This window comes from Typopeltis vanoorti, chromosome 1 (assembly GCF_054136105.1).
Source record: "Typopeltis vanoorti isolate ZY-2024b chromosome 1, IOZ_Tvanoo_1.0, whole genome shotgun sequence".
In the NCBI taxonomy this organism is placed as follows: Eukaryota; Metazoa; Arthropoda; class Arachnida; order Uropygi; family Thelyphonidae; genus Typopeltis; species Typopeltis vanoorti.
In genome coordinates, this window is record NC_143549.1 from 156,358,259 (window position 1) to 156,881,700 (window position 523,442).

General features: G+C 35.4%; 3 protein-coding genes across 7 annotated transcripts; 2 read left to right on the top strand and 1 right to left on the bottom strand.

Annotated features, from left to right (window-relative positions):
- Nucleotides 1-24,187: 24,187 nt before the first annotated feature.
- Nucleotides 24,188-101,922, bottom strand: LOC150110571 (uncharacterized). Of its 3 annotated transcripts, none has more exons than XM_090394847.1 (5): nt 101,599-101,922; nt 88,601-88,752; nt 58,675-58,779; nt 28,496-29,287; nt 24,188-24,355 (listed from the first exon to the last, which is right to left on the bottom strand). In XM_090394847.1, exons 2-5 carry the CDS (start codon nt 88,748-88,750, stop codon nt 24,341-24,343), a joined length of 1,062 nt encoding a protein of 353 aa, XP_090250973.1. In that variant the 5' UTR covers nt 88,751-88,752; nt 101,599-101,922; the 3' UTR covers nt 24,188-24,340. The 3 variants fall into 3 exon arrangements, with proteins under 3 accessions (XP_090250973.1, XP_090250982.1, XP_090250991.1); XM_090394856.1 differs by lacking the exon at nt 101,599-101,922 and adding an exon at nt 91,744-91,836; XM_090394865.1 differs by lacking the exon at nt 58,675-58,779.
- A 7,588-nt stretch (nt 101,923-109,510) lies between these two features.
- nst (phosphoglucomutase 3-like protein nst) lies at nt 109,511-297,786 on the top strand. Of its 2 annotated transcripts, XM_090394875.1 has the most exons (17): nt 109,511-109,695; nt 115,746-115,816; nt 117,727-117,856; nt 118,589-118,684; nt 143,658-143,731; nt 158,713-158,840; nt 180,389-180,541; nt 186,667-186,709; nt 188,449-188,573; nt 205,883-205,996; nt 220,864-220,965; nt 230,518-230,573; nt 242,369-242,432; nt 251,941-252,063; nt 267,488-267,609; nt 288,325-288,376; nt 297,497-297,786. In XM_090394875.1, exons 1-17 carry the CDS (start codon nt 109,595-109,597, stop codon nt 297,584-297,586), a joined length of 1,644 nt encoding a protein of 547 aa, XP_090251001.1. In that variant the 5' UTR covers nt 109,511-109,594; the 3' UTR covers nt 297,587-297,786. The 2 variants fall into 2 exon arrangements, with proteins under 2 accessions (XP_090251001.1, XP_090251010.1); XM_090394884.1 differs by lacking the exon at nt 109,511-109,695 and having other exon boundaries at nt 115,746-115,815; nt 117,725-117,856.
- Nucleotides 297,787-311,721: 13,935 nt separating this feature from the next.
- Nucleotides 311,722-512,879, top strand: LOC150110573 (kinetochore protein NDC80 homolog). Of its 2 annotated transcripts, none has more exons than XM_090394897.1 (15): nt 311,722-311,850; nt 320,866-321,171; nt 334,387-334,525; nt 351,044-351,130; nt 372,242-372,427; nt 387,405-387,479; nt 406,627-406,717; nt 413,166-413,260; nt 429,220-429,364; nt 444,191-444,390; nt 462,575-462,856; nt 482,968-483,060; nt 497,574-497,701; nt 507,942-508,044; nt 512,522-512,879. In XM_090394897.1, the coding sequence occupies exons 2-15, from the start codon at nt 320,936-320,938 to the stop codon at nt 512,612-512,614; spliced, it is 1,953 nt and encodes a 650-aa protein (XP_090251023.1). In that variant the 5' UTR covers nt 311,722-311,850; nt 320,866-320,935; the 3' UTR covers nt 512,615-512,879. The 2 variants fall into 2 exon arrangements, with proteins under 2 accessions (XP_090251023.1, XP_090251032.1); XM_090394906.1 differs by having other exon boundaries at nt 462,638-462,856.
- Nucleotides 512,880-523,442: the final 10,563 nt, after the last annotated feature.

Consider the following 523,442-nt stretch of genomic DNA (forward strand, 5'->3'; position numbering starts at 1 on the left):
ATGTTGTTCTATAAGATATCCGCTGAATCTGTTGAGGCGTTCCCAGTCTGTTTTTCTTATTTCGTGGTTGACTATTTCTTCGTCTATTATTGTTTTCTGTCGCTTTTCTTCTGTGGGACATTGCATGGATATTGTCTTGGTGTGCAGTGTAGCTATTTGGTGGTGCTCGGATGTTTATATGATCTAGACAGGAGGCAGTGATAGTATTTCCGAATATTTCTTCTCTAGTACACGATGTTACTGTTGGTATTAGATTATACATGGATAGTGTGTCTAGGTATTGTACAGTGTTGTTCTGGTTTTCATTTGCAATATTTATGTTTATGTCGCCAATTATCATTAGGTGTTCGGTTGAGCATATTTCTTGGCTTGAAAGAAAGCAATTGAGTTCGTGCAAGAATTTTATCATGTTTAGGTTTGGTGGCCTATAAATAGCATTTATTATTATGGGATGCTGTGTATTCGTGGTATTAATGATTTCGAGTCAGAGGGTTTCAGCATGCTCAAACTGATAGGCTGTTTCTTTTGCTATTAATTTTTATTTTATAAATATTAATATTCCACCCCTCTTTTTGTTTGGCGGCATGATCTATGTTGTGGGAAGAATAGAATTTGGAAAGCAGTCGCTTCGTCATTAGTTATGGATACTTCTGTAAGAATCAATATATCAATAATATCAGTGTAATTCCTCAGATAAGCCTGTAACAATAACCAATGTTTTCGGATGCTTGTGATGTTAATATGCAAGATTGAGAGACCTCCCGCTTGTACTGTGTTTTGTTTCCATGCATCAAGCGATTCGAAAGTACAATTACTGATGTATTCTGGTGTAATTAGATCTATCTGATGGTTCACATTCATTTTTGTTGTGTTGAGATCTTCTTATTGAACTTTTGGAGTCTAAGTTGGAGTCTTTTGTTTCACTCTGGCAACCTGTCTATATCTTCCGAGCTTTTTATTTGTATAGACTTTGAAGTCTGTGACTTTCTCAAGAATATTTTGCTGTCTTTCATCCATAAAAATTGATACTTTTTTCTCTTTTTTCTTTTCTTGCTTGGTTCAAAAGATTCTGATTGAAATGTGTTAAATACTCAGATAGAAAGATTGGTGTATTGTCGTGAGATGCATTTAAATCCTCGACTACTGTTTTTTTCAGTCTGCTGGCTTTTATGAGATTGCCTCTTGTAGCCTTGCTTGTTCAGACGAACTACGACTGGTGCGGGTCGTGGCGAGCCTTGTTTTCTGTTCTTCCTGGGAAACCGATTTATGGTCTGAATATCATTATACTGTAGGGGGATGTCAATTGCATGGCCTAACTTTAAAACTACGTCTCTGAGATTTTCTGTGGATTCGGTTTCTGGAAGACCGTTTGTGACAAGGTCTTCTTTATGTTGTTGTTGGTTTAAAACTTCGTATTGTAGTTTCAGGGAATTAAATTCTTGACGGAGTTCCGATGTGTCTTTTATCAATTTGTGCTGCCTGTCAGTTAATGCGTTAATGCTGGTTTTAATGTCTTTTATCGTTTGTAAGACTTCTTCGACTTTTGAATTATTAAATTGAACAAACTTTAAAATAATAATAATAATAATAATAATAATAATAATAATAATAATAATAATAATAATAATAATAATAATAATAATAATAATAATAATAATAATAATAATAATAATTATTATTATTATTATTATTATTATTATTATTATTATTATTATTATTATTATTATTATTATTATTATTATTATTATTCAAAAATTCTCTGGGACTTTAGAATACAAACTGATCGACATTTGGAACACAATAGACCTGCCATCACAATTATCGAACATCGACAGGTTTGGATTATTGATATTGCAGTACCCAGTGATAACAACATCAACAACAAAGAACTGGAAAAAATTACTAAATATCGAGATCTGGCAATCGAAGTTGGCCGACTGTGGCTTAAACATACCAAAGTCATTCCAATAGTTATCGGTGCACTTGGTGCAACTTCAAAGAAGCTGTCCAACTATTTACAGCAATTAAAAATCAATGAAGTGACCCCATATGACCTACAAAAAACAGCATTACTTGGAACAGTCCATATTTTACGACGCTACCTGACAGACTATTCTTAATTCTTGGGTAGAATCTGAATTGTCCTGAATCACCAGTCATATTTTTATTTATATGATATCTTGTTTTGACTGTGTATCAATTATGTGAATAAAATAATAATGGAAAGTGGATGGTGGATGGTTATATATTTGTTATCAACTGGTCGAGTTAGTGGATTTGTGAATATCATTAATTTTGTCTTTTCTGAGTTTAGGTGTATGGAGTTTTTCGTGAGCCAGTCTATGATCAGATTTATATCATGTTGCATATTTGTTTGGGCTATGCTTGCGTTATTATGGATGGATATTATTGCTATATCGTCTGCGTATTAGAATATCTTACCTTTGAGTGGTAACTGATTAATATCGTGGGTGTAAATGTTGAATAGAGTTGGGGAGAGTACTGCTCCCTGTGGCACTCGACAGGTTACTGGTAGCTCTCAGCTTCGGTTTGATCCGATACGTGTGATATGTTTTCTATTTTGGAGGTAGTTTGTAAACCACCTGTGAAGTGGCCCGTCTATTCCAACATGCCTCAGCTTTTCTAACAAGGTTTGATGTGTAAGTGTATCGAATGCTTTAGTTATATATATAAAGACTACCATGGCAATTCTGTTTTTGTCTAAGGCGGTATTAATTACGTCTGTAAAGTCTTCCAAGAGAGATGTTGTTCCCTTATTTTTCTGAAAACCATATTGTGTTTTGGGGATAATATGAAAGATCTCAGTGTATGATGCTGTGAGTTTCTTCAGTATGATCCGCTCCATAATTTGATTGATAATTGGTAATGTTGCTATGGGTCTGTAATTGCTGATTAAATTTCTTTTTCCTTGTTTGTGTATGGGTGTGATTATGGCGGTCTTTAGCATACTTGGTATCTGTCCTGTTTTAAATATTGTATTTATTAGTTTTAGTAGGACAGGACTTAAACTAGTTGCATGTTGCATTATAACTTTAGGTCTGATACCATCTATTCCATAGATAATAATAATAATAATAATAATAATAATAATAATAATAATAATAATAATAATAATAATAATAATAATAATAATAATAATAATAATAATAATAATAATAATAATAATAATAATATCTATGGTCTATCTCGAGAGAAATAAGCAATAAAAAATAATAAACACATCCCGTAAAATCTATATTTAGAACTTACTTCTTTCTTTTTCTTAAACTTAAATGGAATTTCATCTCAAATAATCGCAGGATGTACTAGTGTATTACGATTACGAAATACTAATCTGAAGGTCAGTAGAGGGATTCACGCAGCTTTCAGATCTTTAGTGTGAAATTTAGGCAATGGTGTATAATTGATAAATAGTTAACTGTTTACGATGAAAAGTGAGTGATATTTATCTACCAGTGGCGTCTACAGATGGCAGTAAAATCATCTAAATTGCAGTATAGTAAAATCACTACCAACGTCTGGTATTCCGAGTTAGGAGCTTCTCGGAAATCCATCCATACCATGTTTTCCTTCCAACCAACCATGGGATGGATTTCCACATGGTATGGATGCTTGTAAATGTTTTTAGTTTGCTGTTTTTGTTGGGCACATTAAGATCACCACCCATGCTTATTACAGGTCCGGAAATAATTTAATAGAAAAATATTTTTTCGGTGGAGCAGGAGAATTGATTATCTAATCTTTACTCCCGCATGGGAGACAACCTTTGTTATTCAATTGTAATTTCACATTATTCACATAAAAAAGGCCTTTTTCGCGTTTACTTGGTTTATAAATTATAAATTGTGATCCTTCTCATATATAGTCGAAAACCCGATACGACAACGAAGACATTCTTCTATGGTATTAATAGAATAGTCGGTCTGGGTCGAGTTTTGCCTCTGCCCACTTATTTGTCCAGAGAGGTAACTTAATGGAATGGTAAAAACGAAACAAGAATTAAAATTTTATGTCGAAAGTAAACAGAACAGGAATGATAATTGTGTTCATGGGAGATGAACTTTAAGGCTCTTCTCAGTTTAGTTGGCGTCCTCTCTAAAGACTGTGATGAATCAATTAGCTCTGAAGCAGATAGTAATCCCAGAACTTCCAGACCCATGTGAAGTAATAAAGCTGGTTTCATTTATACCTGTATTAATGCATGTATTTCATTAAATAATTTTATTCAAATATAGTTTGCATTTAATACTTGTTTAATTAATAATCCTATTCCACTAATACCAACAAACTTGTACTCTATCCTTTCTGCTAACGTATTTTATTTACTCACCGAATTCACATTTAATATTAAAACTCCTAGCGGTTCACAGTGCTTCAGAGACATGGAAAGGGTATAATTAAAGGAACAGAATTATAATTACAGATGAAGTCTAATATTTCTAATTGTATTTATTACATTTGTATATTTGTAAATACAGGTAACTCTCGTATAACACGTTAGTTAAATTTCTATAAAATCTCGTGTAATCATAGTGCGAAACCGTGTTATACTGGACTAAGAACCAATAAAAAAAGGGGAAGGGGTTAGGTTCCAAAAGCTAACAAACATATACCATTTTATTTTTATAACTATAAGAAACCTAATTTCTATTAAGTTCTGATAGTTATATATCAGAATTAGATAGCGTCGGTAGGTGTCGCACTGATATGATCGCGGCTTGTTTAGAGCTCCTGAAAAGATCAGTAGTATTTTATGTTATCATTGTCTGTACTAGAATTTTACGTAGTATTGTTTGCCTTTCGTTTCTTGGTGTGTCTGTGCGATTTTTGTGTGTTATTTTAATTATTATTTTTAAGATAACATAGCGTCCATATGGCACCGATTAAAAAAAATGGCGGCCAGGTTGCCATGTTTGTTTAAGAGTTTTGATATAAAAGAGTTTATGCAATGTACTGTCTGTGAAATGTATGCTTTGCGAAGAGCGGCTGGAGTCTGGTTAGATGGTGATAGTTGAGTTAATATGTGCAGAAAGTGTAAGGAGAATGAGGATCTAAAGCGTGTTTCGGGTGGCGAGAGTGATATCGCTAAAGAAAGTCAGAATATAGAAAATAGTGATGTGATAAGGAATTGCAAGGTAGTACCAGATAGGTGTGAGAGCGTCGTTGAAAGTGTAAATGAAGGTAGAAATACAGAACGAATGGATGATTTAAATGATAATGAAAATAATGAGATAGATGCAAGTAGTGAAATAGCACGGTTGAGCAGAGCGATACACAGAGCAAAGCAGCAACTGGAGTGTATGGAAAAATGTGTACTGAATGTACCGACTAATAAACAGCGAAAGTCTGATATGAAAAATAAGAGAATGTTCGTAAACGTAAATAAAATGAAGGAGCGAGTGCTGCACGGAGATTCGCTATTAAGAGGTGTGATAGTTGAGAGTTTGACGAAATTGTACCAACCGGGTGCGAACATAAAGGACGTCAGCGAATCTATTCGAGTGCAAAAAACAGAGCGTGAAAGAAATGATAGTCGTGGCAGGAACAAGTGATTTGAAAGAAGACAAAATGGAAATATAGAGGATGTGAGGGAATTACTTGAGGTACAAAAGAGAAGAGCGAGAGAGTTAGGATGGTGAGTATTTTGCCACAGTATGACAGTGAAGTGTTTAGAAGGAGGGCCATAATTGCCAATGACTTTATGCGTGGGTTATGCATAGAGAGTGGTGTGGAATTTGTGGATGTGTGGAGTGAGTTCGATGGGTGAAAGGATTTATATAAGATGGATGGGTTACATTTAAATGGATTTGGTGTACGGAGGCTTGAAAAAGTGTTGATGAATGAAGTGGAAGTGGATGTGCAGACTCAGGGAAACTAGATTTATTAAGGGGGGAGGAGTAGATATGCAGACTTTAGGGAGGCAGTTGAGTGTATGAATGAGTATAATATGCCCAAGCAAGTTCGAAGGACAACAAATCAGAATGGGATAGTTAGTATAAGGCATCAAAGTAGGGATGGGACTAACGGGCTTCTGCAATTCATGTACGCTAATGCCAGGAGTATTAGGAACAAGAAGGAAGAGGTTTTGGCATTGGTTGGCACTTCTAGATCACAGTTTGTTGGTATTAGTGAAACATGGCTGACAGAAGATGATAAAGCAAGTGGGATTGAATGCGACGGGTATAGCGTGTTCAGGAGTGACAGGGAGAATAAAAAGGGGGGTGGAGTGTTATTGATGATAGCTGATGAGTTGCAGCCAAGGAGTATAGAAGTTGAACTGCAGGATAGAGAAAAGAGCACATTTGAGGCTATTTGGTGTGAGATAGAGGCTAGCAGAACAAAATATACAATTGGGTGCTGCTATAGACCAGGTGATGGAATAGATGGTGGGCATAGTATGCATAGGAAAATAGAAGAAATGAGTGGAAGGAGGGTAATTATTATGGGTGATTTCAATTATGGTAACATTTACCGGAAGGAGGAGAAGGCACATGGGAGGAAGGAATTGGATTTTATGCGGTTATTAAGGAACAACTACCTGCGAGAGCATGTAGTGGAAAAAAATTTGGGGAAGAGAGTGCTTGACCCAGTAATTGCATCTGAGAATGTGGCCGTAACGAACATGACCATGTTTCCACCAATTGGTGAGAGTGATCATAAGGTCATGACTTGGGAGGTGGCTAAAGGAGTGGAGTTTACAATTAAGACAGGGTACATGTGGAATTTTCTGGGCTGGAAAGTATGACAAGCTTAGGAGTGTGCTTGGCTCAGTGCCATGGCATGTAAAACTGCAAGGGCTGGATGTTGATAGTGTATGGGAGGTGGTTAAGAAGTATTTGCAGGAGGCAATGGTTGACTGTATACCAAGAGTTCGAATAATAAATCAAGTAGGGGTTAAATGGATGAATAACACTATTAAGCTTGAGCTGCAAAAAAAAACAACTGTGGAAGGAATTTAAGGAGAAAGGTAACCAGCAGTTGCAGGAACAGTATAAAGCTCAGGCCAGGAAGGTAACAAGGGTGGTAAGAAAAGCAAAAGAGGATTATGAAAGAAAATTGGCCATGCAGGCTAAAGAGAATCCCGAACAGTTTTTTCAATATGTTGCAAGTAAAAGGAAAAATGTTCATGGCAGAATGATTTTAAAAAATACTGAGGGTAGGGAGGTAACCGAATCAGTCGCTATAGTGGAATTACTGAGCGAGCACTTTGCAAGAGTATATCATCCAGGTGGTAATATTGCAGGAATGAATGAACAATAGCTTATACGGGAATTGTGGTGAATGAAGTGGAGGTGAATGGTCTATTACAGAACCTCAAGTCAATACATCTGTGGGATTGGATGGTATACCAGCTCGTGTCGTACGTGAAGCGGCTAAAGAATTGTCAGTGCCCTTGACCATTTTGTTTAATTGGAGTCTCGGGTCTGGGTCAGTTCCAAGGGGGTGGAAAGAGGGGAAAATAGTTCCGCTGCATAGAGGTAGTTCCAAGGCTGCTGTTGAAAATAACCGGCCAATCAGCATAACAGGAATCGTTATCAAGGTCTTGGAGAAAATAATCAAGAGGAAAATACAAGATTGGATAGATGAAAATGGGATGCTGTATCGGGGACATCATGGTTTTGTGAAGGGTAGGTCATGCCTCAGTAACTTGCTCACGTATTATAACACAGTGACGGCTGAACTGGATAAGGGTAATGAGTTTACAGTGATTCTACTGGACCATGCTAAGGCCTTTGACATGATACCACATGGAATTCTAATCAGTAAAATGCAACATATGGGAATGGACATAGGGTTGGTGAGATGGATAGGAGGGTGGTTAACAGAGAGATATCAGAGAGTGGTTTATTCAGGAATAGAGTCCACAAGACGGCCTGTGACTAGTGGTGTGCCACAAGGATCTGTTCTTGGACCACTGCTGTTTAATTTTGTTCATTAATGATATAGGAAAGGATCTGATAGGAACAGTTCATTTATTTGCGGATGATGCAAAGTTGGGTAGGGCAATAGTGAATGCAGATGTCAAAATTTTGCAGGATGATTTGGATAGATTGGAGGTCTGGGCTAAGGAGAATGGATGTCAATTTAATGTGGCAAAATGTAAGGTTATACATTTTGGGGCGAAAAGATTAGCAGCAATTTACTAGATTAGTGGAATTGTACTCCAGGAAATTAATGAGGCACGAGATTTAGGAGTGTTGGTGGATAAGGAGTTGAAGTTTAGGTGGTACATTGCAAAAGTGGCCACATCAACTCATCAAATCACTTGGTTGCTGGAGAATACGTTGACAAGCAGAGACAAGCATCTTATTGTTCCTCTGTATCGAGCCTTAATAAGACCCCATCTCGACTACTGTGCCCAGATTTGGTCACCTAGGTTTCTTCTTCATGGGGAGAAGGTGGAGAGGATCCAGAGGCGAGTGACCAAGATGATAGCAGGTCTGTGGAATGAACCTTATGAGAACAGGTTGAGGATTTGTGGGTTGCAAAAATTGGTTGATAGGCGGAGGAGGGGAGATATGATTGAGACATTCAAATTACTGAAGGGTTTCTATAAAATTAATTCAGAAGATATTTTTCAGAACAGGGCTGGTTGTGGGAGGACTAAGGGATATCCATGGAAGCTGGGCAAAAGTGTGGTTAGTAAGGGTGTTAGAGCTGGGTTCTTTACTTTTAGAGTGGTGAATGAGTGGAATGGGCTGCCAGAGTCTGTGGTGGATGCTGTGACAGTGAATGAGTTTAAGGCGAGGTATGATAGATACTGTGTGAATGTCGAATAGTTGTGATGAACAAGATTTGGGGCCTCCCTCGATGAGTTTAAGGACTCCCTGGAGTTGCCAATAATAATAATAATAATAATAATAATAATAATAATAATAATAATAATAATAATAATAAATAAATAAAATTATTTTTTAATTAAATCCGAATTCCGATTGTTTTTATTCTCTCTCTCGATTATTGACACTTCGGGACGAGCTGTCATATCTGCGGAATTGGAAGATTCCTGCATACAGCAGTTGTATTTTTTTTTTCTTGTCAACTTTCCTTTATGGTTAATGGTTGCTTCATTTAAAACAATATTTAAACAAATAAAGTTTCTTTTGAACGGTGCTTTTTTAATTTTCATTAGGCATAATTCAAGGCTGAACTTTAGTTCACGATAAAGAAATTATTCCAATACGATCCTTAAGAACAAACATTAGTAATATGCTGGTTTTCATAAATTAAGGTACAAAGTGAACAATTACAATAACTAAAAAACTGTATGATGAATTTTTATGCTTCTATTTCAGCTGCTCCCATTTCTATATGTCATCATCATCATCATCATCATCATCATACGTATCAAGGATTTAGGCCTAGTATGGCCTATTCCGGCCTTAGAAGTCATCGTTGAATCGTTTAAGAGGACGTCCTGGTTTTCTTTTTCCTAATGGCTTGTACTTTAAGGCTTGTTCTGGTAATCTTTCTGTTTTCACTCTTTGAACGTGTTCCATCCATTTATGTTTATATTTTTTAATTTTTTCTATTATTGGTTCTTGGTTTAATTCTTTCATAATTTCTTCGTTTTTTTTGTGATCAAATAGGGTATACTTTGCAGTTTTTCTCATAAACTTCATTTCTGCTGTTGTTAATCTTTGTTTGTCTTTTTGTTTTATTGTCCAGATTTCGCTTCCATACATTAAGACTGGTAGGGCTAATGTATTATATACTTTTAGTCTGGTTTGCTTTTGAACTAGGTTTGGTTTAAATATAGAGTTAATTACACCTGTTATTTTTAAATATTTTGCAATTTTTACGTTTATATCTTTTTCATTTTCATATGTGATCGTACACCCTAGGTAGTTAAATGAATTCACCTGTTCTAAGATCTGGTTATCTATTACTATTTTAGTTCTTGCTTGATCTTGTCCTTTAAAGGCCATAGTATTTTATTTTTCTGTTGATATTATTATACCATAATCTTTGGATATCTTATTTACATCTAAAATAGCTTTCTGTAGTTTATATTCAGAATTTGTAATTATTATTTGGTCGTCGGCAAAGAGGAGAGTGTTTAAGTTTACTGTAGGAGAAAGTTTAATTCCTTGATGTAAATTTTTATTGCATTTTATTATTATTTTATTTAAGTAGATATTAAAAAGAGTTGCTGAGAGGGGACATCCCTGTCGGACCCCTTGGTTTATCTTTCTTGTATATGATAGCTCGTGATTTAATCTTATTTGTATTTGATTATTTTCATATATACTTGTGATAGCTTTTAGTTATTATTTGGTATTTGTCTTTCTTTCAATATGTTAATAATATGTTTCTTTTAACTTTGTCAAATGCTTTTTCAAAGTCAATAAATGCAATATATGTTTCAAAATTATATTCTCTTCTTTTCTCTATTATTAATTTTAGGCAAAATGCTGGGTCTATACATGATCGTCCTTTTCTAAATCCATTCTGCACTTCTAAAATAAAGTTTTCGGAATATTTCATTAGTTTGCTATTTAAGATTCTGCTATATATTTTGTAACAGGAATTTAGTATACTGATATCTCTATAGTTTTTAGGGTCATCTCTATTACCGTTTTTAAAGATAGGAATCACAATTGCTTTTTTTCCATTCTATTGGGCGGATACGAGTTGAATAAATTTTATTTAAAAATAATAAGAGTCTTTCTTTGAGTCTAGTTCCTGCATATTTATATAGTTCTGAACCTAGTTTCTTCTCCAGGTGATTTTCAGTTTCGTGTTTCTTTCAGGCTGATTTCTAATTCTTCTTTAGTTATTTCTTTTTCATTTTCATTAATTGTTTGCCAGTTGTCTTTTTTAAAATATTTGTCTGTCCACAATTCTGTGTAGTAATTTAGAAATTCTTCTAATTTCAATTCAGTGTTTAATTTTATGTTTTCTTTGGTATCTGCATTTAAGTGTTTCAAAATCTTATATACATTGGGTCTTATTTTATATAAATCATGTTCTAAATTAGAAACAAATTTGTTCCATGATTCTCTATGTCTTTTTCTGACTTCTCTTTTAGCTATGGCTCTTATTCTTTTATATTCTATTTCATCTTCTAATCTTTTACTGCTTAACCATTTGTGACAGGCTTCTGTTTTCTTTTTGATTATTTCTTTCATTGTATCATCCCAGATCTTCAGTTTTTTCCTTTTATTGAATTTTTTGGTCTTTCCTAAGCTTTCACTTGCTGCTGCATTTAGTATCGTTTTTATATTAAGCCATTCTATTTCAATTCTTCATTTTGTTTTATTTTGTCTAGATATTGGTTAATTCTTTGTTCATATAGCCATTGTACATTTGTGTCATTCAATAGTCTAGTTTTATAAACAAATGTTTCAATTTTTCTTTCTGTTCTTGTTACTTGTAGCCATTTAGGTGGTAATCTTAATTTTATTTTAACAAGGAAGTTGTCACTGCTTATTTCATATCCTCTGTGAACTCTAACATCTAGTGAAAATGTTAGAGTTTTGATGTCTTTTCATTTAGTATAAAGTAATCTAATATTGATTTTCATCCTCTTGCTGCCCAAGTATATTTATGTATGTCTTTATGTTTATAGAAGGAATTCATTATTTTTAGGTTATTATAAACTACAAAGTCAATCAATTTTTTACCATTCCTGTTTAGAGTATGTTCTCCATGTATTCCTATATTATTATTAATTTTCGTGTTTCCAATTCTTGCATTTAAGTCTCCTGCTAAAATTACGTAATAATTTTTATTTATTTTATTATATATGTTTTGTAGCTGATTATAAAAATCAGTATTCAGTATTATCTTGTTCTCTTCCCTCTTCTGGGGCATATAAACCAATTATTGTTAAATAGCCTCTATCTATTTTTATTCTAGCTTCTATTATTCTTTCATTCCATAATTTATAATGTTTCAACTGTTTTGAAAGGGAGTTATGAATCCAAATCATGACTCCTGCTTGTGCTCTTTGGTCTCTGTCAACTCCACTGTATATCACATTAAAATTTTCAGTTCTCATGGTTCCTTTTAATTTCTTTTTTGTTTCAGTTATTACTGCTATTTTAAAGTTTCTTTCATTTAATAATTGGTCTAATTCTATTTCTTTATATGCTATTCCTCTTACATTCCACTTTGCTATGTGTATTATATTGTTTTATATGTCGTTTCTCTTACCTTTTCCATTCCAGGGTCGTTTCCTATAGATTCAATCCGATTATCTTTTTCTGTCAGCTTACTAGTAGGATTATGTTCTCCATGTCAGGGGACTAGCCTGACGATGGAATAGTTCAGTGGTAGGGCTACCTTAAGGCTTCCGAACTAGCCTTCTTCCGAATTTAAACCCATAGGAGGAATAGGGTATATTGAAGGGGGAAAGAGTAGATTATAGGAGAATTACAATAAGGTTTATAGAGAGGGCATAGTTGTAAGGCCAGAAATGAAAAGACCCCTTGGCCCTCAAGTACTCTAATAGCATACACACGCACGGGTCTTTCCCACTGGTTTCTGTTGTAGGTTGCATCTTTGTCCAGGTTTTTCTCCTTCAGATCTTCCTCTATATTATCTTTCCACCTCTTCTTTGGCGTTCCTCTTCTTGAGGAACGATCGATGGATCAGCCTCTTCTTGAGGATGATCCATTGTCCATCATACACCCTCTGTCCAAAAAGAAATCGAACTTTTCGAAAATAGAAGAACCTAGTGGCGCCACCTGTTGTATCTTTTTGTTATTGAAAGCGGCAACCTTCATTAGTGTTGTGTCAACTGTTTATGACATTTGTTTCATTAAAAGCCGAGTTATAGTGCCAAGAGTGATAGTGTGTTTTGACGAACGATCGGTCGTCACGATATTTATGCCGTACACGATCGCTATCAATCGCTTCAAAACTTCGAGATAAAGCTCACCATTGACCGTTTGGCCAGGTGGAATGAATTCTTTGTGGATAATGCCCTTGGAATCGTAGAAACAAATCAGCATTGTCTTTACTTTTGACTTCTCCAAGCGACTTTTTTTCGAATGACCCTCTTCTGGTGGTCTCCACTCAGCACTCTGGTGCTTTGTTTCGGGCTCATAAACAAAACACTACGTTTCGTCACCAGTAACGATTGTTTCAAGGAAGACTGAGTCCAACTTACGAACTGTTTTAATGAGGTCTTTGCAGTGTTCAATTCGATACATTTTTTGGTCGTCGGTCAACTTGTGTGGAAAAAATCGCGAATTCAATTTACGAAGGCCCAAGTTCTCGGTCAAGATGTTGTGCACAGTTGATTTTGGAATCCCCAATTCATCTTCAATAAATCTCACGGACGATGTCGGGTTTTCTTTGATGAAATCACGCACTTTTTGGATGTTAACTTCGCTCAGTCCAATTTTTGGACGGCCCGGCTTTTCGTCGTCCTCAAGATTCTCACGACCACTTTGAAATCGCTTAAACCACTCGAGTACAGGATAAGCATTCATCGCTGCATGCTTTTTGAAGCATTTGATGCGTTTCGGTAAAACGTTTACCAAGTTTAACACAAATGTCAATCGCGGCTCTCTGTTTGAAACTCATTTTCCGACCGTTCGTCAAAACACACTGTCACTCGACACTATAACTCGGCTTCTAATGAAACAAATGTTATAAACAGCTTACACAACACTAATGAAGGTTGCCTCTTTCGACAACAAAAACGATACAACAGGTGGCGACACTAGTTTCTTCTATTTTCTAAAAGTTCGATTTCTTTTTGGACAAAGGGTGTGTTTTTCATTTCGCCTCATTACGCGTCCATACCATCTTAATCTGCTTCTTGTATTTTGTTTGTAATTGCAGTCACATTTACAGTATCTTTGATATGTTCATTCCTCACCTGGTCTTTCCTTGTTACTCACACGGCCATCGAAACAATCTCATTTCTGACTAATCTTTCTTTCATTAGGACTTCATGAATTTTTATGCAATTCGGTGATAAGCAGTATAATAAGAGCCGTGAAAGAAACACCACAAAATTGCAAATAAATAGCTTAATTCATTAACAAATGGGCATATGAAACTGCGATACCACTTGTAGTTGACTCCCTGGGCTTGGATCTCAGTATGGTATCAGTCATTGTTGATCTGTGATGGCCCAATTGTCGAACAGAAAGGCCTGCAACATAGCATCCTATCACAACGTCTGTTTTAAAGTCTGTCAGGTTCCTTCTGCAGCCATTTCACTCAGATACAGCTGTGCTGACTTGGGAGCATCATATTTCTTCACTTTATACCGGCTACAAAGGCGTGACTCATTACATGCTAAGATACACCTTGCCCATTGGGTGTCCGCTAACTTCTTTCCAAACAGTGTATACCATTAAATATACCACAGTTTTCATCTTCTGAAATTTAACTGCGAGAAAAATAATTAAAAATGTATATATCAGTACTATTACGCATGATGATAATACTAATAAGCACTCGTATTGTTATTCGGTATTATGCCTGTAACGTATGTACTCGTATGCACATATGCGCATGTATATATTTATAATAGTATGTGTGATTAATAATAGTTTGATTAATCAAAAATATAAACGCAACATGTAATACTGTTTATCTGTGAGTTGCTGTGAAATACAAATGTAAATTATTACTGTAATATATTAATTATATCAGTTACAAGTTACACAAATTATACCAATAATAATTTAATCTGTACTGTAACCACTGTTAAGAAAATATGGTATTCTGGATTAAATTTTAGAGTTATGTGAGTTATGAGAGAGTGTAAACTGTAAATTGCAATCGAAGTTGCCGCCACAGTCGGCTAACTTCGATTGACAGATCTCGATATTGTAGTCATTTTTTTCCAGCTTGTTATTGTTGTTGTTGTTGTTGTTGTTGTTATTATCACTTGGTACTGTGATTTCAATAATCCAAACTTGTAGATGCACTAGACAAGGTAACAATAAGCCTCACATCACATTTGTGGTCAAAACGCCGAACAGTCAGTGTTCCAGTACCCGAGAATTTTCGCACTTTTGTTTTCCAATACTGTCTCGATTTTACGATGCCAACAGTTATCAGAAGTAGGAAAGCCATATTTTTTTGCGTACATGCCAATGAATTATTTTGGCCACTTGATCGTCGCGGTATTTCTAATCAGTTTGAGCTATCATGTTGCGAGCATTGATCAGATACTCTACAGTTTCATCTTTCTGATCGCACAATCTTCATTTACTGTTATTACCGATGTTCTCAATTTTCGGTTTAATTGCATTAGTTTGTAGCGCCTTGTTCTTGAGCGGCTGTTTCGTTTCTTTCTCTTTTTTTTTTTTTTTTGATATATTCTTATTATAGCCATTGCTGTGTCTTGGCCTTTTCAATTTTTCCGCCGTATCTCGAAGAAATTGGCCATGCAAGAATTTATTTTTCCAGCGCACATGTAAGATATTTTGCTATTCTTTTCTGAATCGAATTTATTAAAAAGAACAGAAAACTATTTGAAATGAAATCGCTTGGCAGACACAGCCGGTCAACATCGTTTCACGGATGTAATGCATGATGCATAGTCATTAACCCGCCTGGTTGGCTGGGTGGTTCGAACTCCCAGCCTTTTGGCTCTCCAGCCAAAAGGTTACGAGTTCGGATCCCGCTGTGGGCATGGATGTTTTTTTTTATTGTCTTAAAAAAAGTATTAGCGGTGGTGGTCTGCGGTAGATGGCGTTCATGTAGATGATGAAAGTAGTTGCAGTTCGTTGTAGTGGTGGATTGAGTGGTAGAGCCGGAGAATTAAGGAGTAAGTGCCCACCCTCCATGAGTCTTTGGACTCCCTGGAGGTGTCATATAATAATAATTAATTTTTGAGTTTAGCGGTCCAATTTGTTCAGATATTTTTTTCCCAATGTGCTATACCAGCTGTGTATCGGATCACTGGTATACTCCAAGAGTTCCTTGCTCAAATCGTGTTCAATCCATTCCATTTTGTTCTCGGAATTTTCTGCCTGTTTTGGTGTTTGATGTTTAATATTTCTAGGTATTTATAATGTTCGCTAGCTGAAAATGCTTTTATATATCTCTCCTGGTCAAAATTAAAATTGCAAGCGTCATTAAGTTTTCCTCGTTTAATTAATAAAATTGTGCATTCATCCCAACCAAATTCAATTTTGATTATCCTGACGATTTTCCATATAACTTCAACTCATTCGTATACAGCAGATGAAAAATTTTAATATTTTGTTTAGAAATTTCATATACAAGTTTTGTTTTCTACAAAAGCATTGACAAAGTTATCAAAGAAATGTAGAAGAGTAATGGTGACAAGGAATCAGCTTGGAAAATTCCAAATTCTAATGTTAATATCTTTAACTCGTTCCTATTGACTCTTGAAGTTGTTTTCTATGATGTTATAGCAACAGCCAGAAACGAATGTATGTTTTTGTTAATTCTGAATATTTCTAGTGATTTTAGGATCCTGGAATGCTGGAAGGAGTCGAATGTTTCCTTGAAGTCTATTTTTCTTCTTTTTGTGCAGGTCATTTCATCGATAAGGAGCTTGTCATTTGTTGCTCTAGTTTTTTTTTTTTTTTTTAAATGGCCCTTTTGTTTAGTTGGATAAATTTGATCTTCTTCTTCTTCTTGGCTTCGCGTATTAGACAATTGTTTGCCTGTAACGCTTTCAAGGATTTAAAAAGTCTTCTGCCATCTTCTCCTGGGTCTTCCTCTTGATCGGTGTCCCTTTGGTTTATATTTCCAGGCAATATTTGATCATCTGTCCTCATTCATTCTTTCTATGTGTTTTTTCCAGTTCTTTCTATAGTTTGTGATGACTTCTGTTATGTTGATTATGGATAATTGTTTTCTTATTTCTTCATTTCTTATCTTGTCTATTCTTTTATAGCCTGCGTGTGGTCTTAGGAACTTCATTTCTGTAGCTTTCACTTGTCTTTTATCTCCTTCTCCCCAAGTCCATATTTCACTGCCATATTTCAGAATTATTTTGGCAATTATTTTATGTAGTTTTATTTGGGTTGTTCTAGACATCTATTTATTGAAGTGTCTGTTCAAAGTTCCAATGACTGCTAGGAATTTAATTTTTTATATGCAATGTCGATTTCCCCCATTGGGGCTTATGTAATTTCCTAGATATTTAAATTTGTTCATTTGTTATATTACTTTGTTGTGGATGACTGGTTTGCATCTTTTAATTTCTTTACCTTGAAATGCTATTGATTTTGTTTTATTTATTGAGATTTTCATGTCATACTGTTCTATTGTTTTGTTCAATACCTGTAGATTTTTCTGTAATTGGTCTTCATTTGCAGCAAAAATAACTTGATCGTCAGCATACAAAAGGCTGGTTAATTCTTTATTTCTTATTTTAATTCCTATGATTTTGTTTTTCCTCCACTCTCTTGAAATTTTTTTTTCATATCTCGTATATATATTGAAGAGTATTAGTGATAATCCACTTCCTTGAATGAGACCTCTATTGGTTTTAATTTTTTCGGTTGTTTCATTATTAATTTTAATTTTAATATAGCTTTCTTCCATTATATTTGCTATTGCTTTTGTGGTTTGAGGTGGAGCTTTCAATTCATGCAGTACATTGATTAATTTTGTTCTGTTGATTTGATATGCTTTCTGACAATCCAGGAAGGCCATATATGTTGGCATGCTAAATTTTATTCTTTTTTCTATCATATGTGTGAGTGTGAATGTGGGATCTGTGCAGGATCTTCCTTTCCTAAAGCTGCATTGTTCTTCTCCAATAAATTTGATTATTTGATAAATAATGGTATATGAAAATTTTCATGAATTCTGTGAGTGGCTTAAGCGTAGCTGGAAGGCATGTTATTGGATGATAATTACTTGGTTCTGCACCCTTATCTTTATCTTTAATGAAGAGAAATTCCTAGGTGTCATCCTGTCTTTGATCGAACACGATGATTCAGATGTTTTGCCACTGGATTTTAACAAAAATTCATCTAATTTGTTCTTGCCATGTGCGCTCCAATCTTTTTTTTTTTTTTTTTTTTTAATTCTGGCTTGTGCACTGACAATTTATTTAGTAATAACGACATTTTGAATTTGTTTTTATGTCCCAGATTGACTTCCAAAATTTCTTCTTTTACTGGCGAATCCTATCCTGTCCTTTTAATCCGTCCCTTAGTAGGGTTTGAGTCCCCCTCAAATTCTGCTAAGGGGGGGTGGGCTTACGATGAATTAATGCAGCCAGTTCATCACTCCTCTGCTGCATTCCCTAAGAGCAATATTCATGACTGTAATCCGTATATGTTCACGGGGCCGGTTTGCATGTGGGGGACGAATAACCAGAGTTTCCGGGCCAAAAAAAAAGCCTACTTCCGTATGAGACCGGCTAACTCACCTTTTATCGAAAAAGACCAGATAAACGTCGATTCACTTCACTGACGGGAATCGACCCAGGTCTTTCCTACCAAAGGGTTTACATCGACTGAGCTACGGAGGCTCTTTACTGGCGAATGATTGCTTGCATTTGTATTTCCTTGCAGAGATTTGAAGAGGTGACATTGGTTCAATCGAAATTAAATATTTTATACATATTAGTTGATTTGTACTCCATATCTTTTAATTTTCTGCATTCGCAAATAATTTTTTACTTCAGCCCTTCAATACCTTCAGCAATTCTTTCTTTCTTTTTTTTTGTCAAATTATGTGTATTTCTAAGTTTGTTCGTAAACCATACTGTACATTATACACAGAAAATTTTACAATGTTATTCCTGACATATAATTTACAATAATATAGAGTTTGTGTATTGCAAAATATTGCGATAGCAAACGGGTCACTAGTTGAAAATGCGAATAAATCAGTAATGGCTACAGCTCTGATTGTTCTATTTGAATCGCATTAAAGAAAACCGGCTGTAGTAGTAATCTCTGTCTCAACCAGTGATGCCATATTGCAATGAAGAATTTACCCATGCATCGTAAAAATACAATCATCTTAAAACTGCAGCATTGGCAAATTTTTAACATAATGTATTCTATAGGAGAGATTAACTTCTATTTGGGTTTATATGGGTCAAATTTATTTCAAACTAAGTTAGAAAATACTGACAAGTTTCGCCAACTTTAGCTGTTTGGCTTCGTCAGGGTAAAAAATAGATGTAAGACAACTTAAACGCTAAAACTGTTACACTAAAACTATAAATGAATGAAGAACCGAATCCAATTGTATTTTTACAAAAAGCAGAAGAACGCGTACATCACACGCTTGGAGCGTGTATGATCTCACTTGTTTTGTAGGAACGTTCTGTAATTGGCCGCAAGATTTAATTCTGGCATGTTTAACGATCTTATGAGGATCTTCCAAATCTCAGGCGGAATTAAAGAATTACGCAAAACAGCTAAAGTTGGCGAAACTTGTCGGTATGTTCTAACTTGGTTTGAAATAAATTTGACCTATATAAACCCAAAAAGAAGTCAATCTCTCCTATAGTTCTTGTGGTCAAAAATAACCTTTTTATCATTATAATATATTTTGTTAATTACGAACCTCAACTTGTTTGTTAAAACGTAATATGGGAGTTCCAGTTCAAGTTGCTGTCAATATGAAGGCTCAAATATTTTACTGATTTTTTTTTTACTAATCTGGAGTTATAATTTGAATACCAGTACAATCCGTTTCATGTCATTTTATAGTTAAATTATAATCTAACTTACCTTTAAGATGAAATATCTATATCTTTATTGGTATTCATTTTAAGGCCATTATTACTAAACGACCTATTTAGTGTCAATATCATCAGTGTCGTTTCGGTATATATTAACGCTGTGTAATCAGCAGATGATCTCATTTTGACAAAAAAAAATTTGTACTCACACAGATCACTTGCATGTATTAAAAATAGGATAGGTCCTAACACAAGGCTCTGTGGAACTCCGTATTTTATTATTTTTGCTGGGCCAGTGAAGGTCCCATAGCTAACATATTTTTTTGTTATTTAAATAAGATTTAAACCAATCATTTGTAACGCTTCTAAAGTCATGAACATTTTAGAAGGAGTAAGCCATGATGTGCACAATCATGGCTTACTCTGGTTATGGTCCGCGGACCACAGGTGGTCCGCGACGATGGGACAGGTGGTCCACAGGCAGATTTAAATTACCAAATAAATCTATATATTTTAATTATCCAAACAAAACAAATTAAAATTGAATAATTAAGTAAAAATTATTGAAATAAAATGGATACTTTTATTTCAAGTTATTGAAATAAATGGATAAAAAAAAACAGCGGTAGAATGTTTTCCATGAACATTCTACCACTATTTTAATTTGTAGCAGCACAATGATGAGTAATAAATGAGAGGTGAAGTGAACAACAATATGGTTTTATTGCTTCCACCTTCCTTTGCTGTTTTGTCAGATTTGAAGTGAATATGTGTTATCCACATGATCACATTGCAACCAGTTGCTTATTGTTTATTGATTTTTATTGTTGAAGGTTTTTTTCCTTCAACCAAGGCTCAATATATTTTCACAAGTGCTAACCAATACTTGGACAAAGTGTGTTGTGAGTTAACCCCAGTATTTATATATTTTTCGGAAATCGCGCGACTGAAAGATAAAAGCAAGCTGACAAATGAGTTGAAATGCTAACTCACTTCAAACGAATTTCAATAATATGTGAAACTGCCATAATAACATTCACTATATATATATATATATATATATATATATATATATATATATATATATATATATATATATATATATATATATATATATATATATATATATATATATATATATATATATATATATATATATATATATATATATATATATATATATATATATCCTACTGAAATCCTACTGAACCCGGTCCACTTAAATAATAATTTAAGTTATAACATCCCAGATAGCCATGCTGCAGTTATTCAATATTGGCGTTCACGTGAACTTGCACGCACAATTGCAACAAACAATGGCACGCCAGTTGGAACAACTTGAAAAATACAACGTTTTTATGTATCGATTATGTGAGGCAATTTGTACCTGTAATTTCCAGTTTGTTTATTTAAATAATTCAATGTTTATTAGTATTCCTTTCCTTTATAAATACCTGAAGAAGGCTGCTATATGCCGAAACTAGTAGTATTTATCATTAAAATCTTTATATGTTATCTCGGTCTTGGAGTCATTAAATCTATTTTTTGAAATATATATATATATATATATATATATATATATATATATATATTTCTTAATTTTAACACGTTTGCGAATTTTAACACGTTCGGTTGAATGTTATTGCTGCTTGCGGAGAGCGAACACACACACACACACACACACACACACACACACACACACACACACACACACACACACACACACACACACACACACACACACACACACACACACACACACACACACACACACACACACACACACACACACACACACACACACACACACAATCTAATTAATAACCATAGATTTTAGTAAGATACTGTGTTTGCCGGTGCAACATATGGTTTTGCTTGAGTCTAAATAGCATAGTTTCTGTATGAGGGGACATGTGATTTATTAATTAGTGTCATTTTTTATCCCAGTTGTTTCTAATTGCACTATTTGTTGCGAAATATATTACACGGAGCGATTGTACTTTATTCACTGACATAATAAAAGTACTTGTTTTTCTTGCCTCTGCAATATATGGCTATTGGGGAGGGCGTGTTGTTTACCGCGGGAGCAAGTTACTATCGTCCCCGCTCTGAACATGTTTCAGTTTTTTTTCATTTGCGAGGTATATGCGAAACTTTTTAATTTCTTTTTCTTTTAATTTCTTAAAAGTAAAATCAGTAGTGCGAGTTATATTCGAGTAATTACGATATTATCTGGAGAAGCATCGAAAATCGTCATACTGTTTTCTACAACCTATCTTTGCGAGAAAGGATTTTCATCGCTCCTTCAAATAAATACAAAATACAGAATTCATTTTAGTGTGTGTGTGTGCCGATCTTCGACTGAAGTTGACCAATATTGAGCCAGATATCCAACAACTCTGCAAAGCCGAGAAGCTCATCCATCTTATTAAAAGTAAATTGTAAATAATTATATCATATTATTTATTTGTTTTATAAAAATTAAAACTTTGTTCGATGATGATACACTTTTAATCGTTTACTTCCAAGTTAATTATGTTTCCTTATATATATATTCAAAACATGCTTTTGGATTTAATATGTTATAAATCGCACAGTTTTTCCCAAATGTTGGTAATCCTCACATACCTTTTTAAAAAAAATTACATAACTTAGTGGTCCATAGAAGTGTTTTAGGCATTTTACTGGTCCTTGGGCTTATAAAGGGTGAGAAACTCTGCTTTAGATATATCAAGTAAAAGCAGCTGCTGTATAGATTTCGCTATTTGTTCCACTATAAATTGTTTTATGAAACTCCAATAGCGCTTTTCCGTATTAAACCAGGATCTGAACCCGTACTGATTAAGCGTGTATAAGAATATGGAATTTAGATAGTTATTTAATCGTTTTTATTAAGTTTTCAATAACCTTTGAGGCTGTAGATAATATTGATATGGGTCTATAATTTCGAATTGCATTTTTCTCAATTCCTTTAGATCAAGGAAGAAATGAAGCAACCTTTAAGTGTCCTATAAATTCCCCATGTTCACAAGATTTATTTTCAATGTAAAGAATTTTAATTTGTTTAATTATAATATGCAGTTTTTAGATATTTATATAATCATATCCCATTTCCCCCACCATTTATTTTTTAAATCCGATTACTTCATTCTTTACTTCGTCTGCATTTACTGTATATTGATACATTGAAGTCTTTATCCATGGGAGCTGACTTACTTTGCTCTGTCTATAGAATCAAAATCACTTCTACCATATTTAGTAAAGAGATTATTCATTTCGTTAAGAACAGGAGTGATATCATTGTCCTCTGGGAATTCTGACGTGTTTTCTGATTTGTATAGCCAATTATGGTGTTCACCAATCTCTATTCTTTACTTTATGGTTCATGCAAAAAAAGGAATTTCTTTAGGAGATAGTTTTCTTTGACTTTATTTTTTCCTTTAAGCTGTTAGCAAAAATTTTATAGTAATTTTCAAACACTAAACTGTAGGGATTTTTCCTATTCGTATAATATAATTTTTCTTTAGTCCTAATCATATTTTTAGTTCATAAGCAATCGAATGTGATGATCCTTTTCGGATTTCTTATTTTAATATATTACGATTTGCTATCTGCACATTTAACGAAGTTAATGAAATCGTCAAATAATTGATTTACATTTAATAGATCATCGTGATATTTGATAATTTATCACACACACACACACACACACACACACACACACACACACACACACACACACACACACACACACACACACACACGCGAGGTGTGACAATTCAATTCCCGGAATGCACCTCTAAAATCTTCGTCCTTTTAACGCAGTCTTTAATTTTGGAAACAGGTAGAAATCACAGGTAGATAAGCCGGGTAAATAAGTAGGATGACCTAATTCGGTAATCGTTTTTTTTTTTTTTTTTTGGCCAGAAACTCTCATGATGAGCGCACTGTGGCTTGGCGCATTGTCGTGATGGATGATCCACTTAGGCCACAATTCAGGTCTTTTTCTACGAATAGAATCTCGTAATCTTTTCAGCAGCAATTTAGTTATGCCTATGAATGGTTTAATTAAATTTTTCCAGACATAGATAGGGTTGTGAACTGGGGATCTCTTTCTCGGATACGTGAAGCACACTGCTAATCCATTCAGAAAACGTTTATATGAAATATTGATGGCTTGTAAATATTTTTACAAGCCATCAATATTTTACTGGAAAATTTTGAGGATTTGAGAACTATTTAAAATTCTGATGTCTGCTCATGAAAGTTTCTTGAAAAAAAATCAATTTTTTTATATCACACATCTAGATGGGTCATACAGATCAAGCCACATCTTAAATTTTACTAAACTCACTAAACTCCAGAATTTTGATGTTATTGTTATTATTATTATTATTATTATTATTATTATTATTATTATTATTATTATTATTATTATTACGAATTAAACCAGTTTAGCTGATAACCTCGAATCTTATCAGATCTACATGCTCCCTCTGCCCATAATCAGAAGACATTTTTTCATATTTTTTCACATTCTTTTTATTTTTCCATATGCATACTTTGGTAGACAACTACACAAGACAGATTTACAAAGTAAATATTTCATTTCTTTATTCAGAGGGTAGCATAGTGTTCGAATCTTAACTCAAAATATTTTCCCCTTCTCCTAAATGTTCAGCTCGTTCAAGAAATTGACGTCGTTCGAACTCTTCTTATCTACAACACAACATTCTGAAAGAGAAATAAAGACAAAATCTAATTAACATGATGATTGATTCCATTATTATTTTATCTCTTTTTTTTTCTTTTAAATTTCAAAATGCAATCTAAGAATAAATTAAAATATATATGGAATTTTAATATTTATTTTTTGACATCGTTCAGTCGAAACCACTCGAGTATATAAAATTCATTACTTTGAAGACTGTATATCATGAACAGTCACTGAATATCACAACTTTTCTCGTTCTTCATTACTGGAAGTCTAGTGTTCAATCACCATAAAGAGATCACATAAAGGTTCGAACATGAGCATTGTTTGATGGGTAATTTTGGCTTCTACGCAGCAGCATCTTTCCCAAAGAAACCAGATGAAAACTCGTGTTATCTAATGATCTGGCTTAATTCTATACAACTGGGGATGAATGTCCTCAATTGCTAGTTTATATAACCTACTAATGTATTAGAGTAACATGTCATCTTTTGCAGCACAGCAATCTTTAAGTACTTTGTTTCTGTTACTAGTTTCCTTCCTAGGATTCTTTACAACATCACGTTTCCACCTTTAATTTTGCTTGCCTCCAGTAATCTTGAATACTAATTGCTACAATGGCACGAACTGACTGATGCATAATATTACAGCTTTGATGATCATGATGATAGCATCTTGTTGGAACTCCACTAAGTCTAAACTATACCCTTTCCCAGCATTGTACTTAATTTTATGAGCTTCCGTAATATTTACAAAGTCCTTCAGTCTGAAAGACTTGGGTTCGTTTCCCGTCAGTGACGAGAGAAACCTTTATCTATCTCTTTCGGCGAAAGGTGAGTTAGCCGATCACATACGAAGGTAGGGGTTTCACCAGGAAACCCAGGTTTTATCGTGCCCCCCCCCGCAGCTCAGGCAAGCCGTCCCTGTGAACACACATGGATTATAGACATGAATACGTTCCAGTGATATGCCGGTCCCGGATAAAATTGGGAGGATTGGGAAAAGCAGTGGTGAACTACCCTGAAAAAATCTCACTAGGAACACTGTGGGAAATGCCTACAAAGTCACCTACAGTCGGAACGATTGAAAGTTAGAAAAACCACCACCACACCATTTAATTCCATAATTTCTGGCCTTTACAGCTGTGCAACGTGTTTAATTTGTATTTAAGAAAAATGGGAATACCACAGATTTGATGCGTAATACCTAGTACATAACATAGAGCTTAAAGCTACCTCTCCATCGGAGGAAGAAACTCAAATATATGACGGTGAGGTACTACAGGTCTTGCATAAACTAAATATGAAATCTGTAATAAGATCCAATAGGATAGTAGATAGGGAGTTTAAGTTCAGGTGTCACATAACAAAGATTACGAGTGCAACTCAGAATAATTGAAATGCTTAAATGAACACTGAATTATACAAATGCGAGAGTTATTTGCCTCTTAACAAGCTTTGATAAGATCACATCTGGACCATTGGAGATCTGGACTTCTGGTTTCCGAGGTGATGCGGACACGACGGAAAGAAGATGCAAAGGAAAATGAAAGAGTGTTAAAATGATATCGGGTTGTAAACTGTAATTATGAAGACAGATTGAGAATTTGTGTACTAATGCATATACTAGCGGGCAGGAGAAAGACGAATGATATAATTGAGACCCAAGGACTTTTGACAGGGCATCAAAGGTAGATGGAAGTTTTCAATTTATGGAGGGTGAGGAGAGGTAAGAAGACATCCATGGAAGATGACGATAAATGAGCCAAAAATGAGGCGAAAGCAAGATTTTACTCTAATAGAGCGATGCTGGACTAGAATGGCTACAATTTGGAGGTGGTGGGCGCAGATACTGTGAATGAATTCATGAGAAAGTATCACGTTTTGTGAAGGGTATGTGGTCTCCCTAGATGAAACAATGATATGCTGAAGGTTTGCTGTAATATTAATTATAGCAATAATAATAAATAACATATCATCAACTGCAATTGTGTTTGTAATGATTAAAATTACTTAGAGAACTAAGTGAAGAAAATAAAGAAAAAAAATTATAATTACATAATAAAATTAAAAATTATAATAGACATCTATGGTGATTTTCTATTAACAATAATAATATATAACTGGGCAAGAAACATATGCCACCGTTAAAAAAGTATAATGAATAGATGATTTTGGGATTATCAGATAGGTTTTCCATATACACTGCTTGGAAAGAAGTCAACGACACCACAGCGTGAGGAACAAACAGCCATGGCGCCCGTCTTGATAACGAGTAGGATTCTAGGAAAATTCGCCGTAAACATTTTCGCCGTAAGACATTTTGCATTATTTTTTGTAAATAATAAATGGTTGATAAAGGATATTATAAAATCATTAAAAAGATAAATCTCTATTAAGGTGAATGTCAGTGATACATAACATAATGAAATCATTTAAAACGTGTGCAAATTAAAAGAGATGCTGCGTAAATAATTAACGTTTTGCTGTGGATCGTCAATTCAACAACTCCATCAATAACATCGCTCACTGATGCTGTGAAGCATTTAATTGTCGTGATGAATTTAGCATCTGTTTGATAGCGTAACTTCAAACCAATGACAACAATTTTGCAAGCAATATTTTGTGCCATATGAAATAAACAATCTGTTATGGTTGTTGAGTAAATATGTTAGAAAAAGCGCCGATAGGTGCTGTCTCGAAATCAACCATTCATGTTTCGGGATCTAATGATGAAAGTAAGCCCTTTAAGGCACTGAATAATCTGCTGTAAGTTAATTCTAATTTGCTAGGAAATAAAGCAACCAGACATGGAATGCTAATACTTCCTATTACTATATGCAGCGTGAATAACGGATAATATATATTTGGACTGCATTTAAAAGTACCGTCGCATGCCCAATCCTTATTGTTTTCAAGGTCATCTATTCCAGCTTGTGTACCAAACACTAAAATTCTCTCTTCATCAACTTCACTACTATCGTATAATAAAAACTGCTCACCGTTTTCTAGAAATTTATACTCATCTGGAATTATATATCAACTTCTTCCAGTTGGGATAGGAGGTGCTTGGCCTTTCTTTTGCCTCCAGCCTCTAATATTACAACACAAATTTGTGAACTACTAGCTGATAATTTTAAGTTTCCCATTGCTTGATAAACTTTAGGTTTTCAGGGTTGAGGATGGTGACAATGCCAACCGAATGTTTTACATAACGGATTTAGTGCATAGAAATATTTATCAAAGGAAGCACACAAGCAGACTGTCAGTTAGAAAGCTTAATGTTAAAGAAATTACCTTCCTCTAACTGATTAGTTGGTTAGAAATGTCAACAGATTGGTAGTTTAATTTGTTACGGCAAAAATGTCTACGGCGAATATTCTGAGAATGTTTCTGGCCACGCTAGGACCTCCTTTCTTTGCTCGGGTAATGTGGGCCTTGCATATTGCGGTTCTACCATGGAAACCCATGTTGTGAGCCTCGGTTCTGAATGTTTTTGGACAGATTCGTGTTCCAGTCGATGCCCGGAATTCCACATTCAACTTTTCTGCTGACGAATGGCGGTTTTTGCATATTATCCTTCGGAGCATCCTACAGTGACGTTCTGTGAGTGTGATGGGTCGTCCACTGCAGATAGCACTTGCAGTTGACTCTCTGGGCTTCCATCTCAGTGTGATATCATCGATTATCAACCTATATAGCCCAATTGTTGAACAAATTGGGAAATCCCAATTTGCCAAACAGAAAGGCCTGCAACATGGCATCGTATCACAACGCCTCTTTCAAACTCCGTCAGTTCCCTTCTCGCAGCCATTTCATCCAGACACTTGCACTGACTTTGTAACGATCATATTCTTCCAATTTATACCGGCTATCGTGATTCGTTACATGACACGATACACCTTGTCCATGAGGAGGGTGTCCGTTGACTTATTTTCAAGGAATGTAGAAGTGATATCTCTTTGTTATGGTGCCCACCTGGATTCTCATTTCATTATGAGTTTCCAAAGATCCTCGGAAACAGAGCTCTGGAGAGCAAAGTTGTTTTCTCTCTTCATCCATTTTGAACTCCTTGAATGTATTTACTTTTTATGTTATTTTTATTATTTTTCGGTACGGTTAATTTATTTATTTTCCAAATAACGAAGTTTAAGAACTCACCCGTTGTGAAATAGATCCCATTGGCTGCACCGTTATTTTGTCCTTCATCTCCACATGGCTGAACTTCGGTCCAGAATGCGGCTGATTATAAGGATATTGCTGATTATAAGGATATGGGTGATAATAAGGATATGGGCGATTATAAGGATATGGGTGATTATAAGGAGATGGCTGATTATAAGGAGATGGCTGATTATAAGGAGATGGCTGATTATAAGGAGATGGCTGATCATTAGGAGATGGCTGATTATAAGGAGATGGCTGATCATTAGGAGAAGGCTGATCATTAGGAGATGGCTGATCATTAGGAGATGGCTGATCATTAGGAGATGGCTGATTATTAGGAGATGGCTGATCATTAGGAGATGGCTGATTATTAGGAGATGGCTGATTATTAGGAGGTGACTTGTTATTAGGAGACGGCTTCCTATTAGGAGACTGCTTATTAGGAGGCGACTTGTTATTAGGAGACGGCTTCCTATTAGGAGACTGCTTATTATTAGGAGTTGGCTTCCTATTAGGAGACTGCTTATTATTAGAAGACAGCTTGCTATTAGGAGACTGCTTATTATTAGAAGACAGCTTGCTATTAGGAGACTGCTTATTATTAGAAGACAGCTTGCTATTAGGAGACTGCTTATTATTAGAAGACAGCTTGCTATTAGGAGACTGCTTATTATTAGGAGACTGTTTATTATTAGGAGACGACTTGTTATTAGGTGACTGCTCATTTTTAGGAGACTGCTTATTATTAGGTGACGCCTTGTTATTCGGAGACGACTTATCATTAGGCTAAATAGGAAGAAAGAAATTAATTAGAAAGATGATTTTTTGTGTATTTTATATATAAATAACAAGCAGAAAATGTGAATATATTCCGATTTTTTTTTCCAATTCCGAAAGTGATTAAATGAAGCGATATCCCAAAAATGAACAACATTTTCATTTGAAGTATGATTCAACACTAGCAGGATTAGAACCTGACTCGAAAAATCTTCTATGGTGACTTAGTACAGACAGGTGGATGTCCAATCTAATGCAATGCAGATGTGGATAGTTGAATCCTATCATAGCGATGGCTTGATTAGAGATGATTCTCACTCTAATCGTCTATCAACCAACTGTCGCAATCTAAGAAATGGAGAATAAATCGCGCGATTATAAATGATTTATATCTGACAGGCGATATACACAATTAATCAGTAGGTGGGAATATCACGTTGTCAGTATTGTAAAAATCTCACAGGAGTTGAATCGTATTGTTATCAATTCACTGTACACGCTTAAGTTGTCCTCGCTCTGGTAGCCATGAATGTGTGTGTGTGTGTGTGTGTGTGTGTGTGTGTGTGTGTGTGTGTGTGTGTGTGTGTGTGTGTGTGTGTGTGTGTGTGTGTGTGTGTGTGTGTGTGTGTGTGTGTGTGTGTGTGTGTGTGTAGTTTTAATGAGATCGAAACTCTGTTCACCTGATTTTGTCTCATCAGACTATCATCACTGCTCAGATCTAAAAAAAAATCTTACCAGTAATCATAATTCCTGGAAATAAAAAACAAACAAACATTTTTTTTGCATATATGACAATGAATTATTTTGGCAACTTGATCATGGCAGTATTTATAATGAGTTTGGAACATCCTGCTATCGGCACTGATCAGATGTTCTAAGGTCTCGTTTTTCTGATTGCATAATCTCATTGCTGTTATTACTGGCGTTCTAAATTTTTGCTTTGATTGCATTTGTTTGTAACGCGTATTCTTGGTCGGCTAAAATAAATCTTTCTGTTCCTTTTTTAACATATCTGTATTGTAGCCATTGCAACGACTTGGACACACACACACACACACACACACACACACACACACACACACACACACACACACACACACACACACACACACACACACACACACACACACACACACACACACACACACACACACACACACACACTAGACTGATTTACAAACATGGCAGAAATGATATACACCATACTATTGAACTACTTATAATCTTATAATCTTACAAAACCCAATACGGCTCAATACCAAAAGAAAAAAAAGAGAGAGAGAACCATCACGTGGTGTTTTATAAGTCAAGAAGTATAAGTATGCTGTCTTTATACTTCTGGACTTAACCAAAGATTATGAAACAGTCGAATATGACATAATTGCTGACCAGACTATATTCAACAGAATAAGAGGGAAACTACTCATACACCTGTAATACATGCTGAATACCTTGGCTTTTACACAAACTGTCACATTAAATTGACAAAACACATAAAGTGACAGTTAGTTTAAGGTGACAGTCTACGTAGTGGCCACAGTGTCTGCAGAAAAACTCTTCCAAATAAAAGACATGATGCTAATGTAACATAACAAAACTCATATATCACAGTGTATGCAAAGCACTAAATACTTATGTACAACAAAACAGTCTACACAAACATTGCAAACAGCCATCTAACCAAATTAGTAAAATTATATAGAAAAATTGTTACAACAGCTCATTGGAGGCTCAGTATACAACGCCAGTAACCGAATCCCTTATGGAGACACACGAAATCCTGAGCATTAAACTCCTGAAATATTGTGTGGTTGCTAAGGGATTACTTCAACAGCATCTATCATAGATAGCATAGACACATATTGCATAACACTATCCACCACAACTCTACACAACTAGGTGCATCAAAAGTCATGCATGTCAGCTGTGAGAGAACATTTCATACCCGTGCTACTCAATAACCTACGGCAAAAACATAAACAATTACAGAACACTAAATTACAAACTGTGGAAGCTATACGGACAGAGTTAGTATAGTAATTGACCAAGAAAGTCAAAAAATAAAGAAGACTTAAGAGAATATTTCCATCAATTGCTGAATAGGAACATTACCTTTGCAACTCAAAAATATATTCAACAATCGTCTTTTTAAAAATATTGAAGACGATTCTTTAGAGCTTATCAAGGCAATAGCTGAATGAACATAATAAATGTCATCAGGAAAAGCAAATGCCCATCAATTTCTGTTTCTCTACTTTTGCGTATATGTAATTATTTGACAGCAAGTAAATAATTTAATTAAAAATTATTATTATTATTATTATTATTATTATTATTATTATTATTATTATTATTATTATTATTATTATTATTAAAGAGGGCGCTTTAGCAGCAAGCGGTCACAAGCACGCTATTTTGATGCTCGCATATTTTAAGTTGCAAAGTAGTTGTTTTCTTATGAATTAAAATTTGAAGTATATCAGTGAATTCCGTTCTTCAAGACGAACATATTGATGTAAAAACTGTAAGTATCTGTTAAGTAATAAGTAAATTATAAGAACTCAAAGTTCGAAGTATACGTTGGTCATCTACGCGAGAAGAAAACAAAGGAAGTCGCCATATTAGAAATTGCAGCAGGGTCGTCAAACAAGAAATATGAAATGCTACAAATGCCAAGAAGACTTAACGGGGGAAGAAACCACATAACATGTAGGAACTGCCAGAGAAACATGCATTTGAAATGTTCGGGATTGTCCGAGGCCACTTGGCAGCGAAAATCAAACAAGAATCGTGACGAGTGGAAGTGTCCCCATTGCAGAGATAACAAAGTAATGTCGCCTTCGACCACAGGCGGGAAACAGCCAATACAGAAAACAATCGCAGGCTGTAAACAGCAGAGGGAATTAAAAACAAAGAAAACAACAATGGAATTCCAGGTGAGCCAACTTTAAATGCATTACTTGAAAATAGATTACAAAACCTAAAAGACTTTAATCGATTTTGTCGGAGAACTATTTCACAAACATACCATAGAGATTATTATACCGAAAAATTCAACCAATATGAGGAATTTATTAAATTTAATAACTCGGTAGAAGATGTATTAGAGACAGTTAGAGAAATTAAAAACTGCGTTAAAGAGCTAACGGAAAGACAGCATAATCTAATAAAAGAGACAATTGAACTACGACAAGAACTAAACTCTTTAATTAAAAGAAACACGCGTATTACACAGTGAAAATTATTTAATTTTAAATATTTCATCCTAAGTATCTTAGGACATCATCATCAGTACAATAGTTTAAAACAATAATAGGAATAACATACAGTTAGGGCGCATGATTACAATAGAATCTCATTAAACGTGCGTAACGTGTTACAAAAAAAAAAGAAATAATAATAATTTAACACAATTTTGTATGACAATTTCCCATACTTTAGGAATAGTAAGAACGTCGTTGCGGTTTAAGTTTGGTCTGTGTAGTAGGGCTTCAGAACTTTCTTTGTATAAACGTTCATGTCTATATAAAGATCTATGTAAAAGTTTAGACTTTTCCCAATGGCTCCTATGGTTTGGATTTTCAAGGTTAATTTTATCTAGAAACAATTGTAATTCATGTTCGGGATGATCCCAGACTGCAAATACGTCGTCGACATATCTTAACCAAATTTTTGGTTTGGGTTCAAAAGTGAATATTTTTTCTTCAAGGTGTTCTAGAAACAAGTTTGCTAGGTTTGGTGATAAAAGAGCTCCCAATGCTGTTCCTTCTTCTTGCTTGTAAATTTGACCTTTCCAGGTGAAGTAACCTGATGCTATAACAAACTTGAACATTGTTTTCTTGAACACCTTGAAGAAAAAATATTGACTTTTGAACCCAAACCAAAAATTTGGTTAAGATATGTCGACGACGTATTTGCAGTCTGGGATCATCCCGAACATGAATTACAACTGTTTCTAGATAAAATTAACCTTCTTCATCATCGCATCAACTTCGTTAGAAAAAGAATCTCCACAGGGTATCTCCTTTTTGAATTTACACATCCAAAGAAAAGAAGACGGTCCTATTGCCACATCTGTCTTTCGCAAGCCTATATTCTCAGGTCGCTACATTGACAATTCTTCCGCTCATCATCCATCTCAGAAATCTGGCATTATTAAATCACTAGTTTCCAGAGCACACAAATTCTGCTCCTCTGAAGAATCTTTAAACCATGAATTAGAAGTAATCAAAAATACAGCCATCCTAAATGGATATAATCCGAAAACAACTCAAAAAATCATTAGTCACTTCTCCACACATCAAACCCGACAGGAAGAAGTCCATAGGATTCCTATACCTTATGTCAAAGGCATCTCCGAACATCTTTCTAAAATGATGAAGAAATACAATTTTGCCACTTCTTACAAACCTATCAACCAAATTTATAACTTGTCACCTTCTCCTAAGGACAAACTCTCACCTTTGATGTTGCCTGGCGTTTATGAAATTCCATGCTCATGCAAATTGTCTTAATTTGGACAGACAGGTAGGTCTGTTCAGAAACGTATCTCGGAACATCAAGACCACATTCGTCATTTTAAACCGCAAAAATCTGGCCTCTCTCAACACGGAATTGAAAATCCAAACCATAGGAGCCATTGAGAAAAGTCTAAACTTTTACATAGATCTTTATATAAACATGAACGTTTATACAAAGAAAGTTCTGAAGCCCTACTACACAGACCAAACTTAAACCGCAACAACGTTCTTACTATTCCCAAAGTATGGGAAATTGTCATACAAAATTGTGTTAAATTATTATTATTATTATTTATTATATTTTTTTTGTAACACGTTACGCACGTTTTATGAGATTCTATTGTAATCATGCGCCCTAACTGTATGTTGTTCCTATTATTGTTTTAAACTACTGTACTGATGATGATGTCATAAGATACTTAGGATGAAATATTTACAATTAAATAATTTTCACTGTGGTTAATACGTGTGTTTCTTTTAATTATGATCGCACCACAGGTTTCGTTATTTAAAAAAATAAACAAATAAACTCTTTAAAGCAACAGCAGTACAAAAATGATCTCCCAGAAATTGCACCAGAACATCTAAGAGACACCGTAATACAACTAAACCAAAAAATTGGTACTCCCATTGAATCAAAAGTTATCCAGTCAGTACATCGGTTACCACAAAAAAGGAAAAGAGAAAATAATTCACGTCCTCCTCCCGTCGTGGTGCGACTCACCAACAGCCCAACAAAAACTACACTTATAAAAGCTAGCATAATTAAAAAAAAAACAATAGTCAAGGATCTGAAAGGAGACCACGACAATACCCCAATATACTTGTCCGAATACTTAACGCCATATTATCAGAAAATATTCTACCAAACAAGGAAAGTAAAAACAGAAAAACATTACCAGTTTATATGGATAAAAGACAGCAATATATTCCTTAAAAAGACACAAGACACAAAACCAATCCAAATAAAATCCGTAGAAGATCTCAACAGACTGCTACATTAAAAGGAATATTGACGACTCATAAAGAAGGGAACAGCACAGCAACCTACATGAATGCAGACCATCAAGCAGATGTAATCATCCCGTAACATGATAATTGCCACATTCTTAATTCAATAACAGAATGGAAACAAGTGACTATCCTCAAAAAAGGACTATCTATTCTCCACATCAACATCAGAAGCATTCAAAAATACTAGCTGACCCTGCAAGCTTATCTGAAGGAAGATATAGACATTATAGACATTTTAATACTGACTGAAGGATCTATGACAAACAAAGAGGCAACCATCTACCAAATGCCACACTTCCAACAACACAAACACTGTAGATAAACAAAACGAAGCGGTGGTATAATAATATTCACGAAACATTATTATACTCCTTGATATTAAACGCAACATACAGACCACCCAACTTAAGCACCACAAATTTTCTAGATGAACTAAACAGATGGCTTTCAACCACGAAAGAAGGCGTCTCAGAATACTTGATTCCCGTATACACGAGAAGAGATAGTCGGAAATACAACAACCTCATCCTGTATTGACCACATAAATATAAAGGCCCCCCCCCCCTCCAAACAGCCACACAGTAGCCGTCATAACATGCAAACTGACAGACCATTATTTCACAGCATTACAGTTGCACACTGAACCAAAACCCACAAAACTCACCGAGACTACAAAACAGTAATATAGCATTATAAACGAAACAATAGTAAACAAGGAAATCAGAAAAACAGACTGAATGCAGAAAGCATCTTTAGACTCCGCTAAAGCTAAATATAATAATCTTAAACTTGCATTTAACAAAATATATAACAAAGCATTAACAAAAATAAAAATACGCCCCCAAACGAAACAGAATCCATGAATAACAGACAACATATTAACAGACATACAAAGAAAAGATGCCCTATGGAAACAACGTAAGAAGTTCGCCAAACAAAATCGCTTTACGAGTTGAATACCAAAAAAAAAAAAAAAACGGAATCTCCTAATAACACAGATAAGACAGGCAAAAAGAAACTACTACAGCAGCAAATTAACAACAGCTCAGAACGACATAAAGGAAACCTGGCACCGGATTAATGAAATGCTGGACAATATACACAGAACCACTGCCTCAGAAACAATAAAACACAGCTTTGCCTGTGATCCCAAATCTCTCAAACAGTTGGCAAACAACTTTAATCAGCACTTCGTGAACTCTGTCCAAAAACTATAAGAAACAACCTTTCCTCACACAAACGAACATTTTTCACTAGGTCCAGGAGCAACCCAGTCGATGTGGTTCCCCACAGTAACGAAAGAAGAACTATCACTGGCAGTTCAACAAATTAACCCTAACAAAGGACCGGGGATAGATGGAATCAGACCAAAATACATTAAGAAACACTCAACCAACCTATGCCCAAGTTATACAAAAACTGTTAAATAAAATCTTCGAAACGGGACACATACCTGAAACACTAAAGACTGCATCAATCACACCCATACACAAACATGGAAAAAGAAACATTATAAATAATTACAGACCATCGCCACGTTGTCTGTAATCAACCAAATCATGGAGCAATCGGGCATTGCAAACTCGCCACAAACGTTGAAAAATTTCAAATCATACCCAAAACACAATATGGCTTTCAAAAAAATAAAGGAACAGCAACACTCCTGGAAGATTTTACAGACCTAATAAACGCTGCATTGGATAAAAACAGAATAACATTGGTCGTATTCATTAACCTAACAAAAGCATTTGACACACTAATACACAGAATCTTGTTGACAAAACTAACGCATATCGGAATCGGAGGTCGTCTACTCCAGTGGTTTAAAGCATACATGAAAAACAGGACGCACATCACACGTATAGGATCAGCGTACAGCAAAGAGGTACAGGTAAGTCTTCCATTCTATTTAACATATGCACACACAACATAAGCCGTCTTCCCCTAAAAAGTAAAATCTTCCAGTACGCAGATGACACGGCCATAGTATCCATTCACAACAACGCAAACATCGCTTACACAAATATGCAACACGACATCAATCAAATCACTAACTGGTTAACCGAAAACGGCATATATATATAAACCCTGGAAAAACAAAGCTAATGATATTCAAAAACCCCCAAAGAAACTAAATATCTCACTACCCGACATTCATCCTCGTATGCACAAAGCGCAGAACCTAAAACCACAACCATCACACAGGTGAAAACAACACGTTATCTCGGACTTCACTTCGATGCTGATCAAAGTTGGAATAGCCATACAAATTACCTACATACCAAGCTTAGGATAATAGCAAGCAAACTATACACATTAAAAGACATTGCCCCAACCCACATAAAAATACTAATCTATAAAGTATCATGTGAAAACATTTTAAGATACGCAATCACATCATACGCATTCTGCGCAGACTACAGACTTAACAGGTTACAATTGTTGCAAGATAAAATGGTAAAACTGATATTCTGGGAACAACCCACACTTATGCAGGCAGCACGAACACAACACAAAATATTTAAGGTGAAACACTTATGCCACCACACAGTCATGTTAAAACACTACTACAGCCCGACGTATAGAGTAACCAGAACGACGTATCACATAACAAGACCACAGTCAACAAACTACATGAAATATAAGTACAACATACTGAAACTTCTACGTACTTGACATGATAAACAAACTGCTGTTCGCCGACAGAAACCTAGGGACTTACAGAGCTGAAACAGGCACTATATAAATATTATAGCGAGAATGAAAATTAGAGCAATTCCTGTTTCTCTCTCTTTCCCCCCCCCACCATGACAAACTGCTGTCAAAAACCACCACTACAGAAACACAAACAAACAACATACCATGTCTAAATCCAACCCTACTTGCAAAAAAAAAAAAAAAAGTTAAACTGTGTAATAGCAGTTGAAGTTTTCCAAGCATGTACCGCATTTGAAGTCTTCCAAGCATGTACTAACAAACAGTAAAATCAACACCTGGCTTGCGACCAGTATAGAAACATAATCATGAATCCATCGCCATCTATCATCTATTATCTTCCTCAGATAAGCTCTGCTAAGCTTCGAGGAAGAAATCAGAAATGTCTCCCAAAGAAAGAATATAATACATTATACAGGAAAAAAAAAACAGAACTAAACCTGTTGTAAATATGCAATCAGAATATACAGTCATAATTTCAATAATAAAAAAGAGGATTAAATTTTTTAAAAAAATGCAATCAGTGTATGTATCATATGTAACCAAATGTATGTAAAGTGTCTCATACGTAATCAAATGTATGCACGCAATGTAAGTATCACATGTAATTTAAATACGTAATCATAAATTTTAATTAAAACATTATTATTATTATTATTATTATTATTATTATTATGTGAAAATATCATTAATATAACATTACTATTTAACATGAAAAAATAATGCAATAAATTATTCTTATTATTAAAACATTATGGAAATAATGAGTTACATTATATGTTTGTTCGAATTAGGAATACAATATTTTAACTGCATATGTGTAAATACTGTTGTATAAATCACACTTTCTCAAACTTTGAAAAAAAAAGTAAACTACAACATGTAATATAACATAACTTGTGTAACTCTGAACTATATAATTATAAATTATAATTTATAATTATATAGTTCAGAGTTACACAAGTAAACAATCACAATAATAATTATTACTGTGATTGATATTTAAAAAAAACAGCAAACAAACTATGTTATCATCATTATTTTTGAAATCTCATTATATGTAGCACTTAGTGCTGAACCTTGTGAAATAATATACTGAATGTTACTCAAGATGATCATTGTATATATGTAAATATTTGAGAGATCAATAAAATTATTATTATTATTATTAATATATGAACAAGAAATATGCACCCAAAATACAATATAAACTTAATTAAACATAATATATTCGTTCAGGCTTCCAGTTCAGTGACGCATCAATACATTCCAAGTTATTGTGTGTGTGTGTGTGTGTGTGTGTGTGTGTGTGTGTGTGTGTGTGTGTGTGTGTGTGTGTGTGTGTGTGTGTGTGTGTGTGTGTGTGCGTGTGCGTGTGCGTGCGCGTGTGCGTGTGCGCGCGTGTGCGTGTGCGTGCGTGCGTGCGTGTGCGCGCGCGCGCGCGCGCGAATTTCTCAATCATAGATTTCGTAGCTTCCCAACACAGCAAAAAGAACCAATAAATAATAACCAACTGGTGTCATCCTCAGATAAGTTTACATATAAGCTTCAAGGATGAAAGCAGAGAAATTAGTTCTCATCCAAGATGTATCATACATAACCAAGTGCATGTAATGTACGTATCACATGTAAACCAAAGTATGTAATATATGTATTATATGTAAACAAATATATGTAATGTATCATATGTAATCAAATGTATGTAATGTATTATATGTAATCAAATGTATGTAATGTATGTAATAACTGTAACAAAAGTATGCAATATAGAGTGATTATATCCATTGATATTGTATATATAGAGTGTAAAATTGCAAAGAAACATCTGTAATAATCATCATTATGAATATTATAATAATATATGTTATAAACAGTTATTATTATTATTTAAAAAAACTTTATGTACGAGAAAGTATTTGTTATGCATAATTACATACATTATATGTCTTCATATAATGTATGTAATTTATCTGAGAAATAATAAAATGTTAAAAAAATTATTATTATTACAGGCTTTCCAGTTCAGTGATGCATCATGACATTCCAAATTATCATTTATGTGTGTGCGCGTCCATGCATCACTGCATGTGCAGGTGGATGAATTTCTCACCCTATGGCTGTAGTGAATATCAGACCTATCAATCATCAGCCTACATCCAACACAGCAATCAAACAAATAAACACAATAACTAACCAATGTCATCCTCAGATAAGCTTACTAAAAAGCTTGGAGGATGCAAGCTGAGACATTACATCTCAACCGAGACCAACAAAAAGAAAAAAAGATCCGTTTATTACATTTAAGTGCTGTAGTTACAGCACTTAAAGACGTTGAAGCAAAATTGTAAATATATACAATTTATTGTTATTGTATAAATACTGCAAAAAATGTAATCTTATTCAACTGCAACTATAAATTACCAACTACAATAACTATTATTAATACATTATACAAAAAAAAGGAAAATTTGCATGAATCTCATTGTTAAAAAACCCAGAACAATATGTTTTGTAAACGCATAATATATAATCATAATTTTAATAATAAAAAAGTATTGATGTTTTTGTTATTTATAGCAATTCAATGTGAAAAATGAACCATAATCTGCAGCACTTAGTTGTACTTTGTAAGATAACATGTTGGATTGTCACTAAGACGGTTATTGTATATATGTAAATATCTTTGAGATAAAAATTATTATTATTATTATTATTATTATTATTATTATTATTATTATTATTATTGACCCAACATGCATTGACCATATCAACACACACGGGCTCGCCTTGATACATATACCTCATCAGTAATTAACACCAAAATTGAAGATCGCTACTTTGTCTCAGCTTCATTTCACTACGTCCCCCCCCTCCTCCCCGCAACACTTCAAAACTGTACAAAAGTCGACCATATTGAAGAGCTTTGTCGACAGCCTTATAAAAATACAGACTAGAATTGCCTACTCAAAATAAATGACCCTGTAACTTTATACAAGAACTTCCAAAAAATGTTCACAGAAATATACAAAAAGCAACAAAACCTACACAAACAACGAAAGCAGACAATAACCCATGGAAACAATCTAAATAGTATTACTGTAAAAGAAAATGTATGGAAAAGACTAAAAACATCACGCAGTAACACTCATTTACAAACATTATACATCTTATTATATATATATATATATATATGATAAGAAATCAACTAACAACAAAAATTCGTAGGGCAAAAAGACACTACTACTATTTTTAAAAATTTACGAAATATAATGACAATATGGAAGAATCATGGCTTATACATAACGAATTACTAACTCGAAAAAAGAAAACGTCACCACAAGATTTTATTGCAAAGAGCTTCGGTCAGGATATGAACCCAGTGGAACTAGCAGACTCATTCAATTACACCTTCACAAACAATATCACACATCTCAAAAAATATAATCTTTTTTGAGATGTGTTACCTTGCTACCAACAATCAACAAAACATTCCCAACATCAATTCAGCAGCAACAGAATTTTTCACACTAAATGCACAACAATTAATTCAACATGGACTATGCCATTGCTAGGTGATAGCCGATATCATACTGTACCGTATTATATACCTCACATCGCGGATGACGTTGTGTGTGATATGTATACTCAAATTCATACTTAAGTGACCTTCAAAAAGGTACGATCATAGGAGTACGGCTTACAGAGCTGCCGTAACCAAAACGCAAAAATCGTAGGTGTATCACGAGCAGCAGTATCTTCGATACTGTGGCTCGTGATACACCTCTCAAATTTTCTTCCTCGAAGATCTTTCGAGAAGAGACTACCTCTTCTCGAAACTGAAGAAACTGATTTCTTTGGAAAAAGCTCTAAAAACTTGCAGGAACAGGTCACACAATGCTTCTGGATTGAAGAGAGGTCAGGCCACCCACCTTGCACTGACCTTCGTCATGTGAAACTTCTCATGAATGATGTGAAAGACGGCTGTTGTAGAAAGCCCCAGCCTCGCTAAGAATTCTTTGAGCTTCAACCGTCTGACATTGAACAGTTCTTCCTCAACAATAGAGACATTTTCCTCAGTCATCACTTTCACAGGCCGACCATCACGAGGATTCGATGCTCTTTCTTCCTAGGCGAAACTGTTTAGCCCATTCCTTCTCGGTGGAATATGAAGAAGAAGCTTCCCCATAAACATCACCCAATCGCTGTTTGATAGCACTTGGAGAAAGCCCCCTTCTTTGGTGAAAAACATTATCACAGAGCCGCACTCAATTTTTAATATTACAGCCAGTTAGCGTGTCACGTGTTAGTGAAACGAGTATCCCAACTGAATGATGCAAGTAGAGAGTTGAAACGAGTAAACTAAGCTCCCCATAGATGGTGCTATCTGTCGCGCATGGCGTTTTGAAACCTACCTCGTATATTCATTAAAAAAAACAACGAATGCATTCAGAAATGTACACTTAATCCATGTAGAGACGAAAGAATGTAACAACTATATCTCAGTTGCATATAAAACATACATGCATGCAAGATGATGATAAATACGACGGCTTTAAATAGCAATATGAATATAACAAATATTTGTTTGCTCATATGTGCAACGTATAAATTGTAACAATACGTATCAGTTACGAAGATTATTATTATTATACAGGTATCTCTATGGAGTAAGAAGACTCAAACTATCCACACATTATCTATCATACCTCTTCTTGAACTGATTTACCGGCGAAGCACTCACAACTGAGTCAGGCAACGCATTCCATTCATTCAGCACTCTCCAAGCGAAAAAATCGAGTCCTCACACCCTTGTTAACCACGCTCTTACTTAATTTCCAAGGATGACCATTTGTTCTTCCACCGCTGTCCCACTGCTGAAATATTTCCCCTGCATCAATCTTATAAAACATTTTAGTAACTTAAATGTTTCTATTATATCCCCTCTCATCCGCCTATTAGCTAACTTCTGTATTCCACAAACTCTCAATCTATCAATGTAGGGAGCATTCCTTACACCACTCACCAACTTGGTCATTTGCCTCTGCATCTTTTCTACTACTTCCTCATCTCCAGAATATCCAGGCGACCAGACCTGAACACAATAATCCAGATGTGGATGTATTAGCACCTTATAAAGAGGAATAATAACTTCTTTATCTCTGCATGTTAGTATGTTCTTCAATAACTAAGTAATCCTATGAGCTATCTTGGACACCTCAGCAATATGCTCTCTGAACTGCAACTCTCTATCCACTAACACCCCTAAGTCCCTAGCCTCATCAATCTCTCGGGGTACAGTTCCATCAATGCGGTACATAGCTTGCAATCTTTTAATCGCCAAATGCATAACTTTACATTTTTCCGTATTGAACTGATATCCATTATCTTTTGCCCATATTGCCAGCTTATTTAAATCATTCTGCAAGCCCTCTACTTCAGTATGATTAATTATTGCGCTACCCAACTTTGCATCATCAACACACAACTGAATATCTCCCTTCATGTCATTTCTTATATCATTTAAATACAAATTAAACAATAATGGTCAAAGCACAGAGTATTGAGGCAAACCACTTATTCACCTACTTCATCCTGAATTCTGCTCCTCCATACACTACTTTTTGGTATCTATCCATGAGCCATTCTTGTATCTACTCATCAGTTTAATATCTATCCCCATTTGTTCTAGTCTGCATAATAGTATTCCATGGGGTACCTGTCAAAAGCCTTAGCAAAATCCAGCAGCAGTATCACTGTATAGCCATTCTCCTTGTCAAATTAGCTGTCATTGAATAAGATTAAATAACTATCTTTTTTTTAAAAAAAATATTAATATTATTAATAATAATGATATGTATTAATTTTACTTACTATACCAAAACGAAGCAATGGAATCTCTATATCATGGTGTTAAAAAAGTGTAATTATTCTCGAAGATCAATACGAAAATTATTGTTATTGTTATTAAAAAACGTATTCCTAAAAATTGTTACCAATTGAAAAAATGTATTGCGAAAAAGTGAAATGAACACATTCAGTATTCTCGACCTGCTAAGAAATAAGAAACTCCAAACGTAAATTTTGAATTCAAATAAACTACAAGTTGAAATATAAATGTAAATGGTAAAATGCGGAAATAACTGTACAGCTCTTTTAATGTAAAACTCGTAGATTGTTCTTGTTATGATTTCTATTAATTTTAATATTAATTATAATACTATTTTGTCATAATTATAATAACATGTAACAAAGTGCACAATAGTCATGTAGTTTCTTTGAAAGTTAATAAACTATTGTAGGTCGGTAAATTTTAACACAGTTTATTATCTTTCAAAGACATGAGTGCAGGGTAAATTTTGTTACATGATATTAAAATTATTATGATAGGAAATACTATAATTAATGTAAAAATTAATAGTAATCCTAACAACAACAATTTACAGTTACAGTTTTACATTAAAACAACTATTAAAATTTGCATTAAACAGCTATTTCTGCATTTTGTCATTTACATTTTAATTTTACAATTAATTTTTATTCACAATTCACATTAACAATTACTTTTTTGATTAACATACAATAGATAATGCTAAATGCATTCATTTCAATTTTCACGATAATAATTAAAATTAAAAAACATCGACAGCGACAACTAACAATGAACTTTACAATACATCACTTTACTTTCACTTATCATTACTTCTAAGAGAATGACATATATTTTATAATATTTAGGCAATAGTGCTATTTCTCACGTTACACTTTTCACTCTTAATAACTTTATAATCGCACAATGTGGAATTCATATAGCAAAATGATAACGATCACAGTAATCGTTTGCAAATATAGTTCAGAGTTACACAAAATAGTTAATGTGATTCATTACATGCTGCATTTTACATTTTATTATATATATAATAAAATGTAAAATATAATATATAAAATGTAATATATATATATTTTTTCCTTTTCCTTTTTTGACAAAGTATTATCTTTATCATACGAATATTTACATTTAGAATATTCCCATACATTTTCGGTTTAGTATAGAATGTTACCTGATAATAATAACAAAACAATATTTTTTTTCATTTAACATATTTTATTATATAAAAAACAATAACAGAATTTTAAATAAAATGACATACAGAAATCTAATGTTTTTGGTGAAAAGTTAATAAAAATCACAATAAATTAGCATTTGGCTTCCCAGCTTTTCTTTGAATACATCTTTAGTCCAGTTAGTTTCAAGGCCTCGTTGCAGCTGCTTAAATCTAAATAACTAAAATTAGGAATCGCCGAACTTTATATAGTTTCTATATTTGGCATGAAACTCTTTGAGTTTCTTATTCGGCTAAGAAACAATATGGGATGTAATATCCCTTAACTTAAATAAGTTCATGTCGCTGAATTGAAGCCTTTGGCTCTTCATATAATTAATAATTTATTAGGACACCTTCTTGGCAATTCTCATAGAAGGGATGTAAGTTCTGTTTGCTACATACTTAGTATTAACTAGGTCTACCTACTCACTGATGAGACCCCAATGCGGGTGGAAACCGGTGCGGGGCGGATCTGGCTTTGAGAGGCTCCGCTTGGAGGTAGGTTTTTGCCTGTCTCTGAGTGGGGCCACCGCTGAGATTATGGCTCTGCTTGGTGGTGGGGTGAGCCTGCCGCTGGGTACAGCCAATGCTGAGAAGTTCTTCTCGGTGACAGGGTGAGCCTGTCATTGAGTGGAACAACGCTGAGTTTGGCGATCTTTCGGGAGCGTCTTATTTTTAGAGCCCGCTTCACCTATACATAAGGTTGAAACCGGTCTGTGTAGTGACCTTCTTTCATACTGTAGAACAGTAGTACAGCTCATAGGAGCTGGGTTTCACATTATGGGTAAATACCAAGAATAGTGATCGGGGCTTGCTCCGCCCTTACTATGAGTTGCCTCAGTTTGCACTACCAAATGGGTCAGGTGCACTATCCAGGTATTTGCTTATGCTCGGAATCGCTGAACTTTATATAGTTTCTATATTCGGCATGAAACTCTTTGAGTTTCTTATTCGGCTAAGAAACAATATGGGATGTAATAACCCTTAACTTAAATAAGTTCATGTCGCCGAATTGAAGCCTTTGGCTCTTCATATAATTAGAAATTAGAAATTTCTTCAACAGAACGTTATTTACGTATACAGTGGTCCTTGGTTTATTTATTTGAATTTAATAAAGACACACAACATGAAGCCTACAACAAAATTTCCACATTTTAGACATGATTTTTTAGAGAGAATTACAATACTTTCGACCATATTCACACATTAAGAGAGCTCATTGAAAAATCAGTTGAATACAATAAACCCTAATGTCGAAATTACGAAAAAGCATTTGATTCAGTTAAAACATCTGCAACACTAAAAGCTGTTGAAACCCAGGGAACTGAGAAACCATATATTGAAACACTAAAACATATTTACAATAATGCAACTTCTGTAATTAAATTATATAAAAACAGTGAAAAGTTCCCAATACAAAAAGGCATCTGGCAAGGTGACACCATATCTCCAAAATTATTTACAGCTGCTCTAGAGGAAGTCTTGATTGGGAAACAAAAGGAATAAACATAAATGGAGAAAGTCAGCATCATCTGAAATTTGCAGATGATATTGTCCTGATAGCAGATAATCTTGAAGATCTTGAAGAAAGGCTAAATCAGCTAAATGAAGCCTCCAAATTAATTAGATTAAAAATAAATAGAGAAAAAACAAAAATAATGATGAATAAATACATAAACCGCAGAACTGTCAAAGTTGAAAACCATGAAATAGAACAAGTTACTTCATATGTATATTTGGGCCAATTGTTATCCTTTGAGGATTGCCAAAGAAAAGAGATTGAACGAAGAATTCACCTTGGATGGATGGCTTATGGGAAAATGAGAGACATATTCAGAAGTGCCATTCCTATGAGTCTAAAAAGGAAAGCTTTTGACCAGTGCATATTTCCTGTCCTAACATACGGAGGAGAAATATGGACTTTAACAGAAGCCCTAAACAAAAAGCTGAGAACAACACAACATCGCATGGAGAGAAGCATGCTAAAAATAACATTAAGAGATAGGAAGACAAATACCTGGATAAGATCTCTCAAACAGGTGTCATGGATATTGTAAATACATTCAGGAGTCTAAGTGGAGATGGGCTGGTCATATTGCTAGATGCTAGGACGGGAGATGGACTAGAAAAAGAACAGAGTGGAGACCAATAGATGGAGCAAGACAAAGAGGAAGACCGAGAAGAAGGTGGAGGGATGAACTGGAACAAATTGCAGGAGTGAGATGAATGGGAGAGGCAGAAAACCAAGGGGTCTGGAAAATCATGGGGGAGACCTTCGTCTAGCAATGGACAGAAACAAAAGGTTGAAGAAGAAGACGTGATTTATTTTTAAAATCGGTTCTATTATGTTTATATGTGTTATATAGGTATTCGCAACTACAATATTTTCTTCACTTTAGGTAATACTGTACTACAGATGTAAATAACTAACTGCAAACAGCATTAAGTATTACACAACACAAATGAGAGAGTATGGCTGTATATAATGCGTAATGTACAGATCTCCTTTTCATAATGTGATATGTAAATAACTACCAGATAGAAATGAGATGTATGAAAAAGTTTGGTGAGTAAAATGTTGTGTTCTCGGGAAGTTCTGGCCAGATTTATTCAACAGAAAGTTGTTCAAGTACATGACGCTACTCACTTTCGCATGTTAGTAAATATTTGTGTAAGACCATTAACCATGCGCAGGTCGCGGTCGAAAAAATTGCAGTGTAGATCGCGTGTATCTGAGAGATACATTCATAACTAGTATGTGCATGGTTAATGGTCTTACACAAATATTTACTAATATTTGTGTAAGACCATTAACCTATATGTTAATGTAACTAATAACTAAATATATAACTAAGCCAATACTATACTGACATCGGAGTTCGCGGTATCTCTCAGATACAATTTACTATCAAATACCACTTTCACTTTCTCATTCGACTCTATCATTCTCATCATCGGACTCGAGTAAGAAAATCGCTGAATCTCTTCAACATCTGATGGATTATTCAATCGATATATTTTTCCCGCCTTTTTCAACGGTAAAAAAAGAAAAAACTAAATCAATACTATACTGACATTGGGGATCGCGGTATCTCTGACTTACAATTTACTATGAACTATCACACATCTTTACATAACACGTATTAAACCAAAACTGACCGCATAAACAGTGTGGAATATTACTCATAATATATGCATGCACAGCTCCTCATGACCTCCAAGCCATACACTGGTGTAAAAATAAATGATATTTTATTTTAGTATACTTGCTTCGAAATTCTCTATTCAATATTTTACTTTACTTACTTATTTATTATACTTAACTTACTTAAGTCATAACGCCGAGTTGTATAATCCTGTTGCTTGAAATAGACTATTTCCCTAATTCCTTTCAGTCTACCAATTTAATTCCCCACCCCCCTCTCAAGGTCGTGACTATGCTCCTTCACGTATTCTTATTTTAGAATTGCCTCTGGCAGGAGCCAATTCCTTTGTCTAAATTACTGGTCCTTTCTCCCACTGATCTCTGAACATTTATTTGTATTTTCGACTGCGCCATCAGAGATCAGTAGAGGAATTGTGTATCTTTCCAATACATTCAAGAAAAACGCCCAGCACAACACGGAATTATCTCCAATATTTATGTCTAAGTCAAGCAACGCTAAAATCTATTATTTGTCAGTCGTGGCTACTTTTACTCTTAAGGTCACACGGGTTCTGTCTTTTTATGAGAAGTGCATTGGTCAGGCAGAATCAGGCAAGTCATTTGACAAACAATTTATTCATGCTAAATTAAAGTACATAAAAAAGGTTTACACTACATATACTAAATTAATCCAACTCAAATTCACTAATCAAAATTGACATGAAAAAAAAAACATAAAATTCACATGTCTGGTTCTCCACTAGATTATTTAACATTTCTCGTTTAAGCTCAATGACTAATGCAATTAATTAGCTCACAGATAATTCAGACACGGAGCAGACTTCTACATGCTTTAGATTAACTTAACTCAGATTATATATGATATTAGGCTTAACAGAACTTTCTCATACTATTCCCTCTTCATTATGTAACATTATCTAATTCCTTATAACTTTGCACACTACTTCATAATTATTTTCAACAAAATCGGCTTTCCGTCTTTGCTATTGTTCTTTATGTTAATAAACAAACAATTCAGCAATCTCTGTCATTAATTTCACATCCAGGAAAGTCCTATACAAAAGGTCTTACTTGTTACTATGTCATCCAGTTCATTACACAAGATCTTAGAGATCGGTGACACCTTCGTCTACTTTCCGGTAAAATTCACACACGGGAACCTTTTACGACATCCATGATATTTCACACGCGGTGATCACCTGTTATCATCGTCGGGCTTCGGCTGGACAGACGTGGATTGCCGTCCTTGGAACAGCAGGATACACTGGAAACTCCTCGTAGCTAGAGTAGGAAAGGAAAACAGGAACTGGAAATCCTAGCCTCCGAAAGGCTCGCGCCGAAAACATCCTAGCCACCAAAACGCCTATTTTTCGTCGATTCGTCCTCCTTTTATTCAGCTCTCCCGACCTTGGAACTCCTACAAATTCAATTGCCCTGATTTTCTTGAAGGGGTCTTTCCACCCACCCTGAGATCACTGAGTTAAGGCGTGAAACCCCGTACTTCGCTGACCTTCGCGAGTTGCGATCGCCTCAGGTCTTACATGCTAATCCTGTTTGAGTTAATTTTTGTCGGTACAATTTTCTTATTACAATTTATGCTAACATTTTTTTTCAGGTTTATTAGAGCAAAAGAGTACCAGTATATTAAATTAATTTTACTTCCCAAGTAAAATGGGTATCGAAGACATTTTATTCTACAATCCTTCTATACAAGATTTTACACTGGATATATGTAAGAATATTTTTATTAAACAATTTGTTTGTATCTGTCAGATCAGCCGCGACCTCCGCAGGGTTAACGAAACTCTCGCGAGCTAACACAAAGTATATAAATTTTGAATATGAAGTGTTTTACCGTGATCAAAAAACGATCAGTTACAAACATGGGTTGCAATAAATAAAAAGTAAAATAATTAATAAATAAATTATAAATAAATAAGTAATATATATATATATATATATATATATATATATATATATATATTAATAATAAATAAATAAATAAAATCGATAGACTATAGGAATTTCAATTTCGTTTACTTAAAAAAATAAGTAATATATATATATATATATATATATAATAAATAAATAAATAAAATCGATAGACTATAGGAATTTCAATTTCGTTTACTTAAAAAAATAATGCTAGCATGGAGCATGAGCCGTCATGATAGATAAATTTGGCACAATAAATAGTTCAACAAGCATTTAAATAACTTGTTTCATACTAACTATAACACAACACTAGATTTGGTCAGTCAGGAACTTTTGATTGTACTGATTTCTTTCATACACTATTAATTCACTCGCTTTGACACTATTTTTACACTATACAGCAATCTCTCTATTAATGTGCCTCCAATTAGAGCGTTTTCGATTAGTGCGTCATTTTCTTTTCTATACCCAAATTCGATTAGTGCGCCCGTATACACTTCTTAAAAATAAATGTTGTAGATTTCAAAAATTTTCTACCTATACATTTTTTAAGGCTAACTATTTTAAAAAATCACTTACCAGGATAAAATAATTTAGTTAGCGATTGAAAATATTTTACAAAGTTATTTTTTATTGGTATACTACACTATTTCATATGTTCCAAATTTACCGCCAAAATTTATATCGTCTGCTAATTAATTACATAGTATTTTGCTGATCATATCTCGTGCCGCCTTTGGAATTGTTTTCCTTACTATTTTAATTTTAAAGTATTTTACCAAACTTTAAACATGAGTAAAAGAATTAGTGAGCAAAAAAGTGAAAGTGTGAAAACGATTCGAAAAGTAATCTCATTGGAAGAAAAACTTGAAATAATAAAAAAAATGAACAAGGAGTCCAGAGAAAAGATAGAACAAGAACACAAAAATGGGTGAATCAACTATACTCGAAAGAGCAATTTCAAGCAAAGCTGCTGAATACAAAGAGAAAGGTAAGGCTGCTTCAAGTTCATCATGCATGCAGACCACTCGAAATTCAAGTGTTATAATGATTGAATTACAGAGACTTCTTTATACATGGATAAAAGATTGTAACCAAAAACGGATCCCGCTAAGCACTGACCTTATTAAATCAAAAGCATTAAGTCTCTTTGCAAGTTGAAAGAAAGGGCTATCAATGATGGAAAAGAAGAATTCCACGCTAGTGCTGGGTGGTTTGAGTGTTTCAAAAAGAGAATAGCCTACATCTTGTACTAATTACAGGCGAAGCTGCAAATGCGTATAGGGAGGTAGCTGGAAATTATCCAGAGATTTTGAAGAAAATTGTGGAAGAAGGGAGCTATTGCGACCAACAAATATTTAATGTCGATGAAATCGGCCTTTTTGGAAGCGAATGCCTTCCAAGACTTTTTCTGGCCAAATCACAGAAATCTCAGCCTGGTTATAAAGTCGCAAAGTCGATGAAATTACTACTAACTATATGTGAGCCGTTTAGAAGCACATTTTTTCCACATTGTGCAAATGAATTTATAGGCTTTTCAAATGAATCTAAGTTAATTAAATCTCATTCTGAGAAACTGAATGATTCAGCGGGAAGATCCTGAAAAATATGGAGAAAATATAATCACATGCTCAATCATATAATCAGATAATCAATTTTCACAAGCCCAAAGAGATTTCACAGGAACAATTTAAAATTTGTTTTGTACAATCGAAGTATTTAAGCAGCAATGCTTAGGAGCTGACTCTGATGAAGAGAGAGCAGTAAAATTTGCAGAAGTAGTAGGAGAGGTTACAGGGCCATACCGCATTTGTATGAAAAAAAGAAACAGAATGTCCGCCAAACTACTTTAACTCGATTATTTGTTAAGAAATAGAATAATACGTTTATATTCTGAATACGTTTTTACTGTCTTTCAGCTTCGTGGTTTTCCTTTAACTAGGCCTTGAGATATATCCTAATTCTTTTATAAAAAAAATTAAGGGTCAAAAACGAAATTTGGGGAATGAATTACACTTTTTCCCATAGGTTATTATATGCGATTAGTGGATATTTGATTAATGCGCCTGTTTTAAAGAACTCATTAGGACATTAATCGAGGGATTGCTGTATTCCCGAAAGTATTCGAAATCATCTCTCACCGTAGTGAATTTGGCCAAAGAGGCAGATGGGGGTGTGAAGGAATGGGAGATTATTTACGTAGTTTAGATAGACAATTGGCAGTAGTACATTAGCTGGATAGCTTATATTGTGTGTACGTCTTATACACATCCATCTGAATACTGTATCAAGCCAGTTTGATGATAACAGCTTCAAGAAATACTGAATTAATTAATTTGAATTCCAATCTCAGAATAACAATAATGATAAAGTAGCTAGCACGACAGACTACTGGGGTTAGCTGGTAATTTAAAGGAAAAGAATGCAGTAATAGTGGACCGTTATCATAAATTGATAATCGTAAAGTGGATAAGAATGTTATTTATTTTCTCAATGACTAGGCATCCCGTCGACCAAATACGGCCGAATACATAGAGAATATAGTACTCCGGTTTGTGTGTGCGTGCACACACACACACACACACACACACACACACACACACACACACACACACACACACGCGCGCGCGCGCGCGCGCGTACGCATCACTAGATAGCTTGTTGTTCATTAATCATAATGTATCTGCATAGTGCATATGCAGATTAATGCATACATTAATCATAATGTATCAACTAGTTTTAAGAAAAAGGTAGTAAAACAAATAAAACAGTTCAAGTTTTTATTTAACGGATTAAATTCCTCGAAGGTTACAAGTTAACTACTCTGGTCTACTTATAACGTATTCTTCCACAAGGGTCCCTATTGGCTCCTTAAGTGTTACTGTCTTCACACACACAATAACAATAGTTTCGCAAGTTCGTCGGTAAACGCAGACTCGATTCTGGCACCACTTACGACGAAAAACTGGAATTTGATACTTTACCTCTTCACAGGCTATACGAACATTTAATTGCGTATGCGTGAATGCACGAGGATTAGCACACACACACATTTTGCATTCATTAGTACTTCTGGAATCCTATCTGTTTGTCGATTGACTTCCCAGTCAAACGGACACTCAGAACGCAACTCAGGAGAGTATGTAGGGAGAAACGGCACTCGAGAATTGCATTTTTCATTTGGGAAATCCATCCGATTGCTGAATTTCTCTTCCATAGTTTGAAGCATTGGTAAATGGACTGGTGAAGCAGGTTCGACTTGGTAAAAACTGTGATGCACAGAGTCCTGCAAAGATAAATTACAGCTAATGGCCAGCGAACTATTACTTCCAGATATTTCGGCAAATATTGCTGAAAATGAATGTCAGTACGAAACCTATGACATCACATGAAAGTGAAAGACGACACTGAGATATCTTGCTGCCATAACTGGGTATTCCAAACGAAGATCAGAATCGAGCAAGGGTTTGTAGTGGTTTTATAGTTGATTTTGAGATGGAATCTCCCATTTTATTTGGTTTTGTTTTTAAGTCATAATGTGTAATGTAAGTTATGTTTATCCCATTCCCATCCTTATAAATGTCCCTAATATTCATTCTCAACAATAGAAATACCGATTCAATTATCTCAAGCAATGATAAAAAAAGAAAAAATCCAATCGAATCTGGAACATCCCCTCTGAGCATAATAGGATAGAAAGGTTTGGTTATTAAGGAATAGTTCCTTATTTAGTTTGAATATTTTCCACTATCGTCCCACATATCTAAGCCTTAAGAGAAGCTAAACAAAGACTTCATTTCCGGAAGTACAAAATAACAGACATTTTCTTTCTTTAGATGAACAGCGGTAAGATCAGTCTTTTATTATTAGTAAAATCGACGCTGATAGTTTGATTTCGTCACATGGATCATCCCTAGAATTTCATAACTTGAGAAGTAAGCATTTAATCACCTCGTAGTTTCCACTATTAAAAAAATAAAAAAAATTCTGTTGGTTTTCAGAGCATAGGCTTTATCTCATCTGAGCAGTTAAACAATCGAACTGAAGTTATGTTGAGAGTCAGAAACGGAAGCTCTCCAAGAAAAGCGTTATAAAAAAGAAACGTAACAAAATCAGTGCATAACAAGGCAATTCATTGAATTTTAAAGGATAAAAAAACGATAACCACAAAAAAAAAAAAATAGATGAAGAGTTTAAAAAAAAACGACTGAATAATATATAATTTTCACATATTAAAAATAAATTTAAAACGCAACAAATAATAAAAATGTTTCAAATAGCGTTAATTCATCAATAGACTTACCTCCATTAACAAGACAAAGCACAATGTAATTTTGATAAAATATTCTACAGAGATGTCTATTTGCTATACGGTCTCTGATAATTTCATTAATTTGAAAACTATTCATAGACTGCACATGTTTTCAGGAGCTTCATTTTATAATATTTTATATTATGATGTAAAATGAATAATATTATATAATAATATAATATATAATATATATATATATATTATATATAATATATAATATATATAATAATATATAATATATATATATATAATATAATATATAATAATATATATATATATATATAATATTTATAATACATTACATGAACAGATACTTGCACGTATATAATATTTTTTTTAAATAATAATAATAAGAGTAATAATAATATCAAATTCTTTACAACGTATATTATTATAATATTAACAATTATGATTATTACAGATTTGTTTTTAATTTTTACATTCTACATATATAATAACAATAGATATAATTTCTCTACATAATATGTTTTTAAAAATACGTACAATTAACATATTATATTTTCTGCACTGTACAAAATTCTGTACGCAGTTTAAAGTACCTTATTTGTTTTTAATATTTTTTTTCTTTAAAAATAAATGCACATTTTTTTTTCATATCAGTATCATCATTTACACACACACACACACACACACGTACGCATCACATATACATATACATGAACGGTATTCACATATACATTACAATAATTTACAGTCTATGATTATGAAGAGTAGTTGAATGAGGTAGGCTAATCCCCCTATTTCGAATCTAGGATTAGCTTTTATGAAGCTAATCCTATTTTCTTCATAATCTTCAAAGAACACAAATAGCCTTCACTATTTGTGTTCTTTGCTACTGTTTATGGATGGAATATAGGCATTGGATGCTAGTGATTTGTGATGTGTATATAAGTGTTAATATGATCTATTAACTGTGTTGGTATAGCTTCCAGAGTTGGTATTTTAATGTTCTATAGTTGTCTATGTGTTTTAAATTTCTTGGTAGGTTGTTGACTAGCATAGGTATCAGATGCGATCTCATAAAAGAAACGTATGAGTTGTTGAAGGGTCTAGGGATATAAAGCCTTGTTTTGGGTCATTTTATGCGATATGTCATGTTGAAGTAATTTCATAGTAACATTTTGTTGTGATTCAGATTTTTAATGCTCGGGATTCTGTGTATCGCCATAAGCGGTTCGAATATTGGTTATAAGGTCTCCAAATCACTGTTGACACGATTTTCCTATGTAATATTTCTAATTTTGTTAGGTGGCTGTTTGGTGTGCTTGCGTAGACCGTTATACCGTACCTGAGTAGAGATTCGCAGGTACCGTAATATAGGACTTTTTTTTTTTTAAATGTTAGATGAAATCATGACTTTTATTTGGAAGAGTTTTGCTGCGATGATGCGGAGTTTATTATGTAGGTATTCTATATGTTTTGTGCATTTAAGGTGGCAATCTATGTAAAGGCCAAGGTATTTTGCATGTGCAGCAGGTTTGATTTCGGGATATTGGCAGGGTTTTTTTTTGTTGTTAATGCAGCGGTATGTGTGACAGTGTATCGATAGTGGTGCGGAGCGGAAGATTCTCGGATTCTGTATTATTAACATCTGTCTTTGGTGCTGTTGATTACAATTGCGTTTTGGTAGAAGTATGTTGTGATTTCGTTCAGGTTTTGTTGTGCTTTGGCGAGAGTCGTGATGATGTCTGTGTGAACTGCTAGTAGCGCGGTGTCATCTGAGTACTGAAATATTTCATTTTGTGTGGCCAGTTTATGAACGTTGTTAATGTATATGTTGAATACAGTAGGTGATAATGTGGCGCCTTGTGGGACACCGTGTTTTAATTGTATACCCCGGCCGTAACATGAACCTATTTTTGTTACTTGTATTCTGTTTGAGAGATGGTTCCTGAACTAGGTATGCAGTGTTCCTCTTATATCGAGTGAGTATTATTCACTCAGTATTATATTATGTTCAAGTGTATCAAAAGCTTTGGTTAAGTCATGCAGTATAACGACAGTGTACTTGTTTTTATCGAGGACTTTGTTTATGGCGTCGGCGATGTCTTCTAATAAAGTGATGGTTCTTTTTGTTTTCTGAAATCCGTATTGGTTTTGTGAAATAATGTTGTACTTCTGTAAATAGTTCTGTAGTCTGATGTGGGTTATTTTTTTTTCAAGAATTTTTGAGATGACTGGCAGGTTAACTATTGGTCTGTAATTGGTAAATTGGCGCAATTATCGCAGTTTTTAGTTTTGGAATAATACCAGTGTCGAATATTATGTTCACGAGGCTCAGAAGTATAGGATTTATTTCTTTAAAGTGTGTAAAAGGTCTGTGAGTTTTATTTTGTCTATTCCTAGAATGGTCTTTGTTTTTAGCTTTAAGAGCGCTTCCTTCAGCGCCTGGTTTGTTACTGGTGAAAAATATATGGTTTGCTGTTGACTTTGCGCTGGTAGTTTTTTGTTGATCGTGGTAGATTATGTTTTTGATTTGTGTGTTATTGTTTGTGAAGTTGAATAGGTCTGCTAGTTCTTTTGGTTCATATCCTGAACAAAGCTTTTTACGTTAAAATCTTGTACTGAAGTTTTCTTTTTTCTAGTTAGTAATTCGATAAATGTAGCCTATGTTTTCTTCATGTTTTCATTATATTCCATAAATTTTTGATAGTAGTATAGCAGCGTCTTTTTGCCCTACGAATTTTTGTTGTTAGTTGATTTCTTCTGTTTTCATAAAATCTTTGTAGATGAGTGTTACTGGGTGACTTTTTTGTCTTTTCCATAGATTTTCCTTTACAATAATACTATTTACAATGTTGCCATTTATTCATGGATTATTGTCAGTTTGTCGCCTTGTTTGTGTACGCTTTGTTGCTTTTTTTTGTATATTGCTGTGAACATTAGTTGGAAGTTCTCATATTACAGGATCATTTATTTTAAGTAGGCAATTCTAGCCTGTATTTTTTACACGGTTGTCGACGATGATCTTTAACATGATCGAGTTTTGTCGAATTTTGTGGTGTCGGGAGGGGGGGGGAGGCGGGACAAAGTAGTGTTTGGCAATTTTGACGTTAATTACTGATGATGTAATATGTATGGATGGGAGTCCGTATTTTGATATGGTCAATGCATAATTGTGTTAGTGAATTCTTGAATATTTCTTCTCTTGTTGGGAAGTTTATGGTAGAGTTCATGTTGTACTGACTTCGTATATCAAGACATGTGTTAGTGGTCGAAGAAGCAGCCTGGTCAAGCGTTTATGTTAACGTCTCCTATTAGGATGAGCCAATGAATTGTACGGGATTCAATGCTGCTTAGTCATGATTCTATTTCATGCAGAAAGCTCAGTGGATTATTCTTTGCGGCTCTGTATATTATAATTTTTGTGTATTTGATGCTATTTTTGATTTCCTAAATTTGTGTTTCCGCATATTCGAAATGAGTTTGTTTTTCGGTCACACTGCATTTTTCTTTGATAAATGCAACGATGTTACCTCCTCTTCTGTTTGATCTACATAAGTTGTAGGTTTGGTAATTATTAATGCTGCATGCATAAGTTTCTGTGTCGTTTATGGCAACTTCGGTCAGTATTAGTACACCTGTTCGTCAAGGTGTAGTTGAGCAGTGTTATCAATGTAAGCCACTGTTTCTTTATACTTCTTATATTTGTGTGTATGATAGTGAAGTTTATTTGTATTTGTGGAAATGTTGTCTGTTCATTTCTTGAAAGAGTCAGAGACCTTGAAGTTTATATTTTCTAACTGGATATGTTCACCTAGATTTGAGATCTCCATGATATAGTTTTTAAAATCATTTTAAATCTTGTTCTTAAGGATGGGGAGAGTTCATGTGTTATATTGGTACGATGCATAGGCCGGATTCTCTTGCAATTGTATAAAGTCGAGTGTTTTCATCCTGTCTTATAATAATAATAATAATAATAATAATAACACAGAAAAACCTCGCTTAACGTGATTAATTAATCCACCAATCATTGCTCGTTAATCGAAATCGCGTTAAGCGAATACAATAAACAATACGAATAATTATAATTCGTCCATCAGTAGGTGTAAATTTGAAAAAAAATTACAGTATGAGCTATATTAGAGGATAAAATCATTAAAATTAATAAAAATCAATTGCTTAAATTTTTATTAGATCAGATAAAAGACCACAGGAAACAAACTACTTAACATATAAGTATGATGATAACTACGGATAAGCTCCCGAATCTTCTACATACCTGACATGATAAACAAACTGTCATTTGACAACAGAAACCTGGGATTTACAGAGAGCTGAAACAAGTGCTATATAAATATTATAGCGAGACTGAAAATTAGAGGGAAATTACTCTCTCTCTCTCTCTCTCTTTCTCTCTCTCTCTCTCTCTCTCTCTCTCTCTCTCTCACACACACCTGTTAAACACCATTACAAGGACACGAACACGCCATATTGCAATCCAACCCCTCCTTGGGAAAAAAGTTAAACCGTACTCAAGCAGTGGTAGTCCATGTGCGCGTGTGTACGCACATCTACACGCTAACCGGAGAAAAGCGTTTATATATATACATATAAATATCTTCATATATAAGTTTCCAAGCACATATAAACAGTTAAATATACACCTGGCTCGCGTCGGGTACTGAAACAAAACCAAGTAACAACCGCCCTCTATAATCTTCCTCAGATAAGCTCGGCAGAAGCTTCGAGGAAGAAAGCAGCGATGGCACCTAAACAAACAAACAAACAAGTATATCAAAAAGAATGTACTCAGTAACTTGTATACTGAATTTTTGTAGAGAAGTAAAATATCTGTATTAAATAAAATACAGAATCTATAAAAAATATTGAAAAAAAAAACACAAGACACAATGCAGAAAATTATGTATATTAATATAAAATCATTCCATTATTATTATTAGTAGTATTGAACTGTTAGTTATATTACTGCATTGTATAGTGAACTGCATGCACATTCATGCCAATCCGTATGTAAATACGGTGGATAAATATTTAATTAGTTTTTAAAAATGTATAATTATATTTATAAAAAATTAAGTACTCTACATTTTGCACTGAATCCTTGTACTGTACAGAAAATATGTCTCATGAATATACAGGCAACTCCCGTATAACACGGCATTCCTACAACACTTCTCCTCTTACACGGTTAGAGAATTGGGGAAATCCCTGGACGTGATGAAAGTTTTAAGAGCAAGCACCATCTCATTCAATATTTTTCATTCGAGCGTGTATGTCGTGTCAGATTTGCGTATAGAATTTTAGAATTTATTAGATTTTTTTTTTGTTCATGGAGTATCAAACATATTTTAAGACTTTCATTGTTTTCTTCTTTGCACATGTTTTTGGATGTATTATTGAACATCAGGTTTTTAATACCGATGAGATGAGTCATTTGTGGAAAAAATGCCCAAGAGAACATTTATTTCAAAAAATGAGAAAGTTGCACCAGGTTTTAAAGCATAAAAGACCGTGTAATATTATTATGTGCAGTAACGCTTCAGGCGATCACATGGTAAAAACCATGCTAGTTTATAAATCCCTCAATCCTTGTGCAATGAAAAACCTAAATATGAGTGCTTTACCGGTATATTGGACGGCAAATAAGAAAACTTGGGTAACTACTGATTTATTTAAAAAATGTTTTCTAAACTGTTTTGTACCAAGTGTGGAAAACTGCTTAAAACAGAAAAATCTAGATTTTAAAGTTCTACTGATGTCGGATAATGCACCTAGTCATCCGAAAGATTTAAATCATCCAAATGTCAAAATAATTTTCTTACCACCAAATACAAGTTCATTACTTCAACCGTTAGATCAGGGAATTATAGCTTCATTTAAAACTAATTACATCAGGAAATCGTTGCAATGGGTTTTGAATAAAATCGACAGTCATGGAAACTTTTGTAAAAAGTTTCCATGACTCATAACTTCATCCATCAAAGAAATAAAACCGACAACGTTAAATGCCTGTTGAAAAAATAAATGGCCAGAGTCAGTTAAAAGCGAAAATCTAATCGAGCCAGCAGAAAACAGAATGGATGCAATAATAGAACTTGCTAAGTCTCTAGGAGGGGAAGGCTTTGACGATATGAATGTCGAAGATATTCAAGAATTACTGGTGGAAGAAGAGACTGATGAAGCAAATTTGGTTGAAACGGCATCTGGGGTAAACCAAATTAATTCAGAGGACGATAGCACAGATGAAAACGATGAAATTAAACATTTTACCCTAAGAAGCATAAAGAAATGCCAAGACCGAACAATTAGAGTTACATTTTCTCAATGAAGATCCTTCCACTGAAAGAAGCACAAATTTTAAGAGAGAACTTCACAAGTGCTTAGCTCCATACAACGAAATTTATAAAGATCTCTCAGCTAAAAGCAGACAATCGGAAATAACAAATTTCGTGCAAAAAGTAGAGCATAGAACTCAAGATGCTGCCGAAGAAAGCTCAGATGATGAGGATATTTTGCCAGAAAGAAAACGCTCTCCTTTAATGGTGCTTAGTAGTGATGACGAAGAAAACATTATGTAGCTATGTAACATTATGTAAACATTATGTAATAATATTGATATGTAATACTTTTGATCAATTATTGTTTTAATAAACATACATTTCTCTTAGTTATAAAAAGAAAATAGTATAGTTGTTTTTTTTTTAACTATGGAACCTAATCCTGTTTTTTGTACTAGTTCTTTGATTCGTACAACACGAAATCGCATAACACGGCATTTTTTAGGAACCTAACGACCGTGTTGGGGTGTAAGATATAGGGTAGTAGGGGTAGCACCTCTTCCTGCTCAGCAGTCGCATCAAAATATTTGGTGGCTGGGTGGAATTGGTCCCCACTAGTTATGCAACTCTCACTTATGGCTCCAAGTAGCTGGTAGAGTGCACCAGCGGCCACACTCTGGGACCGTGTCTCGACTGGCACGGAAAACTAAGTGAGGGTATGAGCATTTTATGCTGTAGTGAAGGAGAGTGTCTCCTCCTTGTTACACTTGAAGACTGGAATGGCTGAGTTAGCAGATGACCAAAATTTAATTTGACAATGGTAATGAAGTCATGACAGCAATCTATGTGGCATAGTCCGGGCACATTCCGAGACAAAACAAAGATGTGGCCAGACACCGTGGAAGAGACAGGAACCTCACCATGTAACCTTCCATAGTAAACCATGAAACAGAGAACCATGTCGGATTTAAGCAATAGAGACAAGGTTGGACCCTCTACAACTTCTGTCTCTTGGAAACATTACAGGGAAGAAGAGAAAGATACTCGGAAACGTAAGACGGATACTATGAAAATAGCATATGCGAAGATACCTTAAATCCTAGAGGGAGGGTTTCTCCTGATCCTTCACATCTGAAAACCAAGAATCCTCTCTTAAGGATTACAACTTAGAATGTAGGACCTTATGTGGAGCTGGGAAGTTAGATAACCTTATTCAAGGACTTAAAGCAATGAAAATTGACATTTCTGGTATCAGTGAAGTCAAATGGAGTAATAGTGGAAAATAAACAGAAAGAGCCATTCAATTATATATTCATGTGGAGACAGTCATAAGAATGGAGTAGCATTTGTACTAAAAAATAAGATTGCGCCATCCTTACTTGGATTTTGGCCCATAAGAGACAGGATAATTGCATTAAAAATTGCAGCTCAACTTTTCAATATTTTTATTGTCCAAATATATGCACCTATTTCTGATTACCCAGATAAAGATGTAGAATGTTTCTATGAAGACATTCAAAATGCACTAAACAATGCTAAATCAGATGACATAACTATCGTTATGGGAGATCTAAATGCTAAAGTAGTCTCAGAAAAGATCTCTTCCTGCATGAGAAACCAGGGTCTGGGATATAGAAATCCAAGAGGAGAAATATTAATACAGTTCTGTGATGAAGACAATCTGGTAATAGCAAATACTTTATTTAGCCACCCTCCTAGAAGACTTTACACATGGAAAAGTCCCGGAGACAGCTGTGGGAACCAGATTGACTATATAATCATTAAAAACAGATTCCAGAATAACATCTTACAAGCCAAAACATACACAAGGGCTGATATTGGATCAGACCACAACCCTGTGGTCATTAAAGAAGCAATAAAATTAAAGCAAACAATGAAACCTATAAACATAGAAAAATATGATCTCGGCTCCCTTAAAATCAAGAAACACAAGATAAATTTTTAAAGGAACTGGCACAATCCACTGCTATTAACGTTCCTGATCCCACCAAGTATCCTTATCCTAAAGATGAGATTGAGGATAGATGGCAAAAATTTAAAGAGGGCATAAAAAAGGCAGCAAAACAAACAATTCCCAAATTTCGTAAATCCTGGATGAATGACAAGATACTAAAAATGATGGAGGAAACAAAGAAACACAAAAGTCGTCCTGAATACAAGAACTTAAACAAGGAGATCAGGAAAGATTGTAGGATTGCAAAAGAACTATGGCTCAACAACAAATGCAAGGAAATTGAACTTCTGGACAAAAAGAAAGCACAAAACCAGAGAACTTCAAGAAAAAAGTTAGGGAGCTAACTAGCAAATCTTGCAAAAGGGTAGGTGCTCATTGCATTGAAGATACCAGTGGAAACATCTTAATGGAGAAAGACAAAATAAAGGAGAGATGGGTAGAGTATTCAAAGGAACTCTACAATCATAATAGAATAGATAAGTCAATTCAAGAAGATTTGGAGGGGTCCTACTATTCTTACCTGGGAAGTAACAAATACCATTAGGAAACTGAAACCAGGAAAAGCTCCAGGAAACGATGGAATTATTGCAGAATATCTAAAGGCTTTAGATGATAAGGCTATAAGATCACTGGCTGACATATGTAGCAAAATATACGAAAATGGACATCCGCCAAAAAATTTTAAGCACTCAACATTCCTACCAATACCTAAAACATCGGAGACAATCAAATGTGAAGAGTACAGAATAATCAGTCTGATCAGTCAGATAGCAAATATTATGTTATATATCATCCTAGAAAGAAATAAACATAACATCAAAATGGAAATTAATGAAACACAATCTGATTTTCAGGAAAATAAAGGAACCAGAGAAGGACTCTTCAACATTAGAACTATTATAGAAAGATACTAGGAGAAGAAGAAAGAAAGAAGTCTACTTATGTTTTATTGACTACACAAAGGCCTTTGACAATATACAACATGAACAACTAATCAAATGTCAGAAATTTAGGAGCAGATGGTAAAGATACCAGATTACTGATAAATCTATATTGGGAGCAAACTGCCTCAATAAAAATATCAGGAGAAAATCTCGGAGGAATTCCAAGTAAAGAAGGGTGTCAGACAAGGATATGTTCTTTCTCCTATATTGTTTAACCTCTATACTGAAAATATCTTCCAGCAATTAGAAGAATTTAAAGGAGTAAGCATAGGAGGAAGGAATATAAACAACTTAAGATATGCAGATGATACAGTACTGCTAGCTGAAAATAAAAAAGATCTTCAAAACCTACTAGAAGAGACGCTGAAGCTAAGTGAAAAATATGAACTTAATTTCAACTTCAAAAAAGCCCAAACCATGCTGGTAACAAAGGAAAAAGGGAAGATACCCGATATAAATATTAAGATCAGAGGAAATACTTTAGATCAAGTATAGAGATATATATATATTTGGGTCAACTAATTACAGAGAATGGAAAGTGTGATACGGAAATATTAAAAAGAATAGAAATTGCTAGATCAACCTTCATTAGCATGAAAAACATTCTGACCTCAAGGGAAATTCACACAAATACAAGAATTAGGCTGCAAACGCTATGTATGGTCAACAGCGCTATATGGAGCAGAAACCTGGACAATATCAAAATACTGTGAAAATAAACTAAAAGCCTTTGAGATGTGGATCCTTAGATTTCTTAGAGTGCCATGGACTGTCTAAAAAAAAAACTAATTTAGAAATATTAGAGATGATTGGAGAAGATAGGAATCTGTTGAAAACCATAATGAAAAGGAAAACCACTCACCTTGGTCACATACTAAGGCATGAATCCCTACAAAAAACTTCTAGAAGGAATGATACAAGGAAAAAGAAGAAGAGGAAGACAAATAACATATTGGATTGGAAATATTAATTACTGGACCTTTTTGTCCTATGAAGAATGCAAAAGAGAAGCACAAAACCGTACATGATGGGAGTCGATTGTAGTCAACCTCCTGGAAGGAGATGACATCTGACAAGACAATATAACAACAACCGTGTTGCCTTTTTGTAGTTTTAAATCGATTATAAATGCGTATTTTTCTTTTTCAGACTCTTTTGTAAATAGCCAGGAATGGACTCTAAGCCAGTAAGTATTGGAAAGTATACGGAGCCTTAGATATTTTTAAAGACTGTCTAAAATTGAACGTTGATGATCATTAAATGAAAGAAGCAAGCGTTTCGGTCTCATTTTGTATATTTATATTGTATGGTTTTTTACACTACGTAATCCTAGAATTGTAAGATTCTGTGACTTCTGCAAAGTTAATTTCGTAATTTTGCTTGACGCTTTTCCTTTAAAGTAAAACTTGGATATTATTATTATTATTATTATTATTATTATTATTAGAAAATTTACAAATAATTATATATTCATAGCAAAATTCAAAGTCTTTTATGGACTATATCTCAATATTAATTAATTAATAGTACTATTAATAAATAGAGAAAATTGTACCTGCATACGTAAATCCTCTGTACGATAATAAACCAAGCTTGTCATTGTCCAAATTATTATCATCATCATCATATTAGTTATTCATTACACAAACAATTCTGTATAATCTTCATCTTTAATATTAGAAAAACATGGTAAACACATTTATTTGTATATCTCGGCTGTAATATGTGCCTATTACAACAACAACAACAACAACAACAACAACAACAATAATTTTATTGATTTCTAAAATACTGACAAATATACAAATAATAATAATAATTTTGACAATAACAAAGTCAATTATCATACAGAGAATTCACGTATACAGGTAACCACGTATAACACGGTCGTTAGGTTCCTAAAAAATGCCGTGTTATGCGAATTCGTGTTGTACGAAACAAAGAACTAGTACAAAAAAACAGGGTTAGGTTCCAAAGGTTAAAAAACTATACTATTTTCTTTTTATAGATAAGAGAAATGTATGTTTATTAAAACAATAATTCATCAATTGATTAGAAGAACACTCAAACACATCTTTACATAGATATTGTAAATATAGAGGCAAAAAGTATTATTAAAATTTTTAATTCAAATCAAATGTAGAAAATGAACTACATATGCAGTCCTTAGTGCAGAATTTTTCAAAATTATACGTTGAAATCTCACTCAAGATGATTATTGTATATTTGTCAGTATTATAGAAATCAATAAAATTATTATTATTGTTGTTGTTGTTGTAATAGGACTATTACAGTCCTATATCCCGATATATACAGTCCTATATATCCCGACTGTAATACATATTACAGTCGGGATATATACAAATAAAACGCAGTATCCCCAAGGCGCCATATTATCACCTACTCTATTCAACATATTCATTAACGACGTTCATAACCTGGCCACACGAAGGCAAATATATCGGTAAGCTGATGATACCGCGCTACTAGCAGTCCACGCAGATGCCAACACGACTCTCTCTCTCTCTCTCTCTCTCTCTCTCTCTCTCCAAAGCTCAATAAGACCTAAATGAAATCACAATTTACTTCTTCCAAAACTCAATTTTAATCAAAGGCACAAAGACGCAGATATTAATTATACAAAATCTGAGAATCATGCATCTCGCACCACTGTCGCTACGCTGTCATAGGAAAATTGTATCAACAGTGATTTGGAGTCCTTATTAAGAAGAGCCAATACCGGACCCGCTTATGGCGATACACAGAATCCTGAGCATTAAAAATCTGAAACATTACATAATATAACTAAAGAATAACTTCAACAACACCTATCGCAACTACAGAGACACATCGCATAACACGACCCACAAAAACTCTTTACATCCCTATATCCTTCAACAACTTATACGGTTCTTTTGTGAGATCACATCTCATACTCACGGATCAAGAAATGTAAATCACATTTACATTTCTTGTAAATCAAGAAATGCAAATCACATAGACTACTACAGAACATTTAAACACGAACTCTGAAAGATATACCAACACAGTTAATACAGCATTAACACTTATATACCCTTCACAAATCATCAGCATCCAACGCCTACATTCCATTGTTACTGTTCATAAACAGTAACAACAACCTAATAGTGAAGGTTAATCCCACTCTCTTCATAAAAGCTAACCATAGCTTCGAAGTAGATGGCGGCTCGCGTGTTAGTGTTTCGTGTCGTGTATTTTTGATGGTGAATTGTGAATTTGACTATGTTTTTAGAGATTTATGCTTATTCATTAATAATATCAGTTAATTACTTGCTGCCATAAACAGGCACTTTATTTTCTATACTGGTTTATCCAGGTAAGTCTATTGAATTTACAAGGGCGATACGCTAGGCCTACTGCCGCTAGTATCGCCATTGTTGTATTTTATATCGCCACATCTTATTGCTGGTAGACACCTTAGTGTGTCTACGGGATTTGCTAGTGGACCCTCAAAAGTCCACAGGATTATCTTTACCTGCTCGGAACACTTGAGCAATCTCTACTCTTTCTCCATCCGTGACTTATTTCCGAATATTATCATGGCAAAACTTCTAAATGAGTCCAAATTCGAGGAGGTTTACTTTGAATTCCTCAGACTGGGAAAGCTGCTGAGTAATAATTGGCCAGGAAAAGTCAAGCTCTTTGACACATTTCCTCCCACAGCAGTCACAGAGGATAATATGGTTGACATGAGTGAAGAGCCCATAACTCAGACGCAATCAGATTTAGCACACTCCCCGAGTATGGAAGATGCTACATCCCAAGACAGCAGACATCATACCTTGGAAAGTGATATAGAGTTCCAATTGGTGAAAAAGAAGAGGAAAATCTCCACCAATGTGGAAGAACCCAAAACATCAGGGATAGAAGCACACAATGGTCCTAAAGAAAAGATACCACCAGTCATATTAAGGGATAAAGAAAAATGGATCCCTATCTCATCAGCCCTAAGAGAGCAAAACATCTCATTCTCATGGGCTAAAAACACAGATGAGGGAGTTAAAATACAACCCTCTACAGTCTCGGAATACAGACAGATGATCAGATTTCTGGACAGAGCTAGCGTCCCATACCACACCTTCACTTTACCTAGTGAAAAGAACCTGAAAGTTGTTCTACGTGGGATAGCTGAAGGTATCACTCCTGAAGATGTGTCCACTGATCTCTCCAGACAGGGCCTGTCCCCAGTTAAAGTGAGCAGAATGCTCAGAGCAGATAAAAGGCCAATGCCTTTGGTGCTGGTGGAAATAAACAACACACAAAAGCAGATCTATGAACTGACTGTAGTATGCGGTCTCAAAATTACAACTGAGCCTCTAAGGAAAAGAGCATCTGCAGGTCAGTGTCATAGATGCCAAAGATTTGGACATGCCCAAAAATTATGTAAGGCAGCCTACAGGTGCTTGAAGTGCGGCGAGGGACACCAGACCATCTCTTGCACCAAACCTCGCACAACTTCAGCATGCTGTGCAAACTGCAGAGGACCTCATCCCGCCAACTACAAGGGATGCCTTTCCAATCCAAAAAACCGAGGACCAACAAAAGTCAATCTTGTTCCGCCACATAAAGACGTTTTAAGCAACCAAACAAATCGTCTTCCAGTCCGAAACACCTTGCCTTCTTCCTCACAAGAAGGAACAACCGTGACCAAAACATATGCTGAGGCTGCAAGAACTAAGCCTCCTACAGCTCTCGAGCTAGAAAGCTCCAACATAACATCCGTTTTAACAGCCTCACTTGCCACTATGCTGCAAGAATTCAGCAAGACATGCCCCTCAACATCTTCCAGAAAGAGATTCCTGCAAAGCACTCAAAACATTATAACAGCCATCTGTCATGAATAATAAATTCAAACCAAAAGCTCTTAAGATAATAGCATGGAATGCAAATGGATTGATGAACAAGATTTTGGAACTACAAGAACTTTCAACTCGTCTCAGTGCTGATATCATCTTGATTGGTGAAACACACCTAAGACTAGCTAATAACCCAAAAATCCGTGGATACGCTATGTACAAAAACGACAGAATTGGCACAAGAGGTGGAGACACAGCCATATATATAAAGAGTTATTTGAATCATAACACAATAGACAAGCCCAAAACAGTAAACCTGGAGGTGACTGGTGTGGAGGTACATACCTTCAATGCTGGGAGTCTCAAGATCTATGCTGCATATAACCCTCCAAGCATTCCTCTGCTGACAACAGATCTAGACTCCGTACTTGGTCCAAATGACTCCATAATAATAGCAGGAGACTTCAACTCAAAACACACATCTTGGTACAGCTCATCTACTAACACCAAAGGCCACACACTTTTCAACTATGCAATGCTCAACTCTGTTGTAGTCGCCGGCCCTACTGAGCCCACCCATTTCAGCCCTTCGGGTGGCTCGGATGTGCTGGACATTGTCATTTTTAAAAATTTAAGATACCAATTCAAATTGGAATCAGTCAACGAATTATCTTCTGACCACAGTCCCATAGTGCTCAATCTAGGTTCATCAGATCAATTCTCTCCTCTGAACACATTCATACCATGGGACAAGTTAGCCAAGGTTCTTCCCGATCATATTGGTCCAGAACGCCAAACACACAGCATGGTTCAGAACCACCAACAACAGAAGTGGTCGCATACTACACAACTATTCAACACTTAACTCAGTTGTGGTAGCAGGACCCACTGAGCACACTCATTACAGCCCTCATGGCAGATCAGATGTACTTGATATAGCTATCCTTAGAAACATCAGTTATCAATACAAACTAGAGACGCTCAGTGAACTATCATCCGACCACAACCCAATCCTGATCAAACTTGGCATGCAAGACCAACTGGCCCACCAGCACACCTTCATATCGTGGGATAGGCTAGCTAAAATCCTACCAGAATACATTGGTCCTGTACCAATCATCCACAAAAAAGAAGACATAGATGAAGCAATAAGCAATTTAACAAGCCAAATTAAAAAAGCACTAGAAGCAGTCACCAAAACCACAACCAACCACCCATCCGGTCGGCTCCCAGAAAACATAATGGACCTCATCAGAACAAAAAACAAAGCCAGGAAAAGATACCACAACACAAGAGCCCCACAGGACAAGAAAACTCTGAACAAGTTGAACAACCAAGTCAGAAAAGCACTTCAAATCCACAGGAACCAGGATTGGGACAATAAACTATCATCACTCAACCCAGAAGATCACACAATATGGAAATTTCTGAAGATTCTGCGCACTAAACACAATCCCCTACCGCCCATGCAAACTGCTCATGGAACGGCGCACACTGATAAAGAAAAAGCAGAAGCAATAGCAGAAAACCTAGAAAAACAATGCAGCCCGTCATATGATAATATAAACATCACCCACATATATAAAGTCCACCAGCAGGTCAAGCATACCTTAAGTCAGTCCGAAGACAAACCAGCCAGCATCACCCCCACTACTCCAGTTGAAATAACCAATATCATAAAACATCTAAACAACAAAAAAGCTCCAGGGCCAGATGGAATTACTAACAGAATCATCATATTACTTCCTAGAAAGGCTATTATGCACCTGATTAACATAACCAATGCAATATTGAGGATACAACACTTCCCCTCTGCATGGAAAACAGCAGACATCATACCAATAAAAAAGCCAGGAAACAATCCGCAACTCCCGCTAAGCTACCGTCCAATAAGCCTGCTTTCCAACCTGGGAAAGATTGCTGAAAAAATTATCCTTTCAAGACTACAAGAAAAATCAGACCAATTAGGAATAATTCCAAACGAACAATTCGGCTTCCGCCGTATGCACAGCACAGTGCAACATGACTAGTGGAGCATATCACTCAAGGATACAACTGGAACCTTCACACAGCTGCAGTTTTTCTGGATATTGCCAAGGCCTTTGATAAGGTATGGCATCAAGGATTACTCTATAAACTCATTCAGGCCAACATTCCAACAAACCTTACCCGTCTAATAAAATCATACCTCACTGACAGATCCATGCAGATAAAAATAAATGGCACCATCTCAACTAGGCGCAAAATCCTGGCAGGAGTACCACAGGGATCTCTTTTGGTTCCTTTACTTTTCACAATCTACGTGGCTGACATTCCACAGAACCTGAGGACTACCATCACAGCCCTATATGCTGACGACACAGCCATAATGACAAGATCTCTCCGCCCACACCTGGCGATCAGTCGTCTCCAGGATACTATCAAAAAGCTAGAGAAATGGTTCTCCGACTGGAGGATACAAGTAAACCCCGTCAAAAGCTCAGTTATACTGTTCACCAGACGCAAAGCCTTCATCCAAGATGATATTGAACTTCTCGGAAAAAAGATACCATGGCAGACAGAAGCCAAATACCTTGGAGTACAGCTAGACAAAAAGCTAAATTTCAACAGCCATATCAAGCTCATAGGCACAAAGACATCCAGAACCATAGCCCAACTCTATCCCCTGATCAATCGCAACAGCAAATTGGATAAACGCAACAAGCTGTTATTATATAAGATGGTAATTCGACCAGTAATCACATATGCATCCCCGGCATGGAGTCACACATCCAAATCTAACATCCAGAAACTACAGAGGATACAAAACAAATGCCTGCGGATGATCTTAGACTCCCCATGGTTCGTCAGAAACACGCAGATCCACAGAGAAACCGGAACCCCTGACATCCGTTCTCTCCTTCATGACCATGCGGAAAAGTTCTTCAGCAAGGCACATTCTCATCCCAATCCACTAATCAGACAAGCTTCCAGTTATAGTGAACATGACTATCAAAAACACAAAAGACCCAAGGTAATCCTGCTTTCAGCAGAACAGAGCTAACTCCATAGTTCACAAAGTGCGAGCATAAGTCTCACAACCTCCCCCATCAAGCTTCTCCACACAGATAAAGAGGAAAATAAAAAGCATTTTATGCTTCACCCAGCAAGCCAGTAACGTTGTTGTTGTTGTATAGGAATAGACTATCCTTGGAAAGTCTTCTTCCTTTCTTTCGTTAAATAATGTCTTCGGTTTTACCGAGGGTAAGAACCCTCAGGTTCGAAATAGATACTGGTATTCACCAGAGGACGTTTGCGAGGGCTATTATTGACTGCGTCGGGGCAGACAATATTTCCGGTTTCACCCCTTATGGCGGGGAAGGTTTCAAGTTGTATGCAAAGACGCTGCAACTAGAGAAAAACTTCTGAAAGGAGTCAAGTGCGAGGCAAAACTTTTTCAACCTTTTGTGGTAGGAAGCTTTGTCAAAAGAGTAAGAATAGATCGTTTTCCGCTTGAATACTTAGAAGAAGACAATGACATCATAACTAAAGTATTCTCGAAATGGGGAGCTGTTCGGGATATCGAAATTGGCACGGACGCTGAGATCCCACAATGGAAATCTGGTGAAGTCACCTTTTCCATCTTCATGAAATCAGAAATTCCGAATTTCGTCAAGATAGGATCGGCCAGGGTAATGGTGAGATACCCGGGAGTAAAGAGGCAATGCTTTAGATGAGGCGCCCTCACTCATCTAGAGGCCCAGTGCCCGAAGTTAATATGCAAGAACTGCCTAACAGCGGGCCATACAGTAGCACAGTGCCAGTCAGCATGTCTAAAATGCGGCACTAACGGCCATAAGGTGGACACCTGTCCGGACAGAAACCTGGCCGAAAAATTGGGAGGCAGTATTATGCCCAACACGGATGCAACAGCCAAAAATGTCATTGGTGCAGAACCGAATGAGTTCCCTACCCTGAAGGCCGCGCATGAGGGAACAACAAGAAAGAATCATGCTGCCACGTCTGAAACACTGCCGAATACACCAATAGAGAAACCTACAACCAGGAAAGACAAAAGGCAGAAAGAACCAGCCACCGGGCAAACCGCCACTACAAATGTAGCAACCGAAAATAACCAGCAGCACCAACAAAAAGGAACTATCACTGCAGTCACAATAGACGAGGACACGGAGGCAGTAGATATGGAAATCAACAATGCAGAAAGCACACAAAAGAGGCCAGCCAGCCCTGAAGAAGTAAATATAAAAAAACCAAAACCAGCTGAAGTTGGAAAAATAAAGTCAACTTCAGAACCCACAAAGTTCATTCACGCAAAGGCCAATGCACCTATATTGCATCTCTTAAAAGATTTCTCCGAGGAGGAGGAGGCGAGACTACGAAAAGCAATAGAAGCATTCGGAGACATTCAACTGATACTCACTGGACAAAATGGGCCAAGAGTCGTCAGTGAAGAATGGACGACGTATTTGTCGATAATATAGATGAAATCACTCCTGAAAAGATCATTGGTCTTATCGATGCAGAGGACGACGTGGGACTAGTACTGCACAGAGGCCTCTACATGCTAAACCACGTCCGTGGAGACAAATTAGCAGATCTCATCATTAAAACTCACAACAATAGACAGCAGGAGGATTTAAACCTCGCCTAACAAGTCAGTCGACTCCTAGTATCGATCTGCCAGAGATGGGGAAAAAAAAAAAAAAAAAGCCCCTTCTACGTTTTTTGGTTCTGTTTCTGTATGTTCACGCTTAATCCACATAGGAGGGGGCAGACCTGAGAACTCGAGCGGCGAAGGCTTACAGCGAGGCGGTGCAGCTCCTTGCGGTCTGCATCACTCAGACCAGGCTCTTTCCCTGTTCTTGCAGTAGTTTTTTGTTAATTCACCAACTTTTGTTGTTCTGTTTATGCGTGTTCTAGCTCCTTTGTTGTTTCTGTTTATGTGTGTCTTAGTTCTTTTGATTTTCAATTTATGTGTGTCTTCCTGCATTTGTTTTTTCACTTCTTTCATCGGCCAGACATCTGAAGGGGTGGCTGGCCGGAGAACGCGGAGGAGAACGGATGGAGGGAGATAATGTCGGAGATCTGCTTGGTGCCGGCATTTAAGTCAGGCCAAGTAGATCGACTGAGGCCTCTTTTAACTATCTACTACTATCCACTCTATCTTCCTTCTCCTCTCTGACTATCAAGCTGACTCTCAGCACAACTTTTTTTAAATCTAAAGAGGCCGTGATGAAAGGCATGAACTCCCATTCTACCTACTCACTGATGAGACCTCAAAAAAAAAAGGTTGAAACCGGTCTGGGTAGTGACTTCTCCTCATAATGTAAGGCAGTTTTACATCTCCTAGGAGCTGTGTTTTACATTATGAGAAAATATGGTAAAAGGAATTTTTCCCGAGCAACCAAAGTTTCGTGTAATATATTTTTACTTCCAGGTTCTAATGTGACTCTTTCTGGCCATTCCTTCTTGATCCAATGTTGCTCTCGATCTCGCCTGTCCTACTCGCACAAAAAGCACGGGTATTTGGTGTATCCTCTTTGTTCTCCCAAAATCATAGATATGATTTAAGATCACGCAAACTGTCCATCCATGATCATTTTACTTAGGTTTGCTGAGAATGAAGGCTAAAGTTTCGTATCGTTCTTTAAAATGCACAGAATGTGCTACTGGTACTGAAGCATACTTATGGTAATTATGGAGAAGCACAGCTTTGAGGCTTCTTTTTGAGGAATCGATAAACAACCTCCAATCGATGACTTCATATTTTAGGATAATATGAAGTCATCGATTACTTAAACCATGAGAAAGAAGTGCAAGGGGCAACAAATTCTTTTCGTTTAGTCTCGAGCCCAGCAGTTCTGCAGATTCCTTAGGAAGATCCAAATATCCAAGTCGTTTAAGTCGGTCTGTGAAAAAAGTTCAGGTGGGCCACTATCTTTGTATTCGTCATCATTGAAATCTTCAATTTCTTCGTTTGAATCGCTGCTGAGTGGTTCTAAAATTTGTGGAGGTGTTGGCAGGGGTATTTCAGGACCATGTTCCACTGGGCGTATTGCAGATGGTCAATTAGGATAGAAAATGTCTTTTTTTTATTTTTCACATTAAAACCTCGAACATTCAAAGAACAAAAGTAACAGACATCGGTATGATTGCGGGGTTCTTCAGAAAAGCACTTATACAACTAATTAGCTGTAAATAAAGGAGAATGAAAATAAATGCCCGCCATACCATGGGAATTTCGAAAAGGAAAGATTTTTGTTCTCCCTTTCACCACCTTCTAAGTTCTACACCAATGGAATATACTATATGCGTCACCCCATGGCTTATCTAAGTCACCAAGTTTCATCCTAAAATAAGCATAGTACACTTTTTTCACAAAATCTGTAATGTTTCTTCGTCGTTATTTAACACTAACTCCCAGCATATGTAGCAGAAAATGTTAGGTGAATTTTTGCAACCTCTTGAAACAAACCATTACAAACACCAATTAAAACACAGTTAAACGAATTTTAACGAATGACATCAATACTATTACACGATTCTATGTAAAAACATTAAAAAAACCGCAAACGCATTAAATTAAATCTTCACACTAACTTAGAAAATATGCCGCCTTTCAAAATATGATAACCTTAGTAGTCAACGACTAAAGTTCAACTAAAGAATCACACAAGAAAATATGTCTGTGACAACAAGAAAGGCAACCATTATCTCGGCGAATCTGATTCAAAGTAGAAACCTGCACTTTTATCTGCATTCCTCCCTTCCTCCCTCTTCTATCTTAACAATGAGAAGTTTCGTGGAAATTTCTTTACTTATCATAAAAAGGCACTTCAAAAAAGCACTTACGCAACTAATTAGCTGTAAATAAAGGAGATTGAAAATAAATACCAATGCGCTCAATTTAAATCCAAATATTACTAATAAAAACGATAAAATTAGAAATTGGTGGGTGATGGAATTTTTTACTATTTTTTTTCTGAACTCAGCACCTAAAAATGTATAAGAATCAATTATTACTTCTCAGACTTCTTTTCCATCACAGGCTTGTGTTACTATTATTATTATTTAAAAATTATTATGTATGTGTAAGTATATGTTATTCACAATTGTGCTCATGTAATGTATTATAATATAATATTATTATATTATATTATAATAATATATTATATATATAATACTATATAATAAAATATAATACATATATAATAAGAATAATATAATATAACAATAATAATTGTTTACAACATATATTATTATTATTATATTAACAATGATGATTATTGCAGATTATTATTATTATTATTATGTTTATACTCGAGGAGTATGAACATTACATACAGTACAATAACGTGACACTTAAAGAAATGTTGGGAACTGTGCAAGATATAAAGACGAAGTTAACTTTAGCCATAGAAACACAAGAACACCTCAAGCGCGAAAATTAATCGGCACTAAACTGAAACTGATCGCATCAAAATAAGCATTCCAGTCACAACCAGAGAGATCACCTCTATTAACAGAGGACCACAAAGAGAGAGAGAGAGAGAGAGAGAGAGAGAGAGAGAGAGAGAGAGAGAGAGAGAGAGAGAGAGAGAGAGAGATCACCCTGATCATTGCTCGTTGAACCAGCAGAAATTTGAGACCACATTCTTGCAACAAGCAAGAAAACGAGGCCGACAGTATCGATCGTAACTGACAAGAAACTCCCAACACCAATCTATATGTCTGAATAATGCTGGACTCCCATAATTTAAAAATCTTTTATACCAAGCAAGGAAAACAAAAACAGAGAAAACCTAAAAGTTCCTGTGGACTAAGGAGATTCATAGATATTTATAAAACAGAATGAAAAACACTCGAGTTTATATAATTGCAAGAGAATAAGACCTACACAGCCTACCAATATAAAACATTACCTTTCCACATCCTTAAGAACAAGATTTAAAATCACCTTAAAAACTATATAATGAAGATCTCAAATCAAGGCAAGCATATCCATTCAGACAATATAATCTTCAAGGTGTTTGACTTTTTCAAGAAATGAACAGACAACATTTCCACCAATACAAATAAACTTCACTATCATATACAGAAACAAAGGAGTATAAAGAAACACTGGCTTACATTGATAACACTGCTAAACTACAGCTTGACAAAAATAGACGTCCTAATACTGACCGAAGTTGCAATAAACGACACAGAAAATTACGAATACAACATTAATAATTACCAAACCTACAACTTATGTAGAACAAACAAAAGAGGCGGTAGCATCGTGGCATTTATCAAAGAAAAATATAGTGTGACCAATAAACAAATTTCGAACATGGGAAACACTAAATTTGGAAGTCACAAATAGCAGCAAACATAGCATCAAATACACAAAAAGCATAATATACAGAACCCCAGATAATAATCAACTGAGCTTTCTGCATGAAATAGAATCATGGCTAAGCATCACTGAATCCGTACAATATATTGGCTAATCCTAATAGGAGACATTAATATAAATATCCTTGACCACGCTTCTTCGACAACTAACACATATCTTGATATACGAAGTCAGTACAACATAAACCGTACCATAAACTTCCCAACAAGAGAGAAATATTAAACAATTCACTAACACGATTATGCATTGACCATATCAACATACGAGCTCCCATCCATACTTATACATCATGAGTAATTAACGTCAAAATTGCCGATCACTACTTTGTCTCAACTTAGTTTTATTACGTTGCCTACCCCCCCCCTCCCTCTCACCACCACAAAAGTCAACAAAACTCGATCATATTAAAGAGCATTGTCGACAACCTTGTACAAAATACACACTGGAATTACCTACTTAAAATAAATCATCTTTTATATGAGAACTTCCAACTAATCTTCAGAGAAATATACAAAAAAAAAGCAACAAAGCCTTTACAAACAAGGCGACAAACAGACAATAATGCATAGATAAATGGTGATATTCTAAATAGTATTACTGTAAAGGAAAGTCTATGGAAAAGACTAAAAAAGTCAACCCAGTAACACTCAATTACCAACATTATGTAAAAACACAAGAAATTAACTAATAACAAAAATTCGTGGTACAAAAAGACATTACTACTTCAAAAATTTTAAATATAATGACAATATGAAGCAAACATGGGCTATACTTAAAGAATTACTAAATCGAAAAAAGCAAATTGAACACAAGATTTTATTGTAGAAAGCGTCATTAAGGAACTAACAGGAATCAACAGGAACTATCAGACTCATTGAACAACGCCTTCACAAACAATATAACACATCTCAAAAAAAAAAAGATAATATACTAACGATGAACAAAAAATTACCAACACAAAGTGAACAGCAAACTATGTATTTTCTATCTGTAACAAAACAGGAACTAAAGGAAGCACTGGTACAACAACCAAAGCCGACTCCAGGAACACAAAATAAGACTCGTAGACCTTTTAACGCACTTTAAACAAATAAATCCAATACTTTTGAGACTCGTCAACATAATATTCGACACTGGCATTCTTCCACAACAACTAAAAAACTGAGATAATTAGGCCAATTTACAAACATTGGGAAAGAAATGATACCCAGAAATACAGACCAAGAGCTAACCGACCTGTCATTTCAAAATTTCTAGAAAAAATAACACACACAAGACTACACAACTATTTACAGAAGAAGAAAATTATTTCACAAAACCAATACAGCTTTCAGAACACAAAAAGCACCATCACTTTATTAGAATACATCGTCGACGCTAAAAACAAAGTCCTCGATAAAAACAAGTACACTGTCTTTATATTGCATGACTCAACGAAAGCTTTTGATACACTTGAATATGATATACTACTGACTGAACAATACTCACTCGATATAAGAGGAACACCGCATACCTAGTTCAGGAACTATCTCTCAAACAGAACACAAGTAACAAAAATAGGTTCATGTTACAGCCGGGATATACAATTAAAACACGGTGTCCCACAAGGCGCCATATTATAACCTACTGTATTCAACATACACATCAACAACGTTCATAACCTGGCAACACGAAATGAAATATTTCAGTACCCAGATGACACCGCGCTACTTGCAATTTACAAAGACCATATGCAAAAGACCTTGGTCTGTACATAAATTGCCACCTTAAATGGACAAAACATATAGAATACCTGCATACTAAACTCCGCATCATCGCAGCAAAACTCTTCCAAGTAAAAGACATATTCTAACCAACATAAAAAACTCTTATATCACGGTATCTGCGAATCCCTGCTCAGATACGCTATAACAGTCTATGCAAACACATCAAACAGCCACCTAACAAAATTAGAAATATTGCATAGGAAAATTGTGTCAACAGTGATTTGGACACTTTATGTGCAACAACCAATATTCGACCAACACATGGCGACACACAGAATCCTGAGCATTAAAAACCTGAAACACTACATAATACTAATAAGGAATTACTTCAGCATCACCTGTCGAAACAACAGAGACACATATCGTATAACTCGACCTACACCAACTCTCTACATCCCTACACCCTTCAACAACTCATACGGTTCTTTTGTGAGATCACATCAGATACTCACGCAACTCAACAACCTACCAAAAAATTTAAAACACATAGATAACTACAAAACATTAAAACATGAACTCTGAAAAATATACCAACAAAGTTAATACACCATTACCACTAATATACATATCACAAATCACCAGCATCCAATGCCAACATCCCATACATAAACAGTAACAACAACATAAATAGTGATGGCTATTCCCACTCTCTTCATAAAAGCTAACCCAAGCTTCGAAGTAGGTGGGATTGATACGCCTCACTCACCTACACGTAATCCTCATAATCAAAGAATGCAGATTATGTAACAAAACAGTCAGTAAAGGGAATAACAATAATGAAGATCTGATATTTAAAAAAAATGTGTATATGTAAATACGCTGTATAATAATAAGCTTTCAATATCAATATAATAATATTGATATTGAAAAAAAATTATGTACATTTATATTTAAAAAAATCACTGCATTCTATATTTTGTACTAAACAGAAAATGTAATAGTATACTTTATCGTATATATTTAATTGTTGATAAATATAGTGATGATAAATATATTGTATATGTTTATCATTATACATTCTGTATGATGATAAATAAAATGTTATTACAGTTTAAAAAAAAGTATAATGTACAGAGCATCAAGTGTAATATGCATTAATTGTAAATATCTAAATACTCTGTACGATTAAAATAGAAAAATTGTTATTTTATACATAATGTGTAAACATGCAAAATATGTCTGTAATAATCATATGTATGTAATTTATCTGAGATATTATCATATTATTATTATTATTATTATCCATTATTCAAAAATTCCGTGTGATCTTTGTTAATACTAGAAGAACACGTGTTGCAAATATGGATGCAAAAAAGTATTATTATCACAATTTTAATTGAAATGCAATGTAGAAACTGAATCACATATGCAGCACTTAGTGTTGAATTACAAGCTGGAATGTCACTAAAGACGATTGTTGTAATTGTGTAAATATTTTAGAAATCAATTAAAAAATATTATTATTAAAATAAAATATTATTATTATTAAAATAAAGTGATGTACCGAATTTTACACATTATTAGTATAGAAGTATAAAGTTGTAAAATTCCAAAGTTTCATTGTTGCTCTCGATTTATTATTATTATTATTATTATTATTACGTGACACCTCCAGGATGTCCAAGGACTCATCGAGGGAGGACACTTACTCTACATCCTCTGTCTCCACCAACTACACCACTGCCATCTGCCGCCCACCACCATTATCTATTGCATGTTAATTTTAAAAAAAAGTAATTTTTCATGTGATTTGTAAATAAAAATGAATTGCAAAATTAAAATGTAAATGACAAAAGGCAAAAAAGATGTCTATCTGTTTTAATGTACAACTTAACTGTAAATTGTTTTTTTTAGGTTTACTATTAATTTTAACATTAATTATAGTATTACATTGTCCTAATACTGCATATGTTCACCTAATTTTGAAATCTCCATATATCGTTTTTAAGGTGATTTTAAATCTTGTTCTTAAGGATGTGGGGAGTTAATATTTTATAATGGTAGGGTGTGTAGGCCGGATTCTGTTGCAATTATATGAACTCGAGTGTTTTCGTTCTGTCTCATAAACTGTGAATCCTTAGTCCACAGGAATTAGTACATTTTCTCTGGTTTAGTTTTCCTTGCTTGGTATAAAAGATTTTTTATACCAAGATGATTTTAATAACATGTAACAAGAGGTAATCTAAACTCATGTAATTTCTTTGAAAGATAATAAATTGTGTAAAAAAATTATGGGAGGGTGTTTAGGCAAACGGATGCATGTATGCTGTGATTGCGGCTCCCGTTTTTATAGGTTTAAAGTGGTTTTAACTCACGTTTTTAATTTGAAAGCGCTACTATTTAATACTACTTGTTATGCTGAAGACACGGACATTTAATTCATCGCAATCAGCTAAATAATATCCAAATTTTGTGTGCTGAAAGTCATGTAGAGAGAACTGTTGTCACCAACCAGCAAAAAACAAAGGACGTTGCCATATTACGAGTAGGAGTCGAACTACAGTTGCTAAGGAGAAGAAAGCTCAAATACCACCGAGACATCGAAGTACAAGCATAAGGAGATGTAAAAAGTGCAATAAACTATTAAGCGACCAAGGGGACGGGCTCCGTTGCTCTGGATGAAGTCTAAGACAACACTACCAATGCTCTGGGATCTCAAAAAGCACGTGGAAAGCAAAAGAAGCTGCAAATGGCACTGTCTACAATGCCGTGAGAAAATGAAGAACAAAGAACGCACCAAGCAAAAGCAACGACGCACTTCAAGGTCAGCCCCTTCCTGATCCTAGAATTACAGATAACTCAGATTTGATCAAACTCATGGTTAAAGACTTGCTAAATACACACATGGAACAAATTAACAAAAAATCTGAGGAGTGTGAACATTACATACAGTACTATAACATGACCGTTGAAGAAATGTTAGGAACTGTGCAAGACATAAAGACGAAATTACCTGTAACGATAGAAACACAAGAAAACCTTAAGAGCGAAAATGAAGTATTGCGGAAAGACGTAAACACCCTCAAATTCCATATCTAACACATAGTACAAAAAGAACGAAAGAAAGAAATTCAAATAGAGGAAATACCAAAAGAAAAGATAGAAGACTTAAGCAATATAGTGCAACTGATCCATACCAAAATTGGCATCCCATTCGCAACCACAGACATCGCCTCTATTAAAGAGAGGACTAAAAAAAAAAAAAAAAAAAAAAAAAAACAAAGACAGACCACCACCAACCATTGCTCGTTTTACTATCAGACGTCTGACAGACTGGATTCTTGTAGCAAGCAAGAAAACAAGGAAAACAACATCACATTGATCCTAATTGACAAGAAACTCCTAACACCAATCCATATATCTGAACACTGGACTCCATACTTTAAAAATCTTTTATACCAAGCAAGGAAAACTAAAAGAGAAAATCTACCAATTCCTGTGGACTAAGGAGTCACAGATATTTATGAGACAGAACAAAAACACTCGAGTTCATATAATTGCAACAGAATCCGACCTACACACCCTACCATTATAAAATAATAACTCCCCACATCTTTAAGAACAAGATTTAAAATCACCTTAAAAACGATATATGGAGAGCTCAAAATTAGGTGAACATATCCAGTCAGACAATAAAAATTTCAGGGTTTTTGACTCTTTGAAGAAATGGACACACGATATTTCCACCAATACTGACTTCACTATCATACACACAAACTTAAGAACTATAAAGAAACACTGGCTTACATTGATAACACTGCTCAACTATACTGTGACAAACATGGATGCTAATGAAGACAGAAGTTGTAATAAAAGACACAGAAATTTACTCATAATAATTTACTATAATAATAATTTAACAAAAATTTACTCATAACATTAATAATTACCAAACCAACAGCTTATGTAGACCAAACAAAAGAGGAAGAGACATCGAGGCATTTATCAAAGAAAAATAAAGTGTGACCGAAAAACAAACTAATTTCGAACATGCGGAAACACTAATTTTGATAATCACAAATAGCGTCATATTTGTGACTGAAACATTACATAACATTAACAAGGAATTACTTCAACATCACCTATCGAAACAACAAAAACATATCATATAACACGACCTACAACAACTCTCTACATCACTACACACCCTTCAACAACTCATACGGTTCTTTTGTGAGATCACATCAGATATTCACGCAACTCAACAACCTACGAAGAAATTTAAAACACATAGATAACTACAGAACATTAAAACACGAACTCTGGAAAATATACCGGCAAACTTAATATACCATTAACACTAATGTACAAATCACAAATCACCAGCATCCATTGCCTACATCCCATACAAAAACAGTAACAACAACAACAACATAAATAATGAGGGCTAAATCCCTCACTTCATAAAAGCTAACCCAAGCTTCAAAGTAGGTGGGATTGATACACGTAATGCTTATAAACAAAGATACAGATTATGTAACAAAACAGTCAGTAAAGTGCATAACAATAATGAAGATACTGATATTAAAAAAAATTAAATAGAATATTATAGGATGATATTCAGACCATAAATCGGATTCCCAGGAAGAACAAAAAAACAAGGTTTGCCACGACTCGCACCAGTCATGGTTTGTCTGACCAGCAAGACCACAAGAGACAATCTCATAAAAGCCAGCAGACTGAAAAAAACTAGTTGTCAAGGGCTTAAACGCATCGCAAGACAATACACCAATTTTTCTATCTGAGTATTTAACACCATTCAATCAGAATCTGTTGTACCAAGCAAGAAAAGCAAAAACAGAAAAAATAATCAATTTTTGTGGATCAAAGACGGCAAGATATTCTTGTGAAAGCCACAAACTTCAAAGTCTATACAAATAAAAAGCTCGGAAGACATAGATAGGCTGCCAGAGTGAAACGAAAGACTCCAAATTAGTTCAAAAAAAAAAAAAGACCTCAACACAACAAAAATGAATGTGAACCATCAGATAGATGTAATTACACCAGAATACATCAGCAATTGTACGTTTGATTCGCTTGATGCACGGAAACAACAAACAGCAGAAGCGAGAGGACTCTCAATCTTGAATATTAACACCAGAAGCATCCGAAAACATTGGCTATTGTTACAGGCTTATCTGAGGAATTACACTGATATTATTGATATATTGGTCCTAACAGAAGTATCCATAACTAATGACGAAGCGACTGCTTTCCAAAGTCCATGCTTCCAACAACATAGATCATGCCGCCAAACAAAAAGAGGGTGTGGAATATTAATATGTATCGAACATAAATTAATAGCAAAAGAAACTGTCTATCAGTTTGAGCATGCTGAAACGCTTTGCATTGAAATCACTAATACCACCAATAGACAGCATCCCATAATATTAAATGCCATTTACGGGCCACCAAACTTAAACACGATAACATTCTTGCACGAACTCAATTGCTGGCTTTCCTGCAAAAGAAATATGCTCAACCGAATACCTAATGATAATCGGCGACATAAACATAAATATTGCAAACGAAAACCAGAATAACACTCTACAATACCTAGACACGCTATCCATGTGTAATCTAATACCAACAATAACATCATGTACTAGAGAAGAAACATTCGGAAATACAATCATTACTTCCTGCCTATATCATATAAACACCCGAACACCACCAAACAGTTACTCTGCATCAGTCATAAAATGCAAAGTAGCAGATCATTACTTCACGGCTCTAAACCTGCACACTAAGACAATATCCATGCAATGCTCCACATCAAAACAATAATAGACGAAGAAATAGTCAACAACGAAAGAAGCACAACTTCTATCTGTAATACATCAAATCAAACCAAACAAAGGCCCAGGAATTGATGGAATAAGACCTAAGGATATCAAGCAACATGCAACCAGCTTAGGCCCTATCCTATTAAAATTAATAAATGAAATATTTAAAACAGGACAGATACCAAGTATGCTAAAGACCGCCATAATCACACCCATATACAAACATGGAAAAAGAAATTTAATCAGCAATTACAGACCCATAGCAACATTACCAATTATCAATCAAATTACAGAGCGCATTGTACTAAAGAAACTCACAGCATATACAGAGAACTTTCATATTATCCCAATACGGTTTTCAGGAAAATAAAGGAACAACATCTCTCTTGGAAGACTTTACAGAAGTAATTAATACCGCCTTAGACAAAAACAAAATTGCCATGGTAGTCTTTATTGATCTAACTAAAGCATTTGATACACTCACACATCAAATCTTATTAGAAAAACTGAGGCATGTTGGAATAGATGGGCCTCTGCACAGGTGGTTTACAAACTACCTTCAAAATGGAAAGCATATCACACGTATCGGGTCAAACCGAAGTAGAGATCTACCAGTAACCTGTGGAGTACTATAGGGAGCCGTACTCTCCCCAACTCTATTCAACATTTACACGCACGATATTAATCAGCTACTTCTCAAAGGTAAGATCTTCTAATATGCAGGCTTTAATATCCATCCATAATAACGCAAGCATAGCCCAAATAAATATGCAACATGACATAAATCTGCTCATAGACTGGCTCACCAAAAACTCCATACACCTAAACTTAGACAAGACAAAATTAATGATATTCAGAAATCCACTGACTCGACCAGTTGATAACAAATATATAACCATCCAACATAAAAAACACACAGAACAGTTAAACCACTATACTCACTCAGGTTGAAACAATACGATACGTTGAAATTTACTTCGATGCAGATATGAACTGGAATAGCCACATAAACCATCTACACAACAAACTCCCAACAATAACTGGCAAACTACAATTTAAAAGACATAGTTCCCACACGTCTAAAACACTAATATACAAAGCACTATGCCAAAATATACTAAGATACTCTATAACAACGTATGCTTCTGTGCATCCCTACAAACTAAATAGATTAATGTCGTTACAGTACAAAATAATAAAACTGATCTTTTTAGAACAAAGGGACAATATCGACTTTATATACACTAAAATGTCAGAACACAAAATACTGACAGCAAAGCACTTATGTCACTATGCAGCTTTGCTAAAACATTATTTCGATGCCAACTACAGGACACTCAGAAATACATACCGTATAACAAGACCTCAGACTACTAATTATATCACATATAAATACAATAATCACTACGGAAAGGCCACACGAAACTTCTACATCCCAGACATGATAAACAAATTACCTTTTGAATACAGAAACCTTACAAACTACAATAACCTGAAAAGAGCTCTAAGGACATACTATGAAACAAGAAAACGCACTCAAAATACCATACAAACTTAATGAAACAATATCTTTGTTCAGTCTTCCAGTTCAGCGACACATCAAGACATTCCAAGCTATCGCGCGCGTGCGTGCGTGCGCGAATTTCTCAATCAACGGCTGCAGTGGAAATCAAACCTATTAAACATAGGTTTGATTTCGTAACTTCCCAACACAGCAAAGAAAACAATAAATAATAACTAACTGGTGTCATCCACAGAGAAGCTTACAAATAAGCTTCGAGGATGAAAGCTGAGAAATTACATCTCATCTAAGATAAAAAAAATAAAAAAATAATAAAATAAAAAAATCCAAACCCATATATTCACATTTCTGTGCTGTAGTTACAGCGCTTAAATATAATAAAAAAATCAAAATTGTAAATACATATAACTCATTGTTAAACGAATAAATATTGTATTACATTGTTATTATTAATACATTATACAGGGGGGGAAAGAAAAGAAAGAAAAAAAATCTGTACGAATTTCATTGTTACAAAAAAAAACAAAAAGAAAAAAAGAATTAAACCTGTTGTAAATAGGTAATCTTATTAATTATATGAAGAGTCAAAGGCTTCAATTCGGTGACGTGAAATTATTTAAGTTAAGGGATATTACATCCCAATTTGTTTCATAGCCAAATAAGAAACTTAAAGCGTTTCATGTCGAATATAGAAACTATTTAAAGTTCGGCAAGTCCAGTCGTAAGCAAATACCTGGACAGTGCAACACATAACCCATTTGGTAGTGCAACACTGAGGCAACTCATAGCAAGGGGTGGAGCAAGCTCCGATCTTATGTTGCAAATATGTAATCACAATATTAATCATCATTTTAATAATAAAAAATGATTGAATTTTTTTAAAAAAAAATATGTAATCAAGTATGTATCATATGTAATCAAATGTATCTAATGTTGTATCACATTTAATCAAATGTATGTAATGTTATATCATATGTAATCAAATGTATGTAATATTATATCATATATAATCAAATGTATGTAATATTATATCATATGTAATCAAATGTATGTAATATTATATCATATGTAATCAAATGTATGTATCATATGTAATAAAAAATTATTATTATTTTTATCCATTATTCAAAATTCCGTGTAATTTTCATTGTTAATATTAGAAGAACACACGTGTCAATATAGATGCACAACAGTATTATTATAAAATTTTTTATTGAAATGCAATGTAGAAAATGAATCACATATGCAGTACTTAGTGCTTAATTTTGTAAATATTTCAAGTTGGAATGTCGCTAGAGATGATTATTGTAATTGTGTAAATATTTCAGAAATCAATTAAAAAAAATAAATAATAAAAAAATGCGAAATGCTGATATTACGATGTAAAGGATAAAAAGATAAAATTTGACAGACAAGCCATTCTCAATGAATTATTTTTTTCCATATAAAAAATAAATAAAATAAAATTGAATGTGTATAATTTATCTGAAACATAACAAAATGTTAAAAAAAGAAAACTATTCTATGTATGTATCTAATTTATCTGAGACATAATAAAAATACACAGATAATAATAATAATAATTATTATTATTATTATTATAAATATTTATTATTATAACGCTATATAAATATCATAGCGAGAATGAAAATTAGAGAAATTCCTGTTTCTCTCTCTCTACCCCTCACACACACACACACACACACACACACACACACACATGACAAACCCCTCTCAAAAAACACCACTACAAGGACACAAACAAACACATCATGTCCAAATCAAACCCTACTTGCAAAAAAAAAAAAAAAAGTTAAACTGTGTAATAGTAGTTGAAGTCTTCCAAGCACGTACCAACAAACAGTAAAATCAACACCTGGCTTGCGACCAGTATAGAAAAATAACCACGAAACCACCACCATCTCTTATCTTCCTCAGATAAGCCTCTGCAAAGCTTCGAGGAAGAAATCAGAAATGCTTCCCAAAGAAAGAAATTAAACATTATACAGAAAAAAAGAAAAATCTGTACGAATTTCATTGTTAAAAAAAAAGAGAAAAAAACCAGAATTAAACCTTTTGTAAATATTATGTACATAATATTATAAATATTATATGTTGTGAATATGTAATCAGAATATGCAATCATAATTTTAATAATAAAAAAGATTTTTTTTAAACGTAATCAATGTATACGTATCATAAGTAATCAAATGCAGTAATGTAAAGTAATGTACGAAATATGGAATCAAACGCACGTAATGTATGTCCCATACGTAATGAAATGTAAGTAATGTATATATCATATGGAATCAAATGTAAGTATGTACGCAATGTATGCATCACATGTAATTTAAATATGTAATCATAAATTTTAATTAAAAATTATTATTATTATTATTTAAAAACATTATTAACTTGCAAGTATCTGTTATTCACAATTGTAATGTATTACATACATATATATATATACATACATATATATATACACATACATATATATATATAATTATTATTGTAACTATGTATGTAATTTATCTGAGACATAATAAAATGTTACAAATTTTTTTTTAATATTATTATTATTATTCAATATATTGTAACGAGCTAGAAAATGTTTATACTACAGCATAACGTAATTATGAAATGAAATACTCTAAATTTACAACTTAAAAATATCTCAATCAACTAAAGTTAAAAAAACAATACTCATAGTGTGATAACACATCTCTGTATATTGAATATAGGATATTAGTCATGCAGAGTTAAACAAAAGGTTGATTCTTTAAAAGAATAGCAATTACGATTTATTAATCCTGGATCCACCTATAAATAAATATAATGGTATTAAACTTCTCTATCCCCTTATTATCTTCTAATGAAAAGGATATCCTTAGCAGCGGATATCCTATTCATACTTTCCTCGGACACCTTTGCAGCTGTCCCAAGAAAGTGTGTAATTCAGACTTAGTTACAAATGAGGAATAGTCACACACGCACACACACACACACACACACACACACACACTTCAGGAATATATCTTAAAAGTATTATATTTCCATACCCTTTTGGTCCTAGAAGTTCTCTTGTCATGAGTAAGGCCGCAGTCGTTGGTGAAACAGTCAACATCCTTTTCTTCTTCTTCTTGACATTGAGTAGGAACGATGACAATCAGTAGAAATAGAAATGCGGCATATACTGCATGGTTAACCATGTCTGAAAAGGTAAAATATCTTTGAATAGTTGAAAAATATGTTTTCTCCGCAATTTATTTCAATATGGATAACTCATTAAACTAAATAAGGTGTTTTTTAAACTTTTAAAAAACTTCACTACAGCACCTACCGCCACGATTCCAAATTTTAGAATATTCTGTATATGCAATACTTAACATCCATACCTTTCGCATGCTTTTATATTTTTCTTATAACGTTTTTTATTCTCTTGAATGGCATATATTCCCTTTTCATTGTCAGTGTCAATTCAGTTTCATTAAATATATCAGTTTACTTCAAAGGAATGCATTGTCATTAGAGGATCATGTACTTTCCTGATTCAGGTTACACGTAGACCCACATTTCACACTGTGCAGTTGTTCGAAACCAAACTGGAAGGATTGGGTGGTTAATCCTTATTCCAGTGGTGTCCGAAGTCTGTATTACCGATTTAGGGACGAAAATCGTAATTTCCTGAAGGAACACACCACATGAGGCAGCCAAAATCACCATTTGAATGAAACACTTGATAGACGAAATTCGAATCAAGGTCTTTCCAACCAAAGGTCTTCTTTAAACCAACTAAGTTACAAAGAGTCAATGTACCGATTATTTCTTAATTTTAAATAATAATTATGCTAATCGGCAAAAATTATCCGGGTTCACTCTAATTACCCTTGCATTTGTACCTTGCTCGATGCATGCTAATTGACTGAAAAAAAAGTTTCTTGATAAACTGACCACCAGAGAGATTTTATCATTGACATCCACGTTATTAATCATCGCAATATAACAAGGAAATTCAAGATAACTATGGTTGGTGATAATAGAGATGATGAAAAGAAAATGGTGAAAAGAAAAAGGAAAAAATTAGAAATATAACCATTTACAGCACTCTGTGATTTCTTTCCGTAATTTTTTTTTTGTGATCTTTCTAATTTTTTCCTTTTTCTTTTCACCATTGGAGTCTCTCAACCAGGAAATGAAGCCATTCAGTTCTTGGTTGAGAGAGAGAGAGAGAGAGATTATTCATGAACTGTACTTCATCTCCTCTGTTTCCTTAGTAGAACGCTAAATTCACTCCAAACGATCATTTTCAAGTAAGAACACGGAGTGTTGAATGATGGCACATATTCTTCTGGGCACAAGAGAATGTTGTTTGGCAGAGTGTGTCATTCCATTTGCTAGATGCTTATGATGTTGTGGTGTAGTTTGGAAATGTTTCTTCTTGTTTAAACGATGAACCTCCCCCTTGTCGTGTGCGAAAAAAAAAAATAAATAATTCGGAATTAATGTTATACTGACATTCCAGATAACTCTGACTTGCCTACCCTGGAGTATACTATGGAACCAAAGGTTATTTATAAGTACACTCGTGCAATATATCATAACTAGAAGTCCTTTATAAACTTTATCCAGACATATGGTTTGAGGACATGGGAGTTAAAAGATTTAATAGACAATCGCACAGTTCCGATTTTTACACAATTGGAATAAAGAGCATTTTATTTCAACTGTGTGATGAAGATGGGGAAAATAAAAGCGTTTGGAACATGTAGAGCGCCACATAATTATTGCTGAGTGACACACACACACACACACACACACACACACACACACACACAGATCATTGTGTGTGTGACATAAACCATTGGTTTATATCACAGCATTTAGTCTACTTGATAAACTTCCACTCATTTGTTGCTAAATGTTTCCATTCTTTAAGCAGGACCACAGTATATGTCAGTGACGTGTCCACTTCGTCCGAAAAGTTCAATAGGATTTAAATGAGCTCTGAGCTGACTAATCGTAGAATTCCATATCTACTGGAAGCGGATCGTTAACTAGAACCAGTGGCAGAACAGCAATTCCTTTATTATAATGATAAAAAAACACAAGTGGGCGAATTCCAAACTATGATAAATGCTCCAACATACTTGTACCAACTATTTTTAAAGTAGAATATCGTGTTGTTGTTGTTTTTTTTCAGTTTACTTTAATGTATGTCTCGTAGTGTTTGCTGCGCTGTCCAGATCCAGGTTCTCCTATCCGATAAAAATACCTTTGTAATACTACCGGAAATCATCTCTCCAAAGGATCAGTTATTTTCGGTAGTACAAAAGTATCTTAAAGTTGCTGAGACTTTAGTTCTTATGGTGTGGTTTGACCTCAACAACAACATCCCTGATGAACACAATATCTTTTTATCGCATTTGATCCAAACTGTACATTGTATTCTATAAAACGAATGCCATTCACTTCATTTGTATATTCTGGTTAACACGATGTTCTATGCATCGTGTAAGTTTCCTCTGAGATCTCTAAGTAATTTTGGCAATACTGTATTAAAATGAAGTGATAAGTAAACACAAGTATATAATTAAAACAAAAAAAAATCAAATAACTATTTCATTCTGAAAGTTCTTGTGCCACTGTTTATCGTATTTCTATGATATCGTTCGCACGTTAAACTTGAAGCCATCATTTAAGGGAGTAGCATTCCAGTCTGAAATTTTCTTTCCAATGAATACTTATACTGGTGATTTGCGAAACTCTTTAAGTATTGCATTTAATTTTCGATATCATTATTCATCAGGCTAAAGTTGTAGTATCACTGTTATACTATTATTATTATTATAAAATTATATATTATATATTGTATATTAATACAATATATAATATATACAAAGCTAACGATATTCAACAACCCCCAGATCCCACCCATAGAAATTAAATATCTCGCTATCCAAAATCCAATCTTCTATACTCAAAGAGTTGATCCTAAAACCACAACCATCACACAGGCAAAAACAAGTTATCTCGGACTTCACTTCGATGCTGATCAAAGTTGGAATAGCCATACAAACTACCTACACAACAAACTCAGGATAATAGCAAGCAAACTATATCGATTAAAGGACATTGCTCTGACACACATAAAAATACTAATCTATAAAGCATTATGTAAAAACATTTTAATATACGCAATTACATCAAACGCCTTCTGCGCAGGCTGCAAACTTAGATTACAATCGTTGCAAAATGAAATGGTCAAACTAATATTCTAGGAACAAAGAGAAGATCCCGCACTCATACGCGGCAGTGGCAGAACACAAAATATTTAAGGTGAAACACTTATGCCACCTCACGAGCATGATAAAAATATTACTTCAGTCCAACCTACAGAGTAACCAGAAAACAGCATATCAGATAAAGAGATTACAGTTAACAAACTGCATAACATATAAGTATAATAATCACTACAGAAAAACCATCCCGAGCTATTACATAACTGCCATTCGATGATAGAAACCTAAGGTTCCACAAAGAAATGAACCCAGCACTATATAGACATCATAGCGAGACAAAAAATTAAAGGGAAATCACACACACACACACACACACACACACACACACACACACACACACACACACACACACACACACACACACACACACACACACACACACACACACACACACACACACACACACACACACACACACACACACACACACACTATAGCGAATTCCTCTCAAATACCAATACAAGAACACTAACACACCCTATCCAACCTTTCCCTTTCATAAAGGTGAAACCGTGCACATGCATTGGTTGTCTGTGGGTATGTATACTCGCTTCTACACGTTAGCCGGAAAAGTACATTTATATTCCAAGCAGTACATATAAACAGTTATATGTATGTGCTTGCAATGGGTACTGAAACTAAACCACAAAACCACCGCCTTCTACCTTCTATTATCTTCCTGCGATAAGCTCAGCAGAAGCTTCACCTGAACACACAAGCAAATTTATCAAAAACGAATGTACTCAGTAATTTGTATACTGAGTGTTTGTTGTGATTAAAAAGTAACAATAATATATAATAGTACTGTTTAAATGAAAATTGGCTGTATACTAACAAACAAACAAACTTTGATATTGACATTGAATTATTATTACTATTATTAAATTATATGTTGTAAATATCTGTATGAAATACATAATATATAAAAATGGCTGAAATATAAATACTGTACTAGTGAAAAATGCATATTTATGTAAAATTATTATTATCATTATTTTATTTTCATTATTATTGTATTGTATAGTGAATTGTATATACATTCGTGCATACCATAAATGCAAATACCATGAATAAAAATTTTATCTAGTGAAAAAAAAGAGTTAAAAATCAGTGATATTTAATAGTTCTAGTTTTTTGTTTTTTTCCCCAGCGTTTTTATCTGTATATATTTCGTTCATCAAATTTCGATAATTCATTTTTAGGAATAGAATATGTCAAATTTTTCCAGTACCCTCTTCTCCTGACAATCTCTTGAGAAAATGTTCTAGATGTACCACCTCCACTCAACTGAACACTGATACTAAATTTGTATATGGTTCATAATATATTTTTCACTCTACCAAGAACATTAAAATCATTTGCGTTTTCTGTACAACCACGAATATATGGTAAATTTGTAGTATATATTATGCATATGTTGCAAATCTCTGAAATAGAAGAAATATAGAATTCTTTAATGAGGAGAATATTGGATTGTGGTTTTCCCAAATTTGCTTTCCGAGTTTTTTAGCAGATGTTAAGAAAATCGAGATTTTCTTAACATCTGCTATGAGAATGTATATGAGAATGCGGAGGGATTGTATCATGATAATTCTGACGATTGGGTGGTTAGCTGCAATCGATAAATTGAAGTATAATGATTATCTATTAGACATTGCTTAACATGTCGGTATTGTTATGTGTTTGTGCATAAATATGTGTGTAAAAAATTAAAAAAAAAATAATGAATACGAAATAAAAAGGTGAGGAATGAACTAGAAGGACAAGTTGAGCTGAATAAATTTGCACATGTCTCCTGCACGCAAGTAGTGAATTTGTGGTAAGCGTATCGGACTGGCCACTCGTCAGTAAGTTCTCCAGCTGTTCATTTTTCAACGCTGAATTACTCATCTCAGAGTGGCACTGGGACTGGGTTTTCATTGAATACTCAAGTCTAACCCTCACAATCATAAACCTGACTTTGAAAGTTTTTTATTTTGTTACGTGTACTTTCTGCATAAATTTGAATTTGGATGTTTCGTGGAGTTCATGCCACTTTCACCCTAGAAAGGCTGACAACAACAACAACAATAATACTGATGATGTCGGTCCAGGGCCGTACTTATGCACAATCGCATGAGGCTGTAGCTGGGGGGGGGGGAGCCCGAAACATTAGCGCCAATTTAAGGGCCCCAAAGAATGAGGGAGTATCCCCAGAGCACTCTAGCGCCTCAGGCCCTGCCCTCCCCAGGAAAAGTGTAAGTACGGCTCTGGATCGGCCTAGTTGGACGAGTCGTTAGCTTATAGCTCTGCAGCCAAAAGCTGCAGGTTGGAATCCCGCCAAGGGCACTCTCTCTCTCTCTCTCTCTCTCTCTCCCCCCCTCCCTCTCAAGATGCAATGGATTGCCATGGGAGTAGATCCAATCCTTCCGTAACGGGAGAGTTTTTCGCCCAGCAGTGGATAAGATACAAGCAGGGGTGTAGTCCTAAAAGAAATAGTGCTAGGGAAACAAAAATCCAGAGCACGAAGTGTGGCATTATTATTATTATTATTATTATTATTATTATTATTATTATTATTATTATTGCGACGGCTATATGGCAGAGAGATTGCCTTGTTTTCTGAAAAAAATGACAAGAGTGGCAAACTGCTATTTTTTGACCGAAAGCTGGAAATGCATGATATGTCTCATTATTATAATTCTTATAATTTATTATAATGAATTAAAAATTTTTGATAGTTTTAGGAAAATACCAGGGCGTCGTCCTGCCCCGACTACACCCCTGGATACAGGTTTAATACAGGGTGTTCGGGATAAATTTGACATATTTATAATTAATTATATTTTTCCGTAAGTTACATGTATTAACACATACTTCTCTTCATTTAAAAGTTTGGACCCTTCTTCATTCATATACAAGATGTCAGAAAAGATGGATAGCTGGAACCCACCTGAATCATGGAAGAGAATAACTTGTATCATGATGATTCGTGGCCGCCATCAAAATAAGGATATTACGACTGCTGCCCAATGCTCCCTGAATACAGTAAAAACAATCAGGCATGAACTAGAGACTTGCAATGGTGACTACGAGGATGTAGCAAGAAGAAAGATCCCTAGCAGACGATCTGATTGCGTTCGTACAGCAGAATTCCTCGCAAATCTGCAGGAACAGGTGTTGAAGAACCCTGGCATTGGAATTCGGGCTTTGTTCGTGGAGTTGCTAACTGTAGTCAAGCCCTGGATAACAAGGGTAGCCAATGGTAGGCCGTATGTATGGCAGCAGGATTCGGCCCCTTGCCACACCTCTGGGAAAAGTCAAAAATGGTTGTCTGAAAATTTCTACGACTTCACCGGTCCAAATGTTTGGCCTCCAAACTCCCCAGACCTTAACCCCATGGATTATTTTGTATGGGGCGCAGTTGAAAAAGACACCAATCGCACTTCCAGTAATACAAAAGCCCAGTTAATGGATAAAATTAAAACAGTTTTTGCGGCCCTTCCCAGGGAGACTGTAGCATCAGCTTGTTCGAGGTTCCGAAGCAGAATTGAAACTGTGATCGATGCTAATGGTGGTTATTTTGAGTAAATCTTGTTGATAGTATTGTAATTAACTCTGCCTGTAATGTTTTTTTGTCAATTCATTAAATTTAATAGATACAAAGAAGATTTTCTTTTTCCTTACGAAACTGTCAAATTTATCCCAAACACCCTGTATAATAATGATAATCTAAGATCTGGACAGACAGTTTGTGTAACAAAATTCGTAACTTCCAAATACAGTATTTGTAAATCTTGACACTAAGTTGTGTATTATTCAGCACTTAAATGTAAAGACAAAAGACTAGAGATGGATGAGTGCAAATTATTATTATGATGATGATGAAATATACATTTTTTTATAAATATACAATACTGTTTGCAAGTTTTTGTACTTTGAAAACGATATATAATACTAAACTTCTTACCTGAAAGTGAGAGTTTAATAAATGAAATAAAATAAAATAAAAACTTAAAAAATGCTATAGTATACTAATGCGAAGAAGTCTCAAGTACTGACGAGAATCAAGTAATCAGTTGGAAGGTCTTTTATACTGTTATGTTTATTGAAGCATGCGCACTAGCTGTTTTCAGAGGATTCTGTGAGCCATATGCTATTAAATTCGACAACGAATAACATATGTTATTAGAGCCATATGTTATTAGATTAGTCAACTAATAACATATGGTTTTGATCGTGGGTTGACATGCGAACAAAATCATCCTAATTTTATTGTGATATTGGTCATTTATCAGAAATATTTATTTTTTGCATCTAAATAAAGTGATGTTTACTTTCCTAAAGTATGCAAAATTATAAATTTAACATGTTCATTGCCAATCACGCGATATCGCGCGATGCGAGTTCTCACCAAACGGCCGATCAAGCGTTATCGCGTGGGCGTCGCTAACTAAATAAAAAAATAAAAAAAAATTTGGCCACCACACGAAATTCCAATTTTCAGCTTGGCAATGAAAGTGTTAAGATACCAAGGAATTATATACTTGGTTTAATCCTTTATCCAAGTGTAAGAAAACAAAGTTTGCGCCTGAAGTATTTTCATAGCTGGAGAAAACTCGTGGTAAAGGTAGTATGACTTCAAATCACTTGCCTTAGTATCCCATGTAAAGCACATCTCCTTGCGGACATGTATAATGCTATGCATTATGGGAAGGGTCACTACTCACACCGGTTTTCCTGTTTAAGTGCCAGGTCCCCTCTCCAAAAACTCGTGCGATCACTCAACAATGAGCGACCTGAGTGAGCATTTAACTCAGCTTTGAATCTGCTCAGTGACAGACTCTCCTACCACCAAGCAGAACCGCCGATGTTCCAGGAAAAGTTTCAGCCAAGGAAGCCATAAAACAGGCCACCCCAATGGATCCAAATTCCTGGATGCTCAAAATCAAACCACCAACCAGTTTCGACATTCACTGAGGTTTAATCAGCAGGAGCCAGACCCAGAGGTGATACCAAGGTTGAAGTAATGCAGAACTCACATTTCCATATACGAGTTGCCAAAAGGTGTCACACCTTATTATTAAAATGTGCAAGTGATGTGAAGTCATACCACCTTTACCACGAGTTGCCTCAGTCCTGAAAATACTTCCAGCACAAACTTTGTTTGCTTACCCTTGAATAAAGGATTAAACCAAGTATATAATTTCTTGGTATCTTAAATTTATAGCATAACCAAGTGAAAAACTTTCAACAACTATCAATCTCTAATCCAGAGTATTTTAAGTACTGAAATGCTTTTCTGCGGAAGTGGTTGTGGTAAGGTAAGGCTGTAGTCAATGAATTTTTAACCGAGGTTCGGCTATTGCTGTTTCCAGGCCTGGCTCTCAAGGATGTGCTTTGCGCAGAAGGTGTCGCCCGTTCCTTGAGATATTAAGCGGCTCTGCTTGGAAGTTAGGGCTTTGCCTGTCTCTGAGTGGGGCCACCACTGATATTATGGCTCTGCTTGGTGGCGGTGGGGTTAGCCTGCCACTGGGGGAGCCAACGTGGAGTTAATGATCACTCAGGTCGCTCATTGTTGGGTGATCTGGCTGATCGCAAGAGTTTTTGGAGAGGTAACCCGCACTTTAAACAGGGAAGCCGGTTGGTGACTTGATTCTGGGGTAGCAATTTCTGCCTACGACAGAAATTGCTTTCCCGGAATATTTGAATGGGTGGCAATGCTGTAGCCAATGAAGTTTTAACTGAGACTTGGCTGTTGCTGTTACCCCTCAGATGAGATGAGCCAACGCTAAGAGTTCTTCTCGGAACGGGGTGAACCTGTTACAGAATGGAACGACGCTGAGTTAAAAATCCTTCAGGTGATTCATTGTTCAGTGATCTAGGGGATCATGAGTTTTTGGAAAGGTAACCCCGCACATAATACAGGGAAACCGGTTGGTAGTTTGATTCCTGGGGTGCAGTGTTTTTGCTCCCTTAAGGTTTTTGCCTAAGGGAGCTTTTGAGCATCCAGGGATTTGGATCCGTTGGGATGGCCTGTATTAGCGCTTCCTTGGCTGATGCTTTTCCTGGAATATGAGCGGTTCTGGAGGTTGGAGCCTGTCATTAAGCAGCGCCACCACTGAGTTACTCTGATCACTCTGGTCGCTCACTATTGGGTGATCTGAGTGATTGCACGAGTTTTTGGAGAGGTAACCCCGCAATTAAACAGGGAAACCGATCTGGGTAGTGACCCTTCCCATAATGCATAGCATTATACATGTCTGCATGGAGATGTGCTTTGCATTATGGAATTCTAAGGCAAGTGATGTGAAGTCATATCACCTTTACGACGAGTTGCCCCAGTCCTGAAAATACTTCAGGCGCAAACTTTGTTTTCTTACACTTGGATAAAGGATTAAACCAAGTATATAATTTCTCGGTATCTTTAATTTTTAGTATAACAAAGTGTAAAACTTTCAACACCTATATAAAATTATATTAATAAATTGCTTTCTAGTGTCACAGTGTCAATCCAACTCAAATCCTATTCTTTTTAAGTAACATTTCTTAGCTTCCTAATCAAGAAAATTAACGTTTCTATTCTGCAGTATGAATGACCATTCCACCTAAAATACAAGTAACTTTTGCACTTTTCCGAATATATATGTATATATATAATCGTATACATATATGTATTCATTCCGTAGGATTCGGTTCCGAATGCCTACACGGTAAAAAGTGTAGGTCTACACGTGAGCGTAAATCAGGAATAAAAAACTATGATCTGTCTCATGAGAGATACGCAATAAATAAATAATAAACACCTTCCATATAATCTATATTTAGAACATACTTCTCTCTACCCCCCCCCCATATTAACTTCAACGGAACTTGAAGTCATCACAGGATTCAGTAATACCGTACTAATCTGAAAGACAGAGGAGGATTTATGGTGCTTTCAAACATTCAGTGTGAAATTTAGGAAATGACGTTTCATGCTAAATGGTTAACTTTTAGCATTCTCGCTAAATGTGATGAATCAGGAACGTTTATCGAGAGTAGCCATCCTTGCCATCGAAAACGAAACAACACTTTAAATAAATTATATCAAATCACAGATTCATTCGCCAAAATTTTGATCTCTCTCTCTCTCTCTCTCTCTCTGTGTGTGTGTGTGTGTTGTGTTTAGATACATTTTGTATTTGAAATGCTTCCAAAATAGAAAATAAAATTTTATATTATTTCTTACACAGTTTTCTTGGCCGAAATAACAAAATATTTGTTACTTAAATATAAAGAGCTAATAAGCTTCATTTCGGCATATTAGCTCTTTATACTTAAGTAACTTAATGGTTACACCTCTTTGGAAACTCGTATAGCAGAGTATATAAGTTCTTTTCGCTATACACTTTGGTATTATTATGGTCTAGCTACTCACTGATGAAGCCTCAAAAAAGGCTGAAACCAGTCTGGGTAGTGACCTCCCTCCATAATGTAATAACAGCATACATTTCCTAGGAAATGTGTTTTTACATTATGGAAAATACCTAAGAATAGCGATCTGAACTTTCCCCACCTTTGCAACGAGTTGTCCGGTATTGTACTACGTACTAGGGTCACTTGCATTAGCTCACGCTAGTGATCGCCGATACTTTATAGTTTACTATATTCGGCATGAAACTCTGATTCCAATCTTTGAGTTTCTTATTCGGTTTTGAAACAATGTGGATTTTATATCCCCTTAATTCAAAATATTTGTGCTTTTATTTTAAAAAAAAAAAAAAGTTATATTTATTGTTCTCTTTCCATTTTTTGAGGATCTGACACTGCTTAAAAAATAAAAAAATAGTAATAATTAATTAACAGCTCCAAATTCTAATGCTTGATTATATAGCCAGAATGATATTGTCACAAGAATTGAAGGAAATATTCAGTTCATTGCATATGCTGTGAAGTTGGGGAAGGTTTATTAAGGTCCTGAAGCCCACGCAGTGGCTCTTCAGAACCTCAATAAAACAACTTATACCGAAATTTAGTTATAAGAACAGCTCTGAAGGGAGATATTAATTATAAAGGACCCCAGAATCATACACCCTGCACTACGCTAGCAACACTGTCAGGCATAACACTCACTGTATTAACATCTGCATGTGTCACAGGTGTAATTTCATCGCAGCTGACACTGCAATTAAATTACACCTGTAACATACGCTGAATGCCTTGGCTTTTACATAGACTGTCACATTAAATTGACAAAACATATACAGTGACAGTCAGTTTAAGATCTTCGGTCTACTCAAAAAATGCAAACAACCATCTGTACAAATTAGAAAAATTTCTTTCAACAGCGCATTGGAGCACACACACGAAATCCTTAGCATTAAATTCCTGAAATACTGTGTGATGTATAAGGAACAGTGGTGCACTCAGGATTTAATCTTGGGGGGGGGGGGGGTTGAGTTAAGTAGACGATTCGAGAATACACACTACGCATTGCATACGACCTATGACTGAGCATTTGCAATGATTGCCAATACATGATACCCGTGATCTCCTTTGGTCCGGCTCGGGCAAACGAAGTAGCGCTCGGTCCGATCGAGCAATACTTCGTTCGCCTTGCGTTAACAGCGGCCGTGATTCCCCAGAGCTATAGGATATTCCTACCTTATGTGACCGCTAATTCATAAGTAGTATAGAAATAGAAGACACGACACAACATAAATAAAAAAAAAAATAATTTTAATTAGAAAAAGATTTTTGGAAAATTTTTTAGTGTTTTTTCCTTTTTCTTTTGGGGAGCCAGGGCCCCTTGGCCCCGTCCCTGGGTGCGTACTGCTAAGGAATTACCTTTAACGCTACCTACCGTAAAACAGAGACACTAAACCAGCTAGGCACTTAAACAGTCATAAGTCATCTCATTCTTATGAAATACTCTCTCACTACCACGCTATTCAATAAACTATGACAAAATGTAATACCCATAAACAATTACAGAATACTAAAACACGAATTGTGGAAGCTATATGGACAGAGTTAGTATAGTAGTTGACAATGAAAGTAAAAAAAAAAGGCGGGGGGGGGGGATTCAGAGAATATTTCCATCAATTCTTGAATAAAACATTACCTTTGCAACCAACCCCCAACTATTAAAAATTACGATTCCTTAGAGCTTACAAGGCAATATGGGAACTATATAATGCAGGAAAACGTATTCCAATCAATTTTAGTTTCTCTACTTTTGCGTATATCTAATTATAATTGGTAATTAATTAATAACAAATAAAAACAAATAATTATTTGACAGAGAATATATAATTCAAATTAAATTATTATTATTATTATTCAATATATTGTAAAGTCTTAGAAAAATGTTTACACCAGAGCTAAACATAATTATGAAATGAAATAATCTAGATTTATAATGAAAAATATCCCAGTCAACTAAAGTTAAAAAAACATTACTCAAAGTGTGATAACACATCTCTGTATATTGAATACAGGATTAGTCATACAGAGTTCAACAAATGGTTGATTCTTTAAAAGAATAGCAATTACGAATTATTACACCTGAAATCCACCTATGAATAAATATAATTGTAGTAAACTTTTCTATCCACATACTATGTTCTAATGAAAAGGATGTCATTTGCAACGGATCTACCTTTGTAGGTGACCCTAAGAAAGTATGTTAACCAGTTTAGTCACAAATGAGGAACAGTTATGCGCACGCGCTGCAGGCACACACACAGACAAACAAATTTTGAGGAATATATCTTAAAACTACGGTATTTCCATACCTCTTTGGTCTTCACGTATATTGGAAGTTCTCTTCCCAACCGTCAGACAATTGTCGATAAGACACTTATCTACTTCACATTGAGCAGGAATTATGACAATGAGTAGAAATAGAAATGCGCCATATACTGCATGGTTAACAATTTCTGAAAAGGGTAAAATATTTTTGAATAGTTAAAAAATATGTTTTCTGTGCAATTTATTTCAATCTGGAAAACTCATTAAACTAGTAAGTAATGCTTTTTCTAAACTTTTAACATACTACACGGCAAAAGCTACCGCTACGATTCCAAAATTTAGCCTATTATGTATATGCGATCTCGGGACTCTCAATGGCTACCGAGCGCGTCCCATAGGTAGTCGGCGGGGGGGGGGATTCCTGACTACCGTCCGTTGGATATCAGGGCAGCTCTGAATATATTGAATAAAGAGCTGTGGACCAATGGTGTTGGGACTGGCGATCCCGTGTGAAAATACTGCCATTCACCAACTCTCACTGGGCCAGCGTAGTGAATTTATGGCCTAATCTTTCAAGATGAATAAAACAAAAATAAAATGGCCCTCGTTCCCCGGAGACCAGATTGTTACTGCCTACGGCAGCAGGCAGTTAAACATGAAGGCAGAGTGTGATAAGAATCCCCGGGTAACCAGATCATGCTGCATTAGAAACTAGACCTTGGAACTATAAACTGTAGGACTCTGAGCAATGAAGCATGGCTAACTGAACTAATAAAGAGCTAAAGTTACTAAAAGGGGACATTCTCTGATCAAAGCAAACATAGATGTACACAAACTCAACATTAAAAAAGATATATTCCAACACGAACTAAACAATAGATTTAAACATCGTGTTATAGATGACAGTGCTGATCTATCAGAGAGTAATGACATGATTCCCCAAAACCTTCTACAATGCTCACTTGAAACAGCTGGTACCACAGAACAGAAACAAGACAAACTTTCTGAAGAAACAAAACAGCTGATGAAGAAAAGAAGAGAAATGAAACAATCAGTTAACCTACAGAATAATATTGAATACACTGAATTGTGTAAAACGATCAGAAAACGTATCACAGACGAAATAAAAGAATTGAATTGTAATTTCATACAACTAACAATTGAACACAGCCTTAGTCTCAAAAAAAAAAAGCCAAACAGCAATAAATAGATGGTTGCAGTCAAACTACTAGATGAGATCATAACCAGAGGTAGATATGCTATAGCAAAAAAGAGTTAAAGAATTTTACTCAATATTATATCAGGATGATGAAATGAATGAAGAAGAAGAAGACAACTAAGACACAACTGAAGTACCAGAGATTCTACCAGAAGAAATTATGTGGATCATCGAAAGCTTGCAAAATGGAAAGGCTGCAGGTGAGGATGAAGTTATAGCTGAACTTCTAAAAACAGGTGGAGAAATAATCTACAAACTCTTAGCAAAACTATTTACTTTATGCTTAAAGAAAAATGATGTACCAAGAACATGAAAGAAGGCTATCCTAATTCTGCTACATAAAAAAGTTGAGGTAGAAGACTTGGTGAACTATCAACCCGTCAGTCGACTATCAGTGGTTTACAAAAGTCTTCGCTCATAGGCTTTGTATAACTCTGGGCCTAGCACAAACAAAAGAACAGTCAGGCTTTCGAAGCTGCTTTAGTACAATGGATCATATTCAAGTTGTACAACAGAATATTGAACGGTATAATGAATATCAGTTACCATTATGTCTTGGTTTTATTGATTATGAGAAAGCCTTTGATTCAGTAAAACCTTTTGCAAGACTTAAAGCATTATGGAACCAACACTTGGAGGAGCCATACGTTGAAGTTATCTTTACTTCAACTATTCATGAATTACAGATGTGTATTCATGAAATCCGAATTGCTAGCAAAACAGCTGGACTAAAGATAAATCTAAAGAAGACCCAAGTAATGTTCTATAGCTATGTCCAATCAGAAATAATAAAAATCAATAATGATGAAATTAAACAATCAGATCATTACATATATACTTAGGACAAGAGATATCAATGGAACAAAATATCATGGACGAAATTAAAAGACGCACAATTCTTGGGTGGAAAGCATTTGGAAAATTACAGTATTCAAAAGCCAACTACCATTATGCCTGAAGAGAAAAGTTTTCAACCAATGTATTCTTCCTATATTGACATATGGCTGTGAAACATGGACACTTAAAGGCAAAGGAAATTCAAAAATTAAATTGTGAACAACACAATTTAGTATGGAAAGAATTATGCTTGGTATCACAAGACTGGATCACAAAAGGCATACGTGGATAAGAAATCAAACCAAAGTCTCTGACATCACAGGAAGAGCGAAACATCTGAAGTGGGAATGGGCTGGGCATGATGCTCGAAAACAAGATCAACGATGGACAAAAGAAGTACTGGATTGGATTCCACGAAAGGAAAAACGACCACTACTTCGACCTAAATCACTGTGATTGATGATATCATCAGATTTGCAAAAGTGAAATGGTAAAGGAGAGCCATGGACAGACATTTTTGGAGTAATCTTGGAAAGGCCTTCATCCAGCAGTGGATCGACAATGGCTGATGATGATTAATGCGATACTTATCATCCATACCTTTCGCATGTATTTTACTTTTATCATAACGTTTATTTTTTTTTATATTCTCTTTAATGGCATATGCAGTCTGTTCCTTTATCATTGGCAGTCGAATTCAATTTCATTAAATATCAATTTACTTCAAAGGAATGAATTCTCATCAGAATATCATGTACTTTCCTGATTCTCGCTTACGGTTAGCTTCATACTTCACAGTGTGAAGGTATTCCGATTTGCTTGTTTTGAGGGACGAAAAACCTAATTTCCGGGTGGGACACCCCGTATGAGACAGCCGAACTTACCATTTGTTTGAAAACACCTCATGCGAATTTTAAAACCCGGTTTTAAAATTCGCATACAACTTGCCTCACCCCCCATTCTCCCACATCTCTCTCTCTCTCTCTCTCTCTCTCTCTCTGCACATTTTCAATCCCCCCCTCCATTTCTTTCAGTCATACTTCAGCAGTAATACAAATATATATCGCCATACGCCCGATGCCGTTGAATCAGAAGAAACCCAGAAACATCTTACAACAATATGTCCAAAATTAATCTTCCCATATATTCTTCCTGTATCTGTATTTAAAATGTCAGTAATACCCTAAAAATTGAAAAAAAAAGTCAATGACATTATAAAAAGGGGTGCTCCTAAACAAAAACAGGCAAAATAGCGAAAAAATGTAATTTTTTCACTCTGCCAAGAACACTTAATATCATTGAAGTTTTCAGGTAAAGTATGAGTACATTATGTGTATGTTGCAAATCCCTGAAATACAAGAAATCTGTCATTTGTTACAATGATATATTTGTTCGGTTTAAAATCAGTCGTATTTTATAACTCTTTGATTTTAATTGATAGAGAAGTTCAATTCAGGAATAACATTCGAAAGATAACTAATAATATTCAGCAAACGTGCGATTTATTAAGGAAACTTAACCAGTAAAAGAAAGAAAGAAAGAAAGAAAGAAAGAAACAAACAAACAAATGTTACTGTTATAACATTCTTTAATCAAGCAAATATCGGATTATGATTCCCAAACTTACTCTCTAAGTTTTTAGCAAATATTAAGAAAATCGAAAGTATTCAAAGAATGACTGAGAATGCAGGAAGATTATAAATCAAAAAATCAGCTAACGCCTTTTATTCCCTAATAGGGAGTAGCAAGGCCTTTATACCCTATCTAGCTTTTGGAGACTGAGTGGGCAGTTCAATCTCCACCGGTAGCCAATCAGAGGTAGCTGGCCCATGTCTATCACTAATTATAGCAGCCACCGATGAAGAAGCTGGCAAACAAGTGCTGCCATCTCTTGGTACCTAATCCTAACAAGATAGGTCACTGTCTGAAATAATGTGGGTACTACGGTCGATTTTCTTGAGTTTACGGGACGAAAAACCCGAGTTTCCGGGAGGAAAAACCCGCTTGCCTGTGCCAGAGATCGACTAACTCGGGAACCGGTCGAAGATAGGCTTAGAAAAAGTTCCTCCAGTCAGCGACTAGACTAGAACCTAGGTCTAACTTCAAGCGGCCAAGCGAAGAGGACGCAAGCGCCACTTCCACTGAGCTACACAGGCTAATGAAGGAAGATTATATCATGATAATTCTAATAATAGGTTGGTTACTGTAATCCGATAAATGAAAGTATAATGATTATTTAATTGAACAATGCTTAACATGTCGCTATTGTTTTATGTTTGTGTATAAATATGTGTGTAAAAAATAAAAATATATAAATAATGAATACTAAATAAAAAGGTGAGGGAATGAACTAGAAGGATAAGTTAAGCTGAACAAATTTGAATTTGTCTCCTGTGCGCAAGTAGCCGATTTATGGTGAGCATACCGGTTGGACCACTTGTTGTCAGTATATTCACCTGTTGTTCTTTTTTTTTTTCCCCCTACCACTGAATTACTTAATATAAGACTGTGGCAGGTGAGATTGGTTTATCACTAAGTGCTCTAGTTTGTCCTTGACAAACATAAACCTGACTTTGAACCGATTTCAATTATAGTTACGTGTACTTTCTGGTATAAATTGAATTTTGGAATTTCTTGGTATATTTGCCATTTACTGAGCAATAATACAGATTTTACTTCGTTATATGTTTATTTTAGTATTCTCACATATTTATCAGGAATTCCATAGCTTCTTCCAATTAACCACGATGCCTTTCTATTAATATTATCAAAGGTTTTGGCGCAATGTATAAAATTTGGGCATAAGAAGGTTTTAAATTCTATACAAGTCTTGCAATTATATTCTTTGAAGTAAAACTGTGATGCAAAGGGCTTCTACCTGTTTTACAACCGACTTACTAATGTCTTAATATCATTTATATTTCATTTCATTTTATTTAATTTTCTATTTTATAAAAAAATTCTCAAAGAATGAAGGTCCTGATTGTAGAAGAATACGCATCCCATTTTCACATTTCATGGCCTCTCCCACAAATTACCTTCTCTTTGGAATTATAATTAGCTGCTTATTTCCTTTATTTAGGTATCGTTTCATATTCCACTTTATTAAAAATCTCTTGAAGCAATCTCTTTAGTTATCTTAAGTATTTCTGTTGCAATATGATCATTGTCTCATGCCCTCTCAACTTTTTATGTGGCTCCAGCTGACGAATTTTTTTTTAAACCTACACTACTATTAAGATTAAATAGAGAATCCATTTAATCTTAATCTAACTTTTGAAGACGACTTTTCAGCAACTGCCACAGAATAGCTTGCTTATGACTATCAGTGATATTGATTGGCACAAGAGGAGGACGGTACAGCAGAAAACTGCCCGTGGTTCCTAACCCTATATGTTATTGAAATAATATGAGTTCTACGCTAACAATTTCTATTAGCCTAGCAAGTGTGGAAAGAAGTTTTCCCAAGCTTAAACTGATTAAAAATTTATTTGCGAACAGCAATGACCTAAGAAAGATTGGTTGGTCTACCAACTATATCGATACAGGCGGACAAAGTTTGTAAATTAAATTTAGAAGAGCTTATAAATAGTTTTATTGTGCGATATCCCCGTAAAGCAAACATTTAATATTATTTTGTAATCGTTTTGCATTAATATTTCTCTTGTAATAAAAACAAAATAGCAATTGAAGATTTTCTTATATTTTTGTCTTATAATCCATCAGGGCAAGGAAGACAATGGGAAACCAGCTTGCTCATAGTCACTTCCCTAGTATGGTAGCATAGCTGCCCCTGCCATCCGTAAGGATAAAAGGAAATCATTCCAATCCATCAGGGGAGATATTTAATTGTTTGCCTCAGGTCATGATTTAATCTGTCGACGGCCATGTGTGGTTAGTGGTGTGGGCCGCTGCCCAGCATTCATCAAATCAGGACCTTCATTCAAAGAATGAAGTTCCTGATTGTAGAAGAATACGCTGCCCGGAAGTGACTATGAGCAAGCTGGTTTCCCGTTTTCCTCGATCTCTGGCATGGGCTAGCGGGTTTTTCCTCCCGGAAACTCGGGTTTTTCGTCCCGTAAACACTAGAAATTCGACCGTAATACCCACATTATTTCAGACAGTGACATATCTTGTTAGGGTTAGGTCCAAGAGATGGCAGCACTTGTTTGCCAGCTTCTTCATCGGTGGCTGCTATAATTAGTGATAGACATGGGCCAGCTATCTCTGATTGGCTACCGGTGGAGATTGAACTGCCCACTCAGTCTCCAAAAGCTAGATAGGGTATAAAGGCCTCGCCTACTCCTTTAAAAAATCAGCTAACTCCTTTTTATTCCCGTATACGGGAGTAGGCGAAGCCATTTAGCTCTATCTAACTTTTGGAGACTGAGTGGGCAGTTCAATCTCCACTGGTACCCAATCAGAGACAGATGGCCCAAAGCTATCACTAATTAAGCGGTACGCAGTGAAGAGAGACGGCTCAAATGTGCCACCATCTCGTGGTCCCTATAAGGGAATAAAAGGCGTTAGCTGATTTATTATTTATTTTATTAAATACATTGCCCTTTGTTTCATTTTGATTTTCATTTAACTGTTAGATAATTGGTCTTCAAAATAGGTATATCTTCAAAATTTTCAAATTTACGTGTACATAAGTTGAACTCTGTTTTAGTCTTATTATGATTACACAAAGTAAAACCGACTGATGATGATTACACAGTAGTTGAAATGTACAAATTATCGTGATGTTACTCAATAAGTGAGGGGAATGATGCATAACTAGAAGAGAGCAAAAGACTTTGACTTTTCAATGAAAATTGTGAAAATAAAAGAAAATTTATTTCCATTGTCATTTTATAACCATGTGAAACATGGTTTAGCTTGTAAAATTTTAAAAGTCTAGAAAGTGATATTAGTGTTCCGCTTGAGTTGCCTTATTATTGCAGTACTTAAAGGGCGATTACTCTATCCAGAATTCTGTATATTCTCATTTTATGAGAACATACAGGATTATGAGTACTTTTGAATGAGCGTTTCGTAACTCAGTTGGTATCGATTATGAATCTTGGTTGGTTCGAATCTAAGTTTGGTTCAATGAACTTTTATAAGAGTTTTAGCTGGTGAATTAGCTGGTCTCATAAGGTGAAATGTTTTTTTTTTCCCTCCTCGAAATTCGGCTGTTTCATCCCGCAAAAAGAAAACTCATCAGTCACACACACACACACACACACACACACACACACACACACACACACACACACACACACACACACACACACACACACACACACACACACACACACACACACACACACACACACACACACACACACACACACACACACACACACACAGTCAGACTTAAACCTACTTGCTTAGGTCTCGTAAACCTACTTGCTTCAGCGCCTTAATTCCAAAACAACAGCAGCAACTATTAAGTGCTTTACCGACTTGATAACTGTTTGCAACTGCTGGCTCTATGATGAGAACCAACAGTTCGAGATCAGCACGAACATCAAGGCTTCTAATTTTTTCAAAGTCAATAGGCAAATCTTGTTTTACTTGGCTGCTGAAGGACGGTGGATGTTTATTATACCTTCCTTTCAAATGATACAATGTTTTATTAATATCCTATTGTGAAGAGATATTCAGAAAATATAATCAGCTTACGACATCTATTTATAAACGCCTTCTGGTTAAAAATTATAGTCTCGAACTTTACGCAATATTTTGACTGGTTTAGCCTGGAGATCGCTTTTTTTTTTAAATGACTGACTCATATCTGTTAATTAGTGAAAATGCTTGACTTGTCTTCAATGACCCAATTTGAAACGTAACTAAGATACTGTATTGTTTATAATTAGTGCACATTATACATAATAGATGGCGGTGTTGTCGAGATAAAGTTTCTGAAACGAATTTGGTTTCGTTGGGTGCTCAATTTGAGCTTGTGTTGTGTGTAAGTGACATTTCTTGACATATTCATGGCACTGTCTTTTTCGAAAGCAGCAAGATTGGCTATTCGAGCTTATCCAAAACTCTCTACGAAAAAAATTCAGTATGGAACAGCTGGATTTCGAGAAAAGTAAGTTAAAACCTGTCTTGTCACGTTCCGTAGTCAAAAAAAGATGAAGCATATGTCAAGAGAGGCTAATTATTTACGCGTATCGGCGTAAATAATTAATAAAGAACGAAAGAAAAGCACCCCGATATGCATTTAGCATAGCATTGTTATCTAAATATAGAGGTAAAAATATCTTAGTTTAGTCCTTCTCGAAAGTATTCATGATCTAAATTCAATGCGATCATTCAGGAAAATGATCTCATTGAATTTAGAAAGTAACCCCAATTTTTGACATGCCATTGGATGCGATACATGTATGTCACGTAAGCTTTTAGGCAGAGCCTCTTGTACCCATTATCACTCACTGTTGGCATGGTTCTTTTATACATGGTGATGTTTTTTCGTTCATTGCGATGTAGTATCCTTATGTCGAGTTTTTGTTGGCCTACTCTTGGATTAAGCTAGTTTGTGTTGTCGTATTTGATTTCCACGTTTTACAGTTCCCTGTTGTTGGTATTCAAATGTTTCTTATTCCATTACACATTGTTTTTATAGTTTTTTGAACCCCCGATGACATCTGAATTTGAATATATAGTAGTAAATCTATTGTATTGCACTAGGTACGGTTATTGTAATGTAGGTAAAGGTCAACTGGCGATGTGTTTAGTTCTCTCGTTCTTAGTTTTTTTTCCCCCATCAAATTATGATATTTGGCATTGTTCAAGAATTGTTTAACTGTTGGCTGTTTGAACACTGGATAATTGGGAAGTCGCACATGCAGAATAACTTGTGTATGAATTTGCAGACCACTTTGCAGTGGACTCGTTCAAATAAATTTTTACTCAACAAGGAGTGTCAGTACGATTTTCATCACATCACAAAATCATGTATGGTTTAATTATTGATTAAACTGTTTGCTTTTTATATATTATTTAGATTAAGAGATGCAGCATGTGTTTAATAATAAAACCTAATATAACCTAACATACCCAAACTGGTGATAATTAAGCAGAGTACAGAACTATCCTCCTCACAAATAGGAGATGAACCGGGTTTCCATATGTTAAAAAAAAAAAAAAATCATCAACAAATTCCTGATATGCACTACCAAGAGCATGCAGAGTTCTATGATAGTTCTGCATTATTAACAGTGTACTTCGAAATTGAATTTAGAAAGTAACCCCAATTTTTGACATGCCATTGGATGCGATACATGTATGTCACGTAAGCTTTTAGGCAGAGCCTCTTGTACCCATTATCACTCACTGTTGGCATGGTTCTTTTATACATAGTGATGTTTTTTCGTTCATTGCGATGTAGTATCCTTATGTCGAGTTTTTGTTGGCCTACTCTTGGATTAAGCTAGTTTGTGTTGTCGTATTTGATTTCCACGTTTTACAGTTCCCTGTTGTTGGTATTCAAATGTTTCTTATTCCATTACACATTGTTTTTATAGTTTTTTGAACCCCCGATGACATCTGAATTTGAATATATAGTAGTAAATCTATTGTATTGCACTAGGTACGGTTATTGTAATGTAGGTAAAGGTCAACTGGCGATGTGTTTAGTTCTCTCGTTCTTAGTTTTTTTCCCCCATCAAATTATGATATTTGGCATTGTTCAAGAATTGTTTAACTGTTGGCTGTTTGAACACTGGATAATTGGGAAGTCGCACATGCAGAATAACTTGTGTATGAATTTGCAGACCACTTTGCAGTGGACTCGTTCAAATAAATTTTTACTCAACAAGGAGTGTCAGTACGATTTTCATCACATCACAAAATCATGTATGGTTTAATTATTGATTAAACTGTTTGCTTTTTATATATTATTTAGATTAAGAGATGCAGCATGTGTTTAATAATAAAACCTAATATAACCTAACATACCCAAACTGGTGATAATTAAGCAGAGTACAGAACTATCCTCCTCACAAATAGGAGATGAACCGGGTTTCCATATGTTAAAAAAAAAAAAAATCATCAACAAATTCCTGATATGCACTACCAAGAGCATGCAGAGTTCTATGATAGTTCTGCATTATTAACAGTGTACTTCGAAATTAATCTGCTATTTGTCAGGTCTCCATTATGGTCACATCTAACATTCTAAGAGGCACTTACTGATGCAATTAAAGTCATTTTTAATTGCATCAGTCCACCTGGGTCTTGCTCATTCTGTTGGTTTAGTTTTCCAAACATCTGTTTTGCTAGCCTTTCCTCACTAATCTAAGGTGATATGCTAAGTGGCCATGCCACCCCTAGATGCATAAAGAACTCATCAATATGCATATATGCATATTCTTCAATGCAAGCTGTTACATTCTTTTATTTTAATATTACAATCTTTATTTTAACATGATTCTATCATTGATACTGTGTTTTCCTTTTTCAATTTTTTCTCAAAACTCACATGTCTGTGGTCCATACTCTTTAATGGATTCTTTCTTTTCTTACACAGTAGACAAAAGTAAAACTTGGTGAATATTGCTTTGTATATGGCTAATTTAGCGTTTCAACTAATTTCTCTCTTATTCCATATAAATTTATGTCACCCATCAATACCAGCTGTGCTTATTCTGTTACCTAATTCCATATTTAATTTGTGCCACCTATAAAAATTGTACCTAATTAGTTGAAATAATAATTTACTTTTATATATATATATATATATATATATATATATATATATATATATTCTCCATTTTTAGGATGTAGTTGATATATTTATATTCTTCCTGTTTTAATAGTTTTTATATTTTTATTACTGATTTTCATTCCACATTTATTATAACAATCATGAGATAAGGAACACAAAAGATTTTACTGATTTATTTGAATATAAAATCATCAGCATAAAGTAAAAGGAATGAGATTAACATCTCCAAATGTGATATCAGGTTTATTGCTATCTTAATGTTGTCCATATGCTTGATAAATAACAGTTCATTATTATATTAAACTATCTATCCTGCACTTACTTCAGTTCTAATAACCGACTTACAACTTAAATATAGGCTATGTATTGTTTTGTATATTGTACCATTAATACCATATAATTGTTTTGTTTTCAGTAGCTTTTCTTGTGGCACCATATTGTATATCATTTTGAAATGGACAAAATTTACAGATCCTTGTTATTTTCCCATGATTTTGTATCTGTTTGTGTTGAAGCAAAAGTGGTCTGGACAATCCATATTTTGGCCTATGTCCAGCTTCTTCTTCTTCTTCTTCTTCTTCCAATTTTTTTCTTTGCTTCTTTTCAAGTATAATTGCATACATTTTATTTAGAATGCTCAGTAGAGAATTTCCCGTAGTTCTCACATTGTTTCATTTACTTTTTTTTTTTTTAAATAAAAATAAATAAAACAATCTGTGTTTATAGGTGAGCACTAGGAAATTTTATTTCCTTTGATAGATGGGAACTAATAAAAAACACAAAAAAACATGATATTAACATCGTCATGGGTGATTTCAATGCTAAAGTTGGGAAAGGTAGAAGTGGAGTATAGTTGGTGAACATGGACTGGGAACAAGAAATGAGAGAGGAGACCATCTTATTCAATTCTGCTAAGAAGAGGAGCTAATAGTTGCAAACACATGGTTTAAGCTACCATCCCGAAGGCTATATACTTGGCGATCACCACAAGATAATAATACAAATATAGTCAGAAACCAAATTGATTATTTGCTAATTAATCAATGAGTTCGAAGTTCCATAAAGAGCACAAAAACCTATCCTAGTGCGGATATTGCTTCTGATCTTAATTTTCTGATCATAATACATAGACTGTAAGCTATACTTCAGAAACATCAACAAAAAGGGTTTAATTTAGGAAAGTTAAAAAACCCAGAGATAAGAAACAAATTGAGTCAAGATCTGAATCAAGAGATAGCACTTATCAAGAATGATGACGTCATGAGAGTTGATGAATCATGGGACAAATTAAAATCTGTCTTCATAGAGAAATGTACCAATACCTTGTGTCCTGATAGAGCATTAAAAAAGAAAGATTGGATAACTGACAAAATTCTTTCTCTCATGGATTAATGCAGATCATATAAAAATCACAGTCCAACAAAATATAAAGATGTTCAAAAAATTATTAAAGGTAAGATCAAAGAAGCAAAAGAAATCTGGATGAATAAAAAATGTAGAGAAATTGAAATTCTACAAGAAAACATGACAGTTTTAATTTACACAAAAAGCTGAAAGAGACCTCAGGTATATTTAAGAAAAAACAACTATGTGTCCTTCGAAACAACAACAAGGGAGAAATAATATTCGAAAAAGATGACAAAATACAAGAATGGGTGACATATGTAGAAGAACTCTTTTCTGATAACAGACAGAATCCAGAAAATACTTATAAACAGATGGACGGTCCATGCATTCTAAGATCAGAGGTAGAATGTGTGCTGAACTCAGCTAAAAATGGTAAAGCCTTAGGCCCTGATGGAATACCAGCAGAAATAGTAATGTTATTAGAAGGTGACAACATTGCTATATTAGTAAAGCTATTTAATAAGGTCTACGATACAGGTATATTCCCACAAGACTGGTTACAGTCGACCTTCTTCATGCTACCTAAAAAAGCAAATGCGAAAACTTGTAATGACTATAGAAAGATCAGCCTAATGAGTTACGTCAAAATGTTTCTGAAAATAATTCAAAAAAGAATATACAGAAAATGTGAAGACACCATCAATGATACCCAATTCAGCTTTAGAAATGGTTTGGGAACAAGAGAGGCTCTTTTCTGTTCTCAAATCTTATTCCAAAAATGTATTGATCAAAACAAGGAAGTATTTGCTTCATTGACTTTGAGAAAGGATTTGATAAAGTCCAACATACTAAAATGATTGCACTATTAAAAAGAATTGGATTAGATGGTAAAGATATCAGGATCATTAAAAACTTATATTGGAACCAAAAGGCATCTGTTCAAGTTGATGACATTATTACAGACTCCATTAACATCAAACGAGGAGTAAGGCAAGGATGTGTTCTGTCACCTCTTCTTTTTAACATATACTCAGAAGCCATATTTCAAAAAATCTTAAAAGGAAGAGAGAAAGGGATTAATGTAAATGGTGAAATCATCAGTAACATCCGATATGCTGATGACATAGCTCTCCTGGCTGACAATATTCAGGATCTTCAAAATCTTCTGGAACTAGTGAATGAAGAGAGTGAAAAAATGGGAATTAAAAATAAATATCACCTAAACTAAATTCATGGTCATAAGCAAGAAACCAATTCTTAATTCATCACTTTCTTTAAATGGGAAATGAATAGAAAGAGTGACAAAGTTTAAATATCTCGGATGCTGGTTAAATGAAGAATGCAATCCAGAAATGGAAATAAAAGTTAGAATTGAAATGCAAGAAAAAAGTTTCTCCTGATGAAATCAACACTGTGTAACTGCAACTTAGAGCTTAGAGTATGCATAGTTAAATGCTATGTATGGTTTATACTGCTGTACAGTGCAGAAACCTGGACCTTGAAGACAACATCAATAAAAAAACTTGAAGCATTTGAGATGTGGTTATACAGACGAATGTTAAAAATCCGATGGACAGCAAAAACGTCCAATCAGGAAGTACTGGAACAAATGGGGAAATCACGTGAATTTTAGATACCATAAAAAGGAGGAAAACTGCATATCTTGGTCACCTACTTCGTAATGAAAAATATAAAATACTTCAATTGCTTATAAAGAGGAAGATAAATGGAAGAAGAGGACAAGGAAGATGAAGAAAATCTTGGCTGGCAGACAGTCAGTCAGTGGACTGGCATGAGCTCTGAGGGACTGTTTAGAGTGGCTGAGGATCGCTCAAAATTTGCCAAGGTGGTTGCCGACCTCCGATAGGAGATGGCACTCAAAGAAGAAGGGTACTACAACTGTACATATTGTCTGGAATTCGACTTTCTTATCAGGCCATCTGAATTATGTAGTAGCAAATATACATTATGGCATCTTGCCAGCAGTGAATAATCAACTATTTATTAGCAAAAATAAACTAATTTGTCATTTAGAAAATCATTAACATTTTCTTTTATATTTTTAGGGGATCAGACCTGACATATGTGATGTATAGAATGGGATTACTTGCTGTACTACGATCCAAAGCAAAAAAAGGTAAGAATTATACAAGTTCAGTTTTATATAATTATAGTAGCTCTTTGTAATGTTATGTACTTCATAGGTTCAAGCTTATATTTGGAGTAGTGATTTATTCATCTAAACTTAATACATTTATCACTTACATGTATTCATTTTAAAATAAGAAAATATCGGAAGCTAATGACAGTTATGAATTGAAATGTACATAGCATTACCTTTTAATTGGTATACTGAATATGCCATTTATTTAGAACATAGACACCAGCACAGAAGTAACAATGGGCTGTAAGCAATATCAAAGTATACTTGTGAACTGTGTGAACCATCAGATTTTTAACTATTGACCAAAAAATAAAAATAATAATCTCTAAATGTATCCCCAGTAAATATAAGTACATTATATCATTATATTGCTTTAGCAAATGTTTTTGCTGTTAGCATGAAAAGATATTAGCACAGATTAAACATTGAGAGAGCATTATTCAAATATTAAAGTATCATTTATTAAAGAAGAAAATGTTTGAGCATTTGAATAAATCTGTCATTTATTCTGATGCAGTTTAAATGGAATAAAAATTAAAAGTTATAATAAAGACTGGGTCTCTGTAGCTCAGTTGGTTTCAATGATGCCTTTTGGTTGGAAAGACTTGAGTTTAAATCCCATCCAGGATGCTAAGAACCTTTATCAGGGTTTTTCATCTGAAGGTGAGTTAGCCAGTCTCATGTGGTGGTGGTGGTGGTAGGGTTTTTTCATTTTGGAAACTTGCATGTTTTCATCCAACAAAACAGGCTAACTGGCCAAAAAAGTACATGCAGTATACAGACTTAGAAACCACAGGAATCAGGATTAGCTATCCTGCTCCATCTGATCTGGATTTGAAAGCCTGCATGGTACAGTTTTGGATCTGCATGTAAGCATAAAACAGAACAGAATAAATACTGGATGCCTTTAACAAGAGCTTAGCACAGAGTTGGAAAACACTCTTTTTTTATATAGTGAAACCTGTGAGGTATCCATAACTATAGAATAACACATATGCCACAGTAAATAACTTTTTTTATTATGCATTTATTTCATGTTATGTATCATAAGACATCATCAGTACAATTAACAAACAACTAGGAATTGAATTCAATAAAACAGTAGTGCACATGCTTAAATTGGAATCCCTCTTCGTATACAGTTTGTTCATAGTTTAAAAACTACTGGACTGAAATTAAAATTAATTAAAATATAGCAGATTAATTATTGAAAACAGCTGAGGAAAACAATTTCTCAAACTTTTGGGAAATTGTTATAAAGATGCTAAAAAAAAATCTGTTATGTTTTTGCTGTATTTGCTTTTCATGTCCATTGGAGCAAGTAAGATATGATTTTCCAAATGTTGTGCTGTGTGTGTTCAAATTTCTACTATGGAAGTGATGTTTGAAAATCTTAAGTGAATGACTTATTACTATCACCACCTCACTTGTCTGAATTTGCATAAAAAAGGTAATAAATTATATTCTCTAGAACAATGTTTATTATTATTATTTTCCTGACCTCCACAGAGTCACAAGATTAATTGTGAGAGGTCATCTAGTGAACACAGTTTATCATACCACTCCTTAAAATCATCCCTAGTCTGCACGTTTACCATCCTCTCAGGCAATGCATTCCAAAATATTAATGGAGGTTTGAATTGGAAATGCATGTTTTCAGTTTACTATAGTTGTAACATAACAAAAATAAATAAAATACTAAAGGAGACAGTCTTTTAGTTATTAGGCAGTAGAATATTTTGTTTTGCTCCTTCAGTATATGAAAATTAATCAGTAGTTTTTTGCATAAAGAGTTCGAAAAAATATGGACATTATATCTGCTTCATAGATTTAAGAATGTAACTTTTTTTTTTTTTTTGTTAAACATGAGTATTTTTTCTTAGCCACAATTGGAGTAATGATCACAGCTTCTCATAATCCAGAAGAGGATAATGGTATCAAACTTGTAGACCCTAAAGGAGAAATGCTTGAAGTTACGTGGGAGTTTTTGGCAACTGAATTAGCTAATGTGCAGTGAGTATAAAGTAAATCACACATTTGATATCTAGGAATCGTGTCATTAATGATATGAATGACTTCATTTGAAAATATTGATTGAATAACTAATAAGTTACTTTAGTTTCACTTATTAGCATGTTGTGAAATTTAACTTTTTCATGTAATAATGAATAGTATTATGAATTTATCATAAAACACACACACACACACACACACACAGAAGGTAGAGGTTATTCTTGCATCTTAGAGTTCAATTTATTAGTTCAATTAATTCCCAATTCTTACTTGCTCCAAGGAGCATATACATACAACTCTCAGAGGATTCCTTGAGAATTCACCTGAGAGAGCTGACCACATGGTGTAAGTACTCGATGAATTCCCATGGGTTATATACAGTCAACTCTCACTATAGTAAGCTTATAGCAAAGAAAGGAAATATTTTGCTATAGTGGAAGATTTACTCTAATCAATTGTCTTTAAAATAGTGATGCTTTGGAACTCCATAGCCTTTCAGTAATGTGGTTTGTTAAAGTGGATTAGATTTAAATGGCATTTGGTACAGAAAATTAACTGTATATTTAATGTTGAAAATTATCATATCTAGAGATGAGAGTTGTTTATTGGTGGTGAAAGAAGTGATAAAATTCAATACAAAATCGTGTTCAGATTATAGTATAGAAAAAAAAAGTAGGAATTCTTGATATTCAATTCATATTCATGTTTTTATTTGAACATTTGCTATTGTAGAGATGAAAAGCTGGAATCATTGCTTGATGAGATAGTCAAAGCAGAGTGCATTGATGTTAATTCTCCAGCTCACATATTCCTTGCTCGTGATACGAGGTAAGTGTGGTTTCTTTTAAAACATATCTATCATTAAATTCATTGTTTATTTGTACACTATTAGTTAGAAAAAATAATATGTGATAACATTTATTTATAAATTGGAACAAGATGGGTGAGAATTGTAACAGGAAACACATAATTTCTGCTTAGGATCACTTTTTATATTGTTAGGAAAGAGTGGAGTTTTCAGTACACCTAGCATGATGAAAAAATTCACTTAAAAGTTCATAACCTTAATTTTACTTATTAAGATTATCAACAACAAATGACTGTTTGTGTTTATGTTTGTGTATGTATATGATCATTTGAATTGCAGGGAGCAAATAAGAGAACTGAAGTAAAATTTAACATGAAGCATGTATTGGAAATTTATCATGTACATTATTAAGATAGTATTTTGTCAGTTACAATAAACTGCAAGATTGGACTCACAATCAAATGGCAGTGCAAGTAAAATGCAACCCTCATAAAAATAAGATACATGTTTTTGTTTGGTTAAATTGATTACTATGATTGATTTGTCATTCACATTTTTTTAAGTGCTAAGGTAGTCACTCTTGAACTGATTCTATGAGGCTATATTTTCTCTAGATGCTCTGGTTTTTCAGTCAATGATATGAAATTAAACTCAGTAACATTTACTAGTAAGGTGTTAAGTATTACATATACTGTAAAGGTATAAAGTATAATCACATGTTTTTCCAGTTGCCACCATAGACTTGAGTCTGTGGTGGAAAGTAGATAACAATATTAAAAGGATGCCTTTGGTCTGTTTTTGCTTATTTCATAGCTCCATTTTTTTTAAATAGATAGATTTGACACTTTCAAATTTTGTAAGCTAGATCTAGTTAACAACATCTTTCTTGATTACAAATTGCAAACTATGGTAATGTGCTGTTTATCTGACCACATCAGCAAGGTAGTTTGCCATTCAGATAATTGAAGTACAATTACATAGTGCTCTACCAGAAGTTAGTTGAAATGATTAATTTAAGGATCGTTGTTTTGAAGATCAGATAAACAGTAGATTACTGTGTGATATTTGACTTGGAATTGGGGATTACAGTTCAAATTTTGATCCTATGATTCTTATACTAAAATCAAGGTCAGTTATTTTAAACTGACTACATTATTGTTAAATAAAGCTAAGAGTTAACTTTAAAATAAACAAAATATGAAACTGAATTATAAATCAGCTTTTTGTTTTCTCACAAGTTGCACACAGATACATTTCCCAGGATATCATAAATGACCTAATTCATCTCTAATATATTGAGCCTTTCAGTATCATTATAACTTATCAAACATCTTTAATTTACTAAAAACACATAAATATATGCAATATAAAAATATCAGAAAATATAAAAATATCAGAAGTATACATGCCAATATATACTTGTGATTTGGGCCTAATCATGTATATAATTCTCTCCATTAACATTTGACAACAAAAAGGTACTTTATGGATCTGACTTAGTCTGATCAGAACAAAAAAAGCCACTCTGTATTATTGTTCTCAGCAGAAAAATTTGACAGTCCCTATCAATTTTAGATAGCAAATTAGAGATTTTAGTTCCTTGATTCTAGGCACTTTCAGTCTTTTGAATTAACCCAGAAGGAATATAATATAGAAACTATTACTACTCGTATAATAGTAACATGGATTAAGTAAGTTTTTTCTGCATCTTTAACTATAAAAGTAGTCAGTATATTTTGCTTTTATTATTCAAAACACTTCAGTAACTAAATTCATTTTCGATGTGAAAATCTCAAATAGACTTTGCCAAAGAAACACTTAGTACTATATCAACGGTTTCAAATCACTTTTATGCTTGAGAATCTTTCTTTTCTGAATAAATTTAATTTATTATTAAACGCAAAATAAATAAATATATATATATATATATATATATATATATATATATATATATATATATATATATATGAGCAGGATAAATTACATCAACTGGAGTAGATGAAATTCAACCAGAAATGCTCAAATATGGAGGTATAAAAGTTTTACGGTGGCTATAAATAATAAATTACACGATAACCACAGTAATTAACTTTAATGAAATAAAGATACAAATTTCGTACTGAAATTAAAGTACATCATCAGTGTAGAACAAACAATTCAAAGGAATGGAATAAAGTACATAACAGTCGGTGGATTACCAATTAAAAATTGTTGCTGCGTGCTAGAAATTAATATTAATAAAATATTATTGAATAATTCTTAAAAACTATTTCTTTGATGGTTACATAAGATAAGAGTCCCCCAAACTTTTGGGAGATTCTTATCTCCCAAATTTGGGGGATGTAAAAGGCCATAACAATGTTACAGCCAGGCTGGATAAAGGGAATGGATACACTATGATAATGTTGGATTTTTCTAAGGCATTTGATAGGATACCACATGATAGACTGTTGCATAAACTGGAGAATATGGGATTGGAATATAATGTATTGACTTGGATCAGGGGATGGTTGACAGACAGATATCAAAAAGTGGTATACAGTGGGTGTGAATCTGCCAGATTTAAGGTAACCAGTGGTGTACCTCAGGGTTCAGTCGTTGGGCCATTATTGTTCAATCTACATATTAATGACACCAAGCAGGGTCTATCATCAGATTTGCAATTGTTTGTTGATGATGCAAAGATAGGCAGGGTAATCAGGGATGCTACTGATATTCAGCAATTACAAAATGATTTGAATAGACTGGAAATCTGGGCAAACGAAAATGGCTATCAGTTTAATGTTAGTAAGTGTAAAGTTATGCACTTTGGCACGATTAGAGTTCCAGCGGCATATTATATTAGCGAGGTTATGCTACAAGAAACTGAAGAGGCAAGGGATCTTGGTGTATTGGTAGATAAGAATTTAAAGTTCAAAGGTCACATATCAAAAGTTGCAAATACAACTCAGAGGATAATAATAAGGAATATAAGGATAATAAGGAAGTAATTTTGCCTCTTTATAAGGCTTTGATAAGACCACACCTAGATTACTGTGTGCAGATTTGGTCTTCCAGGTTCTAAGGGGGATAAAGAAGCTGTGGAAAGGGTGCAAAGAAGAGTTATGAAGATTATATCCAGATTATGAGGACAGATTGCAAGTATGTGGATTGCAGACTTTGGTTAACAGGAGAAAGAGGGGTGATGACAGAGGTCTATAAACTTTTGAATGGCTGTTATAGCATTTCAAATGATGAAATTTTTCATTATATGGAAGGTGGGGAGAGAACCCAGGGGGGGGAATTCATGGAAGTTAAGATTGTTCTCAGTCAAGAAAGGAGGTGAGAGCTAGGTTTTTCTCCCAGAGAGCAGTGAGTGAGTGAGTGGAATAATTTTCCCTTAGGGGTAGTGAGCGCATCTAGTGTAAATGAATTTAAGGGAAGACATGATAGCTGGGTTGGGTAATTTGCAGCCTCTCTCAATGAGTCCTTGACTCCCTGGAGGTCTCAGGTAATAATAATAATCTATGGAGAAGACTAACTTTATCCCACTGGATATTGTGTTTATTGTCAATACTATGCCCTCCAAAGCCCAACCCCACGTCATGGAGGGTGGAAGCAGCATAAAGTAGAGGATTGCTTTGTAAGGTGAAGCATGGTGGGGACTTTGTGTGCCTCGGGCCGATATGGTAGCCTTGAAGGCTTACAGAGAACCTTGAAAAGTGGTTGACTAAAGGGGCTCTGGTGAAGATGTTGGGACTGCAATGACATCTTCTGTTTCATCATTGGTGGAAGAATTCATATATCAATGGCAATGTGAAGCAACTGGCAGGTGGGAGATTCTGAATACAGATCAATGGCTGACAGAGTGAGCCAAGTTAGCTGGCTATTGTAGACGTGGAAGAGATTGAGCCTCACCACGTTACTATCTCTATCCTATAGTCGACCATGGGGAAACGGAAATATTCTACAAGCTGTGCTTCGGAAGTTGGAACCTCTGCAATGTCCCAAACTGTAAATAGTTACAGGGAAGAAGCCACTGAAACTGGGAGTAAAACGAGCACTGCAAGTGCACTCCATGATGATGTCAACTTAAATCTGAAAGGAAGGTCGGCTCTGATATTCCTTGTTTGAAAACAAGAAACAGAGTCTTGAAAATTGGAACTTGAAACATGAGAACATTATATCAACTAGGGAATTTTGGCAACCTTATACAGGAAATAAAAAGACTTAGGAAAAAGTTGATCTGATGGGAATTAGTGAAACAAGATAGCCTAACATGGGAAAACTAGAAAGAGATGGCTTTACATTTGTATATTCTGGTGGAGAGAAGTATGAATATGGAGTGGGTTTCATGATTAAGAAAGACATCTTTAAATGTGTAATGTGGCCCATAAATGAAAGAATAATACTTATTAAATTAGCTGCAAAGCCTTTTAACATCATAATTATCCAGGTTTATGCCCCTATGATGACTCACAATGATGAAGAAATAGAATATTTTTATAATAACTTACAAAAATCTATAGAATATGTAAAATCAAATGAGATACTCATAGCGATGGGTGACTTGAATGCAAAGGTTGGAGAAGGGGAAGAAAATCCAGTTGTTGGAAAATTTGGACTAGGTGAAAGAAATCAAAGAGGTGAGAGATTTATACAATTCTGCATTCAAAACAACTTGCACATAATGAATACTTTCTTTCAACATCCAAAGCACAGATTATATACTTGGGCAAACCCAGATAACTCTATAAGAAACCAAATAGATTTCATAATGATAAATAATAGATACAAAAATAATACAACCAGCATAAAAACATACCCAGGTGCTGATATAGGTTCAGACCATAATCCTGTTGTGTCTACTTTAAAAATTAAACTAAAAAACATTTCAAAAAACAATCATACTGAAAAACTTGACTTCACAGCTCTGAATATACCTGACAACATAATGGTGTTTAACTCAGAAATTAGGAAGAAATTAGATCATGTAGGATATAAAACAGAAGACAGTAAACTTTGTAACACAGAGGAAATTGAGAACAGGTGGTCAAATTTTAGAAGTGCAATATATAAGACAGCTAACGAGGTTATTCCAAAAATTAAATACAATAAGAAAAAACCTTGGATGACTGAATCAATGCTAGAACTTATGAATGAAAGACAAAAAAAGAAAAGTACACAACAATATAGAATACTCAGTAAAATTATAAAAAATGAATGCAGAAAGGTTAAAGACAAGTGGCTAGATGAAAAATGTAAAGAAATAGAGGAATTGGACAAGAAACACAATAGTAAAGAAATGCATAAGTCAATCCAAGCTCTAACAAATAAAAAGAAAAATTTCAACCATAATCCTTGTATGAAAGATCAAAATGGAAAAATGCTACTAGAGACACAAGATATCATAAAAAGATGGAAAGAATATGGAAAAGAACTCTTTGACTGTGATCGCACAGACATACAAAATATGGATGATGAACCAATTACATATGAAGAAATAGAATGCGCTCTAAGTCAAATGAAAACAGGTAAAACTCCAGGCCCTGATCAGATCCCTATTGAATTGTTAAAGAAAGTAAATGAAAACACACTTAATGCCTAAAGGTTATTTTTAATAACATCTATGATACAGGATACATCCCTGATGATCTAAGGAAATCCATCTTTGTCACTATTCCCAAAATTCCAATAGCTTTTGAATGTTCAGAATATAGACTAATAAGTTTAACAAGCCATGTTACAAAATTACTACTGAGAATAATCCTAGAAAGAATAAAAGGCACTTTGTCAGTAGAAATAGAAGACACTCAATCAGGTTTTCAAAAAGACAAAGATACAAGAGAAAGAATTTTCAATTTGAAAACATTATGTGAAAGAAGCCTTGATAACCAGAAAAGCATATATCTTTGTTTTATTGATTACACCAAAGCATTTGATTCAATAGATCACAAGAAATTAATATATAGCCTACAGAATAACGGGTTAAAAGGAAAAGATCTACATATAATTACAAATATATACTGGAATCAAATGGCCACAATAAGATATAAAAATGTCTATTCTGGCAACTTTGAAATCAAAAAAGGAGTAAGGCAAGGATGTGTCTTATCACCCTTACTGTAAGTTATATATAGTGAGCAGGTTTTTAAAAATATTTCAGAACTGAAGGTGTAAAAGTCGGAGGTAGGAACTTCAACAACTTCAGGTATGCAGATGACACAGTCCTTATAGCTGAATTTGAAGATGATCTTCAAAACTTAGTCACAGAAATTTACAGCAGAAGCTCATGGGACTAATTATTAACCTAAAGAAAACAAAGTGCATGATTATATCAAAAGAACCAATAAATAAGAAACTAAACATAACTGTTAACAAAAAGAAAATTGAACAGGTTCAGTCTTTTATATATTTGGGACAACTGTTTACAGACAGAGGAAATTCCCTTAAAGAAATAAAAAGAATAGAAATAGCAAGAAAAGTCTTTACTGATATGAAAACTGTTCTAACTTCCAGAGACAATAATATAGATACAAGAAAAAGATTAATAAAATACTATATCTGGTCAAGCCCTCTCTACAACAGTGAAACTTGGACTCTAAATAAAGAAGCAAAGAAAAAATTAGATGCTTTCGAAATGTGGACCATCAGAAGAATGTTGAAAATACCATGGACAGAGAAAATGAAGATGTTTTAAAGAAAGCAAAAATGAAAATAATTAAAGAGCTAAAACTTAAATATTTTGAACATCCAACTAGACAAGAAGGCATTCAGAAATTAATATTAGAAGCGAAAAAGAGGAAGAGGTAGACCCAGGAGAATGTGGTTTGATGACATTAAGGCCTGGATGGGCTTGAATTACCACAAATGTTCCAAAGCAGCAAAAGAAAGAAAAAGGTTCCATGACATGGTTGCCAACCTCCTTCTAGGGAATGACACTTGAAGAAGAAGTCAATACTATGTTGTGCCAGACCAGACTTTTGAGGTTTCGTGTATTCGATATAATACTGATGTTCCTTCATTCTTTTTCCCACAGAACGACCTGTTTGTCCAAAGTATGTTAAATTACATTTACACAGTATCTGGTAAATGCCAGCTAATGATAGAGGTACCTGTTTGTCTTTTGTAGATGGCAATGAGTGAGAAATTTTGTTGATAGGAAAATATGTGGGATTGAGATGATACTTCTTTAAAATTCTGCCAATCAGTTCTGAGATGCCAGAAATATAAGGGATTGGAACCCTGTGGTCTGTTGCAGAATCCTGAGGTGTTGGAACATAGGAGTCAATTATCCGCTGGATTTGATTAGGTTTGTAACCATTAAATTCTGTTAACTTTTTGATAGTGAAAAATTCTTGTTGTTAGCTTGAGGGAGAGGAGCACATCTTATGTGCTCTATTAATTAAAGACTTGATAATATCAATTTTTTGAGGGGTTTGATGAGCAGACTTTTGATGAATGTATCTGCCAGTAAAGGTAGGTTTTTGATAAACACTGGTTGATAAAAAAAAATACCAGAGGCTGTGTGTGTAAGAAGGATGTCCAAGAATGGTAAATTACCAGCCTTTTCTTTTTCTGTGGTGAACTTGAATTGCGTGGGTGAAGGCTATTGATCTGTTGTAGGAATGTAGTAAGTTCCTCTTCAGCATGTGGCCAAATAGCAAAGACATCATCAACATAACGAAACCAAAGAGAGGGTTGGGGATGAATGGATGAGAACAAGGTGTCTTCCAGGTGGTTCAAAAAATAGTTTGCCAAAGGTGGAGACAGAGGGCTACCCATGGCAGTATCTTCAACTTGTTTATAGATCTTGTTTTTTCAGCTGAAATATCCTAAATGTATAACAAATTAAAAAATCTTTGCAATATCTGGAGGGTATTCATCATATAGTGAATTGCAGTGTCAATATTGACACTAAACACAATATCCAGTGGGATAAAGCTCGTCTTCTCCATAGATGCAAGTTTAAATATGAACGCCTTTTCAAAGAAAGTTGCGAAGCCCTTTTACTTCGGCCAATTTTGAATCAAAATAATTCTCTCTCTCTTCCCCCCCCAAGTTTGGGAGATTCTTATCTTATGTTACCATCGAAGAAATAGTTTTTAAGAATTATTTAATAATATTTTATTAATATTCTATCATGCAGCAACAAATTTTAATCCACTGACTGTTATGTACTTTGTATTCCATTCCTTTGAACTATTTGTTCTACATTGATGATGTACTGTTAATTTCAGTACGAAATATTTGTACCTTTATTTCATTAAAGTTAATTACTGTGGTTATTGTGTAATTTATTATTTATAGTTATGCCACAGTTATAACTATATAGTGGCTGCATTGCATAATTCAGAAAGCCTGGTGAGAGAGTTGAATTCCAGATGATTGGAGCAGAGTTCTCATAGTACCCATCTGTAACAAGGAAAATAAAACTGAACGCTGGAATTATAAGTTTTTCCCTATTGAGTATTCCTGGTAAGATTTATGTAAGTACACTTGAGAAATACTAAGAAAAATTGTGAAAAGGAAACTTGGTGAAGAAAAAAGCTGGATTCAGTCCAAATAGAGGATGTCAGGATCAGATTTCACTTTAAGACAAATGGTTGAGAAATCTTGTTGATCTGGAAGAGGCTTATGACATGGTTCCAAAAGGAAAGCTCTTCAAAACGTTTCAATTATATGGTGTAAATGGGACATTATATCAAGCAATACATATTCTATTAATATCATTACGGCTATTATAGTCTGTTTTTGTTTAGGAGTGTCTCTTATTTAAATACATTGGCTATCATTTTAGGGCATTATGGGTGAGTACAGATGGCAATTATGGCAGAATAAAAGAGGTGGAAAATTTGTACATACCTTGTTTTGATTCTACGATGCCTTCCAATTCCATGATCCTGCTGAAGGTTATTTATAAAGGGGGGGAGAGAAGGGAGGCATGGGGGTGTGTTTTGACACGGGAAAATAAGTTTGGAAACCCGGGTTACTATTAATAATATATATATATTAATTTGTTTAAATTAAGCCATGTCTACGGCCATGTAGCGACTACAAATGCCCTTATTTGGCAGATGCAACTTGCAGCCTTGACATAGCCCTACTCATTTCGACAAAGTTCTGATGACGGTCAGATGACCGAAACGGTCTACACCCCATTAACCCCTGTCCCAGTTTCCACATAAGTATACCCTTCGCCCCCCCTCCTCCCCCCACCACAAAAATGCGGCCCTAAACAAAATAATATATATATATATACACAGTAGAGCTCGGTTATAACGAATTCCACGGGACCACATATATTTGTTCGTAATAAGCGTTATTCGTTATATCCAAGAAGGTCATAATTTGAGCGAATTAAAAATGTTTTCAGATTTTTCTCAGCATAGGTATATTGGGTAACATAAATACATATGTGCATACATACATATAAAGAACAAAAATTTATTTTTAAAACTTCACATTTTTACATAAAAAATCATCAAGCGTGCTTTGCTTTGCACAAGACGCCTATTTCATACGTTTGAAATTGTTCCTTATACCACTAGGATGCTTGAATGTGTCGTCTGAACTTACAGATCGCGATTCCATAAATCTTGTTAAAATTTGTAAACACTTTCTGCTTCACACCAGGTAACGATTTTCTCATCATTGCTATTTTCTTCCTCGGAGTCACTACTACTGTTATCTTCTTCTGGTGTATGAGAGATTTGTTTAAAGATGTCAGCGTCTGTCGGTATACCCGAAGTTGTGATGCCATTATCAATGTCTATAAAATTATCAATCTCTGCGCATGTTTCAAAATTGTTCAGGTTTCGCGCTTTTAGCCACGCTGATAACGGTAAGTTATCCTCTTCAGATTCGCACTCTTATTCCGCAAGACCGGCTTTCTTAAAACAGTTTTGTATTGTAGATGATGACACCAAATTCCAAGCATCACTCATTAAACATATTGCGTGAAGTACACTGATCTTCGAGTCGTAAGCATTTGCCACGGATTTTTCTCTGTGTTCTATCAGTTCCAAGACTAACAGATGACGAAAATGGGATTTAAAACATCTAATTATGCCTTGATCGAGTGGTTGCAAGACAGATGTCACATGGCAAAAAAACAAGTTTTATGTTTGTTAAATAAATTAGCCACTACAGGATGGGCAGGACAGTTGTCTATCAATAACAAAATTTTCCGGTTTTCATTGCGAAGATTTTTATCCACTTGTGAATTTCATTTTCGAAAATTGAAGATGTCATCCAGGCCTTCTTATTCGCTGTATAATCAATGGAAGTTTCTTTATGTTTTTAAAGCATCTAGGCTTTGCCAATTTTCCAATTACAAGAAGCTTTCTTTTATCGCTACCGGTCATGTTCACACAAACTAAAACTGTGAGTCTATTTTTGATAAGTTTTCCGCCAATGCACTTTTCGTTTTTAAATAAAAGTTTTATCGGGTGTTAAATTATAAAAAAACCCTGATTCGTCTGCATTATAAATGTTGTTGTATCCATACCTTCGTTTGATGTCTGGCCATACGTTCTTGATCCAGTCAGAAACGTTTTTGTCAATGGACAACGCCTCGCCACTTACTTTTGCGTAGACAATATTGTTTCTGTTCTTAAAGCGATCAATCCACCCATTGTTGTATTTAAAATCACTATAACCAAGTTGAACAGCAAATTTTTCGGCTTGAACTTTCAAAATTGGTCCGCTAATAGGTAAGCCAGCGGTTCTTTGCGCTTTAAACCACGAAAGAAGTGCCGCATCAACATCACTTTTATTACACTTCGATAAATTATTTTCAAAAGCTTTCAGAGTCAACTCATGATTCTTCCATTTTGATATTGTAGATGGGGACAAACCTTACTTCTTTGCTGCTGTCTGATTTGATTGGCCACTTTCCACCTCCTGTATAATTTCTACTTTTTCGGAAACTGATAAAATTTTTCGTTTGACTCCCGACATTTTTCCACAACCAGAAAATGCATACGTACGAAATGTCAGTAAAGGAACGACTAGCGTGTATTATTTGTTCGTTATTCCCGTGAAACGAATTTGTAATAAACATGAAATACATGCATTAAATCAAATGTAATTCAAATATACCTTCAAAATTATTCCTTATAAACGTGAATTCGCTGTAACCATGATCGTTATAACTGAGTTCTACTGTATTTATATATATATTATTAATAGTAGCCCAGGTTTCCAAACTTATTTTCCCGTGTCAAAACACATCCCCATGCCACCCCTCTTCTCCCCCCTTATAAACAACCTTCAGCAGGATCACGGAATTGGAAGGCATCGTAGAATCAAAACAAGGTATGTACAAAATTTTCCACCTCTTTTATTCTGCCATAATTGCCTTCTATACTCACCCATAATGCCCTAAAAATATATATATATACACCCCTTTTTTGAGTAATGATAGCCAATGTATTTAAATAAAGGACACTCCTAAACAAAAACAAGCTATAATAGCCGTAATTATATTAATAGTGTTTAAGAGGAGTAACATGGAAATTTTCCCAGAAACTATACATAGTCTATATTTAAGTTGGCAATCAGCAGTTAGAATTCAAGGATGTACGGGAAGATGATTTTTGAGGTTAAAATCTGGTGTGAGACAAGTGTTCACGTGATCTCCACTGTTATTCATTTTCTACATGGATCACATTATGAAGGAAAGTGGTATTAAATCTGATATCAAAATTGGATGTTAATCTTAGTTCTTTACTTTATGCAGATGATATTATACTTCTGAATGAATCCAATACAAGTCTGTTAGATTCCCTGACTAAATTGAACAACTGTTATAATAATTTGGTTTGAAAAATCAGCAGTAAAAAGACAAAGAGAATGAAAATAGGCAGAAATATTGAAAACATCAACTGTATCCTGAATGGTGAACCTATAGAACAAGTAAAACATTTCAGCTATTTAGGCACAATTTAGTGTAGGTGGTAAATTAAATATGGAAATAGACAACAAAATTAGTAAAGCCTGTATGGTAGGAAGTCAGCTGCATAAATTTATATGGAATAAGAAAGAAATTAGTCAAAACCCTAAATAAGCTATATACAAGATAGTGTTCAAATGAATTTTAACTTATGGATCTGAGAGCTGGGTTAGAAATAAAACACTTGATCCAAGACTGGAGACCTCTGATAGAGTTCTGAGAAATATAAGTGGAGTATCACTGGCAGTATCACATTAAAAAAAGAGGAAATTAGGAAAGAACTTGTGATTGTTAGCATTCGGGAATGTGTTAGTAGAGCTCATCTGAGGTGCTAGGTTCATTTGAAGTGAACGGGAGAGGAAAGATTAGCAAAACAAGTGTTCTTTGTTAGAATGGCTGGAAAAACACCCAGAGGAAAACCAAGAATGTAGATGCATTGATACAGTAGAACATGCCTTAAAAGACATAAATATAAGATCTGATAATATTGGAATCTTGACAGATAAATAACAGATTAATTTGAAGGAAAATTGTTTATCAGAAGTTAGTAATGGTGTAACTTTATTATGTAGTGCTGTGATAATTATCCTGTACATCCCCATAGGGTACACATCAGGAATTTGATGATGAATTTTTCTTTGTTTTTGTGAAATACAAAAAGAAAGAAAAATGTGCATATAATTTAGTCTTAAATAATTGGGTGTTAAATTTATGAAATGCAGAATTTTTTTTAATTCTATAAGATGGGATTTTTAATATTTAAGAATATCCTACAATTGTTTAAGTATCAGTGCCATGACAAAGGCCTAATTATATCAGCATTAGACAAAGTTGTGATGCTGGTTTCATTAAGGTTTTGTCATTTGCAATAGGAGACAAAGGTTTCTGTCAGGAAACAAGGATGAACAGTGAAAGTAAGGTACTGGAACAAATTTCACAGACCAAATCACCATCCCTGCAGAATTCAGGATTAGCACAGTGAACATAAGAGGCATCAGTGGCAAAGAAGTGAGACTAACAGAACTGAAGAAGTATGAGGTCAGCATCATTCTGTATATGAAGAATTGAGCAAACTTTGTCAACAAGGCCATGGGACGTGATGGTATATCATTGCATGTCTTGAGGAAATGTTCTAGGGAGTTAACAACAGCTTTAACTTACCTCTTTAACGTGAGTCTCTGACATTAAGAGTTGCATTATTGAATATATAATGAATTCACTTTTACTAGCAATTTCTTGTATAGTTTTATGTAAAGTAGTCCTCTCTTCTTTGGTCAACTTTTTGTTGATATTTTTTAAAAGTAATCTCAAAATCTAATACTGTTGTGTTGGAGGGCTGTGATATGTCTTCCTTTTCACTTGAAGCTGACTGCTTGGACTTTTGAATTCTTGTCTTCTGTTAGACAAAATTGTGAATCTTCTATTTGTTTCCTAAGGTGTTTTCCTGAGCAACAGAGTTTTCTCTACCCATTCTTTAAGAATGCTTTCTGAGCCTTTTATGTTCTTAATAGGACAGTACCCTATTTTCAGGATTATTTTGACTTTTTGTTGTATTACTTGTTTGATTTTTTTTGTTGTTTCGTGCCTGTTTTTTTGCAAAGAAGTACCCAGTCCTCACCAGCACTGAGGATACTCAGTGCTGGTGAGGATCGTGTTCTTATTAGGCATGGAAATTGGTTTGATAGAACCACCAACCTTATCTACATAAGTTCTATGTGGACAGGTGTTGATTTTGTGCATGCATGATCCAAATTTCCTGCAGAATCTAGGGCATTGTCCTGAGAGATGTCCTATCCCCAAGCAATTAAAACATTTAGTTTTTAGACAATTTGTGCCCAGATATGTGCAGCCATTATCTTGAGAGTCCTGAACTTCAAAGACAGTGACTACATTTTTACCCCATTTAGCCTCTAATTCATGTTAGAGGCTTGATAAAGTAAAACAGCACTGCGAAAGGATTAAAAATGATATTTAATTCTTCCAATATTTTGTCTCAATGAGTGAGACATTGTCAGGGAGTACAATATGAGACTTATAACACACACACACAAGAGAGAGAGAGAGAGAGAGAGGCAGTTCAAAACTAAGTGAAATACACAGACAAAAGATTAGAGTCCTAACTAGGTGGGGCACCTGTTAGATGCCTAGGATATAAACTCAGATGAAGTATTAATGTTTCCCATATTTTGGGAAGTTTAATGCAACCATATTTATTCAAGTTAGGCTGATTTCTGAGAGCAGCTACAGATTCTGTAAATGGTTTTTCTTGTCTCAGTTTACTGCAGTGGAGCATGGTGGTCTTTTTTCAGTTGATTCTATGAGCCATATTCAAAGCATGGTCTGCAACATCCAATTGACCATGGTCATGACTGCAGCTGTATTTTTTATGTTTCTTCCCAGATGTTGGCTGATATTCCTGTCTGTCTGTAGTAGGCTAACTTGCAGGAACAGGGAACACTGTATACTCCAAAAAATGAGAGAGGAGAGATTTGGTCATGAGTGGAGTGGATAACGGTATCTAGTTTCAAGTGGGGCTTGAAATTGTATTTTGATTCAATTATATTCAGAGATTATATTTCTTTATGATTCTGGCTATTTTTTTTTTTCTTTTCTGAAGTGCTTCATATGGAATAATGATAACACTACTAAAATCTTTCTGAAAAAAAGGTAGAGGACTGGGGAAGAGTTGATTATTTTTTGATACTGTGGAGACTGTAGCCATTAGATAAGGTGTGATGTGGCATATGTGATAAGAATTAATAATGGAAAAAACTCGCATACAAAGATTATTTAATAGTATAATTTTCGCCTGTGTGTCACAAGCATCTTCAGTACATTAAACTCAAATTAAACAATAACTGACAATTCCAAAAAGCGCCACCTAAGTAGCTGGTGTAAGATAACTAAAAAGGTCAATAACTTTCCTAAAAAATAAAAAAAATAATAAAAATTAAAATTAAAAAATAATAAAATAAAATAAAAATAAATTTAAAAAAATCAATACAATAAAAAGTTAGGCAAGATTAGCTGATTTGTAAAGTACTATCTCCCATAAAGACGTAAGCCATCGGATCTGTTTAAGTTAGGAGAATGAAGTAGAGTTTCACATGTTTCTTTATAAAGGCATTCTATGAGAAACTGACTTTTGTGAAGAACTCTTGTCTTTCTCCAATGAGCTCTGTGTCTAGTGAAGATGGCATGTTCTGCAAGTCCAGACTTTTCAGGTTTATAAAGTATTCAATATAAGATTGGTCATGTTGTACCATCATTTTTTATTTTGGTTCCTGGCAAATAAGTCAGCTTTTACTCTTACAGAATACAGGGACAAATGTAAGAAAGCTAAACAGTGTGTAAAACTAGCTAAACAAAAGTCATGGGAGGACTTTGGCAAGAACATAGAAAATAAATATCAAGAAGGTGGCAAAATATTCTGGAGGTTGTTGAAGAAGCTTAGGAATGGAGGAAAGAGTGCTATAAAAGGAGTTAGAGATGATAAAGGTGACATGAAAACGGTAGAAAAAGATATCCTTGAAGTATGGAGTAATTACTTTGAAAAACTGCTAAACGAAACAAGCAGTGATGACAGCACAGTGATAAAAAAACACTGACCAGGCATGCAGTCAGGAATACCTATCCATACTTGAAGTAGAAAAAACCATCAAAGGCTTGAAATGTGGAAAGGCAGCAGGAGTAGATGATATTTGACCAGAAATGCTGAAGTATGGTGGTATAAGAGTCTTACAGTGGCTGCACTGCATAGTTCAGAAAGCCTCGACAGAGGGACAAATTCCCGATGATTGGAGTAGAGCTCTCATAGTACCCATATATAAAAAGGGAAATAAAACTGAATGTGAGAATTACAGAGGTATTTCCCTACTAAGTGTTCCTGGCAAGATCTATGCAAGTATACTTGAGAAACGGTTGAGAAGAATTATGGAAGAAAAGCTTGGTGAAGAACAAGCTGGATTCAGGCCAAATAGAGGCTGTCAGGATCAGATCTTCACTTTACGACAAATAGTCGAGAAAGCATGGGAATATAACCAAGATCTGTATTTAAGTTTTGTCGATTTGGAAAAGGCATATGACAAGGTGCCAAGAGAGAAGCTATTCAATACGCTGCAGTTATATGGTGTCAATGGGGCATTATATCAAGCAATACTTAGTCTTTATTTAAGTTGTAAGTCAGCAGTTAGAATTGAAGGAAGTACAGGAAGATGGTTTAATGTGAAATCTGGTGTGAGACAAGGATGTACATTATCCCCTCTGTTATTCATTATCTATATGGATCACATTATGAAGGAAAGTGGTATTAAACCTGATATCAAAATTGGAGATGTTAATGTCAGCTCTTTGCTTTATGCGGATGATGTTATACTTCTAAATAAATCCACTACAAGTCTGCAAGATTCTCTGACTAAATTCAATTGCTATTGTAATAGATATGGTATGAAGGTCAGCAATAAAAAGACAAAGACAATGAAAATAGGCAGAATCATTGAAAATGTCAACTGTGTTGTGAATGGAGAACCTGTGGAACAAGTAAAACATTTCAGCTACTTAGGCACGATTTTTACTGAAGATGGTAAATTAAATATAGAAATAGACAACAGAATCAGCAAAGCTGGTATGGTGGGAAGTCAATTGAATAAATTCATATGGAATAAGAGAGAAATTAGTCGGAACACTAAATTAGCTGTATATAAGACAGTGTTGAAACCAGTTTTAACTTATGGATCTGAGAGCTGGGTCAGAAGTAAAACACTTGACCAAAGACTAGAGACCGCAGATATGAGAGTCCTGAGAAAGATTAGAGGCGTGAACAGATGGCATCAATGGCAATATCATATTAAAAATGAAGATATTAGGAAAGATCTTGACATTGTCAGCATCCAGGAATGCGTTAGCAGAGCTAATCTCAGGTGGTATGGTCACCTAAACAGAATGGGCGAGGAAAGATTAGCAAAGCAAGTGTTCTCTGCCAGGTTGGCAGGAAAACGACCCAGAGGAAGACCAAGATATAGGTGGATTGATACGGTACAAAGTGCCTTAGACGATAGAAATATAAGATCTGATAATGTTGGAGTCTTGACAGGTAACAGACTGATTTGGAGGAAAATTGTAGATAGGAAGTTAGTAATGATGTAATTTTTTCATGTGGTACTGTCATATCCTGTACACCCCTTGAGGGTACATGGCAGGAATTTGATGATGATGATTATATAAGATTGGTGTTCTTCTAGCCGAATAGAGGCAGATCTTCCTGTTTGTCCGAAATAAGATAATCCACAAGAGCACAGAATCTGATAGACACCTGGATGATTAAGATGTGGAAGCTTGTCCTTAGGAGAAGTGAGAAAGGTGGAGATTTTTCTAAACGGTCGAAAGGCAACAAAAATATTCAGTGGTTTTAAAACTTTTGCTATACGTTCACTGATGCCTTGTACATAAGGGATAGTAATGCGCGTTATTTCTTCTGTGTTTAAAGACGAAAGAAAACTTTTATAGCAAAAGTTTTCTTTCGACCCTTTAGAAAAATCTCCACCTTTCTCACTTCTTCTAAGGACAAGCTTCCACATCTTTATCATCCAGGTGTCTACCAGATTCCGTGCTCTTGTGGATTATCTTATTTCGGACAAACAGGAAGATCTGCCTCTATTCAGCTAGAAGAACACCAATCTTATATTGAATACTTTAAACCTGAAAAGTCTGGACTTGCAGAACATGCCATCTTCACTAGACACAGAGTTCATTGGAGAAAGACAAGAGTTCTTCACAAAAGTCAGTTTCTTGTGGAACACCTTTATAAAGAAACATGTGAAACTCTACTTCATTCTCCTAACTTAGATCCGACGGCTTACATCTATTCCCTTTATGGGAGATAGTACTTTACAAATCAGCTAATCTTTCCTAACTTTTTATTGTATTTATTTTTTTTATTTTTTTTTATTTCATTTTTTTATTATTATTTTTTTGTTTAAATTTTTTATTTTATTTTTATTTATTTTTATTTTTTAGGAAAGTTATTGACCTTTTTAGTTATCTTACACCAGCTACTTAGGTGGCGCTTTTTTGGAATTGTCAGTTATTGTTTAATTTGAGCTTAATGTACTGAAGATGCCTGTGACACACGGACGAAAATTCTAAATTATAACTATTATAACGAAAATTATAACTATTAAATAATCTTTGTACGTGAGTTTTTTCCGTTATTAATTTTGTATCGATATGTCTACTCACAGTATACCTCTTTTAAAACTATATGTGATAAGGTTTGCATCAAGAATGGACTTGTTGGATCAAAAGTTATAGGCTCTATTAGTTAGTGTTTTAATGATACTATATTGTTGAGAAGTGGAGTAATGGAAAGTTTGTGAATGTATCTGCCCGTGTGAGTAGGTTTTCTGTATGCTGAAAGGGACAAGTTGCCATTGGTAGGCATGTTACCATAGTGTCTAGAAAAGCCAAACTATTATTAGTTTCCTTTTTCCATAGTAAACTGGATTCTAAGTTCAAGACTATTGAGGTGAGAGAGGAAAGAGTAATGTGTCTGAGATGAGGTCAAATAGAGAACACATCATCCACATATTTTAACCAAAAAAAAAAAGTATTTCCTCTTGATATCACAGATTCCTTTTTCCTTTGCTATCCATTCTGGATATTTCTTCTGGAAGCACAAAATTTATAAACAAAGGATAGCAAAGGAAAAAGGAATCTGTGATATCAAGAGGAAATACTTTTTTTTTTCAAACCCAAGATTTTGATTCTTGGAAGAAAACTCATGTTCGATGAACTATGAATTAATGAAAAAAAAGCCCTAATGATCTGATGGAGATACTATGTTTGGATCTTAAGATTCACGCAAAAAAAAAATAAATAAAAAAAATAAAAAAAATATATATATATATATAGGAACTTTTTACCTTGGGTATATACTATGTTAAAGATACCAAGCAATTTTATAAGCCTAGGTTTTAATCCTTTTTGACCAAGTAAGCAAACTTGACTTACTTGATATGTATATTGACAGACTTGATGTGTGTGTGTGTGTGTGTGTGTGTGTGTGTGTGTGTGTGTGTGTGTGTATTATTATATATGTAGAAAGTATTTTACCTTGGGTATATTAAATGTTAAAGATTAGCTTGGTATCTTTAACATTATTATATATATATATATGTGTGGAACAAAGAAATGCAATAAAAAAAAATCCTGCACTGATAGGCCAGTTCCTGAAAAGAAAAGGATCTTGCAGTAAAGAGTAGTGCCTGCAAAGAAGAAAAATATAGGAATAGCTAAGATTGTGGATCCTCCCCATACAGAAAGCAAGCAGAAGTGTAAATCGATGTGTTACAGCCAAAGCCAGTAGACTGAAAAACACCCAAGTGGCACCCAGTCTGTGACTTCACAATTGCATGAATGATGACAATGAAAAATAAACATTTATTATACATAATAAATAACGGAAAAACTCACATAGAAATATTATTTAATAGTATAATTTTCGCCTGTGTGTCACAGGCATCTTCAGTACAATTAAGCTCAAAATTAAACACTAACTGACAATTCCAAAAAGCGCCACCTAAGTAGCTGGTGTAAGATAACTAAAAAGGTCAATAACTTTCCTAAAAAAAAAAAAAAAAAAAATTAATACAATAAAAAGTTAGGAAAGATTAGCTGATTTGTAAAGTACTATCTCCCATAAAGGGGATAGACGTAAGCCGTCGGATCTGTTTAAGTTAGGAGAATGAAGTAGAGTTTCACATGCTTCTTTATAAAGGCGTTCCATGAGAAACTGACTTTTGTGAAGAACTCTTGTCTTTCTCCAATGAACTCTGTGTCTAGTGAAGATAGACGTAAGCCGTCAGATCCAACGGCTTACGTCTATCCCCTTTATGGGAGATAGTACTTTACAAATCAGCTAATCTTTCCTAACTTTTTATTGTATTAATTTTTTTTTTTTTTTTTTTTTTTTTTTTTTTTTTTTAAGAAAGTTATTGACCTTTTTAGTTATCTTACACCAGCTACTTAGGTGGCGCTTTTTGGAATTGTCAGTTAGTGTTTAATTTTGAGCTTAATTGTACTGAAGATGCCTGTGACACACAGGCGAAAATTATACTATTAAATAATATTTCTACGTGAGTTTTTCCGTTATTTATTATGTATAGTTATGTCTACTCACGGTTTACCTCTTTTAAAACTTATAAACATTTATTGTTCTTGAAGGAGCTGTTCCAGTGGAGCAAGGAGGAAGAGCAAAGAAATTTAAGCTGTCACAGTGACAAAAATCACAAACCACACAAACACTAGTAGAAAGATCTCCACATCACTGGTAGCCAGATTCTGGAAGATTCCAAGGTTGAATTAATGCAGAACTCTTTCATATACAAGTAGTAAAACGGTATATCACTTTATTATTAAAATATTCTGGATCAGATATAGTTGTCGAAAGTTTTTTCACTTGACAAGAAATTTTATTGTTATTTAATCTTTATTCAAGTTCTTTGCACATGAAGTATCTTCACCACTACGTTACACATATATAGAGGCTGTTTGAGTCACATAAGTTGCCTGAGTACACTTAAAGGATTAAGCAAAAATTTAATTATACTTGAAAAGAAATTATATTTGTGACCAAGTAAAAAAAAAAAAACTTTCTACGACTATCTCTAATAAAGAGTGTTATATAATAAGGTGATCTCGGGGCTCCCACGAGCTACTGAGCCTAGGTGATGGATGGGAGGAAACCCTGACCACCATCCATTGGATATCAGGACAGCTCTGAATATATTGAATAAAGAACTGTGAACCATTGTTTTTGGGCTGGTGATCCCATGGGAAAATGTTGCCTTTCACCAACCTGCACTGGCTAGCATTGTGAATTTATGGCCTTACCTTCCAAGATGAATCCAATGGAAATAAAATGGCCCTCATTCCGTGAAGGGTGTAATGATACCACCTACTGCAGCACGCAGTTAAACATGGAGGCATAGGATGCTAAGAATCCCTGGGTAATCATGCTGCCATTAGAAACCAGACCTTGGAACATTAAACTGTAGGACTCTGAGCAGTGAAGCATGACTAACTGAACTAACTGAAGAGCTAAAACGCTAAATTGGGACATTCTTGTACTGTGTGAAGTTAGATGTAATGGTGAAGAAATTCTGAAGAACAACAGAATATTATGTTGCTCTTCAGAATAAATTCTCAAGAACACCATAATAGAATTTGACATTATATCTTATCGAATAGCAAGTACTGTTGTTCTAATCTCAAAAATATACACTCGTAAGATCATCCAAGTCTATGCACCAACAATAAGTCATACTGATAAAGAAATTGAAGCCTTCTATTATGATGTATTGTAATGGGAAATTTGAATGCTAGAATTGGTATACAACATTCATGAAAGTTCGATGGGAAATTTTGGATATGGCATGAGAGACAACAGAGGAGCAAGGTTAATAGAATTTGCAGAAAGAGAAAACCCATATATCGTGAATTTGTTTTTCAAGAAAAAAACACATAGAAAGTGGACATGGAAAAGTTCAAATGGAAAAAAGTGAAATTGACTTTATCTTCAGAAATAAGAAAAACATCTTTCAAGACTGCTCTGTTATAAACACTTTCAACATTGGAAGTGACCGTTGTATGGTATGCAGTAAAATTCAAATAAACTGCCAAAAATAAAGAAGAAAAATGTTTTGAAGATCAAAGCAAAACATAGATGTAAACAAACTCAACATTAAAAAATCTACAAACTCTTAGCAAAACTGTTTCCTTTATGCCTGAAGAAAAATGATGTACCAAGAACATGGAAGAAAGCTATCCTAATTCTGCTACATAAAAAAAATTGAGGTAGAAGACTTGGTGAACTACCGATCCATCAGTCTACTATCAGTGGTTTACAAAGTGTTTACAAAAGTCTTAGCTCATGGGCTTTATATGACTCTGGACCTAGCACAAACAAAAGAACAGGCAGGCTTTCGAAGCTGCTTTAGTACAATGGACCATATTCAAGTTGTACAAAGATTATTGAACGGTGTAATGAATATCAGTTACCATTATGTCTTGGTGTTATTGATTATGAGAAAGCCTTTGATTCAGTAAAAACTTTTGCAAGACTTAAAGCATTACAGAACCAACAAGTGAAGGAGCCGTAAGTCAGGACCATCAAATCAGCAAACCAATGCCACAACAGCAGTTCATTTCAATGGAAACATCTCTACTGTGGAAATACAGAGAGATCTCCAAAATTATTCACAGCATGCTTAGAAGAAATATTCAAATTTTTTGATTGAGAAAGGAAAGGTCTGAAGATAAATGGAAGATATTTAAGCCATTTACACTTTGCAGATGACATAGTCATCTTTACTTCAACTGCACATGAATTACAGAATCAATGGAACAAAATATCATGGACGAAATTAAAAGGTGCTCAATGCTTGGGTGGAAAGCATTTGGAAAATTACATTCAATATTTAAAAGCCAACTACCATTATGCCTGAAGAGAAAAGTTTTTAACCAGTGTATTCTTCCTATACTGACATATGGCTAAGAGACATGGACACCGAATGCAAAGGAAATTCAAAAATTAAGAACAGCTTGGTATCACAAGATTGGATCACAAAAGGAATACATGGATAATAAATCAAACCCAGGTCTCTAACATCATAGGAAGAGTGAAACATCTGAAGTGGCAATGGGTTGGGCATATTGCTCAAAGACAAGATCAGTGATCGACAAAAGAAGTACTGGATTGGATTCCATGAGAGGAAAAATGACCACAACACCGACCTAAATCACGGTGGACTGATGATATCATCAGATTTGCAGGAATGACATGGGAATGGAGAGCCATGGACAGACAGTTTTGGAGTAATCTTGGAAATTCCTTCATCCAGCAGTGGATCTACAACGGCTGATAATGATGATGAATAAGGTGATACACCTTTTTCCTACATGGATATGGGAAATGTGATTTCTGTATTAATTCGGACACCTTGGTATTATCTCAGATCTGCCTCCTACTAATGAGACCTCAATAAAGATTTAAACCAGTCTAGGTAGGAACCCTTCCCATAAATGCAGAGCAATATACATGCTCAAAATAAAGTATGTTTTGCATTATGGGATATATTATTATTATGTAACACCTCCAGAGAGTCCAAAGACTCATCGAGGGAGGGCACCTATTCTATAACTCTGTCTCCACCAACCATACTGACACCATCTACCGCTAACCACCACCACTAGTATTTCTACAGACAATCACAAACATCCTTGCCTATGGTGGATACGAACCCGCAGCCTTTTAACTGAAAAGTGGATACGCTAAGCACTCGGCCAACCAGGCCGGTAATATATAAGGCTACTATATATATATATACATATATATATATATATATATATATATATATATATATATATATATACACACAGTAGCCTAGTTGTGGAGATATTTCACATCTCTGTTTGCTTTCACCTGGATATAGGATTAAGCAAGAATATATTTTCTTGTCAAGTATAATTTACTTTGTAACCAACTGAAAAAAAAACTTTTTACAAGAGCAAAATTAGTCAAAATGCTAAACTAGCAGTATGCAAAACAGCACTAGTTAAATTTAGTAGTATTCAAAATGGAGTTAAGAATTTATTATTATTATTTGTCACCTCCAGAGAGTCCAAAGACTCATCGAAGGAGGGCATCTACTCTACAACTCTGTCTCCACCACCGCCATCTATCGCTGACCACCACCACTAGTATTTCCACAGACAATCACAAACGTCCATGCCCACAGCAGGATTTGAACCTGCAGCCTCTTGACTGGAGAGTGGATATGCTGACCACTCGGCCAGCCAGCCAGACTGGCAGAGAGAAAGAAATTTACTCTACTACCAATTCTCTTTCTCTCTCTTCCTATGAGTTGCAGAAACTCAGAGAATACACACTATTACAGAATATACTGGCTTTGGTCTTAGTTGCCCTGCCTTAATATATCCACAAAAACCATCTCTTTGAAGAAGATATTCTGTGGAGCTATTTCTGGTTACTTGAAAGTACAGATAGAAGAATGATGGGAAATTGTGCCCTTTGATTGGAAAAGACCTGAGTTTGATTCTCATTGTAACAAGAGGAAGCTTTATGTGGACTATTTCAGTTGAAGTTGAGTTAGTCAATCACATGCTGAGGTAACTACCATCTGGAAACTCAAATTTTTCACCCTACATAGAGACAAATCAGCCAGAGAACACATGTAAGTAATAGACAGAATACTATTAGAAGACACTATATTGCAGTGTGTAGATGGAGCATTAATTATAGAGAATTAAGTAGTGTCTTCACACCACTCAACCCACCATCGGTTGCATAGTGGGATATTGCTCTCTGCAGTGACTCCTCAGAAGTTAACAGTTAATATTAATGATGATGATTCTTTTTTTAATCCTATACTCAAGCATAAGCAAACAAGTTTGCATGTGAAATATCTTCATGACTGGGCTACTTATATGTAGAGGCTATTGACTTCTCATCAGTTACCATCAGTCATCAGGTAGAAAGGTTACTACCCGGTATATGGATAGTAACCCTTAGATTTCTTTGAGGTCTGTTGTTGGGAGTGGAAGGTTAACCTAGGGCAATACTGAAAGCTCAATTAGTGCAGAAGCCATATTTTCCACATGCAATCAGCAAATTGGTGTATAATAATATTAAACTAGACAAAAGTTTTGTTCTTGTTTCAATTTTTGTGAAAACTTAAAGTAACAGCTTATTTTGTCTTTCCCTTTCTTATGCTGTTAACTTGTACAGTTAAATACTGTTCTATTATTAATTTGCAATTTCTAAGTAATTTATTATCTTTTGTCATCTAAGATAATCTCTAATTACTCAAATTATCTCATGGAAAGCAAACTCTTTTCAACCTGGTTTAACATAACTACAATTGAATATTGAATTTTAAAAAAGTGACATCATTATGTTGAATTAGTGATCATGTTTCAATGTAGAAAATGCCTATTTTTAGGTTATTTTAAAATCTGAAAATGTTTGTAATTAATTTCAGATCAAGTAGTGTACTATTATCTGAAGCAGTCACTAGTGGAGTGAAGATCTTGGATGGAGAAGTTACAGATTATGGTATTTTATGTTATTTTATTAGCATACTATATATGTTTTATAACTTTTTTTTCCAAACATCTGTTTCTGATCTTCAGTTACTAATCTGAACTTCATGCATTCATTTTCATTTCTGCATAGAGCTTTCTCTACATTTTTCTTTTCATTTCTCTTCTGATCATAGCCAATGACTAATTTCATTTTTATGCTTTCATGTGTTTACCTGAACCACTGATATTATATCTTTATTCCTTGGAATACTTACTGACTGATGTATTCGTGTGCTTTACATTATCAGTTTTAATTCTTTGTCTAGAAACTAAGTTCCACTCTTTCTTCTATGTCATTGTTTTTTTCTCATTATTACATTCTTACATGTACTCTCATGAGTATACCAAATATTGTGATAGACTCACACAGTTAAGATGTCATTAGAACATTAAAACTGTTAACAGTTTTTTTCTAATTTGATATATGTTTTTGTCAGTTCTTACATTTCTAAGGCTTCCATCATTCTGTTCAAATCTTGAATGTTTCAAGACTTGCTTTTTTTTGCACCAAGCCACATGGGCATCACATTCTTTAAATGAAGTGGGTGTGACAGCTTACAGAAAAATGCATATTATTTACCAGGACATATTGTTCTCTATTATGTGCAGTGACAGTAGTGTTATGGTGTGAGGTTGTTTCTGGTTTGGACTAAGTCCTCTATTTATAGTGTCCTGAGGGGAGAAAACACCAAGTTATCTTGAGAATGAATGTAGTATGAATCCTTTCTAGGGCATGAGTAATTTCATAATTTCATCTAAAGGTGGGTTGATCTCATATCAGGGTGACTGTTTTTTGTCTCAGTCTTAGTTGCTTCACCCATAATTCAAATCAAAGGAAATTAAATGTTATTTTGACATTTGGAACAACTGTGTTGTCTTCACTGGGGAAGTTTTGTGAAAATGATTGAGTTTAATATCAGCACAATAATGCATTAGTTTATACTGTCAGACTGTTAAAACATGTTTTAAGGAATGGGTGTATTATAGGATGGACTGGTCAGCAGATTTTATTTTATTTATTTATTTTTAGTATCATTGGGACAACACAACTTAGAATATTGATGAGGGAAAAGACTAGCAACTTTTCTAGAGAAACTGACTGCCATTTTGTGGAGGAATAGGCAGTTATCTGGATTCATCAGCATTTAGTCAAATTTTACCTAAGGGTGGTATCTGCAGTTACAGCCAAAAGTCAGCTGCAGTGTAGTGAATGCATTTGTGAAAATAAAGGATTTGCACAACACGCGCGCGCGCGTGTGTGTGTGTGTGTGTATTTAACATAATAAATGATCAGAGTATAGAATATCATTTGTAAAAAGTCATGTACCCCCTCCATGTGCAAAGAGACCTGTAGGTAGAAATTACACAGTAATTATCAATAGTTCTTTTTGATAAGTGATCACCGCTTGGTGTCGCACTGATTAGATTGTCGGCTTGTCAAGAGCTCCTGAAAAGATTAGTAGTATTTTGTGTTAACATTGGCAATTTTACTAGAATTTTAAGTAGTATTGTTTGCTTTTTGTTTCTTGGTGTGTCTGTGCAATTTTTGTTTATTTTCTGTTATTTTAATTATTATTTTTAAGATAAGATAGCGTACATATGGCACCAATAAAGAAAAAAGTGGCGGCTAGGTCGCCATGTTTGTTTAAGAGTTTTGGTGTAAACAAATTTATGCAATGTGCTGTCTGTGAGATGTATGCTTTGCAAAGAGCGGTGGGAGTCTGGTTAGAGGGTGATAGTGGAGTTAATATGTGCAGAAAGTGTAAGGAGAATGAGGATCTCAAGCGTGTTTCGGGTGGCGAGAGTGATATCGTTAACGATAGTCAGAATGTAGAAAATGGCGGTGTGATAGAGAATTGTGTGGTAGTGCCAGATAGGTGTTAGAGCGTCATTGAAAGTGTAAATGAAGGTAGAAATACAGAACGAATGGATGATTTGATTGGTAATGAAAATGGTGTGATAAATGCGAGTAGTGAAATTGCGCATTTGAATGGAGCGATACACAGAGCAAAAGCAACTAGAGCGTATGGAAAAATGTGTGCTGAACGTACGAATAATAACCGGCGAAAGTCTGTGATGACAAATAATAGAATGTTCGTAAACGTCAATAAAATGAAGGAGCGAGTGCTGTATCGGAATTCGCTATTAAGAGCTGTGATAGTTGAGAGTTTGACGAAGTCGTACCATCCGGGTGCGAACATAAAGGACATCAGCGAATCTATTCGAGTACAAAAACAGAGGGTGAAAGAGATGATAATCGTGGCAGGAACTAATGATTTGAAAGAAGACAAAATGGAAATGATAGAGGATGTGAGGGAATTGCTTGAGGTAGCAAAAGAGAAGAGTGAGAAAGTTACGATGGTGAGTATTTTACCACGGTATGACAGTGAAGTGTTTAGGAGGGCCATAATTGCCAATGACTTTATGCGTGGTTTATGCATGGAGAGTGGTGTGGAATTTGTGGACGTGTGGAATGAGTTCGATGGGCGAAAGAACTTATATAAGATGGATGGGTTACATTTGAATGGAGTTGGTGTACGGAGGCTTGAAAAAGTGTTGATGAATGATGTGGAAGTGGATGTACAGACTCAGGGAAACTAGATTTATTAAGAGGTGGGGGGATTGATATGCAGACTTTAGGGAGGCAGTTGAGTGTATGAATGAGTATATTACGCCCGAGCGAGTACGTGGGATAGTTAGTATAAGGCATCAAAGTAGGGATGGGACAAATGGGCTTCTGCAATTCATGTACACTAATGCCAGGAGTATTAGGAACAAGAAGGAAAAGTTTTTGGCCTTGGTTGGCACTTCCAGGCCACAGGTTGTTGGTATTAGTGAAACATGGCTGACAGAAGATGATAAAGTTAGTGGGATTGAATGTGACGGGTATAGCGTGTTCAGGAGTGACAGGGTAAATTAAAAGGGTGGGGGATGTTATTGATGATAGCTGATGAGTTGCAGTCAAGGAGTATAGAAGTTGAACTGCAGGATAGAGAAAAGAGAACATTTGAGGCTGTTTGGTGTGAGATGGAATCTAGCAGAACAAAATATACAATTGGGTGCTGCTATAGACCAGATGGGGATAGTATGCATAGGCAAATAGAAGAAATGAGTGGAAGGAGGGTAATTATTATGGGTGATTTCAATTATGGTAACATTGACTGGAAAGAGGAGAGGGCACATGGGAGGAAGGAATTGGATTTTATGCGGTTATTAAGGGACAATTATCTGCTGCAGCATGTAGTGGAAAATACCGGGGGGGGGGGGGGGGCAGAGAGTGCTTGACCTAGTAATTGCAACGGAGAATGTGGCTGTAACGAGCATGACCATGTTGCCACCAATTGGTGAGAGTGACCATAAGGTCATTACTTGGGAGGTGGCTAAAGGAGTGGAATTTACAATTAAGACAGGGTACATGTGGAATAACCGGGCTGGTAAGTATAACAAGCTTAGGAGTGTGCTTGGCTCAATGCCATGGCATCTAAAACTGCAAGGGCTGGATGTTGATAGTGCATGGGAGGTGGTTAAGAACTGTTTGCAGGAGGCAATGGTTGTAATAAATCAAGTAGGGGTTAAATGGATGAATAACACTATTAAGCTTGAGCTGAAAAAAAAGAAACAATTGTGGAGGGAATTTAAGGAGAAAGGTGACCAGCAGGTGCAGGAACAGTATAAAGCTCAGGCCAGGATGGTAACAAGGGTGGTAAGAAAAGCAAAAGCGGATTATGAAAGAAAATTGGCCATGCAGGCTAAAGAGAATCCCAAACAGTTTTTTCAATATGTTGCAAGTAAAAGGAAAAATGTTCATGGTAGAATGATCTTAAAAAATGCTGAGGGTAATGAGGTAAACGAATCAGTCGATATATTGGAATTACTGAGCGACTTTGCAAAAGTATATCATCCAGGTGGTGACTTTGCAGGAATGGAAGAACCAACAGCTTATACTGGAATTGTGATGAATGAAGTAGAGGTAACTAGTCTATTACAGAACCTCAATGTCAATACATCTGTGGGTTGGATGGTATACCAGCTCGTGTCGTACGTGGAGCGGCTAAAGAATTGTCAGTGCCCTTGACCATTTTGTTTAATTTGAGCCTCGGGTCTGGGTCAGTCCCAAGGGGGTGGAAAGAGGGGAAAATAGTTCCGCTGCATAAAGTTGGTTCCAAGGCTGCTGTTGAAAATTACCGGCCAATCATCATAACAGGAATCATTATCAAGATCGTGGAGAAAATAGTCAAGAGGAAAATGCAAGATTGGATAGAAGAAAATGGGATACTGTATCGGAGACAGCCTGGTTTTGTGAAGGGTAGGTCATGCCTCAGTAACTTGCTCACGTATTATAACACAGTGACGGCTGAACTAGATAAGGGTGATGGGTTTACAGTGATTCTGCTGGACCTTGCTAAGGCCTTTGACAGGATACCACATGGAATTCTGATCAGTAAATTGCAGCATATGGGGATGGATATAGGGTTGGTGAGATGGATAGGAGGGTGGTTGATGGAGAGATATCAGAGAGTGGTTTATTCAGGAGTAGAGTCCACAAGACGGCCTGTGACTTGTGGTGTGCCACAAGGATCTGTTCTTGGACCACTGCTGTTTAATTTTGTTCATTAATGATATAGGAAAGGATCTGATAGGAACAGTTCATTTGTTTGCAGATGATGCAAAGTTGGGTAGGGCAATAGTGAATACAGATGATGTCAAAATTTTGCAAGACGATTTGGATAAATTGGAGATCTGGGCTAAGGAGAATGGATGTCAATTTAACGTGGCAAAATGTAAGGTTTTACATTGTGGGGGTGAAAAGTTTAGCAGCAGTTTACTACATTGGTGGAAATGTACTCCAGGAAATTGATGAGGCACAAGATTTAGGAGTGTTGGTGGATAAGGAGTTGAAGTTTAGGGGGCATATTGCAAAAGTGGCCAAATCAGCTCATCAAATCACTTGGTTGCTGAAGAATACATTGACAAGCAGAGACAAGCAGGTTATTGTTCTTCTGTATCGAGCCTTGATAAGACCCCATCTTGATACTGTGCCCAGATTTGGTCACCTAGATTTCTTCTTGATGGGGAGGAGGTGGAGAGGATCCAGAGGCGAGTGACCAAGATGATAGCAGATCTGTGGAATGAACCTTATGAGAACAGGTTGAGGATTTGTGGGTTGCAAAAATTGGTTGATAGGCAGAGGAGAGAAGATATGATTGAGACATTCAAATTACTGATTTGAATGTCTCAATGTTTGAATGTTTCTATAAAATTTCTCAATTTGAATGTTTCTATAAAATTAATTCAGAAGATATTTTTGAGAACAGGGCTGGTTGTGGGAGGACTAGGGACATCCATGGAAACTGGGGAAAAGTGTGGTTAGTAAAGGTGTTAGAGCTGGTTTCTTTACTTTTAGAGTGGTGAATGAGTGGAATGCACTCCCAGAGTCTGTGGTGGATGCTGTGACAGTGAATGAGTTTAAGGTGAGGTATGATAGATACTGTATGAATGTCGAATGGTTGTGATGAATATGATTTGGGGCCTCCCTCGATGAGTCTAATGACTCCCTGGAGTTGCCCGTAATAATAATGTAAGTGTTACCGTGGAGACTGACCTATGTCTTGGAAATTATTCATCTAGAATTTGAAAGACATTGAGTATGGGGGAACTTCATATTATATCAGGGGGCACTTTTTTCTATTTATAATGATGGTAGCTTTTGTCATAATAACTAGAAGAATTTAAGCAACATTTAGTGCTTAAAAATGCTTTAAGAAAAATGGATTGATACATATCTAATAAACTTGCTGTTCATTTTCATTTGTTTCAGATATTTATCACATTTCAAATTATGATTCTCACATAAGAAGTTTGAAAATGCTGGCAGCCACTAGATTTATTACAGGAGGCTCAACTGATATCACATCCATTATATTTTATCTTTAAATTTATTTACACTGATTTTTTTTTTTTTTTTGATTTATTGATTTATTGATTTATTTACACTCTTCTCGTTCAAAACATGTTATAATAATGCATTCCACTTGCCCACTACTGTCCATATAAAAAATCTCTCGCTCTTCTCATCTTCATCTGTCCAGTAAGCACGGTAATTTACATTTCTTCAATCACTCCTATTGTCTGGGTTACTCAAATCTGAATCCTCTCCAGATTTGATTAATCACACCAAAAACCAGGCAGGTGACTAAATTTGCACAGTGGTCCATGTATGGTATAATCTTGTACAGAAATCTGTCCCCTTGATATCTTGACTTCTCGGTGTTCTATAATAGCAGCATATCATGGGTTATTTCCAAAACTCTGTTTCCTGACTTAAATTCTTTTGACCCCCCCCCCCTTCAGATCATGAAATACATCTGCTTAAGGAACACATTTCCACCAATTCATTGTTGAGCATTACAAAAGGTTTTGGCACTTTGGAATCCATAAACTGCATTAAACAGAAATTCCTACTCATAAGTATTTAAATGTACACAAAGAAAATACACAGAGTTTATTTTCTTCTGCACTCAGCAGGATGGCAGTTATATCAATCAGCTATGTATTCAACTATGTATCAGTTATATCAATCAGCTGATATATATGGTTGACTGATACACACACTATATATGTGTGTGTGTGTATCAGTCACCGCCCGTGTATTACGAGAATGTGCAAGGGAATTATCAGCTTCTCTGACTATGCCGTTTAATTTAAGCCTCTGTTGTGGACGGTAGTCAGTGGAGTGGAAAGAGGGCAAAATAGTCCTGTTGCATAAAGGAACTCCAAGACAGAAGTAGTCGATTATAATCCAATCAGCATCTCAGGAGTGGTGGAGGTGAAGATATTTTTGGAGAAATTGGTGAAAGGCTGAATTTAGGACTGGGTGGATAGAAATATGATACTGTATAAGGGACAACATGGTTTTGTAAAAGGTAGGTCTTGCCTTAGTAATTTGCTTACTTTTTATAATAAAGTGACAGCGGTGTTGGACAAGGGAAATGGCTACTCAGTGATAATGCACTAACAAGCAGGGATAGAGAGAGAGATTATTGTTCCTCTATATAAGGCCACGTCTGGACTATGCATATGGATCTGGACTACTGGATTTCATGGGAATGAAGAAGCTGTGGAAATATTCAGTCATTTGCAAAAGCATTTGACAAGATTCCACATAGAACTCTATTGCATAAATTTGAGTAAATGGAGATTGGATATCTAGTTGTTTGGATTAGAGGGTGGCTGATGGACAGATATCAAGAAGTTTATAGAGAAGTTGAGTCCAGGAGAAGGCAAGTGATCAGTGGGGTACCACAGGGCTCAGTCTTCTGTTTAATTTGCATATAATGATATAGGAAATGATTTGACAATATTCAGTTGTTTGCTCATGATGCTGAACTGGTAAGAGCAATGGTAAATGAAGTTGATGTTATCCTGCAGGAAGTCTTAAACAAGCTAGCAAATATATGGACAAAGATAAATGGCTGCCAGTTTAATGTGGCCAAGTGTAGGGTGATGCAATTTGGAAAGAGATTAGAAGCTATATTGATGGAATAGAACTGCAGGAGACTGACTGAGGTCAGAGATGGGATTTGGATGTGATTGTGGACAAGGAGTTGAAGTTCACAGGACATATTGTGAAGGTAACCAAAACAGCACATTAGATTATGTGGTTGTTTAAGAATGCACTAATTGCAGGATAGAGAAATTAATTATTATTCCTCTGTTTAAGGTTTGTTTAAGTTAAGGGATATTACATCCCATATAGTTTCTCAGCCGAATAAGAAACTCAGAGTTTCATGCCGAATATAGTAGAAACTATATAAAGTTCGGCGATTCTCTGTTTAAGGCTTTAATAAGGTCACATAGACTACTGCACTCAGATTTTGACTCACTGGTTCCATGGGGGATGAAGTTGTGGAGAAGATCCAGAGTTGAGTGACAAAGAATGTGGCAGTTCTGTGGAACACTTCCTATGAGAATAACTTGACATCTGTAGGCTTTGAAGATTAGCTGATAGGTGAAAAAGAGGATACATTTAAATTATTAAAGTGATTTTATAGCATTGACACTGAAGACTTTTTTCAGTATATGACAAGGGAGACAACAAGGAGTCACCAGTGGGAGTTGTCTGAGAGTGTGGTTAGCAAAGGTGTTAGGACTAGATTTTTCCCTTGGGAAGGTGGTGAATGGATGAAATGGGATGCCAGCAATAGTTGAGTTTAAGAAAAGGTACAATGGGTATTGTGTGAGTAATAGCTGGTGTGCGAATATAGAAGCTGACCCCTCCAAGTATAGAAGCTGGTTGTGGGTGACATTCTCCATCACTTTTGAGAGCATTGGGGGGGGGATGGCAATGGAATGATAGTTTAACAGCTGACTTTTATATTCCTTTTGTAGGGACAGGCTGAATAAAAGCTTGCTTCCTTGCTATTGGTTAGTTGGTAAGTTATTTTTGATTTTTATGGCGCAAAGACATCAGGGGTCATGCTATGCCAGGGCACAGGTTGCAGCAGTACATATAGTAAATGGTTAGTAGGACAATCACAAACATCCATGCTCCCTGGCAGGATTCGAACCTACAGCCTCTCGGCCAGCCAGGCTGGCCTCCTTGCTGTTGGAGAGATGCCAATTGCAGAATAGGTATTTCTTCTAGAGCACAAGTTTTTGGTATAGTTGGATGGATGCTATCTTTACCAGAAGACATATTAGTATATCAAGCCTATTGAGTATTTTTTCTTTTTGTTAAATTAGTAAATCATGAAAGTTAATTTAAGAAAAGTCTCATATGGAAGTGACAGTGTTTTCATCATATAAAACCTGATGAACTGACCAGAGAACACACACACACACAGTTGACAATAACTGTGCAGACAGACTTAATTAGGTTTCTGTGGTTATTAGCACTGACAGGCTATTGAGCTGGATGCCTTTAAAAAAGGAAAAGATGAACTCACACATGCATGCATGCGCACGCGCGCGTGCACACACACACACACACACACACACACACACACACACACACACACACACACACACACACACACACACATTTAGTACTTATATAAACTTCAAACTCTCAATTAAAATTCTGACTTAAGGTCAACTGACTTCTATAACACTCAAATGCTCATTGCCCAGAAGGATATTTTTCATTATCAAAGACTGTTATTATTACCTACCAATTTTGGTTTTACTCTTAAGGATTGTATCAGATGTGATAGTTTAATCACAGTTCATGATAAGGTTGCTTAAAGCTCAAAACTAAATAACTGCCGTGTCCATTGCTTTCCCAGAAGCATGTATGCTTTTCAGTACATGATGGGCTGACATTTCAGGCTTAGATAATCAAATTGTATTTTGTGTTGGCTTAAACCACAGATGAGTATGGTGATACTGTATGATCAAATGTCATGCCTGCTAGGACACCATCTAATTAAACAAAGCCTATGATAATTTTTTTTCAGGAAGCCAGGGCACACAGCTAAAAACCAGGCACTCAATTCCGATTATTTTCTTTCTTTTTTTTTTTTTTCTTCAATTTCAGTGAGCATGCTCATTGGAATTGAAAAGCATAAACATAAAAAATATTATTATTATTATCACGAAGAGCCTGTGTAGCTCAGTGGATGTGGCGTTTGCACACCATGCCTCTTGACCGCACGAATGAAGACTTGATGTTTCGAATCTAGTCTGCGACTAGAGGAAATTTTTCTAAGCCTTTTTTCGACCAGTTCCTGAGTTAGTCGATCTCTGGCATCAGCAAGCGGGTTTTTTCTCCCAGAAACTCGAGTTTTTCGTCCCATAAACTCAAGAAAATCGACTGTAGAATCCACACTATTTCAGACATCAAATATATTGTGTTAGGGTTAAGGACTATGAGATGGCAGCACCTGTTGAGCTGCCTCTTCACTGTGTGCCACTTAATTAGTGATAGCCTTGCACCAGCTATCTTTGATTGGGTACCAGTGGAGATTAAACTGCCCACTCAATCTCCAAAAGTTAGATAGGGCTTAAAGTGGTCTTGTCTACTCCCTATACAGAAATAAAAAGGCATTAGCTGATTTTTTTATTTTTTTATTTTTTTTTTTATCACAGGCAACTCCAAGGAGTCTTTAGACTCATAGAGGGAGACCCTAAACATCATGTCAAGAACAACTATTCAACATTCGCACGGTATCTGTCATACTTTGCCTTTAACTCGTTCACAGTCATGGCAATCACAACAGACTGGCAGCCTATTCCACTCATTCACCACTCTCCAAGTAAAAAATCTAGCTCTAACCACACTCTTGCCAGTTTCCATGGATGGCCCCTAGTCCTCCCACCACATCCTGTTCTCAAAAATATCCTCTGAATTAATCTTATGGAAACCCTTTAGTAATTTGAATGTCTCAATCATATCACCCCTTTCTCATCTATCAACCAATTTTGGCAACCCACAAATCTTCAACCTGTTCTCATAAGGTTCATTCCATAGACCTGCTATCATCTTGGTCACTTGCCTCTGGATCCTCTCCACCTCCTCCCCATCAAGAAGAAACCCTGGCATCCAAATCTGGGCACAGTAGTCAAGATGGGGTCTTATCAAGGCATGATACAGAGGAACAATAACTTGTTTGTCCCTGCTCGTCAAAGTATTCTTTAGTAACCAAGTGATTTGATGAGCTGATTTAGCCACTTTTGCAATGTGCCCTCTAAACTTCAACTCCCTATCCACCAACACTCTCAAATTCCTGGCCTTGTCAATCTCCTGGAAAGTTCCACCAATGTGGTATACTGCTGCTAATCTTTTCACCCCAAAATGCATAGCCTTACATTTTGCCACATTAAATTGATATCCATTCTCTTTAGCCCAGTCCTCCAATCTATCCAAATCATCCTGCAAAATTTTTTGACATCATGTGCATTCACTATTGCTCTACCCAACTTTGCATCATCAGCAAACAAATGAACAGTTCCTCTCAGATTTCCTATATTGTTAATGAATAAATTGAATAGTAGTGGTCCAAGAACAGAACCCTGCAGCATACCACTAGTCACAGGCCATCTTTTTTTACTCTATTCCTGAATAAACTACTCTCTGATATCTCTCCATCACCCACTCTCCTATCTATCTCAGCAACCCTATATCCATCCCCATATGCTGCAGTTTATGCAGCATATGGGGATGGATATAGGGTTGCTGAGATGGATAGAATTCCATGTGGTATCCTGTCAAAGGCCTAAGTAAGGTCCAGCAGTAACCTCCTTTATGCAGTGGAACTCTTCTCCCCCCTCTTTCCACCTCCTCGGGACTAACCGAGACTCAAATTAAACAAAATGGTCAAGGGCACTGACAATTCTTTAGCCGCTTCATAAGACCCGAGCTGGTATAACCATCCAATCCCACAGATGTATTCACATTAAGGTTCTGTAATAGACTATTCACCTCCACTTCATTCACCACAGTTCCTGTATAAGCTATCGGTTCCTTCTTTCCTGCAGTATCACCACCTGGATGATATATTCTTGCAAAGTGCTCGCTCAGTAATTCCACTATATCAACAGATTCAGTTACCCCCCTACCATTGGCATTCCTTAAAATCATTCTGCCGTATACATTTTTTCTTTTAGTTGCAGCATATCGAAAAAACTGTTTGGGATTCTCTTTAGCTTGCATGGCTAATTCTCTTTCATAATCCGCCTTTGCTTTTCTTACCACACTCGTTACCCTTCTGGCCTGTGTTTTATACCGTTCGTGTGCCTGCAGGTCACCTTTCTCCTTAAATTTCCATCCACAGTTGTTTCTTTTTTTTACAGCTCAAGCTTAATGGGGTTATTCATCTATTTAACTCCTATTTGATTTACTATTCGGACTCTAGGTATACAGTCAGCCATTACCTCCTGCAAACGCTCCTTAACCACCTCCCATGCACTATCAACATCCATCCCTTGCAGTTTTACATGCCATGGCACTGAACCAGGCAATCTCCTAAGCTTCTCATACATACCAACCCGGTAATTCCACATGTACCCTATCTTAATTGTAAATTCCACTTCTTTAGCCGCCTCCTAAGTCATGACCTTATGATCACTCTCACCAATTGGTGACAATATGGTCATGTTCATTACGGCCACATTCTCAGATGCAATTACTAGGTCCAGCACTCTCAAACCCTTTGTGTTTTCCATTACATGCTGTCTCAGATAGTTATCCCTTAATAACTGCATAAAATCCAATTCCTTCCTCCCATGTATCCTCTCCTCCTTCCAATCAATGTTACCATAGTTGAAATCCCCCATAATAATTACCCTTATTCCACTCATTGCATCTATTTGCTTGTGCATACTATCTTCACCATCTATTTCATCACCTGGTCTATAGCAGCACCCAACTGTATATTTTGTTCTGCTAATCTCAATCTCACACCAAATAGCCTCAAATGTGCTCTTTTGACTATCCTGCAATTCAACATCTATTCTCCTTGGTTGCAGTTCATCAGCTATCATCAGTAACACCCCCCCCCCCCATTTTATTCTCTCTGTCCCTTCTGAGCACACTATACCCTTCACATTCTATCCCACTAGCTATATCATCTTCTGTCAGCCATGTTTCACTAATGCCAATAACCTGTGGCCAGGAAGAGCCAACCAAGGCCAAAAATTCTTCTTTCTTGTTCCTAATACTCCTGGCATTAGTATACATGAAATGCAGAAGCCTGTTAGTCCCACCCCTATCTTGATGCCTTATACTTACTATCCCATTCTGATTTGTTGTCCTCCGTACTAGCTCGGGCAATCATACACATTCTTACTCTCAACTGCCTCACTGATGTCTGCATATGAATTACCAAAATATGAAAAAATATGAATGGAAAAGAGGTGGATTTAGAAGAGTAATTACAGAAATTGACATATTAGGACATAAACAGGTGTGATGTTTCTAAATAACTGTAATAACATGTATTTGGACAATAGTGATCAGGGGAAAAGGAGAAGCAGTTGATAGTATTCAATACTAAACGCATAGGTAAATTTTTTTAATTGCAGGCAGTTTTAAGTAGTGATGCAAGCAGATTTTAAAATGGCAAGTTGGATAATGAAACTTATTTGTGCCTATGGTGTCCGACAAAAGGTTCTAGTAGGAAGGGGGAAGATGATTTTTTTGTCATTCAAGAGGGCAGCTGACATAAAGAAAAGGCTAGTTCTTAGAGACCGTAACACATAATTAGAAATGAATCCCAGACATCTAGAAATGCTAATAGAATAGTAAATACTGGCTGGATTTCAGTTCATAAGAAGGATTGGTTATTACTTATATGATGAGTCTCTGACTCCATGGAGGTCGGGTGTTGATGATAATAATAATAAATATTTTGATATTTTTAATATTTTGGTCCCACCATATAACAAATGATGATTTATAAAAGCTGACTGAACAAAATAAGTTTCATTGATGAAATAAATGGACTTGGATCTCAGATGAAAAAAGGAAATGGGGAAGGCATGAATCAACTTGACAGATGATGACAGAAAAGGAAAGAATGTCTGGCTGGCAGAGCTGGAGAGAAGCCGAACTGGTGACTCAAGACAGAGTCACTAGAAGAAACAGATCTCAGCCTTATGTGCCAAGGAGGTACAAAGAGGATTATTAAGTATATATTAAAATAAACATATGCTTTGCATTATGGTATACCAAGACAATTAATATGAAGTCATAGGCAAAATATACAAGTAGCCTAGTTGTGAAGATACTTCACACACAAACTTTGTTTGCTTTCACTTGGATGAAGGAATAAATGAGAATATAATTTATTGGCAGGCTTAATTTAATTTTGAAAATGTTAAAAATGGGTATCTCATTGAAAAGAAAAAAAAAGTCCTAAAGTTTTGAAAAGGTTCATTTAAACAACATGTACATCTGAACTGTATATTCAGGTATTGGGGGGGGGGGGGAATGAGAGTTTGAAAAGAACCAACCTTAGAGAATGAACTGCAAACACTGAAGAAAGCACCAACTCTGTCAGTTAAGCATATGGTGGAGTTGTCTGAGAAGAAAGAAAATAAAAACCCCATGAAGAACATATGAAATTAAAAAAAAAAAAAAAAAGCAGTCCTTGAAAAGAACTAATATAGAAAAGTCATGTCTAGTAACCCATCTCTCTTAGACAATATGGAGAAATTATTGGTATGCATAAAAAGTATCTAAATGAAAGTTTGGGGATGATTTTAGAAAGAATATGAAGATGGGAAAAATGTTTTGAGGCTACTAATAAAGCTTTGTAATGGAAGAAAGAGTACAAAAGAAATCAAAGATCATAGAGATTATATAAAAACAGAAGATAAGAATATTGTGGATGTCTGAAAAAATTACTTTCAAGAAGTGTTAAATAAAGTTTCAATGATAAAACAGCTTTTAAGTTTTGTTGATCTTGAAGAGGCATCACATGAATGCAAAGGTAAAAAGTATCTAAAACACCGAATCTGTGTGGCGTAAATAAAATCTTATGAAAAGTGATATGTTACTTAAATTGCAAATCTGCATTTGGAATTGAAGGATATGCAGGGATGTGGGTTGGATGTTAAATCATTTGTAAGATGGGATTCTAACAGAACCCTGATTATCTCAACTGTTATTTATAATCTAAATGATGAGTACATTATTAAAGAGTTATTGAACCTGATTCAGGCAGGAGATATTAAGCATATCTACTATTATTTTTTTATTTTGTGCAGATAATATATTCTTAAATAAATCTGTTTCTAGTAATATGCACTCTTTTGTTTTTCTCATTATATTAATCATATAATTTAAATATCAGTTTCTCTTTAGTATTAAAACCAAAATGTGATAACTGAAAACATTTAACCTTTAATTTTGCAAGAAATAGTGTTCATTTGAATCCTTTCTAATTCATAACATAAGATCATTACAGCTGTTATTATGGCTAAGAATATTTATACTGCTATGGATTTCCCTAGGCCTTCTCACTACTCCACAACTTCATTATATGGTATGCAGTTTAAATACTGCAGGAAAGTATGGAAATCCAACAGAAGAAGGATACTATCAAAAATTAACATCTGCATTTGTTCAGCTACAAGCAGAAGTTTGTATTTATATTTTGACATTGTTTACTCTAATGAGGTGTAACTGATAATGACTATATTTTATTTGCAAAACAATTAATATTCACATAAGATTACTTTTAAAATAAGAAGATACTGGCTTATTAATGATTTTTTTTTTCATAGAATATTTTCTTTTTTTACACATTCATAATGTATGGAGTACACATTATTGTATTATTGTGTGCATCATATAAATTACATACATTATCATTCCAAAAGATTAATGCCAAATTTTTCTGCTAGGTTTATACTTCATCATCTAATTTCTGACATGTATCCTTAAGGGGGGTGTACAGAATATTATGAGAGTACTACATCAAAAACTTACATCATTACAAACTTCATATCTACAATTTTCCTCCAAATCAACCTGTTACCTGTCAAGACTCCAACATTATCAGATCTTATATTTCTAACCTCTAAGGCACTTTTTACTGTATCAATCCACCTATATCTTGGCCTTCCTCTAGGTCTTTTTCTTGTCAACCTGGCAGAGAACACTTGTTTTGCTAATCTTTCCTCTCCCATTCTGTTTAAGTGACCATATCACCTGAGATTAGCTCTGCTAACACATTCCTGGATGCTAACAATGTCAAGTTCTTTTCTGATATCCTCGTTTTTAATATGATATTGCCATTGATGCATCTGTTCATGTCCTTAATCTCTTTCTCTGGACTCTCATATCTGCAGTCTCTTCTAGTCTTTGGTCAAGTGTTTTATTTCTAACCCAGCTCTCAAATCTATAAGTTAAAATTGTTTTTGAACACTGCCTTGTATACAGGTAATTTAGTATTTTGACTAATTTCTCTCATATTCCATATAAATTTAATCAGCAGCTGACTTCCTACCATACCAGTTTTGTTGATTCTGTTGTCTATTTCTTTATTTAATTTATCATCTTCATTAAATGTGCCTAAGTAGCTGAAATGTTTTACTTTTTCTATAGGTTCTCCATTCACAATGCAGTTGATATTTTCAATGTTTCTGTGTATTTTCATTGTTTTTGTCTTGTTATTGCTGATTTTCATATCAAATCTGTTAGAAACCTCTAGCAGACTGTTGAGTCCATTGAAGAGCATCTAGGTATGACCGTGGAACTGTAGAACTGCTTTGGTAATCTGTTGAACTTTGATGGAATAGAGCTTTTCTTTAGGGTTAGTGTCAATTTTCTGTAGAGCAGAGCAATAGCTGGACAAAAATAGATATGGGCAGGTGTTAGTTCAACTCCTTGACGGTTCTTGCATGCTTCGTAGCTCCTACTACCATCTGGCTGAATTTTGATACCTTTAAAATGTTCCATTCTTAGTCTATTGAATATTGTGATTATTTCTCTATTTTCATTAATTTCACTAATTTTGTTCTTCTTCTTGAGTGTTTGTTTTACAAATCTTAATTGGATGACAGAGTTAGCATCAGTAGATAGTGGGTGTAATTTTTGAGGTAAATATTTTGCTTCTTTATCTAGACTGCCTGCTCTTTCATTGCCTTCAGTATTTACATGGCTGGTATCCATTGCAGTATACAATTCTTGTTTTTTCAAATTTGACATTGTTAGTTGTTCATTGCAACTTGGAATTTCAGAACTCTGTATGAAGCTGGCAAATTAAGAAATGCCACAAGAGAAATGAAGAGACTGGGCATCCAGATTTTGGGAATTTGCGAGACAAGATGGCCAGGATCTGGAAAGTGTCAACAAGATAATACGACAATGTATTACTCTGGGAATGATGAGAACAAACATCGACATGGTGTAGCTGTAATAGTAGATGAAGAAATCAATAAATCAGTAATAAATTGGATTCCATTTTCTGAAAGGATAATGCTCTTACAACTTCAGGGAAACCCCGTTAACATAAATATCATCCAAGCTTATGCACCCACAGCTGACAAAAGTGAAGAAGATGTTGAAGAGTTTTATGAACACCTAAAAGAGATTAAAAACCTAACAAAGAAACATGATATAAACATAGTGATGAGTGACTTCAATGCAAAAGTGGGAAGAGGGGGGTGATGGAGAAATTGTTGGCGAACATGGCTTAGGCACTAGAAATGACAGAGGAGATCACCTAGTCCAGTTCTGTCAGGAAGAAGATCTAACAATAGCAAATACCTGGTTTAAACTTCCACCCAGAAGACTGTACACTTGGAAATCGCCTCAAGATAACCAACATAACATTGTCAGAAATCAAATTGATTATATACTGATAAATAAAAGATTCCACAGTAGTATAAAGAGTGCAAAGACTTATCCTGGAGCAGATATCTCATCAGACCACAATCCCATAGTTGCAGAAGTACGTCTTAGATTAAAATCAGCTAAAAAATCACAAAAGAAGAAAAAGAAAATTGATGTAGAAAAACTGAAAGACCCGAACATAAATAAAAGTGCCAAGACACAGCTTAACCTGCGATTACAACAGATTAACATAGAAGAAAATAAAAGTGTGGAATCTCTTTGGAATAGCTTAAAGAATGCCATCGTAACAACAAGTATTGAAGAAGTAGGTTATGTGAATAATATAAAACAACAGGAATGGATGACAGATGAGATTCTTTCTCTTATTGATACAAGAAGAATGTACAAAAACAAAGACCTAGCCAGGTATACAGAAACACATAACATCATCAAGAAAAAAATAAAAGAAGCCAAGGAAAATTGGATGAAAAATTTATGTACTGAAATTGAACTGCTTCAGAAGAAACATGATAATTTCAATCTGTATAAGAAAATCAACGAAATTTCCGGAAAACTGAGGAAAAAGCAAATAGTGTCTCTAAGAGACGAAAATGGAAAAATAGTTCTAGAAAAAGAGAATAAAGCACAGATTTGGATAAAATATGTAACAGAACTTTTCAATGATACTAGACAGAAGCCTATAAATCTTAAAGATAACATTCAAGGACCAGCAATCATGAAATGTGAAATAGAGAATGCTATACGAACAAGTAAAACAGGAAAAGCCAGTGCAAACAGAATTTTTAAAATTAATAGAACCAGATAACATCAAACTTCTTGAAAAACTATTTAATAAAATATATGAAAGTGATGAATTTCCATCAGATTGGCTCAAATCTACATTTATCACTGTCCCAAAGAAACCCAAAGCGAATTCCTGTGGTGACTTCTGACTTATTAATCTATTGAGACAAACATTAAAAATATTTTTGAAAGTAATTCAGAATTGAATTTATAGAAAAAGTGAAGAAACTCTAAGTGAAACACAATTCGGCTTTCGGAATGGTTTTGGTACTAGAGAGGCCCTTTTCTGTACCCAAATATTGATACAAAAATGCATAGAAAAACAGAAATCTGTCTTTATGTGTTTCATAGATTTTGAAAAAGCATTCGACAAAGTCAGACACACTAACTTAATAGAAGTCCTTCAACAAATAAGGCTAGACGAACAAGACATAAGACTAATAACAAATCTGTATTGAAATCAGTCAGCTACCGTTCAATTAGACAACATTACCACCAGTGATATTAACATCAAAAGAGGAGTGAGACAAGGATGTGTGCTCTCACCACTCCTGTTCAACATATATGCAGAGGTAATCTTTAAAAAAGCATTGGAAGAATGTCCAGAGGGAATCACAATAAATGGAAAGATTGTTAACAACCTACGATATGCAGATGACACTGTGCTAATTGCAGATAATATTATGGATCTCCAAAAACTCATTGACAGAGTATACATAGAAAGCCAAAGAATGGGAATAAATATAAACATCAACAAGACAAAATACATGATCATCAGCAAACATCCAGCCTCATCAATGAAACTGACACTCGATGGGAAAAATATTGATCAAGTGTCAAGATATAAATATCTTGGTTGCTGGCTCAATGAACGGTGGGATCCAGAAATAGATATAAAGACAAGGATTGAAGTTGCACGGCAGTCCTTCATGAAAATGAGAACACTATTCTGCAATAAAGACCTAAACATGGAAGTCAGATGCCGAATGCTGAAATGCTACGTGTGGTCTATTCTGCTCTATGGAGTTGAAACATGGACATTGAAGGTGAAAACCATCAAGAAAATCGAAGCCTTTGAGATGTGGCTATACAGAAGAATGCTAAAGATATCATGGACAGAAAAAATTACCAATGAAGATGTCTTAAAATCCATTGGCAAAGCTAAACATCTTGTACAAATAATCAAGAAACGAAAAACATCATATCTTGGCCACATCATGAGAAACAGCAAATACCAACTTCTACAAACTATTTTGGTAGGAAGAATTGATGGCAAAGGAACTAGAGGAAGAAAAAGAATATCATGGTTTGACAACATCAAGACGTGGACAGGAAAGAGCAGTGCACAACTACTCAGATTAGCACAAGAGCGCAGTTTGTTCGCCAAGATGGTCGCTGACCTTCGATAGAAGATAGCACAATAATAAGAAGAAGTTGTTCATTAATTTATTCAGCTGGTTACCCACCATACCAGCCCTGCTTATTCTGTTGTCTATTTCCAGATAGCTGAAATATTTCCATTTAGAATGCAGTTGATGATTCCATGTTTCTGCCTATTTTCATAGTTTTGGTCTTTTTATTGCTGAGTTTCATGCCAAATTTGTTATAGCTGTTATTCAACTTAGTTAGAGAATCCTGGAGATTTGCACTAGATGCATTTAGAAGTACATCATCTGCAAAGAGCAAAGTTTTACATCTCTAATTCTAATGTCAGGCCTAATGCCACTTTCTTTCTAGTGATCCATATAAATGATGAATAAGAGTGGAGATAATGTGCATCCTTGTCTTTCCCTCTGATTTTACATCAAATTGTCTTCCTATATTTCCTGATCTACAAAACTTAAGTACAGATCCTTCTCATAAGCCCATGATTTCTCAAATATCTGTCATAAAGTGAAAAAAATCTGATTCTGACAACCTCTATGTTTGCCCTGAACCCAGCTTATTCTTCTCCAAGTTTCTCTTCCACGATCTTTCTCAACCTCTTTTCAACTATGCATGCATAAATCTTCTCTTAGAACACTTAGTCGAGAAATTTGTCTATAATTCTCACATTCAGCTTTATTCCCTTTTTTGTAGATAGCAAGTATTAAAGTTCTACTCCAATAATCTGAATTTGACTTTCTAACCAGGCCCTCTGAGTTATGCAGTGTAGCCACTGCAAAACTTTTATGTACCCATACTTAAGCATTTCTGGTTGAATATAATCTATTCCATCTGACTTTCTGCATTTTCCATTTTTGATGGCTTTTTCCACCTTAAGTATCGATATGTACTCCTCTTTGCATTCCTCTTGAAAATTTTCTAGTACAGTTGTGTCACTGCTAGGTTTGTTTAGCAGTCTTTCAAAGTAATTACTCCAGACATCTAGGATATCCTTAGCTTCAGTTTTCATGTCACCGTTATCATCGTTGATTCCTTTTACAGTACTCTTTCCCTGAAAATGGAAAATATCTGATTAATGGCAAAAAAATTAATGTAAGAGTAGCCATTGAACGTTTTATTGTATGTATGTAATTTACAAATTCAACTTGCATAAAATTCAAGTTATATAAATGTTTACGAAACACATTACTTGCATAACTTGGGGTGTAACTATATATATATATATATATATATATATATATATATATATATATATATTAAAACAAAAATTAACTTTTTGACAGCCAGGCAATATCATGTTGACAGATGTGGCTAAATTTCAAAATGAAAAACTGAATAATGAAGCTACTTGGACCTGTAGTTCCACAGAAATTTCTGAGTGGAAAATGAATCCCAGGCATATAGAAATCTTTTGAAAAAAAGAGCAAAGCTAATAATAATAAGTACTTGCTGAATTTCTGTTCAGGACATGAACTTGAATTGCTTATATCTTCCAACATAAAGATTTGCATAAAGATATATGAAGAAGTGTATATCAGTACCTTAGAAAAACTCGCTGTTCATTCTGGTTCCCTGATGAAAACAGTAGGGCCTTCTTTGACCTGGTGATGCCCCAGTGGGCATGAAATCTCATGTGGTACCATCATATGCATTTGTGGTTTAAGTCAATAGAGAATATAATTTGGTCAACTAAGTCCCTAGAAACACGAAATGTGAAAAGGTAGCTGGAGTAGAGATATTAGACCAGAAGAAGAAATGTAAGCTTGTTGTGAAATTGTCTGCAAGGATAGAAAAATCAAATCTCCTTGATGGATTTGAAGAACTATGAATCCTGGTATTAATATTCCTAAAAAAGAAGAAATCAAAAATATCTAGTAAGTCAGCATGTGCCATTAGAGAATACAAAGGAAAATGTACTTAAGCTAATTATAATTAGGAAAAGTAGCTAATTATAGTGAAGAATAAGAAGAAAAATATTATAACAGTGCAAAGTGTCCTAAAGGCATTAAAAAAAAGTTTAGAAGAAAATATACTGTAAAAGGAATTAGATGATAAAATGATATATATATATATATATATATATATATATATATATATATATATATATATATATATATATATATATATATATATAAAATACCATTGCTGTATGGTAAAAATACCATCACTGACTGTTGACCTGTAGTGGCCTAAATTATCAACTTTGCCAAACAGATAGGCTTGCAACATGTCATCCTGTCTCAACGTTTCTCAAACTCTGTCAGTTCCCTTCTCACAGCCATTTCACACAGACACAGTTGCCCTCCTGACTTGGGAGCATCATATTCCTCCAATTTATACCTGCTACAAACATGTGATGACTCATTACATAGCATGGTGCACCTTGCCTATTGGAGAGTCTGTTGGCTTCTTTTCAAGTAGTATATTTCCGAGTGGTTTCTAAAAGAAAATAATTTTAGATTTCTAAAATTATTTTCATTTAGCATCAGTTTTTGTAAAAGTAATGTAAAAAGAATCAGACTTCATGTAAAGGAAGCCTCATTAAGTTCAGTAGTAAATAAAAGAAATCCTTTAAATAACTGAATTTTGAAAATTCTACAAATATAATGATATCCCTTCAAGATATTTTATTTATTTTTATTTTTTTGTGTCAATATTTTCTTAAATTTTAATCTGGGGTCAGATCCTTTTCCATTAAGCTTGGCTACTTTCTATTAATGTAAAAATAAAGTTGCATTAAATGTATCTAATCTAAGGAAAACCACTGAAATGAAAATTGATATGAAGGTACAAATTCAGAAAATTAACTAATGTATCAGTAAAGAGCTCTATTATAAATGAATTAAACAAAAAGGTATTTAAGTGTTTAAAATTCAGAAAAACTAAAGGAAAGCTACACATATACACTTTGAAACAAGCATTGGATATTTCCTGTTTTAGAGTTAAAGCATATCGACATTCTTTTACTCTAGTATCCTTCAAGGGAAGGATGTTAGCTAGCTATGAATAGGAGATGGTCAAGAGTAATTCTGAAGGAGGCTGTATCAGAGTGTAGTACACCCAATGTCAGGAGGATAAGCTAGGTAGGAGTTAGATGAATGAGTATTGGCATTAAGCAAGAACTGCATAACAAGAAAAAGTTATGGAGTGTACATAAGGAAAAAGTTGATAGAAAGCTCACGAACAGCACAAGGCAGAAGAGAAGCAAGAAACGTGATCACAAGATAAGGATGGCAAAATGAGATTATGAAAAGAAATTATGCAGACAGGCCAAAGGAAATCTCAAAGTGCTTTTTTTTTGTGTCAAGTAAAAGGAATAATGACTATAGAAGGATAACTTGAATGAGTTCTTCTATAGTTCTGATGGTAGCAAGGTGACTCAGTGACCACTTTGCAAGGATTTGTCATCCAGCTGAAGATATTGCAGCATCAGGAACTGATGAAAGAATATAAGGTGATGAATCATTACTATGACTTCAGTAACTTTCATGAAGTCAATAGACTCATCATGGGAGGCTCACTCAACTAGCAGCATGTCTGTCATAAAGGAACTTTGAATTATTTATGCTTCCTGCATTCACAGTACACTCCAGCAATGTATTCCAGTCACCAAAAAGTCCCTGTAAAAATCGACTTACACCCTTCATTACATCTTTATGCAACTTTCAGAGATTTCCTTTTTTTCTTCCCATCTTAATGTCCACTCTTTTTATAATTCCTTCTGCATTATTGTATTTTTCGTATAAGATGATACTTTTTTCTAAAATTTTTAGACCAAAAATTGGGGGTCGTCTTATACATGGGGGATAACCGGTTGAGAGACCCGCGGTTGCCGTGGCGAAACTGCCAGTACCTTGTCTCTGTGAACAGGCTTCCTCCAATCACTAGCCTTTGTTAACTCTGTCGATTGACATCATTAATGGTTGATTCTGAATAAACAAATCAGAACTCTGAAAGCATTCATACATCTGCAACTCAGTGGCGGGGTAAGTTAATGTATTAACAATATTTAGAGCGCTAGCCCATAAAAATGTCCAAAAATAAAAAACAATGGTCATATTCTTCAAAATTCAAGTTAAAAGTCATCAGTTATGCAAAAGAACATGGAAATAAAGCTTCAGAGAAAGAGACAGTTTGGACCACCTCCTCCCACTGAGTGTATGATTAGACAGTGTAGAAAACAGGAAGAACAACTACTCAAGATGCCAAAAAAAGAGGAGGACCTTAAGAAGAAAACCAGCAAAATGGCCAAACTTGGAGCAGAGGCTTAAGACTTGTGTGTCAGCTAGGCTTATTCAATATGAGACAAAAAAAGTTTGCAAGAGAAATGAACATTTTTGATTTCACAGGAAAGGCAAATAAATTGGTGCTTCAACTTCATGAGGAGAGAAGGGTTAACCATGAGAACACGAACCAAGTTAGCCCAGAAATTGCATCTTAGTATGGATCTTAAAAATATTACCTAATTACTAAATATACTTTGAATATTTAAAAAATATATCAAATGTGTTCTGTTTTTATGTTTAAAATATCATCATCATCAATTTCCTGCCATGCAATTAATTTTGGGTTCAAAAAAATAGAGTTCGTCTTCTACATGGGGGGCGTCCTATACAAGGAAAAATACTATAATCATATCTCCTCTTTTCCTCCTATCCACCAAACTCTGTAATCCACATTCCCTCACACACACTCTGCATAACCAGCACTCCAGAGTCCTGATATCATGTTGGTCATTTATCTTTGGACTCTCTCTAGATTTTCCACATACAATGAAAACTAGGAAAACAAATTTGAGCACAATATCCACGTGGTTCGGACTAATGCCTTATTAACAAGCAACACCACCTCCTTCTCCCCACACGTCAGTGTACTTTTTTCCACAGCAGCAGCAATATGATGTGCAATCTTAGTAGCACTTGTAATGTGCCATTCAACTTTAGTCCACTGTCTACCATCACCCCAAGATCCTAAATATCATCCACTTCCCAAAGTAAGTTCCACCAGTACAGTACATAGTCATCTCTGCACCCCAAAGTGTAACACCTTGCATTTATTCATATTAAAACTACAACTCCAATCATCTGTCCAAGCTAAAAGTCTATTCAAATCTTCCTATACATCAGCAATACTAATTCTACCTAACTTTGCATTATCAGCAAATGTTTGAAGATCCCTAATCAATCCACATAAAATATCATTAATAAATAACTTAAACTGTAGGGGCCCAAGAACAGGATCTTAAGGCACTCTACTGGTCACTTTCCTTTTCTTAGCTGCTGCTCAATCATACACAACTTGCTGGTATCTTTCAGAAAGCCAATCTTCAATCCACCCTGCTATATAATCCCATTTTCTGCAGCTTATACACCAATCTTTCATGAGGTAATCTACCAAATGCCTTTGCAAAGTCCAAGAAAATCTCTGTATGTGAATCTCCCTTATCCAATGCATTTGTTACATATCATAAAATGTAAGCAGATTGCTAAAATAAGACCTGCCCTTCACAAACCCATGCTGACCATCATATAGAATCTTATGTCCATTTATCCAATCCTATATTCTGTTCCTAACTAATTTTTCTAACACTTTGACTACAGACTAGTCTGTAATTGGAAACTTCTGTTTTCTAGAACCATGCTTGTGGAGAAGTATTATTTTGCCTTCTTTCCATTCCTTAGGAACCTTTCCCACTGTAAGACTTTTGTTAAATAACCAAGTCAAGGGCATGGCTAACTCTTTTTCATATTCTTTAAAAATAGGTGATGATATGTCATCCATTCCCACAGCCTTATTAACATTTAACCCAAGCAACAAACACTTGATACACTTCTGATTCTTTCACCTTTAATTCTTCTAATCCGTGCCTCCCTTCTACATGTTGCACAGTAGCATTCACACCACTATGATATATCCTGATTGAAGTGTTCATTAAATAATTCCACTATATCATTTGCTATAGTTACTCTACTACATGAGTCAACCTGCCAGAGCCTTTTTCCTCTTGCTTGCCATATAGCATAAAAATTTCCCTTGCATTAGTTTTGACCTGAGTGTCCAATCTCCAGTCATATTCCACTTTTTCTTTTTAACCATACTTGTCACTTTTCTGGTCTGCAGTTTGTATTCTTCATGCATCTGTTCACTAATAACTGTCTTGTACCTCCTCAATACCTTCTTTTGTAACACTGCTTGCTTGATTTCACTGTTCATCCATCCATCTATTTATTTCACTGTTTGTCCTACTCTGTTTATTCACTTAACTCTTGGTATTCAGTTATGCATTGCTTGTATTAGATGCTGCCTTATCATTTCCCATGCACTGCCAACATCATCTCTGCACAATTTGTCAACCCAATGTATTGATGCTAGTTGACTACAGAGCTTCTCATAATCACTCACCTCATAGTTCCACATATAGACTTTCATAGTAATAACATTTTCCTGTTTGACTACCTCCAAACTAATACCTCATGGTCACTCTCACCAACAGGTGGCAATGCAAATGCTTCATTCACAATCACATCCTGTGAAGCTATCACCAAATCCAACACCAATAAACCTTGTGTTGTTTCCATCACGTGCTGCTTTAGATAGTTATCCTGCAGAGAAACTCAACAAATTCATCCCCCTTGTAACCATACACTATCTCTTCTTTCCAATCCATGTTCCTATAATTAAATTTTCCTATTAGGATTATCTTCCTATTACTAGGCCAATTAATGTGTTTAAACATTTCACCATCAAGAACAACATCATATTAAATATACTATTCTGTTGATCACAAGTTCACACCAAATAGCTTCAAAATCTTCACACATACTACTGTTTTCCACTTCCACTCTTGAAGGATGCAATTCACCTCCCCTCCCCCCACTCTGTTCACCATCCTATCCTTTCAGAAAATTCTCTATCCTACCATTTCTACTTTTCACAGTATCAGCCTCAGTCAACCAAGTTTCACTTATACCAGTTACCTTTAGGCATACTGATTCAATTAAAGCTACACACTCAGCCCCTTTATTTCTGATACTCTGTACATTAGTATACAAGCATAACAATTCTCCACTCTTTGAGGCCATCACATGAACACCATCACTCCATTCTCTTTCTCTCTCTCTCTCTCTCTGTTCTGACCAAAGCATTTCCTTGATCCTGACTCTGATTTTCATTCATATCCTTATCATCTCCACCATTTTGTACTGCATCACTCTGCCCTGCCATAATCACTTCCTCACCTTTATCTCTCTCTCTCTCTCTTTTTGTCCTCTCACAAGCTGCTTCTCTCTCTCTCTCTCTCTCTCTGACCATTAGCAATACCAATTTCATAGGAACTCTGTGTACTCTTAGTAAACAACAATTGCTCCACATGACCAACACCAAACTTGTTCAAATGCATTCCATCAGCTTTGAACTATTCTAACTTCCCTTCAAATTCATTTCATACATTCACAAATTTGTACACTCTTTGCCTGATACAATTCAGCCATCTTGTCATTCAGTATCATTGATCTCCTTCTCAGTTCACTACTGTCATATCTTGACAGCAAACTACCTCACTTTCCCAAACACTATTATCCTTCACCACCTGCAACAACTTCTTCAAATCTCTTTTCGCATTCTTTGTCTCACTCTCCAGGTTGTTTGTGCCCATCACTAATTCCAATATCCATTCCTTCCTTCCTTCTATGCAAAACATCTGATATTTGTCAACATGTCTTATGTACCTTATTATTTACCACACTTTTAACGATTGAATCATCATATAAAGCCACTCTATCATCTTTTGATACTTGCTTCTTCCTATTAATTCTGTCATTTACATCCTTAGATACTTGCCTCTTCCTATTAATCTCCTTCTCATTTACATTAATCTCTTCTTTAAATGTTCAATTTTCTCTTCTATTTCTTCTTCTTCTGCAGCTTCTCCCACTTAAGTGGGGTCACTGTTGATAATGAGTCTCCTCCATACCTTCCTGTCTTGGGCTGTCACCACATCCAAGTTCTTCATCCTCAAGTCCTCTTCTACCAGTTCCCTCCATCTCTTCTTTGGCCGCCCATGCTTCCGCCTTCCTTGCACATCCATCTGCATGTCCCTTCTTCCCACATATTCGTCCTCCCTCCTCATCACATGACCAAACTATCTCAACCTTGCCTCCTGTATTTTCGCTCCCAAGTTCGTAACTTTCACTGTTCCTCTGACATAGTCATTTCTCAGACGATCCTTTCTAGTCACACCGCACATCCACCTAAGCATTCTCATCTCTGCTACTTCCATCCTGCTGATGTTATTTTTCCTCAGGGCCACAGTTTCTATAGCATATGTCATAGCTGGCCTCACTACTGTCCTATAGATTTTGCCTTTCAGATTGATCAGCACCCTCTTATCGCATAACACTCCAGTCGTCTCCCTCCAGTTCCTCCAACCCACTTGTATCCTGCATCCCAATCCCTTCTCAGCTCCTCCATCTTCTTCCACTGTTGAACCTAAGTATCTAAAGTCTCTCACCTTCCTGATGACATTTCCTTCTAGCTCCAGATCTGTCTCCTGTCCACCACCCATTGTGCAACACATATACTCTGTCTTACTTCTGCTCAGTCTCATACCTCTCTCTTCCAGTAATTTTCTCCAGCTTTCCAGTTTAGTTCCCGCTTCTTCTCTTGAATCTGCACACAACAAGATGTCATCTGCATACAACATTGTCCAAGGCGCATCTTCTCTCACCTCCTCTGTTACCACCTCCATCACAATATTAAACAGAAATGGACTTAATGCTGACCCTTGATGCAAGCCAACTGTTACTTGAAAACTTTCTGTCTGTCCCAGACAGGTCAGAACACTTGTCTTCACATTTCTGTATATTTTCCCGCACCAACCTGACATATTTCTCCTGCACCTACTTCTCCCTCAGACACCTCCCTACTTCTTGCCTTGGCACTCTATCGTATGCTTTCTCCAGATCAATAAATGCCAGATGTAGCTCCCTTTGTTTCTCTCAATACTTTTCCATCATCTGCCGTAACCCAAAGATAGCATCTGTTGTTGATCTACCAGGCATGAAGCCAAATTGTTCCTTTGCAATCTCCACCTCCTTCCTTAATCTACCATCAAGAACCCTTTCTAGGATTTTTATTGTGTGGGACATCAACTTTATTCCTCTGTAATTATTACAGTCTTGTGCATTCCCTTTACCCTTGTAGATGGGGACAAGAGTACTCTCCCTCCATTCCTTGGGTATATTTTCCTGTTGGCAAACTTTCACGAACAGGTCCCACAGCAGGTCAGTTCCCTCTTCTCCCCAGTGCCTTCCATGTCTCCACTGGAATTCTGTTGGGGGCCACTGATTTTCCATTCCTCATCCTCTTCATGGCCTCCGTCACTTCCGCTCTACTGATGTTCTGCACCATCCCCTCAGAAGGCTGCCTATCTTCTCTGTGAATCCTTTCATTTTCCTCATTCAAAAGTCCCTCAAAGTATATTTTCCATCTGTTTCTTTTGTCCACATCTCTCCATAATACTCTTCCTTCAGCATCTTTGATCTGCCTCACGTGTAAGATGTTCTTTGCTGCTTTATTTCTACATTTCACTAGTTGGTAAATTTTTCTCTGTCCTTCCTTTGTTTCTAATTGATCATACAGATCTTGATATGCCATGGCCTTCGCCTGGGCCACAACTCTCTTGGCTTCTTGCTTTCTCTCTCTATCCTCTTCCACCCTTTACTCATCCCACTTCTGCTTTGCCTTCCTCTTAGTTGTCACTTGTACGTTATTATTCCACCACCAACCCTCCTTCTGCTCTCTAATCTTTCCAGATGTCTCACCAAGCACCTCGATTGCACAGCTCAGGGTTACTTTTGAATTATGTTTCCACCAATCTTGTACACTTTCCAGTCCATCCGAAATCCTAACACCCTCTCCCTAAAACCATTCCTCACACCCTCCTCTTTTAAGCGAAACCACTTCTTAATTGTCTTCATCCCATGGCATCCAGAGGCTCTTATCTTCGATCTTATTTTAAAGTCTGTGCACAGCAGTCAGTGTTGCTGTGCTACTTGATCTGTTGGAATTACTTTACAATTTGTCACAACCTTAAGATGTTTTCTTCTAGTCAAAATGTAGTCAATTTGTGAACTGTTGTTACCACTCCTAAATGTTATCAAATGTTCTTCCCTCTTGTAGAAAAACGAGTTCACAATTGCCAGATCAAACGCTACTGCAAAGTCCACAACCCTCTCTCCTTCCTGGTTCATCATTCCCACTCCATGGCCACCATGCACCCTTTCACAGTCTCTATTCTTCTGTCTCCCTATGTGCCATTCAAGTCTCCTCCGACAATCACCATCTCATTTTCTTCCAGTTCCCTCATTTCTTCATCTAACACATTCCAGAACTCATCTTTCTCCTCTACTGTACAACCAACTTGTGGGGCATATACACATAATACAACCACCCACTCTTCTCCAAGACCCAATTTCATTCGCATGATCCTGTCATTCCTTCTACCCACTTCCAGTACTTCGCCCTTCATTCTGCCACACACCACAATTCCTACACCATTTCTTCCCTCGTTATTCGCTCCAGAGTAGAACAATTTATATCCATCTCCCAGTTCCTTTGCCTCCCCCCCCTTCCACCTTGTCTCCTGCACACATAAATGTCCAACTTCCTCTGCCACCTCTCTTCACTTTCCAGTCATGCTTCCAACATTCAGTGTTCCCACTCGCAACATCCTCTCCACCTGCTGGGCTCGCTTCTTTAACCACACCCGCTCTTGATGCGGTAGCCCTCGTCCACTTCTCGCAGCTGTAGGGTGATATGGCTGCCCGTCACTTAAGGGGGTATGCCCTAGCCCTTATATCATTTTCTCTTTGACTCATATCATAGTTTGAGCTGGCATTGAAGTTTTACGACCGGATGCCCTTCCTGACATCAACCCTCGCCATTTATCCGGGCTTGGGACCGGCACCTATTGAGGCTAGCTTGCCTCCTTTGGTGGCTGCATAAGACGAAATGACTTAGCAAGATAGGAAAGACTCACCCCTAGCCCTCGAATACTCTAATAGCATCAGGGGGAAGGAGCAAGGAGAGGAGAAAGAAGCAAAGAAAGAAGAGGAGGGACCAGTCTACAGAATAATATAACAGATGTATATTACATGAAGTAAGGCATGGTCCAGCATATGGTACCTCGGGTTTGCCATGCCTGTACTCACTAAAGTGAACCCTTGAGGTTTATTATTTTTATTTTATTTTTTTCTCTTCTATATCACTTCTATTATTATCGTTTCAAGCACTTCCATCCATTTTTTGATTATTCCTGGTAACACTGTTTTCATTTTTGGAATGCCCTAACCTTTCATCGCACTTCTCGCACACTATAATACATTCCTTCTTATCATTTAATCTAACACTCCATAAATCTTTATCATTTTTGGGTGCATACATAAAACAGTTATTGCATTGTATCCACTGAAAAAGCCAGGGGGGGAGACTTGATCTCAGAGTTGAAACCTTATGCATTGCTGCAGTATGCTACTTTACTGTTGCCATTTTTGTGACTTTAAATAACTGAAAATAACACTTTTAGAACAACAGTACCACAGTACAATGATTATATCTCCTGTCTGACTATCACACAAAAGCACCATCACATAAAAATCTACATGACATAACTATTGGGGGGTGGGGGCTGTTCAAATATGCTGCTATTTCTCCTCTTGACATTAGTGATATCTCTTTGAAAGTGCTTAGGATATTGCAAAAATTTAATCCCAATATAGCCATGGAATTAGATGGGATATCAGTTTGTGCATTATGGAATGTCCAAAGGAATTGTTTATGGCAAGTTTAGCTTAATTTTAAGCCCTGGTTAAGTCCCATGGGAATAGAAAGAGCGCAAGGGGGTTCCGTTGTGTAAAGGAGGCTCCAAGGCTGCATTAGCAAATTATAGAACAATCAGTATCTTGCAAATGCTGGTAAAGGTATTGGAAAAGTTGGTCAAATACAGAGCTCAGGAAATGGATGGATAAGAATATGATACTCAATTGCCTTAGTAATTTATTCACTGTTTATAATAGTGACAGCTGAGTTGTATAAAAACATTGACTATATGGTGATACTGCAGGATTTTGCAGAGACATTTGACAGGGTATCACGTGAAACTGCACACATCCATATTATGTTCATGTTCATCCTGATTGGTTCAGATATATTGCATTGCTGATGGACAGATGTATGGAAATACTGAATTCAATATAAATAACATGGGAAATTATTTGAAGGGAAATATTCAGTTGTTTCCTGATAATGCAAAGTTTGGTAGCATAATAATTAATCAGGGCAATGAGAGTTATGCACTTGGGAATGAAAAGTTTACAAACTGTATTCTGCATTGATGGAACAGTACTCCAGGAAATTGAAGCTGGGGAGTTGAAGTTCAGTTGGCATATTGCTGAAGTGGTCAAGGTACCTCATATGATTACTTGGCTATTGAAGAACACACAAGCAGAGATAAAGAATATATCATTCCATTTTATAAGGCCTCAATACAGCCCCATCTGGATTACTACGCTCAGGTACAGTCACCAGGGTTTCTTGGAAGTGATGAAGAGGATTCTGTAGAATGCTCCTTGGGTTATTTAAGTTGGTTGATAGGAGAAAAGTGAGGATATGTTGGAAATGTTAAATGAATTAATGCAGAGGAAATTTTTTCAGCACTCAGCTGAAAGAGGTTATCTCTGATAACCCCCTTTATTGTAAGGAAGAGCAGGACCAGATTTTTTGCTTAGAGAGTGGTGAATGGGTGGCTAGAATCTGTAAGTGCTTTGTCAGTCAGTGCTTTCAAGAAGAAATAATAGGTCGTTTCTGAATCTGTTATCTTTTTTTTTTGTCTTAGTTTTATTTGCTTTTCCCCTTGTTGTGTGCCCTTTAGTTATTTGTGTATTGTGTGGCCTTTCTTTTATTTCTTAGATTGTGCCTTTGCTATAAGAGGATTAATTGTTATATCTTAGTTACGTGTACTTACCTCCTAAATTAATTCTTCTATCCTTTTTTATTTCTACCATTTAAACTTTAAGATCCCTACAAAATGGTGACACTGCTAGTGAATATGCCTGTGAACGAGGCCAATTCATGAGTGTAGATATCTATCTCCTACGCTGAAAGAAATCAGGAGAATTTATTTTATTTATGACTGCGCCACCTGAGTTCTTCACGTAAAACATCGGAGATATGTTCTAGCACCTGTGGGATATAGCTAATTCTAACTGTGGGCTTAATTAACAGTCATGGCAATTCCCTAAATTCTTAGCATACAGGTTCGGAGTTTTTTACGAGGCAGTGCATTGTACAAAGATCAGGCGATAGTCTCTATTAAGCAAACAAAACACATTTATTGTAACTTAGAGTAATTCTACACTATTATACACTTTTCATACAACTTCTTTCTTAATCTTATCTTAAATTTCAATTACTATCTAACATTATTAATCTTGCCAGTTACAGTGAGAGGAGATGCTCGTATTCTACATTTCTGGCTGACGCTATTCTTAACTTATGTTGTGCTAACATTACAATTTCAAACCTTGCTATCCACAACAATACTATTAGCCTAGTAACCTTATGTCCAGTGGACTCACAGTTATCTTTCCACACTAACTATTAATACCAGAAATCTACTCACAGGTCCTTAGTAACACACAGCACATAAGATCCTTGGCTGTTTCTGCTGATTCCTCCAATCCATTCTGTGTACTGGATTTTCTCATTTGGTGCTCGGTAGCCATCCTTCCATAATTCACTTGTGGGAGTAGCGGCACATCTTCGCCGAAGGAACTAGGTAGAATGAAAGCATCCTGCTTTCGGTGCATGAGGCAAGTTTCCTTACTTGCTACACATTGCAGAAACTTTCAATGCTTCTCCAGGACTCCCCATTTCCCATTGGTTGCATATCAATGAGTCCAATCGGGCCTACGGACTGCAGCTAGAGGACTACAAGAGAAAGAGAGAGAGAGCCTCGTTCTTAAGGCCTCCTATATACAGTTTTTTGGGAGTTCCATGTTTCAGGGTCGGAGACCCCTGAACATCCTGTGATCACTTTGTCATCAGTGGTCTTGACCTGGAGTGTAGGGAGGAAAACTTCCTTTTTCTAATGACCTTCAGTGCTATTGTTCTCTTTCAAGTCCCAGACATAATCCACTCTAATCCTTTTTACTTGAGGTAGAACTATTTCAACCCTGGGCTATTTTTACAATATCACTCCTAGATTTACATAAAGTGCACAATCTTGAATATTTATACTATTTTAATATTTTATTAAAATAGCAATTCAGTGTTACTCCTTTTTGCAAGATACCCCTGTGGGTTTACAATCAATATGGCAGCATGTAGTTTTATTATATTTACAATATTTCCGACCTCTGTAAAAGTCGATGCCAAAAAAAAAAAATTGAGAACTTCTACTGCATCAAATTTTACACTGTCACAATGAGTCTGGATTCCATGGAAGTTCCCATGGAGTAATAATAATCATAATATATTGTATGTTCCTGTTCATATATAGCATATATAAGGCAAACAGGTATATTAATGGTCTAGATTTGGTTTGCTGTTTTTAGGATACTTGTGACATAAGACTGAATGATATATGCCCGTAAACACAAGAAAGATATTTAATTAACCAAATATTTCGGTTCTGAAATAGCAGACCATCCTCAGTGGTATTACAAGAACAGTTTTAAAAAATAGATACAAGCTAGAATACTAACAATAGATCGTTAACAATAGAACACACCGCGTGATGTTATATCACTAAGTATGAAACGGAATATTATGAAGTAGAGACATGATTGAAAAAAAAAAATTTAATGAGTAATCTTGATTAGACTTTCCCAGATTTTTGATATAGAAATACAGTCATTATGATTCAGGTTGGGACGATGGAGCAAGGCCTCTATGGTTTCCTTGAACAAACATTCAAGCCTATAACGGGATCTATGCAAGAGGCGAGTCCTGGACCAAAAGATGCTGTGGTCAGTTTCAATCCCGTGTTGAGCCAATCCAGACTTTTCAGGGTTGTTGTGAAGAATGGAAGATTGATGTTCTTAGATTCTTTTTTCAAGAGAAAATTATAAAATGCCTCATCAGAAGAACCAAAACCAATTGTTCTACTTTTGATTATCTACAGAAAGAACTTTCTACTATCCAACAACACATGAAACTCAATGACTTTTCTGAAAAAAGTACTCAACATCTTCTCAATTCTTATAATCCTCCACAAAACAACAAAGTTTCAATACATCGAGTGCCTATTCCTTATATTTCCAGTATTTCAGAACCTATCGCAAGAATTTTAAAGAAATATGATTTAACAGCTACGTATTCACCTATTAACAAATTGTCTTCTCATTTTCCTTCTCCCTTCCTGGAGTTTATCAAATTCCTTGCAACTATGATCTCTCCTATTTTGGACAGACTGGATGTTCTCTTGAAAAAAGAATCCAAGAACATCAATCTTCCATTCTTCACAACAAACCTGAAAAGTCTGGATTGGCTCAGCACGGGATTGAAACTGACCACAGCATCTTTTGGTCCAGGACTCGCCTCTTGCATAGATCCCGTTATAGGTTTGAATGTTTGTTTAAGGAAAGCGTAGAGGCCTTGCTCCATCGTCCCAACCTGAATCGTAATGACTGTATTTCTATATCAAAAATCTGGGAAAGTCTAATCAAGATTACTCATTATTTTTATTTATTTATTTATTTTTCAATCATGTCTCTACTTCATAATATTCCGTTTCATACTTAGTGATATAACATCATGCAGCATGTTCTATTTTTAACGATCTATTGTTAAAAATAAAAACTGTTCTTGTAATACCACTGATGATGGTCTGCTATTTCCAGACTGAAATATTTGGTTAATTAAATATCTTTCTTGTGTTTACGTGCATATATCATTCAGTCTAGATTTGGTTGTATACATTGTATCCTGTAAATAGAGATAAACTTACCTATTTTGAAATACCTGTTATCATAGGATGTCATATCATTTGGCCTATTTGTGTAAAAAGTCTGCATTATGCAAAATCATCTGTAGGAAAACATTATCAGTTGTGAGCCTCATTTCATTGTTCAAGATATACACAGGAAGCTAATCAAAAAGATATTTGAAAGGATGATATAAAAAATCTTTGCAGTCTGATGTGGAAAATCAATCAGGAATTTGAGATGAACCTCTTCCAAGATTTGGATTTGTAGTAGTAGAACACTATGTAAAGAGCTGCACAGTCTCATTTGATAAAGAAGGATGCATCAGCCAAATATCAAATATGGCAGTCAGCAGCTCACACTATATTATGAGTAATTTGTAGAACATTGAAAGTTTATGATAATGGGTTTATAAATTACATAACTGTATAGTTTGGTGGTAGAGATTTAATCATCTCTATATGTTTTCCCTGTGAATGAACATTTAACTCTTTGATTGTAATGCCTGGAAGGATGACTGCAATAGATATACAGCACTTCTGAATAAATACAATTCCTACATTATAGCAGTTTTATGGAACAGACCTATGCCTCTTTAAACACAGTGTATTATGGCATACTGAAGATGCTGTTGTAACATGAATTGAGCAAAATCATATGGTAAACTTGACTGGACTGCCTGCTCAGAGTCCCAATCTTAACCCATTAGAACACTTTGTGATTAGAAGTGGTTCAGACTGGTGCATCCAACGGTGGCATGTGAATTAGTGCTCACACTGAAGAAAAAATGGTCCAAAATACCTAACACATCATAAACTAGTTTGTATTGTGGAAAGTATGATCAGTACCAGAAGAAGCCAGCATGCTATTCAGATATAATTTAGGTTTCTGTGAAGTATAATGTGGTCCTGATACCTACTTAAACATAATTTAGATTGACTAAGCATTTAAGTCTTCCTTAAAACCAAGAACAAATCTCATAAATTTTATGCAGTCCTAAAAAAGATTTTTGATAGAGAAATAATAATTTTAGTTATTTTGAGTTCACATATGATCCATTACTAGCTTTATGAAGGTCTTTAGGGATATATTAACAATCATTTTTATTTATCTTGTGACTTAGTTATTATGTTTATTTTTTTTAATTAAAATGATTTCTATTTTTTTTTGTTTTCAGGGTCCTACTTCAAATAAGTATGTACCTGAAGTTAATATAGATGGAGCAAATGGTGTAGGTGCACTTAAAATCAAATCTATGTTACCCTACCTTAAAGAGTCGCTAAATATTAAAATATATAATGATGGTAGTCGAGGCCAGTTGAACTATAAGGCGAGTTCATGTTCTAATATTTTTCAATCTGTGGTGATTTTTTATAATTAGAATAATTTGTCTGAGTATCATATTTATAGGAAATATAAAAAGAATGCATTAAAACTGATATACAACACTTCGTAATGCAAATTTTTGTGTGGTTAGTAACTCGCTGTGCAGGTCCATACTACTCTTTTAGATATCGCAAAAACTCAGAGCTTGGGAAGGGGGGAGAAAACTCCTTATTAACCTGTGATCTTTCTTTCCATTTTTTTACACCCTATCATTCTTATTCCTGAAATGTTTAATCTCACTCTGTATACCTGATTTCATTTTGATCCTGATTAAATTGTTCAGGCTTGCATTCATTTCACCCCACACTTGCTCTTTTGCATTCCAGCAGTTGCATTCTTTCATTCTTGCAACTCACTTTTGTTTTGTCATTCATACACTTTCGTTCCCATAGTTATGCTCACTTCTGTCCCATCATTCATTCTTGCAATCCTGCTCAGTTCTGTACTTTGTTTATACTTTGTCATTTATCATTTATACTTTGTTTCATTCTTGCAGTCCTGCTTGGTTTTGTGTTTTATTTAATCATTCATTTTTTTTGTTTCAGTCTCTCAATCTCCCATTTTGAGGGAGGGGAGATGCAATCATTCTGATTCAAATAGATTGGTGTAAGGGCTACAGAACTTTCTGTGAAGAAAAGACATTCATATTTAAAACTGCTTGCATATGAGAAGCCTTGTTCCTTAGGACACTCTGTCTGGTTTCAGTCCCATGCTGTTCAAGACCAGACTTTGAGGTTTAAGTATTCAGCATAGTGTTGATATTTGCTAATTATTTTTTCTGAAATGGCCTGTTTGGCCAAAATATATTATATTACATTCACAAGGAATCTGATAAACATCAGCAGAAGGCAAAAGGTTTGTCTCTTGTAGTTGACAAAAAATTAGAAATTGTGGTGAAATTAAGATTAGACAGTATTGGAGTTCGGATAAATAGCATACTAAGTTGGAGACATTGTTGAGAAAGGAAGCTATTAATACTTTAAACTCAGTCATGTAATACTGACTTAGTATCTACATCTGTACATGTGTTGGGGTGATATATCTTAGTCAGGATCAGATTTTCACTTTAAGATAGCTGAAAAATCATGGGAATATAACACGAATCTGTATTTAAGTTTTGTAGATCTGGAAATAGCATATGGCAAGATTCTAAGGGGAAAGTTGTTCAAAACTATATACAGTTATATGGTGTAAAGACATTATACAGGGCATTATATAAATTTCAACTTAGCAGGTAGAATTGAAATAGGTAAAGAAGCTAGTTTTATGTAAAATTAAGTGTAAGACAAGGTGAAAATGTGTGAAAGAAAGTGGTATTAAACCTGATAACAGAATTCAAGATTTCAGACTTAGTTTTTACTTAGTGTAGTCCATTTGGTGGTACAAAAATATGCAGGAGAAAAATATGCATAAAAGATTGACTGCATTCTCAGTTGAGAACTTATAAATGTGTAAAGCATTTCAGATATTTTGACTGATAATACATATTAGATGTGACTTCTCATTGCCTTCTTCAAACCTAACTGTTCCTCCTATATTCCAGGCCATCTCATTCCTTTCTTGTCTACTCACTTTTGCTTCCTTGTTGAGCATTTACTTTTCTCATGCTGTGTTCCCCTGTCCACCCTGAGTGATTAGAGAACAGAAGAGTAAGGAAGGAGGATTGAAGTGTTGCTTATGAATGGAGAAGTGGGTAGCGTGATATAGAGAATGAGAGAACAAGTGTTCAAGATGGTATTAAAACTTGTCTTAACTTATTGGTCTAAAAGTTGAATTAGAAATAAAACTGGTTGAAGATTAGAGACCACGGGTATCAAAGTTCTTATTATAAATAGAGGAGCCATCACCAGATGGCTTCACTAGCACAATCATGTTAAAATTTTCAAGTATTAATTGGTAAGAATCTTGACATCATTAGCATTCAAGAATGTATTAGCATTGCTAATCTGAGGTGTCATTTTTAAAACAGAATGGGTTTAGAAAAGATTTTTTTGGAAAAAGACTGAGGGAAAGACCAATTGAATAGATTGATGCAGTATTAAAGTATTGCTTTGAAAGACTGAAATGACAAATTTGACAATATTGGAAACCAGACAAATACCAGATCGATTTGGTAGAAAATGGTTGGTAATAGACTGATGATAATGCAAATTTATATAGTACTGTCATTAGTATCTTATACATAAGGAGGAAATGATGACATTTCCTGGTAAAGTTGTTTTACTTTCACACAATAAATTCATGAAGATGGAGAGCAACGATTATGAATGATGTGTTAGTAAAAAGGTGTGAAAAGAAAGGAGTGTAGTTTGCGAATGTGTGGGATGAGTTTGAAGGATGAATGGAATCATATGAGAGAGAGAGAGAGGAACTGCATTTGAATGATTTTAGTGTAAGTCATTTGGAGAGGTAGCTGCTGGAAGAGAGGGTAATATGTCGAGAGAATGGATCTGAGCAAGTAAGTAGCAATGTGTGAGAACAGAGGAGTAAGGAAGGAGGATTGAAGTGGTGCTTATGAATGGAGAAATGGGTAGCATGATATAGAGAATGAGAGGAGAACAAGTGTTCAAGACAAACAGGAGCACTCAAGGTGGACAGGGGAGCACAGCATGAGAAAAGTCGATGCTCAACAAGGAAGCGAAAGTGAGTAGACAAGAAAGGAATAGGATGGCCTGGGATATAGGAGGAACAGTTAGGTTTGTAGAGGGTACTGGGATGGATAATGAGAGAGAGAGAGAGAGGAATGGTTTGAAGAAGGCAATGTGAAGTCACATCTAATATGTATTATCAGTGAAATTGTTATAGATCCAGAAATGAAGTGTTATGTTTGTATACAAATTTGATTAGCTGTTACCTGTGGATGCTCATTTGGCTTAGTGAAATCCTTCCTAATTCTGTTGATAAAGTTCCATGCCTTTCTGCTACTATGAGTCATGTCGAAGTCTTCTATTCTTTTATCCCATGAGGAACAAGAGGAATGAAATTGATGCATTGATTGAGTTCATTCGCCCAAAAAATTGTTGGAATAAGTGGGATGTAGTTTGATGAGGATGACATTCTGACAGAAATAGAGATGAAAGGGTATGGTATTTTTTGTGAAGACAAATGGTTAAAAAAGGACTTGGAGTGCTGTTGATGATAGAAAAGGAGTTATGCCCATGCAGGGGAGAAATAGTGGCAGTGGTTTTGAGGCAGTATGTGTAAGATTGAGGTGAATAGAATGAATACTTAGTTGGATATTGTTATAGACCTGATAATGTGGAGAGTAGTGACCATGAAATGTATAATTAAATAAGAAAAGGCTGGTCATTGTGTGATTTTAATTATGGCAATATAGATGGGTATGATGAGATAGAACTAGGAGCAAAGAAAATGAATTTCTCAAGTTTTCAAGAGGCAACATCTCTGGCAGCATGTAACAGAGGATATGTGAGGATCGAGGGTCTTGGATCTGATTATCTCATCAGAGGATGTCATTATAAATGAGGTGTCAAATCTCCCTCTGGTTGGTGAGAGTGACCATGAAGTGATTATCTGGCTGGTTGCCAACTGTGTGAGGACTTTTGTGAGGAAGGATATATGTGGAACTACAAGCTGATGATTGTAAAATTCAGAAGAGACAGCTTACAGTTGTTTGATTCAGTAGCTATGGCATGGTCATCAGCATAGATAAAATTTCTAGTTCCTGGAAAGATGGGGAGATCATTGGCATAGATGTTGAAAAGTAATGGTGATAATGCACTTCATGGAAGAAGCCATTTTGGGGGGATGCCAGTGGCTCTTCCTATCTCCCAGGTCCACAAAGAAAGCGTCTGTTTTTCAAGAGTGACTGGATCGGGAGGACAAGGCGATAGTCTCTAGTTATTCCATATATTTTATTTCTGAGTGTGAGATGGTTTATGGCATCGTATGCTGCAGTTAGGTCTATAAAGACTGCTCCTGTGGCTAATTTTTGCTCATAACCATTGTCTATATGTTGAGAATTTATGATGTACAGGATTTTCCTGGTCTAAAACCTGCCTGCTCAGCAATAAGATGGGGTTCAATTAGGGATTGTAGCCTATTCAAAATTAATCATTCATAGAGTTTAAAGAGGTTGTTGAGTAGTGACATAGGTCTGTAATTTTTTGCTTTGGTTGGAGTTTTCTCTGGTTTCAGAAAGGCCACCACTTTAGCAGATAGTTGGTATCTGAGGCAAGTGTTGTATAGATTTAATAACCGCTCTTTAGTCCTGGATCCAAAATGTTTCATATGTTCATTATAGATATCATCAAGGTCTGTAGATTTTATTAGGTTTATTGCTTCACTGAGTTCAGTGATCATGAAATCTGAGTTAATCATATTTTGTTCCTCACTTGGGGTTCTAAATATCTTATTTTTTGGGTGCTTTTTTAGGGAATTTTCCATTCAGCAGCAGTTGGTGAGCAATTTGATTAGCTGTTACCTGTGGCTGCTCATTTGGCTTAGTGAAATCCTTCCTAATTCTGTTGATAAAGTTCCATGCCTTTCTGCTGCTATGAGTCATGTCAAGAGCTTCTATTCTTTTTTCCATGAGGAACACCTTTCTTCTGCCATCTTGGAGCATAATTTTTCTTCTGCATGGATAGTCTCCTCTAAGAAGGGAGTTGGTGTTGTAAAGATGAGTTTATAAATTAGGCTACTGGGCTTTTGGAAATGCCTGGAATGTAGTTTGCATGTCATCCTCAGGGGATGTGTTTGGTGGAGATTTTCCTCAGTATTTTTATGAATTGGGGATTTGGAGGGACTGGTCCTATGGAGCAGTTAAGATCTTCCATGAAACCCTTCCAATTAGCTTTTTTGAAATTAAATCATCATCTGTAAGGGACTGTTAAGCATAATGGCTGAGTTGAATTGAAGTATTATAGTATGTTGAGTGTGTGGAATGGGATTTAAAACCTTTTTAACACAAATGTTTGATATATTTGAGCTAACAAATATGAGGTCAGGGTTATAGTCCTGCTTCCATCTGCCACCATTGAAAGCTGCAGGGAATTTTGGATCATGTATCAGATTTAGAGAGAAGTTTTCAGCCCATTTTTAAACAAGCTCTCCTCTCCATCTTCATTGGACTTTATGTATCCCCATTTAATACTATGGCTGTTAAAGTCACCTAATACAACATTAGTCATGTATGCATTATTATTGAGGAGGATGTGTTGGGGAAGGAGAATGCTGCTTCTGGCAGTTTATAAATTGAACTGATTGAAATATTTTTAAATGTGATTATAATAATCTCATTGTTTCTGTTGTTTGTTGAGTGAATGGATGATGGAATTAAGTTTCCTTTAGTAAATATTGCACTACCATATTTATCATGGGGTATCTCTTTGAGTTTCATGTCATGGATGTAAGGTCTGGTGACACCTTCTCCTCTGAGTTTCTTGTGGGCAGAGCACATTGCAGTAATTATCTCTGCAAATATTTGCAATGAGATCTTGCTTGACACTGAAGAAACCTTCAATATGAAATGATATTATTTTTAGGCCTGTCCCCAGGTGGGATCCTTTAGGGCAAGAATTTGGGAGCATTTTAGTTTGATTACTTGCATTTGGTTGGTAGCTTGGTTTTCTGGAATAAATAATTGTTTTAAAGATATTATAAGAAGTTTCATTGGTAATGAGTCAGTCTAAAACTATATTTTAAAAAGTTTTGAATAATCTTTATTTTTCATCCTCCCTCAAACATGGAGTACTAGCCGAGTTCAGATTCCATCTGTGATACAGTTTACAAATGCTAACTCATTCTCATTCTTTTCAACATGAAGTATGTCTTCTTTACAAAGCTTGCAGTGTTTTCAGTACTGGAAATTTCTTCTTTCTCCCTTAAAAAAAAAAAAAAAAAAGCAGAGGCATTGCAGACTACAGAGATAGGATTAACTGCCCTGTCATTACCCAAAAATTTTAAGAGGCCATATTACTGGCCAAAATAGACTACTTGAGCCTAATAGGTTTTTCCACAAAGAAAATATTTTTGGTTATTTAATGAAGTCAAATTTTTAATTTCTGTATCTTCTGTGAATGAAATTGATAGATTTTTAAAATTTTGCAGTGTGGAGCAGACTTTGTTAAAGTACAACAGCAGCCTCCACAAGGTAATGTTACTAATAAAGTAGCATTTTTTTATCTGATTATATTTTATTATATAGTTTTTTGTGAGAGTTTTGATTTTATATAAGGTGAATCAAAATATCCTTTACAAAAATCTTGCATCTTACACATACTATAATGGTTCTTACTCTGTTAACTGATGATGTATAAAATATGGGATTCAAGTTGCCTCCAAAAGAGTTCAGGATTAAGATCTGGAGACTGTCTTCCACTGGGACTCCATGCCCATTCTCGAATATTGTGGATATTGTGCATCCCTATAATCTTCTGACTGTGTGACTGAAGGGTTCCTTTTTGCATTTGCCGCATTCACATCTGATAGAATGCAGCGTTGCTGTTATTAATTGGGATTACATATGAGCAGCTAAGGCTGTGAGGCCAGTGTATTTTGTCTGTAAATTGTGTGTACTCTTCCTGCTGGTTTGTTTTTTTTGCAGGATGAAAGACCTGAGTTTTCAGGAGGAAAAGTCTTATACCAATTATGAGGCCAAGTAACTCAACTACATAAAAAGCAGTACTTTTCAAGCAGTTGCAAATCTTCTTCCAGGAAATGCTAATACGAATGTGTCAGTACAATCGGTGCTGGAAGCATATACATGCTTTTTCTGCATGTTACTAACTATTCTTTTAGACATTAATTGCAAATTTAAAACTGAATTGGGATTCGTGGATGCATACAGATTTCTTCATCCAAAAAAAAAAAAAGTTATATATAAAAATGTCATAAAGGATGCCTCATGAAGGATTATCATGATGATGTTAATGAATGAATCCTTCATTCAACATCATCATGATAATCATACCTCATCTGACGTAAGAACAACTTGAAGATTGTAAAGTAAATCTTTTTGATTAGATAGAAGATGTGATTGTCTTCTTTGTAAAATTTGAAGCATGTTACACTGAGAGGTAAGTAATCTAGCAGTTTTCAGTAAGTGATGATATGCTGATTTATTTCTCTTGCATACAAAACGTCTTCATGGTCTTCTGACTGAGGTTCAATGCAGCATAATGGTTTGACATGACAGTTAACATGGAAAGCTCTGTTAGATAGATGTGGTTACAGATTTCATTATCTGTGAGGTTAATGTCACTTGTATCCATGAACATGAATTCTAAGGTTGCAGCTGACGAAAACAAACAAACAAACAAACAGATATAGCATTAAACACATTGACAAAAGCTTGCTTCAAACAGCGGCATGTACACATTGAAACAGATTTCTTGTATGATCAGAACTGGTTGTCTCTTCACCAATTCATCAAACTGGCAGTAATGTCACAACAGCCACTTGATAAGCATCAACCCAGCACAACAATATGGGATATCTCAAGCATTTCTGCCATTTCCACCATTTTTTGTTTTGTTCTAAACCAACTTCTAGATTTTTGTAAAGGGAATTTTTGACCTCATTGGGTATTTTTAAGGGATTAATTAAATGATGTAAACTCTTAGAAAATGTAATACACTGAATACTTTTAACAAAAAAATTATATTTAAAGAATATTTTATCCTTATTGCAGCCATCATAAAGTAACATAGAGATCTTCAAAATATAAATTTTGAAATAAAGTTGTGTTTGTGCTATGTACTAAATTGATTATCTGTATATTATTGATTGATTTTATATACACATTGAATTTTACAGTTATGTTTACAATGTAGTGTAGCCATTTTTTCACCTATTACACATATGAAATTTGACTATAATCATCTTCCTTAGGCATTGTTTTGACTCCCAACTCTCGCTATGCATCATTTGATGGAGATGCAGATAGATTAATATATTTTTATATTGATGATCAGCAGAAATTTTATATATTGGATGGAGACAAGATTGCTACCTTGGTAGGTTTAATATTTTCATCTTTTTTTCCCTCCCTCTTCATCTTGTGTGTATGTGTGTTGCTGTACTAATTACATAACATAATTGTGGAAGTTTTTTTTCACTTGGTTAGACTATAAATTATATATTTAGTTTAATCTTTTATACAAGTGTAAGCAAACAAAGTTTGTGCCTGAAGTATCTTCAGGACTTGGGCAACTCATGGCAAAGGTGACTTCACATCACTTACCTTGGTATCCCATAATGCAAAACACATCTTCTTGCAGACATGTATAATGCTATGCATTTGGGAAGGGTCACTACCCAGACCGGTTTAAACCTCTATTGAGGTCTCTTCAGTGGGAGCCAGACCCAGAGGTGATACGAAGGTTGAAGCAATGCAGAAGTCATATTTCCAAATACGAGTTGCCAAAAGGTGTCACACGTTATTATTAAATTACTCTGGAATAGAGAAGGATGTTGGACATACATAACGTAATTGACATTACATAACATAATTTTTATTTACTTATTAGTGCTTTTAGGCTGAGTTGAAAATTAGCTTGTTAATTCTTATTTCAAAATGCTAAAGATTAATTTCTTTCATTTCAAGCTGAGCTCGGTCAAGAGGCAGCAGAATTTTTTCTTATGGAAAATCTCCTATCTGCTAGTCTTAGAATGCGCAAAATTGACAAATATTACATTCATTGATATCCCATGGCATTGGTGAAAATGATAATTCTAAATGACTGAATTAAAATATTCTTACATTGTATGTGAATGTAAGAATACATATTTGGTAAGCAACATGGTGAAGCATTCTCTGGGGAAATATTGGTAATTAAATTACTGGCAAGAACTCTTTATTTGAATGCTTTATCTGTTTTGCAACCATGCATGTGTTAGCAATCATACATGCAAATCAGAAGAGGTTGGTGATTTCGCAGAGAATTATAAAATCCAAAAATAAAAACTGATAGATTCAGCCAAGGAAGCATGTGGGTAAGTTTGTGAAAGACAGAAAAGGTAAGAAATATACATTGGATTCAAGAAGTTAGTCTTTCAATAAAATAAGTTCTATAAAAGTTGTATAAAATTATATATAAATATAAAAGTTGTAAAAAAGTATAAAAGATGTATAAGCAGGCTGTAATTTTTAAAGTTAAGCTAATTTTAAAAGTTGCTAAACAATAGTATTTAAAAGAACATAGAATATAAATATCATGAAGGTGATAAAATATTCTGGAAGTTATTGAAAAAAACTTAAAAATAGAGAAAAGAGTATATAGAAACAAATTAAATGTGATTATACTGAAGATAAGGATAGTTGGGATATCTAGAAAATAATGAGAAACATTGTAAAATAAAATAACTAATATGAACTAATAACTGCACTCTCCTTTTGAAAGAAAATATTCAAGTGGAATGCAGATATTAGTATATATCATTTTTTTTTTCAATAGAAAGAAACATTAGCAATGTGAGAAGGGAACTGGAATGGTCTTCGACCTGAAATGTTTAATAAATGGAGGTACAAGGATGACCAAAAAGTAATGTCTGTCACCTTATAAAATCCTAAATGTTGTACTTAGTCCTTAGTGTTTTTTTACTATAAAATTATTCTCTCTCTATCTATGCAACATTAAATTGACATTGAAATCCTAGTCAGATCAGTAGAAAATTTGTGAAAATTCATCAAAAATAATATTGATGTTATGAGTTAGATGTTATCTGTTGCTTTTACTTCCTCACATAATGTACGAGGGAGTGGGGGAAGGGCTGAAAAGTTCTGATAAACACCTAGAACAAAAATGATATCAAAGCAGCTGATATAAGAAATGACATCTTAAAACCTTTTAACCCACATGTTGCATTCTTTTTGTTCTTTTTCTTTTAGGATATATAAGAAGACATGTCAGAGATTTTGAGAAATTCAAAGACAAAGAGGTGCAGTTTGTCAAGTTTTTCCTGCTGCTGCAAGGAAAGTCTGCAGCTGAGATCCACCAAAACTTTGTGTGAGAATTTAGGGGACTGTGCCCTATCATATCCAACAGTGCTTCATTACTATGACCCAGAGACCAAACAATAGTCAATGGAGTGGAGACACAAAAGTTCTCCATGGCCAAAGAAGTTCCGAAAACCCAAAAGTCAGCAAGGAAAGTTCTTGCCATTGTCTTGTAGAATATGGATGGTGTGATCCTTACCAAGTATCTCAAAAAAGGTGAAATTGTTACAGCAGCAGTTTATTCAACAGCTCTGAAGGAATTGAAGGAGTACTGATGGAAAAATGCCTGCAGGGAAACTGAGCAGAGGTGTGTTGCTTTTCCAAGACAATGCACCTGTTCACGCAACTCATAAATCTAATAGAAAATACACAACTTCTGCTTTTAATGTCTGCCTCACCCACTCTATTCATCCAACCTGGCAACATCTGACTATTTCCTGTTCCCAAATGTAAACAAACATTTGAAATTAACAAAATTTGCCATAGATGATGAAGTCATATCTGCAGCTGATGACTGGTTGTGCAACAAGGGGAAGACTTTTTTATCAGAGGATTGCAAATGATGCAGCAGTGTTGTAACAAGTTTATAACATATTCCCCATGAAGTGTTATAAACTTATTATTAACGAGTTTGTAACACATCGTTGGAAATATGTGGAGTCATGCTTACATTGTTCCACCTCAATTCCTTCATGGCGATTATCACAACTTTACAGCCCATCCTCATACTTCTGATTGCATTCTTCTTAAATATTTTCTGCCACTATTCTGTCACTTCTTCTTTCATTTAACAATCTTACAAAGTAATGACTCCAGACATTTAGAATATCTTTATCTTCAGTTTTCATTTTCCCTTTGTCATCTCTGATTCCTTAACTCTGTAGTACTCTTTCCTCCATCTAATCTTTTTCAAGAGCCTCCAGAATATGTTATCATCTTCCTGATATTTGCTTTTGGTATTTTTATCAAAATCTTCCCATGATGCCTGTTTAGTTGCTTTTACACTGTTCACTTTTTTACATTTTTCTCTGTTATTCTCTTAGGGTATGTCTGACTTACTTGGCAAAAAACTTTCAATACCTTTTCTTTTCCAATACTGTCTCTTTAACTTCCAGAGTCCACCATTTTTCTATCCTTCCAGAAAATTGCACATGATTTCATTGCTGAATCAATATTTTCTTTAGACTATGCAACTGAGTCTCCAAGGTTTGTTTCTTATAATATAATGGTACAACATGACAAAATTTCATGCCGGCTGGGGCATTGCCCGGTTAAACAAGGCCCCAGTTGTTTTCGCCAGGGAACCAGGGCAAACAGCAAAAATTCAGCTACTGGAACAAATCTGAAAACACACCCCAACTCAACATCACCAGAGTTAAAGATTGGTACTATCAACATAAGAAGCTTGAATGGCAAAGAAATGGAGCTAGCTGAGGAATTAGATAAGTACCAGATCGACATAATAGGGGTGACTGAAACAAAAAAGACAAAAACTTTCTGAGCAATAAATACAAAATGTTATATTCAGGCGATGACAATCAAGGAAAAGGAGATTTGTAGCCATAGTATTCAACACAAAATACGAGGCTAATCTTCTTGAATGGCAGTCAGTCTCAAGTAGAGTAATGTGGGCAAATATGAGAATGGGGAACTGGACAATGAGACTTATTTGTGCCTATGGTCCCACAGAAGGTTCTACTAAGGTAGAAGTGGAGGAATTTTTTGAAGCTTTAGAGAAAGCATTTGACACAATAAAAAAGGAAAAGTTGATCCTTATTGGGCATCTAAATAGCAGAATAAGAAATGATTGTCAGACATACAAAAATATTTTGGGAAAATTTGGAGAAAGGAGCAAAGCTAATAATAATGGCAAATACCTATTGGATTTCTGCTCAGGACATAGACTGGTTATTACTAATACAATGTTCCAACATAAAAATGTTCACAAATTCAATGGAGAGAAGAAGAGGCAAGGAATAAGAAGTCTCATTGACTATGTTATTGTTGATAGTGATGTTTTTTCTCTGGTGCAGGACAGCAGAGTGCACAGAGGATTTGAAATTGGAAGTGATCACCATTTAGTCTTGAGCAGGATAAAATTGAATTTCATATTGGAAAGAAGAATATGTAAGAAAATTTTAAAGCAAATAAAACTTGAGCAGCTCTCAAATGTGAACTGTAGACTAAAATACATAAATATTATTCAAGAAAAAATGAAAGAGTTTGACAACAGGAACTAAACCTCGGCGATTCATTGGCAAGCCCTGAAGAAAATGCTGATTGATTCAGGCAGAGAGGCATGTGGTGAGGTTGTCTGCAAGGATAGAAAAATCAGAGCTCCATGGTGGACACAAGAAGTTAAAGAACCATTGAAAGAAAAGAAGAAAGCTTATCAAAAGTTCCTGGCAAATAAGTCAGCTTGTGCTCTTATAGAATACAGAGACAAATGCAAGAATGCTAAACAGTGTGTAAAACTAGCGAAACAAAAGTCATGGGAGGACTTTGGCAAGAATATAGAAAATAAATATCAAGAAGGTGGCAAAATATTCTGGAGGTTGTTGAAGAAGCTTAGGAATGGAGGAAAGAGTGCTGTAAAAGGAGCTAGAGATGACATGAAAACTGGAGAAAAAGGTATCCTTGAAGTATGGAGTAATTACTTTGAAAACTGCTAAATGAAACAAGCAATGATGACAGCACAGTAATAATAAACACTTACCAGGCATGCAGTCAGGAATACATATCCATGCTTGAAATGTGGAAAGGCAGCAGGAGTAGATGATATTCGACCAGAAATGCTGAAGTATAGTGGTATAAAAGTCTTACAGTGGCTGCACTGCATAGTTCAGAATGCCTGGACAGAGGGACGAATTCTGATGATTGGAGTAGAGCTCTCATAGTACCCATATATAAAAAGGGAAATAAAACTGAATGTGAGAATTACAGAGGCATATCCCTATTGAGTGTTCCTGGTAAGAAATATGCAAGTATACTTGAGAAACTGTTGAGAACAATTGTGGAACAAAAGTTTGGTGAAGAACAAGCGAATTCAGGTCAAATAGAGGCTGTCGGGATCAGATCTTCACTTTATGACAAATAGTGGAGAAATCATGGGAATATAACAAAGATCTGTATTTAAGTTTTGTCGATTTGGAAAAGGCATATGACAAGGTGCCAAGAGAGTAGCTATTCAATACACTACAGTTATATGGTGTCAATGGGGCATTATATCAAGCAATACTTAGTCTTTATTTGAGTTGTAAGTCAGCAATTAGAATTGAAGGAAGTACAGGAAGATGGTTTAATGTTAAATCTGGTGTGAGACAAAGATGTACATTATGCCCTTTGTTATTGATTATCTATATGGATCACATTATGAAGGAAAGTGGTATTAACCCTCCTACCGGCCAAGGTGGATGAAATAGCAAGACTACCCCAGACTTTTTCATGGATCAAAACTTCATCGGCATTCTATCTTTTATCAAGTATTAACCCTCCTGCGCTGTTAATCCCTTAACGGCGATTTGAGAGCCATTAGCGGATTAACTGTGGTCGAGCGACTTTTGTGTCACTTGTCTTTACATGTACTCTGTTACTTCGAATTTTCTTCACTGTACTAGGATATTTGATCGGTTTTTTTTTTTTTTGTTTTTTTGCTGAACAATTTATTTCTTGTGTCTCTTTCCAAAAATAGAAGTTTCACACTGCCAAAATAAATAATCAATCCTGAAATGACCATAGATCAGCCTTTGCAATGAATATACTTTAGTAATAGTTAATTTCCTCCACTTTACTGACAGTATAGATTCTTTTTTGCAAATTTTCAAATGTTTGTTTACATTTAAAATATTTTGTCAAATATTTATATTTTTAAATAACATTTAGTGAAATAAATATGACATTTTGCTCTCTTTCTTTGCAAAATACCTTTTTATGGATTGTCACATTTCAATTTCAGGAACGATTTTTTTTTTTTTTTCTGAAGAACAAATGATTATAAACTGCATTACTCGGTTTCCGATATTGTATCTTTTTTTAGTATCAAAAATTTATACTTAATGGTATTTTATCAGAGACTCTTCGCCTTCTTCTTTTGTTGAAAATTGCAACAGATGTTTTTTTTTTTTTTTTTTTGTAGGATGCACATTACTATAATATCCAGTGCTTAACCACTGTAGATATGTTGAAAATATAATAGGAAGGATATCCTGTATGGAATGATTAAAAATGTATGCTCATTTTTAGGATTTTTTAACGCAACCCCCCCCTCCTGCCTTGGAACTAAGTTGCATAACTACTTTAAATTTCTATAGTTTTGAAAGCTTTCAGACGGTATTCAAAATCTCTTATTTCAGTTTACCGTTTTGACAAAAGAAATAAAGCAATAATATTGTTGTATATCGAAGCTTCTAATTCTGTACTCTTTCTTTGAATCTGAAATCAGTGGTCTGCTGAAATTGTTCTAAGATTTAGAAATGCTATGCTGTATTTTCAACATGTAAAACCCACACAAAGAAATTTTAATTGTGTTATTTCTGTTTCTTTTTTTAAAAAAAAATCTAAATATTACTACTTCTATTTCTGCTGATTGCTATTTCTGAAATACGTCTTAGAAATGCTGAACAATAATCCTCTTACGTAGAGGAAAAGCTAAAAGTCTTAGATTACTCTTTTGAGAAACACAAGACAGAAAGTTTCCTAGAATCGCACTAAATAGCCTCAAGCAAGAATGTCTTGTTTCATTTTCTGTTGTTCAGATATCCTAACACAGTAAAACTGACATTTCTTTTACAGGCTGATGAAGTGTTTATGCCAAAAATGATTTCTTTATTTATAATGATCAGTTTCACTTTTATTATCAAAAAATTCTAAATTATTTGATAATTATCTCGAAAAAAATTACTGCTATTGCTGTTGCTGCTCTTGCTTGCCATCTCACAAATTAATTGTATATTGGATATACTTTATAATATTCCTTTCTGCACAGTAACAAGTTGTAGACTAATGGAGATTACCAACCCCTCCCCACCACCACCACTGGGAACCAGATCAAAAGAACATGCCCAGAAGGCAGCGCACTAAAATACCTCGTGCAATAACTGAATATTTTACAGGCAGAAATTCCTTGTTCTGTTTTTCCATCTTTCTGATTGATTAACAGACATTCGAAGCATATTCTGATATTGCATTTGTAGGTTGACAGTGTTTTTAAATATTAATTTCCCCTATTAGCCAACATCACTTAACTTCCTGATTTATAATAATAGGGAAATAATATGTATATTTTCTTATTTATAATTTGCAAATTTATAATAATCAAAACTTAGGTTTCTGTGTTGAAAAAATTAAACTATGTGGAAAATTATTATGGAAAAATCACGAATGAAATAAAAATTGTACCTGTTTCATAACAGCTTTTGGGTGTCTGGTAATGTTGCAATGGCAATGTATGTGTGTGTGTGTGGGGGGGGGGGGGGGGTGATGCTATCAAAGTCAAAATAAAGTTCATTTGTATTGTGAAAGGAAATTTTGAATGATAAAAATAAGCAAATGTATCGCTTACTTTAAAAATTGGAGAATAAAATATCTGAATTATGCAGTAAATATCTATAACTGTTAATTTAATTTTGTAATGACCAATTATACAGGGAAACCAAGAAAGTGAAAGTACAAGAACAGTAGATTACTATATAATATAAAGAAAAAATTTAGTGATACGATTAAAGAATTTCACATTATTCTCTATAAAGCAAATTTGCTCCAGCGTGTCCTAAAGGAATTCTGTAAAGTATTATTCGATTTCGATGGTTTTGTACAAAGAACAGTAGATTACTATATAATATAAAGAAAAAATTTAGTGATATGATTAAAGAATTTCACGTTATTCTCTATAAAGCAAATTTGCTCCAGCGTGTCTTAAAGGAAATCTGTGAAGTATTATTCGATTTTGATGGTATTGTATAAAAATAATATAATCTGGAACGTCGGCAGGTTTTCTTTTCTTTTTTTAAAAGAACATTTTGAATAATTATCGTGAATTAATTTCTTCGAGAACAAAGAATAATGTTTTGTCTAGAAAGCGATTAGAAAAAAATTAGCGCAAAAAAATTAAAAATGAAATTGGTTCTCCAAGGCAATATTTAAGTGAAGAAATTATGCAAAACCATTATTTTGTCCAGAAATTAAAATTGTATCGTACAATAAAAAGAGAAAACAAAAATATAAATAATTTCTCTATTTTTAGTCTATCCTATATAACTAAAATCCAGTTGACCAGCATAGAACAAGGATGTGTGTTTCTTGTTATAGGCAACTGAGAGATAGCTACGAACGTGAGATAATCCGATTAACCGTTCTCTTCAGCGTGATGGTTTATCACACCTTCTAATGGACAGGATGGTCAAATTGCACTTCTTATCCTGGTTCTTTAATGAGGTAGGCTGAATCATATCCAGATTTAGTTGGACATCTATAGACGTCCTGGCCATTTGGAAGGTTAAACATGATATCAAAATTGGAGATATTAATGTCAGCTCTTTGCTTTATGCAGAAGATGTTATACTTCTAAATAAATCCTACAAGTCTGCAAGATTCTCTGACTAAATTGAATAACTGTTGTAATACATATGGTATGAAGGTCAGCAATAAAAAGACAAAGACAATGAAAATAGGCAGAATCATTGAAAATGTCAACTGTGTTGTGAATGGAGAACTGTGGAACAAGTGAAACATTTCAGCTACTTTTGCGCGATTTTTACTGAAGATGGTATATTAAATATAGAAATAGACAACAGAATCAACAAAGCTGGTATGGTAGGAAGTCAATTGAATAAATTCATATGGAATAAGAGAGAAATTAGTTGGAACACTAAATTAGCTGTATACAAGACAGTGTTCAAACCAGTTTTAACTTATGGATCTGAGAGCTGGGTCAGAAGTAAAACACTTGACCAAAGACTAGAGACCGCAGATATGAGACGCCTGAGAAAGATTATAGGCATGAGCAGATAGCATCAATGGCAATATCATATTAAAAATGAGGATATTAGGAAAGAATTTGGCATTGTCAGCATCCAGGAATACGTTAGCAGAGCTAATCTCAGGTGGTATGGTCACTTAAATGGAATGGGCGAGAAAAGATTAGCAAAACAAGTGTTCTCTGCCAGGAAAACGACCCAGAGGAAGACCAAGATATAAGTGGATTGATACGGTACAAAGTGCCTTGATGATAGAAATATAAGATCTGATAATGTTGGAGTCTTGACAAGTAACAGAATGATTTGGAAGAAAATTTTGGAGAGGAAGTTAGTAATGATATAAATTTTTCATGTAGTACTATCATATCCTGTACACCCCTTGAGAGTACATGGCAGGAAATTGATGATGATGATGAATATTTGTATATTTGGGTTTATGGTTAATCTGTGAAAGCTGCTCAACTGTAATAATTAGATGATAGAAATTTAATAAACTTCATATAGAATTTAACCAGAAATTGGTGGATTATTTAGTTTCATATAATTTTACCATTTTGAACAGCTGCTTCCATCGATGATTTCAATGCATCTTTCAAGAAATCAGCAGAATGTAGATATCATTGTTATATTCTTATGATTTCTCACAAATTATTAGGGTTAAAGTAAAAATTTATTATTTCTGAGTTGCCTATTGGACATCAATATTTCAAAATATTAGCAGCTAAATATATATATATATATTTTAAATATTAGATTTAATGACTTAAAAAACCGAGATAACTTATAAAGATTTTAATGGGACTAATACAACTAGTTTCGGCTTATAACAGCCTTACTCAGGTATTCATAAAGGAAAAGAATAGTAATAAACATTGAAGTATCTAAAAACTGGAAATTACAGGTAAAAATTTACACACATAATTGATACATAAAAAACGTTTTATGAAGATCGTATATTAAATATAGAAATAGAAATATTTTTAAGTCATTAAATCTATGTTTTAAAATATATCACAACAACCGAGTAAAAGCCTATGATCACATACAGATATATATATATATATATATATTTTTTTTTTTTTTTTTTTCCATTTGCTTTGTTCCTTTTATGTTGTGAATTTCACTGCAAAACCAAAGTTTAAAGTTTCTTTTCAACAGTTTTTTCTTGGTTTCTTTTTATGCAGTTATTTCAACCATAATCTCCTTATCCTAATAGTATTTCTCTGGTTATTTTAAATATTTATGCTCCTGTAGGTGATTCCTATGTTATGATGCATATATATATATCCTGCTGGCATTTCCCTGAAGGCTGGAAATTTTCTAAAAAGGGTAAAACATTTCTTTCAAAAGTGGTTATGAAATGAATTCATAACAGTCTACTTCTGTGCCACTTAAAAACTTCTCAAGTAATACATTTTTGAAAATTATGGAGACAACTACCGTGTTTGAATAAAAACTTTAGTTTAATATAACTAAAATCTACATTTAACGTTTCGACCTTTATGTCAAGGTCATCTTCTGGAGCATACAACTATACACAGGAAACAAGCTACACTACAATCAAACTGGTTTGTTAAAGACACTCACCAACCACTACAACAATTGTTGGCCTGACCTCTGATGGAAAAAAAAATTATACATCAACGCTAGAATCCTATTATTATCTGTTGGTTGTAGAAATACATTGGGCACAACAACAAGTATCTATTTATCTATATACATATATTAACATCATGTACACATTCCAGCCAGTTGGTATGGGATGGTTTCTAATACTAGCTGAGGATTGGCTAGAGTCCTGACTTATGCTGTCTTACATATTAGGTAGGCTGAATGTGTGTCATCCAGATCCTTGGAATTTTCATGCCATCTTTCTGGGGAACCCCATATATTCTGGGGGGGAGGCCTAGTGGGGTTTGAGTTTTTTAACCGTGTCTGGTGGCCAAGAAGTGACGGACTTGAGTAATTTCTCTGTTTTATCCTTTATCATTTTTGTTGGGTTATAATTTACCATTTTATATGTGTTGTTATCGGCTACTAGTTGATTCATTTGAAATATGTATGTTGACCTGTCAAGGACAAAGTGGCATTGCCTTTATCCGCTTTCGTTATTATTATGTTTTGTTTGGCTTTTAATGATTTAATTGCTGCTAATTCTGTTTTTGTCAGGTTGTTCTGTATGGTTTTCTTAGTGTTCAGGACATTACTGGTTTCTAGTCGTATTTTATCTGCTATATTGTTAGGTAGGGACCTGATGCCTCTTTCAATGTGGTAGATAAAATCCAATTTGTTTACCTTTTTAGGTGCTATTGCATAGTTCAGTCCTTTATTCAGTAGCGTAAGTTCGCCGTTGAATATATGGGGTTCCGAAAATACACAAACAAAATGTGCCCCTTCGACCAATCGTGGAAGGAATAGACAGTCTCAATTACCACTTAGCCAAGAAATTAGCGTCAACACTCAAGGAGTTGGTAGGTCATTCCCCCTCCTACATAAAAAACACACAACACTTTATAAACAAAATTAAAAACATAACACTCGACAAAGACGACTTTGTTGAGTGTTATGTTTGATCATCAATGACACAATTCTCCTACTACAGAACAAATTTCCGCCTGACATTACGGCCCTCTTTGCCCACGTACTGCAGTCCGGTTACTTCATGTGGCAAAACAAATTCTACCTATAAAAAGAATGTACAGACATGGGCTCACCACTATCCCCCCCCCCCAATCGCTAACTTCTACATGGAAACCTTTGAGCAAAGGGCTCTTGATTCCGCCACGCTAAGACCAACAGTCTGGCTTAGATACGTGGACGACGTGTTCACGATCTGGCCTCACAGGCGACAAACGCTAAACACATTCCTTAGCCACGTGAACAAGCAACACGAATGCATACAATTTACCATCGAAATCGAAAACCAAAATTTGCTCCCGTTCCTAGACACACTAGTCACATGTCTTCCTTCAGGCAGTCTATCCTTCACTTGTCTACTGAAAACCGACACACACTGGCCAATATATACATGCTAATTCATACCACCACCCATCACAAAAATATGGAGTCATTAACACCCTTAAAAACAGAGCTACAACAATTTGCTCTAACCAGCAAGCCCTGAAACAAGAACTAAAAATCATCAGTGACACATTCATAAATAATGGCTATAACAAAAATACTGTTAATAAAATACTCCATAAAACTACAACAAAAAAGAAACTAGATTACAGTAAAACCATAGCCATCCCATACATTAAAGGGTTATCGGAAAAAATCAACAGAATCCTACAACATTATAACCTCAATGCCACCTTTAAACTACCCACTAAACTTAAAACCATATTCAACTCCTCTAAGGATCCTCTCCTTCCATTAGCACATCCTGGAGTCTATTGCATCTGCTGCACCTGTAACTTATCGTACATTGGTAAAACAGGACACACAATCCCTATACGCAAGAAAGAACACATTAGACACATTAAATATAACCATTATGGTGAAGCAGGCCTCTCAACACCTTACACCAAATCAACTGGAAAAGCACCTGCTCTTTACACTGCACAAAAACCTGGTACGAAAGGAAATTTAAGGAATCCTGCGAAATCCTGATAAACCACCCAAATATCAACAACAAAGATGGCATGAAAATTCCAAGGATCTGGATGACACATTCAGCCTACCTAATATGTAAGATCCAGCATAAGTCAGGACTCTAGCCAATCCTCAGCTAGTATTAGAAACCATTCCATACCAACTGGCTGGAATGTGTACATGATGTTAATATATGTATATAGATAGATACTTGTTGTTGTGCCCAATGTATTTCTACAACCAACAGATAACACTAATAATAGGACTCTAGCGTTGATGTATAATTTTTTTTTTCCACCAGAGGTCAGACCAACAATTGTTGTAGCGGTTGGTCAGTGTCTTTAACAGACCAGTTTGATTGTAGTGTAGCTTGTTTCCTGTGTATAGTTGTATGCTCCAGAAGATGACCTTGACATAAAGGTCGAAACGTCGAATGTAGATTTTAGTTATATTAAACTAAAGTTTTTATTCAAACACGGTAGTTGTCTCCATAATTTTCAAAAATGCATTCGGATCACCGTGTAAGCCTAAAAGAAAGGATTCTCAAGTAATAATTTGTCACTAGTATTGTGTCAACAAGGGAATCATCCATATGCCAAACTTGTGTGATTACTTTGATATTGCTAAGGCATTTAACAGAGTTTGGTACAGAACCTGTTAATGACTTAAATATAGAGCCAAAAGGTTTCAGTTTGGCATAGGTAAGATATTAAAATAGAAAATATTATGGATCCAGCCATATTTTATAGCCAAATATAGTAAGAAAATTTTGCACTACTTAAAAGACATGAGCTCTGCCTAGGAGCCTGTTTAAGCACTAATAAAAGATGAACAGATGGGTTCCTGGGCAGTGCTTGTGTCTTTTAAGTAATGAAAAAAAAAAAAAAAGCAACTTGGATGCTCAAGATTCTCAAATCTCTCAGGCAAATGATTTTCTAAGTTTTTTCCCTATAATTTGCTATAAAATATGACTGGATCCATAATGTCCTCCATTTTAATAGCCTTCTATATATGATCCAACTTGAGATATGTCATTTGACTTCGGTAGCTGAGTTGTGAGCTTTGAGGTTTTTTTTTTAGAAATCTCTTTATGTTAATGGATGGATGGCTTGATCTCCTCAAACTTTGTAACCCATACTACTGGGTATCATGAAGTTCCATTATTTTTGCTTTCAAATTGAATTACTTAAATGGAACACTTAAATATTTATTTTATTTTATTTTTATTTTAATTAAGAGAAGAATTGTCAGTCAAGTTTCTTGATTGTTTTCAATTTCAAAGTTGAAAGATTACTTGCAAGGGTAGAATAATAAAAAAGAATTATAATAAAATAAAAGAAAGAAACATTACAACAATGTAGATACTTCATAGAAAGAGGAGCAGTCAGTCATTGTGAAGATTATAAATTGGAGTTTTAATATTGATGACAGACACCCGAGGTAAAATGAAAAAAAAAAAAAATCTTCAGCCTTTCACTGAGAATTCTGGTAGCAAGTGTACTTGCATGTGCAAAACCACCAAAAAGCAACCTCTCAAGGAAAGAATATGAAACTCTACTGGAAATTAAAAAAAATAAAAAAACTGTAATAGAACAGTAATTACAAAAGCAGATAAGGGGAATGCCACTGTAATTTTAAACCAAAAATGATTATACAGGTAAGCTTACCTCCCTGCTTAGGGATCACTCTACCTACCTTCCTTTAGACTATGGTCCACCAACACACAGATCAAAATGTTTCACAGGTTCCTTATAAAGGTCACCAATAAACTACAACCATATAAATCCAGACCCCCCCCCCCAGATATATGGGCTACCAAAAATCCATAAGCAGAATGTGCTCTTATGCCCCATTATGGATGACATTGATTCACTCAAATATAAAGTAGCCAAATGTTTAGCCAAGTGCACTCACAATATACTGGCAACACTCCTTCATATATAAAAAAACTCAACTCATTTTAAAGCCAGTATAGAAACCTTCCACTCCCACACACTGACATAATTGTCAGTTTTGATGCCTCCTCTCTGTTCCCTAATGTCTCCCACTTAAAGACATCTTAGACCTTATCCAATCTATGTTTCCTCCTGATATTTCATATCTGTTTCAGTTCACCATGAACTATGGGTATTTTGTTTTGCAAGGAAAATTCTACAAACAGAGAAGACAGTCCTGGGTTCTCCACTTTCTCCATCCCTGGCCAACTTCTTCATGGAAACCTCTGAAGAAAAAGCCTTAAACTCTGCCCCATATAAACCTGCTGTTTGATTGTGCAATATAGGTGATGTGCTCTTCATTTGGTCTCATGGCCTGGATACTCTCAGTAGTTTCTTAACACATCTAAACAATCAACAATCCAGGATTCAGTTTAACCTTAGAAAAAGAAAACATCAACAATCTCCGATTTCTAAACACGCTGATTACATGCTATCCTGATGAATTTCTGGCATCCTCCATTTGCAGAAAATCCGCACATACTGGTAGATACATTTACCAGCAATCATCCCCCCCCCCCTCCAACAACATGGAATTATAAAACTCTATACAACAAAGCAAAATTCATTGGTTCTGATAACAGTGCCCTGACTACTGAACTTGACCACATTTGCAACACTTTCTTAGCCAATGACTACAATTTCCACCAACACAAAAAATATTAAAAAAAACCCATAATGCAACCACCCCCCCCTCCCCTGTCCACAACAGAGATCACACAAAATCTATTGTCATTCCATATATCCAGGGCACATCTGAAAAATTAACTAAAATCCTAAAGAAATATAACCTTTCTTGCAGTTGTGAACTGTTACTATGGCCAATGGGCAGGACAGCCAAATCCTGGATTTGCATCAGTCCTGAGAAAATTTGGGTGCATGAAATTGCCCCATATTTGGAAAGTACTCATCCTCAGTCAGGTCTTCAATCCAACACCCAAGACCACCCAATTTATAAATTAAAGATGGAAATTATATTCTTGGTTTAATCCCAGTTCTGAAACTACTTCAGACACAAACTTTGTTTTCTTACACTTGGATAAAGGATTAAACCAAGAATATAATTTCTTGGCATCTTTAATTTATAGTATAACCAAGTGGAAAAACTTCCAACTACCACTCAATTTAGCCAATGGGGAAAGGGGTGCATTTAGGACTCTAAGCTCAACTTTGGTTGCTTTTCTTCATCCTCATTTACTTAATTCCTGCATGCCCATATCATATTGTTCTGTGTTCCCTAATGATGGCAATTTGATTTTGCCAAAATATTGAAAGTACTAATTAAAGTTATTGTAATTAATATTTGGTATACATTATAATTTCCTCAAAAATAATAGTTTACTTTCATTGGGAAATTTACCTGTACTGTAAATATGTTAGGATTAAAAAGAAATTATTTTCTTTCTGATATATCCTAATCAGTAAGTTAAGATGGTGAAATTTTTGATATTTGCTCATAATGGCATTACAGAAATTTTATTCTCTTAGAATGTATGATACAAGGTATGAATCTAGTGAAGAATAACTGTAATGAATATTTAAAGGAAATGGTTTATAATTTCTCTTCAGTTGTTATGTACAGGATAATATCAAAAATGATATTGGTATATTCTAATTATAGTTACTCAGAATACAATGCCATAGTTGGTATTGAGATATCTGAATATCATTTTGAAGAAGGAAACAAATCTCCCCCCCCCCCTGGTTATATTAGTTTTACATGGTTATATGATTTTACATGGTTATCAGTTTGTTATAACTTTATTTTGCATTCACATAAATATTCATCTTTACAAGCAATTTTCCTTAGTTATTTCTCTTCTATCATCATAGTTAGCATTGTATGGGTAAGAAAGAATATTGGTTGCACAGAATGTTAGTGTTGTATTTGAATAGGTATTCTATCTTTAGATGCAATTGTTTGAATCCAGAAACTCATAAAACTAGACTTAAGATTAGATTATTCTGTAAAAATATAATTATCCTTGGTCATGTACTAAGCACCTTTAAATAGGTGGCTGAATTCAAAATGAAAGGATTAAAGACCAATTTAGTTTCGTGTCAAGCTTATATATATTACTCAAGCTAAGAAGAGAAGTATTGTATATGGCTGATGTTTCTCTAATTGAAGATATAGACATTATTTCTCTGTGTTATTTAATTGGGGAAAAGTGTATATCTGACTTTAGTAGAATATTCTTTTGTCACATAGACAAACAAGAATAAGCAGTTATGTTGTGTATTAGTACTGTTTAAGTAATTGCATTACCGTATGAGGTGTTCTAGGAAGCATAATATGATGTTAATACATTGTAACACATGTATGGTGAACTCTGTATTATCTCAACTTCAATTAACCAAGTACCTTGTATAACTGAATTATAAAGTTCAAATATGAACTTAATTAAACCTCCAATTTACCTCTCTTGTGAAAAACTTGATAATGCAAGCACATGGCTGTAACTAGAAAGTAGGCAAAAGGAATTACACACACATATATATGTAATAATAATTCATGGCATCATTAATATTGATATAATATTTGAAATAATTTTTTGTACCAAACAAATTTAACTTTATGCTTCACAATTTTCTATGTTTTTACCATAGAAAATTGGTGAAAACATAAAATAAAATAAATAGAATCAAAATAGTCTCCTTTAATATTGAGCAGATGTGAAAATTATTCAATCTACTTTTGATCATCTGTAATTAACTGTTGAGATTGTGAGTAGTCTCATAATAGATATTTCTTTGTCATATAGATAGCAGAATATTTAAAGGACCTGATACAAGAATGCCATTTAGATGCCAAACTTTGTATTGTTCAGACAGCATATGCCAATGGCAGCTCTACAGATTATCTAACCAATAAGTTGGTAAGACCAGTCAAATTTTTTTACCTGACTGAAACAGCTATAGTCTTGTTTAACTTGGTGATACCCAAGCCAGAATATCTGATTATGTTGTACCATTATAATGTATATCAATCATGTTTTTTAAGGAAGAACTACATATCTAAGGAAAACAATTTATTTACTACTTATATTCAATCATTAATTGATATTTTTGCCTTGCTTATCAAGACATTTTTGTTACCACAAGGATATGCAAGGATATTATATATGTGGTCATCCATGCAGGCAACATAATCAGACCAAGTGCAGAATCACATAATGCTACAGTCTTAACTGGTTCCCCTATAGATGTTGTGAAGGGATCTTGATTGTTCATCTGACAGTTCTCACAGTGATAGTCTCCCAGAGTTTTGGTGGAATGAAGTAACCATATTTATTTAGGTTAAGTAAATACTCTTGTCAATCTGTACTAGATTCTACAGTCTTTCAGATTTATTTTTGTATCTCTCTGTAGAGGTTTATTCTACAGAATCTGATCATTGTCATTACCAACTGTAGTACAGATCTTGGATGCATTTTGTATTATCCACTTGAATATTATTTGTTTTTTTCAGTTTGACAAAATGCGCATCTATACTGTAGGTGCTCTTGTATTGCGATACTGCCAATGACACAAATCAAAATCTGTAAGGGTAAAAAAATATATACAAATGTTACTATAAATGGAAGTGACAGTTTTAAGAATCTGTCACAGTTCTATCATATTTACCTAATCTAAAGAAATATGACTGCCTCACCTTACTAGAACTCAGAGAAACCATCATAAATGAAACAATCAGCTGATGATCAAATTACTCTCATCCTATCCATAGAGAGCACCAATTAGGACTAAAATCACTTTGAATTTTCATGCAGTTGCGTTTATGTGTATCATATCCTTTTCTATAAAAATGCCTTGAAGTCAACATATCAGTTAATAATTTAATAAATGTTAGTTAATTGTGTGTTAAGAGCAGTATCTGCTTGGAATAGTTTACATTTGGACATGGGGTGTTCAAATTGTGTGAATAAATTCAAGTAAAAAGTATTACTGTGATGTGTAGCTTCTGTCGATGAGTAACTACCTGAGGTCTAGTAATAATATCAAAGATAATTAATCTTTAGATATCTTTTTCTTCTTTGAAACAAAAACGTGCATATAATGTTTCCTACAGCATAAAATACAGTTTAGTTTGCCAAGTCTCAAACTAAGTCTATTCTCATTTGTTCAACATCCAGTTGGATACCTGATAAGGTGCGCTATAGAAAAGTGAGGAGTGGACATGGAATTAGAAGCCCAGTTCAGCTCTCCATATTCCTTGCAGACGATGTGAAAGTTCATCGTCTTCAAATTCCAGACATGTCCCCTCAAGAGGTGTACAGGATATGATAGTACTACATGAAAAATTTACATCATTACTAACTTCCTATCTACAATTTTCCTCCAAATCAGTTTGTTACTTGTCAAGATCTTATATTATCATAATCAGATCTTGTATTTCGATTGTCTAAGGCACTTTGTACCGTATCAATCCACTTATATCTTGGTTTTCCTCTAGGTCGTTTTCCTGCCAACCTGGGAGAACACTTGTTTTGCTAATCTTTCCTCGCCCATTCTGTTTAAGTGACCATACCACCTGAGATTAGCTCTGCTAACACATTCCTGGATGCTGACAATGTCAAGTTCTTTCCTAATATCCTCATTTTTAATATGATATTACCATTGATGCCATCTGTTCACGCCTATAATCTTTCTCAGGAATCTCATATCTGCAGTCTCTAGTCTTTGGTCAAGTGTTTTACTTCTGACTAAGCTCTCAGATCCATAAGTTAAAACTGGTTTCAACATTGCCTTGTATACAGCCATTTTAGTGTTCCAACTAATTTCTCTCTTATTCCATATGAATTTATTCAATTGACTTCCCACCATACCAGCTTTGCTGATTCGCTGAGTCTGTTATCTATTTCTATATTTAATTTACCATCTTCACTAAAAATCATGCCTAAGTAGCTGAAATGTTTTACTTGTTCCACAGGTTCTACATTCACAACACAGTTGACATTTTCAATGATTCTGCCTATTTTCATTGTCTTTGTCTTTTTATTGCTGACCTTCATACCATATCTAATACAACAGTTATTCAATTCAGTCAGAGAATCTTGCAGACTTGTAGCAGATTTATTTAGAAGTATAACATCATCTGCATAAAGCAAAGAGCTGACATTAACATCTCCAATTCTGATATCATGTTTAATACCACTTTCCTTCATAATGTGATCCATATATATAATGAATAACAGAGGGGATAATGTACATCCTTGTCTCACACCAGATTTCACATTAAACCATCTTCCTGTACTTCCTTCAATTCTAACTGCTGACTTACAACTCAAATAAAGACTAAGTATTGCTTGATATAATGTCCCATTGACACCATATAACTGTAGCGTATTGAATAGCTTCTCTCTCTCTTGGCACCTTATCATATGCCTTTTCCAAATCGACAAAACTTAAATACAGATCTTTGTTATATTCCCATGCTTTCTCGACTATTTGTCGTAAAGTGAAGATCTGATCCTGACAGCCTCTATTTGGACTGAATCCAGCTTGTTCTTCACCAAGCTTTTCTTCCACAATTCTTCTCAACCGTTTCTCAAGTATACTTGCATAGATCTTGCCAGGAACACTCAGTAAGGAAATACCTCTATAATTCTCACATTCAGTTTTATTTCCCTTTTTATATATGGGTACTATGAGAGCTCTACTCCAATCATCAGGAATTCGTCCCTCAGTCCAAGCTTTCTGAACTATGCAGTGCAGCTACTGTAAGACTCTTATACTGCCATACTTCAGCATTTCTGGTGGAATATCATCTACTCCTGCTGCCTTTCCACATTTCAAGCCTTTGATGGCTTTTTCTACTTCAAATATGGATATGTATTCCTGCATGCATGCCTGGTCAGTGTTTTTTACCACTGTGCTGTCATCACTGCTTGTTTCATTTAGCAGTTTTTCAAAGTAATTACTTCATACATGAAGGATTTCTTTTTCTCCAGGTTTTCATGTCACCTTTATCATCTCTAATTCCTTTTACAGCACTCTTTCCTCCATTCCTAAGCTTCTTCAACAACCTCCAGAATATTTTGCCACCTTCTTGATATTTATTTATATATTCTTGCCAAAGTCCTCCCATGACTTTTGTTTATCTAGTTTTACACACTGTTTAGCATTCTTGCATTTGTCTCTGTATTCTATAAGAGCACAAGCTGACTTATTTGCCAGGAACTTTTGATAAGCTTTCTTCTTTTCTTTCAATGGTTCTTTAACTTCCTGTGTCCACCATGGAGTTCTAATTTTTCTATCCTTGCAGACAACTTCACCACATGCCTCTCTAGCTGAATCAATCAGGGCTTTCTTCAAGGCTTGCCACTGAATCTCCAAGGTTTGACTCCTGTTCTCAAACTCTTTCATTTTTTCTTCAATAATCTTTGTGTATTTTAGTCTACAGTTCACATCTGAGAGCTGCTCAACTTTTATTCGCTTTAAAACTTTCTTACATGTTATTCTTTTCAATATGAAATTCAATTTTATCCTGCTCAAGACTAAATAGTGATCACTTCCAATTTCAAATCCTCTGTACACTCTGGTGTCCTGCATTAGGGAGAAAACATCACTATCAATAATAACATAGTCAATGAGACTTTTCTTATTCCTTGCCTCTTCTCTCCATGTGAATTTGTGCACATTTTTATGTTGGAACATGGTGTTAGTAATAACCAGTTCATGTCCTGAGCAGAAATCCAACAGATATTTGCCATTATTATTAGTTTTGCTCTTTTCTCCAAATTTTCCCAAAATATTTTTGTATGTCTCACAATCATTTCCTACTCTGCTATTTAGATCCCCAACAAGGACCAACCTTTTCTTTTTCATTGTGTAAATTGCTTTTTCTAAAGCCTCAAAAAATTCCTCCACTTCTACTGTAGTAGAACATTCTGTGGGACCATAGGCACAAATAAGTCTCATTGTCTAGTTCCCCATTCTCATATTTGCCCACATTACTCTACTTGAGAATGCCTGCCATTCAAGCCTCATATTATGTGTTGAATACTATGACTACTCCTTCTTTTCCTTGATTGTCATTGTCTGAATATAACATTTTGTATTTATTGCTCAGAAAGATCTCACCAGTTTTTATGTTTTTTGTTTCAGTCACCCCTATTATGTCGATCTGGTACTTATCTAATTCCTCAGCTAGCTCCATTTCTTTGTCCTTCAGGCTGCTTACGTTGATAGTACCGATCTTTAACTCTGGTGATGTTGAGTTGGGGTTTGTTTTCAGATTTGTTCCAGTAGCTGACTTTTCGCTGTTCGCCCTGGTTCCCTGCCGAAAACAACGGGGGCCTTGTTTAACCGGGCGACGCCCAAGCCGGCATGAAATTTTGTCATGTTGTACCATCATTTTTTTATTTTGGTTTAACCAATAAGAATACAATTTGGTCGGCTAAATCCCAAATTGCCAGCCCATCCTCGTTCGTTCAGTATCAAAGTAGATACCCAACAAGGTGCACCACAAGAAGGTGAGGATTGGACATTGGGTCAGAAGCCTTGGTCGGTTCTCTGCATTCCTTTAAAGGCTATGTGGAGGTCTCCTCTCAGTTATACAGCTTTGACCCTTAACCTCACCACATGCCTCTCTAGCTGAATCAACCAGGGTTTTCTTCAAGGCTTGCCACTGTATCTCCAAGGTTTGGTTCCTGTTCTCAAACTCTTTCATTTTTTCTTCAATAATCTTTGTGTATTTTAGTCTACAGTTCACATCTGAGAAAGAAATATGTGAAAGTTGCCTTGTAGTTATCTAGCTTTGATCCTGAAACAATCTTAATATACAGGGTGTTTCAAAAAGAATGACCCGATTACAAATAATTATATTTAATAATGGTTCAGTTTCAAAATAAATTACCAAGTATGAAGTAAGGCCTGAAGTTTCATTCACCACAATTACAAATGCTTAATGTGCACTCCACCTGATTCATGGACAACATCAAGCCGATAGCTGAATTCATCCCAATCTGAGAGTGTCTTCTGTCACAGAATTCACTGCAGCCGTGATTCTGGTTCTGAGCTTATCCAAGTCAGCAAGTAATGGAGGAACATAAACACGGTCTTTTACGTATCCCCGTAAAAAGAAGTGACAAGGTGTGATGTCTGGAGATCTTGGAGGCCAAGAGTGTAGTGCCAAGTCATGGGGTCCCATGCGTCCAATCCAACACTGAGGCAGTGTTTCGTTTAGAAACCGACAAACTTAGAGATTCCAATGTGGTAGTGCTCCGTCATCCTGAAAAATGTAATCTTCAGATTCTTCATTCATCTGTGGAAGTAGCCAGTCCTGTAGCATTTCAAGATAGGAGTTTCCTGTAACTGTGTTTTACTCAAAAAAGAAAGGGCCATAAACCTTTCTAACAGAAACCGCACAAAAAACATTAACTTTTGGTAAATCACGTTCATGTTGTACACGTGTGGATTCTCATGTCCTTATATGCGGGCATTGTGGTGCGAAACTTTACCGCGTAGATGAAAGGTTGCTTCATCATTAAAAATCAACCTTTTTAGGAAGGCATTTACCTCCATGTCCTCTAACGGATTAGCACAAAAATCTGTTCTTTTTTTTTTTTTTTTGTCACCTACATGAAGAGCTTGCACCAGTTGCAATATGTATGGCTTCATAAGCAAACGTCATCGTAACACACGCCAAACAATCACATGAGGGATGGTAAGTTCTCGGCTAGCACGATGAGTGGACTTGTGCTGGCTTCACTGAAAAGCTTCTTGAATTCATTGCACATTCCCCTCTGAGGTGCATGGTTGTCCAGGACTCTTTCCCTTACATAAACACCCTGTTTCTTGAAATTGCGATACCAACGACAAATGTTTTTGTCCAGTGGTGGATCAATCCCGTAATGTCGTCTAAACACATGCTGCACCGTAATCACGAACTCAGTCTTGCTAAATTCGAGAACACAAAACGACTTCTTTTGACTAGACGACATCTTTTCATTAACTAAGCGTAGTGGCTATTTGGGCACTAGTAGCGGCATCTAGCGGTCATCATATCAAACTCTGGGCCAAGGCCGTTCACATGGTACAAGTCACATTCATTTTTTGTGGTTTGTGGTTGCAGAGATATACAATTTCCAAATTGGGATTCTTTTTGAACCCTGTATTAAGATATTTGTGACTTTGTATATTTGACATATATGGGAAAGCACATTTCGATGAAACTAAGTAAAATTGGAAAAAACATTTTTTTTTTTTTTTTTTTGTTGTGAAATCCATATTTAAACAAATGAAAGTAGTAAACCAATTATAAAATAGTACTGCTGATGAGTTAAGGTATAGATACTCTGGAAAATTTGCTTGAAAGACCAAATATTAAACTTTTTGCAGTACCTTAGGCCTTTGATAAGCAAGTTATAAATATGGTTGTGGTGTAATATGATGAAATTCTAGTCTCACATGAAGATATTCACAAGCATCCAGTTAAATTGAATTTAAACCATTGACTTATTAGTTGGAGAGCATCAGCATTATTCACTTCACTGCCCAGTCCAACAAAGTTACACATTTAAAGCATTGACTGTAAATTTTCTCAAACACTTCATGATAGTTCACTTACTAAAGAGTTTTTTTTTGCAGACTTTGTGGATTCAAAATATCATTAAATTGATTTTCTAAAATTTGATTTTTACTCACTAAATCTTGAGTGCTCTGTGGTGATGAGCATAGAATACACTTCCATCAAAAAATAAATTATACTTGCCAAGACATTATTCTCTTGTTTAATCCTTTATCCAAATGTAAGCAAACACGGTTTGCATGTGAAGTAACTTCAAGACTACATTAAGTGACTTGAGGGTACCTATCAAAAAAGTGAAAATCTGATTCTGACAGCCTCTATTTGGCTTGAATCGAGCTTATTCTTCACTAAGCTTCCCTTCTACAATACATCTCAACCATTTCTCAAGTATACCTGCATAAATCTTACAAGGAACACTCAGTAGGGAAAGAAATACTTCTGTAATTCTCACGTTCAATTTTTTTCCCCTTTTTGTATATGGGTACTATGTGAGCTCTTCTCCAATGATCTGGAATTCGTCCCTCTGTCCAGGCCTTTTGAACTAAGCAGTGCAGCTGCTGCAAGACTTATACCTCCATACTTGAGCATTTCTGGTCGAATATCATCTACTCCAGCTTCCTTTCCATAATTCAGGTTTTTGATGGCTTTTTCTACTACAAGAATGGATATGCATTCCTGATTGCATGCCTGTTGAGTGTTTTTTACCACTATGCTGTCACTGATTGTTTCGTTTATGTTTTTGCGAAAATGTTTTCATTTTCGCAATTTTTCTAAGTAATTACTCCATACATGAAGGATATTATTATTATTATTATTATTTCAGGCGACTCCAGGAGTCCTTAGACTCATCGAGGGAGGCCCTAAACATCATGTCCACACAACTATGCGATTACATTCTCACAGTATCTATCATACCTTGTCTTGAACTCGTTCACCGTAATAGCACCCACAACAGACTCTGGCAGCTTATTCCACTCATTTACCACTCTAAAAGTAAAGAACCCAGCTCTAACACCCCTGCTAACCACACTCTTGCCCAGCTTCCATAGGTGTCCCCTAGTTCTCCCACCACCAGTCCTGATCTCAAAAATATCCTCTGAATTAATCCTATAGAATCCCTTTAGCAATTTGAATGTCTCGATCATATCTCCCCTCCTCCGCCTATCAACTAGTTTCTGCAATCCACAAATCTTCAACCTGTTCTCATATGGTTCATTCCATAGACCTGTTATCATCTTAGTCACTCGCCTCTGGATCCTCTCCACCTCCTCCCCATCAAGAAGGAACCGAGGTGACCAAATCTGGGCACAGTAGTCGAGATGAGGTCTTATCAAGGCTCGGTACAGAGGTACAATAACTTGCTTGTCTCTGCTCGTCAAGGTATATATCTTTTTCTCCATGTTTATATGTCACCTTTATCATTTCTAATTCCTTTTAGAGCACTCTTTCCTTCATTTCTGAGTTTTTTTAACAGCCTCCAGAATATTTTGCCACTTTCCTGATATTTATTTTCTATGTTCTTGCCAAAGTCTTCCCATGACTTTTGTTTAGCTAGTTTTACAGTGTTTAGCTTTCTTACATTTGTCTCTGTATTCTCTAAGAGCACAAACTGACTTATTCACCAGGAACTTTTTATATGCTTTCTTCTTTTCTTTCACTGCCTCTTTAACTTTCTGTGTCCACCATGGAGTTCTGATTTTTCTATTCTTGCAGACAACCTCACCACATGCCTCTCTGGCTGAATCATTCAATGTTTTCCTCATATACGAGGGTATTCTGAAATGTTCTCGGCCTCGACCATAGATGGCAACACTATCGGCAAGATTTTTTTTTTTTCTAAGTTGATATATCTGTCATAAGCATCCATGTGAAATTGCAAGTCATTCTATCAAAGTAGTTTGTTTTATATGGCTGTCTTAAGCAAAAGTGTTGTCTGTATCCCTTGAAATGGATAAAATTTGAGTATCGTGCAGTTATAAAATTCTTTGTAAAAGAAGGTTTAATGCCAAAAGAAATTCATTCAAAGTTCATAAAAGTTTATGGGTATTTACGAAATGGGCTTCATTTTCGGTAATTAAGAAATGGACTGCTGAGTTTAAACATGGCTGTACCAGCCTTGAAGGACATCCAAAAAGTGTAACAACACCAGAAATCATTGATCAAGTGCACGATATGGTATTGGGTGACTTGCAAGCCAAAGTGCATGTAATTGCTGAGACTATAGTCATTTCAGAAGAACGTGTAGGATATATTTTGCATGAAGAATTGCATATGAAAAAGCTTTGCGCAAGATGGGTGCCGCGCTTGCTCACAGCAGATCAAAAATGCACTAATGTGAAAATCTCTGAACAGTGCTTGAAGCATTTTAACAGGAATTAAACTTATTTTGTGCATCGATTTATTACTATGGATGAGACTTGGATTCACCATCACACGTACCAGAATCCAAACAGCTGTCAAAACAATGGACAGTACCTGGTTGTTCAGTGCCAAAGATTGACAGTTGGTTCCATCAGCAGGAAAGGCCATGGCATCGATGTTTTGGAATGATAAAGGCAAGTTGTTTATTAATTATCTTGAAAAGGGTAAAACAATAACCGGGGAATATTATTTCGATCTTTTAACCAGACTAGATGAAAAAATTCATGAGAAAAGATCCGATTTGCAGAAGGAAAAAAATCATCTTTCATCATGAAAATGCACCTTACCACAAAAGTGTTTTGGCAATGGGAAAATTAAGGGATCTGCTCTATGAATTGTTGGAGCATCCACCCTATTCTCTAGATTTGACTCCCTCTGACTTCTATCTCTTCCCAAAACTAAAACTCTCCTAGCTTTCTTCAAATCAAGAGGTGATTGTAGCTGTAGAGGAGCATTTTGCAGATGTTACTGAGAACCACTATGGGCACAGGATAATGGCTATGCAGCAGCTATGGAATAAATGTATTAGTCTTAAGGGAGATTATGTTGAAAAATAAAAATAATTTTGAAATTATAAATTCGTTTTTTTCATTGTTAGGCCAAGAACTTTTCAAACCACCCTCGTAGATAATGAATCTCCAAAGTTTGGTTCCTGTTCTCAAACTCTTTCATTTTTTTCTTGAATAATGTTTGTGTATTTTAGTCCACAGTTCAATCTGAGAGCTGCTCAACTTTTATTTGCTTTAAAGCTTTCTTACATTTCCTTTTTCAATATGTAATTCAATTTTATCCTCTCAATACTAAATAGTGATCACTTCCAATTTCATGTCCTCTGCACACTCTAGTGTCCTGCACTATGGATGTAATTCCATGTCATGCAAATCCCTAGCATGTTGAACTGCTGAATATATTGTTGATTACTATTCACATGTATTCATAAGAATAAAGTCCTTATGGTTAGCCTAGTGGCTTTGCACTTCGCAACCATATAACTGGGGAAGGATTGTCCCAGGTTTGATTCCCATCGAAGACATGAGAAATTTGAGGATCTTCCTCAGCCATAGCCAAGTTAGCCGGTCTTGGGCATGGACAGCAGGGTTTTTTCCATCAGTTTATCTGTCATTTTTCATCCTGCAAGCAGGCAAACTGGCCCCGTGAACACACCCGGATCTACAGCCGTAAATACTTAACCTCCCCATGAGGCAGCTCAACTCGCCCCAGTAGGGACGGGAGAGAAAAAGGGAGGAAACTCCATACAAATACTCCATATAAATAAATAAATAAGAATGAAGAATAATTTTTATTATTGCAAATTTTTCAGCCAGAAATTAACCACCTCACCGGCCATTAGGGATCAAATACGGATACGCATATGCTTCGTATCCATCACATATTTCAATGTAATATCAATGGTATTAAAATTTTAATATGCACTTCGCATCCATGATAAATTTGACGCCTATAGACGTCTTTGCCTGTAGCATGGTTAAAGGTCCATCATCAGCATATCACATAGTGAAGCTAGAACAAAGAATGTTAATCCTATTTAGGGAGCTGAGCCACATGATGGAATTCCACCATACAGGTGGCAACAAAATATTTGCAATAATAAAAATTATTATTCTTTATGCTTCTAAATATGGGTGTTTAATGATCATTAATATGTCACAAGGGCCATTAAAAGCTCGTTTAATTATTCTTCACAGGGAAGAAATGACCAAGAATACTGGTAAACTTGGCAAACTCTCAGTTCAACAAGATGAGCTATGAGGAAGAACTTTCCTTTTAAAACAGTGCCACTTGAAGATAATCCCTAACTTTGCTAAATTTAAAGAAACTATCAAATCAACTGGTGTTCGTCGTATTTATGTCAGTAATAACCATATGCTCATAGGCAATGAACTCTGAGCTGCCAAATTGAACCTTGCTCTCAATATTCACATCTCCTATCTTATCCTCAATCTTAAACACTGACATTTTCAGTTTAGTTTTAGATGCATCATCTCTCCATTGATCTTACAATAAAAACAGATGCATCCTCAGCTACAAATTTGACTCACTTGCTCAAAATTAAAACCAGCTGAGGCCAACCGCATCTGCAAACACATTGGTTGTGAACACTGGACATTTCGTCACCTTCACAGAAACTTCAGTATCCACCTGATTATGCTGTAGTGCCTAAAACAAATTCCATACCTGGATTTCCTGCATAACATAAGAGAGGGACTTAACCACTCTCTCAAGTGAGAATGCTATAATAAACTCCAACCAGAAGTCTCCTCAGAGCCAAACTCCCCTCCTCCTCCTCCCAGACTTATCTCTAGCTGAAGTCAACACCATAAAATCCTTGATGTAACAACCAACTCACCATAACTAAAGCAGACAAAGGAAAAACTGTATCCATGATACAGAAACAAGAAATTTCCTTTGTATTATAAGATCAAACCACTTACTAGGAGACTCAGAACCCTATCAGTAGCCAAATTAACAAATTTAATTCCATGAAGAACAGCCCCCTCTTTCCATACCTGGTGTTTACCAGGTTTAGTGTGAGGCTTCAGTTTGTACTTTGGACAAACAGGATGTTTAGTAAAAAAAAAATGACTAAAAGGACACCAATGTTATAGCAACAATAGTAAACCTGAAAAATCTGGCCTTACTCAGCATACAGCAGACACTGATCGAAATATCCTCTAGCCCAGTACTCACCTTTTACATTATTGTCTGTATAGGCTTGAGCAGTTATTTAAAGAGAGTGCTGAAGCACTTGTACAACTGCCCAAACTTAAATCAGAATGTCTATTCATTGCCAAAATTTGGAAGTCTCATCCTCATAAATGGTAAGCAATAGTGTGGTCCACTCCCCCCCTCTGTATTTTTGTTAATTTTTTTTAAATTTAATATAATGCTGTGTCATTCAATTCACTATCTAAATTTAATTTTGTTTCAAATCACTTAATTTTAATTTGGCTTTAATTATAATCTTACTTTAATTTGTAACCACCTGCTAGGTGTCATTCTGACCAGTTCAGTAACGAGGGTATGAAGCACCTGTGACAAGTGTCTAGCTTGCACCCCCTAACCCAAAAATGACAAAAATTTTGAAAAATTTAAATGTAACAAGTTAAATTTTACTAAATGCAATATGTTAAATACTTACTATTTTCCCATCAAAATGAGTTGCAGTGTGTTGCAGAATTTGTGTGTCTAAAGTGCCATATTGCCGAAATTAAAAATACAATATAAAATAGCGGACTTTTATATCTATTTATTTATTTTTATTTTTTACATTTTGCGCCTGTGGGGGGGGGTGCCTCTTTTGTTACAGCACTGATTCTGACACATGACTCAGCTCTGTAAACAGAATTAAAATTCTTTGTTATAGCTTCACCTTGTGATTATGGTGATTCATTGATGATGACCAGTTACACTGGTGATCATCAATGCACTGGTATCCAAAACCTAAGGATGAACACTATTTGAAGATTACAACCACAAACTCAGATGATGAATCAGTTTGTGACAATTTGTATAACTGACGATTTGAAGTAGAAAGCAGATACACATTCAAATTTTTGAATCGTGTGCAAAGAGGTCACGTGATAGCACTCAACAGGATAAAAGACAGTGCTAAGCTAATTGTGTTTAGAGGAAGCTCTTTTTGTGAAGGAAAAAATTTTCAAACTTGGAGTCTTGCAATGTCTCAAAGACATCATATAGATGATTTCACATGGGGAAGAATTATTCGAAAGCTTGAAGAAGGCTAGAGAATTACTAATATTGCTAGAAAGTCTCATGTAGCATTGTATCCAGGCTCTGGGCAGCATTTCAAACCAAATTCAAATCAATGGAATGTGTTCCAAAGACCTTATCCTTTGCTAAGAGGTCACTCTACCACAGAGCATAACAGATTTTTGGTTATAACAGAAAAACGTAATCGATGCACCATGGCAAAGTCACCTTGCAAGTCAGCTCCATTCAAGCATAGGCATGTGAATATCCCGACAAACTGTGGCAAGATGTTTGTGACAAAGTAAGTCTATGCACCAAGAGGGCTGTAGTCTGCATCCCTTTATCCATAGCTTATCATACTGCACTTTTTCAGTGGTGTTGTATCCATAAAAATTGGATAAGATTCCAATGGTCTAATGTAGTCTTTACAGATGAGTCATTTTAGTCTTTCCTCCGATTCTAGATGGCACGTGTTCTGGCCTGAAAGTGGTACTGCTTACCATCACGAGAATTGAAAGGGATAGAAATGGCAGTGCTGGGGTCATGGTGTTGGGAGGCTTAATAGATGCACGAGCTACAAGTGCTGGAAAAAGAGACTATGTTTGGTGAACAATATTGCAATGGAGTTCTTCAACTTCATGTTCAATTGTTCTGTTGTGCTTTAGGTGAAGAATTCATTTTTATGGATGACAATGCCGCACCACATCGTACACAAGCAGTGGAGATACTTCTGGAGATCAAGGATAATAATTGAATAGAGTCACCAGCATGCTCCCCCTTGATCTCAACTCCATAGAACACATTTGGGGCACAATAGAGAGATGCATTGCTGCACAAAATTCTCCTCCAGATAACAAACAAGACCTTATCCTTGCTCTGAAGGAGAAGTAGACCAGGTTGCCTCAAGAATTCCTGAATCACTTGGTGCTAAGCATGGTATGACGATGTGAGAGCTGCAGTGCGGTTCGTGGTGGACATATTCCATACTGAAATGTCTCTGCATAGTTTACTGTAAGCACTGTAAATTAATTTCTTAACTATGTCCTTAGGAAATTTGTAACTTTTGCCAAAAACATATCGAAATTTAATTTGTACCAAATTTATAACACATTTTTTGTGTAATATAATTTATCAGTATGCTGGCAATAAATTTATGTCCACATTTGGCTGTATTCATGAAAAGTTTTTCATATACAGGTAAAAATGTAGTTCATCCTTAGCTTTTGGATACCAGTGTAGTTTCTAGTTGAAATATTTGCAATAATAAAATAATTCTTTATTCTTGTGAATGTATGTCTAATAATAATTACTATGTTACAAGTGCCATTAAAAACTTGTTTGATTGTATTAATGTTTAGAGGCAATATTCATATATCATCAGAACTAAGTTCAAAGTGCAGTTTCTATATTGATTTTAAGCCAAGCCATAATATTTGTCTATATTTTTTGATTCATGCAAAATTCATGGGAAATTAACAATTTTACTTTAAAATTGTTAATTTTTCAAATGTGTTAAAATCTATAATACTCATCTGATTTTTGATATATGACTTGACTTATTTTATTATCCACTGTCATCGTCGTTCAGTAAATTTGAATGATGTAAAGGGGAAGGACAATATATGCGAATGACATATTGTCAATATCTGAACGTGTACATTTACACACACACACACACACACACACACACACACACACACACACACACACACACACACACACACACATTGCAGTGATATCCCTCTGTATAACACTTATGTGGACCATCGAAGGAATTATTTGTTATAGTAAATATGTACTTGCAATTCCTTTGTAATAGCATTGATGCCACGTAGTTTTGGTCTGGACTTCTCAGTAGCTTGTTATAATGAGGTCACTCTGACATTTGCAAGCCATAATATGATTAAAGCATGAGGTAATGATCTTAAAAAAGTAAGTTGTAGCCTTTTTTATGTATTTTTTTTCTTCTAATAAGAAAATTTGCTTTACTTCAAGATGATTACATTTTAAATAGTCTATATTCACTAGTTTGTCTTATTTTTCCTTTTTGAAATACAGCAATTGCCTGTTGCATGTGTGCCTACTGGGGTGAAACATTTACACCATAAAGCTCAACAAGCAGATATTGGAATCTATTTTGAAGCCAATGGACATGGAACTGTAAGTCTTACATGCATGCTTCACCATGTTTGCCTGAAGAATTTTCCATTCTTTTATAATAAAATCATATTTGTTTTTATTAATGCTGAATATTTTAAGAATGCAATGTTTAAGAATTGGCAAGAACAGTTTGACACTCATTTTAAATTATGGACTACAAAAATATCTTATATGCTAAGTCATTATTATTTATATGGCTCATCAAGAAGAAAAAAGGATCACTTCTAGTTCACATGATGCTTATATACTCACTCTCTTTTTCAGTACATTCACTGAATATACTCATGACACCTAATAGCCCATTCCACACACATGCACTGGCCACATATCTTGAGTGTATAGACAATGTCTCAACTTCTCCATACACAGCCACTTTCCATAAGCTGCAAGATCTCACTTACATTTGTACTGTAAGAACCCTTTATCAATTTTTTTATCTTTTTTTTATTTATTTCTCAAACTTTGAAGACTGTGTTAATCAGTATGACCTTTTATGTACAGTTCAGTAGGCTATGTATCATATTGGCTACCTGTTGCTAGATCTTTTTGTCTTCCCATCTTCACAGAAAGTTTGGATGATTATATCTGAGCACAGTAGCCAAAAGGCTGTCTTATCAAAGCTTTGAAAGTGGAGAATAACTTTCTTTTTCTCACAAATTAGTATTCTCTTTAATACTGCAGTTGTCTGATGTAATGATTTTAGGTAATGAAAATATAACCACTTTAGTATGTGATCTCTAAATTTTAACTTTGTTCACCATTATTTCCAGGTTTCTAGCTTCGATGGCCACTTACAGCAAATTTCCAATAATACTCTACCTGCAGTGTGCTCGCACCAAAATGTATAACCTTGCATTTAACAACTTTGAACTGACATTTATTATTCTTTGTCTGTAGAACCAGCATAATCAAATCATCTTGCAGGGATTCTGTATCTGCCTTCTCAATTTTGCATTATCAGCAAACAAGTGGATATTACCCTATTCACAGTATCAGTAATATTGATATCATTAATATACAGGTGATGCAGTAGTAGTCTAAGTGCAGATCCCTTTAGCACTCACCAATTATCCTCCTTTATCACATCCACATCAATTTCTGATACCTGTCATCTACCACTCTCCTATCCATTTCAAACCCAATTTTATATACCCATCCTATCACAAAGTCAACTTTATATTTCCTTATTTTTGATGCCTTTATTATCATATATTTTAACAATGGCACATTACTGCCAAATATGTGCAAAATCAATTATGCGTGCTATGGAGCCTGTGTAGCTCAGTGGATGTGGCGTTTGCACACCATGGCGCTTGGCCGCACGAAGGAAGACTTGGTTTCGAGTCTAGTCGGCGACTAGAGGAAATTTTTCTAAGCCTTTTTTCGACCAGTTCCCGAGTTAGTCGATCTCTGGCATGGGCAAGCAGGTTTTTCCACCTGGAAACTCTGGTTTTTCTTCCCATAAACTCAAGAAAATCGACCGTAGAAATCACATTATTTCAGACATTAAATATATTGTGTTAGGGTTAGGGACCACGAGATGGCAGCACATTTGAGCCGTCTCTCTTCACTGCATACTGCTTAATTAGTGATAGCCTTGGGCCATCTATCTCTGATTGGTACCAGTGGAGATTGAACTGCCCACTCAGTCTCCAAAAGTTAGATAGGGTTAAATGGTCTCGCCTACTCCCGTATATGGCAATAAAAAGACGTTAGCGGATTTTTTTTTTTTTTTAAATATATTATTGCATATGCTTGAAGTGGGTTGAAGCATAAGACTTAAACAAGTAATTTCTTTGTCACTTTTGTCAGAGCAGCAGAATATGTCTTTTTTGACATATTCTGCTGCTCTGTATTTTTGGACAGATTCGCTTTCAATTTCTTGATTTCATAGTTTGAAATCTCTCTCTCTCTCTCTCTATGTTCACTGGGCATCTACAGATGCAGTATGGTCACTCCGATGCTCGATGATGTTCCACACCAGGCCTTGCCATGTAGTCCTGTTGTTTGCTTTTCTGGCAGCCTCAACTCTCTGAAGATCAGTCACTCCACAGACGCCATCCATCCATCTCATTGATGGTCTACCCCTGCCTCTTTTTCCAGGAACTTTACCTTCTATTACTGTTCCAAGAAGTCCTCCTTCCATCCTTTCTATGTGTCCAAAATATTTTAACTTTCTTCTGTCAATATCCTTAAGGAGCCTTAAAGTTCTACTAATCTTTTCTAACACCCATTCATTTGTACACCTTTCAGTATATGATATCCTCAACAGCCTTCGGTAACACCACATCTCAAAAGCAGATATCCGTTTCTTATCTGACTTCTCTAGGTTCCAAGTCTCGCATCCATAAGTCGCTGTTGGAAAAACAACTGCATCTAAAATCCTCAACTTTGTTCCCATGGAGATAGATCCATCCTTTCAGATTTTAGACAGGTCTCTGACTGTTGTTTTAGTCATTCCTAACCTTTTTCTGACATCTTCTGAACAGCAATTCTTCACATTAATAATGGATCCCAGGTTCTCAAACTTGCTGACTTCCTCAATTCTTTCTCCATTAAGATACATTTGTTTCTCAAGAGCTTCTCTGTTTGTTTTTCCTTTGAGAACCATGATCTTTGTCTTGCTAGAATTGAGTTGAAGTCCTCTGTTATTACTGATCCTCTTAACTTTGTCAAGAATTAGTCCTAGTTCTTCCATGTCATTACAAAGGAGTACTGTATCATCAGCATACCTCAGATTACTGATCAATCTTCCTCCTATCATAATTCCTGTCCTGAGCTCATCCACTGCTTCACGCATGATGTCCTCTGCATATATACTAAACAAGTGAGGAGAAAGTAAACATCCTTGTCTAACTCCTTTTCCAACTTGAAGCCAGTCAGTCAATCCAACACCTGTTCTTACTGTGGCTTCTTGCTCCTTATACAAGTTGGCTATCAACCAGATAGTGTGTTGAGGAAAACCCATTCTTTTCATTACTTCCCACAGTTTCACATGCTCAACACAATCAAAAGCTTTAGAATAGTCTAAGAAACACATTACCAGAGGGAGTCTGAATTCTTTATTATTATTATTATTCAGGCCTCCATGGAGTCAAAAGACTCATCATGGGAGGTTCTTCCTAAGAACATAAAGTCTGTCAAGACTCATCGAGGGGAGGTCCCCCCCCCTTAAGAAACACAAAGTCTATCATACCACTCTTTAAACTCATTGACTGTTCTCGTTCCCACCCCTCCATCAGGCAATGCATTCAACAGTTCAACCACCCTCCACGCAAAGAAACCACTCCTTACCCTCTTGCTCACAGTTTCCTTTCGTTACTTCCAGGGATGGCCTATTGTCATCACTCCTTCCCGCTGTTCAACCAAGCGAAAGAACTCCCCAGTGTCAACCCTGTAACCACCTCTCAACAGTTTAAAAGTCTCAATCATATCACCTCTCCTTCTTATATCTACCAAACTCTGCAGTCCACATTCCCTCAGCCGATCCTCATAACTATGCTTGTACAGTCCTGAAACCATCTTTGTCATCCATCTTTGTATCCTTTCCACAGTTAATTTATCCCCTTCAAATCCTGGGGACCAAATCTGAGAACAATAGTCCAAGTGTGGTCTGATCAGAGACTTATACTACGGAATGATAACCCTCTTATCTCTGCAGGTCAGCTTCCTTCTCATAATTGCAGCAATCCTCTGTGTTACCTTCACCACCTTTGTAATATGTCCCCTAAACTTCAGGTTTCTATCAATCATCAACCCCAGATCTCTTGTCTCCCCTACTTCCTCCAGTATAACTCCTCCCATAGAGTATGCAGCATTCCATTGATGTTTCCCAAATCTCAAGACCTTACATTTTGCTGCATTAAACTGACACCCCCATTCATTTGCCCATCTATCTAGCTTATTTAAATCCTCTTGCAGGGCTACCACATCTGCACTATTACTAATAATCCTTCCTAGCTTTGCATCATCTGCAAACAACTGAATATCCCCTTGCAATCCACTGGCAATGTCATTGATATAAAGGTTAAACAATATAGGTCCTAGTACTGAGCCCTGTGGGACCCCACTTGTAACCTTCTGCCTCCTTGAAACTGCTCCACCATACACAACTCTCTGATACCTATCAGATAGCCAATCCTGAATCCAGTTGACCAATCTGACATCCAGACCCATGTGCTGCAACTTAAATATCAGCTTATCATGTGGTACCCTGTCAAATGCCTTCGCAGTCTAAGAAAATTGCAGTATATGCCTTTCCCTCATCTAATAATTTATATTTTTCTATGATCTGTCTAAGGCAAAGGATTTAATCTCTGGTGCTCCTACCTTTCCTAAAACCTGCTTGTTCCTTGGGCATCTCTGCCTCAACTTTGGCCTCAATCCTATTTAGCATGATCTTTAATAAAATTTTGCTTGCATGAGATATCAAACTAATAGTTCTATAATTCTTGCATGCCTTCATATCACCTTTCTTGTGTAGTGGTATGAAAACTGACTTCTTCCAGTCTCTAGGCCATGATCCTGTCTCCCATATCCTTGTAATCAGTCTATGAAACACTCTTATCCCTCCATCCCCTGTGGCCTTAACTCTGCTGAGATTTCATCTGCATCTGGGGCCTTATTGCTGTTGAGCTGCTTAACTGCTCTTTCAACTTCATGCCTAAGTGGAGGAGGTTCCAAATCAAAATTTTCTTGGTGGGAGGACTCCACATTTTCTTTATCCACTCTGCTGTACAGTTCCTCACAGTATTCTTTCCATCTGTTTTTGATTTCCAACTCTTCTGTTAGTAATGATTCATTCCTGTCTTTGATGGCATTCAATTTAGGCTTAAACTTGTGCTTTAAGTCACGTTTGAAATCAAGTTAGCATTATTACCTAATTAATCGGTAACATATGCTTTGAATTTTGATAATCATCTAAACATTTTTCATGATAATCTTAACATCCGAAATGTTCAGATTACAGTGTGATACTTTAAAATGGATTAACTCTCTTGGAAATGGAAAAGTATCAACTCTCTTGGGCAGAAAAACAGGTGGGTTTAAAATAATTATTTCATACCATTGAAGTTTACTACTTCCATTTCGGCTACAAAAATAAATGTCATTTATTTGATCAGAAAGCAGTTATTTTTTGTGCTTTGATGCCTAAGGTTGATTTTGTATAATCAGTGTACTGAATGGTTTTAAATACAAAGGCAAAACAAAATCATCAACCTCAGCTGGAACACTAATTCCAGCATCAATCATTAGGTATTTGAAATATTAACTACCAATGTTAAGTAAGAGGGTTTCCATTGATATGTTTGTGGCAAAAATTTTACCATTAAAGATCAAGTTATTTAACATGAGTTTTTCATTTCTTTTATTTTTAATAAGATAATCTTGAATTTTGATTATCCAATTAAAAATGTTTATCATAAAATGCAGTAAAGAAACTTCAAGTCTATAGAACATTAGCCAGTGGGCACAGAAGAGAGAGATTTAATGATGAGACAGTGGTTGGTAAAAGGAGCCTTAATAAATATAGAGAAGATTTTCATAAAGTTCATGGTGACTTCAATAGTTTGTGATACATTGTTATAGTGATATGTTACATAATTCTGTGTTAATACGTTTATATGATGCAAATTGATTTCTGCAGGGTTTGGAAGTGCATTGTGATATTAACAGGCTCTAATATTTATTTCCAAAAGCATTCATTATTTTTTGATTTTCTAAGTATTTCATTAAGTTTTAAAGCAATACACAGTAGCTATTTGTAATCATAAGATACTGCTTCATAACAGCATAGGATTTCATAGTGTTTCTAAAATCCTGTGTTGTTCTAACACTGAGCTGCCCTTTATTAAATGCTCTCATACCAGTGCAATTTTGTATTGGTAATCCAGCATTTAAAAGGATGCTTCTCATTGATAATAGGATGAGTTTTGTGAAATATGTGTTTAGCATGTGGAACATATCCTTTGGAAATACCATAAAACAAATTCTTTTATTTTTGAATGAATTTTCTTTGAATGATTAGTACATCATCTGAGTATTTTTAGTTAAATGGTAATATTTTGTTGAATAGCAATAAAATATAAATCTTTGTGTTAACTCCTCCCAAATGCTTGGCACTTAATATTTTGGAGTTAATGGCAAAGTCTGACCTATCTCAAGGATGTGAATATTGATTGTTTGCAATCAGAGAATTAACGACAGTTCTTTTAGTTGTTATTAGTAGGTTGGCATGGAAATGTTTTATGTTTAGTTAGGGTTCTAAGTTAGGTTTTTACAAACCTACAATCACAGTGCATTTTATTCATTAAACAACAATAACGTTCTGAGTGTTTTTTTAAGAAACAGACTTCAAAATAGTCTTTTCCTCAAAATATAAACTAAAAAAATCTCCTCCTCAAAATACAAACTAAAAAATCTTAAAAATCAAACCATCAGTATTGATCAGGCACACATTATAGTGACACAATTTATGAGTGAGATTCAAGAATGATTGTGAAGTGAATTTCTTTTAATGAGAATCCTACCCACAAAAGTATAAATCACAATATTATAGTACTTTAGTATAGTACTATATAATATAATATGCTTTAATATTAGCACTGTGGATGAGCTACAGGTTAAATAATCCAGACACCCTGCTCTGGAAACCAAACATGAAACAACTTTGTTTGAACTTTCTTCCTTCAGTGAGCATGGAAGTGGACTCACACCATTCATTTCCCTGCTGAGTGGTTAGTGTATCTGCTCTCCAGCCATCATGTGAGTTTGAATCCCACCATGTGTATAGGGGTTTCTGGTTGTCTTTAGGTGGGAGACGAATTTCATCTCCCAGTGTGAGACTGCCATTATGCTTATTGGAGGCCTGAAGTGGCCTTAAAATATTCCATGTTTCATCTCTAGAGCATGGTTCATAGACTATATAAAAATAAATTTAAAAAATGCAAAAAAAATTATAAAAATAGAATAAAAAACTCCTTAGTCCACTCACAGTACTAATATACTGTACGCTTACAACTTTTTGTGAATAAGAACCACATAAAAAATAAATAAAAAATAATAATAAAAAAAAAAAAACCTCTTCACAAACATTGGCCATAGTGACATTCTAACTCACAGCTTGATGGTTGTAAGGCTGACTGGTGATTTACTGTGACAATGTGCTTGAGAGTTTGCCAGTCCTGATTTGTCAGTTTCTTGGGCCTACCAGTTCAAAGGAGGGGTTTGGTGGTTCCATCATGTTTCCACTTCATGATAACCTCAATGACAGTAACCTGGGGCATGTGCAATGTGTCAGAAATCTCTCGGATTGAATGATTGAACTTGTGGGTGTGATCATACCACATTCAGACAGCCTGAACTCTTTTCGTTCACTTATCCTGATAGCAAAGAATGTCTACACTACTAATGTCCACATGCCTATGCTTATATAGTGTTGTGGACATGTATCTGCATCATATGGATGAGGCAAAGTAGAGTTATGGGGTGTCTGGACACTTTGAGCAACATGGTGTATATATGTATGTGTAAGTTAAGAACAATTAGCAGATTTAAAAAGTACTGTCTCTCATAAAGGGGGAAAGACGTAATTACTCCAGACGTCTTTCACATCTGGAGTAATATTTCATGTTTTTTATAAAGATGTTCTATGAGGAAATGACTTTTATGAAGGACTCTTGTCTTGTTCCAGTGAACTCTGTTTAGTGCGGATAGCACGCTCAGCAAGTCCAGACTATTCAGGCTCATGATATTTAATATGACTTATGTTCATCTAAACCAGTGTTTCTCAACGTTTTTTGGATCATGCCCCACCTCAACGTCTCAAAGATTTTGATGCTACCCTAGCATAATAGTCAGCGAAGTTCTGAAAAAGTATAATATAATTATGTATAAATATCTACATGTACATTTTCAAATTGCCCCACGTTGAGAAACACTGATCTAGACAAATAAATAAAATAAAATAAAAGCAGTTTGTCCAAAATAAGATAAGCTGCAAGAACAAGGAATCTTGTAGAGGCATGGGAAACCAAGAAGTGGAAGCTTATTCTTAGTTGAAGTGAGAAAGGTGATGATTTTTCTGATGGGGCAAAAGACAAACAAAAATGTTCAGTGGTTTTAAAATTTTTGCTATGCATTCAGAAATCCCTTTCTCATAAGGAATAAGATTGTTACCTTACTGTAGCTATTATGGTACTTTTTTAGAATCTTTTTGCTATTATTATAATAGAAGAGCTATTATAAATTCTGTGGTTTATACATTCCACAGAAATGTTTATACATTTCTGTGGAATATTCCCTATGAGGATAAATTGAATTTTTGTTGTTTACAAAAGTTGGTTGATAAGCGATAAAGGGGATATATAATAGAAATGTTTAAATTACTTAAAGGATTTTATAGGATTAATACAGTGGAAATATTTCAGCACTTGGCTAGAGGAGGCAGGAGAAGAGGTCATCCCTGAAATTTGGGTGTGTGGTTAACAAAGGGTGTGAGAACTAGATTTTTGCTTTGAGTGTGGTGAATGAATGGAGTGATAGATTGTCATAGTTTTGAATAATACAGATTGTAGCCTCTGTTCTAAATTTTGTAAGAATAAAAAACAAAATGACTGTTTATTTTCTATGTAGGATTCAGCAGAACTATTTATCCATTCTGCTGTCAATCTGGTAGGCACTGGGTTTGAATTTTCGTGTGGGCATGAATATTTACAAATATCTTCAATTAGAAGATTAATTTCATTGCATAGTATGAGACCACCAATTTGGTTAATGGAGGCCTGGAGAAGAAATTATATTTGGTTTCCAGAGAAAGGCATATGGATTATCTAACCCCTAATCCATACATAGTATTGATGTACTTATGTTTGCTATCTTTTGTGACCGTGATTTATGTTTGGAAAAAAAAAAAAATTATAACAAATCGAAATCATACTTGCAGAAATCTCTACTCCACTTCTCTATTGAGTCCTTAGCAGTAAAAAATTGAATGAATTCCATTAAATTAAAAAGACCTCATATTTTATCCCATTCCATGTCCTCCCACTTTAAATTTTGACCACCATCTGAACCTATATTAGACCACCAGTGATTGTAAATTTATCTAATGCTGTGTGGCATTGCTGCAGTCAGCACTATCCCCTCATTTTGTTTTTAAGTCTAATTTGCATAGACTCTGTCATCCATTTTTCACTAAAATTATGTGACCAACAACCTCTTATTTTACTACTAAATTCATTCTGAAGGTGTTATAAGATGAAAAAAGTATGATCCAATCTTGCTGCTCTTGCTTTAATTTTCTTACATGATGAACAGATAGTACTTACCTATGACTTTTCTTTTGTTTTCCTGCACCAAGAAAAACAAGTGAGGATCCATTCATTGATGTAACTTTGAAACAAATATTGTTCTGTCAAAGTAACTTGAAATATATCCTTAATACTAGTATGATTAATGAATTGCAATGGTTCTATTAGGAGCTACTTCTATGATGAATGTTTCACATTTATTTTAGCTTATGACAGTATTTGTACTTTTTTTTTTTTTCAGGTTGTATTCAAAGAAAATGTGATATCCAAAGTTACCAGTTCATTGGCAAATGCAGAGTAGGTTAATTTAAACATAAGGAACCATTTAACAAACTTCATTTACTAGGCATAAACTTATAATTGGTTAGAGGTGCATTATCTAAATGTCTAAATTATATGGATAAAATAATCTTCTTCTTCTGCAGCTTGTCCAACTTAAGTGGGGTCGCTGTTAATGATGAGTCTCCTCCACATCCTCCTGTCTTGGCTGTCACCACATCCAAGTTCTTCATCCTCAAGTCCTCTTCTACCAGTTCCCCCCATCTCTTCTTTGGCCACCCATGCTTCTTCCTTCTTTGCACATCCATCTGCATGACCTTTCTTCTCACATATTCGTCCTCCCTCCTCATCACATGACCAAACCATCTCAACCTTGCCTCCTGTATCTTCACTCCTAAGTTTGTAACTTTCACTGTTCCCCTTCACATAGTCATTTCTCAGACAATCCTTTATGGTCACACCGCACATCCACCTAAGCATTCTCATCTCTACTACCTCCATCCTGCTGATGTTATTTTTCCTCAGGGCCACAGTTTCCATAGCATACGTCATAGCTGGCCTCACTACTGTCCTATAGATTTTGCCTTTCAGATTGATCGGCACCCTCTTATCGCATAACACTCCAGCCATCTCCCTCCAGTTCCTCCAACCCGCTTGTATCCTGCATCCCACTCCCTTCTCAGCTCCTCCATCTTCTTCCACTGTTGAACCTAAGTATCTAAAATCTCTCACCTTCCTGATGACATTTCCTTCCAGCTCCATATCTGTCTCCTGTCCACCACCCATTGTGCAACACATATACTCTGTCTTACTTCTGCTCAGTCTCATACCTCTCTCTTCCAGTACTTTTCTCCAGCTTTCCAGTTTCCGCTTCTTCTCTTGAATCTGCACACAACAAGATGTCATCTGCATACAACATTGTCCAAGGCGCATCTTCTCTCACCTCCTCTGTTACAACCTCCATCACAATATTAAACAGAAATGGACTTAATGCTGACCCTTGATGCAAGCCAACTGTTACTTGAAAACTTTCTGTCTGTCCCAGACAGGTCAGAACACTTGTCTTCACATTTCTGTACATTTCCCGCACCAACCTGACATGTTTCTCCTGCACCTACTTCTCCCTCAGACACCTCCCGACTTCTTGCCTTGGCACTCTATCGTATGCTTTCTCCAGATCAATAAATGCCAGATGTAGCTCCCTTTGTTTCTCTCAATGCTTTTCCATCATCTGCCGTAACCCAAAGATAGCATCTGTTGTTGATCTACCAGGCATGAAGCCAAATTGTTCCTTTGCAATCTCCACCTCCTTCCTTAATCTACCATCAAGAACCCTTTCTAGGATTTTTATTGTGTGGGACATCAACTTTATTCCTCTGTAATTATTACAGTCTTGTGCATTCCCTTTACCCTTGTAGATGGGGACAAGAGTACTCTCCCTCCATTCCTCGGGTATATTTTCCTGTTGGCAAACTTCCATGAACAGGTCCCATAGCAAGTCAATCCCCTCTTCCCCCAGTGAATTCCATGCCTCCACTGGAATCCTGTTTGGGCCGACTGATTTTCCATTCTTCATCCTCTTCATGGCCTCCTTCACTTCCACTCTACTGATGTTCTACACCATCCCCTCAGCAGGCTGCCCATCTTCTCTGTGAGTTCTCGCATTTTCCTCATTCAAAAGTCCCTCAAAGTATATGGATAAAATAATAGCTTGAATAATTACAGAAATACTGGACCAGAATAATATGAATAAAAGATATATCATGAGCATGAATTTATAAATCTGCATTTGAGCAAAGAAATTGTAGCAAAAGTTCCTAGAGGAGATCTGCAGACAAGTACTGAGAAGTACTCTTTTTTCTCATTCATTCCAGAGAATGAATAAATGAAAAGAATCAGTCATAGAAAGTGTCAAACATTCAGTTTGTGCATTAAACTTAGTTTTGGATAATGCCCCTGCTCTTAAACCTACAGGCTATGATTTAAATTCCACTGTGTAATGGACATTTAGTGAAAGCTTCTGGGTGGTAAGTCATTTTCCAATGTGAGAAATCACCCTGTCCACAGCTAAATGGGCTATAGTAGGTTAACAAATTTTCATGAATTAGATTAATATATGAGACCTCCAAGGAATTAGGGGCTAATTGAGAGAGGCCACTGCTCCATGAATGAGAGAACATCAATGGATGTTCTGTTGTCTCTCCCCACTCTGTATAAAATTAAAAATCCCATCCTGTAGTATCATATGTGATTTTTTCAGGATTTTGTAGGCTTCTGTAATATCGCCCTTCTTTCTCCTGTTTGCTAATGTCTCAGTCCACAAATTCTTTATCTATCCTCATGATTTACGTTCCATAGTTGTAATATGATCCTTAACAATTTTTCATGTCCCTCTCCACTATACACTGTATCCTCATCATCCTGAAAACAAGGAGAGCAGATCTGCACACAATAGCACAGGTGAGGGTGTATCAAGGTCTTTGTGAAGAGGCAAAATGACTTTCTTATCCTTTCATATCAATGTTCATTTCAGCATTGAAATTGCACTCTGATGTGTATTTGCAATCTTTACTATATGGGCCTTCAACTTCTCTACTAAAATTCCTAACCTAATCAGTTTCTTATAGCATAATCCCACTAATATATGATTGGATATCGTATTTAAAGTTGTGCATATCTCATGTAAAGGCATGAATCAAAGTGCAAAACCTTTCATTTATTAACATTGAACCAAGAACCATTTTCGCATGTCCACAATTCCAACCTGTTCACATCATTGTTCAAGTGCTTCATCTCAGTTCCTGATTATCTCACCTGTCTTTGCATGATCAACACCTTCAGTTTCATTAATGTAAAAATTAAATAACAATGAACCAAATCAAAGAGGAGGCAAGTTACCAGTACTGTGCCATTTTATTGCATTTATTCATTTCTTTATTTTATAAATGAATTTATTCATTTATTTATTGGGATAAAGTTCTGGCCAAAGCCCATAAAAGCAGGGCTGTTTTGAAGGAATGTTATAGCAAGTTTTTTTTCTATGACAAAGTATTTATTTGATCTCCTAAAAGTTTGCTCAGGGACATATCAGCTGTACTCTCCTCACATCTTTAGATACCTTGCTATAATCTTAAAACAGTTCAGCATCTGCGTCCATAAACACTTCACTTTCAAAGAGGCTGTGTTTTCCAAAATCTCTTGAGTCATTACTGATACAATTGCACACATCCAGAGCATTTCTATAAATTTCTGTATTTTTCATTCTTACTATAGTGTTTTTTTTTATTCAACATTAGTTAACTCAAATGCATGATATTTAAACAGTATATTGTATGAGAGTTGCCTCAGATGTTTTGTATTTTTAGAAAGGAGATGATGTAAATTATATTAGTTAAAATTAATATATTGAGAAAAAAAATAAGCCTAAAGGGCTTCACATCTTATTTTATATATATACATATATACACGTCTATACGAGGGTGGTTTGAAAAGTACTTTGCCTAACAATGAAAAAATGAATTATTAATTTCGAAATTATTTTTATTTTTCAACATAATCTCCCTTAAGACTAATACATTTATTCCTGCAATGCTCCAGAGCCATTATCCTGTCCCTTAGTGGTTCTCAGTAAGATCTGCAAAATACCCTCTATAGCCGCAATCACCTCCTGATTCGAAGAAAAACACTGACCAGTGAGGAAGAGTTTTAGTTTTGGGAAGAGATAGAAGTCAGAGGGAGCCAAATCTGGGAATAGGGTGGATGTTCCATCAATTCATAGTGCAGATCCCTTAATTTTCCCATTGACAACACACCTTTGTGGGCAGGTGCAGTGTCCTGATGAAAGATGTCTCTGTATTCTATAATAGCTTGTGCTATTATAGAATACAGAGACAAATGCAAGAATGCTAAACACTGTGTAAAACTAGCTAAACAAAAATCATGGGAGGACTTTGGCAAGAACTTAGAAAATAAATATGAAGAAGGTAGCAAGATATTATGGAGTTGTTGAAGAAGCTCAGAAAGAGTGCCATAAAAGGAATTAGAGATGATAAAGGTGACATGAAGACAAGAGAAAAACATATCCTTGAAGTATGGAGTAATTACTTCAAAAAATTGCTAAATGAAACAAGCAGTGATGACAGCACGTTGATAAAAAACACTTACCAGGCATGCAGTCAGGAAGTAGAAAAAGCCTGAAATGTGGAGAAGCAGCAGAAGTAGATGATATTTGACCAGAAATGATCAAGTATGGAGGTATAAAAGTCTTACAGTGGCTGCACTGCATAGTTCAGAGGGCCAAATTTTAGATGGAGTAGAGCTCTCATAGTACCCATATATATAAAAAAAAGGGAAATAAAACTGAATGTGAGAATTACCGAGGTATTTCATTACTGAGTGTTCCTGGTAAGATATATGCAAGTATACTTGAGAAACAGTTGAGAAGGATAGAGGAAGGCAAGCTTGGTGAAGAACAAGCTGGATTCAGGCCAAATAGAGGCTGTCATCATCATCATCATCAAATTCCTGTCATGTACCCTCAAAGAGTGTACAGGATATGATATTACTGCATGAAAAATTTACATCGTTACTAACTTCCTATCTACAATTTTCCTCCAAATCAGTCTGTTACTTGTCAAGACTCCGACATTATCAGATCTTATATTTCTATCGTCTAAGGCACTGTTTACCATATCAAACCACGTATATTTTGGTCTTCCTCTGGGTTGTTTTCCTGCTAACCTGGCAGAGAACACTTGTTTTGCTAATCTTTCCTCTCCCGTTCTGTTTAAGTGACCATACCACCATACCATTAGCTCTGCTAACGCATTCCTGGATGCTGACAATGTCAAGTTCTTTCCTAATATCCTCATTTTTAATATGATATTGCCATTGATGCCATCTATTCGTGCCCCTGATCTTTCTCAGGATCTCATATCTGCAGTCCTGTAGTCTTTGGTGAAGTGTTTTACTTCTGACCCAGCTCTCAGATCCATAAGTTAAAACTGATTTTAACACTGTTTTGTATGGCTAATTTAGTGTTTTGACTAATTTCTCTCTTATTCCATATGAATTTATTCAATTGACTTCCTACTATACCAGCTCTGTTGTCTATTTCCATATTTAATTTACCATCATCACTAAAAATTGTGCCTAAGTTACGCTGAAATGTTTTACTTCTTCCAGAGGTTTTCCATTCACAACACAGTTGACATTTTTAATGCTTCTGCCTATTTTCATTGTCTTTGTCTCGTTATTGGTGACCTTCATACCATATCTATTACAACAGTTATTCAATTCAGTCAGGGAATCTTGCAGACGTAACAGATTTATTTGAAAGTATAATATCGTCTGCTTAAAGCAAAGAGCTGACATTTACATCTCCAATTTTGATATCAGGTTAATACCACTTTCCTTCATAATGAAATCCATATAGATAATGAATAACAGAGAGGATAATGTACATCCTTGTCTGACACCAGATTTAACATTAAACAGTCTTCCTGTACTCCTTTCTATTCTAACTGCTGATTTACAACTCAAATAAAGACTAAGTATTGCTTGATATAATGCCCCATTGACACCATATAACTGTAGGGTATTGAATAGCTTCTCTCTTAGCACCTTGTCATATGCCTTTTCCAGATCTACAAAACTTAAATACAGATCTTTGTTATATTCCCATGATATCTCAACTATTTGTTGTAAAGTGAAGATCTGATCCTGACAGCCTCTATTTGGCCTGAATCCAGCTTGTTCTTCACCAAGAACAAGCTGGATTCGGGCTTTATCTTTGTCTTCCTCTGGGTCGTTTTGCTGCCAACCTGGCAGAGAAGCAGAGAACACTTGTTTTGCTAATCTTTCCTCGCTCATTCTGTTTAAGTGACAATACCACTTGAGATTAGCTCTTCTAAGGCATTCCTGGATGCTGACAATGTCAAGTTCTTTTCTAATATCCTCATTTTTAATATGATATTGCCATCTGTTCATGCCTATAATTTTTCTCAGGACTCGCATATCTGCGGTCTCTAGTCTTTGGTCAAGTGTTTTACTTCTGACCCAGCTCTCAGATCCATAAGTTAAAACTGGTTTGAATACTGTCTTGTATACAGCTAATTTAGTGTTCCGAGTAATTTCTCTCTTATTCCGTATGAATTTATTCAATTAACTTCCCACCATACCAGCTTTACTGATTCTGTTGTCTATTTCTATATTTAATTTACCATTGTCACTAAAAATCGTGCCTAAGTAGCTGAAATGTTTTACTTGTTCCACAGGTTCTCCATTCACAACATAGTTGACATTTTCAAAGATTCTGCCTATTTGCATTGTCTTTGTCTTTTTATTGCTGACCTTCATACCATATCTATTACAACAGCTATTAAATTTAGTCAGAGAATCTTGCAGACTTGTAGTGGATTTATTTAGAAGTATAACATCATCCGCATAAAGCAAAGAGCTGACATTAACATCTCCAATTTTGATATCAGGTTTAATACCACTTTCCTTCATAATGTGATCCATATAGATAATGAATAACAGAGGGGATAATGTACATCCTTTTCTCAAACGAGATTTAACATTAAACCATCTTCCTGTACTTCCTTCAATTCTAAATCTGATGTGTTCAAGAAAACCAGTTATGTTTATCCTGTATTAAAATCATGATTAATTCCCAGAGCATTTCAGGTGTGTTCTCCTCATCAGCATCCAAACTTTTTTGAAATTTCTTCTATAAATTTTCTGGGAGTTATTCTATCATCTAGTCTTGTGGGATGAGACTGACCTGGACAGTTTTGGAATCTAAGTCTTACTTTGGCTTGTACTAGATTATGATCTGTGCTTCACTATGCTCCAGAATAAGTGAGTACATCGAAGATGCCTGTCTGTTATCACTGGACTGTCAGGTTGTAATTAATCTAGTGGTGCCATGACTGATCAAAGTTTGATGTCCAAATATAGGGTACATCATGTGTGATTCTTTGTCTGGAAAATAATTTCACCTCAGCAAAGTGCTCACCCTCTTTTTTCCTTTACCTTCCAACAATTCAGTGAATTCTGTATAGAAAACATGATGTCAATAATGAATACCTAGTTCAACCTATCACAGAGGAGACTTTATACAACTGACACTCACTACAGCAAACTAGCGAAAAGTCTCGATAAAAGCATAGGTTCTAGGTTCTCACTATAACCAGATTGTTATAGTGGTAAAAAATCAGACCATTTTCAAATAAACATATGATATCTAAATCATCTTTTAAATTTTCAGTTACAGAAAATGTGGTAGCAACTGTTTATGATGAAGTCAATCGGAACAGAAACAAAACAAATTAGGTAGAGTAAATTGTCCAAAGCAAATAAAGATTGTGTGTGTAACTTTAAATCAGTCTGAAGTGCATTTGATATTTTTTGATATCATTAAGACAGTTTACAATGCTGTCAGGATCAGATTTTCACTTTACGATAGTTGAGAAATCATGGGAATATAACAAAGATCTGTATTTAAGTTTTGAAGATCTGGAAATGGCATATGACAAGGTGCCAAGAGAGAAGCTATTCAAAACGCTATAGTTATATGGTGTCAATGGGGCATTATATCAAGCAATACTTAGTCTTTATTTGAGTTGTAAGTCAGCATTTAGAATTGAAGGAAGTACAGGAAGGTGGTTTAATGTTAAATCTGGTGTCAGACAAGGATGTACATTATCCCCCTCTGTTATTGATTATCTATATGGATCACATTATGAAGGAAAGTGGTATTAAACCTGATATCAAAATTGGAGATGTTAATCTTAGCTCTCTGCATTATGCAGATGATATTAACTTCTAAATAAATCCACTACAAGTCTACAAGATTCCCTGACTAAATTGAATAACTGTTGTAATGGACATGGTATGAAGGTCAGCATTAAAAAGACAATGATAATGAAAGGCAGAAACATTGAAAATATCAACTGCATTGCGAATGGAGAACTTATAGAACAAGTAAAACATTTCAGCTTCTTAACCACCTAACCGGCCAGAACGTATATATACGTGCAGGTTACCATGGATGCGAAATGCATATTAAAATTGTAATACCATTGATATTACATTGAAATATATGATATTTCAATGTAATATCAAGGATACGAAGTGTAGAGGAGTGGTGTATCTTATCCATATTGACGGCTTACCCATACTTTAGGTGACGTGGTTAACACTGCTAAAAAACACACATACTAACCACAGTAATGACTATTTAATTCGTAAATATTTCATCCCAAGTATCTTGAGACATCATCAGTACGGTAGTTCAAACAATACTAGGAATAACATACAGTTATGGTGCATGATTACAATGGAATCTCAATATGCATGCAGTAACTTGTTATAGAAGTAAATTAAATATAACACTGAAAAATAAAATAAAATAAAATATATATAAAGATTATTTTATACAATTTTGTATGACAATTTCCCATACATTAGGAATAGTAAGAACATCGTTGCGGTTTAAATTTGGTCTGTGTAGTAGGGCTTCAGCACTTTCTTTATATAAACGTTCATATTTATATAAAGATCTGTGTAAAAGTTTCGACTTCTCCCAATGGATATCCAATGGAAGATGATGGGTTGGATTTTCAACTCCGTGTTGGGAGAGACCAGATTTCTGCGGTTTGAAAAGACGAATGTGGTCTTGATACTCAGAGATGCATTTCTGAACAGACCTACCTGTCTGACAAAAGTAAGACAATTTTCAGGAGCATGGGATCTCATAAACACCAGGTAACATCAGAGGTGAGAGTTCGTCCTTAGGAGAAGGTAACAAATTATAGATTTGGTTGATAGGTTTGTAAGTAGTGGCAAAATTGTATTTCTTCATAATTTTTGAAAGTCGTTCGGAGATGCCTTTGACGTAAGGCGTGGGAATCCTATGGACTTCTTCTTCTTGTCTGGGTTGATGTGTGGGAAGATGACTGATGATTTTTTGAGTTGTTTTAAGATTATATCCATTTAGTATAGCTGTATTTTTGATTATTTCTAGTTCTTGGTTTAGAGAATCTTCAGAGGAGCAGAATTTGTGTGCTCTGGAAACTAGTGATTTAATGATGCCAAATTTCTGAGATGGACGATGAGCAGAAGAATTGTGAATGTAGCTACCTGAAAATTTAGGCTTGCGATAGACAGACGTGGCGATGGAACCGTCTTCTTTTCTTTGAATGTCTAAATCCAGAAAGGAGTTACCCAGTGGAGATTCTTTTTCTAGCATAAAGTTGATGCGAGGCATCATTAAATCACTAGTTATACATTAGGAATACATTAGCAGAGCTAATCTCAGGTATGCTCACTTAAACAGAATGGGAGAGAAAAGGATAGCAAAACAAGTGTTCTCTGGGAGGTTGGCAGGAAAAAGACCCAGAGAAAGACCAAGATATAGGTGGATTGATACAGTAAGTGCCTTAGAAGATAGAAGACTGATAATATTGGAGTCTTGATAGGTAACAGACTGATTTGGAGGAAAACTGTAGATAGGAAGTTAGTAATGATGTAAATTTTTCATGTAGTACTATCATATCCTGTACACCAGGTATATATCAGGAATTTGATGATGATGATTGAATTCTGGTGTGTAATGGTGAATCCAAGTCTCATCTATAGTAATAAATCGACGCACAAAATCAGTTTTATTCTTGTTAAAATGCCCCAAGCACTTTTCAGAGATTTTCATGCGAGTGCATTTTCGATCTGCTGTGAGCAAGCCCATCTTGCCCAAAGCTTTTTCATTTGCAGTTCTTCATGCAAAATATATTCTACATGTTCTTTTGAAATGCCTATGGTCTCAACAATTTCATGCACTTTGACTTGCCGTCATCCAATACCATATCGTGCACTTGATCAATTCTTTCTGGTGTTACACTTTTTGGACATCCTTCACATGGATCATCTTTGAGGCTGGTACAGCCACATTTAAACTTGGCAGCCCATTTCTTAATTGTCAAAAACGAGGGAGAAAAGTGCCCATAAACTTTTATGAACTTCAAATGAATTTCTTTTGGCATTAAACCTTCTTTTACAAAGAATTTTATTACCGCATGATACTCAATTTTATCCATTTCAAGGGATACAGACAACACTTTTACTTCAGACAGCTGTATAAAACGAACTACTTGATAGAGTGACTTGCAATTTCACATGGATGTTTATGACAGATGTACCAACTTAGAAAAAAAAAAAAAATTTGCTATTAGTGTTGCCATCTATGGTCGAGGCTAAGAACTTTTCAGACCACCCTCATGTTTAAAGTTTGAAAAGCAATGAAGCTTATTCAGCATACAATCCTCAGCCCAAGAAGTCATTTATTAAAAGATGAGCTCTGCTCGGCTTGCCTTATATTTGCATTTATTAATGCTTTTGATTAAGGTGTCCTGATAGTTGTTTTTGAAATGTTGAACCTGATCTCCAGGCTTATAGATGGAATCCTATGTACGGAAGTTGTATTTTCCATATGTAAGCTCTCAGTGCATAAAATATAAGTATAGAGATGAAGAGCCTAAAAGACTTCATTTAGCATTGGAAAACTATTAAAAGAAAAGTATCAACTTAGCAGCCATTTTAGGTTTCAAAAGTGCATGCTGATTTGCTGCTTGGCTATAACATAATTTTAGATATGTATTTCACTGAAAACCAAATTAGCATCATCATCAGAGAACAGAAGTTTAGATGTGTATGTTCACACATCTCAACAAACCACATCATAGGTGGCTTGTGAGTTGCATAATTTAGAAAACTGAGTTCTCCCCCTCCCCCAGCTTATTGATTAGAGAGCAAAAGTGTTGTCCATTTTTTAAATAATGATCCCACACATAAAAGGTCATAAGGTCTGATACAATAGTGCCATGTGTGAGCGAATGATTAAGGAGAAAAGTAAATTCACAAATGGCTATGAAATTCACAGAACTGAAGTTCTATTAGAACTTTGCTGTTCACTCAGAACAAGGTGTATTTTTTAAATTTAGGTTTCATATCGAAGAGAGACACATACACACAGAAATTTTTGTCCCATTGAGAATTGTTAAAAATGGTTGTGTGTGTGTGTTTAGTAAGGTTAGATCTCATACATATGCAAGAGGCATTGCAGTGTTAAGGCCTATGTAGGAAGTTCAGACTACATTTGAACTTTTATAAGGTATTAAGATCTAACCAAATGAATATAGGAATAAACTGAACAATTTTTAATCATTTTCAATATCAATGAAGATTTTCCTTAAGATGGATGACAAGATTTGTGCAAGTTGAGCTGATATATACTACAGTTTGGAATATTTTTGATAAGAATATATATATAATATATATATAATAAAATATATATATATATATATATATATATTTTTTTTTTAAGCAGTTATTTCATTTATGCTCCTTCATAGCTCAGTTGGTTTTGACATTATTCTTTGTTTGGAAAGATACATAAATCCTATATAGGATGCAAAAACCTTTAGAAGACATTTACAATTGAAGATGAATTGGTTGGTCTGATATAATTAGAAGGGTTTGCCCCTCCTAGAGACATGGGTTTTTCATCTCACGAAACAGGCAAACTAGCCAGAAAAATTATGAATGGATAGTCATGATATGCTATGCGGATAGAATTAACCATCAAAGCATTAATTAGATTTTAACAAAGCCAGTCAAGGCCAAGTAACTTGGCCTTGATAGACAATTAAGCCTAATATGCAAAATGGAATGGATTTCATGTATTACTTAATAATTATGAATACTATTCTTGTTGTACATTTGTTTCTTTTTCTTTCTTTCTTTTTTTTTTTTAGTACTTCAGATGAAACAAGGAAGGCTTGTCAAAAGTTTCTGAATGTCATAAATGTTATAAATCAGGTATCAGTTTATCACTACTGAGTTTTAAAACCTAAATTTTTTAGGGAATTTTGCATTAGACTAAAAGCCATGAATAAATAAAACACATGTAAGAAATAATAGATTGGTTTTTGTATTTTTCTGCTTATTAATAAGGTCATCTTCAAAGATTTACTAATGTAAAACAACATTTAAAAATGACATTCATCATGCAAACCATATGTGTGCAGGGTGTGCACATATGGCATGTATAATGAATATTGTTTAAATATTGTTTTACCATTTCTTGTCTCTCTCTCTCTCTCTCTCTCTCCTTAAAATTTCTTTGTAACAGATAGCTAAACATGAGTCTGTTTGTTTTTTGCATGTGAATAGATTTTTTAATGAATTATTATTATTATATATATATATATATACAGGGTGTTCGGGATAAATTTGACAGTTTCGTAAGGAAAAAGAAAATCTTCTTTGTATCTATTAAATTTAATGAATTGACAAAAAAACATTACAGGCAGAGTTAATTACAATACTATCAACAAGATTTACTCAAAATAACCACCATTAGCATCGATCACAGCTTCAATTCTGCTTCGGAACCTCGAACAAGCTGATGCTACAGTCTCCCTGGGAAGGGCCGCAAAAACTGTTTTAATTTTATCCATTAACTGGGCTTTTGTATTACTGGAAGTGCGATTGGTGTCTTTTTCAACTGCGCCCCATACAAAATAATCCATGGGGTTAAGGTCTGGGGAGTTTGGAGGCCAAACATTTGGACTGGTGAAGTCGTAGAAATTTTCAGACAACCATTTTTGACTTTTCCCAGAGGTGTGGCAAGGGGCCGAATCCTGCTGCCATACATACGGCCTACCATTGGCTACCCTTGTTATCCAGGGCTTGACTACAGTTAGCAACTCCACGAACAAAGCCCGAATTCCAATGCCAGGGTTCTTCAACACCTGTTCCTGCAGATTTGCAAGGAATTCTGCTGTACGAACGCAATCAGATCGTTTGCTAGGGATCTTTCTTCTTGCTACATCCTCGTAGTCACCATTGCAAGTCTCTAGTTCATGCCTGATTGTTTTTACTGTATTCAGGGAGCATTGGGCAGCAGTCGTAATATCCTTATTTTGATGGCGGGCGAATCATCATGATACAAGTTATTCTCTTCCATGATTCAGGTGGGTTCCAGCTATCCATCCTTTCTGACATCTTGTATATGAATGAAGAAGGGTCCAAACTTTTAAATGAAGAGAAGTGTGTGTTAATACATGTAACTTACGGAAAAATATAATTAATTATAAATATGTCAAATTTATCTCGAACACCCTGTATATATATATATATATATATATATATATATATATGTTGTTTGTCATCATATAATGTACAGATCAGAAAGCACATATTCGAGATGTAGTACAGAATAAATATTAATATAAAAGAATTGTTGCTTCTCTTTGTTATTTCTTCAGGAATTTTTAGCATTTTCTGTCAGAAGAAAATGCAACTTTGAATGTTTTCAATGCACATTCTTTTTTGCTGCTTGATTTACTTTTCTATTTAAAGGAAAATTTTAACAGGTTTGTCTCTTTTATCTGTTCAGAAATTTAACACAAAAAATATATTTTTTCTTTTATGTAAGTCTCTACTTGCAAAAGGCACTTTAACCTATAGTACAAGATTATTAGTACTTTGGGTGGAGTTAGAGTTAGAAAATCCAGTAAATGTCTGCTTTAGAAACTAAATATGAACTATTTTTAAGTCCTTCTCCAATGCTTTCAATAAGCAGAGTGGTGGTCTTACACTGTGTGATAAAATTCATCTGCTGCCTGAAGATATTTGCACATCTTTTTACATAGCAGGACTCATGAATTCATATCCTCTTAATTGGAAAGCGGGTGTGATAACCACTTTTTATGCTTGTCATTATGCTAATCACAAAATATTGGCAAAATAAACATACATTGTGTATGTAGAGATGTGTTGGCTTTTATGCTGTTGGTTCAGTTTTTATTTATTTAGTTTTCCTTTCTTGCTTTCTTACTTGTCGGCCTGGCTGGCCGAGTGATTAGCATGTTCGCTCTCAGGCCAAAAGGCTGTGGATTCGAATCCTGCCGTGGGCATGGATGTTTATGATTCTGAAAATACTAGTGGTGGTGGTCGGTAGTAGATGGCATTGGTGTAGATGATGAAGGTAGTTGCAGTTGGTGGAGATAGAGAGTATCCTCTCTCGATGAGTCATTGAAATCCCTGGAGGTGTTATATAATAATAATAATATTATTATTATTATATTTTTGGTGAAAATTTTAATGTGGATTATATTAATAGAGGTTAAAATTATTTTATCATGAATTTTGTTGATACATGTTATAGGGGGAAATGAACACTATTGAAATCCAGTGAAAAAGTGATTTAGATTGAAATGTTATTTTTCATTTTGATAATTATGCATGCATTATGGTGAAAATATAATAACCTCTTTTGCAGTATGCACGTAATTTCCACTTTCTGCAATATTCAGCAATTGGATTGGAATAGTAGCCACAACAACTTTTCACCTTTCAGTGACAGGATTCTCTTCCCTTCATTAAAATTGTTGGGTTGCACTTCCTTTCTGGCAGGCATTACTAATCATTATTTTGTGCTCTTATATTATAAAGTGTAAATATGTTTAATAGTTCTTAAAACATATGCACTTATTAAGGTAACTAGAATTTATTGTTGCATAAATAATACAAATCAGATGATTGGCATGCTTCACTAACATAAGTCTCGTAAGTTTATCAAGATAAACAGATCTCTAAACAAATGCAAAGAAAAATTAATATATGAACTTTAATAATGGAACAGTGAAAGAATATTGTTCTCATGTTGCTTATGTTAGTTGTAGGTTTCTTACTTCATATGTCAATGATTTTTGGAATAGTTGAAATCTCAGACAACGTAGGATCTAATTAGAGATTTTCATACATTATGCAGAATTAGGCCTTGATTCTAATTTATGTTTTAACTTCATTTGATTCTTCAAAATAGTGTCGCATGAAATTTTCTTTTAAATAAAACAGTTATGCCTTATGTGGATCGGTATACTGAGAATGTTAGACTGATGTCACATGAGCATTTAAATCAGATTGAGCCATGTTGCAATGGTATTCATCCTAGTTTTGACTATGTAAGACTCCACTCACAATGAAAATTTATAAACACTTCTGGTATATGTATTTTTGGAAATGAGTAGCATCATTTGGGAAGCTAAAATTGTCCCATAATTTTGAATGTGCTTGAAAGTAACTTAAATGTTAAATTCTTGTAGTATGGGAAAACATTGTGAGGGTAAACAACAATGTATGGCACAGAACTTAAACACCATGTATCTAATGTTCATGTCTCATTATGGTGGCTTTTTTGCATATATAACTTAAACATGGCTTTTTTGGCAGATGAATTGGTGAACCTTTATATATCATAAGAGATCATAACCCTCTCCTTTTTTTGTTATTGTTTCTTTTCTTTACAGATTAATGCCAAAATTTTTTCTTGGGATCATGGAAAAATTTAGTTTGGAATGTTGGTATGAGTAAGAAGTTTTTCATAGGCTTGTAGAAATTAAAAATGAAACTCACATGGAAGTCATTTTAATTGCTGTACAATTTTCACATATCAAAGGCATCCTCAGGACGTTAATAGTGGAACACAAAATAAAATGCAATAATATAATTCATTTTAAAAAGTACCACCACAGCATAAGTAAGACAAAATAAATAAAAATAAAATATTAATATAATAAGATAATCTGGGATTTACAGAAGATTGATACAGCAATACCTCGCATAGTCCGGGTAATTGGTTCCACTGATAACCCGGCCTGTTTGAAACCAGACTAATTGAGGAACTAAATACATACAAAAAATAATAGTTGGTTCCAAAAAAAAATATTCTCCCTCTTTTTCAATAAATAAAACAAGATTAATAAATTCAAATGTCTTTATCACAAATAATTAAACAAAAAATACATGTTTTTTGTTTAATTATTTTTCAAAATTGAATAAAAAATCAATTTTTCGTAATTGATTTTTTATTCTCTAAAAATTGCAATATTGATGTCTGCACATTTTTCTTCTTTGGTTTTTTCTCTTCATACATTTCTTTGTAGCAACGAATTGCATTGTTTATCATTCGGCGAATTGTAAAACTATGTTCAATATTGGGATCAACTTCCATAATATGTTCTGACAAGGTTTCAACTATTCGAGTAATTTTTGATAGTTGTTCAGCTGTTAATTCTCGTGCAGGCACTTCAACACAGTTGTCGTTGTCTAAGTTGTCCTCCCGCTCTTCATAAGCTCGTTGTTCATCCATGTTAATAAGTGTTTCATTATCCAGTTCATTAGTGTTTGATTCAATGTACTCAATTATGTTGACGGAATCCAACTCTTTGAAACCAAGTTGCTGTCCAATTTACACTATGTTATTAGTGACTTCAGCAAAATAAGTTTCAAAACCAATGAAATTATTTGTGCAATGTGGTATGATATGTTTCTATACTGCTCTCATATTGCTTGCCATTAATTCATTCCATGCTTCACTTATATTTTCACTAACGTTTCTGATGTTGTAGCTCTTCCAAAATTCCATTAAAGTAGGTGCATTTTCTCCTATTGTGGCTTTTATGGCTTCCGAAAAAGTGCGGCACAAATAATAGGCCTTAAATGTCGCAATGACATCATGATCCATTGGTTGGATCACCAACGTCTTATTTGGTGGAAGAAAAGTTATTTGTACATTTTCATTTAAATTACAAAGACCAGTCGGATAACCGGGGGCATTATCTAAGATCAGTAAAATCATAAAATCTAATCCTTTTTCTCTGCAATAATTCTGTTGTAGGGCAAAAATAGTTGTGAACCAATCTTCAAATAAAACTGTTGTGACCCATGCTTTCTTATTTGAATGCCACAACACTGAGAGATTAATTTTTGATACATTTTTAAGAGCTCTAGGATTTTCGGCATGGTACACAAGCATTGGTTTTTATTTGAAATCCCCTGCTGCATTTCCACCTAATAACAGTGTGAGATGGTCTTTTGAAATTTTATATCCAGGGAATGACTTTTCTATCCTGGATATTTTATATCCAGGGCATGGCTGCTATAAAAGTGCATGACGGCAACTTTTTCCAGAATGATCCTGTTTCATCAACGTTAAATATTTGTTCATCTTTGTAGCCACCTTTTTGTATGATTTCACTCAATTCCTTCGGATATCTTAAAGCAGCCTCTTTATCTGCACTGGCAGATTCACCAACAATACGAACATTGTGAATACTAGTTTGTTGCTTAAAATGAAAAACCACCCACGACTTGCCGTAAAATTTTCGGCGAGTCATGCACAAGTTCCCTCACCTTCATTTTTTATATCATCAATAGTCTTCAAGTCACTGTAAAGACTTAATGCTTTAGCTTGAATTTCCATTTGACTAAGCGGAACTCGCTTTAGAGTTAAGTCTTCAATCCATATAGATAATAGCCACTCGTATGTACCATTTCAAGTGCTTCTGGTTTCAGTCACTATTTTTGATAAATAACAAGCCGGTTTGCAATTTGTATTGATTTTTTTTAAATAAGTTTTCGAACTGATGACTCGTCCATTCCTTTTTCACGGCCTATTTTAGCAAAGGATGCACCTTCTTCATGAAGCTTGATTATATCGAGCTTTTGTTCCAAAGTGGACCATTTAATTTCTTGGTAGCAGAATCACTTTCACGTTTTCTTTTTACACTCATTATGTAGTTTATTTAAATGGGATTAAATTTTAATTATCACAAATCAACTTTACTTTAGATTTGTGCATTGAAAACTGGTAGACATAGAAGTTAATTCAACATTAAAGTTCACAAACATCCACTGCTTACTCGTACTATACATAGCTTACTTAAGACGTTGAACATAATGCCACGTTTACATTCTCGCCGAGTCTAGGTACATACATATACAATGGGGAACTCCCGAAAAAATTGAAATATTGTATCGCATAACTTTAAAACCGCACACAAAGAGACTTGACTGTATAAAGGGAAAATAACTAACATTTATGTATAAAAAAATAATTTTGTATACTAATTTTTTAGGATTTAAAACCAGACTGATCGAAGCCACGCTATGTGAGGTATTGCTGTACACTATTTCCCATAAAGAAGATAACCACAGGCCATCAGATCTGTTTAAATTCAGGTGACATAGAAAAGCCTCGCAGCTTGCTTTGTATAACTGTTCTACAAGGAATCTACTTTTATGTAAAAGCTTAGTTTTGTTCCAAAGAATGGCATGTTTCTGCCAGGAATAGGTCCAGGTTTCTGGACCTATTCATGATACAGGATGTATGATTTATATTCATCACAATGGACTGCTGCAGATCTACCATACTGTCTGAAGGAAGAAAGACAAACCACAGGAACAAGAGATCAGTAGACACCTGGAAAGCAGAATGAAGAAAGCTTATCTTTAGATGAGGAAAGTAGAAATCTTCCTAACAGGAAGAAAGGATACCACAATGTTCAGAGGTCTGAGAACTTTATCACTACATTCAGAAATTCCTTTAATATATGGAAGTGGAATTCAAGAGATATTTAACGGAGACTGGTAGTTTGAAGTTGTTAAAAGCTTTCTTGATAACTCATTAAAATCATTTTTTAAAAGACAAATTTGATATAAATCAATTCCTGCTGTAGAAAGTCTTCAGTGAAACATATATATCTAAACGCGATATGATAGTGTCTTAATAGTTCCAACTGCTTGACTAAGATGATGAAGGGAAGTAGCATGAAAGTAGCCATCTTGACTAAACATAGGATTCTATGGAAGCTTTTGCATAAAAGTACGCAGTCTTGCCATAAATACTTTTATAATTTCTGCACAGCCCCTTGCTTCCCCACAGAATTGCATGAGCCCAGTTCCGTTAGTGTGCTGTGCACAGTCAACATTCATGTGTTTATCAGTAGAAAGTTGTCTAGTTGTATGGGTTAACATGGAATGAGGAGAATATGAGAACTGTGCAGCTATAATAGCATAACACTTCACAAGGTTGGAATGCAACCACCTGTTATGTTCAATATGTTAAAATCACTTGGAATCAGTAGGATGTTTGTGTATTGGACTAATAACAATCCAGAAGACATATCTGACCACCAAAGAACAGGTCAACCATACTGCATTTGACTCATCAGCTTCTGAAGGCATGCATCCACTATTATCCAGTGAGAAGGGGATAACCACAGGAAAGTGATGTTGCAAGAGATGAACACTTCACAGAGAATGATATCACATGTACTAACTGACCTTGGGGTGAGAGCCTATCATCATTCTACTGGACACTTCCTACTACCACAACTTATGCTGCAGAGGATGATAAAAACAAAGGCAGTACACAAACAACACAGAGAGAGAGATCCTCTTCACATATGAGATATTCACCATTGAAGAGTCATTTAACTGCCAAAATGATTGGGCCCTGGATTGTTGCACTGCCCCAGGATTCAGAGAGGTCATCACCCTGCACCAGTGATCATTTGGTGGGGGGTGGCATATCAAGAGTTTCCAAGTTGCATTTCTGGGAGAAGGGGGTCAAAACTTCTGCCAAAGTGTATCAAGACACCATGCTGAAACTTGTAATATGGCCCATGAACAACACCTTGTTTCATGATAGGCAGAATACCTTCCAACAGGACTCAGCCCCTGCACACAAGGTGAGAACCACACAACAGTGGTTGGAGGCGAAAATGTGCCCGACCACATATCACCATTTGATTGGCTGTCTGGAAGTCCCAATCTGAATCTGTTGAGCTTCAAATTGTGGTTCACATTTCTGTTGGACATTGTACATGCCACCATTGATATGTGGCATCACAGATTTTGCACGTGTGTGAAAGCAAAAGGGGAACATTTCGAACCTTCAATTCTACTAATATATATGTTATACATATGGTTTTATGTGCCAAAAGCTGTAAATGATTTACTGATAGATTAAAGGTTTATGCATTCGAGTTGTAATAGTATTTATGAATGGACTAGACGGATTTCCTCTAGAAAGGTTATACAAAGAGAACTATAAGACCTTTCTATATTACCCGAATTTAAACAGATCTAATTGCCTAAGGTTAAATGCTATTTCTGAAGATTACAATCACAAATCAGCTTGTGGCAGTTTGTATAACTGATGATTTCAAGTAGAAAGTGGGTACATATTCAATTTTTCAAATCGCATGCAAAGGCATCATGTGATAACACTCAACAGGATAAAAGGCAAAAGGCTGTGCTAAGCAAATTGTGTTTGAAGGAAACTCTTTTCATGAAGGAATAAAGTTGCAAACTTGGATGTCTTGTAAAGTCTCAAAGACATCATTTAGATGATTTCACATGGGGAGGAATTATTGGAAAGCTTGAAGAAGTCTGCAGAATTACTGGTATTGCCAGAGAGTTTGGAATCTCAGTGTTGTATTCAGATTCTGGGCAGCATTTCAAACAAATGGAATGTGTTTCATACATTTGTTAAGAGATTGCCCTTGCTCTAGGACAGAGCACGAAGGCAGATTTTTGGTTATAGCAACAAAACGTAATCAACACATCACAGCACGTCACCTTGCAAGTCAGCTCCAATCAAAGGACAGGTATGCAGATCTCTCTCTCTCTCTCTTTCTTTTCCTGTTCTCCCTAATTTTAAACTTTTGCTGTTTGCATACTGTGACAAACTGTGTTCTGAAGATGTTGAATATAAAACCAGTGAAATATCAGTAACTGAGTAAATGAATATATTATTTTCTTGTTATTGTCTTGTGTTGTGAATTAAATTGAAAAAAAAAAAAAAAATGAACTACCAAAACCCAAGTCTTTCTACGCATTCATTTTAGTGACTCCTTAAGATCACTCTGTTTAGTCCTCAGGATTCATCAAAAATTTGGTTGAAGTGGGGAGAACTAAAAATCAGTTATGCCACTGTTGCTTTCTGTCATGCCTATAGAATTAGTGTTATTAATGCACATTTTGATTAAGTTTGATTTAGTTATCTAAATTTTATACAGAAATTCTTTTTATATACATAAGAATTAATGGAATTTTCATTTTTTCAGTTTAAATTCATAAATGCAGCATATGTAAATATAGGAATGCTCTCATAATACATTTTTATCTTGGGTGGGAGATGAATTTCATTGCTTGGTGTGAGACCATCACCCTGCTTATTGGATGCCTGAAGTAGGCTTGAAAAAATTCCATGATTGATATCTAGAGCAAGGTTTCTGGACCATGTAAAAAATAAATTAAAAATACAAATAAATATATATATATATATATATATATATATATATATATATATATAGAATTGCTAAAAATTGGGAAAAATAAATCCTTAGCTCTAAAATGCACTTTGGTTTGTAAATAACCATTCATGGGTGGGAGCAACATTAGAAAAAGAAAAAATTACTTCTTTCTTTATTCACAGATTAAGTTAATGCTGATTTTATTTCTTTTATATTAGACTGTTGGAGATGCAATATCAGATTTGCTACTTGTTGAAACTGTTCTTCATGCAAAAAATTGGACAATTCAGGATTGGGATGCATTATATAAAGATCTTCCTAATCGTCAGTTGAAAGTGAAGGTAATTATAATTTAATTATTTTTCTTTTCATAACTTATGTGAATTTTTCATAAACCTATCTTAGTACCCCAGTAGCTAATAGGCTGAATGTTTCAGCATTTTAAATGTGATATTAATTTGTGATCTGCCTTTGAATAGTTACTCTCAGTTAGTTGTAAAAACACTTGTTGAGTAAGAAACACTGTCAAGAAACGACAGTGTTTCTTACTCAACTTACGCTCCTTTCTGAATTTTCTGTTATCTTCCATAAACTTTTTTTTTTTACTTAGTTTAGTCATACACATTTGATGCAGCCTCATATAAAGTTTTGTGGTTCTTAGTAGGCTGGACTACATTAATCAAATGAGTATTATTATATAGACATTTCCATGGAGTCCATTGCCTCATTGCTGGAACTTAAAACTTCAATCAACAATTATCTTAGTATCTTAGAACTATCTTAGTATTTCAGTAGCTAATAGGCTGGATGTTTTATCATTTTAAATATGATATTATTAATTAGTAATCTGCAATGTGAAATCTGTGAAATTTCTCACTCAGCAAGTATTTATGAAATTGAATAGTTAAACCTGCAATATCTGTCATGCTTTGCCTTGGAGTAGACTGTTGCCTTGGAAGGATAGACAGGATAAGAAAGGGGGGGGGGTGCTGCTAATATCAAATACCTTGAATCCAGTTAGAGTTGAGACCTATGGCTGCAATACTAGTAATAATTTTTCATGTGGCAGTGAGTTTGAAGTGATCTGGTGTGAGGTGGAGTCTAATAAGATTAAACACACATTGAGGTGTTGTTACATACCTGGTGTATCAAGATTCTGCAAATAAATACAACGGGTGCAAAAAGAGTAATAATAATTGGGGAACTTTAATTATCCAAACATTGATTGGGTAGCTATAAAATTGTATGAGAAGAATGAAACTGAATTTATTGAGCTGTTGCGAGACAACTTCTTCAAGCAGCATATGACAGAAGGAACCCTGGGGTAAAAAGTTTTAGTTCTGATTATAGTATCAGATGGGTTTCAATTAAAGACATAGCTATTCTGCCTCTGGTTGGTGACAGTGATCATGTGGTACTCACTTGTAAAGTGGTTAAGTTTGTGAATTTTCCAAGTGAGTACCACATGATCACTGTCACCAACCAGAGGCAGAATAGCTATGTCTTTAATTGAAACCCATCTGATACTATATTTTATATTTATTTTATCTTATTTTATCTTTATTTTATGAGAGTCTGGTGTAGGAGTAGGAGTGGGTTGCTCATTGCTTTATTAAATTCCTTAATCAAGGCTTGTCTTCTCCGTGTGTGTGGTGGAGCAATGTTAGATGGAACAGGCAGCCAGGAGAGAGGGGTGCTTCTCACTATCCCAATAATTGTGCACATGGTAGAGTTCAGCTGGGTGTCTATAATGTTAGTGTGTGTACTTCTTTCCCAGACAGGGCACAATATTCTGCTGCAGAGAATGCAAGGGCTAGTGCAGACGACCTTAGGACTTCTGCACCACAACCCGAGGTTGTTCCAGCAAGCCTTGAAATGATGTTATTTCTGGTTTTAATTTTATTGGAGAGGTTGATGATGTATTTATTATTATTATTATTATTTCGGGCGACTCCAGGAGTCCTTAGACTCATCGAGGGAGGCTCTAAACATCATGTCCACACAACTATGCAATTACATTCTCACAGTATCTATCATAACTTGCCTTGAACTGGTTCACCGTCATAGCACCCACAACAGACTCTGGCAGCTTATTCCACTCATTTACCACTCTAAATGTAAAGAACCCAGCTCTAACACCCCTGCTAACCACACTCTTGCCCAGCTTCCATAGGTGTCCCCTAGTTCTCCCACCACCAGTCCTGATCTCAAAAATATCCTCTGAATTAATCCTTTAGAATCCCTTTAGCAATTTGAATGTCTCAATCATATCTCCCCTTTTCCGCCTATCAACTAGTTTCTGCAACCCACAAATCTTCAACCTGTTCTCATATGGTTCATTCCATAGACCTGTTATCATCTTAGTCACTCGCCTCTGGATCCTCTCCACCTCCTCCCCGATCAAGAAGGAACCGAGGTGACCAAATCTGGGCACAGTAGTCGAGATGAGGTCTTATCAAGGCTCGGTACTGAGGTACAATAACTTGCTTGTCTCTGCTCGTCAAGGTATTTTTCAACAACCAAGTGAGTTGATGAGCTGATTTAGCTACTTTTGCAATGTGCTCCCTAATCTTCATCTCCCTGTCCACCAACACTCCCAAGTCCCTGGCCTCATCAATCTCTTGGAGTACAGTTCCACCAATGTGGTATACTGCTGCTAATCTTTTCACCCCAAAATGCATAACCTTACATTTTGTCACATTAAATTGACATCCATTCTCCTTAGCCCAGAACTCCAATCTATCTAAGTCATCCTGCAAGACTTTGACATCTTCTGCATTTACTATTGCCCTACCCAACTTTGCATCATCAGCGAACAAATGAATTGTTCCACTTAGATCCTTCCCTATATCGTTAATGAACAGGTTAAACAGCAGTGGTCCAAGAACAGAACCCTGAGGCACACCACTAGTCACAGGCCGTCTTTTGGACTCTACTCCTGAATAAACTACTCTTTGATATCTCTCCATCAACCAACCACCTATCCATCTCACCAACCCTATATCCATTCCCATATGTTGTAGTTTACGGATTAGTATTCCATGTGGTATCCTGTCAAATGCCTTTGCCAGGTCCAGCAGTATCACTGTAAACCCATTTCCCTTATCCAGTTCAGCCGTCACCTTGTTATAAAACTTGAGCAAGTTACTGAAGCATGATCTACCCTTCACAAACCCATGCTGTCCCCTGTACAGTATCTCATTTTCATCAATCCATTCCTGTATTTTTCCCTTGACTACTTTCTCCAAGACCTTGACAACGACTCCTGATATGCTGATCGGTCGGTAATTTGCAACCGTAGTCTTGGATCCTCCTTTATGCAGTGAAACTATTTTCCCCTCTTTCCACACCTTCGGGACTAAACCAGACCTGAGACTCAGATTAAACAACATGGTCAAGGGCTCTGATAATTCCTTAGCCTCTTCACGCAAGACCCGTGCCGGTATACCATCCAATCCCACAGATGTGTTCACATTAAGGTTCTGTAATAGACTAGTCACCTCCACTTCATTCATCACTATTCCCATATAAACTAATGGTTCCTTCATTTTTTCAATGTCACCACCTGGTTGATATGCTTTTGCAAAGTGCGCGCTCAGTAACTCCACTATATCGACTGATTCAGTGACCTCCTTACCATCGTCATTCCTTAAAATCATTTTGCCGTGTACAGTTTTTTTCTTGCTTGCAGCATATTGAAAGAACTGTTTGGGATTCTCTTTTGCTTGCAAAGCTAGTTTCCTTTCATAATCCGCTTTTGCTTTTTTTACCACACTCGTTAGCTTTCTGGCCTGCACTTTATACCGTTTGTGTGCCTGCAGGTCACCCCTTTCTTTAAATTCCCTCCACAGTTGGTTCTTTTTTTGCAGCTCAAGCTTAATGGTGTTATTCATCTAACCCCTACTTGTTTTACTATTCGGACCGTAGGTATACAATCAGCCATAACCTCCTGTAAATGCTCCTTGACCACTTCCCATGCTCTATCGACGTCCAGCCCTTGCAGTTGTACATGCCATGGCACTGATCCAAGCAATCTCCTAAGCTTGTCATACTTGCCAGCACGGTAATTCCACATATACCCTGTCTTAATTGAAAATTCCACACCTTTAGCCACCTCTCTGGTCAAGACCTTATGATCACTCTCGCCAATAGGTGGCAACATAGTCATATTCATTACAGTCAAATTCTCAGATGCTATTACCAGGTCAAGCACTCTCACACCCCTAGTATTTTCAATTACATGCTATCTCAGATAGTTATCCCTTAATAATTGAATAAAATCCTTTTCCTTCCTCACATGTGTCCTCTCCTCCTTCCAATCAATGTTAAACCCATACTTGAAATCCCCCATAATAATTACCCTCCTTCCACTCATTTCATCAATTTCCCTATGCATACTATCTCCCCCATCTATTCCATCACCTGGTCTATAGCAGCACCCAACTGTATATTTTATTCTGCCAGACTCAATCTCACACCAAATAGCCTCAAATGAGCTCCTTTCACTATCCTGCGATACAACTTCAATTCTCCTTGGCTGCAGTTAATCAGCTATCATCAGTAATACCCCTCCCCCATTTTATTCTCTCTGTCCCTCCTAAACACACTATAACCTACACATCCTATCCCACTAACTATATCATCTTCCGTCAGCCATGTTTCACTAATGCCAATGACCTGTGGCGGAAGAGCCAATCAAGGCCAAAAATTCTTCCTTCTTGTTCCTAATACTCCTGGCATTAGTATACATGAAATGCAGTGATCCCTTAGTCCCACCCCTATATTGATGCGTTATTCTAAATGACCCATTCCCATTTTTTGTCCTTAGTGCTGGCTCGGGTACATTATATACATTCTTACACTCATCTGTCTCACTGATGTCTGCATATCCATTCCCCCCCCCCCCTTGGTAGTTCTAGTTTCCCTGGTTTTGCACATCCATTTTCACTTCATTCAGCAACACTTTTTCCAGTCTCCGCACACCAAGTCCTTGCAAATGCAGGCCATCCATCTTGTATAAGTCCTTTTGCCCTTCAAACTCATTCCACACGTCCACGAATTCCACACCACACCATCTGCATAACCTATGTATAATGTCATTTGCGATTATGGCCCTCCTTCTAAACCCCTCTCTGTCATACCGCGGCAACAGACTAACCATTCTAACTCTGTCACTCTTTTCTTTCGATACCTTTAACAATACTTTCAAGTCCTCTCTCATAAAAAATTTATCACCTTTCAATTCATTTGTACCCGCCACAATTATTAATTCTTTCACCCTCTGTTTTTGCACTCTAATACTCTCACTTACATCCTTAAATTTCGCACCCGGTAAGTACGATTTAGTTACACTGCCATCTATCACCCCTCTTAATAACGAGTCACCATACAACACTCTTTCCTTCATTTCAGAAACGCTCTCATTCTTACGCTGTTTATTTACGTTAGCCGAATCACTCTGGAAAGAGTTTTGCAGGTGCTCTAATTGCCGCTGCGCATTTTGTATCACTGCGCGCAACCTAGCAATCTCACTTCCTACAAATAATTCCTCATTATTTTTATCATTTAAACCATTCTCTCTCTCTGTATGGTTGCTTTCACTCTTTCTTAGATCACTGCTCTCATTGCCATCTTGTACATCGCAATTCCCTATCAAGCCACTATTTTCACTCACATTCTGGCAATTCTGGCTTTCTTCAACCATAACTATCTCACAACCTGACACATACTTCAACTCCTCACTTTGCTTACACTTTCTGCACATTCTCCCACCATCACTTTCAATCCAAATTCCAGCCTCATTCGGGAATGCATACATCCCACACACATCACATTGGACAAACTCTCTCACATTATAGTTTTTGAACAATGGCGTCGTATTTTTGGACGCCATTATCTTACGTCGCATTGGCGCCATATTCAAATCTATGAAACGTAACGTTATATACTAAATTAAATAATGGAATTCACACCAAAATCCCACAAACACAACAAGCTACCAAAATTAGGCAATATTACGTTATGATTTTAACCTATATTCTAATTTTTACGCAAAATTGTACTTAGCTTTCGGGAGCTGTCTGAAAACAACCATCTGTCTGGCCCTCTAGCAGACACATGTATGTGCCTTTTATATTTTAGGCTTTTGTCCAAGCTCACTTTAAGGTATTTTGGGTGAGGCTCATGTTCTACCATTTTTCCACAGAAGGAAAGGTTGAGTTTTCGATTCGCCTCTGCATTGTACAGGTGAAATACTGAGGACACTGTTTTTGTTGGATTTGGCTTCAAGTACCACTGCTTGAAGTACTCTTCCAGAGTGTTCAGGTCTGTATTCAAGGTTGATTCTAAGTTGGTAAAGGAGGTGGATTGATGTAAGATCGCTAGGTCATGGTGTACATGTACTTGCTTGATCTGGAATGAGGTAGATCATACACATAGATGTTAAAAAGTATAGGGGATAACACAGAGCCCTGAAGAAGACCATTGTGAAGGAATCTGGGCCTGCTCTTTTTTCTGCCAATATGGACCCGGATCTTTCTGTTGGAGAGAATAGATTAAAAAGTTGTAGAGTTTTTTTACACTTTATAATATTTCCTAGTTTTTAGGAGGAGGCGCCTGATCCAGATAGTGTCATAAGCAGATGTTAGGCCAGTGAAAGTGGCTCCAGATTTAAGTTTCTTCTGGAAGCCTGCTTCAATTTGAGTTGTCAGGGCCAGGACCTGGTCACAGCAACTTCTTCCTGACCTGAAGCCAGCTTGTTCAGTCAGGAGTGCTCTTTCGATGAGTGGTGAAATTCTTTTAAGGAGAATTCTTTCAAAGAGCTTAAAAGTAGTGCAAAGCAAGTAGATAGGTCATAGGCTTTTCACTTCATTTGGATCTTTCCCTGGTTTGGGCATGGCAGTTATTTTGGCTTCCTGCCACAGCTTTGGTAATTTACCAGTCATGATGATTTCTGAGAAAAGGGCAGCCAGCCATGTTTGGCCATGTTGACCAAGATGTTTTAGGAATTCAGGGAGTATACCATCCGCTCCTGCAGCTTTGCCATTCTTGGTAAGTTTTAAGGCTATTTGTACCTCTTCCTGAGATATTGGGTGTACGAGTTCAGGAAGCTTGGGTTCCGTCTTCAGGATTTGTCTGATGGAAGCTTGTACAGCAATTTTCCTGGTAGAGCTGGGATGAATCTTGGAGGTTTTCAGTAAATGGTTAGCCATTTGATCAGGAGTTATCTCTGTTGTTTTGTGTGTCGTTGGCTCTGCTCCACCTAATTGTTTCAAAAGTGACCAGCTTCTCCAACTAGATGTGACAAAATCGAGTTCATTGATGGTTGAGATCCATCTTTCTGGGAAGGCTGTCTCAATTCCCCCCCCCCCCCCTTTATATCATAGAGTAGTGCATGATTGGAATGGATTGCTGCTGGATATTGTGTGTGCAAGTAGCATCAATGAATTTAAGAATAGGTATGGCAGCTAGTGTGAGTGAGTGAGTTCCTGACTCCCTTATTCTCCCCCCTATTCCATTTATTCGCCACTCTCCAAGCAAAAAATCTAGTCCTCACTTCCATACTAACCACACTCTTACTCAATTTCCATAAATGATCTATAGTTTCCCTCACATTATTCATGTACTGGAATATTTCATCCCCATCAATCCCATAAACCTCCCTAAGCAACTTATGTCTCTATCATATCCCCCTTATCTACTATCAACCCGCTTCTGTAACCCACAAATCTTCACACTGTGAATATGAAGAATAGAATAGAATAGAAAAATATAGCATCATGCAGTCCTGCTACCATCTTAGCTACTCTCCTCTGAATCTGCTACACCTTATCCACATCTCCAAAAACCCAGTCAACCAGATATGTGCATTAATCCAAATGAAGCCTTTTCAACGGCTTATAAAGTGCAATAATAATCTTATTCTCTCAGCACGTCAAATGTTCTTCCTGCAATATGCCCTCTGAATTTCAACTTTCTATCCACCAACATCCCCAAATCCCTGGCTTTGTCAAGTTCTTAGAGGACATTCCCATCTCTGTACCATATTGGTTGGTTGGTTTATAGTTTATTTCGCACAAAAACTACAAAGGTCATTCTGTGCCATACTAAAGGTTATAACATTAGCATTTACAGAAAATTGTAAACAATATATCTGTACAAGAATCTAGTTTCACAAAGCAGCATCTCTAGGTAAACAGAACTGCTACAGAGGGCACAACAACACACAAGGTCAGAGGTTATTACAGTAGTACAAAAATAGTTAACAATATAAGTTAATACATAATATATGAAACACTAAGCAATTTGCCTGAGTCTGCTAGCATTTCCCTGAGTGTATATGGCTTGGTTAGATAGGTGAAAATTTTTGACAATCTACCAGAATATGATGAATAGTGAGATGTGTGTTACATTTTTCACATATGGGAGGGTCATCAGCTCTCAGTAAATGAGAATGCGTAAGGTGACTGTGACCTATACGGAGCCTAGCAAGGACAACCTCCTCCCTTCTCTTTGTACGTTGACTAGAATGGCGGTGTTTAATTTCAGGTTTAATGTTATATAATTTGTTTGTTGATGCTTTTTGCCATGTTAACTCCCACTGAGCAATTAGCTTTGATCTTGTAAGCTGTCTGTAGTCTGTATATGGAACTGTCAAACAGTATGTGGAGAAGGTATGAGCTGATTTGGCAGCTGCATCTGCAGCCTCATTTCCTTTGATTCCGATGTGGCTGGGAATCCAGCAGAACTGAACATCGAAATTAAGGATTTTCATTTTTTTAAGCAGGTGTAGCACCTCATAAAGTACTGGATGTGGATTATACATAGGAGAGGAGATAGCCTGTAAAGAGCTCAATGAGTCTGTATAAATTATACACTTTTGGTAGCAGTTTTCTTTTATATGCACAAGTGCAAGCTGAATGGCATGTAACTCTGCTGTATAATTACTGCAGTCTGGTGGGATCGGATTTGAGATAATAATGTCAGGAAACACAGCAGCACAGCCAACAGAGGTGTTAGTACTTGAACCATCGGTATAGGTGGGTAAGAAATCAGCGTATGCTGCTCTGTGTGCATTAAACAATTGCAGGTAAATGGATGATGGGGTATAAGATTTCTGTAACTGACAAAGTGAGAGGTTGCAGGATGGTGTGCAAACCTGCCATGGAGGAATGCTGTTATGTTTAGTGTAGCTAATGTTGTCAACATTTATACTAACAGCTTGCACAGTTTCTTTAATATGCATACCAATGTAGAGAGAAGATACTATTCCATGTAGGGGTGATCTGGGGGGAGATTTTATTTTTAGGGCATAATTAAGAGACAACTGTTTCCATTGAAGTGATAGAGCCGGTTCATTTGCTTCAACATAGAGACTTTGAGTGGGTGAGGTGCGAAAGGCACTAGTAACTATCCGTATACCCTGATGATGGATGGAATCCAACCATCGTAGGTTACTCTGTCTTGCCAAACCATAGATTTGGGACCCATAATCCAGCTTTGAACGTATAAATGCATGATAAAGATGGATCAATGAAGCTCGATCAGCACCCCACTCAGTACAGGATAGAGTGCGAAGGAGGTTCAAAGTTCTTTTGCACTTTTCTCTTAGTTGACGAATATGTGCTAGAAATGCGAGTTTTCTGTCAAAGATGAGTCCCAAGAACTTGGTTTCTGTAGCTACTGGAATAACACTATGTCCCATTCTTAGTTCAGGATCTGGGTGATGAGTGTGTTTTCGACAGAAGTTTATACTAACTTCTGTTCACAGACACTTTTTTCTGTTGAAAGCCTAAACCCATTATTAAGAGCCCAGAGAGAGACATGATCAATTGCTTGCCGAAGTTGTCTTTCAATTACCCTCATGTTACGTGAGTGACAGTAAATTGTGAAGTCATCAACATATAGAGCATTGTCTACAGTGGGAGGAAGCTGTTCAATTATTGAGTTAATTTTAATAGCAAAAAGGGTTACACTTAAGACAGAGCCTTGGGGAACACCTTGTTCTTGATGATATGGTCGAGATAGCATACTTCCTACTCTGACTTTGAAAGTTTGCCTGGACAGAAAGTTTTTAATAAATATAGAGAGGTGTCCTTTGAGACCTAGGTTATAGAAGTCTTTTAATATTCCATATCTCCAGACTGTGTCATAAGCTTTTTCCATGTCAAAAAAAAAACCGAGACAAGATGTTCTCGCTTCAGAAATGCATCTCTTATACAAGTTTCTAACTGAACTAAATGGTCTAAAGTTGATCAATGCCTACAGAAACCACATCGTGTATTGGAGAGAAGACTGTTGCTTTCTAAATACCAGAGAAGTCTGGCATTAACCATTTTCTCTAGTATCTTACAAAGACAGCTGGTCAGAGCAATGGGTCGATAATTATTTGCTTGTGTTGAATCTTTTACTGGTTTTGGGATAGCAATGACAATTGACTTATGCCAAGAATTTGGAAACTTTTCTTCTGCAAGTATTCTATTGTATAATAAGAGAAGAAGATCCATAGAAGATGTTAGTAGATGTTTTATCATTTCATAATGGATGTCATCAGGTTCTACTGCACTAGGGGGAGATTGTAGGAGAGCTCTTTTTAGTTCCTCCTTGACAAATGGCTGATTATATGGCTGAAGAATGTTGGTAGAAAAATTAAGCCTTTGTTTCTCTTGCTGCTTTTTCAGTATTAAAAATTCCGGAGAATATGAAGCTGTTGCTGAGATTTTAGCAAAAGTTTCTCCCAATGTATCTACAATAGCTTTGGCATCAGCAAGAACACTTCCAGTATAGTCTAAGGTGGACAAACAATGTGTATGATATCTGCCTTTCATTTTCTGGATTTTATCCCATACAATTTTTGGACTGGTCATTTGATTAATTGATGTAGTAAATTGGATCTATGGTTATTTTGGACTCTGACGTCTTACATAATGTGCTTTGGCTCGAGCATGCTTGAAAGTTATTAAATTTGATGTAGTTGGGTATCTATGAAATATGCCCCATGCTCTGTGTTGATCTTTTTTGGCTGCCTGACATTCTGGGTTCCAAGGCTTTGGATAGACTGGAAATCGAGATGATGTTTTTGGGATGGAGATTGTTGCTGTCTGGACAATGCATTTTGTTATATATATTACAGCTTCATTGATAGGTTTTTGACTGATGGCATCAGCATTAAATTTTGCAAAATGAGAGAAAGTGTTCCGGTCAGCCTGTTCCATTTTCCATATAGGTATCTGTGTGGGTGAACATGGTTCCTGTGAAGACGTACAAAGAACAGGGAAGTGATCACTTCAACGTCCCACATGAGCAGTGGAAGAATGGAAGGGGAACAGATTGTAAGATCAATTGCAGAATATGAGCAGGTAGGCATATGGAAGAAAGTATTGAGTTTATTATTTAGAAGGGAAAGATTATTATTATCAAGAAATTTTTCAATGATTCGACCTCATCTATTAGTGTTGGCACTACCCCATAGAGTATTGTGACCATTAAAGTCAGCCATCAAAAGTATGGGTTCAGGCAATTGCGAGATAAGGTTATCAATATCAATTTCATTTAAATCAGCATTTGGTGATAAATAAATTGAACATACTGTAATAAGAAATCCCACAGAGAGGCGAATCGCTACTGCTTCCAGAGAAGTATTAATTTGGACCTGATGGAAAGGAATATGACTGCCCACTAGAATAGCTACTCCTCCATGAGCAGGACCATCTCCAGTTTTATCCTTAAGTACAACAGTGAAATTCCTAAAGGTACGGTCCTCATTGGGTCTTAAGTAAGTTTCCTGTAGACAGAAACAGAAAGGTTTGTGTTTCTGCAACAACATCTTGATATTGTCAATATTCTGGTGGATCCCATGACAGTTCCATTGTAAAAATTTTCCTATTGTCTTGATTTTATTGACTTGTCTGGTTTTTGAGAGGTTGAGGACTTACCTTTGTCAGATTTATATTTATCCACTGTTTTAGGAAAGTATGAACTGCCAGTGTCCATCTCTTCCTCTGGTAGAGTGTTCAAAACATCAAACGTGTTAGGGTCAGTTGGTATGTTTAGTTTGATTTCAGTGGGTATCGAGGTTTCCATTTTTTCTGTGCAAGTGTCTGGTGGCTTATCTTTGAGTGAAGTCTCCACCATAATATTTTGAACAGGTGAGTTTTCATCGAATGTGACCATTTTTGAAGTTGTCTCTGGAGTAAGGCCATAGGTCTTGTGATTAATGCACTCAACAGAGAAGCACTTGCGATCGTAAAGTTCAGGTATGGTGAAATTATCAAATGGTGGAATAGACATGTTTGAGTTGCTGTTGGCACTTTTTTAATTGTCTCTTTTTCAGCATAAGAGGATCGTAGAACAGGCGTAATGGTGGCCAGCTTTCTTTTTGCATTCTGATATGTTAGGTTTTGTTCTGCTTCAATTTTTTGTATCTCTTTTTCATCTTTCCATTTCTGACATGCACGAGAGTATGCTGGATGATCTCCCTGGAAGTTGAACAAGATTTATTATTATTATTATTTCGGGTGACTCCAGGAGTCCTTAGACTCATCGAGGGAGGCCCTAAACATCATGTCCACACAACCATGCGATTACATTCTCACAGTATCTATCATACCTTGCCTTGAACTGGTTCACCGTCATAGCACCCACAACAGACTCTGCAGCTTATTCCACTCATTTACCACTCTAAAAGTAAAGAACCCAGCTCTAACACCTCTGCTAACCACACTCCTGCCCAGCTTCCATAGGTGTCCCCTTAGTTCTCCCACCACCAGTCCTGATCTCAAAAATATCCTCTGAATTAATCCTATAGAATCCCTTTAGCAATTTGAATGTCTCAATCATATCTCCCCTTTTCCGCCTATCTACTAGTTTCTGCAACCCACAAATCTTCAACCTGTTCTCATATGGTTCATTCCATAGACCTGTTATCATCTTAGTCACTCGCCTCTGCATCCTCTCCACCTCCTCCCCATCAAGAAGGAACCGAGGTGACCAAATCTGGGCACAGTAGTCGAGATGAGGTCTTATCAAGGCTTGGTACTGAGGTACAATAACTTGCTTGTCCCTGCTCGTCAAGGTATTTTTCAACAACCAAGTGAGTTGATGAGCTGATTTAGCTACTTTTGCAATGTGCCCCCTAAATTTCATCTCCCTATCCACCAACACTCCCAAGTCCCTGGCCTCATCAATCTCTTGGAGTACAGTTCCACCAATGTGGTATACTGCTGCTAATCTTTTCACCCCAAAATGCATAACCTTACATTTTGTCACATTAAATTGACATCTATTCTCCTTAGCCCAGAACTCCAATCTATCTAAGTCATTCTGCAAGACTTTCACATCTTTTGCATTTACTATTGCCCTACCCAACTTTGCATCATCAGCGAACAAATGAATTGTTCCACTTAGATCCTTCCCTATATCATTAATGAACAGGTTAAACAGCAGTCGTCCAAGAACATAACCCTGAGGCACACCACTAGTCACAGGCCGTCTTTTAGACTCTACTCCTGAATAAACTACTCTTTGATATCTCTCCATCAACCAACCACCTATCCATCTCACCAACCCTATATCCATTCCCATATGTTGTAGTTTACGGATTAGTATTCCATGTGGTATCCTGTCAAACGCCTTTGCCAGATCCAGCAGTATCACTGTAAACCCATTTCCCTTATCCAGTTCAGCCGTCACCTTGTTATAAAACTTGAGCAAGTTACTGAAGCATGATCTACCCTTCACAAACCCATGCTGTCCCCTGTACAGTATCTCATTTTCATCAATCCATTCCTGTATTTTTCCCTTGACTACTTTCTCCAAGACCTTGACAACGACTCCTGATATGCTGATCGGTCGGTAATTTGCAACCGTAGTCTTGGATCCTCCTTTATGTAGTGAAACTATTTTCCCCTCTTTCCACACTTTCAGGACTAAACCAGACCTGAGACTCAGATTAAACAACATGGTCAAGGGCTCTGATAATTCCTTAGCCTCTTCACGCAAGACCCGTGCCGGTATACCATCCAATCCCACAGATGTGTTCACATTAAGGTTCTGTAATAGACTAGTCACCTCCACTTCATTCATCACTATTCCCATATAAACTAATGGTTCCTTCATTTTTTCAATGTCACCACCTGGATGATATGCTTTTGCAAAGTGCGCGCTCAGTAACTCCACTATATCGACTGATTCAGTGACCTCCTTACCATCATCATTCCTTAAAATCATTTTGCCGTGTACAGTTTTTTTCTTGCTTGCAGCATATTGAAAGAACTGTTTGGGATTCTCTTTTGCTTGCAAAGCTAGTTTCCTTTCATAATCTGCTTTTGCTTTTTTTACTACACTTGTTACCTTTCTGGCCTGCATTTTATACTGTTCGTGTGCCTGCAGGTCACCCCTTTCTTTAAATTCCTCTCCACAGTTGTTTCTTTTTTTGCAGCTCAAGCTTAATGGTGTTATTCATCCATTTAACCCCTACTTATTTTACTATTCGGACCGTAGGTATACAATCAGCCATAACCTCCTGTAAATGCTCCTTGACCACTTCCCATGCTCTATCGACGTCCAGCCCTTGCAGTTGTACATGCCATGGCACTGATCCAAGCAATCTCTTAAGCTTGTCATACTTGCCAGCATGGTAATTCCACATATACCCTGTCTTAATTGAAAATTCCACACCTTTAGCCACCTCCCTGGTCAAGACCTTATGATCACTCTCGCCAATAGGTGGCAACATAGTCATATTCATTACAGTCAAATTCTCAGATGCTATTACCAGGTCAAGCACTCTCACACCCCTAGTATTTTCAATTACATGCTGTCTCAGATAGTTATCCCTTAATAATTGAATAAAATCCTTTTCCTTCCTCACATGTGTCCTCTCCTCCTTCCAATCAATGTTAAACCCATACTTGAAATCCCCCATAATAATTACCCTCCTTCCACTCATTTCATCAATTTCCCTATGCATACTATCTTCACATCTATTCCATCAGCTGGTCTATAGCAGCACCCAACTGTATATTTTATTCTGCCAGTCTCAATCTCACACCAAATAGCCTGAAATGAGCTCCTTTCATTATCCTGCGATACAACTTCAATTCTCCTTGGCTGCAGTTCATCAGCTATCATCAGTAATACCCCTCCCCCATTTTATTCTCTCTGTCCCTCCTAAACACACTATAACCTACACATTCTATCCCACTAACTTTTTAATAGTTCAAAAACACTAAACTAGTGTTTTTGAACTATTTTTCCTTTGATATACCTCATATGTTTAAGATGAACAAAACTTAAAAGTAAAAATATGGCTTTAGCAACCTTATCTAGTCTAAACCAGGCTGTTCTATATCAATTCCCATCCAACTATTTATCTTAATGTATTCCAAAAGAATATTTGCATAAATATTGCATGGCATGCACAGCTGAGAAATTTGTTTCACTCTCTTTCTTCCCACCTTCCCTCATGTTAGTTTTCTTTACCTTTCATAAATTAACATAGAGTTGCTCAAAGCTAGTTGAAGGAGAAAAGATAGCTTTACAAGGCATAAAGAGAACAAAAAGGTACTTTTGACCTCGTATCCAATCTTCACCTTCTGCTCCATTATTAGATATCCAGTTAAATACTAAAAAAATGTGAATTGACTGACAATTTGGGATTTGGCTGACCAATATCATATTGCATATAGAGTTAACATACATACAAATATGATATTTACAAAACAAATAGCTGTAATTTTTTAAGCATTAAAATGTCTTAATTTTCAGGTTGCAGACAGGAATGTCATTACTACAGCCAATGCAGAAAGGATTTGTGTTAATCCACCTGGTCTTCAAGATGGTATTGATGAACTAGTAAACAAATACTGCAATGGGCGAGCTTTTGCCAGGTAAGTGTTCCTTAAGTGTAACTATTAATTACAGATGATATATTAGTATGCAAAAAATTTAGAATTTTAATACAATCTATTTAAAAAAAAAATCTGAATTCACATGAATTGAGCAAAGAATAAATTGGATGCATAGCTTAGTCTCCTTTAAAATATGTCCTTTATGTAGCAACATGTTTTGTTCATTGTTTCTGCCACAATTTGAAAATGTATAAAAATATATACACATTTACACAAGAATAATGTTGAATTTGCCAAAAATTTCGGTCTGAATATTACAGACCATCTTCAGTGGCTACGTAGGAATAGTTTTAAAAAACAAGGTGGAATATGAACAATTGATCATTCACACATAGAACGAGCCGCGTGATGTCATATCGCTAAGTATTAGAAGAGTAAAGATTTTTAAAGTCATGATTAAAAATATTAATTCAGAAATTCATATAATAATCTTAAATAACATTAGACTAATATAGGAAATTTACAAAAAAAAAAAAAAAAGTGTTATCCTGATTAAACTTTTCCAAATTTTTGATATAGATATACAGTCATTACGATTCAAGTTAGGATGTTGAAGTAAGGCCTCCACGCTTTCTTTAAATAAACGTTCTAATTTGGAGCGACATCTGTGTAGGAGGAGAGTCTTGGACCAAAGGATGTTGTGGCTTGTTTCTAATCCATGCTTAGCTAATCCAAATTTCTTGGGTTTGTTGTGTTGAATTGATGACTGATGCTCTTGAATTCTTTTTTCTATAGAACATCCAGTTTGTCCAAAGTAGGAAAGATTACAATTACAAGGAACTTGATACATGCCAGGTAGAGACAAGGTTAAGCGTTTATCTTTAGATGAAGGAAAATGGGTGGATAATTTGTTAATAGGTGTATAAGTTGCTGTTAATGTTAAATCATATGTCTTCAGAATTCTTGAAATTGGTTCTGAAATCCCGGAAATGTAAGGAATTGGAACTCGGCGTATTGAATTTTTGCTGTTCTGTGTTGGATTGTAAGAATCGAAAAGATGTTGTGTACTCTTTTCGGAGAAGCCATTTAGTTTCATGTGATGTTTGATAGTCGAAAGTTCTTTCTGTAATAAATGAGAAGTTGAACAGTTAGTTTTGGCTTGTCAGATTAAACATTTTATGATTCCTGTTTTTTGACAAGGATGATGAGCAGATTCTTTGAGAATATAACGACTTGTGAAAGTTGGTTTTCTGTAAACTGTTGTTGTGAGAATACCTGAAGGTGAACGGATGAGAAGGACGTCTAAAAATGATAACTTGTTGTCTTTTTCAATCTCCATGGTAAACTTTATATGAGGATATAAGGAATTGATACTGCTTAAAAAGGAAGGTAAGGAGTCTCTGTTGTGAGGCCATACAGCTAAGATGTCATCTATATATCTAACCCAAAAGGTTGAGGGAATATAGATGAGAACAGGACTTTTTCTAGATGTTCTAAATAAAAGTTGGCAAGAGCAGGAGAGAGTGGATTTCCCATGGCGGTTCCTTCCACTTGGTTGTAAAATTTGTTTTGACATAAGAAATATCCAGAGTGCATTACGAAATCAAATAACTTTATAATATCTTGTGGGAAGATGTCAGCAAGTAATTCTAAAGTCTCTTTGAGAGGTACATCCGTATATAAAGATTCTATATCAAAGATAACCATAAGATCTGTAGGTTGTAAAGTGATGTTTTTCAATAAAAAATCAAGTTGAAAATGTATATCAAAATTTATTTTCACAGTGTCCAAAAGTGTCTTCATTGAATGTCAATTAAATGGCTCTAATATCATTAACTGTTTTGTTATGCAAATTTTTTGAAACTATCAGTAAAAATTTCGTGAGTCAAATTTGGCAAATGTTGACTTAAATGCATATGAGGTTTTGTTTTTTAACCAAAAAATTCTTAATGCCACATAGATTTTATTGAAGTGCACTTCAGGTTCATGAGTTTATGGAAATTGTCTTCTGCTATCTCAAGTGTGCAGTTAATCATCAGTCATTTCAGATTAAATGGTTCATCAAAATAATTCCTCAAGGCAAGTCATGGCATTTCATCTCAGATTTATGCTATCATTTTGCCAATTAAAAAAAAATCAATACAAATTCATAGTCCTTCCTACTTTCATAGTAAAAATTTCCATAAAACTAATGACATCTGTATTGGTTCACTATAGCAGATTGACATTACACAGTAATCAGTAGCCTATGACTTGCTTAAATCTGCACAGCAATGCTTTGTAGTGAGATAATAATTGTAATTCATTGCAATGAATGTGCTATACAAGAAAATGTATAGCAGATTCATTGCAATGAGTTTAGAAACAGAATTTTCCCTTCAGAGTAGTACTTCTGTAGGAAAAATTATAAACCTGAAGTGCATTTCAATAAAATATGTGGCATCCAGAATTTTTTAAAGCCATTATAATTGCCAAATTTGGCTCGTGAAATTTTTGTTGGTAGATTCAAAAAATTTGAGGAGCAAAAGAGTTGATGATTTTAAAGCTCTTTAAATGAAAGTCGAAGTATAGCTATTGAAAGTGTGTCATTCAGTAGGGTTACCTAACTTTTTGGCCCTTCCTTCCAACAAAATTTCAGTGGTCTCTAAAATTTGTGATTATTGTGATCCTCTCTCTTATGATGACCTGAATGCAAAGAGCTCAGATGGTTAATTCTGGTATCAGTTAAATTCTTTTGTTTATATGATAACTGTTTTTTTTTTTTTTTGGTTAATTTCAGCTTTGTAGTTCCACATGCAACTTATCACGATTGGAATATCTGTATAGTTAGCTTCTTACTACCAACAGAGTGTGACGTAATCATTGCCACTAACTGGTGGCAAAACAGTTACATCATTAACTGAGACTCCCTTCTGATGCTATGATCAAATCTAACACTCTTTGATCTCAAGTTTCTTCTTTCACATGCTGCTTGAGAAAGTTGTCTTGCAACAGCCTCAAAGTCTCCTTCATTCTTATTATGCGATTTCTCTTCTATGCAATCAATTTAGATAATTTAAGTTACCATAATGATTACTCACTTAATACCCATCAGTGTAATTCACAATATGCTTTATCATTCCCAGTGGCTGAACCACTAGGTCTGTATCAGCACTTCACCATATATTTCATCCTATTAGTCTCATCTTCCCACCAGATAGCCTCAAACTCACTGCCCCATATAATATCATTGCTTTCATACATTTCTGCCTTAACTGGACACAAATCATCTGATAATATTAGTACTATCTTCCTACCCACTCCCACTCCTATCTCTCTTGTACCCTTCCTAAAAATATTATGCCTTTGACATTCAATTCTAGTTACTACCTCTGACTGTGAGAGCCAAGTTTCACTGTTGCCAGTAATCTTAAGTCAAAAGGTATTTACAAAGGCAACTAACTCCTCTTTATTATTATTATTATTATTATTATTATTCCTGATACCTCCAAGGAGTCCGAAGACTCATCGCGGGAGGACATCTACAACTGTCTCTACACCTAACCGCTACTGCGAATCATCTCCATCAACGCCATCTACCGCCCACCTCCAACACCACCACAACTAGTAATTTTTGTCTGTAAATTGCGTGTGTTCTGAAGGGCCGATTTGTATGTATGCGGGATGAAAAACCCGAGTTTCCGGGAGAAAAAACCCTGCTACCTCCGTATGAGATCGGCTAACTCACCTTCGAATTGAAATCGACCAGATAAAGATTCCTCCCGTCGCGACGAGAATCGAACTTGGCCTATTCCAATCGAAGGGCGCAATGTACCGTCGTTCTTCCAATTGCGCTACGGAGGCGCTATATCTAATAACTTTTTCATGTACTTACATCTATGGTCTGCTTTGCCCGGTTGGACGGCTTTCTCTTTTGTGTTCCCAGACACTTAAAAAGTGTAAACCCAAAGTGTACATTTCCACCACCTTTCACTAAATTATCATGCTCAATGACATCCGCATAATTGTCAGTGCATAGCATTAGCACAACAGTGCATAGCATAGCAAAACTTATACATGCATTCTCACCATTCTTAGTTTCTCTGACTCTTGCATTAGGTCTCAGCCCATTCAATAATTTTTCTAAGTTCATCATCATGCATATCAAGGTTTTCTTTTTCCTAATGGCTTGTACTTTAAGGCATGTTTTGGTAATCTTTCTGTTTTCATTCTTTGAATGTGTTCCATCCATTTATGTTTATATTTTTTAATTTTTTCTATTACTGGTTCTTGATTTAATTCTTTCATAATTTCTTCATTTCTCATCATCATCAAATTCCTGCCATGTACCCTCAAGGAGTGTACAGGATACAATAGTACTACATGAAAAAATTACATCATTACTAACTTCCTATCTACAATTTTCCTCCAAATCAGTCTGTTACTTGTCAAGACTCCAACATTATGAGATCTTATATTTCTCATCTAAGGCACTTTGTACCGTATCAATCCACCTATATCTTGGTCGTCCTCTGGGTCATTTTCCTGCCAACCTGGCAGAGAACACTTGTTTTGCTAATCTTTTCTCTCCCATTCTATTTAAGTGACCATGCCACCTGAGATTAGCTCTGCTAACCATTTCTGGATGCTGACAATGTCAAGTTCTTTCCTAATATCCTCGTTTTTAATATGATATTGCCATTGATGCCATTGGTTCACGCCTCTTATCTTTCTCAGGACTCTCATATCTGCAGTCTCTAGTCTTTGGTCAAGTGTTTTACTTCTGACCCAGCTCTCAGATCCATAAGTTAAAACTGGTTTGAACACTGTCTTGTATACAGCTAATTTAGTGTTCCAATTAATTTCTCTCTTATTCCATATGAATTTATTCAATTGACTTCAGACCATACCAGCTTTGCTGATTCTGTTCTCTATTTCTATATTTAATTTACCATCTTCAGTAAAAATCGTGCCTAAGTAGCTGAAATGTTTTACTTGTTCCACAGGTTCTCCATTCACAACACAGTTGATATTTTCTATGATTCTGCCTATTTTCATTGTCTTTGTCTTTTTATTGCTGACCTTCATACCATATCTATTACAACAGTTATTCAATTTAGTCAGAGAATCTTGCAGACTTGTAGCGGATTTATTTAGAAGTATAACATCATCTGCATAAAGAAAAGAGCTGACATTAACATCTCCAATTTTGATATCATGTTTAATACCACTTTCCTTCATAATGTGATCCATATAGATAATGAATAACAGAGGGGATAATTTACATCCTTGTCTCACACCAGATTTAACATTAAACCATCTTCAGGTACTTCCTTCAATTCTAACTGCTGACTTACAACTCAAATAAAGACTAAGTATTGCTTGATATAATGCCCCATTGACACCATATAACTGCAGCGTATTGAATAGATTCTCTCTTGGCGCCTTGTCCAAATCGACAAAACTTAAATACAGATCTTTGTTATATTCCCATGCTTTCTCGACTATTTGTTGTAAAGTGAAGATCTGATCCTGACAGCCTCTATTTGGCCTGAATCCAACTTGTCCTTCACCAAACTTTTCTTCCACAATTCTTTTCAACCGATTCTCAATTATACTTCACAAATACTCAATAGGTATTTCCCTACTGAGTGTTCCTGGCAAGATCTTGCCAGGAACACTCAGTAGGGAAATACCTCTGTAATTCTCACATTCAGTTTTATTTCCCTTTTTATATATGGATACTAAGAGAGCTCTACTCCACTCATCAGGAATTTGTCCTTCTGTCCAGGCCTTCTCAACTATGCAGTGCAGCCACTGTAAGACTTTTATACCACCATGCTTCCGCATTTGGTCGAATATCATCTACTCCTGCTGCTTTTCCACATTTCAAGCCTTTGATGGCTTTTTCTACTTCAAGTATGGATATGTATTCCTGATTGTATGCCTGTTGAGTGTTTTTTACCACTGTGTTATTACTAGTTGTTTCATTTAGCAATTTTTCAACATAATTACTCCACCCTTCAAGGATATCTTATTCTCCTGTTTTCATGTCACCTTTATCATCTCTAACTCCTTTTAGAGCTCTTTCCTCCATTCCTAAGCTTCTTCAACAACCTCCAGAATATTTTGCCACCTTCTTGATATCATCATCATCATCATCATCATCATCAAATTCCTGCCATGTACCCTCAAGGGGTGTACAGGATATGATAGTACTACATGAAAAAAATTACATCATTACTAACTTCCTATCTATAATTTTCCTCCAAATCAGTCTGTTACTTGTCAAGACTCCAACATTATCAGATCTTATATTTCTATTGTCTAAGACACTTTGTACCGTATCAATCCACCTATATCTTGGTCTTCCTCTGGGTCGTTTTCCTGCCAACCTGGCAGAGAACACTTGTTTTGCTAATCTTTCCTCGCCCATTCTGTTTAAGTGACCATACCACCTTAGATTAGCTCTGCTAACGCATTCCTGGATGCAGACAATGTCAAGTTTTTTCCTAATATATTCGTTTTTAATGTCATATCGCCATTGATGCCATCTGTTCATGCCTATAATCTTTCTCAGGACTCTCATATTTGCAGTCTCTAGTCTTTGGTCAAGTGTTTTATTTCTGACCCAGCTCTCAGATCCATAAGTTAAAACTGGTTTCAACACTGTCTTGTATACAGCTAATTTAGTGTTCCGACTAAGTTCTCTCTTATTCCAGATGAATTTATTCCATTGACTTCCCACCATAAAAGCTTTGCTGATTCTGTTGTCTATTTCTATATTTAATTTACCATCTTCAGTAAAAATCATGCCTAAGTAGCTGAAATGTTTTACTTGTTCCACAGGTTCTCCATTCACAACACAGTTGACATTTTCAATGATTCTGCCTATTTTCATTGTCTTTGTCTTTTTATTGCTGACCTTCATACCATATCTATTACAATAGCAATTGAATTTAGTCAGAGAATCTTGCAGACTTGTAGCGGATTTATTTAGAAGTATAACATCATCTGCATAAAGCAAAGAGCTGACATTAACATCTCCAGTTTTTATATCATGTTTAATACCACTTTCCTTCATAATGTGATCCATATAAATAATGAATAACAGAGGGGATAATGTACATCCTTGTCTCACACCAGATTTAACATTAAACCATCTTCCTGTACTTCCTTCAATTCTAACTGCTGACTTACAACTCAAATAAAGACTAAGTATTGCTTGATATAATGCCCCATTGACACCATATAACTGCAGTATATTGAATAGCTTCTCTCTTGGCACCTTGTCATATGCCTTTTCCAAATCGACAAAACTTAAATACAGATCTTTGTTATATTCCCATGCTTTCTTGACTATTTGTCGTAAAGTGAAGATCTGATCCTGACAGCCTCTATTTGGCCTGAATCCAGCTTGTTCTTCACCAAGCTTTCCTTCCACAATTCTTCTCAATCGTTTCTCAAGTATACTTGCATAGATCTTGCCAGGAACACTCAGTAGGGAAATACCTCTGTAATTCTCACATTCAGTTTTATTTCCCTTTTTATATATGGGTACTATTAGAGCTCTACTCCAATCATCAGGAATTCGTCCCTCTGTCCAGGCTTTCTGAACTATGCAGTGCAGCCACTGTAAGACTCTTATACCACCATACTTCAGCATTTCTGGTCGAATATCATCTACTCCTGCTGCCTTTCCACATTTCAAGCCTTTGACGCATTTTTCTACTTCAAGTATGGATATGTATTCCTGACTGCATGCCTGATCAGTGTTTTTTACCACTGTGCTGTCATCACTGCTTGTTCCATTTAGCAGTTTTTCAAAGTAATCCTTCTTGATATTCATTTTCTATATTCTTGCCAAAGTCCTCCCATGACTTTTGTTTAGCTAGTTTTACACAGTGTTTACCATTCTTGCATTTGTCTCTATATTTTCTAAGAGCACAAGCTGACTTATTTGACAGGAACTTTTGATATGCTTTCTTCTTTTTCTTCACTGCCTCTTTAACTTCCTGTGTCCACCATACAGTTCTAATTTTTCTATCCTTGCAGACAACTTCACCACATGCCTCTCTAGCTGAATCAATCAGTGCTTTATTCAAGGCTTGCCACTGAATCTCCAAGGTTTGATTCCAGTTCTCAAACTCTTTCATTTTTTCTTCAATAATCTTTGTGTATTTTAGTCTACTGGTCACATCTGAGAGTTGCTCAACTTTTATTTGCTTTAAAACTTTCTTACATGTTATTCTTTTCAATACATTTGTCTCTGTATTCTGTAAGAGTAAAAGCTGACTTATTTACCAGGAACTTTTGATATGCTTTCTTCTTTTCCTTCACTGCCTCTTTGACTTTCTGTGTCCACCAGGGAGTTCTGATTTTATTATCCTTGCACACAACCTCACCACATGCCTCTCTGGCAGAATCAATCAATGTTTCCTTCAGAGCTTGCCACTGAATCTCCAAGGTTTGATTCCTGTTCTCAAACTCTTTCATTTTCTTTTCAATAATCTTTCTGTATTTTAGTCTACAGTTCACATCTGAGAGCTGCTCAACTTTTATTCGCTTTAAAACTTTCTTAAATGTTATTCTTTTCAATACGAAATTCAATTTTATCCTGCTCAAGACTAAATAGTGATCACTTCCAATTTCAAATCCTCTGTACACTCTGGTGTCCTGCACCAGGGAGAAAACATCACTATCAACAATAACGTAATCAATGAGACTTTTCTTATTCCTTGCCTCTTCTCTCCATGTGAATTTGTGCACATTTTCATGTTGGAACATGGTGTGTAATAACCAGTCCATGTCCTGAGCAGAAATCCAACAGATATTTGCCATTATTATTAGCTTTAGTCTTTTCTCCAAATTTTCCCAAAATATTTTTGTATGTCTCACAATCATTTCCTACTCTGCTATTTAGATCCCCAACAAGGACCAACTTTTCCTTTTTTATTGTGTCAGTTGCTTTTTCTAAAGCATCAAAAAAATTCCTCTACTTCTACCTTAATAGAACCTTCTGTGGGACCATAGGCACAAATAAGTGTCATTGTCCAGTCGCCCCATTCTCATATTTGCCCACATTACTCGACTTGAGACTGCCTGCCATTCAAGAAGATTAGCCTCGTATTTTGTGTTGAATACTATGGCTACTCCTTCTTTTCCTTGATTGTTATTGCCTGAATATAACATTTTGTATTTATTGCTCAGAAAGATCTCACCAGTTTTGGTCTTTTTTGTTTCAGTCACCCCTATTATGTCGATCTGGTACTTATCTAATTCCTCAGCTAGCTCCATTTCTTCGCCATTCAGGCTTCTTATGTTGATAGTACCAATCTCCGATCTCTGGTGATGTTGGGTCGGAGTGTGTTTTCAGATTTGTTCCAGTAGCTGACTTTTTGCTGTTCGCCCTGGTTCTCTGGTGAAAACAATGGGGGTGGGGCTTGTTTAACTGGGCAATGCCCCCAACAGGCATGAAATTTTGTCATGTTGTACCATCATTTTTTATTTTGGTTTTACCAATAAGAATACAATTTGGTCAGCTAAATCCCAAATTGCCAGCCCATCCTCGTTTGTTCAGTATCCAGGTAGATACCTGACACGGTGCACCACGAGAAGGTGAGGATTGGACATTAGGTCAGAAGCCCTGATCGGTTCTCCGCATTCCTTTAAAGGCTATGTGGAGGTCTCCTCTCAGTTATACAGCTTTGACCCTTAAGCACCCTTTTCGGCTGTTATTAATCTTTGTCTTTTTGTTTTATTGTCCAGATTTCACTTCCATTCAATAAGACTGGTAGGGCTAATGCATTGTATACTTTTAGTCTGGTTTGTTTTTGAACTAGATTTGGTTTAAATATACAGTTAATGATACCTGTTATTTTTAAATATTTTGCAATTTTTAGGTTTATATCTTTTTTATTTTTATATGTGATCATACATCCTAGGTAGTTTCACCTGTTCTAAGATCTTGTTATCTATTACTATTTTAGTTCTTACTGGATCTTGTCCTTTATAGGCCATAGTTTTTGATTTTTCTGTTGATATTATCATACCATAATCTTTGGCCATCTCATTTAGATCTAAAATAACTTTCTGTAAGTTATCTTCAGAATTTTTAATTATTATTTGATCATCGGCAAAAAGAAAAGTGTTTAAGTTCACAGTAGGAGAAAGTTTAATACCTTGAAAAAAATTTTTATTCAATTTTATTATTATTTCATTTAGGTAAATATTAAAAAGAGTTGCTGAGAAGAGACATCCTTGTCAGAACTCCTTGTTTTATCTCTCTTGTATATGATAGCTCATGATTTAATCTTATTCGTATTTGATTATTTTCATGTATACTAATGATAGCTTTTAGGATATTATTTGGTATTTGTCTTTCTTTTAATATGTTAAATAAAATGCTTCTTTTAACTTTGTCAAATGCTTTTTTGAAAGTCAATAATTGCAATATGTGTTTCTCTTCTCTGTTATTAATTTTAGGCAAAAGGTCTGGTCTATACATGACCATCCTTTTCTAAATCTATTCTGTACTTCTAAAATAAAGTTTTCGGAATATTTCTTTAGTTTGCTATTTAAAATTCTGCTATATATTTCGTAACAGGAATTTAGTATACTTATACCTCTATTGTTTTTAGGGTCATCTCTACTACTTTTTTAAAGATAGGAATCACAATTGCTTTTTTCCATTCTATTGGGGGGGGGGGGTTACCAGTTGTATAGATTTTATTTTAAAAATATAGGGGTCTTTCTCTTTGAATCTTGTTCCTCCATATTTATATAGTTCTGAACCTGGCTTATCTTCTCCAGGTGATTTTCCATTTCTTGTTTCTTTCAGTCTGATTTCTAATTCTTCTTTAGTATTTCCTTTTCAATTACTTTAAATATTTGCCAGTTGTCTTTTTTAAAATATTTATCTGTCCACAATTCTGTGTAGAAATTTATAAATTCTTCTAATTTCAATTTGGTGTTTAATATTTTGGGTCTTATTTTATATAAATCATGTTCTAAATTAGAAACAAATTTGTTCCATGATTCTCTGTCTTTTTCTGACTTCTCTTTTAGCTATGGCTCTTATTCTTTTATATTCTATTTTATCTTTTAATCTTTTAATGCTTAACCATTTATGAAAGGCTTCTTTTTTCTTTTGGATTTTTTTTTATTGTATCATCTCATATCTTCAATTTTTTCCATTTATTGAATTTTTTTGTCTTTCCTAAGCAAAGCTTTCATTTGCTGCTGCATTTAGTATCGTTTTTATATTAAACCATTCTATTTCTTCATTTTGTTCTATTTTATTTAGATATTGGTTAATTCTTTGTTCATATAGCCATTGTATATTTATGTCATTTAATAGTCTAGTTTTATAAACAAATGTTTTAAATTTTCTTTCTGTTCTTGTTACTTGTAGCCATTTAACTGTCAATCTTAATTTTATTTTGACGAGGAAGAGGTCACTACTTATTTCACATCCTCTGTGAACTCTAACATCTAACGAAAACTTTGATGTCTTTTTGTTTAAGATAAAATAATCTAATATTGATTTCCATCCTCTTGCTGCCCAAGTATATTTATGTATGTCTTTATGTTTATAGAAAGAATTCATTATTTTTAGGTTATTATAAACTACAAAGTCAATCAATTTTTTACCATTCCTGTTTAGAGTATGTTCTCCATATATTCCTATATTATTATTAATTTTTGTGTTTCCAATTCTTGCATTTAAGTCTCCTGCTAAAATTACATAATCATTTTTATTTTGTATATTATTTCTGGGAAAACTCCCATGTTACTCCTCTTAATAAACTATTAAAATTACAGCTATTTTGCCTGCTTCAGTTTAGGAGTGCCCCTGTTTAAATGTCATTGGCTATTTACTCATGGATTCTTAGGGCATTGTGAGTGTAAATGTACCAGAAAGTATATGTAGCATAAGGAATAGAAATTTACACATACCTTTGGGTGTTGCGGCTTTTCCTCTCTTCTGCGATGTCGAAAAACTACTGAGTGTGTGTGGGGGGGGTAGGCAATTTGGTAGAATTAAGTTAGAAAAACTCGGGTTTTTTTCCGTAATATATATAAACATCTATATTATATTATATAGGGTGGGGAAATGGTGAAAGGGTTGATTTTTTAAAATAGGAAGGGGGAAGGGGAAAGGTGGTTGAAATTTATAGACTACATTGTGCTGTTCAAATATTTCTTTCTGTGTGTGAGGTTTGGGGGATTTTAGGAGGTTTGCCAGTTTTTGGTTTGTGGTGAATACCAGTTTGTAGTCAGTATGTTTGAAGATTTATTTATAGGTCTTGTATGTGTTTTGGGTGTATGGTAGTTTGATAATTTTTTGTGTAGACAAGTTTGTTTTGGTACTTGGGTTGTTTTGGCGGTTTTTTGCCGTCTTGTTTGCATAGTTAATCAGTTGTGTAGGATAGTTGCTATTTAAGAAGATCTGTGTTAGTTTTTTTATTTCTGCGTTTTGACTATTTTGATTGGTTGAAAATTTGTAAGCATTTATGAATTGTGATAAGATGACAGATTTTTTTTAAACTTGACATTAACCAGAACACACAACAAAATAGCCACGAAAATATACCACAAACCCTCACACGTTGGAAACTACCTCCATTTTCACTCATACCATCCATATTCTGTTAAAAAATCTGTCATCTTATCACAATTCATAAATGCTTACAAATTTTCAACCAATCAAAATAGTCTAAACGCAGAAATAAAAAAACTAACACAGATCTTCTTAAATCGCAAATATCCTACATAACTGATTAACTACGCAAACAAGACGGCAAAAAACTGCCAAAACAACCCAAGTACCAAAACGAACTTCCGTACACAAAAAATTATCAAACTACCATACACCCAAAACACATACAAGGCCTATAAATACATCTTCAAACACACTGACTACGAACTGGTATTCACCACAAACCAAAAACTGGCTAACCTCCTAAAATCCACCAAACCTCACACACAGAAAGAAATATTTGAACAGCACAATGTAGTCTATAAATTTCCCTGCCAAAAAGACTGTGACATCACCTACACAGGTTCTGTGACTGTAACATCTCTATTCCAGAACATTTAAACACTAAAAAACGTAACATCAAAAAGAAAAATCGAATACAAAGCACAGGAAAAACGGAAATAGCTGTTCACGCCCTTGAACAAAAACACACCCCGCAGATAGACAAGGCCATCATAGTAGACAGACAAGACAATGAAACAATGCTCAGAATATCGGAAACAATAGCTATAAAGTGTGACGCGAACTCTATCAACGTACACAGGCCCTACATATTCTCCGAGGTTTGGAAGCTTCACAACATAAAATTGAGGTCACAACCCCGACCAATAGGCGACAACACAAACACTTCAAAAGCAGAAGCACCTACCCGACCTGACATAGCATCCACTTTCCCAATGTGTTCAGATGACGACCACGAATAGTCGAAATGGACCGCACCCCGTCAACCACCTTTCCCCTTCCCCCTTCTTATTTTAAAAAATCAACCCTTTCACCTTTTCCCCACCCTATATAATATAATATATATGTTTATATATATTACGGAAAAAAAAACCCGGATTTTTCTAACTTAATTCTACCAAATTGCCTACCCCCCCCCCCCACACACACACTAAGTAGTTTTTCGACATCGCAGAAGAGAGGAAAAGCCACAACACCCAAAAAAAGGTATGTGTAAATTTCTATTCCTTATGCTACATATACTTTTTGGTACATTTACACTCACAATGCCCTAAGAATCTATGAGTAAATAGCCAATGACATTTAAACAGGGGCACTCCTAAACTGAAGCAGGCAAAATAGCTGTAATTATAATACATTTTTATTTTATTATATATATATTTTGTAGCTGATTATAAAATTCAATATTATCCTGTTCTCTTCCTTCTTCTGGGGCATATAAATCAATTATTGTTAAATAACCGCTATCTATTTCTATTCTAGCTTCTATTATTCTTTCATTCCATAATTTATAATGTTTTAACTGTTTTGAAAGGTAGTTATGAATCCAAATCATGACTCCTGCTTGTGCTCTTTGGTCTTTGTCAACTCCACAGTATATCACATTAAAATTTTCGGTTCTCATGGTTCCTTTTAATTTCTTTTTTGTTTCAGTGATTACTGCTATTTTAAAATTTCTTTCATTTAATATTTGGTCTAATTCTGTTTCTTTATATGCTATTCCTCTTATATTCCAGTTTGCCATATGTATTATATTTTGTCGTTTTCATTTTCATATTATCTTTTCCATTCCAGGGTCATTTTCCATAGATTCATTCCAATTACTTGTCGTTTTCCATAGATTCATTCCGATTACCTTTTTCTGTCAGCTTAAAAGTAGAATTATGTTCTCCATGTCAGGTGACTAGCCTGACGATGGATAGTTCAATGGTAGGGCTGCTACCTTAAGGCTTTTGAACTAGCCTTTTTCCAAATTTAAACCCATAGGAGGACTAAGTTTCTGAAGCTAAATCCATTCAAGCAAGCCATCCATTTCATCAGAACATGACTTGGAAAAATTGTGAAGCACATTCCAGTTTTTGTTAAAATTAGACAGTAATCATTATCTGTTTCCTGATATGTACTCTCAATATATCAGGTATACAGTATTGTTTTTTACCAAATCAGTCTGTTATCTATCAGTACTTCAATATTGTCAGATCTTTAGTCTTTTCAGTGAATTCTAACTGCATTGGTTCAACTAGATCTTAATCCCCCACTGAGTCTTTTCACATCCTGGCATCAGACAAGACCTGTTTTTCTAACCCTTTCCATTCTGTTCAGCTTTGCTCACACTTTCTTGAATGCCAACAATATCAAGTTCCAAAAAAAACGTAGGAATTTATTAATTGTTACATTAAAAATTACAGAGACTAGTTTCACCACATAAAACTATACCTTATATAGAAAAGAATTTTTATTTCAGACTTCTTAAGGAATCTGTTCGTCATCCATATGCATGGACCACTAAATAAAAACAATGGACTGGCACTAAGTGATATATGGAAATCTCCCATTAAATCTTTTAACATTAGAGATTTTAACTTTGCCAACAATCATCTTCTATTGCTAACTTCAGACAGCTAATGCATGCCACATGTTTTACCATTTATTATTTATTTATTTAAAACTATTCATTGTAATATTTATATCGTAATGGTTTTTCAGCATTTAATCAACTTCATAATCTTCATATTTTTAGTGGTTTTGATGTGTCTAACCATGAAGAAGCCACCAGTTATGGTTTAGGTGGTGAAACTAGCAGGACCGCATTTACCATTAGGCGCAAGATGGAGCCTCACTCTCTAGGGGGACCTCATTTTAAAACCTTACTCCTCACAAAGAACAATAAAAAACAACATTGTTATAGTTGCAAAATAAAATACTTATTTTAAAATATTAAATTCATAATATAAAAACTAGAGGAAGCTTAAAAATTTGTGAGGCTTCCTGCTTCCATTTGAAATACATTGTTCTTTCCTTAAATATATATAACTAACAGGAACTCTGTATTCCATAAAATTCATGTATGTAAGCATACCATTTCTTTGCTGGATGTATATACACATCCAGCAAACCTGGATAATATTCTGTCCACCTGCTGAAAGAACATGGATAAGAAGCGTAGTTTGACCATCATGCCCATTAGAAGGTGCGATAATCCTTCACGCTGAAAAGAACACTTAACTAGCTTACCTGTCCTACGTAGTAGCTACGTTCTGTGAACTACAGCAAGAAATACAGTTGCTTGCCATTTGCTCGGTAACCGGAATCAAAGTTATGTCAGACTCTAAATACCTATGAGTTATATTCATTTTGCTGCTTGTTTTTATCATATAATTATAGTTTTTAATGCCAGCGTAAAATAAGAAATCCTTTCATACTTTCTTCACTTCATATTGTATCACTTTGGAAGATCAATGTCACTATAAATTTTTTTTGCTAATTATTTTAATCACCAATACATTTTAAAATTCTCCAAGAACTTGATTGAAGATAATTATTTTTGTCAAACAATTATTTTATAAATTCATGAAAATCTGAATCTAAAAATGAATACAGCCTCCATCTGTTCTAAATTAAGTTTCCTATTTTATTCATAATCTTAGTTCGAAGGTTAGTTATCATACGTAAATCTTGAATCATATCGTGTAGTGCATAATTTTTATAACGTAATCTGTAGGTTTTTGCATTTCAACTTTCTTGGTTTCCCCTGTAATCACTCACTACAATTCAAAATAAATGGCAGTTATGAAGTCAACTGTTATGTACATATTTTCGGCTAATTTCGATATTATGCAGCAGTTTTGAAGTAACGATATTTTCCCTACAGTTTATCTTATCTTTTGAAACATGGTGTAGGTGCATGCGTCAAAATGAAATGTTATTTCCAAAATTTTCATAACAGAATTAATTCGCCTTTTAATGGCTAACTCCCCACTCCCAAAATTATCACCACACACACAAATACTGCTAGATAACATGTGTGCACTTTCTTTTTGTTTGAATTCATTATTTTTCCAAAGTAAGTGTACTGTTGCAGTTTTAAGCAAAAGACAAAGGCATAGAATCTCTGATGAAATACCATTGGATATCAATTAAAAAGACTCACAATCGGAAACCCTGAGTAATGCAGTTTAACACCATTTGTTGTTCATTAAAAAAAATAAAAGAAATAAAAAAATCGTTCCTAAAATTGAAATGTACAACCCATATAATTTTATTTTGCAAGGAAAGGAAGCAAAATGTCATATTTATTTCAATAAATGTTATTTAAAAAATATAAATATTTGACATAACATTTCCAATGCAAACAAACATTTAGATTATTTATTTTCACACATGTGAAATTCGTTTTTATTTGGGAAGAGATACAATAAGTAAATTGTGCAGCAAAAAAGGGTCAATCCAAGAAATACAGTGCACATAACTACAATAATCCATTAACGGCTTGGGAGGGGGGAATAATTGTATTTTAACAGATAGAATGCTGATAAAACTTCATCAACATTCTGCCTTTTTATTAGGTCAAAGGGATTTTGAGTATATTTGCGAACAGATATAAGTGCCGCATTTGAAGAAATATTAGCGGCATAATAATAAAATAGCAAAATTCATAATGCTTCAGAATAACTTGATAATTTTGATAATACCAAAACAAGATGAGACACATCTGTAGAAATCTATTATTATTATTATTATTATTATTAGAGTCCTTTTAATTATGAACTCTATAAAGATATACTTAATAAATTTGTATTTTTGTGTTTTTAAATAAATAAACTAGTTTCATTTGGTCACAGATGGTTTTTGCTGGACTACTATAGTCTAACCTAGTGAAAAATAAACTTTCAACATCTTTCTCTAAATCCAGAGTAATTTAATAAAAAAAGGTGGCAAACCTTTTGGCAACTCCTATAGGTAAAGATGACCTTGCTACTGCTTCTGCCTGGTATCTCCAATTCTGGGCCTAGCTCCCACCGAAGAGACCTCAATAAAGGTCGAAACTAGTCTGGGTAGTGGCCAATCCCTTAATGCATAATATATATATCCACAAGGAGATGTGTTTTGCATTATGGGAGATACTGGGATAGCAGTATTGGTAGCTTGCTCCACCTTTGCTACGAGTTGCCTGGTGTTGTACTACTTACCCAGGTAAGATAGTACAACACTATATTCAGTCAAGTTATGGGAGATACTGGGATAGGAGTGTTGGTAGCTTGCTCCACCTTTGCTATGAGTTGCCTGGTGTTGTACTACTTACCCAGGTAAGATAGTACAACACTATATTCAGTCCTGAAGATATTTTCAGGCACAAACTTTGTTTGCTCTCACTGGGATAAAGGATTAAACTAAATAGTTTAATCCTTTATCCCAGTTTAAACCGCTATGTAGATCTATAACTATATAGATCTACATAGCAGCATAAGAAAGGTTGTTTATTAAATTTTGTGTGTATTAGGAAAGGCTTACAAGCTCTGCACGTAAACATCTCCGAAGTCAGTCAGAAAGGTTCAAACAACTTTCCGATGGTCGGCAACTTACAATCAAAAGAAGGCACAGAAGAGAACAAAGAGTGGGCCGAACTTGAAACTTAAGATGAATCATGCCTAATTCTTTGGGGATTACAAACTTCATGCGGGGTCTCAGAGAAGGCATAATAAAAGGGGAAGAGCCAAGCATATAGAGCTTCCCGGATCCAGAAATCAATAGAGAGAGAAAGGGGGGGGGGGCTTTCCCGTTTTGAGACATTGCCAGAGAGGAGCTTCCCAGTTCCAGTCTTAAGAGAAGGCTTCGAGTTGTCGAAAGGAAATGTTCCAATCGTGGAGAAAAGCTTTCAAGCCAGAGAGGAATCCAGGTTGACAATTGGCGGCAATTTGAGTTAGTGAAGGTGGCAGAAAAAGGAGGCAGTCGTCCAGGCATTTTTGGTGAGCCCAAGCAGAGGAGAAAATGCGCGACAAATTACCCGAAGCACCTTCACTCGGAAGTTTTTCTTTTCATCGTGAGAGAATAACTTTTTGCTGGAGCTGTATATGAGTACTGCAGGGTGCAGTTCACAGTCTGCTATTTTCCCGATGAGATATTTCTGAAGCCAGAATTCCTGAAGGAAGCTCAAGATCTGAGATGAGAGAATTGCCTTAGAACCTTTTGTGCAAAACATTTGACTGAATGTGCGATACAGAGCCTTTTGTAAGTTATATACCTTTGTACAATTCTTCTTATAATGTATTTTAGTTGGACAATTAAGATTTAGATTAACAGTAACAAGAAGTGTCATTAAGAGAATCTATTGGCATATTTGAAGTTGATATACAGTTTGTAAAAGTAACTTAATAAAGAGTTAGCTAGGGTTATCTTGAATTTGTTGAAATGCAGAATCTTCCATAGAATTTTCCATACAGTGTGTAAGGCACATCCATGTGTCTTGATGCATCATGTGCATTGCAGGAACCAATGCTATTATTAAAGGCCTGCTGCACAACAGCAGTAGCAATTTCATTCACTTGTTCTCAACTGATTGGTTTGCAACTCTGCCAGGTCTAGCTCTCTTAATGATTCCGCTTCTTCAGAACAACTAATCATTCATCACAGAGCACATGAAGATAGTGGACTTCGTCGACATTTGTTCATGCAATGAAATTCGCAGAGTGCACTAACAAGATTGCAATTGTTTAGAACACTTGTTTGCTAATTATAAATATTTATAAATCTTTCCTCTCCCATTGTTTAATTGACCATACCACCTGAGATTAGCTCTGCTCTGAGATTAACACATTCCTGGATGCTAACAATGTCAAGGTCTTTCCTAATATCCTCGTTTTTTAATATGATATTACCATTGATGCCATCTGTTCATGCCCCTAATCTTTCTCAATACTCTCATATCTGTGGTCTCTAGTCTTTGGTCAAGTGTTTATTTCCAACCCAGCTCTCAGATCCATAAGTTAAAATTGGTTTAAACTCTCTCTTGTATACAGCTAATTTAGTGTTTTGACGAATTTCTCTCTTAATCATGTGGAGGTTTCTGTGGTTAAGAAGTTCAATCGAATTATTTTGGTTTTGTGACCACATTTTTATTAAAAAATACCTTTTTTTATAACTAAACAAGTACTAAAAAACAAACCCGACAAGTTTCATTAGTCGTCAGATGCCATAGGAACAGTGAATATTATAAGCTCCTGGTTTGTTCATTGGGTGATGTGGAGGTTTCGGAGGATGAAGAGATTTTGATATCTTTTCAAGTGGTATCTCTTCATCCTCCGAAACCTCCACATCACCCAATGAAAAAACCAGGAGTTTACAATATTCACTGTTCCTGTGGCATCTGCTACGTAGGCCAGACAGGGAGATCGGGAGAAATCCACATGAGCAAACATCAAAAGGACGTACAAAAAAAGAGAGAACATAATTCTGGTTTGGCATTTCACACAACTTCTACTGATCGTGATGTACTCTGGGACAGAACAAACATGTCCTACATTGATGAAAAATATTTCACAAGAAAATTCAAAGAGGTAGCAAATATGATCACAATTCCTACGCAATGCAACAAAAATCAAGGTTTGATTTTAAATTAAGTTTGGTCAGCGTTTATCAAAAATTTACCCAGTTCAGACCTCGGACAGCGTGATAGTGAACCACAGAATGCGACATCAAATAGCATTGTTTCCAGCTAACACGTATTAACGGTTGTATAGATCTGTTATTCGGTTATTGAATGAACTTTTTTGATGTTCATAATACCAACAAATGAACTTGTTTTTTTCTTAATTTCTTATAGTTTTTGCTTTAAATTGTTAGTTATCTTTACCCCTGAAGATGTTAGTCTGACGACTAATGAAACTTGTCGGGTTTGTTTTTTAGTACTTGTTTAGTTTTAAAAAACCGTCTTTTTTAATAAAAATGTGGTCACAAAACCAAAATAATTCGATGGAATTTCTCTCTTATTCCTATGAGTCTTTTAGAAACTTATTCAGCTACTTTTCCCATTTGGATTAACTGGGCATTAAACAGTATATGCTGCATATGCAGAAAAAAATAGCTAATATTTTTTTTTATCCAGTTACATTCTTAGTACATTATTAATACACTTTCAACATCTTATATAATTATTAAAAAATTTTTAATTAAAATTTTTATTATTATTATTTAAAAAAGTGCAAAAAAATACAGAAAAGTTACTATCATTTGCATTTTATTAGAATTAATCAATTCATTACATCTTTTTTGTTTAGACCTTCAGGAACTGAAGATATTGTTCGTGTATATGTAGAAGCAGATTCTCAGGTAAAGGAAAATTTTGAACATGTATGAAAACAATTCACTTAATAAAGAAAGCTTAGTTGAGTTTTAGTGAAGGTTAAAGAATAATGAGTATCCATTTTTCTGAACCAAAGTAGATCAAAATATTAACTTTTTAAAATGTCAAAGTACCTTAGAAACTTTAGCTTCAGAAGTGATAAGGACTTGCAAATGTGATATCAGGTGTAAGACAAGACCCCACACTATTTACACTCTTACTGATTATCTATATCAGTGATTTTCAACTTTTTCCATAATACGGCACACCTAGACTAATTATTAAAATTCTGCAGCCCATTAAAAATATATTCTTTTCATTTTTTTGATGATTACTGGCAAAAAATAGGCATAATTTTGATTGATTTATACACACAAGAAGAGGGAAGACCAGACACTAATAAATAAATGCTCAAATTACGACATTATTTCTTTCAATTAATTTGTTTTCATATATCTCGCAGTACACCTGAAGACCTCTCACGGCACATTGGTGTGCCTCGGCACACTGGTTGAAAATCGCTGATCTATTAAGAAAGAACATAACATTAAAATTGATATCAGAATCAGAGATATCAAATTTAGCTTTCTACTTTATGCAGATTATGTTGTGCTCTCCTAAACAAATCCAGTGCCAATCTGCAGGATTTTTTAATGAATGGAATAACATCTATGACAAATTTAGTATGACAATCAGCAATGATGAAAATATCAAAACTATGAAAATAGACAGGAACATGGAAAATTAAATACATTCACAATGGAGAACCTATAGATCAAGTAAAATATTTCAATTGATTAAGTATGGTTTTTAGTGAAGATAGCTAATTAAATATGGAAATAGACAATACAATGGGAAAAACTGATGATGTTGGCAGCTGGTTGAATAAATTTATATTGAATGAGAGAAAATAGCCAAACATTAAACAAACAGTATATAAACACAGTGCTGAAACTAATTTTAATAGATGGATTTAAGAGTATGGTTAAAAATAAGACAGGAGTTTATAAAGGACTAGAGGTCACATATATGAAAGCTCTGATAGAAATATGAGGAATGAACAGATTGCATCAAGAACAGAATCATATTAAAAATGAAGATTTTAGGAAGGAGCTTGAAATCATTAGAATTTAGAAATGTGTGAGCAGAGATAATCTAAGATAGTATGATCACTTAAACAGAATGGGAAAGGAAAGGTTAGCAAGACAAGTGCTTGATTCCAAGAAGGAAAGGGAAAATACCCAGATTTGGGTGGATTGATGCAGTCAGAAGTGTCTTTAGAAGAAGAAATATGATATGACAATATTGACTCATTTGAGGAAAATTGTTGACAGGAGATTAGTGTTAATGTAGACTTAATTGTGTAATACTGCCATAGTATCCTTTAAGATTTCAAGTACACATCATCATCATCATCATCATCAAATTCCTGCCATGTACCCTCAAGGGGTGTACAGGATATGACAGTACTACATGAAAAAATTACATCATTACTAACTTCCTATCTACAATTTTCCTCCAAATCAGTCTGTTACTTGTCAAGACTCCAACATTATCAGATCTTATATTTCTATCGTCTAAGGCACTTTGTACCGTATCAATCCACCTATATCTTGGTCTTCCTCTAGGTCGTTTTCCTGCCAACCTGGCAGAGAACACTTGTTTTGCTAATCTTTCCTCTCCCATTCTATTTAAGTGACCATACCATCTGAGATTAGCTCTGCTAACGCATTCCTGGATGCTGACAATGTCAAGTTCTTTCCTAATATACTCATTTTTAATATGATATTGCCATTGATGCCATCTGTTCACGCCTCTAATCTTTCTCAGGACTCTCATATCTGCGGTCTCTAGTCTTTGGTCAAGTGTTTTACTACTGACCCAGCTCTCAGATCCATAAGTTAAAATTGGTTTGAACGTAGTCTTGTATACAGCTAATTTAGTGTTCCGACTAATTTCTTTCTTATTCCATATGAATTTATTCAATTGACTTCCCACGATACCAGCTTTGCTGATTCTGTTGTCTATTTCTATATTTAGTTTACCATCTTCAGTAAAAATTGTGCCTAAGTAGCTGAAATGTTTTACTTGTTCCACAGGTTCTCCATTCACAACACAGTTGACATTTTCAATGATTCTGCCTATTTTCATTGTCTTTGTCTTTTTATTGCTGACCTTCATACCATATCTATTACAACAGCTATTCAATTTAGCCAGAGAATCTTGCAGACTTGTAGCGGATTTATTTAGAAGTATAACATCATCCGCATAAAGCAAAGAGCTGACATTAACATCTCCAATTTTGATATCAGGTTTAATACCACATTCCTTCATAATGTGATCCATATAGATAATGAATAACAGAGGGGATAATGTACATCCTTGTCTCACACCAGATTTAACATTAAACCATCTTCCTGTACTTCCTTCAATTCTAACTGCTGACTCACAACTCAAATAAAGACTAAGTATTGCTTGATATAATGCCCCATTGACACCATATAACTGCAGCGTATTGAATAGCTTCTCTCTTGGCACCTTGTCATATGCCTTTTCCAAATCGACAAAACTTAAATACAGATCTTTGTTATATTCCCATGCTTTCTCGACTATTTGTCGTAAAGTGAAGATCTGATCCTGACAGCCTCTATTTGGCCTGAATCCAGCTTGTTCTTCACCAAGCTTTTCTTCCACAACTCTTCTCAACCGTTTCTCAAGTATACTTGCATAGATCTTGCCAGGAACACTCAGTAGGGAAATACCTCTGTAATTTTCACATTCAGTTTTATTTCCCTTTTTATATATGGGTACTATGAGAGCTCTACTCCAATCATCGGGAATTCGTCCCTCTGTCCAGGCTTTCTGAACTATGCAGTGCAGCCACTGTAAGACTCTTATACCACCATACTTCAGCATTTCTGGTCGAATATCATCTACTCCTGCTGCCTTTCCACATTTCAAGCCTTTGATGGCTTTTTCTACTTCAAGTATGGATATGTATTCCTGACTGCATGCCTGGTCAGTGTTTTTTATCACTGTGCTGTCATCACTGCTTGTTTCATTTAGCAGTTTTTCAAAGTAATTACTCCATACTTCAAGGATATCTTTTTCTCCTGTTTTCATTTCACCTTTATCATCTCTAATTCCTTTTACAGCACTCTTTCCTCCATTCCTAAGCTTCTTCAACAACCTCCAGAATATTTTGCCACCTTCTTGATATTTATTTTCTATATTCTTGCCAAAGTCCTCCCATGACTTTTGTTTAGCTAGTTTTACACACTGTTTAGCTTTCTTACATTTGTCTCTGTATTCTGTAAGAGTAAAAGCTGACTTATTTGCCAGGAACTTTTGATATGCTTTCTTCTTTTCCTTCACTGCCTCTTTAACTTCCTGTGTCCACCAGGGAGTTCTGATTTTTTTATCTTTGCACACAACCTCACCACATGCCTCTCTGGCAGAATCAATCAATGTTTCCTTCAGAGTTTGCCACTGAATCTCCAAGGTTTGATTCCTGTTCTCAAACTCTTTCATTTTCTTTTCAATAATATTTCTGTATTTTAGTCTACAGTTTACATCTGAGAGCTGCTCAACTTTTATTCGCTTTAAAACTTTCTTACATGTTATTCTTTTCAATATGAAATTCAATTTTATCCTGCTCAAGACTAAATAGTGATCACTTCCAATTTCAAATCCTCTGTACACTCTGGTGTCCTGCACCAGGGAGAAAACATCACTATCAACAATAACATAGTCAATGAGACTTTTCTTATTCCTAGCCTCTTCTCTCCATGTGAATTTGTGCACATTTTTATGTTGGAACATGGTGTTAGTAATAACCAGTCCATGTCCTGAGCAGAAATCCAACAGGTATTTGCCATTATTATTAGCTTTGCTCTTTTCTCCAAATTTTCCCAAAATATTTTTGTATGTCTCACAATCATTTCCTACTCTACTATTTAGATCCCCAACAAGAACTAACTTTTCCTTTTTCATTGTGTCAGTTGCTTTTTCTAAAGCCTCAAAAAATTCCTCCACTTCTACCTTAGTAGAACCTTCTGTGGGACCATAGGCACAAATAAGTCTCATTGTCCAGTTCCCCATTCTCATATTTGCCCACATTACTCTACTTGAGACTGACTGCCATTCAAGAAGATTAGCCTCGTATTTTGTGTTGAATACTATGGCTACTCCTTCTTTTCCTTGATTGTTATTGCCTGAATATAACATTTTGTATTTATTGCTCAGAAAGATCTCACCAGTTTTGGTCTTTTTTGTTTCAGTCACCCCTATTATGTCGATCTGGTACTTATCTAATTCCTCAGCTAGCTCCATTTCTTTGCCATTCAGGCTTCTTACGTTGATAGTACCGATCTTTAACTCTGGTGATGTTGAGTTGGGGTTTGTTTTCAGATTTGTGATTTTACTTTCAGATTTCAGAATCTGAAAACAAATCTGAAATCTGAAAGTACACATCAAGAAATTGATAATGTTAAAGATAGGGACTTACAGAAATACAGGTCTTTGGCATAAATTATCTGGTATTGCACTATATTTTACTTGCTAGATAGTTTGAAATGGTGAAAGACCTTATATAAACTCAGAGTATCACAATATATTTGTTGTCAGTGAATACAGCTGTCAATCTTTTTAAAAATTCAAACTCACCATTTCCCAGAATTTTGAAATATTTAGTTCATCCTTGCAATTTAGATTGTGAAATGCTTCATAACATTCTTTGAACAGACTCACAGCTTTGAAAGGATTTGTGTGAAGAATTTCTTTTGTTAGTGCATAGGATCCTGTGGCTAGTAGAAACTCCATGTTCTACAAGACCAGATATCCCATCTTGGAGTAAATGGATGTAATACATATGTTTGGATTGTCAGGTGTCTATAAGATGACCTGTCTGGCCAATATAGGAGAGATTGCAGAAACAAGAATCTGACATATACACATATGCCCAAGTGAACTAAGGGAGAAGTTTGTCTTTCATAGCAGGCAGGATAGAATAAATTGTGTTTACTAGCTTAAAAGTTCTCCAGAAATCTATTCTTAAAAAAAATAAATTAATTAAAAATTCTTTTATATGTGGAATGTAAATTCCCTTGATATCTGATAATGAGCTATTACTAGGAGAGTAATTATACAAGATGTGTTATAATTTGGATGGAAAGTGACCGTTAAGTATCAAATTGGCTTTAATTCATTGCAATTCTAATCTGAGTGCCTTTAGAAGGAAACAGATGACATGTTCTACGTAGATCAGAGGCTTGACAATTTGGAATATTTGTGAAAGATGTTGCATTGAGTCCTAGAAAATGTATCTTCTAAATGGAGACTTCTTAGAAAGAGAAAACTGTCAATTTTTCTCTTGATTGTGTATCCAGGAAAGGAAGAACTTCCTTTCTTTTTTCTAAAATAATGAAGTTCTTCCTTTCTTTTTTCTAAAATAAATTTTATTCTAGAAAAAAGGTTGATGTGAACACATCACTGTTAACTCATAAAACTTTTTTGTACATTCACTGTGATGAATATACAATACATTCACTAAATATAAGTGCTTTATTTTGTCTGTATGTAATTTGCATGTATAATAAGTGCATCGTGTCTGGGTTGCATTATTATTAATAATGATATTTATACATATGCCTTGAATTAACTTACAAACTTCAGTTAAATCTGCTCTTCATTTTCTGTTGGATAAATTCATCAGATTGCAACTAACCATCCATTTCTCATAATTATCATGTAACAGTTTCTGCATACATTTAGTCTTCTCTGAATATCATCAGTTTTCTTCACATCTGTTGTGAAAATCTTAGTAAGTAAAGCTGAGCCATAATACAGTATTCGCCTGACTAAAGAAATGTGTAATGGATGGGTGTCCAACCTTTTGGCTTGCCTGGACCACATTGAGTGAAGAGGAATTGTCTTGGGCTGCATATAAAATAAATAATATAGTTAATGTATATAAGTAACAAAACTTCCTTTATTTTTTAAAATTTTTTATTATAACATTAAAAAAAGAGGGCATTATAAACACAAAACTAGTGAGATATTTGGCCTTGTTCACGTAATGCCAATGCATCAACGTCTGGTTCGATGGAAGTGGTTGCAATTTGTAGTGAGCTCTAAAGGTTCTTGTCAGAAATTTCTGATCTAACTTTACTCTTCATATGCTTTTCTTGAAAATAATTGTTCACAAATGTACATACTACCAAAAAGCGATGACTTGAATAAAGCGAAGTATATTTTTCTCTGGGAAGATAGGTCTTATAAAAATCTAGCAAAGAGACGTGATAAAATTTTTCTTTGAGTTGAATATCTGATTGCAACTCTATACATTCCATTTGAAAATTTGAAGGTAATGTATTTATGTTGACTGAAAATGGTGTCACAAATATACAAAAAATTTGATACTTTTTTCTGAAATCTTGAAACCTGTTTTCAAATTCCTTTATCAAAATGGAAAGAAAGACAGCATAATTTCCACATCACATAATGTTAAAAGTTTAAGATCTTATGGGACCACATTACTAACAGTCCAGGGCCGCATGTGGGCTATGGATTGGACACCCTTGGTGTAATGGCATCATGACTTACTCTTCCGGTTCACTTTTGATTAGCTCCACAAATTTTAAGTTCATCAATTAAAATATCCAAATCTAAATATTCAACTTTTTCTGAAGCCTGTCTCTTCAGCTTATATCCATGTAATATTTTCTTACCAAATCAAATAATATACTTGAAGTTGTTAGCATTAAGTTTTAAACCCCATTTCCTGATGCACTTTTCCAGTGTGTTATCATCCTGAAAAGAATATAAGTTATCTGAATAATTGACTGTTCCACTCAACTTCTCCTAAATCAGCAGCAAAGAGAGATATTTTACTGTTAACATTTGAACCTGAGTTATTTATGAATATATATTTAACAAGGGTCCTAACACAAACCCTGTGATACATCACATCTATAAACTCTGTCCTTTTGAAGACTTAATACCATTTTGTCATCTGTCAGTCAGCCGATATCCCATCCATCTCACTAATTGAGCATCAGTATCTATTTATCACATATTATCATTGTGGAATTTTGTCTGAACCTTGCTCAAATCTAAATAAATCACATCATATCATAGCCATTATGGTAGTCTATTTTCCTATGACCTCTTTATAAAAAAGGAGCTTGTCATGATTAATCTCATGTCATGCTGTGCTGTGCTCAACTGATTCCTGTAAACAATATCCTGGATGCGATTCCTAACTAATTTTCCTCTTGCTTTCTGTTATACTAAAAAGATTTACTGATCTATAATTATCAACTTTGTGATGACTCATCCTGATAAATGGAATAATCCTTGCAACTTCCAATCAGAAGGAACTGTTCCTGACCTCAGCAACTCACTGAAGATAAATCAAAAGTTGATTAATTAACATTTACATACATTTGTTTAAGAACGACCCCCCACACACACACACACCCCGGTATTAATCTTCTTAACAGAGAAATGGAATTTCTTAGAATCTCTATAACACAAATGAAGAAATTTTACAATGGTCGCTTAAGGGTCAAAGCCAAATAATTGGGAGGAGACCCCCACATCACCATATACTACTTCAAAGTGTTTTCTTTATTCTATATAATTATGCATTGTCTGCATATTTTATATGATATTTTTGTCTGTTTATTTACAGATATTCCCATGTTTTTTGTGATGGGACTCTAACCAGTTGTAAGGCCAGAAATAACCTTACAACAGCTTAGGAAAGACCAAAAAATTCAATAAAAGGAAAAAACTTAAGATTTGGGATGATACAATCAAAGAAATAATCAAAAAGAAAAAAGATGCATATAACAAATGGTTAAGCAGTAAAAGATTAGAAGATGAAATAGAATATAAAAGAATGAGAGCCATAGCTAAAAGAGAAGTCAGAAAAAGACATAGAGAATCATGGAACAAATTTGTTTCTAATTTAGAACATGATTTGTATAAAATAAGACCCAATGTGTATAAAATTTTGAAACACTTAAATGCAGATACCAAAGAAAACATAAAATTAAACACTGAATTGAAATTAGAAGAATTTCTAAATTACTACACAGAACTGTGGACAGACAAATATTTTAAAAAAGACAACTGGCAAACAATTAATGAAAATGAGAAGGAAATAATTAAAGAAGAATTAGAAATCAGCCTGAAAGAAACAAGAAATGGAAAATCACCTGAAGAAGATAAGCTAGGTTTCAGAACTATATAAATACGCAGGAACAAGATTCAAAGAAAGATTCTTATTATTTTTAAATAAAATTTACTCAACTGGTATTCCCCCAATAGAATGGAAAAAAGCAATTGTGATTCGTATCTTTAAAAAAGGTAACCCTAAAAACTATAGAGCTATCAGTATTCCAAAGTTGGTCAAATTTGAGGCTTCTAAAGTATTAGGAGTTCAGAAAAAGAGAAGTAATGTTTAGAATGGAAAAGAACATGAAGCTTTTTAGAGGCTAGAGAAGCTGTGTAAGTAATATGCCAGGATAAATTGGATGTGACAGTCAACCCAAGAAGAGAAAGTTGATCTTGAAAGGAAACTGAAACATTATCAAAAATGAGAAGGATGATGTAGGATTTTTCTTGGGTTAATAAGACAGGCTTGAGTTTTTTGGCATTGAAATTTGCTAAGTTGTCTCCCCCATTTGAGGATGTCAGAGTTCAAGTTACTGGTTATGGAAGATCTTGAGGTATTTACATTAGGTTACTGGAGGGTTTATCAAATAATGAAGAGTACTGTCATCAGCGAAGCTGTGAATAGGATTTGAAGTCAGAGAAAGGAGGTCATTGATGTAAAGGAGGCAGAGCATGAATGAGAATACAGAACCCTGAGGAGCACTCCAGCATTGATGAAGAAATCTGATGAAAAGAAGCCATGTGCCATTGCACACAATGAACAGCCAGTTAGGATTATATATTTTTTATATTTATATATATATATATATGATTATATATTTTACTTTTATATATCATTATGCTAAAATAATACTTACTTGGCATTAAACGTATTCAATAACCTGTCTGCTGAAAATTAGTAAAATTGAATCACATTATTATTTCAGAAAGCTGCAGATTCTTTAGCACATGAAGTCAGCTTAAAAGTATTTGAACTAGCAGGTGGTGTAGGACCAAAACCGGAATGTCCAAAATAAAGATACAGCTGATTATAATACTTTTCAGTGGCCTTAATCAATGTACTTATAAACAGACTGGTTGATTACAAGCATGATTCCTTCTTTTATGATATGTTATTTTGATTTTAATGTAGATATTGTTAAGTTTTAATTGTAATGTTATTGAAAAGTGTTAATTGTGAAATATTTTTAATAAATTGTTGATTTTTATTTCATTATACATTTTTTTGTCTTCTTAATTGTGCTTTCTGGATTAACCATGTATATCTTTGTTCATCTACTTGCATAATTTGATATAAAGAATAACTGTAGTTCAACATTTCTCGATCCCTGTGATATTAGCTTCCTTGGGAAAAACAGTTCAAACTTTAAACTCAAAGCCCAAGCATTAGCAAAGACATGGATACAAAATGTAATTTAGTTAAAAAAATGATGCATATCAATGCTGGAATTTTTTTTAAAATTTTTTTTTTTATTTATTTTTTCTGTTTTTGTTAAATTTTTATACTATGGTGCATGCACAGAATGTGAACCTTGCTGTTACTTTGATGACTGATATTGTAATTTATTCAATTATGATGATAATTCTGATCTGAGGATTTATTTATTTATGTAGCAAGTTATTTTTGTTTATAGAATACATGATTTAATGTTACATAAAAATGAAAAGATATCATAAGGGATTTTTATTATATGATTAAAATGGGAATTATTTTAATATCTTAATCTCATTCCACTTGTAAGAGGTTTGATTTGCTAGAGGTTGTAGGGCACTCCAGCAATCAAAATAAATTTAATGGATATCTATACATTGCTGAAATTGCATGAGTCATATGTTTGCTTATATACAGACAACTTTGCTGTAATGAGTAATACTAACAAATTTTGGTAACTATGCAAATATTCTTAATTACTCAGGTGGCTCTTGGAATAGACAAAAATGAAAGGTGTGACTTAGCATTTATGACCACCTGTATCAGATTACACACTGGCTTATAAACTAATCTTGTCCTTTGGAATCATCCCCACACTACCTATCTCCCTCTCCAATGTCTACCTTTGGCCCTCCTCCCTCACTTTACCCAAACACTGCCAGAACTGTAAAATAAATTCTTGATTTCATACCATGTTCTAACTCAATTCTTGAGTTAGAACATGATGTGAAAAATGTATAAAAAAAGTGTGTAAAAATTTTTTTCGTCCTCTTCAACAGTATCGACATTGTGGAAGAATAAAGATGTTTGCATATCAGTACTGGAAAACAACATAACTGAAACCAAAAAAATTTACAAAGTGCAAGCTTATAAAAGTTGAAGCATTGCTTCTCAGTGCTGGATTCTCAATAGACAGTTTGAATTTGAAGGTTCAACCAGAAAAAATTGCTAAATAATTTGGATCCAAATTTTGTATGTAACATATGGTTGGCTGGATCGATTTAAAAACTGACATAACATCGTTTATGCAAAAATTAGTGGATAATCATGATCTACTGATCCAATAATGGCAAATGAATGGATTGACTATGTTTGGGTAGAAATCAAGAAATGCATTGAGGAATAATTTGAGAAATATCAAAGTGAAATCATTACAGCAAACATCAATTTTAAGATTCATAAATAAAAAAAGACTAACTGAAATTGTGTTTATTATTTACCATTGTTTTTAATTACAGAGAAATAAACTGAGTATTAGCGTATGGTTTTAAAATTATGGAAAAATGAATTGTATTTAATAATATTAAGTGCATTGTAGTTTATACAAGAGCCTTTGTAGCTCAGTCAGTATAGAAGAAGCCCTTTGGTCGGAAAGACCTGAGTTCAATTCCTGTTCATGATCTGAGGAACCTTTATCAGGTTTTTTCGACTAAAGGTGAATCAAGCAGTCTCAAATGGAGGTGGAGAGTTTTTTCCTCACAGAAACTCTGATTGACTATCAGTGGAGACTGGGAAGTTCACTCTCCACTGGTAGCCAATCAGAGATAGCTGTTCCAAGACACTAAATGGCATCCAGTGAAGTGCTGACATCTCATGCTCTATCCCTAACATTTTATTTATTGTCTGCTATAATGTGGGTTATAGGGTTGATTTTGTTTGCTTTATGGGGAGAAATACCCAAGTTTCCAGGAGAAAAAAAAATCACTTACCCATGTTAGATATCGACCAAGCATCCCTATATTCGACTTTTATTTTGAACTGGTTTGTTCTCTTCAGAAACCAGGTATAAGCTTTAAGAGAGCAAAAATTCTCTTTCAATACTAAAAGGATTCCAAAGTTAGTTATATTTTTTCATAATTTAACTCTCAGTCAATGCATAAAGGTAATTAATAAAGAAAGAGCCATATGTCTTCATTTCATGGCTTAAATTATATAGAAATAGTAGATATTAAATATCCAACATTAATTCAAAGCCGAATGTATGTGTAATCTGTGGAAGTTTCATAATTTTCATTTATGAAGAATACAACTCTCTAACATTGGATTGCATTAGTATTGAAATGGGTTTCTACCCTATCTCTGAGGGGAGCCAACTAGTTCAAACAATTCTCAGGCAAGTGAAATCTTTATGAAATGCACTAACAAAAGGGGAATATAATGCTTGGGCAGTGATCATGATCTTTTAAGTAGTGCGAGCTATGATAACTGTCAAGGATTGTATTGTCATAAGCTCTCTGGTCAAAATTACAAAACTTAAGTACATTCAGCTTTGAAATAACATTGGATCTTTAATATTCACTATATCTATATAATCATTAAATGTAATATTACACTGTAATATTACATTTAATGTTTAAGATTGTGTGTGTAGGGAATCTAGTGACAGATCTTCATGGACGATAAACGATTTTAATTGTGTTATTACAAAGTTGAGATGAAAGATGGTATACTGTATCTTTTATGGAAAGCTGTACTTAGCCTGACAGGATTTCATTAAATCCTGTTTAGCTTAGTGGAAGTTATTTACTATGATGTATATATTTATTGTTGGTTTAATAAAGTAGTCTCAGTGAGAGTAGGGGGATTGCATCCTCTGCATTCTGCCTCACAAAGAAAGACAAGTTCAGTTATAGTCACCGATAGAGGAACTTTATGTAAGATTCCTCTATTCCACACACTAGTAGAACATACGCTATTTCAGACATAACATATTGATTTAGAATTATGACCACGAGATAGCACAACTTGTTAGTTGTCTCTTCATTGGATACCGTTTATAATTTTTATAATTAGTGATTTTGTTGGGTCAGATATCTCTGATTGACTGTCAGTGAACAAACTTCTCCTGAGTCTCCAAAAGTTAGATATGGCTAAAGTGACCTTGCCTGCTTCCTATAAGGGAATAAAAGGTCTTAGACTAGGCTACATGAAAAAAACAATTTAAAAATCCAGTAGAAGTGAAGTCATCAGAACTGTTAAAAATGAATATATTGATATTCATTAGGATTTAAAGAATCTGTGGTCAGACAAAATATAAGGCAGGTAGGATCATTTAAACAAACTGGGAGCAGAAAACTTAGCAAAACAAATGTCTGAAAAAATCATGAGAAAGGCCATGGTGCAGTGAGTGCCTTTGAAAAGTGATATAAATTTTACAATATGGTAAAACAAACAACACATTAATTTGAAAGAAAATTGTGATAGGACTTAATCATAATTGTAGACTTAATTATGTAGTTCTTTTATAGTATTTTGTACGTTCTTTTGCAGACGTATCGCAAAATAAAGCTGACCTATTATGGATGATTTTATTTTATATATATATATATTCGAAATTTATAATAAAGTACTATATACGTGGGTTGTTCAATAAGTAATAAGACTAATTTTACTGTCGCGAAACCACTCATCACGATATTAATTTCTGTGGAATAAAGAAATGTTGCTGTCTGTATTAACAAAAGAGGTTAATAGATGGCATATACGGGCTGATGTGCCAGAGTGTCACGTGACTAAATGCAAGTGCTCATCGGCGCACCCAGTCTTCGAAATGGAAGCATCGTTGGAACAGCGTTATGCGATTAAATTTTGTGCACGTTTGCAAAAATCGGAATCTGACACTTCTAACATGATACGCGAAGCTTTTCATGATGAAGCAATGTCGAGGGCAAGTGTTTTTCGCTGGCATAAAACTTTTAAGGAAGGAAGGCAAAATGTGGAAGATCTTGAACGTGAGGGAAGACCTTCAATGTCCATCGCAGAGACAATGATCAACACAGCAGCGATTATCATCAAGCACGTCAAAAGGAAGCGTTCCATTGCTGAAGAATGGCTTCTTATTGCACCACGATAATGCAAGGCCACATATTGTGGTTGTGTAGTGGACGTTTTGCAGAAGAACAACACATATCCTACCACACCCTCCATACAGTCCTGATCTCGCACCGTGTGATTTCTGGCTGTTTCTTCGGCTCAAGAAACCACTAAGAGGCCGCCATTTTGAAAGCAACAAAGCATGTGTAAAAGCTGTGGAGGCGGTTTTGAAAGCACTCTCAAAAAATAAAATATATATATTACTTATTGAACAGCCTACGTGTGTGTGTGTGTGTGTGTGTGTATATATGTATACAGGGTGGTTCAAAATTCCACGTACAAATTTGAAGGAAGGTAGAGAACATCAAAATCAGCCATATTCACATAGGAAACCATGACCAGAAGGTACTAACAGGGACACAGAAATAACACAAGGCAGTAAATAGTGTAAAAAACTTTATTAGGCATAACTGAACAGTTCAGTAGTAGTTGGATACATAATATAGTAAACGAGGTGCATGTCTGCCATATCAGTGTTTGTAAAACGGCGTATGTTCTTCGTTCGACATCGAAAGCTTGAATGAGGAAACCCCCAATTGCTCACCTGGCGAACAGCGCCACCTATCACTTTCGAATACCATTTCCGGTCATGCTTTCCTATGTGAATATGGTTGATTTTGATGTTCTCTACCTCCCCTCAAAATACACTGATGTCGATTTTTGAACCCCCTGTATATATGTATGCATGAAATCTATAATAAAGCACAATATAGGGAAATTAATGTAGGCAACATGAATTAACTGTATAGTTTTTTTTTAAAAAAAAAAAAACATTTAATAGTTTAATAATGCTTATTTCTTGTTTTTATTGAATTGGTAATGTTTTTCATTATATGTGTGCTGAGATATTGCAGTATTAAAGTAGTTCTGCAAAATGATGCCTGAAATGCACAAACACAATAGAGTATTAACAATACAGAACACTAATCTGCAAGTGTGGAGATGTCAGTTTAATGTCGCAAATTGTAAGGTTTTAAAATCTGGAAAACGAAGGTGGGATGCAGAGTATAGGATTGGTGGAGATATTTTAGAGGAGGTGGAAGAGATGGAAAATCTGAGGAAGCGATGGTGGATAGTGACTTGAAATTTCGTGGACATTTTGCTAAAATTGTGAGGACAATACAGCGGATTGTGACAGTGATGCAGAGAACACTGATGTGTGGAAGTAAGGATATTTTGATTCCATTCCATTATACAAGACTTTAATTAGGCCACATATGGATTATATCCTTTTGAAAACATGGTCGCCAAGTTTTCAAAAGGATGATGAGATGTTGGTGAGGGTTCATATATGGTCTCTAGGATGTACAATATGAGGACAGATTGAGGGAATGCAAATTACAGAACCTAGTGGGTACACAAGGAAGAAAACAATAGGTGATACTTGGAAGCTATATAAGGTGGGTGTGAGCAAGGGGGGGGTAAGGAATAGATTTTTTGCATGGAGAGTGGTGGGTGATTGGAATGCATTATCTGAGTGTGTGTTGAGTGCAGAGAGTGAATGCATTTAATTGTAGGTACGATGTGCTGTCCATGTGAGAGTGGGACCTCCCATGATAAGCCTCTTGACTCCATGGAGGTCTGTTAATGATAATAATGAACAAGAAGGGTTCCTTTCTGAAATAAAATATGCTGTGCTGACAGTAATGAGGATATTAAAAATAAATTAACTACAAAATATTAGACATACGAAGCGGTAAATATTAAAAAAAAAGTCGAGAAGGGTTTAGAGCAGCATAAGGAAGATTTAGAAGAAAGTTGTGCAGCAAAAGGAGAGAGGCAACAAAGCACTCAAGTGAGTAAGCTATTAATAAGCAACGATAATCAGATGATACAGTACACTCCTCAACGAAATTTACAGAACAAAATGTTTTCATTGTTTTATTTTGAACAGTCTGTTTGAAATCGAATATTTGATATACTCGTCATTCTATCGTGCAAATTCTAAACATCCAATTAGATATTGATCTCCTACTCAACAGTCTGCACATAATGCAAATAATTCATGCCTGTGGAAACGAGGGTTACGACCATATCATATAATTCTAGTGTTTTGGCTTCTTCAGTAGAGCTAGCTTTGAAACTACCTTCAGGATGGCAAGTCATTGCCGTTTAGATTATTCTGTGATATGGTGGCTGAATGAACGATTTGAATCCAAGGAATCGTAGACAAAGATCGCAAGATGGCTTCATGTGCCACGAAGTGTTATCTCGGCACTTTGAACGTAGTTCCAGCAGACAGAGACCATTATAAGAAGAGGTGGCTAGTGTCGCCCGAAGACTGTTAACCCGAACAGACAGCCAAGGCCGTATTCATGGGTGTGCGAACTGTGCGGTGGCAGAGGGCCCCGCAAAGCTCAAAAAATTGAAAAAAGAAAATCAATTATTTTTTTAATTATTATATAAATTAATATTGTAATTATTATATAAAAATATTATTATATAGAAAAATATATGTATATAATTTTACAACCAACTATTGTTATAGTAAGTGAAATAAGATCGCAGCGCTAGAGCGGTAGTATTCGAAACTACTCTAAGATATATAACAATATCGTACAACATAGTGTTAAATAGGGAAAAGTGCATTTTAAAACAGGTGTTTTTAATAATTTTAAGGAGTTTTTTTAATTGATTTTATGAACAGGTAAGTATATTCACGTACTTTCATGGCAATTTTTTTATGTGACATTACTTGCAAAGCATCTTAAAAAATATATTTTGTAAACTGGTTTTAGGTTATCTGACATGAATTTTTCTTCAATAGCAGTTTTCAATCTATATTAGATTTATTTATTTTCTAATATCTATTTTAGATAAATTTTATCATGTAAGTAATTTATGAAGTTGAACTCATATATTTGTTCAGATATATCAGTTGATAACGGGAGTTCTGAAATAACTACAAACAGTTCTTCGGCTTCAACATTAATTAATAATGAAAGTTCTGAAATACTCAAAGGAAGCAGAGAACATGACGCGTTTGGTCAAACAATGAGTATTGAAGATCCTAAAACTGAGACACCAGAGGAAAGTGAACTATTTACTATTGATGATCCAGCAACATGGCCCAAACTTTTGAACAACGCAACACTAACACAAATTGTACAACGTGGTCCACCGTCTCCTCTGACTGAAAATGATTTTCCAAAAGATGACAACAAGAGGTGTTTTTTCACAGCTCACTATGTTTGGACAATTGCAAAAACGGAGAGAGCAAAACAGAAGATGACTTGTATATTCAAACTCTTCCAACTCTATTTTTTGATTTTGTTGCAAATTATTTTCTTCTGATGATAATTTTTATCTAATAATGGCTTTTGTGACTGGCGACATGTAAGTGAAAGATTAAAGTCGCACGAACGAAATCCAGTACACATGAAATGCATGTATTCATGGACACAAATGGAATGTAATTTAAAAAAATCACAATACAATTGATTAGGGAAATCAAAATGTCATAAAATTTGAAGCAGAACGGTTAAGAAATGTTTTAAGACGAATAGTAGCAGCAATTCTTTATTTATCCGAAAATAATTTAGCTTTCAGAGGTAATTTTGATACTTTGTACACAGCCCATAATGGTAATTTTTTTGGAATCATAGAATTAATTATATAATTTGATCCCCTTTTAAAAGATCATTTAATGCGATGTTCTGGGAAAAAAAATTATAGGTGAGAAACAAAATTCGTATCTATCACCCATTGTGCAAAATGAATGAATTGTTGATATGGGAACCAAAATTCAACAAAATATTGTAAACATGATACGACAGGCAAAGTACTATTTAATAATTCTCGATTGTACTCCTGGTGTTAGTCATCAGGAGCAAATTTCAGTAATTTTTATATTTTTACATATATTTGAAACTTCTGGATGCCGTGGTATGATGACAATTAAGTGGTTTCGCTTAAAAGAGGAGAGTGTGAGGAATCGTTTTAGGGAGAGGGTGTTAGAGAGGATTTCGGATGGACTGGAAAGTGTACAGGATTGGTGGAAACATAATTCAAAAGTAATCCTGAGCTGTGCAATCGAGGTGCTTGGTGAGACATCTGGAAAGTTTAGAGAGCAGAAGGAGGGTTGGTGGTGGAATAATAATGTACAAGTGGCAGTGACAGCTAAGAGGAAGGCAAAGCAGAAGTGGGATGAGTCAAGAGTGGAAGAGGACAGAGAGGTGTACAAAGAGAGAAAGCAAGAAGCCAAGAAAGTTGTGGCACAGGCGAAGGCCATGGCATATCAAGACCTGTATGATCAATTAGAAACAAAGGAAGGACAGAGAAAAATTTACCAACTAGCGAAATGTAGAAATAAAGCAGCAAAGGACATCTTACATGTGAGGCAAATCAAAGATGCTGAAGGAAGAGTATTATGGAGAGATGTGGACATAAGAAACAGATGGAAAATATACTTTGAGGGACTTTTGAATGAGGAAAATGCAAGGACTCTCAGAGGAGATGGGCAGCCTTCTGAGGGGATGGTGCAGAACATCAGTAGAGTGGAAGTGACGGAGGCCATGAAGAGGATGAGGAATGGAAAATTGGTGGGCCCTGACAGAATTACAGTGGAGGCATGGAAGGCACTGGGGGAAGAGGGAATTGACCTGTTGTGGGACCTGTTCATGAAAGTTTGCCAACAGGAAAATATACCCAAGTAATGGAGGGAGAGTACTCTTGAGTTATAACATCTGGGATGTTATAACTCAATTATAACAACAATTTGAGTTATAACATCTGAGATGTTATAACTCAAATTGTTGTTATAATTGAGTTATAACATCCCAGATGTTATAACTCAAGAGTACTCTCCCTCCATTACTTGGGTATATTTTCCTGTTGGGTATATTTTCAATAGATTTGTTTATGTGGACAGGATTCAGAAGGATTTCCCTTGATTCTATAATTTTTCTCTCAAACTCATCATCAGAGCGAAAAATATTTTCTGATCTATCCCAGCAAACGGAGTGGCTTTGTTGATCATCATTAGGATTAATTGAAAAAAGAACATGACTGGATAACGCAGTTGCATGAGATCTTTTGTAAGAGATGTCTCTCTTATGCTCTTCTATACGTTGCTCAATAGATTTGTTAGTTTGTCCGAAATAAGGGATATTGCAATCGCACCATAATTTATATACACCTGGATATTTTAGGTTATGATGAAGAGGCTTTGGATGACTGGTTAGAGAACGGATTTTTGGAAGGGTGGTGAAGAACGTCTTGATGTTATATTTTTTAGGACTTTTGCTAATTTGTTAGACACTGTGCTAATATATGGGACGGAGATGCTGCCTTTAAAATTACTAGTTTCTATATATATTTATATACAGTGCTTTTTTTCTGGAAAAAAGGTGCCGGTATTCACCATGAAGATGTTATTATAGCAACTTCCACACTTTTAACATACCCCCGATATACCCTCTTCGTCTCTAGATCGCTTCTTGCTTTTGCTATCAACTGTAAAATGACGACCTTGGAGCAGCCATGAGTCCACATATTTGCTAGGGTTGAACTGATTGAGAGGCATATAAGATTCATCTGAGAGAAACCCCTTTCACATTCACTGGAAGGTATTGCAATTGTGTCCAAAGTGTGCTTCAGAGGAAGTAGTATGTCCGGAACTTTATTTTCTTGAAGATAATCACGGAAACCACGAACTACTTCTCTTTCCTTTAAGCGAAATTTGCGTGCTAACTTTTTCAGCTTCACCAAATGTTAGATGCTTCCCAGGATTTTCTGGCCAATACTTGGAATCTAAAATCTTAGCACATTCAGGCAAATCAGCATCATCTCCTAAGCAGACGCTTTCCAACAGCTTCTTTCAGATTTTTATAGAAAGCAGATGAACTTTTTGCACGACTGTGTCTTTCATTTTTGTGGAGCTCAATCCTTTGAACTTTAAGTTCTTCGGACTTTGAAGAAAATACTGTAGTACGAACCAGGATTTTCAATTCTTTCTTCAAAAAGTTAAATTGTATTCTTTATCTTCCTGTCTACTTTGTACAAGTCAGTATTTCTCTCTTGCAAATCTAGACTTAGTGCACTAAGTTCTCGGAGAGCATCACACATAAGGCCCAAATTAAGAACAAACTTGTATGACGGTATTTTTCTTAAAAGGCCCTCATAAAGAAAGTGATCTGTTTTGATTCTTCTGCTGTCGTCTTTTGCCTCCAGAAAGTTATGGACAAGGGCTTCAAAGTTTTGCCACACTGCAGAAACAGTGCGAAAGCTAGATGTAACCCAACAAGTGCTTAAAATTCTTCCACTTTTAAGAAATTGAAGTTCTAGAGGTGCTGCACATTCTTGTAGTTCCCTAGCATTCTTAGGTGAAGCATGATAAGTCACATAAAGTTTGTACATGAAACTCTTGAAGCGATTCACTCCTGCCACATTGTTCCCTGTGTCACTAACAGACAATTCAAGGCGATGGCTAGCAATGCCAGAAAATAACACTAGGAAACTTCTCTTGCATTAGCCTCCTTACACATTATGCACACCAAACAACACGGCTGCACCATCACAACTTACAGACAATATATACTCCTTTAAGTAATCTTCAGATAGTCCTAAACACTCAAGATGACTAATTAAAGAGTTTAGAATTCCTCTAGCAGTTCGTCGTCGTCGTCCGGTAGCATCCTCTAGCAAGAGGGTTGCAGCAGATGAGCAGTTCCTCTCCATTTCTCTCTGTCTGTAGCTTCCATCATTCTTAAACCCGTCCATTCCACGATGTCATTAAACCACTCTCTAGTTTTTCTTCCACGTCTTCTCTTCCCCTCAACTTTCCCTTGTAATATAGTTCTTGTCAGGTGTCCCGAAGAACATCTCAGAAGATGTCCTGCAAATCTAGTCTTTCTTTCCATAATATTCTTTAACAGTGTTCTTTCCATCCCAACTCGTCTTAAAACTTCTTGATTTGATATTCTTTCTGTATAGCTAATCTTTTCCATCACATTTCCAATGCATTAATTCTTTCCATATCTCTCTTTCTTAGTGTCCATGATTTACTTCCAGAACTTGCAATACTCCAAAATGTTGCTTTAACTATTTCAATTCTAACGCCTATTTTAGTGTTCTTGTTTATTAAAATACTCTTCATTTCCATAAATGCCGATTTAGCTTTGCCTATTCTATTTCTAATGTCCAACTCTGAAGTTCCTTTCTCTGAGATCCAGGTACTTAAATCTTGAAATCTTTCCACTTCTTCTAAAATCTTTCCTCCATATCTTATTTTTACATTATCTCCTATTTTTCTACCCATTATCATTATCTTGGTGTTTTTTGTATTAATTCTTAGTCCATACTCTTTACAAGAGTTTTCAATTCTTTGAATAATTTGTTGTAACCCATTTTTACTTTCTGCCATCACTACTACATCATCTGCATATCTTAAGTTATTAATGATTCTTCCCTTTTAGTTTTATTCCTTCTTCTACATCCTCAAGTGCCTCTCTAAACATTCGTTCACTATAAAAGTTAAACAATAATAGTGATAACTTGCATCCTTCTCTGACTCCTCTCTCCACCGGGAATTCTTCTGTTTCCTCTCCATTTACTCATACTGACACTGTTTGTGACCAATATAATCTCTTTAAAATTTCCAAGTCAGTGGAGTGAATATCAATATTTTCTAGAATGTCAAAAAGCCTTTTATGTTTCACTGTATCAAATGCCTTTTCAAAATCTAGAAATCCCAAAACAACCTTTCCACCATGGTTTAGTGTTTTCTCCCCAATAATTCTTAGACAGGTTAGAGCCTCTCTAGTTCCTCTGTTGGTTCTGAATCCAAACTGTTCCTCATTCATTTCTTTTTCTATTTTATTCCTAATTCTCTCTAAAATTATTTGCACCAGAATTTTTGCTGTGTGAGATATGACTTATTGTTCTAAAATTGTTATCTAAAAGTCCAGTCTTTTTTGGAATGGGGATAAAAATTGATCTTCTAAACTCCTCTGGTAATTCTTTTCCTTCATAAATTCCGTTAATAATTTGCCATAACACTTCCATACCTTTTCCACCTATATTCCTTATAAGTTCTATCTGTATACCATCTATTCCAGGGGATTTTCCTTCTTTCATCTTTTGAATTGCTAGATTCAATTCCTCCCTCATGATGCACAGTCTCTCCTTTGATTTTCTCCTCTTTCCCTGTCTTCGTAAAGTTTACTTACATATTCTTCCCATCTCTGTAATATCTTCTCTTTTTCTATCAGAATTTCACCTCTTTCATTCTTGATTGCTCCAGTCCGTAGCATCTTTCTCCTTCCTGTCATCATATTAATGTTTTTATAAACACCTTTTATGTCATTTCTTTCTGCCTTTGTTGTTGTATCGTTACTTATTTCACCTAACCACTCTTCCTTTTTCCTTCTTATCTCTAGCAGTTACATCTGATAATTCGATCAAATCTAGGAAAAGACTCACAGGAGCCGAAAGTTTAGGAAGAACTACACGAACAATAACAATCAATGCTGTTGTGTTGCTCACAGTTGTCGATTTATCAATAAGTAACGATATTCTTGGAGTTCACTATATTGTCTATTAATATTTTTCTCATTTCATTTGCAATATGGCTCACAATGTTAATTGTGAGCTATATTGCAATCAAGCATTTGCAGAATGAAGAATATATCCCATGTCTAGGCCATTAAGTTCCTGTAAATTTATTTCGTCTTCAAAGTTGTTAAATGATTGATTTCTCCTCGCAATTTTGTAAGCGGTTCGAAACACTTTTCCTGTTACTTCTTTATTATGAGACAAAGTATTTAGGAAAACTTTCTCTGATGTTTCATTTTTTGCTTCAGATTTTATTTTTTTGGCACATTTTGTGCGCTGCACTCACCTTATGATCGTAAATCTCTTTTCTTAATTTACCATTAACGCATTAAATGTTGTTTGCAAGATTCTACAAAATGACTCATTTTACCATTTACCCACTCTGCGGAAATTTTCGTTCCCATGTGTTTATCGACGGGAAGACTCCCGACATCACGACACACTTTACAGTCCAACATTTTATTCTTGACATACAGTCACTCATTTCTCTCGCAGAAGTAATTTTTCTGCAAAAGTGTGCAACATTCGCGCCAATGATTATAAGAATCTGCTTCCTTTTGAACACGTGGATCTTCGGTCTTAGTTTTCACCAAGTGTATTTTCGGTGCTAGTTTTCTGTTTTACAGGATCACAAGTAGATTGAGCAATTTCTGCTTCTTCAGCCTTCCTTTTTTTACTCATTGGCATAAAATAACTACCTCTTTTACTCATTTTGAACAATGATTGCCCTGATTTAACTTATATTAATTCAAAACTCACTTGAACACCTGCCTGTTGGAGAGTGAATATAGGACTGATAAACTGATATTGGAAGCAATCGGAAGTGAACACAACTTCCTGTTTCCGGTTGCGTAGGAACCTATGAAACAGGAAAGCAGAGTACCAACTTATGAGTAATCAAAACTGAAAATTCAATTCGTGAACACAGTACCATCTACCGAAATGTTTATAATACATTTTGCTGTCAATAAATTGCAAATTTTTAAAAACTTAAGAAAAAAGGTTCCGGTAGAGCGTACCGCCAGAAAAAAAAGCACCGTATATTTATATATATATTTCTGGGAAAATTCCCATACACCAAAGACAGAAACACTGAGCCAATGACATTGTAAAAAAAAAATGGTACTCCTAAACAAAAATAGGCTAAATAACCATAAAAATAATCTTTACTAAATGTTCGTATGTAAATATTGCAGCCTTTAAATTTCAATATTGTCAAATGCATCAAATTATATGATAGAGGGAGCTAGAGTATCCAAACATATAAACATTTGAGTTAGTTTCTGGCGGGTATTTTGATCATGAATATTTGTAAAGAATTGGCATGTTACTTTTTTGAATGATAATAAACTGTAAATTAAAAAGCCGTTTTTATTTAGTATCATCATGCTGGTGTTTCTTGTCAAATAAAAAAAAATAAAAGTAAGTAGGAGTGGATACAATTCCACGTGGTATTTTTCTTCGTAATATTATTACAAGGGTATTATATTATTACATGAACGAAAGTACGGTCTTAGAATGCGTTCAATGCATATGAGAAGCAAATGTCATTACTATCATATTAACAGTTCATATCAGGGTATTATTTAAAGCCTGCAAAACGGGAAATTGTTAGAAATTAAAAGAAAAAAAAAAAGACGTACCATGGGTTTTTCTTCCCACAAAAATGTCCGACTATATATATATATATATATATATATATATATATATATATATATAGTCGGGCATTTTTATATATATATAATATTTTAATATATATATATATATATATATATATATATAATATAATTATTTTATATATAATATATATATATATATATTATATATAAAATAATTATATATATATTATATATATAATATAATTATTTATTTATTTATTTATTTATAATATATTATATTATATATATTATAATATAATTATTTTATATATATATATATATATATATATATATATATATATATATATATATATATATAATAAACACACGAAAATAATCAGTGAAATAATGATAACATACCAATAGTTGCTACTGGTTTTCATTCATTAAAGCGTTAAAACGTGAGAAAAGTTGTAGAAAATACTAGGTGTGATCTTCCATATTACTTTCTAAAAGTTTTTAAGTTAATCTTTTCTAGTTACATCTTATATCGATTGTGCGATATGCACCGTGCCTATTCATAAAGTACAGAAACCAGTAATATAAAAAAGTAGAGATGCCTATTTCATGTTTTCTGATTTTGAGACAAAATATTCAGTTGTTTGATTACTAAATGGGAGTGGGGGGGGATAGTAAAAGAAGGTGGTGTAGAGAATCTGTGGGAAAAGGAGGATGGTGGTCAGTTTAGTATTGCATAATATATTGTTAAACATTTTGATTGAGAAGATTACAAGCCATACATTATAGCAACAAAATCTGAAGATCTGGTAGTAGTGATGAACAGGAAGTTGAAGTTCAGAGATATTGAAACAGACAAATGAAATATCAAAAACCCATATGTATGGGTTTTTGGTATTTCATTTGTCTTTTTTTCGTTTGGTATTTATTGATTTTGAAAAGGCATTTGATTCAATCTCAATATTAGCTATTTTAGAAGCCCTTAAAAATCAAGTAATATAAAAAATAAAAAAAAAACCCTTGCATTGATATACTTAGCCATATATATATATATATATATAAAAATTCAACTCCATCTATAAAATCAGGAAGAAATATGAAATTTCCTATGAAAAAGAGTGTGACAGTTAGATGCCACTTAATCTAAATCATTTACAGTAGTCCCAGAAGAAATTTTTTTAAAATCAGGATTGAAAAAATAGAGGAATTATGGTAAATGGGAAAGAACTAAATCACCTACGATTTGCGATTTGCCCATTCTTTTAGGAAACTCTTCAACAAATGATCAGTGAATTAAATACAAAAAAAGTAAAAAAAAAAAAAAACAGGATTAAATATGTGAGGAAATGATATATGTGGAATTATAAGGCTGGTGATTATGACAAGTTTAGGAGACAGCTTGGAGCTATAGCATGGAATGAGGAGTTGAGCAGTAAGGAAGTAAATGTTGCTTGGAAACTGACAAAGAAATATTCCAAAGGTCAAAAGGCTGAATGAGGTAGGTAGGTGTAAAATGGATGAATGAATCCTTCAATTCTTCTTCCAGATTTCATACTAAAGCTTGAAATCTGGAAGAAGAATTGGAGGCAGTACAAGATGATTAATGGTAATAATCAGTTACACGAAGAGTATAAAGAACAAGCCAGGAGAGTGACTCAGTAAGGAAAACAAAAGTGCAGTATGAGCAGAAATTGGCAAAGCAGGTGAAGAAAAACCCTAGAGAGTTCTATAGATATGTGGCGAGTAGAAAGAAGAATGATCATGGTAAGATGATGTTGATGGATGAAAATGGTAGAATGGTAACTGCTACAGAAGACATTGTTGAGGTATTCTGTAATCAATTTATAAGGGTGTTTCATTCTGATCATGGCAGAAACACGAGGGAAAAGTATATAGAGGACATAGAAGAGGATGGCTTAATTGTGAGTGGGCAGGAGGTATTTGAGGAAATAAATAATCTTGATGTCAATAAGACAATTGGATTTGATGACATATCACCATGCATCTTAAGAGAATGTTCCAGGGAATTGGTAGTATCATTGGCATGCCTGCATAAGAACCTTACAACAGGACAGAAATAGTCAGTGAAATAATGATAATATACCAATAGTTGCTACTGCTTTTCTTTCATTAAATCATGAGAAAAATGTAGAAAATACTAGCTGTGATCTTTCTGGTTCCAAGGGATTGGAAGGAGGGTAAAATTGTTCCACTGCATAAAGCTGGTGATAAGCGTTTAGCTTGAAATTATAGGCCAATCTATATATCTGGAGTTGTGGTGAAGGTACTGGAGAGATTGGTGAGAAGTGGGATACAGAAATGGGTTGGTAACAGCAGTATTTTTTGTGGTTGTCATGTTTTTACTAACTTATGTACAAGGTGAAAAATACCTTGGCCCAGAGGAGATGTATATATACAGTGGTGTACTTGGATTTTTCAGAAGCTTTTGATAGACTGCCACAAGACAAACTGTTACATAAATTGAAACAGACTTCTGTGTTGGATCAGTGACTGGATGTCAGATAGGTATCAGAAAGTTGTATATGGGAGTGCAGTACAGTATCCCCAAAAGAGAGGTCACTAGTGGTGTATCGCAGGGGGTCTGTTTTGGGACCATTGTTCAATTTTTATGTTAGTGGTGTTGGGATGGGTTTAACTAGTGATTTGCAGCTGTTTGTAGATGATGCAAAATTGGAGAGAGAGAGCAATGCAGAGTTGAGTAGATATTATGGCCTTACAGGAGGATTTGAATAGATTGCATGAATTGGAATGTAAGTGGAACTGTCAATTCAATGTTCTAAAGTATAAGGTTTTGATTTGGTAAGCAGTGATGGGATGCCAAGTACACACTTGGTGTACTTGGCATCCCATCTTTGCAAAGTACATAGAGGAAGTAGAGAAAGTGCCCTTGTCCACCATCACTCCTAGAGATCTAGGAGTGATGGTGGACAAGGATCTGAAATTCAGGGCTGCATTGCACAAGTTGTGAAGACCTCACATTGGATAATGGCAATGATGTGGAGGACCATGAGACAATGACATGCAAAAATAGAGGTTATGATGCCATTGTATAAGGCCTTGTCAGGCCTCATGGATTATTCTGCACAGATTTAGTTGCTGGGTCTTCATGGTGGCGAGGATATGTTGGAACAGGTCCAAAGAAGATTCACAAAAGTGGTCAGTGGTCTTTGGAATGGGGAGTATGAGAGTTTGCAACTTGCATTCCAAAGCCTTGTGAATGGAAAAGGGGAATATTATTATTATTACGTGACACCTCCAAGGAGTCCAAAGACTCATTGAGGGAGGGCACTTACTCTACAAGTCTCAGTCTCCACCACTCACCAACTACAGCAAATCATGTCATTTACATCAATGCCATCTACTGCCCACCACCACTAGTATTTTCACAGACAATTGCAAACATCCATGCCCATGGTAGGATTCGAACCACAGCCCAGCCTTTTGATTGTTGAGCGGATATGCTAACCACTTACCCAACCAGGCTGGCATATGATTAGACATAGCAGCTAGTCAGAGATTGTTAATCTCTAATGTTATCTCTTTATTTATTTATTATATAAACAACAGTGACATCCAACAAAAATATATTTTTATTTAATTCAGGTAATTCATGTAAGTTAAGAAAATATATAAACTATGGAACAAATATATATATAGTACAGTATAAATTTTTAAAAATCAAATTGTGCATAAACTTCATTGCACATAATGCATAAATGTTTTAGGCAAAATAAAATCATCACTGTCTTCAAAACTAACATTTCGTAGATGTTCTTTATTGATGAGTGGCCAGACGTCTTCATCACTTGAAATCTCTGGGATGTCATTTTTTTAATTCTCATTGCATATTTTGGCTGGTTTAGTTATCAAGAAGTCAGTAATAAGAATGCTACAATTTTTTATTAAGTTCATAATATGGAGCTAAACAAATATCTAATTACCTCATGAATTTTCTGGAGTGCTCCATTGAGGGATTATTATGCATAAAATAACTTCCTAACTTTCTTGTCGAGTCCAATCTTTCTGTTAATTTCTTTAAACTGAATTCTTTAACGGATTCATCACAATCAGAATCTTCGGCAGAACTTCACCTGCCATTTGGTTCGACATCATCTATTAATTGTGCTAGTTCCTTCTCATTTAAATCTATTTTCCCATTAATTCACTAATTTCATTTTCAACGATATCGCAAAAGCCCTCTAAGTAGCCATTACTATAAAAATGAATTTTTACATAAAAAGCATTACATATTGCATGTAACTCACCAGAAAATAGTGCTCATCTTGAGATTAAACAGTTATGATTTTTAATGCGCTTTCCTGGCAAAAAACTAAGGCTATTTTCAACAATAAACATTTCTATGGTAACAATCGACATACATGTGTGCTAAAGGGTATTTTCCCTAATATAAATTTGCTATATGTGCGATACGGGCAGATGCAAATTTAACAAAGATAAAATTTGATTTTTAAGTTGCACAGTGAAAAATATATAAAAAGATAAAGGGTTACTACAATTTGTAGACCACGTTATATAGAAACTGCATTGTATAAGTACCGCGTTATACGAGGGTTACCTGTATTTACCTATGACAAAAGATCACAGTAGAGGGAGGCTTAAACGTAGAACTTGGTTGGATTGCCTTTAGAAAGTGCTGTGAAACACTGAAAGGAAACATCCCAATCTGCCTGAAAAGAACAATATTCAAAGGTTGTATGCTTCCAGTCATGATATATGGAAGTGAAATGTGGACTTGGATTAAAAAAAATGACCATGTTAAGGATTATCCAAAAGAAAATGGAAAGATCATTGCTCGATATTGCCATGCTAGATGGAAAGTGGAACACTTTGGTCAGAGCTCAGACTAAGGTGAGAGACATTATAACAGCGATTAAAATGACAGTTGGCAGGTCATATTGGAAGAAGTAACACTAAAAACAATGGACAAAAGTTGATATCAGAATGGTATTCCAAAGATGGAAAGAGAGCTTCAGAAAGACTAAAGACGGTGGGTGGATGAGATTAGAGATAGCTTGGAAATCAGTGGCATAGAAAAGTTCAAGATAGAACTGAATAGAGTACTTTGGGGGAGGCTTTCATCCAGGTGCAGACAAAAAATGGCTGATGATGATAAGCATCATGCAAATAATGGTTGAGTTGGGCTACTAGTAAAAATCCTAAGACTCCACGAATGTGCCCAAATAAAGGAGAAATGCATTAACACATCAACTTCTGCTGCTTGGAAATCTCTCTAGTAATAAGATTGCATTGTGGATTCAACCAATTGATTTCCATTTTCTAGTGGAATTCATAAATTTGGAGGCGAATCCTTTTGATTGTCATCAGTATTTGGACAAATGCCACGAAGAATGTGTCAGACTCATTGCTGCTGTTGATATCAATATGGGTTTGGCACAAAGGGCCAATTGGATAAACTCTAATGCTGTGTCTGTCATTATTAACTAAGTTGCCAGCCTTCTCGCAGCTTACATTATTCTCTTTCTAAACATTGGTAACAATGTTCAGTTAAGTATAAATCCAGTCCATGGTTTGCTGGTGACTTCTCATTTAATAAATCTTGCATTATACAGATCAATAAAACTTCTGGAATGTCTGTATCTACAACTGTAAATTTTGATTTCTAAGCTATTCTTTATTCTTACTTTATTATTATTATTTATTTTAAATTCAGTGCTATGCTACCAAACCTCAGTTTTTGACAGGTTCATGTTTCTCTCTTTGGGAAAACTTTTAACCATCGGTATTTCTTGGCATCAATCTGCTACAAACTAGTACCTCCTTGACATCTAAGGAAATTTCGTTTTCTTCTTTGTTTCAAGTATAATGTTACCTCTGGACAACCATTCTCAATGGAAATCACAAATTGGAGCAGCTAATGAATATAGTTGGCATGTTTGGGGTGTCCTTAAGAGCTCTTAAAAATCTTTGGCTAGCATAAAAGAGTTTATTGTTATTATATTATATGAAATTCCACATGTGAAAGGTTGTAAACTTCTAGTAGTTGGAAAATCTGAAAATCATGCTCTAGAGAGTAAATTTGAAACTTTTCAGGCCTCTTCAGGTGTCACTCCATTTGATGAAATTCATCTACTACATAAAGACATACCACAGAATTCTAACCCACTGCCTGACAGTTGGAAAGTATTAATTATATTGAACGGTGAGCTACATAGTTTCTTCTGTCTACTGATAATTTCATGATAATTGTTTATCAGAAATTTCATCAGCAATCCTACTCCTAAACATTTGTGTACATCAGCTCTTTAGCATCCCTACACTGGTCACATTCAAATTCACAGAACAAGTTTTACTTTCTCTGCACTTTTGGCTCCTCACAAAAGATATGAATACGAGTGATATTTGAATCTATTAACAATTTAATAAACGTGTGGACAGACTTATGTGTTCGTCGAACATGTTGTTTATTATTTTAACGGTATAATAGAACACAGAAACTAAGTAAATAATTAATTTATTAACTTGATGCTGATATTTCGCTGGTATTATAACCAGCATCTTCAGAGCACAAAAACACTGTTTGTCACAATACGCGAGACTAAAACAACATGGTGTACTTCAACAAAATTGTAGCAGCAACACAAAGACTAGAGTCCTGATTTTGGCGCCCTCTATCTGAAAAAAAAAAAAAAACCGCTATCATATATTACTAGAGTCCTAGAAAAGTGCTAGTTTTTTCTTAATATGACTGTCTCTCAGATCTTCGGCAAGTTACACAACAACAGCCAGATTACCATAACAAAAGCAGACAAAGGAAATGCAACCGTGGTGATGGACACAACTGAATGTGAAAACAAAATGCACACACTATTACAAGATCAGTCAACATACAAAATTATAGATCGCAATCCCACCAACACACAAAAGAATAAGGCACGAAAATTATTAAAAAAAGTCACTTCCTGGCCCAAAGACACAGTTAACAAACTCAAACCCTTCCATGTTAAAACACCGAGGATCTATGGATCACCAAAAATTCACAAACCAGGCACACCCCTACGCCCAATTGTGGACAGTATAAATAGTCCCACATACAAACTGGCTAGACATTTAGCGAAGCTACTAGCCACTCTCACTAACAATTCTCCCTCCTTTATCAAAAATTCAGCACACCTAAAAAGCATCTTACAACACCTCACCCTAAAAAGCTCAGACTTAATAGTAAGCTTTGACATCACTTCACTATTCACAAATGTACCACTAATAGAAACCCTCAATCTACTGAAGTCACACTTCCCCCCTGATATATTTGAACTATTCAAATTCACAATACATGCAGGATATTTCACATGGAAAGGGAAAATATACAAACAAATTGATGGGACAGCCATGGGCTCCCCCCTTTCTCCCCCCCTAGCCAACTTTTACATAGAACACCTGGAAAAACAAGCAATCAATACAGCCACTCTCAAACCAACACTTTGGCTACGCTATGTTGATGATGTGCTTGCTATTTGGCCACATGGCCCTGAGACATTGAAAACATTCTTAGCACATTTAAATAGCCAACATCCAAAAATCCACTTTACTATGGAACTGGAAGCCAACAACTGTCTGCCCTTCCTGGATACACCCATCACACGTCTCCCAGATGGTTCCTTATCATTTTCAGTTTTCAGAAAACCCACACATACAGGCAGATACTTACACAAACAATCACACCATCATCCTTCTCAACAATACGGCATATTAAAAACGCTAACCCATAGAGCGAGAGCAATCTGTTCAAATGACAAGGCTCTCACTGCTGAACTGACTCATTTACACCACACTTTCTTGGCCAACGGCTACAATCCACAAAAAATAAACAAAATACTAAACACTCCTAAGAAACCCCTCCCACCATCCACCACAGAGAACTACAACAAAACAGTCACCATCCCTTACATTAAAGGTACATCCGAAAAGATCTCAAGAATTCTCAATAAACATAAACTACGCACTACATTCAGACCATGTAGCAAATTAGCCACCCTCATCCGCTCACCCAAGGACAGCATTCCTCCTTTATCACATCCAGGAGTCTACCAAGTACCCTGCTCATGCAATCAAGCCTACTATGGTCAAACAGGAAGAACTGTGAATATCCGCATCAGCGAACATAAACGATACATCCGGAAATATCATTATGGGAAGTCGGGCCTAGCAGACCATGCTCTGGATACCTCTGCACACAGGATCAACTGGAAAAACACAAAAGTACTACACAGAAACCCATATAAATCAGAGAGATTGTTCTTAGAGGCGACAGATGCCCTAAAACACACTCCAAATCTCAACAAATATGGCTGTATTAACTTGCCGAAGATCTGGGAGACAGTCATATTAAGAAAAAACTAGCACTTTTCTAGGACTCTAGTAATATATGATAGCGTTTTTTTTTTTTTTTTTTTTTTCCAGATAGAGGGCGCCAAAATCAGGACTCTAGTCTTTGTGTTGCTGCTACAATTTTGTTGAAGTACACCATGTTGTTTTAGTCTCGCGTATTGTGACAAACAGTGTTTTTGTGCTCTGAAGATGCTGGTTATAATACCAGCGAAATATCAGCATCAAGTTAATAAATTAATTATTTACTTAGTTTCTGTGTTCTATTATACCGTTAAAATAACAATTTAATAATTTATCATATTTTTTACACACAATTTAAAAATGCTTGGATGAATATTGTGCAGTTTTCCAGTTGTGTACATTTGAAATACCGGTTTTTAATTAATAAATTACTTAATGTTTTTAAAACAATTTTGATGTTTACCCTTAATAGATATGAGTTGAGGTACTGCTGGTGTGAAATAGATGTTTCCTAGTTTAAAATTATACACAGAGTAACCACAATGAAAAAGTCTCCATCTTGTGGAACTGTGCCAAAATTTCGACTTTCAAGAGGAAGTAATGTGTCAAGGATACCCGTTACCACCCAGAAAAAAAAAAGATCATCTTCACTTGAAAGAGGCCGTGATTCATCACATTGGCGATCTTCTTCAGTCGATCAATATCAACGTCCATCTTTTTCTCGACGATCTTCATCTGCTGGTCAGTTGGGTAGAAGTGGTAGTACTGGAAATCAGAGGTAATGATCAATACTTTTTTGTGCAGGTACATACAGCTATGTTCACTTATTTCACTGCAATAAAGAATATTATTCTTTACTTGATTAGAAATGTTGACTAATTTTCTGGATGTTTCTTTCCAGTTTTGCTTTGAAATAAACTTAATGTTATTAAGGTTAAGATATTAGTTAGAGCTTGATGTTATTAAGGTTAAGATAAACGAGGGTGGTCTGAAAAGTTTTCGGCCATGACCATAGATGGCAACACTATCGGCATGTTTTTTTTTTTTTTTTTAAGTTGGCACATCTGTCATAAGCATCCATGTGAAATTGCAAGTCATTCTATCAAGTACTTTGTTTTATACAGCTGTCTGAAGCAAAAGTGTTGTCTGTATTCCTTGAAATGGATAAAATTGAGTATCGTGCAATTATCAAATTCTTTGTAAAAAGTTTAACGCCAAAAGAAATTCATTCTAAGTTCATAAAAGTTTATGGACACTCTTCTCCTTTGTTGTCGACAATTAAGAAATGGGTTGCCAAATTTAAACGTGGCCTTGAAGATGATCCACATGAAGGACGTCCAAAAAAGTAACACAAGAAATCATTGATCAAGTGCACGATATGGTATTGGATGACCAGCGAGCAAAGTGCGTGAAATTGCTGAGACCATAGGCATTTCAAAAGAACATGTAGGATATATTCTGCTCACAGCAGATCAAAAACGCACTCGCATGAAAAGCTCTTAACAGTACATAGAGCATTTTAACAAGAATAAAACTTATTTTGTGTGTCAATTTATTACTATGGATGAGACTTGGATTCACCATTACACACCAGAATCCAAACAGCAGTCAAAACAATGGACAGAAGCTGGTTGTTCAGTGCCAAAGATGATTCAGTTCCATCAGCAGGAAAGGTCATGGCATCGATGTTGATGCTAAAGGCATTTTGTTCATTAATTCTTGAAAAGGGTAAAACAATAACGGGAATATTATTTCAATCTTTTAACCAGACTAGACGAAAAAATTCGTGAGAAAAGACCCAGTTTTTGCAGGGAAAAAAATCATCTTTCATCAGGAAAATCCACCTGCCCACAAAGGTTTTGGCAATGGGAAAATTAAGGGTTCTGCACTATGAATTGTTGGAACATCCACCATATTCCCCAGATTTGGCTCCCTCTGACTTCTATCTCTTCCCAAAACTGAAACTCTCCTCGCTTTCTTCGAATCAAGAGGTGATTGCAGCTGTAGAGGGGCATTTTGTTGATCTTACTGAAAACCACTATGGGCACAGGATAATGGTGCCGCAACATCTTTGGAATAAATGTATTAGACTTAAGGGAGATTATGTTGAAAAATAAAAATAATTTTGAAAAAATAAATTAGTTTTTTTCATTGTTAGGCCAAAAACTTTTCTGACTATGCTCATAGGTAATCAAGGAGAAAACACCATAAATAACAATGGAAGAGAACTTAGGGAATTTGTGGCCTATAATAGTGTGAAAATCATCAACAGCTTCTTTAAATATATACATAAATATACATGGGAAGCCAAAGGATATGAAAACATCATCGACTATATAATAGTGGGTGAAAAACTAAAGAAGATGGTATGAAATTGCAGAGTACGAGTATACAGAGGATCCAATATTGATTTAGACCATTATTGATTAATCAGTACTATTAAGATCCCAAACCAGAGAAATATAAACAATACAAGAACACAAAAGCATGAGCAATTCAAGATAGAACTGCTACAGCAAGATAGTATCAGAGAACTGTATCAAAGAAGACGTACAAATCATACAAAGAAAATAAATGAAGACACAGATATAGAAAATGAATGGCAAAACATTAAACTAATAGTAAAACAAGCAGTAGGAACAAAACTGTGACAAAAAAGGAAAGGACTCAGAACCTGGAACCCAGAAATAGAATCTTTAATAAGAAAGACAACAGAAATGTATGTTAAATGGTTAAATGACAGTACCATAGGAAATAGAATATAAAAGAATCAGAGCAATAACAAGAAGAGAAACCAGGAAAATCAGAAGACAACACTGGGAAAAATTTGTATGAAGGTTAGAGCATGACATAAATGGATCTCAACTAAAGAGCTATAAAATCATTAAAAAATGACTCAAGAAACAAAGGATAATCTACTATTAGAAGGCCCCTCCACAAAAGAATGGACCAGTCACTACACCTAGCTTCTAAACAATAATAATCAAATTGAAATAAAACAAGTAATAAGTCAAGAAACAAATGAAGAACCAATACAGTTAAATGATCTAAAGAAAATATGGAAAACCTAAAAAATAGAAAAGCTACAAGGAAAAGATGGAATAAATTCAGAACTATACAAATACAGCTCTAAACCATTTCAATTATGATTAATTAAATTCCTAAACAGAATATGGGAAGAAAAAAACATCCCACACAAATGGAGGACAGCAATAGTCATAAACATATTCGATAAAGGAAACAAAGGATTGTAGAAACTACAGAGGAATATCCTTATGAAATACATGCTATAAAATATATCTAGATATAATTAAAAGTAAATTAACATCATGGGCCTAGGAAATTATTGGAGAACAATGCGGCTTTAGGAAAAGAAGATCCTGCACAGATCCCATATTTACACACAAACAAATTATAGAAAGAAGAATAGAATTTAACCTGCCAACATGTATGGTCTTCCTGGATTATGCGATAGCATATGATCAAGTCAACAGAACAAAATTAATCAATATACTATATGAACTGAAAGCTCCACCTCAAACCACAAAAGCAATAGCAAATATAGGCAGAAAGCTATATGAAAATTAATAATGAACCAATCAACAATAGTTGATTGGTCTCGAAAAAATTAAAACCAATAGAGGTCTCATTCAAGGAAGTGGATTATCACCAATACTCTTCAATAATATATAGAGAAAATTTCAAGAGAGTGGAAGAAAAACAAAATCATAGGAATTAAAATAGGAAATAAAGAATTAATCCAAGTCCAAGTCTCATCCATAGTAATAAATCAACACACAAAGTCAGTTTTATTCTTGTTAAAACGCTCCAAGGCACTGTTCAGATTTTTGTGCGAGTGCGTTTTTGATCTGCTGTGAGCAAGTGTGGACCCATCTTGCGCTAAGCTTTTTCATATGCAATTCTTCATGCAAAATATATCCTACACTTTCTTTTGAAATGCCTATAGTCTCAGCAGTTTCACACACTTTGACTTGCTGGTCATTCAATACCATATTGTGCACTTCATCAATGATTTCTGGTGTTGCACTTTTTAGGTGTCCTTCACGTGGATCATCTTCAAGGCTGGTATGGCCACGTTTAAACTCAGCAGCACATTTCTTAATTGTCAAAAATGAAGGAGAAGAGTGCCCATAAACTTTTATGAACTTTGAATGAATTTCTTTTGGCCTTAAATCTTCTTTTACAAAGAATTTTATAACGATACTCAATTTTATCCATTTCAAGGGATACAGACAACGCTTTTGCTTCAGACAGCTGTATAAAACAAATGCAATTTCACATAGATGCTTATGACAGATATACCAACTTAGAAAAAAAAATCACACCGATAGTGTTGCCATCTATGGCTGAGAACGTTTCAGACCACCCTTGTAGAAGTTAGCTGGGAAGGGGGGGGCCCCCATGTCGGTCCCATCCAACTGTTTGTATATTTTCCTTTCTGTTGAAATAATTTAAAATTTAATTAAAAAAAAAAAAAAAGAGACAACAAATCAATTTTAGTGTTCACAGCTGTGGTTCAGTATGTTTTAAGAACTGCATTCTGTGAATGACATTTTCTACAGGTGAATGCAACAGATCTGCATTGGTTTGCCTCACATGCTGCATTATTCTGTCTTTCAAGGTTGCTAAATCAGTCCTTTATACACTGTATTTCAGATGGCCCCACAACCAAAAGTCACAGTGGTGGAGATCATGTGAACGAAGTCGCCATGCTGTGGGAAATGCCTGACTAATCACTCTGTATTCTGTAAATGTTTTCATAACATTTGCTGTACAGGCCATCTGATGTGAGGTGGTGCTCCATTCTGCATGCTGTGCGCAGGAAGAGGCCTGAATTGTGGGAAAACCAGATTTGGGTGTTGCACCACAACAATGCTCTGGCTCATGCATTGCTGCTCATCTGCAGTTATATGACAAAACATGGCATCCATTGTGTACCCATCCACCCTATTCTCCAGACTTTGCCCCAGCAGACTTTTTTCCTGTTTCCCAAACTTAAAACCACTTTGAAAGGACGTTGTTTCCAAGCCATAGAGGAGATTCAGGAAAATGCAATAAGAGAACTGTGCACCATCACAGAAAGTGTGTTCCAGGAAGCATTCAAACAGTGGAAGAAACATTGGGAATGGTGTATGTTGCTCATTTTAAAATGAGCAACATTTCTAATGATCTCTTAATCTACTCCCATATAATTCAAGATTGAGTAGAAGTCAGTGCTCAGACTTGCACATTTCCTCTACTGATTACTTCCATCTCTATGTACATGATTGGTGCTGTATTAACACTTTCATTGTCAAGCTGAAAATTGGAATTTCATGTGGTGGCAAAATTTTTTTTATTTTTTTATTTAGTTAGCAACGGCCACGCGATAACGCGCGATTGGCCGCCTGGTGAGAACTCGCATCACACGATATCGCGTGCTTGCACGATATCGTTCATTGCCAAGCTGAAAATTGGAATTTCGTGTGGTGGCCAAATTTTTTTTTATTTTATTTAGTTAGCGACGTCAAAGGGGTAACGCGTGATCGGCCGTTTGGTGAGAACTCGCATCCTGCGATATCGCGTGATTGGCAATGAACATGTTAACAAAAGATCACGCAACTCAAAGGCAAGCTGATGATTGAGTTGAAATCCTGATTCTCTTCAACCAAATTCCAAAATATCTAAAAATGCCATAACAACACTCACTATCTATTTCTTAGTTCTAAACTTTTTCGTGTGTGAACTACATGTGAAACTTCAATTTCATTTTTCATAAAGTAAAATAAATGGTGCAAGATATATGCGAGGGTGAGTTATATTTGAGCAAATACAGTAGTAACATATTTAGGAATAGAACTAAATAATGGCATCACCCAAAATGAAATTCAAGAACAAGCAATGAAAGCTATTAGAATATCTGGATGTCTCATCTTGAAATATAAGAACACAATAAAGAAACAAATTTTTGTTTCTTTATTTGTGAATTTTTGAGAATCTATAAAGGAGTTGTCAGATGAGTACTAACATGAGGAGCAGAAAAACATGCAGAATTATAAAAATTAGACAAATGAATGAAACATTTAAGATTAAAACTTTTAAGAAAAATTGAAGATGTAACAATATTGAACAAAATTTGGAACTTACAATTCAGAGATAATTGTAAAATATAAATAGTAAATGACTGGATCCAAAAACCAAAAGAAGAATGGGAACATCACATATGGTAAAGAACTAGATACCAAAGGGGAAGAAAGGCTAAGGGAGACCAAGAAAAAGATGGCATGATGGTCTTGAAAAATGACACTAGAAGCTGTATATAACATTGAAAGAAGAAGAATGTTCTTTCTTACATATTAACATGCATTACTATTTTCAGCTTTTGTATGTTGCAAACTGTGCCTCTTATTTTATGATTTGTATAAGTCAGCAGCTAAATAAATGAATAAATCATAACAGTAATGTGCTATATTTCCTTTACAGCACTTGTAGTTCATTATCGTCTGAAATTCGGACCCTTTTGACCATTAAATATTAAGATTTCAAATCTTATTCAACTTCCTGAAACATAATTTCATTAGTACAGTTCCATCAATAGCCCTACACGTCTGCACTCTGGTAATAATTTTATACTGCATCACTTTGCAATAATTACCATTAAAACTGTAATCACACCCATTTGTCCAAGCTCAAAGTATATTTAAATCTTAGTGAAGGAACTTACGATCATTACTCCCTATGTTTTCTCTTCCATTTCTCAGGAATATTCCCTTTCAAGGACTGTTACTTCCATTGCATGGTCCCATAAAACAGTCACATTGGGAATGACATATTTTTGCAAAGTTTTCAATATATATCATGCCAGTTTCAACTTTTTTGGTAGTTTTATTGGTAAAGTTTGTACTTCTGAACTGTCTTAATGATATAGAAAATATCATTAGTGTAATTCTGATTTCAAGTTCATGAATTCAACACACACACAGAGAGAGAGAGAGAGAGAGGGGGGACACTTTGTTTCAATTAAGCAGCTGTCTCAATTATGAAAAAGCTAAAAATCACAAAAAGTTAAATGTTTAAAAATAGAAAAACTTTCAGTATACCTTTGTTAACCATGTTTTATTTAAAAAAACTAAATATACATGTCAGTATCCCCAAAGAAGTTAAATATATTTAGATATCTAACAAAGTATATTTCCCTTAACAATTATTTTTGAAAAATTTATCGAGTGTATCCTATGTTCATTTTCTAGACTGCAACTGAACAAATTCAATTCAGCACGCATATCTAATTCAGGACTGCCTTCATTGCCCTCATACAGAGTAATTCAGCAATAACTTTCCTGGCTTCCTAGTTAGTTACTCGCACTTGTTCAGGTGTGTTATCCTCATTACTTTACTTTCCTTATCTTTAGGTGTTTTGTTGCAATTTGTTCAACAATTGCATCCTCACGATCTTCATTTTCATTGTAACATTGAAATCTTCCATGCTGGTCAGTGTTTTTCTTTGAATCAAGAGGCTATTGTCAGTGCATAAAAACTCTTCGTAGTTTCTGATGTATTGCAGTTCCAAAATGATTTCATTTTCATTATCAGTCATATCTGGCATTTCCTGGTCTGAATTCTTAAAGCCACAATGAGCAAAGCAGTTTTGAATTGTTTTGCTGCTTATTACTCGCCAACTATCTGCAACAAATTGTAACAAAACACCTAAAGATAAGGAAAGTAAAGTAATGAGGATAACACACCTGAACATGGCCATTGAAGATGACATCAATAAATTTTCTTCATTTGTTTCAAGGATGTAGTGTACCAACCTTCTGCAAATGTCTTCAAATTTTTTGATTCCCATGTCCATTGGCTGTACCAGGGGTGTAGTGTTAGCATGAAGAAATTCAAGTTGAATGTTTTTCAAACAACTTGATTGAGGATGTGCTTCAAAGTTGTCCAGAAGCAGAAGAATTTTTCTTGAATTTCTTTGCAGTTCTCCATCTCAGCTTGTTAGCTATTCCTGAAAAATAATAGAAGTTATCCATGCATTCTTGTTGGCATAATACAGAACTAGCAAACTGTCATTCTAAGGCATCGAGGCTTGGCACTTTTTCCAATAATCAACAGCTTCTGTTTGTCACTTTGCTTCTTGACATGTTACAGCAGCACAACACATTAATGCCGTCCATTGCTTTTTTTTTAACCTAACAGTGCCACAAGTTTATAGCTTAGGGAACCACCTGGTGTGGCATGGTAAAACAGACCTGTTTTGTCAGCATCATAGATTTCGTCAGGATAAACTTTTGCAGCAATTCAGGTACTTTAGTTGATTTCCACTGTACAGCACTGTCATTCTCACCATGTGCCTTCTTACATTTTATTTCATGTCTGGTTTGTTAGAACATGCACCCCATTCTCCAGATTTGCTCCCTCTGACTTCTATCTCTTCCCAAAACTAAAACTCTTCCATGCTGGTCAGTGTTTTTCTTTGAATCAAGAGGTGATTGCAGCTGTGGAGGAGTATTTTGCAGATCTTACTGAGAACCATTACAGGGATGGGATAATGGTGCTGGAGTATTGTTGGAATGAATGTATTAGTGTTAAGGGAGATTATGTTGAAAAATGAAAATAAGTTTAAAATTATGAATTCGTTTTTTCATTATTAGGCTGAGAACTTTTCACATCACCCTCATAAGTAGAAATGTTGCACTGTCAAAATACATGCTTCCTCTTTACTCTGTATACCGGTGCTGAATGGTAGCAACACTATGTAACTCACTATATAGGTGCCATTTACAGCCACTGTCCTGATAAAGTGGCAAGGCGGGCCAAATAAGGAAAACATCTTTGGGTTATATTGATTTGTTTCTGTTCTTCAGTATTTGTCTGAAATAAATGGCTGTCCCAATTAACCAGAATCTACTGCATGTGTGCTTGTGTGTGTGTGGTGAAAATTTGCTTTATATGAATTGGTTGTTTGTGTTCAATGACTATTGTGAATAAGTGTGAACCACATTTTTTGCAACTGTAAATTTGAAATACATTTTTAGGACATTGTGTATATTAGATACTGTTTCGTAGCTCAGTTGGTATAGATGAAGCTGTTTGGTCAGAAAGACTTATATTCAGTTCCTACTGAGGAAACCTTTATCTGGTCTCTTTCAACTAATGGTGAGTTAACAGGTCTAATACAGAGGTAGAGGGTTTTTCGTCTCTCAGAACAATCAAACTGGCCCCACTCAATCATTGTATATACACACACATACATACCTAAATCCTCATTAGGAGGGCTCAACCCATCCCCCCAAAGGGGATGGGGAGGAAGGGGGAAACCCCATACAAGTAACTGTATTCAGCACCACAATGAAACTTCTACTTTGTCTTGTTTGTGTCTATGCAATATAGTGTTGGTGGGAAGGGAGTTTTTTTCATTATACAAGATCATTTTCATTTCACTTGTCTCTAATTGCACCAGATAGCCTTTTTTACAAGAAAAGTACTGTCTGATTTCTAACAAAGTATTAGCATATCTGAGTTGTATTACAATGTAAAAAAAGTGTACACAGCTCATAAGTCATTACTGAATAAAAGAAAAATCTTAGAAAACAAAACACCAAAATATATAAAAAAAAAAATAGAAATATACGTAACATGTGCAAAAGGTGATTTGCTCTCTTCATGTTGTGCTATCAGTGCGCAAAACATGCTGTGCCTAGATGAATCATCTAATCAACATTACGCATTCGATGGATATGCTCATCCCTATAATCAGTTACTGAACTATTGATGTATACAAGCACCTGTTTTTTTTTTTTTTTAATTATTGGTTTATATTTTGCAAACAAATTTCTTTCCTTTTTCTGATGTTTTTTTTTTTTTTTAATCATTCCCATCATAATTGTGAGCATACATATCTGGAGTTAAAATAATGACAAATAATTTGTTCTGTTCCACAGTTAACCTATTGGACATGCACAGAAAACCCCCATCTGTAAATTATTAATAATTCTTAACAAAATTCTTAATAAATATTAATAATTTAAATTGTACATATTTGGTCTGATGTATTAAAATAAATAACTTTTATTATTAAAAGACCAGAAGATAAATGATAAAATATACAAAGAGCCAACAAGTTTCACTAGCCACTGTCTAGCATTTTCAAGGCTGAACTGGTGTGAAAACAAATGCATTGAGTTACATTTCAAACATACACTTTAGTAACTTAAATCATTACATCCTATTACTCCACGCCTTTATGGAGCTCCAAGATTCATAAAGAAAACGTTCCTCTTCGTCCAATAGTTGATGGAAGATCATCATACCTACTAGCAAAGCATCTGGCAAAATTAATGAAAGGAACAATTAGACACACAGAGACCTACATTAAAAACTCTCAACATTTTATAGAAAAAATCAAGATTATTAAAATATCAGAAACGGACATTATGGCTAATCTTGATGTAGTGTCCTTATTCACTAATGTACCGATCGTAGAGGTGGTTAACATTCTGAAAGATCTTTTCCCTCAAGACATCACACAGCTGTTTCATCATTGCCTGAAATCAAATTTCTTCAAATTTAACAACACTGTATACAAACAATTGGAAGGTCTAGCCATGGGTAGTCCTCTGTCACCACCATGTGCAGACCTTTTTATGGAAAAACTTGAAAAGGATATTCTTTCCACCATTGTACCAAAACCATCAATTTGGTGGAGATATGTCGATGACGTGTTTATCATCTGGAAAGACACCATGGAAAACCTTCTCGTGTTTCTGAACAAAATCAACTCACTACACAATAAGATCAAATTCACTATAGAACTAGAGAAGAACAAAGAACTTCCTTTTCTTGACATCCTAGTGAAGAAAGAAGATAATAATTTCCAACTGTCCATTTACAGGAAACCCACAGATACTGGTAGATATCTACATTATTCGTCCAACCATCATAGATCACAAAAACACAGCATCATTCACATGCTATGTAATAGAGCCTTAAGGTCTATTTCAAAAGAAACAGATGTGCAGAGAGAACTGTCACTAATAGCTAACACTATCTCTTAATGGATACCCTTCTAACATTTTAAACAAATGGCTATTTAAAGACAACCACCAACAACGTGTTACAGTACCCCAATCTGTGTCCACAGCTGTCATTCCATATATTAATTCAGTTTCCACAAAATTGGCGAGAATGTTAAAAGCTCATAACATCAGAGTGGTTTTTAAACCAACTACCATGATCAGACATATCTTAGGATCACCTAAAGATGAGGTACCTTTCTTCAAATGTCCTGGAGTGTATGAAATTCCATGCACGTGTGGCCTTTCTTACATTGGTCAGACTTCCAGAAGTTTTGAAATAAGACAGAAGGAACATGTGGGGGATGTCAATCATAATAGAATCATCACATCTGGTTTAGCACATCATTTCTCAACATCAAATCACGTTATAGATTGGAAAAACAGTTCTATGCCTTACATAGAGAATGACTACAGATACAGAACTTTAAAAGAAAAGGCAAAAAGATTGTTTGAGGCATTGAAAAGTGAAAGGGGGGAAACGAGTGCAGGTGAAGAGTTTAATGCTAGTAAAGGTTCGTTTATGCGGTTTAAGGCTTGAGGCAATTTGCATAATCTTAAGGTGCAAGATGAAGCTACTAGTGGTGGTGATAAAGCAGCTGGTGAGTTTCTTGAGGGGTTGGCTGAAATAAGGGAGGGGGGCCTACAGTGCTCAACAAGTGTTTAATATGGACGAGACAGGCCTATTTTGGAAATGTATGCCTAATCTGACTGACTTTCTGAGACAAAGTCAGAGACTGACTTTGCTTCTTGGGGCTAATGCTGCTGGCGACTTAAAACTGAAGCCCTTGTTGGTCTATCATGCTGAAAATCCAAGGGCATTTGGAAGGGTCAACTGCCTGTCATCTGGAGGTCCAATAAGAAGGCATGGGTGACACTTCAAATCTTCGAGGACTGGTTTACCAACCATTTTGTGCCAGAAGTTCAGAGGTACTGTACAGCCAAGGGCCTTTAAGACATTGTTAGTGCTAGACAATGCCCCTGGTCACCCTGCCCACTTGGATGACTTTCACCCTAATTTTAAGGTGGTTTACCTTCCACCAAACACCACAGCCCTTTTGCAGCCTATGGACCAGGGTGTTATTGCTTTCTTTAAGGCCTACTACCTCTGCAGAACATTTGCTATGGCTTTCAGGGCAACTGAAAAAGACAGGAACTTAACCCTCAAAGACTTTTGGATGGAAATCATATAGCATTTATAATGCCATACAAAACATTGAGCATGCTTGCGATGAAGTGAAGCAGACAAATTTGAATGGTGTGTGGAAAAAACTGTGTCCCCAGTTTGTGAATGATTTCCATGGCTATGATGAGACAGTTGAGGCTGTCACAGAGAAGGTTGTTGCCCTGGGGAAGCAGATGAATTTGAAAGTGGAAGCCGAAGATGTCACAGAGCATCTGGCATCTCATGGGGAGGAGTTGTCAGCAGAAGACCTCATTCAGTTAGAGAAGCAGCTGATTCAGGAGGAGGAAATGGTTCCAACCCCTGAACCCAGGAGATTCACCACCAAGGGCTTGGCAGACGGTTTTGCCCTCATTGAGTATGGGCTGGCCAAGTTAGAGGCTGAGGATCCCAACACTGCTAGGTACACAAAGGTCTTCCGAGGGGTTATGGATTGCCTGCAGTGTTATAGGGAGATATATGAGGAGAAGAGGATGGTATCATTCCAGACTAGCCTGGAACGTTTTTTCACGAAGGTAGAGAGACCTGCAGCAGGTGCTGGTACCTCAACTGTCTCTTCAGTTCCTCGTCCAGCCTCTCCATCTTCTTTAGTTGCACCTGCAGTATCTCCTGCACCTTCTGCAGCCTGTCCTGACTCCAGCCTCCTCCTTCCATTAAGTCAATCTCTCCCTCCTTGCAACGCCCCTTCCAGTGTGCAAGCCAACCACAGGATAAAAGGTAAAGTTTTTTTTTTTTTTTTTTAAATCATCTGTACAGAATGTACAGTTTCATTTGTCATTTTGGGGATTGTTCTCATTTTTGTGTTGTTGTTTTATTACAGTTTCATTTTTGTCATTTTTCTGTACTATACATTAATTATGTTCTCCCTTTCATTTTCCTGTGGCCTAGTTCTGCTTCTTGATATATACGTATGACTTTAGGGTGTTTTAGTTTAGGTAAGTAACTTAGGCTATGGTAATTCCGACTTGCATCGAAATTGCCTTATGTTGGTCTGTAGGAACGGATCTCTGACGTAACGCGAGGATCCCCCAGTATAATCAAACACAAACCAGCTCACAACCATATACAGTTCCCAGGAGTGTACAAAATTACGTGTGACTGTGGTAAGCCATACTATGGCCAGACTGAGAAATCCATCCTCCTACGTCTCGAATAACACCAGAGACATTGCCTACAAAAGAACTAGAGCAAGTGCCCTGTCAAGCCATGTCCTGTTTTCAGTAAACACAAATAATGAAGGCCGCCAACATGAGATAAACTGGACAACAACTTCAAACCTTCATATATGCCATGACGAGGTAGAACACTGCATGGTCGAGTCTAAGGAAATTGTTATGGACCTTCATTATATAAATAATAACCTTAGTTACAATTTACCACTCATTCAACTCTGCTATCAGATGTTGGCGCACTCGTGAAGTCACATGCGCACAGATGCCTAACAATAGAACTTTAACACGGACTGTAGCTCCAGTTCAAAGTTAACTGAAGTTTATAATAGTCGAATTTCAGTGACACAATGTTTCTTTATAGTGTTTTTTATTTGCTTTCTGTGTTTCTTAATGCCTGAAGAAGTCGGCCTTCTGACGAAACACGGATCTAAGTCAGTATATAAAAATATGAACATATCCCAATTCTGAGTTAATATAACAGATAGTCATCATATATATATATATATGCATATATATAGGAATTTAAAAATATTTAAAAATATATATATTCATTTTTTTTATAGAAGTTCTATTGGATTTTCTCACAATGTTGGGAATATTTTTAGAGGTAGCCTTGTACAAGAAACGAAAAGAACATTAAAGGATCCTCGTCCACTTGGAAATAAAACATATCAAAATAAATGTCATGTGCAGCTTCTAGAGGTAGCATTTAATTGTTTTTATGTGTTGAATGAAGTTATTTGTTTTTATGTGTTGAATGAAGTTATTTATTTTTGTGTTGAATAAGGATATGTGAGACGGGTTCATTGCAAAAATTAAAGTATATGTGGAAGTAAACAAACTAGAGAGAGAGAGAGTGTGTATTAAAGGTTTAAAAAGTTAAGTGCCTATTATCTGATGATAATGGTGCAAATGTTAGTAGACGAATGGACAGTGTCGACAGTAGGATAGAAAATGTCAGAATTAATGTTGAACGCGTGGCCATTGAAGTAGAAGAGAATGAAATGAACACAAATACAGAAATAGTACACTTGAATGTTATCCTTCACACGACAAAGCATCAACTTGAATAGTTGCAGAAGTGGCAAGAAATTAACTGGGCCGAGAAGAGAAAGACCAAGCGAACAAACATGAAAAACAAGCCAGAAATTAAATATGGAGACCCAATGATCAGAGGTACTTAATGAAAGTGTAATAAAATTATTATTATTACATTTATGGCTATTTTGCCTACTTCTCTTTAGGAGTGCCCCTGTTTAAATGTCATTGGCTTTTTACTCACAGATTCTTAGGGCATTGTAGATGTATATTTACCAATAAATATATGTAGCATAGAGGACAAGAAATTTGCACATACCTTTTTCTGGGTGCTGTGGCTTTTCTTCTTTCAATAATCTAATATTGTTTCACTGGTACAAAAATTCACGATATTAGTCATCATCTGGTTGCAAAAAGTTAAGGTGAAAGAACTAATCGTCTTGGTTGGCACAAATGATTTGAGAGGTGAAAACTATTCTATGAGAGAAAATGCAAAGGAGTTGATAGAAAAAGCAAAACTGAAGAGCAAGAAAGTGAAGAATGTAAGTCTCCTGCCATAATAGAGGCAAACTGAGGTGTAGGGAATTGGTAGCAAATGAATCAATATATAGGTTGTGCAGAAGGAATGATTTAGGATTTGTGGATCTGTGGTCTGTGTTTTGACAAAAAGGAGGATTTGTATAATGCTGATGGACTAAATCTAAATGGTTTTGATATTAGTTTCTTGAGAGAGAGAGAACTTTGTTCACCAAGCATGCTGAAGTGCAAATTCAGGAAACTTAAGCAATTAGGGTGGAAGCAGGTAAGTTTGTGTGAAGGCACCCTCGAAGCAAGTCAGTGTGAGAATGATCAAATGTGTAATCTGGTCTCTCAAGCAAAAATTTTGAATAATGTAGTCATTTCAAGTAAAGGCAGGTGGGACTAAAGACATGTTGGTGGTTTAATGGAATATTTACAGCACTAGGAAAGGATTAAAAACTACCAGTATTTCATATCAGTCACTGAGATATCTTCAGGGATTACAAATAACTTTTCTAACGCATACACAAAGAGACAACATAATATTAAATGAAACACGTGGGTGATCTAAAGTCATATCTAGGTGACGTGCCCTTTATGGATATTTGCAGGTTGCCAGGATGTAAAGTCAGACCTCTGACAATTGTTTCCCAAATTTTGTGAATCTTTTATGCATCTGTATTTATTTAAATTCAGTTGATTTCTGAGTGCTGCTTCTGATTCTAAAAAAAGTCTTTTTTAAATTTACTATGGTGCAGCATGTTTTTCTTCTAGGAGATCCTGTGCATAGTATCCAATACATGGTCTGCAAGGCCAGATTGACCATAGTTGTGATTGCAGATGTATGATTTGTATTCTTCTAAATGGTTGCTGATCTACCTGTCTAAAGTAAGCCAGCTTGCAGGAACAGGGTACTTTTAATACTCCAGCCACTGAGAGAGGAGGGAGCTGATCTTTGGTAGAACAGATAAGGGCAGCAAGTTTCTAGTGGGACTTAAAAGCTGTGTAGAGGTTGTACTTTTTTTTAAAGACCTGGCATATTTTTTCTAATATGCCACAGATGTAGGGGGGGGGTAATGGCATTTCTGAAATCCTTCTGAAGTGGTGGCCGAGGAATGGAGGAAGAACTGATTATATTTTTAATTCTGTAATCACTGTAACCATTGGAAAGGAGGGTGTTGTGTATGTGGTTGAATTTGGTTGAAAGGTTCCACTGGAACAAAGATTATAGACTCTATTGGTTAGTTTTAATAATGCCATATTGTTGAGAGGGGTGGTGGGAGAAAAGTTTGTGATGTATCTGCCTGTGTGAGTGGGTTTTCTATATACATTGAAGGAAAGATTACCATTAGGAAGGTGTTACTAAGTCTAGGAAGGTTAAACTATTGATATTTTTCCTTTTCCATCATAAACTGAATGCTTGAATGTAGACTATTAAGGTGACTGAGGAAGGAGTTTAGTGTGTCTGGGCTATGAGGCCGAATAGAGAACACATCATCTACATATCTTAGAGGGTTTGAGAGGGGGCTGTCTATGGCTCGTTTTTCAAAATTTTCCATGTAAAAATTGTCAGGAGGGGATGGGGGGGGGGAGAGAACCCATAGTGGTTCCCTCTATCTGTTTGTCAATTTTTTCTTCCAAGAAAAATAACCAGAATTGATGGCAAAGAAAAAGATATCTAAGATATCATCAGAAGGAAAAACGTTTTTCAGGAGTGTTAAGGTGTCATTGAAGGGAATATTGGTAAAGAGTGAGGTGATGTTAAAGCTTACCAATATATCTGTATTGAAGTTAGATTTTCAAATTCAATTAAAACTCTACCCATTTCAATAAAATGGATGGAGTTTTTTATATAGGATATAGTAAGTCCAGTGAGGAAGGGGGGGGGGTAAGAGTTTACCAGCTGTTTTGACACTGTAGCATCAGTGGCATCTACTATAGATCTTAGGGGAATTAGGTTTGTGGATCTCAGGTAAACCATATATCTGGGGGGGGGGGTGGAGAGACAAAAACTGAAGGGATTGAGTTTTTTGTAATGGTGGCCAGGAAGATATTTTTTAAGCAAGTTTTTAGTATTTTTTAACTTGCGTTTTTGTGGGATCGTGATCTAGTGAAATGTAGGGATATCCATTTTTCGATTATATCCCATGGCATTAAGGACAACTGTGGCATTAACTTATCTGCTCTGGTGATGACAATACTTATCTTTCTGTAACTTTCTGAGCAGTGAGCTGACCAGAAGATAAATTACTTTTTGTGGCAACGATTGGGAGAGGATATTGGCTACGCCGAGTCTGCTGTTGGCTATTTCTGGAGATTCTGTGTTTTATGTTATGCATTATGCCTAGCAACAACACTTCTTTCTGTGCAACAGCAAAATTATGGCTGAGGGTAGGGCACTGATGGCATCTTTGTTGAGACTTTTAGAAGATAGATTCACTACTGTATGAAGTGGTTGAATTTGCAGGTTTGATTTACAAAGAATATTATACTTTTTGATGTGTTTATCTTTTATTTTTAGGAATTCTTTTTGTGCAAAAGCTTGAGATCTCCTAGAGAATGGACCAAAGTTCAGGGTTGAGGACTACAAAGAGCTCAGATTGTAATTAGCCAATGGTGGCATTTGCAGTGGAGCTGCTGACACGTGTTGGGCTGATCTGTTCTTGTACTTCGGATAGACAGGTAGATCAGCGACTATCCATTTAGAAGAACACAAATTGTACATCTGCAATCACAACTATGATCAATCTGTCCTTGCAGACACTACTACCCACAGGATCTCTGGTGGGTAGTAGTGTCTGCAACTACCCACTGTGGGTAGTAATATGGGAGATACTACCCACAGGATCTCCTGGAAGAAAACTACCATGTTCCACCATAGTAAATTTAAAAAGGAAAGACTGTTTTTAGAATCAGCAGTGGCACTGATAAATCAACCCAATTTAAATAAATACAGTTGCATAAAACTTCCTCCCACTTTACATCCTAGGCCACATCCTATGAATGCCTTAAAGGACGCACCACCTAGATAAGACTTTAGTCACCCACGTTTCATTTAGTATTGTGTTGTCTTTGTGTGTGTGTGTGTGTGTGTGTGTGTGTGTGTATGTGTGTTAAAGAGATATTGGAAAGTGTCAAGACATGATTGAGTAAAGTGATTGTCGTCTCTGGAATGTTGGGTATGAGGACAGATTGAAGGAATACAATTTGCAGTCTAATAGATAGATGGGATATTATATCTGAATAACTCACTGTCTCCTACTTAATCCTCCACCTACTGCTGACACAGTGACTCTACTACCTGTCATCGCCACGAACAGTATTTTATGCTTGTAAATTGTGTATTCTTGTGGCCAATTTGCCTGTATATGGGATGAAACCCCCTCTCTGCATGAAATCAGCTAACTCACCTTCACTTAAAAAGCCCATATAAAGATTCCTCTCATCATGATGAGAATTGAACTTCAGGTCTTTTTCCAGTCCAGGTGTGCAATATCCCATTGCTCTTACAATCCAGCTACAAAGGCACTAATTGAGATATATAAATTAATGGATTATTATCAGATCAATGTGGATGAAGTTTTTCATGTAATGGACTAATACACTTCCAGGTTGTGGACAGGAGTCCATCCCTGGAAGTGTATAAGAAAGGCATGAGCTGGGGAGGAAGCGGAATGACAATTAGGTTTTTTTTTTTTTGTATAGAGAGTGGTGGGTGGTTGGAATGCATTCCTGGAGAGTGTGTTAAGTGTGGAGATAGCGAATTAATTCAAAGCTTGATATGATGATCTGATTGTGTGACAGTAGGTCCTTCACAATAAGTCTTTAGGTTCCATGGAGGTCTCACGATAATATCACTTTATTCCCCCCCCCCCCCCCCCCCAATCCATATCCACTGAACTAAATTGCAAGTCATATTTCCTCAACCTCTTTCCATAACTAGCATTCCTGAGGTCATATTGCCTTAATTTCTAGTGTCTTCTCTCTCCAGAGTTTTGTCATCACTTGAAATGAGGACTAAAACCTGTGCATTATAATTCTCGTACAGTTCAAAGGCACTGCACAGGTGTATACAGTCACCTTACGAGGGTGTGCTGAAAAGTGATAATCACCATGAAGGAATTGAGATACAACAATCAAAAAACTACCACATTATTCTACATATTCTCCAAGAAGTGTTATACACTTGTTACAACACTGCTGCATCATTTGCAATCCTCTGAGAAAAAAGTCTTTCCCTTGTGTAACAAACCAGTCCTCATTTGCAGACATGACTGCTGTTGTAAATTTTGTTCCTTTCAAGTACTTCTTTAAATTTGGTGAATAGGAAATAGTCAGATGGGGCCAGCTCTGACAAATAGGGTGGGTGGGGCAGTCACGGTTGTGTATTATCTGTTAGGTTTTATGAGCAGTGTGCCAGGTGCATTGTCCTGCAAAAGCAACATATCTCTGTTCAGTTTCCTGTGATGTTTTTCCTTCAGAGTTGAATAAACTGCTTTTGTAACAGTTTCATCCTTTTTGAGGTACTTGGTAAGGATTACACCATCCATATCCCAAAAGACAATGGCAAGAACCTTCCCTGCTGACTTTTGGGTTGCGAACTTCTTTGGCTGTGGAGAACCTTTGTGCATCCACTCCATTGACTGTTGTTTGGTCTTTGGATCATAGTGATGAAACTATGTTTCATCAACAGTCACAATATAAGCCAAAAAATTGCACCTGGTTTCTCAAAATCCCTTGAGATGATAACACAATGTTCTCTTTTTAATCGGCATTCAAACATTTGGGGACCCACTTTGCTGAGAGCCTCTGCATGTCCAGATGTTGGTGGATAATGACCCCCAATTTGTTCCCTGGATATCCCCAGGTCTTTGCAATGTTTTTAGCTGGTATTCATCTATCATCATGGATCATGGCATGTGCTGCATCAATGTTTTCATGTGTGATTGCTGTGAAAGGTCTTCCTGACCTGGGGGCATCTGTTGTCTCAGGATGCAGAGTTTTAAACTTGGCCACCCATCTGGCAGCTGTTAGATATGCTGAGGGCAGTCACCTAAATTCTTACACAAAGTTTGGTGAATGAATCTCACTTGCAAACATTTCTTGTAGCACGAAAAACTCAATGCTGGCCTTGCATCTCTTTGCCTCTGAATTTCTTCAAAAACCTCTGACAAGTGTTATATATCCTAAAAGAAAAAGAACAAATTATTACAATTTGATGATACATGGAGGTTGAAGGATTTTAAGATATGTTCTTTCTTGTGGTTATATCAATTGCTTTAATCTTTTTTTTTTTCTAGGTGTTTATCAGAATTTAACCATTCCCTCCTCTTATTTCCAAATGTCAGCATCCTGATTGTCACAGTGATGTGCTTTGCTGTCTTTGCACAGTTGCTTTGTGTCTCCATTAACCATCATCCTCAGATACTGAATCATGTATGTCTCCTGGAGCACATTTCAACTCATACTGTACACAGTTTAATATCTGTATATAGGTGCACTAATCTAACATTTTTAATATGTATATATAGGCGCACTAATTGAATTTGGGTATAGAAAAAAAATGATGCACTGATTGGAGGAGCATTAATCAAGGGATTGCTGTGTTCTTTGTGCCACAGGGTTCTATTCATGAGCCACTACTGCTCAACTTATGACATCATGCATATCAAGGATGATGACTGTACACCACAGCTATGCACTTCTGCATATAAGAATGCAATACCTTACATTTATTAATATAAGAACATTCCCTCATCATCTGTCAAAGTTAAAATTCTATTTAAATCTTCCTTGAGGGACTTGAAATCAGTATCATTATAACTTTCCTTGATTTGTATTATCATAGAACAGCTGAATATCTTTCACTCCTCATGAAATGTCATAAGTTAAGCAGTAGTTGAGGAAGCACATTATTCCACATTGCACAAATGATTTTAGAAGCTTTTCAAATGAATCTAAGTTGATTAAATGTCATTCTGAGAAATTGAATGATTCTGACTTGCTAAATTTAGATGTAAAGCAAAAAGATCCTGAAGAATACGAAGAAAATTTAATCACGGACAAGCCCAATGAGATTTCACAGAAACAATTTGAAAATGGTTTTCATACAATCAAAGTTTTTAAGCAGCAATGCTTAGAGGCTGACCCTGATGAAGAAAGAAGCAGTAAAATTTGCAGAAGTAGTAGAAGAGGCAATAGGGCCATACCATCAGTTGTATGAATAAAAGAAACAGAATGCCTGCCAAACTACGTTAGCTCAATTCTTTGATAAGAAGTAGAATAATAAAACATATTCAGAACATAAATTTGTCTTTCAGCTTCATGGTTTTCCTTTAACTAGGCCCTGAGATATATCCTAATTCTTTTATAAAAGAAATTTGAGGAATGAATTATACTTTCTCTCATAGGTTATTATATTCGATTAGTGCTGCATTTTCAATTAATGTGCCTATTTTAAAGAACGTATTAGGCGCATTAATCGAGAGATTGCTGTAATTGCTGGTATCGTTCGGTCTCCTACTCATCAGCAAATTCCTGCCATGTACCCTCAAGGGGTGTACAAGATATAATAGTACTACATAAAAAATTTACATCAGTACTAACTTCCTATCTACAATTTTCTTCTAAATCAATCTATTACTTGTCAAGACTCCAACATTATCAGATCTTATATCTTCTAAGGCACTTTTTATAATATCAATCCACCTATATCTTGGTCTTACTCTGGATTTTTTTTCTGTCAACCTGGCAAACAAGACAACACTTGTTTTGCTAATCTTTCCTTTCCCATTCTGTTTGCCACCTGAGATTAGCTCTACTAACACATTCTTGGATGCTAACAGTGTCAAGTTCTTTCCTAATATCTTCGTTTTTTAATGATATTGCCACTGATGCCTCTATTCTTTCTCAAGACTCTCACATCTGTGGTCCCTAGTCTTTGGTCAAGTGTTTTACTTCTGACCCAGCTCTCAGATACATAAGTTAAAACTGGTTTGAACACTGTCTTGTATACAGCTAATTTAGTGTTTTGACTAATTTCTTTCTTGTTCCATATAAATTTATTCATTTGACTTCCTACCATACCAACTTTGTTGATTGTGTTGTCTATTTCCATATTTAATTTACCATCTTCACTAAAAATCGTGCCCAAGTAGTTGAAATGTTTTACTTGTTCTATAGGCTCCATTCACAATGCAGTTGATATTTTTAATTTTCTTTCTATTTTCATTGTCTTTGCCTTGTTATTGCTGACCTTCATACCATATCCATTACAAACAGTTATTCAATTTAGTTAGTGAATCTTGCAGACTAGTAGTCGATTTATTTAGAATAAAGCAAAGAGCTGATATTAACATCTCTAATTTTGATATCAGGTTTAATATCACTTTCCTTCATAATGTGATCCATATAGTTAATGAATAATAGAGGGGATGATGTACATTCTTGTCTGCCACCAGATTTAACATGAAACCATCATCTTATACTTCAATTCTAAATTCCGAATTACAATTCAAACGAAGACTAAGTATTGCTTGACATAATTCCTCATTGACACCATATAACTGTAGTGTTTTGAATAGCTTCTCCCTTGGCACCTTGTCATATGCCTTTTCCAGATCTACAAAACTTAAATAGAGATATTTCTTATATTCCCATGATTTCTCAAATATTTGTCAAGTGAAAATCTGAGCCTGACAGCCTCTATTTAGCCTGAATCCAGCTTATTCTTCACCAAGCATTTCTTCCACAATTCTTCTCAACTGTTTCTCAGATATACTTGCATAGATCTTACCAGGAACATTCACTAAAGAAATACCCTTTGTAATTCTCACATTCAGTTTTATTTCCCTTTTTTTATATGGGTATTACGAGAGCTGTACAAATGTTTGGAATTTGTCCCTTTGTCCATTCCTTCTAAACTATGCAGTGCTGCCACTGTAAGACTTTTAGACCTCCATACTTGAGCATTTCTGGTCGAATATTATCTACTCCTACTGCCTTTCCATCACCCTTTTGATGCTTTTTCTACCTCAAGGTTGGATATGTATTCCTGATTGCATGTCTGAGTGTTTTTTACTACTGTGCTGTCATCACTGCTTGTTTCATTTAGCAATTTTTCGAAGTAATTACTCCATACCTCAAGGATTTTCCCCCTCTCCAGCCTTCATGTCATCTCTAATACCTTCCATCTCACTTTCTCCTCCATTTCTGAGCCTTTTCAACAACCTTCAGAATATCTTGCCATCCTCCTGATATTTATTTTCAATGTTCTTGTCAAAGTCCTCCCATGATTTTCATTTAGCTAGTTTTGCACAGTGTTTAGCTTTCTTACATTTGTCTCTTTATTCTCTAAGAGCACAAGGCAACTTACTTGCGACGAACTTTTGATGTGCTTTCTTCTTTTCTTTCATTGCCTCTTTAACTTCTTGTGTCCACCATGGAGTTCTGATTTTTCTGTCCTTGCAGACAACCTCACCACATGCCTCTCTGGCTGAATCAATCAGTGTTTTCTTCAGGGCTTGCCACTGAATCTCCAAGGTTTGATTTCTGTTTTCAAACTCTTGCATTTTTACTTCAATAATATTTGTGTATTTTAGTCTAAGTTCACATGTGAGAGCTTTTTAACTTTTATTTGCTTTAAAACTTTCTTACATGTTATTCTTTTCAATATGAAATTCAATTTTATTCTGCTCAAGACTAAATGGTGATCATTTCCAATTTCAAATCCTTTGTACACTCTAGTGTCCTGTACCAGGAAGAAACATCACTATCAACAATAACATAGTAAGACTTTTCTTATTCCTTGCCTCTTCTCTCCATCTCCCCACTTTCACATCTGCTTACTATGTGATCATCTGTCAAATGCATCAAAGGTTCAGCAGATTTGTCACTTTTCTAGATGTTTATGCAAGTAAAAGTGAATTATTTTATAGAATGCTGGAGCAAGATTTTTCATTTAGAACCCTTATTTGGATTAATGGATGTAGGATGCTCTATAATCAAAATAAGGGTTCTAAATGAAAGATCTTGCTCCAGCATTCTATAAAATAATTCACTTTTTCTTGCATCATCCAGATACCTTAACCACAAACTGAAGTATATGGTTGTGGTGATCAATAATTGGAAGAGCCTGTTTTAGCTTCACTTTTATGCATTGGTGCTGTTTTGTTTCTCTTTCCTTTGGAAGACTCAATTCATAGTTGTAGGACAACTATTTTGCATTTATATTCAACTGTTGCAGTTTTTCTAAAAATACATAGTGTCATCCAATCTCTATCTTGGCTTTATTAACACACAGTACACTACATCGCAAGTTCTTTCACTCTGCTACTTGTAGTACTTGCATCCCCTCTAGATATTAAATGACGGTCACACTAGTACAGTATACACTCGCAACAGTACTCATTAAATAATTCCATTGCATGCTTTGCATCAGTCTTTTTTTCTGCTGTCACTCTTCACTTGTGTCACATCTCTAATTATTATTTTTCTTCTCACCAAAGAATGGAAGAATTCCCTTTGATTGCCTTTGTGCTTAACTGGTTGATCTCATAGTACACGTTTTCTTTACTTATCCTGTTTTTTATGTTTCTCAACCTGCATTTTATGCTCTTTTAATTTGATCATTTACCCACTATTTTATACCTCCATCATAATAACTTCTTTTCCCACATTGCTTACCTAATTTTGCTGTTCTTTCCACTCCTACTTTATTCGGGGTTCGATGCCGGGGGAACCCCTTTTCGAGTCATCAGAATTCAAGGAGAACCGGCCTACCAGTCCGGAACTCGGGGGGGGGGGGGGTGCCATAAGCGTCAGTAGGGAGCGGAGCCCCTAGTGCTTTATATATAAAATAAACAAATGAAAATTCCATTATTATTATTATTTTTTTTTAAATGATGGTACAACATGACAAAATTTCATGCCGGCTGGGGCATCGTCCGGTTAAACAAGGCCCCCGTTGTTTTCGCCAGGGAACCAGGGCGAACAGCGAAAAGTCAGCTACTGGAACAAATCTGAAAACAAACCTCAACTCAACATCACCAGAGTTAAAGATCGGTACTATCAAAGTAAGAAGCCTGAATGGCAAAGAAATGGAGCTAGCTGAGGAATTAGATAAGTACCAGATCGACATAATAGGGGTGACTGAAACAAAAAAGACCAAAACTGGTGAGATCTTTCTGAGCAATAAATACAAAATGTTATATTCAGGCAATGACAATTGAGGAAAAGAAGGAGTAGCCATAGTATTCAACACGAAATACGAGGCTAATCTTCTTGAATGGCTGTCAGTCTCAAGTAGAGTAATGTGGGCAGGCAAATATGAGAATGGGGAACTGGACAATGAGACTTATTTGTGCCTATGGTCCCACAGAAGGTTCTACTAAGGTAGAAGTGGAGAAATAGGAGATATAGGTGGAGAAATTTTGAGGCTTTAGAAAAAGCAACTGACACAATGAAAAAGGAAAAGTTGGTCCTTGTTGGGGATCTGAATAGCAGAGTAGGAAATGATTGTGAGACATACAAAAATATTTTGGGAAAATTTGGAGAAAACAGTAAAGCTAATAATAGCAGCAAATATCTGTTGGATTTCTGCTCAGGACATGAACTGGTTATTACTAACACCATGTTCCAACATAAAAGTGTGCACAAATTCACATGGAGAGAAGAGGCTAGGAATAAGAAAAGTCTCATTGACTATGTTATTGTTGATAGTGATGTTTTCTCCCTGGTGCAGAACATCAGAGGGTACAGAGGATTTGAAATTGGAAGTGATCATTATTTAGTCTTGAACAGGATAAAATTGAATTTCATATTGAAAACGATAACACGTAAGAAAGTTTTAAAGCGAATAAAAGTTGAGCAGTTCTCAGATGTGAACTGTAGACTAAAATACATAAAGATTATTGAAGAAAAAATGAAAGAGTTTGAGAACAGGAATCAAACCTTGTTGATAGTGATGTTTTCTCCCTGGTGCACGACACCAGAGTGTACAGAGGATTTGAAATTGGAAGTGATCATTATTTAGTCTTGAGCAGGATAAAATTGAATTTCATATTGAAAAGAATAACATGTAAGAAAGTTTTAAAGCGAATAAAAGTTGAGAAGTTCTCAGATGTGAACTGTAGACTAAAATACAGAAATATTATTGAAAAGAAAATGAAAGAGTTTGAGAACAGGAATCAAACCTTGGAGATTCAGTGGTAAGCTCTGAAGAAAACATTGATTGATTCTGCCAGAGAGGCATATGGTGAGGTTGTCTGCAAAGATAAAAAAATCAGAACTCCCTGGTGGACACAGGAAGTTAAAGAGGCAGTGAACTAAAAGAAGAAAACATATCAAAAGTTCCTGTCGAATAAGTCAGCTTGTGCTCTTAGAGAATATAGAGACAAATGCAAGAATGATTAAACACTGTGTAAAACTAGCTAAACAAAAGTCATGGGAGGACTTTGGCAAGAATATAGAAAATAAATATCCAGAAGGTGGTAAGATATTCTGGAGGTTGTTGAAGAAGCTTAGGAATGGAGGAAAGAGTGCTGTAAAAGGAGTTAGAGATGATAAAGGTGACATGAAAACTGGAGAAAAAGATATCCTTGAAGTATGGAGTAATTACTTTGAAAAACTGCTAAATAAAACAAGCAGTGATGACAGCACAGTGGAAAAAAACTGACCAGGCATGCAATACATATCTTTACTTGAAGTAGAAAAAGCCATCAAAGGCTTGAAATGTGGAAAGGCAGCTGGAGTAGATGATATTTGACCAGAAATGCTGAAGTATGGTGGTATAAGAGTCTTTCAGCAGCTGCATTGCATAGTTCAGAAAGCCTGGACAGAGGGACAAATTCCTGATGATTGGAGTAGAGCTCTCATAGTACCCATATATAAAAAGGGAAATAAAACTGAATGTGAGAATTATAGAGGTATTTCCCTACTGAGTTTTCCTGGCAAAATCTATGCAAGTATACTTGAGAAATGGTTGAGAAGAATTGTGGAAGAATAGCTTGGTGAAGAACAAGCTGGATTCAGGCCAAACAGAGGCTGTCAGGATCAGATCTTCACTTTACGACAAATAGTCGAGAAAGCATGGGAATATAACAAAGATCTGTATTTAAGTTTTGTCAATTTGTAAAAGGCATATGATAAGGTGCCAAGAGAGAAGCTGTTCAATATGCTGCAGTTAATGTGCTGCAGTCAATGGGACATTATATCAAGCAATACTTAGTCTTTATTTGAGTTGTAAGTCAGCAGATAGAATTGAAGGAAGTACAGGAAGATTGGTTAATGTAATATGTGGTGTGAGACAAGGATGTACATTATTCCCTCTGTTATTCATTATCTATATGGATCACATTATGAAGGAAAGTGTTATTAAACATGATATCAAAATTGGAGATGTTAATGTCAGCTCTTATGCAGATGATGTTATATATCTAAATAAATCCGCTACAAGTCTGCAAGATTCTCTGACTATATTGAATAACAGTTGTAATAGATATGGTATGAAGGTCAGCAATAAAAAGACAAAGACAATGAAATGGAATAGCTGTTGTAATAGATATGGTATGAAGGTCAGCAATAAAAAGACAAAGACAATGAAAATAGGCAGAATCATTGAAAATGTCAACTGTGTTGTGAATGTAGAACCTGTGGAACAAGTAAAACATTTCAGCTACTTAGGCACGATTTTTAGTGAAGATGGTAAATTAAATATAGAAATAGACAACAGAATCAGCAAAGCTGGTTCTGTTGTCTATTTCTATATTGAATAAATTCACATGGATTAAGAGAGAAATTAGTCAGAACACTAAATTAGCTGTATACAAGACAGTGTTCAAACCAGTTTTAACTTATGGATCTGAGAACTGGGTCAGAAGTAAAACACTTGACCAAAGACTAGAGACTGCAGATATGAGTGTCCTGAGAAAGATTACAGTCGTGAATAGATGGCGTCAATGGCAATATCATATTAAAAACGAGGATATTAGGAAAGAACTTGACATTGTCTGCATCCAGGAGTGCGTTAGCAGAGCTAATCTCAGGTGGTATGGTCACCTAAACAGAATGGGCGAGGAAAGATTAGCAAAACAAGTGTTCTCTGCCAGGTTGGCAGCAAAATGATCCAGAGGAAGACCAAGATATTGGTGGATTGATACAGTGCAAAGTGCCTTAGATGACAGAAATATAAGATCTGATAATGTTGGAGTTTTGACAAGTAACAGACTGATTTGGAGGAAAATTGTAGATAGGAAGTTAGTAATGATATAATTTTTTAATGTAGTACTATCATATCCTGTACATCCCTTGTGGATTTGGCAGGAATTTGATGATGAATAAATGAAAATTATATATATATTAACACAGCACCATAGAACTATTCCTATATTTAAATTAAAAATACTGACTTAATATAACAATATAGTACAACAATGGGACAAACTCTTATCTCAGTCGTACCAGATGCCAAGTTTTTTTTAGACTCCTCTTTGAAAAGCCATTTGTGCAAAAAAGCATTGAATGTCCTCATTCATGGTAAATGCACTTATTAAGTGCATTTACCATGCACTTATATTTTCAAAGTTTAATTATTGATTCCAGGTTTACAGTTCTGCAAGGAAGAGCAAACTTTGATTGTACTCTAGCCATCATCAGGGTATCTAAATAGCTACCATTGCTTTTCGCACATCACCCATTAAAAGTCTTTATGTTGAATCAAATGAATGCCCTCCATCACTCAGATAAAAAAACACCTATCATCCTCTATAGACTAGTCTTTTCTTTGTTGGAAGATAAAATGTCACACGTCAGACTGCTATTAGTCCTTTTGGCATGTATTAAAGAGGCTACTGAAGCTATTGGTATGAATATTCACAACATTACCTGCATTAAACAAAGCAGCATTCCTCCATGACAGGTTTGTACTTCATCCTGCACCTCTCCCTTTGTCAACTACAGAAGTCTCATATACTCTCATTTGTCTACCTTCAATTGTTCAATGCATGCAAAGCAGTGCACTGATTTCTTACCCTCTATATTGAACCATCTATATTGATGGTTCAAGATCAGAGATCTCTGTTGTCTGTGCTGCTGTTTTTTTAACATTACTATCTCCAACCAGATCCCATTCAATTGCAATAATTATACAGCAGAGTTACAAGTCATTGAGTTCACACTTGTGCATATAAAAGAAAACTACCAAAAGTGTATAATTTATACAGATTGAGTTCTTTTATCTCATCTCTGGTGTATAATCCACATCCAGTGCTTGAAGTGTTATAAAGTTTGTACAAAATAAAGACCCTTAATTTTGATGTTCAATTATGTTGATTCTCAGCCACATTGGAATTAAGGGAAATAACATCATAGATTCAGCTGATAGATCAGCTCGTACTTCTTTGACATGTTGACAGTCCCAATATACTGACTACACACAGTTTATACAATCAAAGTTCATTGCCCACTGGCAGTACTCCTAGCAGGAAGCACTGACAAACAAATTTAATGAGATTAAACCTGAAATTAAGCATTGGTAGTCTAGTCAACTTAGGAACAGAAGAGAGAAAGTTGTTTTTTTTTGCTAAGTTCTGCATAGGTCATGGTCATCTTGCATGTTCTTTTGACATGTGCTGATGACCTACCTGTGTGTGAAATGCAATAACTGTCTCACCATTCATCATTGCTTCACATGAGATAGGAATGATATTTTTATTTGGCCAAGTCCTGTGCACTCTGGCAGATGTTATCAAAATTACACTTGGACAAATTACATGATGTTTTTAAATTTTCACAAAGAATTTATTCAAATGCATTTGATCTTAAACTTGTGTATATATAGATACTGCATTGTAGATACTAAACTTGTACATAGATTTTTGCTCATTTATCTTATAACTACTTAGTAATACCTCATGTAGATAACTATATCTTTAATATGCAGATACTTCACACTTGTATATACATTTTATCTTATTCACTAATTTACCTCCCTGTAAGTATTTACTTATTAATTGCTTTAACCTGTATCCTGGCACAGTACAACCTTTGCTATCCTTGTGCCATAAAACCACAAATCAATCAATACTTCAATTTGCAATCACAATGTTATGTGTGGCTATAGAAATTTTTTTTATTTATTTCTTTCTTAAAAGGTAAAAATTGAAATCATCCTAAATCTATAAAATAAGTTGAGTTCAAATATTAAACATACAGAAGAAATGAGGTGAGTTTGTCATAACATAAATGCACAATCATTGAATTCTTTGAATAAAGCAAAGTTAAAATGGAAGTTCAGATTTTGGATTTAAAGAAGTTTTAGTAATTCATATTATAAATTAGAAGACATAATTGCCTATGAGAAAAATGAAACAGCTTTTAAAAAATATATAAAAAGTATACTAATGTATAAAATGAATTTTTAAAATAGATATTCAAACTTTGTTGATTTAAAATTTTGAAAGTTAACATTTATTGTGAATATAATTTTGATTTAGAGTACTTTAAGGCTTCTCATAATATGAAATTGTCAGTAACTGTTTTGTTCATGTATATTTATTATTAACCTAGATAAGCATTTTTTCCATTCCAAATTTGATATCCAGACATGCTTACTGGATTGTTTAATTGATATTTTATATAGTCATGACATGAATTTTTTTATTTCAGTTTTTGACTAGAAGAGGATATCAGTATCATATCAGTAGCAAATTAGTTATATCACCTTCAAAGAAAGATTTCATTCATATGTTTGAGGTATGATTATTAAAATATGACTTATTGTGTATGTGACCATAGGTTTTTTAATTACTATATATGTTCATATAATAACACCTACCAGTTTCGCTAGCAACTGTCTAGCTTTCTCAAGGCTTGAACGCTAAACACAAAAAAATGATAAATGCACAAAGTATAAAGAATACAAAACCATTAGTAACCATAAGGTAGCTAAGTTGATACATTCGCGTGACAATGTCAGCATGTATTGCGAATCTTTAGTCCATGTCCTGAACACGCGTTGCATGAGCACACGTTATATGATTGTTGCATACTGTAGTTCCGTTAAACTGAGTGAATTGATTAAATTTTTCCAAGTCTCGTTCAATATGGCACCTTGATTTCTGTTTAGGTTGCTGCCTGTTCGTAGGACTCCTGTTGCTTCTTTGAATAATTGGTGTCTGAAATCATCGTCTATGTAGGGAATAGAACTATTTTCCCAGTCTATGGAATGGTTAGAAGTTGAAAAGTGATGCGCTAAACCGGAGGTGATCGCCCTGTTATGATTGACATCTCCAACCTGTTCTTTCTGTCTGATTTTGAGGCTTCTTGAAGTTTGTCCAATGTAGGAGAGGCCACACGTACATGGAATATTATACACACCTGGATATTTGTAAATGGATGATTATTATTACACAAATATTTTCATGGAGTCAGAAGACTCATCATTGGAGATCTATACCAACTATTTTATTTACACAATTCATACCTCTGCCATACCTGCCATACCTCTCCTTAAACTCATTCACTGTCAGGGTACTCAAATTACCTCTGGCAATCCTTTCCAGTTATTCACTGCTCCTCCAAACAAAAAAATTCTACTCCACACATCCTTAATAACAATGCTCTTGCACAACTTTCAGGGATGATCTCTCTCTTTCTTTCTCTCTCACTTATTTATTGAAAAATTTCTTTTGTCAGGCTTATAGAACCTTTTAGTAACTTAGGTCTCTATCATGTCCCCTTTTTTTCTGGAAACATTGACCTGTCATCAGCTTGGTCATCCATCTCTGGATCCTCTCCACTGTCTCCTTATCCCCAAGAATCCCAGGTGACAAAATACTAACATACCTCTCTACTTCTCAGTGTTCAACATTCAAGTAATCCTTTGAGCTATTTTGTCAACTTTGCAGTATGCCCGCTGAACTTTAATTCTTTGTCCACTGTCACTCCAAATCCCTAGCCTCATCAATTTCCTGCAATCCATTACCGTCAGTGTAATACATAGTATATGAAGTTTTCTTCCTGAAGTACATACCTTACATTTTGCAACATTAAATTGAAAACCATTATTCTTCATCTGCACTGCCAATTTAGTTAAATCATTGCTCTCCCTAGTTTTGCATCATAGCAGACAACTGAATTTCTTCCCTTGAAGCATTCTCTATATCGTTAATATACAAGTTAAACACTGGTCCTAGTACAGAGCCCTGAGAAACTCCACTAGTCGCTCTTGTTCTCCTAGATTCCACTCTGCATATATTACTCTATCAGCCTTCCTATCCATGCCAGTTATCCATTTTCTTTTTGCTCCAACTTATGCAATAGTTTAAAATTTGAGAGAGAAAAAAAAAAAAACGTGAAGACTATCTTTGATGTGAAATTTGTCTTATTGTAGATCATATTCAGTATAATGACAATGGAACTTATTTCACCTGCAATCAGAATCATTGTAAAAAAGTGTGTGTGTGTGTGTGTCTTATATATCATCATCATCAGTTTCCTGATATGTATCCCAAGAGGTGTTCAGGTTACTATGACAGCACTACATAATTAAGTTTACATTATTATTAATCTCCTATCAACAATTTTCTTCCAAATCAATCTGTTACTTATGAGCACTCCAATATTGTCATATCTAACATTTTATGCTTCTAAGGCACTTCTGACCAAATCAATCCACCTAGACCTTTGTCTTCCTCTGGGTCTCTTTCCTACCATTCTGGCATCAACACCTGTTTTGCTAACCTTTCGTCACCCATTCTATTTAAATGGCTATACCATCTAAGATTAGCTCTGCTGACACAATCTTGAATGCTAATAATGTCAAGTTCCTTTCTAATATCTTCATTTTTAATGATTCTACTATTGATGCCATCGGTTCACTCCCATAATTTTTCTCAGAACCCTCATATCTGTGGTCTCTAGTCTTTGATCAAGTACTTTATTTCTAACCCAACTCTCAGATCCATAACTTAAAACTGGTTTGAACACTGTCTTGTATACTGCTAGTTTGGTGTTTTGGCTGATTTTGCTCTTAATCCATATAAATTTATTCAGCAAGCTATCCACCATACCTGGGTACCTCTAATAGCTGAAATATTTTACTTGTTCTATAGGATGTCTATTCAGAATGCACTACAGTTTTCATGCCAAATTTGTTGTTATTTAATTTATTTAGTGAATCCTATAGACTTACACTAGATGTATTAAAGAGTACATCATCATCTGCATAAAGAAAAAATAAACTAAGTTTGACATCTCCAATTCTAATATCAGGCTGATGTCACTTTCTTTTATAATGTGATAAAGATAGATGATAAATAAGAGTGGAGATTATATGCATCCTTGTCTTACCCCCTAATTTTACATCAAATCATCTTTCTGTCTTTCCTTCAATTATAACTGCTGATTGACAACTTAAATATAGATTATATTGCTCTGTATAATGTTCCATTCACCCCCATATAATTGTAGTGTTTTAAAGCTTTTCTCTGAGCACCTTGTATGCCTTTTCAGCTCTACAAAACTTAAGTACAGATCCTTGTCATATTCCTATGCTTTCTCAACTATTTGTCTTAAAGTGAAAATGTAATCTTGACAACCTCTATTTGGCCTGAACCCAGCTTGTTCTTCTCCAAGTTTCCCTTCTACAATCTTTCTCAACCTCTTTTCAAGTATACTTGCATAATTGTTACCTAGAAAAGGTATTAGAGAAATTCCTCTTAATGTCACATCCAGTTTTATTCCCTTTTTTTTTTGTTGATGGGTACTATGAGAGCGCTACTCCAATCATTAGGAATTCGACCTTCTGACCAGGCCCTCGGAATTATGCAGTGCAGCCACTGCAAAACTTTTATATACCTCCATACTTAACACATTAACTGCCACAATACTAATTTTTTTTCCATTTTCACAGGCCACTGTGCTGAATCATCACTTGTTATTCTAGTGATTATTTCACTTAGAATAACCGTGCTGTGTGAACACAATTTTTTGTTTTTGTTTAGGCATTTATTCAGTGTGACATGTTGTAATACTGCGGAGTTTTTTTTTTTTTTTTTGCTATATATTTATTCTTAGATCTTAAATGTTTCTTCAACTTAATATTCGTTTTCTATCATTTCCCTTCTTTATTGTTCTACCATAAGTATAATTTTTCTTGCCTGGGATCTCCAGATATTTATTTGATTGAAGACTGCGCCTCTGAAAATCCCCTATAGGCAAAAGAAAGATTTTATACCCTAGTAGATCAATTAATCACTTATCCTATTTCAGCCTAGGTTTGCAGTCATTGCAAAATTTACTCATAAATCACTACTAATCATTGGGGTTCTGCTATCAGGTCCGAGTTTATTTTTGAATCAGTGCATTGCAAAAAGATTGAATCGAACAACTATTTTTATCAACAATAACAAGTTTAATTTCTGATCAAATAATTATACATCACATGAAATCACAAGAGTCATTTATGGAAGGTAATTCTTAGTCTTTCTCAATCGTTCAATTTTGGTTCCTGTTGAATTCTCTCACACTTACTTAGACTTTCAAACAGCATACTTTATATTAAAACTATCAGGAAGTTATACACATAACATGAATTCGTTAGGTGCACTTAACATTCCCGATTTAGTGTCTATCAAAATACAACATACATGTATACAAATATATCTCTCAGAATCTCATTCCTTTCAAGTTTTTAATCATAATCTAGGCAATAATATTTATACAATTCACTTCATTGAATTTCAAACATTCCAATGGTATGACATCAGGAAAAAATACTCTATCATAAAATTCAATCATAAGTACACATATAAACAATCAAAGAGATTTCAATAGCTCAGTATTTTCTCCCAGGGAAATTAACTGCGCTCATGTTTCACTCATTAGCTATTTTACACTTTTATGAGAAATGTTAACATTCTAAATACTATCTCCTTAAACCAGACAACTTAGCAGATCGATAGGGAATCCTTTCTTAAATCACAAACAAACTATGAAAAAAAATAGACTCACACGGGTCTCTTTCTATCTTGGATGTGTCTTCCATCCTTCTTTCCTTATTCCGGCGCTTGAGTGGGGTTTCATCTCTCCTCCGTTCCGTGTTTTGGAATTCTCCTCGAAGCCTTATAGGGCACCGATGAATAGTCGTGGCAGCTGGCTTACTTCCACCCTTTACTGCCTTAATCTTGCCTACGGACCTTTCCTTTTGATTTGCGCCGTGCCCTTTCAATATTGACCTTGAAGGTCACCTGCAATGGGTCTTGCACACAATCTTCAAAAGACGTTGAATTTCGGGTGATGCTCTTAGTCTCAATACTTCTACATCCCTTCTTAAACAATGAGTTAATTCCCCTATGGGCTTATTTTGCTCTTTATACAGGTGGCTTTACATAGATGGTTAAAATATACATATTTACAAAACTTATTCAGGTGAATTCCTACTGTAAAAAGTCTGTTTTTAGATGATTTATTTTGGCAACATTGAATTTTTACAACACATGCTTTTCTTATGGCCTGTTGAGCCAAGTAAGACTGGGCCAACAATAAGAATGCCACGTGGCCATGTGAGGTATTCCCTTTTCACATATAACCTATCTACCAAGTTTGGATTTCTTAGTGTATTTGTTTGCCAAGTTGTTGTGACTTTGTTATTGTTTGTTTTATTGCTACTGAGTGATGTAGTGAAACAAAAACAGGTACTTCTTTTCATTAGGTAAGTCGATGTAAAACATTTAGTGTTTTGATATGTTTTTAGAAAGTTTTTATTTTAGTAATATGGGTGACTACGAGAGAGAGATCAAAGATTGCAAAAACTTTTGGACGAATTGATGTCCGAAGAAGATGACCATCCTTTCGAGGGCTCATCTGATGATTCAGAGTACGAGCCAAGTGAAGCTGTTGGCTCATCTTCAGGTATTGAAAGACTGCTCTTGAAAAAGAAAAAAGCACTGCCAGGCATTCCTCCTGTTTTTCCATCATGTTCCTCATCACAAACATGCCTGCTGAAAACTATTCTACAGACAACCACATCGCAGAAGCCATTGAGAATGTTGTGAGTAATTTCTACGTAAATGATTCTTCAGAAAAAGAAAATGAAGATGAATTACCTTCTCTGGCATCGGGCAAAGTAATGGGAAGGTATTTGAAGGAATTTCCATTCGAAGCTGAAAATGCAGCAATACTTGCTGACCTTTTTTTGAAAATATGTTGGAAACTTCATGTGTTAAGCATTTCTGGTCGAATATCATCTAATTCATCTGTCTTTCTATATTTCAAGTTTTTGATGGCCTTTTCTACCCCCTCAAATAATGATAGGTACTCCTCTTTGCATTCCTCTTGAAAATTTTCTAGTATGGTTCTGTCACTGCTTGGTTCATTTAAGTCTTTCGAAGTAATTACTCCAGACACCTAGGATATCCTTATCTTCAGTTTTCATGTCACCTTTATCATCTTTGATTCCTTTTATGGTAATCTTTCCTCCATCTCTAAGCTTCAACAGCCTCCAGAACATTTTGCTACCTTCCTGATATTTATTTTCTATATTTTTACTAGAGTCTTCCCATGACTTTTGTTTAGCTACTTTTCAAACAGCTTTGCTCTCATACATTTTTCTCTGTATTCTTTTAGGGCATCTGGTAACTTAATTGCTAGGAACTGCTGGTAATTCTGGAGAACTGCTTCTTTAACTTCTTGTATCCACCATGGTGTTCTTATTTTTCTATTGTTGCAGACAACTTTACCTCATACCTCTCTAGCTTATCAGTCAATGTCTTCTTCAGAGTTAGTCACTGAGATCCTAAGATCTGGTTCTTGCTTTCAATTTGTTTCATTTTTTCTTCAGTAATGTTTGTATAGTTCAGTCTACAATTTATTTGTAAAAGCTGTTCAACTTTAATTCTTTTTAAAACTTTCTTACACACTGTTCTTTTCAATGTGATATCCATTTTTATCTGCTTAGTAATAAGTAATGGTCACTTCCAATTTCAAATCTTCTGTACACTCTTATATCCTGAACAAGCATGAAGATATCACTATCAACAATGATGTACTGGATGAGGCTTTTCTTGTGTCTTCTCTCCATGTAAACTTGTGCACATCTTTATGTTGAAACATGGTGTTAGTAATGACTAGTCTGTGTCCTGAGCAGAAGTCCCGTAAATACTTAACATTATTAGTTTTGCCCTTTTCTTTAAATTTTCCCAAAATGTTCCTATATGCTTGGTGGGATTTATTTTCTACACTGCTGATCAGAACTCCAACTTGTGACCTAATGTCCAATACTCACCTTCACATGCGTGCCCTGTTAGTAGGTATCTACTGGGTACTGAACAAACGAGGATGGGCCAGTTTGAGACTTAGCCAACCAAATTGTACTCTATTGGTTGGCTTAAACCACAATTACAAATTATATCTAAAAGGAATAATAAATTAGGAATTAATAGAAGATTGATATAGTAATATTTCCAGTACAGAGGATAACCAAATGCCATCAGATGTGTTTAATAGACCGTGTAAAACAGTCTCTCAGCTTTATGTAAATGTTTCATTAGAGATCAACTTTTGTGTAAGAGCTTGGCTTTTCTTCCAAAGTACTCTGTGTTTAGAAGAGATGAGTATGAAAAGAAACTGGCTCTGTATGCTAAAGACGACCCACAAGAATTCTGTCAAAATGCTGCTAGTAAAAGAAATGAATATGAAAGAAAAACTCTTCTAAATGCAGATGGTGTTGAGGGTAACAGATGCACAAGAGGTTATTCAACTAACAAGTGCCCATTTTGTTAAAAGCTATCAACCTGGTATATTGGTATATGCCACATTGAGCTGATTGCTACCTCTTTAGTGGATGATGAAACTCGTGTATGAGGACGAAGTATTAGAGCTGTTGCACAAACTGAATAAGAATTCAGCAATAGAGACTAGATGGGATATCAGCACATGTGCTGAGAGTGTTCAGCTGAACTGGCTATTCTTTTGCCCTGGCTGTTTAATGAGTCTCAGAACAGGAAGGATTCCACGGGAATGTAAAGAATGTATGGCAATTCCATTGCACAAGGATGGTGCAAAGAGCAATGTATCCAACTATCAACCAGTTATATCTCAGCAGTGGTGTTGAAGATTTTGGAAAAATTGGTTAGGGCTCGCATTCAGAAATGGGTGGACAGTGAATCTCTACTTTGCAATGAGCAACATGGGTTTACTAAGGGAAGGTCATGTTTTAGCAACTTGCTCACATTCTATAACAATGTTACCATTGAAATAGACAATGGGAATGGATACCCCATGATACTTCTGGATTTTGCTAAGGCTTTTGACAGAATGGTAGACTGCATAAATTGAAGAATATGGGATTGCATTACAAAACAAAATATTAGCGTGGATAAGAGGATAGCTGGCTGTCATATCAAAAAGTGGTATATGGGGTATGTGAGTCTGCAAGATTTAACTTTTCCATAAAATTTTGGTCAGAGAGCCGTTGTCCCTTCGGATGGCTGTGCTGAGAACATCTATTTTCTTTCTTCTCTTCTAATTCCCGACGCCACCTTAGGCCTCTATACATGGCGTCCCTGGACCTCCAGAAGGCCTTTGATAGTGTCTGCCTTCCTTCCTTGCTATTCTTCAAGCACTATTCATTACGGGATGGTAGCTCCATTTCTATAACAACATGGGGCCCGTGTAACCAACATACCCATGGTGTGGGGGTGTACGACAGGGTGTCCCTCTCCCCTCTATTCTTCAATTGCATCATAGATGAGTTTCTTTGCTCTCTTCCTAACGAAATTGGTTACTCTCTAGATGACTCTTTCTTTAATGACATGGCCTTTGCTGATGACTTTATTCTCTTAGCTTCTACTAAAGTAGGTTTGCAGGAACTCCTCGACTGGGCAGTTGACTTCTTTCATGTTCGAAGCTGTACTATTAATGCAGAGCAGTCCTGCTCATTAGTCCTAGTCCCTTCTGGGTGTGACAGGAATCTAAAGGTTGCTGTCACACCCAGAAGGGACAAGGACTAATGAGCAGGACTTCTCTGCATTAATAGTTCTGCAGAGAAGGACTATTAATGCAGTCCTTCTCTGCAGGCTAGGCCATTACATTCTTTGACCATCCTGGAGGAGTGGAGATACCTTGGTTATGTTCACTCTGAAGTGGAGGTCTTCCATCCCTTCTGCCTTGGAGTCTGGGCTTACTTCATTGAGGAAAGTTCCTCTTAAGCCCCAGCAAAGGCTCATTATTCTGTCCTGTTATTTTCTACCACTTTACTATCATAAGTTGGTCCTTGGTAAGACATATCTCGGTACTGTCCCGATTGGAACAGGGCTGTCTGCTTGGCTGGTAGATCGTAGCCCTGGCTTCCACCAGACACTCCAATTGCATACTTTGATGTGAGGGTGAAGGACAGCAGGCTTGGAGTTCCATCACTTAGGTGGCTAATCCCACAACTTTGTTTATCTAAAATATCAAAGCTTGAAACATCATACTCCCGATTTGCAGGGAAGCCTTTCTTAGCCCTATCATTCAAAGGACTATAGACGTGCCAAAGGCTGGTCCCAATATCACGACTCCCAGATTGAGACTGTATCAGCAGACCATAAGAGATGGGATTGTTACTTCATGGCTCTGTAGATGGTGCTTGCTTCAAGGAATCACATCTGGTGCCTCCCCAGCATCAGTGGATAACAGGATGGCACTAGATTACTACTGGGTTATGAATACATTGATTTAATTAAAACAAGAATAAATGCCCTAACCGCTAGGGCCTTACAGCCAGATGGGGCAGAGATGACATTAGCTGTAGAACTGGCTGCCACTACAGTGAGGCTTTGTCTCATATATCTCAATGTTGCTTTCATACTCATAGTGTTAGAGTGCAGAGACATGATGCCGTGGTCTCCATACTGAATAATCATTTTAAGAACAAAAGTTGGGAGACCATGATTGAACCTCATTACAGAACCAATACTGGCATTAGAAAGCCAGATATTATAATGAGAAAAGATAGTGACATTTGGGTAATTGATGCTCAGGAAGTGCATACTGGGTGCTCACTAACCTATTGCCATAAAAACAAGGTCTAATACTATGAGCAGAATTCAGACCTTGTAAGGCAGATAAGAGAGGAGCTTGGGGCAGTTCCCTGCTTTACCACCTCCACCATTTCTTTATGGCTTATCCAAGAAAGACTTTCAAGTGATTTCCTTGAGGGCCCTGCAGGGCACGCTGGTGGCGTGGTGTTACCACCAATGTGTGACTAACATGATAATGCAAACTGGCATCTGGTAATACTCTTAAATTCTTTTGTACAGGCTTCAGCCTTCACTTTTTTTTAGGACTAATGTCAGAGTAGTGCTGCTCACTCAGTACGAATTTAAATAAATAAATAACCAGTGGTGTACTACAAGGATCAATCAATCCTTGGTTCACTGTGATTCAGTTAGTACATTAGTCACTTCAGTAGGATTTGACAGGTGATACACACACAGCTATTTCCTGATGCAAAGAATAGGTTGGGTAATCAAGAATGTTTCTGATATGTAGTGCTTGCAGAATGGTTTAAATAGGCTAGAATTGTGGGCTATTATGTCGATCTGGTACTTATCTAGCTGAGGAATTAGATAAGTACCAGATCGACACAATAGGGGTGACTGAAACAAAAAAGACCAAAACTGGTGAGATCTTTCTGAGCAACAAATACAAAATGTTATATTCAGGCAATGACAATCAAGGAAAAGGAGTAGTCATAGTATACAACACAAAATACGAGGCTAATCTTCTTGAATGGGTCTCAAGTAGAGTAATGTGGACAAATATGAGAATGGGGAACTGGACAATGAGACTTATTTATGCCTATGGTCCCACAGAAGGTTCTACTAAGTTAGAAGTGGAGAAATTTTGAGGCTTTAGAAAAAGCAACTGACACAATGAAAAAGGGAAAGTTGGTCCTTGTTGGGGATCTGAATAGCAGAGTAGGAAATGATTGTGAGACATACAAAAATATTTTGGGAAAATTTGGAGAAAAGAGCAAAGCTAATAATAACAGCAAATATCTGTTGGATTTCTGCTCAGGACATGGACTGGTTATTACTAACACCATGTTCCAACATAAAAATGTGCACAAATTCACATGGAGAGAAGAGGCTAGGAATAAGAAAAGTCTCATTGACTATGTTATTGTTTGATAGTGATGTTTTCTCCCTGGTGCAGGACACCAGAGTGTACAGAGGATTTGAAATTGGAAGTGATCACTATTTAGTCTTGAGCAGGATAAAATTGAATTTCATATTGAAAAGAATAACATGTAAGAAAGTTTTAAAGCAAATAAAAGTTGAGCAGCTCTCAGGTGTGAAGTGTAGACTAAAATACACAAAGATTATTGAAGAAAAAATGAAAGAGTTTGAGAACTGGAATCAAACCTTGGAGATTCGGTGCCAAACTCTGAAGAAAACATTGATTGATTCTGCCAGAGAGGCATGTGGTGAGGTTGTGTGCAAGGATAAAAAAATCAGAACTCCCTGGTGGACACAGGAAGTTAAAGAGGCAGTGAAGGAAAAGAAGAAAGCATATCAAAAGTTCCTGTCAAATAAGTCAGCTTGTGCTCTTAGAGAATATAGAGACAAATGTAAGAATGCTAAACACTGTGTAAAACTAGCTAAACAAAAGTCATGGGAGGACTTTGGCAAGAATATAGAAAATAAATATCCAGAAGGTGGCAAAATATTCTGGAGGTTGTTGAAGAAGCTTAGGAATGGAGGACAGAGTGCTGTAAAAGGAGTTAGAGATGATAAAGGTAACATGAAAACGGAAGAAAAAGATATCCTTGAAGTATGGAGTAATTACTTTGAAAAACTGCTAAATGAAACAAGCAGCGATGACAGCACAGTGGAAAAAAACACTGACCAGGCATGCAGTCAGGAATACATATCCATACTGAAGTAGAAAAAGCCATCAAAGGCTTGAAATGTGGAAAGGCAGCAGGAGTAGATGATATTCGACCAGAAATGCTGAACTATGGTGGTATAAGAGTCTTACAGTGGCTGCACTGCATAGTTCAGAAAGCCTGGACAGAGGGACGAATTCCCGATGATTGGAGTAGAGCTATCATAGTACCCATATATAAATAGGGAAATAAAACTGAATGTGAGAATTACAGAGGTATTTTCCTATTGAGTGTTCCTGACAAGATCTATGCAAGTATATTTGAGAAACGGTTGAGAAGAATTGTGGAAGAAAAGCTTGGTGAAGAACAAGTCGGATTCAGGCCAAACAGAGGCTGTCAGGATCAGATCTTCGCTTTACGACAAATAGTCGAGAAAGCATGGGAATATAACAAAGATCTGTATTTAAGTTTTGTCGATTTGGAAAAGGCATATGACAAGGTGCCAAGAGAGAAGCTATTCAATACGCTGCAGTTATATGGTGTCAATGGGCCATTATATCAAGCAATACTTAGTCTTTATTTGAGTTGTAGGTCAGCAGTTAGAATTGAAGGAAGCACAGGAAGATGGTTTAATGTTAAATCTTTAGTGAGACAAGGATGTACATTATCCCCTCTGTTATTCATTATCTATATGGATCACATTATGAAAGAAGGTGGTATTAAATATGATATCAAAATTGGAGATGTTAATGTCAGCGCTTTGCTTTATGCAGATGATGTTATACTTCTAAATAAATCCGCTACAAGTCTGCAAGATTCTCTCACTAAATTGAATAGCCGTTGTAATAGATATGGTATAAAAGTCAGCAATAAAAAGACAAAGACAATGAAAATAGGCAGAATCATTGAAAATGTCAACTGTGTTGTTAATGGAGAACCTGTGGAACAAGTAAAACATTTCACTACTTAGACATGATTTTTACTGAAGATGGTAAATTAAATATAGAAATAGACAACAGAATCAGCAAAGCTGGTATGGTGGGAAGTCAATTGAATAAATTCATATGGAATAAGAGAAAAATTAGTCAGAACACTAAATTAGCCTGTATACAAGACAGTGTTCAAACCAGTTTTAACTTATGGATCTGAGAGCTGGGTCAGAAGTAAAACACTTGACCAAAGACTAGAGACCGCAGATATGAGAGTCCTGAGAAAGATTATAGGCATGAACAGATGGCATCAATGGCAATATCATATTTGAAAACGAGGATATTAGGAAAGAACTTGACATTGTCAGCATTCAGGAATGCGTTAGCAGAACTAATCTCAGGTGGTATGGTCACTTAAACAGAATGGGCGAGGAAAGATTAGCAAAACAGGTGTTCTCTGCCAGGTTGGCAGGAATACGATCCAGAGGACGACTAGGATATAAGTGGATTGATACGGTACAAAGTGCTTTAGACGATAAAAATATAAGATTTGATAATGTTGGAGTATTGACAAGTAACAAACTGATTTGGAGGAAATTTGTAGATAGGAAGTTAGTAATGATGTAATTTTTTCATGTAGTACTATCATATCCTGTTAACCTCTTGAGGGTACATGGCAGAAATTTGATGATGATGAATTCTCGGCATGGGAAAAATGAAGTGATGACTTCCAGTTCAATGGAAGTCATTCACTGTGGTGTGATTAGATATCCAATGTCGTATTATATTGGTGAGATTATGCTAGAAGAAACTGAGGCTAGGGGATCTTGGAGTGTTAGTAGGTAGGAAGTTGAAGGTCATGTAGCAAAGATTGCAAATGCAACTCAAAAGATAACTGTAGGGCTGAAACAAACATTCACATGTAAAGATAAGGATGTCATTTTGCCTCTTTACAAGGCGTTGATAAGACATCACGTGGACTATTGTGTGCAGGTCTGGTTTCTGTTGTGATTCTGATACAGTGGAGAGAGTGCAAAGAGTGTTAAAAGTGATATCAGGATTGTGGAATACTGATTATGATGACAGACTGAGAATTTGTAGACTGCAGACACTCCCATACAGGAGAAAGAGGGTGGAGTGTATGATTGAGACTTAAACTTCTGAAAGGGGTCATACAGGATTTCAGTTGATGGAATTTTTCTATTTATGGAAGTGTGGGGCAGCATTCATTCTCAGCATCTTTGGAAGCTGAGAATGAATGCTGTTAAAAAAAGATATTGAGGGCTAGATTTTTCTCCTTAGGTGGAGTGTGATTGGAATGGATTGCCATTGGATGATGTGAGTGCAAGCAGTGTGAATGAATTCAAGAATAAATGATAGCTCGTGTGTGTGCAGTATGTATCCTCCTGTGATGAGTCCCTTACTCCTTGGAAGTTTCTCTTAATAATAATAATAATAATAATTATAGCTAGATAGATGTGTTTGATCTGGTTTTCTTGTTTACACATAGAGGGTGACTGTTCACTCCGAGAAAAGAAATTTGTGTACTTTACTAGAACAAAAGTAAGAAGGAAGGAAGCACATGGTGTGAAAAATGGATTTGACATTGGGTTTGCAGAAGTGCAAGATGTCTGACATGTTAATTGCAAGTGATTCTGATAGTGAATCAAACAAAGAATATCTTGCCGAATTCTTTTTAGATATAAGTGATAACAGTGATGTCTCATTGGAAATGTCTGATAGTGATAAAGACATTTTTGGTTTGTTCGAAGCTAGGGAATGGTGCCATATACTGGTTGGCTTGGTATTATTATTATATGGCCACCTTCATGGAGTCTAAAGACTCATTGCAGGAGACTCAATCTATCCACACAATCTGTCATACCTCTCCTTGAACCCATTAACAGATAAATCACTTACAACCGACTCTGGTAACTCATTCCACTCATTCACCACTCTCCAAGTAAAAAAATTATCTTCGCATCCTAACCAACCACACCTTTATTCAACTTCCAGAGTTGACCATTTGTTCTGGCCCCTCTAGTCAAGTGCTGAAAAACCTTCCCCCCTGCATCTATCCTATAAAACCCTTTAAACAACTTAAACGTTTGTCATATCCCCTCTTTTTCTGTCAACCAACTTCTGCATTCTACACACCTTCAATCTATACTCATAGGCAACATTCCACAGGCCACTCACCATCTTGGTCACTGGCCTCTGAATCCTCTCCAATGCTTCCTCATCCCCAAGAAACTGAGGGGGACTAGACTTGAGCATAGTAATTCAGATGTGGGCATATCAAGGCCATATAAAGAGGAATGACCACTTATCTCTACTTGTTAATGTGTTCTTCAATCTTTGCAATCTTAGCAATATGTTCTCTAAACTTTAACTCTCTCTCTCTACCATCACCCCTAAATCTCTAGCTTCATATATTTCCTGGAGTACAGTGCCATCAATGTGATACATGGCATATAATCTATTTATCCCAAAATGCATAACTTTATATTTCTCAACATTAAGCTGATACCCATTAACTTTTGCTCATACTGACAGCCTACTTAAATTGTCCTGCAAGTTCTCCACATTGCTTTGATTATCCATTACTCTACCTAATTTTGCATCATCTGCAAACAACCAAATATTTCCTTTCAGGTTATTTCCTATATCATTTATCTACAAATGTTTACGTTGTCCTCACTTTTCTTTTAGGGAACACCTGGTATTTCTCAAGATATCCCTGTAGGTAATTGCTCATTGGAACTATTTGAATTATATTTTGATGAATATATAATGAACATTTTAGTTGAAGAAATGAACAAGAAAGCTATGCAGTTCATTGCTACTACAAAACTTAAGTTTTTCTCATATTTTTTGTTGGGAAGACACAGACAGCAGTGAACTGAAAGTGTTTTTGGTATTATTACTGCTTCAAGGCATAGTTCAGAAATAAAATGATATTAGTCTAAAAAAAAAGATTGATTGAGACACCAGTTTTTTTCCGAAGTGCTGTCTGAATGTAAGTATTCCTTGATAATGAACTTTTTATACTTTGCCACTAAGGATTCTGATTATCCCAATCCAAAACTAAAAACAAGATATTTGTGTGAATAAAAACCTTATTTTATACAAGGGCAGACTTGGTTGGAAACATTACATGCCACTGAAGTGCTCTCATTTCAGTTTGAAATGTTTGAACTTTGTGAATCATCTAATGGCTACATATGTGAACTAATAATTTATACAGGTGAACATATCCATTTTACTGCCTAATGCTTCTTTTGGTACACAAACTGTTGTTACCTTAGCATCTTTTCTGTTGAATAAAGGGTACTGCATTACATTAGATAATTATTTGAATAGTTCTGAGCTCACACACTCCTTAGTTACCACGAAAACTGAAGTTTATGGGACCTCAAATTGAAGTTGAAGAAAGGAGAAATTGTCTTTCAGCATGGGAAGATCTTTGTCTTGAAATAGAAAGACAAGAAAGATGTCTATGCTGAGCACCATCCATGAGTATGAAATGGAGGATGTAGAAAGGAGGAAGGGAACCGTACAAAAACTAGTTGTGATATTACGTACAACAACACCATGGGAAATGTTGATTGTTTAGACCAAATGCTTTTATATTATTCTACTACCTGGAACAAACAGATATTATGTAAAAATGTTCAGTCACCTTTTACATATCTCTGTGTACAATGTTTTTGTACTACACAAAGTTAGATGGCAATCTTGATTGCATATCTTTTAGGCTGGATCTCATAGACAAAATCATTGAAACCTACTACATACCTTGAGGGCTAACAAGAAAGGCAGAAGACTAGCTAAAGGAGGGAACCTAATCAGACTAACAGGAAGGCACTTTCCAGAATAATATACCCTCTACTGCAAAGCAAGGAGAGCCAAGAAGAAAATGCGCTGTTTGTTGCACAAGATCAGTTTTAGGAAAGAGGGCTCACAAAGAAACGCATTTGTAGTGCCCTAATCCAGGTAGGGTTGCCTGCTTCACCATAGTTTAAAATCTGCCATAAATTCGAAACTTCTGAAGAAATGTCACTGTATGTAGGTTATTATAGTTATTGTTGTATCATTTATTAGTTAATATTCTTTTTAGTAAATCATTGGCAGTTTTTGTATAAAAATGTTCCAGGTGTTGCAGCCAAAGAAAGTAGAAAGTAATATATCATGATGATAGACATGTGAATGAGAGTTCATTTGAGGCAGTCTGGTGCGAAATAGTGACCAACGCAACCAAATATACAGTTGGATGCTGCTATAGGCCAGGGAGTACAGGGGGAGATATTGAATTCATGCATCAGCAACTTAGTGCAATGAGTGAAGGCTTAGTGATTATTATGGGGGATTTTAATTATGGTGATATCAATTGGAAGGAGGAAATATCACGTAGCAAAAAGGAAATGGAGTTCATACATCTGCTACGAGATAATTACTTGAAACAGCACGTAACTGAAGGGACACGTGGTGTGAGAGTGTTGGACCTGGTTATTGGTTCAGAGGTTATATGCATAAGTAAGGTGACCTCGTTACCTCCAGTTGGTGAAAGCGATCATGTGGTATTGACTTGGGAGGTTGCAAAATCTGTGGATTTTTCTATTAAGAAGGGGTATGTACGAAACTACAGGTTAGGCAATTATAACAAGCTTCGGAGTGAGCTTGCAGCCATCCCATGGCAGAACATATTGCAAGGGAAAGATGTTAGCAGTGCTTGGGATAAAATCAGCGGGTATCTGAGGAAAGCAATATCAGATTGTGTCCCCATGGTCAGGAGGTCAAACAAGGCAGGCATTAGATGGATGAGCAGTAGTATCAAGCTTGAACTACAAAAAAAGAAAATGTTATGGAGAATTTACAAGGAGAAGGGCGATCAGGACACCCATGAGCAGTACAAGGCTCAAGCTAGGAAGGTTACCAGCATAGTAAGAAAAGCTAAATCAGATTATGAGAAGACCTTAGCCAAAGAGATCAAAGGTAATCCCAAAGAGTTCTTCCGCTATGTGGCAAGTAAGAGGAAGAATGACTTCGGAAGGATAACCTTAGTGGGTGCTGATGGTATTGAGGTGACAAAATCAGATGTAATAGTCGAGTTACTGAGTGATCACTTCTCAAAAGTCTATCACCCAAGTGAGGATATCTCTATACCTATAGCAATACCTAATGTGAGAATTGAAGCTAAAGAATCAGAGGTATTAAATATATTGCGAAACTTAAATGCAAACACTGCGGTAGGCTTAGATGGAATATCAGCTCGGGTGTTGCGTGAATGTGCAAATGAATTGTCAACCCCTCTTACCTGGATATTTAATTTAAGTTTGAACTCTGGTATGGTCCCTAGGGAGTGGAAGTTAGGCAAAGTGGTTCCTTTGCATAAGGGTGGCTCTAAAACTGCAGTATTGAATTACAGACCAATCACCATCTCAGGAGTAGTGGTAAAAGTATTGGAAAAGTTGGTTAAAGACAAAATTCAAGAATGGGTGGATCAGGATATGATACTCTATAGAGGCCAACATGGTTTTGTTAAAGGTAGATCCTGCCTTAGCAATCTATTAACTATCCATAATAGAATAACATCAGAGTTGGACAAAGGAACTGGCTACACAGTGGTACTTCTGGATTTTGCTAAGGCTTTTGACAGGATACCCCATAGAACACTGTTACGCAAATTGGAGCAGATGGGAATGGATATTAAATTGGTGATATGGATAGGAGAATGGCTCAGGGAGAGATACCATAAGGTGGTGTATGGAGGAGCCGAGTCCAGAATGAGGCAGGTGACCAGTGGTGTGCCTCAGGGCTCTGTGCTTGGGCCAATGTTGTTTAATTTGTATATAAATGATATAGGAAACGGCTTAAAGGGAGATATTCAGTTGTTTGCTGATGATGCAAAGTTGTGTAGTGCAATAAAAAATCAAGCTGATGTTGAAAGTTTGCAGGAGGATTTAAATAAGCTGGTAAAATGGGCAAAAGAAAATGGATGTCAGTTCAATGTGGAAAAGTGTAAAGTCTTGCATTTTGGGATTAAAAGATTACCAGCTGTGTACTACATAGATGGAAAGGTACTCCAAGAGATTGATGAGGCTAGGGACTTAGGGGTATTGGTAGATAAGGAGATGAAGTTCAGAGGACACATTGCTAAGGTGTCCAAGATTGCACATAGGATTACTTGGTTGTTGAGGAACACACTGACATCCAGAGATAAAGAGGTTATTATTCCCCTTTATAAAGCATTGATACTTCCACATTTGGATTACTGTGCTCAGGTCTGGTCACCTGGATTCCTTGGAGATGAGGAGGCTGTGGAGAGGGTTCAGAGAAGAGTGACCAAGTTGGTGAGTGATATAAAAAATGTTCCCTACGTTGATAGATTGAGAGCTTGTGGATTGCAGAGATTGGTTGATAGGCGAAGAAGAGGGGATATGATAGAAACATTCAAATTACTAAAAGGTTTTTATAGGATTGATGCAGGGGAAATGTTTCAGCTGTGTGATAGTGATGGAAGAACAAGAGGTCATCTCTGGAAATTAAAGAAGAGTGTGGTTAACAAAGGTGTCAGAACAAGGTTTTTTGCCTGGAGGGTGGTGAATGAGTGGAATTCATTGCCTGACTTTGTTGTGAGCTCTTCATCTGTAAATGAATTCAAGAAGAGATATGACAGATATTGTTTTGCTAGTTTGGGTCTCCCGCGATGAGTCTACTGACTCCATGGAGATACCCGTAATAATAATAATAATAATAAAAATTGTAAATGAATACTTTTTATACCTTGTTCATCAGGTAGTCTTGAAATTCAAGGGGGGGGGGGGACAACCTTAAGTGTCCATGAACAGGATATTTTCTTACATATATCCTGTTCATGGATATATGTAAGAAAGTGATGTCTGTGGCATTTGATCAGGTTAAGTACAAACGTTGCTCAGTAAATTTTGATCTTATGGGCTGTCTTCTGATTTGGTAAGTGGGTTGCTAGCTTTCTCTCTGGTCACCCATACATGAGCACGTTATTGGATCATCAGACTGCATTTAATTCGGAAATATATTAAAGGACTGTTTTCTTTCATTTGTTCCTTTCCTTTTCTGTAACAATGACCTCTACTTGAATACAAATCCAATCGACACATTATTTAGGACCATGTATTGGCATTGGTAATTCTACCTGGATCTGATTCTAGAAAATTCAACATCCTATTCAGTGAATATTCAAAACTCCTTAAGTTTAACTGCAATCGTATTGCAAAACAGGATTTGCTCCCACATTCACTGCAGTCTTTTGTAGCAGCCTCTCCTGTTGTGTATCCTCTTAGAATTACAATAGATTTTTCTTCAAATCCAATGCTAATTTACCTTCTTTCTACTCAACTTTCTGCCAGTCCTTGTACTAATCTCTTGTAGGTTTTTAGAATGGACAGAGAAAAAATTCCAAGGATAGCTTTGACATGGATTCCCTGAAGGGAAAAGAAAATGGCTTGGAAAAGAACGATTGAAAAAGAAAGAAAGATGAGATAGCTAGAGAGAAGTAGAATTAGTTGCAAAAGACAGCTAACTGGCAAAGATGGATCATTGCCTTATATGCTGTGCAGCATGAAGAGGGTAGGTGACTTGTAAAGTAACTGCTGCTTTTTCTTTAAAATATCTTGTCATTTTTATTCTCTCTCTCTCTTTTTCTCCTGTTGTCTTGTCCAATAACACACCAAGTATGGAAGCTGGCAGTTTAAGTGATCAAAACAAATAAATGGTAGGATAAGAATATTACATAATTTATATATTCTTTTAGATTTGTTTTTTTCAATTCAGAAATTAATCCAACAGTTTTAATGAGTTTGTTTGAGAAATGACTAAACTGGATTGACTATATGTTATAAAATTAAAAAAAAAGCATCGCTGTTAATTTGGAGCATCTGGTTTCTTGCAGAAAAAATGTTGTACCACTGAATATTTGAGAGGATAAGTCTGTTAATGTTCACTAAATGAAATTTGACTTGCTTTTCTAGGCATGTATTTTGATATAGAGAAGATATATTAAGATAAGTTGTAGTAACTGGGAAACCCTTGGGGATATACATATCAGGAAATTGATGATAGGATATCATCAATTTCCTGATATGTATATCCCCAAAGGTGCCGGCCTGGTTGGCAGAGTGGTTAGCATATCTGTTCTCCATCCGAAAGGCTGAGGGTTTGAATCCTGCCGTTGGCATGGATGTTTGTGATTGTCTATGAAATTACTAGTGGTGGTGGTGGGTTGTAGATGGCATTGGTGTAGTTGTGGTTCGATGTAGTTGGAGGATGGAGTGGTGGAGACAGAGCTATAGAGTAGGTGTCCTCTCTCGATGAGTCTATGGACTCCCTGGAGGTGTCATGTAATAATAATAATAATATTTAAGAATTGTAGGAATAGATTACAACACCTAAATAAATTAGGTTAATGACATATCTTAAATTGAATCTTTCACTTGAAGTGAAAGATTCGATTTCAGCGAAGGATTCAAATAGAAGTATCACAGAGCAAACCTAATGAGAAAAGCAGTTCATAATTTTAATTAAAAAAAAGAAATATTCAGGAGTGAGTTAAAGGAGTAACTTGCTCCAGAAAGTTAATTCCCTTTATTAGATGCATAAAGTTTAGCATTCTTATCACTAAACTTTGGTTCATATGTTGTGATATGTTCTGGTATCTGAAATTATATTTGCAGATTAGAAATCGGAGTAGGTTGTGTAATATATAACATAAGTAATAACTCATTGTCACATGCAGTCAGTGAAAGCTTATGATGACTGTTCCCTCCTGAAGTGATCAGTTGGCAGAGTTGACTGGTCTTTATTTTAAACTGAAAAATATGCAGTTAGCTATCACATGTTGCTGTATTCGTATCCCTTTAGCAAATAATAAATAAGGATCCCCAACTCCCTTCCATTATATCAGTAATTTTACTATGAAATGAAATCCAATAGAGGAATTATCAAGTAATATTTTTTTAGTTATTTTGCAAATTTTGATAAAGCTGACATTTATTTGATACTTATAGAATTTGTATCTTTTAGTTTTTGTATAGGTTATGGGATCCAAAGTACACAGCTTCATCAAAAGTTGATGATGAAATATTACAAATATTAAAGAATATTAAATATCCCTTTAATATAAACAAATCAACATTGAGGACTGTGGGAGTACCTAATTCTTGGCCTCCTTTACTAGGAATTCTGATGTGGATGATTGATCTTCATGAGGTAAATATAATTTTATAATTTGCTTCCTTTAATTTTTTCAAAGAATTACTTAAATTAAGGGGATATTAAATCCCACATAGTTTTAAAACCGAGTAAGAAACTCAAAGATTGGAATCAGAGAGTTTCTTGCCGAATATAGTAAACTGTAAAGTATCGGCGACACTAGCATTAGCAAATGCAAGTGATCCTAGTACATAGTACAATACCGGACGACTCGTTGCAAAGGTGGGGGAAGTTCAGATTGCTATTCTTAGGTATTTTCCATAATGTAAAAACACATTTCCTAGGAAATGTATGCTGTTATTACATTATGGAGAGAGGTCACTACCCAGACCGGTTTCAGCCTTTTTTGAGGCTTCATCAGTGAGTAGCTAAATTCCATCAACTGAAATCCTGTATGACCCCCCCTTTCAGCAGTGTGTGCAAGTCTCAATCATATCATCCCTCCGCCTTTTTTTCCCTGTTTGCTAGTCTCTCTGCAGTCTACAAATTTTCAGTCTGTTTTCATAACATTCCTTTGCACACTCTCTCTCTCCATGGTATCAAAATCATCATGGAACCAAGAGACCAGACTTGCACACAGTTATCCACTTGAGGTCTTATCAAGGCCTTATAAAGAGGCAAAATGGCATCCTTATCTTTACATGTCAAAGTTCGTTTCAGTGTTGCAATTATCCTCTGAGTTACATTTGCAATTTTTGCTATATATACTTCCTATTTACTAATACTCCAATATCCTTAGGTTGATTAGTTTCTTCTAGCATGACAGTGCATGACTTTACATTTATTGACATTGAACTGACATCCATTTTCCCATGTCCAATTCCAGCCTATTCAAACCATTCTGCAAGCACTGCTTATCAGACAGATTACCCTACCTATCTTTGCATCATCAAATAGCTGTGTTACTGTCAAATCCTTCCCAATGTCATTAATGTACAAAATCACGGTGGACCAAGGATTGATTGATCTTTGTGGTACATCACTGGTTACCTTAAATCTTTCAGACTCACATCCCCCCACAAAACATTTTTGATATGTCAGTCAGCCATCCTCATATCCATGCTAATATTTTGTAATGCAGTTCCATATTCTCCAGTTTATGCAACAGTCTACCATGCTGTATTCTGTCAAAAGCCTTAACAAAATCTGAAAGTATCATGGTGTATCCATTCCTCTGTCTAACTCACTGGTAGCATTATTAAAGAATGTGAGCAAGTTGCTAAAATATGACCTTTCCTTTGTAAACCCTTTCATTGCAAAGTAAAGATTCTCTGTCAACCCATTTCTGAATACAATCCCTAACACCACTCATGAGATATCGATTGGTCGATAGTTGGATACCACCCATTGCACAACGGTGGTCTTTGCACCACCGTTGTGCAATGGGATTACCATACAGTCTTTCCTGTGGAATCTTCCCTGTTCCGAGGTTCAAATTATATAGCCTATGTGTATATTATATATTATAAGTGTATCTGCAGCTCTGCCCCTTTTACTGTCTTCATTTCATTGTTTCAGAACATTGTTTAACAGTATTTACAGTGTAATCTTACTTCCTACTTCAGTATCATGTGGCGATTTTGACATGAAAATGGCACATGAAAGTGGCTGGAGTAGATGAAATTCAACTAGAAATGCTCACATATAAGTATAAGATAAGAGTTTTACGGTGGCTGCATTGCATAATTCAGAAGGCTTGGTCAGAGGGTCGAATTCCGAATGATTGGAGCAGAGCTGTCATACTACCCATCTATAAAAAGGTGAATAAAACTGAAAATAAGAGGTATTTCCCTACTTGAGTGTTCCTGGTAAGATTTATGTAAATATATTTGAAAAATGGCTAACAAAAATTTTGGAAGGGAAGCTTGGTAAGGATAAGCTGGATTCAGACCAAATAGAGGTTGTCAAGATTAGATTTTCACTTTAAGACAAATAGTTGAGAAATCTTGGGAATATAACAAGGATTTGTATTTAAGTTTTGTTGATCTAGAAGAGGCATATGACAATGTGCCAAGAAGAAAGCTTTTCAAAATGCTACAGTTATGTGATAAATGGGACATAGTCCCATTACGTTAGCAATATATAGTCTCTATTTAAGCTGGGAAATGTACATCAGCTGTTAGAATTGAAGGAGGTACAAGAATAATAAATGAGGTGTGTAACAAGGGTGCATGTATATCCACTGTTAATTCATTATCTATATGAATCACATTATGAAGGAAAGTGCTATTAAATCTGATATCAAAATTGGCAATGTTAATCTTAGCTTTTTACTTAATGCAGATGTTTGTTTTGTTAAGCTTTCACTCCCATTTTATTTACAAGATTATACCATCTTAGATTAGCTTTGTCTGCACATTCTTCAAATATAGTTTCTGATAACTTAAAAATTGGCATGCCCTAGTCCTATCCACTTCCTTAAGGTTTGTCCACATTCAGATGATCTGGATGAGGCAAATACCTGGAAGAGAAGGCAGATTCCTACTATATAATATGAAAAAGAAACAGCTTCATTCCTAGTCCTCAAATACTCTAATAGCATTGTGGGGAAGGAGCAAGAAGAAATAAAAAAAAAAAGCAGAAAGAAGGATAGGGACCAGTCTACAGATAATATAACAGATGTATATTAAATGAAGTAATGCATGTCCAACATCAGGTACTTTACGTTTGGCATTCCTGTATTCACTAAAATGAGTCCTTGATGTCTTTTACCCAATAAATATTCAGATAATTTAAGTTGATCATAATACACTGAGTTAGCTTTGCATTAGCAACACCCACCCAATGTGTTAGTCCACCTCTCTGTGCAATGTGTCTAACATTCTCTATGCATAACTTGACCTATGTATGCTACAGCAACTCTCAGTTTACACTCATTCCATGGAGGAGGATCAAAAATTCTTACATCTCGTTCTTGCATATCCCACACATGTTCAATTGAGTTAAATTCAGGGGAGTTAGGTCATGGCAATGTGGTGAATTTGTTGTATTCCTCCAACCACTCAATAGTTATACGAGCCCAATGACAAGGTGCATTGTCCTGTTGAAAGATGACTGTTGCCAAGGTAGACCTCCTGCAGATATGGATAGAGATGGTTGGCTGACAGCTCCCTTTAGTTCACCATTCAGTGTTTGTGGGATAACTAATAGACTTAGGGCAGGCCTGGAAAAAGCTCCTCAGACTACATCACTTCCACTGGCCTGTTGAACCCCAACTGTGCAACCAGAGGATAGGGCTTCATGTTTATGCTAAATGCGAACCCAGCCATCAGCATTATGCAGTAGGAAACAGGACTCATCACTTCAGGCGACCTTATTCCATCTGTCGAGGGTCCATTACCTACATTCCTTGGCCCATGCGAGGCATTGCTTGCGATGCCTAGCCGCCATCATGGATACCCTTGTTGGTCTCCTGCTGTGGAACCCCAGTGAAGCAAGGTATGGTGCATGTGGAAATGGATCGAACTGCACCTCTGCACTGGTGGGTGAGCTGTGTGACTGTTGCATGTTGTTGCTGAGATACCAGTTGTGACACCCAGTGCTCACCTCCAGGATCAACCATGTATGGCTGACCAATGTGAGCCCTTCTGCTGGATGTCTGTTCATGGTTAATCCAGTCCTGGTACACTCTTGATATGGTAGTAGGGGAGCAACCAACAAGTGCAGCTGTTTCCAAAATACTGGCACCTGCACTCCAGGCCCCAACTATCTGCTGTGATCGAATTGGCTTATGTTGTCACGTTTCCCCATTACTGGCAAATGTTTACTGATTATGTAAGAGGATAAGCGTGTCCATTTCTAGTAGCTGCATGTTATGTTGATATCACATTGTACTTTGTTATTGTGGCAAATATGTAAATTAGTGGGTGTTCCTAATGCGAAGATAACTCATTGTAATTACTCATTTAATACTCTTTAAGTTAATTTGGCATCATCTGGGGTAATTTAGGGGGCAGATCCAAATAATAGGGCAGTGACCTCCACAGATGAGGAATGGTTAGCAAAACAGGTGTTTGATGCCAAGATGGTATTAAAGAGACCAGAGAAGAGCAAGGTTTAGGTGGATTGATTCATTCAGAAGTTCGTTAGAAGCACAAAATGTTAGATAGGACAATATTGGAGTGCTGATAAGTAATAGACTAATTTGAAGGAAAATTGTTGGTAGGCGATTAATAATAATTTAAACTTAATCATGTAGTGCTGTCATTGATGAAGATTAATAGTAGATATAGGTACATCGTCCAGTTTCCTTGGGATAATATGGTCAAGAAATTGTCGTGTATATTCCTCCACAATAGCATTGTCATTACAAAAATAATAAATGAAATTTAACTTAAGCATTTGTCAGTAAATGCATAAGTTAAATATGGGTTTTGTCAGTTTTTATGGCCAGAGGAAGCTGATTTAAATCTAATGAATATTAGTAGACTTAAGAAGTCATAGTTTTTGTCCTAAATATAGCGTTGAGTTAGCATTCTCAAATATAATAGCCTACACCCCATAATCAAATTCCTGATATCTCAGGGGAGAAGAGGTGTACAGGGTATGATGATAGTAAGTACCACATGAAAAGGTTACATCATTGTTAATTTCCTATTGACAACTTTCCTCCAATTTAATCTGTTATCTGTCAAGTCTCCAATATTATCAGATCTTACGCTGATCTTGTGAGGCACTTCTTGTTGTATCAATTCACCTAGATCTTTGTCTTCTTCTGAGTCTTTATCTTTTAGCAAAAGAACACTATTTTTGCTAGTCTTTCCCATTCTGTTTAGGAGACCATGCTACCTGAAATTAGGGAAGTGAACAGATGGCATCAATGGCAGTACTACTTTCTTATAACTCGTATCTGTCATCTCTAGTCTTTGATCAAGTGTTTTATTTCTGACCCAGTATACTCAGTCTGTCAATTAAAATTGGTTTGAATACTGCCTTGTATACAGCTCTTCTAGTGCTTTGACTACTTTATCTCTTAATCCATATAAATTTATTCAGTTGATTTTCATATATATCTGGTCCATGCACATGAAAGGCCACAAGACCTATAGCACACTTGTGTGGTGTGGGGCAGCTTGAATAGCTGAGGGGTGTAATCTTTGTTGAAGGCAGAGTGGGAGAGATTGTTCCAAAGGATAGATGTAGGAAGAATAAAAGAGGAGGCAGTGATGTTGGTTCGTTGAGTTTTAAGATAGACCGTAAAAGCATGTTGGTTAGCAGCAGTTCTTGTTTTAATTTTGGAGGAGAGTGGAGGAATAATAGTGGCCAATTCAGCAGAGCACATGAAAATATCTGTAGAAGAGGTCAAGAGAGGGAGATTGATGTGGGTGTCTGAGAAGAGGGATCATTATTTAGATGGATTGCCTTCTTCTGGATAGAATCGAACAGTCTTAGAGGATTTTGGTGCACTGCTCCAAATACAGGAGCAATAATTCATGGCTGGGCGGATTTGGGCTTTGTATAGGGTTAGCAGCTGTGAAAGTGTGAAGTAGTGTCTTATGCAAAAAAGTACACTAAGTTTTTTTATGGCTGCAGAAGCTATAGTTGAAATATGGTTGTACCAGGAAAGATTTGAGGTGTAAGTCAGTCCAAGAGAAGAAATCGGATTGTGCTTGGATATCTCAATATTACTGAAGGTGAGGTGGAGGCATGCAAGCTCTTTCTTGTGAGAGATCAGATAGAACTGAGTTTTAGTCACATGGAAGTTTACAAGGTTTTTCTTGCTCCACTGGGATATAGCTAAAAGATCTGGGTTTAGGTCCCTGGTCACGGTTAATCTTGAGGATTCTAATACTTGAGCACTAATAAGTTTGTCGAATGAAAAGGAGGAATGGAATGTACTGTCATTAGTACACTCTATGGCTTGAGTCCATTGGTAGGTAGTGAAAGCAAGATCAGCTGTAGATCACAAGTGGTGGAATCCATACTGCTGATCACTGATTAGTTGCTATGTCTCTAGATGGTTCAAGAGTTGGTTGTTGAGGACCTTCTCCATAATTTTAATTTGCCATCTTCACTAAAAATTATACCTAACATAACTGAAATGTTTTATTTGTTCTATTGGTTCTCCATTCAGGATGCAGTTGATGTTTTTAATATTTCTGCCTATCGCGGTTAGCCTAGTGGCTATGCGCTTCGCAACCATATGCCTGGGGAAGGAGTGTCCTAGGTTCGATTCCCGTCGGTGACGTGAGGAGCTGAAGGATCTTCCTCAGCCATAGCCAAGTTAGCCAGTCTTGGGTATGGACAGCAGGTTTTTTTCCCCAGTTTGTTCTGGGGTTTTTCATCCCGCAAAGCAGGCACACTGGCCTTGAGAACTCAACACTACAGGCCATAGGATACACCGGGGCATAAGGCTGACCACCTTATCCTGTAAACGGAGTGAGGTCTGATGATCAATGGACCATCGACACCGCAAGGTAAAAGAGGGTATAAGGAAGATGACGATTGTCTTTTTTTACTGCTTATTTTCTTATCAAATTTATTACAGCAGTTATTCAGTTTAGTTAAGAATCCTGCAGACTTGTACCAGATTTATTTAAGAGTAACATGATCTACATTAAGTAAAGATCTGAGATTAACATCTCCATTTTTAATATCAGGTTTAATGCCATTTTCCTTCGTAATGTGTTCCTTAAGATGAGTAATAGTGGAGATAATGTGCACCCTTGTCTCACACCTGATTTAACATCAAACCAACTTCCTGTGCCTCATTCAATTCTAACTGCTGACTTACAAATTAGACATACAATATATTGGCCTGTTTACACCATATAACTATAATGTTTTGAGAAGTGTTTTCTCAACTGTCTGAAAAGTGAAAATCTGGTCCTGAACCTCTGTTTCACCTGAACCCAGCATGGTCTTCTTCAAACTTTCTACCTGTAATTTTTCTTAGCCTTTTCTCAAATATACTTGCATAAAATTTACCAGAAACACCTAGCAGGAAACTTTCTCTAATTTTCACATTCTGTTTTGTTTTCCCTTTTTACAGATGGGCATTATGAGAGCTCTACTCCAATCATCTGGAATTTGTCCTTCAGACTAGACCCTTCTATATTATGCATTGCTGCCACTGTCAAACTTTAGTATTTCCATGTGTGGCATTTTTGTTTGAATGTCATCTATACCAATTGCCCTTTCACATTTTGGAAGGGCTTTTCTACCTCACATATTGATAATGCACTCCTGAATTGTATTTGTCTTCTGAATGTTCTGTACATTATGTTGTTACTGCTTGTTTCATTTAGCAGTTTTTCAGAGTATTTAATTCAGATATCTAGAATATCTTTAGTTTTAATTTCACATTTATTATTTTTGATTTCTTCTACAGTACTCTTTCCACCATTTCTAAGCTTCAGCAGCCCTCAGAATATCTTGCCACCTTCCTGATATTTCTTTTCTGTGTTCTTTACAGTCTTCCCATGACTTTTTAGCTAGTTTTACACTGCTTTTGTTTTTACATTTTTCTCTGTATTCTATAAGAGTACATGTTGAATACTTGCTAGAACTTTCAATATTTCTTGTTTTCCTTGACTGCCTCTTAACTTCCTAAGTCACCATGGAGTTATCATTTTTCTAACCTTACCTACAACTTCACCACATCTGCTCTAGCTGAATCAGTCAATGTTCTCTTCAGGGTCTGCCATTTGAAGCTCCTGGATTTGGTTCTTGTTTTCAAATTCTTACAAGATTTCTTGAATAATTTGTGTATTTGAGTCTACAGTTCCCCTCAAAGCTTTTCAACTTTGATTACTTTTTTAAACTTTTATTACCTGCTTTTCAATATTCAGTTTTATCCTGCTTCAGACTAAATGGTGATCACTTCCAATTTCAAATTCTCTGTATACTGTTGTGTCCTGAACTAGTAGGAAGAATTTGTACTCATCTTTGCGTTTGAACATGATGTTAGCAATAACTAGTTCATGTCTTGAACAGAAATCCAGCAGATACTTACCATTGTTATTAGCTGTGCTATTTTCTCCAAATATTCCCAAAACATTTCTGTTTATCTGGTAATCATTTCATACCTTGCTGTTTAGATCTCCAACACAGACCAGATTTTCCTTTTTCTTTGTATCAGTTGCTTTCTCTATTGCCTCAGAAAATTCCTCCATTTCTTCCTTAGAAAAAAAAAAAAAAAACTTCTGTGGAACCATAGGCACACATTGGTTTCATTCTCTAATTCTCCATTTTGATGTTGGCCAATATCATTCTACTTTATTGCCTGTCATTTGAGCACTATCTCTGTATTTAGTGTTGAATACTATAACCTCTTGTTTTCCTCATTGTTATTGTCTGAAAATAACATTTTGTATTTGTTGCTTAGGAAAATCTCACCTGTTTTTTGTCTTTATTTCAGTAATGTTGTGTTTCAGTACTTAGTCATTTCTTCTGCTAGTTCCATTTCGTTTCCATTGATGCTTATGCTTAAAGTCTTCCAATGTTGAAATGGGATTTGTTCCAGTAGGTAAAATTTTGTTATTTGGTCTAGTTTCTTGAAAACATCAGTTTCCTTTAGTAACTATATGCCCCAGCCAGCATGAAACTCTTTCATATTATGCCATCATATTGCATTGTTTTAAGCCAATAGGAATACAATTCGGTTGGCTAAATTCCAAATTGCCAGCCAGTGGCAGAATTACTGGTATTGCTAGAGAGTTTGGAATCCCACATAATGTATCCAGATCTTTGCTAAGAGATCATCCTAACTCTACCATGGAACATGAAGATAGATTTTTGGTTATAACCAGTGGTGAGCTATGGAAATTTTAACAAAGGGCTCACATTGTCTAGCAAAAAAAAAAAAAAGAAAAAAGAAAAAAAAGCTGTATTTCATATAAAAACTTTTATTAATACAGCTTGTGTACAAATTCCGATCAAAAATTATGAGAGGACAATCAGTCACTAAAGGCTATCCTTTTTACATAGTCTACTGTGTTAATTTATCTTAAATAAGAAAAACATTTTTTTCCTGTCAAAATATAATAAGAATGAAATACCCTTCCTTGACATACTAGTGAGGAGAGAAGATAACAATGTCCAACTGTCCATTTACAAGAAACCCATAGATACAGGTAGATATTATTATTCTTCTAACCATCATAGATCACAAAAACACAGCATCATTCATATGCTCCGTAATAGAGCCTTAAGGTCTATTTCGAAAGAAGGAGATGTACAGAGAGAACTGTCACAAATAGCTAACACTCTATCTCTGAATGGATACCCTTCTAACATTTTAAACAAATTGCTTTTTAAAGACAACCCCCAACAATGTGGAATGGAGTCCCAATATGTGTCCACAGCTGTCATTCCATATATTAATTCAGTTTCCACAAGATTGGCAAGAATGTTAAAAGCTCATAACATTAGAGTGGTTTTTAAACCAACTAATATGATCAGGCAAGTCTTAGGATCTCCCAAAGATGAGGTACCTTTCTTAAATTTCCTGGAGTATATGAAATTCCATGTATGTGTGGCCTTTCTTACATTGGACAGATCTCTAGAAGTTTTGAAATAAGACAGAAGGAACACAGGGGGATGTCAATCACAATAGAATCATCACATCTGGTTTAGCTCATCATTTCTCAACACAAATCACATTATAGATTGGAAAAACAGTTCTGTGCCTTACATCGAGAATGACTACAGACGCAGACTAAAGAAGCAGCAGTGGTGCTACGCACAGGCAATAATTTAAATAGAAATCAAGGTGCTATTCTTAAAGACATATGGAAATATCTCATCAATTCTCTCAGGTCAACAGAACTACAATATGCGAAAAACTACACAACACGTGGTCATATACTGGATTCTGACTGAAGCATTTGAACGCATGTACGCCATCAAACACGAATTATCAAATGTAACGGCCTAACAGTTATTAAAGTGTATGTTTGAAATGTAACTTGATGCATTTGTTTTCACACCAGTACAGCCTTGAAAATGCTAGACAGTGGCTAGTGAAACTTGTTGGCTCTTTGTATTTGTAATCATTAAATCTTATGGTCTTTTTAACAATAAAAGTTCTAAATTTTAACATCTTAGACCAAAAATGAACAGTTTAAGAATGAAATATTTTATAATCTTTTATAAAACATTTGATTGACTACTGGTTTTATCATACAATTGCATACCAGAAAGTAGAAGGGTAAAGATAGCTGCTCATGCACTTATTTTATTTTCAAACTTCAGCGCATTTGTTATAGAAGAGTTGAAACAATAATTCCAAATAATCTATACGCTGCCAAATAGACTAATTTTTGTTAGGTTACTGTACGAGTTTGTCGCTTAATGTATTTAAAAATAGGTATTAAATAAAAATAGTATTAAAAAATTTAAAGGGGGTGCTTAAGGGTCAAAGCTGTATAACCGAGAGGAAACCTCCACATAGCCTTTAAAGGAATGCGGAGAACCGACCAGGGCTTCTGACCTAATGTCCAATCCTCACCTTCTCGTGGTGCACCCTGTTGGTTATCTACTTTGATACTGAACGAACGAGGATGGGCTGGCAATTTGGGATTTAGCCGACCAAATTGTATTCTTATTGGTTAAACCAAAATAAAAAATGATGGTACAACATGACAAAATTTCATGTCGGCTGGGGCGTTGCCCGGTTAAACAAGGCCCCTGTTGTTTTCGCCAGGGAACCAGGGCGAACAGCGAAAAGTCAGCTACTGGAACAAATCTGAAAATAAACCCCAACTCAACATCACCAGAGTTAAAGATCGGTACTATCAACGTAAGAAGCCTGAATGGCAAAGAAATGGAGCTAGCTGAGGAATTAGATAAGTACCAGATCGACATAATAGGGGTGACTGAAACAAAAAAGACCAAAACTGGTGAGATCTTTCTGAGCAATAAATACAAAATGTTATATTCAGGCAATAACAATCAAGGAAAAGAAGGAGTAGCCATAGTATTCAACACAAAATACGAGGCTAATCTTCTTGAATGGCAGTCAATCTCAAGTAAAGTAATGTGGGCAGGCAAATATGAGAATGGGGAACTGGACAATGAGACTTATTTGTGCCTATGGTCCCACAGAAGGTTCTACTAAGGTAGAAGTGGAGGAATTTTTTGAGGCTTTAGAAAAAGCAACTGACACAATGAAAAAGGAAAAGTTGGTCCTTGTTGGGGATCTAAATAGTAGAGTAGGAAATGATTGTGAGACATACAAAAATATTTTGGGAAAATTTGGAGAAAAGAGCAAAGCTAATAATAATGGCAAATATCTGTTGGATTTCTGCTCAGGACATGGACTGGTTATTACTAACACCATGTTCCAACATAAAAATGTGCACAAATTCACATGGAGAGAAGAGGCTAGGAATAAGAAAAGTCTCATTGACTGTTATTGTTGATAGTGATGTTTTCTCCCTGGTGCAGGACACCAGAGTGTACAGAGGATTTGAAATTGGAAGTGATCACTATTTAGTCTTGAGCAGGATAAAATTGAATTTCATATTGAAAAGAATAACATGTAAGAAAGTTTTTAAAGCGAATAAAAGTTGAGCAGCTCTCAGATGTAAACTGTAGACTAAAATACAGAAATATTATTGAAAAGAAAATGAAAGAGTTTGAGAACAGGAATCAAACCTTGGAGATTCAGTGGCAAGCTCTGAAGAAAACATTGATTGATTCTGCCAGAGAGGCATGTGGTGAGGTTGTGTGCAAAGATAAAAAAATCAGAACTCCCTGGTGGACACAGGAAGTTAAAGAGGCAGTGAAGGGAAAGAAGAAAGCATATCAAAAGTTCCTGGCAAATAAGTCAGCTTTTACTCTTACAGAATACAGAGACAAATGTAAGAAAGCTAAACAGTGTGTAAAACTAGCTAAACAAAAGTCATGGGAGGACTTTGGCAAGAATATAGAAAATAAATATCAAGAAGGTGGCAAAATATTCTGGAGGTTGTTGAAGAAGCTTAGGAATGGAGGAAAGAGTGCTGTAAAAGGAATTAGAGATGATAAAGGTGAAATGAAAACAGGAGAAAAAGATATCCTTGAAGTATGGAGTAATTACTTAGAAAAACTGCTAAATGAAACGAGCAGTGATGACAGCACAGTGATAAAAAACACTGACCAGGCATGCAGTCAGGAATACATATCCATACTTGAAGTAGAAAAAGCCATCAAAGGCTTGATATGTGGAAAGGCAGCAGGAGTAGATGATATTCGACCAGAAATGCTGAAGTATGGTGGTATAAGAGTCTTACAGTGGCTGCACTGCATAGTTCAGAAAGCCTGGACAGAGGGACGAATTCCTGATGATTGGAGTAGAGCTCTCATAGTACCCATATATAAAAAGGGAAATAAAACTGAATGTGAGAATTACAGAGGTATTTCCCTACTGAGTGTTCCTGGCAAGATCTATGCAAGTATACTTGAGAAACGGTTGAGAAGAATTGTGGAAGAAAAGCTTGGTGAAGAACAAGCTGGATTCAGGCCAAATAGAGGCTGTCAGGATCAGATCTTCACTTTACGACAAATAGTCGAGAAAGCATGGGAATATAACAAAGATCTGTATTTAAGTTTTGTCGATTTGGAAAAGGCATATGACAAGGTGCCAAGAGAGAAGCTATTCAATACGCTGCAGTTATATGGTGTCAATGGGGCATTATATCAAGCAATACTTAGTCTTTATTTGAGTTGTGAGTCAGCAGTTAGAATTGAAGGAAGTACAGGAAGATGGTTTAATGTTAAATCTGGTGTGAGACAAGGATGTACATTATCCCCTCTGTTATTCATTATCTATATGGATCACATTATGAAGGAATGTGGTATTAAACCTGATATCAAAATTGGAGATGTTAATGTCAGCTTTTTGCTTTATGCGGATGATGTTATACTTCTAAATAAATCCGCTACAAGTCTGCAAGATTCTCTGACTAAATTGAATAGCTGTTGTAATAGATATGGTATGAAGGTCAGCAATAAAAAGACAAAGACAATGAAAATAGGCAGAATCATTGAAAATGTCAACTGTGTTGTGAATGGAGAACCTGTGGAACAAGTAAACCATTTCAGCTACTTAGGCACAATTTTTAGTGAAGATGGTAAATTAAATATGGAAATAGACAACAGAATCAACAAAGCTGGTATGGAAGGAAGTCAATTGAATAAATTCATATGGAATAAGAAAGAAATTAGTCAGAACACTAAATTAGCTGTATACAAGACTGTGTTCAAACCAATTTTAACTTATGGATCTGAGAGCTGGGTCAGAAGTAAAACACTTGACCAAAGACTAGAGACCGCAGATATGAGAGTCCTGAGAAAGATTAGAGGCGTGAACAGATGGCATCAATGGCAATATCATATTAAAAATGAGGATATTAGGAAAGAACTTGACATTGCCAGCATCCAGGAATGCGTTAGCAGAGCTAATCTCAGATGGTATGGTCACTTAAATAGAATGGGAGAGGAAAGATTAGCAAAACAAGTGTTCTCTGCCAGGTTGGCAGGAAAACGACCCAGAGGAAGACCAAGATATAGGTGGATTGATACGGTACAAAGTGCCTTAGATGATAGAAATATAAGATCTGATAATGTTGGAGTCTTGACAAGTAACAGACTGATTTGGAGGAAAATTGTAGATAGGAAGTTAGTAATGATGAATTTTTTTCATGTAGTTCTGTCATATCCTGTACACCCCTTGAGGGTACATGGCAGGAATTTGATGATGATGATGTATTTAAAAAAAAAAAGTAAACAAGAAGAACAAGGGGCTTGCAAATTTGAGAAAAAATTAACAAAGGGCTCGTGCGAGCCCCTTATAGCTCACCACTGGTTATAACAGAAAATTGTAATTGTAGCACAGGAGGTCAGCTTGCAAGACTGTTCCATTCAAGCACAAATACTCGGATTTCTTGACAAACTATAGCAAGACATCTGCAATAAGCAGGCCTATACACCTGAAGGTCTGTAGTCTGCAACCCTTTATCCATAGCTCGTCGTAGAGAATGTTTGCAGTAGAGTTGTACAAATGAAAATTTGGACAAGACACCAACAGGCTAATGTGCTCTTTACAGATGAGTCATTTTAGTCTTTCCTCTGATTCTAGACGACACTTGATCTGGCATGAAAGTGGTACTGCTTACTATCATGAGAATGAGATAGATATGGCATTGCTGGGGTCATGGTTTCGGGAGGCATTATGCTTAATAGATGACTATGACTGGTGAACAATATTGCGACAAAATTTTTCATTGCCATGTTAGATTGTTTCGTAAGGCTGTAAGCAAAGAATTCATTTTTATGGATGGCAATACTGCATCACATTGTACACGAGCAGTGAAAATACTTCTGGAGACTGAGGATATTAATCGAATCAAGTGGCCAGTACGCTTCCCCATTCTCAACTCCATAGAACATGTATGGGATGCAATAGGGAGATGCATTGTTGCTCAAAATTCCTCTCCAGAAAACGAATAAAGCCTTATCCTTTCTCTGAAGGAGAAATGGGCCAATTTGTCTCAAAAATTCCTGAATCACTTGGTGCTAAGCATGGTACAACATTGTGAGAGTTGCATCACAGTTTGGGGTGGACATATTCATACTGAAATGTCTCTGCATAGTTTTCGTAGCATTGTACATTAATTCCTTAACTACATCCTTTGGAAATTTGTAACTTTTGCCAAACATGTATTGCAATTTACTTTGTATGAAATTTATAACACATTTTTTTTGTGTAATATAATTTTAGTATGCTGGCAATAAATTTGTTTGCATTTGGCTGTGGTCATGAAAATATTTTCATATACATAAAGGATTTCCTATAAATAAGAACAAACTACATGTAAAAATGTAGTTTGTCCTAAAATTTTGAACAGCAATGTGATATTATGCTAGTTGCCTATAATAGTTATATCCGTTATGTTTATTATTGTGTCTGTGTATTATTATTAAATTTTCATCATATTTCATATTAAATGTGATTATGAATTGAACTAAGTAAATTAATTTTCTCTTTTAGTATGTTGAAAGACTGGACATATCCTATTTCATTAAAACGCCAAGTGATTTTTCAGAAAGTGCCAAGACAAGAAAGGTAAGTGCATTAAAAAAATATATATATATATTTAAAAATAAAAGAAATAATCATTTGCTGATTAACAAGGAAGTGGGAATGGAGGGGAAGAGAATTTTTAATCCATGATTGCTTTAAAGAAAACTATTATTTGTGTTTATGATTACAATTAGAAGTTTAATACTGAAACAGTGCATTTCGCTACTCTGTTCAGTGATAGTTTGGCATTAAAACACCATACCATACCATTATAAAATGATGTTATTTCATTAAAGAAAATTATTTTTATAATAAACTAAACACCTAAGGGAAACAGTTATGGACAATCATATAAAAGGTGCATTTTTTTTATAGTTCTGTGTAGTAAACATGATTTTTGTTTTAATTTTTCCATTGGAATGGTCCAATTGAGACACTTCAACTGTTAATAGTGATCCTATATATTAAATTTATTGATTCAGGAGAAATTGTCATTCTGAATTGTCTTACAAGTTAAAATGGTCTAATTAAAGCAAAAATAAAATAAAAAAATATGCAGTATACTTCTAGCGTATACAAAATACATGACATACATGAATTTATCTTGTTTTCCTGGGTTTAGCTCCCACTGATGAGACCTCAGTAAAGGTTAAACCCAATCTGAGTAACGATTCTTCTCATAATGCATAGCGATATGCATGTTTGAAAGGAAGCTTGCTTTGCATTATGATATACTGAGGTAGTTGATGTGAAGTCAACAGCCACTATATATAACTAGTATAGCCATGCAGGCATATCACATGGAAACTTTGTTGCTTATATTTAGGTAAAGGATTAAAACAAGGGTATAATTTCTTGTATGTTATAATTTACAAGAGATTGTTAAATACAAAGTAGTAGATGCTGGATGGGAGTAATTAATTCTGTATCTGTTAAATTAGTCACTCACTGCATGTGATCTACACATTGCCTCACTACTAGTTTTGCATCGGTACAAAATATTTCCCTTCAAAAATCATTTCCTATATCAGTGATATAAAAATTAAATACCAGTGGTCTGAGCACAGAGTCTCATGGCACCAAAAAATAGTCATCTGCTTTCTCCTGGATTCTGCTTCTCCAAATACTGTTTTGGTAATATACATGCCATCCCCATTTGCTCTGTTTTATGTAACGAAGTTCCATCTTGTATCCTATCAAAAACCTTTGCAAAAACCATCATTATCAAATTCCTGACATGTACCCTCAGGTGTACAGTATAATTATGATAGTACTACGTGAAAATGCAAAATCCATTATCATTATGTAGCCAACTGTTGATATATTATAAAAAAGTGAATAAATTACTAATGCATGACCTATCCTTACAAACCTTATAGGATATCCATATTCTTATCCACCCATTCCTGAATCTTGTCTTTGAACTTCTTCAATACATTTATCATGACTCCTGAAATACTTTTTGGTCTATAAGTCACTGTCTCAGTCTTGGAGCTGAGACAGTGACTTATACACGTTACTTTCTACTATTTTCTTTCTTTATTATCTCAGTATCCTCTATTGTCTAGCCTACCTTATTTCTATTTAGGGTTATTTCCACTTCAGATACTGGCAAAATTTGTGTTATGCTGTGCCAGCCAGTATCCTATAACAGAAAAGATTCTTGTTCAGGGAAACAATCCTAGATCTTAAGGCATCATTATTTTACTCTTCGTTACGATTATATAGATTTCTGGTACTTTGCAGTTGTGACCTGTAATCTATCGTTATAAATTCTTCTAAATTCTTCCCGCTAAGGTTCTAATTTTATAAGTGGTAATTTGTCCTTACAATCAGGCATATGCAATAAAACATGTTTATTGGGAAATCAAATATTTTACAGTTAAAAGGCAACATATATTCAATGCTAAAGAAATCGGTACATGCTAAATAAAATCAGTTCACGCTAAGTTCAAAATGCTATATCACATTGCATAACCTGTAATCTCTTTTCTCAAGTTATTCTAAGTTACACATATACACATTCTTAAGGTTTTCAATTAAAAGCTCTCAGTAATACCCATTTCATTTTATCAGGTTCAATCTCATTCAATAATATAACTGCCTCCAGACAATCTCTGCTAAAGGTTACTAGTTATTTTCAAAAGGGAATTCTTACTAAAGTCCTCTATTAATTGTCCATACTTTATGCTTACACATGTTTTTCCTTCCTCTAACAATTCTGAAACATACAATAAATATTCTACATTACCGATTCTGTTCCGGACAATATGTCGCTTCCACGTGGTCTGGTTACCTTCTGCTTATTCCATCTGTGTCTGGCGATGAGCTCACACTGTCCTTGAATTCTGCTACCGGATATGAATGCATATTGCTGCCGCATCTTAGCGGACTTTCTCCACTCTTTCCGATGGGACATCCAGTAATTGGCACGATATTCTGCAAGGCCGATAATTCACGAACGACTCCACGTGGAATTTCTTAGGCATCTTCAGGAAAAGGCCCACTGTTCTACATCGCAACACCTACGCACGAGCCACCAGTCAAAATTCACTGGTTCCTGCTTGGTGAAATTTGCACCAGCCACCAGTCAAAATTCACCTGGTTCCTGCTTGGTGAAATTTGACTGGTGACTCTCACGAGCCACCAGTCAAAATTCACCAAGCAGGAACAAGAGAGAGATATGGCACGCATCTCCGTATCTTTTCCACACGACACTTTATTTTATGGCCCCATGTTGATCCTTTGCTCTCCCTTTGCTGCTAGAGTGCTGTTCTTGGAAAGCGTGCCTGCGCCACCTTCCGCGTATGTTATTGCCCCCCTGGCATTACGCCGATCTGGGTGGCTAGCACGCAACCTTTGGACTGTTACTTAAAAATTGTCTGGAGACTTACAATACACTTGGATGTCTTAATGAACTAAATATTTTCCTTACAGAAATGCTATATTATGATGCAAATTCTCATTTGATCTCTGATTAAATAACAATAAGATCTTAGTAATTTACATACAAAGGAATATATTCTTTCACATACAGTAAACAAGTTTTCTCTATTTTCTGCTGAAGTGCAGGCATCTCCTTTAGTTGTTAGTTTTTTCATGTTAAATCCTGAATGAATAATTTCTTCTCAAAATTTTCTCATTCAGGATCTAACAGAGCCCTCTTTATGCCCTGGGACTGTTTTGCCCTTCTTTTCTCTCCCTTGCAAGTTTACTAGAGCTGAAACTGAAGTTAAACAGTTTGATCAGAGGCAGTGCCACTTCCTTTGCACATTCTCATAATATGTGGGCTGATATTTCATTTAATTCCCATTACAATGTTTACAATGATTTTCTGCAGTATCCTAAGCACTTTCAGTTCATTGGTTCTGTTACCACATTAGTTTGTCAATGAAGTATCTAGGCCCTTTGTAGAATGGTCATTCATATTAAGATTCAATGGAGTGAAAACAGTATGAAAGAAATAAACACAGATGTAATGGTTTAATATTTTCTGTCAGAGAGACATCATTTGGGATACAACATGAGAATTGTTATAATGCACACATGAACAACAAAAATATTGCTGTGCCTTGGGAAGTTTCACACAACCATATTTAAACCATATTTATTAAGATTTTGTTGTTTTTCTTTAAAATATGTTACTGTTTCAAAAAAAATGTCTAATTTGCTGTGGTGAAATGGTAGTTTTCCCATTTGATTCTGTGGAATGTGTTGGTATGGTCAACTAGAACTAGCCGATCATTATTGTTGTAGCAGATATATTTCTTGTGTTCTTCTTCTTTGGATATAATATGCAAGCTGATATCCCATCTGATCCCATGGCTGTATTTGCATTGAGATTCTGCATTATCCTAAATGCTTCCAATTCATCAACTCTATTCCCACATTAGTTTCTGTAATACTTCACTTGGCTGAACTTTGTAAAGTGGTCACTTGTTAGATCCTGAATGAAGGAATCTTGCAAAGAAATCATTCATTCAGAATCTAACATACTAAACTACACAGACAAAGAGAATTAGCTGCACATCAGCTGAAATTAAAGTGAAACTTCTTCACATATGTATAAAATTGCATTAATTTTATGTACCATGTATTTAATCTATTGTGATCATATTAAGATCAAATTAGAGAACATCTTAAAAGAGGAATAATTTAGCTTATTTTAAGCCTCACTTAAGCTGTATAGAATGACTGTGTCATCAGATAGATATTAAGTAACACTTCATAGAAGGTATACAACTACACGTGTCCAGCTTAACGGCGGCAGCAATAGCTTATGCAGAAGGTACGTCGACGTGAATTCCGTGAATACAAGAGCATAACAGCAAAGGGGAGAGCAAGGGATGAACCCAAGGGGAGAAAAGATATAGGTCGTGTGCAAAACGAGACTCCGAAAAAGGGGGCGCTCAAACGAAGAATATAAGGGGATGAGCGCTGTTTCGGCGGCCTCTTGTCTATTCATTTTCCTGGTTCCTAGTTCGGAAGTTAGTCGGTGGTTTGAGTGAGGGGATGAAGCATCAGTGCTATGATGTCAGACAGCGAGTTTTGCTGAGAATGTTGTAGGATTCCACGCAGAGCTGAAGGTGAAATTTCCAGCCTAGCAGAATCAAGCCCTTGCAGAGAAGTCCAATCGAAAGGAATAGAGATGTTTCCTGAGATGCAGAGAATTGAGTCCGTGATTGGCAGTAATTATGAAGATAGCGTAGCCCCTACGTTGGCGTAAGGACAGCCAATAAACAAGAGGTAACCAGACGTACACGTGGTGCTGAAAGGTGTCGGGAAAAAGTTCGGTAAAGTAAGTGTTTAGAATTCCTTAGAAGAGAGAAAATTATTTGTGAATGTAAATTATGAACATTATTCTAAAGAACTTTGTGGACAGACCCTAATTAGATAGTAAAACCCCTTTTGAGAATAAGAATTGTTGAGAAGAGATCTTTTGTGTTGTATGTGATTGAATTAACATAATAAGATTAGGATTGTAGATTTATAGCAATGGAATAACATTAGAATGTTTGTCATGTCCTTATAAATAGCTTGCAGAAGGGAATTTTAGCTTAACATACCAATTGCAATCTATCCCATTTTCCAGTTACTGTGTATTACATGCTTTATAACCTTTGACTTAATTTAGAGTATGTTAATCTCTTAACTCGCGCTTCCTTATTTAGCATTGAAACAAAAATTGAATGTATGAATTTCTTTAGTGTATTTTGCTTTGATATTCCAATAAACATCTTTTATTCACCTAAACCTGAGTCATGCCTGACTACGATTCTGATTATTTTGGCGGGAAGGAATTAGAATGTGTATATAATTATAGATTTAGGTCACGACTGCAGTCTGAATCTATACGGCCGCGTTAAAATAAATCATTGTGTAAGAAAGCCTCAGAATCTAGTATTGTCTCCCTGAGCAAGGATCTTTTCTGCTATAGGATACTGGCTGGCGCAGCATAATATAAATTTGCCAGTATCCGAGGAGGAAAATCCTAGATGTAAGTAAATTAGGCCCGATATCTGACGAAGTAAAAATAGCGATGGAAAGATAGAATGGGAAGATATAAATCTGTAAAATATAGAGAAAGCAATGACATAACACACTCTATAACTCAACTATTTTGTCAGCTTCTGTCATCTTCCTACCACCAGTGCTCATTAAGGTTATCCTTCCCATAATAATTATGCTTTATTTTACTTGCCACATGGCAAAAGAACTCTTGAGGATTTTGTTTGGCCTGCACAGTTAATCTCCTATCATAATCTGATTTTTCTCTCCTTACCCTGTCTATTCCCCCTCTTGCCTGTGCCTTGTTCTGCTTGTGAGTTTTCTGATCACCTCTTTATATATCTTCTACAACATATTCTTTTTTTACAGCTTCCACCTTACTTCTACCTGATTTATTCTCCTAACCTTATTATACATTCTGATATTGTTTCATTCAGACACCCTTTCAGTATCATGGCAATGCTCCCCCCCCCTACCCCAGCTTATGATCATATGCCATTGTGGCTCCACAAATACTTATTCTTAAAATTCCACATTTGACAACCTTTGAAGCTATGATATAATCACTTTCTCCACTCAGAGGTAGTGTGGCTACCTTGGTTATGGACAGATTCTTTTGTTGTTACCAGATCCATCATTCTCAAAACTTGAGTCCACTCCATTATATGATGTTTTAAGTAATAATCTCTTAGTAGGTGAATAAATTTCATTTTCTTCCTGGTGTGTGATCTGTTCCTGTAGTTTAAATCTCACATAATCACTTGGCTTGCACTCATGCTAATATTCTCACACATGTCAATATATCTTCTTCCCGCCCCCCCACCTCCCAGATTGGTCCTTCACACCAGATTGTCTCAAATGCACTTCTTTCTCCATCTCTGCCCTCCTCCTTTCCATAGCAAATCTCAGAGTTCTTTTACTTAGTATGCAAGAAGAATTTAGCTATTATGGAAGATTAACTCTTCGGCGAATACACACATAGGGGGTGTTAAGCAGAATAAATAGTTGCATTACTGAGTTGAATTACCTTCTGAGGGTATAACATCCAGATGAAGATATTGTTATAACTGAAGTGCAGGATTAATATAAGAACTGAGGTAAGATGAACTGGAGATGTTTAGGATATTAAGAAATCTCATTGTGAATAGTGCCAGGGATTAGTTGGGATATTGACCTGTGTGTTACAAATAAGTGCCAGAGAAATTCAATGCCCAGGTTGTTTAAGAGCTCTGGCTGGATCTCAAGGGAGTAGAGAAATGGATAGGCAGTTTTGTCATATAAGAGGGTTCAACACTGAGGTCACAAAACTTATCTTGATCTCAGGAATGGTCAAGGCTGGAAAAGTTGGCTAAGGGTAGAATTCAGGAATGGTCAAGGTTGGAAAAGTTGGCTAAGGGTAGAATTCAGGAATGGGTCAATGGGAATTTAATTTACTCACTTTGACACCTGAGTTGGTTAAAGGATATAGTACACTATGACACACACATGCACTGCTAGACTTCGCAGAGGCATTCAGCAGGATACTGCATGTGAATATGTAATGGGTTTCAACATGGAATCCTGTTATATATTTGCTTGTTTAGGCTTATGTACTGGGTGGGAGGGACTTATTTTAGAAGCTAAATGGAGTAAAATTACTCCTGTTACATGTAGCAAATGGGAATGGTAACATGGATAAGAATGTGGCTGATCCAAGAGCAGTATGTGGTGGAATTATCATTGCTGCTAAATTTACACATTAATTGAGTTAAGAATGGTTTAAAGAGAAATGTTTGGTTGACACTGCAGATTTTGGGAAGGGCAAGTTTGCAAATTATCCTTCCCAGTTTTTGCTGATGATGGAAAATTAGGAAGAGAAATGCTTAATAAAGATGTTAGATTTTACGTAATGATTTAAATTGACTGGCATTTTGAGCAAAAGATAATAGTTATGTTCAGTTTGGCAAAGTAAAGACAAGCTCTGTATTACAAGATGGAAATACAGGTAACCGTCGTATAACACGGATGTTAGGTTCCACAAAAATGCTGAATTATATAAATCGCGTTATGCAAGACTCAGATCACATAGAAAAAGTAGGCTTAGGTTCTGAAATCTTTTTTTTTTAAGATTATATAAACAATGTCATATCCAACAAAAATATATTTTTATGTAATTCATATAAGTTAAGAAAACATAAACCATGAAACAAATACATAGTATAAAATTATAAAAAATTATAAATTGTACGTAAACATCATTGCACATAATACATAAATGTTTTAGGCAAAATAAAATAAAGTGTATATTTTAATCGTCATCACTTTCTTCGAAACTAACATTTTGTAGATGTTCTTTATTTACAAGTGGCGAGACGTTGTCATCACTTGAAATCTCTTGGACATAATTTATATAATTCTCATTGCATACTTCGGCTGGTTTAGTTATCAAGAAGTCAGTAATAAGACCTTGCTTATCACTATGCTGCAATTTTTTATTAAGTTCATAATACAGAGCTAAACAAATATCCAATTGTCTCGTGAATTTTCCAGAGCACTCAATTGGGAGATCGTTATCCATAAAATAACTTTCTTGCAAAGTCCAATCCTTCTGCTAATTTCTTTAAACTGAATTCTTTAATGGATTCATCACAATCAGAATCTTCGGCAGAACTTTCCCTACCATTTAGTTCGACATCATCTATTAATTGTACCAGTTCCTCCTCATTTAAATCTATTTCTCTATCAATTAATTCACTAATTTCATTTTCAACCATATTGCAAAAGCGCTCTAAATGGCTATTACTATAAAAATATTTTTTTTACATAAAAAAAAGAGCATTACATATTGTATGTAACTCACCAAATAATAAAGTGCTCAGCTTGAGATTAACACACCTATGATTTTTAATGCACTTTCCTGGCAGAAAACGAAGACCCTTTTCAACAATAAATACTTTATATGGTAAACAATTGACGTTCATGCATGCTAAGGGGTATTTCCCCTAATATATTTGCTACTTATAACTACATGTGTGATACGGGCAGATGCAAATTTAACAAAGATAAAATTTGATTTTTAAGTCGTGTTGAAAAATATATGAAAAGATAAAGGGTTACTACAGTTTGTAGACCGTCTTATATCGAAACCGCGTTGTATAAGTACTGCGTTACCTGTACAAAAAAATTAATGAAGCTAGGGAATTGGAAGTGATTGCAAATAGTTGAAGTTCAGAGCATATACTTCAAAAATGAACAAAATAGCTAAAGGATCACATATGTTGAAAAACAATAACAAACAGGGATAAGGAAGTATCTCTTTAAGCATAGTATGCAATCACATCTGAAGTTAAGTGACCAAAATGATGACTGGTTGGAATACTCCCTATGACAACACAGTTGAAGGTTGTGGATTACAAACCTTCAATCTCATTTATAGAAATTTATAAGTTGCTAAATGGGTTTTATAGAGTAGACACAGAACAAATTTTTAATAGATGATATAAGAAGAGGGAGGGAGAGAGAGAACAAGGGGTCATTCCTGGAAATTGTGTAAAAGTGTAGTTAGCAAGGTGGTGAGAACTAGATTTTGTGCTTGGTAAGTGGTGTATAAGCACAATATGTTGCCAGAGATGGTTTTGAGTGTTTTGTCAGTGAATGAGTTTAAGGAAAAAGTATGATGAGAATAATGGTGATTAGGTCTTGTGATGTGGCTGTAATGTGTTATGTGCCTCCTGTAATGAGTCTTTGGATTCCAGGGAGATGCCCATGTAATAATATTTTGGTATGCCAGATATCATGACAGTAGCAGAATATTTTATGATCAATTTTCAATCAACTTCTTTGTTTTTTCCATATTGATGTATTTTATTTTTCCAGTCGCTAATGTAAAGAAAAATACTTCTCAAATGCTTAAGTCTTTGTTCCCTGCCATTTTTGTTTCAAATGCTTGTTTTGCTAATCTTGCATTCTGCAAACTGACCATTCCATCTTAGATTAGCTCTTCTCATACACTGTTGATTGATAATGTCAAGTTATTCTCTTATCTTCTGTGAACAAGTGTTTTACTTCTAATCCGCCTCTCATATCCAGTGTTGTATACTGCTAACTTGGTCTTTTGATTGCTTGCTTTTAATTTCATATAGATTTCTTCATTTAGCTTTGCACCACACTAACCTTTTTAATTCTGTTATCTGTTTCCATTTTTAATTTGTCATCTTCACTAAAAATTATATGTAAATTGCTGAAATACACAATCCCCTTCAATAAGAGAATGCAGTTGATGTGTTCTGTTTCTTCTCTTTAAATAGTGTAGCTTTTGGACATCTTCCTTACGTAATTAATAACATTCAGGATTTACTGAATTAAAGAGAAATATTCTACTTACACAAATTGTGTGTTTTGGTTGTCAGTGTTTGTCCAAGTTGCAAGCACACCTGCTCTCCAAGCAGGCCATGGGCTCTTGAATCCCACCATGAGCATGGATGTTTGTGATTGTCTTTCCTTGGAGGGGAATTTCATTATCTTTACATGAGGTAGTGGTCCGACACAAAAGTTGAAAAAGTTTTGTGTTTGGTCTCAAGAGTAGGGCTTCCTGGTTGTGTGAAATTAAAAAAAAAAATATATATATAAATATAAATACCCCTTTCCCAAGTTTTCTCACAGTAATAATATGCCATATGTTTACAACCTTCTGCTAGTGGGAGGTCACATAAGTAGTTATTACTAAAAACAAATCCTGAAAGTTAACTCATTTGCAAATAAATCTATTTAGAACACCACTAGTAATATTACAAGTAATAACACCACCTGTACAATGAGTACAGGTTGAGTGATTATTATGGGGAGCTTCACCTATGAAGATATAAACTAGAAAGAAGCGAGATCACATTGCAGGAAGGAAATAGAATTTATACACCTGCTGAGAGATAATTACTTAAAGCAGCATATGATGGAGGGGACCAGGGGTGGGAGAGAGTATTGGATCTGCTTATAGAATCAGAAAAGCTATCCAAACCAAAAGTCCTGGGCTGAAGTGAGAAGCAGAAATGCTGTTTTAAAGGAAATTTGCTATATTGAACATTCCACAATAACAAACTATTTGTTATAATGAAAGTGAACTGTTCCTGCATACATTAAAAACAAGAGTACAATAGATCATTTATTTACAATAACATTTCATCGGAGAAAAATATATTTAACATAAAATATTGTCGTAATTTTATAGATAGAAGGCCTTTGATTCAGTATGACAGGAGGCATTGTGAAGAATACTGAACCAGTAGTATAAATACATAATATAAAATGCTTAATTGGAAACTCTATACTGTTCCTTAGAAATGTTAATAGAAATTAGTGGGGTGCTTAAGGGTCAAAGCTGTATAACTGAGAGGAGACCTCCACATAGCCTTTAAAGGAATGCGGAGACCAGGGCTTCTGACCTAATGTCCAATCCTCACCTTCTCGTGGTGCACCCTGTTGGGTATCTACTTTGATACTGAACGAACGAGGATGGGCTGGCAATTTGGGATTTAGCCGACCAAATTGTATTCTTATTGGTTAAACCAAAATAAAAAATGATGGTACAACATGACAAAATTTCATGCCGGCTGGGGCGTCGCCCGGTTAAACAAGGCCCCCGTTGTTTTCGCCAGGGAACCAGGGCGAACAGCGAAAAGTCAGCTACTGGAACAAATCTGAAAACAAACCCCAACTCAACATCACCAGAGTTAAAGATCGGTACTATCAACGTAAGAAGCCTGAATGGCAAAGAAATGGAGCTAGCTGAGGAATTAGATAAGTACCAGATCGACATAATAGGGGTGACTGAAACAAAAAAGACCAAAACTGGTGAGATCTTTCTGAGCAATAAATACAAAATGTTATATTCAGGCAATGACAATCAAGGAAAAGAAGGAGTAGCCATAGTATTCAACACAAAATACGAGGCTAATCTTCTTGAATGGCAGTCAGTCTCAAGTAGAGTGATGTGGGCAAATATGAGAATGGGGAACTGGACAATGAGACTTATTTGTGCCTATGGTCCCACAGAAGGTTCTACTAAGGTAGAAGTGGAGGAATTTTTTGAGGCTTTAGAAAAAGCAACTGACACAATGAAAAAGGAAAAGTTGGTCCTTGTTGGGGATCTAAATAGTAGAGTAGGAAATGATTGTGAGACATACAAAAATATTTTGGGAAAATTTGGAGAAAAGAGCAAAGCTAATAATAATGGCAAATATCTGTTGGATTTCTGCTCAGGACATGGACTGGTTATTACTAACACCATGTTCCAACATAAAAATATGCACAAATTCACATGGAGAGAAGAGGCCAGAAATAAGAAAAGTCTCATTGACTATGTTATTGTTGATAGTGATGTTTTCTCCCTGGTGCAGGACACCAGAGTGTACAGAGGATTTGAAATTGGAAGTGATCACTATTTAGTCTTGAGCAGGATAAAATTGAATTTCATATTGAAAAGAATAACATGTAAGAAAGTTTTAAAGCGAATAAAAGTTGAGCAGCTCTCAGATGTGAACTGTAGACTAAAATACACAAAGATTATTGAAGAAAAAATGAAAGAGTTTGAGAACAGGAATCAAACCTTGGAGATTCAGTGGCAAACTCTGAAGAAAACATTGATTGATTCTGCCAGAGAGGCATGTGGTGAGGTTGTGTGCAAAGATAAAAAAAATCAGAACTCCCTGGTGGACACAGGAAGTTAAAGAGGCAGTGAAGGAAAAGAAGAAAGCATATCAAAAGTTCCTGGCAAATAAGTCAGCTTTTACTCTTACAGAATACAGAGACAAATGTAAGAAAGCTAAACAGTGTGTAAAACTAGCTAAACAAAAGTCATGGGAGGACTTTGGCAAGAATATAGAAAATAAATATCAAGAAGGTGGCAAAATATTCTGGAGGTTGTTGAAGAAGCTTAGGAATGGAGGAAAGAGTGCTGTAAAAGGAATTAGAGATGATAAAGGTGAAATGAAAACAGGAGAAAAAGATATCCTTGAAGTATGGAGTAATTACTTTGAAAAACTGCTAAATGAAACAAGCAGTGATGACAGCACAGTGATAAAAAACACTGACCAGGCATGCAGTCAGGAATACATATCCATACTTGAAGTAGAAAAAGCCATCAAAGGCTTGAAATGTGGAAAGGCAGCAGGAGTAGATGATATTCGACCAGAAATGCTGAAGTATGGTGGTATAAGAGTCTTACAGTGGCTGCACTGCATAGTTCAGAAAGCCTGGACAGAGGGACGAATTCCCGATGATTGGAGTAGAGCTCTCATAGTACCCATATATAAAAAGGGAAATAAAACTGAATGTGAGAATTACAGAGGTATTTCCCTACTGAGTGTTCCTGGCAAGATCTATGCAAGTATACTTGAGAAACGGTTGAGAAGAATTGTGGAAGAAAAGCTTGGTGAAGAACAAGCTGGATTCAGGCCAAATAGAGGCTGTCAGGATCAGATCTTCACTTTACGACAAATAGTCGAGAAAGCATGGGAATATAACAAAGATCTGTATTTAAGTTTTGTCGATTTGGAAAAGGCATATGACAAGGTGCCAAGAGAGAAGCTATTCAATACGCTGCAGTTATATGGTGTCAATGGGGCATTATATCAAGCAATACTTAGTCTTTATTTGAGTTGTGAGTCAGCAGTTTGAATTGAAGGAAGTACAGGAAGATGGTTTAATGTTAAATCTGGTGTGAGACAAGGATGTACATTATCCCCTCTGTTATTCATTATCTATATGGATCACATTATGAAGGAATGTGGTATTAAACCTGATATCAAAATTGGAGATGTTAATGTCAGCTCTTTGCTTTATGCGGATGATGTTATACTTCTAAATAAATCCGCTACAAGTCTGCAAGATTCTCTGACTAAATTGAATAGCTGTTGTAATAGATATGGTATGAAGGTCAGCAATAAAAAGACAAAGACAATGAAAATAGGCAGAATCATTGAAAATGTCAACTGTGTTGTGAATGGAGAACCTGTGGAACAAGTAAAACATTTCAGCTACTTAGGCACGATTTTTACTGAAGATGGTAAATTAAATATAGAAATAGACAACAGAATCAGCAAAGCTGGTATGGTGGGAAGTCAATTGAATAAATTCATATGGAATAAGAAAGAAATTAGTCGGAACACTAAATTAGCTGTATACAAGACTGTGTTCAAACCAATTTTAACTTATGGATCTGAGAGCTGGGTCAGAAGTAAAACACTTGACCAAAGACTAGAGACCGCAGATATGAGAGTCCTGAGAAAGATTAGAGGCGTGAACAGATGGCATCAATGGCAATATCATATTAAAAATGAGGATATTAGGAAAGAACTTGACATTGTCAGCATCCAGGAATGCGTTAGCAGAGCTAATCTCAGATGGTATGGTCACTTAAATAGAATGGGAGAGGAAAGATTAGCAAAACAAGTGTTCTCTGCCAGGTTGGCAGGAAAACGACCCGGAGGAAGACCAAGATATAGGTGGATTGATACGGTACAAAGTGCCTTAGACGATAGAAATATAAGATCTGATCATGTTGGAGTCTTGACAAGTAACAGACTGATTTGGAGGAAAATTGTAGATAGGAAGTTAGTAATGATGTAATTTTTTCATGTAGTACTGTCATATCCTGTTCACCCCTTGAGGGTACATGGCAGGAATTTGATGATGATGATGATGATGATGATAGAAATTAGTGGCAACTATTGCAAACTTTCAAAATGGAAAGAGGTATGCATTAATGCTGCATACTTTTGCCACTGTTTTTAACCTATAATTGGAATATATAACAAGCTTAACCTTGGAAAACAGTAGTATGGGAATTACAGTTGACAGTAAAAAAAAAAAATAAAAATAAAAATAAATCAATAACCTTAGATTTGTCGATGACCTAATGGCAGAGGATGAACATAGGTACAAGAATTAAGACTGAGTTTCTAAGGCACTTAGTGAATATGAATTAAAGATTAGCATTCATAAATAAGTCTTTGGCAAAAAGCCTATGAAAATTTCAGTAAATGATGAAAAATTGAAAGAAGTAGAAAGATTCACTTACTTGGGAAGTGTACAGCATAGAGATAGTCCTAAACATATTTAAGTATACATTGCTAAAGCAGTTGTTGTCCTTGAAAGGTTACAGCCACTTTGGAAGGATAACAAAATATAGCTAACTGCAAAACTACCTTATCAACACCCTTGTTAACTCTATTTTACTCTACAGATGCAAGATTTGGACATTGGTAAAGGAAGATGAGAAAAGGCTATTGGCCTTCAAGAACAAGTGCTACTCTTGAAGATACCCTACATGGCACATATAACAAATGACAAGTTAGAAGGAAAATCTGCTCCATTGCCACAACATGAGAAAATATCACTAAAAACATGACAGTTCCAGTGGCTGGACAATATGGCTAGATCTTATAGTTTACTTAAAATAAAATAAAAAACTGGGATGACCTAGAATTACTTGGATAGATAATATTAGGAAATGGACTAATTCTTCATTCTCCTTGTTAGAGATTCAAGGACAGAAACACCTTGAGAGCCTATGTCAGGACTATTACCTTTATAGTGCATGTCCCAATAGTCTCCATAGACTATGGGTGAAGAAGTGTATGTGTGGGTGGGGAGGTGAGGGGTATATAGTGAGATAATCATTTATCATGATAAAGGTAATTTTGAATTCTTTTACAGATGTTCATCATCAAATTCCTGCCATGTACCCTCCAGGGGTGTACAGGATATGATAGTACTACATGAAAAAAATTACATCATTACTAACTTCTTATCTACAATTTTCCTCCAAATCAGTCCGTTACTTGTCAAGAACTCCAACATTATCAGATCTTATATTTCTATTGTCTAAGGCACTTTGACAATAGAAATATAAGACATCCACCTATATCTTGGTCTTCCTCTGGGTCGTTTTGCTGCCAACCTGGAAGAGAACACTTGTTTTGCTAATCTTTCTTCACCCATTCTGTTTAAGTGACCATACCACCTGAGATTAGCTCTGCTAACGCATTCCTGGATGCTGACAATGTCAAATTCTTTCAAAATATCCTCAGTTTTAATATGATATTGCCATTGATGCCATCTAGTCTTTGGTCAAGCGTTTTTTTACTTCTGACCCACCTCTCAGATCCGTAAGTTAAAACTGGTTTGAACACTGTCTTGTATACAACTAATTTAGTGTTCCGACTAATTTTTCTCTTATTCCACATGAATTTATTCATTTGACTTCCTTCCATACCAGCTTTGTTGATTCTGTTGTCTATTTCCATATTTAATTTACCATCTTCACTAAAAATTGTGCCTAAGTAGCCGAAATGTTTTACTTGTTCCACAGTGTTCTCCATTCAACACATTTGACATTTTCAATGATTCTGCCTATTTTCATTGTCTTTGTCTTTTTATTGCTAACCTTCATACAATATCTATTACAACAGTTATTCAATTTAGTCAGAGAATCTTGCAGACTTGTAGTGGATTTATTTAGAAGTATAACATCATCTGCATTAAGAAAAGAGCTGACATAAACATCTCCAATTTTGATATCATGATTAATACTACTTTCCTTCATAATGTGATCCATATAGATAATAAATAACAGAGAGGATAATGTACATCCTTGTCTCACACCAGATTTAACATTAAACCATCTACCTGTACTTCAATTCTAACTGCAGACTTACAACTCAAATAAAGACTAAGTATTGCTTGATATAATGCCCCATTGACATCATATAACTGTAGTGTATTGAATAGCTTCTCTCTTGGCAACTCGTCGTATGCCTTTTCCAGATCGACAAAACTTAAATACAGATGTTTGTTATATTCCCATGCTTTCTCAACTAATTGTCATAAAGTGAAGATCTGATCCTGACAGCCTCTATTTGGCCTGAATCCAGCTTGTTCTTCACCCAGCTTTTTTTCTACAATTCTTCTCAACCGTTTCTCAAGTATACTTGCATAGATCTTGCCAGGAACACTCAGTAGGGAAATACCTCTGTAATTCTCACATTCAGTTTTATTTCCCTTTTTATATGTCGGTACTATGAGAGCTCTATTCCAATCATCGGGAATTTGTCTTTCTGTCCAGGCTTTCTGAACTATGCAATGCAGCCACTGTAAAACTTTTATATCACCATACTTCAGCATTTCTGGTCGAATATCATCTACTCCTGCTACCTTTCCACATTTCAAGCCTTTGATGGCTTTTTCTACTACAAGTATGGATATGTATGCCTGGTCGGTGTTTTTTTTACCACTATGCTGTCATCACTGCTTGTTTCATTTATCAGTTTTTCAAAGTAATTAGTCCATACTTCAAGGATATCTTTTTCTCCCGTTTTTATGTCACCTTTATCATCTCTGACTCCTTTTACAGCACTCTTTCCTCCATTCCTAAGCTTCTTCAACAACCTCCAGAATATTTTGCCACCTTCTTGAGATATATTTTCTATGTTCTTGCCAAAGTCCTCCCATGACTTTTGTTTTTAGCTAGTTTTACACAGTGTTTAGCATCCTTGCATTTGTCTCTGTATTCTCTAACAGTAGAAGCTGACTTATTTGCCAGAAACTTTTGATATGCTTTCTTCTTTTCCTTCACTGCCTCTTTAACTTCCTGTGTCCACCATGGAGTTTTAATTTCTCTATCTTTGCAGACAACTTCAACACATGCCTCTAGCTGAATCAATCAGGGCTTTCTTCAAGGCTTGCCACTGAATCTCCAAGGTTTGATTTCTGTTCTCAAACTCTTTCATTTTTTCTTCAATAACCTTTGTGTATTTTAGTCTGCAGTTCACATCTGAGAGCTGCTCAACCTTTATTTGCTTTAAAACTTTCTTACATGTTTTTCTTTTCAATATGAAATTCAATTTTATCTTGCTCAAGACTAAATAGTGATAACTTCCAATTTTAAATCCTCTGTACACTGTGGTGTCTTGCACCAGTGGGAAAACATCACTATCAACAATAACATAGTCAATGAGACTTTTCTTATTCCTTGACTCTTCTCTCCATGTGAATTTGTGCACATTTTTATGTTGGAACATGGTGTTAGTAATAACCAGTCAAAATAAAAATAATACAAAATGTTATATTCATTGCCTGAATATAACATTTTGTATTTATTGCTCAGAAAGATCTCGCCAGTTTTTGTCTTTTTTGTTTCAGTCACCCCTGTTATGTTCATCTGGTTCTTATCTAATTCCTCAGCTAGCTCCATTTCTTTGCTATTCAGGCAGGCTTCTTATGTTGATAGTACCGATCTTTAACTCTGATGTTGAGTTGGGGCGCGTTTTCAGATTTGTTCCAGTAACTGACTTTTTGCTGTTCGCCCTGGTTCCCTGGCGAACACAACGGGGGTCTTGTTTAACCGGACGACGCCCCAGCCAGCATGAAATTTTGTCATGTTGTACCATCATTTTTTATTTTGGTTTAACCAATAAGAATACAATTTGGTCGGCTAAATCCCAAATTGCTCTTACAGATGTTTTAAATTTTAATTATTAATGTATTAAAATGAAGAAGTAAGATGCTTGATTACTTAGTGACTTGATTAATAATTTTAAGAAAGTAAAATTCTGTGTGTTAAATATTAACAAAATTACTGGATTGAAATTATAATAAAAGCATATCTTTACTCGAAGTCTTTATTTTCTCATCAAGTTATGGATTCAACAAGAATTAATTTTTTTTAAAGCAATGGCATGATAACTATTAGTGCTATCTTGATATGTAATATTTATCATATTTTTTTGGACCATTAGGTGCACCCTTTTATAGAGAAATCAACTTAGAATTGTGGGTGCTTCTTACGGTACGAAGGTAGGTGATACCGTAAGTCTTGGTTTCCCTCATTTTCGATGCAAACCAAACATGTCTCGCTGCATATGTGAGAATCCCCGCTTTATGTACAAAAACTTTACCAGCATCAATAGTAGTTGGTGGGCGAGTGTATATGGTTTTGAACGGTTCATTTAGGTTATTTTTATAATTCGTTGAATTTTTTATTGTCATAGAACTATAAACATGAGTGTAAAAAAAAAAAAAAACTTTCATATTAGTGACTTCATTAATAATTTTAAGAAAGTCAAATTCTTTCTTTAAATTTTAAGAAAGTTAATTTATGTGAGTTATTAATTGATTGTGATAAATTATGCAAAACAACATGGAAAAACAGTGCAGCAGAAAGACATTTTGGTCCATTGCCAACAGAAAAAATAATTTGCATGTGGAGAAAACAAGAACAATTGAAACTGCAAAGTAAACATAAGAAAACATTCCATGTGCACCTTGAAAAATGGCCAGAATTAGAAGTATAAATGAAAAATTGGATAACAAATCACCTAAGTATCGGAATAGCCATTTCTACGAAAATGATACTTTTTGGAGCCAAATGATGGGCAGCTGCTAATGGCATTACGGATTTTATCAGATTACCTTCTTGGTGCTTTAGATATTTCATAAAAAAATTATTTATGAAAATATTTTTTTTTTCTAAAAATTTTTTCATAAATTTGGGGTGTATCTTATCATCCAAAATATGACACTTAGTTTAAGTGTCATAAATTATTTATGCAATTTTTTTTTATTTTATTTTTTTTTGTATAATAATGGCAAATTATACAAAATTATACATGGTAGGATGGTATGATGACTGTTAAATTCTTGCTTTCAGAGACTCATGGATTTTATTGGTGAATCTTATCTTGTTGCTGATACTGAAAGTGAAGACCTTGAAGCTGAAGAAAACTTTATGGAAGAACTTGGTAAGTTTGTTAGAAAATATTAACACTAATTTGGTTTTATTAAGCAACATCATTTAGATTTTGTTTGTTTAATAATTTTTGTTGTTTTAATCATGGTAAATTCATAGAGTTTCAGCATAATGTTGGTTGAACAGTGGTAGAAAATATCCAGGAGGAATGTGACAGATTCATTTCCATTCTTGAGGTAGGAGAGCCCAACCATCATGAGTTTTTTTTATGGTGTTTCTTCAACATCTTGAAATAATATGCAGGCATAGAAATTTTTCCTATAAATAATTCAGAAGGTTTAGTCTAATGAAATCTAGAATTAATGAAAGAAACTAAATGAATTATAGAACAATTGAACTGGGAGAACAGGTGAAAAATAATCAGTCCATGCTTATGTCAAGAGAGAGGTGGTAAAAGAAGCATATTCTAGTAAAGATTTAGGTAAATATACTTGAAAAAATGCTAAGTAAAATCATAGAAGAGGATAACTGTGAAGAACAAGCCAAGTATTATTACGTGACACCTCCAAGGAGTCCAAGGACTCATTGAAGGAGGGCACATTATTACTACTAATGAGAATACAATAAGGATTTATGTTTTAAGGTTTGTTGATACTTAAAAAACCATACTATATGGTGGGAAAGGAAAAGTGTCTAAAACATAATCTTGGTGTAAATAGAAATTTTTATAGCCCAAGCATGTACATAATTTGCAAAACATTATCATCATTTCTGATATGTAAAGAATGTACAGGATACTCTAATACTATATAATTAAGTTTACATTATTATTTCCTATCCACCATTTTCTTCCAAAGTAATCTTATTCATGACTTTAATAGTCATATGATTCATTTTAAGCTTTGTGTTGTCTGAGATAGATAACACAAAGTTAAAATTCACTCGCTGTTTTTTCACTACCTTCTCAGAAACCACCCTCCCCATACAGAAAAAAGTTGCTTCTCATCACTTCATTTGCAAAAATCATCTCGTTGTCCATGTGATAAAATAAGTAAATGTCTCATTCATAACACCCCTTTGTCTTCTATTCACCAGATTCTGCTGATTACATATCCTCAGTCCTCATAACCAACATTCTGCAATCCCAGAATCATTGCCAAAGTTATTTCATCCCCTTCAAATTCAAGTGACTGAGCACGGCAATCCAGATTTATTATTACATGACATCTCCAGGGAGTCCAATGACTCATCAAGGGAGGGCACCTACCCTACCACTCAATTCATCCACTACAATGAACTGCAACTGCAATCATCTACACCAGGGTTTCCCAAACTTTTTCTACAACAGAACACTTCACAAATCCTGAAATGTTCACAGAACACCTTGGTTATTTTGTAATGTATTAATTGTTAATTTAGCTGATTTATTATTATTAATTGATTAATAGCCCCTGAGTGTTGAATCTTCAAAAGGGTGGGGCTCTACCCCCTAACGCCTATGCCGCCCAACCTCCCGCATTCTGGACTGGTAGCCGGTTCTCCTTGAATTCTGATGACTCAAATTTTGAAGACTCGACACTCAGGGTAGCCTCTGAGTTTCAAAATGTTTCAAATAACTTGACAAAAAACGTACAAAAACATTACAAAAAAAGCTTATCATTTTATATTATATAGTAGATTATAAGTACTTACGAGTGAATGCAGACTTTCTCCTGTGTGCTGATAGTTTTCCCCTCCTTTTGTACATCCTGGAGATCGCTTTGTTGGCTGTGGTGGATGACTCGCTATCTTCTGTTGCGTCACAAACACCTTCAGTAAGAGATTTCTTAATACGAAAATTACACAAAGTCCCTTGTCTCTTATTCATATTAAAATTTAAATCTGCAGGCCTATTACTTTTAAAAAATCATGGTACTATGGTTTTGAAACTTTCACCTTACAATACAAACTTGCGAAGAAAGTATTCAGCATTACTAGATTTGAGAACTGGATACAGACTACCTTGATCTTCAATTTTAGTGGAAAAATTTTCTTTATACTTCCTTGCTGATTGGTCACTAACATTTGCAACACAGATGTTATTTTGTTCAGTTTTGAGAACAGAGGATACGCCGCCCGTTGTTGTCATCGGCTTGCAAACAATTTTTATGATCAATCATAAACAGCGATATTCTCTTTCCTGATTGTTGAACGATTTCGATGTGTGAAAATTAATGATAATTCATGAATATTTCCATGTTTAAAAATATGCTGCTTGGTCACTGACATTTGCTACACAGATGTCATTTCATTCAGTTTTGAGAACAGAGGATACACTGCCCATTGTTATAATCCGCTTGCAGGCAATTTTTATATCTTGGAAATAATCCAGGAAATAACAACGTATGCCTTTTTCTCATGAAGTACTCTTGTCACTTTATTATGAAAAGCAACTAGATTACTAAAAGAAGTCCTTTAACAAATCCATGCTGACCTTTATAACTATTTCCCCTCATCTGCCCAATTCTATTTATAAGCTGTTACTAATTTTTCTAAAATCTTAACCACAGATGAAATACAGGTCCATAAGTTGATACCTCTACCCTTATACAGTAACACTATCTTACCCTTCTTCCAGTCCTTAAGGACTCATTAAACAGCTAGATCAGTAGCACAGTCAGTTCCTTAACACATTCCATTAAAACTATTATGAAATCTCATCCAAACCCATTTACTGACTTCAGTTCTTCAGTACTTGCTGTATGAATGGCTTTGCTTTTTTGTTAGTGCTTACAAGCAAGTTTGGAGATTTTATATTCACTGACACAATGAACAGAGACTGTGCATGAAATTTTTTCTTTTGGTTAAAGCTGCAGCTGAAACTGTTGTAATGCTTCAGCAATCCGTTAAGGATTATGTTTTAGGTAAAACATAGGTCTCTGGGTGTTTTTCCCATTTCAATAATGGGGATATGTCAGTTGAAGACCAACCTTTAACAAGCAAAAATTATGAAGTAGGAAAAAGGCATCGGGAGTAGATGATATTCGACCATAAATGCTCAAGTATGGAGGTCTAAAAGTCTTACAGTGGCTGCACTGCATAGTTCAGAAGACCTGGACAGAGAGTCAAGTTCCAGATGATTGGAGTAGAGCTCTCATAGTACTCATATATAAAAAGGGAAATAAAACTGAGTGCGAGAATTACAGAGGTATTTCCCTATTGAGTGTTCCTGGTAAGATTTATTGAAATATACTTGAGAAAGTTTGGTTGAGAAGAATTGTGGAAGAAAGCTTGGTGAAGAACAAGATTTATTCAGGCCAAATGGAAGCTATCAGGATATCAGATTTTCACTTTATGAGAAATAGTTGAGAAATTATGGGAATATAACAAAGATCTGTATTTAAGTTTTGCAGATCTGGAAAAGGCATATGACAAGGTGCCAAGAGAGAAGCTGTTCAAAACGCTACAGTTGTATGGTGTCAGTGGGGGCATTATATCAAGCAATTCATTTTTTTTTTTTTTTTAGTTGTAAGTCAGCAGTTAGAATTGAAGTACAGGAAGATAGTTTAATGTTAAATCTGGTGTCAGACAAGGATGTACATTATCCTCACTTATCCTCACTCTTATTCATTATCTATATGGATCACATTATGAAAAGTGGTATTAATTCTGATATCAAAATTGCAGAAGTTAATGTTAGCTCTTTGCTTTATGTGAATGATGTTATACTTCTAAATAAATTCGCTAAAAGTCTGCAAGATTCCCTGACTAAATTGAATAACTGTTAGATATGGTATGAAGGTCAGCAATAACAAGACAAAGACAATGAAAATAGGCAGAGGCATTGCAAATATCAACTGTGATATTTTCAATGGAGAACCTATAGAACAAGTAAAACATTTCAGCTACTTAGGCACAATTTTTAGTGAAGATGGTAAATTAAATATGGAAATAGACAACACAATCAACAAAGCTGGTATGGTAGGAAGTCAACTGAATAAATTTATATGGAATAAGAGAGAAATTAGGCAAAACACGAAATTAGCTGTATACAGTGTTCAAGCCAATTTTAATTTATGGATCTGAGAGCTGGGTTAGAAATTAAACGCTTGACCAAAGACTAGAGACCGCAGATATGAGAGTCCTGAGAAAGATTAGAGAGGTGAACAGATGGCATCAGTGGCAATGCCATATTAAAACCGAGGATATTAGGAAAGAACTTAATATTGTTAGCATCCAGGAATGTGGTAGCAGAGCTAATCTCAGGTAGTATGGTCACTTAAACAAAATGGGAGAGGAAAGATTAGCAAAACAAGTGTTCTTTGCTGGAAGGAAAAAGACCAAGATATATGTGGATTGATACAATAAAAAGTACCTTAGAAGATAAAAATATAAAATCTGATAACGTTGAAGGTCTTGACAGGTAATAAATTGAATTGGAGGAAAATTTTAGATAGGAAGTTAGTAATGGTCTTAGTCAGTGGTGTTCAACCTTTTTTTACTAAGCGAGCTACTTTTCTATAAAAAGTTATTCGGTGATCTACTCTTATATAGATCATGTTCCCCCAACCTGATATCTGATTACGCACAAATAAACAACTAAAAAAAAAAAAAAAAATACACAACTAAAAACTTTATTTGTGTATTTAAAATTTTTTTTTATCACTTTTAATTAATTTAATACAAAAATATTTTAATACAAAAAAAAATATATATATATATATTGGAATAAAATATTTATTTCTCTATTTTGGAAACCAAAGTTAGAAAAACAGCAGATTGATTACAAACTCATAAGTTACAGGAAATGCTGGTTGATTTTTAAAAAAAAAAAAAAAAAAGTTAATGTGAAATTTTGCATTGTTTGGACCTCGCAATATTTTCATAGTCAAGTTGATATGAAGAAGTGGCCAATTGCAGACAATCATCCAAATGATCGTTTGTAATTTGGTTTCTTAATTGATTTTTTATGACAGTCATATTTGAAAAAGCGGATTGTGACAAGTATGTCGATCCGAAACACAACAGAATTTTTTTGCACAATATCAGTTAATATTGGGAATTTTTCATGTGCATACTTCCAAATGACTTCATTGTTTATTGATTTTAAATGTAAACTATTCTGCATGTTTATTATCTCAAATTCTACTTCAGCTTGGTTTATATCAAACAGCCCACTAATTTTATTTGAAATGTCTTTGATGTTCAAGTTTTCTTGAAATGGATTATTGATAAAAGATACAATCATTTCAGTTTTATTAAAATCTTTAAATCTTGAATTTATTTCTTCCTCAACTAATTCTATTTCACGAATAAATTCTTTTAAATCATAGCGAAGCATTTCTTGATTTTGTTCAAAAAATTTTAATAAATATGGGAGATGTCTAACTTCGTGGTCATTTATATTTTTCTTTAATAAAAGTAAATATCGTTGGAAAGTTTTTATTGAACTTAACATGTCAATTAAATTTTTATCTCTACCTTGTAACTCTAAATTTAAATTGCTTAATTTCGTACAGAAATCTACTAAAAATAAGTGTTAACAACCATCTTTTATCACTCATTTGTGGATAAATATCTCATTTTTCATCAAGAAAAATTTTTATATCGTTAATTAATACAAGAAATCTTTCTAAAAATTGACTTCTGCTGAGCCAGCAAACATTATTGTACAACAGAAGTTCCCTATCATCATCTGCCTGTAATTTAAATAACTGCCGTTGCAGGGCTTTTCCTTGAACAGAATTTACAATTTTAAATGTAATATCCAAAACATCTTTTGTGTTTAATCTTTTACTACACAGTACTTGTTGGCGAATAATACAGTGGTGTGTTAAAGAATCTGGATATTTGTCATCGATTTTACATAATGAAATGAAGCCTGATTTATTACCTATCATTGCAGGAGCACCATCAGTAGTAATAGACACAAATTTAAAAAGTGGAAGTTTGTGTTGTTTCAGAAATTCATCAAATGCCGAAAAAATGTCGTCTCCCCTAGTCCTTCCCAATAATGGTATAATTTTCAAAAGTTCTTCTTTACTTGAATAAATACCATTAACTGAGCAATATCAGTGAACTCATTTGATTCATGAAATTGTAATGAAAACGCAACACACTGGTGAATATCTGACATAAACCTGGCCTGGAAACTTTTCTCCGGCAATTGGAACTCTTGCTTTCGGCAATTTGAAACCTTGTCTGCATCCTAGAAGTAGTCTCTCTCTCTAGTGACGTCTCAGACCAAGAAGCTCCTTTCTGGAAGTGGGAAACTCCCCTCTCAAGCAATGTGGATCCGGGCAGTTTCTTTGACTGCGACTCTGGACAGTTTTGGGAAGCACTGTTCTAAAGGATCAGTGACTTTTTTTTATTACTTATAAATGAGCAGCTATTGAAAATCTTTCATAATTTATTGTCCTTTAACAAGTATTTAGACATTTATAAATAAAATCCTCTTGAAAATAACCAATAAAAGTTTTTGGATTATTATCAACTTGAAACAGTACTGTTTTTACCAACAGTAAAACAATGCTATGCAGAGGTGGAGGACATGGAAGAAATTTTTAAAGAGAAAGAAGAATTACAAATAAAGTTAGAAGAGCTGCGCCAGAAAATGGTAAGTTAATTTGTGCCTTCAGTGAGTGTTATCCCTGAATTCGAATTTCTGTGAACTTTGAATCTGTTATACTGCCATTAAAGTCTTATGGTGAAATAAATGCTGTAGTGTTTTTTATAGAATGATTTTTCTATGTTATTTTGACTCCTTTATTTATATATATATATATATATATATATATATATATATATATTCTTTTTTTTTTTAATGGAACTTTTTACATCTGCAGTGATACTAGTATTTGTTTGGTTATCCTTCATGGGGTGCTTATTCATGATGAAGGGACCACCTAGTGATAGTACTGTCCCTTTTCATTCTTCCTCATTCTGTTTGCTTTTCTTTCTGTATTTTTCACTCTACTTCTGTCTTTTTTACTATCCTATCTTCCAGACCACCACCACCACCACCACTGGGATCCAATGCCCTTCTACTGTGTTTTCCATACATAGCAACCTGTGTACATCTGAAAAGGGGATTCTGCTAGTCTTGCATACTTTGACAAGATCATAGTCCTGGATAGTTCAGCCAGGATCATTCAGCTAGTGACCTTTGGTGCAATGGTCTAGGTGGTAGAGCCCAAGGCCCTGACACCCAGACCATGGAGTAGGTGACTTACTGCAATATAGTGTGTGTGTGTGGGGGGGAGGGATAACTCTGGCATTCCACTTTTAAGTGCATTTATTGCTTGCTGATTAACGTGCGACCATTTGTGACTCTGGTGGGTGAGAGTTCTGACACTGAACAAAAATCCCTTGAGTGTGAATCCTTCAGTTTCTCACACGGTTCCAGTCAAGTTCTGATACTATAGATACATCATTTGATAACAGAGGTAATGCCTGACATGTATACTGATGTATCATTGTTGCCTATCATACATGCAACATATGAAAAACCAGTAGGGAAAATGTCATCTTCTTTATTCAAAAGGATTTAGGACTGGCAGATCCTCCAGAACAGTTAAACTACGTTCCGGTCATGTCCTTGTTGAGGCATCATGTCATCAGCACTGATATATTACTTACTGAGAGCAACATCATTTGGTGTTATACTGTACTTGTACAACTTCCTTTTCTCACACACATTCCAAGTGGTTAAAACTCTTAAATTTGAAATAGAAAAAAAAACACTGAAACTAAATTCCTAATTAAGCTTGCACACAAGTTTGTATCCCAGGATATCTCATATATAACTTATCTTCTGCATTATCCTTTTTAAACTATTCAACCATTTTAAAGAGATTGTCTTCAAACACTTTAACAGGGAAAAAAAAATCTTTTTTTGTTTATAAAAAAACACAAATATACCACATGAAATCAACTACTGAACTATGCAAGCACCAGTATATTCTTCAAATCACAACAAGAAAAACAATTAATGCACAACTTCCTTTCAATCACATAAAACAACACTTATTTTTCTATATGGACAAAACTTCTGGAATTTCAATTTCTTGCCTTCTTACTGAAACTTTTATTCCTTCTTGAATTCTCACACAGGAGAAAGATTAACATAAAGATTGGTCTCTATATGACAGCAACATGTAGAGACTTCTTGCATCTTAAAATCACAGAACTGAAGAAACCATGATCTTGTTTTCATTCAAGACAGTTCAGTAACTTCACTTTCTTCATGAAAATAAGTATGAAAGCCATCCAAGAAAGTAAGGTCCATTCAAAATTTACTGCCAAATATGTGGGAGAGGAATCATGCATGTTGTGCTGCTAGCATAGAGCGACTTGTTAGCTAACTGTTGATCATTTTACTTTCATTCCATTGTTTGTTTTCTATGAATAATTTGAGTGCTGTGGAAAAAAAAACAAAAAAAAAAAATCCTGCCAGTTGCAAGGTTTGTGACATGATACGGTTTTAGTTGGCAGAAACCAGTAGTACCTGCAGAAATTCACTGACAATCATGTAAGGTTTATGGACCTAAAGTAATGAGTGACGGTAAGGTTAGGCAATGGTGTCATTTGTTAAGAGGAGGACACAACATGGTTCACGATGAACAGAACAGTGGCCAGCCAAATGCATTGACAGACAATTTGGAGAGTCAATGTGAAAATTAATTGTGATTCTTTAACACTTTGAGTCCTAAACCTACTGGAACTTAAAGAACCCTGTGTCCTGACCATTTTTAGTTCTATTTAAAAAAATTCTGTGCAGTATTTCTGTGGAATATCCAAATAGATATTTTTATGTCTTTTAGTTAGCATCTTTGACAATTAATTGGAACAAAAATTTTAGTTATACATGTGGTATGGGTTCCAGAAACAGGTTGCAAGAAATTAAGGTTTTTGAAAAAAAATAAAAAGTTAATTTTTTATTAGTTTCTATATATATTTACTTCTTTAGTGTTCAAAATTCAACAAATCCAGTCAAAATATTGCTTAGATGTTACATAAATAATGAAAATTATAAATAAAATTCCTGTGTGTTATGATGATGAAAATATCATTTTACATAGGAGTGTACATCGCTATAATTATCCACTATTGGCCACAAAAGTCAAGTGGTAAATTATTGAATTATGCCATTCATTTCTTGAAATGCAAGGCATATTACATAATCCTTTCTTTCATGCTTACCGGGTCATCAGAATACATTATGAAATTTATGGATACAACTACTGTGTTAGAGTAAAACTTTGGTTTAATATAAACCAAAAAATACACTCGACGTTTCGACCTTCACATTAAGGTCATCTTCTGGAGTATATATATACACACACACAAAGAAACAAGCTGCACTACAATCTACATGGCATGCTAAAGTTCTGATCAACTGTTAAAACTATTTGCCTGACCTGTAGTTAAAAAAAAAAAAAACCTCACTACATCAAAGCTAGAGTATTGTTATCTATTAGGTTACAAAGTTAATTAAGCTGGAGAGTAATAATAGATAAAGAAATAAATAAAATTAATTATATAAGTATACATATAAATTGCAACTGGTATGGATACTGGACAATAAAAAATGAAAATTGCTTAGAGTTCTAAAGTCAGATTTTGCTGGAAATTAAGTGGGCTGAATGTGTGCCATCCAAATTCTTGGGAGTTTTAAGCCCCCATTATTATTAAGATTAGGGTTGTTAATCAAAATTTCACAGGCTTCTTTAAATTTCCATTCATAACAAGTTTTTATAATGCAAAGAACGAGTACTTTTCCAATCAATTCGGGGTAGGGTGTTAAGAACATGATCTGAGAGGCCTGCTTCACCAAAATTATTATATTTAATGTGTCGTTTGTGTTGTTTTTTTTTTTTATGGATAGGGAGGGTATGTATATTTTGGTTTATATTTTGTATATTTTGGTTTATATTAAACTAAGGTTTTACCCTAACATGGTAGTTGTATCCATAAGTTTCATAATGTATATTACATAACATTATATATACATTTTTGATAATATTCAGTTACCTTGTATCTGCAACCAGGATTGTCCAATATAAGCACAATACTGTTATAGCAAATAAAAATTGCAAGATGAATGATGAAAAATGCAGATGATTAGAACACAAAAATTGCTAGAAATATGTAGTAAAATAATGAAGTATGGACTGTTATATACATCAGTGCATGTGCCAGTATCTTTCCTTAGTGTGGAAATCTTCAAAACAGCTGATGGGCAGGCATTATGATATACTAATATAAATTGTTTTTTTTTTATTGATAAAAGTCGATCATCCTCATGGATAATGAAGCTGAGAGTTCAAACTTAACTACAGTACAGTCTGATAATAAATTTCAAGCATATATTATTATTTTTGGAATTTTTAATTTAGAGATGTAAATATACATCGATGGGATTCTGGGTTCAAGCGCGATCAATTTACATTGATAGGACTCAAAGTGTTAAAAAATCATTGAGCAAGATTCCTGTTTATTCCCAGAAGACAGGCCATCATCTTTTTGAACAATTGTGCATGTTTGAATTTTTTTGTTTTCAGAGATGAGTGGTACCACTGCATTGATTGTTGTTGACTCGACATTTGTATACGAAATTCACCTTTTTGTTATCAATCACAATATAAGAAAAAAGTTCATGTCCTTCATTTTTGTAATGCTCCAAAAAAATTTAAGCTGATTCCACTTGTTGTTTATGTAAATCAGTCAGCATTTTTGGGAACTATCTAGCACACAATTTCTTATATTCCTAGCTTTTTTGTCACAATTTCATGAATGACTGAGCATGAAAGTTCTGGGAATTAAAAGAAAAAAATTCCATAATTGTGAAATGACCACGAATTTTTCTGTTCACTCTTTCTGCTAAATCTTCTGTCACCCCACTCAACTGGCCACTGTGCTCTTCATCATGAATATTCTTGTGCCCTTCTTTTAACAAATGACACCATTGCCTAACCTTACTGTCACTCACTGTGTTAGGCCCATAAAACCTTACAGAGTTGTCTGTGGATTTTGGCATTACTGCTATGAACCTTGCAACTGGCAGGATTTTTTCATCATAGTACTCCTTATATGCGGGTGGTCTGAAAAGTTCTCGGCCTAACAATGAATAAACGAATTTATAATTTCAAAATTATTTTTCAACATAATCTCCCTTAAGACTAATACATTTATTCCAGCGATGCTCCAGCACCATTATCCTGTCCCTGTAGTGGTTCTCAGTAAGATCTGCACAATACCCCTCTACAGCTGCAATCACCTCTTGATTTGAATAAAAATGCTAACCATCGAGAAAGAGTTTTTTATTTTTGGGAAGAGATAGAAGTCAGAGGGAACCAAATCTGGGGAATAGGGTGGATGTTCCAACAATTCTTAGTGTAGATGCCTTAATTTTTTCCATCGCCAAAACACTTTTGTGGGCAGGTGCATTGTCCTGATGAAAGATGATTTTTTTCTTCTGCAAACCAGGTCTTTTCTCATGAATTTTTTCGTCTAGCCTGGTTAAAAGATCGGAATAATATTCCTCAGTTATTGTTTTATCCTTTTCAAGATAATTAATAAACAAAATGCCTTTAGCATCCTAAAACACCAATGCCCATGACCTTTCTTGCTAATGGAACTGACTTGTCTTCTTTGGCACTGAACAACCGGCTTCTGTCCACTATTTTGACTGCTGTTTGGATTCTGGTGTTTAATGGTGAATCGAAGTCTCATCCATAGTAATAAATCGATGCACAAAATCAGTTTTATTGTTAAAATGCTCCAAGCACTGTTCAGAGATTTTCATGTGAGTGTGTTTTTGATATGCTGTGAGCAAGCATGGCATCCATCTTGCGCAAAGCTTTTTCATTTGCAATTCTTCATGCAAAATATATCCTACACGTTCTTTTGAAATGCCTATGGTCTTGGCAATTTCACTCACTTTGACTCGCCGGTCATCCAGTACCATATCGTGCACTTGATCAATGATTTCTGGTGTTACATTGTTACATTTTTGGACATCCTTCACATTAATCATCTTCAAGGCTGGTACGGCCATGTTTAAACTCGACAGCCCATTTATTAATTGTCGAAAACGAAGGAGAAGAGTGACCATAAACTTTGAACTTCAAATGAATTTCTTTTGCTGTTAAACCTTTTAGAAAGAATCTTATAACCGCACGATACTCAATTTTATCGATTTCAAGGGGATATAGACAACACTTTTGTTTCAGACAACTGTATAAAACAAACTACTTGATAAGAATGATTTACAATTTCACATGGATACTTATGACAGATGTACCAACTTAGGGGGAAAAAAAAATCTTGCCGATAGTGCAACCATCCATGGCCGAGGCCGAGAACTTTTCAGACCACCCTCGTAAATTATTTATAGAAGACAAGCAATAACAGAACAAAAGTAAAATTGTTAACAGCTGGCTAACGCATCACTCTATGCTACCATACATGCTTGATCCCTCTCCAATGTATTATTTGACAAGTAAATTCTGAACAGACCTTGCTTTCTGGACATGCCTCGTAATAAACTGCTGAAAACTATATTATTATTATTATTATTAAGAGAGACCTCCACGGAGTCAGGGACTCATTGAGGGAGGCCACATACTACATGCACCAGTTGTCATACATACTTGTCATACCAGCTGTCATTTCTCGTATACATGTAGACATCTTTGCACACACGTTTGGGTCCGAATTGGACGAACACAGTCAATCTTTCTCTCCTTTTCAACATTTCCATGACAAAGTCCATTCCCGTCGTTAACAAAATTATATAATGTTGCTCTCTTACACTGATATTTTCACTATTCCTCCCTTCATAATTTAGTTTCCCTGACTCTGTGTTAGCTCTCATGCCAGTTATCTTGAATTCATTCAAGGTAATGAATGAATGAATTGTGAGTGCAAGCAGTGTGAATGAATTACCTTGAATTCATTCACACTGTTTGCACTCTCACAACATCCAATTGAAATCCATTCCAATCACGCACCACCCTCTGAGAGAAAAATCTAGCCCTCATGCTCTTTGTAAGTTTCAATCATATGACCTCTTTCTTCTCCTGTTTGTTAGTGTCTGCAGTTTACAAATTCTCAATTTGTCTTTATTATCACTATTCCACAATCCAGATATCATTTTTAACACTCTCCTTTGCACTCTCTCCAATATATCAGTGACATCCATTTTCCCATGTCCACAATTCCAGCCTTCTGAAATCATTCTGCAAATACTGCATATCAGCAGCATTCCTGATTACCCTACCTATCTTTGCATCATCAGCAAATAGCTGTATGTCTCTTGTCAGCTCCTTCCCAATATCATTAATGTACAGATTGAATAACAGTGGACCAAGCACTTATCCTTGTTGTACACCATTGGTTACTTTAAATCTTGCAGACTCACATCCCCTGTGTACCACTTTTTGATATCTGTCAGTCAGCCATCCTCTTATTCATTCTAATATTCTATAACCCGAACAAATATTCTCTGATTTATGCAACAGTCTACCATTCTGTATTCTGTCGAAAGCCTTAGCAAAATCCAAAAGTATCCATTCCCACTATCTAATTCAATGGTAGCATTGTTATAGAATGTGAGCAAGTTGCTAAAACATGACCTTTCCTTAGTAAACCCATATTACTCATTGTCAAGTAGAGATTAACTATCAACCCATTTCTGAATGTGAGCCCTGACCATCTTTTCCAACATCACTACCCCTGAGATACTAATTGGTCAGTAGTTGGACGCATCAGTCTTTGCATCACCCTTGTGCAATGGAACTGCCATACATTCTTTCCATTCCTGCAGAATCTTCTCTGTTCTGAGAGACTCATATTAAACAGCCTGGTCAAAGGAATGGCCAGTTCAGCTGAACACTATTAGCAGACGTGCTGATATCCCATCAGCCCCTATTGCTGAATTCTTATTCAGTTTGTGCAACAGCTCTAATACCTCATCCTCATACACCTCAGGTTCTTCATCCAGTGAAGAGGTAGCAGTGAGTTCAATGTTGCATATACCAGGTTGATTGCTTTTAACAAAATGGGTACTCATTAGTTGAACAACCTTTTGTGCATCTGTTACCCTCACACCATCTGCATTTAGAAGAGTTATTCTTTCATTAGCATATCGGCAGAATTCTTGTGGGTTATCTTAGCACACAGAGCCAGTTTCTTTTCATATTCAGATTTTGTTTTCTGTACAACAGTTGTGACTATTTCAGCCTGCTGCTCATAATTTTCATAATGGACATCATCCTTATGCACACTGTATTCTTTCCACATCATGCTTTTCTTACGAATCCCTTGTATTCCTTAGTTGGTCATAATTCTCTGCTTTGCGGTTCAGCATGTAAACTTTTCTGATTGGAACTTTCATAAACTTTGTCACTTTCCAAGTGAGTATTGCATGGTCACTGTCACTAACCTGAGGTAGAAGAGTTACATCTTTAACTAAAATGTCCTCTTACACTATAATTAAATCTTGACACTCTTTGACCTAAAGTTCCTTCTATCACATGCTGCTTGAAGAAGTTGTCCTGCAGCTGCTCAATAAATGCATTTTCATTCTTATGAAATTCTACTGCTATCCCAATCAGTATTTGGATAATTAAAGTCTCCCATTATGATTACTCTTGTTGCATTCCATTTTTCTATTTGGTGATGCATTTCTTCATCACTACCAACCAATCCACCAGGTTTGTAATAACACCCCACTACATAATTGATCTTGTTAGATTCCACCTCACACTAGATGGCTTCAAACTCACTGCCACACGAAGTATTGCTAGTAGTACTACAATCATAGGTCTCAACTCTAACTGGATTCAAGTCATCAATATCATTAACAGCATACCCCCTCCTATCCTATTCTCTCTATCCTTTCTAAAAGTACTGTACCCTTTACATTCGATACCAGTTAGTATATCTGATTCTGATAGCCAGGTCTCACCCCCATATTGACTAAGGTAACAAACTCTCTACCCCTTTGTTTCTGATACTCCTAGCATTCATGTACAGACAATAATCTACCTGCATGTTCTTTTGTATAGTTTTGTCTGCAGTCTACTTGACACATGGACAACTTGCAGATCTCTGTCCTTCTCATATACACGTAGACATCTTTGCACGTTTGATGGGTCCAAATTGGATGAACACAGTCAATCTTTCTCTCCTTGTCAACATTTCCATGACAAAGCCCATCCAATCATTAACAAAATTATATGATATTGTCGCTCTCTTACACTGACATTTTCACTATTCCTCCCTTCATAATTTAGTTTCCCTGACTCTGTGTTAGGTCTCATATCAGTTATTAGTTTTTCTAGACTCCTAATACCAAATGCATTCAGGTGTAGGCTGTCCTTATACAAATCCAATCTTCCCTCAGTCTCACTCCTCACATTCAAAAACTACCCATACCTTCTGCACAGCCTATGTATCAAATCGTTTGCCATCATAGCTCTTCTTAATTCATTTTTATCATATCGAGGTAAAATACTGACAATTTTCACTTTTGCATAATGCACCATCTCATCGTTTGAACATTGTGAGACAGTTTTGAGCAAAAACCAAGTTTGTGTGTTGGATCATTTGCTGTATTCACCTGATTTAGCACCCTGTGACTTCTTTCTCTTCCCCTGACTTCATTTGCTGATGAAAGGAAAGTGATAGGACACCATTGAAAACATTCAAGCAGCAGTTACCATGACCCTCAACAGTAAAAAACCGATATAAAAAAACTCATTTAATGAATTAATTGACCTTGCCAAACGCTGTATCGAAGCTGAGGGAGAGTATATTGATTGAAATAAATGATTTGAATAATTATAATTGGCCTGTGTTTTATTTTCTATCCAAAGTTCGGTTTCTTTTTGGACAGAGGGTGTAATCAAGGTGATGTAGAGCTTGCAGATGATTTAATATTCAGACAGTATGGACAAAACATAGCACACTCGGTCGTCAACTCGACCACAAAAAAAAAAAAAAAAAAAAAAAAATGAATAGCTTCATAATAAATCAGGCAGCTGTGCGTACGATAACTGTGGGATACGATAGTTATTGTACGATAACCCAGGTACGATAACTACCTCTCACACACACTCAGTCGTTTTCAAGCATCTGTTGCATGTGGTGTATTAATTAAAATTCTTCTGAAATACTACCTATAAAATGTCTAGTAAAAGGAAAATGCCTTCATCTACAGATACGCCAGCTAAAAAGTCAAGGAGAACTTTATTTAGAGTGTAAAATGAAAGTTATCCAGAAGTATGAAGGCAGAAAGAAAGTGAATATGAGCACGTGACTTGAAGTTATCACATTCCACGGTATCGACAATACTTAAGGACAAAGAAAGAATTCGGGAAGCTGTGAAAGGTTCCGCACCATGACCCTGATGATCCCCAACCCAGCACAAGCAAAGATTAAAAAATTGATTTTGTAAATTTCATTTGTATTAATTTTTACATTAATTTCAGATTGTATTTTTGCATTTACAGTATGTACAGTATTATTTTTCACATTATGCAATATACATAATTATAAATTTAAAAGATTATAAAAATAAATTATAAAGATGATAAAAAGATTAGAAAGGTTAAAGAATACTGTTAATAAATATATGGCCGACATATGACCAGATCGACTTACGACCTGTCAGCCAGAACAGAAGTCAGTCTTAAGTCGACGACCAAGTGTAGATGTCAATTTAATGTGGAAAAGTTTAAAGTTATGCATTTTGGGATAGAGAAATTACAAGCTGTGTACCACATTGCAGGAACTGATGACGCAAGGATTTGGGGATAGTAGTAGATAGAGCTGAAATTTAGATGGCATATGCCAGAATAGCTCGCAGGACGATTGCTTGGTTATTGAAGAACACACTAAGAGGCAGAGATAAGGGATTTATCATTCCTCTTTATAAAGCATTTGTATGACTACATCTGGATTATTGTGCTTAAGTCTGGTCACCTTGGTTTCTTAGGGCAGGAGAAAACAAATAATGTTGGTATAAAAGAGGTAACAATAAATATATAAGAAAGACTTGCGAGCGACATTATATAGTGATTCAATTATTAAAAGTGTGCTGGGCAAGAGGATGCATAAAGCATGTTTTACTGGAGGTAGAATGAGTAGAGTGATTGAGGCATTAGATATGAGGAGTAAGCAAGCAAAAGAATTGGTAGTTGTAATAGGTACAAATGATTTGACTGCAAACAAAGAACATGTCAGATTGGATATCAGGAGGTTGTTGAGATAGATAAAAAGAATAGTGTTGATAGGAAAGGTAGTAAAGGTGTTGCCCAGTTATGACAGTGGTGAGTTGAGGCGAAGATCAAGGATTATGAATGATATGTTATTAGAATGAGTCTGAGTGAACGACTTTATTCTCTAAAATTAAGGAGATCTCAAAAAAGTATAGTTTTATTTATCTTGGATCCAATTTGTTTTATAGTTTTTAATTTATTTTTACTATGTATATAGTTTTTTTTTTTGTTAGTTTCATTAAATATATTTTTATTTAGTCTTGAATCAGTTATTTCCTGGATTCTAAAAGAAATAGTTAAGTCATTACACCAGTTGGATTGAACTGTTGTAAAATTTATTTAACACTTGGCGTAAAAAGAGTTTCTTTAAAGAGATAAACAAAATGGCACAGTCTTTAAAGAGAGATATGACCTCACTGTCAGGTTTGGTTCTGTGTACTATATAACAGCCATATTATCTGCTGTAAGTTGAAATGGAGAAGGTGCTGGTTCCCTAATTCATTAATAACGCTGAGTTGACTATGCTCAGCAAGGCCTGCACCGCATGTGAGAAGAAAGGGGATGACAAACCAGAGATCCTACTGTAGTTCTGTCTGCATTGTTGGCAAATGTTTATTTTTATTATTTTTATGTATATAACAGAACTGCTTTGACTTGATGGATTTCGATGAAAAATAGTGATTTGGTAAATTTAGTTTAATCCTTTATCCAAGTGTAAGCAAACAAAGTTTGCACCTGAATTATCTACAGGACTGAGGCAACTTGTAGTAAAGGTGGACCAAGCTCTCATCACTCATTGTCTCAGTATCTCTCATAATGCAAAGCACATCTCCTTGCAGACATGTATAATGCTATGCATTAAGGGAAGGGTCCCTACCCAGCCCGGTTTCAACCTTTAATGAGGTCTCGTCAGTGGGAGCCAGACCCCAAAGAGGTGATACTAAGCAGAAACAATGGAGAGGTCATAGCTTGGTCCACCTTTACTACGAGTTGCCTCAGTCCTGAAGATACTTCAGGTGCAAACTTTGTTTGCTTACACTTGGGTAAAGGATTAAACTTATAGTCTAACCAAGTGGAAAATAAACTTCCAACATTTTTCTCTAAATCCAGAGTAATTTAATAATAAGGAGGTACATCTTTTGTCAACTTGTATAGGTAAATATGACCTCTCCATTGCTTCTGCCTTAGTATCACCACTTCAGGGTCTGGCTCCCACTCAGTGGTGAGCTATGGAGATTTCAACAAAGGGCTCACATCATTGAGCAAAAAAAAAAAAAAAAAAAAAAAAAAAAAAAGCTGTATTTCACACACAAACTTTTTTTAATACAGCTTGTGTACGAATGTCGATCAAAAATTATGAAGGGATAACCCATAAAGGTTGTCCCTTCATGCTTTTTTTTTTTACTATCAAACTTTTTTTACTATCAGAATATAATAAGAATAAAATCTTTTATAATCGCACATATGAAATAGTCCACATTTTTTATAAACAAAATAACTTTCTTTTGTTTGCGATAAACATTTTTATGACAAACAATCTATAAATAATAAATAAATATTATCTAAAAACAATAACATTGAAGTACGTTATATATCTCTTTGTTTTTATGCTTCAAACGATAATCAACGGTACCAATCAAGGGGCATTATTTTATAGTCCTGTTTATTTATATGCGATTACCAAAAGTGAATTCTTATTTGTAAAATGGTAGTAACAGTAACTATAATATTTTATTTAATAAAATCACTTTGTTAGGTTACTGTATGAGTTTGTAGCTTAATATATTTTAATTTTTTTTTTTAATAAATAAAGTAAACAAGAACAACAAGGGGCTCGCAAATTTGAGAAAAATTTGTTAACAAAGGGTTTGGGCGAGCCCCTTATAGCTCACCACTGCTCCCACTGACGAGACCTCAATAAAGCTTGAAACCGGTCTGGGTAGTGGCCCTTTCTTTAATGCATAGCATTATACATGTCTGCAAGGAGATGTGCTTTGCATTATGGAAGATACTGAGACAAGGAGTGATGAGAGCTTGGTCCACCTTTACTACAAGTTGCCTCAGTCCTGAAGATACTTCAGGTGCAAACTTTGTTTGCTTAAACTTGGATAAAGGATTAAACTAAATTTATAGTCTAACCAAGTGGAAAATAAACGTCCAATAGTGATTTGATCTTTAATAAAATTTGTTCAACCATTTCAATTTTGATTTAACTGTGAAATTATATTTGTGAAGTTTGAAAACTCATCAGAAATTCTGAAATGGTTTAGTTTTCCATCTAAATTATGTTAAGCATTATGAAATGATAAAAATAAAACATGTACTATTCTGCTACAACAAATTCTGAAATGTTATTGTATTGATGTCCATTGAGTTGGTAACTAGGTTAATTGCAAGATAATAATCAGCAGGTTATCAGTAGTATAGTATAGCTGTGGGATTAGTAACTTGTAAGGGTTTTCAGAGACAGCATCATTTATTTATTATTATTATTTTTACACATTGGACCTCCATGGAGTCAGACACATCATGGGTGGTCACACTATTTCACACATATCCAATCCCTCATCCGACTGTGCCTTAAACTGATTCAATGTGTCTACACCCACAACACACACACACACTCAGGCAATGCATTCCATTCACCAACCACCCTCCATGCAAAGAACCTACTCCTCTGTTCACACCCTCCTTATACAGTTTCCATTGATGGCCCTTTGTTCTACTTCCCTCTCCCATTCTATGAAGATTGTTGTCGACCCAATAACAACCCATTGACTAGCTTATATATCTCAATCATATCCTCCTCCTATTCACGAGGCTCTGCAACTTACATTCTCTCAATCTGTCCTCGTACGCCATATTCCAAAGACCACTGACTACCTTTGTGAATCTTCTTTGGACCCTTTCCAACATATCCTCGTCACCATGAAAACCCAGCGACCAAATATCTGAGCACAATAATCCACATGAGGCCTGATCAAGGCCTTATACAATGGAATCATAACCTCTCTATTTCTGCATGTCAGGGTCCTCCACATCATTGCCATTATCCGATGTGATGTCTTCACAACTTGTGCAATGTGGCCCCTGAATTTCAAGTACTTGTCCACCATCACTCCTCAGATCTCTCATCTCCTCTACATCCCATTGTTGCTTACCAAATCTCGAAACATTACACTTTGCAACATTGAACTGAAAGTTCCACTTACCTACCCAATTATGCAATTTATTCAAGTCCTCTTATAAGGCAATAACATCTGCTTGACTTTGCATTGCCTGCAAACAGCTGGATATTGCTAGTTAAACACAACCCAGTATCATTAACATACAAATTGAACAACAATGGCCCCAAAATTTTGGGATACTGCACCCCCATACATATACAACTTTCTGATACCTATCTGACAGCCAGTCACTGATCCAACTCAGAAGTCTGTTATCCAATCCCATCTGTTTCAATTTAAGAGCTTATCTGGCAGTCTATCAGAAGACTTTGAAAAATCTAAGTACACCACTGCATATGCATCTCCCCTGTCCAAAGTATTTATCACTTTGTTATGGTACATGAGTAACTTAGTGAAACATGATCTCCCCTTAACAAACCCATGCTGATAACCATAGAGAATATTATTATCAACCCATTTCTGTATCTTACTTCTCACCAATCTCTCCAGGATCTTCACCACAACTCCATATATGCAGACTGGCCTATAATTTGAAGATACACCCTTATCAGCACCTTTATGCCCTCCTTCCATTCCCTTGGAACTTGTGCTGTTGTAAGACTCTTATTAAACGGGCATGCCAATGCTACTGCCAGTTCCCTGAAACATTCCTTTCAGATGCATGGTTATGTCATCAAATCCTATTGCCTTATAATCAAGTTTGATTATAAGTTTATATATATTATAAGATTATTATAATTTTATATATTATTATTATAATTAATATTATTATAATTTTATATATTATAAGATTATAATTATTTATATTAATAAATAATCAAGTTTGTTTATTTCCTCAAATACCTCTTGCACACTCACAATTAAGCCATCATGATTCCACCCTGATCAGGATGAAATACCCTTATAAATTGATCACTGAATACCTCAACAATGTCTTCTGCAGCAGTTACCATTTTACCAATTTGATCCTTTAACTTCATTTTGCCATGATCATTCTTCCTTCTACTTGTTATGTTATGTAACTAGATTAATTCCAAGATAATAATCAGCAGGTTATTAGTAGTATAGTATAGCTGTGGGATTAGTAACTTTTAAGGGTTTTCAGAGACAGCATAACCAGGAACAAATGAAGTTAGTCCAAACATGTTAAAATCTGATCAATGATAAGTCAACATCAGTTTACAAATAAACTGAAGAATTGCTTATTACCTACTTGTTATCTTCATTCATCATTGCTATTATCGCTATTCTTATTTTTTTGCCAACAGTATTACCAAGAAGCTAATCTACAGGCATTAAAAAAAAAATTCAGTTTTCTTTCAAACCGTCATTCTTACAAAACCATACTATATGTTCTGAACTGCTCGTGGGCATAATTTCTCTAAAAAATTAAATCAAAAGCAATTTCCATTGCTGGTATATTTGTATGCTTTTCTTAATTAGGTAAATTGTTTTAGCATTACAGCTTCATGCTGATATTAAGGTTCTAATTAGTAGCTATTGGTAAGTTAAAGTTTTTGTATATGGGTATGTCCCTGATTTTAAAATTTACATTCAAATATTTGAATACGATCAGATATTATACATGCAGAAATCGCTTTCTGAGACCAGTAATTGACATAATGAAATGTTTGTTTGGCAGCACTTTTCTTTTTTTGTTATCAGTGAATGATAATGAAAATGTAGTATGAAGTCTTTCAAAATACAGTGTGCATTGAAGCAGAGCAATGTGATTAGAATTTCCACTATAAATATTTCCTGTGTATGTACACTAAGCTTTGTATGACATGGTAAAGAATGCTTTTGAAAGTTCTGTGTATTCTACTTAGCGTGCACTCATCCTTCTTGTTTATTCTTTTCTGAATCAGTCCATATTTTGAGGAAATTAACATATGCAGAAAATTATATTGAAGTAAGAAGTATTACTTTATCACCTTCACTTCCTTCATAAGAATTAACTGCAGTATCAGAATCATCACAACGATTATTCTGATACTGCAGAACCAGATAAATTAGACAAACTAATGCTTATAAGTATATTATAAAGCTGTGTTTATGCAATTTTTAGATGTTGATGCACAAAATGTTTTTTTTATTATTAGGACCATTTTAATGATTTAAAAACAGGAAATCAGAATTTGGAACCTGAGATTGCAGGCTATAAAAAATACTTAAAACATATGTCTGAGCATATTGCTAAAAAAGAGAAAGAGTTCATGAATTTGAAAGAAGAAGAAAAGCTAAAATGTAAGATGGTATTTAAATATAATTTTGTATAAGACAAAAACTTGTTATCCTTAACATTTGTTAAGAATTAATTATTGATTTTTTATTTTAATTTTTTGGTTGTATATTTATATAATAATCCACTTTTTTGTAGTTCGTATTCACTTCAGTGTGAAATATTGTTAATATTGTTGGTCCCTGAACAAAGATTAGCAATTATTCAAAAAGAACTTACAAGTTACATGAAAGTTTTATTAATTACATGAGTTTTGTCAATTACATAAGTTTTTAGTAAATGATTAAAAACATGGTCATTACGGATTCAAGTTTAAAAATTTTGCATGCATCACATTTGGAAGAAATAGTAATGATCATTTTTCATAAATTGTTATTGCTTATTAACTGATAGATAGAAGTGTTAGTACAACTGGAGGAAATAGAGGGAAAGTGATAGTAAACAAGCTTATACACCTTTGACGTAGTTGCAGATTGTGTGTGGTTAAGTCTAATTGTGTGTTCTAGTTATGTGTGATTTTCGGTATATTTGTGAGATGGAGAGAGAACATCACATCAGTTAAAATTTGCCACAATTTTTAACATTTGTATGCACAGTTAAGGACAGTTTTTTCAATTGGCTTGCAGTATATTTACAGTTGAGGATGCAGTTGATGCCTTCTGTTTCTTTTTCCAGATTTTCCATAGCAATTATTTAAGTTGGCTGAATACATTTGAAAACTTGAAGCAGAGTTATTTAAGAGAACGAAATCATCTGCATAGATTAAAGAACTAAGCTTAATATATCCTTATAATCATGCGGAGGTTTCTGTGCTTAAGAGGTTTAATCAAATTAAACTTCCCAAGTCCACCCGAGCTCCCCCGTTTTCCCCGTTCTTCTTGTATTCCGGTTCTCTCTTCCTCTCTCACACTACTACTGTTTCCACTGCCAAGCACTTCTGTCTCTTCAGTACCACTCTCCTGATTTATCTCTTCCTCCTGATCTCTGGCACGCATCACACTGTACTTCCACACACTATACTTTCATCCAGCAACACCTTCTCCAGCACTCATTTCAAAGTTATTTAAATGCAACCCATCATGCCTGTATAATTTCATTCTTCCCTGAAACACATGCCATACATCCACAAACTCCACTCCCTTCTCCTAACACAGCTCCGCCAGCATACCATTCATGATATTGGCTCTCTTTTGCAACTCATCATCACAGTTGGGTAATACTGAGCTTTCCTACTACACTGTTATCTTTCACTCTTCTCAATAGTCTCCTGATATTCGTCCTAACATCCTTCTTATGTCCAGTTAGATCATTTGTCCCTACAATCACAACTAACTCTATCTCTCACTCGTTTCTCCCTCATGTCCAATGCCTTAATTATTGTATTCATTCTCTCACCCAGATAGCATACCTTATCGACTGTCAGTAACTAGCCCACTAATTATGGAGTCTCCATATACTGCTAGCTGTTGGAGAAAATGTGAGGTTACATCAGATTGGTAAAAAGCTATATTTAAGAAAAGAGACAGGGATGATTGTTGAAATTGCAGAGGAATAAGTTTATAAAATAAAATAAAAAAATAAAATTTTTAAAAATTAAAAAAAAAAAAGAGACAAACTCAACTAAAATTTTACAAAGTAATGGCCACTCCCACTATTTCTGAACCATAGAAATATGAACATTTCCATGGTTGGAAACATGGACTGTTAGAAAGAAAAATACAAGTTGCAGAGATGCGATTTTTAAGGACAAAATGATGCACAAAATTGGACCATATAAGAAATGAAGACATCAGAAAAGAACTAGATATTTATGATGTAAATCAAGGAAATGAAAAGATCAAAGAATATAGAGATAAATGGAAGAACATCTATTTAGGATGGAAAGATATTGGCTACCAAAAGAGCTGGATAGATATAGACCAATGTGGGTTGGAGGGAGAAAGAGAGACCAGCAGCAAGATGGAAAGGCCAGTGAAGCTGGAGCAGGCAAATGCCTGATCCTTGAAGAGAAGAAACCTAATTAAAACGCTTTCCTGTTCCCCAGAAATGATAACAGAAATCAATGGCAACTATTGCTTCATGAGATAATTTTAATTTTCAATCTCTTTAGGCAAAAATATATCAGAAGTACTGCATCTGTACCTCAGAGGCTAGGTTTCACTTTCACTTCTAGTTCATATTTCAAAAACTTACCTTATACAAATAAACAAATGCAGTCATGAGATATTTTGATAAGAATAAAGAAGATAAATATAATGAAGTAAAATGTTTGAAAGACTACCAAGAAAGCTTAGCAATGAAGGATAACATAACACAAAAGGAATGAAAAATTATAAAAGTGATATAAAAATGGACGATAGATATCCTAGATATTTGGAGTAATTATTTTGAAAAACACAAACGAAGTATGAATTCACAAATGACAGAAAATTGGTATTAAACATCCAGGAGACCTTTGGCAAGAATATAGAAAATAAATATCAAGAAGGTGGCAAAATATTCTGGAGGTTGTTGAAGAAGCTTAGGAATGGAGGAAAGAGTGCTGTAAAAGGAATTAGAGATGATAAAGGTGAAATGAAAACAGGAGAAAAAGATATCCTTGAAGTATGGAGTAATTACTTTGAAAAACTGCTAAATGAAACAAGCAGTGATGACAGCACAGTGATAAAAAAACACTGACCAGGCATGCAGTCAGGAATACATATCCATACTTGAAGTAGAAAAAGCCATCAAAGGCTTGAAATGTGGAAAGGCAGCAGGAGTAGATGATATTCGACCAGAAATGCTAAAGTATGGTGGTATAAGAGTCTTACAGTGGCTGCACTGCATAGTTCAGAAAGCCTGGACGGAGGGACGAATTCCCAATGATTGGAGTAGAGCTCTCATAGTACCCATATATAAAAAGGGAAATAAAACTGAATGTGAGAATTACAGAGGTATTTCTCTACTGAGTGTTCCTGGTAAGATCTATGCAAGTATACTTGAGAAACGGTTGAGAAGAATTGTGGAAGAAAAGCATCCCCAGTACAGAAGAAAAGCAGAAAGAAGAAATACAATACTTAACACAGATCCTACAACTGAATGGTTTCAAAACTAAATTAAGAAAATTCTCAATACAGCACCTACAAGAAACTTAAAATAAACAAGACTTCAAGAATGCAGTCACCCTCCTTATATCAAGAATGTCACAGATAAATTAGCAGAACTTCTCAACAAATACAACATAAAAGTGACTTTCCTACCACTTGAAAAGATATCAAAATCTCTTCATCCTCCGAAACCTCCACATCACTCAATGAAAAAACCCAGGAGTTTACAATATTAACTGTGGTATCTGCTATGTAGGCCAGACGGGGCGATCAGGAGAAATCCGCATGAGCGAACTTCACAAGAACGTACAATAAAAGAGAGAACATGTCTGGTTTGGCATTTCACACAACTTCTACTGGTCATGATGTACTCTGGGACAGAACAAACATGTCCTACATTGATAAAAACTGTTTCACAAGAAAATTCAAAGAGGCAGCAAATATGATCAAAATTCCTATGCAATGCAACAAAAATCAAGGTTTGATTTTAAATCAAGTTTGGTCAGCGTTTATCAAAAATTTACCTAGTTCAGACCTCGGACAGAGTGAAAGTGAACCACAGAATGCGACATCAAATAGCATTGCTTCCAGCTAACACGTATTAACGGTTGTATAGATCTGTTATTCGGTTTTTTAACGAACTTTTTTGATGTTCATAATACCAACAAATAAACTTATTTTTTTTGTAATTTCTTATAGTTTGTGCTTTAAACTGTTAGTTATCTTTACCTCTGAAGATGTTAGTCTGACGACTAACGAAACTTGTCGGGTTTGTTTTTTAATACTTGTTTAGTTTTAAAAAACAGTCTTTTTTAATAAAAATGTGGTCATAAAACCGAAATAATTCGATTAATATATCCTTTTTCAGTATTAAGTTTAATACATCTTTTCTTAATGATGTAATCAGCTATAATAAATTATAATATATTATAAATTACAACAGCGATAGCATGCATTTCTGCCTTAGAACTAATTTACAATCCTTTGATTGTTACTTGATTTTCAGCTCATGTATAAAGTTTTTTTTGCTCTTCTTAAAGTTCCATTTAAATTAATCTGATTAAGTTTGAACAATTTTTACATCATCCTTTATATATATATTTTTATTTTTTTTAGCTCAACAAACTTAAACCAACATTGTTATTATATTCTCATGATTTGTCCATTGCATGTCATAAATTAAACATCTTGTTGTATATTTTATTGTTCACTAATTTCTTTCAACAATTTTTCTGGCTTTCAATTTTTTTTTCAGTTCTATGATTAGTGTGAAAACTCCACTTTAGTCATCTAGAATTCAGTCTAACTTAGCTGACTGCATTATGAAGTAGGCCGTTGCAAAACTTTTATCTAATCATATTTCAGCATTTTGGCTATGTATCATTTACTGAAGTTGCTGATCATATTTTCTGCCTGAAGTATTGATATTATGTGTTCCTGGTCTCCTGGATGTTTAATACCAATTTTCTGTCATTTGTGAATTCATACTTCATTTGTGTTTTTCAAAATAATTACTCCAAATATCTAGGATATCTATCGTCCATTTTTATATCACTTTTATAATTTTTCATTCCTTTTGTGTTACGTTATCCTTCATTGCTAAGCTTTCTTGGTAGTCTTTCAAACATTTTACTTCATTATATTTATCTTCTTTATTCTTATCAAAATATCTCATGACTGCACTTTCTGGAAGGATTTGTTTATTTGTATAAGGTAAGTTTTTGAAATATGAACTAGAAGTGAAAGTGAAACCTAGTCTCTGAGGTACAGATGCAGTGCTTCTGATATATTTTTGCCTAAAGAGATTGAAAATTAGAATTATTTCATGAAGCAATAGTTGCCATTGATTTCTGTTATCATTTCTGGGGAACAGGAAAGAGTTTTAATTAGGCTTTTTCTCTTCAAGGATCAGGCATTTGCCTGCTCCAGCTTCACTGGCCTTTCCATCTTGCTGCTGGTCTCTCTTTCCCCTTCCAACTCACATTGGTCTATATCTATCCAGCTCTTTTGGTAGCCAATATCTTTCCATCCTAAATAGATGTTCTTCCATTTATCTCTATATTCTTTGATCTTTTCATTTCCTTGATTTACATCATAAATATCTAGTTCTTTTCTGATGTCTTCATTTCTTATATGGTCCAATTTTGTGCATCATTTTGTCCTTAAAAATCTCATCTCTGCAACTTGTATTTTTCTTTCTAACAGTCCATGTTTCCAACCATGGAAATGTTCATATTTCTATGGTTCAGAAATAGTGGGAGTGGCCATTACTTTGTAAAATTTTAGTTGAGTTTGTCTCTTTTTTTTTTTAAATTTTTAAAAATTTTAATTTTTATTTTATTTTGTAACCTGTATTTAATAAACTTATTCCTCTGCAATTTCCACAATCATCCCTGTCTCTTTTCTTAAATATAGCTTTTTACCAATCTGATGGAGCCTCACATTTTCTCCAACAGCTAGCAGTATATGGAGACTCCATAATTAGAGGGCTAGTTACTGACAGTCGATAAGGTCTGCTATCTGGGTGAGAGAATGAATACAATAATTAAGGAGTTGGACATGAGGAAGAAACGAGCGAGACAGAGAGAATTAGTTGTGATTGTAGGGACAAATGATCTAACTGGACATAAGAAGGGTGTTAGGACGAATATCAGGAGACTATTGAGAAGAGTGAAAGATAACAGTGTAGTAGGAAAGCTCAGTGTTATCCAACTGTGATGATGAGTTGCAAAAGAGAACCAATATCATGAATGGTTTGCTGGCAGAGCTGTGTTAGGAGAAGGGAGTGGAGTTTGTGGATGTATGGCATGTGTTTCAGGGAAGAATGAAATTATACAGGCATGATGGGTTGCATTTAAATAGCTTTGAAATGAGTGCTGGAGAAGGTGTTGCTGGATGAAAGTATAGTGTGTGGAAGTACAGTGTGATGCGTGCCAGAAATCAGGAGGAAGAGATAAATCAGGAGAGTGGTACTGAAGAGACAGAAGTGCTTGGCAGTGGAAACAATAGTAGTGTGAGAGAGAACGGGAATACAAGAGGAACGGGGAAATGGGGGAGCTCGGTTGGACAGGGAAACATAGCATAGAGAGAGTGAATGTTGAAGGTGGCAGTGACTGTGTATATGAAAATGGAGTATATTGCAGGTGGAGAAGTGGAGACTGAGCAGGTATATGTTGTAAGCAGTGATAAAGGTGATTTGGCAGGTGTGGTGGGGAAATCGCAACCAACATATGGCTTGGATTGGACTGGCTAAAGACCTAAAAATGAGTTGTTTGTTTACAAATGCCAGAAATAAAAGGGATGAAATGGTTTCAGTGATTGAGTTTATTCATCCCCATATCATTGGAATAAGTGAAACATGGTTGAATGAAGATGATATCATAACGGGAATATAAATGGAAGGGTACACTATTTTTTGTGAGGATAAAAAGGGCAGGAAGGGAGGGGGAAGTGCTGCTGATGATATCAGGGGAATGAAGTCCACATAAGGTAGACATGACAGGGGGAAATAGTAACAATGGTTATGAGGCAGTGTAGTGTTACGTGGAGGTTGAGAGGAAGACATATTTAGTTGGATGTTGCTATAGGCCTGAGAAGGTGGAAGGTGGTGATGAAGAAATGTACAAACAACTTGGTTTAATGAACAAAGGAAGAGTAATTATTATGGGTGATTTTAATTATGGTGGTATAGAATGGAATGAAGAGATGGCATTTAGGAATAGGGAAAATGAATTTTTCGAGTTCTTGACAGATAACTATCTTAGGCAGACGTAAAGAGAGGCATGCGAGGATCAAGAGTTCTAGATCTCATCATTTCATCAGAGAATGGATATAATTGTTAGAGAGGGTTTCACATTTTCCTCCAGTTGGTGAAAGTGATCATGAAGTAATCACCTGTGTTGTGGCTAGTCCAATGCAGACTTTTGCGAGGAAAGGATATATGTGGATTTATAAGGCTGTGATTATGACAAGCTTAGGAGACGACTTCAAGCTATAACATGGAACGAGGAGTTGAGCAGCAAGGAAATATATGCTACATGGGAATTGCAAAGAAATACATAACAGCATCAATGTTCGAATGTATCCCAAAAGCCAAAAGACTGAATAAGGCAGGTGTAAAATGGATGAATGTGGAGCTTAAGCATGAAATCTGGAAAAAGAAAGTACTTTGGAGGAAGTACAAGATGAATAATGGTAATCAGTCAAATGAAGAATATAAAAAACAAGCCAGGAGAGTGACTCAGAAAGGAAAACAAAAGTAGAGTATGAGCAGAAATTGGCAAATCAAGCTAAGAAAAACCCTAGAGTTTTTTAGATATGTGGCAAGTAGAAGGAAGAATGGGCATGGAAAGATGAAGTTAAGGGATGAATATGGTAGAATGGTAACTGCTGCAGAAGACATTGTTGAGGTATTCATGATCAATTTATAAGGGTGTTTCATCCTGATCAGGGTGGAATCATGAGGAACTTAAGTGTAGAAGACATAGGAGAGGATAGCTTAATTGTGAGTGAGCAGGAGGTATTTGAGGAAATAAATAACCTTGATGTTAATAATGCGATAGGATTTGATGACATATCACCACACATCTTAAGGGAATGTTCCAGGGATCTGGCAGTAGCATTGTCATGCTACTTGTTGCAAAACTCTTTAATAAGAGTTTTGCAACAGCACAGGTTCCAAGGAAGTGGAAGGAGGATAAAATTGTTCCACTACATAAAGGCGCTGATAAGGCTGTAGTTTCATATTATAGGCCGGTCTGTATATCTGGAGTTGTGGTGAAGGTCCTGGAGAGATTGGTGAGAAGTAGGATAGAGAAATGGGTTGATAACAGTATTCTCTGTGGTTACCAGCATGGGTTTGTTAACAGGAGATCATGTTTCACTAACTTAGTTATGTACTATAACAAGGTGACAAATACCTTGGACAAGTGAGATGCATATATAGTGGTGTACTCGCGAAATCCAAGTACAAATACCTTGGACAAGTGAGATGCATATATAGTGGTGTACTTGGATTTCGCGAGTACACCACTATATATGCATATGTACTTGGATTTTGTAAAGGCTTTTGATAGACTGCCACATGAAACTCTTATTAAATAAAATGAAACAAATGCGATTGGATAACAGACTTCTGTGTTGGATCAGTGACTGGCTGTCAGAAAAAGAAAGGTCACCAGTGGCGTGCCGCAGGGGGCAGTTTTGGGGCCATTGTTGTTCAATTTGTATGTTAATGATATTGGGTTGTGTTTAACTAGCAATATCCAGCTGTTTGCAGACGATGCAAACTGAGGAGAGCAATGCAGAATCAAACAGATCTTATTGCCTTACAAGAGGACTTGAATAAATTGCATAATTTGAGCAGGTAAGTGGAACTTTCAGTTCAATGTTGCAAAGTGTAATGTTTCAAGAGAAATAGAAACCAAACATAACAGAACGTAATGGCTACTCTCATCTTGTAGCCTCTTTGAAAATTGAAACAACTGAGGATACAGTTGATGACCATGATCAGATTTATGGACTAACAAGCTCTCAGTGATAATACAATGCGTGATTTCTATAACATAATAGGTACTACAGTAAATAAAGGTCACTCAGTTAGCAGTTCTGGAAACATTTACTGCTTTAATAGCAAGAGGCTTCTATTTGAAAAGGCATTTGATAATATGGCTTTGGATCTTCAAACCTCAAAGGAGAAAAGTTAATTCAGTTTGTGCTAAATAAATTCCTTCAAGATGAAACTCAAAAAGATGGGTCTCTCAATAATTCTACAAGTGAAATAGATTACATACTGGTTCAAAGTGCAAAAACTGTCCTGAAGACAGATAATAAATAACTTGACTACGGATTGATTAGATTCACCATTTTAACCTGTCTTAAGAACTATAAATAAAAATAAATGGTTCAGGAAAAAATGTGATCTGAAAATAATTTCGAATATTGTAGCAATATCCATTATCTTTGCGATTTTCTTCCTTGACTACTTGTATAATAACTAAAACACTTTTTTTGAATGTTAGTCAAGTGGGTTTTAATTTATCGTCCTACATGTTTCGCCGATTTTTGCCATCGGCATCTTCAGGGAATACAATTGATAAGCTATATGAAGGTAACAGACTAGGTTTTAACTGACAGTTCTAATTCATACAAAAATTAGTATTGTGCGAGACAATGCGCTTGTCTCAGGAACAAGATTTATTTGTTACGAGACATAATGTAATTGGCGTGAAAGTTCATTTCTTTGATGTTTAGTGATCTGATTAAAGCTTTCCAAATTTCCGGTAGGATTAGACCTTGATTCTTATTTAGGTTTCCTGCTGAATGGGTGACCGTAGCAGCCTCTTAGGTTCTGGAATGGTAGTTCTCTTCTTTATAGGGCATATGACTCTTATACCACTCAATGAGATGGTTGGTAGAGGCAAAGTGGCAAGAAAGGCCTGAAATATCTTGTCTGTTGTTTCTGACATATCCTATGTGTTCTTTCTGTCTCGTTTCGAAGCTTCTAGAGGTCTGACCAACTTAACTAACACTACAAATACTCCAGAGTACTTGTAAAATGTACTGGACGTTACCTCCATTTCAACTCGTCACATCATATATCCCAGAAACTTAGCATTATCCATATGCTTAAGAAAAGAGCTATACATTACACGACAGTCCAAGATGACTTACAAAAAGAATTAACTACAATATCCAGAGAGCTATCCTTAAATGGTTATCCTAAAAGACTCTGCAACAATATCCTCTTTTCGGATATACCACAAAGACAACATGATGACACCCAATACATCAGTACTATAACTATTCCATTTGTCAGCAGTATTTCCAAAAAATTGGCTATCCTTCTAAAACCACACAATATCAGAGTAGCATTCAAGCCAGTCAATACTATTTGGAAATTTTTAAGATCACCGAAAGACCCTCATCCATTCTACAAGTACTCTGGAGTATTTGTAGTGTTAGTTATGTTGGTCAGACCTCTAGAAGCTTCGAAATGAGACAGAAAGAACACATAGGATATGTCAGAAACAACAGACAAGATATTTCAGGCCTTTCTTGCCACTTTGCCTCTACTAACCAATCTCATTGAGTGGGATAAGAGTCATATGCCCTATATAGAAGAGAACTACCATTCCAGAACCATACCATTCCAGACAGAAAGAACACATAGGATATATTAGAAACAACAGACAAGATATTTCAGGCCTTTCTTGCCACTTTGCCTTTACCAACCATCTCATTGAGTGGGATAAGAGTCATATGCCCTATATAGAAGAGAACTACCATTCCAGAACCTTCAAGGAGACTGCTACAGTTGCCCATTCAGCAGGAAACCTAAATAAGAATCAAGGTCTAATCCTACCGGAAATTTGGAAAGCTTTAATCAGATCACTAAACATCAAAGAAATGAACTTTCACGCCATTTACATTATCTTGTAACAAATAAATCATGTTCCTGAGACAAACGCATTGTCTCGCACAATACTAATTTTTGTATGAATTAGAACTGTCAGTTAAAACCTAGTCTGTTATCTTCATATAGCTTACCAATTGTATTCCCTGAAGATGCTGATAGCAAAAATCGGTGAAAGATGTAGGACAATAAATTAAAACCCACTTGACTAACATTCAAAAAAAGTGTTTTAGTTATCCATTATCTTTGATTTAACTGTGGTAGATAAAAGGTGTGAGCAACAAGAAAATAATTAGATAAGATCTGTTGCCCTTAGAAATATGATATTGGCTAATTTCCATTTGTAGAATACAACAGTGTTACACAAAACAGAAGTTAAATCTTCAGGACAAGCAGATAATTACTGTTAGGATCAGGAGATTGGACAATCAAGTATTATCAGCTTCTGTCAACAAAATCAAAGGATTAATACTGACTGTTGGGAGTTTGGAATGCTTTTCTGTTCGTAAAGAAGCAGTAGAATGAGTTGGATGCAAATGTTTTGGATGATAGCTTTTCAAGAAAACAGATAACTATCATTTAGACATGATGCAGATTTCTTTTTCTGCCTCTGGCTTTTTCAAATTCAAAATCAATGTTGATAATTCGCATCTATTTTGAAATTTGGTATATATGGAAATTAGCTATAATTATTACGTGACACCTCCAAGGAGTTTAAGGACTCATCACGGGAGGACACTTTACTCCATTCCATCCCACGCATCCCACAGTCTCCCCTACTACTTAATTCCACTACACACAACTACCATCAACGTCATCTACTCTGCCTTATTATGACCATTAACAGTATTTATTGTCTGTAAATTGCGTGTGTTCTGACGGCTGATTTGCCTGTACACGAGATGAAAAACCTAATTTTCAGAGAAAAAGAAGCATTACTACTTCCATATGACATTGGCTAATTCACCATCAATTGAAAAAGCCCATATAAAGATTCCTCTAATCATGACAAGAATCGAACCCAAGCCTTTTCCAACTGAAGGGCTCAGTGTACTGTCATTCTTCCAATTGCATTATGGAGGCACTGATTTCAGGTGATATGCTTGATTCTTTGTACAGCCTTTGCACACCTCTTGGAGAACCAGTGTTTAGATATTTAAAATGAAATTAGGAATAAATGTTTCCTTATATATATAAAAGAATGATTTCCATATGTTTAGTTGAAATGTTTGGATCAGAAACCAAATACAGCAATCCTAAAAAATTTGCTATCCAGTAAGATAGCAAATAAATTTGACAATTTTGTAATTCCTTGTGTTTTGGCCTACATTAATGCTTTTATTTATTTTTTTTCTAGATATTAATTAGATTAAATACAAGCATAGTTTTAATAGAATACTGTTAAGTCTTCATGTATACATAATAGATGTATGCATTGGGGAGAGTCAGTGTTGATTCAGTCAGTAAAACTACAAATAAACGTTGAAATAGTTTATTTTTTTTTTTTTTTTAATGTTAGATAAATGTTTTATATTCAGATAATTGGTAAACCTGTAAATAACAGACATTGGATTGATTGGTTTCTTATGTTAAGTTAAAGTTTGGAAGATTGGATGCTTTGTAACTCACTGCATATTTAATCAGAAAGTGCAGTGAACATGAATTGAACTTTATGGTCATAACCAAAGGCTATCAGTTTCAGGACAGTTTGAATGCTTTCTCTTCACCTAGATTAAATAATATTGTTTTCATCAGGTGGTACTTAAAATTGTACTGTAATAATGAAGAAACATTGAACATATTAGAAATTTATCTGTATGGAAGAACATTAATTATATATGGAGTAAATGATAGTATAACTACAAGTATTTAGGTTTAGGTACTAGTTTAAGCTCATCTATAGGTTTAATGGACATTTCTCTATGAAATGATATATTGGAACTGCAAAATTTATTGATTTCTGTTTATATTCTTTACTCAAAATGTATTCTCAATATTTCCCTGTACTTATCTTAACATTACTTTATTTATTATCCTTGTTATACAGTCATAACTCAGAGTATATTATCCGTTGCTTGATCTAGTTACTTATATTTAATCCTTTTTCTTAACCTTTTGACCTTCCCTATTCTCAAGGTTGTAACTATGGTGTTCATGTACACTTAATTTTATAACTCGGAATTTGCCTAGAGCTGAATTCTTTTGTTATAACAGCAAGCATAGTTTTTCAATATGACTTCTGAAAATTTATTTTTATTTCGACTGTGCCATCAGAAATCACAGATAAGATTTAAATATCTTTCCAAAAAAAAAAAAAAAAAAACTTCCCTTAGCAGGGAACTCTCAACACTCTATCAAGCAACGTAAACTTTAATCTACGGTCGTGGTAAACTATCCCCTTAAGTCACATAGGTTCGAATTTTATGAGCAGTGCATTGCCATGCAGGAATCAGGCAAATTATTTGACAAAGAAGACAGTTTATTTATACTAATCAAGTTACATTAAAGGTTAATTAAGCACACAAAGTATTTATGACTATACTTCTCATTAACATTAGCTAGGATCTTAAATTATTCAACCTAGTTCAACAATTTTTCACTACATTCACAGACTTAATTCATATATTAGAAATGACTTACTATGCTATACAACAAGCAAGTTTAAACAATAGGTAACAATAAAAGCTATTTTATCTCACAACTAAGCAGATAAATTTTCAATGTTTATCTAATAGCCTTCAATCCTGAAGTAATATTAACATACAATTTCACTAGAGCAATCTGTACTACAATTTCTGCCTTTAGATAATCATATATAGAAAACCTTACTTGGTAATATATCATCTAGTCCACGTTGGTAGATCCTTGAGATCGTTACCATCTATTTCATTTCCTATATTTCTTTTCACACACGGGAACCTTTTTACGACATCAACGGGGCACTTCTATTGGTGGCAATCAGCAGCCACCTTGGCAGCTGGAAGTCCAGAACTCGTTTCTTTCAATGCTTAAATGACCCATCTAACATCTTCGAATATCTGTTGGCAGAAACCGGGTCCCTTGACCTAGAATCGACAGGACATGTACGATCCGGTAGCTGGAACAGAAAACCGGGCGAAAACGTGCTTATCCAGCGACAACCATTGATTACAGTCTCTCCTCTTAAAATGGTCCTCTGGCTACCTCAAGACCGACCTTCCCCCGACGAACGCCCACTATATCGACTGACCGTCTCAGATGAAAACATACCACTTGATCCCTGAGTGACAACGACCTCCTTGCCCTCGATGTCTACCCCTTTTAAGCTGCTCCCTTGATCTTGGATTTTGCTACCCTTTCATTCCCTTGGGTATTCACATGGGTCTGCACCCACCACCTTTCTTGGTCACTGTGTTAAGGCGGGAAACCTCGTACATTGTTGACCTTCACAAGAGTGATAGCCTCAGGTTTATTTTTAATCTGTCTGGGATATTTCTTTGTCTTAAACATTCTATTAATACAATTCTTTTATACACATTTTTCTTTGTTCTTTATCTTAAACATTTTAACATCACAATTCATTTATACATAATTTTCTTTGTTCTTTGTTGTTGTACAGTAATTCAGCAGTCAGATATTTACAAAAATTATAAGCAAATCAATCTAATTTAACTTCCTAAGTAAAATCAGTATAGAAAGAAATTAATATAAAATTTCTGTCTATACAAGATTTTACAGAACTCTTAATAAATAAAAAAATTTCATATTTGACATCTGTAGATGCCGTATGGTCACTGCCGTAACTCACATGGTTTTGGCAATGATGTCATCTGCTAGAATAAGTGGTAGGGTCACAGATTCCCTTTCCACACAAAGTTTTAGGACAATCACAAACATCCATGCCCACGGCAGGATTCGAACCCACAGCCTCTTGACTGGAGAGCAGACATGCTATCCACTCGGCCAACCAGGTCAGCGGAACTCTTAAACATATGTTTAATTATTTCACTGTGTTGTTTTCATTCCATTAAACCTAAATGATGTGGATGGTATAACACTTCATTCAGTTTAATTGGTTTAGATTTACTGATTAATGCAGTTAAAAGTGGAAAAATAATGAATAAGCAAAAATTAAGGAAATTATTGTATTTTTACCTTCTTATTTTATTTACTTCCCTTATTACGTGGATTAATTTCCATAAAACATTAATGCATAATATTCCAGTTCATATAAACTTACTTGTTAACCTATTAAATGTTACATATTAGTAATATTAAATATCAAACTTGATAAAATAAAACTGCTGTTTGTGTGTTATATTTTAATTTATTTATATTTTCTGTGGCAGCGGCCGAGTTTCTGTCCCTTAGATCCGAGGTTGCCCAGTTATGTCAGAATCAAGAGTTCAATGCAGAAGATGTAAATAACTATTTGGCTGATGAAGGAGCAAAATTATCTAATCAATTAGATTATAAAAGGAATTCAGTTGAAATTCTGAAGAAAGACTTATGGGGAGAAGAAATTGTTATTTCCCAAAATAAGGCTAAGGTTCATATTTTATATGTGTAGTATTTTAATTTAATCTCTGATATTTTCTTTTGTCTTCTGATTTACTGTCTGTTAGATCAGTTAAGTTTTTTGTCAGAATCAAGAGTTTATTGCACAAGATGTAAATAACTGTAATTGAAATGGGAGGACTAAAAGAATTTGTCACAGTAAATCCTCATTATAACAAACTTATGAAAAATAGTTATAAGAAGGATTATTTTTTAATGGCGATTTTTTTTTTTTTTTAAATACTTTGAGACAACTTTACACAGTATGTCTAAAATCAGTTTTGTTATTTCTCAAGTATCAGTTTTATTATAACTTAAAGCACTGCTTCCTAACAAATGAATCATGAAGCAATTTTAGGTGTACTTGTATGCTTAGTATCTCTTATAATTCTTTTATTCTTCCATTCTGTATGCAAGTTATCACAGGACTGACTGAATAGATTTTATTCAGATTTGGTATTTGGAGTTCTTTCTAATTGGTTTCAATGAGAGCATTTTCAGGGGCACAGAAGATCAGAATGTGTCACATTTAGACCAGGAGGAATAAATATATCATGATACTTTTGGATTTTGCCAAGGCTTTTGACAGAATATAGCATAGAAGACTATTGCATAAATTGGAGCATATGGGATTGGATTATAAACTATTGGCATGGATAAGAGGATGGCTGAACGACAGATATCAAAGTCATATATGGGGCGGTTGAATCTTCAGTATTCAAGGTAACCAGTAGTGTGCCTCAAGGATCAGCCCTTGGTTCATTGTTATTCAATCTGTACATTAATGTAAAATGTCATTAATTAGGAGTGCTGCTGATATGCAATACTTGCAGAATGATTTGAATAGACTAGAATTGTAGGCAAGTGAAAATGGCTGCAAGTTCAATGTTAATAAATGTAATGTGTGATTAGATATCCAGTGTCGTATTATATTGGTGGGATTATGCTAGAAGAAACTGATTAGGCTAGGGATATTAGAGTTTGAGTAGACAGGAAGTTGAAGTTCAAGGGCCATATAGCAAAAATTCTAAATACACTCAGAAAATAATTGCAATGCTGAAACGAATCTTGACATGTAAAAATACAAGGCCTTGTTAAGATCTCACTTGGACTATTATATCCAGGTGTGGTCTCCTGGTTCTGTAGTAATTCTAATGCTGTGGAGAGAGAGAGTACAAAGGAGAGCAAAAAACATTAAAACTGACTGGCAACCCATTCTATAAAATTCACTGCTCTCCAAGAGAAGTAAAAAAAAAAAAAAAAAAAAGCTAGTCCTCATGCTCTCGCTAACTACATTCTTACTCAATTTCCATCTCTGGAAGTTGAGTAAAAATAAATGTTCTTTTGTTCTTCCATCTCTAACCAGCACTGAAACGTTTCCTCTGCATCAATATTATAAAACATGCCACGGCTGTATTTGCATTGACATTCTGCAGTATGCTAAGTATATCCATCTTCACCAGCCTCTTTCACATCAATCCCTATCACATGTTACAGCAGTAATCTCAATTGGATGATATACCTTTGCAAAGTGGTCACTCAGTAACTCAGCTATTTTATCTGCTTCTGTCATTTTTGCTGCCATCAGCACTCATTAAGGTTATCCTTCCATATCTCTTCCTCTTACTTGCCATACTATGAAAGAACTTGTTGGGATTTCTTTTGATCTACTCGACTAATTTCTTCTCATAATCTGATTTTGCTTTTTCTTACCTGATCACCTTTCTCCTTATAATATACCCTCCACAACATTTTCTCTTTTTGTAGCTCTTGCTTATTGATACTACTAACTTCTACACTTAATTAATCATCTGACCTTGGGTATTGCTTCCTCCAGATACTCTTTGATTATTCCCCATGCACTGCTAATATCCTTCCCTTGTAGATTATTGGCCATGACATTACTTCAAGATGTCTCCTGAGCTGGTCATATTCATCTGCCTTGCAGTCCATATACTCTCTTGACTGAAAATTCCATATTTTGCAACTTCCCAGTTAAAACAACATGAACATAAATACTCTTACCAGTAAGAGGCAATGTGGCTATCTTGGTTATGGATAACTCTTCTGATTCCATGATCAGACAAATACTTTCATGTCCCCCCCCCTCTTCCACACGTGTAGCGAGAGTGATACCATCAATGACATACCAATCTCACTGTAAGTGACTTCTGTCATTCTCGCTATCAGCGAGAATGACCCTCCCCTATTCAAAGGTACAGCAGTTCTGCAGGCTGGCCACTGGATAGCACACAGGACTGAACCAGTTAGTAATGGTTCTGCAGGCTTTCTGCATCCAGGTATTTTGCCAGTTCGTGACTGGAGGGAGACCAGATACTGCAGCTGCAGGGGGGGGGGGGACTGTCGAGGCCACGTATGAACAGGAAACTGAGTTCCCTCTGTGTGGGCAGTATGTTTGCAAGTATGCCACCTCTCATTGCATGTCCCATTCTCTTTATCTCTTCGTAATCAAATATAACAGACCACAACCCAAAGAAATGTGATTTAACTGTGGATCACAAAAAATTCTTCCACAAAAAAATAGTTAAACTCCAATCTTAAAAAACATCAAAAATTCAATCAAAAGAATCATAAAAAAAAACAACAGGAATCCAATTAAACACCCCTCCAACATTAATTCTTATCAAAAAAAAGGTTTTCACATCTGATACCATAACAGCAAGATAAATTATGTGCACCACCATCTACAGTCATCTAAACCAGAAGTATTATTCTTATCAGGACTTGATACAGAGGACCCTACCTAGCAACCTCAACAGCTGTCCACCTCAATTGCTCAAACTACATGTTACACAGCTCTTTTTGCCACAATGGCAGCACTTGTGCATTCGTCAGAACTGGCATACTATGCCAAAGACTGCAAACCCTTGAATCCGCACTGTTTGATCTACTTTGGCTCAAAATTTTTCTACCAAACCAACCTGCCCTTTTTATATGCTTCAAAAGCTAGACTTTCTGCACTCTAAATACCCCAGTAGTGAGGTCATCCTTCTTGGGGACTTCAATGTCCACAATTCACATTGACTTCCCTTCCCCAGTTTCATTGATCAAGCAGGCTGGGATTCTGAGGTGTTTGCCATCAACAGTGACCTCAGAGCGTCAATCTTCCTACCAGAATGGGACAATCCCCTTCAAACTGCCAACACACTTGACCTATTCCTAATGACCTCCCCTTCCAGGTATACTGTGGTTGTCGGTTCTCCTCTTGGTAACTCCGACCACAACCTCATACAAGTATTTTTTGCCACAGAACTACCTTCATCCACTAGTTCACAGTCTCATTGTCCTTTGGTACTACAAGGATGCCAACTGGGAGGACCTCTGTGACTTCTGTTCCTCCTTCCCATGGTCCAACTACTGCTTCAGCTCTTCTAATCCAAACATCTGCTCAGACCGAATAACAGAAAACATCTTCACAGGAATGAAGACTTTCATCCCTCACTCCACTCCAGACTCAGCTACCATCCAAGCCTTGGTTCTCAAAAAAATGTGCCATTGCTGTAAAAGAAAAATCTCTGCTTACCATGAATGGCTCAAGACTAAAACACCAGCTGCACACTCTGCAGCTCGCAGAGTGTGCAGCTGGTGTTTTAGTCTTGAGTGTGCAGCTGTTATAAAAAAAAAAAAAAAAAATCAAGTCCAAGTCAGACTTTGAAAGGGCCAAATGCCACAAACTCGCCTCTTGCCCAAATGGCAGTCACTCTTTCTGGTCTCTTGCCAAGTGCATTGGGTGCAACTCCTACCCACTGAGGTTTCCACCACTCTCATATCCAGATGGTACTGTAGTTACCTCACCTAAAGATAAGGCCAATTTACTGGAATCACTTTTCTCTTCTAATTTCTGCACTTGAAGACTGGGGCAATGTTCCCTCCACTCTACCAAGAATGGCACCTTTCGTGTGACTCATAGTCTTCTGGCAGAAATAAAATCCCAAGTATCCTGAATAACCTGGACACAAACAAGGCATCTGGTCCTGATGATATCCCACCTACTGAGCTAAAAAAACTGCCTCAGAACTAACACCTATCCTGTATCGCCTCTTCAACCCAGTGTTGACAATTTATCTTTTGGAGCTAGATCTAGCTCTTTTTTTTTTCTTCCCTAGCTCCAAAAATTTTAATCTACCATCTAGCTCCTTCAGAACTAGTTTCAGCTCTTTTTAGTTGTGTTTATAACTTACTGTTAAAGAAATTGTTTTAAAAGTTTTCCAGATTTTCGCATTTGATAAGGAATTGTATTATACGTTTGGTGCGAGCATCATACACGTTTCAAATGCATGATGAAGTCAGTCACGTGGCCCAACAGTCTACCATTTTGTCGCCTTAAAGTTGATAGCACTGCTACAAGTTAGTCTTTGCACAGTGTTCTGGTTGGTAGTTATGATAGCAAGTGGGACATTTTCAAAGACTGATCGTAATTCGTTGCAGTATAGAGTTGTATACCCTTCTTCAAAAAATGAGCAAAGAGAAAATAAAGCTTACAAGCAAATATTTAGGAGGGAGCAGTTGGAAATGGGAACATTTAGTAAATGGTTGTGTGAAGTTCCTACAAAAGGCCACTGTAAGTTTTGCAGATGTGATATAGCTGCTAAATATTGTCAGCTTGTAAAGCATAGCGTAACTAAGAAACATCTTGCTGCAGTTCCATATAAGGCTGTTCCTATTACAAATATGCTTGTGAAAAAAAGTCTGATGAGACTGCGAACTTTGAAGGTAGGTTAGCATTATTTCTTTGTTGTCACTCATCATTGAACAGTTGTGATCATCTAGTAGATCTTTGTAAAAATATCATCCCAAAAATATGCCAAAGGTAAAAATGCACCGAACTAAGTGCTCTGCAATTGTAAAAAATATTCTAAGTGAGCATTTTGAAGATCTAATTGTGGACATTGGAGATGAAAATTTCAGCTTGCTAATAGACAAATTGAATGATATCACAGTGAAAAATATTTTAGGAATGGCCATCATTTATTATAGCAAGAAATTCAACAAAATTGTGCATACATTTTTGAGCATGGTAGTTCTAGAAAAGTGTGATGCTAGTTGTATTGTGGCTGCACTAAAAAAAAGAGCTCTTGACCAAGAAACTGGACATTAAAAATCTCATTGCAATTGGTACAGACAACAGCAGTGTTATGGTTGGTGTCAATAATGGCATTATTGACATGTCACTGAAGGCATATATTCCCTCCTTAATTTTAATTCGATGTATGCCATTCATTACAACTGGCAATGTCTCACACTTGTGCATAATCTCTCCCAAGAAAATTAGAATTTTTAGTTTCCGAAACGTATCAATGGTTTTCACATTCTTCTTCAAGACAAGCAGCATACAAAGAGCTGTATCAAACGAAAATGATGCTCCTCTGAAAATTGTATGCAATTGTACAACAAGGTGGCTTTTCATTGAACCTGCAGTAGACAGAATTCTCAGCCAGTGGTTGGAATTAAAAACTCACTTTGAAGTGGTGAGTGTGACTGAGAAATGTAACAAAGCTCAAATTTTGTGGGAGATGTACAAAAATGAAAGGAATCTGTTGTACCTTTCATTTTTGCATCCAGTTCTAGTTCAAGTTCAGCAAGTTAACAAAATTTTCGAATCTAACAGAGCGGATAAGTTGAGATTATTTGAAAACCTTTCTCATTTGATTCGCTCTATTGCAAATATGTTAGTGCTACCATCATCCACAGTCAATCCTCTAGAGTCAGAGAGTGATGACAATTTGGATCCCAATCCAAATCTTGGTTACAGATTTGAAAAAAAAATTTCAGAGTTGATGATACAAAAAAAATAATGCAAAATGATGAGCAAAATCTTAGAAATAGAGCAAGACAATTTCTTCTTGGTCTCTTCAAACAGCTTAAGCAAAGGTTGCCTGAAAACTTGAATATATTAAGAATGATATCTTTTTTTTCTGTTGACAATATCCTAAAACATATAAAAGAACCTGTTACTCACATCTTAGAAATCATGCTGAATACCAGTACAATACATCATCAAATTCCTGACATGTACCCACAAGGGATGTACAGGATATGATAGTACTACAAGAAAAATTTACATCATTACTAACTTCCTATCTACAATTTTCCTCCAAATTAGTCTGTTACTTGTCAAGACTCCAACATTATCATATTTTATATTTCTATTGTTTAAGGCACTTTGTACCGTATCACTACACCTATATCTTGATCTTCCTCTGGGTCGTTTTCCTGCCATCCTGGCAGAGAACACTTTTGGCAGAGCTAATCTTTTCTCACCCATTCTGTTTAAGTGACCATACCCCCTGAAATTAGCTCTGCTAACGCATTCCTGGATGCCGACAATGTCAAGTTCTTTCCTAATATACTCATTTTTAATGATATTTCCATTGATACCGTCTGTTCACACCTCTAATCTTTCTCAGGACTCTCATATCTACAGTCTATCTAGTCTTTGGTCAAGTGTTTTACTTCTGACCCAGCTCTCAGATCTATAAGTTAAAACTGGTTTGAACACTGTCTTGTATACAACTAATTTAGTCATCATCATCATCATCAAATTCCTACCATGTACCCTCAAGGGGTGTACAGGATATGACAGTACTACATGAAAAAATTACATCATTACTAACTTCCTATCTACAATTTTCCTCCAAATCAGTCTGTTACTTGCCAAGATTCCAACATTATCAGATCTTATATTTCTATCGTCTAAGGCACTTTGTACCGTATCAATCCACCTATATCTTGGTCTTCCTCTGGGTCGTTTTCCTGCTAACCTGGCAGAGAACACTTGTTTTGCTAATCTTTCCTCTCCCATTCTATTTAAGTGACCATACCACCTGAGATTAGCTCTGCTAATGCATTCCTGGATGCTGACAATGTCACGTTCTTTCCTAATATCCTCATTTTTATGATATTGCCATTGATGCCATCTGTTCACGCCTCTAATCTTTCTCAGGACTCTCATATCTGCGGTCTCTAGTCTTTGGTCAAGTGTGTTACTTCTGACCCAGCTCTCAGATCCATAAGTTAAAACTGGTTTGAACACTGTCTTGTATACAGCTAATTTAGTGTTCCGACTAATTTCTCTCTTATTCCATATGAATTTATTCAATTGACTTCCCACCATACCAGCTTTGCTGATTCTGTTGTGTATTTCTATATTTAATTTACCATCTTCAGTAAAAATCGTGCCTAAGTAGCTGAAATGTTTTACTTGTTCCACAGGCTCTCCATTCACAACACAATTGACATTTTCAGTGATTCTGCCTATTTTCATTGTCTTTGTCTTTTTATTGCTGACCTTCATACCATATCTATTACAACAGTTATTCAATTTAGTCAGAGAATCTTGCAGACTTGTAGCGGATTTATTTAGAAGTATAACATCATCCGCATAAAGCAAAGGATATGACAGTACTACATGAAAAAATTACATCATTACTAACTTCCTATCTACAAAGAGCTGACATTAACATCTCCAATTTTGATATCATGTTTAATGCCACTTTCCTTCATAACGAGATCCACATAGATAATGAATAACAGAGGGGATAATGTACATCCTTGTCTCACACCAGATTTAACATTAAACCATCTTCCTGTACTTCCTTCAATTCTAACTGCTGACTTACAACTCAAATAAAGACTAAGTATTGCTTGATATAATGCCCCATTGACACCATATAACTGCAGTGTATTGAATAGCTTCTCTCTTGGCACCTTGTCATATGCCTTTTCCAAATTGACAAAACTTAAAAAATACAGGTCTTTGTTATATTCCCATTCTTTCTCGACTATTTGTCGTAAAGTGAAGATCTGATCCTGACAGCTTCTATTGGGCCTGAATATCGAGCTTGCTCTTCACCAAGCTTTTCTTCCACAATTCTTCTCAACCGTTACTCAAGTATACTTGCATAGATCTTGCCAGGAACACTCAGTAGGGAAATACCTCTGTAATTCTCACATTCAGTTATATTTCCCTTTTTATATATGTGTACTATGAGAGCTCTACTCCAATCATCGGGAATTCGTCCCTCTGGCCAGGCTTTCTGAACTATGCAGTTCAGTCACTGTAAGACTTTTATACCACCATACTTCAGCATTTCAGACCGAATATCATCTACTCCTGCTGCCTTTCCAGATTTCAAGCCTTTGATGGCTTTTTCTACTTCAAGTAAAGATATGTATTGCATGCCTGGTCAGTGTTTTTTACCACTGTACTGTTATCACTGCTTGTTTCATTTAGCAGTTTTTCAAAGTAATTACTCCATACTTCAAGGATATCTTTTTCTCCAGTTTTCATGTCACCTTTATCATCTCTAACTCCTTTTACAGCACTCTTTCCTCCATTCCTAAGTTTCTTCAACAACTCCAGAATATTTTGCCACCTTATTGCTATTTATTTTCTATATTCTAACCAAAGTCCTCCCATGACTTTTGTTTAGCTAGTTTTACACACTGTTTAGCTTTCTTACATTTGTCTCTGTATTCTGTAAGAGTAAAAGCTGACTTATTTGCCAGGAACTTTTGATATGCCTTCTTCTTTTCCTTCACTGTCTCTTTAACTTCCTGTGTCTGCCAGGGAGTTCTGATTTTTTTTATCCTTGCACACAACCTCACCACATGCCTCTCTGGCAGAATCAATGTTTTCTTCAGAGTTTGCCACCGAATCTCCAAGGTTTGATTCCTGTTCTCAAACTCTTTCATTTTCTTTTCAATAATCTTTCTGTATTTTAGTCTACAGTTCACATCTGAGAGCTGCTCAACTTTTATTCACTTTAAAACTTTCTTACATGTTATTCTTTTCAATATGAAATTCAATTTTATCCTGCTCAAGACTAAATAGTGATCACTTCCAATTTCAAATCCTCTGTACACTCTGGTGTCCTGCACCAGGGAGAAAACATCACTATCAACAATAACATAGTCAATGAGACTTTTCTTATTCTTAGCCTCTTCTCTCCATGTGAATTTGTGCACATTTTGATGTTGGAACATGGTGTTAGTAATAACCAATCCATGTCCTGAGCAGAAATCCAACAGATAATTGCCATTATTATTAGCATTGCTCTTTTCTCCAAATTTTCCCAAAATATTTTTGTATGTCTCACAATCATTTTCTACTCTGCTATTTAGATCCCCAACAAGGACCAACTTTTCATTTTTCATTGTGTCAGTTGCTTTTTCTAAAGCCTCAAAATTTCTCCACTTCTACCTTAGTAGAACCTTCTGTGGGACCATAGGCACAAATAAGTCTCATTGTCCAGTGCCCCATTCTCATATTTGCCCACATTACTCTACTTGAGACTGACTGCCATTCAAGAAGATTAGCCTCGTATTTTGTGTTGAATACTATGGCTACTCCTTCTTTTCCTTGATTGTCATTGCCTGAATATAACATTTTGTATTTATCGCTCAGAAAGATCTCACCAGTTTTGGTCTTTTTTGTTTCAGTCACCCCTATTATGTCGATCTGGTACTTATCTAATTCCTCAGCTAGCTCCATTTCTTTGCCATTCAGGCTTCTTACGTTGATAGTACCGATCTTTAACTCTGGTGATGTTGAGTTGCAGTTTGTTTTCAGATTTGTTCCAGTAGCTGACTTTTCGCTGTTCGCCCTGGTTCCCTGGCGAAAACAACTGGGGCCTTGTTTAACCATGCGACGCCCCAGCCGGCATGAAATTTTATCATGTTGTACCATCATTTTTTTATTTTGGTTTAACCAATAAGAAAAGAATTTGGTCGGCTAAATCCCAAATTTCCAGCCCATCCTCGTTTGTTCAGTATCAAAGTAGATACCCAACAGGGTGCACCACGAGAAGGTGAGGATTGGACGTTAAGTCAGAAGCCCTGGTTGGTTCTCTGCATTCCTTTAAAGGATATGTGGAGGTCTCCTCTCAGTTATACAGCTTTGACCTTTAAGCACCCCAACTAATTTAGTGTTCCGACTAATTTCTCTCTTATTCCATATAAATTTTTTCATTTGACTTCCTTCTATACCAGCTTTGTTGATTCTGTTGTGTATTTCCATATTTAATTTACCATCTTCACTAAAAATCATGCCTAAGTAGCTGAAGTGTTTTACTTGTTCCGCAGGTTCCCCGTTCACAAAACAATTGACATTTTCAACAATTCTACCAATTTTCATTGTCTTTGTCTGTTTAATGCACTGACCTCCATACCATAGCTATTACAAGAGTTATTCTATTTAGTCAGGAAATCTTACAAAATTGTAGCGGATTTATTTAGAAGTATAATATCCGCATAAAGCAAAGAGCTGACATTAACATCTCCAATTTTGATATCAGGTTTAATACCACATTCCTTCATAATGTGATCCATATAGATAATGAATAACAGAGGGGATAATGTACATCCTTGTCTCACACCAGATTTAACATTAAACCATCTTCCTGTACTTCCTTCAATTCTAACTGCTGACTCACAACTCAAATAAAGACTAAGTATTGCTTGATATAATGCCCCATTGACACCATATAACTGCAGCGTATTGAATAGCTTCTCTCTTGGCACCTTGTCATATGCCTTTTCCAAATCGACAAAACTTAAATACAGATCTTTGTTATATTCCCATGCTTTCTCGACTATTTGTCGTAAAGTGAAGATCTGATCTGACAGCCTCTATTTGGCCTGAATCCAGCTTGTTCTTCACCAAGCTTTTCTTCCACAATTCTTCTCAACCATTTCTCAAGTATACTTGTATAGAACGTGCCAGGAACACTCAGTAGGGAAATACCTCTGTAATTCTCACATTCAGTTTTATTTCCCTTTTTATATATGGGTACTATTAGAGCTCTACTTCAATCATTGGGAATTCGTCCCTCTGCCCAGGTTTTTCTGAACTATAATATTTCTGAACGGTGCAGCCACTGTAAGACTTTTATACCACCGTACTTCAGCATTTAGTCGAATATCATCTACTCCTGCTGCCTTTCCACATTTCAAGCCTTTGATGGCTTTTTCTACTTCAAGTATGGATATGTATTCCTGATTGTATGCCTGTTGAGTGTTTTTTACCAGTGTGTTATCACTGCTTGTTTCATTTGGCAATTTTTCAAAGTAATTACTCCACCCTTCAAGGATATCTTTTTCTCCTGTTTTCATGTCACCTTTATCATCTCTGACTCCTTTTACAACACTCTTTCCTCCATTTCTAAGCTTCTTCAACAACCTCCAGAATATCTTACCACCTTCTTGATATTTATTTTCTATGTTCTTGCCAAAGTCCTCCCAATGACTTTTGTTTAGCTAGTTTTACACACTTGTTTAGCTTTCTTACATTTGTCTCTGTATTCTCCAAGAGAACACGCTGACTTATTTGCCAGGAACTTTTGATATGCATTCTTCTTTTCCTTCACTGCCTCTTTAACTTCCTGTGTCCACCATAGTTCTGATTTTTTTAATCCTTGCAGACTACCTCACCACATGCCTCTCTGGCTGAATCAATCAGGATTTTCTTAAAGGCTTGCCATTGAATCTCCAAGGTTTGGTTTCTGTTCTCAAACTCTTACATTTTTTCTTCAATAATCTGTGTATTTTAGTCTAGTGTTCACATCTGAGAGCTGCTTGACTTTTATTCGTTTTAAAACTTTCTTATATGCTATTCTTTTCAATATGAAATTCAATTTTATCCTGCTCAACACTAAATAGTGATCACTTCCAATTTCAAATCCTCTGTACACTCTAGTGTCCTGCACCAGTGAGAAAACATCACTATCAACAATAACATAGTCAATGAGACTTTTCTTATTCCTTGCTTCTCTCCATGTGAATTTGTGCACATTTTTATGTTGGAACATGGTATTAGTAATAACCAGTCCATGTCCTGAGCAGAAATCCAACAGGTATTTGCCATTATTATTAGCTTTGCTCTTTTCTCCAAATTTTCCCAAAATATTTTTGTATGTCTGACAATCATTTCCTACTCTGCTATTTAGATCCCCAACAAGGACCAACTTTTCCTTTTTCATTGTGTCATTTGCTTTTTCTAAAGCATCAAAAAATTTCTCTACTTCTACCTTAGTAGAAGGTAGAAGTGGAGGAATGGGACCATAGGCAAAATAAGTCTCATTGTCCAATTCCCCATTCTGATATTAGCCCACATCACTCTACTTGACACTGACTGCCATGCAAGAAGATTAGCTTCGTATTTTGTGTTGAATACTATGGCTACTCCTTCTTCTCCTCGATTGTCATTTCCTGTATATAACATTTTGTATTTATTGCTCAGAAAGACCTCACCAGTTTTTGCCTTTTTTGTTTCAGTCACCCATATTATGTCGATCTTGGTACTTATTCATTCAGGCTTCTTATGTTGATAGTACCGATCTTTAACTCTGGTGATGTTGAGTTGGGGTGTGCTTTCAGATTTGTTCCAGTAGCTGACTTTTTTTTGTTGTTCGTCCTGGTTCCCAGCCGAAAACAATTGGGGGTCTTGTTTAACCGGGCGACGCCCCAGCCGGCATGAAATTTTGTCATGTTGTACCATCGTTTTGCATATTGGTTTAAGCCAATAAGAATACAATTTGGTAGGCTTAATCCCAAATTGCTAGCCCATCCTCGTTTGTTCAGTATCCAGGTAGATACCCAACATGGTGCACCACGAGAAGGTGAGGATTGGACATTAGGTCAGAAGCCCTGGTGGTTCTCCGCATTCCTTTAAAGGCTATGTGGAGGTCTCCTGTCAGTTATATAGCTTTGACTCTTAAGCACCACAGCAGTACAATACTATCCACTTAAATAAATGAACAAATATAGAAAACACTGAGCTATTCTGGACTGAAGTACGAGAATATAAAGATGCATCTGGAATGAATTCATTTAAAGAAATTGCTCAGTGTGCAATAAATTTATTAATACTGCCTAATTCTAATGTGGAAATTGGACAAATTTTTAGTTCCATGAATGTAGTAAAACTAAATTAAGAAACAAGATGGAACTGCTAATGCTGGCAAGTATTTTGTTAGTCAAGTATGGCCTCAGGCATAACAAGTGCTGTACAGGCTATCATTTACCAGCATCTACACTGGGTAATATTGGAATGATGGCACACATAATATATTAAACTTATATGCAAGTATCACTTCAACTTGAATAAAGTAAATAACTTAAAGGTTACTACTACTTTTAAAATTTTAGCTTTAAATTTTTATTTTAAGCTTTTTGAGATTTTGGTAATTTTCATTTGGCAACACTACTTCAACCTATCCTATTCAACTGGCATCTAACCTACAACATGGAAACAAGTTCACATCCAACTCATCCCAAAGAAAGATAAGTGAACCAATGAACCATCATCAGATTGCTCTCACTTCTCTTCTCTCTAAAGCTATGGAGAAGGTCATCATCAACGACCTAGAATCACACTGACGAATCAGTGACCAGCAGTATGGATTCTACCACTTGTAATCTACAGCTGATATTCTTGCTTATACCACTCACCTCTGGACTCAGGCCATGGAGAAATTTGGAGAAACTCATATGGTTGTCCTTGATATCTCAAGGGCATTTGAGTGGGTTTGGCAGGGGCCTACTTAACAAACTGCCATCCTATTCTGCAAGTGGATCACCAATTTTCTCACTGATTGCTCACTATGTGTTATGGTGGATGGTTTACCCTCTTGAGATTTGCCCACCAATGCAGGAGTATCCTAGGGTTCTGTTCTTTCACCCACTCTTTCTCTTGTATATAAATGATCTGCTCTCTCAGACTTCCAGTCCTATCCATTGTTATATCTTTGTATATTCGTATTTTGTCGTTACTTTCTTATATTTTATTTTTAACCATACTTTATTTTGTGATGCTTCCGTAACAACTATTATACAACTTATATCCAGGTATCCTCTCTCCTTATTACTTTATCTCCCTTATATATCTTAAACACGCAGTCTTCAATCGTCTTTAAGCCTACTCTTAAATCAAATTGACATTTAACTTATACGAGGATGGTAAGGAAGTAATCTATGAAAAGGGTTAACTTCACTAATTCTCATTTATTATTAATTCCTTTTCAATGCAGAGAAATTTATTTGTTCATGCTGCACCACTCCGCATCTAGATGGTTGCACGCATAACATCAGGGAAATAACAATCAGCAAGTATAATGTCACTTTTTATCTAATATAGGTTTTCTAAATCAGTAATTTATCTCAGCTTATAAACATACAGCAATCGTGGCCCTCTATCCAATACTTCTATATAAGTTTTCGGTTTCCCGCTTAGATTCTATTTTAGCAAGTGGTGAAATGAGAACAAAACAGGCAAGCACGTAATTACAGTCAAACTAAGACATTTATTATACTAAGACAAGAAATTACAAACTGGAATAAAACATGAATTAAGATCTCTCAATTGATTTTAATGGATATATAACTACACTTAAATTATCAAATACATTATTAAGTATCTAAAACATAAGATCATACTCTGCTCACAACTTCTCTATTAAGGAATAATCATTGACAATAAAAAAATTGGAATCCTACATTAATTAGCTGCTGCCTTACTTAACTTTCAATTCAATACACAGCACATCATACAATCTAACATTAAGAGTTCCTAAGGTTCCTCAATCTTGTCACATAAATCATCTAAATCAGAACATATTTTTCAGGTACTAAGATTAACTCTTAAATTCTTACACACACGTTCTCTGTGAACTATTATTAATATCTTTTATATCTACTGAGGAACAATTGTTAATTCTTATACACACGTTCACTAGGAACTATTGTTATATTCTTCCATGTCCACTATGAACAAAATCATCACTACACACGTTCTCTTGAAACAAACATCCTAATCTAAATTGAACACGTTCCTTAGGAACAATTTCTGAATCACTACAAGTTCAATTAAGAATATTCTCATATACATTACACGTCCCCTTTCACATGCTCGTTTCTACTGTCCCAGTAAGATTTCTAATTCAGAGAATTAGAAATCTTACCGGGACAGTAGACATACTTTTCTTGACGTCACTTGCTCTGGATGGCACCTATCTTTCTTCCTAGGACTTCTACCTTGAAACATTCCGTGTGCTCTGGCTGTATCTATAAGAAGGCTTGTCTTCTACAGTATAACAGAAAGATTACTCAGTTTTCTGGTCATTGTAGTACAGTATGACCCTGTATTGCAGCATCTTGTCTGACTGGCTCTGGAACGGATATATCTGGCAAAATTGACAACCATAATGCTGGATACTTCCGAAGCTTCCACGACTCTGGAATCATCGAAGATCTAGGGCCGGAGCCCAGAGTCAGGAAACAAGAGAGAAGAGAGCGATGTTGGCTTTGCAATTTCGTTTTGTATCTCGCACTCTAATTTCCCATTGGTTCCTTTCTTTTTCAACACCGCATGTCTCCCTAACCTCTGGCGCCAAAATTTTTGCGCTGGTGGACGTCTCCATAAGCATCGTTCGGTTATCAGCGCCAGACTCTGGTGAAAATTTAGATTGTTACATGTATGACTAACTTACAAGCTTACGTATCCCACCCTAGGATAATAGGATTAAGTTCCAAGGTCTCTGTGTATAGCTTACATGGTGTGTATACGTATTACCAGGAATTTTCAAGAATAGCACAATTTATAACTAGAAATATTTACACTTATTTTATAATTTTGTGACACACAACATTGTAAAATAAGTGTAAATATTTCTAGTTATAAATTGACACACAACAGTAAGGAATAATTCACATTAATTCTGAATAACAAAAATTGGCTTTGGGAATGGGAGATCTTGTTAAAATCTGAATGAGATAATATTGTCTTATAAATGTTCTCATTCAGAATTTAACACCATATCTCTGCTGAAGACAGTACACTCCATTTCTCCTTTTCATTCGACAAACCTTGTAGTGCTGAAGTATTAGAATCCTTAAAATCAAAGCAGCTGGTGACCTAAACTCAGATTTCCTAGCTATATCAGTGGGACAAGTACAACCTTGTAAATTTCAGTGCCACCAGAACTCAGTCCTGTCTGATCTCTCTCAAGAAATCTCAATGGGGCAAGGACAACCTTGTAAACAACTCAGTCCTGTCTGATCTCTCTCTCTCTCTCAAGAAAGTGCTTGCATGCCCCCCCCCCCTTACCTTCAGTAATAGGTTTCTAAGATTGCTCGATTCTATCCAGAAGAGGACAATCTGGCTAATTAATGACCCCTCTCTCTCTCTCACACACATACCCACTTCAATCCCGCTCTCACAGATTTTTAGTTTCTGCCTTATGCCTCTTCTGCAGATACTTTAATGGACAGTGCTCTGCTGAATTGGCTACTATTATCCTCCTACTCTCCTTCAAAATCATTAAAACAAGAGCCACTGCTAACTGACACCATTTTTACAGTCCATCTTGAAACTCACTGAACCAACTTCACTACCTCCTCTTTCATTCCATCTACTTCTGTCCTTTGTAACAGTCTACCCCACTCTGCCTTCCCCAAAGATTACAACACACACACACACACACACACACACTGACCTGCATCTACTCTCATTACTTTAGTTTTCCTGACTTTGCACTTCAGCACTCTCAGTTAACAACACATTTTCTAGTCATCAAACTCAAATTCATTTAAGTGCAGCCCATCAGCATTACATGAATTCTTTTAATCCATCAAATTCAGACCATAGTCCAGAAACTTTACATCATTTCTTCTGCACAACCTGTGTATTGATTGATTTGCCATTGTGCCCTCCTCCGTTCATAACTATCATAGCATGGCAGGAGCCTTCACCCTCTAGCTCTTTTTTTTCACCTTCCAATAACTATCACATCTTTCTTGATATAATACACCTCACATTTTAAGTTATTAGTGCCAGTCAAAACAATCACTTCTTATCTTTATCTTTTTTTGCATCACAGAAGAATATGCATAATATAAAGAGCCATTCTGGTAACAAATATTACTGTAACAAATTATATTTTCCAAGAAATAAGTGTTTTTTTACTATTCTTCCTATTGTTATATGTTGACTATGGTCCTCGAACAACAATGTAGTATCACTAATCATTTGATGGATTGACTATCAACTTATTTGGGAACATATTAAAAAATAAGTGGGTGGGGGGAGTTGTTTTAGGCGAGTAGGATTCTGCATAATTAGTTGAGCATTGCATGTGGGTGTGTTTGGCCTCCTTAATGAGCCCTTGACTCATGGCGATCTCTGATATTAGTTAACACATTTAGAATATCCTTTTTTTTTCATTAATCATCTTTATGATATTTTGTTCCTTTATAGTACTCTTTCCTCCATATATAAACTTTTTTAGTAGCATCCAAAAGCTTTTATTACCTTTATTATATTCTTTAGCTACTAAGAGCACATGCTGACTTAGCTAGTCAGGAACTGACTGCTTAACTTGTATTTATCCTGGGGTTGTTTCTGTTGTTGATAACATCACCACTGCATGTTCTAGTTGGAGGAGGGGTGGTCCCCCTCCTCCACATTATTTCTCTGTCTATGATGGATTTTTTACTCCTTTCCTGCATTTTTTTTTAAATCCTGCTTAAAGTAGGTGCTAGTCATGGTTGCTTGTTATTTCAAACACTTATCAATAGTAACATAATCATTATATAAGAATTCTTGTGTGTACATGTGCATTTATGTGTATTTTTATGTTGAACATAGTAGTGTCAACTAGTATGATCAACTCTTGAATTAGGATTCTGTCTATTGATTAGGATCTAATACCAATTTTGTTGACAGGGATTACTTTTCCAATTCCTCTGCTAGCCATATTGCCTCTTAGATTGATAATTCTTGCACTAGTGTATTTCCACTTTTTCTTCTTCTGAGATCGAGGAGTTTAAATAGCTTACTTTTTGCTCTGTCATAGCTTCCTGCTGTTTTTATCAGGTATAACTTGGATAACTATGAGCAGCACCCCACCCAACATAACTAATTTTGTTTGCTATGGTGAATGTATATGTAGTTTGATTAACTAAATTTTAATTCTCTCATTTACATTAAAACAGTTTAACTAGATAATGCATGTCATACAGTCATTTATGTTTTCTTCTATGATGAGAGAATTCATTATTTTGAATTATTACTCATTTCTCATTGTTCCATACAAGTTTAGTGCTAATAATGAATTTTTGTCAGACAGATATGCTTATGATATATGATTCTCTTATTTTAGATTGATGCTCTTTGCCATGAATTTAACAAAATGTACTCAGAGCTTTCTGTATCCTTGAAGCAGATTTTACCAAGTTTGTCACTACTTGAAATATCAGCTGTTAAACAACTTCCATTCAAGAACTTGCCAAAACTGCAGATAAAATCAAGTCCTGATGCAATGTACTATAGTGTTTGGGCTGAAAAATTAAAACCAGCTTTAGAACAGTGTCAGAAATTTGTTACAGACTGTAGACTTGAGCTTCAAAAAAGGATATTACTGGAGAAGCAGTATCTGCATGAGGTATGTTTTTTGACTTCATAATATATAAAAAAAAAAAACTAATTATGTGCAAAAATAACAAAATATGTTATGTGATACATCCTTATCTGAACAAGTGGGAACACATCTTTTACTTGGAAAGACAGGTTTGAAATCTGTTGAGGATGAGATGGAATTTTTAAGTCTTTAGTAAGGCCAAGTTACTTAATCCACTCTCAAACATCCATAATACAAACATCTCCAAAGCCACATTTGACATTCATTTGGCTAGACCAAGATATTAGGAACCTTTATCATGGCTTTTCATGCAAATGAAGGCAAGTTAGCTACTCTTATGGAGGCAGCATGTTTTTTCCCCCTCTTACAAATCAAATAAACCAGTTAGAGCACACGTGTGTGTGTGTGCGTGTTCACACACAATTGATATACTGATGTAAATTTTTCTTTTTTTGTTATTATGATCTTTCAGTTAAGTCCCTGTAACATTCATTTATTAATATAACAAAAGAATCATTTTTTTCTGTAAATCAAAACTGGTTCATATCTAGTTTTGGAAATACAACAAAATACATTTGATGAAATCTTTATTTTCCAATAAATAATTATAAATAATAAAATTTCTGTGAACTCAATCATTCACTCTCACTTTATAATTGAATAAATTTAGCCACAAGTGGGGGGGGGAATACAAATCTTGATTGGAGGAATTTAACATTTCAGTGACTTGTGTCCATCATATCACAATTCCTTAACTTCTTTTAAGCAGCACAAAGACTGCTATTCCAAGAAGCCGTATTCTTCTTTGTCAGTATGATGAAGGAATATTAACCTTAGTCAATCACATAATTTTCATGCTGTTTAAAAGTAGAGTGAATTGTTACTACCTCCAGATAAAGAAATAGAATCATAAAGGAATATTTCCTTCCTTTCTTTGCACAAACATAATACATATTTGAATAACATAAAACAATGATTTATGGTCTTTACTTTGTCTTTATTCTTTGTGTTCATCAATAACTTTGGATGACACTTTTCTCATAAATGGTTCCAATATTGCTGAGTTTTATTTTCTGAGTTATAGTTTTTCTCTAAAGATTAGTTGTTTAGAAACAACTTTTGGTTCTATCTATCCAATATTCTTTCTACTCCTTACTTAAAATTCAGTACTGAATGATCATCTCATAATTTGAATATTTGCAGATAGGATACATCAGAACGATTTTTTCTTTAATGCTTGCAAACAGTGAAAAATTCCCAATTCTCAAAATTCTCAAAGTTAGTTCTCAAAATTATTACATTTCCTTCTTGCATTCTTTCTCTTTCCTAATTTGGACTTTTTTTCCCTTCCTCCTTCCTTCTCTAGGCTCTAACACATTATCACATGTATGAAAGTGATGCATCTCTCTTTATGACAGTGCTGATTAATTAAATTGTTGGTTAGCCAGTTTCCACATAGAACACTTAGAAAATCTAGCTATGAATACAGACACTCTCAAGCCAGTGGTTTGGCTGTGCTATGTTGATGTGTTGGCTATTTGGCCATATGATCCAGACACACTGGATACATTTTTAGTGCATTTAAATAGCCAACATCCTAAAATCTACTTCACAATGGAACAGGAAGCTAATGACTGTCTGTCCTTTCTCTAACTAATCACATGACTTCCTGGTGGTTCATTATCTTTTCTGTTTATAAAAAAAAAACACATATACAAGGAGATACTTGGACAAACATTCACACTATCATCCAGTTCAAACAGTATGTTATCCTAAAAACAACTCACAGAGCCAGAGCTGTCTGTTCCAATGACAATGCTCTTACCAATGAACAATTTGTGTCATACTTTCTTAGCCAATGGCTATAATCCCCACAGAATAGAAAAAAAAATGCTTCTTGGAAATCCCTTCCATTGCCTATTACACAAGACTACAGCAGAACTGTTACCATCCCATACATTCAAGGCATATCTAAAAAGATATCTAGTGTGCTTAGTAAATATCGGCTATGCACCATATTTAAACCATATGTCAAATTGGCAACTCCCGTTCATTCACCTAAGGACAAACGCTCTTCTTTATCACATCCAGGAGTATATGAAGTGCCCTATTCTTGTGAACTGGCTTACTATGGACAGAGGAACTGTTGATATCTGCATTGGAAAGAACATGAAAAATATATCTGGCACTAATGTTATGGTAAGTCAGGTGTAGCAGACCATGGCTTGGATGCTCCTTCGCACAGGATCAAATGGAAGAAAACAAAAGTGCCATATAGAAGTCGGATTGTTTGGGAATCAGCAGTAGCTTTAAAACCTCAGCAAGTACAGCTGTTTAAATTTACCAAAAATCTAGGAGACAGTCATTTTAAGATCTTATTAGTACTTGTTTTCTCTCTCTATCCAACAATAGGTGGTGTCAATTAGGACATTAGTTCCTTGTGTTGTCCATGACGTTTTTTTTTTTTTTTTTTTTCCTCTCCCCAAAATAGTTCCACTGTTATACAAAATTGTTTTGTGTACTGTGACAAATTGTTATTCTGAAAATGCTGGATATAATACCACTGAAATATCAGCTAATAGGTTTACAAATAATTTCTTATCATTCTGTGTTGTGATAAGAAAATATTTGTTAATCTATTAGCTCTTATTTCAGTGGTATTATATCCAGCATTTTTAGAACTCTTAAATAAACTGACAGGTTTCAAATAAGCCAAGTTACTTGGCCATGAAAGGCCAGTGAACATAACATGCACAGGGTGATAGGATACATTTGAATGACTGCTGCAACAAATTTGCATGAAAATCAGCAATAAAAAGACAAAAATTATGATATTTTCCATAATCATGCCTAAAATAGAACTTTGAAAATATGAACTGCACCCTGAATTAATAACCTGTAGAACAAGTAACACATTTCATCTATTTAAAATAGGCCAAATTTTTAGTGAATAAGGCAACCTAAATATGGAAATTAAAACTGAATAAACAAAGCTAGTGCAGCAGGAAGTCAACTGAAGAAATCAATATGGAGTAGAGAGAAATTAGTCAAAACAGTAAACTAGTTGTATACAAGGCAGCGTTCAAGTCACTTAACTTATGGATCTGAGAAGTTGGATCAGAAAGAACAGCAGAACATTGATTAATTGATTAATTAATTAAAGAACATTGATTAATTTCTCTCTATTCCATATTGATTTCTTCAGTTAACTTCCTGCTGCATTAGCTATGTTTATTCAGTTTTAATTTTCATATTTAGTTTGCCTTGTTCACTAAAAATTGGGCTTATTTTAAATAAATGAAATGTGTTACTTGTTTATAATCTCCTCTTAACAAGTTTCCTTCAAATTGATCTATCACATGTCTGCACTTCAGTATTTACAGATTTTATATATGTCTTCTAGGAAACTTCTGACTGAATCATGCCATATCTTGGTCTTCCCCTGGGTCATTTTCTGCCATCTTGACATCCCGAACACCTGTTTTGCTAAATTTTCTTCTCCCATTCTGTTTAAGTGACCATATCACCTTAGACGATATCATTGTTTCCATTCAAGAATGCATTCTTGAATGGAAACAAAGTGAGATTCTTTCCTAATAACTTATTAATATAATATAAAATAAAAATAATGTTTTATTTTTATTTTCCTTCCTAATACCTTATTCTAATATCAATTGATGTAAGCCCATCAATGATAGTCATATTAAAGTCATTCCCCTGATTTTTTGAGAATTCATATCTGTAATCCCTAGTCTTTGATCAACTGTTTTATTTCTAACCCAGTTCTCAGATCTGTAAGTTAAAATTAGTTTGAACACTGATTTGTATACTACTGGTTCAGTGTTTGGTTAATTAATCTCTTATTCTATATAAATTTATTTATCTGACTACCAGAATATCAGTTTTCCTTATTCTAAAGTATTGTCTATTTCAGTATTTAATTTTCCATCTTCACTAAGAATTGTGCATAAATAACAAATATTTACTTGTTTTGTAGGTTCTCCATTGCAAATGTAGTTGTTCTCCACATTCCTGATTTCCCATTTTCTTGTAAGATTTGTTCATATAAAAGAATTAAAAACTGTTGAACAAAAACATAAGACCTTATACATGAATGTTCTCAGCAAAAAATTAGGGGATTGAACTGATGGAATTAATGAAAAAATATTAAAAATGCAGGTTCAGGATTAAGCAGAACTAATTTCAGATAGTAAGGTTATTTAAACAGAATGGGAAGGGCAAAACAGATGTTGAATGCTGGCTTGGCAAGAAAAGATCCAGAGGAAGACCACATCTAGGTGGATTGATGAAGTATAACGTGATATAGGAGACTGCAGTATAAGATACAACAGTATTGGAGTCCTGATAGATGGTCTAATAGTTAGTAATACTTTCATATATTATTGTCATAGTATTTCCCATGCCCCTTTGAAGATGCATACCAGGAATTTCATGACAAGAATCTTCAGAGAGTGCCTAGGGTCAAAGCTGGATAATGGTAAGAGCCCTCCACATGTAGTCTTATGCCGAGAACCAACCAGGATTCTGACCTAATCTTCAGCTCTCATTTTCTCTCATTACTTTAGTCAGGGAAGGGGAACTGGATAATGAGGATAATTCATTTAAAATGGAGGGGAACTGGATAACGAGGCATTGTCACTAAACACCATGTTCCATCATGTGCATAAATTCACATAGAAGACTCAATAAATGAGAAGTCTCGTTGACTGTTATTGTTGATAGTGATATTTTCCTACTGGTTCAGGACATGAGTATATGGAAGATTTGAAATCAGCAGTGGTCATCATTCAGCAGGATAAAGTTTAATTTCATATTGAAATGAAGAGTGTAAGAAAGTCATAAAGCAAATCAAAGTTGAACAGCTTTCAAAGGTGAACTTAGACTTAAATATACAAACATTATTCAAGAAAAAAAATGAAAGGTTCAAAAACAAGAATCAAACCTTGGAGATTCACTACAAATCTGTCCAACACCACTTAAAATTTGCCTGCTCAGCAGTGAATTTGAAAGCTGCTTTTTGAACATTTCTAAGTGGGTGATGATAAATGCATGCACCTGAAGAAAATAGTGACTGATTTAGCCAGAGAGAGATCATGTGGTGAGGTTGTCTGCCAAGATAGAAAAATCAGAATCCTATTAAGATTTATGTATACTTGAGAAAAAGCTGTTTGGTTCAGAACTAACAGTTTATGAGGATCATTTTCACTTTAAGACAAATAGTTGAGAAATGATTGGAATATAACAAGGATCTGTATTTAAGTTTTGTCGATCTGAAAAAGGTGTAAGACAAGGTGCTAAGAGAAAGGATATTCAAAACACTGCATTATATGGTGTACATGGGACATTGCAACATATAGTCTAATTTGAGTTGGAATTCAGTAATAGAATTGGAGATATACAGGAAGATGCTTGTCATTAAATTACTGATAAATTAAATACCTGTTCCTGGTATTAAAGTAAATTAAAGTTCCTGGCAAATAAGTCAGCTTTTACTCTTACAGAATACAGAGACAAATGTAAGAAAGCTAAACAGTGTGTAAAACTAGCTAAACAAAAGTCATGGGAGGACTTTGGCAAGAATATAGAAAATAAATATCAAGAAGGTGGCAAAATATTCTGGAGGTTGTTGAAGAAGCTTAGGAATGGAGGAAAGAGTGCTGTAAAAGGAATTAGAGATGATAAAGGTGAAATGAAAACAGGAGAAAAAGATATCCTTGAAGTATGGAGTAATTACTTTGAAAAACTGCTAAATGAAACAAGCAGTGATGACAGCACAGTGATAAAAAACACTGACCAGGCATGCAGTCAGGAATACATATCCATACTTGAAGTAGAAAAAGCCATCAAAGGTTTGAAATGCGGAAAGGCAGCAGGAGTAGATGATATTCGACCAGAAATGCTGAAGTATGGTGGTATAAGAGTCTTACAGTGGCTGCACTGCATAGTTCAGAAAGCCTGGACAGAGGGACGAATTCCCGATGATTGGAGTAGAGCTCTCATAGTACCCATATATAAAAAGGGAAATAAAACTGAATGTGAGAATTACAGAGGTATTTCCCTACTGAGTGTTCCTGGCAAGATCTATGCAAGTATACTTGAGAAACGGTTGAGAAGAATTGTGGAAGAAAAGCTTGGTGAAGAACAAGCTGGATTCAGGCCAAATAGAGGCTGTCAGGATCAGATCTTCACTTTACGACAAATAGTCGAGAAAGCATGGGAATATAACAAAGATCTGTATTTAAGTTTTGTCGATTTGGAAAAGGCATATGACAAGGTGCCAAGAGAGAAGCTATTCAATATGCTGCAGTTATATGGTGCCAATGGGGCATTATATCAAGCAATACTTAGTCTTTATTTGAGTTGTGAGTCAGCAGTTAGAATTGAAGGAAGTACAGGAAGATGGTTTAATGTTAAATCTGGTGTGAGACAAGGATGTACATTATCCCCTCTGTTATTCATTATCTATATGGATCACATTATGAAGGAATGTGGTATTAAACCTGATATCAAAATTGGAGATGTTAATGTCAGCTCTTTCCTTTATGCGGATGATGTTATACTTCTAAATAAATCCGCTACAAGTCTGCAAGATTGTGTTGTGAATGGTGAACCTGTGGAACAAGGAAAACATTTCAGCTACTTAGGCACAATTTTTACTGAAGATGGTAAACTAAATATAGAAATAGACAACAGAATCAGCAAAGCTGGTATCGTGGGAAGTCAATTGAATAAATTCATATGGAATAAGAAAGAAATTAGTCGGAACACTAAATTAGCTGTATACAAGACTGTGTTCAAACCAATTTTAACTTATGGATCTGAGAGCTGGGTCAGAAGTAAAACACTTGACCAAAGACTAGAGACCGCAGATATGAGAGTCCTGAGAAAGATTAGAGGCATGAACAGATGGCATCAATGGCAATATCATATTAAAAATGAGGATATTAGGAAAGAACTTGACATTGTCAGCATCCAGGAATGCGTTAGCAGAGCTAATCTCAGATGGTATGGTCACTTAAATAGAATGGGAGAGGAAAGTTTAGCAAAACAAGTGTTCTCTGCCAGGTTGACAGGAAAACGACCCAGAGGAAGACCAAGGTATAGGTGGATTGATACGGTACAAAGTGCCTTAGACGATAGAAATATAAGATCTGATAATGTTGGAGTCTTGACAAGTAACAGATTGATTTGGAGGAAAATTGTAGATAGGAAGTTAGTAATGATGTAATTTTTTCATGTAGTACTGTCATATCCTGTACACCCCTTGAGGGTACATGGCAGGAATTTGATGATGATGATGATGAGATGATAATGATAAATTAAATACCCTTAGGTGTACAGGATATGATAGTACTTTTTTCACCACCATGAAAAAGTTACATCATTACTAAGTTCCAACCGACAATTTTCATTGAAATTAGTCTGTTATCTGCCGAGATCCAATATTATCAGATCTCATATTTCTCCTTTCTAAGGAACATCTCATCATCAAATTCCTGCCATGAACCCTCAAGGGGTGTACAGGATATGATAGTACTACATGAAAAAAATTACATCATTACTAACTTCCTATCTACAATTTTCCTCCAAATCAGTCTGTTACTTGTCAAGACTCCAACATTATCAGATCTTATATTTCTATCGTATAAGGCACTTTGTACCGTATCAATCCACCTATATCTTGGTCTTCCTGTGGGTCGTTTTCCTGCCAACCTGGCAGAGAACACTTGTTTTGCTAATCTTTCCTCTCCCATTCTATTTAAGTGACCATACCACCTGAGATTAGCTCTGCTAACGCATTCCTGGATGCTGACAATGTCGAGTTCTTTCCTAATATCCTCGTTTTTAATATGATATTGCCATTGATGCCATCTGTTCACACCTATAATCTTTCTCAGGACTCTCATATCTGCGGTCTCTAGTCTTTGGTCAAGTGTTTTACTTCTAACCCAGCTCTCAGATCCATAAGTTAAAACTGGTTTGAACACTGTCTTGTTACAGCTAATTTAGCGTTCCGACTAATTTCTCTCTTATTCCATTAGAATTTATTCAGTTGACTTCCTACCATACCAGCTTTACTGATTCTGTTGTCTATTTCTATATTTAATTTACCATCTTCAGTAAAAATTATCCCTAAGTAGCTGAAATGTTTTACTTGTTTCACAGGCTCTCCATTCACAACACAGTTGACATTTTCAATTATTCTGCCTATTTTCATTGTCGTTGTCTTTTTATTGCTGACCTTCATACCATATCTATTACAACAGTTATTCAATTTAGTCAGAGATTCTTGCAGACTTGTAGCGGATTTATTTAGAAGTATAACATCATCCGCATAAAGCAAAGAGCTGACATGAACATCTCCAATTTTGATATCAGGTTTAATACCACTTTCCTTCATAATGTGATCCACGTAGATAATGAATAACAGAGGGGATAATGTACATCCTTGTCTCACACCAGATTTAACATTAAACCATCTTCCTGTACTTCCTTCAATTCTAACTGCTGACTTACAACTCAAATAAAGACTAAGTATTGCTTGATATAATGCTCCATTGACACCATATAACTGCAGCGTATTGAATAGCTTCTCTCTTGGCACCTTGTCATATGCCTTTTCCAAATCGACAAAACTTAAATGCAGATCTTTGTTATATTTCCATGCTTTCTCGACTATTTGTCGTAAAGTGAAGATCTGATCCTGACAGCCTCTATTTCGCCTGAATCCAGCTTGTTCTTCACCAAGCTTTTCTTCCACAATGTTTCTCAACAGTTTCCCAAGTATATTTGCATAGATCTTGCCAGGAACACTCAGTAGGGAAATGCCTCTGTAATTCTCACATTCAGTTTTATTTCCCTTTTTATATAAAGGTACCATTAGAGCTCTACTCCAATCATCAGGAATTCGTCCCTCTGTCCAGGCTTTCTGAACTATGCAGTGCAGCCACTGTAAGACTTTTATACCACCATACTTCAGCATTTCTGGTCAAATATCATCTACTCCTGCTGCCTTTTCACATTTCAAGCCTTTGATTGCTTTTTCTACTTCAAGTATGGATATGTATTCCTGACTGCATGCCTGGTCAGTGTTTTTTACCACTGTGCTGTCATCACTGCTTGTTTCATTTAGCAGTTTTTCAAAGTAATTACTCCATACTTCAAGGATATCTTTTTTCCTGTTTTGATGTCACCGTTATCATCTCCAACTCCTTTTACAGCACTCTTTCCTCCATTCCTAAGCTTCTTCAACAACCTCCAGAATATTTTGCCACCTTCTTGATATTTATTTTCTATATTCTTGCCAAAGTCCTCCCATGACTTTTGTTTCGCTAGTTTTTACACAGTGTTTAGCATTCTTGCATTTGTCTCTATATTCTCTAAGAGCACAAGCTGACTTATTTGACAGGAACTTTTGATATGCTTTCTTCTTTTCCTTCACCGCCTCTTTAACTTCCTGTGTCCACCAGGGAGTTCTGATTTTTTTAATCTTGCAGACAACCTCACCACATGCCTCTCTGGCAGAATCAATCAATGTTTTCTTCAGAGTTTGCCCCTGAATCTCCAAGGTTTGATTCCTGTTCTGAAACTCTTTCATTTTTTCTTCAATAACCTTTGCGTATTTTAGTCTACAGTTCACATCTGAGAGCTGCTCAACTTTTATTTGCTTTAAAACTTTCTTACATGTTATTCTTTTCAATATGAAATTCAATTTTATCCTGCTCAAGACTAAATAGTGATCACTTCCAATTTCAAATCCTCTGTACACTCTGGTGTCCTGCACAAGGGAGAAAACATCACTATTAACATTAACCTAGTCAATGAGACTTTTCTTATTCCTAGCCTCTTCTCTCCATGTGAATTTGTGTGCATTTTTATGTTAGAACATGGTGTTAGTAATAACCAGTCCATGTCCTGAGCAGAAATCCAACAGATATTTGCAGTTATGATTAGCTTTGCTCTTTTCTCCAAATTTTCCCAAAATATTTTTGTATGTCTCACAATCATTTCCTACTCTGCTATTTAGATCCCCAACAAGGACCAACTTTTCATTTTTCATTGTGTCAGTTGCTTTTTCTAAAGCCTCAAAAAATTCTTCCACTTCTACTTTAGTAGAACCTTCTGTGGGACCATAGGCATAAATAAGTCTCATTGTCCAGTTCCCCATTCTCATATTTGCCCACATTACTCTACTTGAGACTGACTGCCATTCAAGAAGATTAGCCTCATATTTTGTGTTGAATACTATGGCTACTCCTTCATTTCCTTGATTGTCATTGCCTGAACATAATATTTTGTATTTATTGCTCAGAAAGATCTCGCCAGTTTTGGTCTTTTTTGTTTCAGTCATCCCTATTATGTCGATCTGGTACTTATCTAATTCGTCAGCTAGTTCCATTTCTTTGCCATTCAGGCTTCTTACGTTGATAGTACCGATCTTTAACTCTGGTGATGTTGAGTTGGGGTTTGTTTTCAGATTTGTTCCAGTAGCTGACTTTTCGCTGTTCACCCTGGTTCCCTGGCGAAAACAACGGGGGCCTTGTTTAACCGGGCGACGCCCCAGCCAGCATGAAATTTTGTCATGTTGTACCATCATTTTTTTATTTTGGTTTAACCAATAAGAATACAATTTGGTCGGCTAAATCCCAAATTGTAATCCTAAATCCTAAATCCCAGCCCATCCTCATTCGTTCAGTATCCAAGTAGATAACCAACAGGGTGTATCACAAGAAGGTGAGGATTGGACATTAGGTCAGAAGCCCTGGTCGGCTCTCCGCATTCCTTTAAAGGCTATGTGGAGGTCTCCTCTCAGTTATACAGCATTGACCCTTAAGGAACATCTTACTGTATCAATTCACTTAGATCTTGGTCTTCCTTAGGTGTACAGGATATGATAGTACTTTTTCCACCATGATAAAGCTACATCATTACTAAGTTCCAACCTGACAAATTTCATTCAAATTAATCTGTTATCTACCAAGATCCAATATTATCAGATTTCATATTTTTCCTTTCTAAGGGACTTCTTACTGTATCAATTCACTTAGATCTTGGTCTTCCTTAGGTGTACAGGATATGATAGTACTTTTTTCCACTATGAAAAAGTTACATCATTACTAAGTTCCAACCTGACAAATTTCATTCAAATTAATCTGTTATCTGCTAAGATCCAATATTATCAGATCTCATTTTTCTCCTTTCTAAGGAACTTACTGTATCAATCCACCTAGATCTTGGTCTTTCTCTGGGTCTCACTAAACTAGCTCTATAAGACAATGTTCAAACCACAGATCTGAGAGCTGGATTAGAAATTCAACGCTTGATCAGAAACTGGAAACAACAGATGAGTTCCAAGAAAGATTAGGAAAGTGAACTGATGGCATCAATGGCAATATCATATTAAAAACAAGGATAATCAGAAAGAATGCAACATTGTTAGCATTCGGAATGTATTAACAGTGCTGAACTCAAGTGGTGTGATTGAGAGAGGAAAGGCTAACGAAACAAGTGTTTTTTGCTAGGATGACAAGATAAAAATTCGAAGGAAAACCAAGATATAAATGGATTGATACAGTAAAAAGTGCCTTTGAAGAGAGGAATATCTGATCTGAATAATGTCTTGACAGATAATTGATTAATTTGGAGGAAAGTCATTGGTATGAAGTCATTTACCTTGATGGACCTATGATTTCAGTCAGGATTCCTCCATGATTGCAGGTTATAAAGAGTCCACCTATTTATAACCGTGTTTGCCGTGCAGGATTGGGGGCCTTTTTCTTCTACTTGCTGGCATCTTTACATTGGTCTACAACACTTCTCCTGACCATGGTTCTGAAGTGAGTCTTTGGTCCATGGCTCCTTGTTTATTATTCGGAGCTGCCCACTTGGGCTCCCCTCATCTGCCACCTGAGGGATGCACTTGGAAGGGGTGAGGTGTCCCCCCCCCCCAGATGAAGTCAGTACTACATGAAAACATTACATTACTGTCAAATATCCTATAACCCCCCCCCCCACACTTTCTTGAGGGTACATATTAGGAATTTGATGATAATATTCATATAACCGTAGCAAGTAATGCTAGGAATTATGAATATAAAAATTGTATTGTATAAAATTATAATTTATGGAGAAATATAAATACTAATTGTGTTTATATTTATTTCTTCAATTCTATTACTGAATTCCAACTCAAATTAGACTATATATTGCTCAATACAATGTCACACATGTGCCACGCAATACATTGTTTTGAATAGCCTTTCTCTAAGCACCTTATCTTATTCCTTTTTCAGATCTACAAAACTTAAATACAGATTCATGTTATATTTAATCATTTCTCAACTGTTTTTCTTAAAGTGAAAAAGTGATCCTGATAACCTCTGTTAGGTCTAAACCAAACTTGTTCTTCTCCAAGCTGCTTTTTCACAAATATACATAAATCTTAATAGAAACATTCAGTAGGGAAATTTCTGTGTTTTCTAATTAAGATTTCTAATAGTTTATTCTACCTCATGAAATTATGTTTTCCTGATTACATTCCTTTTTAATGAGTTTACTAAATATTTCTATTTGTAGGATTAATTTCTTAGTCTGCTTTGTCATCTACTCTCTCTAATGGTAAGGTACAAATAAATTTGTCAAGTTTCCCATTTTGATATATTTTCACATCACTTGACTTAAATTTTTATTTTTTTTTTGACATTCAAGAAGTTTGCCTATATGTTTGAATACTTCAGCTGCTCCCTTTTTTCTTTCCTTCATCACTTATTGCAGAATATAACTTCTTATCTGGATGTATCTCACCTGTCTTCATTTTGGTAACACCAGTTTTGTTGGACATAGTATTCCTGCAATTCTGCTACTAGTGCTTCCTCTTTTTTCTTGATGCGTCTTATATCAATAGTGGCTGGGTGTAAGTCTGTTCTAGTAGCTGACTTTTTGTCATTTGCCTTAATTCTCTGACAAAAGAAGACATTTTTTTAAAATGGGTAAAGCTCCAATTGGCATGTGATCATGTTAGGAATGTTATCTCTCAAGCAAAAATATTAAATAGGGTAGTCAATTCAAGTGAAGTGTCAAGTGAAGGTGGTTGAGGGCTTATAGGGATGCTTCAGTTTCTATATGCTAATGACAGAAGTATCAAGAACAAGAGAGGAGTTTCTGTCATTGGTTAGTGCGACCTTGCCAAACATTATCGGCATTAGCAAGACTTGGCTAACAACAGATGGTGTAGTTACAGGGATAGAATGTGATGGATTTAGTATTTTCAAGAAGGATAGAGTTGGCAGGACAGGGAATGGGGTATTGCTGATGATAGGAGATGGATTGCAGCCAACTGACTCCTACTCTTGTTGGCTGCAATCCATCTCCTATCATGCCATCTCCTATCATGTCATCGTGCAGATGACAGTTTGAGTCATTCTGGTGTGAGATGGAGACAAATAGGACAAAATATAAAAATAGTTGCTGCTATAGGCCAGGGAGTTACAAGGACTTGTACAATGAGTGCAAGTAAAGTAATTATTATGGGTGGGGGGTTGGTTCAACTTCCGAGATATAGATTGGAAGGAGTAAAGTTCACATGGCAGGAAGGAAATGGGATTTATATACTTACTGAGAGATAATTGAAGCAGGATGTGATGGAAGGGACTTGGGGTACAAGAGTGTTGGATCTTGTTATAGAAGACCTGTCCATAACTAATGTGGTTATGTTGCCTCCGATCAAGGAAAGCGATCATGTGGTCTTAAATTGGGAGGTAGCAAAACATTGAAATTCCAGTTAAGAAGGGATACATGGGACACTACAAGGCTGGTGATTATGATACACTTAGGAGGCAGCTGAAGTAGTACCATGGCATAAAGATCTGCAAGGGAAGGATGTTCACAGTGTATAGAGGATAGTCAAGGGGTATCTGGAGGAAGCATTATCATTCTATATACCCAAAGTCAGGAAGGTAAATTGGGTAGCATCACTAAGCATGAGCTTTGAACAAAGAAAATATTGTGGAGGGTATATAAGGAGAAAGGTGACCAGCAATCTCATGAACAGTACGAGGATCAGGCAAGTAAGATAACTAGCATGATAAGGCAAAATCAGATTATAAGAGGAAATTAGCTGAACAGGCAAAAGGAAATCCAAAGGAGTTTTTTTTTTTTTTCGTTATGTGGCAGCTAAGAAGAAGAATGACAAGAGTGTTGGATCTTGTTATAGGATCGGAAGACCTATCTATAACCAATGTGGTTTCATTGCCTCCAATTGAGGAAAGTGATCGTGTGGTCTTGACTTGGGAGGTAGCAAAACATGGAAATTCCAGTTAAGGATATGTTTGAGTGCAGATGTTTGAGAGGTAATAGAGGCAGATGAAATTGTTGAGTGATCATTTTGTAAGAGTATATATCATCCAAGTGAAGATATTATTATAACAGATGTGACAGGGACTGATGTAAGAACAGAGGTTGAAGAATTGGAGGTACTTAGTATATTGCAGAAGCTGCATGCAAATACAGCTGTGGGATTGGGTGGAATATCCGTTTGCATTTTATGAGCATGTGCAGTAGAACTGGTGATGCCTTTGACTAGACTGTTTAAGTCTCAGCTCTAGAAAAGTCTCAAGATAGTGGAAGAAGAGCAAAGTGGTTTCTTTGCATAAATTAGTATAGTAGGAGTGATGGTGAAAGTATTGGAAAAGTTGGTCAAAAAGAGAATTCATGAATGAGTGTATAAGAATATGAAACTATGAGGGTTGAAGGATAAGTCATGCCTTAGTAATCTACTAACTTCTTATAATAGTGACAACTGATAAAGGGAATGGCTACACTATGATATTGCAGGATTTTGCAAAGGCTTTTGACAGGATACCACATGGAACTCTGTTATGCAAACTGCAAAAATAGGGTGGATAGGAAACTTGTGATATGGATAAAAGGATGACTGATGGACAGATACCAAGAAGTAGTATATGGAGGAATAGAGTCAATGAGAAAGCAGGTGTAAGTGGTGTGCTGCAAAGATCTGAGCTTGAACCACTACTATTTACTTTGTACATAAATTATATAAGAGATAATTTGAAGGGAGATATTCAGTTGTTTGCTGATGATTAAAAATTTTGTAAGATAATAGTTAATCAAGTTGATATAGAGAGAGCTTGCAGGATTTAAATAGGTTGACAGACCTCTTTAAATCTGGTCAGAACATAATGGATGTCAATTTAATGGAAAAGTGTAAAATTATTCTTTTTGGATTACAAAGATTAAAGATAGAAGTGGAGGAATTTTTTGATGCTTTAGAAAAAGCAACTGACACAATGAAAAAGGAAAAGTTGGTGATCTAAGTAGCAGAGTAGAAAATGATTGCAGACATACAAAAATATTTTGGGAAAATTTGGAGAAAAGAGCAAAGCTAATAATAATGGCAAATACCTGTTGAATTTCTGCTGAGGATATGGACTGGTTATTACTAACACCATATTCCAACATAAAAATGTGCACAAATTCACAGGGAGAGAAGAGGCAAGGAATAAGAAAAGTCATTGACTATGTTATTGTTGATAGTGATGTTTTTTCCCTTTGAAATTGGAAGTGATCACTATTTAGTGTTCAGCAGGATAAAATTGAATTTCATATTGAAAAGAATACATGTAAGAAAGTTTTAAAGGAATAAAAGTTGATCAGCTCTCAGATGTGAACTCTAGACTAAAATACACAAAGATTATTGAAGTAAAAATGAAAGAGTTTGAGAACAGGAACCAATTCTTGGAGATTCAGTGGCAAGACTTGAAGAAAACCCTGATTGATTCAGCCAGAGAGGCATGTGGTGAGGTTGTCTGCAAGGATAGAAAAATCACAACTCCATGTGGACACAGGAAGTTAAAGAGGCAGTGAAGGAAAAGAAGAAAGCATATCAAAAGTTCCTGGCAAATAAGTCAGCTTGTGCTCTTGGAGAATACAGAGACAAATGCAAGAAAGTGAAACATTGTAAAACTAGCTAAACAAAAGTCATGGGAGGACTTTGGTAAGAACATAGAAAAAAAATATCAAGAAGTGGCAAGATATTCTGGAGGTTGTTGAAGAAGCTTAGAAATAGAGGAAAGAGTGCTATAAAAGGAGTTAGAGATGATAAAGGTGACATGAAAACGGGAGAAAAAGATATCCTTGAAGTATGGAGTCATTACTTTCAAAAATGCTAAATGAAACAAGCAGTGATAGCACAGTGGTAAAAAAAACACTCAGCAGGCTTACAGTCAGGAATACATATCCATACTTAAAGTAGAAAAAGCCATCAAAGGCTTGAAATCTCGAAAGGCAGCAGGAGTAGATGATATTTGACCAGAAATGCTGAAGTATGGTGGTATAAAAGTCTTACAGTGGCTGCACTGCATAGTTCAGAAAGCCTGGGCAGAGGGACGAATTCCCGATGATTGGAATAGAGCTCTCATAGTACCCACATATAAAAAGGGAAATAAAACTGAATGTGAGAATTATAGAGGTATTTCCCTACTGAGTGTTCCTGGCAAGATCTATGCAAGTATACTTGAGAAACAGTTGAGAATAATTATGGAAGAACAAGCTGGATTCAGGCCAAATAGAGGCTCTCAGGATTAGATCTTTACTTTATGACAAATAGTCAAGAAAGCATGGGAATATAACAAAGATCTGTATTTAAGTTTTGTCGATCTGGAAAAGACATATGACAAGGTGCCAAGAGAGAAGTTATTCAATACGCTACAGTTATATGGTGTTAATGGGGAACTTTATCAAGCAATACTTAGTTTTTATTTGAGTTGCAAGTCTGCAGTTAGAATTGACGGAAGTACAGGTAGATGGTTTAATGTTAAATCTGGTGTGAGACAAGGATGTACATTATCCTCTCTGTTATTCATTATCTATATGGATCACATTATGAAGGAAAGTGTTATTAAACATGATATCAGAATTGGAGATGTTAATGTCAGCTCTTTGCTTTATGCGGACGATGTTATACTTCTAAATAAATCCACTACAGGTTTGCAAGATTCCCAGACTAAATTGAATAACTATTGTAATAGATATGGTATGAAGGTCAGCATTAAAAAGACAAAGACAATGAAAATAGATAGAATTGCTGAAAATGTCAAAGACAATGAAAATAGGTAGAATTGTTGAAAATGAAAAGGTCAAATGTTTTACTTTGGTCAAGTAAAACAGTTGACCAAAGGCTAGAGACTGCAGATATGAGTCCTGAGAAAGATTAGATGCGTGAACAGATGGCATCGATGGCAATATCATATTAAAAACGAGGATATTAGGAAAGAACTTGACATTGCCAGCATCCAGGAATGTGTTAGCAGAGCTAATCTCAGGTGGTATGGTCACTTAAACAGAACGGGTGAGGAAAGATTAGCAAAACAAGTGTTCTCTGCCAGGTTGGCAGGAAAATTAACCAGAGGAAGACCAACATATAGGTGGATTGATACGGTACAGTGCCTTAGACAATAGAAATATAAGATCTGATAATGTTGGAGTCTTGACAAGTAACAGACTGATTTAGAGGAAAATTGTAGATAGGAAGTTAGTAATGATGTAAATTTTTCATGTAGTACTATCATATCCTGTACACTCCTTGAGCGTACATGTCAGGAATTCGATGATGATGAAGATTACAAGCTGTGTATCACAGTGTGGGAACTGTTCTCCAGGAAATTGATGTAGCCAGGGACTTCTGGGTAGTTGTAGTAGATAGGGAGCTGAAATTTAGAGGGCATAATGTTAAAGTAGCCAGGATACCTCATAGAGACTATCCAAAGTGAGTGATAATGATGATGATGAGTGGTCTATGCAATGCTCCCAATGAGGATAGATTGAGGATTTGTAGATTACAAGTTTGTTGATAGGGGGGGGGGGAGGTATGATAGAAACATTTAAGTTATTTAAAGGCTTTTATATGATTGATGCAGGGGAAATGTTTCAGCACTTGGCTAGTAGGGACAGAACAAGAGGTCATCCCTGTAAGTTGGGCAAGAGTGTGGTTAGCAAGAGCATGAGCACTAGATATTTTGCATGGAGAGAGTGATTGCCTGAATAATAATAATGTGTGTGTGTGTGTGTGAGAGAGAGAGAGAGAGAATGAAGGCAATACAGGATACAATTTAGTTTTATAAATCCCAAATTGCCAACCCATCCTCATTTATTCAGCACCCAAATATTCAGTATACCCAAGTATTCAGCTTCAGCACAATATTCATTTCCATGCCTTTATCTTTATAAGACATATCTAAACCTATTCATAATCATCTTCTCTATGCAATTTCTTTTCTGAATGCAGGTATAAAGCTTCTATTTTCAACCCCTATCTAGTTCTTCATACCTTTCTCTTGTTCTGTTTCTTCCCTTTGTATACTTCTCATGCTAGTGTCGTTTTAGCAAATGATCCACTATGACTCATACGGTGGCAGTATTGCATTCTTGATAATGGAGAGATAAGCAGATTGTTTAGTAATCTTGAGATTTTTTTGTAATGTGTTTAGTATACAATTAATCCATTTTCTCATATAAGTACTATATATGCACACACAGGTGTCCAAAAGCTAAGGACAAACTACATTATTTTACCTGTTTCATGAGCACAGCCAAATGTGGACATAAATTTATTGTCAGCATAGTAATAAATTATATTACACAAAAAATGTGTTATAAATTTTGTACAAATTAAATTACAATATGTTTTTGGGAAAAGTTGCAAATTTCCTAAGGATAGAGTTAAGGAATTAATGTACAGTGCTTACAGAAAAACTATGTGGAGAGGCATTTTAGTATGGAATATGTCCACCCTGAACTGTGATGCAGCTCTGACAACGTTGTACCATGCTTAGCACAAAGTGATTCAAGAGTTCTTGAGGCAAACTGGTCCACTCCTCCTTCAGATAAAGGATAAGGCCTTGTTTTCTGGAGGGGAATTTCAATCAGCAATGCATCTCCCTATTGTGTCCCAGATGTGTTCTATGGTGGTAAGATCTGGGGAGCATGCTGACCACTCATTCGACTCAGTCTCTTGAAGTATCTCCACTGCTCATGTATGATGTAGTTTGGCACTGTCACCCATAAAAAATGAATTCCTGCACCACAGAACAATTGAACATGATGTTGAAAAACTTTGCAATATCCTTCACTAGTCATCATACTCCCTTTTCCAGCACTTGTATCTCAGTGCATCTGTTAAACATAATATCTCCCCATGACCCAGCACTGCCATATCTATCCCTTTCAAGGACATTCTTGTGATGGTAAGCAGTACCACTTTTACATCAGATCAGGTGTCCTCTAGAATCAGAGGAAAGACTAAAACAACTCATCTGTAAAGAGTACATTAGCCTACTGTTGTCTTGTCCAGGTTTTTTAGATACAACACCCTGAAAACATGCTCTACAATGAGCTCTGCATAAAGGGACCCAGACTACAGACCTTCAGATGTATATACCTACTGGTCACATATGTCTTGCCACAGTTTCTCGAGCAAGCTGACCTGCTATGGTATGTTGATTACGTTTTGCTTTTATAACCAAAAATCTGTTTTCGTGCTCTGCGGGTGAGTGAGAGCAACCTCTTAGCAAATGTCTGTAAAGCATTCCATTGGTTTGAAATGCTGCCCAGAGCCTGGGTATAACAGTGTGTGAAATTGCAAACTCTGGCAATATCAGTAATTCTGCAGCCTTCAAGCTTTCTAATAATTTTTCCCTGCATGAAATCATGTCCTTCAAGACATTATAAGACATCCAAGTTTGCAACTTTATTCCTTCACAAAAAGAGCTTCCTTCAAACACAATTCACTTAGTGCTACCACGTATGACCCCTTTGTGTGCGATTTGAAAATTTGAATGTGTACCTGCTTTCTACTTGAAATCACCAGTTATACAAACACACACACACACACCATTGTGTTTTTGTGTGCGCGTTTGCACACATGTATCAAATAACATGTTTCTGAGGAGGTGGATGGACAAATTATTGCTTTTTTTGATATTTCAGTTTTCAAGTTTAAAATATTTATGGTATCATTCTTTATGTAATGATTATTAAGAAATTCTAATATTTTTATGAATGAGTTTTGACATAGATATTTTTTTAATTCTAAATTTCAGCAAAAAATGAAAACAGCAGAGATGCAGGCAAACTTCCAGCTGTTAGAATCTGAACAAAAGAAATGTGAGATGGAACTAGAAAGTTTGCGAAAGGTTAGTTATGTGGTGTCTAAGATTAAACTCACATTTAACTGTAATATCTTACGGTTAAACTCAAACCGTAAGATATGAGTAATATTAAACTCGCATTAAAGGAAGGTATAATTATGTGTAATGTATATTAAGAATTAGCCTTGGGTGAGCAATATTTTTCTGTGGATAGTATATTTAAGTTGTATTTCTGAACCCCTGGTCCTGAATTTCTCACAGATCACTTAATATGCATAATTGCTGGCTCACTTTCAGCTTTAGATAGTAATTGTTATTACTTCTTTTCATCACATTTTAAGTGAAGGGAAAGAGTTCTATTAAGTGACTCTGGTGTAGGGCCCCAGGTTTGTTTAATGACATGAGAAATTTGACAGAAAATCACCTTTCTATTCCTAGTGTTATAACCTTGCTTGTTGATAAACAAAAAAAAAATCTTCTCCACTATGACTTTTTCATTTGTGCCATATCAATGGAATAGATCAGACACTTCCTCAACTGTTTAACACATGTGACAAACTTTATAGCATCACTGCTTTATCTTGCTCCCCAAGTTTCATCTGATTGTAAGCATAATATGAAATCTAAGACACATTAATTAAAATTAGAATCGATTTAATAGATATGTGCCTCTGTAGTGCATTTGAAAGAACATCAACAGAACGTTGCACTCTTCGATTGAAAAAAGACCTGAGTTTGATTCTTGTCATGAGAAGAATCTTTATATAGGCTTTTTCAGTTGAAGGTAGGTTAGCCAATCTCATACAGAGGTAGCAGGGCTTTTCTCTCCCTCAGAAACTTCGTTGTTTATCTTGCATACAGGCAAATTGGCCATGAGAACGCACAATTTGCAGACAAAACTGTTGGTGTAGTAGAAAGTAGATAACATTGGGTGTTGATGATGTTAGTGTTGTCGTAGTAGGTGGAGGATTAGGTTGGGGAGATGGTGTTGTGTATAATAGATTAGAGCACCCTCATTTGATGAGTCCTTGGAGACATCACATAATAGTAATAATATTTCAGTTTTACAATTTTTTTTTACCATAAATTCCATAATGAAAAATAAGATATTAAATTTGTTATAGCCTTTTGATTTATGAATTTTGTTAATGCTTTATACACCAGCAACCACAAAACTGATTAGTCAGTGATGTATAAGGTCATTGTCAAGGTTTCCACACACACACACACAGAGAGAGAGAGAGAGAGAGAGAGAGAGATGCACAGATAGAGATTTTAAGATACAACATCAACAAATATTGTAAATTACTGTTTAAGAGTGTAGACTTTTATTACAAGTTCACTGAACTCCATGTATAATTCGACATACAGTGTAATGCCACTGTGATGTGTAAGTCAGCTTTTGGTTTCTTCATTTCTGGAGATACTATAGTGTGCCTGTAATTTTATCTTTTAACTCTTATTTGCTATAAACCTAAGTTGCATCATAACTAGTGATTTCAAGTTCTGCTTGTCTAGTGTCTTGTATTGCCTACTTCCTTTGGTTTAACTTGGTAAATGGCACTGGCTAAATTAAAATGGACATGTAATATTCATCTTTCTGTCTCTTAAATTCTTTGGCATTTTGAAGAAAAAAAATTAACTACCTTTTGATATTAAATTAAAGATGCCAAGAAATTGTATTTTGGTTTATCCTTGATCCAAGTGTAAGCAAACATTTCTTGGCATCTTTAATTTATAACCCAAGCAAAAAAAACTTTAAGTAACTTTTGATATATTTTCATTATACTTTATATAATCCCATAGGAAAATATCTAAGACTATAAAATCTAGAATAGTTGTCTGGGACTTTTAATATGAACTTGTTAACAGGTTTCTTATGAAGTTCTCAGGCATCCTATAGGCTTCAGTTGATTAACACTGAAGTCTGTAGATTCTTTAAATTGATTGTGACACTGCTTGATATCCTCTGTCATTAGACAGATTACCTGAATTCATCTAAATTCTTATTTCATGTAGTTCTGAAGAAATAGGGAGATGATTAAAAGATCTGGTGGTGACAAACAAGATAACTAATGGAAATGCAAATATGAAAGATAAATTTGGAAAATATGATCTTCAAAGTTTGAGGAATAGAGAGAGAGAGAGAGGATAGAAACATATAAATTCATATGGAGATTTTAAGTGAGATTTTATATCTTATGACTGGAGGTAGAACTTGGTCATTCCTGGAAGCTGGCTGAATGTTAAAGAGTGTGTGTGAAGTCCACCTTTTTTCATGGAAGGTGATGAGTGTGTGAAATGGGCTGCCATAAAATGATGTCTTTGAACATGTGAGTTGACCAAACAAGCATTTCCTTGATGAATACCTGAAGGAGCTTGCATAATAATTTTGTTTGCCATATAACATGCTGAGCTCTTGCCATCTTTGATACCTATATACACTACCAATAATTGTCCCAATGTCCCTGTTATTTGAAGTTACGGAACATTCCAGGTTTGTGTTATTAAAACATAAAAACAGATAGTAGGAAGCAGTATTTCATCGTAGCAGTTGAATACAGGTGGTATGGCAACACGACATGAACACAGTGACTTTGAGAGAGGTGTCATCGTGGCCTGTCACATTGGAGGCATGTCCATACATGCCATTGCCACTCAACTGGAGCATCCAAAATCAATGGTTGGCAATATGATCAACAAATGGGGACTTCCTTTTGTTTCTAGCATCACTAGTGCAGGAAAACACCCTGGGTGGCCACTGAAAATGATTGACAGGGACAGGAGAGTGTGGTACGTAAAAAAAAAAAAAAAAAAAAAAAAAAAAAACAGCTACAATTGGCATAGACCATCCATGATAAGTTCCAGCACTTATCATTTCAGCACTAATACTGTATATGAAAAGAACTCCATTTGCTGGGTTTCCATGGAAGAGCAAAAGCAGCAACACATCAACAAACAAGGTGGCTCATCTGGCCTGGTGCAAAGAATGTGTGAACTGGACAATTGACCATTGGAAAATGGTATTCTGGAGTGATGAATCAAAGTTCACTGTTTCCAGTCTGATGGCAGGGTGTGAAAGTAGCCTGGTGAATGTTTGTTACCACAGTGTGTTTTACCCACAGTAAAGTTTGATTGAGGAGTAATGGTATAGGGTGCATTGAGCTGGTTTGGAGTGGAACCACTGGTTGTTGTCGGTGGTTCCATGAAGGCAGCTCAGTACCCTGATATTCTGGATAATCAGGTGCTGTCTACAGTGTGGAATTTTTATGAAACAGATCCATGTTACTATCAAGATGACCATGCCCCTATGCCACATAACTGCAGCTGTTATGGACTGGTATGTAGAGATGGGTGTTAAACGACTGAGCAGCACATCCTCGATCTGGCACTGAATTCAGTGGAGACGAATTCCACCTAATGTCTACCACACATTGATGGAAAGCCTCCCTCAAAGTGTGCAGGAGGTGATCAAAGGCAGACATACCTGATATTAGGGTTTGCCTGCTGTATCAATTGTAAATTGCTCAAGTGTTTGGACAGTTATCAGTAGATAGTTTACATTAGAATATAATTGACAATGGGCATACATGTGCACAAAAATTGTTTGAATAGTTACATATTATGTAAGGTAACTGTCAGTAGTTTGGTTAATCATAATTCCTCTTTTTAACATTTCCTTTCTACCTTAATTGTCAGTTGTGCATGTGACACATCGCTATAGTCTAGAATTCATTCATCTAAATTCTTATTGCATAATTTATATGTAAAATACATAGACATGAATCTTACAAATAATTCATTACCTCCTTTATTAATTTATTGTATGACCAAAAGAATAGAAATCCTCTTAATGACTAGCAGTGGCGGCTCGTGGCTTGAAATCGTGGGGGTGCTGCAACTTTCAAAATTACAGTATATACAAGCACCTATACGCTGTAAGTACAGTGTATACATGTTTGGATAAAATAAAAATTATGGTAAAAATTTAAAAAAAAAATGAAACATGAAAAAATATTGTTTATTATCAATAAAATTATACAGTTTAGTATAATTCAAAATTACTTAAATTATTATAACAAATCTTATGTCTTTAATTGTAATGTCCAAATATTTAAAGAGATGGGGTAAACACGGGCAATTTGGGATTTAGCCAACCAAATTGTATTCTTATTGGTTGAACCAAAATAAAAAATGATGGTACAACATGACAAAATTTCATGCTGGCTGGGGCGTCGCCCGGTTAAACAAGGCCCCCGTTGTTTTCGCCAGGGAACCAGGGCGAACAGCGAAAAGTCAGCTACTGGAACAAATCTGAAAAAAAAACTCCAACTAAACATCACCAGAGTTAAAGATCAGTACTATCAACGTAAGAAGCCTGAATGGCAAAGAAATGGAGCTAGCTGAGGAATTAGATAAGTACCAGATCGACATAATAGGGGTGACTGAAACAAAAAAGGCCAAAACTGGCGAGATCTTTCTGAGCAATAAATATAAAATGTTATATTCAGGCAATGACAATCAAGGAAAAGAAGGAGTAGCCATAGTATTCAACACACAATATGAGGCTTGAATGGCAGGCAGTCTCAAGTAGAGTAATGTGGACAAATATGAGAATGGGGAACTGGACAATGGGACTTATTTATGCCTATGGTCCCACAGAAGGTTCTACTAAGGTAGAAGTGGAGAAATTTTGAGGCTTTAGAAAAAGCAACTGACACAATGAAAAAGGAAAAGTTGGTCCTTGTTGGGGATCTGAATAGCAGAGTAGGAAATGATTGTGAGACATACAAAAATATTTTGGGAAAATTTGGAGAAAAGAGCAAAGCTAATAATAACAGCAAATATCTGTTGGATTTCTGCTCAGGACATGGACTGGTTATTACTAACACCATGTTCCAACATAAAAATGTGCACAAATTCACATGGAGAGAAGAGGCTAGAAATAAGAAAAGTCTCATTGGCTATGTTATTGTTGATAGTGATGTTTTCTCCCTTGTGCAGGACACCAGAGTGTATGGAGGATTTGAAATTGGAAGTGATCACTATTTAGTCTTGAGCAGGATAAAATTGAATTTCATATTGAAAAGAATAACATGTAAGAAAGTTTTAAAGCAAATAAAAGTTGAGCAGCTCTCAGATGTGAACTGTAGACTAAAATACACAAAGATTATTGAAGAAAAAATGAAAGAGTTTGAGAACAGGAATCAAACCTTGGAGATTCAGTGGCAGACTCTGAAGAAAACACTGATTGATTCTGCCAGAGAGGCATGTGGTGAGGTTGTGTGCAAGGATAAAAAAATCGGAACTCCCTTGCGGACACAGGAAGTTAAAGAGGCAGTGAAGGAAAAGAAGAAAGCATATCAAAAGTTCCTGGCAAATAAGTCAGCTTTTACTCTTACAGAATACAGAGACAAATGTAAGAAAGCTAAACAGTGTGTAAAACTAGCTAAACAAAAGTCATGGGAGGACTTTTGGGCAAGAATATAGAAAAAAAATATCAAGAAGGTGGCGAAGTTCTGAACTGCATAGTTCAGAAAGCCTGGACAGAGGGACGAATTCCTGATGATTGGAGTAGAGCTCTCATAGTACCCATATATAAAAAGGGAAATAAAACTGAATATGAGAATTACAGAGGTATTTCCCTACTGAGTGTTCCTGGCAAGATCTATGCAAGTATACTTGAGAAACGGTTGAGAAGAATTGTGGAAGAAAAGCTTGGTGAAGAACAAGCTGGATTCAGGCCAAATAGAGGCTGTCAGGATCAGATCTTCACTTTACGACAAATAGTCGAGAAAGCATGGGAATATAACAAAGATCTGTATTTAAGTTTTGTCGACTTGGAAAAGGCATATGACAAGGTGCCAATCCGCTGCAGTTATATGGTGTCAATGGGGCATTATATCAAGCAATACTTAGTCTTTATTTGAGTTGTAAGTCACAGTTAGAATTGAAGGAAGTACAGGAAGATGGTTTAATGTTAAATCTGGTGTGAGACAAGGATGTACATTATACCCTCTGTTATTCATTATCTACGTGGATCACATTATGAAGGAAAGTGGTATTAAACCTGATATCAAAATTGGAGATGTTAATGTCAGCTCTTTGCTTTATGCGGATGATGTTATACTTCTAAATAAATCCGCTACAAGTCTGCAAGATTCTCTGACTAAATTCAATTGCTGTTGTAATAGATATGGTATGAAGGTCAGCAATAAAAAGACAAAGACAATGAAAATAGGCAGAATCATTGAAAATGTCAACTGTGTTGTGAACGAAGAACCTGTGAAACAAGTAAAACATTTCAGCTACTTAGGCACGATTTTTACTGAAGATGGTAAATTAAATATAGAAATAGACAACAGAATCAGCAAAGCTGGTATGGTGGGAAGTTAATTGAATAAATTCATATGGAATAAAAGAGAAATTAGTCGGAACACTAAATTAGCTGTATACAAGACAGTGTTCAAACCAGTTTTAACTTATGGATCTGAGAGCTGGGTCAGAAGTAAAACACTTGACCATAGACTAGAGACCACAGATATGAGAGTCCTGAGAAAGATTAGAGGCGTGAATAGATGGCATCAATGGCAATATCATATTAAAAATGAGGATATTAGGAAAGAACTTGACATTGTCAGCATCCAGGAATGCGTTAGCAGAGCTAATCTCAGGTGGTATGGTCACTTAAATAGAATGGGAGAGGAAAGATTAGCAAAACAAGTGTTCTCTGCCAGGTTGGCAGGAAAATTAACCAGAGGAAGACCAAGATATAGGTGGATTGATACGGTACAAAGTGCCTTAGACGATAGAAATATAAGATCTGATAATGTTGGAGTCTTGACAAGTAGCAGACTGATTTGGAGGAAAACTATAGATAGGAAGTTAGTAATGATGTAATTTTTTCATGTAGTACTGTCATATCCTGTACACCCCTTGAGGATACATGGCAGGAATTTGATGATGATGATGGGATAAACACGATAAGCACTACGAACACTACTACTGGCACAAACTGCATATAAACAATAGTGGAACTGCGCGATGGACAGGTCCACATTACGCTAATAGCTCGCATCTCACTATGACATGAGTATGTTTGTGCACGTAGCAATATGACACAGTGCTGCTAGCATCATTCGCCCTCCTAAATGCTACAAGATGGATTTTTATTATTTTTTTTTTTTTTTTACAAAATAAGAGAATTGTATAGGATTGTTGAGGATAAAATTAAATATTACAAGCAAATATAAATAAATTATTAAATATATTTATATATCGAGAAAAATTAGGTATTCTGCAGTGCCTATGCACGAGCTGCCCCTGATGACCAGTTACTTATATACTGTTGACTTCAATTATAACCAATTCTCAGGGACACTTTATGTTTTCTATATTCTTCGTTAGCTTGCTGAACTTCTAAGGTTCTTTGCTGTTAGTAATAACTGTTTACATTCCTTTCTGTCTTTGAGTTCTTTCATTCCAGTCCTGGATTCCCATCTCAACTAAGTCTTTTTGGAAATTATCTCCAGTCACAGCTGCAATCTACCTCTAGGTCACTTTTCATTGGCTCTCATTTTGAGTGCTTGTTTAGCCATTCTTTCTTCCACATGTCCAGGCTATCACAGTCTGCAAGTCCTGATTTCCTCAGCTAGAAGTTGAGGATCTATAGAGTTCATATAGTTCTTGATTATGTCTTTTCCATTCACCTGTTGTGTGATCTCTTGTAGGTCCATAGACTTTTTTAAGGATTTTATTTTCAAAGATCTGCAAAGCTTTTGCATCTTGGTCTTTCATGCTCCAGGTTTCTCCTCTATATAAAACAATAGGGTCTAATGATGTGAATAATATCTATCAGAGGCATGTATTCTAGCTTTTATTTCTGAGCTAATTTTATTATCTCACATAATCAATGTTCCAAGATATTTCATGGAATTGACACTTAAATTTCAGGTTATCATTAGTAAATTGGTTTTGATTGTGATTTTTGCATACTTTTAAATATTTGGTTTTATCCTAGTTGATTTGTAATTCTAGTTTTTCAGCAGCAGTTTTGAGTTTTCTGAATATTATTCTAATAGCTTCAGCATTTTCTGCTGAAGCATTTTCTTGAATCCATTTTTTGATGCTAAATTAAAAATAATGGGCAAAAGAGCATCTTTTTGCTTCAGTCCTGTCTTAATATCAAAAAGTTTATAATTCCATTAGCCAATACCATGTTTCGGCTGTCACTGGTGCACATTTTGATTAAACTTATGAGGCATTCCTAGTTCATTTAATACCTCTCATAGTATTAAATGAAGTAGGAATAGTTCATTTAATACTATAAGTTCATTTAATACATTTAATACTCCAAAGGCTTTCTCTATGGAGCTTATGCTCCATAGAGCATATGCTGTCATATGCTTTTCTAAAATCTATGAATATGGACATGCAGGTTCTCATTTTTCCCCCTAGTATCTGTCTAAGGGTAAAAATCTGGTCGATTGTCAATCTTTCTTCAGTCTTGATTGATATTCATCTATATTTTCTTCAGCATAAGGTAAGATTCTTTTTAGCATAATATTAAATAAAATTTTGTATCCTGCTGACAGTATTGATATCTCTGTAATTTTCACATTCATTTTTGTTTCCCTTTTTATATACTGAAATGATTAGCAATTCTTTCCATTCTACAGGTATCTCCTTTTTTCCATATTAAAATTAAAAAGCTTATGTACGAAGGTGAGGGTGGTCTGAAAAGTTCTTGGCCTCGACCATAGATGGCAACACTGTTGGCAAGATTTTCTTTTCCTAAGTTGGTACAGCTGTCATAAGCATCCATATGAAATTGCAAATCATTCTATCAAGTAGTTTGTTTTATACAGTTGTCTGTATCCCTTGAAATGGATAAAATTGAGTATCATGCTGTTATAAAATTCTTTGTAAAAGAAGGTTTAAAGCCTAAAGAAATTCATTCTAAGTTCATAAAAGTTAATGGACACTCTTCTCCTTCGTTTTCGACAATTAAGAAATGGGCTGCCGAGTTTAAATGTGGCCATACCGGCCTTGAAGATGAGCCACGTGAAGGACGTCTAAAAAGTGCAATAACACTAGAAATCATAGATCAGGTGCACAATATGGTATTGGATGACTGGCGAATCAAAGTGCCTGAAATTGCTGAGACTATAGGCATTTCAAAAGAACATGTAGGATATATTTTGCGTGAAGAATTGAAAATGAAAAAGCTTTGCTCAAGATGGGTGCCACTCTTGCTCACAGCAGATCAAAAATGCACTCTCATGAAAATCTCTAAACAGCACTTGGAGTGTTTTAACAAGAATAAAACTGATTTTGTGCATCGATTTATTACTATGGATGAGACTTAACCAAACAGCGGTCAAAAACAGTCGAAGAAGACAAACTCGGTTCCATCAGCAGGGAAAGGTCATGACATCAGTGTTTTGGGATGCTAAGGGTTCAACATCATCAAATTCCCGCTATGTATCCAAAAGGGGTACATGGCAGGAATTGATAGTACTACTTGAAAAATTTACATAATTACTAACTTCCTATCTACAATTTTCCTCCACATTGGTCTGTTACTTGTGAAGACTCCAACATTATCAGTGTTGAATACTATGGCTACTCCCTCTTTTCCTTGATTGTCATTTCCTGAATATAGCATTTTGTATTTATTGCCCAGAAAAATCTCACCAATTTTTGTCTTTTTTTGTTTCTGTCACCCCTATTATGTCGATATGGTACTTATCTAATTCCTCAGCTAGCTCCATTTCTTTGCCATTCAGGCTTCTTATGTTGATAGTGCCGATCTTTAACTCTGGTGGTATTGAGTTGCAGTGTGCTTTCAGATTTGTTCCAGTAGCTGACTTTTCACTGTTTGCCCTGGTTCCCTGGCGAAAACAACGGTGGCTTTGTTTAACCAGGCGATGACCCAGCCGGCATGAAATTTTGTCATGTTGAATCATCGTTTTGTATTTTGGTTTAAGCCAATAAGAATACAATTTAGTTGGCTAAATCCCAAATTTCTAGCCCATCCTCATTCATTCAGTATCCAGGTAGATACCCAACAGGGTGCACAAAGAGAAGGTGAGGATTGGACATTAGGTCAGAAGCCCTGGTTGGTTCTCTGCATTCCTTTAAAGGAAAAAATCATCTTTCATCGGGACAATGCACCTGCCCACAAAAGTGCTTTGGCGATGGAAAAAATTAAGGCATCTGCACTATGACTTGTTGGAACATCCACCCTATTCCCCAGATTTGATTTCCTCTGACTTCTATCTCTTCCCAAAACTAAAACTCTTACTTGCTGATCAGCGTTTTTCTGTGAATCAAGAGCTGATTGCAGCTGCAGAGGGATATTTTGAAGATCTTACCGAGAACCACTACAGGGATGGGATAATGGCGCTGTAGTATCGCTTGAATAAATGTTAGTCTTAAGGGAGATTATTTGGAAAAATATAAATAATTTTGAAATGATGAATTCGTTTTTTCATTGTTAGGACTTTTCAGACCACCCTTGTATATGGATGTTTTATTCATATTTTTATTTGATTTTATTCATTATCCCCATATTTAGGTACTGATGGAATATTTTGCCTGCTATTCCATCAGTACCTGGTGCCTTGTTCTTTGAGCTGCTTTATACTTTGTTCTAATTCAGGTAGTGAAGGTTTAAATATTTCTGGGTGGCAAGTATGATTAGTATTCTGTTTGAAAGCGTCTGCAAGTTAATCACAATTTAGGATTTTGTTAAGGTTCTCTCTCCACCTGTTTGCTCTTTCATCTCTGTTGGCCGATGTTTGTTCATCGCTATTGTTGATTATTGTTTTCATAAGTGGCCCTATTTTTTGAAAAATTTTCTATAGTTAGGCACTGTAAAGTATTTGTGGCTTTTTTCAATCTATTCCTGTAAACATTTTCTTTTCTATTGTCTGATTATTTTACTGGCTTTCTTGCTGCTCTCTGTATCTCTGAGCAGCATAAATGTCATTTGGGTTATTAAGCCAATTGCTTCTAACTTTTTTTCTTTACTGCCAGTTTACATTCTTTATTAACCATATTTTATGCTGTATTTTAAATATCTAGATTAGACTGCATATCTAAATATAAGAATAATTAGATATGCAGTCTAATTAGGTGTTAATTTGCTATGTCTATACTCATTTATCAGGAGCATAGGAAACAAAGAGGTTGATTTTGTTTTAATTCAATACATTGTGACCTAAGCTTGTTGGCACTAGTGAAACCTGGCTATCAGAATCAGATATGTTAACTGTGATTGACTGTAATTGGTATACCATTTTTGAGAATGGCAGAAGATAGGAGAAGAGGGGAGTAAGTACTACTAATGATATGAGATGACTTAAGTCTAGTTAGGGTAGAAATACAAGAAAACAATGATGGTAACAATATCCCATGTAGCAGTGAGTGTGAGGCTATGCAGTGTTTTAATAATGAAATACCATTAGTAGGCATATTAATGCCTACTAATGGTATTTCATACCATTGACTTGCAGAGACCTGTGACTTGCAGAGCATTATTATTTTATTAGTATAATTTTCTCATAGCAAAAGTTTTAAAACCACTAAATATTTTTGTGGTTTTAAAATATTTAAAATATTTTAGAAAGGCAGATCAGAAAAATCTGCCTTTCTCACTTCTTCATAGGACAAGCTTCCACATTTCAATTATCCAGGTGTCTACCAGATTCCTTGCTCTTGTGGGTTATTTTATTTCGGACAAACAGGAAGATCTACTTTTATTTGGCTGGATGAACACAAGTCTTATATTCAATACCTTGAGCCCGAACAGTCTGGACTTGCAGAGCATGCTATCAATACTAGACCTAGTTCATTGGAACAAGACAAGTCCTCTACAAAAGTTGAGTCCTCATGGAACGGCTTTATAAAGAAACATGTGAAACTTTACTTCATTCGCCTAACTTAAACAGATCTGATAGTCTACGTCTATTCCCTTTGTGGAAGATAGTATACTTTTTAAATAAGCTAATCCTTCCTATTTTTTTTTTATTTAATTGTGTGTGTGTGTGTGTGTGCATGCGTATATATATATATATATATATATATATATATATATATATATATATATATATATATATATATATATAATTAAAAAATATATATTATTTATTTATTTTATTATTTTTTAATAAGTTTAGGAAATTTAATGACCTTTTTAGTTATCTTACATTAGCTACTTAGGTGGTGCCTATGTTTTGCATTATGGAATCCTAAGCCAATTAATGTGAAGTCATTAGCCTCTATATACAAGGTGTCCCAAAATTCACGCAAGATTTAAATTTAGTGCCATTTATGCAGTAAAGTGTTGCCAACGAGATAAAAAAGACAGCATGACAGCTGACAGTTCAGGGTTATTAAAGCATTATTATACACAGCGAAGAGAGTTCGTTGAATGGATTATGGAACAAGTGGATGCTTATTTTTCGAACAAAATCATCTTCAGCGATGAGGCTCATTTTCATCTTGATGGCTTCGTTAATCGACAAAATTGTCGCATTTGGGGTTCAGAAAATCCATGAGTGATTGTTGATAAACAAATGCATCCACAACGTGTCACTGTTTGGTGCGGATTTTGGGCTGGAGGCATCATCGGTCCATTCTTCTTCGAAAATGCGGCTGGTAAGGCAATAACAGTTAATGGTGCTCGCTATCGCGACATGATAATCCAGTTTTTTGTGCCTAAATTGCAAGGTATGGATGTGGACGATATGTGGTTTCAACAAGACGGTGCCACATGCCATACAGCCCGAGAAATAATTCAATTACTGCATGAGTCATTTCCTGGTCGTGTAATTTCCCGTTTTGGTGATCAGAATTGGCTGCCCAGATCATGTGACTTAATGCCGTTGGACTTTTTTCTTTGGGGTTTTTTGAAGTCTAAGGTTTATGCCAACAAGCCCACGACCACCCACGCCTTGAAGGAGGAAATTGAGTGCTGTATCAACGAAATTCAGCCACATTTATGCAAAACGGTCATGGAAAATTTCGGCAAAAGAGTGCGTATGTGCCAGCAAAGCCGTGGAGGCCATTTACCCGATATGCTATTCCATGCATAACCCTATACTGCATACTTTATGAATCAATAAGAAATTACAATTTTTAATTAAAAACCTATGTTTTCTATCAAAATTACTTCTTGCGTGAATTTTGGGACACCCTGTACAAGTAGCCTAGTTGTGAAGATACTTCACATGCAAACTTTGTTTGCTTACACTTCGATAAGGGTTAAACGAGAATATAATTTCTTGTGTATCTTTAATTTATAATATTCTCTTTTTGCTGTTTTATTATCCAGAAAGGAGGCTTCCTTTTAGCTCTTACTTTGGAAATTGGTGGCTGACCCAGAGATCAATGTGGTGGGTGAACAGTATGGGATGATTAACAGAATATTGCTCTTAATACATGAGTGCAAAATGACACATTGTGAAAGCATTAAATACAGCATTAAAAAATTCTGTAATAGTTGAACAAGTTATCAATGAAAATTGCAGATTTATGTTAAAGCTCTATCAATATCTCTGATATCTAGAAAAAAATCAAAATTATGAAATCATTTCCTTCTTGGAACCAGCTTCAAAGAATTGACCCTCAGATATAACCAGTGGTGTGCTGGAGCTGGTTGTTACATGAAAAATCGAAGCTTGAAGTGGCTTGAATAAGTTTCATGTTTGGTCTCTAGAGCAGGATTTCCAGACAATGTACAATACATTTTTAAAAAAAGTACCAAAAAATATTTAAAAATTCAAAAAGTAGGGAAAAATCCTTAGCCCACCCGTGGTACTACTGTACTATAGGTTTACAGAAAAACGGTTTGTGGGTAGGAGGTGTTGAATCTTATTCCAGTTAGTGAGTGACCATGAGGGGATTATCTTAGTCATTCATTTCTAACAGTTGAAGTTGCTTTCTGATCTCTGGACCATTAGTTATGAAAAAATATTGAGAAAATGCAATTTACAGAGTCTTATAGATATCTAGCAATAGGAGAGATATGGTTGAGACATAAGTCGGTACGGAATTGTTACTGGATTAATGTGGAGAAGATTTTTCATAGAAAAGGAAACTTCAGAGGCAAATCCTTGAAGGCTGCACAAAGAAGGAAGGTGTGATCAAGGGAGTGAGGAGCTAGTTTTTTGCATTGAGAATAGTTGGGGGTGGGTGGAATGCATCGGCAGAGAGGATGCTGAGTGTAGAAACAGTGAATGTAAAGCACAGTTTCATAAGTGCTGTTTGTGACAGTAGGACCTTCCATCATGATAACTCCATAGAGATCTGATGTTAATCATTATTAGATAGAACATTATTCATGCTCATTTATTTTGCCAACTTTTGTTGCAGAATATTTTTGTAATTGAATTGGTCTTATAAGAGACTTGTGTTAAAGATTGAATGCATTGCTTTATTTTCTTTGTAACAACAAAGAAACCTTAAAAAGAATTTGAGTACAATTTTGATGTACAAGAATTTAAGATTTATTTCAGAAATCTTATTTCAGTCGAGTTTTTTTTTTTTAATAGGAGATGGAATCTGAATTAAGTGCTCTCCAGAGTAAACAAAATAACCTTCGTGAGCAAATTAATTCTATTCACCAGAAATCATTTTTTCCAAAAGAATTAGAAGTCGAAATTCAAGAGTTGAAAGTTGAGTAAGTATGTTTCAGTGTTTTTTATATAAAGGTATTCTGCATAGCTTAACATTTATATTAAAAATTAGGATAGCTTATGCTCTTACAATATTAATATCATTTTATGAGTTTCGTTTAATACAGTACAATTGTTAGAGAAGCATTATTATTATACAGGTATCTCCATGGGCTCAGAAGGCTCATCTCCGGAAATCCATTATTGTACACTAGCTCTTATTCACACAATACCTATCATACCTTAGATTCATTCACTTACAGCCACCTCTGGCAACTTATTCACCATCGTCTAAGGAAAAAATCTAGTCCTAACACCCTTGCTAATTGCACTCTTACACAATTTCTATGGGTGACTTCGTTCTCCTCCTCCTTGCCATGTACCGAGAAGTCTTCAGTATCAATCCTATAAAACCTGTTTAATAACATGTTTCTATCACCTCTCTCTTTTTTACACAATCAGCTAGTTTCTGAAGCACACAGAGAATCAGTCTATTTACATAGGGAGCATTGTTTAGATCTGCCACAACTGTCACTTGCCTTTGTCGGATGTAAGTGATTGCCAGTTTTCTCTCATATCAATCTCTACATATACTGGTGGATGGTATTCTCTCCTCTCGTCAGTGCTAGTGTCCCTCAGGACTCTGTCATTTCATCCACCCTCTTCTTGATTTATATAAATGACCTGCTGTCATTGACTGCAAACCCTATTCATTGTTTTGCTGATGATAGCACTCTCCGCTTGTTTATGCTTTGTAAAATAAGTTCTAGAACTGTGAAAACTAAATATGCATTTTGTTGTAATCCAAAGTCTAAAAAAAAATTCAATATCAAGCATAAGGCTCAAAACTGAGTTTTCTACAAATAAAAAATTGAGTTTCTGTCATATACTCATGTATAGGGTGTATAGATTTAGTAAGTTAGTGTTTTGTACAATACAAAAGTAGTTGCACACATGAGTTGAAAATATAATTTAGGATTTTTTTATTTAATTTGAGCCATTATTAGCTTATCAGAAGCATTTCTATTAATAATGGTCTTGGATGTGAGTGTTTGTGGGTTAGAACCCAATTCATTGTTTATAACTAGAATAGTTCTTTTTTGCTCAGTTTTACAGAAGACAGAGGAAAGATAAAGATAACTAAACACAAAATGATGAGAAAAAAAAGTTATTTATTCTTAACTATAAACAAATTCCCATTAGATTAGCATTCACTATGAATCAATCCCAGCACAAGCTTTTGATTAACTCATATCCCTGAGCACGTGGCAGCCTGTTCGGGAACAAGATTCTCTAAGGAAACCAGTGCATTTTTTGTTTGTAAAATATGTTCAGGAACCGATTTGTTGATTGGTGTCAATGGGGCATTATATCGAGCAATACTTACTCTTTATTTGAGTTGTAAGTCAGCAGTTAGAATTGAAGGAAGTACAGGAAGATGGTTTAATGTTAAATCTGGTGTGAGACAAGGATGTACATTATACCCTCTGTTATTCATTATCTACGTGGATCACATTATGAAGGAAAGTGGTATTAAACATGATATCAAAATTGGAGATGTTAATGTCAGCTCTTTACTTTATGCAGCCTATGTTATACTTCTAAATAAATCCGCTACAAGTCTGCAAGATTCTCTGACTAAATTGAATAACTGTTGTAATACATATGGTATGAAGGTCGACAATGAAAATAGGCAGAATCATTGAAAATGTCAACTGTGTTGTGAATGGAGGACCTGTGGAACAAGTAAAACATTTCAGCTACTTAGGCACGATTTTTAGTGAAGATGGTATATTAAATATAGAAATAGACAACAGAATCAACAAAGCTGGTATGGTAGGAAGTCAATTGAATAAATTCATATGGAATAAGAGAGAAATTAGTTGGAACACTAAATTAGCTATATACAAGGCAGTGTTCAAACAAGTTTTAACTTATGGATCTGAGAGCTGGGTCAGAAGTAAAACACTTGACCAAAGACTAGAGACCGCAGATATGAGAGGCCTGAGAAAGATTATAGGCGTGAACAGATGGCATCAATGGCAATATCATATTAAAAACGAGGATATTAGGAAAGAACTTGACATTGTCTGCATCCAGGAGTGCGTTAGCAGAGCTAATCTCAGGTGGTATGGTCACCTAAACAGAATGGACGAGGAAAGATTAGCAAAACAAGTGTTCTCTGCCAGGTTGGCAGGAAAACGACCCAGAGGAAGACCAAGATATAAGTAGATTGATACGGTACAAAGTGCCTTAGATGATAGAAATATAAGATCTGATAATGTTGGAGTCTTGACAAGTAATAGACTGATTTGGAGGAAAATTGTAGATAGGAAGTTAGTAATGATGTAAATTTTTCATGTAGTACTATCATATCCTGTACACCCCTTGAGGGTACATGGCAGGAATTTGATAATGATGATACACTGACGTACCAGTACACTGGAAGAATGGAATTTGGGGAGTAGAGCAGTTGTAACCTCATAATATAGTAAATACTTTATCATTCTTTTAAAATAAAAACACACAAACATAATATTAAGAGTATTTCCATGTATAGGATTTTCTCTAAGGAAGAAGGATTTTCTGATTTTCTCAAAGAATTGTTTGCTTTAACATCTTTTTATATCATCTGCCAATTGTATGCTGTTGCCCACTAGTTTTGTAATTAATTGCCAGTTATTTGCAACAAGAATCAGGTAGAAATCATGGACAGGACCTACTGAGTGACATGGCATAACATAAACATCAACACTAATAAGTCAATCTAAGGATGAAATTTCACCTATATATGATATGTTTTTACCTATATACCACTTATTTAGAGGTACATTTACAACACATTTGCTCACTCATCCGAAAAAGCATTTTATCCTTTGTTTCATCATCAAATCCTGACATGACAAGTAAATTATTTAAGGAATTTACAATATATACTGGAATATTATTAAAAGAAACTTTAATGAATACTTCCTATATTTCAGCAATGTCACATTGCCATCTTCATGAGAACATAACTATGACACGTGCACGCAGGCACTACAAAAAGCAAATGAGGCAGAAGAGAGAAAACTAATGTTGTTCCTAGAGTCCTAAAGGTGTGCTCTAGCAGGCTATATTGAGTTGTCTTGGCTGTTGGGCTGAAGTTCTCATGATGCAGGCTTCCCAAATTTGGGGCAGTCTCGTACACCCAAATTTGTTGAGGTTTGGAAAGTGTTTTTAGAGCTGAGTCTGATTCCATGAACAGTCTTTCATATTTAAATTTGCTTCGGTGTATTAATGTAGCTTTCTTCCAATGTATTCTGTGGCGGGTATCCAGAGCATGGTCTGCCAGACCAGAGTGGCTGTACTGGTGAAACCAGATGTAGTCTTTGTATTCTGAAATCCTGACATTTGCTGTCCTGCCTGTTTGGTCAAAGTAGGATAGTTTACAACTGCAAGTAACCTGGTATACACCAGGTAGGTGGTCTAGGGGAGGTGGAGCGGATAAGGGATGCTAATTTTTTATATGGTTTGTAACAGGAAGTTGGGTCATATTTTTTTAAGATTTTGAATAACTTTTCTGAGGTGCCCTAGATATAGGGAATGGTGATTGATTTAGTGTAATCTTTATTATGAAGGGGGGGGGGGATAACTGGTTTTAATATTTTTTGGATTTTTTAGGGGTTGTAGCCATTGGCTAAGAAAGTGCTAAAGATGTGGCTTAGTTCAGTGACTAGGGCATTGTCATCTGAACAGATTAATTTTGCCCTGTCATATAGTGTTTTTATAACCCCATATTGTTGTGAGGGGGGGGGGGGGTGTAAGATTGCTGGTAAATGTATCTGCCTGTATGGGTTGGTTTTCTGTAAATACAGAAAACCAAGAATCCATCAGGCTGGCGAGCGATTAGAGTATCTAGAAAAGGGAGACTGTCATTTTCTTCTTTTTCCAAAGTGAACTGGATTCTGGGGTGTTGGTTGTTTAAGTGTGTTAAGAAGGAGTGGAGTGTCTCTGAGCCATGCGGCCAAATAACAAACACATCATCAATATAGCGCAGCCAAATAGTGGGTTTTTGTGGGGCTGAGTTTAAGGCTTTCTCCATAAAGGCTGGCCCCTCTATCTGTTTGTAGAATTTTCCTTGCCAAACGAAATAGCCTGAGATCGTTGTGAACTGCAATAGGGCTGAAGTGTTGGGAGGAAATTTAGCTTGGATGAGCTTTAAGGTTTCCTTAAGTGGAACATTTGTGAATAGGGAGGAGATGTCAAAACTGACCATTAAGTCAGTATGTTGGAGTGAGAGGTTTTCTATACTGGCTTTGAAGTAGGCTGAGTTTTTTGTATGTGTGTTGGTGTGTTGCTAGTAAATTCAAGCACCGTTTCTCTTCACAGAAGGCTCTCCACATTTATAACTGCATCAGCTTTGCACTATGCATGTTCTCCTTGCCGACAAAGTTATTCGGGTGCTAGAGGAGGAGCTTTCTGGCACACTGAACCACAACCTTTGGACAATTCTCTACGATGTCTTGTGTGCTTCGGTAGCAAAAGTATTTGAAAAGATACGAAGTCGGCACATCAAGAAATTTGAAAACCTGAAAAAGGACTTTACCTCCGAACCTCAACGACCTCTCAACACTGTAATCAACCTTTCGTCCATCACTTTGAAGCCTGAGGCACTCAACACACTGGCACATGGCCACAATTTCGCCATATCTCCAAAGAAAATACCGACCGAAGAAATGATTCAGATAGAACGTGGTATCCGTGAATGTCAGACTGGATGTAGCCGGTGTTCTCACCAAAGCAAGACCACCAAAAACCAACCTAATCCAAAGGAGAATATAAAGCTCTAATAGAAATGAAGAAAAACAAAGAAATAGTAATCGCCAAAGTGGATAAAGGAAATGCCACTGTGGTTCTCAACCAAACCGACTACACAGGTAAGCTTAATGCTTTATTGTTAGATCGGGCTACCTATCTCCCTATTGAGTATAATCCCACCTGCTCCCAAATTAGTACAAAGGCTCCTTAAGAAGGTCACCTCTTGGCCTGTGGAAGTTACCAACAAACTAAAACCTTTTAACTCTAGACCCCCACACACACACCCCGAATATATGGACTTCAGAAAATGCATAAACAAAATGTGACATTACATCCCATATTTGGAATTGATTCCCCACATACAAATTAGCCAAAGTACTCACACACTATACTGGCAACACACCATCACACACAGAAAACTCAGCCCACTTCAAAGCCAGTATAGAAAACTCTCACTCCAACATACTGACTTAATGGTCAGTTTTGAGGTCTCCTCCCTATTCACAAATGTCCCACTCAAGAAAACCTTAGAGCTCATCCAAGCCAAATTTCCTCCCAATATCTCAGCCCTATTTCAGTTCACAATGATCTTAGGCTATTTCATTTGGCAAGGAAAATTCTACAAACAGATAAAGGAGATAGCCATGGGTTCACCACTCTCTCCACCCCTGGCCAACTTCTTTATGGAGACTTTTGAATAGAAAGCCTTAAACTCAGCCCCACAAAAACCCACTCACTATTTGGCTTCGATATGTTGATGATGTGTTTGTTATTTGGCCACATGGCTCAGAGACACTCCATTCCACTCTTTAACACACTTAAACAACCAACACCCCAGAATCCAGTTCACCTTGGAAAAAGTGAAAACAAGTCTCCCTTTCCTAGACACTCTAATCTTTCGCCAGCCTGATGGATCCTTAGTTTTCTGTGTTTACAGAAAACTAACACATACAGGCAGATACATTCACCAGTAATCTCCCACCCCCCCACACCAATATGGTTATGAAAACACTATATAACAGGGCAAAATTAATCTGTTCAGATGACAATGCCCTAGCCACTGAACTAAACCACATCTTTAACACTTTCTTAGCCAATGGCTACAACCCCTAAAAAAAAATCCAAAAAATATTAAAACCAGTTACCCCCCCCCATTCATAACAAAGATTACACACTAAATCCATCACCATTCCCTATATCCAGGGCACCTCTGAAAAGTTATTTAAAATCTTAAAAAAAATATGACCTGACTTCCTGTTATAAACCATATAAAAAATTAGCATCCTTTATCCACTCCACCAAAGACTAACCACCTTCCCTAGATCTACCTTGTATATCAGGTCCCTTGTATATCGGAGCTGCTTTCTGTAATGCCTCAAGAAAGTCCTCACTTCCTTCTTAGTAGAATCTTTTGTGAGACTAGAGGCACAAATGTCTCATTGTCCAGTTTCCCATTCTGATATTTGTCCATCACTCTACTTAATATTGCCTGACATTCAAGATTATCCTCGTATTTAGTGTTGAATACTATAGCTACTCCTTTTTCCCTGCTTGTACTGCCTGACTATAACATCTTAGATTTGTTGCTTAGCATGATTTCATCCTGTTGTTAGTTTCTTTGTTTTGGTAACTCCTATTATGCCAATCTCATACTAATCCATTTCTTCTGCTTGTTCCATTCTTTTCTATTGATGGTGCCAGTCTTAAACTCTACTGATGCTTAGTTGGGATTTATTCCAGTAACTGTCTTTTTGCTGTTCACCCTGGTTCCCTGACAAAACAATGGGGCTTTGTTCAACCAGCAACATCCCAGCTGTCATGAAATTCTGTAATGTTGTATTGTCATTTTGTATTTGGTTTAAGCCAATAAGAATACAATTTGGTCAGCTGATTCCAAATTGCCAGCTCATTCTTGTTCATTCAGTATCTAGGTAGATACCTAATAGGGTGCATTACAAGAAAGTGAGGATAGCACATTAGCTCAGAAGCCAGGTTGGTTCTCTGCATTCCTTAAAAGGCTAATTGGAGGTGTCCTTCCAGTTATTCAGCTGTGATTATTAAGCACTCCCTTAATGGAAAGTTTCATTGATAATTCTGCCTGTCTGGTAAAATTGGTCAGTTACGAAATGGTAATGTATTTTAAACTAACATCGACAGAATCATGGAATACTCACTCCAAATACAGAAACTCACCAGATTTTTACGACCCCACAGAGCAAATGACTCTGCCTAATATAGTGTACTGCACATGCATTTTGATAAGTATAAAATGACACCATTTCTAGTATATAAAAAGCACAGTTAGTTTTGCAATTTCCAGTTACTTGCAACAAAGAATCAGGCAGAAATCATGGTTTTGTAATTTTGTTTTGTGAATGTGATGAATGTGAATCAGCTTGAATTAATGGGGATAAACATTTTAATGTGGTTCTTGCAAATCCAGTTAAGCCAGTTATGAGTTGTACATTCCATGTTGTATTGCACATCATGCTATTTGCAAGATTGCAGCTTAAAAAATTCAGTTGATGCAGAAGTTAAAAGCAAATGATAAAATGAATATGTGTCTGGGACAGAAACATTCATTGGATATGTTATCATGGATGGTTATGATGCAACGTTTCGTGTTTTTGGTGAGGTACATTAACCTGATTGAGAAAGTAAAAAAGTCAAACATTTTTATAGGAACAAACGTAACAGGAAGCAGTCTGCTTGAACATGATTGTCTGTTTTAAAATATATATTTTTTTTAATATCAGTAGTAATCATTCCATATACACCTAAACCTCTTTTTATGCGAATTGGGATATCCAAAATAATTTTTTTTTATGCAATCAAATTAAATTCTAAGTTAGGAAAAAATCCATAATTCAAGAAAATTCTGAGAATTTTGTAGAAGTGCATTCTCGTTTCAATTAAGAAAATTCTAAATTCTTATGAATTTCATTTATTGGGAATTCCCCGAATTACAGTACATAACTGAATGCGCATAAAAAAGCAGTTTGAATTTGGTGTTTGAGTAGAGAAAACAGTTAACACGCATTTTTTGTATTTTCTAAGTGAAATTAAAATAAAAATCGCTTTATAAAATTAATAATTTTGCCAAGAAATAATAAATGATAAGCTATATGTAATTTTCAAACTTTCATTTCATTAACTGAAGATTTTAATCCATCCCTCACGTTGCCGATAACAAAAAAAAAAAAAAGGAAAGTAGTTTCCTTGGATATAAAAATTCAAATTTTAGATAGTCTTCAAACTGGGGAAGGTGCAATGACTGTGGTGGATAAGCATTTTGGAGTCCGTGAAGCAATTTTCAGATATATAAAGAAAAATGAAGAGGCTATTAGAAAAGCAGTATGTTCTGGTACAAAATCGAGTGTGAAAATATACACAAGAGATGTTGTTCTAGAAAAGGCCGAAAAAGCTTTAGTGATGTGGATAGAAGATAATGTACAAAAAAAGAATATCAGTTGACAGAAATTCCATCAATCAATCATCATTGAGATTTTATGAACAGATTAAAAAACTGCAGCCAGATACTTCATCTCAATCGAGGAAAAAATATGAATTTCATGCAAGCAATGGTTGACTGGCTAAGTTTATTAAAAGACATGCTCTTCATAATATAAAAATTAAAGGTGAAATGGCTTCTGCTGATGAAACAGCTGCTAAAGCATTTCCACAAAAACTTGCTAAAAAATTGAAGATGGAGGTTACACTCGTGAACAAGTTTGGAATATGGATGGAACCGGCCTTTTCTGGAAAAAAATGCCAAACAGAACATACCTATCAAAAATGCAAAAACTGTTGATGGGTTCAAAGCAGCAAAGGATCGCATAACACTCCTATTTTGTTCGAACGCTTCAGGAGATCAGATGTTAAAACCACTGCTCATAAATCGATCATTAAGACCACGGCCAATGAAAGGCGTAGATTTTCAAAAATTGCCAGTTCATTGGATGACCAACAAAAAAGCTTGGGTGACCATTGATATTTTCACTAAGTGGTTCCACGAATATTTTGTGCCAGAAGTTAGATGCTATTTGAATGACAAGGGTCTAGAATTTAAATTGCTTTTGATTCTTGATAATGCACCCGGTCATCCTGCCATCGAACACCCAAATGTGCAATTTTTTTTTCTGCCGCCCAATACATCATTGCTACAACCTCTAGATCAGGGTATAATTGCAACTTTTAAAACATATTATGTCAGACGAACATTTCAGTACGTTTTGAACAAGCTAAATGATGATGAAACACTGCTGTCAGTTATGGATGTGTGGAAAAAATTTTCAATTATGGATTGTATTGATCAGGTTCGATTATCGTTATCTGAACTGAGACCAGAAACTATGAATGCATGTTGGAAAGCTATTTGGCCCGCATGTGTTAAAGAGAATGCTCCTGTTCCCTTCAATCATACTGCAGAATTCCCCAATATAATAAATTTGGCATGTGAAATCGGCGGAGAAGGATTCGATGATCTTGCTTCGGCAGATATCAAAGAATTGTTAATTGATAAACCTCTTAGCAAAGACGAAATAGTGGAGATTATTTCTGAGACTACTCAAAGCGAAGAAGATAATGATCAAGATAATCCTACTTTTACTGCTGATATAATTAAAGAAGGTCTTAAACTGGCCAGTAATTTAGGCAATTATTTTGCCCGACATGATCCAAATGAAGAACTTTCTGGGAAGTTTTCACGTGAGCTTAAGTTGTTAATGTCTTCATACATAGAATTATATCACGACTTATCTAAAGCATCAACACAGCGATTAATAACTGAGTTCATGCCTAAAACTACTGAAACAACCAGTGGTACTTTTGTTCAAGACATGACAAGAAGAATTCCACAAGTTGAGGCGGAAGTCGATGACGATAATACCATAACTAGTAGTTCTAGTGATATTACAGTCTCACAAAACTGAAAGCTTTTGCGTTTATTGTCAGAAACTGATAGCGAATAACAATTTTTTTATAGAATCCTCAGCAAACAACTGAAATGAATGTTTTTTTTTTTTTAAGTTATTAAAATTCATTATATGTATGTGTGTGTTCTCCATGAAATGTAAATAAAAAATCTTATGATTCTAATGAATTTAATGTTTGTTTTTTCATTATTTTGCTTATATTTTAGGCTTGGAACCAATCTTCACTTTTTCTATGGTGTCAGTAGTTCTTTTTATGTGTAATTTTTAGGAATGTATCTATCGTGTAAAAAGAGGTTTAGCTGTACTGTATTTTATTAACAATTAGAAGTAGAATATGTTTCCCATTTCTTTTCACTCCAACTTGCAGTTATCAGTGTTGTGGTAATGAGGAAATTTCTGTGAGGAAACAGATCTGGATATTATATTACTTTTTTTTTTAGCTATATATATGTATACTTCAACTCTTGCTTCATTTTCAAATTAAGTAAGTTTTGTTTTTAACTGTTTACAGGTTGGAAAAGAAAGAGAAATCTTTCCAAGAATATGTTAAGGCTGGAAATGATTTCTTGAAAAAGGTAGCAGCACTGAGCATCAGTTTCCTAAAAGAAATACAGGTTTGAACTTAATTGGTTTATTTCATTGGCTGCATTATATTTATATATACAATACACACACACACCTAATGCTCAACATCGCAATGCACAATCTGGTAGTCCATGGATCACACAGAAAGGGCGATCCTACTTGGTCTCTGCTTCAGCAAGATGAGCAGTCCTGGATGTCCTGGCCAGGATCAATCAGCTAGTAGGCTTGTCTGCAATTGTAAATGTTTTTGCAGTAAATCCCCTTCCCCATGGTCTTGAGGACAAGGTTCAAGGCTTGCAGTGGTGCTGGTATATAGTGTATGGGATAGCCCTAGCATTCTATTCCCTAGCACAGTCATTGTATGCCAGAGAGTGGACCTCCATATGTCGTGGAGGGGAGAATTCTGGTGTCAAACTAAACTCCGCTTGAGAATGAACACTTCATCCTCTTGTGTATCAGGGGGCCAACAGGAAGCCCAAACCTTGTCAAGAAATGATCAAAATATCAAATGAGAACAAAATAAAAAAAAAAATCAGTGACAGCAACAATACCAATTTTTTAATACTATACTCAATTCTTGAACAAGCACTTAAAACTGTCACCTTTCTCATCAAGAATGGTGCACTGGATCCTTAAAAAAAACTCTGTTCAAGGGACATCATAAACTCAATCACAGAATTTCCTCCACATAATATCTACTAGGGGAATGCCAATCACGGCATACCCCACAAAACTGAATTATTTTTGAAGAAATTTTGGAGTGGTATCTCGTTAATGTTCCAGACGACGAGATCTGCTTTACAATGAAGACCAAGGAGTAACGGCCACTTCATATGTAGGGATGGTCACCCGGTTCCCAGTAGGAACATCATCCTTACTTTCAATACACCTAAACCACCAACATCTGTTGAGTAGGATTCTAAACTGCTCTATATCCTGAATCCTTAGTAGTGCTTTAAATGACAAAAGTATGGAAATTGTCAAACTTCCAGTCATTGCTCTGCCATCTGTGCCTGATGTGGCATTAAACATCATGAAAACAAGGACTGTAAGAGCAAGCCGCCTTTACGTCCTAATTGTGAGGGAGATCACCTTGCTTACTCCCAATCATGCCAAAGGTTAGAAGAAAAAAAAAAAAATGAGCAGTACACATGTTATGAAGGTAGGTGCCATTGACTGTTTGTTCCTCACACTGTCATCTGTTCATTTCTTTCCAAGCAGTGTACTACTCAATTTTTTTTAATTGACTGCCTTTATTTCATTATTGAGCACAGTCATCTTTTAGCTGTATTTATAATGGGGTTCTCAGGCAGATATTATCAGACTCAACAAATCTTTCATTTTTAAATTTTTTATAGACAATGTATTTTACCATATATAGATTGTTTATGTTGTTTCTTGTATATACCCTTTTAATGCCTAGTCTTATATATGTTCCATGAACTTTTCACAGTTCTTTGTTTAACACCTGCTTTTATTCATCTTTTTTGTACTTGTTTTGTACACCTTTTTTTTTTTTAGAACATTTATATATACATTCCTATCTATATCCTAACTTGTATACTGGTATGATCATAGCAATATACAAGTTAGGATATAGATAAGAATGTATGACCACAGCCATACTTGTGCCATAATCAAAAACTGCACCTTTTTACACTTGTTTATATATCAGATTACTTTCACCTGGTGCAGTATGATCCTAGTAATCTTTGTGCCATTAAACTGTAAATCAATATCAATAATTCACACACAGAATCAGAAGGAATAAAATATCATTCTTGTTGATTGGATTTTAACAGTATAGATGCGAGCACAGATTGATAAGAAAATAACTATTTATTGACTTAATTGTTAATATTTTGCTGTTATTCTATCCAGCATCTTCAGAGCACATAAACAAAGTTGGTTACAGTAGCGAGACAACTGCAATCCAGTGTAACTAGTATGAGCAATTGTAACGTGCAACATAGACTAAAGTCCTAATTAGGCATTTCCCCAATAAGTTGGGAAGAAAAAAAAAAAATGAGAGAGAAAGCAGGTATTAATCTGGTCTTAGGATGACTGTCTCCCAAATCTTTGGTAGATTTATACAGCCATACTTTGTTGGAGGTTTGGAGTATGCTTCAAGGTTTCTGTTGACTCTAGGAACAACCTCTCTGATTTGTAAAAGCTTCTGTGCAGCACTTTTGTTTTTTTCCAATTGATCCTGTGTGTAGGGGGGGGGGGGGGTATCCAAAGCATGGTCTGCTAGACCCGACTTGCAATAGCGAAAGTGCTGGATATTAAGCAAAACTTTTTTTCCAACCTGCTTTTGCTTAGATGGTTGTGTTGAATAGATATCTATGAAGGAGGGATGGCTTCATATTCATATCCCTGCAGGTATCATCTTATTAAACCTCTTACATTTCTAAACAACATTCATTGCTTCTTTTTATTTTTTTGCAAGTGTAAACAGAAGAATCTTATCCAAACTGGATATCAAAAAGTATTCTTATTAAGATGGCATTTCTTAGCTTTGTTCTGTTTGTGGTCCATTGTTGATACCTTTTTTTTTTTTATTCATTCTTGTTTCACTAATATCTATCCTACAGCTTTATATTCAACACATTCTTAGAATGACAAATCTTTACCATAAAATTTCTAAAGTATCAGAAAAAACCCATTAATACTCAACTTCTAAGCAAGCTGACAGCATCTCAATGAATGTTTGCCAGTATGGATTCTACCATTGATCATTGGGGGAAAATCTTGGGTTGCTAGCCAAGGCACATAGTGTCTTGTGCTTTGGCTAACCAATTCGCAAGTATTCTAATTACTTTAGAGTCTCAAAGAATTCAAGGATTGCTCAAAATGAAAATGATCCTAGACCAGCTGAAGGTGCCGATTGGACAAAGATTATCTCATTTTACTACGTGGAATATAAGAAGTTTATCTCACAAAGAAAACTGAATAGATGAAATTCTATATCAAAAGAAAATCAAAATTGCAGTAATTAACTGAAACAAAGAAGAAAAATCAGGAAACCAATAACTACATACATATCTATAGTGGAGTATAAGAGGACCAGAGAGTATCGATCATGATTCACAAATCCCTTAAAGAGAATAGTACAACTCACATTTGAACCTTAATAAAGGATATCTCACAGTTCTTGGATTATGTTCCAGAGGAGGGAAGAAAAGAGGAACGTTCAGACTTCTATAACAACTCCAAAATAAACTGGTGTAGACAATATGAAAATCCAAAATCATGTCAGAACTTTTGGAGAATTAGTGAAAAATATAAATTTCCAAAGATTAATCGATTTCTCTATCTACAATAATCTAAGAATAATGAATACAATGTTAAAACACAGATGCTCATAAATTCACATAGCAAGAGGATCTGTTATAGACTATACAATATACAATAGCAAATAATAAAATAGGTAGATTCATTCTTGATGTTAGTCTTCTGAGGTTTTGAAATGGAATCAGATTATGTGTGACATCAATACAGTTCCTCCCCCAAGATGGATAAAGTACCAGTATCCATTAGACAACTGAGCACTTAGGTTCAAAGTCAGCTCATTACCTGACTCCAATAAAAGAAAACTATGCAAAAAATAACTGAAAAATTACAGCAACTACCCTCAGATGAATCTATTAATGAAGAGTGGAACTATCTTTGCAGTATTTTAGGAGATTCAAGCCTGAGACATTTTGGGAATGAACAAAACAGTTGAAAAGAAAAAGTTTTTGTAACAGGGACCCAGAAATCTGGAAAATCATAGATGAAAAAAAGGAAGGTCTATAAAAAATGATTAAGCACAAACAAAATACAGGATGAAATTGAATATAAACACAAAAGAGCAATAGCAAAAAGAGAAACACACAAAAGACAGTTCAATGGAACAATTTCATTACGAATATTGATAAACCTCAAACAAAAACATAAATTTATAAGACTCATGGCTTAAATGCTATAAAGTATTATGTACAATTGATGACAACCCGCTCACAGGCCCATTATCTGAAATAATTCAACAGACTTCTTTATCCTTGAAGATTTAGTGAACAAGAAAACAATACAAACAATACCATCTTCTCCTGGGCCTCCAACCATAGAGGCCCAGGAGAAGATGGTATCAATATTGAGCTTTTTCCTTTACGTTAGTGTTACATGGTGATTATAACCGTGTTAAAAATGTTAATCAACTGCTATTTTACTGGCCCGACCTCTAGTGAAAAAAAAAAACCTACATTAATGCTATATTCTATTTATATACAGCATTTATTTTGTTGTAATTTACAGATGTTTTTCAAGTGCTGTATGAAAATAATTTGGCTCATCTGTAATTCCAATTTTGTATTGAAATGAATATATAATTATATAATCTAAGAATGAAATAACTCAACTAAAATGATACCTTTAATGTAAAAACAAAATTGTGAATTGAAAAAAATAAAAAAATCTTATGACAAAATTGTTTGCAAATTTCAGCATGTATTTGTTTTTCTGTAGGCATCAAAGAATAGACTGACTGCTGCTGTCACCAGAACTGAAGAAGAGTTTGAAAAATATAAAATGCCTGAGGATAACTCCATTCATTTATGACATGTTCTCTGATGTTATAAATAGAATATATTTTGACATGCTTTACAAAATTTAAAATGACATTTGCACTCAGAAATTATTTTGTTGTAATTTACAGATGTCTGGTTTATTACTTTAGATTATTATGCATCTGATTTAGGTGCACTGCAGTATAGAATATCACAGCACAAGAATGTGTTCACATTCTTGTACTGTGATATTCTATACAAGAATGTGTTCACATCAAGTTATGGGATTATTTTTACCTGTTTTTCCAAGTGCTGTATAAAAATAATTTGGTTCATCTGTTATCCTAATATTGTATATTGAAATGAATATATAATTATATAATCTAAGAAGGAAATAATTAAATTAAAATTATACCTTTTATGTAAAAAATTGTGAATTGAAAAAATCTTTGACAAAATTGTTTGCAAATTTCAGCATGTATTTGTTTTTCTGTAGGCATCAAAGAATAGACTATTGCTTTGATCAGAACTGAAGAAGAGCTTGAAAAATATAAAAAACACCCAGCACTTTAGTTTTTTTTTAAACATTGGGAATATAGTAACCATCCATTTACAATCAGACAATTGTGATTTATCAGGTGAGAATCACATTGAACATCAGAAAGAGAATAGTTGAATGACTGGTTTATGTCCTATCTTGCACATCCTCAGATTAACTGATAAAATCAGTGTGTGTGTGTGTGTGGGGGGGGGGTATTAACAGATTTATAAATTTGTAATTGTTATACAATGAATGAACTCAAACTTGATAACCAGATGTTGAATATAGCATCAAGAAGTAAAATGTGTTGTGCAACTTCTGTTCATAGCTTAATTCATTGATATGTAGGTCTTTGATATGTGCTAAATTAGGCTATGACAGAAGTTACATGGCATGTTGGAACAATGAGCCATGCATCTGACATCTCATTGCTATATTCAACATTTGTTGTCTCTGTTAATACCTTTATCTAATTTCGTCATTTAATCTTAGGATGTATACAACACAATGTGCAAAACTAGTAATTAAACAGTTCCCTTTCTGCTCATGTTCTATGTGGTTCTCACCCGATAAATAGAAATGAGCACTGCAAAAAACCTCAGTTCACATCAGACAAGTTACATAAATCTTCAATATTTTGATCCTGCAAAGGTTTCTTACCTAACAATTTCTAAATACTTGATAAGAGATCTCAATACATTAAACCTCTTATAATCTGACTTTCTGATAAGATATATCTTTCCCATTTTCCAGCATCTGTATCGGCTTAAGTGCTGGTTAAAACTTACTGATAGTTAACGAAGCACAGCACAGTTTAAAAACCATAATGTACACAAACAACAGTGGTAAATTATTAATTAAAAACTCAAGTCCTCGTAGATGGTCTCCCAGAAATTGCTACGGAACATTTAAAAGAGACGGTAATTGAACTAAGCCAGAAAATTGCTGCTCCCATAGAATCAAAAGATATCCAGTCGGTACATTGATTATCACAAAAAAGGAAAAGAGAAAGTAATCCCCATCATCGTTGACTCACTAACAGCCCAACAGAAGTTACCCTAATAAAACCTAGCAGGATTAAAAAACCAGTAGGCAAGAATCTGAATGGAGCCCACGACAATACCCCAATATACTTATCTGAATACTTAACGCCATATTATCAGAAACTATTCTACCAAACAAAGAAAGTAAAAACAGAAAAAAATTACCAGTTTATTATATGGATAAGAGACAGCAAAATATTCCTTAAAAGGCCACAAGATGCAAAGCCAATCCAAATAAAATCAGTAGAAGACCTCAACAGGCTGCCACATTAAAAGGAACATTGAGTCATAAAGAAGGGAACAGCACACCAACCTACATGAATGCTGACCACCAAGCAGATATGTAGTATAATACTATACTATAATATTATTTACCTAACATAAACTAGACGTAATAGAAATAAACTATAAATTAGAATTCACAGAAAACATCAAACAAGAAAACTCATCATCAAATTCCTGCCATGTACCCTCAAGGGGTGTACAGGATATGACAGTACTACATGAAAAAATTACATTATTACTAACTTCCTATCTACAATTTTCCTCCAAATCAGTCTGTTACTTCTCAAGACTCCAACATTATTAGATCTTATATTTCTATCGTCTAAGGCACTTTGTACCGTATCAATCCACCTATATCTTGGTCTTCCTCTGGGTCGTTTTCCTGCCAACTTGGCAGAGAACACTTGTTTTGCTAATCTTTCCTCTCCCATTCTATTTAAGTGACCATACCACCTAAGATTAGCTCTGCTAACAATGTCAAGTTCTTTCCTAACATCCTCATTTTTAATATGATATTGCCATTGATGCCATCTGTTCATGCCACTAATCTTTCTCAGGACTCTCATATCTGCGGTCTCTAGTCTTTGGTCAAGTGTTTTACTTCTGACCCAGCTCTCAGATCCATAAGTTAAAACTGGTTTGAACACTGTCTTGTATACACCTAATTTAGTGTTCCGACTAATTTCTCTTTTATTCCATATGAATTTATTCAAATGACTTCCCACCATACCAGCTTTGCTGATTCTGTTGTCTATTTCTATATTTAATTTACCATCTTCACTAAAAAACGTGCCTAAGTAGCTGAATTGTTTTACTTGTTCCACAGGTTCTCCATTCACAACACAGTTGACATTTTCAATGATTCTGCCTATTTTCATTGTCTTTGTCTTTTTATTGCTGACCTTCATACCATATCTATTACAACAGTTATTCAATTTAGTCAGAGAATCTTGCAGACTTGTAGCGGATTTATTTAGAAGTATAACATCATAAGCATAAAGCAAAGAGCTGACATTAACATCTCCAATTTTGATATCATGTTTAATACCACTTTCCTTCATAATGTGATCCATAGAGATAATGAATAACAGATAATGAATACCAGATTTAACATTAAACCATCTTCCTGTACTTCCTTCAATTCTAACTGCTGACTCACAACTCAAATAAAGACTAAGTATCGCTTGATATAATGCCCCATTGACACCATATAACTGCAGCGTATTGAATAGCTTCTCTCTTGGCACCTTGTCATATGCCTTTTCCAAATCGACAAAACTTAAATACAGATCTTTGTTATATTCCCATGCTTTCTCGACTATTTGTCGTAAAGTGAAGATCTGATCCTGACAGCCTCTATTTCGCCTGAATCCAGCTTGTTCTTCACCGAGCTTTTCTTCCACAATTCTTCTCAACCGTTTCTCAAGTATACTTGCATAGATCTTGCCAGGAACACTCAGTAGGGAAATACCTCTGTAATTCTCACATTCAGTTTTATTTCCCTTTTTATATATGGGTACTATGAGAGCTCTACTCCAATCATCGGGAATTTGTCCCTCTGTCCAGGCTTTCTGAACTATGCAGTGCAGCCACTGTAAGACTCTTATACCACCATACTTCAGCATTTCTGGTCGAATATCATCTACTCCTGCTGCCTTTCCACATTTCAAGCCTTTGATGGCTTTTTCTACTTCAAGTATGGATATGTATTCCTGATTGCATGCCTGGTCAGTGTTTTTTATCACTATGCTGTCATCACTGCTTGTTTCATTTAGCAGTTTTTCAAAGTAATTACTCCATACTTCAAGGATATCTTTTTCTCCTGTTTTCATGTCACCTCTATCATCTCTAACTCCTTTTACAGCACTCTTACCTCCATTCCTAAGCTTCTTCAACAACCTCCAGAATATTTTGCCACCTTCTTGATATTTATTTTCTATATTCTTGCCAAAGTCCTCCCATGACTTTTGTTTAGCTAGTTTTACACACTGTTTAGCTTTCTTACCTTTGTCTCTGTATTCTGTAAGAGTAAAAGCTGACTTATTTGCCAGGAACTTTTGATATGCTTTCTTCTTTTCCTTCACTGCCTCTTTAACTTCCTGTGTCCACCAGGGAGTTCTGATTTTTTTATCCTTGCACACAACCTCACCACATGCCTCTCTGGTAGAATCAATCAATGTTTTCTTCAGAGTTTGCCACTGAATCTCCAAGGTTTGATTCCTGTTCTCAAACTCATTTTCTTTTCAATAATCTTTCTGTATTTTAGTCTACAGTTCACATCTGAGAGCTGCTCAACTTTTATTCGCTTTAAAACTTTCTTACATGTTATTCTTTTCAATATGAAATTCAATTTTATCCTGCTCAAGACTAAATAGTGATCACTTCCAATTTCAAATCCCTTGTACACTCTGGTGTCTTGCACCAGGGAGAAAACATCACTATCAACAATAACATAGTCAATGAGACTTTTCTTATTCCTAGCCTCTTCTCTCCATGTGAATTTGTGCACATTTTTATGTTGGAACATGGTGTTAGTAATAACCAGTCCATGTCCTGAGCAGAAATCCAACAGATATTTGCCATTATTATTAGCTTTGCTCTTTTCTCCAAATTTTCCCAAGTCTCACAATCATTTCCTACTCTGCTATTTAGATCTCCAACAAGGACCAACTTTTCCTTTTTCATTGTGTCAGTTGCTTTTTCTAAAGCCTCAAAAAATTCCTCCACTTCTATCTTAGTAGAACCTTCTGTGGGACCATAGGCACAAATAAGTCTCATTGTCCAGTTCCCTATTCTCATATTTGCCCACATTACTCTACTTGAGACTGACTGCCATTCAAGAAGATTAGCCTCGTATTTTGTGTTGAATACTATGGCTACTCCTTCTTTTCTTTGATTGTCATTGCTTGAATATAACATTTTGTATTTATTGCTCAGAAAGATCTCACCAGTTTTGGTCTTTTTTGTTTCAGTCACCCCTATTATGTCGATCTGGTACTTATCTAATTCCTCAGCTAGCTCCATTTCTTTGCCATTCAGGCTTCTTACGTTGATAGTACCGATCTTTAACTCTGGTGATGTTGAGTTGGGGTTTGTTTTCAGATTTGTTCCAGTAGCTGACTTTTCGCTGTTCGCCCTGGTTCCCTGGCGAAAACAACGGGGGCCTTGTTTAACCGGGCGACGCCCCAGCTGGCATGTGATTTTGTCATGTTGTACCATAATTTTTTATTTTCTTTAACAAGAAAACTCCATGATATTAAATGCATTATGCATTGAAATTAAAAACATCAAACAAGAAAACTCCATGATATTAAATTCAATATACAGGCCACCTAACTTGAGCACTACAAAATTTCTAGACGAATTAAACAGATGGCTTTCAGCCATGGAAGAAGGTGCCTCAGAATACTTGACATTAATAGGGTGACATGAATATGAACATAACACAGAAACATAACCTAGACCTCTTTTCAGCATATAACGTAACCCCATCGATACAGTCGTATACACGAGAAGAGATAGTCTGAAATACAACCACCTCATCCTGTATTGACCACATAAATATATGGGCCCCCTCCAAACAGCTACACAGCAGCTGTCATAATGTGCGAACTGGCAGACCATTATTTCACAGCATTACAGTTACATGCTGAACAAGAACCCTTAACTTATTGAGACCACAAGACAGTATAATATAATAGCATGCTAAATAAACTAGTAAATGACGAAATCAGAAAAACAGACTGAATGCAGATAGCATCATTAGACTGCTGATGATGTATATGTATAATAATCTTAAACTTGCATTTAATAAAATATATATTTAACAAAAATACGCTCATAAACCAAACAGAATCCTAAACGAAAGAATAGTAAATGACGAAAACAGACTGGATGCAGATAGCATCTTTAGACTGCTGTATATAATCTTAAACTTGCATTTAATACAAGATATATAACAAAGCATTAACCAAATTAAAAAATGCTCTCAAACTAAATCGACTAAAACAACTATTACAGAAACAAACTAACAACAGCTCAACGAAATAAAGGAAACCTGGCACCTGATTAATGAAATGCTGGACAATACACACAGATCGACTGCAAGCTTTCTTTGCAACCCCAAATCCCTCAGTTGGCAAACAACTTTAATCAGCACTTCGTGAACTCTATCAAAAAACTACAGGAAACATTCTCCACTAGATCCATGACCAACCCAGTATGTGGTTCCCCACAGTAACAACTTTCACTTGCAATTCAACAAATTAACCCTAACAAAGGAGCAGGGATAGACAGAATCAGACCAAAAGACATCAAGAAACACTCAACCTATGTCCAATTATATTAAAACTGTTAAATAAAATCTTCAAAATGGGGCACATGCCTTAAACACTAAAGACGGCACTAATCACACCCATATATAAACTTGGAAAAAGAAAAGTAATTACAGGCTCATCGCCACATTCTGTAATCAATCAAATCATGAAGGAAACGTGTATTGTAAACTCTCCACATACGACAAAAAATTCCAAAACACAATATGGCTTTCAAAAAAAATAAAGGAACAGCAACACTCCTGGAAGATTTCACAGACCTAATAAATGCTGGATTGGATAAAAACCAAATAGTAATAGTCGTTTTCATTGACTTAACGAAACTAACATATCCGAATGGGAGGTAATCTACTCCAGTGGTTTAAAGCATACATGAAAAACAGGAAATACATCACATGTATAGGATCAGCATACAGCAAAGAGGTACCAGTAACCTGTAGAGTACCACAAAGAGCTGTTCTATTTCGCATTCCAACATATACATGCACGATATAAGCCATCTTCCCCTAAAAAGTAAAATCTTCAAATACATAGATGCCACGCTCATAGTATCCATTCACAACAATGCAAACATCACTTACACAAATATGCAACACATGAAATCACTAACTGGTTAACCGAAAATGGCATATATATATAAACCCTGGAAAAAGAAAGCTAATGATATTCGAAAACCCCCAAACTCTACCCATAGAAACTAAATATCTGATTAATCAACATCCATCCTCCTATATGTGAAACGCTGATCCTAAAAGCACAACCATCACACAGGTGAAAAAACACGTTATCTCGGACTTCACTTCAATGCCGATCAAAGTTGGAATAGCCATATAAACTACCTACATAACAAACTCAGGATAATAGCAAGCAACTAAACTCCCAACTATATCGATTAAGACATTGCCCCGACACACAAAAATGCTAATCTATAAAGCATTATGTGAAACATTTTGATATGCAATCTGCACAGACTACAAACTTAATAGGTTACAATATAAAATAGTAAAACTGATATTCTGGAAGCAACCCACACTTATGCAGGCAGCATGGACAGAACACAATAGCTAAGGTGAAACACTTACACCACTACACAGTCATGTTAAAACATTACTTCACTCCAACCTACAGAGTAATCATAACATATCAGATAACAAGACCAGTCAACAAACTACGTAAGTACGATAATCACTATGGCAAAGCCAACTGAAACTTCTACGTACCTGACATGATAAATAAACTGCCATTTGATGACAAACCTAGGGACCTACAAGGAGCTGAAACAGGCGCTATATATATATATTATAGCGATAATGAAAATTAGAGAAATTTCTCTCGCGCACAACCTATATAACAAACCCCCTCTCAAAAAACACCATATCCAACCCCACTGAGGTTGTCTTCCAAGCACGTACCTACAAACAGTAAAATCAACACCTGGCTTGTGACTGGTATAGAAACAAAACCACGAAAGAACTGAGTAGTGTACCGGTCACTCTGAACCAGATCAAGATAAGGAATTGTGACGTGATTGGTTGATGACGTCAGGAGATTAGAATTTCCCTGGGGGCATGTGTGAGTGACGCGGGTTCTTGTGTTTTGGTTCGCGTATGGAATTATGGGTGATGGTCGAGATAAAGATTCGTATTGTGATTAGTGGGACACTGAACCAGATCAAGATAAGGGATTGTGACGTGAATGTTTATCAGATGAAGATAAGTGATGTTTTGAATGGAAAAGGGAGATATATTAGAGATAAGGAATTGTGTTGTGATTGGTGGGACACTTCTGACCAGATCAAGATAAGATAAGGAATTGTGACGTGGATGTTTGGAATTTCGCTGGGCCCCTGTCTGTTGGGGACATCACATGATGTGTTTAGTGATATTTAGAGAAGAATCGTGACGTTGTGTGTTTGGAAATTTCTGGGGAACATATGTCTCTCTGTGATATCACATGGTATTTTGGCTTGGCTATGGAATTGTGGGCGATGTTTTTGAGATAAGATATCTCGGAATTTTCCCAGGGTGACACACATCCGTCATGTTTTGTTTGGTTGTCTATAGATGACTGTACTAATTTCCAATACATTATGGGGTATTTCTTTCCTGAAAAATCAATACAATAAAAAGTTAGTACTTTACAAATCAGCTAATCTTTCTTAACTTTTTATTTTATTTTTAGGAAAGTTATTGACCTTTTTAGTTATCTTACACCAGCTACTTAGGTGGCGCTTTTTGGAATTGTCAGTTATTATTTAATTTGAGCTTAATGTACTGAAGATGCCTGTGAAACGCAGGTGAAAATTATACTATTAAATAATCTTTGTATGCGAGTTTTTTCCGTTATTAATCTCCACTATTTTGTCTTTGCTAAGAGGTTTATCAATTAACAATTCTTCGATATCTGCCGAAGTAAGATCATCGAATCCTTCTCTGCCAATTTCACATGCCAAACTTATTATATTGGGGAATTCTGCAGTAAGATTGAAGGGAACAGGAGCATTCTCTTTAACACATGCGGGCCAAATAGCTTTCCAGCATGCATTCATAGTTTCTGGTCTCAATTCAGATAACGGTAATCGAACCTGATCAATACAATCCATAATTGAAAATTTTTTCCACACATCCATAACTGACAGCAGTGTTTCATCATGATTTAGCTTGTTCAAAATGTACTGAAATGTTTGTCTGACATGTTTTAAAAGTTGCAATTATACCCTGATCTAGAGGTTGTAGCAATGATGTGGTATTGGGTGGCAGAAAAAAAAAATTGCACATTTGGGTGTTCTATGCCATAGAATACCCAAATGTTCTATGCCTTTCATTGGCCGTGGTCTTAATGATTGATTTATGAGCAGTGGTTTTTAACATCATCTCCAGCGTTTGAACAAAATAGGAGTGTTATGCGATCCTTTGCTGCTTTGAACCCACCAACAGTTTTTGCATTTTTGATAGGTATGTTCTGTTTGGCATTTTTTTTTTCAAAAAATGCTGGTTCCATCCATATTCCAAACTTGTTCACGAGTGTAACCTCCATCTTCCAGCAAGTTTTTGTGGAAATGCTTTAGCAGCTGTTTCACCTTTAATTTTTATATTATGAAGAGCATGTCTTTTAATAAACCTAGCCAGCCAAACAGTGTATCATTCTGGTTGGCAGTCTGCCAACCAGAATGACAGACTTGTACCTGTGTAGTAATGAAATAGAATTTTTTTTTTTTTTTTAGTCAGAAAGAGAAATGGGGGGGGGGGGGGGTTAGTTCTTCTGAGAACTTTTAGTGCATAGAAATGAAATCCAAACTTACAAAATAAGTTTTGGAAAAATAAGATGTTAGGTAAATACCTGCTGGATTTCTCTACTACACACACCCATTCATGAATACAGTGTTTCTGTATTAACTCAACTGGAGAGACTGAAGAAAGTCTTACTGATGATTGCTTTATGTTGTAAGAGAGAGAGCATTTATCCAATGTGAGCAAAATAAAAATGTATAATAAAGCTTTTAAAAATAAAAGTGGAATATCTTTTCAGAATGAGTTTAAATACTCAGTAAACGTAAGCAAGAAAACTTTTTTACACTTATTATACTCATCATGAAGTCACTTATTGTGCAAGGTTCATTCAACTGACAACATACTTATCACACTGAATTTTAAAATCCTTAACACTCCCTGCATCAACAGCATATTCCAATAATGCATTCCATTCACTGACAATTTCTCTGTGTAAAAAAAAAAAAAATCTACTCCTCATACCCTTCTTCACCACACAACTTCCAGGGATGGTGTCTGGTTCTCACCTTCTACTCTTTTATGATCCCCTATGAATTAATTCGATAAAAAAAAAAACTCACTAACTTGATGTGTATCATATCATATCACCTCTTTTCCTCCTATCCACCAAACTCTGCAATTCACACTTAACCTCTCTCCATAGCCAGCATTTCAGTCTTCATTGTCTCACTCACTCATCTCTGGACCTTACCCAATGTTTCCACATCACCCTGAAAACCAGTTGACTAAATCAGAGCACAGTGTAGTCTGACCAGTGCTTTATACAGTGGGACAACCACCTCCTTAACATTAGAGTAGTACTTATAGCAGCACTACGATGTGCAGTCTTTGCAACACTGGATCCTCTAAGCCTCAGTCCATCACTCCCAAATCACATTCAATTCCTTGCAGTAGAGCACCGTCCAAGTACATAGTCTTATATTTCTGCACTCCACAATGCAACACCTTGCAACATTCCTTTTGAATGTTTTCTACCAGAACAGTGACAACATAATGTTTATGTTGTCACTGTTCATTTCATTTAGCATTCTTTAATTACTGATTTCTTTTATAGTGCCCTTTTCTCCATTTCTAAGCTTCTTCAGTAGTCTCCAGAACACATTTTGTCATCATGATATTTATCTTCTGCTGACTTATTGCTAGAACTTTTGATATACCTTCTTTTTCCTTGACTGCCACTTTCATTCACTTCCTGAGTCCACCATGGAGTTCTGATTTTTCTATCCATGCAAACAACTTCACCACATGCCTCTCACTGAATCAAACAATGTTTTCTTCAGTGTCTGCCAAGTCTACAAGGTTTGATTCTTGTTTCCAAACTATAATTTTTTCTTGAATAATATTTATAATTGAATCAGCACTTTATCTCTAAAAGCTTTCTTATATT

Excerpts from the sequence above, each read along its gene's own strand:
- LOC150110571 (XM_090394847.1), bottom strand. The coding sequence starts at position 88,750 with ATGGTTAACCATGCAGTATATGCCGCATTTCTATTTCTACTGATTGTC. Across the intron at positions 58,780-88,600 it reads GAACTTCTAGGACCAAAAGG|GTGCCATCGCTGCTTTCTTC; the intron begins GTATGGAAATAT and ends TTGTTTGTTTAG. Across the intron at positions 29,288-58,674 it reads CAGTACCCGACGCGAGCCAG|CCTAATGATAAGTCGTCTCC; the intron begins GTGTATATTTAA and ends CTTCCTATTTAG.
- nst (XM_090394875.1), top strand. The coding sequence starts at position 109,595 with ATGGCACTGTCTTTTTCGAAAGCAGCAAGATTGGCTATTCGAGCTTAT. Across the intron at positions 242,433-251,940 it reads TCATAAATGTTATAAATCAG|ACTGTTGGAGATGCAATATC; the intron begins GTATCAGTTTAT and ends CTTTTATATTAG. Across the intron at positions 267,610-288,324 it reads AATGGGCGAGCTTTTGCCAG|ACCTTCAGGAACTGAAGATA; the intron begins GTAAGTGTTCCT and ends TTTTTTGTTTAG.
- LOC150110573 (XM_090394897.1), top strand. The coding sequence starts at position 320,936 with ATGAAAAAGTCTCCATCTTGTGGAACTGTGCCAAAATTTCGACTTTCA. Across the intron at positions 406,718-413,165 it reads AAACTTTATGGAAGAACTTG|TAAAACAATGCTATGCAGAG; the intron begins GTAAGTTTGTTA and ends TTTTACCAACAG. Across the intron at positions 429,365-444,190 it reads AGAAGAAGAAAAGCTAAAAT|CGGCCGAGTTTCTGTCCCTT; the intron begins GTAAGATGGTAT and ends TTTCTGTGGCAG.